Source organism: Mus caroli, unplaced genomic scaffold, assembly GCF_978045245.1.
Source record: "Mus caroli unplaced genomic scaffold, Mus_caroli_1 scaffold_11, whole genome shotgun sequence".
Lineage (NCBI taxonomy): Eukaryota > Metazoa > Chordata > Mammalia > Rodentia > Muridae > Mus > Mus caroli.
Genome location: NW_028227266.1, coordinates 65,904,692 through 66,481,407, shown reverse-complemented (window position 1 = coordinate 66,481,407; position 576,716 = coordinate 65,904,692). Strand labels below are relative to the sequence as shown.

The following is a 576,716-nucleotide window of genomic DNA, read 5'->3' as shown; positions in this document are numbered from 1 at the left end:
TCTCTCTTTGTCTCTTGTTTGTGGGTCAGGATGTGATCTCTCAGCTGTTCTTACCACCATGCCTTTCCTCCTGCGGCATGGACTCTAACGCTCTGAAACCATAAGCCAATTCCGATGGTTTTACACGTTACCTTACTCATGGTGCTATGTCAGGGCAATAGAAAAGAAAGTACGCCTTTTCCCAACTTTTGGGCTGACATCAGGCTTTCCCTAGGACTCACACCCACTTTCTGATTCCTTCTGCATCTGTCACTTGGGTGCTCAGCACTTCCTCTCCATCCCCTGCTGCTGGCATGGCCTCTGTGAAGCTCCAGAGGGGAGATCAACACCGCATTCACTGGCCTTCCCAGGAACAAAGATGAACCCTCTAGCTCCTTGGATCTCTGAATCTTTGCACCTGCTCAAGGTGAAAACACACTCCCTAGAGTGACAAAAGAGACCTTTCGGACATTTAAAGTGGAAGAACTCAAGAGTGGATGAGACTGGACTGGAGGGAAGGGCTTGCACCCTTGAATGTAGGATTTCTAGGGACAGGAGAGAGAATTCGCGGCTGAGGATGGTCTGAAGTGAAAGGCACAAGCGCCGCGCCTGTAAATGTCAGTGGCCTGAGCAGGGGGCAAATTTGGGAGGATGACCCTGCCTTTCTATCCTTCCATGAGCTTTCAAGGCAGGGAAGAAACAGGGACAACTCTGATGTTTTCCTTATGCCCCCTTGATTTGACCACGTACTCCATCCTGGACACTTCCCCAGGGAGTCACAGGCCCTGCTTCCATCTCCCTGATGAGTCTCTTGATGTTTGCCAGGCTGCAAACCAGAAAAATAGCTTCTCGTGCAGCAAACTGCCTAGAAAGAAAACTTTCTACTCTTCTTTCTTTTTTCTTTTCTTCCTTTCTTTCTTTCTTTCTTTCTTTCTTTCTTTCTTTCTTTCTTTCTTTCTTTCTTTCTTTCTTTCTTTCTTTCTTATTGTATGTTGAGGGAAACAATCCATGGCCCACTGGTGAGTATGCTTTCCGGAGAGGGTTAAACTACATGCTCTCATTGGGTGTTGGACAAACGGACATGGGGGACTCTTTACGTACTTATAATGCAATTAAGATCAGCAAGCACTAGTGAAACTTACAGGCTGAGCCTTGTGATAACATCAATTTTATTCCTTCAACTCGCTTGCATATCATATGGCCCAGGATTTTTAGTTAAAAATAAATGGAAACTTTAAAAGCAAGGATGCTCAGATCTGTATGTGTAGGATCGTTTCCCTGCCTCCTCAAAGGAGGCAGATGGCTATCATAATGCAAAGGATCTGATTGCACAGCTCGCCAGGAGGAAGCATTTGCTAGCTGGGCATGCACTGTGTACCAGGCACTATCCTGAGTACCCGGAGTGCAGTCACCAGCCAGACAAAGCATGGACATTGGACTATAAAGGGTCAAAACAGACCAATCAAGTAGGCAACATTTCACAGTGAAAACTAAGGGAACATTTATCTTACTTTCAAACCCACAAGAGGCTAAACTTTCCCTCCAAATGGGCTGCACCTGAAAGCCAGTGAGTTTTAAGGCAATTCTCAGGGTATAAATGACGAGATCCTAGGATTAGACTCAGGTTGCCTTTCAGGGTACTGCAAAGTATAGCAATGACCTCTTTTGACACAAAATGAGGAGAGAGCAAATATAGATGGTCTAATGTGTCCCTTGTTGCTCCTAAGGATTAACCCTAGTTCTTAATGTCACTCTGAGAAGGCTATTGTTGTTAGTAGCCCCAAGGTAAAACTTAAGAAAACAGGGTGAAGCTGTTTGGCTTTTAAGAGAGCAGGGCTCAGCCGAGTCCAGGTAGTCTGATGTTACTCGGTCAGCCTGTAAATAGTTGGGAATTCATTAAAGAAAGCAAACATACAGGTGGGACGATCGGGATACTTCATTATGCCTTTGTACTTTAGACTCTGCATGTGTAAGTTGGGGAATTAAGGAGCATTGGCTTGGGAAAGGGAAGACAGTGGGTAAAGTCAATGAACACTGAAGTTTGTGCAAACATGGATGACTGACAACCAAAGAAATGGCGTAGCCAGTTGGAAAGGCCTATGAGTAGCCATTTGTATGTGTTCAATGACCGCATTTGCTTCTGTGAACCTCTCTCTCACACACATGGGTGCTGGAATTTGAACTCGGACCCTTATGCTTGAATGGAGCCATCTTCCTGGCCTCCCATTACCCTGCCATCTGTCCATAAACATTCTCTCCCTTTCAAAAGAGGAGGAGGCAGTCACATAGGGACAAGCACAGCCTTGCATAGTTGTAGACTCTAAGGCAACCCATTGGGCCTCCTGCAGTCTCACCGCTTTCCCTGGCCTGGTCCTTGCCCTTTCTAGATTTCCCTTCATTGGAACTGAAGTATCACTGTGACCATGACCCCAGCAAGGTGGATGGAAACACAAAGACCAGAACTGATTACAATGTTTAGAGTTTCCTGCACAGTTTACATGGAAGGCAGTGGCCCTCCTCCTCTTCCAGTCAGAGCTCTCCAAGTCACCCTCTCTCAGTCCTGTCATCAGCCATTGATGTCCAACACCCCTTCCTAACCATGCACGGGTTAGAAAACAAACAAACAATGCCAAACACTAATTTTTACCCATTTTGGAATATAGGTTGTTAGATTTGATTCTTTGTTACAGGTTATAGCACTCATGTCTCAGAGTAAACTGTTGAATTAATTAATTAACTAATTAATTAATTCAGTTGGCAGGTTCACTACCTGCCCCCAATGGTTTACATTCCAGAATGAAAGACACACGCACAGCCTTTATATTTTAATATGCCTTAAGCAGCACAATAGCTGGGCTACTGCCTAACCTCCACGCTGTTTAATCCACCTCCCGACAATAATCCAGAGTTATTCCTTACTTCACTGTATATTCTATCTTGACTGCTCTGGACCCGAAGGGCTGCCCAACTGGGCTGCGTTCCGGGGCCGTGCTCTCCTGGCTCCTTAACATGGCAGCCATGCCTCTTTAGCCTGCACTCTCCTCAGGCATTTCATCTCTCTTCTCCTTTACCCTCTTCCAGCAGGGCAGATCTCCCTTCTCCTTCCTCCTTCCAGTCCCTGTTCCGCCCCTGTCTGCCCTTCCCAGCCATTGGCTGCAGGCATTTTTATCTACCAATCAGAACCAACTGGGGGCAGGGTCTCTCAGTGTCATGCTAGCAGAATTCTCTCTTGCAAACAATTTTAGGGACCCAAATTAACATTAGAATACAAACAGCATTAGGCCAAACCCACTAGAGTAAATTGTTTTCACTTTGATCTCTACAGACTTTTACTACTTCAGGCAATCTGAGGAAAGAGTGAGATGGGCCAAGTTCCTGATTTAATATCCTCTCTTCTCTGCCACCATGTTCTTCCTCCACTACCCACCTGCACCGGTTCCAGCCTGCAGCTGACACCCCAGCCCTCATGTCTGAAGGAGTTGGAATGTAGACAGCGGAGTCAGGATTGTTTATTTCAAGTTCTTTATTTTAAAAAGTAGATTAGATATAAATTATGGTGATGAAAGAAACAGACATGGAAAGGGTTACTGTTTGGAAGGTCAGGGAGAAGGGCACACAGGAAGTCTTTGTGCTGTTTAGCAAATGTCCTGTGATCCTGGCCAATCTAAAAATAGAAATGAGATAAGACGGAGACTACTGAGAAAGACACCAGTCATACTTTGGCCTCCGCATGTGCATGCGTACCTGTGTGTCTGTGTATATACACATTAGCATATAGACACACACACATGAAAATAAGAGATGGTGATGGTAGTGAAGAATGAAGCTTAACCTGACTGGGTAAAGGGAAGGTGGGAGGCTATGCAGGAGATGCAGGAGAGGAAGATGGAAATTCAGGCTTCTACATGGATCATTCTGACAAACACAGGCACCATGTCCTGACAGATAGAAATAAGACTCATTGCTAAGGTGATTTTTGTTTTTGTTTTTTTTTTTTTCAGGAACTGTTATAAATCAGCCAAATAAACCCCACTCTGACTTTGCAAAATAATCCTAGCACTTGGGAGGCAGAGGCAGGCGGATTTCTGAGTTCGAGGCCAGCCTGGTCTACAAAGTGAGTTCCAGGACAGCCAGGGCTACACAGAGAAACCCTGTCTCAAAACAAAACAAAACAAAAAAAAAGACTTTGCAAAATAAAAAGGGGATTTCCTCTGCTAATGTCCAGAAGGAGGCTGTTTACGAAGGATCACAAACTCTTCATGCTGATAGATGGATTTGAGAAATACACATCTGCTTAGAACATGGCAGATGGAGACTAGAATGAGCTGCCAGTGGAGTGGAAAGATGCAACTCTTTGTGTTTTTATGTCATTTAGTGCAGTCATCCAGACTTGTTCCCAGTGGGCTGCCCTTTGTACAGACTTAAGGTTAGAATCACAGATGTGCATAAAGCTATTCAGCAAAATTATACTCACTTGCAGGAAACGAAGAGGTGATCTCTGTGTTGGTTTCTACTCTCCTTGCAGCAACTGAAGGAAGCAAAGCCGGGCTTACAGCTTAACCATACAGTCCACCGTGCACAGAAGGCATGGGGCATGAGTGAATGGCACTGGTCACATTGTATCCGCAGCAGGAAGCAGAGCCAGATACTAGAGTTCAGCTTGCTTTCTCGCTTGTATTCACTCAGCAAGCCTGAGCCGAGCTCATGAAACAATGTTTCCCCACAGTTACGGTGGATCTTCTCATATCAATACAATCTAGACATTTCTTTCTTTCTTTCCTTCTTTACTTTCCTTCTTTACTTTCTTTCTTCCTTTCTTTCTTTCTTCTTTTTTTTTTTTTTTTGGTTTGTTTTTTTTTGGGGGGGGGGTTGTTTTGTTTTGTTTTTCAAGACAGGGTTTCTCTGTATAGCCCTTACTGTCCTGGAACTCACTCTGTAGACCAGGCTGGCCTTGAACTGCTTTACAGACTCGTCTCGAGTTTTGTCTCCTAAGTGATTCAAGATTCTGTCACTTTGACAATCAACATTAACTAATCAAAGTCTACCCTTTGCCAAATGGTGGTGGCACATGCTTTTAGTTCCAGCATTCAGGAGGCAGAGACATGCAAATCTTGGAGAGTGAGGCCAGCCAGGTTCACACAGTGACTTCCAGGACAGCCAGGGCTACTCAGAGAATCCCTGTCTCAAAACAAAAACTTAATTATTAATTTACTCCTTGTCAATTTGACACCCAAGCATATTGCTTTCAAGCTGTAACTTTCTATACCTTCTCTCCATAGGTTCATAGCTATCACATGCTGCAAATTCATTCAGTTCAACTTTTAAGAGTGTCATCTTCAACTGTTCCAACACTATCTAGAAAAAACTTACTTCTGAGACTCAGGTAATCTTTTAACTGTGAGCCCCTAAAACATCAAAAAAATTTTACAGGGATCAGAGAGATGGCCCAGTGAGTGATGACCAGATAGATCCCTGGAACCTAAATCATGAAAGGAGAGAGCAAACTCTTACAAGGTGTTCTCTGACCTCCACACCCATGCACATATACCCACAAACATATTTACCCACGTGCTTGTACAAAAATTAAAAATATTTAAATATCATAAATGATCTCTTTTTAAATTACAAGTTTCCAAGTTGCAGTGGGACAGAACCTATAGTACTATTCCAAAAGTAGAAATATAGGCAAAAGAAGGAAAGGTCAGAAAACAGAGTCCCAAGTTCCATGTCAGCTATCTTCTGAGCTCTAAAAAGGCTTCAGTGGCTCCACCCGTTCAGCTCTGCACACATGCAGCCACACACATAAGCACTCTTTTGGACATGTCCCATTCTCTGCATGCAGCCTCCCTCCGTGGATGTCTCACTGTTAAGGTATTTCCAGAATACTGGGGTCTCCGCTGCATCTAAAGCTGCTCCTTCACACCATCACACGATGGCCTCTCAGGGCCTCCCTAGGGCAAATATGATCTTGCTACATATTGCTTGGCCTCAGCAGCCATTTGGAGCCCTCATCCAGACCTCCAAAGACCTGTTCTCATGGATTTCAACAACACGGACATTCCCTTCTTTTCTGGTCTAAGCTTCCGCACTGCCACCGGCTGCCAATGCTCTCTGTCTTCTATACCCTGGCATCGCCTTTATTGAATTTCAGAATGTTGCACTGACTCAGAGTTTGGTCTACCTGCTCTTTCTGTTTATCCCATCTTTCCTTTCTACATTCAGTTTGGGCAATCATTGATTGATTAGCTAATGTGTGCTGTACTGTTTTTTAGGTGTCTGAGACAAAGCAATGACTATGTAAACCACGTTTCTGCATTTGTAAAGCATGCATTGTCATAAAAAGGAAAATATGAAAACTACACAGTAACTGTGTAATGCACCATTGGGTAGTAACAGTGACACATGCAGGAGGGTAGAAGAAAAGGAAAATAAAGAATTGTAAGGGCAAGAGGACAGGGGTACCAGCTAGGACTTTGTGAAGAGGTGACATTCTCATAAGAGTAAAGTAAAACATGAGGCAGAGGAGTCAAGGACAACTACACGAGACTGGAGTGACAGAAGACATGTTTGTGACCTTGAGAGAAGGCTCAGTAAGTAAACTGCTTGCTATCCCAGCCTCAGTCCCCAAGTTTGGATCACCAGAACCCATATAAAGCTAGCATAGTGCTTCTATGTTGAGATGGGCCACAGAGGTAGGAAAATCCTTGAAAGCTTGCAGGGCACCTGACCCAGAGTGTACAGAGGCAAACAAAAAGACTCTGACCCAGATAAGGTGAAAGGTGATGGTTGATACTGTGAGACCCCCGAAGCTGGGCCTCTGCTCAAGTCCTGGGATGAGGTAGCCAGCACACCAATGACTCTAGAGGAAAACCACACCTGATGCAAACTGCAAGAGGTTTTATTATCAGCTAGCTGAGGATGAACTCCTGGAGCCTTGCAGGGCAGGGGAGTTTGACAGTAACAGTAGAGGGCTTTTAACAGCTAGCTGAGGAATTGGGAGGAGTTGGGAGGAGAGTTGGCTACAGCTCCTTTCTGGAGGGGTAGGGGGAGTGAGCTGCAGCTTCCTCTCCAGCATCTATCTCCATGTCCTTGTAGGTCTTCCTACAATTATAGCATCTCTGGCTGTAAGGCACAGAAACAAAAAGGCTTTTTGCTGGCTATAGAGAACAAAGAGCTTTTTTCTGGCTGTATTTTTAGAGATCAGGGAAAACAAGCTTGGGGAACGTCCAGGGGCTTTACCTTCCAGGGAGAAACACTCTAAGTCAGGGTCTCACAATACCTAAGGTTAACATGGCAAGTGCACACCTGTACTCACACATATGAGCACGCACACACACACACACACACACACACACACACTGATGAGCATGTGCCCACCCATGCAAGCACATGCACATGCACACAGAGATTTAAAAAGAAGAAAGCATGATTGTGCCATTTATTAAGGACTAGGAAAGATTATACTGGGAGGAAACAGAGTTTTGGCTTAGAGCTATGGATACAACTTGCTGAGGCATTATAACATTGTAGTAAGGGGCTAGTTAGTTAGCTGAATTTAGTTCCTTTTGGAATTTTTCCCTTCCCAAGGACAGAAATCTTCCTGGATACTTGTCTCTCATTTGCCGCTCTCCAAACCTGTTACCTTCCTTAGTTGTTTTGTTTGGGGGTTTTTTGCTTTGTTTTGGTAGTTACTGTAATAAAACTTGTTTTAGTTGTTCTTTTTTCTTTCTAAGTTTTATTTATTTATTTAGCTATCCACTTGTGTATATTGTTCATAGCTGTGCCCTCTGTGCTGAGTATGACACTTATTGCAAAGAAGGGGCTCAAATGACTTGTGAGACAGCACAGGGTAGGCCAGTCATCTGGAGAAGTCAGGACACCTTGGTTCCTGTCTAAGGTCAGCTTTGTGTGCTAGCTACATGGCTCTGTGGAAACGTGTCTGGAGTGAGTTCTCGGTTTTCAGTTATATGATTTTTAAGCACTGATTTGTCCACTTAAAATTATATTTAAAAATGCAGGATTTGTGATCATACTCAGGATTTTAATAAGCTCTTTCTGGGCTGGGGAGACAGCCCAGGTGTTAAGAACACTGGCTGCTGTGATCCAGGACCTGAGTTCAGATCCTAGAACTCAAGTCAGATGGCTCACAACTTCCTGTATCCCCAGCTCCAGGGCATCTGGTACTTCTGGCCTTACTGGTATCTGCCCTCTAGTGCACATGCATACATCTATACATAATTTAAAAAAAATAATAAAAATAGACCTATTTCAAAAATTCTTGGGAGCTAGAGAGATGACTCAGTAGTTAAGAGAACAGACTGCTCTTCCTGAAGACCTGTGTTCAATTCCCAGCACCCATGCGGCAGCTCACAGCTGTCTGTAACTCCAGGATCTGACACTCTCACACAGATATACATGCCGACAAAACACCAATGCACATTAAAAAAAAAAAAAGAGTGAACAAGAAAATAAAAACTTCTTAGAACCTCTTAGAACCCACAGCTCAAGAAATAGACAACTGATTTTAACTCATCTAGGAAATCCTACTGAAAAACTAATCACTGTGTAACTGAAACACACCTGAATGGGAACAAGGCCACAAAAACAGCGTTTACAGAGGCCACAAAGATTCCCTCAGGAAGAAACAAAGGGAATGCCCACCCCCACCATCACCTTGAACTCCTATTTCCTTCCTTTACCTCTGCTCGCACAATATATGAAGAATTCTCTTGCAAAAGGGTCCTATTTCTTCTCAAGAGAGGATTCTCTTCATCAATGCCGTTGTACTAGAAGAGAGTTCTATGTGCATTATATGTGCATTGAAGGCAGAGTGGAAATTACACCACCTAACTCTGTAAAAACAGTGTAATAGATCTGTCTGGAATGATGTTGAAAACATTATCACAATATCGTGTGTGCACAATTGCCCTCAGAGGTCAAGTTACAACCCCTGATGTTGTTCCTCAATTGTCATTCACCTTGTTCTTTGGGACAGGGTCTCCCATTGGTCACCAATAAGGCTAGACTGGAGGGTTATCAAACACCAAGGATGTAGCTGCCTGTCTATCCCTCTCCAGCCCTGCGCTTACAATTGTGTACCACCGGCCTCAGCTTTTTAAAGATAGGTTTACCGGGACTGGATTCAGTACATCTCGCCTGCATGGCAAGCACTTCACCAGTGAATGAACCTTCCTTCCAGTGTTCACTTAAACAGTAAGACCGGAAAAGCGAGCATGTGAGTGTGCTTCTGTTCTTATTCTTCCACTCTGGGGTAAATCCGTTTTTTTGTTTGTTTGTTTGTTTGGTTGGTTGGTTTTCCCTTTTTACTATTAAAATGGTCTGGAAAAGGAGCAGATACTGTAAATAAATGGGGGGGGGGAGGGTGCATTACTTTTCCTTTTGCTTCCAAAAAGCGATCAGAAAAGTGAAAAAAACATCAATGCTGCAAGATTATAGATAGAAAAATGTGGCCTCCCTTCCCCCAGCCTGGAACCTGCCTGCTCTAGGGTGGAGCTACCGGCTCATTCGTCCTGCCACGCCCACTGCTGGAACCTGACCTTGCTGCCTGAAGGCACACACGTGTTCGTCCTGCTACTGGACCCTGAGTTACTTGGCGGGAAATTGGGTTCCCTCCCCCTTCCTTTATAAACTGAGTGTTTGGAAATATTAAATTGAGCCTCGATCAGAACTTGTTGTCCTGGCTTCATTCTTTTCTTCCGCCCTATCTAGTTACCTCTCTTTGCAGGGAACTGCCATTCTCAGTTGAACCGTTCGTGTTGTGGACCGCGGGCGGGCCGCAACAGTTGGCGCCAGAACTGGGACCTGAAGAATGGCAGAGAGATGCTGAGAGAAACGATTGCTGTGTGGAGCTCCACAAGAAAGGAAAGAATCTTCGTATCGGAGGAGGAGCATCGGAGCAACGGACAGGTACACATGCTAGCGCTAGCCCAAAAAAAATTTCAGTTTTGAAAGTGTTGCGGGGATGCAGTAGGATACGAAGCAAGTTTGAAGCAGTGCTAACCCAACACTGGTTCTACTTGGGGTCAGCAGTTCGTAAATCGGAACTAGATACGGAGACAGGCGGTGTGCCGCAGTTTTTTTTTTAGAAAACTGCTTAGGTGGAAGAAAGAAGGGTTCAAAAACATGGATCAGGCAATTGTTTTTAGTTTTCAGGAGTTGCTTAAGGAAAAAGGAGTAAGGCTTGAAGTACAATTAGTAAGAAATTTTTTAGATAAGATAGATAGCTGTTGTCCATGGTTCAAAGAAGAAGAAACGATAGATTGTGGAACCTGAGAGATAGTTGGTGAGGCCCTGAAGCGAGTTAAAGTTTGAGATTAAGCTTCAGAGGCTGAGTCTCTTAAGATATTTCTAGTTTAGATAATGATTAATGTGGTTCCTATCCTAAATAGTAAAATTTAAGATAAGATATAAAGCAATGCCTCTTTATTAAAGCGTTAAAGCTTGCTTTAATAGGTATTCATAGGTATTAATTGATATCCAAACTTCGTAATATGATAGTAATGCTTCTAATATTGATTTTAACAGTGATAAATTGTTTTAAACGTAGGTTTTGCTTTCCCAAAGTTGTAGGTATTATCCTAACCTTGCACAAAAACTTAAAAATTATGGTTAAAACTGCCATTGTTCCATTGACTGCAGCTTGCAGTTTGATTGCAAATTTAAGATTAATGCTCAGATTAAAAAGTATTTTACCTTTGAGTCAATACAGGGCTCTGGGCAGTCCCAGAGCGGCTTGTGAACTTTCTTTTGTTTTGCAAACAATGCCTAAAAAAGTTTTTCCCTGTGTTCAAGAAAATTTCTTTTTAACAGTGTTACAGATCTATTCAGATGTTTAAAATAATGCTTAAATTCAAAGATTTTTGCTTCTAGTAAACTGGTAATCACTAGAAAATTTTGCCTCTATGTATGGCTAATATAGCTTTACATTATGTAAGAAAAATGTTTATTGTTTCTGCTTCTTTACGAGAAGCCAAAAGTTTTAATCTTTCAGTATATATTGTTTCCTACGTGGAAAATATTTTATTAACTAATGCTTCTCAAGGGAAGTTTACCTTAAATCCTTGCTCTCACCCAAAAGATTCAGAGACAGTATCCTTTTGTTATTTGGTGTTTTGATTTGCTGCAAAAGGTTTTACAAAAAATAAAGAAAGCTTTTATAATTGTTGTTAATTGGTAATTAAAAATTAGTTGTGCCCAAGACAATTCTTTGGCCAGAAAAAACATTATTGTAAAGTCATTTTTCTCATCCTCCCAGCCAATCGTTAGCCCACGTGGGCCCAACTAGCTGCTGTGGAGCAGAGTCTTAAGACACACAGTTGCCCCTATTCCAGCACAAATAATCTGGTTGTGTGCTGTAGATGGTGTTTTAAAATGCTGAACAATCAAACCTTAATTTATATATTAATAGTCAATGCTATATCTCTGAGCTCATAATTACTTAAAATTGTTCGTCCCTCAGATACTATTAATTCTCAAATTTACAATTGCTTATACATATTTTTAGTTAATAAATAAATAAATTATGCACGTGTGACTCTTAATAACTTTTCTAGCCTTCTAGTTACAACCGTTCCTTAGGAAAAATAATTGAAAGTGCAATCAGTCGCTGCCCCTTTACAGCCAAATATTTAAAATGTTTTGTCCAAAAAGTTATTAATTCAAAAGGTTAGATATTGTAAAATTTTAAACTTTAACCTCTTAAAAGACAAAAGAGAGAAATTGTATCCCCATATATACTATTTAGTGCATTTCCATGCACACTATTTAAATCATACCTTTATTTTCAAAATTTGAGATTAAAATGTCAAATTTAATAAATGCTTTTTAGTATCTTAAAAGGATCTACTTATTGGCTTATAGATTGATCCTAAAACAGCTACCTTATTAGGAAAGGGAAAAACAGGTTCTCTCCACAGAACTCTACAGAAGCATATTGGTAATTCGTGTGCTGAGCTGACAGGTAAGTTAACTCAGTGTCCTGATTAAAAGGACTAAAAGATTAAATTCATGTTTTAGATCCATCCTTACTTGTCATTTTTCCAGTTTAGACTAGCTTCTAGCCTTTTAACTTTATGGCAATAGTACATCAGAGACTGTATATTCAGACTTAGTAAAATTAGTCATTTAATAGAGTCATAATGATTTTTCACTCTTCTTAAGTGTGACCAGCCATTCTAACTCAATCTTAGACTGGTCTAATATTCAGTTCAATTATTAGAGATTCCTATATTCTAAATTACCTAGCAAAGTTAATTCAGAGCATTTTCCCCAAGGTCACCAAAGGCTCATCTTGCCTTCACCTTATTTGTCCTAAACTTTTTGCAAACTGACATTAAAGGTCAGTCTGCAGCGGAACGCCGCTGGCACCCAGTTACTTCTAATTTGAGACTAGCTTTAGCTTTACAATTTGCATCTAAATAAAGTACCTTGACTTCTCCAAACAGAAAATTTACATTACTACACTCTAATTGTTTAGTATTCTTCCTTCTCTCAAGCAGGTCAATCTACATTCTCCGGTTCTCCGCCCCGCCCCTAAGAGCAAACAGGTGGTTCTGCTAATCTCCCTTCCAGGGACATCCCAGCATGTGGCTTTTCAGTCTAAGATAAGATTTAGATTTACCAGGAGAGCTAGGGAAGTAGAAATTTCATATATATTTACAAAGATTAGTTCTTATTTTGATAGATATAGGCTTAGTCCCTTAGCTAGCCTCTGGCTTTTCACCCTTGCTGTTACTGCAAGGTGTCCTTAGTTCCTCAGGCTACTGGGAATAACAGGGATGAGGAGGAAAGACTTTCAGCTCCTATTTTAACCAAAATTAATGGTGTTAATACTGACATAATTCTTGTCTAGGCCTTGCTAAATCTGAGGTTGACAAGTCTCACATAGAGGCCTCGCAATAACTCAGAATTGCGATACTGATTCATAATCATATGAATACGGTATGGGTACCGCTTGGCGCAGGAGATCACTGCGGAGGGAAGGTCCAGTTTGACCGTTTCTGAGTTCCCTGTGCGACACACCTGATTTGAAAGAGGTTGGTATCCGACTCCAGCTAAACACTAAAAATACTTACGGCTCTGCCTCCCCTCCCCAAAAGATACCAAGAGCCACAGATGTGAGTTGTTACGATACTCACGGGAGGAATCAGGTTAATGTCCACCCAAGTCAAGGTTAAAGGCCCACTCATCTACGGATGAGAAAATCTTTTGATCACCTCTGTTAAGCATTGCCTATTTAAACTTAATTAACAGGGGGGAGAGAGATTGGAGACCTTGCTGTTGTAAGAGCAAGCCCTTCACTGCCTCCCACAAAAAAAAAATAAAAAAGCCAATTGGCCTGGTCTTAACCTCTTCTCACTGTCCCCCTGCCTGTCACCCAAAATTGTGGATAATTATCAGTTCAGTGTTATTCTAAAATTGTTTAGCTAAACTCAGCCAGGGTTCCAACGCCCTACTTAAAAGGCAAACAGGTAGCTACTTATTCAGCACTAATTAGCATTATAAAGTCAGAGCCTACAGCCCAGTGCTGGTATTCAGTCAGTGCTTTTAAGACAGTCTCAGCCAGATACAGTTTACCATTAGAATAGTTAGGGAATCCCACGGAAATAGTTTTTTTTCTTTAGCCCTAGGAACTTAGGCAGAACTATTGAACATAGATAATTTTTCTGCCACAGGCCACCCCTTTCTTATTTTTATTTTTGTTATCTAATGGGGGGAAATGTGGCCTCCCTTCCCCCAGCCTGGAACCTGCCTGCTCTAGGGTGGAGCTACCGGCTCATTCGTCCTGCCACGCCCACTGCTGGAACCTGACCTTGCTGCCTGAAGGCACACACGTGTTCGTCCTGCTACTGGACCCTGAGTTACTTGGCGGGAAATTGGGTTCCCTCCCCCTTCCTTTATAAACTGAGTGTTTGGAAATATTAAATTGAGCCTCGATCAGAACTTGTTGTCCTGGCTTCATTCTTTTCTTCCGCCCTATCTAGTTACCTCTCTTTGCAGGGAACTGCCATTCTCAGTTGAACCGTTCGTGTTGTGGACCGCGGGCGGGCCGCAACAGAAAAATAAATAACTTTTATTTTGTACAAAAGGGAAAGTGCACCAGAGCCAAAAGGCTGTGTGTGTGTCCCAGGGATAAGCCACTGTCAGAGTCCAAGAGGCCTTGAGTATCTGAGGGCCAAGAGTCTCTGTGCATCTCAAGGTCACTCGACCTTAACTGTCCAGAGCATCAGGGAAGCCGCGCTCATAGCAGTAGCAGAGAGCCCAGCAGCAGCTCGCCCTGGCCCAGCGGTCGTCCGCGCTCCAGCCCGCGGCCCTTGCTCTCCGCCTTGATGCGCACGGCCAGGCGGCGCAGCTGCTCCTCCGGGAGCCGGTCGAAGCAGCAGTCCTGGTCCAGGGCGGCCTTGCGGCTGCGGCGGACCACACTGGCGCGCTGCTGGCCCGACGGCCTCAGCACCAGGCTGAGGCGGCAGCCCAGGGCGCGGGGCTCCAGCGCGGCGGCCGGGCCCTCAACGCGCAGCAGGCGGAGGCGGAGGCAGGCGCTGCGCGGACAGTACTCGGCCGCCAGGCGCAGCGTGCAACCCCCGCGGCCCAGAGCCACGCTGGCCTCGGCTTGCAGGCGCTCGGGATCCGGGCTGCTGGGGACCGGGGGCGCGCAGGAGGCGGTGCGCTCGTTCTCGTCGCCGCGGGGCGCGGGACGCGCGCTGGCCCGGCCGCGGGGGGACCGCAGCGCGCGGCTCAACAGACCATCGGGGGCGCGGAGGAGGCGGCGCACACGGGGCACTGGAGCGGCTGGTGGGGTTTTGTCCAGGTCGCGCGGGGCGGCGAGCTCAGAGTCCGATGCTCGGCGCGGGCACGCGTAGGTGTGCGCACGGTGGCCAAGTCCCAGCCGAGGGGTGCCGGGGTGGCCGAGGAAGAGCGACTCCTTCCGGCGCGTGTGCGGGCTCTCGAGCAGCGCGCAGAAGCCGTAAGCGGTGCGCGCGCGGGGCAGGTGCGGCAGCGAGAGCGCAGCCTGGGAGCGTGGGTCCCAGTCGGTGCGGCCAGCGCAGTCTTCGTCACTGTCCTCGCGGTCGTCAGGGATGCGCGGCCACAGGTCCGGTTCGGCCGCGCAGCGCCAAGGCAGTGCGGCAGCGGGAAGCGGTGATTCGAGAGCGCCGGGGACCTGCAGCCGCGGGGGGATGCAGAACTCTGGGATGCGGCCCGGGGTGAGCACGTTGGAGAAGGCAGGCTCAGGAGTGGAGGAGCGAAGTCGACCGAGAAACCTCATCCTTCTAGCTTATGCCCGAGCGTGGCGGATACACGAGCGTCTGCAACACAGAGGAAAAACTGTTGAATTTGGGCTCCTGAAGTCCAGTGGATCCCTTCTTTGACCCTCTGAAAGCACCCACAATTCTAGGGCTCCGGGTCAGCACGAATCAACCTTTGGAGCATCCTCATAGTAACAAACTATATACATGAATATATAGAAATCAGACCTTTTCTTCTTCAGTCTCGTTGGGTCCGACTAGTCGCAGGAACGAAGCAGGTGACGTGTAGTTGACAGCTAGGGCTCCACCTTCAGCACTGCAGCTGTGACAGTGGCGCTCCAAACTTATACCTTAGCGGGAGTCACGCCCAGGTGCCAAGAGGCCAATCCGAAGAGGTAACAGACCGAGCCCGCCTTTCAGCCGTCCCTTCCCACTAAATCTCCAGCTGCTGGCTGTATAGGTGTCGCAGGAACTGGCTCTGGGACTTACATTGGCTGTCCCTTCGCTGGAGCGCCATTTACAGGAGGCAGCAGATGAGTAAAGGACATCCTGTCACCATGCGAAAGAGAATTTGGTAGTTCAAAGTGTGGCCTCTCAGAGAAGATGAGGAAGGATGAAGAAACGTGAAGTTGAATTTAGCGACTAAGTAAATCCGATCCTCCCACTGGGCACCTGACTCATACGTTCCACTGGCTTCTATTTTTCAGGATGCATACCTGTTTCCAAGCACAGACTAAACTTGACATGTCCGTTTAGGATGGGGTTATGTGCAGAACGTTTTGCGAAATTGAAAACGCATTAGTCGGCCTACGTTTAACATATCCCTACTGCTTGGATTCGACACTGGACTAAAAGGTTGGAGTAAAGTGGTTGCATTCACTTTAATTCAAAAATCGTAGATCCTAAGTCCTGGGTCAGCACCTTATTTAGCCTCTGTCTCCCTCTGCTGGACTGTCCTTGATATCACCATGGTCTGGGCTACCAGATGCCCTAAGTACTGGTGACTTGGGTAAATAAATAAAGTTCAAAATCTTATGAATGACTTGGGGGGGGATTTTGAGCAGATCCCTAAAAATAGTACTTGATTTTCCAAAATTACCCTTTTCTTTCTGCCCTAGCCAGACCTATCCAGAGGCAGGGGTTTGGGGTGATGGAGAGGTGGAGGTCGGTGGGGATAGACAGGGGGACCTTACAGTTAATCCAAAGACACTCTTATTTTCTGAGATAAAGATGAAATGAGGCTGGGCATGGTGGAGCACGCCTTTGATCCCAGCACTCGGGAGGCAGAGGCAGGCGGATTTCTGAGTTCAAGGCCAGCCTGGTCTACAAAGTGAGTTCCAGGACAGCCAGGGCTATACAGAGAAACCCTGTCTTGAAAAACCAAAATATTAATAATAATAATAATAATAATAAAAGATGAAATGAGAGCTTGGAGAAGATCCAGGAAGGCTAAAGAGAGCCTCTTAGTATGGAGATCTGCTCTGTGTCTGCCATGTGCTACTTCCCGGGGCTGAAGTGCCTCTTCTTTGTTTTGTGTCTTCTAAGGGGATGGGGAATTATGAATGACCTCAGGACTCACACACAGCAAACAAATACTGCTATTGAACCACATCCCCAGACCTATTGAGTTATTTTGAGAGAGGTCCTTGCTAAGGTGCCCAGGCTGTCCTTGAATTCACTGTAACCCAGGCAGGCTTTGAACTTGCAGTCCTTCCTGAGTGCTGGAAATATCAGCCTAGGCCACCAGACACAGCTGACTTTTAACTTTCTGTATGCATCAGCCCCGTCAGGAACTGTTGGGACCCAGCAAGCCTCAAGAAGGGCAGGGAAAAGATCCATGCAAGGAAAAGAGTGAAACTTGAAGTCAGCACCACCTTTGAAAGTGATGGGTTAAAAATGGAAGAGTTTGGCCCCAGGGTTGATTTTTATCTTACTTTTTAAAAACAGTAGAATGTTGGAGAAAGGCTTCCGGGTGACATTTAGAACAAAGCTTTAGGCATAGTGACATAGGAACTCCCTAGCAAAGTAGGAAAGCGCCTGTGACCTTTACGATAGGAATGGGTCTGTTGACTGCTGACCAGTGCTCCTGGCAAGGGGCTAAGGAGGAAAGATGTATACTAGGCTTAAGGATAGTCTATTGGTAGATGATGTGAAGTACATGGGACCTCTTTCAGAAGGAAGGGTTCTATTCGCTGAGGCAAAGCTGGGGATTAAGGGGGATTCAGAAAAGCTGGCTCCCTAGAATAGTAAAAAAAAGATCACCAGGTTGTCAGCCGCCATCCACTCCCCCCTTCTGGGTGACCAGACATCAGTAATCTTCCTTTGGAGTCTGGTTTTCCAGTGGTTTCTTTAAGCTTTCCATGACCTAATTCCCTGTCTACAGTTCGTCCTCCCTCCAGCCAAGCAGTCTATAGACCGCTGTTATATTTCTCATGATACTTTGGAAATTTTGATTGGCAGCTTTTTCTTGCCTAATAGAGTTTCCTCGTACATAAGTCACAGAGTTCCTTGAGACACCATTATGTGTCATGAGTTTTAGAAACATAAATGAATACTTAAGAGTCTGGATGGGAGGAGGAAATGAGAAGAACCAAGGCACTAAAGGTTGAAGGTGAGGGAGCCTGCTATGAGTGTGTTTATGATCCAATAAAATCCCTGTGGTAGAGCCACAAATTGCCTTCATTCCAGTTGCCTTGTCTAGGTCATTAACCTACCATCTTACTCAGTGTCCCCCACACACACACTTCAATTCCAGCACCAGGGATACAATCTTCGGCAAATACTAAGGTCTCAGTCAATATTTGACGAGTTATATTGTGTTACATTGATAGTAATCTACCATCCAGTTCTTATGACTGTCAGGTGCTTCCAACCACCTATCTCACTAGCCAGCTACATTATTTGATTTCTCATAATAACCAGTGAGGCAGATGTCTCTGTGTGCCGGATGGGAAACTGAGGTGCACACAAGAGACCTTTCCTAGGGTCATTCAGACTGAACCTCGCCACAGCTGCTGAGTCTTGTCTTGCTAATTTCTGATCATTTCCTTCCTAACTAAGGTATTGTGTGTGACTTATCTGAAACCCAGAATTTCATTTGTTTGCTTGCTTGCTTGCTTGCTTGCTTGCTTGCTTGCTTTTTGAGACAGGCCCAGGCTGGCCTTAGGTTTGTGTGATCCTCCTGCCTCAGCTGCCTGAATGCTGGAATTATAGACTTGTGCCACCACGCTTTGGAACAATGTTTGTTCTTAAAACACCTGGGTCTACTTTTGTGTATTTTCTACTATCGTTATGTTGAAAATAACCCATTGTATCAAGATCCTTAAATATGAGGAAAGGTGGAATTTCCGTCTGTATAAATAACATTCTTAATCACATTTCTCTAGTAGATTTGTTTGTGATTGGACAAGTATTGATCCATATGGATCCACCAGGGCCAGAGAACAGTAACTTATTCAGCTAAAGCCAAATTCATGTAGAGTTATTCTTGGGGATCTCTGACCATCTGATTCCCCAATTCATCAGGTCAGTCGGCTGAAGAGCCATTGTTGAAGGGCCTTCTTCTCTAAGGCAGAGAGCACCCTGGAAGCGTGTCCTAGGGTGGAATGGCAGAACTATGTAATAAGTGTGGATCCAGTGCCCTTTCTTCTTCCTTGAGGAGGTACAATATTTTTCCTAACCTTCTTAAAAGCATCTTTACAGTAACTATCTAGACTAATTTGTGGTTACGTTTTAGCAAACATTAGACATTCTCCTTTGATGTCAGATATTTTTCTCCTTCACATTGGTACAATGTACATAGAACCCTTAATCATTTTTGCAAACATTATATTTATTTAATCATTGAGATAATAATGGAAATCTAATACTCAAATTTGTCATTAACAATATAGGAATACAGGGCTGAGCCATTACTAAGGCCTGCTTGTGACTCCCAACCATATCTTGAGGCTGGAGACATGGCTCAGTGGTTAAGAGCACTGGCTGCTCTTCCAGAGGATCCAAGTTTTATTTATAGCATCCACATAGAAGCTCACACCCATCTATAATGTTAATTCCAGGGGATCTGATTCCCTTTGTGTGTCTCCAAGTATATCAAGCATGCATGTTGTACATATACATACGTGTAGGTAAACCATACATTATAGAGAGAATATCTTGAGTGTTGTATGGATTCATCACCTGTCAATTAAAAAGCCTATGGCCTGCAGCTTAGGCATGAAATAGAGGTGGGACATCTTGGAGGAGAAAGAATTCTGGAAGAGAGAAGGTGAGAGTCACTGAAGAGAACTGGCGAGACAGGCTCGTGGTACCAGGCACAGGTAACCAGCCATGTGGCAGAATGTAGGTTAAAATAATTGGGTTATTTTGGTTATGATCTAATCAGAATAGAACCTAGGTATATGGCCAAGTTATTTATAAATATATTTTGAGTCTGAGTCTTATTTCTGGGAGCATGGGGCTGGGAGGAAGAACCAGCTTTAACTACAACAAAACAGTCCCTAACTTACGTCAGTTAAAACCCAAGCTTACATCCAGAAAGGCCTGTGGAAAAGTCGGGCTAACAGAAGAATAATTCTGGTCTCTAAAATACAAAAACAGACCAAAGCTTCCCAAAACAGCACAAGATGAATGGCAGGGAAGTAAATTCCCAGCCAAGAGCAAGAACCTACAGAGAGATAGTATGGAAGAAGGCTTTTGAAAGAAGCCCCTACTCAACTTAAAAGCAAAACACTAAAGTTGGGGCTTCTCCCACAGGCAGGACATCTGTTTACACACAGGCTAAATGCAGCCAATACCACAGTGGATAGAGACTTCCTGGAGATCACAGCTGCAGAATAAGCCCCTTCAGGTTCCTTCAAACTTGGCATGGCAGGTTGGCCCAATTATGTTCTATGGGAATTCATGCTCTGCGTTTGTGGCTTGCCAAAATGCAGCCTAGGTTGGCTGCTGCAAGCAAGCAGAATGCTGAGACACCTCCCCATAAACAAAGGCACAGGGTCATGCCCAGGCATAACACAGTGCCTCATCTCTCCAACAGCAATCAGCAGGAAAGTAAGGAAAGGCAAATCTCTGTGAACTCTGGACCAGCCTGGTCTACAGTATAAAGTCAGGGTGGGATTCTCTACTGATGGATGCACCTGTTTACAAATAACAATCTAAGATTCAAATGACACATTTTTTTCTTTGAAAGTTTTATATAGGTTTTTGCTTAATAATAATGAGGGACTTTAGCAATTAAAAAATACTCATGAATCTTAAATTTATATAAAGAGGAATATGAGTAGTTTTATATAGGTTTTATAGGTTATATGAGTTATATAGGTTTATAGGGTATATAGATTATATAGGTTTTTATATAAGTTTTATATAGGTTTTTGCTTAATAATAATTAGGAGAGACTTTAGCAATTTAAAAAATACTCATCTTAAATTTATATAAAAAGGAATATGAGTAGTTTTTCTATGTTATAATTTCTTTTTTTTTTTTTTTTTTCGAGACAGAGTTTCTCTGAATGGCTGTCCTGGAACTCACTCTGTAGACCAGGCTGACCTCGAACTCAGAAATCCGCCTGCCTCTGTCTCCCAAGTGCTAGGATTAAAGGTGTGAGCCACCACCACCCGGCCTATAATTTCAAATAGGAAAGAATGCTTTTCTTTGAAGAGGTCAGCTCAGGAACTTTAGAAAATTCCATCAGACCCCTCCTGCCCCGTAAGCGGAAGGTCAGAAAGAACACAGGCACCACCCCCCAAGGGAGGGGCTAATTACATATTCCTCAGACCACAGGGAGGAGAGACCAACCACTGGAGCTCAGAGACACATTCCATGGCCACCCATCTCACTCCCTATAGCCCAATCAGCTTAAAAGTCACACTGTTCTGTCAGTCACATTGTGCCTAGTGGCTGCTGCCTGGAGACCTTTATATAGGCTCACTGGACAGCCTGAGCGTGGTCTTTCTCTCTCTTTCCATGTGCAGGGCGACCCCAACATGTTGGAACAATAAATTCCTCTTGCTTTTTGCATTGATTCCTGGCTCTGTATGGTTCACTCGGAGTGTCCCCGATAATCTAAGGCTCGCCAGAGTCTTATATTTGGTGCGTGGGCCGGGAATCCAACTCCTTGTGGGAACACACTGGCGCTGTGAATCGGAGGTCTCAAGCTTTTACCGTGGTTCTTGTTTGTCTTGCTGTTTGTCAAAGTCTGAGTCTATAAGGCTGTTTGAACTTTTGCTTGCAAGCGTTGTCGTTGGAGAGCCTACGGAGTCTGATGCAATCAAGTGCGGTGGGCAGATGTTATCTTAATGTCAAGACCGCGGGGGTGAGGGTGAGGGTGGGGGTGGGGGTGGGGGTGGGGGCAGGAAGGCTCTGCTTCTTCTGGAAACAGCAAGACCAAAGGAAGCCTGGTTTCTCTGGCTACTGCCATATGGGCAGAGGCACCTGGTGGATTAACCAGTCTGACGTGGACAGTGGGTTTTCCCTGATTAGACCTGACTGGGACTTTAATATGGCAAAAGGTAAGGGGCACCTAAAAGTCCACCACCAGACTTCACTGGCAGGTCTCAAGGGGGCTGCATGATGACCTACAAATTTGACCAAGGTATGAGGTTAAGCAGAGACCAGATGAGTCACCCGCAGCCTTTCTAGATCTAGTGGCTCATGGAGGCACTTCGCCAATATACACCCTATGACCCCAGCAGCAAGGAGCACAAAGCTACTGTGACTGTGGCTTTTATAGACCAGGCTAGTAGAGACATCAGGAAAAAGCTTCAGAGGCTAGAGGGATGACAGGATAAGCCATTGAGGGATTTAGTGCAGGTTGCTGACAAAGTCTACTGTAACAGGGAGACAGAGAAAGAGAAGGAACAGAGAAAGAGAAAGAAAGAAAAGTGACAGGGAAGGAATCTTCAGAGAGTCCCGGGCTACAGTAGTTAGGGAAAGCAGAGAAGAGAGACCGTAACCCCCCTGAAAAGGACCAGTGCTCCTACTGCAAGGAGAGAGGCCACTGGGCTCAAGAGTGCCCTAACAAAAGGAAGCTGGGAGCAGGAAGTCCCAAACCTTGGGAACAGCACCCCCAAAAGGCAAAGGCCTTATCCCTAGGTGAAGACAGTAATTAGGGGAGACAGGGTTAGAACTCCCTCCCTGAACCCAGGGTAACTCTGAGAGTGGAGGTGAAACCCACTCAATTCTTGGTGGACACAGGGGCTCAACACACTCGGTCCTCCAAGCCAATGGCCCATTTCCAAGAAGAGGTCTTGGGTTCCTAGAAGCCACTGGCACCAAAATGTATTCATGGACTACCCGAAGAACAGTGGACCTAGGGATGGGCTAGGTTTCTCATTCATTTAGGATCACCCCAGACTGTTCCTACACTCTGCTGAGGTGAGACATACTCCCCAAAATGGAGACCCATATACACTTCCTGCTGGCCCAAAAGGAGAGACCTCTCAGACTGACCCCTGCTGAAAGCCATGGTGACCTGGTTTACAGACAGGAGCAGTTTTCTCCATGAAGGTCAGAGACGAGAAGGTACTGCTGTGGTGAAGGCACAAATGCCATCTGGGCAGAACCTCTACCCCCCACCCGCCAGCACCTCTACCCCTTGGCATGTTGACACAGAAAGTGGATGTGCTTACCCTCACCAAGGCCTTGGAACTTGAAGCCATCAAGAAAATTAACATCCATGTGGATAGCAGGTATGCCTTTGCCACAGCCCACGTCCACAGGACTATATGCCAAGAGAGAGGACTGCTCACATCAGAGGAAACAAATAGGAAATCTTGGACCTCTTGGATGCCCTAGTTAAGTTGGCAACTGTGAGTATTATTCACTGCCCAGGACATCAGAAGAGAAGAGACTCAGTGGCCTAGGACAATAACCAGACAGATCAAGTGGCTCAAGAAGTGACTCTGCAGAAGCCTACCCCGGTTATGGGCCTGCAAGAAATGGGATTGGACTAAGAGATGGCTTCACTTAAAATATATAGAGAGAGAAAGAGACAGACCTCAGGTTCTGGACCAGAGAGATAGTAGAACAGTGTGTAAGTTATGCCAGCAAGTGAATGCTTATGCTTATGCAGCCAAGAGTAAACAAGGCAAAAGACCTAGGGGAGAAGGGCCTGGAGTTTATTGGGAGGTCGATTTTACAGAAGTTAAGCCAGGAAAATATGGTTACAAATACCTTCTAGTGTTTGAGGACACTTTCTCTGAATAGGTTGAGGTTTTCCCTACCAAGCAGGAAACAGCTACTATGATAGCTAAGAAGATATTAGAAGAAATTTGTCAGAGGTTCAGAGTGTGGGCCCAAGGTAATCGGATTGGACAATGGTCCTGCTTTTGTATCTTAAGGTAAGTCAGGGATTGGCAGAAATATTGGAGACTAATTGAAAGCTCCATTGTGCATACCAACGCCAGAGCTCAGGGCAGGTAGAGAAAATAAACAGAACCCTACAAGAGACCTTGACTAAATTGACCTTGGAGACTGGCTTGAACTGATTGGTGTCCCTCCCCTTGGCCCTGAGCAGCCCCTACCATTTTAACCTGACCCCTTTTGAGATAAAGGCTTGCCGGACGGGCTGCACGTGATCATTCTCTCTCTTCATGGACAGGGTGACCCCAATATGTTGGAACAATAAATTCCTCTAGCTTTTTGCATCAATTCCCAGCTCTATGTTGTTCACTCAGGGAGTCTCCAGTAAGCTAAGGCTGGCCAGAGTTTCAAGTCTATTGCCAAATAAAAATTTTTCTTTTTTGCCCTTGGAAAGGTATATTCCGTTAGTCAATGTGGGGATCCAGAGTTGGGGATGGGGCAGAATTGTTTTGCTTTTATCCAACAGAGGAAGAAAAGCTGTGCTCATGAGAGCTAACTTGGGGTAGAGTTTCATGCTGCTCTGAGCAGCCAGCCTGTCTCCTTGGAATGTGAGGTTTCCATAGGAGAGCTGTGGCAGCTCATAAGAGCTAACTTCAAAATGGGTGTCACACTGGTATGACCAACCAGTCTCTATAACCTTCCATGGGAGAATTAGAGAGAATTCCTCGGCCTAGTACATAGCACCACATGGTGCAAGCTATAAAAACTCAGCAAATACATGGTGACCTCAGAACATGCTTATACAGTGAAAGAAGGGAATTTGAATGAAGTTAAATATAAAGAAGGGTAGTTATTTAATTTATGTCAAAAGCAAAGGGATATAAATATATTTATCCACAGTGATATTCATCTCCAAAGAAAAGAGAAAGGAATGGGAATCGTTATGTTTTCAAGGATACATAGATAAATCTAAGCCTTTGATATCAATACATGGGAGACAAAGGCAAGGACGGGTAGGTTTCTTATGAGTCTGAGGCCATTTGCTTTTACAGAGCAAATCCAAGTTAGTCTGGCTACACAGAGAAGCCCTATCTCAGTAAAGGATAATTGTTTTAAATTGTTTTAATTATCAAAATGAAGGTGGTTTTTTTTTTAAGTTCAGTAGTTTTCCTGATACTACAAATCCTCTATGAGAAAGGCTAAAACAGAGCACATCTAAATTAAAAGGGACTGCTAAATCAAATTAGCCTATACTTTTGATAACTTTGGATTGCTGGACCAAGGACATGCTATTTTGAGAGGAAGGCTTTGTATTTGTGTTAACAGAAAAGAAGAAAAGGAAAAAAGAAAAGGCTTTGGATTTCTTTCAAAGTAATAAGGATCAGATGGGATAGAGAAAGGCCCCCTGAAGATCTTGGCTGCCAATAGGAAGAAAAAAGTCAAGAAGGGTAACAATTTGCTGATCCCTCTACGTGGGACTAACTCTAAAACTGACTGAGACATAAAAATGTCTCTACCCAGAACTTCAGCTATACATAGTCAATGCATGTAGGCTTAGATTTTTAAAAACCTCCCATTAAATAAGGGTTTTTTTTTTAAGTGTTCTACCTCCCTTCTAGCCCACCACCCAACAGAGGTAGTAGGAAGGAAAGTTTAATAGGGCAAAGTAGGGTATGGACCCCGTTAGGTTTTTAGGAAGATTTCAGTCTTCATTATCAGGATATCAGCAGTTGAGTTCACGCAAATCAGCAGTGCTTGCTCAACCCACTCTCAAATACCATTTACAAATCAGCAATGACAGTTTGATCCAGAAGAAACCACGAGGCTCTGCCAATGAGCCCGAGTCCACAGAAGCCTCCAGAAGCCACGAGAAGTTCTTTGGTGCATTTCTCTCTATGAAGTCATGACAAATGAAAATCAGTGAAGACGAAGAACATCGGACTAGTGTGGGACCAAGCAAACCTGTGTCCCAACCCCATCGGAACATAGTAGGTTACAGAATCCAGCATGGGTGGAGAGAGGGCAATGGCCCTGTTACCCAGTGGAAGAGGACTGTCCTGGACCAGGTGCCTGTGAATCCTTCCCTGTATCTTATAAAGTATGATGGATGGGACTGTGTTTATGGACTAGAACTTAATAAGGATGAGTTTCTCCACTGGAAGTCCTCCCTGATAGAGTTGCAACATCTCGGATCAGCAATGCACACTTAGCGGACACGATAATTGGCAAAGCAGTGGAACACATGTTTGAGACAGAGGACGGCTCTAAAGATGAGTAGAGGGGGATGGTCCTAGCACAGGCACCTGTTATGAACACATGGTTTTACATCACCTATGAGAAAGACCCTGTCTTGTACATGTACCAGCTCCTGGATGATTACAAGAAGGCAACTTCAGTTTTATATTATGCCTGCCTGATTCCAGTGATTCGCCTCCAGCAGAAAAGGAGCCAGGAGAAGTTGTGGACAGCCTGGTAGGCAAGCAAGTGGGATATGCCGAAGAAGACGGCTTGAAAAGGACTGGCATGGTCATCTACCAAGTAGAGGCCAAGCCCTCTATTTCATCAAGCTTGATGACGACTTCCATATTTACGTCTTATGATTTGGTGAAAGCATCCTAGATGTCATCACAAACTTTGCCAAATTTGTGGAACTATTAAATGTATAATTTGTACACATAAAGACTTGATTGCTTTCCAGTTTAATGAAAGCTTAGATGTCCCTGCGAACCCCTAATCTCCACCAGCAGAGCTGGTGTTGTTCTGAATAGTGCAGACTGATTCGAACACAAGGCATCTGTGAGGGGAGTCCTCCCTCTTCAAAGCATCTGTGTGAGGGGGTCTTCCCTCTTACAAGAAGGCTGTTAGTTGGGGGTTACAAGCAAGGTGGTAAAAGTTAAGCTAGTATCATAGTCTTTTAAACCTGGATAGATTGTAACCATTTTCCCTTCACTCTGACACTGTCTTATTCTGCTGCCACAATGCAAGCATAATTTGTTATTTTTGTTACTGCCTTTTTTGAGAGATTATGTATCTAGATAGCTACCTGCCTAGATCTGCATCTGTGTGCCTATGTATATATTATACACACAGAGAGACACTCACCGCTGGTGCTCCTTTCCTTGGGGATTGGGGTGGGGGTGATAATGTTTTCTCCAGTTCAACAGGAGTGCTTGACCCAAGTCAGTCATATTTATAATATGCCTGCTCTTTGTTTAAAATCAAACTTGGGCACAGGAAGCACACAGAGACATTTAGGTTGTTTAAAAAGTCAGAATTTCTGAGTACCATTTCAATCTGGAGGCTTTTTAGCTGAGTCCAGGTATAAATTAGCCATAAACAGTCAATGACCCACAATAGAATTTAGTAAACTGTTGAGAAATCTGAAAAAAAAAGAAAAGAAAAGAAAAGAAAATCAGTGAAGAAGTCAAGGTGGGCCAATGCCCAGAGTCGTCAGAAAAGATGCGTGTCAGCAAAGCCCAACAAAGACCACCAAAGACTGGCAAAGCAAACCAACGCCACAGTATCATCCACTGCCCGTTGGGTTATATTTTTACCCTTTTCAAACATCATGTGTTCTCTCAAGAGTCTGTTCTAGTAAAACATCACATACCCTTTTTTTCTAGCCAGCTTCCAGAAAAACACCATGTGCCTATTTGACACAATTGAGTCTCAAAACAAACAAAAAACAAAAACAAAATTTCCACTTCAAATGGATCTTGTTAGCTACAGTCCTTAGGATTCACCATGCCATCCTTTCATATGGCATGAATTCAGATTTATATTACACTTTGGTTATATGATCAAACGAATTCCAAAACAAAGACAGTTGTCTTTTACCTGCTCAAGCAAGGAGCAAAAATTCATCCTTAATTTTCACACCCTGCACATTTCATGCAAATGTCTTTATAGAACTAAATATTGGCTGTAAGTGTCTATATTGTAGAATGAAACCCCAGGAGGACAGCCCTGATAGGATTCACCCTTGAGTATCCTGGGATGCACAGACCTGCTGTTCCAGCTCCTCAAACTGATGCTGTTTCCAGAGACATCCTTCCAGAACAGCTTCAGAAAGGACTGCTAATTCCAGATGACTTTGGTTCATCCAGTCTTTCAGACTGTTCCAGCCAGAACTTCAGTTAAGCCCTGAACTTAAACAACACATAGAAACTGGACAGCAAATGCCAGCTAGAATTCTTTTGACTTAAACATTTTTCCAATATCCTTTTGGGCCCCCAAAAGGAATTCTTTGCCTTAAATCATCATGAAGGAATTATAAGACCATTGTCCCAATCCCTTAAATTGGGGTGTATGGTTTCAGTCATTTTATAAATAAATATGTTGTCATTTTATGAGATGATTTACAAATGAGATGGAGAAAACAAAATAGGAAGGTTAGACTCAGGGATTTCTATCTTTTCTATTCTTTATCCTCCTTTCTTAGATAAAGAGTGGGGGCTGAAAAGCAAAAGGAGGGATATAGAAATATAAAAATATAGACAAATAGGTGTAGATAATTGAATCTATTCTTAAACAAAAAATAATCTTACATTGGTACAGAAGTTTGTATATTGATACAAACATAAGGTTATATTTTGTTAAATTGGTACAGAACATTGTATACTGATACAGGTTCAAGGTTTTCAATAGTATAAACCTTTGTATATTGATACAAATGTAAGATTTTGTTGCAACATATTATAGATATGTTTCAATTCTTAGATAGGCATCGCATCTATACTACTCAAATATACAAGGTTTAGTTCCAGTTCTCTTAATAGCTGCTATTACAAGCTGTTTAGGATGATTAAATAATGCAAGTCAATAATCAATTAATCAAACCCTTAATCAGGTTGTATACTACTCTGGATTATCATAAAAAAACATACATTCTGGGCTGTACAGGTATCTGGAGACAGGGAGTGTTTGCTTGTTCAGATATGCTATGAATAGATGGTCTTCAAAAGTGTCATAGATCCTCAGACTATGGTTATTCCATTAATAAAATGGTTATTCCATTAATAAAAGCTCTTATGATTATGAGGCAGATCTGTTCCTGAAAATACCCTCATCGCCATTCGAAAAATATTGCTTCAGTAACCTCAGTGTGGAGTTGCTTCAATTATGGCAAGTGAGCCACTGGGCGAGAAGTGTCCTGATTTCATCTACAGACAAAATACTGTTTAAAAAGGACCAACAGAGCAGGATGGTCAACTGCTCAGCTCTGCCAATACAGGGTAAGCGAGTCTTTCATAATTTCTGCTTGACTTAAAGTCTGTCACATGTTCTGGGTCAGAAGGCTGAAGATAAGTGCTCCAAAATTATAAAGAATACTGGGGACTGTCTAGGCAGTCAGCTATCTCTGCCCTTTGTTTAACTTTTGGAAGCTGTGTTCCTGTGCTTTCTTCATATTCAAATAGTATTTGCTCTCAGATCTCTGATGAAGTTGAAGGCATTTAGGAAAATGTTCTAAGTCTAAGAAGATGTTTTTAAGTTAATAATTTGAGTTAGGATAAAAGTTGATTTGGATGTAAAATTCCAAACTCACCAAGATAGGTGATAGATAGAATACTTGGTCTAAGTTGCCAAATGTTAAGTGGACTTAACATTGTAAATGTATATCAAACAGTATAGTTTTCATAATTGTTTTATAATTTTTTATTTGAAATAAAAAGAGCCTTTTATTAGACTAAAAGAGGAAATGTAGAGAGAATGTCTTGAGTGTTGTATGGATGCATCGCCTGTTAATTAAAAAGCCTATGGCCTGCAGCTTAGGCATGAAATAGAGGTGGGACATCTCGGAGGAGAAAGAATTCTGGGGGAGAGAAGGCAGGATGGTCGCTGAAAAGAGGTGAGAAGATGCATGCCTGATACCTGAGCACAGATCATCAATCAGCAATGTGGCAGAGAGTAAGTTAAAATAATTGGGTTATTTTAGTTATGGTCTACTCAGAATAGAGCCTAGCTATATGATCAAGTTATTTGTAAATATATTTTGAGTGAGGATGGGGCTGAGAGGAAAAACCAGGTTTAACTACAACAATTAATATACATAAAATCAAAATCCTTCTGTTCTTTTAGACAAGATCTGTGTATGCATAGTATGACATAGTCCATTGATTCCCCCTTTTGCAGCATTAGGTGACATTCCAAAAGGAGATTAGGTAAATGTGGAGCTAGTCTAAAATGGTCTCAAACTCATGATCCCTCTTACTCAGCATCCCCAAGGATGGGATTACATGGGTGAGCTTCCTTTTTACTTTTTAGCCTCAAGTTCTGTTCCCCTAAGCAGTGCATTTGGTGACTGATAATCCCCAAATTTCCAAGATTTGAGCCATTTCTCTTGGAATGCCATTTGATGCTGCATGAGACAATAAATCATCTACTTTACATGTATGATTCCCAAACTTCTTCTGGGACTGTGAAATTTTGGAAAATATCCACACATTTTGTGAGGAAGCTTCTGCATGAAGAAGACACAAGAAGATGCAAGTTATGTGCCATGAAGGCACAGTAAGGTGGGGGGGTGGAGGAGCATTGCCTTTAATCCCATCATCCTGGAGGCAGATACAGGTGGGTCTTTTTGGGTTTCAGGCAAGCTGGTGCTACACAGTGAGACCCTGTATCGAGAGGAGAGGAGAGGGGAGGGGAGGGGAGGGGAGGGGAGGGGGGAGGGGAGGGGAGGGGAGGGGGGGGGGGAGGGGAGGGGAGGGGAGGGGAGGGGGGAGGGGAGGGGAGGGGAGGGGGGAGGGGAGGGGAGGGGAGGGGAGGGGAGGGGAGGGGAGGGGAGGGGGGAGGGGAGGGAGAGAGAGAGAGAGAGAGAGAGAGAGAGAGAGAGAGAGAGAGAGAGAGAGAGAGAGAGAGAGAAACACAGGCTAATGGGATACAAAGCTAGTAGACCTAGAAGAAGAGAAGACAGAATCTGCTTCTTCTGCCAAGACGTTTCCATGTTCTGCAAACATCCATCATTTCCGAGTTCTACCAAAGCTGAAAGTCTGAAATGACATCACATCCTCTGTCCCACCTCATCCTTACAGCTTCACACCTGAGAAGTGTTAGAACTTTCATTCATGAATACTGTGGCAATGGTACTGAATGTTCAACTTTGCTCTTGCCACTACCCCCCCCCCATTTATTCTATAGAATAGGTTAATGGTCACTCCTGAGTAACTCATTGACTTGTATCATCATAGTCATTGGGTGGGAAAAACTAACATCCAACATCCAACAGCTTTACGAGGACGGAATGAGTAAAGACACAGGCTACTTCTTGGAACATCAAAGAAAAAAGAAAAAAAGACTCGGTGGAAGTGACTTGCTGCAGCATTGTATAGAACATGGTGGACAGACCAACTTGTTTCCTTTCACCCCTGACTGGGCTGGGTCATCCAGAAAGAGAAGATCTCCTTTTTTAAGAAGGAGAGGAAGACATTTGTATTTAGTCACATTTTCCTTGCCCTTAGTTGAGATTTTTACTCCCTTTGTATGTTTCATACTGTAACTATTCCAACACACACACACACTTCCATTCTTTGCCTGACAGAGAGGTAACAAAGGCTCTATAAGAGTAAACTGTCATCCAACTGGAAGACTTTGGTAACTGGAACTTAGGTTCTGTGATAGCTTTCCATCCTGTGATAAAATAACCTGAGAAAATGAACCTTAAAAGATTTTTGGCTCATGGTTTCAGAAATTTTTGTCCATAGTCAATTTGCTGTTACTTTGGGCCCAAAGGAGGCAGAACCTCCCAAAGGAGGGCTGTGTGTGTGTGTGTGTGTGTGTGCATTTCATAGTAACTGAAAACAGGGAGAGGAAGGAAGGGATCCCCTCATTTCCTAGAATTTCTATCAGCTCTACAGTAACCTGTGAAACCATGAATGAATTAATATTGTTAATTTCAGAGGCCTCAGGGTGACAGCTCTAAATACTACAACATGGTGCCATCAGGATGTTTGCTTGGTAGGTCATTGAAGATCCAAATCAGGAGGGCGACTTCCATTGGCAGTCTGTTTACATTTGGCATTCCTGAGATAGTGGCCCCATGGAGAAGGAAAGCTGTGTGCTAGGCCTAGCTACCAAGATCAACAGCAAAGTGAATCCACCAGGTTAGGGCATTGCCTGGATCTGAAACCATGGGTTTTGGACTGGAGTAGCTTCAAAGCAACCCGTGGTGGTAACTTCTTGGTTCTCAGTGAAACTGTCTGGGAAGGATTAAAGGTGTGGCCTTGTTAGAATGGTGTGGTCTTGTTGAAGGTTTGTCATTGGGGGTAGGGCTTTGACATTTAAACTCTCAGCTACTGCTCCAATGCCATGCCTGCCTGCTACTTCTTACCATGATGGTCATGGACTAACCCTCTGAAACAGTAATGAAGACCCAATTAAATGTTTCCTTTTATACGTTGCCTTGGTCATGGTGTTTCATCACAGAAATAGAACAGTAAGGCACCACACGACCCAATGGGCTGGAGACAAAGGTTTCCATGCTCCACTACCCTTTTCCCAGTTAAAATGAAGGGCCCTGGCACAGCCAGCAATTGAGACTCCATTGATTTATACAGACTAATTCTCACTACTTTGAGTTAAAGGCTCAAATATGACTTTTTGCACCCAAATAATATGAGAAGACTTTTTTTGTTTGTTTGTTTTTTGAGACAGGGTTTCTCTGTATAGCCCTGGCTGTCCTGGAACTCACTTTGTAGACCAGGCTGGCCTTGAACTCAGAAATCTGCCTGCCTCTGCCTCCCAAGTGCTGGGATTAAAGGCGTGTGCCACCACCGCCCGGCTTGAGGAGACCTTTATCAATTATATATAGAATCAAATGTTTCATTTATATTTGGAAAAATATTTTATACACACTTTTCTTCAGTTCATATGTCATCAACGGTACACATTGTTTTAATTATCATTTTGAAATACATTGTGAGTTGGCAGATACCTCAAGAAGGTGCAGTGTATATGCAACTCAAGACTGGCCAGATGATGGTCCCAGTCTTCTACAAGCAAGGACCCACCATTTCCAGGAAGAAGCTTATCACAGAATCCAGAAATCCCATGCTGCTTTGCAGAATGATACCTGCCCTCCCCCACACTCCTGCCCATGCCAGAAAAAACTTCCAGGTATCACATCCTGAGGCCCTTGTCTGGATCTCTAGTTAGTGGCAGTTCATCTTCTGCAATGGGACCTGAGGGCAAAAGTAGACATATGAAGTAAAATGCCTGACAAAGGCACCATCTTTCAGTGTAATGCTTTGAAGCACAGTAAGCTTAAGAAAAACTGAAATTCTACAAGATAGCATAAGTAGATCCAATGGCTGAAAATTTGTGTTGGGCAAATGCAAGGTTGCAAAGAAACACACTAAAATAGCCCGAGCCAGCTGACTCTAGACAGCTGGCAATGAGCCTACTAACTTGCTTGCCTGAATTTGTCAAGTGTAGTTGGTGATGTAAACATACAGATGAACTCCTGCCTCAAGATGATGATAGTTCCAGAGAGACAGAAGCAAAGCCTCCTTAGACAGACAATAAAGAAACTCAAGTAAACAACCACAGTTGGAGAGCTTGGATAGGCAGGCTTGTGAGCCGGTGACTGCATCACAAGCCACCACTTCGGCACCTGTACTTGGAAAGCCGTGTGTACTAGGAAACAGTACATGCATTTCTTGCAAGCACAAGACAGAATGAGACAAGGCTGCAGGAAGCCCAGTGTGAGGCCATGCGCAGCTCATGCAGCTGAGGATAGCTATGAAGGTGACCAAACATGAAATCAAATTTTCAGAGGGTTTTTGTTTTTTTCTTTTGTCTTGTACATTGGTTAACTCAATTCAATTGCACAGTTTTCAAGCATGAACTTTGTAGAGGACAATGTCAACAGCTAGGACACAGCCTGGTGACAGTGTGCATTCCCTCAATGCCCTTACATCATCTAAGCTGGCACATGTGTAAAGATAAGACAGCTGAGGTCTTAAGGAAACAGTGGTATGTTTCTGCAGGAGCCTCTGGGACCACTGAAACTGGCTTTCTCCAGTGCAGTGCACAGGAGCTCACAGGAGCAGTTCAGTGGTGTAACTGAGCACTGTGTGACACAGGCGGACGTCTTGGTCCCTGGGGATGCAGTTGAGAGCTACAGAGCCTCCTCTTCCCCACACCCTTTGAAGAAAATAACTTGAGAGATGAAGTAAGAGCTCCCAGTTATGTTTAATTTGCATATGCAGTAAATAAAAAAAACATTATCTTAAAATAATTTGCAACAATATTTAGGACTAAGAGTTAGCAAATTTTATGTTAAGAGTAGAGTATATCCTTTGCTGGGCGTATATCCTTTCATTAATGCTGTTGCTGCTGCTGCTGCTGGCAAGCCATAAAACCAGATCAAAACCAAACAGGTAGGTCAGAATGTTTTCATATGAGCTAAGAATATATATTTGAAATTTCTATGTTCAGAAATAAAACTAAGAAATAATAAGTACCAGATATTTTACATGACCTGAAAAATCTAAAGGTCACTTAAAGGGACTGGAGAGATGGCTCAGTAGTTAGGAATACTTAGTATAGAAATATTTACTATAGAAAAGGATTGTTCTTAAAAAGCCCAGCTTTCAAGAATTACAAGGCTGTAAGAAAAAGAACCTAACTTCTTCCATTTTGTTTGGTTACTTTTCAAATTAACAGTGATGGTTTTCAAGGATAAAAGAAAAAAATCACTTGACAAAATTCAGCATCAGTTCCTAATTAAAAACATGCAGCAAGTTAGAGAAGTGTTTTCTCAACTGGATTAAAGATGTCTGCCAAGGACCTACAGCTTGCACAGTATTTCGTTAGAGGCAGAAGAATGACTTCAGAAGTCCAGAAAGAAGTAAACTATTTAATTACTTTCTTTCTGTGTGTGTGTGTCTGTCTATTTGTCTGTCTGTCCGTCTCTTCTTTCCATTTCAACCTTCCAGTAGAGATTCTAAGCGCTGCAATAATGCAAAAAATAAGGGCTGAGGGCAATTTACATCAGAAAGGAAAAACTCAACAGGGTTGTCTTTGTACAAAGACAGTCTGATGTGGGCTGGGTGTATGCTGCATGCTTGTAACCCAAGCACTCATGAGTTTCAGGCCAGCCTGGATTGTGTAATAAGTTTGACACCAGCATGGAATGCCATGAGATGCTGCCTCAACCAAACAAAGCTATGTGGGATGTTCCAAAAAGCCATAAGAATTCATCAAATTTTCAGGTAAATTAAAAAAAAAGTTTTATGCTTAAAATTGCTGGTGTGAGAATGGGGATCCCAGTCCCCTTAAAATATAGAGTTCCCTAACCTCTCCAAACAGTGTGTGCCCCCTCACTTGATTGAGTTCAGGCATTTTCATGGCTGTTTCCCAAAGAAGTTGGAGCACATCATCCCCACAGAGGGATGACCTGTGACAGAGGGGTGCTCTGTCCTGTGACAACATTCTCTCTCTGAAGGATCACATGCTCTGAAGAGTCAGACTGGGCAGACTGTGAAGCGTAAGCATCTGGTTTCTCAGGATCCAAGTCTTTGGTACTAAGTGGTAGCACACGCCTTCTTCCTGCTCCAGTTACGTTCCCCATGCAACAGGCTCATGTTTCTCTGTTGGCCAGGATGAAAATCTTTGAAGCCTTCATCTCCTTCCTCGATTTGATGCTCATTCATTTCAGCCATGATAGTCTACTGAAGGCTCTCTTGTTCTCCCTTTCCCAGTAGACCAAAATGAGAATCTCTGAAGATTATCCAGGTCACATCTCTCTTTTCAAATGAAGTAACAGATTGTCACTTTGACTTTCTTTCAGCCAAATCTTTAATCATTTGCTTTGGGTTCACCTTCAAAGAACAACTGGATAATCTGATCGAAATCCACTGAGCATGTCCAACATTTTCAGACTCAAATGTTCTGTCATCCGACCTCAGTAAGGAGCTAGGGATGTGGCTCAGTCGTAGAGTGCTTATTAGCATACATAAAACCTTGGGTTCAATCCCCCAAACCACAAAACATAGAAAATACTCAGACATCAGGCTACATCAACCATCTGCCTGTAATATCACTGCATTCAGTACTGTGCTCATGTTCAGAGAAAACTTCTAGAAGTAATGGCTATCTTTGAATCCAGCTTCAAGTTTGAAGCACTGGCTTTCAAAATTTGAGGTGGAGCCCACTTTAGGACACCAATGAAAGCTATATATAAACCCTTTCAATACACCCAAATTTTCATATAACTACAGAGATCAGCCAGGTAGCATGCAACAGCATGTAAAGCAGAAATGTCCACATACATGTTCTCCATGTGGCCAACACATGTTTAAACCTGGCTTTTCAATTACAATAGTTTACATAACATGAAGATTACAGAGCTTTTTGAATCTGTGCACCAACCCAGTGGGGGGTCTTGATATCCCAATTTTACCCATGAGGAAACCAAAACCCAAAGAAGTCGGGAGACTTTCCAACATGTCCATGGCTCACAGACACAATATCAGAACGAGAACACATACTTGGGACTCTGTTCGAGAGCAGAATTTTCAGGGTTAGGGAGTCCAGGATTTCTGCTAACTCCCAAGGTGGGAGACTCCATGTCGAACCCTTTCAATTTGGGCATGACAGTGAATGCCACCAGAGACTCCATAAAGTTACAGGTCAGACCCATCACATTATTTCTAATTCTATCCTTAAAGGGCTACCACCAGCAAGGACACCAGAAAGCTTGTCATTTGTCATTTCTGACTTTGGAATCTAGATGCGAAACTCTAGTTCACACAAAACCCAACCTGCTATCAGCAAGGCACACAGGTTTGTCTTTGGGTTTGAGGTTTCTCTTTTCACCATAGCTATGAGCTACTCAGTCACTTCACAGAGGGCAGCTGTTGGTAGCAGAGGCAAACCTAAGAAAAAGAGCGTTACCCTAGGAGAAAATACTAGACCTAGAAAACAAACTTCCCAACTTTATGGAGGATGCAGATGCTGAGAGATTTGCAAAATGCCCATAAACACAACCAGTCTGAGAAAAATCAAGGTGGGAACCCCTAAGCAAGCAATTTACCACCTTTGGTGATAATTCAACTCTTCTTATGACATCTGCTCAAAAGAAACAAAGATAGGGTAGGCATATGGCTTATCATTATCACTAAGCTTGAACCTCTGGGTTGTGACATTGACAACTAGATGCTGTCCAAGAACAGTAGAAATATGAAAAGTCTCAATGGTCCATGGCCAACGAGAAAAACATGGTGATGCTATCATTTTAGTAACTGCCTCCCTAGAACACCATCCCTCATTACAGAACCATGAACATCAAACACTCATCCAAACCTTGTGTAAAATAGAAATGATACCACTCCTTCCTGCCCTTTGGTTTTTATTCATTTTGTGCTCTGATCAGGAAACCTGTGCATGGATAAGACCACAGTGAAAGAGTTTTCCAACCTGAGGAAACTGCCGGGCTTGCTCCCCCCCGAACTCTGGAAGCTCACAGCTAATTTCCCAACGCCTGCTTTGCAGTCCCAAACTCGATGGATAATATTTGGCTCCCTCAGAAGATCCATATCCTGGAAATGCTCTGTATGTTGTCTTCAAAGCTCATAAAATGGCACATGTGTGCCCCACCCCCAGAAGACAGTAGGGATGAAAACCTGGCAACTTTGATCTGCCCTGTTCTCAGCTTAAGGAATGACCCTCTTCAACACTGGTCCCACCTCCTCTAGAAGTAGCCTTTGTTTTCTGGGACTCAGGCTTCCCAGCCTGCAGGGACCCATAAATTAGATGCCAAATTCTTTATCTTTGTTTTCTCATTTTGTTAATTTGGGGATGCAGGTGCTTCTCCCCCAATTCCGGTATTTTACACATCTCTTTCCCCTCCCTCTTCCATTTATGTGTGATGCCCATGATCAAAGCCAGGGTGAGCTGCTACTAGACAACCCACAATGGCGGTGGAGGGGGGGGCACCTGGAGAAAAGAGAGACAGCACAGTTATCTCTGCCAGTGTCCAAGGGCACCATAACCACGACACAGGGCTCCTCCCACCAGCTCATTCCAGTTGCCTGTTCTGTGCTTGTAGCAACCCCAGCTGCTGCCCAAAGAGAAACAATATAGGTGGTATGAGTCTTTGGCCAACACCAACCAACTGCTTCCTAACCTCAGCCCAAGAGTTGCTGAGACAGTACCTCCTTCATTCTTGGGGCCACAGCTGTCTTTGCTGTTGGCCTTTCCTATATCCTGGGAATGCAGCCGGTGGAGACACACCTTTCACCCCTGCTACATAATGTCCTCAATCTCTAACTAGCACTTGGCAAGGGTTCCAGGGGAGGAAGAGGGCAGGAAGAAAGCAGAGGGTGAGGGAACACTCTCGTCTTTCTTGGTTCCATCTCTGGTTTCATAGGCAGTCTGGCCCACCCTCCCTTTTCCCTTTCAGCATGTTGTTTGGAAACATTTTCTTAATTTGTTTTTGGCTGACCCCCTACACCTCTGTTTCTGGAGCCTAACTTCTCTGCCATTACTCTGCCATTTCTTATCTGAGTTTCTGCTTTGATAACTTTCCCCTTCCCCCATCTTTTCTTTAAAAAAAAAAAAAAAAGACTTTCCCCTTATGGCTAGGACCAGGCCAATTTAGGTTTGTGTAAAAAAAGCAATAGCTAGGACGAGCATCATCTAACCGCTCACAGAGGCAAGGCCCACAGCTCCACAAGTGACTCACTCCCTTCTAGGACTTTGCTGTCACCCAGAAGCTCTTCCAATTACCATCAACCTAGAAACTGTCTCTTTCAAGGGTCTATGTAGCATCATGGGATGGGCAACAATCGGTGACTTGTCTGCCCTATTGCTTCAGAGAGGTCAGCCCCACATCCTTTTGAGTGACAGCAAGGGCCACCAGACAACACGTAACAGGAAAAAATAAAAACTTGGGATTCGTGCCACAAGCCACATTCTTTGTTTCCATCCCACTTCTTTCTGATCATGCCCTGACCTCCAACAGAGCCGTGTACTGTTTGGAGAGCCTTCTTAGATCTCATCTGGGCTCAGACTCTTACTGCTTTCCATTTATGTTCTCAGCCAGAGAGGACTTAGCATGTACTACGGCAGACCATGAGCCCAGGTTCCCACCTCTATATGGCGCTCTATCACTGATTGCAAAGGACAAAGTTCCAGACTGCACAGGAAATGTGGTACCCACTAATGGTGGTGCTGTTAAAATGGAGAGCAGGGAGGGAAAAGGAAGTCATCAAAGATGATAGAAGGCTTTCTAATTTTGCAAGGTGAATGGGTAATTGACAGAAATGTAGTTAGTGGTCAGACATTAAAAGAGGACCCAGGCACACCTGGGGGATCCATGGGAACTATGGGCCAAACAAAGACCATTTTTAAGTCAGCTGCACCAAACTCCTTCTGCTCAGCACTGCATCCTAGACCACAACACCTAAAGGGTATTCAATTCTCACAAGATTAAGTCTCAGATTCCTAAGAGCTCTTAGAAGTATACCTAACCTGCTGTTTCATCGTCTGTGTAGTATTGTTTCCTTTTCTGGGATCACAAGAGTGACAAGGTTGTAACTCTGCAGAATGGGAAAGTGCATCCCCCCCACACACACACCGCGCACACCCTCCCCACCCCGCACCTCACCCCCTGTCACTTTAGGTCAGGATATCCAGCAACTTACTCAACACAGCAAGTATTCTCTAATCAATACCACTACACGTGTATTCGTCTATAGGTCTTAGCTATTTTAAAATGAGATTCAATAGTGACCCAGCCACAGGATAAAGATAGCTTTTCTTAACACACTTTTTTTGAGAACCTCATTGTCTCAGTTTGTAGCTTCAGGGAGGAAAGCTCTCCCCTTTTCTATCCCACAATGTTTCTCAACTCGGTGTTTCCACACCCAGAGTGAAGTCTAAAACCATACCAGCGTATGAACTTAAGACTGTCACGGCCGTTTCAAGCTTCAGAACTTTGTTCAAGCTCTGTACCAGCCCTGAAGAACAAAGGGAAGTTTCTCCTAGTAACATAAGTTCTGGGATACAATAATATTCTTTAATCCCTTGAACCTCATGATAGTGTTACAGTGACTTCTCCAATGACATCAAAGTGACTTTAAGAGTCACTTGGGGAGTTTTCTTCTTCCTGTCTAAAAAGGATACCCCTTATACAAGAGAAGAGTGATTTGATAGATAACGGAGCAGGAAGGAAATCGGTTATGAAGAAACCTCTGTTTCCTAGGGCTTGGCAAGAACCCTTTGAACTAGGTACAGGAGCACGACAGTGTAAGGTAAAACTACAGACCCTTGAAAAACGTTACGTCATTGTCCCTGAGCTTCACAAACCTGAGAGAACTCAAGGGGCAGAAGGCATGCCAGCTCTCTTGTCAGAAAAACCTGACTAAACATCTCCAGCCTTGTGCTCCAGAGATGGTATCTACTGAGTTGCCAACTCAAGCCAAGTGCTTACAGATGACCCTACGTCCCCATTTAATGTCCCTTTCCTGTGACAGGTTTAAATTTTTTCCAAAAGTTGCTACAAAAGGCTACCAGGTGAGTCCAAGGGATTATTTAACAGAGCTCGTATAGCTCCTACCTAAACTCACCCTAAGCCCACTGTCGTAACAAGACTAGATAGCTATACAACAGTTCAAGGTCTTCGCAACAGTTTAGGGTTTGGGTAAGATGAGATTTATCCCACCGCACCCCACCCCACCCCAACTGCCATGAAGATCTATGTCGAGCCTAGCTACTGCGTCCTTGGTAGGACCAGCCTAACTGAAGGCCGCTGGGCTGGAATGGCCAACGCCTTCCAACCGCCACTACGGTGTTTTCCGTTCCGTGGCTGGGATTGGCTGGGACTTCTGGTGCCTCCTGCCAAGGGTGGAGCCAATGATTGAGCGGCCCAGTAGGCTCCAGGCATGCGCACTTGAGCTTGAGGTCATGCGTCGGTTTATCAGAGCCGTTAGTTTGTCTTCGAGCTCAGTACAAGTTGGTAATAGTGTCCCTGTTCTTCACGCGGCCTGCAGCATGCTCTTGCAGGGTTTTAAGATCAGTCCTGAGTTTAAACGCACTCCCCTTGGGTGTGAGGCTGGCCCCTTCCGTATAGCCTCGTACTCTTTGAAGGAGTGGAGCCATCGGAGAAGCCTGCCTCTGGATCTGGGTGTTGGGGAAGTGGTGTGGGTGCCAAGTCTCACCATGGAGTTTTTCTTGGGTTCTGTTGTGGGAACTCTCTTACCAACCTGCCCTGACCTAGTTCAGAAAGTCCTGCTAAGGCAGCTGTTGTTTCTGGTTCCTTTTTCATCTTTCCTATGTTCTATGGTGTTTTGTCACCCGACAGTCTCTTTACTACAAATCTTTGACACTGGTCATTCTTTTAAGTCCAAAGACCGTTTGTGAAGTGGACAGAGCTATAACTGCTGCTGTTTGTAGAGTTCTGTGTAACGCTATTTCCTTTTTTAAAAAACAAAAAAACAAAACTGTTTTTACCCGGTCATGCTCACTTCCCAGTCTTCCCAAGTGTGTCTCCCCACCTTGTACCCCCCTCCCCCCAAAAAAAAGAAAAATTAAAAAACTCTAATTTGTGTTGCCCATATACTTTTTGAAGCACAGTCAAACTCCCAGTGACCAGCCCCTTTAAATCTGAGTTGGTCTCCACCCTCACTCCTGCCAGAATGTATACATTTAATAAGCACCATCTTTCTAACTGTGTTTTTACCTGGACATTTCTTCACTGGCTACCATCTTAGTAAACATTCTCTTTGTGGCTTAGCTTACAATAATAGCTTGGTTGACTTTTTCAAACACCAAACTCATGAAAATTGAACCGCCCATCATTTCTCACCAGTTACTCTTTAACTAGTCCAGAGAGGGGGCAGTGGCCAGACAGTGAGAATTGGATAAGGAGTGTTTCTCATTTCCCTTTTTACGATTTCTGTTTCCTACCCTGCAAGCTCGTTAAAGTTTCAAGTGAGAAACTGTGGGATGGGCCAAGACGATAACTCTTTGATGATTTTAGAGAACCCTCTCTCTACCTTCCAACATTCCCTACACTGTGATTTCAGCAACACTTGGAAAGGAGGCTAGCCGAGGCTGCCAAAGCATGACACAGTGGCGTGGAGAGACTTAGCAGTGCTTCTGACCATGGTTTGGGAGGCAGAGAAACCTAAAGGATTCTTTACAAGTTTTCAGCCTAGGGTTCAGCCAGCCTACCTTGCTCATTTGTGCTTGTAAACAACAGTATGAAGTGACTTGGAAGCAGATAGCCTTTGACTACAGTCTGTTCCCTGTGTTTGGTCTTTAGACTGTGTCCTCCATTTATATTTGTAAGTATAAGGCCTAGTTCTCAGCTCACTAAAGTGTGTGAAATGTTTGGACGTGTCTAGAGAGTTTGAAGTCAGAAGGGATCAGCTTTCCTGTTGAGTGTGTAACCTTGGGTAAATTCTGGAAAGGCAGAGAGCCTCATCTAGGTTTGCACCCTCTATGTAACAAGAACCCTGTGAGGATTATCACAGCTTAAAGGAGAGTGAGTCCTCATTCCTGCCTTGGCCTCCCTGACTATAACAACTGTCGCTTCTGAACCCCAGGGCTGAGTTCACTGCCCCTACACCTTCCAGTCATAGGACTCCAGGGCACTGCCTCCTTTGTCCCCAGCCAAAAATCTCATCTCTTCCATGGCAGAGATGGAAGCCCTAGTTGGGAAGCCTGTTTTGTCAGGGACCTCTGCCTGAAGTTCTCCCCCCTCAATGGGATCCCACCACACACCTCCAAGCCCAGTTTTAAACACCCTGCCTTCTTCTCTATCTCCTTGGTTGTGATCCCAATGGGTACCTGTCTACTGTGACCCTCCCCTTACTCTCACAAACGCAGATCCCAACATATTTTCTCAGTACAGAGCTCATTTCCTTCTGCAAAAAGGTGTTTTCTTTCCTGGGAATGTTACTCGCAGTCAAATGTCACCCCACATCATCTTTGGGGCTTGTTTCTCCCTAGCGCCCTCAGGGACAGCTTCTCAAACTCCCAATCTGTTCCCTCATGACCTCTAAGGGGTCTTCTGCTAGATGTATTAAGTCTGAGAGCGGCACCCCCAGCTTTCAGAATGGGGGTTTCATGTATCAGGACCTGGGACCCCACAGATTAAATTGTCAATTGTAAAACAGGGTCTTTGAACAGACCCTTGGAGGGCCTCTCTCATAGAGGCTCAATCTGTTTGTCCCAGTTGAGTATGCTGAGTAGCAGGCTACATTTGTTTTCTGTGACAAATGTGAATATTGGTGGGTGAAAAGAAAGGACAACTAATGGGACAGGAGAATATTTCATTTAAAACGTGAATTTAGTCATTTCTATTTCAAGTGTCAGTAACTCGGAGACTTTTATGAATGGGGATAGAAAAATACATGACTTGTAAAGGAGAGAGAACACACCCAGGAAAAGGAAATTCAAACTTTAAGGAGATAATTATCAAATTAAATGGTAAACAGAAGGCAGGATGAGAGGGACAGAAAACCACATATTCATCTCTTGACATTGTAAACAGCTGAGTTTTCCAAAGAGCCTGGGAATAGGTCATTGTCATTCTTTATACATTTGATATGTTGCTTGAGAAGAGCTAGAGTTCAAATAAAATGCTTCTGAAACAAATGAACAAGAGCAAATATACATGTATGCATATATACAAGAAGATGGGGGCATTAGGCTAAGATGAAGGTATTATATCCAAAATGTACACAACTGCCTGTATCACCCAAAACTTCTTCTAAATTCAACGAGCTTTGGGAGGAGCAGGAGAGGAGTAAAAGTCAGAGACACATGTATTCAATAACACATAGACAGGAACGTTCTTAAGCTGAGAAGTTGTTATGGACTTGAGAGGGGAGGCATCTGACTTAAGATTGGCTTTATCCAGCTCTCTAGCCTTAATTGGAGTCACCAGAGTGGTCCTTGGAAGGGTTCCCACCCACCTTTTGTTCCCACCCATTGTTTCCCACAAGAAACAATGTCAAGGGGTTTACATCTATTGAAGCCCACAGAGTCTTCAGGTTAAGTAGGGAGGATCCATATTCCAAAGAATGATGGAGAAGGCTGGAAGCCATTAGTAGGGAAACAAGTCTTGAGGATGTGTTCCATTGACGGGCAGGGTGTGTGGAAGAGACATTAATAGGCAACACATTACACAAGATGGTTTTTCTAAGTGTAGGGCTATGGGGTGGAATCATGCGAAAGTTCAGGCATCTTCTGTAAAGGAAGCTGTGCAGAGCTTAATGAATATAAGTCAGAAAAGTGGCTTTTCAGGGGGTGGCCAAGTCTTCCTGTCACTGGGAATGGTGCCTGTGAAGGACAGGACCCAGCACTTTTCAAGGAAACCCAGCTTTCTTGTGGAGGTGGTATGGTATCTAGTGACTAAAGCTCGAGGCAGATGAAAAAGCTTTCAACCCATTCTACAAATAATATATACTGTATTCTGAAAGAGAAAACACTTCATCTCTTTTAGATGAAGAGAGAGAGAGAGAGAGAGAGAGAGAGAGAGAGAGAGAGAGAACAAGGACGAATCTTAATGGTAACATAAGCAAAGCATTGGAAGGGGCAAGGGAGAAGCAAAAAAATATAGACAACATGTATTCAACAACACATATACAGGAAAGTTTGTAAGCTGAGAGAAAAGACAGTGTCCCAGAGGTTAATGTGGTAGAGGGAGAGGTGCACAATAGCAGCAGGCATGGAAATGCAAGGTGCAGTGTTGGTCTAGGGAGAACAGGCAGGCGGGAGAGCCTCAAAGAAATCAAATGGGTGAGGTTTCTGGAGACTGTGCACCTCCCAGGCAACGGGATGAAAAAGCCACAGACCAGAACGTGATGAGGAGGCAGAAAAGTGTCACATGTCACAGCAGGCCACCAACAGGCCAGGTCTAGGAAGCCTCAGACTTACTGACTCCTGGAGCCTCTCCCAACTTGGGGGTCAGCTTGCTGGCCACAGAAGTGGAAGCAGGCTTGAGGCTGTGCTCCAAAGGAGAGTCAGGTTTGGAAAAGTGACAGAACATTTTGCTCAGGAGCAGCTGGGTAACATCGGGTGAGAGTCTTTTTAAAAAAAAAAATGTCCCGTTTTCCTCAACTGTAAAATGAATTAGCAAAGCCAAGAGAGGCCCTAGAGATGACGGACAGGTAAAAGGAGGCGTTCCATAGGTAAAGAATGCAATGTGATAGCTGATTCCTGGTTATCAATGTTGATGACATCGTTTCTCAATCCAGTCTCTCAGCCGCACTCCTGGGAACCATTGTGATGTCATATACTTTCAAAGGTCCCATTACAGCTTCTCTTACTTCCTGGAGGGAAGATGACTTGGAACAAAGGGTCTAATGACAAGTGTCAGCGGGCTTGGGAGGTGCTTGTGCTCAAAGCCTCCTTCCCCATGAAGGCTCACCTTGGCAGCTCGGCTCTACTCTGGCTTCTCTGGGTTATAGTGCACCAGAGCTGTTGGTGTCACCTGTAGGACTCCAAGGCTGCTCTAAAGGCCAGCTATGCAATAGGGAAGTCTATTTGGGGTGTTTTCATGACCCATTAGCTGCCTCCCCCTCTTGCTTGTAAGTGGTCACTTTTTAAAACCTGGGCCCTCCTCTGCCTTCCAAATGTTAAAATCTTGCTTTTTTCTCCAGCTTCTTCTGCGGGGTTCATATCAAATTTCTGGAGAAGTCTGAATTTGAAGTTGTTTCATTGATTCCACTTTAGTAAGGAATCTCTTTACCCTCCCCTTGAAGAGAGCCCTGAATGACTAGAGCTTCATTTGTGTGGCAGAGGGTTCCTGTTTGCTGGGGAAGACTTTTGAAGATGAGAGGGACTGGTCTGCAAGCCTGCTACGGGCATTTGTAATGAGACACAATACAGTTTGTCAGCTGTGGCATGTGCTGTGTCTTCCAAGGAAGACATTGGAAAGTCTCATATCGAAGTCAAGGAGAAGGCTCTGGGTAGACTGATTTTCTCACTCACGTGCCTCTGTCAACTCTTGTTTTTGGAAAAACCTCTACCTTTCCCTCAGAATATGTCCCAAAAAAATTGGTAGACGATCTGGGGTCAGGGAGGCGGCATGTCTTTAGTGATACAGACTAAATCCACTCCAGGGACTCCAGGGGAGGCTTTAGATAACTTTCAAGGAGTCTACAGTGAGAAACTGTTCCACATGAGGAATGAGAGATGAATGCCTATATCATGCAAGAGGTCTAGTGAGGAGGACGCGGGACAGGCAGTGGTGGTAGCTATAAGAGTGGGGACCTCAGAGCTCTTCAAGGTTGGTGGCAAGTGTCTTGAGTCATGTAGCACAAATGCCCACAGGACAGCAGATTCTTTTAAATGATGAATTAATGTATGTATATATGTATGTATGAATGAATGAATAATGAATGGGGGTGTCTATTGAAAGCATCTCAAGACATGCCCAATCTAATGCCCTTCATTTAATAATTAAGTGTTCCTCCCTAGAGCCCTGCAAAAGGCACTTCAATGAACTGTTTACACCCACCCAGCTGCCACTCCTGACCTGAAATTTCTAGAGACCCCAGAGTAATCTAAGACTTAGCCTTCCTGAGTTGGCAGCTCTGGAAACCTTGGGAAGATTTGGAGGTCCGTAGGCACACCAGACACTCCAGGGTTGTCCTGTCTCTATCGATCCCCTGGCATCTCCTCAAATTTACTGAACATATTATCATTAGTTTTACTCAGGATAGACGGTAGAAAGTCACCTGGGGTTTGCCATGGTGCCCTCCTTGTACCTTGGATGTCACTTCAGATGCTTCTGCTGTTCCAAAGGATGGGATGCATGAGGTAGCAAATATGATGACTGCCATGGTCTGCCCAGATGATGGGGACTATTGCTAATGCTACCAAGAGGAAGAAGAGCAGACTTAACTGACTCCTGGCTCCTTGCACACATGCCCCTCCCATTCTGTTCCCACCTAACATTCACAGGGATTTCTTTCCTTGTCATGCCCTCTTCTTGTTATTGTTCCTGGTTGAAATACTGACGGTAAAGTTCTAATATCCCCAAGCTTCCACTGTCTGGCCTCATGGAAAAAATAGCAACCAGAAAAATCAACCCTAGCAGTATGCAAAGATTTCCTGAACAGAAAAGTGGCAAACCTTTTGGCCTTAAACTTGCATGAGCTAATACCCACCTGGCTCTCTCCAGCCTGCGTAGTAGATACTCATGGGAGAGCAAGGCAGCGAGGATCTATTTGCCCAGGCTGAAAACGTGATGTTTCGTTCTGATGGAAAATCATTATCACCAATGTCTGCACATCTATTCTGTAATTCTTGTTTTACATTTTACTTCAGGAGTTAATATATTTTTATCTATGATATATAAAAGCAGAAGAAAAATATTTGTAAAAAATCCTCGACGGGCTGGTGAGATGGCTCAGTGGATAAGAGCACCCGACTGCTCTTCTGAAGGTCCAGAGTTCTAATCCCAGCAACCACATGGTGGCTCACAACCATCCGTAACGAGATCTGGCGCCCTCTTCTGGAGTGTCCCTCTTCTGGAGTGTCTGAAGACAGCTACAGTGTACTTACATATAATAAATAAATAAATCTTTAAAAAAAAATCCTCGACTTCAAGAAAGAAGATTCAGAGAATCGGAATGAAATCTCTGGAACCCATCCTGGAAGAATGGGAGGGCCATTCTGGACAGTGTGGCAGACATCAACAGCAGACTGATTGCTGGCTGCTGTGCCCACTGGGTCCTGGAAACTGTCACTCCAGGAGGAAGGACCTGGAGCAAGGTCGATATGGCTCTGTTTTACTCCCTCTGGCTGTGCCTCAGTCACCAGGACAGAGAGGCCAGCCAAACAATTGGTTCCTTTGAGTTTTTCAGTCTGTGATCACTATGCCCACTCGGTGGGGAAGGCCTACATCTGGGGTCACATATGGGGCTGACTGCACCTCTATGTGGAGATTGCAGAAGGACAGAGACATGAGCCTGATTGAATGTCAATAGGGGCAGGGTCTGAGAAAGATGAGGGCAGCAGGCTGGGACATGAATGGTGACAGGCATGAGGACATCTCAGATAGGGATTCCTCACCCATCTGGGCCAAGCAGGGCCAAAGAAGGAAGCTATATCCCTACCCCTGTCATCAGATGGGTCCTTGCCCTCGGCCAGTCTGGCAGAGACTTCTTGGAGAGAAGGAAGAAAACAACACTGAAGTCTGTAGATGAAGCCAAAGATAAATGTAGAACCATGTTCAGTGCCAACCAGCCTCAGAGCAAGCTCCTCAAACCAGAGTCTGGTCACCCAGCAGAGGGAGAGGAAGGGAGGGAGGGAGGGAGGGAGGGAGGGAGGGAGGGAGGGAGGGAGGGAGGGAGGGAGGGAGGGAGGAAAGGAAGGAAGGAAGGAAGGAAGGAAGGAAGGAAGGAAGGAAGGAAGGAAGGAAGGAAGGAAGGAAGGAAGGAAGGAAGGACATTTGCAAGAAGGATGTTGAAGTAACAGAAGCCAGCAAAGGCTGGGAAGGCAAGGCTGACGCTGTCCAAAAGCAGGCAGCAAGGGAGCTGCTGTCCACTCTGGCGTGGCCTCTAGAGTACACCTGGGCAGCTCTAATGGAGTCAGCAAGCAGCCCTGCAAAGACCCTCGGATGGTAGAAGGGTGGGAGTGAGGCATTAGGAATAAGTAGTTTAGTGTCTGAATGGATGGGAAACGGAAAGGAACAGGTCAAATGGGTAGAACTTGTTGCTCCTCTTTTTTGGCCTGACACTCCCCAGCATGATGCTCTAAGATATAAAAAGAGATAGAATGGTAGGGGACCTGGGTGATGTGCTGGACCTTCCCCAAGGCCACCACACCCTCAGGTGTCTCTAGCAGGACTCTCAGGACTCAGCGTGGAGTTGCAGTCACAACTGTGATTTCTCTCAGAGGATACAGAGCAAAATCAGCCCAAGGCTCAGGCCTAAGGGCTGAATTCCTCCACCCCATGGGGAGACTCCAGGGTGCAGGAAGGCCCCCTGCTCCGAATTCCAGTAATATCTGTAAGAGAGCTTTCAACAGAGGGAGTTCACTGCAGACCCTGGGCCCAGGGTTTCCACAGGCAACTAGTCACACAGATAGACCATAGCTCCCATATCTCCTTGGCGATAATGTCTAGACACTGGGAGAAAACTCTTCAACAGTTGTTGACACACGGAGTAGTAGGTACTAGGGCGGTCTGAGCTTGCCTCCCTCCTACCATCCTAGAAGGGCCAACAGTGCGCATGCTGGTTTTTTGATAGTGAGCTATCTCAAGCCTTTGGAAGAACTCTTTTCTGAACTGGATGCTCAGGAGAGTGCTGCCTACTGTGGTCCTCACAAGCCTTCCTCTAGTCAAGCTACAGAGCTGCCCTGGCACTTGACTCCTCTGCTGTCCCAGGACCCAAATACTCATGCTACTGAGTAGCTCTGCTGTAGGAAAAGGCTCAGGAGTGTCCCGAGACCTAATCTGGAGAAAAGTCATGGTGTCAGTTTGGAAACTGACAGCCACTCTTCCCTGCCCTACCCTAACCTTTGCCATGACCTGACTGAGACTGGAGCAGGCCTTGGGTTGGGCTGCCTTTGGGAGCACTCCCTCCCTCCCAAGCAGTTCCTGTACTGTTTACTTCTACCCTTCCTGACAGCCTGACAGGAAGCCAGTCTGTGAAAAGGGAGCTTCCAAAGCCCTTCTCTCTCAAGCTTGGTGAGGTTTCAGGGCCACTGCTCCTTCTGTATCTCCATTATCGGTCATTTGAGAGGATATATGTTTGCTCTGATTCGCCCACTGTATAGCTCCTGTTTCAGAGGCCCCTCTCTCAGCACTGACTTCCCATGGTGAGTTCTGGAGGTGCAGGGGTTCAGCCTTCCACCTCAGCTCCCCTTATCCTCTTAGGTAGAACTGGGTTCACTGGATTTCCCTGTTCCCCCAAGCCCCGGAGACCTGAGCCTTCATTCATCTGTTCCCAAGGGGTTGGGCAAAGCCAGGCTTTCATGCTGTTTACTGCAACCTTCCCTGGTCCTGGCTGTCAGTAGCTCAGGATCCTAACACCAGTATCCTGCTGTGATGATGCTCAGCTACCACTTAGAGTTAACTGTGTTTCAATGCAGATTTAGGATTCCTCTGGCCTGGCCTCTCAGGAGGATAGGATTCTCAGGATATGATCAAGGCCATCCTATTGGGCCTGTTGATCAATTTGTTGACGGCCAAGGCTTAGGACCCAAGTTGGATCTCTGAATCTGACATATTGGAACAAAAGATCTTTGTCCCAAGGTTTCTCTTCAATTCCGTGGTTGCTTGTAGTATTAGCACTGAGCAAAATGTAGGAGGTTTCTCCAAATTGCTTTCTTGAGAAATCTAGACATTTTGAGAAATGATCATAAAAGTGAAGGGCTAGCTCTTCCTGCTTCAGAAATGTCCTCTGAAACTCGCCTAATTCCTTGGCATGTTCCTCTCACGGGATGAACATGTAGATCAAGGAAGAGAAGTCTTGAAAGAACAGTGTGCTTGTAAAGTTGGTTGATGTTCATTCACTAAGGATATTTGGACCAATTAATAGAGAAATAATTGTCTTTTTCACAAATGTTGTTGGTGTCGCTCAGCTGGGCAGTCATATGGGAGAAGAAGGTACTGGACCTATTAGTGTTCATTATATACAAAACTCAAGGTGCATCAATCCTGTGTAGATAAGGGTTAAAACCATTCCCAGGGTCCTGGAACACTTTATAAGCTTGAAGTTGGCTGTGGTTTCTTAGTTATGACATCAAAGCCTAAATGATGAGAATAATATAGTAGCATCAAACTTTAAACTTTGTATGCCTCTGGACATCCTGAAAAGACAATGTTTATAGCTGAAATCTATTTTCTCATCATATGTCTGATGAGTCTGGTTCCAGAAGGCCTAAAACAACCTTCTACAATTCAACAGGGGAACTGGAATAAGACTTGCTAGCTAGGACCAAAAACCATGTGAAAATGTGTTCCCAGTTTTTAGTCTTTGTGGAAATGCAAGTAAAAACCACAGGGGGATTATCACATCACACTGGTTAAAACAGCTATAACAAAAACCAAAAATGACTGGTGCTTCTGGGCGGGGTGGAAAGACAGAGCTCCTCCTACACTGCAGGATAAAGACAAAACCGCAGCAAAGGTAACAGGGCTAGGACCTGTCTCAAGTGAGATGTAAGAAGCATCATTGATGGTTTGTGGACTTTTGTCCTTACCCCCCCCCAAAGCTAAAAGCAGGCACCAGGAGGAGACCACACATGCAAATGTGTCGAGCTCCAGCATTGTTGGTGTTAGTCAAAAGGCAGAAGCGGCTCAGCTGCTGCTCATCAGTGAATAAGCAGGTGAACAAATGAGCCGCTATCTGCATCCTCTCCAGACAGAATGGCATGCTTGTTGACAATGGTTACATTGTGGGCAAAAGGGTTACAGAAGCCAGACATGAAATAAAGGCTGTTCTGTTTGGCTGGATTTTGTGAAATGTGTAACCTAGGAAAATCCATGGGCACTGGAAGTGGATTGATAGTAGAAGGGGTTTGATTGGGGACGGTCAAGAAGGGCAGACCATTCAAGGTCTGCCGAGTTTTCCTTTGTAATGGTGAAGACAACCTGGAACTTGAAGGAGGCTGATGCTCAAATTGAGAATATACCAAATGTCACAATGGTGACATTTATTGTATGTGCATTTTCCCTCTTTAAAAAAATACTCAGAATAGGAAGAGACAAGATGGAGACCTGAGTTTGTTAGAGGAAGGGAAAAAATATTGCAGACATTACAAATTGTGGATGGAACAATTTCTGTAAATTTCCTGGGACTGGAGGTACCAGACTGATTGATGCCAGCCACAGCTGCAAGCCTTTCCTGCTCCTAATTCAAATCTCATGAGGAGCTTCAATCTCCTCTGATCCTCTTGCTGCTCAACCCAGCCCCATAAATAAGGGTTGGCCTCCCTAGGAGAGAGAGAGGCATGCTGGAGGTAGTTTGATTGCAGGCAGGTTAAAAATGAAAGAATGAGCTGCCAGACTGACTGCCCTTGCTGAGCCATGCCCAGAACCACTGTCCAGAAGCCCTAAGGCCTTTAGGGATTTTTATGGCTCTTATGAAGATAGCTGAGCGCTTATTAATCAGTGTATAGGTCCTCAACTTCTGACAATCTCTCAGACTCAGACCTCAAGAAAGTGGTCTCTTGTAGAAGTGTCTATTATATTAATGACAGTTGGTTCAAAGGGGTTAGCACAGAAAATTAGGTTCTTAAGGGGACCTCCTACCCAAAAGGGGACTACCTAGAAAATAATATCCAATTGACAGCTCAGAAGCCTTAGTAGCTGAGAAATTGAACTTGACCTTCATCATCCTATAGAGGATGTGGCTTAAAAGATATGCTGACTGTAGAGTGAGCAGTCCATGCGAGTAGACAACTCTGTGAGAGGCATAGGCCACAGACAGGGGATGAGACTTCTTTTTCACATGGAGTTATGTATCCAAAGAAGAAATAAGTCTCCAACAAAGACAAGTCTGTGCGTCTTCAGGGAACTCCTAGTCTTCCAGCTACAGATTTACTACTTGCCAGTGCAGACTGAAGCCATCAGAAGACAGCCTCGGTGTTCCAGCTGCCTTGAAACACAGTCTGGGAGCATCTTGTGTTCTGTCTTTTCAGTCCTCTCATTGCTCAAACAAGCCTTGTGGGTAGCTTGTGTCTCATTTCCTTTCTGTCCTCCCACTGTCCAGCTGAAGCATCGAATGCTGCAATGAAACAGCGCCCCCACCACAATCAGGTCTGGGATTGGCTGATGGTTTCCTTCTGACTTCAGTTTCTTGTGCAATGATACAAATAACTTCACTTTCAAATATGATAAGAGAGTTTGACTTTGTAGTTCAACCGTTTTAAGAACTACATGAATCTCTGAGGACTATCCCATAATGTCTGACATGCCCTTCGTGTTTGACCTTAGAATCATAGATGTTGCCCTGGATCTGGGTGTGAGACTGTTGATGGGCTGGGGTTGGGGGAGTCCTGAAACCAGACTAGACGTTGGGTCTGAGAGGAAGGAGAGATGAGTGTGTGCAGCTGCCAGCCTTTTGGGAGCCTTGTGGTAGCTAGATGCTGTTCTCTGAAAGGAAGTCAGAAAGCAACCATTAATAAAGGCCCCCCCCCATCATAAGTAGTGATGAGATTTGGATGAGGCCTAAAACAACAGGCTATGAGGGCAGTTTGACAGGATAGTGTCTACGAGAAGCTTCTAAGGAGAGTCCGTTGTTTCCTCTCCACTTCGGTTCTTAGAGCTCCAGTTGAGCACACCAGTTCAGAGGCAAAGAGAACAAGCAAGAGCAACAAAGGAAGGAGTGTAAGAAGTGTAAGAGGGAGACACATGCTGGGAAAGAGCGGCAGACTTAAGGTTAAGACTGAAGAGAATAGGGACAAGGCTGGCAGAGCCCTCAGCCCTGTTTGATAGCACAGTGAGGAGCGGGGAATGCTGGGATGCTCTCCTCTTTGTGTCTCCTGCTCCTCCCTTTGTTTTTCCTCTCTCAACTTCAAACCCTTCTCACTGGCCCATTGATTCCCTTTTTGTTTTGAACTCAAGAATGAGTGCTTACTCTTGGGAGATTAGGATGAGGATGAATTTCAGTTACAAGGATAATGTGTTGACCTCAGGAACCATCCATTTTGTTGAGCTTCCTGATAGCTCATTATTGAGGTACATCCTTACCCTCTCCCATCCCCTAACTGAACGGGTTCTGACTAGCCCAGGTTTAAGAAAAGGTCTGAAAAGGTTTTAGACTTTATGAACTTGAAAAACGAGTGTCTAGGAAAGAGTTCCAGTGTGTCCAGATGCAGCCTCTCTCCAGGTTGGGGATCAGGGCCACACCGAGAGATTATTGGTGTCTTTTGAAACACACAGAGAATGATGGAGATGCAAGTGCTACCTAAATGCCAACAGTAATGGCAGGGCCTGGACTACAAGGGCCAGAGAGTTGAAGTTGTGGAGAAAGCTACTAAATTTCTTGCTACATCCGTGGGGTACCATAGAGCACACAAAACAGTTTCCTTTCAAAGGGAACTTTGAAAACAAAAACCCTCTGAAAGTTTGATTTCATATTTGGTCACCCTCATAGTTATCCTCGGCTGCATGAGGCCCATGGCTACACACTGGGCTTCCTGCATCCCTGACTCACTCTGTCTTGTGCTTGCAAGAAATGCATGTACTGTCCTAGTATACATGGTTTTCCAAGTACCAGTGCCGAAGTGGCAGCTTGAGATGCAGTGACCGGCTCACAAGCCTGCCTATCCAAGCTCTCCAACTGTGGTTGTTTACTTGAGTACATAAGTGCAATTGAGTTAACCAATATACAAAAGAAGAGAAAAAACAAACCCTCTGTGGCTAGTGAATCAGTTCACCAAACCAGGATGTGAAGAGACATATAACAGTGCAATACAATGATACAAATAATCATGTATTAGTTCTGTTGCTGACATAAAATACCACAAGGCAACTTGTAGGGCCATAGTGGCAGGGGGCATGTCTACTTGAGCTTACAGTTCCTGAGTGACACGAGTCCATCATGGCAGACCGACATGGCAGTAGGTGGCAGCCATGATGTGGCAGGCTTAGGAAGCTGAGTGTTCACATCTTCAGTGGCAAGCAAGAGATAGACACATAGACACGGGGCTCGGGGGAGAGAGGGAGGGAGGAGGGGAGGGAGAGGGAGGGAGGAGGGGAGGGAGAGGGAGGAGGGAGGGGCATGAGTCTTTAAGCTCTCAAAGCCTGCTTCTAGTGAGGTGCTTCCTCCAGCAAGGCTGCACCCTCTAAATCTCCCCAAACAGCGTCACCAACCGGAAACCAAGTGTACAAATAGCAGAGCCCACGGTGGGGTGGAGGGGTGCATTTCTTATTCTTACCAACACAACGGTCTCTTCTGGAGACCAAATCTAATGTTTCAACTGAGAAGCTGGGAGAGTCTGGCTGTAACTCACTGTGTTAATTCCCTGGAAGGGGCCAAGTCTGAATGAAAGAAATCATGAGTCAAGTGACCCATCTTCTCAGGGCCTCTTACCACTTAGCTTTGGTGTTCTAACAAGGGGAGAGGCCTTTTTATGCTTCTTTTCCTTAGACTGTTCCCCTCCCCCAGGCTTCTCAGAACGCTCCCTACTCTCAGAGCATCTGAGCCTCCAGTATATCACAAAACCTCATTGCCTAAGACCAGAGGCCACAAGTTCTGTCTGCCTCCCTCTCATCCTGCGCCCAAAGCAAGCATCCTTTTCCTAGCACTTTGCAGTGCTTTAGAAAATGAATGTCCACAGAGATGGCAAGGTACTTCCTGAGGCTGGGATCAAAGATGAGGGAGACATGGCCCCTGCCATGTGAGCCCCTTTGAAGGTAATATAACTGATCTCAGGGTGAGGATGGACCTTAGGGAGTTGCTTAGTAGCCTCTAAATGAAAGCTAGTTAGGGGCATTTGGTACTCTCAGCTGTCATCATCCAGGGAAGAGACTGTGAGAGGGGATCACTTGGCTATAAGGAAAGATGTATTTTTGGTTCCTCAACGATAAAGCCTGGGGATGCTGCTTTTATGATAGGGCAGAAGGGGACAGGAAGTTGGATAGACCTACGAGGTTAGATTGTCTTCCAGTAGCCAGTAGACCTGAAGAGCAATGAGAAAGATCCCAGAAGGAGATAGGGAAGGTCATGGTCACTTTAGGGTGGGGGGTTGTGCACATGTGCACATGGAGATCAGAAGTTGATATCGGGGGTCCTTCTCAATAGTTTCCATTTCCACACACTACTTTGAGACAGAGTCTGGGACTCAACCACTGGCTAAATTAAAATGACTGGCAAGCAAACTCCAAGGGTTTTCTTTCTCTGCTTCACAAGGCTGGGACTATAGGCACATCCTGCTAACACCTAGCTTTCTATGTGGGTATTGAAGATGTGCACTCAAATCTCTCATGTGGGTACCAAAAGCACTTGGTTATCTGAGCTAACCCCCCCCACACACACACACACCTGCACATGGTCACTTCTGATCCATGGAGAAGTGCATGGGGAAAGGGGATGAAGAGGGACTTTGCCCCATGGGAAAGTCTAAGGGTGTGCTTATCTTGGCTCCTTTTTGACCCACCAGCTTCCCTGAGCTCCTGCCCCTCTTGCTGAAAAGAAAACAAGAAACAAGATACAAAATAATTGACCAAACCAGAATACATTAAGGAACTAGATTAGCTATGCAAAGAATGAGGAAGAGACAGTCACTAATGTGTAGTCAGCAAATAGGGGCATGAAGTTAAGTGAGGGAGAAAGCCTTCCAGGATGAGATGAACTGATGCAAAACCTGAAGAGCTAAGTGGTCTCTGAAAGAAGGACAAAAGCAAGAATAAAGAGAAAGCAATGCCAGGCTCAGGAGAAGCCATTCAACAGGGAACAGGCCTTGCCTCCATTTCTGTTTCTGCTCCATGCCCCCTCCCTCTGCACCTTTCTGCTTTAATGCTTGATCAAGCAAAGACTGAGAGCCTGATTCTGCACTGAGTGAGGCCAGAAACAAAGTGGGACAGGATGACAAGCCCTACTCCTTGCTGCTGAGTCTCCTGCTTAAGAAGTTTGCAGGATTGTGAGTCTGAGGGTGTCCTACACATGGTAGGGATCACAACAACACACCTGCAGTTGTGTTGTCCTTTTCTCGGGCATGTTGTTCTGTCTGCCCTCATATCACAGAGGTTGGTGTCAGTAATCCAACATTTGGGTCTACCGCTGCCAATTGGTTGTGACTAGTCTATGAACTATTTTAGGAATCTAGACAGGTAGGTAATGGCTAAAGATTCAGACCCATGGTAAGTCTCTGGCTTTACCAAAAGTATAAGCTGGAAGTTTTTGGATTGCTGGGCCAGAGGCCATGTCTTCATACATGCCCAGGTATTACAGGAGGAGGAACAGTGTCTCCTCCACCTCTCCAGCCTTAGCGTCTAGTCAGAGAATCAACACATGCAAATGGGGTGGGTTCATTAGTAAAAATTTAATAAAAGACATTTACCACCAAATGGCAGGTCCTGGTCCCATCTTCTGTGGAACTTGTCCCTTTTGTTGATGGCATCTCCTGGCCTCCATAGACAGGGTTTCCCACAACATGCCCTAGAGTCTATAAAGGCTGGCTGCTATATGCCAGGGGCATCTCATGACGTCAGCAGTTTCCAGAGCAAGCTCCTTTCAGGGACCCTGCTCCGTTAGTTGCCCTGACATAACTTCTCCTGACCTAGCAGGCTCCTAGTCTCTTCGGCAAGAGACTTCCTAACTAGTAAATATACAACAAGAAACCTTCCCATACTTGCCTTCCCCGGTTGCCACCCAAGAGAGGATTAGGGTCAGTCCTTTTCCTGCTACTACAAGTGCATGCCTTGGATGCCTCCAGAATCTTGGAGAGGGGTTCTCACTCTGCCTCCTTTTCTATACACCACTCCCTCCCACCATTGGCATCATGGTGCCATCGGTAGGGGCTTTTTCTCTTGAGCTTCTATGAAGTGTGGTTTATTCCACACTCACCCCATGCCTCTCATCAATGCTGAAACACTTTCCAAGGCCTCCGTTTACTGAGCAAGTGCCTTCACATTTTGCCTTGGCCTCTCTTGCCAAAGGCCTGGAGAGGTGCAGAGCAGAACACATCCAAGATTTAAAAGAAAAAAAAAAAACCCTATCATCCCTCATTTTGACATTCAGCCTGCTGTCCAAGAAGAGCATGTGGGCTAAGGGGAATATTGCCTGGGTCTCTGGGAACTTATTCAATGTCTTTGTTCAGAAAGAAGGAAACCAGAACTACAGATGGACTGTGGGCAGTTTTCCCTGCCTGATTTGGGGCATGCCAAGTTCTATCCCTAGAGCATGGTTTGGAGGCCACCCCCTCTCCGCTCAACCCTGAACTTCGGTACCATTAAATGTGTACCAAGGGTTTCTTGTCCTTTTACCTCCCTCTGGTCTCTCTCTTCCATGCTCAGCTAGGGTGTCTCCTCCTCCTCCACATATTATCTGCTTGAAGCTTTCTTGGGAAGAGACCAGATGCTTGGCACAAGAGTCAGAGAGCCCTGTGGGTTTGAGCTTTACATGCCATCTGCATCCTGGGATGGTGCGGGTTGCCCAAGGTTGGTAGGGACCCACATATTCTTCTTTCTTGGAGGAGAAGAGCTGGTGTCTCTTTTGACATCTCCAGCTCATGGTTAGGTTTTGAGGCTCATCTCTTCAGCTTTGGGACATGCACCTTCTTTGGTTGATGGCATCTCTAGCCACCTGGCCTTGGAGTAGGGTCTGCTATAGACTTCTCTGGAGTTTGCATGTCTCTATTAGCTCCACTGTGATCTCTTTTGAGATCTCCATCACCTTGAGCTAGCTAAGGGTCCATATGTATCCTATGGTGCACTAGAGGCTTGGAAATGACTCCAAGTATATACATATTTTCTTTTTAGAACCTTTTATATTGCATTAGGTTAAAGGTTCTAGCTCTTCCTCTCTGGAAACAACCTCCAGTTATTCTTTGGGAGATAATCCTACAGTATTTCACTGAGGGGGGGGGGCATGGATTTAGCTGCTGATTTTCTCTTTTTTGTTTGTTTATTCTTCTAAACTATTTCCCAAGAAAGGATGCTGTAACCATGGTAGTAGCCTGACTTTTTCTATTGGAGAAAAGGCTTAATGTCTGACATATGGATGGCTTTTGGTTGGGGTGAGAGTTAGGCTCTGGTAGGAATGATGATGGTGGTAGTAGAGGTGGTGGTGGTGGTGGTGGTGGTGGTGGTGGTGGTGGTGTGTGTGAAGGAATAGGCCCAGTGATGATGTGTACTTTAAATGAGACTCAACTTCATCTTTCCAAGAGCTGTAAGTCCTGTGACACCTGTGTCAACTACAATGGCTGATAACCCTGGCAGAGATCAGATCACTTTGGACTATGTAAAGCAGGGAAGAGAGTTACAGACATTTCATGCTTTCAGTCCCTTATTGAAAGAAACACTAGTGGCAGGTTCAAACTGATCCCCTCTTCTTCTAGTCCCTTACCTTTCTGTGGACCACAAAGTTGGGCCTTTCTTCTCAACCTTTCTCTTTGAGTCATTCTAGATTTCCCTAAATAAAGGTCAGGCAAATGTTGGAAGAGGCAAATGTTAAGGTTCTCAAATACCCAAAAGGGAGAAAATAAGAATCAAGAAAGAATAAATTTTAACCTAATGCAATACAAAATGTTCTAAAAAGAAAATATGTATATACTTGGAGTCATTTCCAAGCCTCTAGTGCACCATAGGATACATATGGACCCCTGGACAATGGGGCTTTTCCTTGGGGTTCTGGCATAGAAGTAGACATGTTCTATTTGAGTGGAACTTTTTGTAGGAAATAGAGCTTTCCCAGCTTCTTCTCATATGAGGAGGGTTCTAGGACACGGGCTATTGTGAGGCCCTAGGAGACTTCCAGGCTATTTCATAGATTGGATGGGAACTGTGTGCAGGGTCTATTGAGAAGGGTCAGGCCTCTGAGAAGGGTCACATTTTGTGTTGTATCTGTCCTGTAGATTTACACACAATGCACTCAGTCAGGGACCAGGCAATGCCCAAAGGAGGCTATCTAAGAATCAAGATACTACAGCCAGACCACTGGATTATTAGTAACATCACCCTGGGGCTTGCTGTCTCTTGATAAGTCAGTGTTCACTGTGGAGAGATTGCCCTTAGTGTGGCTTGAGTTTCCCAGAACAACTAGAGTGGATGGATCCCTGAGTGTGGAGGTGCAGGTGAGGCCAAAAATGGGTCTCTCCTGCCTCTCTGGGCTTCTTTCCTCATCTCCTTATCTGAATTCCTGTAACGATCCCTAGGACATGTAAAGAGGAGATGACCCATCAAAACAGCATCCATCTGCTTGCATGCATTGTCCAAGAATAAAGAGCTGAGCAAGGAAAGGGAATTTTTAGGGTGACATTTGGAAACAAAAAGATAAAGCCGCAGGGTGTGGGGCGGAGACTCTTGACTCAGTCCAATTTCAGAGGTCAGTGAGTGTATTGAGGGTCAACCTGGTTAGTCTCAGATTAGACTTCATGGGCAAATGAAAATCTAAAAGAAAAAAATATTGATGCAGCATGGCTGATATCCTAGGGAGCTCAATAGCTCGTGTTAATGGATTTTTTATAATAAATAAAATAAAACATCGAAGACTTTTTAGGATGCAGAAAAAGCCTCCCCAGACCCCTGCAGAGCCAGCTCCAACCCCAGCTCTCCAGGAGCTGCCATGATTCCAAACAACCCTCTGTGCCTCTCTTAAGAAGTTCAGATTCTCAGGGGACTTCCACACATCTTCCAGTACCCCCCCCCCAGGGAAAAGATAGGTGATGTCACTTTGACAGCCCCATGAATCACCAGTGTGGGCCTTGTGCACCTTTACCGGGTCCCACTTTTGGGACCTGCCACGGCTCACTGCAGAAGGTAGTCTGACGTGCCTAGAATGCCCTCTCCACACACCCATACCCCCTCCAAAAAACCACTTCACACCTCAACTTGCTCTATACTGTGTGAGGAAACGCAAAATACAGGCATTGGTTATACTCCCTTCTGGTTATACCGACCTTCTGATTCAAGCGGTGTTCTCTTAACCTGGCAAAAGCAGCCCCAAATTGTTGTTTCTTTAGACTATGACCTGTGGCACCCACTGCAGGTCTCTGAGCTGCTCTCATGGGATGTGCTAATGGCCTGGGCCTATGGTTTTCCCCTCATTCTTTAGAGGAGGGTATACCTTGACTTTTCATATCATTGAATTCACAAATACAAATCAGGAATCCATCGAGCAAGCTTTAAGGTTCGGCCAGGTTCTTTGAAAAGACAACTATAGTTTTGTTGGAGTGTTCCTAGAAGCCAGCTCTCTGCTGCTGGGAGGTTTGGTGATCTGTGACCCAGCCCCCTCCCTTCCCATTGTGATGCTATCTCATTCTTCAAAGCCACCTCTCTAGTGTCTAGAGCCTTTGAGTTATGTTACCAAAACTGGCTCTCACCCCTTCTTTAGGGAAGGGGGCAGATATTTAAGGGGAAACATCTCCTGTTCTCCAAGCCTCTGCCTCCCCAACCTCTCCCTCAGTCTGCCCAAGGGAGAGTTTGGTGATCAGAAGTCAGGCCTGAAGTATATAAGAGCCTGAGATCGGTGCTCTTGGGACAAATGAAAATGACTTCACTTCTCAAATCCCTAACTATGGGTGCAATCTTTGGAGTCCTGGTCCTTTCTGCTTTGGTATCTGCCACTCTACAAGGAGAGGAACTTGCAGGTTAACATGGGGCTTGGACTAGTAGACAGTTTGTGTGTGTTTTTTTTTAATGAAATAAGGAAGCTTGCAGGATTGTGTCTGGTTCCTTAGACCTGACAGCTCACCATACTTGAGCTACTTTCAAGTCTTCACTGCAGTGCTTCTGTTCGATTCTTTTTGGTACGCAAACACTCTCAGCCATGCTTTGGGGACGGGGTGGGGCAGGGCGGGGCAGAGAGGAGTCTGCCCTAAAAGCTGACATTCATGTGGCAAGGGTCAGTTACCCATCATCCACAGACACTCAAGTTTTGTCTCTCCACACTGGTGTGCTTGTGACAAGACCCCACCATTATTGGTAGTGTGACTTGCTTGGGTTTGGTTACAAACATCCAGGAAAGAGTTATTGAGTTCATGTTTGAAATTTCTTCTTTTTCTGTCAATCATCTGTGTGGTCACACTTCACAAATAACTAAAGTCCACTTACTTGCTCTCTCAGCTCTGCAACTGGCACTCCTAAGATCTGGGCAGAAGGTTTTTTGTTTTTTTTTTAACACTTTGAAAACCACCTCTCCTTGGTCCTTTGGAATCTAGTACTAATGTTCTGATTTTGGGGTGGTTTTGTTTTGTTTTGTTTTCCTCTCAAAATTCTTCTTGGTGCCAAAGTAGGAACATTCTAATGATTGTGTGACGCCATTGTCTGGGATTAACTCCAGAATGATGCACTTATGAGTGTGGATCTAAGTCTTTGCTGACTCCCCAGGGGTGGCTGAAAAAGATGAGAGCTTCCTCAGCCTGTTGTAGTCAGCATGTCTTTGGGTATATCCTAAGCTCTCTAAGGAGCCCAGAAGAGAGGGACAAGCTTGGGCTGCCTTGTTTTTTTTCTCTTCTTGAATTTGCTCTTTAAAAAAGTTTTCCTAAGGCTCAAAGAGGTCAGCACCAGAAAATAAATAAATAAATGAATAAATAAATAAATAAATAAATAAATAAAAAGGTTAGCTTTCCATTTACTCTGGTCACAACAGGTCGTGGGGGGTGGGGGTGGGGGGCAGCGCAGTATGTGCATTTGTTGGTAAATTGCTGGGCTTAGGACAAAGGTCTCTTTTCCTTCAGGTTTTGCCACTTTGCTGGAAGAGCGAAATGGTCTCCTAAACATTTTGATCTTCTGTTTGTTTTCTCACGGGCAAGTTTGGAGTAGCTCCCTAATAACTACATGGTCCCCGAGAGTAAAGCGGTCCCAGCAGGAAGAGTCTGCAGCACACAGTGTTTGTCTTATAGTCCAGGTCCCTTTGACTTGTCTGGCTTGCACCCGCACTCCTTGCCCATGTTCAGTAGCTGGCACTAACATCCCTGCTGCCAATACGGATGCTTCTACTGATTTTTTTCAGTTTCTCCGTAAAGTTTTATTGGAAGACAGTCTTACACATGCATTTTCATTAGGCTGTTTGGGGATTCTGAGCAGTGGACCAAGGAACCCTCTGACTTATGAAACCCAAAATATTTGCTGCCTGGCCCTGGAGAGAGAAGGTTTACCTATCTGGGCCCTGGAGAGAGAAGGTTTACCTATCTGGGATAGATGGTGGAAAGCCATGAAGAAAAATGAAGCAGGGAGATTGAGGTGTCAGGAGACAGAGCAGGAAGGCTGCTGCGCCTTGCTGTGAGTCATCAGGCGGGTTCTCTCTCGCTAAGAAAACCACGCATGAGCAAATCCTCCTGAAGGAGTCATGCCAAGCACAGCCAACGCATCACAGTAGCCTGGTGACTGTTACCAACTCTTGATATAAGTGGTGGAGCTGTTGATCTCAGACACCTTAGAGAACCCAGGAAATCCCCTTGTGGAGAAGATATCTCCCTCGCTGCCGTGGTTCTCTGTCTCCCCGGTGGCTATGCGTTTTGTTTATACCCCAAGGGTGGAAGGCCTGGGAAAGGAGGTGTACGGTACACTTCTGGCTTTCTAACAGACAGGTCCCAGTCACCCACTCTGGTTTTATCACCCAGGGTAGAGACTGTCATCTCCAAACACAGAGAAAAAAGTCATCTTCATGGTCCAGCTCAGACCCAGCCCACAGCTTTGTTGCCAGCTAACTTTAGATTTGGGACTCTGAAGCCATACTATGTACATACTACTGAGCTGTATTGTGATCTGTAAAACCTCCGAAGTTGTATACACACAGATGTGTGTAGGAGCTGAGTAGAGAGATTAGTTTTCTTCAGAAAGCAAAAACCCAAGATATGAGAAGGTTTAGCACGAGAACTTGGGATCTGAACCTTTGATTTCATCAACAACAGAAATCCTCTGCTAGAATACTCATTCTAGCATAAGGGGCATGAGTGCCCTCTATTGGTGGGACAGGCTGCGTGCAATTGTGTTGCTACTGAGAACCTGAGACAGGTGCCCACTGTTTAAAGTTCATGTGCTCAGGTGGAAGGCAGGCACAGCACAATGGCTATCGTTAAACACTGACCAAATGCCAATCTCTTCGAAGGCCCCTTCACTTCAATGCCCTTCAGCGACCTTATCTGTAAAATCAGGGCTTGACCTCGTGGTTTTCTTCCAGAGCCCCTCCACACCTATACTGTACAGTTCTCTAAGGGAATGGGTAAAGCACACCCATTCCCCCCCTCCGCCCCCAGCATCCCCCCCCCCACACAGTAAATAAACTGTGTGAAAGAGAAAAGCGCTTTGGGCACAAAGTCTCTGACTCCTTTGGTATGTGTGTTCAATGATGAAGTGTGTTCTTTACCTGGGAAGTTCCATTGTGCAGGAGGCAGGGGACTGATCCAAGAAAGGCTGCTGGAGAAAACATTGTTCCCTTGCAATGTCCCCTACCCCAGTTCTGGGAGCAGGCCTGTTTCCATCCCACGCCAACCTATGCAGTCAGTGGCTGAGTTAGAAGAGCCCTTACCTGTGCTTTCAGAACATTACCTGTGGTAAGCTATGGAAGGTGTGTATGTATAAGTACATGCACGAGCGGGTGCATGCACGCACACACACTCTATTGGAAACATAGAGGCTCTTATGGAAATCCTTGGTGCTATTGGTCTCTGATTACCCTGCTCCCTAGCCTCGGGAAGGAAAGCAGGTGCCTTAGAAATGCAATCACACTGGCTTGTGTGAGGAATGTCCCCTACCATGTTTTTTTTTTTTTAATACTTTACATATTCATACTATTTTGTTTTTAAAAACTTTAAGATAACTTTTATATAGCTCATTGCCTATTACCACACAAGACCCAAAAGCTTAGAGGAACAGGTGAGCCTGGGTACATCCTGTGAAGAGAAAGTGTGGAACATGGGCACCATCAGGGCAGGAGGTGTGGGAATGCCAAGGCAGTGACAGAAGGAGTGTGCACCCACCAAGCTTTGCTGTGCAAGAGTCTGTGAGCTCACCCGAAAAGTAGGACGTAGAAGGACCCGTTCCCTGTGCCGCCGCCATTCCCGCTCCATCCAGAGCAGAGGGACAGAACACCTGGAAGGTGGTGGGCGTTACTAATGACGCGTGTTCATAGAGTCTCATGTGAATGTCAAGACACCAGTGGGAATTTAGAGTAACAGATCAAACGTTGTGTTTGTCTGCTGTCTGTCCTGGTAACTACCACCAAGTGACTTTCCCTCACCTTTGTTTCCTGCCCCTACCCTACACGGAAGCAATACTGTGTTCTATACTCCATTTTAGATGTCAACTTGTTTGGATGTACGGCACTTTTTATATGCTACCCCACAAAATTCTGAATTGTTTGAATTACCTGGCTACACTAGCCAATGATGGAGAGTGACTATGTCCCACAAAAACCCTTGTTTATCTGCAACATTATCTCTATTTTAAAAGAGTTTTGAGCCATGTGAATTGAAAGCAGAACTTGAAATTATTTCATACGATGTTTATTTTTTTGAATTAACATAGAACATTCATTATTTTCAGTCACTAAATCCAGTTCATTTTAAAATCAATATATCTTTTATATATAAGGCATAAATATATATAAGGATAAAAGGGGCTGGAAATAAAAAGCAGGTAAATGAGTGTGGTGTGGGGGAAAGGTGGAGCCGTCATTATTTCTCAACATCTGTGAGGAAATACATCACCTCCAAACATGAACTAATTTATCAGCCTTTAAATGTAAAGATTTAAGCATTTAAAGAGAGATTTAAAAATGTATACATATATACATATATACATATATATCTTTGTCAGGAAATACTACATTTTTCAAAGCCTCTTAAACATTACAAAATTAAGGATTTTCATATCAGGAGGAGAAGCTCAACTCCAACTAGAAAAACAGTAATTTTCATAAGAAAGTTTGGGGGCACCAAAAATGGATAAATACAATTGCAACTGTCAGGAAAAAAAACGAAAAAAAAAAAACCTGCGGGCTCCCTCAGCTCTTCAGATCAAGAGCACACATGGAGGGAAATGCTTTGCTGGCGTGTGCATCATCTGGCGTAGCTTGCCCACTCTGTCCACGGGCACTGCCGTGCTTCCACCTCTTGGCTACTGTGAATAGTCCTGACATGAACACAGGTGCTCAGATAGCTTTTTAAAGATGGTATTTTTGGTTTTCTAAGGTATATTACCAGAAACACAATTGGTGCTTTGCGTGGCAACATTATTTTTCAACTTCTTAGTAGACTATAATGTTCATTAGTTTTTAATCACTAAGTAATGTTGCCAAAAAAGGTTTTGTTTATCCATTGGCCCTTGTTTTGTCCTCGGTGAAACTCATGTTGAGATTTAATTGCCAGTGTCCTAGCAATGAAAGAGGTGGCATTAGACAGCTAGACGGACATTAGCAGGCTCGGGAGCCCCTGAGGATGGACCCCTCACTTTGAAACCCACCTTTCATTTTACCATATGGAAAGGTGGGAGATATCGGAGCTTTCTTGGAGCCTGGAGAGGAAAAGCTACTTCCTCCGGCTCAGAAGCGTAGACGTGAACTCTCCCTGTGGCCCTCGGTGGAGACATAGCACCCTGAAGTACTCTAAAGGTTAGAATAATGTCCTTCGCTAACAGCAGCCCCAAATGGGCCTGCCCACCACCTGACCAGGAAACCACTCCTCAGGAAAGCTGATTCATCTGACATGCTAAGGAGAAGGGAGGAATAATTATCCCCCTGCTGAAATAGCATATTCATACATCCTGACTGCCCCTCCTTTGAGACAAGTTATTTGCAGATCTTTTAGTGGCCTCTTTTTTCTAGGTTGTGATTCAAAAGTGTAACTTTCCTTTCACCCTTTCTATCTCTTCTTTGAATACCAGCTAAAATCCTCAGTAGGCTTGCCCTGACACGCTGGGCTTGCTCAATGTTTTCTCTGGAGACTCCCTTTCTGCAATGCTTGCAGCCTCTGGAGCTCAGCCTGACAGGAGGCCTACCTACCCTTTCCCCTACCTTCCCGAAACTGCTAAGATTTTCAGCTTCCTGCCCTGTTGATTTTTCTCTCAAACTCCAATAAAATGGTTCTCAAGCTTCCTTCTTACTTGGTTTTAAGATTATTTTATCAGTGAGACGTGAGAACCCACAAAGGGGAACCATGGTTCCTTGGTGCCACTGGGACCTTTGAGAAGGGCTGATCTCTTGTCTTGTGAGACTGGTTTAATCTCAAAATTAGTCACAGAATGAATGCATTAGTTCTTGTGAGAGTGAATGTCATAAAATGTCTGGCCTCTTCTGTCCCCCTGCTCTGCCACACTCTGGCCACATGAGGCATCTAGCGTGTCAAGCAGGAGAGAGTCTCTGCAGCTCCATCTTTGGTTGTATTTCTGGACAGAATGACAGCTGTGGGTCTTCCTACAGGAGAACACCCAAATTTATTAGCACCATTTGCCAGAGGCTTTTTCTACCCCAATGTACATTTTTTACCCTTTTGTCAAAGAGCAGGTGCCTGTTATCTTTTCGATTCTACTGGTTTCCGTGCCTATTTTTCTTGAGCAAATGACATGTTTTGACTATTATGATACTGTGTGTAAGAGATAAGATGTAACTGTCCATCTTCAAGACAAGCGTGCCTTGAAGTACAGCGATAGGTGAAGAGAGCGCTGGATCCCTGATAGTGACTGCTAGTCTAGCCAGCCTTTACCCAAAGGAAGCATTTAGGGTGGACTATTATGAAGAACCAAGTTTGCCTATTGGCTTACAAACTGACAAAATGTCTGCATTTAGAAGCTTAAAAACCCATAGAATGTAAAGTGTACAGATAGTCCCACTTGTGGTCTTTGTTGAGAAAATGCAAACATACGTGGCAATTGACTTGTAAGGTTTTTACTGCCATCCCATTACTCACCCAGTGAGGAAAAGGAGGAAAGGATCTGGACCTTCAAGCCATCCATTGCCCTTGCCCAGTGCAAACACATCCACATCTCACCCACCATCCCTACTCCTTTTTTCTAAGGCAGCATTCAGTTCTGCAGAAACCAAAACTACCTGATTTTTGCTATGTGAAGTCTCCTAAACCCACTATTATGAACCATGGGTCCCCAACCCTTACAAATTGGGTGCTCCGTAGGATTTCTGTATTTGCGGAGACAACCCCCCAGTCTCTGGGAGAGCTGAAGATGTGTCCCATCTTTGGGCAGCAGCACTGTCAGACTTTGGTCTTTGGACAAGTCACCAGAAAAGACCCATGGCAATTCTGAGAGGTGCAAAGCCATGGCAGGGCCCTCAGAGAGGTCTCCAGATGAAAAGGATATCTCCTCAGAAATCAGCAACTTGGCACCCTGGAGTCCTCCTTATGGACAAGGGATGAGTGGATTTATGAACATGCTGCTCATAAACACAGAAGTCACAAAGCCCCCTTGGAAGATGCCCTGGGTCCACAGAATTCCTGGCCTGACTTCCGAGTCCTAGTTTTTATATGCAGGCTGAGATGATGTCCACTGACCATTGTTTTGTAGGAAGGGATTAGAAGAACAGCTTTGGTTATCTGGGAAAGTCAACCATTAACCTCAGAGAAGTTCCCAAGGCATAATAAAGTTTCTCAAACATACATCTTGAATGTGATAGTCTCCAAGACAGAGCTCAGAAGCAAGCCCTTCTCACATGAGTCCTGAAGGGCATTAGGAAATCAACACCTAAGTCACAGAATATTTCTGTGGAAGAGGAGCAAGAGGAGAGGGAGGAGGAAGAGGAGGAGGGAGGAGAAGGAGGAGGGGGAGGAGAAGGAGGAGGAAGGAGGAAGGAGGAGGAGGAAGGAGGAGGAAGGAGGAAGGAGGAGGAGGAAGGAGGAGGAAGGAGGAAGGAGGAGGAGAAAGAAGAAGAAAAGAAGAAGAAGAAGAAGAAGAAGAAGAAGAAGAAGAAGAAGAAGAAGAAGAAGAAGAAGAAAAGAGGAAGAAGAAGAAGAAAAGAGGAAGAAGAAAGAGGAAGAAGAGGTGAAAGGCTAGGGTTACAAATGAAAAAAAAATGTTCTTGACTAGATTCTGAAGTGTCATCAGGCCAAGACCGCCTCAATGGTCCACTTTCTAAGGGTTGGCCTGAAAACCAAAACATTTCCAAAAGCAGGTGTGTAACACAGAAGTCTGCTGAGCTATTGAGAGAGACTCAGAAAGGGTTTTCAAAGAGGAAAGGGCAGGAACAAAAGATTGTGATCTCTGTGGTGTTAGGAGAGGTAGTTTAAGAGAACCTAGACTATAGCTCCTCTACGAAGAGACAGGGAGGTTCTACACACCCCCTCTGAGGCATAGAAAGGACATGAGGACTCCTAAGACATTTCTGGATGGGAATATGGGACAGATAGCTCAAGAGAAAGATAGCCAGAATGGAAAAAGAAAGAAGGCATTATCTTCCTTATAAACTTTGATGAGGACTGGGGATTCAGTGGGGTTTGTTTTGTTTTGTTTTTACCAGATACCACTGGGAACCCTTGATAACATAGGTAGGACCAGAGGGAGAGGAAATTACTTTTCTGGTGGATTCCAGGGCTGCACACTCTGCCCTGCCATCCCAAGGCAGGTGGGTACGGGGGTCTAAACCTTCTGGAAAAAAAAATTGATAGCACCTGGGATAAAAGGGAGGATTCCCAAATTCTGCTTTTATTTGAAAATAGTAGATTGGGAAATGAATAACTGAAGAGTCAACTCTTGTCTGTTGCTGTCACAGGAACTAATAGGGCAGGGCTTACTTGATTGTGGGGTGGAATTAGACTTGAGTGTAAAGAAAAGAGAAAGTGATAATAAATTCCCCAGAGGAAGAGGAAAGAAAACATGAGCCTCTAGTATGGGTTAAGGAGAGCAGCAGAGGGGATTAAAAATTACACCAACACATAGCTGGGTGTGGTGTCTCATGCCTTTAATCCAGGCATGTGGGGGGATGTGGGGCAGAGGCAGGTGGATCTCAGAATTTGAGGCCAGCCTGGTCTACAGAGCAAGTTCCAGGACAGCCAGGGCTATGCAGAGAAACCCTGTGTTTTGAACCCTCACCCCACTGCAAAAACAAACAAAATCACCAATGTATTAGATTAAAACAACCGAGGCTATCTTAATCCTTTTGACTAGGTGACAACCTGGAATAGGGGGTTAATTAGGGATGGATTGTTGGAACCTGTGTCTCCTTGCGGCATTCCAGTCGCTCCCAGGCAGAAGGATGGGTGAATCATATCAGCTAGGTTGAGAACTGAGAACTAATAAACTGTCGTTGATCCACATACCCGGTTAAGGAAATTCTCTGTGATCACACATGGTTTGGGGTAATGGATCTACAGGAGGCATCTTGGGTATGCCCTCCAGAGCCTGGGAGCAGAAACTGCTTCTTCTTTGAAAAGAAAAATCCCAGAAAGAGGACAAAACAGTAATATTGCTGTGGCTGGCATTGCCATGGGGCTTCATTCTTACCTTATCTGGCCAATCTTAGAGAAAGTTGCAGATTTTAAACCTGTAGAAACATTTTATATATGTATATACATATATATAATCATATCATAAATGCATAAATGCCCTTCTTAAATTTCTCCAAAAAAAAAAAATATCAAGAGTCTTGTAGACTCCTGATCTAAGCCACTGTCTGTTAACCTTCCTAATGGTGTGACCCTTTAATACAGTTCCTCATGTTGCTGTGACGCCCCCAACCATAAAATTATTTGCTGCTGTTATGAATCATAATGTAAATAATCTGTGCTTTCCAATGGTCTTAGGTGACCCCTGTGAAAGGGTCATTTGACCTCCAAAGGAGTCACAACCCACAGGTTGAAAACTACTGTTTAAAACATTTGTGAGAAAAGAGGCTTATGGGCTTCCAAAACCAAACCACTACAATTTGTTGGAAGAAAACCAAAAACCCACCAAGCTCTCTGAGACATTTAATTGGTGAAAGTGTTGCAGAAATCAGGTTTTCAAGAAGCAACCAGCACTCAGACCGTTGGAGAACTCAGCTTTAATATGCCAGCAGACGCAGCTGATGAGATGCATTCTGGAGAAACTGGACCCAGACCTGCTGCCATTCCCTTTATGTCATTTAAAGGCTGCTCAGCATCATTTCTGGGCTTTTCTGCTATTGATGTGTTTGGGTGTTAGCCTATGTAACTAAGTGCCATGAGCAGGCGTTTTTCTGTAGCAAACATATTTACAGAAATGGTCTTAGGTGACCCCTGTGAAAGGGTCATTTGACCTCTAAAAGAGTCACAACCCACAGGTTGAGAACTTAGTAATTAGGTTAGAGCAGCTGCTTTCCAAGTGTCTATTTCCTAAGCTATGGAAGATTTCTCTCTGATGTTGGAAATCAGCAGGATTGTAGAAGTAGAGCACAACACAGCCATTAGTGAAGAAAAACGTTTACTCTTTCTAATCCTCTTCTGATGACTTCATACCTAGGCATCAATTCCTAGATTCTCTTGGCCCAAAGGTTGGTAGACTAGTTGGTTGACTAACATCTGAAGCCTGATGACTTCCGTATGGGCAGGAACGAATCAGACAGGAATGTTAAGGATGCGGGGACCAAACAGGAGAGCTGTAAAAAGCTTTAAAAAAAAAAAAGGCACAAGGAGAAGCTCATGCAATGAGAGAAGCCAGGAAACCCAACTCGAGCTGCTGCTCTAACAACTTTAGGAATCAGACGGTTCTTGTGATCTGTCCTTTTATCTCCTGGGCCATTTTTCTAACTCCTCCTGACTTGTTCACATTACTGCAGCCAAGAGACCCTGCCATCTGTCATGTGCCCTGGTCAAGTATTGACTGAAGGTGGCCGCTGAATCAATGACTCCTATTGCAGACATAATGACCAACCCAATCAATAATGGCATGAACTGGATGGCTCTTTTTGGCTAGATTGGTGCTGTCAGGGGAAAGGCTAAGGTTTGGTTACTAGGGACTGTGTCCATCTTGAGAGCGAGAAAACCAAGCACCTACCTATTCTATATACAAAAGAGTTCTTGGTGGGGAAAACCCCAGGCTATCTGCATAGAGAGAATGTACTACAAGGCATGGATTATCATGGCTTTGGTCACTTTGATCACTCATCATTTCTATAGGCTTTTTTTTTTTTTTTTTTTTTTTTTGCAACTCACATGGGAACCCTCCGAAACAGTTCAGTTCCCCTCCCGACAGGTTTTAACATGGAGGGGTCTGGTCTGTTGGTGACCCCATTGAAATTCATTTTTCAGTAATACTGGTGTGATCAAATATCAAGGAGTTTCCAAGTATAAACAAAGCAGTGCTTTCCCAAGTAGGGGCCCAGTCTCACTGAGGGAGTATTGAGTCGTGTTTAGGATGTGGTACAGGAGAGGGTCTAGATGCTGAACCTGCGTTGATTTGAGTCAGGATGAGGGTGGGTAGTTTGGGTTTCAACAGATGGAGCCTGAAGTGGGAGGGTAGGTCTTATCTGGAAAAATCCAGTATTGTGGTTTTTTCTCTCCCATCCCTGTTAATAGACAGTTGTGAGACACCATGTGTGAGTCACCGTATTTGTAATGGGAGAAGACGTCATGAGATGTATTTGGCATACAGGGATAGGCAGAGGTACATGATGACAATACAATCATTTGACTTAGAATCAAGGAGAGGAGAGGTTTAGGGATGGGAACAGGCTCATCAGAAGGACTTGGCTTAAGGTCATGCAGAGGCTCCTTAGGTGGGAAAACGGAAGAGCAGATGCTCAGGTGTGGCCCTGTGACGGAGCTGGCTTTCATGAGTACAATAGGAGGGCCTCGCACATCAATCAAGATCATTGTCCCAGAAGAATGATGGTATCATGGCACGCACACGTGGCTAAGGGGTCTGACCTAGTACCACAGACTTTAACAAGACATAAATTATTAATTTTTAAAAAAAGACAAAATGTGAGGCTGAAGAAATGTCTCTGCAGTTCAGAGCACTGGCTGCTCTTTCAGAGGTCCTCAGTTTTAACTCTCAGCACTCACATGGCATCATCACAACCGTTTATACTGAGATCTGATGTCTTCTTCTGGTGTGCAGGTGTACATGCAGACTGAGCACTCATATACCTAAATATTTTTTGAAAAATGAAAGTAAAGAAGCAAGCAATCCTCCTAAATAGTCCTATAAAATTTATGAAATTTTTTTTGTTTCACTACAGAATACAGTTTTAATTCAATCCACTGCCTTTCTAGGCTTCTAGACTTACTGCTCTGACTTACTTTTCAAGTTCATATTTTAACGATTCTGCAATTTTCAATTCAGCTCTATAGCGTTTTTTTTATATCATTTCAGTTCTGATTTCAAAGAAATTGCATGAGATTTTATGTCCACCATCTCAGCTTTAATATCATCAATTTTGTGCTCTATTGGCATGATAAACTCCTGTCTTTCCTGCTCTTTCTGTTGGTCAGAGGCGGCTTCTTCCTAAAGAACATTAAAAAGACGCATTTTAAAATAGGACATCCAAGGAGAGTTCAAAAGGATTAAGAGGAGTGGTTGGTGTGATCAAAATACCTAGTGTTCATGTTTGAAATTACCAAGATCAAACTAAATGACTTCAAATAAAAGAAAAATTCTGTTTAAATTACAAATAACACTGTATTTATTCTAAATAAAGGAAACACTTATTGAAACATAACTATCCAACAAATTATTGTGTAATTTTCTTTACATTTAAATCCACAAGGCAAAGGATATTTTAAATGAAAGAGAAAGCCGTTGGAGTTCAAATACTTTATCAACAACATCAAGTGCATTTAAGCAGAATTTTTTAAAGAATTCTTCCTGTGGTGCTGTAGACTGAACCCAGGGACTTGTGGATGACAGAGAGCAATCCAACCATAGCACTGCATCCTCATCCCTGAAGTATTCATATAATAATTCCAAAATTAATAATATAGCACAATTTTATAGTAAAGCATGGGACTTATAAACAACTGAAGCTCATTATCATATCCACAGCACAATTATTTTCTTTCTCACACATTTTCAAGTAATCTCAAAGATCACATGATTCCCTATTGAAAACGGGAATTCTGAAAGATGAATTCTTTTTGCAATAATAATCAAATCTAAGATGATTATCAATAAAAGTGGATGGCTTCTTTTTCCAAAAATCTACAACAGAAGTTGCCATGAAACACAGAAGAAACACATACAATCATAAACACAATACATTGAAAATGAAATTTCAGGTGGAGTTAATTACAGCACATGACTGATGACTGTAGTCACCTGTAATAACCGATTCAGAAATTTATTTCTTCCATTACTTGACACCTGTGTTGCCTTTCAATGGCTTTCCTGTGTTTTTCTACCTCGCTGCGCTCTACCATGTTCTGGTCCATATGGGTTTTGAGGCTGAGTATTTTCTCTTCATGCTGCTGTAGTTTGCACTCTAGCATCTCACACTTCTCCTGGGCTGCTACCATCTCTGCTAACTTCTGCTGCAGGGCATTATTTTCATCTTTCAGGCATTTCCAGTGGAATTGTGCTTGTTGTAGTTTTGTTTCGATACCTTCAAGCTCCTCTCTTAGTTTAAATACCATATCATTTTCATAGAGAGTTGTACTTGAAGCACTGGAGTCTGAAAACTCTCCATTTTTATGTGCATCTGAGTCTTACTCCAACATTGTGCACAGATTCTCAAACCTGGCTATTTCTTTTTCTAGTTCACTATTTCTCCTTTTCATTTCATCCAAACTCTGTGTCAGTGAAATGTTCAACTTTTCAGACGGGGTTCTTGGAAGCCGTTCATTCTCTTTGACTTGGAATTTTATTGCAGCTTTTAAGTCTGAATTTTCAGCTGTGAGCCTCATATTGCATATCTTTGCTCGCAACTTAAGTCTTTTCAAACTCTATTTGAGACCTTTCTTTTTGTAGTGCAATAATATCATTTCTTAAACTTTCATTTTCTAATTGTGATTGGTTCACAATTGTGTTTTTAATTTCTATTGATCTTTTAAATGAAGAAACTGCAAACGAGATTTGCACAAGGCTGTCAGAATCTTTGCTCTGCCTCCTGAGCTGGTCAATAAGATGCAAAATAGCGTTGAAACTAATCATCTCACAGTCCTCTAAGTTTCCCTCAGATGGTGATATTCGTTTGTTAAGGTCAATTATAAGACTTCTTTGTTCTGTTTGACAAACACAAGATTTCCTTGTTCTTTGACCTCTTATTTCATCGGAAGTTTTCTTTGAAGACCTGTCTAATTCATCAACTTCCTCTATCTTTTCTTCCGTGTTTTCTAAAAGTTTTGCCAGGTTGTCATGGTTTTTTAAATGAGCCAGTTTAAGTGGTGTGAAGCTATCCTCATTCCTTATAGTGATGTCAGCATGATGGGCCAGCAGTTTGGCTGCCATTGACATGTTGTTATGCCAAACAGCATAGTGCAGTGCTGTGATCCCACTACTATCCATAGCATTTGGATCTTTTCAAATAACAGGGCCATACATTCTTCACGCTCATACTGTGAAGCCTTAATTAGTGCTGTGCTGTTGTCACTGTCGCGGAGATCAATGTCACAATTCCGCTCTATTAGAAGGGCAACTACATCCGGATGGCCATGCACACAAGCATAGTGTAACATAGTTCTTGGCCACCCAGCTGAACCATGGTGACATCGCGGGCCCGGCGGCGGTGGCTCCTAGCCCGCCGCTCCCGCTCACACGCACCAGCCCATGGGCCTGCTGATGGCCAGGGGCGGGGGCTCGGGGCGCGACGGCGGCCAACCTGCTGGCTCCTCCTCTCCCCGGCGCGCGTCACAGCCCAAGAGGTCAGGCCTGCCTGGAAGAGAAGTGGGCGGGCTGAATTTTTTTTTCTTTCTTTTTTTTTTTTTTTTTTTTTTTTTTGGTTTTTCGAGACAGGGTTTCTCTGTGTAGCCCTGGCTGTCCTGGCACTCACTTTGTAGACCAGGCTGGCCTCGAACTCAGAAATCCGCCTGCCTCTGCCTCCCAAGTGCTGGGATTAAAGGCGTGCGCCACCACGCCCGGCTTTGAATTTTTTTTTTTAAGCATGGTTAGGACAATCTTTTGTGTCTGGTTGCAGTTACTGGGAGCTGCTGCAGCCAGTCCTACAGAAAATGGTTACTCTTACCGCAAGTCTCAGTGGTAGGAACATGATGGTATCGTGCCCTAATTCCCAGTGTCCTCCTTTGAAATGCCAAGGTTTACGTCATGAGTAGACCAAGATGACTGCCAGATTTGCAGCTGGAGCAAGGCTGAAGAAATTGATCAAGCTTATGGCATAGATTAGTGGATCTCTGCAGTGGTCAAAGCATTGGTGAAGATCTTAGATGGGCCCCTTTGCTTATAGAAAGTGACCCAGAGAGGTTGTGGACTTTCACAATCTGAGTCTCCTGCTATCCAAGGGATGCTGCTGCTCTATTAACCTAAGGGTAATGGATTCATAGAGTGATAGCCGTGACTTTAACAGCAGTGGAAGTAGCCAGAATCACCACGAGGACCTTTTCAAATGGATTGGAGAGGGTTCTTTTTCCCAATGTATTTTTGCCAGGACTTTTGCTTCCTGGCCAGTAGGTGTGTGACCAGTTTCCTAAGAGAATCAGGGTCCTTTCTCGGATCACCAAAGTGATGTAATAGAGGATTTTTCCTAAGGCCTGGAAGTATCAGGACATCTCCAGGCCAGCTACGTGCCAGGGATCTCCTTCCTGTTCCAATACCAATAAAATCAGTCCTATAGAATCTCAAAAGACGAACAACCTGAGGGGTTCCAAGCACATTGGGTTCAGAACAGGGCTTGGGCTAACATAACCCAACTGAATTTCCTGCCAAGGCTCAGCTAAAATGGTCTTGAGGGTCCAGTTCACATGCTCAACTATGCCTGAACTTTAAGGCCTATCTATAAACAGTGTAGTGCTAATGGTCTACCTCTAAAGTCTTGGTCAGAATATGAACTATTGCTGACACAAATACAGGCCCATTGCCAGACCTGATGGTGAGGGACTGTCTTATCTGTGTGTTTTCTCTCTGGGCAGAGCCTTGGTCAGGTGTCATGCCCTCTCAGTGTTCCTGGGACAGGCCTCAAGCCCATCCTGACTAGGTTCACACTGACACCAAAAGCTATCTCTCTGAAGCCTCTACAAGGCTCGACATCAGTGAAGCCTACCTCTGTATCTTTGAGAGGAGCCATTCCCATTGCCTGAACCCCAGGGTCAGACCCAGGCCCTTGGCTTGTGTTATTTTGTGTACATGCCACCCATATAGCACTGATCTTGGCACACTGGGGCATGGGGGAATGCTGAGGTATGAAATAATAGACTCACTGAGGAAGTATTGAGTCGTGTTTAGGATGTGGTACAGGAGAGGGTCTAGATGCTGAACCTGCGTTGATTTGAGTCAGGATGAGGGTGGGTAGTTTGGGTTGGAGCCTGAAGTGAGTCATTCCATGGCAGTAGGTCATACCATGTCAGAAAAGATGGGCCTCTTGTGTGGTGGCTCCCGCCAGGCCCTCGTTACCTTAGTCCCACCCTCATCCTCATTGGTCTTTTTCCCTGGAGTACTGTAGAGAAAGGGGCAAAGTCTGGTGCAAGTGGGACCCTGAAGGCTGGTTCCAGGCTTATAAAGGAGTTTGACTTGTTGCCAGTCTCCTCTTGGCTGCTTGATCAGCTAGTTGGTTTCCTTTGCTGACAGGCTCAGTCACTTTTTGATGTTTTTTGCAGGACCTTACTGCTGCCTGGGAGTGCTTCCAAGTTGCCACTAAAAGCTGGAGAATTTCCTCTTTACTTTAAAATGCACCCCCCTTCTGTGGGCATCCTCTCCTCCATAAATGGCTCCATGCTTTTGAGTTGGCTTGCTTCCCCCTCCAGTGTCTTAGTGCTTGAATGAGCCAGCCCATTGTATTGCCCAGCCTAGGTAGAGTGTCTACCTTTATTTTCTTACTGTCTACAGTCAATAGTTGAACAGATGAGCAGCAGAGCTACATCCTGACTGGTTCTGAGCTTGGTGGACTATGGTGATAACAACACAGAGGCCAGGGAGCTTTTCAAGTAGGGAAATTGATCTGTGCATCCTGGGGGCCTCGTTATTACAGTGTTGGCCATCAGTCCTCTCACGTGGTGTGGTTTGAAGTTAGCTCTTGTGCAGCCTCCAGCATTGCTCCTACCTCAGACTGCTGCAGCCACTCAGGGTCGTTGGTATTTCGGTATCATTTTAGGATGATGGGTTTTTGCTTTGTTGTGCTTTTTTGCTTTCTAGCTATGAACAATGCTAGAATTTTGATGGGGGTTGCACTGACTCTGTAGATGACTTTCAACACACCTATCTCTACAACATTCTGCCAGAGGATGAACTTGGGAGAGGGCATTCCATCTTCTAGTGTCTATTTCTTCAGTGTTCTGGTTTTCACTATAGATGTCATTCACATCTTTGCATACATTTATTCTTCATATTTAATTTTTTAATCTATCATGAATGGGTTTCCTCTTTTGCAAGTTCATCAGCATACAAAAAATAAAGCTATTGAGTTTTTGTACATTGATTCGACATCCTATATTGTTGAAAATGTTTATGCACTCTAAATTTCTCAGGGGCAGTTTACGTTAAGCATAAGATCATGTCACATGCAGACAGAGAAAATGTCACGTCTTCTTTTTCGAATTTGTGTCTCCTTTGTTTCTCATATTACTCTAATTAGAACTTGGAGCTGTATACCAAGAGCCAAGGGAGAGCACAGCTGAACTACCTTCTGAATTGCTGTGACCAGATGACCAGCAGGAAGCAGCTTAAGGGAGGAAGAGTGTATTTTGGCTCACAGTTTGAGGGGACAATCCACTGTAGCCGGGAAAGCAGGGCGTGAAGAACAGCTCTCAGCTGAGGCCGCAAGAGTGTATGGCTGCTGGCTCACAGCTGAATAAGAAGGCAGCAGAGATAAGATAGGATGTGAACAGCCTATCAACAGCCCCCTCCCACAACCCACCCCTGTGACCCACATCTTGCTGCCAGGCTTTTCTTTACTGAGGTCTCCCAAGGCTGCACAGCCAACTATAGAGCTCGTGGAAAGCACTATGCATACTAAATGTAACAGGACCTTGTCTTGTTCCTGATTTTTAAGTTTATGGGTGTTCAGCTTGCATGTATGTTTGTGGACCACATATGTGCAGTGCTCACGAAGGCCAGAAGGGGCAAGTCTGATCCCCTGGAGCTGGAGTTACAGATGGTTGTGAGCCATCATGTGAGTGCTGGGAATTAAATCCAGGTCTTCTGGAAGAGGAGCCGGTGCTCCTAACCACTGAGCCATCTCACCAGCCCCGTTGTTCTTAATTCTAGATGAGATGCATTCAGCCTTTCCCTATTTAGTGTAATGTTGGCTGTAAGTTTGTCATATTATGGTATCTGCAATGCTGGCATATGTACTGTCTATTTTCAGCTTCTTCTTGGCTTTTATCATGAAGAGCTGTTGAACTTTACCAACGGCCTTTTCTGTACCTATTGAGACAATGAGATAACCTCCATCCTTACCCATCACCACTGATTGATCTGTGAATACTGAACCATCCTTGCATTTGGAACGAGACCAACTTGGACTGGTGTAGGAATTTCCTAGTGTATTCTTGAATTTGGTTTCCATTCGGTTGAGAGTTTTTGTCAGTATTCACCAGGAACTTGGTTTGTAGTTGTCTTGCATTGCTGTGTCCACATCCTGTTTGTAGTGTCCCTAGGACAGAAGCAGTTTGCTGGTGTCCTTCTCTTTGTTTTCGGACTAGTTTGAAGACCATGGATGTCAGTGGCTCATCAGACATCTGGCAGCAGCCAGCAGCGGCTCTCTTTGGACTGAGGTTCCCCCTGTTGGGAGGCTTTGTTGCTGCCTCGGCACACTACTTCTTGGGGAACTCCTTACATTGTCCTCACATTCTTGATCTAATTTTGGTCGGCCATGTGTACCTTGGAAATTATCCATTTCTTCTAGATTTTTCAGGGTGTTTTTTCCCTCCTCAAGGAAAGTATGTTTCCAAAAATGTTCCCCAATAATGCCCTGGATTTCACTGGAATCTGTCATAAAACCCCCTTTCAACCTCTGATCTTATTGACTTGGGTCTTCTCTTCTTTGGTTAGATTGGCTAGGGAACCTGTCAATCTTGATTACCATTATTCCAAAGAAACAACATTTTTAAATCAGTTTTTGTATTTTTTTTTTAGTTTTCATTAATTTCTGCCCTGATTTTTATCGATTCTTCTCATCTTCACTTTTTACTAGTAAAGAAGAGATTTGGAGAAGGTCAAGTGACAGTTTGTCTGTCCTGGTACCTTTGAATTTAGGAACTGAGGTCATGAGTTTTTAGAAGATTCACGTTACCTTGCTGTGCCGGTTGGTTTTTGTCAAATTAACCATGGGAAGAGAGGCCCTCAGTTGAGGAATTGCCTCTTTTGGATTGGCCTGAGGACATGTCTGGGGGCACATTTTCTTAACTTATTGATTAATGTGGGAGGGCCCAGCCCACGGTGGCCATGGCCATCTCTCAGCAAGTAAGCTGGGGAACAGGCGCTCCTCCCTGCCCTGCCTTGCTTTAGTTCTTGCCTCCAGGCTCCTGCATTCAGGTTACTGCCTTGGCCTAGCTCAGTGATGGACTATGATGAGGGTGGAATACAGGCACATAGGAGAAGCAGAGGTTGCTTCCTTTTTTGTTGTTGTTTTGTTTGCTTTCAGTACAGAGTTACTCTGTTCAGCCTTGCCTGCCCTGGAACTCACTCCATTGGTCAGGCTGACATCGAACCCAGAGATCTGTCTGCCTCTGTCTAGGATTAAAGGCATCTGCCACACCTAGCAGGGGCTGGGTTCTTAAGATGGCTGCTCTTTGTTCCCAAAGAACATTGTGGCAAAATAACAGTGGGAAAGAAATGCTTGCCCAGGGGTGGATACCTGGGAGGGATGGATAGGGGAAATGGAAGGACCTAGGAGCCCTTATAAAGCACCCAACTCAGAGCCCATTGGTCAGACTCCCCACTGAGGGACCTCTCCCTACTCTCCCTTTCTCTGGATTGGATAGACAAATCTTTACCTGCCTTACAGGATGAAATCAGTTACAAACTCTGCTGCCCACCCCACAATTCCAGATGATTGTCTTTGTAACCCTTTCCTCCCTGAGTTGCTTTTGGCCAGTGTTTTGTCACAATGATAAAACGCAAATTAGGGCGGTTGCTTTTCCATGTCTCATGTTCTGCAGTATGACATCTCTGCACACTGCATGTGTGTTTGTGCATCTATTGGGTTGGATCCCTGCTGGCATCATAATTAATGTCAAACTCCAGTGATACTCAGTTGATGAACTCCGCTCCCAGACTTCAAAGTGGGACCACCTTTCCCTGTGGAGTTCACTCCTGAGCCTCCTGAGTCGGTCTCTTGCCCTGGTGCTCTGATCTCAAGACAGCCTCTGGTCGCAGCCATCTGAGCTGAGGGGTAGCCCCACATCCGGTGGGAGAAGCTGAATCCCTGGGTTCAGCTCACCTTTCTTCTTCTCAGTGCTTCATCTTTGTGCTTGAGTGTACTTTTTAACTGTCCTATGACACTTCCCTCGTCTCTTTTTTACTTTAGTTTGAGACAGGGTCTCTTAATGTGGCTCTGACTGTCCTGGAGTTCTCTATGTAGACCAGGCTGGCCTATAACACAGAGATCCTCCTGCCTCTCAAGTGCTGGGATTAAAGGTGTGTATCAAAAAGCCAGCCCACCCCCTCTTTAGAAGCTTTTTCTCCCCTCCAGTATTCTCTTTTGCGAGTCATGTGATGGTCCTTGATGGAACAAAGTTATTCTAAAAAGACATTTGTGCCCCTTCCTTTAGCTATCAAACTATTGAAACAGTGGTCTCCAAGAAATTTGGAATTTCCCCAGAATCTTGAGTTGTCGTTACTGGGGAAAAACATTCCCTTTGGAGATTGTTAGTCTCATTATTAAAGGAATTTAGAAATGGGATCAAAATGCAACTCAAAAGACATTTATATATATATATTTGAGCTTAAGAGAAAAACAGTGCAAGTTAGTTGAGAATTCCAGCAGCTGGTATGCCTTTCAATTTGGAGATGGACTACAAATAGTTTAAGAAAGGAAAGAGCATGCCTAAGAGTGCACGTGAGCCAGTGAGCTGAGGGACCGGTCCTCAAAGCACGGCCCGCGCATCACTCAGACATCCCTCCCCTCCCTCACTGGCTTGCTGCTGTACAGCCCCGCCTCTACTGTTTTTATTCCCCAGGCTTTGTTTGCTGCACGCTTTATCCCATGCTGCCTGTCGGTCCTCCTCTGCAACTGGCTCCTTTCCGATGTTAATCTTGCTTTAGCTTTTTCAGTTTCTACTCTCCTGTCTCACTGAAAGAAGAAAAAGGCTGAGGTTCTGGTGCCAACAAGAAGCAGTGGGAAGTTGTCTCCCGGAAGCAGATTCCGCACAGTTTTGACATCTTTTCATACTCCCTTGTAAGAGAGAAACTACAGTAGAGCTAATGATCTTGTCAGTGATGAACAGGGCCACACCTTGACCTGGACTGCTCAACTCTGCCCTCCTCTTGCTTCCTATTTTTGTTGTGGAGTTCTCTTGTAGAGAGATGGGACATGAAGCCTTTCTGCCAGGAAACAGCATTATCCGTGGTGGCAAGGCGGCAGAGGTTCACAGGATTCACATCCAAAGGCTGAGCACAGCAGCACTTGCATCCTTGCATAGCCTTCCTGCATTTCCCTTTACATTTTAGTCTTTTTGTATCCTTTCTATGGTAACATACATTCTGACTCAGATCTTTGTCACAGTGCCCTGATAGAGTCCTGCAGGAGGTGTAGATTCTGATTATGGCAGTCGCCCTCCTTTTGTTTCTAGAAAGGCCCTTATCACGTTTGACAGGGACCTGGAGAAGGCCTGGAGGTAGAACACTGGACCTTTTCCTTTGCAACTTTTATCTATGTGGTCACTTGGAACCAATCTTAGTTTTCACTATTACCTGTCTCTTGAATTCATCTTTTGAGGACAGATACCCAGCACAGCTTGGTACAGCTGCCAGAGCCTGCATGCAATCTGACTACTGGTAATAATTTTGGCCAAGTTGGGACCAGAAGAAAACACCCATTTGGGGTGTCAGCCACTAGCCAGAAGTTGACCCAGAATGGAGGAGAGTTGCTAAGTGACCCAGATAATTTCTGAAGTCATTTTACTTTGGGAACTTCTCCTCTCACTCCAACCAGAGTCATCTGGTTTTTACCTCAATTTGATGAAACAGAAAAATGAGTAGTTGAACTTTGTTTTTGTACTCCTAAGAAACTGACTCTGGGTAAGTTTCTCCCTGATCACTGGAACTGGGGCTTTGTCTCCCTTTCCTTGTTGTGTGTGTGTGTGTGTGTGTGTATGTGTGTGTGTGGTGGGGGGTGGGGGAGCTTGGAGGGAGGGGGCAGGTCTTTTTAACCACTTAAGTGGCAAAACCATTTGGTTTTGTCTTTCAGAGTTTTTCTGAGCCACTGAACTTTTGTTGAACCTTCTAGGCTATTGCATCATTTCTAGGTCAGGCCTTGACAATGTGGAAGGTATTTTGAACCAATTTTGAGTTCTTTTGAACTATCTAGGCATCTGCTGTGACAGTAAAGGCTGAGATGTATTGATAGTCTGGGGTTCTGGTGAGTCACATAAGTTCTGATGAATCAGCAGCAGCAGGAAACCAAGGCTATTGAAGAGATCTCTGGTAGGATCTGTTCTCCACCACCTCCCTGCACACACACACACACACACACACACACACACACACACACACACACACACGTGCGCCTCACCTTAGTTCTTAGGACATAAGCAATCTGGGCTGAATCTTACTCTTTCCACTGCACCATGCCAGACTGACAGAGAAATCAGGACAGCTTCCCTCACCTGTGGAAGTGCCAGCAGTTACTCTTGTCTGTTTGAGGAGTGACCTTCCTCCCCTGATAAGAGGTACAGGCTTCAGAGCAAGAACAAGGTTAGCAGGAGCCTGGGATGCCTCCATCTCTACATATGCAGACAGTCAGCACTGATACCTTTTGTTTTGTTACTTCAACATGGTGGAGAATTGCCTCTATCTTTGTATGCAAGGTTTTGATCTGCTCGTTGGTGACCTTATTAGAAGGTTTTTGGTTTTGGGTTTTTTTTTCCGGTTTGGTTTTGGTTTTGGTTTTGGTTTTGGTTTTGGTTTTGGTTTTGGTTTTGAAGGGTTTTGGTTTTTGTTTTGTTGTTGGTGGGGTTTTTTTTGGTTTTTTGTTGGCCTGTTTTGGCACAGATATCCTTGATGAGTTTTGACTGAACAGTCTCCATGGTCTGCGAGACACCTTCTTCTGCCTATGGGCATGTAGGGACGGTTGCTTGTAAGTTAGCTATGGCTCAAACTCAAGTCACACAGCCTCGGATGCCCTTCTACATTAATTCTTCACATTGCTGTTGGTCTAAGATTAGTCATCCCTGAACCATCACTGTGGATTCAGGCACTGGCGCAATATTCTCTGGGGGTTTCTTGCCCCAGAGCTTCTTGCTTTCTGCTTAATCGTTTCTTGGGACTTGTGGAGTCCTACTGGCGGGATTCTATGCATCAGTGTATTTTTATTTCACTAATCAGTGGGGGGAGGAGATATGCACGAGGAGGCACCCAGCTTCTGGTCACTGAGCCTCTCCATTCTCATCATGAAACAGATGCAGGTTATCTGTTGGCATACCAAGCCTGGAGGCATAGACATCACCAGTTACAAGAGGAGGCTCAGCAAGGGATCAGCATTGCCGCTTATTGGAACTCTAATCTCAAGACTCTCGCCTCCGTTCTTTTTGTTCTCATGTTGGCTACCTTCTGCAGGTTTGTAAAGTTGCCCAGAGCTGTGCATCCATGCCCTAGCCATTTAACAAATGGAAAGTTTCTCCCTGTTCCCCCTCCTAGATCATGTTCAGAAAAGCATTAGGGTTACTTCCTACACTTGGACTCATCTCTGTAATAGGATCTGATGCCCTCTTCTGGGGTGTCTGAAAAGTGACAGGGCACTCACTTTTTTTTTTTTTTTTAAAGAAATGAGTAAATTGTTAAAATAAGCTTTCATTAGATGCTCTGAAATTTCTAAACTGATTTTTGCTAGATAAACACAATATGAATTTAAAAGATTAACTTTACGTGTAGGCACTTTTGTGTTATTTCTGGACTTGAGCCCATGTGACTCCATACATGTTTTGTCTTCTTATGCTTTGCTATTTGCATTAGAATGATAAAAATTTTAGCCATATAATTCTCTGCTAATAGATGATACATTTTATTATAAATAATGTAAAGGGATTATATACTTTAAAATCTAATGCGTGTGTGCATTGTAAAATTATCGAAATTTTGATTTTTTATAAAATTTTCAGCTGATTTTGGTTGGGGTATTTGACTATGTCAGAAACTGTTTCTTCTTTTTTAACCTGTATAGGTGTGGCACATGTGTGTATCAAGCAAACCTGTGCAGAGGAGCCCAGAGAGGGCATTGGATCTCCTGAAATGAATTACAGATGTTTAGAAGTAGATGCTGGAAATCAAACTCAAGTCTTCTGGAAGAGCAGCCAGTCCTCTTAACCACAGAGTCATCTCTCTAGCCCGAGAAACTGTGCCTTAACAAAACCCTGTCTCTAGCTGCATATGTAGCAGAAGATGGCCTAATCAGCCATCATTGGGAGGAGAGGCCCTTGGTCTTACAAAGATCATATGCCCCAGTACAGGGGAATGCCAGGGCCAGGAAGTGGGAGAGGGTGGGTTGGGGAGCAGGGTAGGGGGAAGGTATAGGGGACTTTCAGGATAGCATTTGAAATGTAAATGAAGAAAATATCTAATAAAAAACAAAATCAATATTTATATTAAAATCTTTCATATAAACACCTTAAAAGCAACTATTGAAAGTGATTTTGATACAATTAATGCCCTATGTCAGTGATTCTCAAACTTACTAAATGCTGCGACCCTTTACTACTAGTATGTGAACCTGCATGTGGGGAGACTCACCTGGAGACACACAGAAGAGGACTATCTCGGATCCTAAGAGCATCAGAAAGGTGTGGTTTCCAATGGTCTTAGACAACCCCTGTAGGCATCGTGACCAGCAGATTGGAACTACTGCCCAATGTAACCCTATGGGGAGGGAGAGACTTGGGAGGCAGAGGCAGGTGGATCTCTGAGTGTGAGTCCAGACTGATCTAAATTCTGAGTGCTTTCCAGGACAGCCAGGGCTATGTAGACAGACTGTCTCCAAAAACCAAACAAAAACAATATGCCTCTGAATAAAAATATGTAGACTTGTGTGTCTGAACTCTACTTACTATGCAAAAGTTTACAAAATTAAAGACATTAATTTATTCCATGCAAAGTGACCCGTAAGTGTTCTGTTTGCCACAGGATATGTTATAACTGAGGTGTTGAAACATAAAATGGCCAACAAATTTCTTTTGTAAACATTTTACATCTTTTCGTGTGTGTGTGTGTTTGTGCAGTGGGGGGAGTGTCCAGCGCATAGGCAGCAGTCAGAGGACAGCTTGGAGGAGGTTTGTCTTCCACCACGTGAACTTGGGGGTGGCACAGGCACAGGCTCTCAGGCTTTGTGACATTGTGACAGGCTTATCTGCTGAGCCATCTTGCCTGCCCTTTAAATCTTTGTGTGCTCATGCTTTTATTTCTCCTGGTGAAAGACCAGGAAAACTTCAGACCCCCTAGCACCAAGAATGTAGGTTAGCCGGTTCAGTGACCCTGTTCCAGGAACTGGCCGACCCAACCATAAAAGTTAGGTTAGAATCTTGAGAACAATCCTGAGAAGCAGGGAGTTTCCCCTTGTGATTTTTAGTTCCCCCTTGTGATTTTTCACTGGTATTTTCGGCATTTTTCCAATAACGCCCTCCCTACCCCCTTGGGTTGTGGGGTTTTCCTTTAAATACCCCCTTTCCCAGCTACTCACGGTCAAACTCCTCTACCCCTGCATGTGAAAGAACCTAGTGGGGAAACCCCCACTCAACTCCCAGTTCTGTGTACATCCAAGAATCACGAATAGAACACAACACCTTGATGTAACAACACGAGGTATTTTAATGGTGGAGCTCCGAGTTGAAAAAGTATCTCACACAGGAGACAGTGGATTCAACCACGAGGCTTGGAAGCTAGGGGTTTTTATAGAAAAGGAATGGGGCTGGGGGAGGAATTGGCGCGGTTTTACATGATTGGTCCATTTAAACATCAGCAGTCTGTTAACATTTAACTTAGGTCAGAGGGGTGGGAGATAGGGAGGTGATGGGCCTGCCCGGGCATGTCCTGGTCTGTTCTGCTATGTTCTCAGCCCCAGGTTTCAAAGCTCACAAACAACTCTTTGGGCTATTTGACATACATTACATGAATCACAGGTCTCAAGTTTTATTTCCTTTCACATGGAATACGAGTCTGCCCCAGCGCGCTGGTTCCTGTCAATAAACCTCGTGTGATTACAGCAAGGATGGTCTCTCATGAGTTCTAGGGGGGGTTCGCGTCATCCTGAGACTTGAGTGAGGGTCTTTCACTGGCACTATCACCCTTTTAGCACTGTGACATGACATCTATGAAGTTCATGGCTGAGAACTGAAAATATACTATTTTGTATGGGGTCCCATTAATATTTATTCTGGGGTGTATGTATGCCTGCAGGTTGGGCATATCATAAGCTAAATTTCTTGACTAATTAAATTTCTTTGATAATTTTACAATTTAAATATATGGGGTTGGAGAGATGGCTCAGTGATTAAGAGCACTGGCTGTCCTTCCAGAGGAGCAATGTTCAATTTCCTATACCTACAAGGCAGCTCACAGCTGTAACTCCAATCTCAGGGCCACCTGACACCCTTGTCTGGCCTCTATCAGCACCAGGCATGCACTGTGGTGCACATACATACATTCTGCCAAGAAACCTATACACATCAAAGTAAAGACAGGTGGCACTGAGGTAAACATACCGGTCTGCACCCTACGCAGCATTCCAGATTCCTAGGAGGGCCCTATTTCTCACATCTCACTGTTCACGTTTGCTGTTCCCTTCATTCCCAGCTGAAGATCCTTAGGACATGGGCAAAATCAAGGAGTCTCACTGTGCTTCCTGACAAACCAAAGGGATGGTGCACGCATGGTCAAAGACCTGACACGGAGGCTGCAAACGCATGAAGAGGACAGTGGATCTCAGAGGAAACCGTATAAATCTGGAGAATTGTAGCCTCCCCAAGCCTGAAGTGAGCTTATGCATACCTTGTCACCACTGAGGTGGGGCCTCCTGCGGTGCAGCTTTCCCGACTTGGCTGGCTTCTTTTGAAGTGACAACTGCCCTGAGATTTTGCTACCTGCAGAGAGGCTGAACCTGTCTTCCTGAGATATTCCTGAATAAGCAACAGCCTGGCGACCAAGTGTTGACAGCATGGCGACAAAGCACCAAGGATGGACTTGGGGATGGGGGGATGGGCCTTCCCCCTTTTAAGCACAGTCTCTTAGTAAACTTGTTCTTCTTGACTCTAATGCAAACGCACGATTCAGAAGTGAAGGGAGAGGAGGGATTAAAACAAAAAGCCTGTACCACAGCTCTGGCTTCATCAAGTCTCTCTCCTCAAAGGCTCTGAGGGAAAGCCAATGTGCTTAGTTGGAAAGATAGCCTTGAAGGAAAGGACTTTCTCCCATTATGGGGACTGCCTATTCTTGCTAAGCCCAAGGAAGAGATTCTCTCCAGAGCTTTTAAAGATGCCATCAAATTGGAAACCTGGAGGCGACAAACAGAAAACTGTGGTACTTGTGAGTACCCTCCTTTGGGAAATGTCCTTTATCTGACAATAGCTGGAACTTGTGAACACAGACTTCTGATTCCCAGCAGCCTTCTTCAACACAGATCCAAGACCCAGGGCTGACAGACTGGGGTGCATGCGTCTGACTCTGTTTTGTAGGTCTCGCAGCGCCACCTGGTGGCGACATTAGAAAATTGTGCTGGAGACAATAGCCTGATACAAGCAGGCCTAAAGACCACAGAACTGTAGAGTGAAAAGCAGGGGCATTAGAGAGGAACCTTGGAAGAAGAGGCAGTGCGGGGTTTGTTTAGTTTTTTACAAGTGCTATAGCGTCTTGGTATTAATAAGCTTAGGAGACACTGAGTTAAAATTCTATTTTTTTCCCCGGTTCCACTATGGTGTCAGGAAGGATGTGATGTGTCTATGAAAGAGTCATTTGTGAGGATTTGATACGTGTCAGTTTTCATGTGCTGTCTATGAAATATTACTACATTGTGGCTTGAATCTGATGATCACAGTTTACAGCCACATGGCAGGTGGTATAGAAACCTCACCCCTAGATCTGTGAGATATCCCTTCAACAGCAGAAAAATCTGATTGTTAGAGGCAAATAATATCCTCTGACAACACAAGCTGCCAAAGGTGGGGGTGCGGGGGGGTGGGAGGGTCCTTCCATTGAGCACTTCCGTCAGGCACACTTGTTCTAACACAGTGGACAGTATTTCTTTCTGGCCCTCCCGAAAGAGGGTCACATGAGTAGCATTTGACAATGCCAGGGGCTTTGACAGTTAGACACTGTATTCCTCTGTGTGTCTCTGGCCCTCTCCTCTGTCTTTCCTATCCTTCTCCCTTCCTCCCTCCTTTCCCCTCTCCCTTTCTCCACCCCCCACCCCCACCCCCACCCCCTCTCTCCCTCTCTCTTCAACCCTAAGGCCAAAAGCTACTGTCGGTACCTGCTGTCATTGTTCTGGGGTGTTTGTTTGTTGTTGTTCTTGTTTGCTGGGTGTTTTTTAGAGCTCCACAGGCCATCTTTTCTTATGATAGTCTTTCATACATATGGAAAGGCTGTGATTTCATCCCAAAAGTTTCTCCAAGAGAAGATGCCTCAGGGAATGGTGAGCGTGCATTGCTCCTCCAGAGGAGCTGAGTTCTGCTCCCAGGCTCTGTATCAGGTGGCTCATAACTGCCTTTAATACCAGTTTCTGGGAACCTGTCACCTTGAACCTCTTCAGGCATCCACACTTGTGTGCACATCCCTCCCTACCTCTCACACACGTGATGAAAAATAAAATAGGTTTTAAAAATAAAGAGAAGGCTCTGCTTCATCCTTCCCTCCACTTAGTAAGCTGACAGTTTTCAGGATCCTCATTTTTCCTAATGTTCCTCCTCCATCATGGTTGTGACTGGAAGCTGGATGCAGTGCTCCAGGGAACATCTGGAAGCTGGATGCAGTGCTCCAGGGAACATCTGGAAGCTGGATGTGGTGCCTCAGGGAACATCTACCCAGAGCAATAGGATGTGTAGCTCTCCAGACACTGGGAAATATAGACTGAATGTGAGTTTGGATGTGTACTGGGGCTAGTGAGATGCCTCAGTGTACTCATCTTACAGAGGACCTGAGTTCACCTTCCAGTACCCACATCAGGCAGCTTACAATTGCCTGTAACTCCAGTTTCAGGGCATCCTGTACCCTCTTCTGACCTCCAGAGGAACCTTCACAAAGGTGGTACACATAATCCACATAAGGGTGTGCACGCACATACACATATGCACCCTGGAATGAATGAATGAATGAATGAATGAATGAATGAATGTAATCTAAAGCTTTATCAGGGATTTGAGCTTTCTGCGCCTTGCTCATGAACTCTATATGTGATTAAGCCTGTATTCCTGCAACCTCTAGAGTTTACACTTGCTGTTTTTACAGTGTAAATCCCCCTTGTTGTTTACTCTCAGTTTAATTGGCATTACCCTCATCATTGTCTCTCGTTGAGATATGGACCTGCTTATTTATTTGTTTGTCCTCTGGATCATTCGGAAGACTGAGTCCTGACCACCTTCCACCTGGTGATTGTCCTGTAGCCTCTGGAAACTCAAAAACATTGTGTCTGTCCCAAAGGAACGGATTAGCTGATGAGGGGCATTAGTGGTTGACTTTATGACGTCACAGGACTCTACAGGTGCCCTGAAACCTTCCACCCCAGTTAGGTCAACCCACACAGCAGCACCTGTTTGGTTGGCTGCTTCTGTCCATTGAGACTTTCTCTGCTGTCAGATTTATCAGGTCTTTTTTTAAAATAATGTACGTATTTGTCCTGCATGTGTGTCTGTGCACTACATATGTACCCCTCAAGGTCAGAGGAGAGTGTCCGATCCCCTGGAACTGGACTTACAAGTGTTGAGGAGCCACCATGTCGGTGCTGAGAATCAAACATGGGTCCTCTGGAAAAACAGCCAGTGCTTTTAACCACTGAGCTGTCTCTCCATCCCCTGGTAGGAAAGTTTAGGCTTATATTATCACACCAGGAAAATTATCTATCATTCAAAAACTTAAGTCAAAACCCTTAAAATTAAATGCCAAAATGGCTCCATTTAGTTGCATATCAAATTGCTAACTACACTAGAGAAAAATAATTCAAGTGAAATTTGAAAGTACTCTAATAAAAGCAGGCAAAATCCTGCATAAGTATAAAAGATCTCAAATTTATTGAGTTAATCTGTTGTTAGTGATCTTGAAAATATTTGTCCATATAATAGGACAAGCATAGACTAGGATAGAATATTTCTGGAAAATAGGAATTTGGAGAGAGGCAATATGAAGTGCCTGTGGTTTGGACTTGGACTGAAGACACAATATAAAATCAATATTATTTGTTGAAGTCTACTGATGTATATTACCAAAGGGCTTAGAAACGATGATAACCCATACATGGAGTGCCCAGACTTGGCTTTAAAAACACCGTTTCTCACTAAAAGGCACCAAGGTCACTTAGAAAAACAGCAAAGCATGAGATGAGCAGGAAAGTCTTCCTATGACAAAGGCAGGTGACGTGAGCGAGCCTGCAGCCTGCAGAGGAACCCATGGTCAGACCCAGGGCCACTCAGTACCTAAATGATGACCGTAACGGGTTCTAATGGACTGCATTTAAAAAGAATGAATTTGTGTAGCTACTATAAAACTAGGGGAGCAGGGAGGGGAAGAGGAAAGATCATTACAAAAGAATTTCTGTTAATTACATCCCAGGGTCAGTGAGATGGCTCCATGGATAAAGACAACTGCGGCCAAGCCTGATAATGTGAGTTCAGTTCCTGGACCGCACATGATGAAGGGAGAGAACCAAGTCCAACAAACTGACTTTCATCAGCTCCCTCTCCCTGGGGTTTATTTGCCCTTCTCTACACACACACACACACACACACACACAGAGGCAGACAGAGAGACAGAGAGAGACAGAGGGGGGAGGGAGAGGGAAAGAGGGAGAGACAGACAGACAGACAGACAGAGATGCATGCACTCAAATTAAAATGTAAATTAAAAATCTTAAAGAGGTACATTTCAATCATCAGCATAGTAATTCAGGAAAATACTATCCACAGATAGCAAAGATAGCGGCTAACATAAGAGAATCACAGGAAATGAACCTTTCCTGACAGGACATGCATGTGACCTCAGAAGATCACCTACAGAACAGCAATCACAGGCTGGATGGTGGCACTGCACGCCTTTAATTCTAGCACTCAGGAGACAGAGGCAGGCAGATCTCTGTGAATTCAAGACCAGCTGAATCCACAGAGTGAGTTCCAGAACAGCCTGGTCTACACAGAGTTCCAGGCCAGCCAGGGCTAACAGTGAAAGCTTGTCTGCAAAAAGAGAAAGAAACCCAATGATTGGATTTGGATGTTTGCAGCTCAGTGGGATAGCTACCTAGCAACCATGAGTATAGCTATGTAATACTCATGAGGCCCTTAGATCAGCCCTTAGCACTACAAACAAATAAAAGCAAACAAACAAAAAACACAGCAAGCAGATACAAAGTGAATATTGGATTTTTTAGGGATTTTTTTTTTATTACGTGAACATGTACACGTAAGTTCAGATGTCCGTGGAGGTCAGAGTCATCAGATTCCCCTGAGGCTGGAGGGACAGGCAGGCTGTAGGCCACCTGATGTGGGTGCTGGAACAGAACTCAGGTTCTCTGCAAGAGCAGCATGCACTCGAGAGCTGAGCCATCTCTCTCATCCCAAGATTAGATTTTAAAATAACCAATTACAAAGAGCAGTTTGAGGTCTCATTTCTGAAATTTGAATATGATTGTAACTTGATTCTATTGAATCAAAATTAAGTTCTCCCAGGTCCGATAGCATTGTGGTTCTTTTCCCCCTTCTGAGATTCATGTTAAAGTTCAGAAAAATGAGCACCAAGTGGTGGCGGCACAGCTCTTTAATTCTAGAACTTGGGAGGTAGAAGCAGGTGGATTTCTGAGTTCAAGGCCAGCCTGGTCTACAGAGTGAGTTCCAGGACAGCCAGGGCTACACAGAGAAACCCTGTCTTGAAACAACAACAATAACAACAAAAATTGACTCCTTTAACCCCAGCACTCAAAAGGCAGAGGCAGACATGTCTCTGTGAGTAAGAAGCCAGCCTGGTCTATATAGTGAATTCCAGGACAGCCAGAGCTGTGTATTAGAGAACACTTGTCTCAAAAAGACCAGATGAAAGAGGAGGAAATAAGAGGAGAAGAAAGAGAAGGAAGAAGAAGAGGAAGAGGAGGAGGAATAGAAGGGGGAGGAAGAGGAGGAGAAGGAAGAGGAAGAGGAGGAAGAAGAAGAAGAGGAAGAGAAGGAGGAGGAAGAGGAGAAGGAGGAGGAGAAAGAAGAGGAAGAGAAGGAGGAGAAGGAGGAGGAAGAGGAGGAGGAAAGGCCCTGCTGAGGCTTACCATGTGTTACTTTAAAGCATCCGAGCATCCCATCCCCGCAGGCTGAGGTGCTGACTCCATCACGTTCTTGCTCTTCACCTCCGCTCTCTAGGCTTTGCTGCCCTTGGCTGACTACAGAACAAAATATACACAACCAAAAGCCTGATGCCTGAGAGAAATGGGCAAACTCCCTGCCCTAGTTTGGCTTCTGTTCCTGTGATAAAGTACTTGGCAAAATCAGCTGGGCCAGTGTGTGGCTTTACAGCTTACAATCCATCATGAAGAGTGGGGACAGGAGTCAAATGCAGGAACTGAGGCCTATCAAGGGCTCTCCTGAAAATAGTAAGTGATATGGAAACCCCAGGCCACTGGGCAGGTATAAGTAGATGCTCAGGGCTCAGTTTAATCATCCAGGACCCTTGAGAGCCTTGTGGGCTGAGCCTGCTATCCCTACCTTGGCCTACTACACCTATTTCCTGCTCAGTTCTTTGCTTCTGGGCCCTGTATCTCCCCCTCAAAGTCTGAGGCAGGGATGTCCACAGGAAGATCTCCAAGACTGTTCTGTGCTCCTGAGAAAGGGGCTCAGACAAAGCACATTTGCAGCCTGAGTGCAGGTGGTCTCTCTCCATCCTGTGAGTCAGAAAATGTTAGCAGATTTCAGGTGCTCTTGGAACTGCAGACTCAGAGCAGGTAGGAGAGTCAAGTGCCTCCATGTTTAAAAGGGCATCGTCTGCCTCAGTTTCTACACGTGCACTTTTAATCCTCGCTGCGAATGCAAAGAAAAAGGAGGATAGGGCGGGGGAGAAGGAGGAAGAGCCCGGGCTTTGGAGTAGGGTGGATGGCTCAGTGTGTAACCTGCTTGCTGCATAATCATAAGGGCCTGATCTGGGATCTCTAGCACACACATGAAAGCCAGGTGCAGCAACACATGTCTGTGATCTCAGCATTAAAGGAGGGGGGTGGAGCTGGAGGACAGAGACAGGAGGATTGTGGGAGCTCAACATTCACCCAGCCTGGCTGGATCTGGGAGTTCCCGCTTCAGTGAGAGACCTGTCTCACAACTTAAGGTAGAGGACAAACGGAGACAAAAACTGAAATTGGTTTCTGACTTTTACACACATTCTTGCATACATATACACACACATGTACACACACAAATACAAACACACACATACATAAACACATATATGTGCACACATACATATACACATGTCCACACAAATATACAGACACATACATACATATAACATACATGTGCATGCACATGGACACACACACACACACTCACACACATCTAAACTGTTCCTCTTCCAACCTGATTATCTCTTAATACTCCCTCATCTCAATTTTTCTGGTTCCTTACTGTCTCTTCATCTTACCCAGTGACCAGTTGTTGAACTTCCACCAGTTGTTGAACACATGTGGGGCCACCTGTTCCTGCCAGGGCTTCCAGCTCCACCTCCCAAGCAGCTGTTAGACCCTTCAAACCAAGGCAAGGAAGCAGGGGATGAAGCAGGCACAGCCCAGCTAGGCTTGAGTGCTGGCCAGTGGTACTAGAAAACCAGACTGAGAATTTAGCCAAATCAAAGCCATGGATCCCGTAAAGAACCATCCAGATTCCAATTCCAAGTTGGTTTTCCTCTGGGGTGGGGGGAGTAGGATATACAGAAGTTTGTCCACACATGAACAACTACTTTGTAAAAACTCCTCATTGTAGAATATGATTCAACTTTAACATACAAAAGAAGGCCAAGAAGCCCCAGTGAGTAAAAGGCCCCTGGCCAAACATGAGGACTGACTAGAGATTCTCAGGACCCACATAAAAATCTCAGTTTCACAGCACACCCATGAGGTACAAAGACAGAAGGATCCTGGAGGCTCACTATCCAGCCAGACTCGCCAGAACAGTGAGATGCAGGTTGAGGGAGACTCTGTCTCGGGGGCAGGAGGGGGAATGAGTGACAGAAAAAGACTGTGTCAACCTCTATACTTTACACACACATGCATGAGGGAACACACCTGCACACACACCTACACAGACAGGCACATAACACATGTGTGCACATACATGAGGGAACACACCTGCACACACACCTACACAGACAGGCACATAACACATGTGTGCACACACATGAGGGAACACACCTGCACACACACCTACATAGACAGGCACATAACACGCACATGCACATGCACTCACACATGCACATCGCAGCAAGCAATTTTTCTGTGACTGCAGCAGTGTCGATCTTTCCATTGTCAATGTGAAGGGTCCTAAGCTCACATGGAAGCTGGCTCCATTTCACAGCACACTCAGGAGGCTGCTTGGCACAAAGGATGTTAGATTATTCACTATCACTGAGCCATTCAGAACACAGATCATAGGCTACTCTTCCCTTTATTTCCTTTAGCACCACCCCCCCCCTTAATTTTATTGATTGGATTAAAATGAAGTACAGTGTAGAAAGTGCCAAATAACCTTACTTCTGCATCTTTCTATGATATGGTCCTAGAACATTTTGTGAAGGGAAGCAGTTTCCAGGGCAGTTACAACAATCATATTGTATTGCATATTGCTTATGTGATTCGTATGGTCTCAGGAAATGTTTAGCACTGGAATGCCTAGAAATCAAGGGTTAGAGAGAACTCAGGGGTTAAGAACACTCGCTGCAAACTGGGCGAGGTGACACACGCCTTTAATCCCAGCACTCAGGAGGCAGAGGCAGGCGGATTTCTGAGTTCGAGGCCAGCCTGGTCTACAGAGTGAGTTCCAGCACAGCCAGGGCTACACAGAGAAACCCTGTCTCAAAAAACCAAAACAAACAAACAAACAAAAAGAACGCTCACTGCTCCTACAGAGGATCAAGGTTTGGTTCCCAGCACACACACAGCAGCTCACAACTGTCTGTGACTCCAGTTCCATAGGATCTGATGCCATCTTCTGGTCTCTGTGGATACTGCATGCATATGGTGCACATAAGTACATGTAACAACGCATATACATATAAATAAGTAAAACTCAAAATACCAAGAAATCAAAGACAGTGTCATATGAAATGTAGGATATAATAATAACATATCATAATATATTTATCTTTCTTTTTTAAGACAGGGCATTATGTAGTCCAGGGTGACCTTCAACCTAATATGTATCCAGAGTGATCCTTCAAATTTCTGATCCTCTTGACTCTATCTCCTGAGGACTGGGATTATAGGCACATATCTGGCTTACATGATCCTGGTATCAAATCCAGGACTTCATATATGTTAGGCAATCTCTCTATGAAATTAACTACATCCCTAACCCCATCTTTTATATTCTAAAATGATATGTGATAGCTATCTAGAGATAGAAATTAAAGTATGCATTTTGAGCCATGGATTAAAGAAAAAAAAACTTGTGAAATGCTGGTCCATAATAAGCTCTAAAGTATGGCAGCTCACTACTGACAAGCAGAAACAAAAATCCACAATCAATTCCATTTGGGGAGATTTTGTTTAGACAAAATTAAACAGGTGACTTAGCCACCAGTGTGCAGAGTGCAGAACCATTTATAAACGGATACACCTTGTAAAGTAGTGGGACTATATAATATGTTCTGAATTCAAGATTTGTTTGAATGTGAAGTCTCCTTTTAAGTAGATGCAGAAGTTAACCTTCTAGAACACATTTTGGGAAACCCCTATTTAATCCATTCAGAAAGTGCAGCCATAGATAAAAATATTAAGCATTTTGTTTTTTAAAATCCTTGATCACTGTTCATGACATAGGGGGTAATGGCCAATGTTGACTGTCAAGTTGATAGGCCCTAGAATTGCCTGAGATGCAAGTGTCTGGGTTGCCTATGAATGGTTATCCTTATGCCAATTGGGATAGGAAGGACCACATTAACTGTGGTTGGTACCATTCCATATGCGAGGCCCTACACTGAATGCAAAGGGAGAGAGCAAAAGCGTTCATCATGTTTGTTTCTTGACTGTCGACACAGTGTATCAAGCAGTCTCAAGCACCTGCCATGATAGACTGTAACCCAAAGGCTGAGCCAAAACAATCCCTCCATTCCTGGAATGCCTTTGGTCAGATAGGATCTTCTCATGTAACCAAGGACATCCTAAACTCATTATGTATTCCAGTCTGGTCTGGAACTCACAATCCTCCTGCCTCCATCTCCTGTGTGCGGGGCTTAGGCTTACAGGTGTGTAGCACCACGCCCAGTTTGCTCTAGGAAATATAAATTCTCATCTCCTACTTTCTATGCATCAGCTAATTTCACTTTTTTGTTTCATTACTTTATGATCAATTTGTGCAAATTTTTGCAGAGCTAGGTTTTGTAAGTGGACACAGAAACAATTCAAGGGCAGTCCTTTTAGAATACTAATTTTATGTATGTAGACAGATACACAGCCATACCCTAAATACTGAATTTTTTTGTTTTGTTTTGTTTTTTTGTTTTTCAAGACAGGGTTTCTCTGTGTAGCCCTGGCTGTCCTGGAACTCACTTTGTAGACCAGGCTGGCCTTGAACTCAGAAATCTACCTGCCTCTGCCTCCTGAGTGCTGGGATTAAAGACGTGCGCCACCACGCCTGGCTAAATACTGATGTTTTAGTTAACAGTAGACTGTATATAAGATGATACCCTAATTAGTGCCATCTTTATTTGCAGAAGTAAATTCCATATTTGCCTAATGACAATAGTTAAGGAAATGCAGTTTGTAGCATTCATTGCTATTGTTAAGTAAAACACATATGCATGTTAAGCCCATACATATGTATCTCATATTAAAATTGGATGTTAACACAAATTTTTCTTCAGTGTGTTTCATGGAGACACGATTTTACACAGGCCACTAAATATTAAAATAGTACAAGGGCTAAAAGAGAAAAGAAGTTGAGTTAATGCAGACATAGGCAGTCCCTGATTCTGGGTGGAATTACATCCTGGTAACCTCATGATAAGTTAACAACGCTGACCTGAAAAAGATCTTTTATAAACCTAGTCTATGTAACATTATTGCTTAGAGACACAATATACCAACACAAAAAAAATAATAGCTGCACAAAAAACCAAGAAGTTTCCCCACCCTGCCCAGGACCACTAGAGAATAGTTCTATGGCATTTGCTAGCCTGGGAAAAAAATCAAGGTTTGAAACACAAACTCCACTAAGTGTGACTTTTACAGAACCATATAATCAAACACTTCTAAGTCCAGCTGTCATAAATCAAAAGTCTCCTCTGTTAGTGGTGATACAATGTCTGTCTTAGAGCTGGAGACTAAAATGGAAGAGCTTGCCCAGTTCAACCAATCTTCTATGCCTGGGGTCTCAGGACCACCCGGGATGGACACCCAGGCTTCCATCACACCTGCCAAGTCAGTATCAAGCAGCTAACAGTGGTGTTGGCTAGCTGCTAAGTGACTGCCCTTCCCCATCCAGACCTTGCCCAGTTACTGTATACAGCAACTTATTTTTAGGCCATAGAAGCACTTGCTTTTCTGTATTTACCTCACTGATCACCATGACCTGACTCACATTGTTAAAAAGGACAGAATTATGTTCCTTTTAAAAGATGTACAGTACTTTCATGGTGTAAACCCACCGCATGATCTTTACCCAGCCATCAGTGGGTGCACACTGAGATGTTTTGTTCCCGGCCATTAGGAATAGTAGCACATTAACATCAGAGTGCAGGTGTCTCTTTCATAGATTAAGGTGTATTTCCCATAGTGGGATTCCTGGGCCATGTGGTCTTTCCGTTAGGGTTAGCACAGGTAAGCATGGGAACACTGGGAAATGAATAAGAGAGCTTGCTGCTGGGGTGTGAAACAGCTGACCAGGTTCAAGGAAAGCAGAGCTCTGGGGAAAACAACCAAACTGGTCCTGGGATACTCCAGTCTGTGCCCACAGGGGCCCTCTCCAAGAAGCTCATGCAAAACACATTCACCCTTTCTGTTGTTGTGATGAAGTACACTGACAAGAGCAATATAAAAGACAACAGGTTTGTCCTGGCTCACAGTTTAAGAGTGCATTCCATCATGGCAGGGAAGTCAAGGCAGCAAGAATTTGAAGTAGCTGCTCACATGGCATCAAGGCAGAAAGTTGTCAATAGCTGGGTACATGCTGTGCTTAGCTCCCTATATCCATTTACACAGTCTCAGATCTTAACTAGGGAATGGTACCACCCACAGTGGGCAGGTCTTCTCACCTCAATTAGTACAACCAAGATACACACACACACACACACAGACACACACACAGGCATTCCCAGAGGCCCATCTTCTCTCGGGTGTTTCTAGATTCTCTCAAGTTGACAATAAACACTAACCACCACACTAGTAAATGTCTCAAGATTATGGGCTTTACTGGAACAAAGAGAAAACAGAAGGTTCCAGAAAGGAGACAGCACAAAATTACTCTTCAAAAAAATGAGATTTATTAGAAGAGACAGCCAGGCAACTATGATGGCTATGAGCCAACCTTGAGGCAGGACAGCAGTGAAGAGAATTATGAGAACATTGTGAAAGAGAAGAGATTCTCATCATGGACAGCATATCAGGGCAGGCTTCAAAGGGACCTCCAAACTAAGAAGATACCTGATCCTTGTAAGTTTCAGGGAATTCAGGAAGTATCATAGGAGTCTGTTTAGTTTCGTATAGCATGCATGCAAAGGAACCAGGAGCTGAGTAGGACCATAAATCTCTCTTGCACCTTCAAGAGGTGGAGATTCAAGGCAACAGCAGATGACCGCTTCTTAAGTGTCTGTCACAAAGAGAGAGTTCCAGGAATAAAGCCTGATTTCTCTAGACTGTAGATCTGGTCTCTCAGAGCCCCTGCATCTTAAAGTGGCCAGAGATCTAACGATGATACAATTTGACACATCCGAGTGCGACTTCTGTTTCTAATTGCAACAGACTGAACTTCTTAGCTTCTAAGAAAGCATCTGCCTATTCCAGGAAAAAGACCTTCCCAGGGATAGACACGGAGATAGATTTATCTAGGGCAACACTTACAAGCCCAGATACTAAATCTGGGCTTTGCTGAGCTGCTCATGGCTAGGTGCTCCGGCTCTCTAGAGAGTAGACTTTTGCTTTCTGCTCCCTCCCTTGCTAAAAATAAACATGGACTCCCAGCTGTACTTTGTGCCACAGCATGGCCTCTTCTTCAGCAACAGGAGACTTGTGGCAGCTAGGATCAGGAGACGATAACAGAGAGGGCTCTACCCATAATAATCTTGTTTTGAATCTTGGAAGCAACCTTGTGCTGTGCTCTGCCGTGACTGTACTTACATCCCTGTCCACACTGTGCTAGTCCAGCTTTGTCTCCACATTCTTGATGGCACTTGCTACCTTGGTCTTTCTGGTGATGCCCATGCTCACTAGTCTGAGGCAATGCTGCAAATAAAATCTGATGGTTCATTTTCAAAGGTGCCTTGAACCAGCTTAGGTCTTACTACAAATGAACAGAAAACACACAACCTTTACTAATGTCCAACAGTCTAGCTAGTGCCCAACACATACACACATAAACACTCACACACATTCACACACATGCACACACATGCATGCGTGCATGCACACAGACACACGCGCACACATAAAATTCAGAGCAGGAGATTACGAAGAGCCAAGCTTGAAGGCACAATCGTGCATAAAAGCTTTAAACTAAATAGGACATAACATGTAAAATCAACTTACTCATTATATTTTTCTTGAGGAAAGGATAAATGTGACAGAGACAGGAAAAGATAAGACAAGAAGATGTACAAGATTGTGCCCTCCAAAGCAGGAGCAGCAGAGCTGGCCTTGGTGGCTCTCACTTTCAATCCCAGCTCTCAGGAGACAAAAGTGAGTGGATCGCTGTGAGTTCAAGGCCAGCCTGATCTACATAGTAAGTTCCAGGCCATCCAGAACTACATAATGAGATCAGTGTCCAAAAAATAAAGAGTGAGCCAAGCATTCAGGTTTATAAAGAATTCTCTGCCCTCAATCTGCACACCTACCTTCCTATATTGACCTGGGCTTTGCAGGATCATAAGCTAAATCACTTTCACTACGCTGAGGCCCCAGTCTCTTACTAGTAAGTGAAGACCACTGTTACCCACAGGTTATCTCTCACTATGGCTTTGGTTTGCATTTTCCTGAGAATTAGTGATGTTGAGCTTGGTTGTTGTTTGTTTGTTTGTTTTGGCTTGGTTTTAGGGTTTTTTTTGTTTGTTTTGTTTTGGTTTGTTTTGGTTTGTTTTGTTTTGTTTCAATGTATTTGCCATTTGCTCCTTTTTTGGAGAAATGTTTATTTAGCTCTATTGACCACTTTTTAATTTGTCTGCACGTCCATTTGTTGCTATCAAGATGGTTGAGTTACTTTTATGTATTTTGTAGGCTTTGGCTGTCAGTCCTGACAGACACTTTCTTCCTACCCTGTCAACTGTCTCCTTGCTCTGTTGATTATTTTGATATAAAGCCATTTCTTTTCCTCTTGCAGTCAAGTCAGAAACTGGCTTCTTTTAACTTTGCATATCTGAATTAATGAAAATATTAAATTAGCACTGAGTTGGAGTGATGTGAAAAAATAAAGATGTTTTTGAAAAAAAAATCTTTCCACTCTGATTTGAAGGGATGAGAGAATGAAGCAGACATATTACACCCTTGAATTGAATTGAAAGAAAATATGAGTTCTTGGTTTGGCTAAGCATAAAATTTTAATTACCACTAAGGATGCTATCTCTTATCTATGCTTTTAAAAACTTTTCCCCCTTGGGGTCTGAATAGATGGCTCAGGGGCTAAGTACTCACCACACTAATATGGAGACTTGAGTTAGGGACACAAGCAGCAAACTAAATGCTGAGGGGCTGTGGTGAGCCACCCAGACAACACCTAGAGCAAGGTGACTGTCTAGACTAGCCATATTGGTGAGCTCTAAGTCCAAGTGAGAGACTCTACCTCTAAATATAGGCTGGAGAGAGGTTGGAGAAGATGCCTGGTATCCACCTCTGACCACATGCACACACTTGAATCCACACTGCACAAACATACACACACACACACATGCACGCGCACACACGCAAATGCATCCCACAGGGTATCTTATTCTCAGACGCGGTATCTCGGCATCCTCACTGTACCATCTATGGAGAACAGTGGGTGAGACAGGTAAATGCATCCTTGTTAGATCCTTCGCCAGAGACGCTTTAGCCAGTAAGAGGTTCATGTCAAGTTCACTGATTCTGACACTTCAAAATCACTGAATTTCAAAAGTCATTGAAGGCTGTGGCATACTGTTTTGTTTCTGTGTTTGTTTTTGTTAAAGAAAATTTTCTTTAACAAAAACTCGATAGAGTAGCAACACCTTTAATCCGGCATTTGGGAAAAAGAAGCAGTTTGAGGTCCAGCCTGGTCTACATAGTAAGTTTTAGTGTAGCCAAGTCTACAGAGTGAGACCCTGTCTCAAAACAATAAGAGTATACAATTCCTAACCATGAAAGTTCAAGCCCATAATCCCAGCATTTTCAAAGTAATAGCTATAAACTCATCCCCAGCTATACTGTATATGGTGAGTCCCAGGCCAGCTTATATGAGATCCTGTCTCAAACATGCACACACACACATACACACACACACACACACACACACACACACTTTTTTTTCTATTTTGGGGGGGAACAGTTGGTTTGTTTTTTTTTTTTGTTTTTTTTTTTTTTTTTTTTTGAGACAGGGTTTCTCTGTGTGGCCCTAGTTGTCTTGGAACTCACTCTGTAGACCAGGCTGGCCTCAAATTCACAGTCTGCCTCTGCCTCCCACATACTGGGATTAAAGGTATGCACCAACAACTAGCTAAAAACATAAATTTTTTTATATTCATTGATTTTATTTATATGAATACACTGTAGCTGCCTTCAGACACACCAGAAGAGTGCATCAGATCCCATTACAAATGGTTGTGAGGCACCATGTGGTTGCTGGGAATTGAACTCAGGACCTCTGAAAGAGCACTCAGTGCTCACAACTGCTGAACCAGCTCTTTGTAAGGCTGTGGTATTTGATAACAACTCCTTTTTAGATTTTTATTACATTTTTATGTATTTCATATGCATGTTTGTGTATGCATAGCAGCATGTGTGTCCCTGTATATGTGTGGGTATGTGTGTGCTTCTGTGTATATGGGCATGTGTGTGTGCTTGTATGTGCATTTACCCTGTCACACATGTGGAGGTAACAGTACAACTTGCAGGAGTTGGTTCTGTCCTTCCAAGTCCCAGGAATTGAACTCGGGTCTTAAGGCATGGCAGGAGGAACCTTTTATCTACTTTCACCAGCCCAACAACGATTTCTTAAAATGCCAAATGGTGACAGTTCTGCCAAAATGCTACTCAAAATTACCAGAAAATCCTCAGGGAGGGTGACTCTGTCTGAAGCCCTCTCTGCCTGTTCTCAGCCAACCACATCATGTTACCTGAGGAGTTTGTAACACCTTGTGATGATTGAAAGACTAGACTCTTAGTTCCAAGCATTCCTGGTCTCAATAGTGTTTTATTTGCACAAAGCAAAGTCTTCTTTAGGCCTTGGCAGTCATTAGGCTTTGGGAGGAAGTGGCTGACAGATGGGAGTAGAAATACAATTAGTTTATGCAATCATCTCATTCAATACACTCAGTGTGACAGTTAATCTTAATGGATTGTCTCAAAAATTAACTAAGAGACTCTGCATGTATCTTTAAATCCATTTCCCAGAAGTATTAATTGAAGGGGGAAGACCTTTACCTGGGATGTGTGGCTCCTTCCAGTGCTGGTGCAGATATAGAGTGGTCTTAGGTAAAACTGCTGCTTTTTGCCTGTTCAACTTTCCTCCTCATTGATGAGTGCATCTACTCACTTGCTGCTGCTGCTGCTCCTGTTTCAATTCTTCCCTGACAACAGAACCCATTCATTCTGCCACCTCATACTGTTGGCCAGTGGTTTTCCAGGAACCTTCTGGGTCTTCAGAGCCAAAGCATCTAACTTTGTGGACTGAGTGGTTACAGGCTTCTCAACCTTTCCAATATATAAACAGCTACTGTTAGACTACCCAGCAAATTGTGAAAACCCACTCAATAAACCCCTTTTACAATATACATTTATTCTATCAGATTCTATCAGTTCGGTCCCTCTAGAGAGTTCTAATACTGAGCCACATATATATTAATATGTAATTATAATCTAAATATAACATATACTATATATAATATACATTAAAGGACTAAAAGGAACCACATCCAAATGTAGGCAGATGACACCATGATTTGAATGGAAATTACAGACTTCTTATGCACTTTGAATGTTTCAGAGCTTTCCATTACCCTTCCCACAACAGATAATTTATACAATAAGCAAAAAAAAAAAAAAAAAAACTTGTGTGGTAGTTTGAATAAGAATGGCTCTTGGGCTGAAGAGATGGCTCAGTAGTTAAGAGCACTGGCTGCTCTTCCAGAGGCCCTGAGTTCAATTCCCAGCAACCACATGGTGACTCACAACCATCTATGAGATCTGGTGCCTTCTTCTGGTGTGCAGAAATACATGTAGGTAAACCACTGTAACATAGTAAAGAAATAAACCTTTAAAGAAAAAAAATAGAAAGGCTCTCATAGGCCCTGTATTTGAATCCTTGATCCCCAACTGGTGGAACTGTTTTATTGGAGGTGAGCTTTCAAAAGCACATACCAGGCCCAGTCTCTCATTCCGTCTCTGTCTCTCTGTCTCTCTGTCTCTCTCTGTCTCTCTCTGTCTCTGTCTCTCTCTGTCTCTGTCTCTCTCTGTCTCTCTCTCTGTCTCTGTCTGTCTGTCTGTCTGTCTCTCTCTCTCTCTCTCTCTCTTTGCTTTGCAGTGGTTGTCTTGACTTGTAAGCTCGCAGCTCCTTCTTCAGCACCATGCCTATCTGTCTGGTGATGTGCACCCTCTGAAACTGTAAGCAAACCCCTACTTAAATGTTTTCTTCTATGAGTTCTCTTGGTCATGGTTTGCAGCAATAGGAAAATAACTAGGACAACTTGAAAAAAAATCGATACATAAACATTTCGAGTGTTCTCTGGAGTTGCACAGGATTCTGTCTGAGTAGCCAGGTTCATTGTGCGCACATAAAATGCCCACAGTGCCACCATTTTATGCCTTTTTGAGTTTTGTGTGATTTGTGTGTATGATCAACTCAAAAGGGATTGATTTCTAAGTGCTGGAGAAAACTAGAAGAAAGTTCACACACAAGACAGTTTGCCTCAATTTTGTACCTCTGCCTGTGGAACCCGATCCTATCTTTGGACCTTGGTGGGTGGGGTTCCTTCTGTAGACATCTGACTGGTTAACTGCTACCACTCATTGTGATATCATAGATAGGATCCCTCTCATCTGACCTTTTAGTGTGACCTGACTTGTGGGGGTAGAGCTTTAAACTGTGAATCAGAGCAAAGATTACAGAGTCAGAGACATGGCTCAGTGGTTAATAGGCCTTGCTGCTCTTGCCAGAGGTTGTAATTCACACCCATCTGCAACTCCAACTCCAGAAGTTCTAATGTCCTCTTCTGGCTTCCAAGGGAAATACCCTCATGTGTATACACACACACACACACACACACACTCACATACATGCAAATAGCTAATAAAAATAAGCCAGGAGTGATGGCACCCTTTATTCTGAACACTCAGGAGGCAGAAGCAGTCTGTGAGTTCAAGGCTACCCTGATCTACATGGAAAGTTCCAGGCTTGCCAGGGCTACATGCAAGTCCTTGTCTTATAAAATTATCTTTTGTCTTTTGAGACAGACTCTCACTCTGGAACTCACTATGTCAACCAGGCTGGCCTCAAACTCATGTAGCTCTATCTGCCTCCACCTCCCGACGGCTGAGGCTAATGTGTGCTGCCATGCCCAGCTCAAAAACTTAATTTTAAAATATTTTTAGAGAAAAAAATAGGGTATACTTCAAAAGTCCAGCACTTACCAAAATGTGAAGCTTTTTTTTTGTGAAAGCTAGATAAAAAGAAGAACTTAGGAACAGCCCAGTGGAGCCAGACCACAGGTGACTCTGCCCAGCCTGGAATGCTGGCCTCTTCTGCAGCCTGGCTTGGATCTTTGAGTTCAGCTGAGCATTCCTTTTCATTAGTAAATATTTGAGATGAAAGTGCCTTTGCTCACCTCCTAATTATCATCCATTCCAAAGCATCCTCTTCAGGGTTGGGGGAAGATTAATTAGCCAGTCATTCCTAAAGGATGGGCGGAGGACATCAAAGGCCCTGCAGACCTGGGTGGGGAGAGAGCATGACACCGTGGGGATGCTCTCTGCACAGAAATGAAGACCAGAATCAGTGTGGGGAGTGTTACAGAGAACAAGGTTTCTCTGTTGTTTTTTCAGAGAATAAAGTTCTTGCCAGGATATAAATCCTCTTACACCACACCTTTTCTTTGGTAAGGCTTCCCTTTGTCTTACTAGATAAATACACAGAAGACGTGTTTTACCTATGGCCATATACATAGACCACTCAGAAACGCAGCAGTGGAGCGTGGCAGCAAAGGGGTTGAAGGATGATTCAGTGGTTCAGAGTTCCTGCTGCTCTTGCAGGGAAGAAAGGGTGGCACAGACTCAAGGCCTCCTTATTTTGATTGACCATAATGATTTGTTGTTGTTTGTTTGTTTGTTTCGAGACAGGGTTTCTCTGTATAGCCCTGGCTGTCCTGGAACTCACTTTGTAGACCAGGCTGGCCTCAAACTCAGAAATCTGTCTGCCTCTGACCATAATGATTCTTTACAGATTTATTTGTTTGTTTAGTGTGCGTGTGCACATGATGTGTGTGTGTGTGGGGGGGGGATGTTATGTGTGCATGTGGAGGGCAAAGACCAACATCGCATGTCTTCCTCAATCTCTCTTCATCGTCCTTTGAGGCAGGGTCTCTCATGGAACCTGGAGCTCACCCATTTGAATAGATTCAATAATCAGTGAGCTCCAGGGATCCTTCTCCTGTGGGAAGCCACATACGCCATTACAAGATGGCGCTGGCTACCACTGGCCACCACCCTTAAGTTTGGGTAAACAACCAATGTGCGCATGTGCAGTAGAGTTTTTTGCCGAGTCACTGCCTGGCCGGAGGCATGCAAATGAGGTACTGAAAGCATAACCAATCGGGTGTAGACACGCCTCTCCTAGGCCTATATAAGCAGCGCCAGTTCTGGGGCTAGGGGTCTTTTCGCCTCTGCAATCAAGCTCTCCCAATAAACCTGTGCAGAAGGATCCTGTTGTGGCTTCTTTCTTGCTGGCGAGTCAGACGCTCACATTCTTCCACCAAGGGCTGGGGTTACAGGTACCACACCCAGCTCTGTGTATGTGTGTGCATCCCCACATATCCACCCATGCATTCTCACATAGAGGCCAGAGGCGGATGGATGTACCTTCCTCCATCACTCTCTACCTTATTTTTGAGACAGAGTCTGTCCTAGTTATTTTCATATTGCTGTGATTAAAAACCATGACCAAAACAACTCAGGGAGGAGATGCTATACTTTGTCTTAAAGGCTATGGTCTATCATCTGTTAAATAATATTTAAATCTGTTTTTCCTTTCCCAGTCCTGGCACCCAGAATGAGGCCTCTGAGACTAATTATTTATAATAAATGTCTAGGCCACAAGCTTTGGCTCATTCCCTGACTAGCTCGTAACCTCTTTAACCCATTTAAACTATCCTGTCTACTGTGTAACCACTCCTTCAGTCCCGGCCTGCTTCTTCCTTCCCAGTATCATAGTCAGCGTCTCCCTGAGTTCATCTCCCTGATGGTTTTACATCCATCTCCCTGTGACTCATCTTCTCATTCATCTCCTGTCTCATCCCCCTCTTGGCTCTCTTCCTGTCTTTCTTTTATCTCTTACTATTCCCCAGAATCTTCTGTCCCACCTCTTATTTCCTGACTCAGTTCATTGGTTATCAGATTTTTGGTTTTGTTTTTATTTTTACATTTTGGGTCCTTCCCCTTCCCCTTCCCCTTCCCCTTCCCCTTCCCCTTCCCCTTCCCCTTTCCCTTTTTTTCCTTCCTTCCTTTCTTTCTTTCTTTCTTTCTTTCTTTCTTTCTTTCTTTCTTTCTTTCTTTCTTTCTTTCTTTCTTTCTTTCTTGGACAGGTGGTGTTTAGAAGAGATTCTCTCTACAATCATCAATGGAAGCCAAGGCAGGGTCCTAGAGGAAACAGGAACTGAAGCAGAGTCCATGGAAAGCCACTGCTTTGGCTTACACCCAGGATCACCCTTCCCAGAGCTGGCACCACCTACAGTGGGATGGACCTTCCTACATGAATCGTTCATTAATCAAAAAAAAAAAAAATGCATCCACCCCCTGCCCCCTACAGAACTGGAGATATGATTCAACAGTTAAGAGCATTTTCCCCCCAGGGGACCTAGGTTCCATTCCCAACCCCATATGGCAACTCACAACTGTTCATGCCTCCAATTCAGGGAATCCTTCTTCTTCTGACCTCTGAAAGCAACAAGAGCACACAGATACACATGTGAACACAATACTCATACACATAGAATATAAAACAAAATTCCCCAGATTGATCCCATGAAGACAATTCTTTTTTGAGGTTCCCTCTTCCCGGACATTGCTAGTTTGAGTCAAGTTGTCAAAAGCTAACTGGCATGAGGTCTGCCACTGAGCTTGGCTCCTGGAAGCCTTTTGTTTCTGCTCCTCCAGTGCTGAAGTTACAGGTACTTGCCACACCCAATTGTGTGTGTGTGTGTCAGCAGACTGAGAAAGCCATGGGAGCAACCCAGTTAGCAGCAATTCTCCATGGCCTTAGCATCAGCTCCTGCCTTCAGGTTCTTGCTATATTTGAATTCCTGCACTGATATCTTTTAGGGATAGAGAGTGTCCTGAAAGCTGTAAACTGAAATAAACCCTTTCCTCCCACAGTGTTTTATCACAGCAATAAAAAGCTGAGCTAAGACAGTGGGGAAGTAGTTCTGACACTGCATGATGATCATATTTCATCCAAGCACTGATGTGTATTCAACAACATGTTTTCATACACACTAGACTTCAAAGTGACCAATGAGCTCATTGCGAAACATCAGGACCACTGTCGTGAGGGCCTCCACTCTAATAAGTTGCTCTAAGCTACAACCAATGTAGATGTGTTTAGAGGTGACTGGCAAAGCACCCGGGGCCATCTGATGAGCCTGAAGGAGATTCCCTCCCTGAACTTGACCCTGGTACAGTTTGCTTATTCAGTCTGTGTCCCAATGCCCATCCATGAGTAAAATCAAACTGCCGTCCCTCTCTACAATGAGCAAAAATCAGAGCTCCATAGCAGAATAGGTCAGTGGTCTTGTACCATGTCTGGAGAAGTCTGTCCCTCTGACAACAGTACAAAAAACTTTCCCAGAGCCAAGGAGATGACTCAGCAGATAAAAGCACTGGCTGCCCCAACCTGAAAACTCTGGTTTGACCCCTGGAACCCATGTACAAAGCTGGATGTGGTGGCAGTTATCTGTAATTCCAGTACTCCTGCAGTGAGATGGGATGCAGAGACAGAATTGCCTGGAAGTTCATGGGCCAGCTAGGCTGGGGCAGGAAGCACAGAACAGAAACTAAAGTCCCATCCACAAATCAGGTGGGAAGTGAGACGTGACTGCCAAAAGTTGTTCTCTAAGACACACATGCGAGAGCGCACGCACACCCGCTTCACACACACACGCAAAGATAACCATGCTAGAGCATAATAGTAATAGTAAATAAATGTATTTTGTAATTGCTATTCTTTGCTTTTTGGTTTTGGTTCCTTTATAGATTTGTTTTGAGACAGGATCTATATATGTAGTTCGAACAATCCTAGAACTTGCTACGTAGACCCTCCTAGCCTCGAGCTCAGAGACAGGCTTGCGTTTGCCTCTCAAGTTCTGGATTGAAGGCATGTGCAACTATGACCTATGGAGTGCATTATGTTTTAGAGGTTTATTGTATGGTTGATTGGGTCCTTATGTGTGTGAGTCTGTACATGTGTGTGAGTCTGTGCATTGTGTGAGTCTGTACATGTGTGTGAGTCTGTGCATTGTGTGAGTCTGTTCATTGTGTGAGTCTGTGCATGTGTGAGTCTGTGCATGTGTGTGAGTCTGTGCATTGTGTGAGCCTGTGCATGTGTGTGAGTCTGTGCATGGTGTGAGTCTGTTCATTGTGTGAGTCTGTGCATGTGTGAGTCTGTGCATGTGTGTGAGTCTGTGCATTGTGTGAGCCTGTGCATTTTACTTCTCTAGGCTATATGTTTTCTTCTGATACTTTCACCCACCCTAAATTTTCACCACAAATGACACAGTCATATCAGTGAACCTCCCCTTCTTATAAATACAAAAGGGGGATTTGTGGGGCAATGGGCTATGCACAGACAACCTGGTCTCCAGTTGAGCTGAGGTCTTGAACCCCGTAGGACCCGGTGTTGGTGATTGTCTCCTGGATCCCTGGCTCCTGTCAAAGTTACCGCCCCCACAGCCCCCACAGGAGAAGCGTGTGGCTAGCAGTCACATAGGCAATGTCCCAAGCTTCTGGCCTTCTGGCTAGACAACTCCTCACAGTTACCTAGCAACAGCAAGATAGCCCAGCCCACTATAAGAGGGGCTGCTTGGCTGCACCTCGCTCTCTTAAGCTTTTACTTTTCTTTCTCTCTTTCTAAGCTTTTACCTCTCTTTCTCTAAGTCTTCACCTTTCTTACTCTCTAACTCTCTTTTTCTCTACCCTTTCCCCTTCTCTCCTCTTGGCCATGGCCATTCTCTCTCTCTCTCTCTCTCTCTCTCTCTCTCTCTCTCTCTCTCTCTCTTTCTACAATAAAGCTCTAAAACCATAGACTGTCTCTGTTCATTAAAGCCTAGACTAAAGACACTGGCCTGTGTGGGAACCACCCAGCGAGCCCCCTCTCCCCCTGACTCTCCTCCTTTCCCCTCCAGGGCTGATTGCTGCCCCGGGGCCCCTATTCTGTTCTCAGCTCCTCCACCATACCCAGCGTGGAATGCCAGAGACTGAGAACCTGGTACTTGGAACTGCCTCTTGTCCACCCCCCACCGTGTGGGGTCAGTGGCTTCACACAGTCAGATGCCCACCAGGGGCTACGTGGAAAGCATCTGGCAGTCCTCCTGAATCCTCCCGCCCAGAGCACCGGAGCTCTGGCAGGACACAGGCACTCTCTCCCACTCCCTTCTTCCCCCACACCCACAGCCCCACAAGTCTGTGCGTGTGTGAGTCTGTGCATGTGTGTGAGTCTGTGTATGTGTGTGAGTCTGTGCATGAGTGAGTCTGTACATGTGTGTGAGTCTGTGCATGTGAGTCTGTGCATTGTGTGAGTCTGTGCATGTATGTGAGTCTGTGCACTTGTGTGTAGGTACCTGAAGAAGCTAGAAGAGAGCATTGATCCCCTGGAGCTAGAGGTACAGGTGGTTGTGAGCTGCCATGTCTGTGCGAGGAACCAAACCTGGAAACTGAGACAAGAGGACTGCAAGTTTGAGGTCAGACGGGACAACTCAGCAAGATCCTGTTTTAACATTATGTCTAAAAGGGATTGGTTCTGGGATCCATCCCGTGGGTGGACACCAATCCCTGACACTATTACTGATGCTATGTTGTACTTGTAGACAAGAGCCTAGCATGGCTGGCCTCTGAGAGGCTCTGCCAGCAGCTGACTGAGACAGATGCAGATATTCATAGTCAAGCATTGGACAGAGGTTAGGGACCCCTATGAAAGAGTTAGAAAAGGATTGAAGGAGCTGAAGGGAATGTCAACTCCATGACTAATGTTGTCTACTAACTTGGGCTTTTAGGAGCTCCCAGAGACTGAGCCACCAACCAAAGAGCATACACAGGTTGGTCTGAGATCCCTGGCACATAGCAGAGGGCTGCCTTGTTGGCCTCAGTGGGAAGAAGATGTGCCTAATCCTGTAGAGACTTGATGCTCCAGGGTGGGGAAATACCAGAGCACACACACTTGCAGAGTTGAAGGGAAGGGAGGAGAGGGGAGGGGAAAGAACTTTTCCAGGGGGACTGGGAGGAGGCAACATTTGGGATGTAAATAATTAAAATAATTAGTTAAGTTGACACACATGAGAAAAGGGAAAACCAGCTAAAGAACTGCCTCCATCAGACTGGCATGTGATTGCCTCCATCAGACTGGCATGTGACATGTGCTTTCTTGCTGATTGGTATGCTTCCCCAGTGCTCTGTGTGTGTGTGTGTGTGTGTGTGTGTGTGTGTGGTGTGCTTCATACAGCAGCTGCCCTTGGCCCATGCTCCTTCTACCCTGTATTCCCTTGCTCTCCTGGGCCCTGTATCCTGGTTCCCAGGCGTCTGGGGCAGAGACAGATGCTTTAAAGCCCTGCTCTGGCTTTGGAGTGAGGTCCAGTTAGAACAACCCCCACTTTACACAGTTCCAACAGAATCAGGACTGGAAAGATAGCTCAGCAGTTAAAAACACTGGCTGATCTTTCAGAGGATCCAAGTTCAATTCCCAGTTCCCACAAGGTAGCTCACAACCATTGGTAACTCTAGTTCCAGAGGTCTGACCCCCTCTTCTGGCCTCCTCAAGCACCAGGCCTGCGAGTCATTCTCATACATACATGTATAAAACATGCATACATATAAAATAAGATAAATAATAATGAAAGCAGAGTAAGAGTTCACATGGTATTGAAGGGTCTACTGGAGCTCAGGAGACAGAACTGCCCAGCACCTGGACGCTTGTGAGGTGACTGGAGGTCGTCATCACAGCTGCTATAGGCTTCTGGCAGACGATGTCACTGCTGCAACCCAGATGATGCTGTCCTTTGCCACCACTGCCTGAGGCCCCACAAAGGGCAGGAGCAGGGGTGTAATTCTTCTACTTTCAGCCATCAGCGTCTATCCCAGGCTGACCTCCACCAGGAACAGCTGGCAGAAGGGCCTGGGAAATTCAAGGGAGCCCCAGCTCCACTCTATTGCTCCCAACCCCGAGATTCCAGGGATTCACGGACCAGTGACAGTAAAACTGGCTTTCCCCTCCACAATGCCCACCCAGTGCCCCTGGTTGAGAAGCCTTTGCCTACACAGCTAGGGCTGTGTCGTCCAGGTGGCCTCTCGCCTGCAGCAGAGGATGTGAATGTGAAGAAACCGGAGCCAAGAGTGGAGTTGGAGTGACACTTGTCTGGTGGCTTGGGGCTCCTCAGTGCTTCATACACAGCTAGATATTTGGCTTGCCACTCATGAGAACCCACAGCTAGAAATCCGCACGGCTTCACTCTTGTCTCTTTAGCCACCATTCAGGGCGGCTTCCTTACAGTTTGCAGTTTGGACTCGACCTACATTTCCTAGGCGACGTGGCAGAACAGTGGGCTCCAGGGTTACACAAAACAGGAAATTGCTTTTCACAGACGGGGTTTTATTATCGCCGGTCCCATTTGCTCCTAGCGTGTCTAAGTCAAATACTTACTTGCCTTTGAACAAGCTGCAAATTTAGCAACAATTCAGAAATATATACTGAAAGCCTGCTCCTGGCCTGACCCAGAATAAAGAATTTAAAAAGAGGAAGAAGAAAGAAAAAGGGAAAGAGAAAACCTGCCACAGTCCTCATTTCTAAGTAGCTTACAGTTTTGTCAGGGAATGAGGCTCACGTGTGAGCGAACTCAGAAAACATTAGGTGATGCAAGGTGGCTGTCTGTGGCACGGCTCGAAGGAGGCAGTTCAGAAAGGCGGTGCTGTATTTAAAGATGATTTTGACAAGCAAAAGGAGGGGGGAGAGGAGAAGGAGGGAAGGAGGAAGGAAAGAGGGAGGGAAGAGGAGGGAGGAGAGAAGGAGGGAGGGAGGAAGGAAGGGGTAGAACAACATCAATAAAAAGATGAAAACAATTTGGTGTGTTGGGCTGGAGAGATGGCTCAGTGGTTAAGAGCACTCACTGCTCTTCTGAAGGTCCTGAGTTCAAGTCCCAGCAACCACATGGTGGCTTACAACCATCCGTAATGAGATCTGATGCCCTCTTCTGGTGTGTCTGAAGACAGCTACAGTGTACTTAGATATAATAATAAATAAATCTTTAAGCCGGGCGTGGTGGCGCACGCCTTTGATCCCAGCACTCGGGAGGCAGAGGCAGGTGGATTTCTGAGTTCGAGGCCAGCCTGGTCTACAAAGTGAGTTCCAGGACAGCCGGGGCTACACAGAGAAAAAAAAGATGAGAAATGAGCAAGTACAGGGCCAGCTACAGGGCCCAGTGGGTAAGGGGGACTTGCCTCATACGTATAGTGACCTGAGTTTGATCCCTGAAACCTACGTAAAGGTTGAAGAAGTGAACAGACCCCACAAAATTGTCCTCTTGGGCTGTGTTTGGTTCCCAGCACCCACATCAGGCAGCTTGCCTCTTCCCTTAACTGCAGTTCCAGGGAACACAACACCCTCTTCCAGCCTCTGAGGGCACCTGCAGGGACACACACACACACACACACACACATACACACACACACACACACACATACACACACACATACACACACACACACACACATACACACACACACACAAACACACACAAACACACACATACACACACACACATACACACACACACATACACACACACACATACACACACACATACACACACACACATACACACATACACACATACACACACACACACATACACACACATACACACACACACACACATACACACACACACACATACACACACACACACACATACACACACACACACACATACACACACACACACACACACAGAGCACATATACCTGCACATAAAATGAAACTGAATAAAATAAACCTTAAAACTCAGACTCATGTCCAGATGTTCTGGCTTGTCAAGCTCTGGCCAGTGCTTGAATGAAGCCATGCTCTGAATTAAGTAAGACATATCTGAGTGTGTCAGGGAGAGATTAGAAGCAAAGACAAAAAGAAGGAAAGTCCATTTCTCTCAGATATGCAAACGCAGGCTGTACTGTCAAGGTGGTTTCACTCTTGGGACCACAACACAGCTAACTCTCTGAAGCCTGGCACATTCCTGAAAAGGACAAATGGCATCAAGGATAATCACAAAAAACTGGAACTGTTCCAAATAGCAGTCAGTTCCTGGATGAATAATGTGAAGTGTCCACACAGCTACAGAGCAGTCCGACCTAGAGACAGAGCTGCTGGAGTGTCCATCTCTATGAAATGCCCCAAAGTGGCAAATCTAGAAAGATAGAAAATAGGCTTGTAGTTGCCTGGGGTACGTAAGAAAAGAAAGAGACAGAAAATAGACCTGGGGTTTATGTCAGGGGTAATGGAGAATACTCTAGAATCAGATGGCAGTAATGGGTGCACAAGTCTGTGACCTTGCCTCATGTAACATGTCCAATCTAATAAAGGTTAGTATTTTTATGATGTGCAAATTTATACTGCAACAACATGATTTGCTTTTTATGTGACATGGTTTTACTATGTACCAAGACTGGCCTTGAACTCCTGCTTCTCCTGCCTCTAGTTTCTCAAAGCTAGGATTGTAGGTATCTTATTTAAGATTTCATAGTCATGAAGAGATACCATGACCAAGGCAACTCTTATAAAGACAAACAATCAATTATGGCTGGTTTATATTTCAGAGGTCAGTCCATTATCATCATGGCAGGAAGCATGGCAGCCTGCAGACAGACCTGGTGTTGGAGTCATACATCTTGACCCGAAGGCAGCCAGGAAACTCACTACTGCACAGGGCAGAGCTTCAAAATGGGACCCCAAAGCCCACCACACAGTGGCACATTTTCTCCTGTAAGGCCACACCTACTCCAACAAGGCCACACCTCCTAATAGTGCCACTTCTCATGAGCCAAGCATATTCAATTTACCACAGTAGGTATGTGCTACCATGCCTGGTTTATTGGAGCAGCAATCAAACCCTGGGCTTTCCACATATTCACCAAGTCCTCTAACAATTGAGGCAAATCCCCAGCCCAGTAAAATATATTTGTAAAAAGACAATTTGTGCACTGGAAAGATAGCTCAGCAGTTAAGAGCACTAGCTGCTCCTCCAGAGGATCTGGGATAAATTTTCAGCACTCAAATGGCAGCTCACAACTGACTGTAATTTCAGTCCCAAGGGATCTGACGCCCTCTTTGGCTTCTTCAGATGCCAAACACACAGGTGGCTTACATACACACATTCACTCAAAACACTCATCATACACATCAAATAAAAATAAATAGGGAGGGCTGGAGAGATGGCTCAGGGGTTAAGAGCACTGACTGGCTCTTCCAAAGGTCCCGAGTTCAAATCCCAGCAACCACATGGTGGCTCACAACCATCCATAATGAGATCTGATGCCCTCTTCTGGGGTGTCTGAAGACAGCTACAGTGTACTTGCATATAATAAATAAATAAATCTTTTTAAAAAATAAATAAATAGGGAAAGGTGGCTTCTTAGCTAGATGTGGCATAGGCAAAGTTAGGCAGATCTCTGTAAGTAAAAGAACAGCCTGGTCTACAGAGCAAGTTGCAGGACAAGCAGGTCTACACAGAGAAACCCTGTCTCAAACAACAACAATAACAACAACAACAAAAATATATGGAAACTCCTTGGCAAGAAAAAAAAAAGTGTATTCAAAGTATGCTACCAACAGGGGTAAAACTACTTTACAGACCCCAACACACTTTCATAAATCATTGTAGATTCATCAAACAACCCTGTATTGGGAATGTCCTGGGCACGTCCTCCTATCGACTGTGTAAGTTCTCACAGCATCTCGTTAGGCAGATGCAGGACAGGGAGATTTCCGTGTCATTCTCAGCTGAGAAACTAAGGCTCTAAGAGGTCCAGAGGCTGGCTCAGGTGGAGATGGTTGTCAGTCTCAGTGCCTGAGGCTCTGCCTAGCAAAGTTCCTCCACAGCTGAATCACACTGTTTTCTCATTGCATAACAATTGTTTCAGTATTCTTGGGTCATCAAATACCAACCAAAGGATTTTTTTTTTTTTTTTTTTTTTTTTTTTTTTTTTTTTTGGTTTTTTGAGACAGGGTTTCTCTGTGTAGCCCTGGCTGTCCTGGAACTCACTTTGTAGACCAGGCTGGCCTCGAACCCAGAGATCCGCCTGCCTCTGCCTCCCAAGTGCTGGGATTAAAGGCGTGCGCCACCACCGCCCGGCCAACCAAAGGATTTTAAGTGAAAACCTTCAACACTTTTGATCAAGACAATTTGCATAGATGTCGTCTAAAGGTGTCACATGCTGTGGAAGTCTCAGCCAAGTAGTTATGAAAGGAAGGATAATTTTTATTTTGAGAAAGGGTCTCTTACCAGGTAGCACTAGCTAGCCTGGAACCTATTATGTACTCCAGGCTGGCCTTGAATCAGAGATCTGCCTGTCCTGGTCTCCTGAAGGCCGTGATAAAAAGGCATTCGCCACCACATCTGGCTGAATGGAATGATTTTTATATGTCAGAGATCTGTTCGGGGACCTGAGATGAGACTCCCTGGAGCTGATCTACTCTGCATTGCCTCTCCCCAGTACCTGCCCCACAGTAGGCAAAGATGATAAATATTTGTTTAATCCATTAACTCTGATACAATGTATTATCTGACAACAGAACAAATAACTTGGTTATCTAACTGCAAGAAACAAAGAAGGAAAAATCTTGATAGTATACAAACGAAAACACAAACAAAACAAAACTAATTCAGCAAGAAGATTTCTTTTTGCACAAAGGGCACGCTGGAACCCAAGCCAGGCTAGCAAACGCACTTGGCCAACATGGCTTTTACTTTTAATTCTGATGTAAGTAGTAACTGACTCGCCCTATTGGTGGAGCTGAACTTGGTGATTTGTTACTAGGGACTAATACACCCAAAATTAAGGAAATCAGAGACCTTACCAGGCAAATTATCAACTGTCACCCATCCAGGTGTTCCCCTGGTAAAACTCCCCTTGAGATTTCATTTGGATTTCCCAGCAGAAATTTGCTGATGATAGCTTCAAAATTTCTCAAACTCCTAGAGAAGGAGTTGTAAGGACAGTGAAGTACAAGACCCACACATGGCTATGATTCATTCTTTCCCTAAATCAATCAATCATTTTCTCTCAGAGGGATTGATTTTCTGTGTATATGTGTTTTGCCATGTCTATGTCTGTGCACTATGCACATTGCATTCTTGGTGCAAAAAGGGCCTGTGGGGAAGGGCAGCTTCCCTGGGTCTGGAGTTACAGGTGATTATAAGGCACTGAGAATGGGTGCTGAGAATCGAACCAGGTCCCCAGGAAGAACAGCAAGTGCTCTAAGCTGAGCCATCCCTGCAGGCCCACTACTCTTATTTCTAAGGAACTTTCTAAGTCTACCTGCCCAACATAGACCCCTCCCAGTGTTTAAGATCTCTGTTGTGAATGGCCTTTAAACTAACTCTTTTCCATTCTCTTGGGTATGTCCAGCTTTCTGGGCCCTTCCTTTAAACAGTGTGCTTAAAATCTGTATTAAAACATTATAGCAGTTGACTTAGTTAGGATTTCTATTGCTGTGATAAAACCCTATGGCTAAAAACAACTTGGGGAGGAAAGCCTTTATTTGAATTTATGCTTCTCAGGTCAGACTCTATCACTGAGAAAAGTCAGAGTAAAGGTAAGTACTGAAGCAGAGGCCGTGGAAAAAGGTTTCACTCTGGCTTGCTCCCCATGGCTTGCTCAGCTTTCTTATAGAAATTAGATACCACCTGCCCAGGGGAAGCATAACCCACAATCATATCAATCATAAATCAAACAGTGCCCCACCAGGCATTGGTGGTGCACACCTTTCTTCCAGCAGTTGGCTGGCAGAGGCAGGTGGATATCCCTGAGTTTGAGTCAGCCTGGTGTACAAAGCAAGTTCCAGGACAGCCAAGGCTACACAGAGAAACCAATCTTGGAAAACATAAACAACAACAGGTAAACACACAGAAAGACAGACAGGCAGGCAGAATAAAGCAAGGCAAATGGGACTTTAAAGGAAGGGTGAATTAATCCACCAGAACACATGGAAACATTCACTCTTTTCTTTCTTTTAAAAAGATGCCTTTATTTGATATATATGAATGTTTTTTGTCTGCAAGTAGGGATATGCACTTCACCAATGACTATTGCCCACAGAGAGGGTACCAGGTCCTCTGGAAATGGGATTATGGGTAGTTTGTAACCAGTCACAACCGGGATGAAACCCTAACTTGGGTCCTCTGCAAGAGCAATGAACCAACTCACTTAACTACAGAGCCATCTCTCAAGCCCCTAATCTCTTTAAAATAGCTAAATAGATACATGAGAGACAGAGAGGGTCAGGGGAGGAAGGGAGGGAGAAAGGGAGAAAGGGAGAAAGGGAGGAAGGGAGAGAGAGAGAGAGAGAGAGAGAGAGAGAGAGAGAGAGAGAGACTCTACTTCTCAGGTGAGGTTTCCTATTCTCAGATGACTTACATCAATTTCCAACACACACATTCCCAAACTATTTCAGACTGGCTGTTAATGACCTGAAATTCTTCTCTGTATCAAAGTTGTGTATCCTGGTTGTGGTCTCTACGTGATTAGAGGGACTCCTCAGGCTGCTGGGAGTGACAGAGAGAATCTGAGTTTGTTTCCCTATCCATTTGCCCCTTGAGAAAGGCTACCCTTGGTGACATAAGACCCAATATCAGAGAAAGAGAAAGAGACAGAGACAGAGATAGAGGCAGTGAGACAGAGGCAGACACAAAGACAATGTTTTGATACAACAATTTTCCCTTCCTTTAAAATCTCATTTCCCTTGCTGGATTCTGTTTGTCTGGGTTTTCTGTTTATTTATTTGTTTGTTTGTTTGATTGATTTTGGTGGTGGTGGTGGTGGTGTTTTCTACATAGCCTTGGCTGCCCTGGAACTACCTTTGTAGACCAGGCTGGCCTCAAACTCACCTGCCTCCATTTGCTTCTGCCTCCCCAGTCCTTGGATTAAAGGCAGTGCCACCATGCCTGGCTTTGCCTTGCTAGTTTTTAACTGAAAAGATGAATGCTTGCGTCCAGTTTGAGAAGAGAATGAAAAGTAAGTATTCTGAACAGGAAAAGGATGTGGGGCACACACTACTTTGTTAGTGCTTGGCAGAGTTGAATAACTGAACACCTATTAGTCTGTCTCTGTCTCTGTCTCTCTGTCTCTCTGTCTCTCTCTCTGTCTCTCTCTCTCTGTCTCTCTCTCTCTCTCTCTCTGTCTCTCTCTGTCTCTCTCTCTCACACACACACACACACACACACACACACACACACACACACACACCACAAGAGAAGAGAACCCTAGGACACACAGGCACAGTACAGTTACCCTTCTCAGCATGAGGCATCAGGTATTCCCAGGCATTTCCACAGTCCATAGAATGACCATTAGATTTCTGGAGCAGTGACCCAATTCAGTCATTCAGAGAGTTACAAAGCACAAACATGTCACAACTCTGGCAAAAATAGGCAAACAACAGCTTGTGAAATAAATACCAGAAAATAACACAGTGAGAAAAGGAAGACCTCTGAACTGCCTGGTTTTTTGTGTCAACTTGACACAAGGTGGAGTTATCACAGAATTAGGAGCCTCAGTTGAGGAAATGCCTCCATGAGATCCATTTGTAAGACATTTTCTCCATTAGTGACTAAGGGGGCAGGGCCCCGCCCATTGTGGGTGGTGCCATCCCTGGGCTAGTAATCATGGTTGATGGCTCAGTGTCTGAGAGATCTCAGGGGTCCAGGCTAATTGAGAATGCTGGTCATCCTACAGGGCTGCCCTCCTCCTCAGCTTCTTCTAGTTTTTCCCTTATTCAACCACTGGGGTCACCAGTTTCTGTCCAGTAAAACTCCCCTGAGATTTCATTTGGATTTCCTAGCAAAACTTTGAAAATAATAGCTTTATAATTTCCCAAACTCTGAGAGAAGGAGTTGTAAGGACAAGTCCCACACATGGCTATGCTTCCTTCTTTCCCTAAACCAATCAAACATTTTCTCTCAGAGGGATTGATTTTTTGTATATACGTGTTTTCCCATGTGTATGTCTGTGTACCATACACTATGTGTGTGTCTGTGCACCATGCTCATTGCATTCTTGGTGCACAAAAAGGTCTGTGGGATATGGCAGCTTCCCTGGATCTGGATTACTCAGCTTCCCTGGACCTGGATTACTGGTAAGGAACCATGTGGGTGCTGAGAATCGAACCCAGGTCCTCAGGAAGAACAGCAAGTGCTCTAAACTGCTGAGCCATCCCCACAGGCCCGCTTCTCTTATTTCTAAGGACCTTTCTAAGTCTACCTGCCCAACACAGACCCCGCCCAGTGTTTAAGATCTCTCTTGTGAATGGCCCTTAAACTAACTGTTTTCCTTGAGTTCATGCCCATTCTCTTGGGTATGTGCAGCTTTTTCGGGCTCTTTGTTTAAGCAGTGTGTTTAAAATCTGTATTAAAATATTTTATTATTTGACTTTTTTAGGATTTATATTTAGAGTTTATATTTAAACTCTATGACCTAAAGGACTTGGGGAGGAAAGCCTTTATTTTAGCTTATGATTCTCAGGTCAGGCTCTGTTACTGGGGAAAGTCAGAGTAGAGGCAAGAACTGAAGCAGAGGCCATGGAGGAAAGTTCCTTTCTAGATCATTCCCCATGGCTTGTTCAGCTTTCTTGTTTGGTAGGAGATTTGTAATATGAGGGAGTTTTAACTAATTAAACCTCCATGAAGCCAGAGAGATAGCTGTCTCTCTGTCTGTCTGTTGTTTATCTGTATCTATCACCTATCTGTTTGTTTTATGACCAGGACACCCAAGTGTTCCATTCTTCAAACATCATGCCCCTTAGCCAATCAGAGCTTGGCTTCTTCCCACTCCACAGTTCTTCCTGTCCTGTTTCTAAATCTTATCTCTGTGTTGTATCCTTGACTCTTCTAACTGAAAACATCCTCTAACGCTTTGCTATTGGATCAATTTTGTGGTTTTATTATTTAGTCTTATTTAGCCTCTCTGGAATCCGAGAACACAAAAATAGAAAGTTACAGGCACACATTTCCTCTTCATCCTTCACCTACAGCCTGTTCCTAGTGTGGGCTCCACTTCCCAATCTTAAGAGGATTCAGTTTCAGTCCTCTAGGCATCCCTATTATTTCCTGGCCTCTGTAGAGTACTGGACAGCATTGTGGGTGTATGCACACACACCTCAGTAATGTTCAATAATGTTCAACTTTTCTTCTTCTTTGTATATTGTTCATCATCTAGTCCACAGGCCAGTGCTAGAATAGCTATTACATAGGAAAATGTGGTAGAGTAGGCTGAGATCACCTCATGATGCCAGCCATGAGCAAGGTTGCCATGGCACCATCAGGATACAGATGTTCCCAGCAATCTGCACTGGGGTCCCTCCTCTAGGATCCTCTGAGGCCTAAGCCCCTCCTCCTAGTGTCCTCTTTGATCACCCACTTTGCTGCTTGGTTCCTTGGTGTCCTTCAGCTTCCATCAGCTTGTCTCTGAGTCTCTATTCACCCACTGTTCCTTACCGTTCATTTCCTCAGTCCCTTTCTGGGAGGCCCTTGGCAGCCTCTGTTCTCGTGCCCACCTTGGCTCTGTGTCTTTGCCCCCTGGTTAGTTCTGCATTATCACTAGTATATTTTGTTGGTCATGATGTGTCTCTGCTTCTCTAGACTCAAAAAAAAAAAAAAAAAAAGAATGGCAGAAAGGGGCCATGAGTATAAAGCAGTCTTGAAAGGATGCTCAAGATGACAAGCAGAGCGTTGCTTGGCACCCACTAGCCTCTGCAGCATGGCGAGCATGTGCATAGAATATCAGGCATGTTCTGACCAAACGTGGAACTTGCTGTGTTGTTTTGAATGAAAATTGTTCCCCATGGGCTCATGTGTTTGAATACTTGGTCCCATTGTGTGAGGGACGTTATGAAACTTTTAGGACATGGAGACAGGCTCCTGGGAGGAATTATGTCACAGTGGGTAGGGGGCCAATTTGAGAGTTTATAACCTCATCCCAATCCAGCTTGCCCTCTCTGTTCTCTACACAAGGCTCTGGCTGCCTGCTTCCATGCCATCCCCAAATTATGGACCCTCCCTTCAAAACCAAAAGCCGAAAAACAGGCAAACAAACAAACAAACAAAATAAACTCTTCCTTAAGTTGCTTCCGATCATAAGTTTTTTATATTCAAAGAAAGAAGGGGGCTCGGGCGATGGCTCAGTGGTTAGAAGCACGCACTGCTCTTCCTGCATCAGGGAGCTTATAACCACCACTTATCACCCCAGCTCCAGGGGGCCCTGACACCTCCTACCTCCGTGAGCGCTTGCCCTCATGTGCATATACCACTCCCTTTACACATAATTAAAATAATTTAAAAAAGCAACTAGTACCCCTATCTTGAGAGTACAGAAAAATACAGACATATTCATAGAGCAAGAGGCTATGTTTTATAATTCCTGAAATATTCTATTACGTTCATTTATTATGGTGAGAGAGATGTGGAGGTCAGAGGACACGTTTCAGGAGCTGATTTTCTCCATGTACCATGTGGGTCCCGGGATCACAACCTGGTCATCAGCCTTGATGTGTCAAGCACCCTTACCCTCGGGGCCATCTCTCCATCCCATGTCTAAAATTCTTCAGGCAACATTTCTAAGACCTACAGGATTGTAAGGAACCAGATCAACCAGGTGAAGATCAGTGGACATGGATGTGCCTCAGAATGACAGAATTCCCCAGATGTAGTAGTCTCTGCATCCTTACCACCTGGATCTTCAGGAAGAGATGAGGCTAACCTAGAGCCGGCAGAATGGGAGGACCTGGTCATCGGGATGAGAAGCCAAGGGAATTGTGGCTTGCAGGCCTCTGCTTAGTGACAGATGCAAGTCTCCAGAAGGAGTGCCCAGCACTTTGCATGTCTGCTTCCCTCCCACTTCCAGTCCTACCAGACTCTCTATGCAATCTGCAATAGTCATCTCCATGGAGATTTCATCCCTGGAGAAGATCATTTCCATCTTAGCTTTCTCTAAAGGGAATAACCAGAACTAATTTCAGGCTGGGTGAGAATTGTTTCCTTTTCTTATAGATATCTAGGTTCTGTATATATATGGGGAGAGTTTTTTTTTCTCCAAAAAATTGTAATCAGAATACTGTGCTGGATACAAATGTGTCAACTTGACACAAACTATAATCATCTGAGAGGAGAAAACCTTGATTGAGGAAACACCTCCATGAGATTGGTCTGTGAATCTGGGCAGTAGTGCCAAATATCTTTAATCCCAACACTCTGGAGGCAGTGGATCTCTGAGTTCAAGGCCAGCCCAGTTTACAGAGTGAGTTCTAAGTTAGCCAGAGCTGTTACCCAGAAAAAAAAAGGTCTTGAAACAAAAACCAACCAACCAACCAACAACAACAAAAAGAATGGATGAGGAACCAGCATATAGAGCTTTTCTTACTTAGTGATTGATGGGAAAGGACCCAGCCCCTTGTGGGTGGTGCCATCCCTGGGCTGGTAGTCTTGGGTTCTATAAGAGAGCAGGCTGAGCAAGCCAGGGGAAGCAAGCCAGTAAGCAGCACCCCTCCATGGCTTCTACATCAGCTCCTCCCTCCAGGATCCTGCCCTACTTGAGTTTCTGTCCTGACTTCCTCTGGTGATGAGTACTGATGTCTGTACGCTGAATTAACCCTTTCCTCCCCAACTTGCTTAATGGTCATGGTGTTGCGCCACAGCATTAGAAAGCCCGAGAGAAACACTGACACATACACACAACCATGACAGTATGACAAAATGAAAGGATCGACTGCTCCTAAAAGGGACTTAGACTTAAAAAAAACCTTTTAGATTTTTAATTTTTATTTTATGTGTATGACAGTTTGGCCTACATTGGTGTTTGTGTATCATGTGCATACCTTCAGACGTCAGAAAGGTCATTGGATCCCTTGGAACTGGAGTTACAGATGACATACCATACCATGGTTGTAAGAGTCCATGAGGATGATGGAAATCATACCTGTGTCCTCTGGAAGAGTGGCTGTCTCTCCAGACTTGGACTATTTAAACCTCTGAAGGCCAACAAACAAAAAGCTGAAACTGAAAACTTTTCAGTTTTCATTTGACAGGGATTTAGAAGGGCTTAGAGCCTTCTTGTTTCGAGTTTTATGATGATATCTTTTGGAAATTTGAACATAAATATCCCAGTTCAAAAGATTCTGAGATGCCGCCAGATGGTGGTGGTGCACGCCTTTAATCCCAGCACTCGGGAGGCAGAGGCAGGTGGATTTCTGAGTTTGAGGCCAGCCTGGTCTACAGAGTGAGTTCCAGGACAGCCGGGGCTATACAGAGAAATCCTGTCTTGAAACCCCCCCCCGCCCCCCAAAAAAGATTCTGAGATGCCAAGAACATTTTTTCCCCCCAGGAGATTCTACAGTCAAGTTTATCTCTCCTCTTGTTAGTGCTAGATTTAGAATGTCCTCTCCTCAAAGCCTCTAATGAATTGTGGGTTCATGAATATTCAGGCAACATCAGCTTTTTTTCTTGGATGAAAACAAGCCTGATGGTTGCTCTCCATTGTCCATTGGACGGGATCTCGGATGGCCTAGGAGACAAGACTCCACACATGTCTGTGAGGCATTAGGTTAACTGAGGTGAGACGACTCACCCTGAATGTAGGCAGCCTGGGCCCCTTGACAAAGTGAGCTGAGAACCAGCTTTCACTGGCTGTCTGCTACTTGGCCATGGACACACTGTGACCAGCTGCCTTAAGCTTCTGCTACAGTGACCCCACCACCACATTGGGCTCAAACTGTGCATCACAATAAACCCCTTTCCCTTAGCTTGCTCGTGTTAGGCTGTTTTATCACAGCAATAGGAAAGGTAAATGATACAGCAACTGCTTAAAAAACTCAAGATACGGCCAGGCAGCGGTGGCGCAATCCTTTAATCCCAGCCCTTGAGAGGCAGAGGCAGGTGGATCTCTGAGTTCAAAGCCAGCCTGGTTTTCATAGGGAAGTCAAACTGAGACTATATGACCAGACCTCATCTTTTTTTTTTTTTTTTTTACTTTTGGTTTTTCAAGACAGGATTTCTCTGTATAGCCCCAGCTGTCCTGGAACTCACTTTGTAGACTAGGATGACCTCGAACTCAGAAATCTGCCTGCCTCTGTCTCCCGAGTGCTGGGATTAAAGGCATGCGCCACCACGCCCGGCTCAGACCTCATCTTTAAAACACAGGAAAACTCATGAGAACTTTGCAATGGAAAGATCAGATGAGGCTTCCTGGATGTACTGGTTATAACCATTTTGAACCAGGTTGCTGGTACATGACTTTTATCCAAGCACTAGGGAGAGAGAGGCAGGAAGATCTCTGTGAGTTGGAGGTCAGCCTGGTCTACAGAGCTAGTTATAGGACAACCACTGCTACAAAGAGAAATCCCGTCTCCGACAACAACAAAAACCAACACATACACACATATATACACACACATATATACCCCCATACACACACACATATATACACTTTTCAAAATGTTGTTCCCCCGCTACTATACGCTCCTGATATGACACAGAGCAACTCTGAAATATTCTTTTCTACAAGTCAAACCTGAACCAAATCAACTGAATCAAGTTCAAGTTTGCACAGGAGAATAGAGAGAGAGTTAAATCTTATCATAACCCAGCAATACTTGGATCTGGAATACAGAACATCTACATTACAGTGAAAAGCTTTCTTTACCTTGAAGCTATAGAAAAAAATGAAAATAGGCTACTCTGGGTATTTAGATTAAAAGACTTAAGAGACACAGAAATCAGGGCAGGGAGTGTATATAGTTCAGCCTGTAGAGTACCTGCTTTGAAGACTGGGAGCCCAAATTGCATATCTAGCACCACAAAAGTCAGACATGGTAGTGCATGCCTGTAATCCCAGCATTTGAGAGATGGAGGCAGGAGAATTAGAAATTCAAGATCATCCACAGCTACATAGTGACTATAAGTTAGTCATCCCAGTCAGCTAGACACATGAGAACTGTCTAGAAGAAAGAAAAGAAAGAAGTGAAGGCAGGCAGGCAGGAAGGAACCAGGGAAACAAATCTAATGTTTGAGATTTAAAGTATAATTCAGGGGCCCTCCCAGGGTCACACGGTGAGGCACATGAATAAAGTGAGAGTAACCCAGGAGGGCAACTCTCTTTACAAACAGATGCACAATGATATGATGTGCTTAGCACAAGCTCACCAGGGTAGGAAGTTCATTATCTTTTTACTCTGAAGTAGAGAGACAATTCTGTCACACCACATTGATGGGGGCTCGAAGCCACACTCCAACTTGGTTGGCTAACTCATAATTGGTACAAAGGGGAAGGGTGTGCTAGAGAGTCAAGTCTCTGGAAGTTCTGGTATCCAGAGTTTGTGCAAAGAGGGGTATAGAATACCAGCCTCTGGTGGGCTATGAAGCTTTGAAGAACAAAGAAGACTTTCACAGAGGACATAGAAGAGTATTTTGGTGAGGAAGGGTGAAATGGAAGGTACCTGAGATTTGCTTTAAGATCTACACTCAGGTATTTTGTTCCTGTAACTCCTTCCATGGGTATTTTGTTCCCCCTTCTAAGAAGGATTGAAGTATCCACGCTTAGGTCTTCCTTCTTCTTGAGTTTTATGTGTTTTGTGAATTGTATCTTGGGTATTCCGAGCTTCTGGGCTAATATCCACTAAAATACCCATGGAAGGAGTTACAGAGACAAAGTGTGGAGCAGAGACTGAAGGAATGACCATCCATAGACTGCCCCACCTGGAGATCTATCCCATATACAACCACCAAACCCAGGCACTATTGTGGATGCCAACAAGTGCTTGCTGACAGGAGCCTGATATAGCTCTCTTCTGAGAGGCTCTGCCAGTGCCTGGCAATTACAGAAATGGACGCTCACAGCCATCCATTGATGCACAGGGTCCCCAATGAAGGACCTAGAGAAAGTTCCCAAGCAGCTGAAGGTGTTTGCAGCCCCATAGGAGGAACAACAATATGGACTAACCAGTACCCCCAGAGCTCCCTGGGACTAAACCACCAACCAAAGAAAACACATGGTGGGACTCATGGCTCTAGCTGCATATGTAGCAGAGGATGGCTTAGTCGGTCATCAATGGGAGGAGAGGCCCTTGGTCTTGTGAAGGCTCTATGCCCCAGTATAGGGGAATGCCAGGGCCAGGAAGTGGGAGTGGGTGGGTTGGGGAGCAGAGGGAGAGGGGATGGTATAGGAGATTTTTCTGAGGGGAAACCAGGAAAGGGGATAACATTTGACATGTAAATAAAGAAAATATCTAATAAAAAAGATTAAAGTGAACCCCAAAAAAGTGTACATTCAGGCAGGTTTGATGGTGAACACCTGCAATCCCAGCACTTGGAAAACTGAAGCAGGAGGATTGCAAATTTGAGGCTATCCTGATTTACCCTAGTGAATTCTGAGTCAGCCTGGGCTACATAGGGAGATCTTTGTCTTAAAAAGAAAAAGAAAGAAAAAAAATCCAGGATACACACAAATAAATGAAAAAAATAAAAGCTAAGAGAATTGAGTTGCAGTATTCTGAGATTGTTGGGTGACTGGGTTCATTTGTATAATTTTGGGTTGTTACACATTTCTAGAATTTCATGGCAGCATCCTGAGAATAAAGCCAACCCATTGAGAAATAGTAACAAATGAAGAAGAGGGTTCACTGTTTGTAGAAAAAAGTGAAGGTATGTCTAGGTCTGTATGTGTGTAGAATTTGATACAAGGATACTCAAGAAGCTGGTTAACACAACACTGACCTGAACTAATTAATCCCAGCACTTTGGAGTCAGAGACAGGTGGATCTCTTTGAGTGAGGGCAGCCTGCTTCACATAGCAAGTTCCAGGATGACCAGAGCTACACACTAGAGACGAGAATGGGGGGTGGGAGGGGGAGAGGGGGAGAGAGGGAAAGATAAAGAGAGAATGGAACTGGGGGAAAAGATAAAAATAGAGAGAAGAAGCAGCAAATGTTATTTTGTTGTCTGCATTTGAACCCAGGACGTCTCACACACTAGGCAAGCCCTCTTTGACTGAGAGAGGTGCGCCCTTAAGTGCACTGCCAGAAGATGATGGGAGACATTGTGTCCAGAAGGAGATACAAAAGGAAAGAAGTTGGTTTTACAAAGTTGCCCTCCTTTCAGTGTGTCATTGATTTCTTTTGAACTTTGCAGAAGTTTTGTCATTTACCTGAGACTTGCAGACTGAACATTTGAGGCCCCCTTCCACCGAGCTAATCTGTCTGACAGTACTGTGAGCTCTGTATTGTAGGGCAGAAAGTGAAGAGTCAGGGCTGAAGAGATGGCTCAGCACTTGTTGCTTTGGCAGAGGACCCATGGGCTTAACTCCCAGCACCCACATGGCAGCTCACACACTGAGACTACAGCTTATCAGATGAATATATGGTGTCCATGCATACATGCAGGCAAGGAAATCATACATGTAAAATAAACTGTTGGGTCAGGCATTCATCAGAACCAAAACCAGGTTTCGTGGCAAACCACCAGTATTTACTTTTCATTTTAGGCATAAAAGCAATATGCCTGGCTGGAGAGATGCCTCAAGGTTAGGAGGTCTGACTGCTCTTCCAGAGATCCTGAGTTCAATTCTCAGCAACCACATGGTGGCTTGAGAAATAGTAACAAACAGAGTAGAAGAGGTCTCACTGATCATAGAAAAAAGTGAACCTATGTCTAGGTTTGTATACGTGTAGAACTATCTGTAATGGGATCCAATGCCCTCTTCTGGTGTGTTTAAATACATACATAAAATAAATAAATCTAAAAAAAAAAAAAAAAAGCGAAGGCCATAGTATGACTAGTTCCTTTATTTTTATTCTCTATCTTTGTTGTTGTTGTTGTTGTTTTTCAAGACAGGATTTCTCTGTATAGCCCTGGCTGTCCTGGAGCTCACGTTGTACACCAGAATGGCCTCGAACTCAGAAATCTGCCTGCCTCTGCTTCCCAAATGCTGGGATCAAAGGTGTGAGCCACCACCACCCAGCTTTTTATTCTCTATCTTATTCTTTCAGAAATGTATCTGGCTGTCAGGTGTGGTGGTGTACACCTTTAATCTCAGCACTTGGGAGGCTGAGATTGGGGAATCTCTTACATTTGAAGCCAGCCTGTACTACACAGAGAGACTCTGTCTCAAAAACAGAGAATAAAGTTAACAGCGGATGGATTAAAAATTCCTGAATGGGAGAGGACAGGAAGCTGGGGTGGGGTGAAAAGGAAGAGGTCGGTCAGGGAGGAGTAAAGGGCAGGGGTATGGGATTGTGTGAATGGGATCAAAATCCATAGTATGCATGTTTTAAATTGCTAATGAATTAATAAAAATATTATTAAAGGGGCTGGAGAGATTGCTCAGTAGTTAAGAGGACTGGCTGCTCTTCTAGAGGACCTGGGTTCAATTTTGAAAAACCACAAGGTGGCTTACTAGCATCTGTAAAATGGGATCTGATGCCCTCTTCTGGTGTGTCTGAAGACAGCTACAGTGCACTCATATAATAAAATAAATAAATCATATATAGATATATATTTAAGAAAACAACAGATGCTTAAAATTAATAAATACGTTATCAGAGTGAATATTTTCTCCTATCCTCAGCTGCATTTTTCAAGATTCTGTAGCAGGTCAACTTTAGAAACTCTGCAAGGGTGGCTCTGACTGCTGCCAGAAGCCCTGAGTTTGTAACAACACAACTGGCAAGACCTAAAAGGCAGAAGTCAGCCTTTGAGGCAAAATGAAGACTCTCAAAAGTCCATGAGCAATGGTGTTCTGGAAGGCGGGGCTGGAAACCAGTACCAGCACACTCAGGACGGTGGCAGGGCAGGTTTGCTAGAGGGACAACTCTAGCAGGGGCTTGTAGGCTTGAAAGACAGAATACAGAACCCGGGAACCTCACCTCACCCTTTGTGTTTAGGACTGGCCGTCCACAAAAGAATGTTATCTCGGAATTTTCTAAGCCCCTGGAGCTTGTAACTTGGAGGGAAGGATAAGATGAAAGGAGATATTTAAAGTTTCCACAGATGATTTGGACCCATGTTTGGCTTCTCTAATCTCTAACCTCTAAAAGAGGTTACTGCTTTTATTCTGGGAGGAAGCCTGTCTTGCTCATAATGGATCCTGGCACCAATGTAGCAAACTGATTTAAAGAAACAGGCAAACAACAATGGTACTGGATGTGTGTCAGAAACAGACCCAGAGCTGCTGGTTCTCACCCCCAACTTGGATTAAAAGTACCTATGTGTTTTTTGGCTTGCATTCCTTTACATTTCCCAGTTGGTGTCTTAATTTATAAAATGGAAAACAATTAATGACTTACATGTGATTTAACCATCTTATTTTGTTTATGAAAAAACCCATTCCATGAAAGGCAGACCTTGAAAGATTATTCCCTACATAACAATAAGTATGTTATTTTAAAATTAAAGTTGATCTGATCCCTAAACACCAGCCTTGCTTCCCATTCACAGAGTTCTACCTGCCTCTGCCTCTGTTTTTGCCTTCTGATATTCAGATTGTAAAAATCACCTTTTTACAGTTTAAAAATCTGAACCACAGTGTTTTTTTATGGTGAAATGTTTCATGAAAATGTAGTAGTAGTAAAATAATTATTATTACTATTAAAACTTTTTTGTTTTGAAAGAGAGAGCGAGTTCCAGGTATGGTGGTATATATCTTTAATTCCACCAATCCAGAGCCAGAAGCCATAAGTTCTCTGTGAGTTCAAGACCAGACTGGTCTATTTAGAAAATTCTAGGCCACCCGGTTTATACCTCAAGTTCTAGGCCAACCAGGGCTATGCAATGAGGCCCTGATTTTAAAAAGGACCAACCAAGTGACCAACCAGCCCACTTGCCCACAAACCAAGGGAGCTGGAAAGACAGTTTTGTGATTGAGTGTGTGAACTGCTCTTGCATAGGACATTAACTAGGTTCCTAGGAACGATGTCAGGTAGCTCCACCCTTCTCAAACTTTAGCTTCAGTAGATCAGGCATGTGCAGCTATTATGCACACATGCCTACAGACTCACACATACACACACACAGACACACACACACACAATTGAAATTAGAAGAATATTTAAAATCCCAAAGATCTAAAGAGACAGTATTAACATTTATTGGCGTCCTCATTTAAATGTGTGTGTGTGTGTGTGTGTGTGTGTGTGCACATGCCATAGCACACCTGTGAAGGCAAGAGAACAAACTGCAGGAGTCATTCTCATCTTCCATCTTTTTGAGTCAAGTTCTTGTTTCTCTCTAGCTGTGCTGTGTACCCAAGACTCCTAGGCCCAAGCTCTTCTGGGGTGATTCTCCTGTCTCTGCCTCCAATCTCACTATAGGCCTGCTGGAAGAAAACAAACAAACAAACAAACAAACAAACATTTGCATAGCAAGCTCTGGGCTAGCCAAGGCTACAAAGTGAAACTCTGTCTCAAAATGAAGACAATGAGGAAGCAGCCAAAAGAAAAGCACTTCTCAAGATATTCACTCTATAGTAACAATTTGGACTACAAGTAAATTTAATTTACAAGATATTATTGGTATTTGTCTGGACAGTGTTTTTTGTTTTGTTTTGTTTTGTTTTTCCCGGATTGAGACAAAGTTTCATACACTCCTATGTCCCAGGCTGGCCTTGAACTTGCTAAGTGGCTGAGAATGATCTTCCTGCCTCCACTTCTCTAGTGTTAGGATGACAGGTAAGTGCTACATCACCTGCTTTTTTCAGTCACATTTCCAAAACCTTTCACACTCTGTTTTATGGACTTGAGGAAAAGGAAAGGCAATTTTAAGCAGGTTCCTAGTTGTGAATTATAATCATCACTTCCTATGTTATTATGACTAAAAATTAAAACCATGTTTAAACTCCTGAGTGAATAGAAGTTCCACATATCAGAAAGCCAAATACCTATAATATATTAGTTTTTGTGAATTGTCAGATATCTGCCCTTCAAATAAAACAAAACAACTTACAAACTCAGGTAACATTGTCTCTGATAATTTTTAGGTAGTATTAGCTCTCCCAGAACTTATAGACAAAAGAAAGGGAGATTTTAGAAAATCTAAAGATTTCAAGGGAGAAGCCTGGACTATCCCTTTCATCACTTGCTCTGAGTAATGGGAGACTTTTAGAAAAATGTGCTTTGTGCTTCTTTGCTTCAGGGAGAAAACACAATTTTTTTTTTTAAACTTTTAGAAGATTTATGAACTGTTGCCATGTTAAATCCCAGAAGGTATTTTAACATGGCACAAAATTCAATCTTATAAACCAAAGTGGAACAAATTATTTTGTGGACTTTCACTTTGCTCTTCCATATGGATGGAGCTGAGGAAATGTGACAGAACTGGGGAGGATAAGGATCATTGAGTTTGGGGAGGAGGGTAGGGGAGCAGCTCCTAACATCTGACTCTTTAAGCACTGTGTGAAATCCAAGGTGGTCACTGCAGACATAACTCAAGAAAAACTTTAGTCTTTTCTTCTTGTGGCCAGATGTACTTGGTGTAGGTGACTTGAAAGCTATCTCTTATTTAGGACCTCAAATACTCTACTCCCATATGATGTATCTATATTCAGTTATCTATGGTCTGATCAGTAAGAAATGAGACCCTATATAAGGTCTTAGAAATTTCTCAGATAGAAAGTCTTCATGTTTTCATCTGCTGGATGGATGAAAACTTCAATATGTAATCGTTTTGTTTTGTTTGTTTGTTTGTTTTGTTATTTTACTAGTCCTCCAGGAATTGGGATTATGGCTGTTTGCAAAGACAGAATCTTCTAACAGGTAACTTTTAGTTTACAGATATCTTGGGTTACTTTGAATTTATAAACAACGATCTTTTCAGACCCAGTGGGAGGAGTCTCAGCTTCAGAGAGATTACTATAGATAGAATCTATTTTAGTTCCACTGGCGAAATTGTTGATTAATATATGAATACATGACAATATTTGGCTCGTTAGCTTTACTAAAGAAACAGTGGGTGGCTTTAAAGTAGTAAGAGCTGTTATAGAAACATTATAGTAGCCTGTGTCACAGTGTCCAGAAAAATTAGTTTGAAATCAAAAATACATGGAAGAATTCTAGGAGAGATGCTACTTCTTTCAAGGGAAGGGGGTTTACCTGATGGCAGAGGCCTGTGGAATAGTCAGATTAGTGCCATATAAACATTCTCACAACTATACATCAGCTAGGAGTCAGCTGCTATGATGTTTTTGTTTTAATCTGTTAGGTTTCTGTGTGGGTGTCTGTGTGTGCGCTCGTGAATCTGAAAGTGAATTTGGAGCAGAGAAGAAGCTACCTGATACAGGTGTTGGGAACTGAACTATGGTCTTCTTTAAGAGCAGTGAATGGAAATGAGGACATGACCACTCCCAGGTATGGCAGAGGGGAGCAGTCAGAGAGGGAAGGGTCCAGACTGAACATGGCCAGTAGAGCAGACTGGACCATGAGAGGAAAGAGTGAGAGAAGAGAAGGGGAGGGGGCAAGCAGCCCAAGAGAGGAGCCATGGATCAAGAAGATAAGAGAGCATGTGGGAACCAAGAGAGCCCCAAATGACTGACTGCTATAGCAAAGAGAAGCTGGGGAAGGAAAGCCCAACCCCTGGGCTGGAGAGTTTGGGGTGAGGGTGGGGCTAGAAGTGCTGGGAGAAGCCACAGGTACTTAGTGAGACTTGTCCCAGTTTTCTTTGAGACCCAACAAAGCACTATGCATTTGTAACTGCTGACTTCTCTCTTTAGCCCTCACCTAAGTTACTGGTTTTAGCTGGGTGTAGTAGAGCTTGCCTGTAATAACAGGACTTGGGAAGTTGAATCAGGAAGAGTAGGATTTTAATACTGCTTGGTGAGTTTAATACTACATAGTGAGTTCCAGGCCAGCTAAGGCTAGATAGTAAGACCCATTCTTTAAAAAAAAAAAAAAAAAGTAATAGAGAGCCTAGCTTTATGGAAGAAGAATTTATTGAGTACCCATTGTATACCAAACTGCTTTTAGGCAGGGATGCAGACAGGCTTCTTGCTCTCTGAGCTTGCCTTATCTATTGAATAGCAAGCACCTCACTGCTGGGGTCTAGAAACTGTAGAGATACTGAGAGAAGAATATATTACAGGATAGAAACCTTGAAATCCAGGTTTGGGGAAAGGCAAACTAACTGGTTTTGAGATAATTGATGGAGCTGGCAGTGCATGTCTTTAATCGCAGCTCTCTGGAGGCAGAGGCAAGTGGACCTCTGAGTTCCAGGACAGCCAGAACTACACAGAGAAAACCTGTCTGGAAGGGGGAAAAAAGAAGCTTTGATGGAAAGTTACTGGGTCCTGCGAAGTGGGAGATGGGAGAGAGAAACGACTTTAGTTGTGACCAGTTTACCCTCATTCTTTCTTCTTATGGAAACCTGGATCTTGAACTACAAAAAATATGGCTGTTATTTTCAGTAAACTAAGGGACAATTTAGCAAGCATCAATTTAATGAACTTGGCAGGTCTTAATGAAATCAATAAATATTTGCTTTGAAAGTCTGTGAGATAGCTTGCCACCTCTATTCTGCTAACCTAGCCAATGTCTAAACTGGTCTGGGAACAGGAATGTTTATTCATGGGGCAGGGAAAAGTCTGTCCTGCAACTTTTAGGACTGCCTCAGGTGGCCCAGTAATTTGTTTTCTGATTGCAGATTTTGATGTATAAAGTGTATTCTATGCAAAGGAAGTTTAAGTTACAATGTTTTAGTCTTAAGACTTTGTTTCTCAACCTTCTTAATGCTGGGGCCCTTTAACACAGTTGACCCCCAATCGTAAAACTATTTTTTGTTGCTGCTTCATAACTAATTTTACCACTGTTATAAATTGCAAAGTAAATATCTGATATATAAGTTATCTGATATGTGACCCCTAAGAAAGAGTCGTTTGACAGCCACCCCATCTCCCTCAAGGCTTCTGGACTCATTGGTCTAAGACTAAACTGTTTTCACATTACACCAGGCTTATTCGAGGCTCCCATGGACTCCTTAAAGATAGTTCATGTTACAACGTTGATTCACTCTTGGATGTACAGTGACCACAGTTTCAAGCTGAGAGACACTAATGTTGCTATAGTTGCATTTGAGGAACTGAAGAGACTTGCTATGTACTTTTGGGTCTATCCTGGTCACTCTGTATTGGGCTGAGGAAAAATAAACATCGATGCTTTTTCTTATTAATTTTTAAAATTATAAAAATTTAAAATAAAAGTAGAATTAAGCAGAAAGAGAAAACAAACCACAATTTCACCAACCAACACCTTGGTTAGTTTATTCTATCTGTCCTCTCAGCATTTCTCTCTACATCCTAATTTTAAAGGAAAGGGGCTTTGTGATTTGTTCTGTCCCACACTGGTACCTAGGATAACTTTCACTTTGTACCCTGCCATCCCAACATTCCCTAGCTCATGTAAATACAAGGGATACATACGTGACTTAATTCCAGGACATGATAGATGGAGACATAAGTGAATGAATGTATGAATAAAGCAAGCCACCCAGCCGGTCGGCTGTGGTGGCAAAGGTCTTTAATCACTGTACTCGGGGAGGCGGAGTATCTTGAGTTTGGGTCCAGCCTGGTCTACATAGTGTGACGCTGTCTCGGAAAAAAAAAAATCAGTGCAATAGTCACACCCATTTTGCTACCCATCTTCCTGGAAGAGTCGTTTCTTAAATCCAAGTGACTGGCATCCATCCCGCCACCCTCATGGCTGGATCCACACCTGGTAACCTCCAGGACCCGGCCCGTGGTCCCGGCGCTGAGAAGACTCAGAGGCCTCATGCTAGCCTGGTCCCCCTGCCGCCTCATCCCTCTCCAGAGCGGGGCCCAGATTCTGGGTCAGCCGAGGGTGTCCCTTGTTCCTCTCACACGTGACCCCCACCACAGCTCCACGCGTGCCCCCATCCCGCGCCCGGGTTGCGGACACCCAGGAGCTGGGTGGCGAGCTCCGCCGCGCCGTCCCCCAGTGATGACGCGCTTCCTGCCCTCCCGGCGCTCGCGGGCCGTGCGCTCGCGCTCGCCCTCGGCTCCGGTTCCGCGCCCGGAGCCAGCAGCGGCGGCAGCGGCGGCGGCGGCGGCGGCGCAGCGGGAGCGGAGCTGGCTGCACTCGTGGGCTGGCGCTCCGCAATGAGACAGTAGCTGCATCCCCGCGGTAAGGCGCGGCGCGTGGCGCTGCCCAGCTCTCCAGCCTGCATGCGCGCTGCAGGGATTTCCAGTGCCTTTTCCCTCCCATCTCCAGAAGGGATATGTGGGTGGTTTTCTTCTCGGGTTTGCATCTCGTAAGTGATGTCAATGTAGAAAAACCCTGTCAGGCTTCTAGATTTCATTGCTTAGGAGGGTATCTTTTTTTTTTTTTTTTTTTTTTTTTTTGCAAGAAAAGAAAAATAAATTGCAACGAATGCACCTGTCTATTGCACATGTAGGTTTCGCCGCACTCAAGCCGGTTGCCGGGGTTTGCAAACAGTCTTGCAGCGGGAGCCAGAGAGCTGATCCCTAGCCTTAGCCAGCTGGTCCCCTCCCGGGCTCGGTCCTCAGGTTTCCAGTAACAGGGTCGGTAAAGCGGCCCGGTCTGCACCGAGGGGCCCCCTGGACTCCGGCCGTGACCCTGGCGCCGACTGAGTTGGCGGAGACCAGAGCGGCTTCATTCCAGCACTGGCTGCCCCGACTTAAAGCGCCACTTTGCAAACAAGTCTCCCGTTCCGGCTCGTGGAGAAAGATACCCCGCGATGCTTCCTAGCCCCCGACTCTGAGACCTGCAGATTGCAGGACTCCCCCTTTTCCCTGGCCGTCTCGCCAACAACCAGCTGCTGGCCGCGGACCGCTCAGGGAAAGCGCGGGGCAGAGAGCGAGGGCAGGGTTTGGACCCAGCTCGGCCGCCTCTGGTCTCCTTTCCCGACCCTCAGGAGCTGAGATTTCGCGCCGGCGGGGATCGGGAGGGATCGGGAGACTGGCATTTCGGGGCCCAAGGAACGACGTTCGAGGGCGCCATATTTTCAGTGGGTTTTTACAGAAGCTGGGGGGGGGCGCCCACTTTCCGAAGCCCCCGGGGGAAGCCGGAGCGATTGTCGTTGGGAAAGTTTGCGCGCCCGGGCGAGCTAAGAGGCGGCTGTCCCCACAAGGGCGCGCGGACTGCAGCGCGTCGCCCAGGTCTTTCTAGGCTGGGTCCCGGGTGGGGGGGGGGGCGGCGAAGAGCGGTGCAGGGGACCGATGCATGTGGCTCGCGGGTGTCACAGAGCAGGGGAATCCGTAGCGCTTGGGGCTGCTTGGCGCAGAGCACACGCCCCTCTTTTCCCCAAGCTACTGCCGCCAGCGCTCTGCCGGAGCTGCGCGCACAGCCTCTCCCTGGCCTGCGCACGTTACTGAGCGTTCGCTTCAGTAACCCCCACCCCCCACCCCATCCCGCTCCCCAGCACCAGGGCTTGCGGGGTGCTCCACCTGGCGCTGGGGCTCACTCAAGGCTGGAGAGAAAGCAAGTAAGTTCGTAGATGGGCCAAGGGCCTGGCTTATGTGGATCAGCCTGAAGCCTCCTGTCGTTTCCTAGCTTGTGCAGGCGACAGGCTGTTTGCAGGGCTCTCTCTGGCGCGGGGATAGTGGAGGAAAGGGGTGCGTTTCCCGAAGTCGGGGCTTCAGGTGACACGTGGGAGAACTTGTTTTCTTGCTGTTGGGGATGGGGCAGAGGTGGAAGGAGAGGAGGCTGTGTTAATGAAAACTAAGTCCGGGTTATTTCCAGAGAACGGGAAGAGGAGTGAGCTGAAGTGTTTAATGTTGTAGGGGGACACAAAGATAATAGTAGTAGGATGGTGTTCCGAGGAAGCGCACCCCGGAACACGTAATTACGAGCACCTTGGTACTCATAGTGACAGTTTAGATTCTGAAGCTCCTGGGCGAGGGAATTACATTCTCTATGTTTTAGCTCCCGGATGGTTTTAGAAGTGGACCCGTGGGGGAATCTTTACTTCTGTACATACAAAGTGACCTCTGGATTTTTTGTGAAGGGGGTAGGGCAGAGTGTGTTTGCTGACCTGTGATTGGCTGAGTGCAGGAATGTGTTAGCTTTTCTCCTTGGTGTCTTAATCAAACAGCTTCACAGTAGAGAGGTCCTGTCAGCACTTGGGGTCTTCATCATTGGAAGAGATTTCGGGAAGGACCAAAGACACCTAATGGGGTGTGTGTGTCTGGGGAGAGGAGAGACTTTTGTGAAGGAGATGTAGCCCCTGGCGTCAGTAGTTGCCCATATGCTTCATTAAGTGCCACAGTGTGAAAGTTACCCTTTCAATGGTTTTACCTTCCTTGTTCCTCTCCGTGGGGATCTTGTGCAGAAAGTGAGAAGGAAGGGTGGCTATGACCATTGGCTGTGAGAAGGCCAGTACACGTGTGCATGCAGGAATGCTTTTCTCCCTTTTAATTTGAACCCTAGAAGAGTGGAAAAGTTCCAGATAACAGTTGTCCAAAATTAGAATAGCTGATGTTGGTGAGAATTAGCTGATGAACCCTCCCTCCCCACTCCCCCTTTAAATCACATTGACTTTTCTGGACTTAGCTCAGAGGTGGCACACTGAATCCCAGAAACGGAGGGTTCTTAGCCACTGTCTACCCCATACCTCTGTACACCTTTTCATTTATGTAGGAAGTTCTAAGGGATCCTGCTGGTCTCTCTCAGCTTTGGCTTTGTGTTTCAGACTTTGTATCTCCAAGGGAGAAGTAAAAAATTCCAAACTCCATCCCCATGAGTAGTTATTCAGTACATTGTAGGCTACATGTACGTTTAAAAATCCACCTTGCCCAGGTTTGTTTGCCAACATTGTTCCCTAGAGGGCATTTTAAATTTATTTATTTTTATGTGCATGTGCCTGCCACCTGTGTGCAGAGGCCAGAAGAGGGGGTTGGATCCCATGGTAACTAGAGTTGTAGGTGGTTGTGAACCACAACGTGGATGCTGGCAACCAAATCTGTATCCTCTGCAAAAGCTGTAAGTGCCTTTACCCAAGGAGCTCTTCTGTATGTGTGCTGCATATATTTTTTTGCACAGCTTTTAGATGTGATGCAATGAAAGTTAATTTAAAGGAGCTTTTAAAAAGTTTTTAAAAATCATATTCATCTGTCTGCCTGTCTGTCTGTCTATCTATCTATCTATCTATCTATCTATCTATCTATCTATCTATCTATTTGTGTGTGTGTACTCGTGCAGGTGGGTCGGGAAAAGCCATAGGCACCTTATTTAGAGGTCAGAGGAGTCAGGTTTTCCACTATGTGGCTCCCTGGGATTGAATTCAGGTCATTAGGTTTTGTGGCCAGTGCCCTTTACCAACCATCTGTGTCATCTCATCAACTCCAGAGATGTTTTATTTCAGGCCTTCTAATATTTAATCTCAATGGTACTACCTTAATATTTAGTGAATTCTGTGTGCCTCTTTCATCAGGTATTATTAACCAGGCTTTACTGTCTCTTGCCTGGTTCTTACTGTCGTAACTTCATAGCTTGATCAAAGTGCCTGATTTTTTTTGTAATATTTTGTAACTTCAAAAGGGCTAGAAAAGTGCCTTTGTGAGTTGGAAAGTTGCCTATCAGTTTACCAGGCCATGTGACAGGTGGTGTGTGCTTGCTGCATTCCCAGGCTCTTAGGATGGTGTCTGGGACTTGTGATCTGTGACATTCTTGCTCCAGAATTTTTGAGTCCGAATATTTTCTTGGGGATTTTGGGTGGTGTTTGACTAGCAGGAAGTACTAAAACCAGTTAAATCATTCAAAAACAATTTTTATTAGGTACAAAAAATGTTTAAAGGCAAGAAGAAAAACATAACAAGGAGGCTGGCATTCTAGAATTATAGTTTAACAAACCCAACTGGTGCCTTTTTAATTACAGTATTTACCCCATCCAGAACTTTGTAATCCTATTGCTTTTATATTTAATAACAAGACTAGCTAAAACATAAGCCAAACACAACTATTACAAATAATGGGGATAAGTGGTGGGTTTAACCAGATGTTCTCCCTGAAGTTGAACTCTTCCAAATGCCTCTGCTGCTCCCCTTCCCAGTAAACAGGCACCACTCACAAGGTAAGGCAGTCGCTCCGAGGGTAAAGCAGAAGTGAAAGGCTCTGGCAGTCTCTGACTTCCTGGCACTTGCCATCTCCCTGAAGATGGACAAGCTGAGTACAAGTCACATGGTCCTTAGAACCTTTCTTCACGGGTTGCCTTGAGCTAGGAATTAAGACCAGGCTCTTTTGCAGCCCATTTCACAGTGCATTTTCAAAGTCAGCGTCAGCCCTTCACATTTTGTTTTGCTCTTAATCAACAGTTCCAACTGACACTGTTCCAAAGCCTCGAGCAGCTCACAAGCATTTGCGTTGTCTTTTGACTCTTCCACAGTAGACTTTAACTAATGGAATCTTCTGTGACTTCCATGCCTTTGTCCTGCAGAAGCTCTTGGAGGCTTATCTTGCTGCTCTGATAAGTAACCCTGCCCTCACCCCACGCGTTTCATCCCTAGAGGGCAGTGCTCTTGTTTTGTGTTTATCTAGTAGATAAGGTGTGTGTGTGGGGGGCTGGGGGTGGGGGGGTGGGGGGTGGGCCGATAAGTGTGATTGACCAGTTTTGGAGCCCAGACCTATCATAGGATGCACAAAGGGAGTACTGGCAACTCCCAGAACAGAAGCAGAAGGTGGGCAGGAGAGGTGGCTCAAAGGTTAAGAGCACTGGCTGCGCTTGCTGAGGCTCTGCTCCTAGCACCCATGTGGCAGCTTATAACTATCTGTAATTCTGTTTCTGGTGGATCTGACTCCATTCTTCTGGCCATTGCAGGTACCAGATATGCACACATACACATGCTGGCAAAAAAAAAAAAAAAAAAAAATCAAACCAAAACCAAAACTCATATACATATATGAAAAATAAATCAAGTACAGAGCCTTACTTTATTATTTATTATTTATTTATTTAGAAGACTCCCATTCCTGTCCTCCATCCTCTGTACCCAGTTCTGGTTCCTGAACATCCCCAACCTCCATGACCCTTGCCCTTGCTCTCATTTTGCTGAGTACCCAGCCCTTGATTGGACCCACCCTCTGCTTTGCCTCACTAATGAGCCTGGGTGGCAAAGCCACTGGGCCATCTGCACTGCTGTGCTCTTGATGTATGACTGAATCCCAGCGAGCCTCCTGATGCTGGCAGACCCACTGTGCTTTATTAGTGTGAAGTTGCTGTCAGCCGGTGACTTGGTTTACCTGATTCCTGCACTGAAGCAGTTGACTGACTACTGAGGAGTCCACGTCCTCCCTGGAGTTCATGCTCTCTGCACTTCTGCAGCTGTCTCCTTCCCCCTCCACATTATCAGAGTCCCTCGCTGATGGATTATCTTCACAGGAGATGCTCTGACATCTTCATCTTAGGCAAAAAAGCAGCAGCGGTGGCAGCAGCATCCCTTGACTTTGTATCTTAGCCATTCATCTCCCATTTCTTTGCTCTCCCTTCTTAGCAGATACTAGGAGAAAAACCACTTTTATTTTATGTTCTGTGTATGAGTGTTTTATCTACATGTATGTCTGAGCACTATTTGTGTGCCTTGTGCCTACAGAGGCCAGAGGGGAACTGGAGTTATATAGGGGGTTGTGATCTACCAAGTGGGTACTGGAAACTGAACCGGGGTCCTCTGTAAGAGCAAAATGTGCTTGCTTTTAAGCCATCTCTCCAGCCCTTCAGCAAAACATTTTTTTTTTTGAAAGAGTTGTCATGTTCTGTTTTATTTTTATTTATTTATTTATTTGTTAATTTATTTATGTATTATCTCCTCTGTACTCACATATTTTTATTTTTTAAATAGGAACTCACTATATATTCCTTGGCTGGCCTCAAACTTGCTGTATAAACCAGGCTGGCTTTGAACTTAGAGAGACTTACCTACCTCTGTCTCCTAAGTGCTGGGATCAAAGGCATGAGCCTCCCCACTCATTTTGTTCTCCCAGTGTACTCTGCCTTCACCCTACCCCTTGTGACCAAACTCTTCTCAAGGGAACAGAGAGAGCTCAGGCGCTTTTGTAGAGGAAGCAAACTTGGTTCTTAGCACCTACAGCTTACCACCTCTAACTCAGTTTCCGGTCGTCCGATATCGTCTTCTGGACACCATGAGAACCTGTACTCAAGGTACACAAACCACACACACATGCACAGTTAAAAAACAAACGAACAAACAAATCTTTAAAACAAAAACTCCAAAGAAACCTTTTTGTTGTTGTTATTGTTTGAAATGTGGTTTCTCTGTGTAGCTCTAGCTGTCCTGGAACTTGCTCTATAGACCAGGCTGTGCTCGGACTCAAAGAGAGCCACCTGCCTCTGCCTCTAGAGTCTTGGAGTCAAAGGTGTGTGCCACCACATGGGGCTCAAAGAAACATTTCCTAAGGTATCAGCGGCATTTGAAGAGTGAGTCCAGGGGTGCTCTCTCAGTATCTGCAGCCTCTCTACGTAATTTAGTCAGCTGATTGCCTCCTGTCTGGAACATTCTCTACACCAACTGAATCTGCCCCTGGCTGCTCTGACTCCAGCATTCTTGTTTGATTTATTCTTTCTGGCTTCTGGAAGCCGGAAATGTGGTTTCACAAAATACTTCTTTTTGGAGTCTTCAGTAATCTCAGATCCTGAGAGTCACAGTGGTATCCTTTCTTATGCCTTGGGCTTTTTCTCTTTTCTTGAATCCCTGTCGCTTTGACATTGCATGAGATCTTACCTGGTCTTTGGCATATAAGCTCCAAGGACTTCGGAGATTGCCTAGTCTGGGAAGTATTCAATGCATAGGTGTGAGGACCCGAGTTCCACTCCCTGTTTCCCATGTAAAGTTGGGCGTGGTGCTGTGGTGCTGGGGAGGTGGGCACAGGGATTCTTGGGTCTCGTTGGCCAATCAATCAGTCTAGCTTTACTCCTGAAGCTTCCTGTCTAGTGAGAGAGACCCTGTCCCAGAACAGGAGTGCACTGGGGCTGGAAAGGTGGGTCAGTGTTGAGAGCGTTTGCAGGTCTTTCAGAGGACTGGAGTTTGGTTCTCAGTACCTGTATTTTGTGACTCACAGCTGCCTGTGACTCCAGGTCCAGAGGATCCAACACCAGGCTGACCTTCAAAGGGACACCCTCCCCCCCCCCCCCCCCCCACCACACACACACATGTGCACATGGGCACATAGACTCAAGATTATAAATAAATAATAAAATAAATTTTATAAAGGCTACATGTGGTGGATCACACCTAAAATTTAAGCCCTGGCTAGGTTTGGAGTTTCAGGCTAGCCTTGTCTATGTGTGGAGTTCCAGGTTATCCAGGGTTCATAGTGAAATAGACAAACAATACACACACACACACACACACAGACAGCCCCCCCCCCGACTCTGCCACTGGGTCCCCATGTGTCTGCAACAATGAATGTCTGACATATAGCAAACACCCCCAAAATTCTAATGAGTGACGGGCTCTTCCTGCTTCCAGAGTTAGCCTTGGATGAGCCATTCGTCCGTTTCGGATTTTGTATCAGGATGCAGTAGTTGGAAGTCTTGTGCTGGGAATGAGGGGCTCAGGTACTGTTACTGGTAGTCACACCCTTGTTAAATACTTGTTGAGTGATAGGAAGTACCTGCCAAGGATGGCTGGAGGGAGACAAATGGCTGCCTCTCTCATTTTTATCTCTGTGAAGAGGAACCACTTAAGCAGTCTTCTTGGTAATTTTTGACGCTGGGTTGAAGATGACAAATTGACTTGTCTGAAATGTTTGCCATTGACCTCAGTGTCCTTGAATCACTCATCCCCAGAGCCCACTTGACCAGTGGGGAGCCAGCTCCCTCCTCTTCTAAGTCTGGCTTGGGGACTGGGGGTGGGGAGTCAGTTCCTGCATCTGGGCATCTGGGAGGGGCAGTTCCCTGTATCTTCCCCACTGCTGCTGTGCTGGGGATCCAGGCTAAGGAGTCTCAAGGCTTGGCATGCTTCAGTGAAAACATTCTTCTCCTCCTGCTTGCCTTGCCTCAGGACTGCCTGGTTAATGACCTGGCACCTGTGTCTAGTTCATATTTGATTTGAGTGAAGCCATTTCCTAAATATGGCCTAGGGTCATTCGTGGCAGGTCTTCCACGGAGAGTGTGGATTATTCCCAGGTTGGAGAGATTATACAGAGGCCACTTTAAGAGGCTTAATGTTCTCCTTGAAGGGCTTTCAACTGGCCTAGCACTTGTCATTCCAAGCCCTCCCCATGTGTAATGGAGTTCAAGGAGCTACCCTGTGGTAAGATGTCAGGCAAGGCAGCTGAAGTATAGTCACAGAGCACTAGGATTTAGCATCCAATGGGGAAGGCAGATGTCTTTGTAGGACATTTCAGCCTAGTTCCAGGGAAGTGTACCAAAAGACAAAAGAGCCTAGGGTGACAGTTACAGTTCATTTGGTAAAGTCCCTTTCTTTCAAGGATGAAGTCCTGAATTTGATCCCCAGAGCCAACCTTTAAAAGGCTGGATATAGTGAGTGGCAAATGCTTTTAATTCCAGCAGTGTCGAGGTAGAGACAGGAGGATCCTTGGGACTCGCCTGTCAGTCAAGCCTAGCTTACTGGGCTGGTTCCAGGCCAGTGAGAAACCCTGACTCAAAAAAAAAAAAAAAAAAAAAAAGAGAGAGAGAGAGAGAGAAAAGTCAATATTCATGGTTTTTACATACATGTGCATAAGTATATATACAGACGTGCATGTGTACCCAGGAAAACACATACACACACACACACACACACACACACACACACACACACACACACACAGGTGAGTTGGTGATGAGACTCCATTGCCACGAGCTTTCTTCTTTTCTTAGGATGAGCTACTGGACCTTCTCCTAAGGCATGCTCCTTCCCACCCACCTCCCCACCTTGAGTCTCTGAGGGGAGACTCCTAGAGAAGAGGAGAGAGTGTTAGAGAAGAGAGTGGAGGAGGTCAGGGCAGCCACAGGACTGGACAGGCCCCTGCAGGGCATAAGGGACAGACTTAGCTCCTCTGGGAGGTTAGGACAGCTATCTATCTCACTGGGCAGCAGTTCTACAGCATTCCTACACATGTAGCCTCCCACCTTAAATACATACTGAAACAGCCTTTGATTTTCTTTGGGGGAATTTTCTGGCCTCTTTCTCCAGTGTGTTTTGTCCTACTTAGGTAAGAGGGAAAGCTCAGCTCAGCTTGGGAAAATTGCTCCTTGGGGCCTGATGGTAGAGCTCCAAGGTGAGTGTTAGAGGTGGCTCAGGCGGCTTTAACCAGCTCCCCAGCAAGGTGGTGGGTGACCAGATGCTGGCCGAGTGCTGCTGTGGTGGGAATGGGAAGGGAGCAAGAGGTGTGAGCCTGGCTGTGCAGAGGTGGATTGACAGTTCCTAAGGGCATTGCCTGCTTCTTGCTGGTGAACTTGTGGCTGTTGGGGCTGTCTTATCTTGTGACAGTAGATACAGGTCAAGATTGCACAGCAGAGCCTGCAGGTACCATGTTCTCCCTTGCTACCCATCTGGCCCTTGGATGTGCCTTAGAAAGAGTTTTCTTGGAACTTTATGGTCAAGCCCAGTGGAATCTGCAAAGCGTGGACCAAATGTTCTGGAGAAAAAAAAGTGTGTGGGGGAAGATGGCATTTTTCTTTTGAGTTTGCCATGGCTATTGTGACAAAGCTCTGCACACTGAATGGCTTAAAAACCAGATGTGTTCCTGCAGTTCCAGAGTTCAGAAGTTCATTTTGAGGGCCATGTCTATTGAGACCTCTGCTCAGCCTCTCCATGCCCTCTCTGTGCTCTTGTCTTCATACCTTCATCCCTTTATCTGCTGTTTCTGTCCCCAAATGTCCCCTGTTTATAACACACCTGACATTGAATTAGGGATCACCTAAACGGTCATATTTCAACCCCATTGTCTCTGTGAAAACCTTATTTCTAAATAGAGTCACATTAGGTACATTAAGAGTAGAACATTGTTCAACCCATACCTAGCAAGTACAGATGATCGAACAGATTTCTGTTTCAGAATCTGAATGTGCCATGATGGTTAATTCCATTTTCAGGCTAAAGAGCTGGGGGGTCCTTCACTCTGGAGTCTTGCACCTATGGGTGCCATTGCCCTGCACCTGTCTCTTTGCATCTTCCTAAGACCTTGCAAGCTGGTTGCCATGACAACTGTGGGAGGCAGGTGTTCTCATCAGACTCTGAGAAAGCAGAGATACAGCAAGGTCTTTTTGCTGAATGTTGTGTGAGTTTGACTCTAACTCAGGTCTTCTCCATTTACTAGCATATCCCCTATCACCTGTGTCTCCATCCTTGACATGAATAATTGTCTCCTGGGAAACTCATTGAAAATTTCAACGTGGGAGGCCTTGTTGGATACTTATGAATCTAGCTGAGACTTCAACCAAGGAATCTGTACCTTTTCTTGTTTCCCCTGGAGATTTTGATACACTTAGATAGGAACATTGTTTCTCAGAGATAAGGAAAGAATTACCAAGTTGTCATTTGACTTTTAAAATCCCCCCCCCCCCTGCCTGTGAGGCAGTAGCAGATGTGTGTGTGTGTGTGTGTGTGTGTGTGTGTGTGTGAGAGAGAGAGAGAGAGAGAGAGAGAGAGAGAGAGAGAGAGAGAGATACAGATACAGAGAGAGACAGAGAGACAGACTATCACTGGAAGGGAGAAAACTCTGTGTGGATTAGATCAAGCTGATGCTGATCTAATGAGAGACACAGTTTCATGTAGCCCAGGCTGGACTGGAGCTCTCTATGTAGCTGAGGATGACCCTGAACTTCTGATCTTCCTGCCTTCACTTCCCAGGGCCCGCAATTGCTGGAGTGAGCCACCACAACTGGTTCTATGTGGTACTGGGGATGGAACTCAGCATGCTAGGCAGAGACGAGTGCTCTACCAACTCAGCCATATCCCAAGCCCCTGCTCTGCCCTGTATTCTATGGACTATGGACAGGGCCTTTGGCTACTCAGGTTGTGCTAATGAAAATTCTAGGTTCAGTAAATGGAAGAAAAAAAAAAGATCTTGTGAATTTTCTATCTTACATAGATCCTCATCACACTCCAGGGTGGAGATAAATCAGGATGCTTCAAATGCAAATAAATGCTTCATGCTTTATTAAAGCAAAAAAAATCAAAACAGCCGGGTGTGGTGGCGCACGCCTTTAATCCCAGCACTTGGGAGGCAGAGGCAGGTGGATTTCTGAGTTCGAGGCCAGTCTGGTCTACAAAGTGAGTTCCAGGACAGCCAGAGCTATACAGAGAATCCCTGTCTCGAAAAAAAAAAAAAAACCCAAAAAAAAAATCAAAACAAACAAACAAACAAAAACAACCTTCAGGAAGATGGAACAAGAAATATTGTGATGGGGGCTGGAGAGGTAGCCCTGGGATAGATAGGCTGAGGACTTCTGTTGCTGGAGAGGTAGCCCTGGGATAGGCTGAGGACTTCTGTTGCAGAGGACCTGGGTTGGGTTCTTAGCACCCATGTTAGGTGACTCACAGCTGCCTGTAATTGCAGTTCCACGGGATGGATATAACTCTCTCTTCTGGCCTCTGTGGGCATCTGCTCTCAGGTGCACATACTCCTCCATTCATTTATGTATATATTGTAATGTATATAATCGTCATAATATTATGTGTAAACATTTTAAAGTTTTGTGACAATTTACTGTTATAGGACATAAGTGTATTAATGAAAATGTGCTTAATTCTGTGGGTGCTGAAGTCACCTGCAGAAAGACATTTAAATGTGGCAACTGGGTTTTGCCTCTTTAAAATTTTCTAGCAGCAGGGATAAGGTAGGACTTAAACTACAGTGACTGTATGGAGAGCTGGCAGCCCTATTAGTAAAATATTGTCCTTGTGTAGTTCTCTGTCAGTATTTACAATCTCCTTGAAGAGTGAAAACATTTCTGAGTTTTGCTATTAGCTTATAAATTAGAAGCCATATTCAGGACCAATGGCTAGCCCCTCCACCCTCTCTGAGACAGTCTCAAATCCATGGCAGGCTTGAAAATCACTGTTCAGCTAAGAGTGACTTTAAACTTGGGCCATCAATCAGCTTAATGTTTCTACCTTCTGGGGGCTGAGATTTCAGACATGGGCCACCACCCCCACTTTGTATGTTGTTAGGTTTGAACCTAGGGCTCTATGCAAATTAGGCAAGCACTCTACCAACTAAGTTACATCCTAGGCCTCTAAGTGTCTGGAATTATTATGCCAGTCTTCGGGGTGTCATGTCTTAGCTATAAGTGTGGTCCTGGTATGGCCATCAGTGGAATGACTTTAGAGTATGGCTGAGTACTGGAGCTGCCCAGTCCCCAGCAACTGTCTCAGTTGACAGTTTGTGTGAGCCCCAAGAATTTGTTGTTTTCATAGCCAGGATCACCTCAGGTCTTCTGAAGTTTGAGGGTCACAGAACTGGGGTTTAGTGATCACTCTGCTCTGCCACCCACTGTCCCACCCCATTTATAAACATTACCACATGCTTTAGTGAGGTTTCTAACCATTTTCTGTTTGAAGTTTTATTGGTCTAGTTTGAAGGTGCTAGGCCATCCTTCAGTTGTTGTAATCCATTTCTGACTTTGTTTTCTTTGAATTATCACTCTCCCATTTTTACATAAGCGTCTGCAATTCAGTTTAAAGAAAGTCTTTAGAAGTTGTGATCATTGACAGAGTAAGGGCACGTAGACATACTGTGTGGGTGATAGCCAAGCTTTCTGGAGACTACGTAAGGTTCTGTGGTTTTAGCTTGCACAGGTGGTTAGGGGTGGCCTCCTTGTAGGAGGAGACTTCGCAATCCTGGAGCTCAGTGCACAGTTTAAATTAAACAATTGGTAAATGGTTACATATGGGAGGGGGAGGGGGAGGCAGGACCCTGTCCCCTTGGTGAAGGAGGTTCAGTTGCATTAACGAGGACACAAGATCTTGGTATTTTGAGACCCATGCCTTGCAGATGTTGTGTGAATTGATTTCCTATCCTTAGAGACTAGATATTTTTGTTCAATTCTGTGTTTTTTCCTTCTGGCCGAATGGAGACTTTCAGCTTTAGAAAGGGAAGCCAATATTAATCTTGTGCTATTGGGTCCTCTGTGCCACATTATTTTATGGCTGTGAGCCTAGCCTGTAATGGTAGACCGCTTCTCCAACCTCACATCACTTTGTGTAGTGCATTTTTGAGAAGTCAGAGCTAAATACTCAAAAAGCTGGAGCAGGCTCCGAATGTGTTTGTCAGCATTGATAGAACTGTGTTCCTCCAAAGGATGGTTTGTACTGTGTGTAGCTGCCTTTCATTCTTTTGTTTGTTTTTAGAAGTGGGGTTTTGTTTGTTTGTTTTGTTTTAAATTGTGTGTGTGTGTTTCTGTGTAGCTCTGGCTCTTCTGGAACTCTCTAACTCACTGTGTAGCCCAAACTGGCCTCGAATCCAGTGATCCACCTACCTCTGTCTCCAGAGTACCTACGCAGCTTTTTTTTTTTTTAAAGAAAATGTTTTTTCAAGATAGGGTGTAGTCCTGGCTGTCCTAGGATTTACTCTGTAGACCAGGCTGGCCTCCAGCTCAAAGATCCGCCTGCCTCTGCCTCCTGAGTGCTGGGATCAAAGGTGTGTGCCACCACACCCAGCCATGGGTTTCTTTTTCTTTCTTTCTTTCTTCCTTTCTTTCTTTCTTTCTTTCTTCCTTTCTTCCTTTCTTCCTTCCTTCCTTCCTTCCTTCCTTCCTTCCTTCCTTCCTTCCTTTCTTTCTTTCTTTCTTTCTTTCTTTCTTTCTTTCTTTCTTTCTTTCTTTCTTTCTCCCCCCCCCTGCGCCCCCCCCCCCCCCCCCCAGACAGTCTCTCTGTGTAGCCTTGGCTGTCCTGGAACTCACTCTGTAGACCAACCTGGCCTCAAACTCAGAAATCCGCCTGCCTCTGCCTCCCGAGTGCTGGGATTAAAGGCGTACGCCACCACTGCCCGGCAGTCACTGGTTTCTTAAGCCCTTGAATGCACATGCACAGAGGGATACATGTTGTAAAGGGGCAGCACATTGATGTTAATGTGAAAACCTACTACATAGTGGCTACCCATATGTCACCTGCTTGTTATAAGCCTCAGTGTGTTTATCAAGAAGGTGGGTACATCAACCCTGTGCTATGTAAGTAGTTGGTACAAGGAGGGAATGGATGCCATACTCCGCATACTTCTGAGTATATGCTAAATATTTGTAATTCTGTAGAGTGAGCAAGTTAATCTATGGTTGTGTTTGTGCCTCAGCCAATCATATGGACCAGGAAGTTGGTGTCTTTTCTTTTTCTCCTCTAGTTTGGACTATGTTCGGAACATCAAGGAGATGTGTTTGAGGGCCGTGCTAGTTGGTTTTGCTCTTGGTTAAGGAGGTTGAGGTTTGAGGTGAGGTTTTCATCCACAAGGCTCAGCTACAGTCTCTGGTCATTGGATAATGCGTTACTGAACAGTCCTTCTCTAGGTCCTGATAAAGGATTGTTTCCCAGGGGTGCCAGGATCAGGCAACCTGAAGATTAGTTCTTCTTCCTAATATGCTCTGTGGGGCCCCCACGACCAAGGGGATTAATTAGCATTTGAGTTAACTGAAGAGGGACTGGAAGTGTAGCTCAGTTGGTAAAGTGCTTGCCTAGCATGCAAGAAGCCCTGGCTTTGTGTTCAAGCATGATGTCATATGCTTGCTCCTGAACTCACATGGAAGCATGAGAGTTCAAGGTCATTCCCAGTTATACAGTCAGTTTGAGGCTAGCCTGGGCTATGTGAGGCTGCCTCCCCCCCCCCCCCCCCAAAGATAAAACTTTAGTTAACTAAAATGAAAAATGGAAAGCAGACCCTGGCCCCCTCCAGTGAGGGACCTTTAAATGCGGATGGGAAGGGATCAAAACAAGCCTGCTTGTGTAACTCACATGGGTACTGATCCATCCATCACTCTTGGCTTGTCAGATGTCCTTAATGCTTACTTACTCCATGTGATTCCTACTAGGGTCGTATTATGAGGCTCTGTCCTTACTCTTCAGGGCTGATCAGTGTCCTGGTAACATCAACACCACCCCGGAACTCAGTGTTTAGGAACTCGGGTCCCACCTATATCTATGGATGTAGGACACACCATGTAATCAGAAGCTGAGGTGAACTTGGCACAGCGGCAGCTTAGGGGAGGCTTGCCTGGAAGGCAGGGACACCTGTCAGCATTTCACATTAGGATGAGGGGAGGGAGGTGATCTGTGTGATGACCCCCCTTCTGAACACCTGAAAGGGATGGGGGGCTAGAGGTGTAGACTCAGTTTCTGTTCTGCTGACTCCTGACCTGACCTTGTGGTTGATTGGTCATTGACTCTTAAGGTCCATCTCCGTCCCTTCTCTACCCCTGTCTTCATCCCCATCCTCATATCATCTCTTCCCCTTCCCTAAATTCATCTTTATCCTCATCATTCCCATCCTTGCCCCCCTCCCTCTCCCCATTCCCATCTCCATCCCCATCAGCACCATTCCCATCCCATTCCATCTATTCTCATCTCCATCTGTGCATCATCTTCACCATCTCCCATCATCTCTGTCTCACTGCCTTCCTGTCAGGGTTGTTCCTGGAAGAATGGTGGCTGGGAGTAAGAGCGCCTTTGCTTGGCTGGAACCACCCCAGTATCCTGTCTTCCTTAGTATCCATTGGCTGTTCAGCTGCCTTCTTGCTGAGGGGGAAAAGGCTTAAATGTAATGTAAAAGTCAGCTGATTTGGATCTCAGGAGCCCCTTGGGGGTTTGCATCCTATCAGAGTCCCTGAAAGCGCTGTTTTATTCCTACCCAAGGACAGCATTAGCCAGGGTACCCGTTTTCTAGTGTTTCTCCAGACTTTTAAATCCCCATTCTCCAGCACTATGTCAGAGGAATTATCCTGGGAGACACTTGCCAAATGGCACCAAATAAGTATCTATGCGCTTTTCCGAAAAGACAATTAGAAATGTATTGAGGAACCAGAGGCCTGCTGTGCAGGACATTAGTCCTGGGAGCTCAGTGCCAATTTGGGAAGCTCTCCTGGGGAACCTTTTCTCCTCTCAGCCCCTGCTCTGAGAGGCTGAGCCAGGCAAGTGGAGAGACAGCCAGGCTGGGAAGAGGACAGGGAGCCCGAGTGCCAGCCAGAGATGAACCGTCCGTCCTCTGTCTCCTCAGGAGATTCCAAGGCTTTGCAGATACAATCAAGTGGAAATGGGAAGGCCATTATAAATTCATCAACACTTGAATCATGTTACTCATTAGCCCTGGCGCCCTGGCCTGGAATATGCTCAGAAAACTGAGCTCTTGTGAGGTCAGGCCCCGCTCAAGGTCACATTTCAAGTTAGGGACAAGTCTGATCAGGAACCAGAGATGGTAATTAGTCCCGTGTGCAGTTCCTTGTGCTCTTCCGCCTTCGTCTGGGATGGAAGATACCAAGAATGTAAAATTTCAGTGATTGGATCCAGATGTACTAGCCTGGCCCCTCCTCCCTTTAGAGCCAACTCAGTGAAGCCTTTTTTTTTTTTTACCCCCTGTGAAATAGAATATTTTAATCTGCTGGTTTTATTTGCTAGTCTACCTTTGTGCACAGGGCTAAAGATCAGGGAAGGAAAAAAAAAACAAAAAAAATCCAAATTCCTATTGTTGGGGATGCGTATCAGGCTGTGTTTTTCTTTGCCTCAGGCACTGGCTGGAGTGACCTGGGGGTGCATAGGACAATGGAGACCTCTGTCCTGGAAGTGACAGGATGTTTGTTTTCAAAGTTGGGAACCGACTGATAGGCTGTTTCCAAGGTCCACAGGTACAGGTGGGTATTAGGCTTTAAACATTAAAATGCAGGAGCTGGGGCTGCCGGCTCAGTTGGTAAAGTGCTTGTCTTGTGTGGATCAAGCCCTGAGTTTGATCCCTAGTATCATATAAACAGGGTATGGTGGTGCGTGGCTACTCAGAAGCTACACCAGGGGGTTGGAGGCTAGCGAGGTCCACATGTGACTCAAGGATACCTAGGAAATCTGAACTTGAGAGGGATGCTTTTAGCTTGAGTAGGGGATCTGAAGGCTCCCAGTGGAAGTCTGGAGAATGTGACCTTTTCTGTTATTAAATGCCAGTTATGTATGTAAACTTATGTTTTATAAAAAGATAAGAGAGATGTTTGGTGGAGGTGAGGTATGGTGTGGGGGAAGGGGATGCCTCTGTGGGCCCATGCTGAGGCATCCCTTTCCCCTCTGAGGGACCAGCCACAGGACAGTAAAGTACAGAATAGAGTTTATTCAGGGCATAGGGATGGGGGTTGAGAGAAAGGCAAAAAGAGAGGAAGAGAGGAGGGGAGGGGAAGAGTAGAGGCCAGCCATGAGCTTGCAGAGAGAGAAAGAGGGGGAGGGGAATAGGGAGAGAGGGGGAAGAGGGGGAGGGAGCAAGGGCAAGAGAGTGAGGGGGAAGGGGCAGGCATCCCCTTTTATAGTGAGTCAGGCATACCTGCCTGTTGCCAGGTAACTATGGGGCGGAGCCTAGACTAAATGCCAACAGTTTTGACACATTGTTAAGCAACATACTGTGCACTGACTTGGTTAAAAAAAGGTTTCGTGTGTATGTTCATTTGCTTTTCTGCACTATGTAGGAATCGGAATCAAGGCCTTCATTATGTTGATGGTCCCCAAAGCATGCTGCTAAAAGACTAGAGCATTCCATTGCAGGGGCAAGGGAGACAACAGCCTCAGGAGGCTGGGCTCCAGGCAGCTGCCTTGTGAGCAGAAGTTTGTGTCTCTCCAGGTGTTGTTGGTTGTGCCACCAGACCATCACTTTTTTTTTTCCCTTGGTCACATGAAGTATTTGCAGAAATATGTATTATTTGCTGAGAAATTAAATCATCTTAGGTTAGTTGGTCCCGTGTGTTCTTTAGCCGTGATAGTTTACCGATTGCAGATCAAAATATTTGAGAATGAAACAATAGCAATAACAACAGACATGGTGGTGCACACCTATAATCCCAGCGCTTAGAAGGTGTAGAGACAGGAGGACCAGGAGTTCAGGGACAGCCTGGGCTACATGAGTCTCAGCCTCAGGGGTGGAAGTGTTTGAAAAATATTATCATCTGGTATAGGTCCATTTTCCCCAAGCCATGCAGTGTAACAACTGTTAACTATTTACATGTAATTTATGCTGTATTAAATATTAATAAGTAATCTAGGATGATTAGAGTATAGGAGAGGATGATTGTGGGGTCGCCAAGCATGGTGCCATTTCATCTAAGAGATTTGATCCTCTGCAGATGTTTGTATCTGCTGGGGCTTCTGGAACCACCCCACCCCCGACCTCTGACCTCAAAGGCTGACTTTACAGTGGAGGCAACAGTACTTGGTGTTAGAGGTTTACACTGACATGAAGACAGTGCAGGTGGCTTGAGACCAGGATGGTAGCATACTTTGATTTCAGCGTTGGAATACCAGCGTACTGGGGGGTGAGGAGGATAGGTTTAAGAATCTGAACTTTGCCTTGCCAGTTAGTCCCGTAAGAAGCCAGAGCCTTGTTTAGTGGGTGGCTGAGGGATTCTGTTCAGGACGTACCTCAAAGGGGGTTCCAGTGCTGGGAAAGACAGCATCATTTGGGAACTTAAACCCAGTACAGATTCTACAGAACCGTCAACCTCGAGTAGCATAAGGCATGTGCGTGAGGGGCACTTGGGGCGCCAGAGAACCCAGTTATCAAACTGGGCAGCAGTTTGGATGTGCCTTCTATTAGGTTGTTTCCCAAACTGTTTCCTGTTGGGCTGTCTTGTTCTGGTAATACTGCTGAGGATGGGGTAAAGGTAGATTTCCATTAGTGCTCAGTAATAATTCACTACAACCCGAGGTCCAGAGCCAGCGTGGACTGATAGCCAGGTCCATCAGACTCAACTTAGACTCATCTTCATCTATGAGCTAAGGCATTTGAGAGTGGTCCCTCTCAAGGATGCTTGTGACAGCCCTATCCTCTTAGGAGTAATAGATATGCCTGAACTCAGAGATAAAAGGCTGGCACTGCCATAGGGCTCTAGGGGAAACAGGTTCGTGCTGAGGAAGGGGCAGGGCTACCCGTGGAGTTTCCGACTCAGGCTTCTGTGAATTCTAGGATCATGAAGATGTCAGTTTTCTCCTGCTAGGGCAGTTTCAGTAGCATGGTGCAAACAGAGCAACCATTGTCTGAGCCAGTACTCTTGGCTCAACAAATACGTCCAAAGGAAACAAATTAAAAGTTGAGATAGAATTTACTTTGACTTTGAAAGGAAAGAGGATAGTTTAAAAAGTATCTATTCATTCCATTGCCTGGGGCTGGACGGACACTGGAGCAGAAAAAGGCTAGAGTCCTGCCTTACAGGTGTTACCCAGAGGCAGCCCTGGTTGCCAGCTGTCTTGGCATAGGGAACCTTGTATGGGAAAGGTCAGGTCAACCAGCTCAGGGCAGGACTTGAGACCTGTTACCTGCAAGAGACTTCTCCTGGCCTGGATTTTAATTTAAAAAAAAAAAAATTTTAATGATCTTTGCAGTGTGTGCAATGGAGACTGTCATTCAGCCACTTTCTGAAATCCAGGTTTCTTCTTAAAGTGAGTCGGGGCATGCCCCTCCCTGGTCCTGGATAAATCACAATTAACATTTTAGTTGAAGCTGTAGCTGGCTTAACATTAACTTCAAGAGGTCAGTCTGGGTAGAGGTGATTCTTTGAGCACTAAAGGAATATAATTAAAAACAAACCTCTTAAGTCAGAAAGATCTCTATACAAAGACAGAAAGTGGAAAGAACATGTTCTCATTATGAACCAGGCATTAAACCAGGATGCGACACACATCACAGGCACCTGAAGTTCCTACTGCACAGAAGGCAACCTTTAAAGCTTTAAAGATTACATTTATTTATTTATTGTACATGTGGCTGCTTGTTTTCAACAGTATACCCGTAGATGTCGGAGGACAACTTGCTTGAGTTAGTTCTCCTTACAGCATGTGGGTTCCGGGGGTAGAACACGGGTTGTCAGCAGAAACCTTCATCGGCTGAGTGATCAATCTTGCTGGCCCAAGAAATCTCACCTCTTACAGCAAAATGGTTTCCATTTTGTGGGATGCAGTGTGGGAGCTTTCAAGCCACACCCTTGTCCCAGCGCCACCTGGGAACCGTTTTATCTTGATAGCAAGTCTACCTCTACCGCCCAGGCCTCGCCTCTTTTTTCTTTAAAGCTCTGCAGGTGAGCCTGGAGTACATTGGATGATGACACTCCAGGGGTCGGCTGTGACCTCTCTACAGCGTCGGCAGTGTGCACCCTCAGGGCCGGGAAACCGGAAGCTCCTTTTCCTCCAGGAGCCCTTTGACTTCATTCTGACTTCATTTACAGTTGCTGTAAATGGCTTCTTCAGGATCCTCTCACAGTGCAGAGATCCTCAGCATAACAGAGGCCAGGGATTGAACTACTACTGTGTCCCAAAACTTGGCTTTTTTTTTTTTTTTTTGGTCAGTCTGACACAAGGCAGAGTCATCTGGGATGAGGGACCCTCAATTGAGAAAACACTTGCTCCTCACATGACCAATGTGCTGATGACTGACAGTTGACGTGAGAGTGAACCCACTGAGATCAGTGCTACCCTTGGGCCTGTGGTCCCGAGTTGTATAAGAAAGGCAGGCTGAGCAAGCCAAAAAGCAACATTCTTTCATGATCTTTGCTTCAGCTCCTGCCTTCAAATTCTGGCCCTCACTTCTCTCAGTGGTTAGGGGTTGAGGATTAGGATGGGGAAATGTAAACCAAATAAGTCAGGTTGCTTTTGGTCACGGTGTTTATCACAGCAGTGTAATCTACTTAAGACTCTGGGTGAGCTGAGCCTTCTGTTCATGGTCGCAACCTGTCAGTGCAGCGCTGAGATGTGCATCTTCTTGCCTTGGTTTTGTCTCTGTTTGACAATTGTGTGTTCCTGAAATGGTATGAAGGCCTTTGAATAAGGAGACATTACCGGATTTTGCTGACATTCCAGGCCTGGGCCTCGATCTGCTTGCTGTCTATGGAACCCTTTTGCCTTTTCCTTGCTGTTTGCTGTACTAGTTGCTCAGTTAACCTGCCCCGTCTGTCAATAGAGAGATCTGACCATCGCCTCGTTTAGATTGAGTCATTGCAGCTCCTGTTAGAGCTGTTAAAACAACCAACCACTGTCTGATTCTGGAGTAGTTGTCCCGAGACCCTACCTAGGGTCCTGGAGAAACCCTTGACATCTTAAGGTCTTGCTTAGGACAGAGAGGGGAGGGAGAAATAGCTCAATGGGTTCTTGCCAGGCGAGTGTGAAGCCCTAATGTTAATCACCAGGACCCAGGTAAAAAGCTGGACATAGTATTTTATGCTTGTCATCTCAGCTCTGGGGAGGCAGAGACAGGAGGATCCCTAGGTCTTGCTACCCAACCAGCGCCTAGGGTAGTCAGCAAGCCCCAGGCTACAGTGAGAGACAGTGTCTCAAAAACAAACAAACCCAACAAAACAAAACCCAAACTAGACAGGGGGTGCAGGAGAGATGGCTCAGTGGCTAAGAGCATTCTGGCGCTCTTCCAGAAGACTCAGGCTGCATTCCCACCACCCACATGGTGACTCACAACCTTCTGTAACTCCAGTTCCGGGGGATCCAACATTCTCTTGTGGTCTCTGTGGTCACCAGACATGTAAGTGGTGTGCAGACGTTTATAATACACAAGCAGAACACCAACATACATAACATAAAATTTAGAACAAAACAAACAAACGGAAAAGTAGGTACCTAAGAAAGCATGGAGGTTGACCTCTGGCCTCTATGGGGGGTTGGGATGGGGGAAGAAGGAGTGTCTAAGGCTGCAGATTTGATCAGTCACGGGTCACCTTCCCCCTCCCCACCTTGCCTGGAAGCCAGGAGCCTGGCTCTGTTTGGGCTGGAAGGTTTGAACTTTGGTTGGGTAGATAGGGAGTTAAGCCCTCCCCTTAGGGCATGCTGGTAGCCCACTGGTCTGGCCCTTACTGACTTTTTACCACTTTGCCTTGTTCTGGAGCTTCATGGGATTTACTTCTTCTGTCTCAGCAAACATTCTTCGGGCAGCTCTGCTTGCGGTGAGTGTTGGGGACAGAGTTTGACCACAGTGCTTGCTCTCCAGAGGCTGAGATTCCAAAGCTGCTGGGCCAAGTGTGGCCTGGAAGCATCTGGCCCAGTCCCTCTGTGTGCCTGTCCAAACTGTGGCTTGTTTTTATCCTACCCAAGCTGCTAAATCTGCATTTTTAACCAACCACTCTGACCAGCAACATTTATAGCTTTCCACAGAGGGCTGAGTGACCTGGTTGGGGGTCTCAGCCTCCCTTGGGTGAGAGGTGATAGGGCTGTTTCCAAGGCAACCACTGAGGTGGACCAAAGAGGAAACACTGTGTGCAGTTGGAAGTGTTGGGGACCCCGAGTTAATTAGCAGTGTCTGCATGGGGGTGGGATGGGAGTTGTTTGAGGGCTTTCCATGCTACCAAACCCCATCCCTGTCCATAGGCATTTGGACCGATGGCCTACTTGGAGAGATTTTCTGTTTTTGCTCCCCTTAGCCAAGCTCCCTGGCCTTGCTCCATGAGGAGACACCTTCATTTCCTGGGTGACTTGGGGAATGTGGGCCTTGAATGTAACAAGAGGAGGCAGTGAGCAAGGATGTTAGGGTGACATGCTTATGGAACTGGGCTAGGCCCACCATGGCCAGGCTGTTAGTGTGGCTAGTCTGGCTTTCTCTCCCACTCAGAGGCAAGCCCAACTGTAGGTGACTGCTCCATTGTTGAGACTGAGGCCACTGCCTCAAGCCTTCTCTTGTGTTCTCTCCCCCCGCCCCCGCCCCCATTTCCTGTAGCCCAAGGGCTCTGTCCCTTAGCACAGTTCACATTTGGTGTTGGCATTGGGGAAGGGCTGTCCTGTGCATTATGGGCTGTAGAATCTACCATCTAGATAGCATTCTCGCGGTTTCCCCAGCTGTGAGCATGGCTGGAGTATCTCTAGACCTTGCTGAGTGTGCGCTATGGAAGGGGGGGGCAGTCACCCCAGTTGAGAAACAGGATGGACCTGGTATTCCCTGGGTTCTTTTAAAAAAATCGGGGCACAAAAAGTATAGAGTATAAAGCTCAGTTTACATTCTTTCTGTTTAAGTTTGTGTGTGTGTGTGTGTGTGTGTGTGTGTGTGTGTGTGAAAGAGGTGGGGAGAGAGAGAGAGAGAGAGAGAGACAGACAGACAGACACTAGCCATGGGCATTGGATACTTCTGTTGTCTTCCATGTATCTCACACTACCTCACCCAGGCAACAGTCGTCACAGTTGCCGCTCAAGAAACCAGTTACAATGTGAGTATTAACTTAACCAAAATGCTTGGGTCCAGGAGTTTTGGGGACCCCAAATTCATTTCTTGCATATATACCTTGCATTCACAGCCTGAAGGTGCGGAGCTGGAGTTACAGGCTGTTGTGAGCCAACCATCATGGGTGGAGAGAATCAGGTTCAGGTCCTCTCTAAGAGCAGTACATGTACTTAGCCATTGGGCATCTTTCTAGCCCTCAGCCCGCTTTCTAATTGAAAGCCAAGCTTACTCTATAGAGTGGGCCCCCTTGGCTTCTAGGAAAGAAGGAACGGCTGAGTGCCTAGGAGGTGATGAACGGGCCCTGGCCTGGGTGACTCTAGTGTTGATGCTGTTCCTAAGGACTGCCTTCTGCTCTGCTGCCCTCACTAAACAAGTCTGCCCCTACCCATTTGCCTCTACCCACTTGCCCCTACCCACCTGCCTCTACTCACCTGCCCCTACCCACCTGCCTCTACTCACCTGCTTCTACCTATCTGCCCCTACCCACCTGCCCCTACCCACCTGCTCCTACCCACCTGCCTCCACCCACCTGCCTCCACTCACCTGCCTCTACCCACCTGCTCCCACTCTTTATGGCACAGTCACCAAATTCTTTCCCTGTTTTCCAAGTAAATCCTTTGGGTCTTTCCATCCAGTCAACCTAACCAGACTACCCCTTTGTGCTGGCTAATTTTATGTCCACCTGACTCAAGTTAGAGCCACCCCAGAGGAGGGAACCTTAATTGAGAAAATGCCTCTATAAGATCCAGCTATAGGCAAGCCTGTAGGGGATTTTTCTTAATTAGGGATTGATGGGGGAGGGCCCAGTGCATTGTGGGTGGAGTCACTTCTGGCCTGGTGGTCCTGGAAGCTATAAAGAGCAAGCTGAGTGAGCCATTGAGACAAGCCAGTAAGCAGCACTTCTGAGTGGCCTCTGCGTCGGTGTCTGCTGCCAGGTTCCTGTCCTGCTTGAGTTCCTGCCTGCACTGCATTTGATGATGAACTGCTAGATGGAACTGTAGGTGAAGTAAACCCCTTTCTCTCTAAGGTTTTTTGGTTATGGTGTTTCATCGCAGCAATAGTAATGCTAACTAAGATGCCCTTACAGATCAACTCCCCTGCCCACTTCCTTAGAAGCCTCCTATCTCCACACCTGGCTCTGCAGCCCAACCGTTGAGTTCGGGATGTGTATGCTGGCTTTAGGTATCTGACTCAGGAAGGCTCACACTTCCTTGTCTGCTCCTCAGCCCCATGTTGTCCTGCAAACAAGGTGGAAGAGCCCTACTCCAAAAGGACAAAACTGGAGCTGTGTGCATTTGCATGTGTACAGTTATGCACGCTTTTGTGTTTGGATTCATGTTTGTGTCCACGAGTGTAGAGGCCAGAGGCCAATCTTGAATTGTTCCTCTCTTGCTGTTTTCCTGTTTGTTTTTAAAAATATTTGTTTTATTTTTAATTATGTGTCTATGTGAGGTTATGTGCACACGAGTATAGGTGTTTGGTGAGGTAAGAAGTCAATCTAACCAGACTATCCCTTTGTGCTGGCAAATTTTATGTCAACTTAGCTGGCGCTAGAATCTTCAGGGAGGAGGGAACCTTAATTGAGAAAATGCCTCCATAAGATCCAGCTATAGGCAAGCCTGTAGGGCATTTTCTTAATGAAGGATTGATGGAGGAGAGCCCAGTCCATTGTAGATGGGGTCACTTCTGGGCGGGTGGTCCTAGAAGCTTAGATCCCTTAGGGCTGGAGTAGACTGGTTATAAACTGCCCAATGTGAGTTCTGGGAACAGAACTTGGTTCCTCTGCAGGATCAGCAAGTGCTCTTAATCTCTGAGCCATCTCCCTGGCCTCCACTCATGTTTTGAGACAGGCCTGGAACTCACCAAGTAGGAGAGGCTGGTTGGTCATGAACTCCTAAGGCTCTCCATATCTCCAGATCCCCAGAGCTGGGATAATAAGTACATACCACCATGTCTGGATCCTGGGGATTGAACTCAGGTCTTCATTCTTGCATAGCAAGCATTTTACCTTCAGCCTCAAATCCAAAGCATTCTGAAAGCTGACTGGGCATCACCAGTGGAAAATTCCACACTTGACCCTGTGTGACAAATCACAGTTAAAATTTGGGTATGAAGGTTGGGCGTGGTGGCACACACTTTTAATGCCATAGTGAGTCAGACGTAGGAGGATCTCCTTGAGTTGGAGGCCAGCCTCCAAGTTCCAGGATAGCCAGGACTACATAGACTCTGTTTTGAAGAACAAACAAAACATTAAAAAAACAAAACAAAACAAAATATGTAAGTATAAAATCACCGATAGTCCACAAGTAGAAGGTGTATCTGAAAATACATTTTGTGTTTTGATTTGTTCTAAGTGTTCCAAAAATCCAAAACACTCCTAGTCTCAAGCATTTCAGATTATTAATACTCAAATTGTAAGTGTCCCATTTCTTGCCTGGAAACTAAGGCTTGCTGCCTGGGCCACACAGTGCCAGGGACATGGGAGACATCAGTAACTCTTTGTGGAGGACTCAAAGGACTCTGATCTCATTCCCTCAGTGCATTGTGAGCTTGCATCTTGAAAGGTGGGACCCAAAGGGCCCTTGTATGATGGAGCATGTCTGGACCCCTAGTCTCCTGTTGTAGGGCAATTGCCATCCTTTCCTTTCAGTGATGATTAATATGTATTATTAATTTGAATAGACTTAGAGTTACCATGTGAGTATGGTGTGTGTGTTTCTACAGGAAGGTTTAACTGGAGAGGGAAGACCCACTCTGAGTATGGGTAGCAGCATCCTATGGGTTGGGGTCCTGAACCGAATACAAGGAGAAACCAAGATGAGTCTTAGCATTCATCCCTCCCTGCTTCCTGACTGGCTGGATGCAGTGTGGCCAGCTGCCTTAGAGCCTGCTCCTGTTTGATGGACCATGTGCCTTTGCTCTGTAAGCTGAAGTAACCCCTTCCTTCCTTAAGTTGCTTTTGTGTGGTATTCTGTTAGAAGGCCAGGAAAAGTTCTGGATACACCCTATTCCATTCTGATGGCCTTGGACTCATTTTTACAGTTTCTAAGAAAGAGTAGAAGATTCATTTGTCTTTTGAAAGACAGGTACTAAGAGTTCGAAAGCTCACCGTTCCTTAGTAGATTTGCATTTTCATAAGGAATTCTAGATACTGGAAGAGCGAGCCTTTGGGAAGAGCGAGCATGGAGGGAGAGGGACCCAATAGCAGCTAAGGAAGCCTTTAGGACTCTAGTGAGAACCTGCAACTTGGGTCCAACTAATGCAGATACTAAGTTTACAAGTGGAATCTCTTTTGCTTGTTTGTCTTATGGGTAATCAGACATTTCCTTCCTCGCATGACTTCTGTGGCCTGGGTTTGGCCTAGATGGAATGTTTGTGTCCCTGGGACTTTATTTTAAGAACAACAGTAGGCGCGGGATTGTAAATCCAGACTTGGCCAGCTGGGCATCTGAAGGCCAGTTTCCCTGCCTGCTAGGCGAGTGGATTAAGGGCCTCTCTTTACTCACAGGTGAATCTTAAATTCCTGACTACAGTGGAATGTAGGAATCTTCTCAGAAGACAGCTCCCCTGATGAGTTATTTATGTGCATTTCTCCGGAGATGGCACGTGGCACCTGGCAGGTGCCTCTGGGAGCAGTGGTTTCCGAGCTGATGGATGTGTCAGGTTCTGTGTTAAATTTTAAGGGGTAGGAATTCTGAGTACCATGGCTGTTGGCTGGGGTAGAATGTGTCCTTGGGGCTAGTAGTGATATGAATTAGTGTGCATTGAGTTCCCAGCCTGATTAGTCTGCAGGAGTCCCCTGGGAGAGGTTGGAAAATGCAGATTTTAATAGATGTAAAAAATAACGTGTGTGATGGATGGGGGGTGGCGTGCGGGGTGGGATGTGGGCTTCCCAAAGTAGATGAATGCAGCCTGCGTGCCTTGCCCTCCGAAGACCAATCCTGGAATGAGTTTCCAGTTTTCACAGGCTGATGATGGGTCCTTCTGCTGCTCTGCCTTGTGGGTGGTTCACCTTCTGCACACAGTGAGCTTTTTAGGCAAGAGGAGCAGAAGGTGCTTGAGTTCCGGGTGGCTTTGCCTTTGATCTAGCTCTTTGAGGTCAGGAGGATGACCTGACTGGCCGTGTGTCCAGCCACACCCTTAATGTGTCTTTTGTTCCGCCAGCGCATCTCTAACCTGGTTTCTCACCTCTGCAGCTTTGTTAATAATGGCTTGACTGGGTGGTGTTTGTCACTTTCTAATTTTTGGCATTTCGGCTTCATAATTGAGCAGTGATTGTCACTCTGGTCAGTGAGTTCTCATGAGGCTACAGAAAGTAATGTGGAAGTTTCCTTAACACTCTTGACAGGTTCTAGTCAGCCCTGTAGGTGGAAACCGGAAGAGGAGCTGCTGTGTCGGCACCAGGTGCCAAGTATGGTTTGATTTTCTTTATTTTTAATTGTGACTTCCTAAAAACATATCACGTGCCACCACACGCCCTTAATCCCAGCACTTGGGAGGAGGCAGAGGCAGGCGGATTTCTGAGTTCGAGGCCAGCCTGGTGTACAAAGTGAGTTCCAGGATAGCCAGGGCTACAGAGAAACCCTGTCTTAAAACAACAACAACAACAACAACAACAACAACAACAACAAAAAAACCCAAAACTATATCACTCTCATACCAGAAGTACTAGGAACTTTCTAGAAGCAAACTCCAGTGAATGCTGGAGTCTTGGTGCCTCTTTTTGATCTTGTCATCAAGGACGATCTGTGCTGATCAACTCAGGTGTTTCCTGAGAAGTGTTAGTTACATCATTTCCTCCTCCATCTGACCGACTGCTGGGTAGGGTTCTAGACAAATGGTCCAGGCTGACCTTGTCCAGGTTAGCAGTTTTGGTAATTCTAACAGTGATATTTGGAAAAGTTCATTTGCCCTGCTTCTCTCTTGGGGTTTTTGTGTAGAATTCTCAGAATTTGTGTGTAGTACTGAACACATTTAAAACAGACAGACAGACAAACAAATATTGGGCTTTTATGGCTGTTTATATATGTTCTGAGCACTTTCTGGATTTCTTGTACCCTGTGATTTACTATTGGTGTTTCAGAGGGAGACAGTTCCATTACAGTTTAATTGACTTTGGGAACCGAACCACTGTCTGAGAAGTTAAACAACTATTTTGTCTTTTAAGTGGAAAACAAATTTGTGGGAGTTTGAAAATAACCATATCTTCTTTTATTGGGTCATTCATGGTTCAATTTACAACCCAGAAAAAACTTCACCATCAAAAACAAAGTTGCAGCTGCTGTTTCCTGTTGGCTCCCCTGGCCTAGCTGAATGTTGGCTCCAATTAGAACTGGAGGCTTAATTTTCTCTCCTACATGTTTGTCCTCTAAATGACACTGGATTACTTGGTGGGGCGGAGTGGTGGTGGTACACACAAGATAGCACTTGAGAGTTAATGATTTGCATCCACTTTCTGGGTACCAAGTGGCTCCTGTGCTGCCGGAAGCCCAGTGTGTTCTGGGTAGGGCCCAGCTCTACTGCTTGAGACTCTGGACGATCCAATAAATATTTACTGGTCAGCCACCGGTGGCCCTAGGCCTGTGCAGATCCTGTGCAGATCCCGAGCAAGGCATGGAATGTGGTATGTGACTTACAAGCACACAGTGAGGTTGTTAGAGGGGCAATTTCAAGGTCTTTTAGGAAGATGGAAAGGGGCCGGCTGCCCTGAAGGATGGCGGGCGGTAAGTGAGGTTCAGTAATTGCAGGCATTGGTTGGTCTGGAAGGCTTCCGGGAGGAAGCTGGAAAGCTTACAGAGTAGAAAAAGGACAAAGAAAAAAAACGAGCGTTTCGTCTGCATTGTCCCATTGAAAGATGATACCCTGAGGGTAGCCCCTAAGACCCAGGCCCACGAAGGCTTAAGGAAAAACCTGACAGACTCAGCAGAGGACTGTGCCTGTCTGAGGCATCCCTCAGACTTGTTACAAGCTCTTTTGGGCTTTGTGAGAGTATGCTTATTGCTTTCCTAATTGAAGAAGAGAAATAGATTAATTAGTGTGTATACGACACTGAGCCACTCTGAGAACTCTGAGAAACACTGTGTAGGCATCCCAGTGGAGCTACGGCAACTCCAAGATCATGGGTGATACAATCTTGGAAGCACTGCTTGTGGTGTATGTGGTCCACGAATGACCAGCATGTGACATTATGCCTCTGTATTAAAATGGACACAAGACAAAAATGAAACGAACGCAAAAACCACTAGCTCAATAATGTTAGGTTTTAAAATCTGAGATCAGAACAGCACTAGGGGTAAACACTTAATTAAGGCCCTGCATTCTCTGCTTCATATTTGTAGATGATATAATGCCTATGCACCAGTGACATAATAAACATGAGACTAGATAATTACACAATTAGTTAACTAGAACATGTGTCATGTCCCCTAGGACACTGGCATAAGCCCTCTTGAGGTTAGGAATCTGCAAATGTAACTGTTGTTTATCTGGTTCCTTGGGGTTTGTGCCTGGAAGGACCATGTCAACTCAGACCCTGGAATTTGGAAACTAAACACTGGCAAATGGTTTGCTTGAGATCAGTGCCTTCTATTTAGATGCAGAAGGAAGCCTGAGAGCCTAGCAAATATGGACTGTGTAGCTTTCCCCATTGGAAAAATATTTGAGGGAAGACTGGGAAAATGTTACAGCCATTCCTCAAACAAATGTTTAGAAGTGAATGAGAAATAACGGAAGACCAGAAATTTGTGTGTGTGTTTACTTCTGTGCCTCTGCTTAATCTTGATGGTCATGTGCTCTGCCCTTCTGTACTGGATACTCTGCTAAGGACAGGAGTGCTGACTGTGAGTGTGTCCAGGTGCACCCCTTGCTGCACATCTCAGGGAGGACACATCACTCTCTATGGGATGTCTTGTGCTTCTTCTTTTTTTTTTTTTTTTTTCGAGACAGGGTTTCTCTGTGTAGCCCTGGCTGTCCTGGAACTCACGTTGTAGACCAGGCTGGCCTCGAACTCAGAAATCCGCCTGCCTCTGCCTCCCGAGTGCTGGGATTAAAGGCGTGCACCACCACGCCCAGCTTGTGCTTCTTAACCTCCTGGTGCAAAACCAACCAGGTTATGATTCTTTAGTGAATAAACCTTACATTTTTCAGGTTCTTATTACTGAATTGCATTAGCTGATTTTATTTTTTTTCTTTCATCAGAAGAATTTCTGGAAAGGAATTAAACCAACACCATGGGAAAGTAATCCTCTATTGTAAGGAGGAAAAAGATTGTTGCAGTCTGCTTGGTAGTTCCATGACCGAAAACTCGACTCAGGATAACTTAAAAAGAACAGGAGTTTATCTCTCACCATTCTGGACGCTGGGCCATGCAGAATGAAGGCAGAGGCGTCTGCTGGGGGCCTCTTGCTGCATCCCCCAGGATGGAAAGGCAGGACGGACGAGCACATTCCTCAAGCTCTTTTGCTTGACATAGCCATTCGCTTGTGTGAACACGCATGACCTTATACCTCCAGACACTATTGATGTTGGGGGTTGTTTCCAACCCACACATTTTAGGAAATGTGTTTGGATGCAGGCCACACTTGGTTATGACAGGGAAAATTGGTCACTGAGAATCTCTGAAGTTGTGCTCCAAGCTGTGGTGGGCTCTGTGGACTGTGTAATTCACCATCTTGCCCTTAAGCCGGGCGTGGTGGCGCATGCCTTTAATCCCAGCACTCGGGAGGCAGAGGCAGGCGGATTTCTGAGTTCGAGGCCAGCCTGGTCTACAAAGTGAGTTCCAGGACAGCCAGGGCTATACAGAGAAACCCTGTCTCGAAAAACCAAAAAAAAAAAAAAAAAAAAGAAAAACCATCTTGCCCTTTAGCAACGTGAAGGAGGTGCTTGCTCCTCCTTAGGTGATCTCACACTTCCAGAATACTTTGATGAAGATAAACACATCTACCAATATTTGTACTTACGTATCTTCTGTTTAGTTTACTTTTGTTTATTTTTGAAACAGAGCCATGGTGTGTAGCCCTGGCTGTCCTGAAAAATCACTCTGGAGACCAGGCTGGCCTTCAACTCACAGAGATCCACCCGTTTCAGTTTCCTGAGTACTGAGATTAGAGGCATGCACCACCATAGCTGGCACAAGGCCCACATTGTTTACTTAGTTTAAAAAATATTTGTGTGTGTGTGCACGTGTGTGAATGCTTGCGATTGCACACACGTGTGAGTGTAAGTGACCACTGAGGCTAGGCAAGGTTGTTGGCTGCCCTAGAGTTGGAGTTGTGGGTAGTTGTGAGCCTTGATGCTAGGAACCAAACTCAGGTCCTCTGCAAAAGCAGCTTGTGCTTCACCCCCATCCTCTGCTTTTTATTGAGCTGCAGCACTGTGCCACACTTAGGCTAGGTTGCTGTTGTGGTGGAAGTTAACAGGGCATTGTGTTGAGACTCTGCTGCTGCAGGCAGCCTGGAAATGAGCTGAGGAGACCGGTCTGTCATCATAGTAATTTTTAATTAACTGTTCTAAACTCTCCAGTGTTTTTGGGAGATTGTGGTCTTGGAGGCTAAGGAACTTCTTATAGGTTTTATTGAGCTTTTACTATGTGACTGAGAGTTTACCAAGGCTCATTTCAAAATTTGGCCATGACTAATGTTAAGACTCTGTGCCTTATACAATGCACGTGTATAGAGTATTTGTGCTACTTCTGAAAACTGCTTGCTGACTCCATAAAACCTCCTGTGTAGCTGGCAAAAGGGAATGCCTGCTTTGTTTTCCATGGAGCTATGGGGAGCCCTTGACAGTCAGGCATAGATGAGGCTCCCTGGAGCTGTGTTGATGCTATTTCCCAAACAAGCTACAGCCTTCAGCACTCAGGCTCTGTTTTTAGATAGCCTTATGGACAGAGGTATTGAACCCAGATACAAGCGCTAAAGAGGGGAGCTGGGTCTCCCCGTAACTAGGTAAGCTGTCACCTTGAGGATAAATAGTGGTTTTAGGAAGAAGACCATAGCTTATCATATCTCCCACCTCACAGTCTGCTCTGAGGCTGGGACCCAGGAGACAGCCTGACCCAGGAGCCAGACACCCTTCCTTTTAACTTTTCATTCTATCGTCTTCATCAAATCATTTCCAAGGCTGCTGCAGCCCTTTAGACCCCTGTGTTTGTGTGCTCACTTGGCAGGGATGGATTCTATAAAATGTGACCATTTGATAGAGCCTACGGAGACCCAGAGGACAAGTGCCTGGACTAGGGGACCATGGCCAGCCTAGCTTACTAGGACAGAGCCTAAAGTTGCAGTCATGCCTTTGGCATTTGGATTCCTGTTTAATCCTCTTGATTGGACAGACTTGCTCACTGTTGCTTCAGGTGTACTCATGGGCACACTGCACTTCCAGGTATTGCCTCATGCCTTTGCCCCTACATGGTCTTTGTACCTAAGACCCTGGCCTGATATAAAGGATCCTTTATTCTATCAGTCCTGGTTCTTGCCCCAGTCATTCATCTGAAGCTTGAGTGACACAGGCGAGCCGTCTAGAGCCCCCTCTTTCTCTCTAGGTTTACCCATTCGCATTTTCTTTCTTTCTGTTTTTAAATCTCATTATGCATCTATTTTAAAGATTTATTTTATTTGTGTGCAAGTATATTGCACATATGTGTGTGGGGGCACACACACCTGTAGAGCCTAGGTTAGGGTTGGGGGTCCTCTTCCATCCCTTATGTTTTCTTTGCTAGGCTGAAGCTAGACAGTCTCAGTAATCCTCCTGTCTCCAGCCACCCACATGGAGCTGGAGCTGGGGTTACAGGCTTGTTCCAGAAAATAAGCCTGGCTTTTCATGTGGGTTCTGTGAACCAAGCTCTGGTCTCATGATTGTACAGCAAGCACTCTTGTTTGTTGGGACGTCCACCCACCCGTCTTCCTAATCGACACTTAATTGTCAGAAAGGTGAGGTTCGTGTGGGCTAAGAATTTCAAACAGTAAATAGATCACTCTTTGAGAAGTTAGTCTCCTCCAAGCCTTGCCTTCTGGAAACCAAGTCTCTTCCTGAAAATAAGCACAGTTGGTGGGCACTCCAGTAATATCCCTATGTGTGCTTCTGTGAGTAATATTTCTGTGTGTGTTTCTGTGTACTCACATTTTGACTGCCCGTTGCCTCCTTCATGTTATCTGCACAGACACGCTACTATACAAACAACATGCTTGTAATTAATTTCATACCAAGTTAGACAAGCCTTGCTTTTTTTTTTTTTTTTTTTTTTTTGGTTTTTCGAGACAGGGTTTCTCTGTATAGAAACTGGCTGTCCTGGAGCTCACTTTGTAGACCAGGCTGGCCTCAAACTCAGAAATCCGCCTGCCTCTGCCTCCCGAGTGCTGGGATCAAAGGTGTGTGCCACCACACCCGGCTCAAGCCTTGCTTTTTATTTAAGATTAAAAACTTACATTTATGTGTCTGTGTGTGGATATGTGCATATGTCTGCAGAGGCCAAAAGAGAATATGTGCCGGCCATGAATGCCACTACAACTGGCCTATTCTTTCTTAAAACTGTACTGTGTGGCACAGTATTCTGCTGTGTTGTAACTGGCACCTCACTGACAGGTAGGCCACTCCTGGTCTTCCACCACTTTCTATGATGCTGCTGTTGAGTGTGCATGCTCACGCTTGTCCTGAGAGCGCCTCTGCTTGAGTTTGTTTGAGTACACAGGCATAAATTCCTAAGATGTCTTAGCACAGACCTTGTTCTTCTCTAATTTGATATTCTAAATTGCTCTCAGAGAAGATTCATAATTTAATTGAGAGTATGAGAGCTCCTGTTTTTCCCTGACCCTCAGCTACACAGTGTGTTGTCATGGTTGATAATTCCTCATCTGCTGGATGAAAGTGGCGTCTCTCCTGTCTTCCTTTACAGAGTGGGATGTGATGTGAGTCTTTAAAGTCATTTGCACTTCTTGTTTGTATACATTTGTTGAGGCTTTTTCTTACTGATTTATATTTACCTTTTCTATATGATGGAACATTTTGGTGTAGGATGCAAATCCCCTTGCCCTCACTTTTATCTTTGATTGTGCTAGCTTTCTCCACTGTAGGGAAATAAGCTATTGACTCAGATTGGTTTATCTTTTATGAATTTTGGATTTTGGGTCATGCTTCATGACGTCACTTCTCTCTTCCTGACTTGACAGTCTTTCCCTCAGTAGCCACCAACTGTCAATAGCTCCTCTGCTAGGGCTGCGGCATCTAGAGCTCATGCTCCCTTCATGCTTAAATTTTTGAACGGCTTGATCTTTTGTAGGTTACTGCAGCTTTTGGAGTTCATGTGTGTAGCAGCTGTGTCCTGAGTTCATGTGTGTGTAGCAGCCGTGTCCTGAGTTCATGTGTGTGTAGCAGCCGTGTCCTGAGTTCATGTGTGTGTAGCAGCCGTGTCCTGAGTTCATGTGTGTGTAGCAGCCGTGTCCTGAGTTCATGTGTGTGTAGCAGCCATGTCCTGAGTGCATGTGTGCAGCAGCCATGGCCTGGCTGTTTCCCAGCACTCCTTCCCATTCCCTGATTCTCTGGCTGGTGTATTCATTTGGCTTGAGCTCTTCCCAGATGTCCCTTGAGCCCGTGGAGGCTTGGGAGGTAGCCAGTTCCAGTTTTCAGTGGTTTGCTTGTTTTCATTTATTCACACCTGGCTCTGTGGGTTCCTTGATTTGGTGTTCCCCACACATGAGCTGTGCAGGTGTGTTATGTTGATTTATGAAATAGTCTATCAGGGAGGAGCAGTCATAACAGCAGGAGTGGGAAGCAGTTGATAACATTGTATCCACAATAGGGAAGTGGGAAGTTTGGGGGGGGGGTGTCTATCAAGGTCAGCTCACAGTTACCCACTTCCTCCAAGGAGGTTCCACCTCCCAAAAGTTCTGCAACCTTCTCAAATAATACTACCAGCTGAAGACCAAGCATTTTAAACCAGTGAAGCTATGGCGAATATTTCCCAAACACCACAGTTGGGAAGTGGGGATGTGGTGTAGAGTAGAGTGGGTGTCTGCACTGGCCTCCCTGTGCTGAAGGGAGCTTATGTGGAATCCAAGAAGAGTCACTGAAACCCGTGGTGGGTGCTGGGAAAGAGGGACCTGGATTCTATATGGTCTGGTGGATTTGTCGTGGCTACTTCTGTGGGACTATATCTACACTTACAGCCTGAAGGGAGTGGCCAGGCTGTCTCTGGGTGAGTGCAGGCGGTCAGCGGAGTGATAATGGTCTTAACCACACTGAAGAAGATACCCAGAAAAACTCTGCAGTAGACAGAAACTGTATGTATACCATTTCAGCAACTCCTGAAGGGCAGCATGGCTGGAGCAAGCTGATGTGAAGAGGCTCAAAACTCCTGAAAGAGTGATGACTAGGGAGGAGTGTTTATGGGCTGTGGTGTGGGTTTGGCCTTTTGCTCTCTGGGTCTTTGATTTTCTGCTCTCTCTTTCATGTTTGAGATAACACGTGGATGGAATCCCTAACAGAGTTGTACGCTGGGCTTCTTTCACATTGACTGGTGGTTGTTTGAATGCTTCTGTTTTACCTTGTGCTGATAATGGACTGATTTAAGAAAAACCCTTTCTGGAACCCTAAGTCCAGTTAGCATTCCTGCTGGGGGTTGAGCATACCTGCTGGAGATTTACGGGTGCTCTAAGATTCCTTCAGCTGTGGTTCAAGGAGTCAACAGGACACAGATGGGCTTCATCTTGTCTCACCTCCTAGTGATAAGTGGGGGTGCTCAGAAGTAGAGGGGAGATAAATGTAAGACCAGGATAGCTTCAGAGGTAAGGAGCTGGTAGTACCACCCTCAGCCCTGAGGTGGAAGCCATCCTCCTGGACAGGGACATGCTCTTATGCCTTGTCCCCAGGAGCCCCTTGGAACAGACCCATCCCATCCAGGTTCTTCAGAGTAGTTTTGTTTTAGGGATGTGTGGGGTCACGTGTTTACTGTTGTGAGGTTTTCTTTCTGTGCGTGTGTGTGTCTGTGGGTGAGTGTACATGTGTGCAGAAATGGAGGACAGAGGTTGACGTCACGTGTCTTCCTCAGTCACTTTTCACTTTAGTTTTGGGCAGTTCCTCATCAAGTCTGGACCTTGATATTATGGCTAGCCTGGCTGGTCCCTGAGCCCCAGGGATTATCTGCCCCCACCTTCCTTTGTCTACCAGCTCTGGGATTATAGACACATACCCCTGTAGCTGTATGTGGCCTGCTTTTACACACAGATCCTCGGGAACAAACTCACTTGACTAAGCCATCTCCTCGCTATGCTCTGAACGTTTCTAATCCTCTCTCCTGCATAAGATATACTTCCCCTCCCCCATATGGCTGAACTTTCACAAAACATCGTGGTAGTGTGTGTGTGTGTGTGTGTGTGTGTGTGTGTACACCAACTTGGTTCAGTGACCTCTCTCTCCTGAACTGTTTTCTCCATGATTAACAACAGTATCTAGTGTCTGTAACAACATTGATGGTCACTGTTATGAGTTATTTGTGCTACAACTGGCAGTACAATAAATGGACTACTAGTAGGCCTTGGGTGTAGCAGGAGGCTCAGTCATCTAGCTATATTTTCTTCTTCTGCCCCAATGATGGAAGGGGCTGGCACAGGTTGCCAGGAAGACAGGTATCCTAGAGATGTAACTTGAGCCAAAATGAATTCAGAGATCCATGAGAGACAGGCCCAGGTCAGAGAGGCCAAGTTGTCTCTGAGATATCTTCACTGAGCTTCTGTTTGCTGCTTTAGGAAGAGCTGGTGACTGTGTAGGACCAGCATCTCACATTCTGTATGCTTGCTGGGATGTTTCAACATTTGTTCCTCCTCCTGGAGACACATGTAACCTTTCAGCTTTCTGCAGCTCAGTCTGTACAGCTGTCCCAGTCCTGTCTGCTTTCAGCCTGGCCTCCGTGGAGACTGAAGCACGCCTTGCTGACTCATGTGTTGCTCTAACGATGTGGTGTCCTAACACCATGTCAGGCAGGACATACCTGCCTATAACTCTAGTTCCAAGAGTTTTGACACACTCTTTTTAGACTCTATGGATACTTGCATTCATACACATATTCATATATATATGTACATGTAACTAAAAATAATAAAAATATTAAAAAATTTAAAAGTTACTATTGTGTGTATGTGTGTATGCGTACACATGCATGCATGTGTGTGTTTGTGGGTGCATGTGTGCCACAGGATGTGTGTAGAGTTCAGAGGACAACCTTAGAGGCAGGGTGTCTCTTGTTCCTGCTGTTGGACGGTGCACTCCTGGTTCGCTAGCCCATGAGCTTCCAGCTGATTTCCTCTCTGCTTCCCATCTCAATGTAGGAGTGCTAGGTTAGCAGATGTCTGCTGTCACTTCTGGCTGTTTACACAGGTTCCGGGCATGCGAGTGGAATCATCACGTCTGTGTGCCTTTCTTTACCTGCTTTCTCATCTTCCAGGTCTGGCTTGTTGCTTATCTGGTTTAGTGCTTCACTGATCAATTCCTGGATGGCATTGCAGGTACAGAAGGGAAACTGAGGGTTAGGTGTACCACCATTTACCATTTTCCCAAGGAGCCTTAGAATAAGGGTGATCATGAGGTTATTGAGACCTTATAAATCTTTAACAAGTTGTTGACCAGTTAAATGACATTCTGTAGGTAGCCTCCTTTCCTGCCTCATTCTTCCAAGTACTGCCTGCAGAAGCCAGGGGACAGGCGTATGTGATCCTGAGGATGCAGGGAGGAAAGGTCCTGGCTGGCCTGGCCTTCTATCAAATGCCACCAACTGGGCTTAGTTTGAAGCCATACTTTTAATTCTTACTATCATTATCATCATTATTACTACTTAACATTTAACAATATGGTTACAATTTAGATGTGAGGAGCTTTTTTTTTTTTTTTTTTTTTTTTTTTTTTTTTTTTTTTTTTTTTTGGTTTTTCAAGACAGGGTTTCTCTGTATAGCCCTGGCTGTCCTGGAACTCACTTTGTAGACCAGGCTGGCCTCGAACTCAGAAATCCGCCTGCCTCTGCCTCCCGAGTGCTGGGATTAAAGGCATGCGCCACCATGCCCAGCTTGGATTCGAGCTTTTTATAATACTGGCTTTTCTTTATTTTCTTAAGTGGTAATCAGAGAAAGAGATTTATATGTGGCATCTATTTGTATATGGTTACAAATATATATGTGCATATATAATGCAATTAGACAATGCAGTTAGGTTAGGAGCGAGGACCGTGAAGTCAGGACTCTCAAGCCATCTGTCATCTCTCTTTTGGTCCCATGGTAAACATTACTAGGTTATACCATTCTCTTCCCATCCTGGGAGAGTCAGCCATTGCCAGTTGCCATACGTGAGAAATCCTGTTTATCACACTGAACCCAGATTCATCCAGAGACACAGGACATTTGGTCTATCTCACTCAAGTTTTCATAGGTAGGGTAAGCAGGTTTGTGGAGGCCACCAGCCTCTGGAAATGTAATAAGAATAAATGTTTATTTCTGGCAAATAGCCAAAGTAAAAGCTGCTTCGAGGAAAAACAACAAAACAAAAACTAGCTTGTGGTAGGCTTTTCTTCTGGGCTGCATGGACATCACCCTGTGGGAGCCTCCAGATCTTGGCCTTGATTCTCTTGAACTTTCAGGTTGATTTGTGATGAAGTCAAAGGCCATTGCTGAGAATGCAAGAAGACATGTACTGCTTTGTTTTCAGTTGTCACTAGGTCAGCTAGGGTCTAGGTTATTCTAGAGTCACAATTCCATGTACAAGGCTAGACTCCAAGTGCAGTGACTAGTCTCAGACATGGGCAGGATGACCAGATGGGCTCTTGTAGTCTTGCTTTCCAGATACTCATTTGTACACTTCATGTTTGAGCCTAAAGAACCTACTGTGTAGAGATACTGCTGCCAGGTTCATTTTTAGCTTTATGCCTTTGCCCATAGTGAGGTTCTGCCCTATCTCTGTGGGCTTATATTTTTCAAAGTCTACTTTAATAAGTGTAGTTAAATGCTTTAACCTCCCTTCTAGCCTACCATCCCCCAGAGGTAAGTGAAAGGAAAGGTTGATAGGGAAAAGGAGGATGTGGACCTGTTTAGAAAGAGTTCTTTGGAGAAAATCCAACCTGCGTTGTCAGAATAGTAGCAGTTCAGTTCAGGAATCAGCAGCGGTAGCTCGATCCACTCGCAAGCACCATTCACAAGTCAGTAGCACCAGTTTGATCCAAAAGAAACCTTGAGGCTCTGCCAATCAGCCTGAGTCTGCTGAAGCAGCAAGAAACCACTGGAACACTGCCAGAAGTTCTTTGGTGCGGTTCGGGGTGGGGTGAGAGGGGTGTTTGTGGAGTCACGACAAAGGATCAGCAAAGAGTGGCAAGGTGAACCAATACCACACAGCCTTGTCAGCAAATACTAACATCAGCAAAGCCCAACAATGACCAGCAAAGAGAGGCAAGGAGAACCACACAGTGTCATCCAATGTCTGTTGGGTTATATTTATACCCTTTCCAAACATCATGTGTTCTCTCAAGTGTGCACGCCAGCAAAATATTACATGCCCTTTTTAAAGGCAGTTTCCAGAAAAACACCACGTGTCTGTTCTTAGCTAAACATCCTCCCATGTTTCTGCTTTAGCAAGAACATCCTCTCATAAGACAGTTTCCAGAAAAACATCACATGACACAGCTGAGTCTCCAAAGAAACTAGAAATTTTCACTTCGTATCTCAATTAGGGTCACCTCTGAACTTGGTTCTGTCCATCTCCCAGAGGTAAAATATACGATAGGTTTTAGTATTGAATTCATGTAGGATTCAAACATTAGGTTTACTATGTACCATGCCTTGTAAAACTTAGAGCATTTTAATGTAAAATACAACCTGAGGGAATAGCTTATTTACAGCATGTGCTGTAATTTTGAGCATATGACCCTAGCACGTTATAAAACTGGGCATGGTGCTGTACACCAGTAACCCCAGCACTCGGGAGATAGAAGTAGGCGGACCAGAAGTTCAAGGTCATTCTTGACTACCTATTGATTTTGAGGCTAGCCTGAGCTACAGGAGCTACTGACTCTAAAAACAAAACAACAAATGCAACAACAACAAATTTGGGTAAATTTTGAAGCAAACGCCAAATCACTCATCTCCTCTGTCCTTGCTTAGCCATATGAGAGGGTTCCATTCAGTGGTGAGATACGCTGGAAACTTGGCAGATGAAGGACCTTGACTGGAGACATAGTAGGGTGATGTTTGTCTAGGCACCAGGACAGTACTGGCTCTGCTCCTTTGCTCTGTCGGTCATTTCAATGGCCGTCTCCTCTTTATCTCTGCCTTGCCCTTAGGCATGCAGGGATTATTGACCATCTATTTAGAATTGGTAGCTCTGCTCTAAAACATAAGTGTCATACAAGGTAGCACAAGTAGGTCTCTATCTCTTGCCCCTTTCAAAGCTGGGCTCCTAGAGGCAATTTAGTCGTTGTCCTGGCTGCCTTTTGTGATACTCGGAAACATGGGAAGCACAAATGAGTGACTGTTAACAACAGTGTTCCATAGAAGAGGTCCATAAAACAAGGCAGTTTTCATCCTTTGGAAAACAGCCCATGGGAACACAGCCAGCTTCTGGATGTAGCAGCATTTGTACACTAACCAAATGCTTGTTGAACCAATGCTCCGTTTCCTTCTTGCCTATCCCAATCATGCCCTGTGATAGCATTTCTCTACATGTACTCCATGGAACCAGAGGTGCATCCTTCACCTGATTATGGTATGTGAAAACGGGTTCCAGGATAAGGATGGATTTGCCATGAAGTTATGAACTTGAGGCTTCAGAACCCTCACAGACAGAAGACTGAGAGCCGTTCCATAGCCCCATCATAGTTTTGTATTATTTTAAGGATTTATTTTGTTTTTAATTGTGTGTATGTCTGTATGAGGGTATGAGTATGTGCTACAGACATGCATAACCCAGTTTTACATGCACTGTGGATATCCACATTCAGGTCTTCGGGCTTGTGTAGCAAGTGCTCTAGCTCCCAAGCCATCTCTCTGGCTGGATCCTTCAACATTTTGATGAGTAGAAGTGTAGTACTGAGTATTCAAAAGAATAGGGAAAGTCATTCTGGTCCCTCGTATCTTAGCACTGAACCTTTGAAATCAAATCAAAGGAGTTCAGCGGGCCTACAGTCAAGGTGTTGGAAGGGCCCTTGTTCTTCTAGTGGTTCTGGAGGGAATGTTTTCTTTCTCTAAGAAGTTTTGCATCTTTGTACCAATGGTCAAATTTGGCCAGTAGGGAAGTAAAGCCAAACTATGAATGAGTTCTATTAAAACTGTAAAGGAGGGTTGATTTTGATTTTTCTTTTATTCTCATCAATACCAAGGGACCTAATCAATATCTACTCAAATTCCTAAACCCCAAATATAAAGACAGTGGAGCACTGGGAGGATCTGAGATGGGGAGGAACTCACCCACATCACTTGGTGATGGAGAGCCTGGGCGTTTGTCCGTCTGCAGGGAACTGGGGATGACAGTGCCATTGCTCACGGTTCACTGATGGTCACAAAAGTCACCAAGGTAGTTGATGTCTTTCTGAGCACCTGCTGATATGAGCCTTTGAAGTAACTTGCCATGGGCTAGTGTGGTGGGGCACTCTCCTACCATGCTACTCTCCTAGAAAGGCCAACAGGGCTCTGTCAGGGGGAAGAGGAGAACCAGATAGAGATTTTAGAGGCTGCCGAGGAGAAGGATAAGAAACCAGAGTAATGGATGCTTTGTCTGTAATGCTGTGAGTACTTTGGTTCCCGTTGGAGGTGACAAGGAAAGAAGCATAGTCACTGGGAGCTAGAAAGATGGCTCAGCAATTAGGAGTGTACACAGAGGAGGGAGTTTAGTTCCTAACCCCACCCACCATTGATTGGCTCACAACTGCCTGTAACTCTAGCTCTAGGGATTTTTCCAAGACAGGATTCCTCTGTATAGCCCTGGCTGTCCTGGAACTCACTTTGTAGACCAGGCTGGCCTCGAACTCAGAAATCCGCTTTCCTCTGCCTCCCAAGTGCTGGGATTAAAGGTGTGCGCCACCACCGCCCGGCTCAGGGAGGACTCTTGACTGCTGAGTTATCTTTCCAGCTCCATAGACTCAGATTTGTAAATATCCACACTGACGATGCAGCAATGTAGTTTTTTCAAGACTTCCCAGTCTGCGACTGTTGTTGATACTCTGTCAGCAGCCATCATTTCTTAGTCCTTTCCACTGTTTTCCATTCTCAAGAGCAGCCTGAGACTGTAGCAAACTATTCTCAGTCACAGTGTCCTGGCTCACTAACAGGTCTTGCCACTTGTGAGTGGCCGTGACGTAATTAGCTACTAATTACTAGTGAAGGAGCTAAACATTGTGTGTGACTTTCTTTACAGAAGATTGGAAGCTGGGTTAGCCTCATAGTAAGACTGCTTTTCATTTCCATGTCTTGTAAGCCGTTAATATCGAGTAGACTAGACCAAAGGTTAGCTGCTGCTGAGGCCGCCTGCCTCCTGGGTGCTGCTGAGCGGAAGCATCATTGAATGGCATTGTCTATCTTTAGTATTGCGGTTCATGTGTGTCTTTTGGTTGATTGAGTTCCACTGGCTCTTGGTGATGAAGAAAGAGTACAAAGAATGGGATCTGTGTTTGAATACAATTGTGGTAGTTATTTCTCCTGTCCAGGAAGCTACTGGGAGGAATGTCAGCTGTACAGATGTAATTCTGGTATAAGAGAATGCCACGCTGTAGATCACAGGGGTGAGGGAGTCTTTGTTGAACAAACACACCTTGGAGTGAAGAATTGGATCATTGGAAGTAACTACCTGGGGTAGCTGTACTTGCAAGGGAGACCCCAAGTCTCCAGAAGAACAGTAGAATTCAGCCCTGACTGGTGTTTGAAGTCACTTGTACCTTTGTCAAAGTGTAGACACTAGCTCTACATCTGGGGGTCTTGAGCTTGCATTACAAACATTTACATACCTGCTAAGCCATTGGTACGTACCCACAAATGCGGGAGTCGATCCCTTGGTGCACTGTGCTAGAAGAGTAAGAGGCCTCGTGGACCTCTATAAGAACAAGCAGTGGGGATGAGGTGTTAACTATATATGCACGAGGGCCAGAGTTTGGATCCTCAGAAACCTATGTACATGATGTGTGGGCATGGCAGCCTGCCTGTAATTTCAGCCCCAGAAGTTGAACACAGAATCCCCAGAGCAAGCCAGCTAGAAAGACTATGCATGTGGGTGAGTTCTGGGCTTGACTGGGAGACCTGCCCCAATGGAGAAGGTGGAAGAGCAATGGAGGATGATTTTGTCCTTCATCTGTACTTGCACATACATGTACACCCCTATTCCCATGTATGACCACACATGCAAAAACATGCATGTATATACAGGAACAGCGCGCGTGCACACACACACACACACACTTGACAACTGGGGGAGAAAGAGCAGATAGTCATTTACACATGGACCTGTGTTCACAGGTGTGTACACACAACCTCAGGTGCCATTGATTTGAATGCCAATGTCCCACTTGTGTAAGTGTAGGGCCCCCGAGAAGTAAAAACCATTAACGTGATGTGACATTCTAGTAAACAGTCAAGTGCCTTTTTCAGCTGTACAAACTACACCTATCATAGCATTTTCTCACATTCTTCATACTGAGCATGGTGGCTGTAAGTCTCTAACAAGAATTCTGGCATCTTCTTAGTGTTTAGCTCCTATTGAGCTGAGATCTGGTATTTCTCAGATCTTCTTTCTAATTTCACTCCTCCCTCTGCACTCTGTGGTATTCAAGTCACCAGGACACCTGTTCCTTTATCTGTTGGGAAACCAGATGGATCTGGTGGGGGTGGGGTGGTGGGGGTTGGGGGTGGGGGAAGGGAGCATATTATTTAAGTCTCAGAAGAGGTACTAGCTAGGTAGAAACTCACTTGGGTTCTGATCATGGTTCTGTTACTGACTTTCATGACTTTAGATAATCCGTTGCACATCTCTCGGCTTCAATTCTCTCTCTCTCTCTCTCTCTCTCTCTCTCTCTCTCTCTCTCTCTCTCTCTCTCACACACACACACACACACACACACACACACACACACACACACACCACGTATGGGTGACTGAAGAGGTAGCTCAGAGGTTAAGAGTGTTTGCTGCTTTAAGGACCAGCATCCAGTTCCCAGCACCCAGGGGATCTGACATCTTCTTTTGGCTTCCCTGGGCACCCACTCACAGAAACACATACGTGTGTGCTTTTTTTCTTTTTTAAGTGAACGGAACTTTGAATTTTTCCCCCCCACTGCTTGGCATTTTAAAATAATATCTATGATATGCTGGACGTGGGAGATCTCTGATAGTTCAAGACCAGCTTGATCTGTAGCCAGCTAGTTCCACATGTGCGCACGCTCACTAAGACACACCTGATTTTCTTATTCTCAGATCTGACACTTCCAAATGAGAAGAGCTTTTTGGGTATCTCTACTAGGTAAGGAATAGACTTGGGGCAGAAGGAAGTTCAAAGATATGTAAAGTATGCTCCTTGCTCAAATATTTCATGAAAGCTAATCTTAATGCTCAGAGTTAAGTCGCGCTAGGTTAAGTAGCCCCTCAAGTCAGACATGGGGTAATTTGGTTGCATGTTAAATGGAGTAAATCATTTTCCTGGGTCACCAGTTCTGCAAAAATGTTGGGTTAAAGAAAATTAAGCAGATTATTTATCATGGGCCTTTTTAGATGTTTTAATAATCCTTAGTGAATATGTATGTATATAATCTTTGGTCCCTAAGACTTTGCTCAGGAGGCTTTTCTTTTCTTTTCTTTTCTTTTCTTTTCTTTTCTTTTCTTTTCTTTTCTTTTCTTTTCTTTCCTTTCCTTTCCTTTCCTTTCCTTTCCTTTCCTTTCCTTTCTTTCTTTCTTTCTTTCTTTCTTTCTTTCTTTCTTTCTTTTTCTTTTTTTTTTTTTTTTTTTTTTTTGTGAGACAGGGTTTCTCTGTATAGCCCTGGCTGTTCTGGAACTCACTTTGTAGACCAGGCTGGCCTCGAACTCAGAAATGTGCCTGCCTCCCTCCTTTTCTTTTAAACCATGTCTGTCTGCTGGTTGGAATTGTCTTGAGAAGTTAGGAGCTGGAGGGGTGTGCTGAGTTGAAAATGGGGTTGGAGAACTGACTTAGTAGTTAAGACCGTTTGCTGCTCTTCCAGAGGACTGGAGTTTGATTTCTGGCACCCACATCAGGTGGCACCTAACAACCTGGAACGGCAGCCCCAGGGGACCTCATAACCTTTTCTGGATCCCATGACTTCTTTATCCACACGTGCGCACACTGCGCACACTGCCCTGTCCCATGTGGACATCTAATGAAAAGTAAAAGTCTTTAGAAAGGCTTGATGAGGTGGTCTAAGCCTTTAATCCCAGTGTTAAAGAGGAGGTAGAAGTAGGTGGAGCTGTGTGAATTAGAGGCCAGCCTGGACTACATAGCAAGTTCCAGCTCAGCTACAAGTGACCCTGTCTCAATAAAAACCAAAAAAGTAACCTTAAAAGTAAAAGCTGAAAATCATCTTTTTAATCTCAGCAGTAGGAAGGTCTCTCTCTGAGCACTGAGGTAGTTGGGCTTCAAGTTGATACTTTGTTTCAGAAGTAAGAACACAAAGAAACAAATCCAAACCAACTAAGCAAAAGTTAAAAATAGGAGCTGAGGTGGTTTTTCGCTTGGAAGGCCACGGGAACTTGATGGACCTAGGATCGCCCAGGAGAGATACTTATGAGAGTTTTAGATTGGGATTGTTGATGTGGACAGAACACTGTCCAGCTGAAGCCCTGTACTGCATGAGAAGGAAACAGTGACTGGGCTTTGGAGAGTCCCTACAGCTCTTATAGAGCCTCCCCATGAGCCCAACTGCCTTGGAGCCTAACAAAAGCATGAGCATGCTTTTCCTGAGCCGGCCTGGCCTGCTTGCTTTGTCACTGCTTCTCTGCCAGCCAGACCCACTGAAAAGGCGGAACTCCTCTGTCTCCCTCCTTCATGCGCAGGATTTTCAGTGTACTTATTCTGTAATAGAAGTCATTGAGCATGGGGATGGGGGTGGGTGAAAGAAGGGGATGGGAAGCAAGCTGTGCGCCAGCATTTACCTCTCTGCTACCTGAGTGTGGTGGTGTGGCCTGCTGCTTCGCGTCCCTGTAATCATGACTTTCCGGCCCTGGTGTGCTGCCCCCACAGACAGTGAGCCCCACCAAACCCTTCCTTCCTGAAGTTGTTCTTGTCAGGTATTTATTTGGTATAGATGTAGAGGATGGGGAGGGGCTTATGGAGACTCGCTGAGTTGCGGAGGCCGGAGTGTGGAATGGAGCTAAGACTGTCATTTGCTCCAGCCTCTCAAGTCAGTGTAGGGACTCAGTGGGACTCAGTTCCCCACTCCTCCTCATTCACACATATTTCCATTTTTGGCACCAGCTGTATCCAGCTTCAGCAAGGGTTTATAGTGGCACCATTTCTGACGTGCTACTGCAAGGGACTTGTGGCACCAAAATAGAACTTGGACACTTCTGACTCTAAGTGGCTGTGCTGGCTAGTTTTATGTCAACTTGACACAAGCTAGAGTCATCAGAGAGGAGGGAGCCTCAGTTGAGAAAATGCCTCCATAAAGTCAGGCTTTAGACAATACTGTAGGACATATTTTTTTAACTGGTAATTGATGAGGAAGGTCCCAGCCCAAAGTGGGTGAATCCACTCCTGGACTTATTCGTCTAGGGAAGTTCCATAAGAAAGCAGGCTGAGCAAACTGTAAGGAGCAAGCCAGTCAGCAGCATCGCTCCATGGCCCCTGTGTCAGCTCCTTTCTTCAGACCCTACCCTGACTTCCTTCAATAGTGAGCAATGGTGTGGAAGAGTAAGTCAAATAAACCCTTTCTTCCTTAACTTGCTTTTGGTCATGGTGTTTCATCATAGCAGTAATAACTCTAACTAGAACATTGGGCCTGATTTCTAAAGCCCAGCCCAGGGCTTGCTATCATTGCATCAGACTAGAGAGCCTCTATTTCCAACAGGTCCCAGTTGAGGACTTGGATGAAAGTGGGACAGAACCAGCCTGACTCTCATTGGGCCTAATGAGCCCTGCATAGATTTGCCAAAATGTAGACTGCATTAAACCCTGTAACCAAGGTCAGCCCAAGGAAGGTCTGAGAAATGTGTGTGCTGTAGGGTCCAAGCCAAGGTACTGAAGAGTCAGTTTTCTGTGGCTGAATCGTTGTTGCCCTTGAAGAGGTATAGACCAAGTGGGCAGTGGTGGTAGGTATCAGTTACCAAGGGTCTCAGATGCACATGTTAAAGTGTGTTAGCTGGTCCTGTGCAAGCTGCCTGAGCTTTGCCTCTGCATGTGGCTCGGTGTCTGAGTGAAGGTTGTCCCCCTCGTGTGGCTTAGTGTCTGAGTGACGGTTGTCCTCCTGTGGGGAATCATCACAGAGATAACATGTTAATTATCTCTGAGATACACAGGATGGCAAAAGATGTGCATGTTTCAACCCTGTGCTACATGATTGGAATCAGAGAGTGCTGATGAGGGCCCATAGAGATGGATCAGTGGTTAAGAACTCTTGCAGAGAACCTGAGTTCTGGTCAAAGCCCCATTATCAAGTAGTTCACAACTAACTATAACTCCAGCTCCAGGGGATCTGAGACCTGCAAAGCACGCACGCACGCACGCACACACACACACACACACACACACACTCTTAAAAAAATAAATCTTAAAAAAAAAAGAACCCAAGGAATTAATTTTTTTATTTTCCACAGCCTAGACATTTTACTAAGTTACCAAACAGTAGAAAGGGGCTTTAGAGTCACAGATCATTCAAAAGTATTTTCAAAGTCTCACACTACAACCCAAACTCCGACCTAGTTTGACATTTTGTTTAAAAACGATTTATTTATTTCATGTATGTGGGTACACTGTCGCTGTCTTCAGACACACCAGAAGAGGGCATCGGACCCTATTACAGAGAGTTGTGAGCCACTGTGTGGTTGCTGGGAATTGAACTCAGGACCTCTGCAAGAGCAGTCAGTGCTTTTAACCACTGAGTCATCTCTCCAGCCCCCTTAATTTGACATTTTACAGTGCAACTTATGCTGTTAGAAGATGAGTTGAGTATTTGTTTTCAATTTTTCCTTTATCTGTCTAGTGGCTCCTTGAGAGAGAGAGAGAGAGAGAGAGAGAGAGAGAGAGAGAGAGAGAGAGAGAGAGAACGTAAGCTTGGGAGAGAGAACTTTATTTGCATAATTTTACCAGACTACTGGGCTCTTTTGCATATCTTAGCAATGTTTCAGATTTGCCATTTTGGGGGGAAATTGGTTTTTTGATGTGTAGGAAAAGTGATAACTGATTTTAATATATGATAGTGTATGCTGAGTTTTAAACTCTTCAGCAGTAGGAAGAGAAAAAAAAAACAAAAACAACCCACCAATGTGTCAGAGAGCATTTGCTTTCAAGACCTGAAGCCAAGCGGCTTAATTTCTCAGTGGAAGCTTTGGGGATAGCATGTCTTAGGAGGTGGGGCCCCGATAGACTGGCAGGTGGTAAGTGGGGGTGGTGTGGATTCTGCTCCTTCAGGACTGGCTTTGTCAAAGCTTCATGCTAGACTCTATTTGCTTCTGGGGGATGAGCTTTGGGGGGGGGAATAGATGCTTGGTAGTAAGGAATAAGGTGATTGGTAGAAGGCAGGACCATTTAGAAACTGCTATATGGCACCTTCTTTACTAGGGCCTTGACTACAGGGTCAAGAGCCCCAGTGTCCCCACATGGAGAAAAAAATAAATAAGTAAAAGCTTAAATTGTGAAACTATCAATTATGATTGGGTCTCTTTAGTCATTTGGGAATCTTTAAACATTATTTTTATTTTTAGTTAAGTGTATGCTTGCCCGGGTCTATGTATGGGTCTATGTATGTGTGAATACAGGTGTCCTTGAAAGAGGCTAGTGGTTGCGGATCTCTTGGAACTGGGGTTACAGGCTGTGGCGAGCCACTCAGTGTGGGTACTGGGAACTGAACAATCTTCTATAAGAAGAGCAGCAAGTGTTCTTTACTGCTGAGGTCCCTCCTGAGTCCCTGTGTTGATATTTTGCCAACTATGTTAAGTAGAGAAGAGTAGACCTTGCGTATTGTACAGAGGCAACCCTCCTGTCCCCCCTTTCCTGTCTTCTTATCTAGAGGGGCAGGGCCAGAGTGCGGTTAATCTGTGTAGAATGAGCTGACAGCTGGGAGCTCCCAGCTTGTTCCAGCTGTTCCCAGGCATCAGGGGTTTTCTCTGCTGAGATGGTGTCCAGAGGTTGCCATAGAACTCGAGATGCCCAGCTAAACTTACATAAACTGATAAACAGTGCACTATCTTTGAATTATAAATATGTTCCAAATGTTGAGTGGGTCCTACTTACTGAGTGATTTATGAAATTCAAATCTAACTAGCTGTATTGTACTTTCACTAACCAGCCCTACATGGATCACTGGTGAATGCCTGGTAGCCCATCAGTAAAAGGTTCAGAGTTAGCTGGATGGACCTTGGAAGAGAATGGGTTTGATGGCAGATAGGGAGAGAGGTAACCTGATACTGTCAACTTATTATTTTTGTGGGGAAGAATATTGAAAACATAGATCCTAAATATGGGTTGGAAAATAACTGCAAAAACATCTGTTGCTCATGTCTTCAGATGTTTAAGTAGCTGCTAGTCAGATGGTAAGGGCATGGTTTGGAATCTGGAGAGTAACCGTTGAGACTACAGACTTCTTGGGTCTCAGAACATTGTATGGTACAGGGGTATGAGAGCAGCAATAGAAATAGAAATAGGTGAGCTGGAGAGATGGCTCAGCAGTTAAGAACACTGACTGCTCTTGCAGAGGTCCTGAGTTCAATTCCCAGCAACCACATGGTGGCTCACAACCATCTATAATGGGATCCGATGTCCTCTTCTGGTGTGTCTGAAGGAAGCTACAGTGTGCTTGTATAAATAAATAAATAAATAAATAAATAAATAAATAAATAAATAAATAAATCTTTAAAAAATAAAAAGAAACAGAAATAGAAGCAGTTTATGTATAGAAAGAAACACGGCTCTGCTGAGGCTGGAAGTGGGCTAGGGACCTGGGAAGACAGCCACTCAAAAGCACATGACACATGAGTTCTGGTCCTTTGTAGATCCTTTCTGTAACGCCCACCTCTTTCTGCAATAGCCTTCTTGCACATGCTCTGTTTGCCATGTGTACCCCAGAAGGGATGGGCTCTTGGTCTCTCTCTGCCAGTGTTCTTTCATAGGTTAATATTGATGCTTTTCTTACACCCACACCTGCCCTCTGTGACACAGTGATCTGAATATGGCACGTGTAGAAGTCAGAGCTCTAGCACAGGGCCCTGTATTTCTGTGTAAGTGCCTTGGTACCTGACTGAGGCAGAGACCCAGGGAGGGAGGTTTGGATGGGCACGCTGCTGTGGGTCTTTTTCTGGCTGTGGCTTTTTTCTGTTGACCAAGAGTGCCAGCAGCTCGGTGGTGGCTTTATGGAATATGAATAATTGAAGCTTGATTCAAGTGCCCCGCCTCCTTGGTTAACAATAACTGTCCTGGCATTTGTTTTATTTATTTATTTATTTTCTTATGATGTCTTTAGTCAGACTCCTGTGTGAGAACTCACAGATGTCTGTGTTGAGCGAGGCCGGCCAGGCTTGAGTCATCCCGTTTCCCGTGCCTTCCATGGGACCGTGCTCCTCTGACGCACTCGCCTTTGGTTCAGGGTGCAAGGCTGATGTTCAGGCTTGGTTCTTTCTGCTGAGTGTTTTGGAAGCTAGAGAATGATATCCTGAGGGTTCTGCCAAGTCTGAGCACTCTCTTGGGAGGACGGTGGAAATCATCAGCTGTTGGATGCTTTTCTTCCCAGGCCGGGCCTGACCGCCAAGTCCTGACCCCCACGGCAGCTGGTGGGAGATGTGAGTGGGTGTCTTGCCCAAAGGGCCTTCGTGGGTCAGAGCAGAGGGCTCCATGCCAAGTTCCCCCCAGAACAGGGACACATTACACTTTCTGTTGGGGTTTTGAAGACCTAACAATTTGTGGCTTGGTTTGGCCTTTTCTTTCCCCCAAGGGACTGTACAATTTAATGACTCAACTCTCATATACTCTGGATGTTCCCTTTCTACTGATGTTGGTTTATAGAGAAGTCCCAGCAAATGGTTGTACAAAAGGGGAGAAAAAAGGGACGCTTGGGACTCTTGAGGGTGAGCTTCACCTGCTGTCCCTATGTACTGGGAAGTGTGGGCTGCTATACATTACTGCCCAGTGACTCTGGTGTCTAGGTTCACTGAGGGGTCAGCTGGCTGGGCTTGAATGAGGGATATCTGGGTGGCTGGTTCTTCGAGGCTGTGAGTCTGTAGATGGGTGCCCTGAAGGAAAATGTCATGCCTCTGGGTGGGAATACTTCCCTGAGGTAGATAAATAGGTGTGAGGTTTCTTCTCAGCTTCCCTCTGACTTCACCTTGCTGCTAGGAGTAGGAGAAACCACTGGCAAGGTGGAGGGTTCAACATTGAAGGTTTGGCTCAGACCCTGGAAACTGGCTTCTCTCAGTCTGAGGACTGACTCAGAACAGCCTAGGAAGGCCCACATTCCCTGGGATAAGGACCTGAGGGAACATTCTTCCCAAGGCTCTGCCGTCTATGGCTGGCCATGTGAAACTGGCACTTTTCTTTCTGTCTAGGTCTATACACCAGGATGTGTACGTCCCTTCAGCTTCTGGGAAGGGCTGATGGCAAAGACCTGTTGAGATAATTGGTGCAGTGGTGTGTGTAAGCATGTGTATGTGAAGTTATAGCTGTTATGAAGTACAAGGAGTTTGAGTAAAGGAAGGAGGAAAGGAACTTTACATTTTTTTTTTCTATTATCACTGTCATGTGTGGGGGTGGTGTGGGAGGGTGCAGGCCACAGTGCCTGTGTGGAGGTCAGAAGACAGCTCTGTGGAGTCAGATCTCTCCTCCTACCTTTGCACAGGTTCTGGGGGTTGACCTCAGGTTGTCAAGTTTGTGTGACAGGTGCCTTGACCCACTGAGCTGTCTTGTCAACTCTCTTAAAGAAAAAAAAAAACTTTTTAATTGAAATAGTCATGTTTGGGGAGCACTTTCTGGGGAGCACTTTCTGGAGTTATTGCTTTATTCACAGGGTCAGAATCGGGAAGTGTGGGCTGGGAAGCCCTTACTTACTGTGTGTGCCAATGCAGGCTGGGATGGACTGGGAGAGGAGAGACTGCACTTTATGAGACAGTAGGTGTGTCCCCATATGAGCCAGCATGATGAGGACCTTGGAAAGGGGTTCATGGAGGTGCAGGTCCCACCAGGGACCTGAAGATATCAGATAGCCAATAGGAGAGGGGAGAGCCCAGAGGCATAAAGATGCAAAGATAGGAAGGTTCTTCAAGGTCAGACAGGCAGAGGTAGTTACAGATGTGCCTGCAGCTGTATAGGAGTGATTGATTCATATTTTTATTTGCACCCCCAGTGTTGGCGGTGAGATGTCCCTGGATAAATTTAGAGTGGCCTGTACCTCTGGTCCCTACTCTGGTTCCTGCATTGCTATTGCACTAGAGCAATATTCTGAAAGGCTTCCAGCAGCCCATGGATGGCCACACTTCCCTTGGGTTCATAGGTGGCATTTGAGGGTCACTGGTTAACACCCCCATCGAACTGCTCTCTGTTATCTCTGGCTGCTGTGTGCTGGCCTTCCTCCAGGGCTATGCTTCCCGGCCTCTTCTCATACCTGCGTTTCCTAGCGCCCATCTGCAGAGTCCACCCCCTCTTCTATCTCACCTTTACTTTCTGGGTAAAGGGGTCTAGATGGCTTTGTTCCTTCATATTAGGGAAGCAAACCCTTACCCACTGAAATCCACAGACCTCAAGTTCATTCCATAAATACTGTATTCAGAATCTCTTGGGCACAGCCACCGGGAGATGCAGTAGCCCAGGTTTGTTTCTGTGGCTCCTCCCCTCGAAGCCCTAAATTAGTTTTAGTCCTCTCAAAAAACCCAAACTCCTTTTGTCCTTTGTGTCTTTGTGTGAGTGCACTTTTGTGCCACATAGGAGGAGGCCAGAGGATGATCTCAGGTCTTGTGTCTCAGATGTCATCCACCTGTCTTGTAGGGGAGACAGGACCTCTCATTGGCTTTTGCTATTGAGCCCCAAGGATCTGTCTGTCTGTCTTCTCCTCTCCAGCACTTGAATTACATGTTTATGTTACTGTGCCAGCTTTAAAAACCAACTCAAAACAAGCCAAGACCATTCAGATTTTAGCTGGGCATGGAGAGACATGTGTTTAATCCCAGCTCTTAGGAAGTAGAGGCAGGTGGATTGTTAAGAGTACAGGGGCCAGTTATGTCAACATGTTGAGTTCTAGACCAACCTTGACTACATAGTGAGACCCTTAAACAAACAAACAAGCAAGCAAGCAAGTAAATGAATGAACAAACCAATGGAGTGTGGGTTTCACTCTCAGGTCCGGTGCTTGCAAAGCAAACACTTTACCACATGAGTTGCCTCCCCAGTCTCTATCCTTTCCAGTCATCTCGGTGTCTTCTGCCCCACGACTTCCTACTTGTTAGCAATGTGGATCAGTAGAGCTATGTCAGGGTGTGGCCCCAGGGGATTTATGTGTTCTCTGGGTCGGCATCTTGTGCAGGCGACTTTGAATTTGACACCCATGTCACAAAGCCAGTGCCTGGAAACCATGAAACCATTCCTGGTATTCATCACTCAGGTGATATTTATAGCACTCCCAAGACAAGTTATTGCCAAAGGAGGTAGTGACACTTACTAGACCACGTAGGAGACAGAGCTGAGCAGACTCTTTCTCTGGCTAAGTTTAGACTGTCCACGGCTGCTAGGCTCTGAGCTTGCTTGGAGAATGCGCACGTTCAAAGGTTTCTGGTTCTGCTAAGCATCTTACTATCTGGACTGTTTCTAGCTCTCCCTGCAGTACCAGGCTCGTTGGCATGCTGGTACCGAGTTAGCAAGCTGGGGCGTGGGAAAGGACCCAATAGTTGGATATTGTGCATGACTGGCTAATTTTCATAGCATGTGAATGCCTGCCTTATAGTCTCACTTGCCCTTGGCATTGTCTGTCCCTGGTCAAGGGCAGTCTACATGGGGTTTGTATTAGTCAGCTTAGCCTGCTGTAACAAACCCCATGGACCTAGGAAATACATTTCTTCATGGTCCCAGAGAATGGGCTCTGAGGTCAGAGTGCTAGGGTGTGGCTTTGGTGAGGGCCCTCTTGCTGGCCTGTAGACTGCTCCCAGGGGCCTCATGCGATGGAGACAGCTTGTGGTTAGGTAGTTAAACCAGTGTCTTTTAACATAAGACCAGTAACTTTGTCATCTGAGCTTCCTGTTAGAGACCTCACCTCCCAGCACCCACACTGGAGATCAGAGCTTTAAAAGGAATTGGGGGAGAGGGAGGCAAACAGTTACCACGTCAGGGTTTCTTACCAGTATGAGCTATATTTCTTTCCTTTTAATTTTTACTATGCCAGAGTGTATTGTAAATTTGCTTTAAGCACTCCCATACTTCCCTACCCTCTTCTCCTCCTCCCGTTTGTTCTTTCTTCCCAAGATGATTTCACTTCCTACTTTTCCTGTTCTTTGTACATATATGATTTTGTGTCTCTGTAAAGTCGAGGAAACATGAATAACCAGAAGTGTGATATGTGTGCTTCTAAGATTGACTTAATTCACCTACCGACACCTCCAGTTGTCTCCACTTTCCTGCAGACACTATGACTTTATTCTTGATAGCTGGAAAATCATTTGATCAGGTATATACACCACATTGTCTTTATCCGTTCATCAGTGGACGGACCGACCCCTAGGTTGGTTCCCTAAATTAGCTGCTGTGCACAGTGCTGCAGCAAGCATTGTGCAGGCATCTCTGTGATGTGTTGACTTGAAAGCTTTTGGGTAAATGGCCAGGCTTGGTGTATCTGGGCCATGTGGTTGATTTTTCATTTTCTTAAGGAGCTTGTTTCTGTCATGGCTGCACTGTTCTACGTTCCCAGCCACAGGGTGTGCATCCTTTCCCTCCATGTTCCCTCAAGGCCGTTTGTTTTCCTCATGGCGAATTGCAGATTCTTCGTATTGTTAGTATGTCCGTGTGTGCCATGGTGTGCACTCCGCGGTGAGAGGACCGTGTTTGGAAATTGGTTCTCTCCTTCCACCCTGCAAGGGAGGGTCTCTTGTTTCTGCTGAGGTTTGGGATTCAGCCTAGCTGGCCTGTGAGTGGATGGGGGATTCTCTTGTTTCCACTTTCCTCCTCATGGAGGGAACACTGGGGATTTCAGACGTTCACTGTCTCTTTGGGGTTTTTAATGTGGGTTTCTGGGATTGACCTCAACTCACCGTACACTATTACCTGCTGAGCAATCTCTATGGGCCCAGCTTCAATTTCTTTAAGACAGGGGCTGTGGATGCTGGAGGAAAACTGGTCTCAACTTTTTGAGGATGAGACTTCTGCTGGCTTTGAGGAACCATGTCCCAAGATGAGGAGTTCCTGCTGGAACAGTGGTAAAGAGCTTAGAAGGGACTGCAAGTTGGTGGGTGTGTGTTAGCTTTTCTCTTTGCCTCTGGACTATAGAGCTCCAATGTGCTGAAGGACCCAACAAAGGGAAGGTGTATGGGAGTGTGTGTAAGTGAATGCTTGCCCATGTGTGTGTGTGTGTGTGTGTGTGAGTGAGTGAGAGAGAGAGAGAAAGAAAGAGAGAGAGAGAGAGGGAGAGAGAGACTGTGTTGGTAAATGAAGGATGTAGAGAGATGGTGGCAGAGTCACTTTCTCACTACTTCATTGCTTGGCCTCCAGCAGTTTCTCATTCATTCTGGTCAACTCCTGAACAAGTTCCTATTGTGTTTTTCTTTTGTGGGGGTTTGTGGGAGCTCAAGTCCTCTTGTGTCATTAGCCATGCTTTGGACATTTGGTATATTTGGAAGCAACTTTGCCAGAAAAGTAGAAAAAGCAGTGTCCTTCAGTGACTTTGGTGTGACTGTCAAGTCTGCCCAACTATTTCTTACCTAGTGTTGTTAGCCTTGGCTTCCCTGCCCTGGGATGTGGAAATCTTGCCTGTGTGAGTCAACAATGGTGCCTTTATTGGCCAGTTGCTTCTCTGCAGCCCCACTGGCATCTTGGTCACAGTAAGAGCTTATGCAGTGATGGCAAATATGGGGACAAAGCTGGCTCTTGTGCCTGGGCCTTTTTCCAGTGTCTCTTCATGCTGTGTGTCAGGCAAGGTCATTCTGCTGCCTTTCCTCTGACTTCTTGAGAAGGAATTACAAGTAGTAACTTAGCAGAGATGGCTTAGTAGTGCTCTTGCAGAGGACCTGAATTCAGTTCTCAGCACTCACCATCGGTGGCTCATAATGGCCTATCTCAGGCCTTTTTCTGGACTCCACAGGCACCTGCACTCACACATACACACAGACACCCTCCACACATATCCAGAGATGCATAATTAAAGATAAAATAGCCCTTAAAAAAGTTGTAGCAAGCTTGGAATCATTCACTGGGGGCCTGGCTCTTGGTGTGCTTCTGATTTCTCATTCTTAGCTGGAGATGGACTGTGTGTTGAGGCCAGTGGCCTGAGTGGTTGGCCTTGGGATTTGTGTGAATGTATAGTGTGGTGAATCTATGTGGCTTTGTGGGTGTATGCACAGATACATGAGAGACTGTGTGTGTGTGTGTGCATATATGTAGAGGCCAAAGGTCGACAGCCAGTGTCTTCAATAACTCCACCTTTATTTTCTGGGATAGGGTCTCTCACTGACTCTGGAGATCATAGATTTCGCCAGACTTGTAAAAATGATGGGAATCCAAACTCAGGCCCTTACATTTGCAGCAGCAAGCATTTGACCCACTGGGCCACTTCCCCAGAACTGGTTGTGATATTTGGTGCCATTTCTGGGATGTCTCTGCCTTCAGGAGGCAGAGAGGCTCTGCACGCAGTAACTCCAGGGTGGCGCATGGTTGGGATGGCCCTGTCACCCACAGGTTCCCCAGCCTATTTAGCAGGGATTCTTTCTGCATTCCTCTGTCACCTCTATTCCTTCTGTCTTGTGACTAGCAGACACGAAAGAAGGCCATAATAATGACACCACGGAAACCGAGCTTGCTGACCCACATGGCCTGGGCTGTAACTGGAAAGTGGTGAACTCTAGTTTCCCTGAAAAGGTGAATTAGAGCTGAGTTAATCTGCTCTTTCTACCTCATAGGGCAGAAAGATAAAAGATGATAAACTATCAAGTATCTTATTTAATTGGATGACACATTGAGATGAATAACATCATACTGTTCTTCTGCCCCCTGGTATGAGTGTGCAATTGAGGAAAAGTTGGCAGGGTTGGAGGTAGGAATATGTGTGTGTACAAGTGTACACATCAGCCTGCAAATGAGTGTGCACAAGTGTGCCTGGCTGCACAAATCTGAGACCTTTTCTTATTTAATAGTACAACAATGATCCAGTTAGGTCTTCTCGATTTTGCCCTTTCAGCTTAAACCTGTAGTTGACTGGGTTGAGCCTTAGGTGTCCCAAGGCAGACTCTGTTTTTCTTTCTCTGCTCCCTGTGGTGCTATCTTAATTCATGACCGTCCAATCATCGTTGGCTTGAGACTGTATAGCTATCTTGGGTGCTAAGCAGTAGGCCAAGCCTATATAGGCTGTTTGTCCTGTCTGAGAGATAAACTAGGTTTAAGACTGGAGACCTGGTGAGATGACCCAGCAGTTAAGAGCGTTAACTGCTCTTGCAGAGGACCCAGCTTCTGTTCCCAGCAGTGACATAGTGGCTCACAATGGTCTGTAACTCAAGATCTGATATCTTCTTCTGACCCCTTCTGGCACTGCTGCTGCACATACATCAACACGGGCACATACACACACTTGTATATATACACATACACATAAAGCAAATAAATATACTTAAAAAGAGATCAGTTTTCCCCAAATATTTGAGAGATACAAATTAGGCATTAGAAGCACAAGGTCAGTCTTTCCTGCCATCCTCTTCCTCTGTTGTGACCCAAGACCTTTAGTAAGGAGTTTATGGATAGAGTTAGGTTTCAGGTACCCACTGAAGTGCTCCATCAGGGGGTGAGGATGTGGCTCAGTTGGCAGTGTTTTCCTAGCATGCACAAAGCCCTGGGTCTATCCCCAGAACCACATGTACAAGGACTGGTGCTGCACACTTGTAAGTGTGGCACTTAGGAGGTAGAAGCAGGAGGAGTAAAAGTTTGAGCTCACTCTTGGCTACATAGTGAGTCTGAGCTTGGCCTGAGATGCATGAGACCCTTGTCTCAAAAAAAGAAGGAAAAAAATGTTCTGTCTGCTTCAGGTAATAACATTAGTAACGTTCCCATCCCATTCCTGTTCCCATTAGGACCCAGGTTTCCATGAGGGGCTGCGAAGAGATCATAACAGGCTGTCTTGTGGGCTGGAGAGATGGCTCGCAGGTTAAGAGCACTGACCGCTCTTCCAGAGGTCCTGAGTTCAATTCCCAGCAACCACATGGTGGCTCACAACCATTTGTAGTGGGTTCTGATGCCCTCTCTGGTGTGTCTGAAGACAGCAACAGTGTACTCACATACATAAAATAAATAAATCTTTTTAAAAACATAACAGACTGTCTTGTGTCCGGTGAATTTCAGTCTTGGGAACATTTGATGTGCTCTGAGCTCATCCAGTAATTGACATCATAGTAGTGTGTCCTATAACACTGGGATTGTGGGTAGGAATGCTTGTCTTTGTGACAGAAAAGAGCCTCTAGCTGGCTCTTGTAAGAAGCAGACCCCTTGCTCATTTTAAGTATGTTTACTTATTATGATGGTTTGTATATGTTTGGCCCAGGGAGTGGCACTATTAGGAGGTGTGGCCTTGTTGGATTAGGTGTGTCACTGTGGCTGTGGGTTTTAATATCCTCGTCCTAGCTGCCTTCGGAACAAGAGGTGGAACTCTTCGGCTCCTCTGGCTCCATGTCTGCTTAGATGCTGCCATGTTCCTGCCTTGACAATACTGGACTGAACTTTTGAACCTATAAGCCAGCCCTGATGAAATGTTGTCCTTAAGAGTTGCCTTGGTCATGGTGTCTGTTCACAGCAGTAAAACTGTAACTAAGACAGTTGCTTTCAACGGGGTTTTTAAATTGAGCACAGAGAAGTGTTCAAGCTATAGACCTAGAACTGAACAGATTCTTGTGAACTACATACAGATCAGGTGGAAAACAGGAGCCAAATCACAGTGGCCCCTACTAGCGATGGTGTCTTCTCCCAGAGCCTCCATTCTGACATTTTATGACTGAGCATATCCCACTGTTTCTGCTGCTTTTTCCCAGCATAATGTTTAGAGGACCCTTTGCCATGTCATGAGGGCTGTAGGTCTGTTAACCTCACCCCCTACCCTCTGCCCATACCCTTCATATATTCATATCTCCATCCCTGTTAGTTATCTCCCTTGTTACTGTGACATAATATCAAGAAGTAGCTTAAAGAGGGAAGGTTTAAAGCCAGGTGTGGTAGCTAATACCTTTAATGATAGCACTTGGGAGGTAGAGGCAGGAGGACTTTTGTGAGTTCAAGGCCAGCCAACACTACATAGTGAGTTCCAGGAAAACCAGGGCTACATAGTGAGACCCTGTCTAAAAACAAACCAAATGAAAACAACAAGAAACAGTTCTGTTCTGGCTCACTGTCCCAGAAGATGCTTTCAGTCATGATGTATGGAAGACATGGCGGCAGGAGCAGGAGGTGAACAGGTCATACTGCATCCACATTCAGGAATCCAAGGGTTAACAGGAAGAGGGGCTAGCCTAATAAAGCCTGAAGGCCTCCTCCCAATGACCTACTTCCTCCACAACCTTCCCAAACATAGGACCAAAATGTTAAAACACATGAGTTGGAGAGATGGCTCCACAGTTAAGAGCACAGGCTGCTCTTCCAAAGTACTTGGGTCTGGTTTCCAGCACCCACCCACATGGCAGCTCACAACCATCTTAACTCCAGGTCCAGGGGATCTGATTGCCACTTTTGGCCTTTCAGGCATTGCACATACAATGCACAGACATACATGCAAGCAAAACATCCTTACACATAAATACCCTAAAAACACAGCAACAACAACAAAACCACATGCAGACTGCATCAAGGCATTGCTGCTGGCTCGAGAGTAACCAGAACAGCACAGAGAAGTCCCAAGTGCTGATGGATTCAGTCCAGGCTGCTGCTGTAGCCCAGGGCATTTAGTGTCCTCCTTCCCCCACCCCCTGTCTTATGTAACTCAGTGCTACATACTTAAAGATACTCTTGAGCTTCCATATTTTCTCCCCTATGTCCCTTGTGCTGGAATTATAGGTGTGTCTCACTATGCCTGGGTTTCTGGGTTTTATGTGGTACTGGGGCTTGAACCCAGCCCCTCATACAAGCGAGGCAAGCACTTTACCAACTGAGGTTTATCTACAGCCCTACATTCGACTTTTCTTTGTAAATGCCAAGATGAAGGATTATGCTTGAGGTTTTGTTTGTTTGTTGGTTGCCTTTTTTTTTTTTTTTAAATAAACTAAATGACATTAGCATCAGCTTTGCCGTGAATCATTTTATGGCAGCCGCCAGGAAAGGACCAGGCAGCCGGCTGGTCTCTGTGTTGTTCAGACTGGCTACCAGCCTGGGCTTCCCAAACAGCCTTTGGGCTGTTCACTCTAGGGAGCTAGCTGGAAGGTTGTTAGGGCCCCGTGTTTTGGAAACCGGCACTGCCCACTGAGTTCCTGGTTTTTAACCATTGACTCATCTTCCCCGTACTGTGAGGGTCTAGATTCCCAGGGTGGACATTTGCCAGGTCTGGATGGGGACGCTGCGACAAGATGCAGTGTCATGCCTCACAGAGGAAGTGGGATGGCGGTGGAGGGGATCTGTTTTGTTGAAGAGAGTTGGGATGCTGAAGTCTGGATAATGAGAGTTGTGAGCAGGAGGAAATGGCCCTGAACTATGGGTGTGGCTCTTGTCCCATTGGGATAGGCCTTCCTTCGAAGAGCAGGCTTAAAGGCAGCCTGGTGCAGGCCTTGGTGGGAATAAGAACCACATGGAGACTGCAGGCTGGACCAGCATCCTCCTGAGAGTTAGTTCTCTTTTCCCCTTGAAATGCCTTATGTCTCATTCTTAAACTACTCCTGTTAGGAAATCATCTAGCTAGCTATTTCTAGTAAAAAAACTTCCTAACCACAGCCCATTGCAGCCTCCTCTAGGCAGAGGATGTAGGAAGAGGCACTCAAACTACTGAAGAGCCCTAAGAAGTCCCCTTGTATCATACAGGTTGGTGAGCAGCTGACACAAGAGCCCTGGAGGCTGCTTTAGGAGGTGACCCACCTTTCTCCAGCCTTACAGCTCTGGTCTGACCCTCTCTGTGGTTTTCAGATGTTCCTTCTTCAGCTTTATTAAAACGAAGAAAAGAAGAGGCTCTTCTGTGTTTAATAAACTTAACTACTACCCTGAGTGTGGAGTAACCACCCACACTGGCTTCCGCTTTCCCTGGCCCCCACTGGCTGAAGAGCAGAGATGAGTGCCCTAGGGCTCCCCTCTGCATCTGTCCCTCCTCTTCCTTCAAAAGTCAAGTTCTGGGCCTGAGGAGATGTTTCAGTCAGTAAAGTGCTGCCCACAGAAACACTCAGAACCCACATGAAGAAACGAGGCACCGTGGTTTGTACTGGTAGCCCCCAGTGATGGGAAAAAATAGACAGGCAGATCTCTGCAGCGCACTGGCCAGATGGCCTAGACAAATCCCACAGCCCCAGGCCAGGGAGAGACCCTGTCACAGAAAACAAGGTGGGTAGTCACCGAAGAAATAACATCAAAGGCTTATTACCCTTGGCATCTACATACAAGCATACAGATGTGCACACACATTGGCATACACGTGTATACATACATATATACAAGATAAATTCTGCTTTTCAGATAGGCTTCTGAGCACCACTGCTTTTGACATATAGCTCTTACCAGTGTTAGAGTCACTGTTGCTTTCCTGGCTGGTTGGTCTCACACTGTTTCCTGTCACCCAGCAGTTGCCAGGACGAGCGAGGCTCCAGTGTTCTGCACTGGACTGGTTGTCTCGCAGCTGCTGAGTAAGTGACAGGCTTCGGAGCTCTCTCTCCCGTTGGCTTCCACTTTGGTTTTCATGTGCTTCGCTTGTTTCCTGCTACAACTTAGCTTGTCCTTGTGACGTGGTAGAGAAAGTCAAGCCTGATCCAGGGCAGTGTTGTTCCCTTGGATTCAGTTGATCTGATTACACTCTGTGTGTCGCTCTGGTACCTGCTTTGTATGATGCAACTATGTAGGGGAGTCCTGTGGCCTGCAAGGCTACCAGGTACTGTGGTTGCAGCAGTGAGAGATGCAGGGTAGTGAGGGATCGCTTCTATTCTGGCTAATGTTAGCAGCCAGCAATGAGCCTTCTCGGAAGGCTGATGAGATGCTCATTTTAAATGCAAATTCTTTGCGTGGTTAGGGGGGAAAATGAAATTGGTCCTGGCTCCCAGCACTCTGCGTTTTTGCCATTCCATCTGATGGTGGAGGGGAGGGCTCATGACTAAATCCCTCAGTGTCTCTATTATGATTTCACATTTGGACATGCTGAGAGGCAGCCTTGGCCCCAGGACATTAACTCTCTCTTGCCAAGAACCAGCATGTGGGTGTCTGTGGAGGTTCTCAGAGGATCGCTCGGCACTCTCCGGATGATCTTTGCGTCCTCTCATTTGTGTTACGGATGATGGATGTGCTAGGAAATGTGTGGTGAGTGGAGGTGTTTTCTTTTTTGTTGAGGCAAAGGAAATGTGCTTTAGCCCTTTAGCCCTTAGCCTCTACTTAGCAGTATCCACATAAGCTGTTTCCTTTCAGCCGGGGCAGGGCTCTCTCTTCTGGGGCTTCTGAGCTTGTAGCATAGAGACTCTGTTGCAGTTGGCAGTGTGCAGATTCCCTGGTGTCATGTGGGATGGAGAAGTTGGGGCTCCTGTGTGTAGTATTGCTGGGCCACTGGTTCACTCTCCTCACCACCTTCCAAAGAGAAGGCATGATAGCAAATTTGTAACCTGGCCTAGAAGGTCTGACCTGTTCTATAGCCTGGTTTTACCCCAAATTTTACAAGGGAGGAATTTTTTTTTTTTTTTTTGTAAAACAGCTCCTGTACTCTCTGTCATACATTCTCTGTCTTTCTGTCTCCCTATCTCTGTCCCTGTCTCTGTCTGTCTGTCTGTCTCTCTCTTCTTTCTCTCTCTCTTTCAGAGAGAGAGAGAAAGGAGAGAGAGAGAGAGAGAGAGAGAGAGAGAGAGAGAGAGAGAGAGCACGCACACATACACTTGACCCGTCAGCCTCTCTGAGGAGCCCTGACTTCTGCAGACTGTGGATATAGTCAGGGTCAGTGGGGAATGTCTTAGGACTGGCAAGGCAGTCATGTGTTTTTTCTGACCATAGAGTGATGGTGTAGTCCTGGGTCCATCCTGAAAGTCAGGGTGCTGGGCTGATGTATGGTTGCCGAGAACAGTGAGAATGCAGGAAGCTTTCTATGTATATTGCATGTACTTGAGGGTGTAATATTTTTATTTTAGCTGTTTTCTTCCTCCCCCCCGCCTTTTTTTTTTTTTGGTTGGCACATGTTTGCAAAACAGAACTTAGAATTCAAAGTGAAGAAGTATCTGTTCTATCCTCTTGTTGACTAACTAGAATCGTGGGCATTTATAATTAAAAGGAAGTTGTGGAATCCTGGAGCCCTTTGCATTTTTCATTTCTGTGGCCTCTAAGTCCCCGAGGGAGTCCTTTGCTGGGTGGCAGTGTGGGTCAGTGGCAGTGTGGAGCAGGCAGTGCCACCACCACTGCTTCTCCTTCCCAGTCAGATGCTGTAGGGCTTTGTGAGTGAGGCCTAGTGGGAAGCGCCCCTTTGCAGAGCCACCAAACTGGAAGACTTGAGAGTGAGTACTAGATGTGGTTGAGTGGATGTAAATCCTCAAGCAGGCCATCCCCTTTGTCTCGGGATCCAGGAAATGCAGCTATGTCTGGACCAAGCAGGCCACTGCTGGCAAGATTGCAACGTATAACCTTGCTCCCATCTCTTCTGGTGCTGCCAGGCTCAGTCTCCCCTTCAGGACCACTGACATTTTGGTGGACAGACAGTTCCTGCTGTGGGGATTGTTCCCTGCATTGGAGAGGAGTGTTTGGCGGCATTCATGCCCTCGGCTACACAACACACTTGCTCCCTGCAGCTGTGACAGCTACAGTTGTCTCTAGACATTGCCATGTGTCCCCTGCAGATAGAAAGTACTCCATGTTGGTATGAGTCCGATGGCTGGGGAGAGGGCTCAGTGGGTAAAGTGTGTGTCACTCAAGCATGAAGACCCAAGTTTAGACCTCCAGAACCCATACAAAGCTACACAGGCTAGCACACATCCATGATAGTGAAAATCCTACACCAAGATGGAAGATGGAGTCAGGAGAATCTCCAGAAGTCTTGGGGCTGGGCTAGCCTGATAAATGCAATCACAAACAACAAGAAAGTATGCCTAAAACAGGCAAGGTTGTCGTCTGATTTATACATGCATGCTGTGGTACACAAATGTCTTCTGTATGAGCACGCACACACACACACACACACACACACACACACACAAAGATAAATGATCAATAAAAGATGTATATGTTTCCAAACATGGCTCAATTATTAGTGTGGTCTTTTCCCTATCTTACTTTGGAATGTGAAGTACTGTACTGGAACCTTTACTATAACATGTAGAGTAGCTGCAGTAGCTAGCAGTGGCTTAGACGCTATCCTTAGGAATGGAGTCAGCAGTTCTCACCTGAGCTCAGCCTTGTGTTCCTGATGAAGCTGCTTTTGAGAGGATGTAGTCTTGGTCTTGTTTGTGTCTTAACTTCCATTGTAGATGCTGCTGTTCCTGGCCACTAGACTTTAAATCTGCAATGTCTCCTGAGGTCTTGGGTATTGTAGGTTTGGTGGAAGCCTTTTGCCCTGTAGTAGGGAAGTAGGGGAGACTGCAGGAGGCAGAGCTCAGTGAGAAGTGAGATCATTGCAGGAAGGAGTGATTGGGACACCAGCATCTCCTCTCTTGCTCATCATTTTCCAGCCACCATGAAGACCAAGTTTGTTCTACCATGTTTTCCCTGCAGGCATGCTCTGCCTCACTGCAGGGCCAACCCGGTGGGGCCAAAGTACCCATGGGGTGAGTGCTCCAAAACCATGAACCAGAGTGAATATTGCCTCCTTGTGAGTTGTTGACCCTGGGCATTGGCCATAGCAACAGGAAGGTTACCGTTACACTGGCACCGTGGCTCGTATCCACTATATAGCTTATATTTGTAATTTTACAAATGGGAATGGGACAAAATCTTGTGGTGGCTGGGAAGAAATATTCCTAAGGCTGAAGAGTTTTAGTGGTTACTTGCCAGTGAAGGGTCAGTCTCCCTTTTATAGACTTTGGGTCAAGTTTGGGAAGAAGCTCATTAGTCTTAATATACCCCAACATGTAGCAGACACGGGGAGATGAAAATACTGACCATCGCCTTATGAGCTAGACTCACTGAGTGGTTCTGAACGGTCTGGCTCCTCAGGGATAATGAGCCCTTGTACAGGGTCTAGAGACCTGGATCTACCTCCAAGGTTCTTTCTTGGTTGAGTGACCCAATCTATTTGAGCAGCAGGTTCCTTCCCTGTAAAAGGAAGGGGTGACACTAAATTGCTGTCTTTGACACAGGGCTGAAGGCCTACTAGATAAGCTTGGATTTATAAAATAAACATAAATTATGAAAGAAGCATAACATATATTGTGTGGCCTTATGTCTTCTGAGGGAATACGGAAGCTAAAAACTTGTTTTGGTATGAAAGTAAGCATGCAAATATTGAATAAGCTAGAATACAAAATTCCATAAATCAAATGAAAGGAAGCCGGTGTGAATGGCTTCTCACTGCACGGTGGCATGTGACCCTCTCAGCCTTCAGTTCTGGCAGTCCTGGGCTACAGGAGCTCCAAAGCCACTTTTACAGCTCAAAATTCTCGTTGAATAACAACAGCAGCCACAACAACAGTCTTGGGTGGGTTGACTTACCTGTTACCAGAGAGGATCTTGGGAAGAATGGAACAGAACCAGAAGAGTGAACTTGGCTTGGTATAACATCCTTAGGGCTATACCTAAGTTTACCAAAGCTAGAATATATGTTAGAGAATTTCTTCAAATGCCCCTAAGAGACAAAGGTCAATGTGAAGACTGAGATGAGAACCCAGCAGGGGTTCACCGACACGGGAGAATTAGGGTGTTGTGATGCTGTAGACCCTCAGTGTTGGTTTTTGAAATCATTAAAAACATTACTTTTTGATGCTAATGCTTGTGGGTTTTGTGAAGGGAGTTGGGAAGAGGGTAGGATCTCATATATCCTCAGCTGGCCTTGAACTCCCTATGTAGCAAAGAATAACCTTGAACTATTGATTCTCCTGCTAACTCCTTAGTAATGCTAGAGTTATAGGCCTGTGCCACCATGTCTAGTTCATATGCAGTCTTAGAGAGTGAACCCAGGGCTGCTTGAATGCCCGGTAAGCACTCGGCTAAATGAGAAACAGCCTTAGCCTCATGATTATTCTTTAGATGGAAACAAATGACAAAGGCTTTAGTTGGACTGATGTGCTCGGTGCTGGGTGCTGTTGTAAGAGAAACAAGGCTGGCCAAGGTGATGCACACACCTTTAGTCCCAGCACTCAGGAGGCAGGAGGACTAATATGAATGAGGTCAAGGCTGCCTTGGTCTACTAGGGAGTTACAGTTCAGCCAAGGTGGTGGGGGGGAGAGGGAGGGAGGGACGGATGGACGGGCAGATGGGCGGGCTGACAAACAGACAGACACACAGAGATCGACAAAGACTCTAAAAGTAGAGCCTCGACACTCACACACAAGCAGCGGTCCAGGTTTGGTGACCATTTGTTAACTATCAAGGCAGTTTAACTGGATGACAGAAGCAACCATTTTAAATGTGTCATCAAAGCAGGGGTAGGTGGTAGTGGGGTTTTCTTTGTCTCTTTTAGGCATGTAATTGAAAGAGTTTGGATCAAATGAGGAGCGTTTGTTTGATAGGGGTGGGTGGGATTTCAGAGGCTTCTTGACCGAGGGCAAATATTACTTCCTGATTTTCTTTGGGATGTGGGAGCAGAGCCCCATCGGAGAGAACAGCGTTTCTGCCACGTTGCTTACTCCAGGCAGGCTGGCCCGTGAGCTTCCAGAGCACCCCCTTTCTCTGCCTACCATCTTCCTGTAGAAGTGCTTTTTATATGGGCACCAGGGATCGAACTGGTTTTGTTTCTATCAGGCTATCGCAGGGTGCACGTTACCTGTAGAACTGTCACTGGCCCAGCAACTGTGATTATAGAACCAAATATATGTGCACAGTGAGTCAGAAGGAAAGATGTGTGAATAGATAGCTTTTGGATGGACTTAAAAATTAAATTCATTTTACAATGACACTTTCCCTGAAGCTAGTCTGTTGTTGTTGCTGTTGTTGTTGTTGTTGTTGTTGTTTTGTGTTCTTTTGAGACAGTGTTTCTTTGTATAGTCCTGGCCATCCTGGATCAGGCTGGCATCGGCCTAAACTCCCTGTCTCTGCCTCCGGAGTGCTGAGATTAAAGATGTGCATCAGCTGAAGCTGTTCCTTGTAAGTGCTTACCCTGTGGTCCCCAACTTTTCAAATTGGGCCCAGGGGAGTCTTGAAGTTTGTGGAGGAGGTTTTATTATTTGACCTTTGTGTACTGGAGCCTGGAGAGAGGATCTGATGTGGTGGAGTCTTTTCATGCTAACGGGAACATGCATAACTCCTTGTCCAATTACGACTTACTTCTAGAAATGGCCTTCAGGGAGCCCAGTGGGGTCACCTGAGTCCTCACCATCTGCTAATGTCTGTACTGAATGTTCTGTAGGGTACAAAGATAAAAGTCGGTGAGGGGGAAAGCCAGGCAGAAGAGAACTGTGATGGTTAATATATAGATCGTCAACATGATAGGATATCGAATCACCCAAGAGACAAACTTCACTGTATGTGTGAGGGAGTTTCTAGATTGGATTGCTGTGTGAAGTCACACCCTAAGCATAGGTAACAACCCCTTTCCACTGCCTGGGGTCCTGGACTGAATACAAAAGACAAGCAGTGTCAGCATTCATTGCTTTGCTCTCTGCTTATGGATGCAACCGGACCTTCCTGCTGCTGGGCCTTTCCCATCACCATGGACTGCCTGAAAACGTCAATCAAAATAAATTCCTTGTGCCTTTAATTGGCTCTGTGAGGTATCTTGTCACAGCCACAAGGAAAGCCTCCAATACAGGAGCCATCTGGTATGAAGTTTCACATGGTGGGACAAACACTGGGGTCCGAGAGTCATCCTGGGGGCTGGAGGTGGTGTGTTGGGTTTTGAGGAAGAAGGAAGATTTCTATCAGGAAAATAAGGTAAAAAGCTTCTCTGGAGGGAATGACGTGAGCATAGACCCCATAGTGAGGGCAGGATGTAGGCGGATTGGGGAGAGAGCCTCAGATGCCAGACATCCCCCTGGGACTGGTCTGTGGTGTCTGTCTGTGTGGGAAAGATGGGAACGGGACTGAGTCAGGGACTGGCTGAGAATCTTAGGTTTGAGGGCTCTGGTGTCGAAGTCCATCCTGAAGGCAGAGGAGAAAGTCAAGCACTGGCTATGAGGAAGAAGCCGACCCCATTGAGTCAGTGGTGGCCACCGTGTAGGAGGCACAGGGGGGCACATCTGCTCTGAGCCCCTTGGCTGATGATGGAGCTGGACACCACCAGGCTCTCTCAGTACGTATTGAGAGAGGCAGCTGGAAATGACAGGCCTTACCTTCCAGCGGCTGCTGTGCTAAGGAGATGAACAGTCTTCACAGCATGCTGAGCCCAGTATCATGGGGCTGCCAGTGAGCAGTCCTGGGGTGCTGGTGGGAGGGTAGAGAGCTGGAAGAAGTGGGAGGAGATGCAGCTGATAGCCTGTTTCCAAAAATGTCATCACAGGGCATGAGGTGTGTGTGTGGAGTGAGTGGTAAAGCTCCTTTTGGGTAGCATAGTCTTCTAATAGTGCAGTGTGTGTGTGTGTGCGTGTGCGTGTGCGTGTGCGTGTGCGTGTGCGTGTGCGTGTGCGTGTGTCTGTTTGGCATGAAGGCTTCTGCTTGGATTCCCAGATGATGAGATGGTCTCATCATCTGCTTCAGGCCACTCTTCATGGCTGTCATGATAATTCTGGAAACTCAGGCATCGTGGAGCCCAGAACATGTGTCCTATGAGAGGCCCACTGGCATGAGTCACTGGGAGTTAAGGACTGATATCAGACAGTGCATTTCAGTTTTGGCTCAGGCCCTTACTGGACAGGAACTAGCAGCTGGATGAAGTGACTAATGCCTGTGGGTAGGCTGGGGATTCCAGCCTCGCTGAGGGCTTCAGCCCTCAGCCTGGCGGAGGAGCCCCAGTGGCCAGTGGGTTGTCTGGGCTAAATATCAAAGAGCCACCTCTGGAATCTGTTTCCTGGCTTGGCCATCCTCCAGGAGAGGAATGGTACTTATAAGGGAGCACTCCAGATTTGAAAAAGGTCCCCAGATGCACAGGCTCAGAGGTGGGGGTTTGATGGGGTGAGGTCACTATGTTTCCATGTTACTTGCTGAAACCCTTTGTTGTTTTGGAGTTGGCAAGACTTGTCTTTTCCTGAGCTCTTAACAATAGTTTCCCTGTAAGGCTATTATTGTGAGTAAATTAAGAGTTGTGTGTGCATGCATGTACTGGAACACACATACACACATACGCATATACACAGACAGAGAGAGACATACTTATGCATACACAAATACATATTTACCCTCCCAAGTATATGTGCAAATACATGTATAGACATAAACACACATTTGTGTTTCCAACATGCAAACTTCTTGGAAAGTTGGTCTGTGTTTCTAGTTTTGTGTCTTACTTGTTTGTTTTTGATTTTTAAAAGAATTATTTATTTTACATATATGAATGCTCTATCTGCATTCTCCTCTGTGCCAGAGGAGGGCATTAGAGCCCATTATAGATGGTTGTGAGCCACCATGTGGTTGCTGGGAATTGAAACCAGGACTTCTGGAAGCAGACCGCTGAGCTGTCTCTCCAGCTCCCCAGTTTTGCTTATTAAATAACAGACTTAGGAGAGAAGAGAAGACTCTTAGTAGAAAAAAAGGAACTAGAATAATTCCATCATTGGGCCTGTATAATTTTCCTGGGTGTTAGGTCAATGCGTACAGCCTCAAACCAGGTCGAAATGTTATTAAATATCATAAGTGTCAAATTTTGACTACTATAACTACTGAAGTTGAAATGTTCCTCAAATTCCCTATGTGTAGTCTTAATTCACAATGAAAAAGAACTGGGGAATCAGGCCTGTAGGAAGATTTTTTAGGTCATGATCTAAAATCCATGACCCATGGCCTATGCATGGACTACCATGAGAGTAGGTCAGTTATCTTAAAGAGTACTAGGTTTGGGGTTCCGGGGATAACTTTGTTGGTAAAATGCTTGAGGCATGAGGACTTAGGTTCCCAGCATGGCATGTAAAAAGCCAACATGGTAATACACGCTTGTGTTCCCAAGTAGTGCTGGCTAGCTAGTGTAGCCTAATTGGGGAGTCCTAAGTCCTAGTGAAAGACCCTATCTCAAAACAAAGGAACAGACACACAGATAGACGCCTCCTAAAGGATGACATGTGAGGCCAACTGCTGGTCTCTATGTGTAGGCACGCATGTACCCACCCATAGCTATGTATACTATACACCCTTTAGAAGGTTCTGTTGCCAAGGCGACTTCAGCCCCCCACCCCTCTGCTCCTTTACTCTTTATGATCCTTCCTCTTCCTAACATGGGATGATACCTCATGAACGCCCTGTCTAGATGTGGGCCTCATGGCCATGAACTCCATCCCCTCTAGAACCATAAGAAATAATGTATTTTATTGTTTTTAAAAATAAATCATCTGGGTTTCAAGTCTCTGTTTTAGCAACACAAAAGGAATGAAGATATTAACTTAAAGTGACAAACTCTGTCTCCAGTGAGATTTTCATAACAGTTTGGATGGCTTGCTCTTACTAATGTGGTCAAGATGCGTCTGGTGAATGTGGGGAGGGCTAGAGATTGAGACATACTGTTCACATCTCTCTGCCTTTTAGCCATTTCTGGCTGATGGATGACTTGCTTTGATTCAGCCAATGAGCAAAATTTTCATAGGGAAGGCAAAGAAAAGATGAGGTACTGGAGCAGGAGGATGACAGAACCTGGGTTCAGCATCTCCATCAGAGGAAGCAGGGTCCTCCCAGATCTGCAGAAGGTCTGGTCCTTCCCTTGCCCCTCAGCTGCTAGGGACAACATAAGGACATAATGTGCCTTAGGAAATAGATTTGCAGAATGTGTCAGAGAAGACCCTTGGGTACACAGATACCTAGGGCTGGCCCAGCATGGTATGAGTGCAGAATGCAGGACTGTGCCAGGGTGTAGACTTTCCAAAGCAAAGATATATTTATAGATGATGTGTCTAGAGCCTTCTGCTTTGCCAGTCAGACCCCACCCTTGACCAGCTCTGGGTCTCGCTTCATATTTTTCTGGCATCTCAAAGTAGGGCTGATAATAATTCTAAAATAGCCCTGGGAGATCCTGTCACAGGCATGAATCTGTTTTGTTTGTTTGTTTTTAGAGTTTATTATGATTTATATGTCTAGGCCCAAGTACTGTACCAAGGACCTGCAGTCACATTTAGTTGGGAGACTGAGGAGGAATCCCCTGAGCTTCGGAGCTCAAGGCTGGTACAGCTGGGAGGGATTAGTCATAAGGAGTAAGATGGATACTCATGGACTTCCCACCCTACGTCCCCTAAGAGGCGAACAGCATCTCTGTGTCTTAGAAATGAAACCATGAATTAGTTCTTTTCAGAGGGTCCAGATAGTTATGCTTTGTGAATTGCAGGAAAGTAGTCTCATACCTCGGATATGAAAAAACAGTATGTAAAAAATAACAGATTTTTATGGGGAAAACACTCTTAATTTTGAATGAAATATGATCTGAGACAGGAATTTTCAGAAAACAAAACTATAGGACTGGAGAGACAGTTCTGATCTTCCAGAAGACCCAACCAAATTCAGTCCCAGCACCCATATCTGGTGATCCATACCTTCTTCTAACTGCAGGTCCAGGGGTCTAAAACCCTCTATTGGCCTTCAAGGGCACCTGCAGACATGTGGTACACATACATACAGACAGGCATTCACAAACATATAAAAGTAAATCTTTAAGAATAGAAAACAAAGGGCTGGAGAGATGGCTCAGCAGTTAAGAGTGCATACTGTTCCCGTTGGGTTCCCAGGACCCACACTGAGCAACACACAACCATCTGTAAGTCCAGCTCCAGAGGCATTGAGGCTCTGTACACACCTGCGTGTATTTGCATGTATTCCTGCCTCCATGCACATAAGTGAAAGGGAAACAAATCCTCTCTTTAAAAGAAACAAAACTATGTTTAAAGTTCACTAAAATATGGCATGTTCATAAAAATGTTTAGTAATTTTTTTAGCTTCATGAAGAACAAAATGATTACTGCCCATATTCTTTTATCTGTTTATTTTCACTTTCTTTTTATTGAAAACAAATTATTTTCTCACATAATATGTCCTGATTACTGTTTCCCCTCCCTCTCCCCCTTCCAGTTTCTCCCCTGCATCCACTCCCATCTGGATCCAGTCACCTTTTATCTCTTATTAGAAGTATGCATGTTTTTATGCGCTTTTATTTATTATTAGTAGTATTGATCTTAGAAATTTAAATGCTGAGCCTGAGCCTAGCTTTGTAAGAAGGTCCATCCCGAAGCTGTTAGACGAGGCCTCCAGCAGTCCTGAGGAAGTCTGGCTATGAGGAGAGCCACGCTGTGCACTGCACCTGCTGCAAGAAGCCAGTATTCTTGTGATCATGTCCCAGAACAGGTCTCCTCCATTCACAACTCCACTTGCAGAGAACTTGGGGTTGCTGAGAGAATTATAGAAGAGAACTCCTGGACTATGGTACTGGAGGGGGTTCTTATACTGAGGAACAGAGAGTTTGAGGTCAGGGTCCCCTGACACTAGATGCACAATCTGACTGTGTTTTCCTTTCGAGGGTAAAGGCCCGTTGTACCTTCAGAGGAGTTCGGGGGCTTCCTATTCCAGATCCCTTTTCTCCCTTTAAGGATAAGGAACGTCATGGACATTGTGGGAGGGTTTTATGTGCTTGCTTAGATGGAGCTAGGGACTGCTGACCAATTCTAGTCATGTATTTGGTTTGTCTTCATTAGCTTTGTGGGTGGACTAACTATTGGATGGCAAGTGATCAGTTAGCTATGTGCCTGTTTCCCAGTGTGGAGGCCTTGACCATGCTGTGGGTGGCCTAAGAAGCCTTTGCATTTTTCTATGAAATCTCCATCTCCCTCTTATGATCCAGAGTAAGTAGAATGTGAACACAGGAGGAAAAAAAAAATTGGAACAATTGCTGTAGTTTCCAAACAGATGACCTCACTGTCTGAATTCTGCTTTATGAAAAAAAAAAAAAAAAAAAAAACCCAAAACCTTAACTTTGCCTTATTTAAAAAAATAGATCTTTGGGGAAACAGATCTAAATTCCCATTTAGTGTGTGTGTTGGCAGGGGAGGGAGGGAGGCTGGAATTGGCTCTACAAACAAAATACAGCCAGCATCACAGTATTACACTAGTTTACCAATGATCAAAGAGACGTTGCGACTCAGATTGGTAAAGTCTGGCCTCTGCTTCCTCAAAGTAAGCAAATGCCCCAAACTTTGTGGATGCCAGCTTCATGTGACGTTATTTGGCCCTCTTTCCCGAGGGTAAGAGAGTTTCCGAATTTTGTATCAGCAGAATGCTTTGGGCTTCCCATCTGCGCTCCCTGTCTCACAGGTGAGCTATTATGGCATCCACAGGTTAGGCATAAGCTGCAAGGTGCAGTGATTCCTCACGACCAGCTGCAGCTAAAACCCAGGGGGAGAGGCAACCATTTAGAGGATTATGTTTCAACATATAATTAGGTGAAGATTTAATTTAAGAACCCAGACCATAATCAGAAGCCTCATTTCCTATAGAACGAGCACTTTGATAGTCTTATTTCATTTCATCAAAATGAAACAGGACAGGAGTCAGTCTGCTATCCTTTAAGATGCTCTTAATTTTGACGGCCCCTAAGCATTTTCTGGGATGGCTTCTGGTCCCTTGATTCTCATATCAATTAACTTTTGGTCTCTGTGACCACAGTTCTTGACAGAAACAGCTTGGGGAAGGAGAGCTTTCTTTTGGCTCACGGTTTCAGCAGGTTTGGTTCTGTCATTGGGGGGTGGGCATGGTGGAATTCATGCTGGTGGAAGTATGTGGCAGTCGACTTATTCCCTAGTGGGTCAGAGTTCGGGGCCAGCTCTACCCTTCAAAATTTAGGCCACTGGCTTAATTTAGCTACTCTAAAATTCCTTCGGGTTCCTCAGCTTCCCACCGTAGCACAAGTGGCTGGGGACCACAAGTGAAATGTTAGTCTGTGGAGACCATCTCAGATTTAGCTTCCTCCAGGTCTGCCAACCTCAAGAGCAGGTATGGAATGCTCTCTTCTGTTCTGTGTTCTTTGCATCTCAAAGATTCAGATCTGGTCTTTATTTCTTTAGCCTTTCTTCTTGCTGAAGGCTTTGGATAGTCTTCCTCCATGGTATACAAAAGTTCTGTTTCTTCTAAAACTCTGGTTTCATTTGTTTGTTTGTTTGTTGTGTGTTGTTCTGTTTTTGAGGAAAGCCAGGAGCCTCAGTTGGGTTGATACAGGCCTTTTTGGATGAGGATGGGGGATATGAATTGGAGAAATGGTTACGATTTTGGAACTGCAGATGACTTAGTCTCCTCTCCCACCCAGAGCTAGACAGAACGAGAGAAATATGTGTTTAGACATGGAGTTTTCTTAGGAAGGCAACTGCCTGCTGTTGGTTCTGGTTCCAACATGCAGCTGATTTGGAGCAAGGTCTGTCAGCATTCTGAGCCTTAGCCTCATCTCTGAAGAGAGCACCTTCAGTTGCTGGCTTCCAAGGGCTCCTGTACCCCTCAGTCTACAGCAGGGAGATGGAGACTCTTTCTCTGTCTGAAGGAGCAGGGGTAGGTACAGGCTGTGAGGCTGCCCTGTGTCCTGGGCCTGGGAACTCACTCTTTCCTCTTTATAATCTGAAACCCAATCAGGAGTGTTTACTGTTGTGAGGATATTGCTCCCTGCTGTGATAGTTCTTCTTCATTACCAATTTGATGGGATTTAGCATCACCATGGAAACAAGCCTCTGGGCATGGCTGTGAGAGAGTTTCTAGATTGGGTTAACTAAGGTGGAGAGTGCAGTAAATGTGGGGGAAACCATAGTATGGGCTGGAGTCCTGCACTGAAGAGGAAAGAGAGCTGAGCACCAGCGTTCATTGCTCTCCGCTTCCTGCTCCATGCTCTTGCTGCCCTACTGCCTGTACCCTGATGGACTGTACTCTTGAAAAATGAGGCAGGTAAAGGCAGTAGTCTTGGTCAAGAGTTTTATCACAGCTGTGAGTAATTGAAACTTTGTTCTTGACAGGGTTTCTCTATGTAGCCCTAGTGGTCTTGGAACTGACTCTGTAGACCAGGCTGGCCTCACACTTGGATCTGCCTGCCTCTGCCTCTCAAGCGCTGGCATTAAAGGTGTGCGCCACCATGCCTGGCTAACTAATACATTGCTTAATGAGGTCTCTGAACTGACAGTTGTGTTTCTTTTGCCAGTGCGATGCTGTAGGGTAACATCTGGACTGGAATTGAGGCTCCTCTGTTGCTTGGATGTCCCTAAGTTCCTGGATCGGCTTGTTGAAGACTGTAAGTAATGTCTACGTTGCTGCTTGATGAGACTGAAGAGATTGTGGGTTAAAGAGTCCAGCCAGACCTGGTTGGTGCACCAATTCCCTCCAGGCACAGTTAACCTTCAGCCATTGGCTGCGTGTGCCCTATGATAAAACTATGAAATTGGCCCAGTACAAATCATGAAATTACTTAAAACATTATTACTTTTTTGGTGATATCCATTTCTACCTACTTATCTACCCACCTGCCTTTCTACCTATCTCTCTTGCTATCTCTATGTATATGGATATGAATATCTATATATTTGTTGATAACTCAATCACGTGGTACTCTAGCCTGAACTTTGTAGATAACATTGTATTTGCAATGTCCAAAGTTTGGATGAGCCTCCGAGAGCCAGGTTCTTTCATGCCCAGCTCCAAAAGCCTTGGAGATAGCAGTTGAAACTCTATGTGTGCCCATTCTGTTTCTACCACCACCCAGCACCAGAGGCAGATACACCATTTTTACCATCCTGTCTCCTTCCTTCCCTTTCATGGTACTGCAGTCATACTGGCTGTGGCCTATAGGTGGACAATACACATGATGGGAATGCAGGAGCCATGGCCTCCCTAGCAACCTTCTCCCTGGTGCATGTGTGCACCTCCTCATTCAGCCTGTTCCATCCCACTGCCACATTTCCCCCCACCTAAGTGTTCACACTTGCCTGTCTGTCTGTCTGTCTGTCTGTCTCCATCTCTCTCCATCCTTATCAAATCTTTCTTTGTACTTGCCTCAAGGTAGATGTCTTCTTCAACAGTCAGTTGGTAGACTGCCCATTCATTTGACACTTATTGAGTACTTATTGAGCCTTTCAGAATCAATCTGCTGTCATGTCCAACAAGAAGGAAGAGATGACATCAAAACCCAAGTCAACCATCACAGACCTACCCAAGTAGCCTGGCGGATTCTAAGTACTCTCCGGCTGGGTCACTAAAGTACCTTGTTAAAAGGCCAACCCCTTGGGTCATACCCATGTACCGAAATGTCACCCTGTACTCCATTGGTCTTCATGTAATATGTTTTCTGGTTTTTTGTTTTGTTTTGTTGTTTTTTGGTTTTTCAAGATAGGGTTTCTCTGTATATCTGTGGCTGTTCTAGAACTCACTCTCACTCTGTAGACCAGGATTGGCCTTGAACTCACAGAGATCCTCTTGCCCCTGTTTCCCAAGTGTTGGAATTAAATGCATGTGTCAGCACTGTTAAGCTCAATTAATATTGTTTTAATAATTAAAATAAACTGTAGACCTACTGTGGGATGATTGGGTGAGACCTGAGAGTCAGCTCTGTTGACATGTTCAAGGTGTCACTCTGATACTGATGGTTTATAGACCATTCTTGGGAAATAATGTCTTGATATTTTACATAAAAATATATTGCTTTGATATTCTCAGTACATGATTTGTCATGGAATGTGGCTTAGTGAACCCCTTGACTTGAGAGAGAGAGAGAGAGAGAGAGAGAGAGAGAGAGAGAGAGAGAGAGAGAAAGAAAGAAAGAAAGAGTGATTCACCAAAGGCCTGGCAGGACTTTCTCTTGTCTTTCATGACTGGTGCTTGTACGTCATTGCAGCTGTTGTAGATTGTGTCTTTAGCTTCTGGATCCTTTTCTTTCATATCACACTGCTCTAATCCATGCCTTGAAACCCTCCAGGGCCTCTGTGCAGTGGGCTTGCTGTCAGTATCTCTTAAAACAGCTGGGTTCTTTCATTTGGAAGAGCAGGCAGCATCAGCTGGCCATATGCTGTACCTTCAAGCTGACTGTCAGAGGCCATATTCAGAGTCATAAACAGGGCTTAAAGTGAGAGCGTTGAGTGAGGGCTTGAGGGGCGAGATGGTCAGAAAGTGTGGCGGGGGCAGGGCTTAAAGGTAAGTCTTGAGTCCATGTGATGAGTGCATCCTGAACTTATGCCTGGGATACCTATGTACTCTGAATAGCTGGCAAGCCACCTCAGCAGACACTTCCAAATATCTGGTTACCTTTTTTTTTTTTTTTTTTATAAGAACTAGACTGGTTCTTCTGAGTTGTTGACGGTTCAAAAAGCCATATATGGAATCCTTGAAACATCTGAGATGCTGGGATAAGTGTCTGGTATACATTCTTGCAACTTCACTCTCCTGCTGTTTAGGCTATAGGTGTGCTCACTGATTCAGCGAGGCCTGGGATGAAGGTACTCACTTGGGGGTCACACTACAGAAGCATGGCAGTGGTTGATACAGTCTGGGTTGTTGGTCTCAGATGAGTCTCTTTCTATTCTCCCTACTCTTGCTCTCACTACTTGGGCCATGAGTGAAATGGGTTTTCTTTGAGGCAAGTTATCATTCTGTAGTACAGCCGCTGTGAACACGTGGTGGTCCTCCTGTCTCAGCTTCCCATATGCTGGGAGTATAGGGTTGATCCTTATTTACTCCTCATTTATATTTTACTCCCTCTTAGACTCACTGTGTCCCTAGGAAGGACTTTCCCAGTGGGACAATATTAAAGTATGTTGGTCTCTTGAGTTCAGGAAGGACTTAGGTGGCACGGTACAGTGTTATATGACTTTTGCTGATGAACAAATGTCTATTCAGGTAGGGCACAGATAGTAGACTGAAGAAGTGATTCCACCCACATCTAACTTAATGGACTAGTGAGTTTATTGGGATTATTGACATGAGCATGGGTGACTCCAAGGCAGCTGTATCTCTGAGAAGTTCACCCTAGGATGGGTGACACCTCACAAAAGCTGTATCCCTGGAACTCCCTGACTAACTTGCAGATAGCTTGGTTGGCTGAAGAGCCTCTCCTCTTGAGCAATTACTTGCTGTTCTTATAGAGAAACCTCGTGAATCATGTAATTTTCAGGATCTCCCTGAGCCTTGCGAGTTGCCTTTACTTGTCCAGTCTTAGGGCCTTCCTTCTCTTTCTGGGAAAGGGCTCTTTCAATTCAGAAGAAAAAGCTCTAAAAGGCAGACCTAAACAGGAAAGAGAAATGTGAATTTGGAGGTTGGGTGTCTTGCCCTGCCCCTGCCAGCCTCACAGGTGGCAGGTGCTGATGGCTTAGGGATCTATAGCTGTAATTCAGTCCTCAGTGGCTCACAGTGGGGAGATAGGAGGTGGAGGGTCAGGAGTTGACTCACTGTGCCCTAAAGAAAGAATTTCTGGACACCCTGGCACTTCTATATTGAAGATAATCTCCAAGCAGCTTCTCTGAGCTCAGGTTTATTTTGTCTGTTCTATGTCAGACCTGGCATTTTAATGGATTTTAAGTCTTCAATTTGATTTGTCAATATTTGGTTTCATAGTCCTGTGTAGTTCAGGGTTGGGCCAAGCCATTTGTAGAATTGAGTTTATTCATTTAGCCAATTATCCACATGAAGTGTGAACACCGGTTTGCAGACTGCAGGCACTGGCAGATTCGAGCCATGCTCTTGCTTATACTGCAGGCTCTTCTGCTGAACTGCTGCTTCTAACCCTCTGTGGGGGTGTGAGACGCCTGGTGTGCCAGTCATATTTAAACAGTAGCCCCACTTCGTCCTTTTAGGTCCAGACTTAGTCTTGCTTTTCCATACAGGAATAAAGGCTCTGAGCTAGTGAGAGCCGGGGTCAAAGCCAAGCTTTGCAGTATGGTAACACTCCAGGCCCCCTGGGGCTTGTGGTGGTGTGCCTCCTGAACCTCCCCTTCTCACACAGGCTCCCTGACATGGAGAAGTGATTTTGCATTGAAGGCAGTTGTAGATAGAGGTTCTTTGACTTTTCCATGTTTATTCTGGCCACACACCCTTCAAGGACTGGCTGCAGTGTCCTCTAGTCCATGTGGCTGTCTGGTTTCCTCCAAGTCTGTCTGATGTTTCATGCCACCTGAAGCCAGCTGCTTTGTCTATACAGTGAGCCCACTGGGGCAGGATGGGGATGCTGCAAGGTTAAATGAGGCTTCACTTACCCCTGAATTCGACACCTAGCCCTAGACTGTAAGTGCAGTAAGCATTTATTGCCTGAACCCAGTAAAATAGCATCCCTCCATCCATTTGTATCCCTTACTGTAGTCTGCTAGGAGAAGATCAACAAAATATTGTACACATGATGACCAGGAAGGCATGTGGGTTGGAATGCATGTAATGACGAGTCTACACATGAAGCCATACAGCAGGTGTCCCTAGGCTTTTGTGACTTGAGGCATGCAGACCTCTCCAGGGTCTTAGGTTATGTGAGGTAATGGCAAAGAACAGGTGGACTGGAAGAGTTGGACTCAAAGTACATTCTTTCCTATAACACAGGTGGTGTTTGTATTTCCTTTAAACTTTATAAAGTTTCAAAAGTAATTTACAACCTGTTGATACTCTGAATTAAAAAATACAAAAAAAGAAAATAAAAGGCCCATAAAACACAGTGCTTGCTCACTAGTGGTTTCTGGTCAGGATGTCAGCTATGCCAGCCTTTGGGCCTATGTGTGAGACAAGCATTAATATTGCCATACTGGCCACTGACTCTCCTTGTACCTACCTTCCTCCCCTCCCCTCCCCTCCCCTCCCCTCCCCTCCCCTCCCCTCCCCTCCCCTCCCCTCCCCTCCCCTCCCCTCCCCTCCCCTCCCCTCCCCTCCCCTCCCCTCCCCTCCCCTCCCCTCCCCTCCCCTCCCTTCCCCCTCCCCCTCCCCCTCCCCCTCCCCCTCCCCCTCCCCCTCCCCCTCCCCCTCCCCCTCCCCCCTTCCCCTCCCCTCCTCCTCTCCTCTCCTCTCCTCTCCTCTCCTCTCCTCTCCTCTCCTCTCCTCTCCTCTCCTCTCCTCTCCTCTCCTCTCCCCTCCCCTGTCCTCCCCTCCCCTGTCCTCCCCTCCCCTGTCCTCCCGTCCTGTTCTCCCCTCCCCTCCTCTCCCCTCCTGTTCTCCCCTCCCCCTCCCCTCTCCCCCTCCTCTCCCCTTATTTCTTTTTTTTTTAATATTTTTTATTACATATTTTCCTCAATTACATTTCCAATGCTATCCCAAAAGTCCCCCATAGCGCCCCCCACTTCCCTACCCACCCATTCCCATTCTTTTGGCCCTGGCATTCCCCTATATTGGGGCATATAAAGTTTGCAAGTCCAATGGGCCTCTCTTTCCAGTGATGGCCGACTAGGCCATCTTTCGATACATATGCAGCTAGAGACAAGAGCTCCGGGGTACTGGTTAGTTCATAATGTTGTTCCAACTATAGGGTTGCAGATCCCTTTAGCTCCTCTCCCCTTATTTCTTTCCCTCTCTCCCTCTTGGGAGAATGAACATGGGGAAGTGCTTTCCCACTGAGCTATACCCTAAACTTTTCTTTCCCTTTTGAGACTGGGTCTTGCTAAGTTGCCTAGGCTAGCCTTGAACTTTATAGCCCAAGCAGATCTTGAACTCAAGTTTCTCCTGCCTCTGCTTCCCAAAATATAGATCACAGTTACCATGCCTAGCTCTGGTTTTTTTCTAGAATGACAGCATACAGAATTCAATGCAACAATGGAAGAGTCATCTTCAGTAATAAACCTGTGCCTGTGGGGGAGGGATGCTTTTAGGATGGCAGTGTAATTACCTTCTAGCTTGCCAAGGCAGAGACCCAGCTTGTTCTTGTTAGGTCACAGTTCTCTGGCTGCCTCTTTCACTTAGAGACATGGCCCTACAGCTTTCTCTAGAGAGCTGATAGCAAAGTGTGGGGTCACTTTGCAGTGTCACAGAGCTGCATTGTCACTCTCCCACCTGCAGCTGCAAGCAAGGTCTGCTCCTCAGTCTCTACTCAAGCGATCGTGAGTTAAAACTGACTTCTATCATGCCATATCCCAGCATGCAGGCTATAGCACATGCATGGAACTTCCTCCCTCTGGAAACCTGCGAGAGCCAGAAACCCTGTTTGTCCCCTGGATCTGATGAGAACTGACAAGCTTGGAACAGAAAGGTATTGAAGGTTCTTTCCCTTTAGAAATGGTCCCGTTTTTTCTGTCCCTGATGCGGGGGTTTATCCTAATGAAGCTTTTCCTCGGTCCTGGAAATATGCTCTCCCATGGGCAACCTTGTGACTGCAGCTCTCTTAATAAAGCTCTGCTGACGGGATATTCATTTCAGCTTCCCTTGTGCAGACCTGCAATACCTCCCTGCCCTGTAAGTAGTGCTGTGTGAGCACCATAATCACTGCATTCTAGCAGCTTGTGCAGTGCTGTATGAACACCTGCCCTAGTCACTGCATTCCAGCTGCATGTACAGTGCTGTGTGAGCACCATAATTGGTGCATTCCAGCTGCATGTGCAGTGCTGTGTGAGCACCATAGCCACTGCATTCCACCTGCATGTGCAGTGCTGTGTGAGCACCATAATTGGTGCATTCCTGCAGCTTGTGTAGTGCTGTATGAACACCCGCCATAGCCACTGCATTCCAGCTGCATGTGAAGTGCTGTGTGAGCACCATAGTCACTGCATTCCAGCTGCATGTGCAGTGCTGGGTGAACGCGATACTTTGCTGGTTTTGTTTCTTGTCTGCACAAGGCCAGATGCTCACTTTTCCTGCTCATTCACAAACCCTACAGCAGACCCAGGGTTGTTCATAAAAAAGGTGCAGTGCAGTCACACAGGTACTATGACTAAGTACCCAAATGCTTCTTCATTCAGCTAGTCTGGGTATTCTGATCTGTTTGATTATTTTGTCAGGAATGATATGTCCAGTGTGATGTGTTGTCAGAATTCTGTCATGTGGGCGCCTGAGATGCAAGTTTCTCTCCATTTACAACCCAATAAATCAAAACCAAAGAAACAAACAGACAGTAAGCTTACGATCCTCAGGAAATGAATGAGTTGGAATTTGCAGGTTGTCCTTCCTTACAGAGATTTCATGCCCAGTTATGAATGTTCTTAACTCTGTTTGCTTTATGTGAGGAGTAAAAATCCTCTTTAGCTGACATCAAGACTAAATTATGTAATGCCTTCATGAGCCTTTGAGTCTGAGAAAGGGCCTTTATAAATAATGTTACTCTTTGTGATAAAGTTGGAATATATTAAATCGGTTATATAGTAAGACCCTGATTCCATTCTACTATAACTCTACCAGAGTGTGGTATAAAACATATTGTTTTTATACCAGTAAATGTGTTTCCAGTCACCCAGTCTCACATCCTGATTAACTTTGTTTGTTTTGAAACAGGGTCTCTCCATGTTGTCTTGGAACTCTCTGTAGACTGGGCTAGCCTTGATCCTCCTGCCTCTGCCTCCCAAATGCTGGAATCAAAGGCTTGTGCCACTACACTGGCTGGACCTTGTGGGTATCGTTTTAACCTTCTCTAACTCCTCCTTTCTTTTGTTTAGTACTGCAACTAACTTCTTTAAAATGCTGCTTTTTAAAGCCAAGCCTGAGATGGTTACGTCTGTAGAATTTCATTCAGGGTCAGAAGAATAGTTTTAAAAATTTCCTGTTAAAAATATAAAGTGTTCCAAGATATGGTGGTACATGCCTTTCATTCTAACACTCAAGAGGTAGAGGCAGGTGGATCTCTGTGAGTTCAAAGCCAGATGGGTGAGTTCCAGGCCAACCAGGGCTACATAGTGAGACACTCCAAAACCAAACCCCAACAAAATATAAAATGTACATCTTTAACCAAGAGGACTTTCAGTAGCATAGAAGATTACTAATATTAAAACCATCTAAGCCGGGTGTGGTGGTGCACGCCTTTAATCACAGCACTTGGGAGGCAGAGGCAGGCAAATTTCTGAGTTCGAGGCCAGCCTGGTCTATAGAGTGAGTTCCAGGGCAGTCAGGGCTATACAGAGAAACCCTGTCTTGAAAAAACCAAAAGAAAAAAAAATTTCAAAACGAAATGTGAAAAGTCTAAAATTGTTAGCAGTTTGTGTGTGTGTGCGTGTGTGTGTGTGCATATTATTGCATGTGTGTATGTATGCCCTTCCTAAAAAGTTATCTAGCCAGAAACGTGGGGCCAAGAAGCTTTTTCTGGTCTTGTGGTTCAGCCTCCTAGACTTGCCCAGCCCATTCCTGCAAGCTCTGCTCCCCTGAGGTTTGGTGGTCTTTGATTCTGAGAGATGCTTGCATACTAGGCTCAGACCTGGGAGGGGAAGTAAGTTGAGGGTGGAAGCTTCTCCTGTCCTTACCCACAGAGGCCTGGCCTTCTCTCTGTGTGGCCCAGTTTTCCTCCCTCCATTCTGGCTTGGGGAGACACTCCTGCAAATGCTTGCTATGCCCTTGCTGGTCTCTAACATTTGCTGGAAGCACATTTCTCCAAGGCATTGTCAGACTGCATTGCTCTTCAACAGGCCTCTGTGACAGATCCCATATTTAACAGGAATGATGACACTCCCTGGGGATGAGCCTCCTTGACCTGACTAACCCCCAGCAGGCTGCTTCCTGCCTTGTTCCCTGTGCTCTCTCTGGTCCATCCTTGTTATCAATATCCTTAGAATAGACCAGAACTATTCCTAGCTCAAGTTCTGGCTTATTCATGCCATTTTCTTTAAAAGTGGTGCTACCTTCTCTGGATTGCTCTCCTGGGGGACTCTGCTGTGGGCCTGTGGGCCTGGGCTTTAAAGTGAATGGAAAGCTGGGCTGTCAGAAATAATGGTTTCTCTTTTCTTCTAGGGTTGCCTTGACCTCCCTCTGTAGGAGCTGTTTCTTGCCAGATGTTAGTAGAACAAAGAAGTGGGCGTTCCAAATAGGCTCCGCCCTAACAAGCCCTGTTGACAAAAGCCTCCAGGCTTTGGCAAGGTCTTATTTGTGCTACAGCATAGTAGTCAGGACAGAAGCTGTCCCACCCAGATGTTGTATTCCAGGGAACTATTTCTGTGATAAAAATACCCTCCCTTCTCCGAGCAGAAGCAATGACTTCAGTATCTCCTGCTGAGTAGCCGAGCAAGCCCTGCACCCCTGAGCTGCATTTGGCACTGTGTCCTTTGGCCAGCTGTGTGGCTCCCAAGAGACAAGTGCAGTTGTATGGAGAAGATGTGAGGGAGAGAATGACCTGGGGGAGGGAGGGAGGAGGTGATCTTTAAGCAGCTGCTGAACTCTGAGCTAGCTTGAGCCTAGTAACAGTGAGCCCCAGGTCCCCTGACCTCAAGCCCTGTCACTTAGGGGCCATTTACCTTATTTAAACATAAGTCTTATTTTTTTATTTTGTGAATGTTCACATGCATACATCACGGTTCGTTGTAGAGGTTAGAGGACAACTTTCCTCTGTTCCCTTGTTGGATCCAGAAATCAAACTCAGGTTGGCTGGCCTGCCCCGCATGTTCTTTCACATACTGAGCCACTGCACCAGCACTGCTATCTTATCTTTTTGAGATGGGGGTCACTTCTCTGGGACCTGGAGCTCAGTGTTACTAGGTTATGCTAGTTGGCCAGCAGGCCTCAAGATCCTCTTGACTATGTCACCATGCTTGGCCTTTACTTGACCTTGAGGTCCTCTTGTGTGCACAGCAAGACTTTTACCAAATGAGCCGTCTTCCCCACACCACACTTCATTTTTATTTCTAAAAAGAAAGATCTCAGGGTTCTAGAAGCAAAACATGTAAAACAGGGGAAACAAGCAAACTCAGCCCACACAGAGCACATTCATCTCAGGAGTTAATTTTCTGTACAGAGCTTGGGGTCCAGGAGTCTCATCTTTTTCGAGTGGTGTCTCATGGAGGGATGCTGTGATCTACAGGTGAGGTCCAGGCTCCATTATCCCATCTATCAGGATGAAACCTTAAATCCCTTGATGGGAGCGTGCTAAGCAGCTCCCCATTACTGTAACAAAATACCCCTGGAAGTTAACTCCTCAGGAGGCAGCTTCATTATGTTTCCTGGTTTTAAATCCCTGGTTGCTTGGCTCTGTTGACTGTGGGCCTTTGATGGCATAGTACATTGTGGTTGGAGCATTGTGGCAGCTGGGAAGCAAAAGGACACAGAGACAGAGTTCAGGTCCCAACATTCTCTTCAAGGATACTCTTCCAGTGACCCCAGTTCCTTCCACTAGGCTCAGCACTTTAGTTCTGCCACCTCCTTGTGCCACAGACTGTGTCCTAATTTGGGTTTTACTGTTGTGAAGAGACACCATGACCAAGGAAATTCTTATATAAAAAACAACAGTAAATTGGGGCTGGCTCACAGGTTCAGAGGTTCAGTACATTATCATCAAAGCATGGCGTCATCCAGGCACATGTGGGGCTGGAGGAGCTGAGAGTTCTACATCTTCATCTAAAGGCAGACAGGAAAAGATTGGCTTCCAGGCAGCTAGGATGAGGGTCTTAAAGCCCATGCTTTAAGTGACACACCTACTCCAAGGCCACACCTCCTAATAGTGCCTCTCCCTGGGCCAAGTATATACAAACTACCATAGACTGGGAACCAAGCCTCCAATACAGGGGCCTGTTAAGGAGCATGCTTACAAAACACAGACACCTCTGTTTCCTCTCTGCTGTGACAGAGGACTGTAAGCTATAGTACCAACATAGCATCTTCTAGTCCTGCAGACATCTGATGTGCATCTCTCTGGGCTAGAATTAGAGTATTGGTGGGGGGTCAGTCCTGTTTCTTCCAGAGATGCCAGGAGAGAATGGAGCCATTTGCCGTCTTTAGTTTCTAGAGCCAACCATGTCCCCAGCACCCCTTCCTCTGTCTTCACATCTCCTTGTGCCATCTCTTCTGCTCAATCACATTTCCCCTTGTGCATGGGAAAGGCCTTTGTCATGCCCTGTGCATGTGGATTTAGGATGCCCTCACCCTTTCAGGGTCCTTACTTGATAACTCCTGCAAACCCCATTTGCCAGGTAAGATGATGCCCCCATAGGCTTTACAGCTATGGATGCCCCTGAAGTCCATTTTCTGCTGGTCAAGTGTAGTATGTGGTCCAGTGGCTGGCAGGAGGGTAAGTAGCCTAAGCAGATGCAGGGACCCAAGTCTCTCCCTGGTTTCTGTGTTGTGTGATTCACAGTGAGCGACTCCCTTGTAGGCTTTGCCCTTCATTGCAGACAGCTTAACCCTAAAAAGGAGGCCATAGAGCATGAGGAGAGCCAAAAGGGCACCTCCTCCTGTGAGGAGAGGGCAGACCCCACTGCAGGCTCTCCGCACTGTGAGACTGTTAGAGTCATGGTTTGTAGTCCGTGGATTGGAACAGAAGAGGCAGTCTAGGCAAGCACAAAGTGAGAGTAAAGACTGATGGGAGATAGGGGGTAGGAATGGGGGATAGGGTAGTGAGTGGGGAATGGGGGTGGGAGCTGCTGAGGGCAAGGGCAATGGTTTGTAGGCTCGTGGTTTGATCACAACAGCTTCACAGAGACCACCAGCCAGAAGCAGTGGGGCTAACTAGACTGAGAATCACAACAAAATGGCCAAAAATGTGTGTGAGAGTGTGTGTGTGTGTGTGTGTGAGAGAGAGAGAGAGAGAGAGAGAATTTGAATAATTGGTGAGTTACTACCCAGCACTGCCAACGAAAACAAATCTTGAATGAGGCCAATTTTCAAATTCTGTCTGATGAAACATAAACAGAGTGTTTACGAAGCAGCCCCACCGCCTGAGTGATTATCTTCAGGAGACAATGTTCAGCCAAATGGCTCCTAATTGATCTCAAAATATTTACTGAGCCTAGTGCTATCTATGATAGGTTCCTATTGAGTTGTTGATTTAGCCCCCAAAAAAGACAGTAAAATATGAATATTCCAGGACTCTCAAAAACAACTGTCACAAATGAGGTGCTAAAGATATAAATACAAAATTCACAGTTCCTTGACAAAACAGAAAAATACACACAGAAATCTTTTCCTTTTTTTTTTTTTTTTTTTTCTTTTCTTGAGCTCAGAATTTTTGAACGTCCAAAACAATTACCCATCAAATTCAGGCAAGAAAATTCTTTCAAAAGAAATATTTCTTGAAACTTCATGGAGCTACTAACAATTGCAAAATTTGTCATTTTGGAAATCCTGGCTTTTTAACACTATTTTTTTTCTCTCAGGGTTGTTAATACCTCAGCGTGGTGGTTTCAGAACAGGTTGATAGGCTTGGTGAGATGGCTCAGCTGGAAGAATATTTGCCTAGCATGCATGAAGCCCTGGGTTCACTCCCCACCACTGTGTAAACTGGATATGGTAGCACTTGGGAGACAGAGGCAGGAGGAACAGAAGTTCAGTGTCATCCTTGAGCATTTCAGTTCAACCAGAGACCCTGTCTTAGAAAACAAAACAAACAAAAGAACTAGGTTTTGTAAACCTCTAACTCCCTCCCATTCTGTGTCTCGGTTCAGTTCTCTTATTTACCCTTCCATGTGCGCTCAGTTTAGATATGAGTTGCTAATGTATGGAATTCAGTGGAAGTGAGGGCATTGTGACTTCGGAGGCTGAGTCACGAGAGGCATGGTGGCTTTCTTAATCTCTCTGATTGCTGGCTATGAAGCCTGCTGCTATGTTGTAAGGACACTTGGGAGGCCTATATAAGGCTGATACAGGGGTACATGTCTATAATTCCAGTGCTTGGGAGGAAGAAGTAGGGAGATCTAGAGTTTGAGTTCTACCTGGCATACTTGAGACTTTTTATAGCAACAAAGGCAGACCTGTATAGTGAGAAATCAAGGCCTCTGTCTACTGTCAAGAATGCCATCTTAGAGGCAAGACTTCTGCCCTTCTCTAGGCAAGCTGTCCAATGACCCATCCCCAGAGAGAACCATGGGTCTGAGTGAGTATGCTGAGATTCCAGAGAACTGCTGCAAGACTTTTCATCCTGGGTGGAGTTGGATGAGAGACTAGGCAATGGATGCCTCCATCCTCTAAGGTCCCAAGGACAAACCAAATTTTGATTTTACTAAGTTCTTCCTGCGGAGTCCAATGAGTTTATTGGTTTACAAAGCATGGGTGAGTGACCCCAAAGCATCCATACTTGAATGTTTACACTCAGCATGGATGATGGTTCCTTTCAGGACACTAAATGCCTCAGCAAGGTATTTACACAGCTGTCCAGATGGAGCACCTTCCTCTAGTCTTCCCCAGCCTATTTGCTCTAGCTCCTCCCAGAGACCTCAGGTTTGTGTGAAATGAGAGCGGAATTGCATACAACTGGCTGGGAGGAGCTGCCGGATGCTCAGGATGCTCAGGTGCGGATTCTGGCCCCTCCTTCTCTGAGGGAGTCAACAGTCCTCTAGCCCCACCGTGATTGATGGTCTTTTGCAAAGACGAAAAGAATCACCGCTGATCAGATGAAGATGGTGGCAGTTCAGCTCAGAGAATAGACCTGTATACCAGCTTCTGACTCACAGGGACATGAGGTAATGATTATTTTAAGCTGGTCCACTTTGGGGTAAGTCTTGGCAACCCTTGTAGTAAACAGTAGACTCAAGACAAGACAGTTAGCACTTTTTGCTGGCACAGGTGTGGTCAGACTCCCTGCGCTGAGTCATCTGTTGGGATGTTTACCATTATTTTGCAGCTTAGCTTTTTAAAGAGATGGCTCCCATAATGGCCATGTATGTTCCACCCTTCCCCGCTGTATGTATCCTTTGAAAAGACAGTTCCTAAGATTAAATTGATTAATGGGCTCATTTGTTTCTCAAACACTTTTGTGATTTGTTCTGGGCAGTTCTTAATGTTTGAGCTTGCTTTGTGGGCTTATCTTTGTGTGACTCTGGGACTCAGGGCACATGCTTATCCAAGTCCTCAGAGGAATCTGTGGTGACAGAAGCCTTTGGCACATCCTAAAGACAGCTGGTTGGAGAAATAAATACACGCAGGCAGGCATATGTTCCCCAAGGATGTGCCTGAGCTGGAGTAAAAATTACAGGCATCCCTGGGGAAACTCTAATAGGAAATTGTCCATCTTCCTTAAAAGGGTGTTAGCAATTTCTTATCTTGTGCCTTGAGACCTAAGGTGGTGCTCCAGGGTTGTGTATGTCCTTAATGTTTAATGCTTTGTTACTTATGGAAGTCTTTCATGAGGAAGGGGCTTTGGCCAAGCACTAAGTATTTCTCTCTCTTTCCTCACCTGCTCTGTGTGTGTGTGTGTGTTTGTGTATGTATATGTGTGTGTACATAATGTGCAGGTCTGTATGGAGGCGAGAGGTTGATATAAGGTATCTTCCAGTCATCTTGTATGTTATACATTGAGGCAGGGTCTCTTGCTTAAACACAGGACTTGCTGGCTTGGCTAGCCCAGTACACGCCAAACCATTAGGAGGCAGAAGATAGAAATGAAAAGACAACAGCAAAGCCGTTAAGGCAAGGCAAACCTTGGAGTTGGCTAGTTGGTAATGTCTATGTGTTTTTGGTCTGTATGGACAGCTCCTTAGATAAGAGTGTGATGGGGCAAGTCTGTAATCCTAGCACTCAGGAGGATGGTGGGCGTGAAGCCAGCTTAGGCTATATATATAGCAAGATGTGGGGAAGGGTTTTTAGTATAATTAACCTTATGATAAATGTATGCAAAAAGGATGAATTCAGGGGAGATGGCTCGACTCGATGGGTAAAGTACTTGCCACATAAGCGCAGTGACCAGAGTTTGGATCTGCAGCCAGCACCCATATAAGGAGGAGGTAGATGTGGTACCCTGTCTGTAATCCCAGCCTTGGGAGGCAAGAGATAAGACAAAACCAGGATGCTTGGATGCTGCTAGAGTAACTTAGCTAGTTAGACTAGCCAAATGCTTGAGCTCCCAGTTCAAGTGAGAGAGACCCTTCCTCAGCATGTAGTCTGTGATCTTGGGAGCCACACAGCTGTCCTCGAGTATGGACATGTGCATGCATGTATGTGCGCTCACACACACACAGGTTGCAGAGTAAACAGACTGTAGTCTTGCAACAGATGAATTGGTGTTATCCAGGGCTAGAGCTTGTCAGATGCTCCAAGGTCATTACCACACATTCACATGGTGGTACTTGGAGATTTCTTAATAGTTACAGGAAAGCGGCTCTGCACCCTTCTGTGGAAGGAGTTCTGGGTGTGCTTGTCCTTATTCAATAAGTGACTCTGAGAATGGGGAGGCGGCTTCCCCTTCCGGAGCCTTCTTGCCGAGCTTCTGGAGAGCACATATGTATTTTCATAATAACCTAAGTGTCTTGCTTATAGTAAATTGTGAACCAGCTTGTCTTCAAGTGCTTTTTATAACTTTTACTTGTTACACATGTGCACATAAGTAGGATTTAAAAAATATTCAGACTCATAAAATAGAAGCCTCACTACATATTTTAAAAATAATATTTTGTCATAAATGTTTTATTTTCTTCTCTAAAACATTTTCCCTTGGAAATTTAAAGTGTCCCCAAGTGGTTGGGGCTGGAGAGATGGCTTAGCACTTACGAGCATATCGTACCCTTGCAGGGGACCAGAGTCAAGTTCTAGCACCCACAACAGGTGGCTCAGAACCTCCTGTAACTCCATTTCCAAGGGAATCCAAAGCCTCTGGTATCCAGGGGCACCTGTACTCATATGCACATAGAAACAACAAGATCATCTCCAAAAAGCCCCCAGATTGTGAAGTCACAGTGAAAAAACTGCAAATACATTCTTATTTTGCATTTCGTTTTTTTCTAAACTGTCGCTTTCTGTCATGGTGGAGATTTTGTAGTCACCGAATTCTACCACAGAGGACTGTTGTCATTCTTATGTCTGCAGAGGTCCTTGGCGTGATGTTTCAAAAGAGGTGCAGTGACTCCGGGTGACCCTGTGACATTCCCTGCAGTTGGCAACATTTGAGAATTATAATATACCCTTCCTCCTGACTAGCTGATGGAGATGGGAAGGAGGCTGAGGATGTAGCTCAGTGATACACTATATGATAAGGATGATATAGTGCTTGCTTAGCATCCAGGAAGGCCTGGTCTAGACTCGTAGCATGAAATAAACCCCAAGTGGTGGTATGTGCCTGTAGTCCCAGCACTGGGAAGGTTGAGGCAGAACTTAATGCCTGGGCTGCATGAGACCCTGTCAAAACTAAAGAGAATAAAACTTAGCAGTTCCCAAAGAGAAAACTATTCCATGAATCTGGAGTGAGCTACTTATGAGGATTCCTGGCTCCTTCTGCCCTCTTTGGGGGGCTGAGTAGGATGTTTGCAGCACATGGCTGGAGAGCCAGATAATAGGCACAGAGCATGGTGTGGGAAGCTGGTCCCGGAACAGCTGTCAGCCAGCTGCTGTGCTAGTAACTGGGCAAACAGTGTGCGAGTGTTCATCCGAGACTCTTAAATTGTGTCAGAACGGAGCTATGCAGAACCATGCGTGGTCCCACATACTTGTCACAAACATCCGAGCTCCAGGCTCACCTCTTCCACCTGCTGGGTTGCTCACTGCAGGCCAGGGTCAAAGCTACCATCCCTTTGGAAACTGTGGTGACGTACCCTTCTCCTGTAATGCTGGACTGGATGGTGCAGGTGACCCTATGGCAGACTGGCAAAGACACCTCATGAACTTCTGTTCTCTGTGCAATTACGTTATCATCCAGTGTAGGGTGATTTGAGCAGGTTATTGCCAGGAAGACTGTATTACAAAAGTGCTCCAAATCTACCTAGTGTATTGTATAGAAGTGGACCAGGCAGTACCTAGCACTAGTGTAGGTGAATAGCACTAGAGGGAAGATGCAGGCTGGGGGTGGGGGTTTCTTTTAAATGTGTCAGGATTAGGGACCTGGCCTCCTTTGGAGCAGCTCAGACTGACATGATTTACTTCCAGGAACATACATAGTTAGAGGCCAATTGGGAGGCTGGCGAGTGGATTTTCACATGAACTTTATCTTTGTGCTTGCTTAATTTTTTTTTTCTTTTAAAATGGCCCAGAGCATCCTCAGACCCATGAGTCCCTGTTTGTGTCCTCAAGGCCATGAGCCTGTGTTTTCCTTTGGATTTGAATGGACACAGCCTAAAGATATCCTGTTCTTGCAGCCTTCTTCCCAAGGCTTACATGCCCTGCTCTAAAGCAGGGGCATGGCAAAATTGAATTATAGCCTCTAAGCTATGCTGGGCCTCAGCTGGCTCTGTGTGTGTGTGTATATGTGTGTGTCTGGGTTGAAACAAAGGCAGAGCTTCTCTAGACTAAGGGATGTCCTTTGGGCGGGTGGGTGGGGGTGGGTAGGAATCCAGGCATGTCTCTGAGAAAAGGCTGTGTGACCCTATTTAGAAAAATGGATACACCCTGTTAACCTTTCTTCTCGTAAGAAGGAAAAAATCATTACATGGTAGAGGTTCAGGCCCCATGGGAGAGTTTTCCGGATGATTCTCCATTTTCAGGATCATGTTTCCATGGATGTGATAAAATTATCAGGACTTTCAGACCCCGCCCCATCCACCTTCATGTGTGGGTCTATATCTCTTGCACATCCTAGGTCTTTGTCCAGCTCTGGCATCAAGAATCCAGATGATGTTGTAATGTGAGGAGGAAGAAAGGCTCATCTGAGAAGATGTGGCCCCATGTTCCTCCCCCTCTCTCCCTTCTTTCCCTCCCTTCTTTCCCTCCCACTCTCTCCTCTCACTCTGGCTCAGTGCTGGTAAGTGATAGGAGGTCCTGAATACAGTTCTTCAGTATAGCCTAAAGGTGACTTGGTTTCCTTACAGCCCCTCAGCTCCTCCTCCCAGCACAGCTCAGATACATGTGCTCAGTCTTCCTAGCTACCCTGCCTAGCACTCCTTTCCCTGCGTTTCCACACATTTGCCTGTCTCATCGGCAACAGGTAAAGAAGAATGCACATGGGCTGTACTAGAGTACCCAGGCCCAGCCTGAGCTGCCCCGTCCCGCCCTTCTCCCAGCCTGCCACTCTGGACTGCACAGTCCCTCGCCTTTTCTGCACTCACAGTCACATTTGTGCAGAGCCTTCGAGGTCTCCTGGCTGGAAACCGCACGCCTGGAAGACAGGATGTTGCTCATGTTGTTATTTCCAGCCATTTATCTAGTCATTCATTTCTTTATACAATTACCCTCCCAGGACCGGACAATACAGAGATGAACGTGATATGTTGAGCCACGTGACAGGGGTTGGGGTTGTAAACTGCTTATTTATTTCTTTTAAGTGGCTGGAATAGGGTTGAGGAAGATAGGAGAAGCCTTCTCCATGAGCTTGCCCCTACATAGCAGCAAAGGGTCTGTCTGCCCTTGGACCCTCTCTGTTGAAGAGGTTTCCCGCCTTTTTTCAGTGGGAGTGTAACCTAAGCAAGGCAGGGAAGGGGATCTGGGCTCTTAATGAGATGGGTGTAATCAAAGCATGAAGCTGAATATGCAGAATGGAGTTTGAGGGGCCTTGGAATGTGGATGCAGGGGAAGTTGGACCGCTGGTGCTGCAAATGGTCCCAGGCCTGTCACCTGTTTCCCCTGGAGAGCAAGGACTGTTATTACTCATCCTTTTTAAAACAAGCGGTTTTGTGTGTGACAAGCCCTGGGGGACCACATTCCACAGGATCCTTTTATTAACAAAATTGCACTTTGCAGCTAGGCAGGGTGTGGCCAGAGAGCCCTTCCCAGACAGAACCCAGAGGCACCTGCCTGGGTAATTGCATGCTTGCCTTTTGGCTTCTTCTCAGTCTTTCAATCACAGATGACCTCTTAGCTGTAATTTCTGGACCCTGCAAAATTTTCTCTTTTTCTCCTCTTTGTAGGTTTTATGAAGCTACACAGGCTATGATAATGATCAGAGCAGTCACCTTGGATACCAATTATGAGTAGATGGGCAGGGTCAAGATTGATTCCATCTATCCCGGGTGTCTCTCGGAGGAGGCAGAACCCAGGTGTTATAGGCCAGCTGGGCAGAACTTTCTTTCTCTCAGACTCTTACTGGTCTCGGGAAGCTGTTGGCTCTGAGCTGTCTTGAGAGGGACCCCACTCATTCCTGGGGATCAGAGAGGCTCAGAGAAAATCTGCTCAGAGTGCCTATCTCACTGTGGCCTAACTTCCTTAGGATGATCTAGAAGAGGCGACAGGGGACACCCCCTCCCCCTGCCTGAAGAGAGTGTGTTTGAGCAGGTTTCAGGTAAGGCTTGTAATTTATGCTGTTAAAGAGCTCCACAGCTGAGTGGGATGGTGGGTCAGGCTGCAGGACTATGGGCTTGCACCCAGGCTCCACCTGGCTTCCTGCACCAGCTATCACTTTGTGCTGGGACCCCTGCTGGGACACTGTTCTCTGGTCAGTGCATAATGGTTCCTGAAAAGGGTTAACCCAGGTGTTTGTGTTACCAGTCTCTTTTTTAAAAAATATGGGTTGTGACTCTTTTTTTCAAAGTTACCTTGCCCTGTATTGCTCAATGCATGCAATATAACGGTGTGGTTTATTTGAATATATGTACTTTATTGTATGAGCTGTGTTCTGTTTTATTGTCAACATTGTCTCTGTTTCCATCTTAGGAAATAGTCCCTTTGTCCCTTCTGCACACCTGGGGGCACACTCCCCCACCTCTGCTTTATGACTGTCCCCGAGTTATGTGGTTGATGGTGCAGTTGCTTTGCATACTGTAATTGTATGTGTACATTTCTGACCCCTGAGGGATGAGGCATTTGTTTTGGGCATTCCCTGTGTTTTAGGGCCTCCTTACTATAACCCTTTAAAATTTGTTTGCTGAGGGAATGAATGAATGTGTAAATGAATGTGCTGTGGAGTGGGCGTTCCCAAAAATTCTTAGTGTGCTGACGGCAGTACATATGTGTATTCTCAATAGCTTCCTCCCCAACATATCTAGGGGGTGGCGGAGTGTTTTATTTTCAGCTTGAAATTGGAATCATTGAATGAAGCTATTGGGTCCTTGAGGGCGAAACAAAATGAATGGGAATGAATGGACCCCGCCTGAATTCAGTTGCAAGGCTGGCCGTGTGGAGCACATCTGGGTGACTTACTTATGTGCCTGTTTATCTTAGCTCAGCCCCTGTGAGAAAGAAGGTCAGCAAGCTCTCCTCACTCTCCGGTGGATGAAAGATGACTTCTTCCTCTAGTGGGAGAGAGGCCTACTTCCTGGTCCACTGATAACTTTGGTTGAGGGCTTTTGAAAATCATCTCTCACGATGCTTTCTTGGTATTGTAGCTATATAGGACTGAATTAGCCACGGGTCACAGTGATAGGCAGAGCCTCAGCACAACATGATGGTTTTACACTAAGGGTGGTTTTATACTGAAAGATGACATAGTCAATTTAGTACAACCTTAAACCATTACTAATTGAAGATACATTGACTTCCAGTATTCACATAGGTTCTTCATTGAATGGCAAGGCTTCGGTGCTTTTCTTAGCATCTGGTCCCTTGATGCTTGTGGTTTTATTTTGTTTTTGTCAACTTGACACAGGGTCGAGTCATTTGGGAAGAGGCAACATTAATTGAGAAAGTGTCCCTACCAGATTGGCTTGTAGGCATTTTTTCAGTTAATGATTGACGGTGCCGTTGGTCTATCCCATGGAATGGTGATACCACCTGTAGACAAGTAGTCCTGAGTTGTATAAGAAAAGGTGCTGTCTTGGGGTTTCTATTGCTGCAACAAAAACGTTATGACCAAAAGAGCAGGTTTTGGAGTGGGTTCTACTTCCATATTGCTGTTCATTATTGAAACAAGTCAGGACAGGATCCTGGAAGCAGGAGCTGATGCAGAGGCCATGGAAGGGTGCTGCTTACTGGCTTGCTCAACCTACTTTTATTATATAACCCAGGATCACCAGTCCAGGGATGGAACCATTTATAATGGGCTGGGCCTCCTCCTATCAATCACTAATTAAGAAAATGCATTGCAGCCTAATCTTATGGAGGCAGTTTCTCAACTTAGTTTCCCTTCTTTCAGATAACTCTAGTTTGTGTCTAGTTGACACACAAAACAAGCTAGTACAAGCTCTGAGCAGGTAATGGAGAACAAGTCAGGAAATTGCCTTCCTCCATGGTCTCTGTTTCAGCCCCTGACTCTGTGTTCCTGCCTCAGGTTCTGGCCCTGACCTCTATGGATGGTGACTGTAAGATGAACTAGACCATTTTCTCCCCAAGCTGCTTTAGCTATGGTGTTTTTTCAGAGCAATAGAAAAGTATGTAACACAATGTTGGCTACTAATCCTAAAGAGTTTTGATTTGTTCAAGACTGAGGGAAGAACCGTGTTTCCTGTCCTAACTGAGAAGCTTAAAGTGTAGACTTGGATACCAGCTGAAGAATAGGAAAGAGGGGCTGGAGAGATGGCTCAGTGGTTAAGAGCACTTGCTGCTCTTGCAGAGGACCCAGCTTGGATTGCCAGACCCAAATCAGGCAGCTCACAGCCATCTGTAACTTAAGTTCCAGGAAATGTGATTCCCTCTCCTATCCTCTGAGGACACCAGACCTGGACATGGTACACATATATACATGCAGCCAAACACTCGTACATATAAAATGAAAATAATAATAAGATGTAAAGATACATAAGTATATAAATTAACGTTAGATTTTTGAAGTCGGCCCTCTAGTTCTCCTGTCACACCTTAACAGGTCATCTCAGTAATCTCTTCTGCTGATTTTAATGCTTCCGACTGGTTTGATTCTACCCACAATCCCCCTTGTGGGGTTCTAGCGTTCATTCTCCCAGTGTTTTAAGCTCAGGGTTAGTTAATGAATGCCACCCTACATGCTCTCTCCCGCCTTCCTTGAGGCCGAGGAGAGGATGAACTTTCCTTCAGGCAAAGAAGCTGGCACATTGGAGAAGATGGGGACTGCTGACTGATCTCCTCATTGGCTCAAGGATCGGCATCGGCTTTTAAAAGGCTCTTTTATGTTGGTGATTGTGTTCCTGAGAGCCAGGGTTGCCTAAGCCTGACCCTTATCAGTGTATCTGTCACAGGAGTGAGAGACTCTCTTGTGCCCATTGCCCCCCCCCCCCCCCCCGTAAGGATTTGTCAGTGTACTAGTTTTCTATGAGGTCCTGCCCCTGCCCCCACCCTCCCCCCCACCCTCCTACCCCACCCTCCCCCCATTTACCCCCATTCTTTTGATGAATATACTAATCCATCACCAGTTCATTACATTTTAGGGATGGACGGAGTATGTGGAGGGCATGAAACATTAGTGAAAGGAATTTGGCAAAACTACTAAGTGATTGGGGCATTCTGAGGTGAGCCCTGTAAGGGTTATTGTCATTCCAAGGTAGAGATCACCTGTCAGCATGGGACAGAGACTAAAGTCACTGTTGATTAATAACCAACGAGAGGTATGGGCGACATGTGCTTTATCAGGACACCCATTATGACAGAATTCCAGCCTTGCCCTGTTAACCTCATGGACGTATCCGGACACCATCTTGAAGCCAACCATTTCTATTACCCAGGCCCATGGTTTATATTTGCAATGCCTTCCTACTTTCTGGGGTGATGCATTTTTAATTTTTATTTATTATTATTTTTTCAGTCACGGTGGCTTTGAACTTATCATAGAAATCTGCCTCCTTAGTGCTGGGATTAAGAGAGTGTGCCACCAACCACTTTTTTTTTTTTTTTTTTTTTAATTATGAAAGTTCAACAGAGAAATAGCTTAGGGCTGACTCGAAGCTACCACTCTGCCATGAATTCTGTCCCCAGTACAGTCACATTACTTTCAGCATCACAGTTATATAAATTCTTCCAAGACCACAGTTTGGGTGAGAAGAAATGATTGGTGGTTGGTGGTTGTTTTCTACTGATAAATAGGAGCACAGAAGAGCCCTTTGCTCGGTGCGGCTGCACAGAAACCGAGGGGCTGAAGAAGAGAGATCGCTGTTGCCTGAATGCGCCCACATCCACTCAGAGTCCAGGGCATAGTCTCTTCTCTCCACACTAGGGAGTGGGGTGAAGGTCTGACTTGCCCTTAGACCCTTAATTCCTAAGTAGATTCCTAGTGAGCAGCCCTAAATTGAACTGAGGAAGTAAGAATTGTTGAACCAGACTTCCTTAGCAATGTGTAAGACCAGAGAATATATCTGAGATGGCCATCTGAAGCTACATCTGTGCCCACTTGGAGTGAAATTCCTTCTTTGAGTGAACACTGTTGGGAAAGGAATTTTGTGTGTGTGTGTCTGTCAATTAAGTAACTTTTCTCTTCTGTTTAATATGCATTCTCCTCTTGAGTCGTTGAAGATGCAGAAGGAAGATAACATTGTCAGAGAACAATCATCAGAGGCTGTTCTTGGCCATTGCTTCAGAGTGTGCAGGCCCCACCATGGTCCGTATGTCAACACAGTTCTGTTTGTTTGGAATTTGGTCACCCCAGGGGGCTTGCGGTCTTGGCAGAGTGATTCTCTTTCTCTCCAACAGTGCCACTGAGAAATGCATCTTGTGCAAGTTTGGGAGTTTAGAAATAGTGAGCTTCCAAGTGCAGTGTGCTACAGGGCAAGGCCCAGGCCGTCCAGGGAATGGAACAGAGATGCTTTCCTGTCAGGAGCATGGCAGGTCCTGGGGCAGCTAAGCCTCCTCTGTTCATTGTTTAAGAAAGCAACTTTCATCTCTACCCCATGCTTCCACCTGGCCAAGAAATGGATGAGGCTCAGGGTTGGCTGACTCAGGGCCTAGGAGGCCTTTGTTCTCACTGTTCCTGATCAGGTAACAAATGCTTTACTTTACTTGAATTTCTTAAACAGGCCTCCAGCTGAGGGCAGGGGTAGGCTGGGGTAAAATAAAATACACAGGTCTGGTATTGAGACCATCACTTTCCCCCTTGACTTCCTTCTTTGATGGGTTTACACTAAAGAAAGCATTCTCCTACTCCATAAGGTTGCTTTTTGTTATTTTGAGTGTTCTCCAGAATTGTTGACCACAGCTCTGTAGGTCATTAAAGGGGTGTGTGTGTGTGTCTGTGTGTCTGTCTTTTTGTCTCTGTCTTTATGTCTGTCAGTTCCTGGGCCAGCTTAGCTGTAGGAGGAGAGAGAGAGAGAGAGAGAGAGACAGAGACAGAGAGAGATAGAGAGAGAGAGACAGAGAGAGACAGAGAGAGACAGAGAGAGAGACAGAGAGAGAGACAGAGAGAGAGACAGAGAGAGAGACAGAGAGAGAGACAGAGAGAGAGACAGAGAGAGAGACAGAGAGAGAGACAGAGAGACAGAGACACACACAGAGACAGAGAGACACAGAGAGAGACACAGAGAGAGACACAGAGAGAGACACAGAGAGAGACACAGAGAGAGGCAGAGACAGACTGAGAGAGAGACTGAGAGAGAGACAGAGAGAGAGACAGAGAGAGAGACAGAGAGAGAGACAGAGAGAGAGACAGAGAGAGAGACAGAGAGAGAGACAGAGAGACAGAGACACACACAGAGACAGAGAGACACAGAGAGAGACACAGAGAGAGACACAGAGAGAGACACAGAGAGAGGCAGAGAGGCAGAGACAGACTGAGAGAGAGACAGACTGAGAGAGAGAGAGAGAGACAGACTGAGAGAGAGAGACAGACTGAAAGAGAGACAGACTGAGAGACAGAGACAGACTGAGAGACAGAGACAAGACTGAGAGACAGAGACAAGACTGAGAGACAGAGACAGACTGAGAGACAGAGACAGACTGAGAGACAGAGACAGACTGAGACAGAGACAGACTGAGACAGAGACAGACTGAGAGACAGAGACAGACTGAGAGACAGAGACAGACTGAGAGACAGAGAGAGAGATTCTCTGTGCTCTAGAACCAGATGAACCAGATGGCATTTGGAACCAGCCCCACACAGGCAGGCTGTGAGCTCTGCCCCTTGTGAACATGCAGGTGAGTTTGAAATATAAAGGCTGGGTGATGGATGACCCCTTCTGCTCTGGTGTCACCTTTGTCTCTGTTTCCTGTGTTTGTGTGTTTGGAAACAACTTGGAGACAAAGCCTTTCATTTTAGCTGTCAGAGCCCAGCGATGGGCTGAAGGAAACAATTTCATAAAGCCCAGAAGGTCTGGCTTTACAGATCTGTTTGCTGTGTCTTCAATATGACTGTATTAGCTGCCCGTTCTTCCAAGGGCGAGCGCTCTGTACCTCATGACCTCACCACTTTGATCCATGGTGCATGGGATTTATGTGGCCAGATTCGAAGCTGAGCTGCCAAGAGCGTCAACACATTTCTTTTATGGCCATTAAAATAGATTTATTGTCATTTATTTCAAAAGTCATATATGTTCCCTATGGTCTGTTAGATGTAGGAAAAAGATGAAGACAATTAAAGTCGCCCACTGAAGTGAAACCAAGGATGCAAGCCTCTTAGGGATGAGCCCTCAGCATTGCACCGCACCAAGGTCTGAAAGGTCTGAGCTAGCCCTCTGCAGGTACCCGAGACCACAGATGTCTTCCACTTATTGCAGCTCTCCCTTGCTTCACTCTCTCTTCTGTGTCACCAGTGTGTGCTCTGTACTTTGAGAGACTTCAGGATGAGTGAGTCACTCGCTGCTGTGGTCCTCAGAGTGCCTCACACAAATGATTTTTCTAGGGAGTGAGAAGGAAACAGCAATGCTTACCCTCAGCCTTTCCGCTGGGACTGTCCCAGGAGTCTTTGCAGCCAGGTGTGTGCTCTCAACTATGCTCCAAGGAGCTGCCTCACTCCATCCCCTGGCCTGGCTCCAGCCAGTGCTTTTCCAGATGGATTTTTCTCTAGGTCTGAATTCTTTCTTTCTTTCTTTCTTTCTTTCTTTCTTTCTTTCTTTCTTTCTTTCTTTCTTTCTTTCTTTCTTTCTTTCTTTCTTTCTTTCTTCCTTTCTTCCTTTCTTCCTTTCTTCCTTTCTTCCTTTCTTCCTTTCTTCCTTTCTTTCTCTCTCTCTCTTTCTTCATTATCTCTCCTCCTCCTCCTTCTCATCTTCTTCATCCTCTTCTCTTTTGTGTGGGCTTATTTTGAAACTTGGAAACGGTGTGCAGCCTTGGGAGCAGGTGTCTGTCCTATAGCTGGACCCTTGTCTCTTCCCCAGCTCTTGTCTCTCCAATCAACCTCTTTGAATTCTTAGTTTTCCACGAACCACATAGGATCAAAGATCATGGGATCTGAATTAGAGAAAAGAGGGCCTGGGTTTGGGTTGCATGCCTGCCTGTTGATCTGTGGGTTTCCAAGCCTTCCCCTTTCCATCAGTTGAAATCTGTTATACACATGTCTGTGAAATGATTGTAGAAAGCTATAAATTATCCCACTGAGATAGGTAATTTTCCCTTTCTTCATACAAACGGTAGCTCTAGATTTTGTTACTGTGTGTGTTTAATTTGAATAGAGCCTTTAAATGAGAGACACTGTGTTTATGGATTGGAAGACTTAGTGGTGGTAGGATCTTCTGGTCACAAATCAATCTATAGGGTCAGTAATTTCCAGAATCCCAGAAGTGGTGTTTTCTTGTTTACACTTGTCTGGAAGAGATCAATAAGTTGCTTCTAAGAGTGCATTACATAGGAGTGGAAAGGGCTCAGGGAAGCCTAAACAATTACGGATAAGAACAAATTGAATTGCTCTCCCTCCCTCCCCAGAAAGTTTTCTCCAAAGCTACCAAAATCAAGATAGTGGTATAAAGATAGACACATTAGATCCCTGGACCTGAGTAGAGTGTCTGGAAATGCACTCCACACTTTTGTAGTTGATAGATTTTCATCAAAGCAGCCAGTATAAGTTAGTGAGGAGAATGGGCGGGATTCTCAGCTACGTTAGGGCAGTTGCACATCAATGTAGAAAAGATGAAACCTGAACTAGAGGTTACACCATTTGTAAAAGTGAATCTAGGATAAATGAGATGTAGAGTTAAGAGCACTTGCATCTCATCTGAGGACCAGAGTTGAGTTTTTAGCACCCACATGAGGCAGCTTACAAATGCCTGTAACTCTAGCTCCTAGGCATCCCATGTCTCCTGGTTTTGGTGGGCATCCTGCTAGACACAGCCACACACTTAAAGTTTTCTGCTAGTGAGGAGGGGTCAAAGTACTGCAAGGAAGTAGTGCCCTGTTGTTTGCTTGCTTTGCTTTGCTTTTTTTTGATATAGAGGTGTGCTATGTAGCTCAGGCTGGCCCACGACTCAAGGAGATAGTCTTATCTCACCCCCCACCCCCAGCGCTGAGATTATAGCTCTGTGCTACCACAGCTGACTTTTTTCTTGTTTTGTTTTGTTTTGTTTTGTTTTGCTAGTTTATATTTTGAATGCCACGCCACTGTCTTCTTTGTTGTGTAATAACATTAGAAAGCAAAACTCCAGACTTGATTCTTGTTGCTACTTGGCCTCTTTGGAAATGAGTTGGTAGGCTCCCCCACTCTGTCTTCCTCTCCTCTTACCCCACAAGTTAATCATACCATAGCCCAGTGCTTCTCATCCTTCCCCATGCTGTGACCCTTTAATACTCCTCATGGTGTGGTGACTCCAAACCAGAAAATTACTTTCATTGCTATTTCATAACTGCAATTTTGCTATTGTTATGAATCGTAATGTAAATGTCTGTGTTTTTTGAAGGTCTTTGATGACCCCTGTGAAAGGGTCGTTTGGCCCCCAAAGGTGTGGCAATCCACAGGGTGAGAGCCACTGCCTTAGCTGATGCATTATGCTCATCCACACACACACATGCTCGTTAATCAAGCTTAATTGTGTGTTGAAGTCTTGGCCTCTAAACAACTCTTTGACATCAAGTAATAAGCCCAGAATCCTCCTACTAGCCTATCTTCTTCTGGAGTTCCTTCCTGGATTCTGTTTCTATGACCTGAATGACCTGGGGGCCATTTGCCCCCCAGTTGGCGTTGGGGGTGGAGGACAGAACCCTATCAACTGGCTGGTGGCTCCAGACTTGAATTCTTAAAATTCTTAGAACTGCACAAACAGTGGATATTTATATAATGTGGTCGGTTTTCCCTTCCCATCTACCCTGTTCTTGATTCATTTATGTCGATGCAGGGACCAAACTAAAGAAATCACATTCAGTGTGGGGGAATGGTCAAAGGAGGTCTTGGTTGGCGTATTCTGTTAACAGTCTGGGGTCTGGCATGCCTCTCTGTAGGTGAGGAATGGGGATGAAGGAGTGGCTGGCTTTTTAGATAACTTGAACTTGGCATACTCCATGCCTTGAAGCGCATTACATGTTACAAAGTCATTGTCCCATCTAGGTTGATCGTGTGATGACTGTTTTCACGAGATAGATGCCTAGTAAGCATTGGCTTTTTCAGTTTTGAGCAAGAACCATGAAGATCTGGCCCTGATGGGATTTGCACGGTGGAAATGGATATGCTGAGATGCGGTCTCTTGTCTCTTTTTCTAAATCCCTAAGTAGCTAAGGGAGCTGCCCCAAGTGGAAGGCACCTATCTCTCCTCTGTCTTCATTTGTATGTGTGGTAGGAATGTGTGTCCAGGCCTTCATGCCAGGCTCTTCCCATTTCTATTGAAACCTGAGTGCACTAGGGAAGAGTGCAGACTCCCATGGTGCCTTGCAGTTAGAATGGGCTCAGCAGATGTTTACTGAACAAGGGCTTAAGAACAAAAGCCAGGCTTTGCAGACTGGCACTAGAGCCCCAGGAACTGCACTTTACCTAGTAAAAATGAGAGCCCTACTGCCAGAAGACCCTTTGGCATGTCCTCGGAGCATACCTATGCAGAAGCACACTACCTCCCCTCCCCCTCCGCCAGGATGAGGAATCCTGCACAGCCAACGCGCGCGTCGGAAACAAGCACTACTCTCAAGTGACCTTCCCCGGGGCCTCACACACTTTGACAGCGGAAAGCAGACATTGCAGTTATAAATAACCACTCGAGTTGAAAGTCACACAGGAGGGCCCCAGTTAAGACAGCCGATTCCACTCCTGTTACAGACGGCAAGATACAGCTTTTCAAACGTCTTGCAGGAGGATCATGGTGCTCAAGTGGGTCTTAATCTTCCTAGAGTTTGTGAAGGAAGTACACAGCCTCCCTTCTGCATCCCTCCCCACATGGCTTCTTTAAAGCTTGTGTATATGGTTCTCTTCTTAGCATGTGGGAAGCAGACAGTGTTTAGTTATTTAGTAATGGGAGATTATTAAATATGTGTACTGCATGACTTAAAGACAATTGCTAGTCTGCAATGGACAGACAACATTTGAAGGGGTACTTGAAACAGTTTGATCCAGAATTTTCCAGACAGCCGATCCAGGAGTTGGTATGAAACAACAGAACAATAAGGATTGTGTGTGTGTGTGTGTGTGTGTGTGTGTGTATAGCATACGTGTTAAGATCAGAGAGCTACTTGCACAGGTTGGTTCTCTCACTCTACCATATAGGACACAGGGCTCATGCTGAAAGGCTGATTGGCAAGTGCCTTTACTCACTGTGCCATCCCACCAGCTCCGATTGCATTGTTTTTTGACATGTTCATGTCTGTACATGTGAGTGCCTCTGTGTGTGTGTGTGGACACGTGTGTAGAGGTGGGGGAGGGGTTGGGAGAGTCCTGCTTTCTTGTTCCTCTGCCTTATTCCCTTAAGACAGAGTCTGAACTAGAGTTAGGCTGGCAGCCAGCAAGCATAGCCTATGTCCACATGCTCCTTCACCCCCCAACATGGGTGTTACTGGCTCATTCATCTATTCTTAGTTTTTTATGTGGAATCTGAACTCAGGCTTTCGTTCTGGCACCATAGCTCCTCTGACACATTAAGGCCATCTCCCTAGTCTAAGGATAATGAAAACAAAATCATTATTTTTGTTTTATGTGTATGGGTGTGTTTTGCCTGCATGAATGTTTGTGCCATGTGTGTACAGTGTCTGTGCCGGCCAGAAGAGGCAGGTAGATTCCTGGAACTGGAGTTCCAGATAGTTATGAGCTACTGTGTGGATGCTGGGAACTGAACCCAGGTCCTGTGGAAGAGTAACTAGTGCTCTTAACAGCTGAGCCATCTCTCTAGTCCTAGGATTTAAAAAAGATAAATGTATTTAGATGCTAGCATTTATCCTTATTAGTTTATCCTTACTAGTTTTTAGGTGTTGAATGTTTTTAATGACATCATGGTTTGGGGTGGTTTTCTTCAGCCTGGATAAATAAGGACCATGTAAGCTGTATTTGTTGAAGAGTGGGGTTTGCCGTTCCGAATATTAGAGTCTGCTAATGCCCTATCCAGCTGACACTTGAGTTACCCTCCTCCCACTGACAAGGTGCTGGGGACCCTCAGCACCAATGCTGGTCCTCTTTGGTGGTTCTGATTGAAGGAGAATTTTTCAAGCACAGAGCAGGTCAGTTCTTGTGAGACAGAATGCAGGTGAGCAGGAGTAAATGTGGGTGGGCTTTGGGTCAACTGTTTGATGATTTCTGTGGCTAAAGCGGAAATACCCATGAGCTTGGTTAGTGCCCTGAATTAATTGCATGGTAATTAAATGCTAACATGGTTGATCAGAGGAACTGTGTAATTGAAGCATAATAAAATATGGCATGCTTAGTAAGCAATTGAGTTGTCTTCCAAGGATGGAGCAGTACCAGGCAGGGGAGGCACAGATGTCTTCAACAAGCTGTTCCTGGCACAGCGATGCTCTTTTGTCTTCTAGGAGAAGATATGGGGATGTGTTACTCCAAAGTGAGGTGCCCAAAACTGCACATCACACCTGGAAAGCAGATTTATAATTTAATTCAGAGTACTTAGAATGAATTATAGCTCAATCAACTGTGAGAATGAATGGAAATCTGCATCTGACAGGGGTGGGGTGGTAGGGGGCATCTCCAGGAAGTGACAGAGACCTTGGATAAGGGAGGCACCCAAGAATCAATGGGAGTGTCTTTAAAACATGGGGTTCTTAATTTAAAATCTTCTATATTGTGTAGTACTTTGATTACTTCATTCTAATTAATTAATGAGGCAACGTATCACTATATAGCTTTGCCTCTCCTGGAACTCAGTCTGTAGACCAGGCTGGCTTCAAACTCAGAGATTCACCTGTCACTGCCTCCCAGGTGCTGGGATTAAAGACATGTGCCACAATACTTGGCTTAATACTTTATTTCTAAAAATTATTTGCTATTTTATATGTATATTTTGCCTGATTATATGTCTCTATACTACATATATGCTGTGCCCATGGAGGCCTGAAGAAGGTGTCAGATCTCCTAAAATTAGAATTACCTATGGTTGTAAGCTGCTGTGTTGGTGAACTGAACCTGGGTCCTCTGCAAAAGCAACCAGTGCTCTTAACCTTTGAGTCATTTCTCCAGCTCCTAAATAATGATTTTTTTAAAACAGGTAGATTATTTACATTTTATCAATGGTAAAATGTCAACTTTTTTCATTTTAGTTTTATACACACACACACTGGATGAGAGAATTTTTCAGAAGATTCCATTTGAATACTTTACAGCAGGTCTTAAATTTTCCCACTCACAACCCTTTTCACTCAAGAAATAGATGCATAAAAAGACACACTATCAAATAACTTGTTTTAAGTTACTTTTCATTTGTATGTTTTTATTGTTTAGTCAGATGGAAGCAGCTTTGCACAATGAGATGGTTGTGTTTATTTTGGTTTTGCATAAAGAATTAGATGGATTGTTGAATGTTTTATCTATCAGGACTAGAGCATCTTCACTACGTTTTCAGAGTTTGCTAATTTGATTCTATAATCACCCACACTGAGGATGCTCATTTCCATGAATACCAGGTACAAAATGGCAGAAGTATATTTAAGGTATTTTCGGAAATTGCTGGAAGTTTTACCCTAATTCAAAACTGAAATCCATTCAACACATTTTATGGAACTCAAGTCATCTATTCAAACAGCAATTTAAAAACCCAGATATTTTATCAGGAGCCCATCCAGAGTAGACTAATTTGACATACACCAAGGAATGGCACTATGACTGTATTAGGCCTTTAGTTGCTCTGTAGGTTTCTGTGGGCCCAGGAACTTAATGTGTACAATAGCCTACTGATGTTTACCACAGGCAGTAGTCTCTAATCTGAGCCAAGAAGCTCCCAGTAGTGCACACTGAGGCTGGCTGGTGTTGATGGCAGCCCAGTGCAAAGTGGGTATGATGCGTTCAGAACCAATGTTGTCATGAAGCTTCGATGTAACCAGGCAAGTGCTGCCAGAGACACCCCATACTCACTGTATGTTCCATTTTGAATCATGTTTTGGTTACTGTGAATTCATAAACAAAATAAGATTTATTGTTTGTTTATTTATTTATATGTGTGTGTATGTGTGTGTTTGCGTGTGCATGTGTGTATGTGTGTACATGTGTACATTCATATGAGCATAGGCCAGAAGAGGGTGTTAGATCCTCTCGAGCTGGAGTTGCAGGTTGTAAGCCACTTGATGTGTGTGGGAACTGAACTCTGATATTCTGTAAGAGCAGCAGGTGCTCCTAACTGCTCATGGGTTCCACACTGAGTTCCTCATTCTTGTACCCCAAAGGTTAAGAAGCTGTGCCCCATAATAACTCCATGGGCTTAAGTAACATGTTTACCAGAGATAAATGAATGTGCTTCTGGTGGTTTGATAAGAATAGGTCCCAGAGGCTCATATATTTGAATGCTTAGTTAATAGGGAGTGATGATATTTGAAAAGGATTAAAAGGCTTAGGACGTATAGCCTTGTAGAAGTAGGAAGTGTATCATTGGGAGTGGGGTTTGAGGTATCAAAAGCCTATGCTAGGCTCAGTGTTCTCTCCCTCCCTCCTTCCGTCCGTCTGTCCCTCCCTCCCAACCTCTCTCTCTCTCTCTCTCTCTCTCTCTCTCTCTCTCTCTCTCTCTCTCTCTCTCTCTCTTTCTCTCTGCCTGTGGATCACAATGTATCTCTCAGCACTGTTCCAGCACCATGAGTACCACCATTCTTTCACCATAATGATAATGGACTAAATTCTGAAATTATAAGCAAGCCTCCAATTAAATGCTTTCTTTTATAAGAGGTTCTTTGGTCATGGTGACTCTTCATAGCAATAGGTAATGTTAGATATTCATGCTTATTTCTTTGCAACTATTTAAATCCCTTACGGGACTATTGAGCAAAAGTTCATTTTTATTTTTTTTTAAAGAAGATGATATAAGTGTTAAAAATTTTATCAAGTCAGGAAGATATTTAGGGAAATATTTGTTAAAACAAATAGCAAATTTCGAGTAAACAGTAAAACGAAGTAAAATTTTTGTAACTTAGTTTCAAAACGAAGTAAAATTTTTGTAACTTAGTTTGCCTTCTTAAACTTTTCTTGACAATGGTAGTTCCGCCTTGGAACACAAAGATTTTCCTTAATGAAAGGTTACCTGTGGTTATCTTTTCTGTTCAGCTTTTGTTTTCTGCACTATTAGAGCAGAATAGGACTTTACCCTATCTCTTCTGTTCTACTCTTTCTGTCGTGAAAACACTCCAATTAAAAACAAAAAAACAAAAAAAAAAAAAAACAAAACCAACCAACCAAATCAAATCAAAACCCATGCTAACCAAAGCAATTTAAGGGCGGAAAGATTTATCTGGCTTCCACTTCCAGGTCGCAGTCCATCAGTGAGGGAAGTTAAGGCAGCAACTCAAGCAGGAACTTGAAGCAAGAATCATAGAGAAAAGCTGTTTTCTGGGCCACTCATTTATGCTTAGCCCACTTTTAAAAAATATACATCCTAAGTCTTCTTGCTGCCCAGGGAATGATGCTGTCTACAGTGGTGTGGGTCCTCCTCTGTCAGTTAATAATCAATATATTGTTACATGAATGTGTGCCTACAGGCCAGTCTGCTCTGGGCCATCCTTCCATTGAAATTCCATTCTTAGTTGACTGTCTAAGCCAACTGTGATACCTTCTTTCTGTGAAGACAGTGGGAATTCATTGCTTCTAGCCATGTGCTTCCCTGGGTGGGGCATTACAAATAACACATAAAATATTACATATGTGTGGCATTATAAATAACACATAAAAGCACTTAACTAAGCTTATAATCTGTTTTCATTTTTTTTACTTAATACAAGTTTTGTGACAGTCATAGGAAGCAGGTATTATTATTTCATTTTATAGTTCAAAGAACAAAAGTATAGGACGCCATATTTAGTTACTTAGAATCTCATATCTATTTAGTCCTTCCCCAGGGTAGATGTAAACAATGTCTGCCCTTTCTCCTAAAGGCCCCTGCATGCATGACTGCATAAACAGGGTCCATCTAGCCTCTGCTTCTAGCCGCCTCCTAGTGCTGTTACGTGTGATTGGGGCAAAGTTGTCTACAGTTGGTTGAGAGGAGTGGCTGAATATTGGGGTGAGGGTCTCATGGATTTCCTTGCCCCTCCATCTGTGAGATAATGTGAATATTCAACAAAGCCAGCTATGAAGATTTTTTTTCCCACCAAAATGGCACCACTGAACATAGGAAGATACCAGCACTTTGGCTCGGAGGACAGTCCTGTGTGACAGATTGAACTCGTCTTGTGATGATAGTGACAAATGAGTTGGCATCTTAACTCTGATGGACTCAATGAATTGCCAGTCTGTCTTCTAGAAGAATCTGGATTCCTAAAATCTTACCACAGGGTTGTGGGGTTGTGGCTTACCACAAAAATGTACTCCCCAGTGTTTCAACTGTAGAAGGGGCAGACCCTGTGCCGCCAGCCCCACCCCCATCTGTCTTTCCAAACCCTAAGCATCTCACTGACTACACTGAAGACAACTGGACATCCCCACTCATTACAGATCACTATGCCAGGTTGGTTGGTTTGCCTGGACTGTGGCTTACCCTGGCTTTTACTAGCCTGGGTGTTTGTTTGGTGTGTGTGTGTGTGTGTGTGTGTGTGTGTGTGTGTGTGTGTGTGTGTGTATGTGTGTTCTTCCCCACTGTTGTGATAAGGTTAAGCTAGACAAATGGGGACATTGACTTCAAGGCTAGCCTAGGATGTATGAGACCCCATTTCAAAAACAAAACTAAACAAACCAGTAAACAAAGAAATGAACAACAACAACAAAAAAACAACTTAAAAAATGTGGTTGCTGAACTAGGGAGATAGTTCAGTGGTAGAGCACTCTTTTTGTTGTTGTTTGTTTTATTTTTTGAGACAGTGTTTCTCTGTGTAGCCCTGGCTGTCCTGGAACTCACTCTGTAGACCAGGCTGGCCTCGAACTCAGAAATCCGCCTGCCTCTGCCTCCCAAGTGCTGGGATTAAAGGCATGCGCCACAACTGCCCGGCATAGGGTAGAGCACTCTTGAATCCCTAGAACTCTTGTAAAGCTGGGTATGATAGAGCACGTTGGTAATCCAAGCTCCTACAGGGAGATCAGAGGCAGCCACAGTAGAATCCCTCCAAGTATGAATAGCAGCAAGCAATAAGAGGCCCTCTTCTAAACAAGGTAGGAGAAGAAAGTTATCCTCTGACCTCCACACATGTGCTGTGCACATGTCCACACCCATACACTGACACATGTGCACTGATACATATACCCCACATACATGCAAACACATGAGATAAAAATAGCACAGATGGAAATGGCTTAAGGTCCTTTTCACAGTGCTCGTTTTGATCCTTCTCTGGAGCATGTGATGCTATTGGTTTGGTGAGGTTGGAGCAACTGTTGAGAGTTATTGAGCTCCCCTTGCATTGTCAAGTCACTCATATGGAGCATTTGTCAAGATGTGATTTGTCTGCTGTATCTTCTTAGAAGGTAAAACCGTCCTAAGAAGATCCTCAGTGCTGCCCAGCACCGTTAGCTTCTGATGTTTGGGCTGCCTCTCCTGTTTGGATAAGAACATCTGTTTCCATTCTCCTGCCCACTCAGCCCCCAACCGAAGGCCTCCCCTTCCTAAATTCCCGTCTTCCAGCTTCCATTCACAAGATCACTGAGTCAGTCACTCCAGGTCTCCTCTTCTAAGTCCTAATTCAAGGCTCTTAATTTCTCTTAGGTGGCTTTGGTTGGTGTCCCCACCTCAAATTGCTCAACGTCCCAGTTTTATACGTCTAACTTGCAGCTGCCACAGAAGGCCTCCCACACTCCGCCCCTTGCTTCAGATGTTTTCCCAGCTTTGGGGGCCTCTAACCCATTACTTCTGAATGAATGGAATAGAAATGCATGAGGTCATTCATGAATTGATGACCTAAGTCCCGCTGCCTGGGCCTCATCACCTGCCTGCCATGTAGGCTCTGGACCCTTGCCGTGATGGCTTTTTGGGGGTGGGTGGGTGGGCTTTTCTGCTGGTCACCCACCATGGTGGCTTAAAAGCCAGAATCACAGATTCCTTTTTTTGGTGAACCCTCTCTGCCTGCCTGCCAGGAGAGAGGGTACGTCTGTACATCTTCATTGGAGATTTTCTGGGCCACAGAGCTCCTGTCCGTCCTAACTTCTTGTAAATACAGGCCATTTGTCATCATCCTGAACTCTGGGTGGGGGGCAGTGGAAGGAGACCTAGGTGGTTTTCTTGCTGATACCCATGAGCTCTGTGCACTAAGAGAAGTTACCTAGCCTACACTCACTCCACTTGTGACATGTCCTGTCAGTCCTTCTGCGTTGGATAGTGTTAAAATGAAGTGTGACAGACACCAAGGGGTCTGGCAGAGTGTCTGGCACATGGGGAACCCTGAATAAATGCCAGTTCTTTCCCTAATCTGTATTCCAGCCAGGGGACGAGGGACAGTTCAATGTGCAGGTTTTGAATAGGTACTGATGGTCCTGCCAGCATCACCCAGTCGGAGGCTATGTAGGGATGAAGGCCTGGAGCCCTGTCTCTTAGAGTTACAACCCTGGCTCCATTTCACTGATTATAATCTTTGCTAGGGGCAGACAATGTTCCAGAGCTTTCGTGGTGACGGTAGTCTGCCCTCTCTTTACTCTGCAAAGCAAGCAAGAAAGAAAGTGTGTTGTTAGATCTCGGCAGAAACCCCAATGCTCCCTTTGCTGTAACTGAACTTGTCTCTGCACCCTATTGTGTGACAGCATGTATGCATGTCTGGGTACATGTGTCTGCATGTATGTAGAGGCCAGAGGTTGCCATTGTCTTTGTGATTTATTTTTCAAGAATTATTTCTCTCTCTCTCTCTCTCTCTCTCTCTCTCTCTCTCTCTCTCTCTCTCTCTCTCTCTCTGTCTGTGTGTCTGTGTGTCTGTGTGTGTGGTGTGATGTGGTATGTGCCTGTGCCTGTGCCTGACTATAGGTGCCAATGGAGGCAGAATGGTTAGGTCTCCCGGAGATAGTTTCAGGTGATTATCAGGTACATGGTGTGAGTACTGGGAACCCAACTCTTGGTCCTCTGGAAGAGCAGCCAAGACTTTTTAACTGCTGGCTTGTCTTTCCAGCTCTCACCTTATTTATAGAGACAGAGTCTCTCACTTAAGCCTAAAGCTTGCCCATTTGCCCAGTCTAAGCCACCTTTCCTCTCTGTCCCTGAAGCACTGGGATTATGGCAGGCATTTAGATGAGTTCTGGGATCCAGACTCAGGCTATTGCGCATGTGTGGCCAGGGCTTGAGCGACAGAGTCCTTTATTTCCCCCACCCTCATTGTGTCTTGGGGGTGACTAACCTCATCCACACACATGATCCTTCTCTTCTCCACAAAAGGGATTTCTGGGTGTGCTCCTCTTTGAGAGTAACACTTTTGAATAGACTTATCTTTCCTGATTGCAGCATGCCCCAGCATTGTGCAATAGAAATCACCACACAACTCCCTCTGTTCTGGCCAAGAATGCCATTCTACACAGGAGTCCAAATTTATGTGTGCAAGAAAAATCCCTTAAACTGTATTTGGTGTGTTTGGAAGAATTTGAAGGATCTTTTAGAACTTGTGTTAGAAGAACGCGACTGTTTAATGAAGGGAGGTAATTAAGTCGGCGTTCATCCGTGTGTACCCATAATCTGACACGTTGGAGGTTGTATACTTCCCGAGCCTTGACTGGAGACAGTGGTGAAGAGACAAGTCCCGGTTTCAGTATGCACCTTAATACATGGAATGCATTTTGTGCCGGGCTATGATTGTAATTGCGGTGTTAAAGACCCAGCGAGCCGTGCGGTGCATCTGATCACTCTTTAGTCCTGAAGGGCAGATTCCAGAGAGCTGGCACCTCCCATGAGAAGAGCTAAGTCAGCTTCAGTCTTTGTCCTGCTAGGATGTGGGATGAACAGGCCGGGGCAGTGAAGTCTTCTCCCCCCAAAAAGCAGATGTGTTACTGAACTTGGGGTTGGGGGGCCTCCAAGAAGATGGATTCAGCTGCCCATCTCTGAGAAGCCAATTAAGACAGCCACATTTATAGTAATAAAAAAGCTGAGGAGATTTATTCAGTATAGCCACATTTGGGAAGTGGGACAAAGAGACCCAGGGATCCTCTCCTTCCCCACATTCATCTTTTGGGTCCTGAAATGAGAGTAAAGGTTGAAGGTTGATTTCCTAGTATTTTAAAATATATGTGCATGTGTGTATTTGTTCGGTATGTGCACTTGAGCATGAGTGCCTCTGTAGTCAGAGGCACTGGATTCTCCTGGAACTGGAGCTGTAGTTGGCCTTGAGTTTCCTCATATGGGTTCTAGGACTGGAACTCGAGTCTTCGGAATAGCAAGCCCTTAACAGCTGAGTGATTGGTCCAGCTAAAAATAAAACTTAAATACAGGGTCAGGGCCATCCACATCTGAGCAGCAGCAGTCAGGTTATAGTCCTGTGCTCTGCTGATTATTGTCTGGACTTCAATCTCAGCCTGCAAGGTGGTCTCACAAGTTGTTAGAACTGTGTTTGTTACATCTCTTTCTTGGAGACACCGCACCCCACCCCTACCCCAGGCTTTTCCTTCCCCAGCGTGAGATTCCTGTGGAAGTTCTCATTTCTTAGGGTTTATTGTTTCAATAGTCTGATAGACTATTATAGCACACAAATGCCTCTTTAGAATATTTTCATTTCTGCCAGGCCTATTATAAATATGCAAGATGCTATTATTATTGTATAACTCATGGACACCAATGAGAGGAGAAATGCTAGTTTAGAATCTTTGAGGAGTGAGACAAAGGGACAGATCTGTGTAAGAGGAACACACATGAAATTGAGCTACTCCTAAGCTCCATTCCTAATCTATCAAGAGAAGGTGCCAAACAGTGGAAGATCTAAGGCCAGTTTAATGCTAAGAGTTTATTTCTATTTATGATTTTGGGGGTGGGGGGTGTTCTTCTATGCAACCTGGCCCAAGTTTTATATATATACATAGGTGTATCTGGATCCTCTGCAAGAGTAGCTAGTGCTCTTAACTACCGATCTGTTTCTCTAGCTCCTCCCTAGTATAATTTTAAGCTCCTTTAAGGTAATTTTACTTTAGCTGTTTCTAACCATCCACTCAATGTTATTTTAGGAAGTTCTAATTGTATTGTTTGTGAAGCTAGTTTATGTTCACTGCTGTAAAGGCATCCATTGTGTATACATTATATCTGATATTACACTCAGTGGAAACGTGTGCCTTGCATATACAAATACATTTATTATGACACAAGTGTCCTAAAATCATCAGGAAACTCCCTCCATTGTAGCAGTGAAATATAATTCTAATGTTGGAGTCTGCCTGTCTATTTGGCGTTCCAGCTAAGGACTGTGTCTTGCTTTCTGGCTCATCTGGGCGGGAGTCAAAGCTTTTCTTTCTTCTTGTCTCTGAAGCATAGTTACCATGTATCCCATTGTTTGTCAGGTTTTATAAACTATGTGACATGCATAGTGTCATGAGGTGTGCACGCTAGAAGGTTCAGTGCAATGTTATTTATATAAAACGTGCGTAACCTTGGTGTTCTGCAGGCTGCCAAGGACTTTGTGAGCAGTGCAGAAGAGGACTCAAGCATGCTGCATTTGGGATTGTCATTTATTTTGTGTTTTACCTGCATTGTGTATATGGATGGGTTTTTGTTTATTATTTGTTTTCAAACATGTTTTCATGTCAGACTTGTGTGAATAAGAATTTGTAGTGAATAGGTTATGAATTCTAAAATAATTTCACAGAATGCTTGGCATTGCTATGTCAAGCATCTGTAACTGTGCATGTGTTGCTTGCGTGTGTGTGTGTGTGTGTGTGTGTGTGTGTACCATGTTGGATGCCATGCCCCTTCCATACATGCCTTCATATTTCCTTTTAAAAGAAGATCCCTATGGAAAGGCTAAGAAGATAGCTTAATTGGCAATGTGCTAGCATGCAAGGATGTGGATCTTTGTTTGATGCCCAGAGCTGATGTAAGAAGCTGAGTGTCATGACACATGCTTATAATTTCACCTCTGAGGAGGCAGAGACAGACAAAGCCCGAGAGAGACCTCTGTCTTCCACACTCCTGGCACACACACACACACACACACACAGATCCTGGGCAGAGAGGGAGAGCCCTAGGGTGATGTGGTCCTGATTTTAAGGAGAAATTCTCAAATGCAGCTCATTTGAGTGTGACACCTCAGGTGATCTAATACAACTATCTCCTTTTGAAGATGAAGATGTGAACTTCAAGGTTATGGCAACTTGTCTGAGTGGAGTCTCTTCCTGCCTTTGTGTTTCAGCCTGTGTGAAATCCTTTATTGATTGAGGATTGGGCAATACAGAAGGAATGCTGGAAACACTCAGTTTTATTGGCACCCCGAGCGGCCCTCTGCCTTCTCCTGTGCAGCAGACTTGTGTCCCTCCTTTCTGTTTTATGTGGATTTTTGGAGTTTTGTGGTGTTCTACATGAAGAATTCTGAACTTCACAGGAGATTTGTTTCGACTACAAATAAGACAAAAAAATGTCTGGCACACAAGGGAAGGAATTCACTCTAGTGGTAGTCACCTCATTATCTCAGGCCCTTTGATTTTTGTCTTTGTGCACACATTCGCTTCTGTATAGCTGCACAGCTGAGAGTCTCATCACATGGCTTTTCTTCCATGGCTGAAGCCCTGGTGTGTCTCTGCTTTAGGCATTGCCAGCCTTGGCCCATGCAGCTTAATTGGACAAAAGTTCTGGGAGGCTGGAGATAGGTCAAAGCCATACCCATGTGCCGGATGCCATGCAGGCTCCATGGCACCTCTGTCTCCCATCCCATTTTAATGGCAGAAAGGCTTTATTTTTGTTTTGAAACACTTTCCTTTAAGAGTTCATAACAGGTTTTCTGTGCAATTACATTTCAAGCAAATACATGATAGAGACTTGTGTTTTAATAAACTTTATCCCAAGCTTTAATGCAGAGTTACAGGTTTGAGTTTGAAGGGGGAAAGGGGCCATCCATGTAGCAGTATTTCTGTAAGTTTGACGTTAGTGTGATGATGTAGATTGGAAAACATTGCTGAGAGCCCCCTATTCCTTCTTGGTGAGGACACCTTCTCATTTCCTTCATTGAAGATGGGTGAATACAATTAATGAGTGCATATATTTCTTTTTACTTTTACAGTACAGATATATTTACTGTGTGTGAGTGTGTGTGTGCGTGTGTGCACTCACTCATGGATTTATTTCCATGCCCTTGCCAAATCATGCATGGAGAGATGTTGTGTAGCAAGTTCCTGTGAACTGAAACCCTCGTTTTTTGTCAGAAAAATCATGAAGATTCAGAAAGTAGCTGGATATGGTAATATGCTCACTTTTAATCTCAGTATATGGGAGGCAGATGCAGGGGGATATCGGGAAGTTTCTGGTCAGCTTGGTTTACATGGTAAAGTACAAGCTAGCCAATAGGGTGAAAGCCTTTCTTCAAAACAAAACAAAACAACAAGCTCATTTAGTAAACAACTCACAAGTTTCAGGAAGTTCTTGAAGTTCACAAAGTCCCTTCTTTTTTTTTTTTTTTTTTTTTTATAAATATGAGATCAACTTGGACAACATATTGAGACTTCTATCTCTTTTTTTTTTTAAAGACTTATTTATTTATTATATGTAAGTACACTGTAGCTGTCTTCAGACACTCCAGAAGAGGGCATCAGATCTTGTTACAGATGGTTGTGAGCCACCATGTGGTTGCTGGGATTTGAACTCCGGACCTTCGGAAGAGCTGTCGGTGCTCTTACCCACTGAGCCATCTCACCAGCCCCCACAAAGTCCCTTCTTTAAGGTTATATAGGCAGTAAATAAGGACTTCTGAGGACAGGGGAACTCCGGCCTACTGAGCTGTTTGTAAGTCATGCTGAGTTCTCCATGGTTCTATATTTCACGAGTTATATGGGGAGGGGATGTTTGAAGATGCAGCTCCCTTTCTGTCATTCATGGACCTCACTCATACTCTTTAAGTGACCTTAGTGAACTCACTGGTTCACTAGTTTCGTCTTTGGTGGTGTCCTTACTTTGGTCTCTCATCAGTTCCCTATCCAGAGTGAACAGACATTTGTTTAGATCTCCTTGGAAATGGTTCACACAACAGGAGGTCGGGAGACAACTTCTAGAAGTCCGTTTTCTCCGCCTATCATGTGGATTCTAAGGACTGAAGTCAGGCTTTGTGGCAGGTGCCTTTACCAGCTAAGTTGGTACAGTCTGAAGCCTGTCCGAAGGAAGCCCATCTCGCACCTCTGTAGCAGCCCTTCTCTCTCTGTCCCCTTTGAAAAAACTGTCAAGGTGGGAGGTTGAACACAGGGCTTCATTGTACCACCAGGTTACACTCTGAGCCCCATTTCATCTGTCAGTCTGTCTGTCTGTCCGTCTGTCTTTGGCTCACTCTTCTTCCTTTAGCCTGTCCTCTCTCCCTCCCATTCCCTCTTTTTATCGGATTATTCTGAACCACTGTTAATAGAAGATTGTAGGAAAGGTGGAAGTCTTTGCAATAAAATTGTAGGTTTCATGTCTTTACTCAAAAAAAAAAAAAAAAGACTGAGTTAAATAAGCAAAGCTATTTCTGCCTTTAAAAAAGGAAAGACTTGTTTGGGTCTTTGGTTCTTAATTTCCTTTTTCTTTTGTTATACATTAGAAAAATGGTAAGGGGGGAGAGTACTGTTTTCTTAAGTATTTTATCATTTTTAAATGACATGTATTTGTGTGTGCACACACAGGTGCATATACATACATAGTGTGTGTGTGTGTGTGCGCGCGCGCGAGTGCCCATGAGTTCGCTGTCCTCGGAGGCCAGAAGAGGGCAGTTTTGAGCCATCTTTTGTAGGTGCTCTGACCATGATTACATGTTTGTTTCTTCGTTTATGTGCTGAGTGTGGTGGTTTGAATTAGAAATGTCTCCCACACAGGTTCAGATCTTTGAACACTTGGTTGTCATTTGGCAGTGCAGTTAGGGCAGGTTTAGGAGTTACAGCTTCATGGTGTGGTTCGAGGTCTGAGCTCTCAGCCTGCTCCTGCTCTCATACCTGGCTGCTGCCATACCTTCCTACCAAGATGGCCTCTCATCCCTCTGGAACCATAAACAAACTCTTCCTTCTGCAAGTCGCTTTGTGTCATGGTTTTTATCACAGCAACAGGAAAGTAACTGCTGCACCAGGCAACCAGACCTAGGCCCTTGCACGAGCCAGCGAAGCAGTCTATCACTGGGCCTTTTTTTAAAGTTTTATTTTAATTCAGCATCTCACTAGATTGTTCACATTGGCCTTGAAATCACTCTGCAGTCCAGGCAGACCTTTTCTCGTGATTCTTCTGCTTTGTCCTCCCATAACGCTAGGATTATAGGGCTGTTCTCCTCGGCCCAACTTGCCTCCTCCTTTTTAAAAGCATTGACTGACTTGCTCTGAAACCCGAGGATTCTATGTATGAAGCATGCATTTGGCTACGTTGTGAGGTTCCCCCCCCCCGCCTTCTCTACCCTTATTCTATCCTTCCAAACCTTAACACTAGATAGGGGCAAAAGAAGGATAGAGGAGAAAGGGGGTGACATTGTTAGACTACTTCCTGCTGATTAGGGTTGTCAAGTTCTTTGGCAAGTTTCATTTTTGCCATCAGGATATCTAATTTCTTCTTGTTTTTTCTTTGTGTGTGATTACTTAACAAGCCATAACCAACAGCAACTCACCTATCTGGACTCTCACGTTTATATACCCTCTGAAGTAGCCCCAGAATTCCAAACATCACACAATCGCAAAAACTATCTGCTGCTGACAAAATCGTGCCCCTGCTAGAGCATGAGGGAAATCGCAGTCAGCTGCTGTGGACAATCTGAAACATCCCATATTTCACACCTGGAGTTAAAATGAAAACACATTATAATACTGTTTCTCTGTGTTAAAGAAACCAAAAATCTCACTACCCGTGCATATTCTGATCTTTTCTTTATATGTTCGCCATGTTGTCAGCATTGCGGAAGTACTGGGGTTTATTGGATTAGTACTCTACTGGCTCGGAAATCAAATAGCTTTGCTAACCCCTATATAGGGTTCTTCAGCCTTTCAGGAGAATTTGTCTGTTCTTCAATGGAACAGTTATGAGACTCTAATCCTTTACACTACTCCTGACTTGCTAACTTTGGGTATAAAAAGTGCTTATATCAGACCCAGCACGTAGTATATGCTAAGTTAGCGTGGGCTGGTTAACAGCTCTTTGCAGTTGCTTTTCTCTGAAGTAGAAGCAGGTCAGACCTTCAGAAGTAGAGGCAAGGAGAGCACTGGCTTGTGGGTAAGCTTTTACACATCTCAGGGCTTTGCATTTTCAACCAAGGAAAATCAAGTTCTTTGGTTGTTTTTGTTGCTTTTTGATTGTTTTGTTTTTTTGAGTCAGGGTTTCTCTGTATAGCCCTGGCTGTCCTGGAACTCACTTTGTAGACCAGGCTGCCCTTGAACTCAGAAATCTACCTGCCTCTGCCTCCCAAGTGCTGGGATTAAAGGCATGCACCACAACCACTGCCTGGCCCGGAAAATCAAATTCTTTTATCTGCCTGATTGGAATGTTATGAGCACTTCATGGAGCAATGTGTACCAAGAGGAGTTTAGAGTAGAGAGCTAGGAACTGAACAATGTCTTCCCAGTACTGGGCCCCAGTCATTTGGTAAAAGAGTAAATGGTGAGTGGCTGGGGAGATGGCTTAGTTGGTAACGTGCTTGTTACATAAGCATGAAAACCTGAGTTCAGATCTCCATAGCTTTTCTGTAAACGTCAGGCACGGTGGCATATGCTTCTGATCCCAGTCTGGGGAAGTGAAGACAGATGGATGCCTGGGGCTTGATGGCCAGCCGGCTAGCTAGGTGAGAAAGTTCAGACCAGTGAGAGCTCAGAGTGGCAGGGCAAGGGTGGGGTGAGGGTGGGGAGCTACAAGCATCTGTATTACATGCATGTGCTGAGAATGCAGGCACACAGGCACACACCCCTACACAGTAGATGTATGTACAAAGATATAGAATAAATAGTGTTATTTAAGATTTACCAAACAAATAGCCATATGGATTGCCAAGTATGACTAGACATAAAATAACTTTGGTTCCCTGGCAGTTCTAAGTGGTGGTTACTCCCATTATTCTCATTTTTCCGGATGGAGAAACTGAGGTTCTAAGTGCCAATGTACCTTGGTCAAGGTCATGTATCTGCAAGTCACAGACCTGAATGAATTTGGGATCTGGAACCCATAGTACACTGCAGAGCTGGAACTTTAGAACCAAATATACCCTTTGGTCTTCATATCTTCTGTGATCAAATACCTGAAAGAAATATCCGCATGGAAATATTTATTTTGGCTCACTGTTTTGGAGGGTTCAGTCCATGGTGCCTTGGCCCTGTGTGCTCCAGCCAAGCATCATGGCTGCAGTGTGCTGTAGGAGAGACAAGGTCTCTCTGTGGTTGACCTGGAAGCAAAGTGGTACAGTGGAACTTGAAATCCAGGATAACCTTCAGAGAACCCTTCCCCAGCTGCTCAACTATTTCCCCTCATTCTGGGCTCCACTTTTAGTTGTCCAGAGGGAAATTTTATCTGTAAGCTATAGTACATTCCTGGTTTACTTCACTGGTAGCCATGACTCTACAACTAGGAATTGGCCAGCTCAGTGCCTTTGGCTTGGAGGTGGTTAACTATTTTTTAACATACATTAGTAAAAAAACCAAAATCTCAGGAATATTTATGGCTCCAAGTCAGAGAAGATTTGGCTCAGGCCATGTTGATTTTTTTTTGTTACTTCTCACACCCTTATTTTAACCCACATCCTTCATGGCTCATAAATGAAACGCTCAGGGAATTCACTTTCTGCACCTTTTCCATTTAAATCATTAGCGGGAGATGAGGAGGGCACATTAAATCAGCCCAGCCTTGACGGCCTGCCTCTTTGCTGAGCGGAGAACGGTAAATTGCTGACTCTGGTCTGCTCTTCCCTTTATAGATGAATGTGGGTGGTGCCATGATGAAGGTTTGCTTTAATTGCTCTCCAAATTTTAAATTATGAGCATATGTGTGGGTTATATACATGTGAATGTAGATGCCATTTGAAACCAGAGGTGGGAGGTACCCAGGTGTTAACCGTGCTACAGTCACACTGTGACCTAGTTGACCTGGAACTGACTATGTTGACCAGAGATCAGGGTGAAGGTTTAAACAACTTGTATTGTTGGGTGGAGTGGAAGAGAGAGCCTTCTGATTGGAGCCTGAAGTGTTTCTCTCTCTCTTTTTAGCGTGTTAATTTGTCTCTCTCATGCACAGATGGTGCTCATGCCCTGTGCCGTGCTTCGAGTGCTAGTGTGATGAGTGTCCTTAAGCGATGACTCGGAAGCCCAAAGGATGAGAAAGAAGGGTGGTTTCTGTGGCTGACAGGCTGTACCCCCAACCCTGCTCTTTCCCCGAGACGGGCTTCTGACATGGTGCTGGAGGAAATTAAAGCATGGCCATTGATGTAGGTGGAGCCTCTGGTAGATCCAGCATGACTAATGACAGATGTGACTGATGGCACTTTGATCTTTGACAAATGGTGGCTGGCTGTGAAGGATCAAAGAGAATAGGGCTTATCAGTGGCTGCCCTCTCCCTCCTCTCCCTTTAGTTTAGTTCTAGTTGTTAAGTTATTTACTTATTTATGGGACAGGGCTTTGCAGTGGATGCCAGGCTGGCCTGGACTTCACTCTGGACTCAGACCCTACATCCTGTGTAGCATCTGTGGGGGCTACAAGTGTGTGCTGCCATGCCTACCTTCCCTTACATTGATCAGGAAAGATGAGATTCTTACTCTTGTTATCTCTACAAATGCCTGACAGGAGGCGACTTAGGGGAATAAAGAGACATGGCTGGCTCCAGGTGAGTCTCTGTCAGTGGGAGGATGGACTTACCTTGCTTATATCTCAGTGGATCGGGAAGCTGAGGGCATTCACTTCTTCCAGTATGGGCCCGGGTTCTCAAGGTTTCACAGTCTCTCCCAATAGCACCAGCCTCCAAGGACGAAGTACTGAGACACATAGGCCTAGGAGGGGCATTTCCCATTCAAAGCATTAAAGGAGGTGGTAGGAAATAGGGAGTTGGTGTGAGCACCTCCTGGAAAACGTTTCTTGGAGGTTTGGCAAACTGTACAGTTGGTTCTTCCAGAAGTTGGCTTCTGAAGCCAGGATTTAGGCTGTTGGTTCATCGATCAAATTCTCTTGAATGACATAGGCTAGCTTGTCAAGACACTGGTATACTCAGCTGGGGTGAGCTAGGCACTGTCTAGACCTGCCCCCACTTAGCCCCTTACACATATATGCCATCAGCTTCCCACAGTCATCTGAGACAGGTGACCTCGGAGGTGTGGGAACTGTCTCAAGAGTAGCTTTTCCAAAGGGTAGTTCCCTGGGGTAACAGCTGTCTCGTTGTTCTGAGAAAAAAGAAAAAGTGAATTCTTGACTGGCTAACCCTTGAGGTTCTTCAGCTTGGCAGTTTCTCTGTCTGGCTTAATTCTGCCTTTGGGGTTATAATTTTTTTTTCCTCTTCAGCTGATATTTTGAGGACAGAACAAATCCCAGGTGTCAGTTTCAGAGTTCAAAGTCAGAGAAGAAAATTGTGACTTTTCCCTAGGATGTACAATTAGCTCATCCCACAGAGATGTTGGGGAATGTTGTCATAGTAGCTGCTTTTAAAATGATGGAAGGCTCTGTTCTGAGCTGTGCTCTGGCTGGTGCTCCCTCCCTCTTCCCCCTCCCCTCCCTCTTCCCCCTCCCCTCCCTCCTCCCCTCCCCTTCCCCTCCCCTTCCCCTCCCCTCCCCTCTCCTCTCTCTCCCCCTCCCTCCCTCTCCCTCTCTTCCTTTCCCCCTCTTCCCCCCTCCATCCATCCTTCTCTTCTCTCTCTCCCTCCATCCCTCTTTCTCTCCCTCCCTCTCCCCTCCCCGCCCAAAATGGCAATTTCTTAAAAGTTGTCCATGGTGTGGATGCTAATTCTTGGTTAGTGTGCCCACCCTGAGAGCTTGCATTTTGGTTTTTCGAGACAGGGTTTCTCTGGAACTCACTTTGTAGACCAGGCTGGCTTCGAACTCAGAAATCCGCCTGCCTCTGCCTCCCAAGTGCTGGGATTAAAGGCATGCGCCACCTCACCTGGCTGAGAGCTTGTATTTGTTGCATCTTGTTTCAACAGGACTCTTACATGAGCAGCAAAGGGAAATGCATGTCAGCAGTGTGACCTCACTGGGAATGAAGTGGAGGAGATGAAGTGTTCCATTGGCGTGGATCATAACATTCTCAATAAGACACGGGCAGGGTGGTTGTCCAACACAAAGCCCTTGGACAGACTTTCTGCAAACCTCCCCTCCCCCACCCCATCCTGCTGCCAGATTGACACTGAGGGATGTCACTATCCTAGGGAACAGCTGCAGGATACAGGCCATTTTATCAGCAACTGGCATCTTCAGAATTGGCCACTTAGCTAAGTGTATTAAGTACCTCCTTCCTGTGCAGTTCCCTTGAAAGCTAGGGAGTTGAAAATCTCTCTCTTTAACGAATGAATGATAAACATGTACTTTCCTAGTAGGTTACAGGGCAAGGGAGATGGTTTAGCAGGTAAGTGAGGACCTGAGTTCAAATCCCCAGCATCTCTGTCAAAAAGCCAGGTGTGGCTGTGGGCATCTGGAACCCAGCACTGTAGGCAGGCAGAGGATCTCTGGAATTTTCTTGCTATCAACAGCTCAGAGATAAAATTTACCTTGAGGGAGCTGCACTCGTACACACACCACCACCTCACAACCATACACACATACAATACCTAATTAATTAATTAAAATGTCAGAGTAAGTTGGGAATCACACCCAGAGTTCCACCTAAGCTGCTGATGAAATGAAAGGCCTCCCAAAGGCTACATTGACCATCTGCAATGTATAATAATTCTGAACTTGTTTGCTCTTAGTATAACTTTATATGGCTACACACACACACACACACACACACACACACACACATACATACATATGAGCACACATGCATGATGGTGGTGGTAGTGGAGTTTGTAAAAGGGAAATTTTATAATGGGAAAATTGAACATATTCTGCCCCAGTTATCAGTATATCAAATAATAAATACTGGCTTGACCTAGTGGGGTATATGTAGGACACAGTTTTATGGTTTGGAGCATACTTAGTCTTAGGTAGACATAGCATATTTATGAAGACTGGTGTGTGCACCTGGTCTCGTGACTTAGGAGTGCATATCAAGGGGGCCACTTTAAAGACAGAAACATAATCAGTTCTGTAGGGAATTGAATACAAAAAGCAAATGCATTTCTCAGTGCTCTGTGTTGGGGATGTGCTGTGACCCATCTCTCATGCTGAATTTCCCACTGGACTTCAGCTAGGTTGATCCTGACCTGGGAGCCGAGGAGGCTGTGACCTCCCAGAGCCTCTGGATTCCAGGCTGCTCCTGTTTGCTTGGAGGTGTCGGGTGGAGGGAATTTTGAAGTGGGAAGCACTGTGTGTGCTTCCCAGATAGACATTCCGCTTTCACAGGAAGAAGAGTCCTGAAAACCACTCGATGCTGGAGATTCTGGGCAATCCCAGCATCCTGTCTCCTTGATATAAATATAAATCATGGGTTTTCACCAAACTTGGAAGAGGAGCTTTGTAAATGGAGGGTTTTATGCTCCAAGTTTTTCTCTTAATGGAATAATTCTCATACTCAGATGGACACACATTGTGTGTGTGAGAGTGTGTGTGTAAGCATGAGGCTCTGCTTTATTTAATTTTGGTACAGCCTGTCAATGGTTCCTCCTCTTTTGAGCTTCAGAGAAGACTTTGGCCCCTTGAAATGGCTGCTGAAAGAACAGAGGAAATCATGTATTTTACAGTAGCTGTCTGGGCCATACATAATGTTGGTTAAAGAGTATCCGTTAATTCAGACCTGTAGCTTTAGAATTCAGAATCAATTTGGCTGTGCTTATGCATGTATTGTATGCTGGGTTCTATTCATTCATGTTTGCAGATATTTGAGAAACCTTGGGAGGGTCTAGATGTTCAAGCTGGTATCTGCTCTTCATGACAAGATTTTCAAGCAAATGTCCTGAAAGGACCTTTCGATCTTCACCTGAAAAGATTTCAAAAGTTGAATGCACTCGAGGGACTGCAAAGCTGACATGATCATCTTGAGTCAGAAAGTTAGCTGGAGTCTCCGTATGTTGGTCAGTTGGTAAAGCGTTTGCCTAGTGTGAAGCCTTGGATTTGATCCCCAGCACTGCATAAAACAGGTGTGGTGATATGCTTTGGAGGCTAGCCTGGGATGTCGGCTATCCTGTCTCAGAAAGTTAACTTGATCTTACAGAGGAGTGTTGTGTTTATCATAACATCTGTATGCATGAGTTCATTTCACACTGATTACAGCCAGCTCTTTGTGCAAGGAAACAGAGGCATAGTGAATAAGGAGCTTGCCCAAGGCCATGAGCATCGCATGGCTTTCATTCTGTTCTCTATAGCTGTAGATCATATCCTCCTGTATGAAGTCTTTCACACACTGCCTTCAGAGTATTTAATTTGCTTGTTCTTATGAGCTTGCTAAAGCCGTTCATGTATCTTTAGGCAAAGTGAGGGCAATGTGTAAATGTCCTCAGCCTTCCCTGATGTGCATGCCAGTCTTTCGGAGTTGATTTAAAAGCAGCGTGGGATTGACTGATGCATACAGATTTATGTAACTTGCTTTACTGGAATTTATGGGGATGTTCTTGTGCTCACTTCTGCAATGGGGCCATTCTCAGGCCCCTGGGACCTCTCTGCACTCCCCACCCACAGTCATATTTTCTCAGGCCCTGACCAGAACCAGACTTGAGGTTAGTGCAATGCCAGAATTGAGTTTGGTGTTTTCCATGGCATCATAAATTGGCGAACACTTGGATACTGCCACCCTTTTCTTACTCATTTTGGTTTTCGGCACAAAGTCTCCCTATCTTAGCACTTCAGTTACTGAGTGCCGAATGCTTCGCTGATGACTATGCCAGACCTGTGGCTGTTCTGTCTGGAAGGACTCTGAAAGCAGTTTAAGGGATCTGGAGACCAAGTCCTAGAAGACGTGGTAGCCTTGCAGGTACTGTTGCATAGCAACAGAAATAAGGCTGGTAGATGCTCTTCTCATTTCTCACCCTATACGCTCCGCAGCTTGGTTCAGATCTTTGTCAGTAGGTCTCCCATGCACACACTGAGGAATTTTTGTCTTCTCTGTTAAAGCTTTTTGGTGCTGTGGTATTCCTTGTGATCCTCGGCTCCGCTGGGAGCATGGGCTGGAGAAGAAAGGCTGAGGAGTAAGCACAAGTCCATGGTGGAAGTAACATGAGGGGTGGGTAGGAGTGGGTGGTGATGTGGTTAGTTATATTTACTCTTATTTCTTATGCAAGCAATATACTTAAATATTTCAGGGAAAGTTTATGTTAACCCTTTCTCTAATAATTGCAAACCCTGGTGTACTTCCCGTGGATAAACCTCACGGACGCCTACTTGGAGCTTTGCTTCTGAATCTCTTGGGAGAGCCGTCTATGGCCCAATGAAGTCAACATCAGTTCACTTACACACCTGTTATGGAGTGGGCTGGCTGGAGACTGGTCTCTGGAAAAGATTCATTTTGTTTGTTCTATGGGTCTAGAGGTGTTCTCCTCTGTTGGACTAGTTTCTTGGAGAACTTAAAGTTATTTTATTTCCAAACTGGGATAAACTATTTTAAACCCACATCATCCCTAGCTGAAACTGCTGGCTCAAAAGACTCTTCTTCCAGACCGTATCCTCAGTGATCTTTATGTCTGTTGAGGAGTTGGGAAGTATTCTCTGTGGGTGAGCGGTTGTGTAGGGGTTGCAGGAGAGTTATGTAGTATGTGTATCTTGAAGCTATGAATCTTGGAGAAGTTCCCTGGACATGGGTATGTATGGGAGTAATGTAGTGTGCCAACTAGTAAGCCATAGTTTAAAATTTCAGTGTTCAGTGTCTCCATGGTGTACATGTATGCTATGTACATGATAGCACAAGTGCTCACAGCTCTGAAGATCAGTGTGCCTGATAATGTTTATATAACTATGAACTTGGACCAAGTAGCAGTTGGCCTCAACATTTTATATCATGACTTTTTTGGATAGGGGTTAAATATATGGATTCTGGGCTCAGGAATGGGGAGGGGGAGAGGAGGTAGGGAGGTCCTTGTAAGCAATTCTCAGGGGTTGCTTAGGATCTACATTTTAAGAAGGTTGAATTAGAATCAGGAAAAGTTGGTGTGGCTATAATCCTTTATAACATTCTCCCCAACGTGATCTGCTTGAACTCAGGTTTAGTAGGAAAACTTCTAATCCAGGTGTTCAGACTCTAAGGGCAGCTATATAGATAACGGCAGATCTGTGTGAGAGACAGATCAACAGATATGTAAATGACAAGCTGTTGATCTGAGTATAGTGGTATTCATCATTTGCCCCTCACCAGTTACTGTAGGTTTATCCCTATGGCTATGTAATAATAATAATAGTAATAATAATCATAATAATCATTATTTTAAAGATGCCAGGAGGATATGTGAATCACAATCACAGTGGTGTTTAATGTTTCTATGCATGTTCATAGAGATTAGTGACTGCATCATAGCCTGTCCTGGAACTTTACCCTAGGATAGATGTTGGTCTTTCAATCCAACTATGGGCAGATAATTAGAAGGCCCCTGTGATAAGCTCTGTGGATGACTGCGATTTGGTGATGAAACAAAACTCCCATCCTGTCAGCCTCAAAGCTCAGGTGAGCCACCAGCACTTGTTTCTAGTATAAGCAGCATATCTTTTCCAATGAGCATGTTTTAACCAATGAGTGGTGGCCACTGGGCTCTAGGATGGCCTTCCCTCCACTGTGTCCTAAATGTCACTGTGGAGATTAGTCACCAGGGCTTAACTTTTGGCTGTGACTCAGCAGGTTGAGATTGGAGCCTAAGAATCTGCATCTCCTATAAGCTTGCCGGTGAGGAGTCTGTGCAATCAGACAGGCGGCCTAGATGACCAGCGTGGCTCTGCCACTTCAAGCTGTGCTACCCTGTGTGATTTTTATGCCAAGGCTGTTTTCTTCTTGTGTGACAGGACAATGTGACTGAATTGTATGATCCATAAAAAACACACAGATAAATGTTACCGCTCCTCCAAGTAGGCAGAAATTGGGTCATCACCAAAATGTGTTGTAGCAACCTGTTCCGAACAGATCACTAGATGGACCTACCAAATGCACTTTCCAAAGCACAGGAGGAAAGATTCCACGCGAGATCAAGCATGAAGTCGGGGCTTCCTTCCGCCTCCTGTCACATGTTCGTTCATTCCATTCTGAGCCTCACAGTGAATATTTACATATACACGAAAACTCCGTTGCCTGATACAATCAATCTAGTCATGCCAGTTTGGTTTGAGGAGAGAGGTTTGTGAGGAGTGAGTTTTGAATTGTCAAGTTTTCTAATATCATGAAATTGCTTGTGTCTTAAATCCTTTATTAGATATTAATTTATTTTGTGTGTGTTTACATGTGTGCACATGCATGCCTGTGTGGGTTATGGGGAAGTAGGGAAGTGGGTGTGGCATGGGTGTGGATGCCAGAGGAAGAATTGTATCGATCAGTTTTCCTCTTCTGCCATGTAAGTCCTGGTATTGAACTTAGGTCAGCTGGCTTGGTGATTGGTATATTTATCCACTGAACTATCTCACCAAGCCAGCTTGCTGGTCCCTTATTTTTTTTAAGTTTTAAAAAATTGATATTAAATCCTGTTTGTGTTTATGTGTGACTATGTGCCATATGAGTGCAGGTGTCCATGGAGACCAGATGCATCAGATCTCCCTGGAACTGGAGTTATGGGCAGCTGTGAATTTCTTGCCTTGGGTGCTGGGAACTCAGGTCCTCTGGAAGAGGAGTATATGATCTTAACATTTGAGCCATCTCTGTCCCCTCTGTTTAGTTTTTAGTGACCACTTCTTGCAGAGTGTTGTGCTTTGTTTTTGATAGAGGTATGTAAGGTTTTAGGGGGAAGCATTCTCCCATTGCACTCTCACAGCAGAGTACTTCTGTGATCTTTGAGATTTCTTCCCAGTTATGCATGAGCAATTCTGTAGTCAAGTATCCTCCAGTTCAGTCCCCTGTGTGTGAGCTCTACCTTCCATATGTTCAGGATTCTGCCTCTCAAGTCTGCCCTGCCCTAGGTTCCAGGCCAGCAGGTCACAGATTGGGCCTGCCATGAGGAACTCCTTGGGTTCCTAATTTGCTACTGCAGCTCATACGTACACAAAAGAGATAAATTGGGCAGGATGTAGGGCATGGGTCTTGGAGCTTCTGTGTCTTTTCTGGTCACCTTTCCCCTTAGCAAGCTCCAGAGGTCAGCTCACAGGACGTTCACTGAACAAATTGTTACACAGCTTCATTGCCTAGGGACGGTTGACTAAATCAATGGCAGTTGAGAGCCTGCCTTCAGCCCCTCTCCCTTCCCAGAGATTGGGGAATGGGACCAAAAGTCCTAATCCTTGCTTCCGGTCTGGTCACTCAGGGGATCAACCTTAGTAGCTATGTAGAGGTCCCCGGTAGGTCAGTTTATCTACACCATTTTGTACTCCTGGTGGGTCTTGCGTTTCTAGCCACCTTCTCAGGAACTTATTTGAATCCATGAATAACACACACACACACACACACACACACACAAGCTTATTTTTGGAATGCCTTGTGTTAGCTCAAAGGCTGGGTAGTTCTAATCGTCTGTCTGGCTATCATAGACTTCCCTCTGCTACTCCTGACTCAACACTCTTTAAAAATCTATAATATATCTTTCCTGCCCTGTTCCTTCTGGGTGGCTTCCTAGTCTTTGCTGCCCAAGACACATCTGGGCAGCCCTTTCGGGGTGTGGGGGTGGGGGGCACATTCCTTCTCACCTACATTTTGGATGAATTTCCTTCTGCAGCTCTAAATCTGATCCATCTCCCTCCGAATCATTGTGATCCTCTCTGTCTTCCTCTTTCTATCCAGCATCCTAGCCTGCACAAATCTAAGGTCTCTGTCCCATCTCCCTTTGCCCAACTTTTGGCCGCTGGAATTTTTATTGATCAATCAAAAACCAATTGGGAACAAGGACCTTCAGTGTTTGAACACACAGATTCCTGATTAAATCAAAGCATTAGAACCAATCCCCAACAGTCTCCTGTCAGTCTCCTCATTAGTATTCCAGAGACACTCTTCCCATTCCGAGGAGGCTCAGGATTTGCTGAACTGTGTGCCAGGAAACAGATATGTGTACTTATAATGTCCATGAAGTTGCCTGTACTCTTTCTATTACTCTACAAAGAATTAGGAGCTTGGGTCTTAGTCTGTCTCTGTTACTGGATAACTCTGAATGGGCAGGTGTCAAAACTCTGGGCCTTTGCTTTATCTAATCTCTATGAGGGTGGAGATGCCATCTATCCTGTTGGGTGTTCAGTGAGATACATGGAATCTGTATGTGATGTGTGCATGGTAACCATGTGCTCCACCAGTGAGGGAACTTGTGGAGGGCCAGGCTTCTTCATTGGTGATACACCATTGAGTCACACTGAGATCCTGGGAGGATGAGTTCTGACCCAGTAGGTTTGAGGTGGGGGATGGGACTGAGAATCTAGTCTTGGTGTCAAACCCTGCACTTTGAATGTTTCTATATGTGATAAGACATTCTGTGATTGGTTGAAACCCTTTGTTTCTTCCTTAGTGTTAGTTTGTCCTTGTGGTGATGTGTGTGGTGTGCATGTGTGTCCTTATGTGTGTGAAAGCTAGAGGTTGATATTTGGAGTCTTCAGTCATTTTCCATCTTAGCTTTTGAGACATGGTTTTACATTGACCTTGGAGCTCACCAGTTCCGCTAGGCTGCAGGTTGCACAGAGGTTGCAGATCCGCTACCATATCTGGTTTTTATGTGGGTTCTGGGATCCTCAGCTTCCCATTCTTGTATGGCACTTACTGAGCCATCTGTCTCCCAAGCCCTCAAGAATTAGCTTGGGGATATCAGCTTGTCATTAAGTCTGCTTTAGTCCATTTACTTGGTTCACACTCTGGTAGAATGTCCCTCTTTCAAGCAGCAGTGGGGAGACTGTCAGAGTGTGGATGTCGGGGGCCCTGCCACCCTCCGGGGATTCCAGTGTGTGAGAACCACTTCTCTGCTGAAATGTTGCTGGCAGGTGTTGAGGAAGTTCGCCGTGTCACTGGTGTGTGTCAGGGGTTTTCATATTTGGATTATGGTCATGCCAATATGTTGAAGCCAGGTGCAAGTTGGAGAAAAAAAAAAAGACATTTTGAAACTTGCGTGCATTTTAGTGAACTCCATGGACAGACATGTGGGAGGTAGGATTAAATGTGACTCTAGTATAGATGAAGTCATGTGACTAGCATGCTTCCCATTGCCCCACATTGGAATCAGCTGGGGGCGTGTTAAAAACTATAGAAGCTGAGAGCTGCCCTCCCCAGTCTGCTGGAATAAATCTGCAGCCAGGGCACCAGGAGTTCTAAACTCTCTCGGGGGTTCTGGCACTCGGCTACGACTGAGAGTTATTTGCTTTCTTGAATCATCTCTGGTCTCTCCCCGCCACCCCCCCGCCACCCCCCCCGCCACCCCCCCGCCACCCCCCCGCCACCCCCCCACCCCCCCGTATGTTGCTAGTTTAAGTTCCCACCGTGGTCACTCTTCTTTTGTGTGTGCATCAAGTTCTGTCTTTTTTGTCACATGTACAGAGCCCTGAGCCCTGTGCCTGCCTCACTTACCATTCCTAAGTGTTCCATTGTTACAAATACACTTTTGGGCTTTTGCTTTTTGAGATGAAAAACAAAGGCATGGCTGTTCTTTAATATCTTCCATCAGTGTTGGTGGTGTTCTTTCTTTTCCAAAGCCATTTTATGTATATAGATGTTTTCCTGTATGTTTGTATGTATGTGTGTGTGTGTAGTATGCATGTATGCAATATGTAATACAGTCATGCACTGAGTGTAAAGATCGGAAGAGGGCATTGGCTCTCCTGGAGCTGGAGTTACAGAAGGTTGTGAGAAACCACATGGATGCTGGGAATCAAGCCAGGCCCCTTGCAAGAATAGCAAATGCTCTAAGATCTCTGCAGGCCTTATTTTTATTTTCAATATCCCTCCCTCTGTGTATGTCCCAGTCCATGTGGGGTTATGTGCATGCAGGCCAAAAGAACCATTTCTCCAGCCTCAGTTTGGATTTTTTTAAAGGAGAACCAATCAGAGACTCTTATTCATGCATACTAATCTCTGATATTTACTGCTGATAGATATTTGTATGTTTGCCTCCCTGCAGTGAGATTCTGTCATTTGCCATGACACATCTCTTTTGTCTTTCATCTGTTTTATGCACCACCTCAGCAGCATGGTGGTATAGCAGATCACAGCTGGGCTGTCTGTTGGCAATTTCAGGTACCTAAGAAGTCAGGATAGGAATGCAAGGGCGGGAACTATGGAGGGAAGTCACTCAGCTGCCTATCTTATAGAATTCAGGACTCAGGCCTAGGAATGGTACTTCTCACAGTGGTCTGGGCCCTCCCACATCAATTAGCAATCAAGAAAAATGCTTCTGAGACTTGCTCACAGGGCATCTGAGTAAGGCACTCTGCCTCCTCGAGATCCTCTCAGATAACTCTAGAGTGTGTCCGGTTCTTAGCTGAAGCAAACTGGGAAAGGTTTCTTCATTGGTTCAATTTAGGAGAGATCTCAGCAGTAGTGAAAGCTTTTGGGGAGAGTGAGTGTACATCTCAAGACAGGAAGCTAGAGAACAACGTGTCAGGCTCAGGTTTTAGCAATAAGCCTTTCTTTTTCTTTTTTCTTTTTTCTTTTTTCTTTTTTCTTTTTTCTTTTTTCTTTTTTCTTGTCCTCTCCTCTCCTCTCCTCTCCTCTCCTCTCCTCTCCTCTCCTCTCCTCTCCTCTCCTCTCCTCTCCTCTCCTCTCCTCTCCTCTCCTCTCCTCCCCTCCCCTCCCCTCCCCTCCCCTCCCCTCCCCTCCCCTCCCCTCCCCTCCCCTCCCCTCCCCTCCCCTCCCCTCCCCTCCCCTCCCCTCCCCTCCCCTCCCCTCCCCTTTCATACTCATTCTGGGCTAGTATTTCCTTCCAGGAGCCCATTCCCAGTAACCCAGTGTCTTCTCACTATAGACCTTCCACATCCCATCAGCTTTCACACTGCCTCATCAGGGAATCAACTTCTAACACACAGTGCTTTGAGGTTATTCAATTTCTATCCAAATGCTCTATCTCTATAATGTGTCTTAAGTACTATACATACAACCTTGTTTGGTGGTTAGAAGAGACCCAGTTTATGGATTAGACACTAAAGTCTTGAGAGAAGAAATGATCAACTTGCCCAGTAATAAGCTTGATTCTTTCGGTCCAAAACCTTGGATTGCTTACTTGGGAGTTTGTGCCCATCCAAGAGTTTAGATGACAGATAAGAAGATGAAAGAGCCGGGCGTGGTGGCACACGCCTTTAATTCCAGCACTTGGGAGGCAGAGGCAGGTGAATTTCTGAGTTCGAGGCCAGCCTGGTCTACAGAGTGAGTTCCAGGACAGCCAGGGCTACACAGAGAAACCCTGTCTCGAACCCCCCCCCCCCAAAAAAGAAGAAGATGAAAGAATAATTTTAAGACAGAGTAGTTTATTAAGTTTCAAACTGATGGTTTCCTGGTTCTTCTATTTCAAGAGACTTTTCTGTTCAAAGGATCTAGTTAAGACAAGCAGACAGGCACTATTCCCTACACATAGTGCATACGAGGTAGGTCCCCAAAAGACTTTCCCACCTTGGCATGTCCAACCCTTGCCTCCTTTTTGGCTGACTGGAGAGTACCAGTTTTATCTCACTTTTTGCCATTTTGGTCTCTCTACTCTTCTTTCATTCAAACTTGAAGGATACTATAGTGACAGCCATTAGATGTTGCTATGCTCCATGACCCCCACCCCCACCCCCCATCCCATCATATTAGTTCTAATTCCTATTGTGCAGCTGTGAAGTGTCACTGTCAGTGACTTGTAGACGTAACACAACTTACCAAGGCCCCAGAGCTCAAATCGTAACTTAGCTGGAAAGATGAATAAATTATTTCTGTACTGTTTAGTTTAAAGGTGATTTCCAAGGCATGCATTTGTTAAGTTAGCATATTTTGTCCCTGAGAAGTGGTGCAGAAGGCCCTACTGGGACATGGCTCCTCCTGCGTTTTGGCTTTGGAGTTTGAGGTAGACGTCTGTATGCACAGGTTTCAGACTGTGCTTTCTGAGAGGCAGGGAATGCTTAGTTCTGCCTATAAACTAGAACTTTAAATCTGTGTCTTTGACTCCTTTCTGTGTGGGAGCTACATGCTTATGCCACCACAGATTCGGGCCATTTGCAAGTCACTGCTCCAACTCCTAAGAACAAATAGAATGCTTGAAAAAAAAAATAGGCCATGGTCAGGGTAGGTGAGGTTGGAGGGGTATTCCATTGGATAAACAGTGGAGAGAGGGCAAGGCTTTATGATCTGTGGATTGCTAGAATAAACCAGCCATGTCCTTCAGAAGAATATGAAGTAACCATGTGCCTGGAAAGGCAATGTTCTTCCTATTGCTTGTCCCTAGTAGGGGACTCAGAGTGACTGTGATTACCCAAAGGAGGACAGACACCAGTGGACACCTACCAGGGCTAACCTTGAAGGGAACAGCTTACTTTGCCTGCAGGGAAGAATTAGTGACTTCCTTTCTCCGCCTACCCTCAGTCCAGATTTAAGTTCTGAGTATGTACATTAGGGTGGCACCAAAAGGCATCCTAAGGCATTGCTGGTAAAGTGAGATCAGTCGTCATGGAAACATTCAATGTTTTTGCATGGATTTGATATTGGAGGTAGCAGAGAGCTGGCCTGTTAAATCGTCTGTGTGCTGAGATTGGGTGGTAAATGGGATTGGTGTCTACTGGACTTTGGGGTGGTGATGGTGGTGATCGTCATTGACTTCTTCCTCCCCCTCCTCCTCTTCTTCTTCTTCGTCTTTAAGATTTATTTATTTGATGTACAAATGTACATTCATGTAATGTACTTTGTTTGCATGTACGTCTGCATACCAGAAGACAGCATCAGAAAGTTGTGAGCTACCATGTGAGTGCCAGGAATTGAACTCAGGACCTTTGGAAGAACAGCGTATACTCTTAAGCACAGAGCCATCTCGCCAGCCCTTTTTGAGTGGTTTTGATGGTGCATAACTTTCATTTTTAAAGTGATTAAAAGATTTAAAAAAGATTTCTTTATTCGTGGGTGTGTGCGTGCACACATGTACATGTGGCTAACCCCTGGAGGCCAAAGAGGCTGTTGAATCCCCTGAAGTTAAGAGTTTACAGGTAGTTGTGAATAACCCAACTTGGGTGCTAGGTTCTGATCTACCATGAGGATAGCGGACACTCTTACCTGCTAAGCTATCTCTCCAGGCCCCATTCATGGTGATCTTTCTTAGAGCTTCATTGTTGAGAGGGCATAGGTTCACAGTAGGCCATCAAGCAAATGTTGGGGTGATGGTACACCTTCCATGTAGCAGAACAACACCTGGATCTGAGTCAGTTCAGACAGTGGCTGACAGAAGCTGTGATCAGTGTCGCTGTCACCATGAAGTGTGTGAGCCAGAGAGCAATTGCGTGTCTGTCAGATACCTGAGCACTGCAATTAGTGGGACATCTGTGAAGCTGGAGGGAGGCTGGCCCAGCTCACAAGGGCAGCTTATGCAGGGACCTCTGTATCTGGAGAGTTTGACAGGCAAGAAACCTGCACTGGGGATTTGAAAACATTCCTGTGTGTTCCCTGCTAACTGGCTGGTCACCGCTTTTGCTCTTCTTAGTCAGAAAACATTACCTGCAAGTTCCTTCCTTTAGGTCATGGTGTTTTATCACAGCAACAGAAACCCTTAGGTCCCACTGGTGAATTATAAGAAACAAAGAGTATTTATTTAAACTTGTGCGATCTAGACATTTTTCTGAGCTCTTGTTCTTCACATAAGACAGCCCTTTGAAATAAATGATACCTCCAATTAAAATAAATATTTAAAATGTACCTAAATCTTGGGATGATGCCACCCACAGGCAGCTGGTTCTTCTCCCGTCAATGACCTTAATCAAGACAGTCTCCTGCAGACATGTCCACAGGGCAACCTGTTCTAGCTACTCATTCATGGGGGGGTCTTACTTCCTAGGTGATTTTAGATGGTGTCAAGTTGACACATAAAGCTAAATAAACATCACGAGATTTCTTCCCTTCCTCAATAAACTGCTTGTTGCCATTGGAATTATTTGTCAGGTTATGGAAAAGAAAACAAAATGTAGATTTTTTTTTTTCTGTGAAAGAAGAAAGATGAGAAAATGGAGAGGGAAAGTAGGTCAGTGGGATAGGAAGCATTTCCACACGGGACCGGCCACAGCTTTTAACCTTGCATTTGCATAGCATCTCTTCTCCCACTCTCACTCACTGTGTGATAGTGTTCTTTCCAGAGTTCTGGATGGGTTCCAGGCATAGCAGAGCTACAAATCTTTTGCAAATTTGCATATCCCTTTTATGCTCAACCCAGTCCATAATAAGCCATTGTTGCCAGTTTTGGACAGTGGCCCAAACTGTATTTGCCCTATGCTCTGGGCAATTTCATCATCCCAGCCTCCTCTGGGAACTTCACCTGGCTGACTTGCAGACAAGGCAGTGTTCTGGTGGGACACTCAGTAAATACTTGGGAAATGGGTACCCAGGATACCCACCCAACAGGAGGGCTTATGTATCCCAGACTGGTTCAGTCAGTTCTGGAAAACTACCTGGGTGGGGTGGGGGCAACCCAGGGCTTTGAGCTTGATGCCCTTCCTGAACTCTGTTGCATCTCTGAAGCAGTGCAACCAGATGTGCAGGAGAATCCATAGAATCAAACAGTCTGGAAAGGTGAAAACTTGATGCAGTAGGAGTAACTGTTTTTGCTTCTTGAGAGGACAAGTCACGGAATGTGACTCAGTGTGGCAGGGCTGCCTAGCAGACCCCAAGGAAGGTGAGAATACAGATGTCATCCCTTCTACTTGTGTAGAAGGAGCTCTTTGTGGGCCTGTTGGTGACAGGAGAAAATGCTCCACACCGCGTGGCTTTCTGAACATCCGTTCTCACTGAGGGCTTTGCATGGGACACAGCTGGACAGGTGCATTGTGGCATGGCTGGTTTACTGAGCTTGGATTCTAAGATGCAGGGAAGAGAGTGACTGGAGATTTCATTAGTGGTGGGTGGGTGGTTTGTAGCTGGTGAGTTCAGCCTGCTCTTTTTGCCACATTAATCTTGGGGTTTCATTTCTTGTCCCGTGGCTGTGAACTGCCCAGGGATTTGTGAGAGGAGATGGTGCCCTGGGTAGTTGCTCAAGAGACAATTGTCCAAGCTGAAAGCTTGCTCTTGTGCCCAAGCCTAGACATAGAATCTTTAGAGCAGGGGGCCAGCTCAGGCGGTGCTTCCAGTCAGCCCTACCCCTGACTCCGGAAAAAATACCTCCTCAGAGTGGTGTGATATGAGGAGCATGTAAAGAAGCAGGCAGTGTGCTGGATGCCAGGTCCCCCAGTCTGCAATGTTGTTAGTTTCCCGGCCTCTGCTGGCAGCCTATTCAGCACCCATGGGGACCTTGGGAAGGGACAGCTCTGGTGAAGAGAGAGAGAACATGGAAACAGCATTGGGAGGCAAGGATTACAGGGAGGCTGCTCAAGGTCCTTTATAGCTGATTCAGATTCACGAGGCTTTGATTGACTCTGGGTCATTCAGGGCAGTGTCTGCTTCTTGTCCCCTACTCTTTCCACTTTTCTAACTTGTTTAACTTGTCCAGATGTGGCTAACACAGACCCTAAATAGGATGTCAGAAATCTTGTGATACTTAGGCGAGCTGTCTTACACACACACTCACAAGGATTGGACATTTAGTGGCCAAGATAATGTCCTATGGCTGTGTTAGAATCCTTGCTGCTTGTATGCAAACACAAACATGCATATACACACATGTATTCATTGCGAGTGTGCACATGTATGTGCATTCGTGTACACACACACACCTCTGTCATACATACTTTCTCTTACTATCCTCATTAGAAATGGCATGTGTACAGGGACTGGAGACTTAGTTGGTGGAGTGCTTACCTAGTGTGCATGGGCTTTGTGTGCAGTCCCCAGCATTGAATGCTACTGTGATGGTGCACGCTTGTAATCTTATCACCCAAGAGGAGTAGGTGGGACGGTCAGAAGTTCAAAGTCACACTGGGTAACATAGCTAGTTTCAGGCAAGCCTAGACCACATAAGACCCTGTCTGATGGTGAGAGAACAGAAGGCAGAAGGGTATCATCATGACTCCTTACTCACTGTCTACTGCCCATCTCAGCACTGACCACCTTCAGTTTATTCCCGTTTCTCACTTAGATCTCACAGAAATGTGTCCTTCAAGCCCCTCGCACCACCCAAACTCTGAAGAACCAGAAACTACATTTAGGAAAGGGGACAAAACCCACCTTGGACATGGAGCCTGATGCCCTGTGATGCCTTGGGCTATTTTCTCATTTTTCCCCCTACACACACACCTCCAGGATGATTCTATGCAGATGTTGGAAAACTATGGATCACACCAAGCTATTCTGCCTCTTCATTGGAAAGACTTCAGCAATCTGTGTATGGGAAAGTAGCCTGATAAATGTCTGCTCCTCAGCCAGCTGTTACTGCCAGTCTGGTTGTGAAACGTGGCAGATCCGCTGCCAGAAGTGTGATGTTGAAATACCCTGTATCTAAAAATTACTTTCCGTTTTTCTTGCTATTCAAAGGAAGAGGGGATGACTGGCAGGGATCAGGGGGTTGTAAGCCACAGTTTGAATTAGCCAAAACAGGATTTATGGTTTTTTGGCTAATTGTGAGACATTATTCAAGTGGTCATTTGCATTTGGGTTACATAATTGAAGCTTGGGACTGTACTCAACCCAAGGATGATTGAAGGAAGACAGCTAGTGCTGAGAGCATTCTTCAGGTCAGAACTCAGAGAGGACCAGAAGACCACAGTCCTGGATGTCTGCCCTCTGAGGATTAGGACTCCAGCCCAGGCAGGATTTGGATGATGGAAAGACTAAGGGAAAAAAGAATATGTCAGGCCTCATTAGACATACCATTGTGGAACTGGGAGCACATGGGGGATGTCTGGGAACATATACAAGCTCTCGGAACAGGGAGTTTACATAGGTTCTGAGTGACTAGAAAGGCTCAGATCAGAAAAGGCTTGTATATTTGTATGACAAGAGGTTTGATATGGCCAGAGAAGTGGTTAAGAGCACTTGGCTATGCAAGCATGAGAACCTGAGTTCAAATCCCTAGCACCTATGCAAAAAGCTAGGCATGGCTGACATTCTTGTAATCCAGAATTGGCAGGGGAAGACAGGTCAACTCTGAGAACTTGTTGGCTAGCCAGCTTAGGCGAAATTGTTTCTGGTTACGTGATAGACCCTGTTTGAAATCAGTAGGGAGGGGTGTCAGAGAGGAAGACACCCAGTGTCCTCCTCTGGTCTCTGCAGGTGTGTGCATGGCTTCCTACCCCCACCCCTCTCTCATTGCGCTCGCTCTCTCTCTCTCTCTCTCTCTCTCTCTCAAATTGACTTTATAAGTAGGTATAACACATTGGCCCAAAAATCAGAGAAGGTTAGTTTCTCAAGTTGTAGACATGTGTCTTAATACTGATGTGAAGAGACACCATGACCACAGCAACTCTTATAAAAGAAAGCATTTTTTTGGGGCTGGCCTACAGTCTTAGAGGTTTAGTCCATTATCATCATGGCAGGGAGTATGGTGATACACAGGTAGACATGGTGCTGGAGAAGAAACTTCAACATCCAGAGCCATAGGATACAAGAAGAAAAAGAGAGAGACACTGGGCCTGGCTTGGACTTTTTAAACCTCAAAGCCCAGCGTCAGGGACACACCTACTCCAACAAGGCCACACCTCCTAATCCCCCAAGTAGTGCCATTCCCCAAGGAACAACCCATCAAATATATGAGTCTCTGGGGACCATTCTGTTTTCAAACCCCAACATGATTCTCTTGTTTGGCCTTACCCTCCCTATGCTTATGTTTCCGAACTGCTGTGGCAGAAAGCTAACAACCTAAGGTAAGTGGAGAGAGGTCATTCTACAGACAAGCAGTTTAGCCTATTATGGAGTTGTTTAGGGCCATGATGGACAATCACCTTAACACTATCTGCAAATACCTGGGAAAAGTCTCTGAGAACCAAATTTTCTTTGTCTTCATTATCCCTTTCACATCCTTGTTGAGCCTGTGCAAACTTTGTCAGTTGGCTGGATTTCCTGAAACCTATAGAGGATCTCCCAGTAATCCATAATAACAGTAAATAGTGTCTGATTGCTTAAGTTTTTAAAGCCATTCTTTTATCCACCCACCTACCCACCTTCCTACCATCAGCCCACTATCCGGTGAGTCAGGAACTATACTGGCTACCGCATGTGAATCCACCATTAGTGTGTAATCCCTAAGCCTGAGTGTCCAACCTGGCTGCTGACTCTGAGATACTTTTGTTGTTGTTTTGGTATCTGTGGTATATTGTATGTTACATGCTATAGAAATTTAGAGAAGAGGGACTTGTCTGACTAGAGGTGTGAGTGGGTGGCAGTTCCTAGTTTAGGTGATGTTTAAGATGGGTTGAAGGATGGAGGAGGTCACTGGGCAGACATTAGAAAGCAGAGGTTGGATATTAATGAATCACGCAGAACCAAGAGTCAGTTCTAGGGAGGCCCCCATGTCACTCTGAGCTAAGGCGACAGTTATTAGAAAAGCTGGGAGGTGCAGTTTAAACTTAGATTCCTGACCCATCCATTTGTGCTTTTGATACGTGTATTGGGAATACGATATATGAGTTTTGGGTTTGCTCGCAACTACGTAGCTTATGCTGAAGATGATCTCAAAAGTTTGAGGTCTTTGGTACCGAATTCAGATATGGAATTAGGAGGGTGGAGGGAAGGGATGCAAATGTAGACTGCAGAGAGGGACAGCAAGAACTGGAGAAAATGGCCAGAGAGCAGGCCACAGGTCTGCTTGGCCAATTGGACCTGGGAGGAAGTGAAGACATGAACCAGCAGAGTATATGATTTCAGATAGAACATACTTAAAGCAGGAAATAATATCATAGAGATATTTTTATACTGTAGAACTAAAACATCTTTTAAGAGAAAAAGTGACTCTGAACATAATGACTTGGCTCAGCTCATCCAGCTAAGAATTCAGAGTCAAGCCTCAAGTGTGTCTCCTCACCAGTCTGCCTTCCAGTGGGGAATGATTTACCCTGATCATCTTAGCTCAGAGAGTCTGGAATGCTCTGGAGGAAGCTTGGAAGCTGCTCTACAAATTGCTTGACTTGGTATTTTGAAAATATGATAGGTTCAGGCATGAATACATGTGGCACGCTGAATCCACACAGGGGAGCAATGAAGGGGTGCTGAGCATTTGTGCAATTTAGGATATGGAGTGTGTGTGTGTGTGTGCATGCATGCATGTGCGCATTCATGCTTAAATTGTACCTCTGAATATACTCTTGAAATTCTACCTTCCTGTAAAACTAAATATTTTTAGTTTCCCATTTCTGGAAGGGCAACCATGGGGACCTTCTCTAACTGTTCTTGACTAACTGAAATTTTCTTAGGAATGAGCTGGGTTCTCTAGCTTGGGGACAGTATGCAGTAGACAACACAGTGTTTTGTTTGTTTGTTTGTTTTTGTTTTTTACGATTTTTACTTATATGGTAGTGAAAGCAAGAACTAGATTTTAGACTAATTATTTGTATGATTGTTGGAAGTACTCAGTCTCTATTATAACATTATAACACAATGGAAGTGACTGAAAAACTAACTCACCCCCCTCCACTCCCTCCCCCCTTTTTTCATTCCCTCTCCAGAGTCTCTTGTTTTCCAGGCTTGCCTCTGACTTGCTCTGTAGTTGATAATGTCCTAGAACTGCTGATCCTACTGCCACACCTTCCATGTGCTATGGTTACAGGCCTGCCTATACCACCAACCTGGTTTTCTGTGGTATTGGTGATAAAGCCCAGGGCTTAGTGCTTGTTAGGCTAGTCCTCTACCAACTGAGCTGCATTCCCAGCCCCATATATTTCCATATAACTTTTTTTAAAAAAGAGATCTTATTTTAAATTATATATATATTTATATACATATATATACATATATACATACACATATACATATACACACACACATATATATATACACACAGATATATATATATATATACACATATATACATACACACACACACACACACACACACACACACACACACACATATATGGGGTGGGGACTATGTGTATGTGAAGGCAGGTGCTTTTGGTGGTCAGATTGTCCTGGATCTAGAGTTACAGGTGATTGTAAGATACCCACTGTGGGGACTGGTACAGAACCAGGGTCTTCCACAAAAGCAGTGCAGACTCTTAACCACTGTGCCACCTCTCCAGTTCTTTCAACATAGCTTCTAACTGTTTTGTGTCTTTGATACATCTGCTAAGATTTTATTAGCTTAGCACAAAGGTACATGATCACCAAGTAATGAAATGGACTCATTGCATCCTGGACATTATTGTCAGATAGCTCAGTGGAGGTGATAGAAGATACTAAAGTATACACTTTTTGAAAAAAGATTTATTTGTTTTTTACGTATGCATATGTGTGTGCTTGCAAGAGGTTATGTGTGCTTTGTGCATGCAGGTGCACACAGAGGCCAGAGGGTGTTAGATGCCCTGGAACTAAAGTTATAGGTTGTTGTGAGCTACTATGTGGTTATTGGGAACTGAACCCAGGTCCTCTGGCAGAGTAACCAAATGCTCTTAGCTATTGAGCCATCTCTCCAGTCCCCTAAGCTATAGTTTTAATAATTTGACATTAGTGGCACAGTTGTTGCAGAGGCTCTCAATCTTGATACTGGTGACATTTGCAACTAGGTAATTCTTCACTGTTGAGTGAACTATTGCACCTTGGTTCTATGTACTAGACCCAGCTCTGACAGTAAACAAATAGCACCAGGCGCTGCCAGATGTCCCTTGGGGAGTGAAATGGCTCATGGTTGAGAAGTGCTTACTTAGCAAAGATCAACATTTTTATAGACTGGATTTATCCCGCTTTTGACCTATCATTTGAAGATTATGTTCTATAAATTTAACACACACAGTTAATTCTCATTCACTGATTCGGTGTTTGAGAATTTATCTATTTGTTTGTAACCTCAAGTCACTACCTGTGGCACACCTGTGGACCTTTGAGGACAGGAGCAGCCATGACAAACATATCCAGTCGACCCAGGCTGAGCTTGAATTGTCAACTTGCCAACCTAGAAATACCTGAGAGACCACCTCAAGTTGAGGAATTATCTGAAGCCCTTTGCTCCGTAGGCATGTCTGTGAGAGACTGTCTCGATGTTGTTAGACCCAGTCCATTGTGATCATACCATTTCATGGGCTGGCCCTGGTGTATGTGGGAGGAGAGGAAGCTAGTTGGCAGCAGCAAGCACAGAATGATCCATGATCTTTTTGATCTTGACCGTGGGTGTGAGTTCCTGGCTTGGCTTCCCCTCTGTGATGGACTGTGACCTGGAATTGTAAATCAAATACCTTCCCTGGATGCTTGGGGGATTTTTGTTTGTTGTTTTAAATTTATGTGAATGGATATATTGCCTGCATGTGAGTTTCTACCTGGTGCTCTAAGAGAGTCATGTGAGTGTCACTTCCCCTGGGTTTGAAGTGACATGTTATGTGGGTGCTGAGAAGCAAACCTGGGTCCTTCGAGTGAGCTTTATAGCCCCGTGTAATAAACATGTTTCAATCTGATTTTTTGCAGCTATAAAGTATAACATATAACCTTTTTGTGTTACTGTATTTTCCCTCTCTATACTTGACACAAGATAGTAAAAACTAACTCACTGTTGAAGAATAAAAGTAGTGAACGGTCAGATGCTATGAGTAAACACGCTCCGGGGTCATGTTTGACCAGAGTTATAGCACAACAGTTGCCCAGAGAATGATCAAAATGTGAGGTGTTCTGTAATATCCACGTGGCCCTCTGACTCTTGTCCAAGAGCAGTGGGCTGCTTTCATGTATGCCCCCGACAACCCAGGGACTGGTGGAGATGGTGAGAATTCCTGCTTGTGGGTCCCATGGTCTGGGGTGCAGAAGTGAGGTCTTGCAGCAGCTCTTGGCACTACATGCAGAATGTTAATTGAGTCTTAAGTCCTACATAGAGTTCAGATTTACAGTTTAAATGGAGTAACTTAGATATTCACAGTGCCTCTGAGAAAGATGTAAATGCTAGGGTTGTGATCCGTGGTACCATGGGAGAACTGCAGACCTTGACCAGTGAGTGTTGCTCCCTGCCTGGTAGGATAAGAAGTTACAAAGGGCCCCGGTGATCATTTCAGCATTTAGAAATCAACCAGGAAGGAATCTTCTGGAAAGAAAGATTGTGATGATGCTATTGACTGGGCTAAGGGGATGTTTGTTGAGCAGCCCTCTCTGCAGGCATTGGGTTCTTCTGATGAGACAGGCCTGGACCTGATAACTTGGTACCTTGACCCTTCATTTAATACTCAGCAGGACCCCAGAAGTTCTTTGCATGGATGTTGAGGAAGCTTAAGGGTCCAGTGTAGATTTAAAAAAACATTCTTTCCCTCCTCTCTCTCATGTATGTATGTGGTATACATCCATGTGTGATGTGTGTGTATCTTTGTGTATGTGTATGTGTGTGTGTGTGTGTGTGTGTATGTGTGTGTGTGTGTATGTGCACAGTGTTTTGTTTATGAATGTCCTGAAGAGGATGCCAGGTGTCCTGTTCTATCTCTTCCTGTCTTATTTCCTTGAAACCAGGTCCCTCAGTCAGTCAGCAAACCCTGACAATTCTCCTGTCTCTGCCCCACTCCAGCCTACCAATGGCACTGTGGTTATGGGCACACATGTCACCATGCCTTGCTTTCTATTTGTGCCCTGGAGATTAAACTAAGGTTCTCATGCTTGCCCAGCAAGCTGCCTTACCTCTGAGCCATCATGCTTGCACATCATGCTTGCCCAGCAAGCTGCCTTACCTCTGAGCCATCCCTCCAACCCTCTGGAGTGTGTTGGGCACCCGCATGAAGAAAGCAAATTTACAGTTAAGAAGAACAAAATATAAAAGGAGAGAACAGTACACAAGATGTGTCATGTTCCATTCCAAGGCTCTGGCACCTTGATGTCATGGGGTAGCCCTGTCGATGATCCAAGAGGGGCAGATTCAGTCAGAACCAAAGGCTTAAATAGTAACCTCAATACCTTGTAAACAGTCATTTTAGGAAATAAACTCTGTCTCGAACAACTTTTGTTTCAGATTCTGTTTATGCCAGAAGACTCTGAGTACTAATGTGGTGACAGCGGTGACAGCTTTGGTAGGCCCCAGTGTCCTGTAGAGAGGCCTCTCAGGCAGGCCTGCTGTGCTGTGGGCTCCAGATCCTGTTCCACCTGGAATAGCTTTTCTGTGAGGAAACTGCTGCTTCCTGGGCTCCAGAATAGAATTCCCTCTGCTGGAGCAAAAGCTTTGGAGGCCGCTGTTATGATTTGCTTATTTGTTTCCATAGTCTGTGACAGAAACATGGGCCTTGACTGTAGAACTGCAGGCATTCTGCATTCCACCTCAATTGTATTTCACAAGGAAAATTTCCCTGCACGTGGCATTTAGAAACAATTTTCTACCCCAGTTACCCATCGTGAAACTCTGGAAGATGCCAGCCTTTGATTGGGCCAGCTATAAGCCTACTGTATTTATTTTGATAAATTTTAAGCTTCTTAAGGGGCCACTTGTTTCTTAGTTTTTACCACTCTACCCTCTAATACCTTTTACTGAGTTCAGGAGGTAAGTCATATAGAAAAAGGGAAGATTATTTCTTCACCCCTCATGGGCTCTTAGTTAGAATGGATCCCTGAGACAAAAGACAAGAGCAAAGCAGTTTCTTAGTGAATGTGGTGGCTGCCCCTGAGTGTCAGTTTGCTTCACCTAGGAAGAGGGGACCTCAAATGGAGAACTGCCTCCATCAAACTGTTCTGTGGGGTGTCTTTGGAGCATCTTCTAGATTGCTGATTGATGTGGGAGGGCCCAGCCCACTGTGGGCAAGTGCCATCCTTAGACAGTCCGTATTTGGCAGTGGCATATTCTGCAGTCTCCCATTCTGGATCCTGTTTAAATCCCTCTGCACGAACATCACCTTTCTGTTCAGATTGATTCCTCTAGTGGGAAGGAGGCCATTTAGAGGAGGATTCCCCCAGCACCTCTCTCCTGTCTGTCAGCATGCAGTTCAGAGCTCCGGAGCCTTCCCTAGGGACTGCTCTGACTAGAGTCTTCGGAATTAGAGGCAGAAGAGGTTGCCAAGGGAGCCTCTCCCAAGTCTGTGTGGGCTGTGGTCTATGTAATGGAAGAGGCCAATGGATATGAACAGAGCCCAAAAGAATTGTGAGAGGAAGCTTTGCTTCACAGTGGGGCTATCTGCCTTGTCCTCTGTGTTCAGCTGCACTGTTCTTCCTCTCCTCAGCCATGTTGGAGACCTATCTCCTGGGAGTGCTCTCTGGCAGACCCCACCCTTCGTGACTTCACCAGATTTATTTCATGTGAACCCTAGCCCCACTTCACCATGCTGCCTGTTCCTCGGTTTTCCAGGGAGATGGCTTGCCTCACAGGCTCTGAGACAGCCCTGTTGGCACATGACTGACACACACTGTCACGTGTCTTTGGGGTGTTAGAAGCCCACTGTGACACAGTGGGTTACACAGGGAGGGCTTTTGTTTGTTCTTAGAAGTGAAGGGCCCCAGGGTTGTGTGAAATACAACCCCCCCCCCCCATTGAGTGCTCTTGGTTAAACATACATTGTTTGGAAGTGAAATTGTCCTGCACTGTTTGCTTTGGCTATCAGAAGCTTCAAGCACTCTGAAGGATGTATTCCCTACCTGCCTAGGACTGGCCCTGCCCTACTCCTCAGCACTGCTTTTGATATGGTGGGCAGACCCTGCTGAATTGCATACCAAAGGCAGTCAGATAGCATGACTGGGAATGAGGGCAGCTCTGTCAGGAGCAATGTTTGTTAATAAAAGAAAAAAAATGCATGATGGGATTTGAAGTCTCCATCAGCCCTTCCCATGAGCTGAGTAAGTAGAGAGGCAGCTGAAGCCCAGGGGCCAGCCCTGGTTCTTTCCAGCAGGGAACAGCCGTCAGTTTGCTTTTCCATGTGTACAGAACGTTCCCACTTCCCACTCTTCCTGTAGAGTTGGAAAGGAGAAAGACCTCACCATCCTGAAGTGAGAGAGTAGAAAGCTGCTCAGCCTGGTTCAGGGAAGTCAGGGCTTGGACTGGGCTCTGTGTGACAACTTCATGAGGGGCATGTGTTGTTTTTTGAGTGGCAGGAATAGTAAGATTTACACCTAATCAAGGAAAGGCTTGCCAAACAAACGCTCGGGTGGGGTTTCCTGGGTAGGAGCGTGATATTGTAATAAATGGGAAGCAGAGCTCTGCAGTCCAATCTCTGGTCTGATTGCACACGTTACAGCGGGGGCCCTGTTTTCCAGGAATGCAACACACCCCATGTCCAAGGCCCCTCCTCGGAGGGTGTGTCTGCACTTCCTCTAGCCTCTCCTCAACTGTTGGGGCTGTCAGAGGAACTGAGGGCCTAATGTGGGAATACCTAAGATGCCTGCCTTAGGGCCCTTGCCTTGGGATCACTTGACAGGTGAGTGGACCTTATGTGAAAGTCCTTTAGGGACACGTGTGGTGTGGTTTAGATTCTCCAGCCTTCAGAACGGAAAGTGAGTGCGGGCCACTGACTGCCAGTAACAGTCTTGAACGTTTGTAAGCACTGGTGGGCAGGGCGCTTTCCAGAGAGCAGAGGAAGTCATGCTTGTGCAGATTGTGCAGAGAGGGCATCGTTTTCCATGCTCTGGCTTGGAGGTTGCCTGCTGCCCTAAGGTTTTAGGTATGTAATCAGCCACTTCTGCCTTAGGGATTCCCTGGGCTCTGCCTTCTGAGATTAGCCCCTCAGGCCTTCTTTTCTGATCCTCCAGTGGCTGAGTCCAGTGTGGTCCTTTTCTGTTCTTTCTACTTAGTCTTCAGAATGAAACATTAGCTCCCATCAGAGTCTGTCATCTCCCGTTGCTCCCTCTCTCTGTGTTCAGCACAGCAGGCCATAGCCCAGGCTTACCTGTACCTTTATTCTCTCTCTTTGTTTGTTTGTTTGTTTGTTTGTTACTTAGTTTACAGGCTCCTCAAGACCATAGTCAGTTTCTCCTCAGATATATGATACTTGATCTATAACTGTTATATCTGAGCAGCAGGCAAATACTATCTCTTAAGTAAGATTTTATATACATATATATATATGTTCTATTTTTATTTTTGACTAGAACCAATTTATGCCACTTCTCAGATATATTTATGCCACATTCCTACCTATTTAGGATTTTAACTTTTTCTCTATCTCTGTAACTTGGTTTTATACATACATCTCTCTGCTCCATACCTATTGGACTTTGAGGTACCAGGAACCCAGTGATGTTTGGTCTAGGATGACCAAGGAAATCAGCCCCCCACACCTGGAGTCTCTGGGGCAGTGGTTGTCAACCTTCCTAATGCTACGACCCTTTAATCCAGTTCCTCATGTGTGGTGACCCTCCCAACCATAAACGTTTTTTCATTGCTACCTCATAACTGTAATTTTGCTACTGTTATGAATCTGTGAATCATATTGTACGTAATCTGAATCTATGATGGTTTTAGGCAACCCCTGTGAAAGAGTTGGTCAACCCTCAAAGGAGTCAAGATTGAGAGTCACTGCTCTGGGGTATGGTCATCACTTTGCCCTAGATTTAAGTGGCAGGCAGTGGTTGGTTTCCAACCTGCCTCTCTATCAAGCTTCTTGTCACTTCTTCCCGATCTCGTCCCTTGCAGCCTTCTTTAACGGTCCCCACTCTTGTTACTCTCACAGCTCTTTTCCTGTTCACAATGCTTTTAGCATGTGCTGGCCCAACACACAGAGTCCAGTCATTTCTCTCCCATGTCTGTCTTTCATGCCTTCCCTGGGATCCCTCTGTGATTCCTTAGCTTTCTCCATTAGTGTCTTCCAAAAAACCTTTGGGTGAGGGGACCCTAGCATATTATATGCTCCCTGGTCAGTCTGTTAAAGCTCAGTCTGTCCAGTGGGTTGGAGGTGTGATGTAGAGCCGTTTGTTTTTATTCCCCAGCACGCGGTCAAGCATCAACTGTAGTAAACGTTTATTCATCTAGTATTTTAGTACATAAGGAATATTCTACCCCTGTCTGTCTGTCTGTCTTTGGATGGGGGTCATGCATGTTCTACCCTTTGGCATACCTCACTGGCCCACAGATTTTTCTTTTATTTCATTTTCACATGTAGCGTCTGTGTTGTCTTCTTTGCCTCATTGTTTCCTGGAGGATGTCAACGTTGGCCCAGATAGAGACGCTGTTCCAGGCCATCACCCACAGTAGCCCAAGTGTTTTTTCATTGACTTTCATGCAGACAAACCTAGAATTCTTGGCTTTGATGCAGGAAGGCATTCGAGACAAACCAGTATGAAGCACAGTTGGAGTGTATTAAAAGAGATTTAAAATACATTGAGAGATTTTTGAGCACAAGGGTTAAGAGGGCAAAGAAAAAAGAGCTGTGGGGAAGAAAGTGAAGCTTTGGAGACCATGGGCATGCTTTCTTCTGAGAGAGACTCTCATCTTTAACACTGGTGGAAAGAATAAGGCATACCAATGTGTGAGTCTGGGGTTCTCAGGAGAGAGTTTAATACCTTAAACTGTAGCCACATGTGCCATTTTTGTGGCTCTTAGGTTAAATCCAAAGGGTTGCTAACTGCTTCCACCCCCACTCCACCCTGCTTAATAGGTGAGATCATAGGATGTCCCTAGCTCCCTTGGATGAGTGTGTGATGTGATAACATAAAGCCAGGGGCTCTAGGTGACGATGTGCACTTTGTCTCTGAATGGGGTTTCCAAGAGTCCTAGAGAACTGCTGGGTCCAGTTGGGAAGGGGACAAAGACTTTAACCCAGTGTTGTTACTGTGTACAATTCCTGATTGTCACCTGAACCAGTTTGGAGGGTGAGCGGATGAGCATCCTTGTCCCTTTTGTGTTCCCATGGTTTTCTTGTCTGTCTATCAGGCCTTGGGAAGCTGCTGCTTTCTAGTCATTGACAAGCATGCAGTCAGAAATGCTGATAAATATCTCACCATCTCCTGAGTAATTAGCCCCCAAAGAGCTGGGGTGCCTGCAGGAGCTGCTAATTTGTATGTGTCAGCTTGCCAGAGACTCACCAGCAGCAAGACCTGACAAGCTGTTAACAAGTGTTAAACTCTACAAGAGCTTCCTGCTGGGGGCTTCCAGATAGCACTCCTGGGACAAAAGTCCCTTGATGGCCAGGAATAAATGGCATTCAGAAACACCAGTTTTAGAAGTGTTTACTAAGCTTGGGAATGATGGAAAGCCACCTTATTTAAGAGGACTCTTGAATGTTTAAATGGAATTTAAGGTAAAGACCTAGCAGGTGACAACACTAGGGTGATAGGCGAGCTGCCTTTTGGAGAGGTTTGGGAAATTTGATCTGTGACCCAGCTTTAAGATATTTCTGCCTGGTAGAAGGTTTTAGGGGCTCTGTGCTAATGGGTGTTTAAGAGCAACAATTAACATACCACTTCATAATTAATTATGGGGCATCCAGGCAACAGATGGGGCCTGAAATTCCTTACATAGCCAAATGTTAATTTGGAGGAAAAAGAGAAACTATTTTTATTGGCCTTGTTTGCTAGGCAGCCTCTTTGAACCTCCAGCTGTCTCTGGGGTTATCTTATACATGGTGTTAGTCTTGTCTCTGCCAGGAATCTCCTCAGAATCTCTACATCTTAAGCCGGAATTTGCATGTCTACCAGGCACAGCAGTGACCAGCAGTTTTCAAGGAGTAGGAAAGACATTTCCTACCTTCTAGAAGGTTCTAGTCTTGATAGATTTTTATGGCTAACGTCTAAGGTTTAAAATTGCCGGCCATGTGCGCCTCTTTCTTAATCGTTTTAAGCTTCATTTCGCTCTCCTGTAAAGTTGGACTAAAGGTACATCTCTGTAGCACTGTGAGGAAAAGCCAGGCTGCTTGTTGTAGGTTCTGGGCAGTGGTGGCTTGTATGGCTGCTGCCAGTGTGCTAAGGAGATACTGAACATGCAACATGACAGAGGTTCTGTTGGGTGAGACAGGGTACACTGTGACCTGACTTTGTATGAGGAGAATGTTGATTGAGGGTGATGGTGTGCCCAGGAGTGACTCAAAGCAGACCCCTAACCCTCTTGGTACCTTCATTCCAGTGAGAGAGGAAAAGTGGGATGCACACCCCGTGTAAATCATGGGGGTGAAGAGGGTCGCACAGGTTCAAAAGCATGAAACATTTTACTGGTACCCCGTGGTTTTGAGGGTTCGTCAGAGGGGTGGTCACACTGAGGGAGGGTCTTCCTTAAAGCCCCCTAGCAGCATGGCTAGCCTTGGAAACAGGGCCTTGGGTTTTCTTTTTCTTTTCTTTTTTTTTTTTTTTTAGGGTTCCACTGCTGTGAAGAGTCACCATGACCATGGCAACTCTTTTTTTTTTTTTTTTTTTATTACATATTTTCCTCAATTACATTTCCAATGCTATCCCAAAAGTCCCCCATAGCGCCCCCCACTTCCCTACCCACCCATTCCCATTCTTTTGGCCCTGGCATTCCCCTATATTGGGGCATATAAAGTTTGCAAGTCCAATGGGCCTCTCTTTCCAGTGATGGCCGACTAGACCATCTTTCGATACATATGCAGCTAGAGACAAGAGCTCCGGGGTTCTGGTTAGTACATCATGTTGTTCCAACAATAGGGTTGCAGATCCCTTTAGCTCCTTGGGTACTTTCTCTAGCTTCTCCATTGGGAGCCCTGTGATATGGGTTTTCCTTCCTGTTGTTTGTTTGAAGCAGACTAGCCCAGGCTGGCCTCAAACTCACTGTTTATCATTCGATCACCTTGAAATTAGGAGCTTCCTGCCTCCACCTCCCCATACTGGGATTATAGGCATACACCACCATGTGGTTCTGGGGATTGAACCCATGTCTTCCTACATGTTAAACAAGCACTCTGCCAACTGAGCTGTGTATGTATAGAAAATATGTACAAAATTTAAAAGTAGAAGAGAAATAAACAGCCATAACTCCACTGCTGTGGCAGACTCCGTCTTTTGACTGACTTCTTTCCCCCTTCCTCCCGCTGAGTTCATCCCCTCTCTTGCTTCCTGGGCTAAGTACTCACACAAGCAGTACAGAGAAGGCTGCCTGCCTTTTCCACTCAGTGACGGGACAGTGCTTCCCACATTCTCATGAACAGTATTTTCAGATAATGTCCATTTGAGAATATGGAGCTCAGTGAATTTTAGCCAGCCTTGCCTGCAGGTTATGATGCTGCTTCCAAGTCCTCCCTTAAAGAATTGGTGCAGGGCTTCCACGTTGTATCACTTCCTGATGGTGATGTCTGCAGTTCAAACACGTTTGAAGTACCTTACCTTGCTAGAGCTTTTTTCTAAAACTCTGCACTTCCCAGAAAGGCTTCTTAAACCTCCATGGGACTCAGGGCTGCCTGGCTATGGGAGGGAGGAAGGGTGCTTATGAGCAGGAGGGGAGACAGCAAAATAAGCAAGTGGCCATTCCCTCTGGGGTATTGAGGACCGCTAGGAGAGTGCTCAGAGTGAGGTTTGAGAGGGTCATGGTACTAACTGGTGCAGGAATGCTTTGCAGTTATGGGGGATGCTCTCACTGAAGAGGGGGCTTTGCAGTTATGGGGGTGCTCTCACTGAAGAGTGGGGAGGGCTTTGCAGTTAGAATCTCCTCCCCATGTCCTTACGTTGTAACTCTTGGCTTAAATGTTATTATATCCTATTAAATTGAGTTATCTGATCCCATGATCCAAACATTAACATTTTATGTACCTTAGTATTGTTTAATTAAAGGCTATAAATATGGGCATGAGAGAAAGGGGGCTAGGAATATTCCTTGAGCAAGGAACTATGACCTCTGGCTCAGTGGGGTCTTCCAGTGGGGGAAGGGAACATGATGTGGAGGGAAGGGGACAGAAGTTCTGGCCAGGCAAGGCAGAATACAGTGTTAGTAGGGAGTGAAGACATGGGCTGTCTAGTGATAGGGAGTGAACTGGGGCTAAATCACAACCCTGTCCCCACTCATTTTCCTGAAGAGGTGTATTAGTCAGGGCTCTCTAGAGGAACACAACTTACAGTCTGTGGTCCAGCCAGTCCAGCAATGGCTGACTACCAACAGAAGGCAATCCCAGCAGTTCCCAAGGCTGGATGTCTCAGCTGCTCTTCAGTATATTCAGGAATCCCAAAGAAGTAGGCACTTATGCCAGTGAAGAAATGGACTTGCTAGCTACAGCAGGAGCAGGTAGGCAGAGAGCAAGCTTCCTTGCTCAGTGTCCCTGACATAGGCTGCCAGAAGAAGGGGTGACCCAGATTAAAGGTGGATCTTCCCACCTCAAAGATCCAGATTAGAAATAGGTCTTCCCATTTCAAAAGATTTAATTAAGAAAAAAAAAGAAACCCTCAGAGGTGTGCCCAGCCATTTGAGTTTTAGTTAATTCCTGATGTAGTCAAGTTGACAACCAGGAGTAGCAGTCACAAGAAGGGTGCTGACAAATGCTCTCTCTCCTCTCCCTCTTTCCTTTGCACCCTGGCTTGTATGCCATCCTTGTGCAGGGCCCTAGCTAATCTCCGTCATTCCAAATTTAGCACACCTTCCAGCCAACCCCATTTCTTTTTACTTATAACATTAAATGGTTATTTTGGGGCCTATTCAGAATAGGTAGCAATTTGAAGTAAAGGCAGAGAAGGGTGAAGTCTACACTTAGAATGAGTGGTTAGCTCTTAAAATTGTTGTGAGCATTATGTGTGGCCTATGGGCAGTGCTCAGTAAATGTTTCTCATGGAGTCTGATGACAGTCACTTATCACTGATCCACATTGTGTGGTGGCTGCCTTCCTCGGTGACTCTGGTGGGAAGGCTTGCTTCTCTGGGGAGGTGCTCTGCTCCTGAACACTGGGAGCCCTCTATTCTCTTGACTGTGCTATGGGGTTATCCTTTGTATGACATATTTTGCCTGAATTCTCAGGGTTCCCCTTAGCCCCATCCACCTGTGCTCCTCAGGGTTGGAGGAGGAAACCCCTGGAGGAATTGCACCAATACCTTAGGCTGGCTGCTCTGACAGTCTCACGGCTGAAGGAAGCTGCTCCGTGATTGTGCTCTAGGCTGGATGTGCATAGCTTGGGAAGGTGCCAGACATAATCAGTGAACACCGGAGATGTCCAAGCCAGTGTGGCTTCCAGGTCTTACAGGCTAGGAGAATGAAGTTCACAAGTAACCAGAAGGTGAGTTTACAGTGGAGTGTTAGAAAGGATTGGAGCTAGGAACCTAAGAGATAGGAAGGCAGAGCTCCTGTGTGGCAGGAGTGGGTCTCAGAAAGTGGGGTACCATAGAGGGTCAGTCCTCTCATTATGAGGAGTTAGTAAGGTTTCAGTGAGTGGAGTTATGGGGGTGGGGTGAGCTAGTCAGTCAATGGAGTGTTCACTGTAGAGTCTGACCGTCACTTATCAGCAGTCCACCTTCTGTGGTGGCTGCCTTCTTCAGTGACCTTTGTAGAAAGGATTATTTCTTTGCCGTGGGCTATACTTACCCCTGTGCCTGAATTTTTTTGTGAAGGGGAAGGGGCTCTGAAAAGTGGAGCTCAATGGCATGCGAGAGATTCTTGTGAGCATGTAGGATAGGTGCGCTGGGTTTCACGACATCAGTTATTACTACAGGAGTAGTTTTCATATGTGTGTGCATGGAAGCAGTGTAACTTGAGTGAGAAGCTGGTTTTGGTTAGGTTGCAGGTGAGTTGCAGGTTATAACAAAGAGTTAACCATCAAGCCGAGCTACTGTGCCCTGCAGCAGTAATTCTGTGTTTTTCCTTGTTGCTTTCTTTAGGCCTAAACACTTCAATTCTTCAGTGATTATTATGTCTATCTTCCTCCTTTCTGCATTCTGGCATTTGTTTTTTTCTTCGCTTTTTCCTTCTGAGGACTCTGTGGTCCTGATAATTGTTAACGATATTGCCTTGCGCATGCAAGCATGGTTTGTGAGCTTCTCTTGAGAAGCTGGGGTAGTTTGAGACTCTTCTTCTTGGGCTCTCTTCCACTTGCTGCAGCACATGGGAGAAGGTGCCAGGCTGCATCCCAAGTGTGAGGCTGGATCCCAAGTGTGTCAATAGCCAGTTGGTTCCTACTTTACCAAGAACAGAGTAATCTTGGGTAAACATAGCCGTTGGAAGAAAGCAAATATTTGTCTTGGCAGTCATTGTCCTCAAAAGTCTGGCCTGTCTTACAAACAAAATAGGAGGTAGACCAGAAGTCCTGGCATCAGCTAGTGCATAGCTTACAAACCACTAGAAGTGCATGTGTAAGGGGCATAAGGAAGGCAGTGTCCCAGGGGCCAGAGCCTAATAGTAATTCTAAGTGGTGGCAGAGGGCCAGAGGTTCAACGTCATCCTTAGCTGTACAACAGCCTGGTAAAGTGCTTGCTAGGCAAGCATGAAGTCCTTGGTTCAATTCCTAGAACTCATGTTAAAAAAAAATCTTGGCACAGCAGATTATACCTGTAATCATATTAATAGGGAGGTAGAGGCTGAAGAATCCTTAGGGCTTGCTAGCCAGCAGGCCTAGCATAATTGGTGAGCTTCAGACCAATGAGGGACCCAGTTTCATAAAAGAAGGTGATTGAGGAAGACGCCAAATCAGTTTCTAGCCTCCATTCGCATGCATTACATACAGATGCATATGAGTATACATACAAAGTGCCCTACATGAACATGTTTACACATACATGCACTCACATGAGAACACACAAGGAGACTATTCCTGCCTCTTGCTTCTATGTCTCTTTCTCTTTTTCTCCACAGCCATGCAAGCAAGCAAGTCTGAGCACTCCTTTTTCGTTTTGGATTGTTTTAACTGGGTCTTTTAAACTTCACCCTATTAGCACTTTAGACTAAATCCATATTTGTTGTCTGAGACCATCCTGTACATTGGGTGGTGCTTGGAGCTGACCTTGGCCTCTACCCTTCAAGTGCCTGTAATACATTCCCCTAGTTTGAGTTTCCAAAGTTCTAAAATGTCCCCAAATGTTTGGGGAGAGGGTACTGCCTTGTTTAGGTGCCCTGACTTAAGTTGGTCTTCCTCAAAGTGGCCAGTGTGATTCCTGTACCATGGAAGACCTGGAGTTGGTGCTGATAGGTGGCTCCTCACAGTGGCAGGTAGTGTCTGTGTCTCTCAACCTTGACTTCTCTTGAGAGCTTCTATCCTAGCAGCAGTGGAACATGGCTGTGATGTGGCTCTCACAGAAGCCAGGGTGGTTAGTGATGAACAAATCCATGTTGGCCATTGCCTTTTGGGGCAGGAATGAGCTGTTTTTTCCCCCTCTAGGCTTCTTGTCATTCTATGATAGTTTTAAATAGGGCATGCCAGCCACAAGGATACTCAGGAGATGGGCTTGACACTTGGCACCTCTGGTTGTAGATTCCTCAGCTGGCCAGCAAAGCATGACAGGAGTCTATTGCCCATCATGCCTGGGAGTCAGTCAGACTTACTTCTATGTCATTGGAAGCAAAGGCGCCAACCTTTGCTGGCAGGGTGTTACAGTGTTTGGGCAGATACAGTTCCTGGGCCTTCTCAAGCATGACTGCACATACATTCCGCCAGCCAGCCTTTCTGCTTTAGAGACATGAAGAGAAGGCTCTGTCCCCCTGGAACTGCCAATCCACCTTTAAGGCTTATGCATTGTATTCCTTTTCAAAAACATATCTTGGAGCTTAGAGTTGTTACAAAAAAAGTCTCACTGACACAATTACTTAAAAATGAAGTATTTCTGGGCTAGGGAGATGGTTCAGTGGGTAAAGCACTTGCCATGCAAGTATAAGGAACGAATTTCAGACCCTGGGCACCCACATAAATAAGCTAGTGGGTGAGGCGGCCCCCACCGTAAGCCAAGCGCTTGGGAGGTAGAGGCAGGATTCCTCAGGGCAAGCTGGACAGTTAGACTGGCGGATCGGTGAACTCCAGGTTCAGTGAGAGACTCTGCTTCAGAAAATAAAATGAAGTGTTATTAGAGAGAACAACCAGACATCAACCTCTGGCCTCCCCATATACAGGCACATTCGTGCAAGCACGCCAGCACAGACATGCACCCACATGTACACGAATTTACACATACACACAACTGAAAAATATAACCATTTCCCTTTGTCTGTTCTCCTCTTTGCTTGCCTGCTGATAGCTTTTCCTTGGAAATTTCAAATAGACTATGTAATAATCCCCATGTATTCTTCAGTGAGTGTCCAAGCTTGACCCTCCTGTTTGATCTAGACCCTCCCCTCGGGTGAGGATTTTGAAGTCGAGGCTCCGTAACACAGCATTCCCTCTGTGTGTTTCAGTGAATGGCTCCAGAGGACTGAGGCTCTTTTCTTCAGTGTAACCACCATTACATATTGTTTGCCCGTTAGGCCTCAGCCTGTCTTAACACTTCATCTGGTCCAAGGCTCTAGGGAAGAGGGATACCCAGAGTCATCTTTTATTCTCCTTGCCTCTCATGTGCTAACAGGTGAAGGTGCTGCGCTGGATGGGTCCTTCTGGGTCCCAGATTTCCACTTATTCTCCCATGGTGTTCCTTCTGGATACGCTGGCTTTGTACAAGGCACAATCTTTTCTTGAGGAAAATGGTCAACTGTTAGGTGCCTGCAGTAGCCTGAGGGCTCTTCTCCTGGCCTTAGTGTGCTGCCTTTTGCTCTCCACCCTTTGGAGGAGGCCTTTTTAACCAGTGGTATCAAATGTTTTCCACTAGCCTCAAGCATGTATGTGTATTCCACCTGTGAACAGACCAGACCAGAGGTCATATTTCCTACAGATGCTTTAAGGCTGTGTCCTTTCCTTGCTCACTGTTGGCCTTGCTGGTGTGGGAGGGGAATTCATGGGGACCTGACTCACTGGTACTGCTGACTTCCGTTTTCTGTTCTGTTTCCTCTTACTTCTACCTGCTATTTCCCTCCCATGCTGACCTAGGAATCTTCCCCAATTTTCACTGTCCTCCATTTGGCCAATGCCTTGCTAAGTAGCCAGAACCTTCTGATAGCCACCATACCCACAGGCACCCCACCCACACTGGAGATAACATTTTCTGTAACATTAACCACCACCCGTGAGAAAAAGAAAGACCCCCAAATTGGGCATTTATTCTGAAGAAATGTTTATTCTTTGTCAGAAAGCAGTTCTCATAATGCAACCCAGAGCTAGGCATGGTCTCCCAGAGATTATGTCTCTCTGGATACATCCACCTTGATCACTCCCTTCAAGTAGGCTGGGATGTCACTGCAACTGTCTTGTGGAAGCTTCTTGTTTTCCACTCTCTCCGTACCCTGATTTCTCTTTGTTCTTTACTTGATCTCCTCTGAAGGATTTCAGCTTCGTCTTCGACTTTTACCTTAAGCCCTTGGAGGTGGCAGGCAGTATGGCCTCCTCCGCCTTCAGCGTAGGATAACAGCCTGGATGAACCATTAGAGGTCAGTGGTAACGCCCATGACGAGCCACCATCTTGTTCTCATATGCCATCCTTTCAGGTGCCTCTGTGCACCTGTGCTAAGGTCCCCATGGGTTGCACATAACATCACTCTTCATAGAGCACACCCCTCTCTTCTGCTGGGAACCACAGTCCCAGAAGAGGGCATCTCTTGTTCTGCAGGATGTCCTAGGCTGGGGGAAGAGCACTGGCTGTGACAGAGTTTTGTCTCTCCTTTCTCGAGGAATTGTCTCCTCCCTTTTGCTTGGTGTCTCATTTCTCTATAGTCTGTGCCTGGACCAAGTTCTGGAACATATTACCAATAGAGTAGCCCTGGGGGAAACCTGGTTGAGTGTGCTCTTCCATCCCTTTCACAGATGAGGACACTGTACAGTAGAGGAGAGAGCTGTGTTGGCTCTTGCCTGCTGGTTAGTGTTGGAAGGTGACAGGGGCCCAATCAGGCAGGCACTTGACTGATTACTCAATTCCTTGGAGAAACCCCATCCTTGACCCAGGATGGAGGAGCTTTGAGACCAAGTGGAACTAAAGTGACTCCTAATAGAAGTTGTGTAAAGCTTCTGCCTGCTTCGCTCCTCACTCCTCACTCTTTGAGGTACCATCTGCATCCCTCTACTAAGCTCCACAGGGAGTCTGGGCATCTTCTGAAGACCTTACCTACACCACCACCACCAACAACAACAACAACAATACCACCACCACCATCACCACCAATAACAACAACAACAACATGGTTGGGCATGGTAGTGCAGGCCTTTAATCCCAGAAATTGGAGGCAAAATCAGGCATCCTTCTGTGAGTTCAAGGCCAGCCTGGTCTACATAGCTAGTTTCAGGAAGATCAGAATTTCAATGTCATCTATGACTATATATGGAACTTGAAGGCAGCCTGGGCTACATGAGACTCATCACAAGAAACCAGAATAAAAATTAAAAAAAATACAAAAATCTCATTCTGCTGAAACCCTGAATTCAGATAGTCTCCAACTTAGAAAAATTAAACTTAATTTGTTTGTTTGCTTTATTTAAGATACTATAGACACTACACATTAGTTAGTGTGCTACATGCTACATACAATGTACACAAATACAATCAGTCAGTCAGACTGTAGTATAGTGTGTAGCTAAAGCACTCAAGCACCAATCTTGACTTTGGACAGGTCCAATCTAAGCTGACTCCATCATACATATAAGAGCAGCTGCCCTCTTCCCTCATCTGCTACAATTCCTGGCTGCTAACCAAGCATCTATCATCCAGATAACCTCATATTTCTTCCATGCCCTCACTAGAGACTGTTCTTAAATAAATGCCATATATCTTATGATTTCTACATGTACTTTAGAAGATTGGGATTTTTAAGCATAATGAAGCGTCTGTACTTAGAAATTAATTGATATCAAATAAAACTGCAGGCATCTTCCTCATTCTGCTGCTGTTGTACATAGCAAGGTGCAGATGAGCCAAGCAGGACTGAGCAGGCTTGATGGCCCGGGGGCCAAGCTTGCAGAGCTCCTCTGCTCAGAGACCTCATGCCCAGGGCAGGAAAGCAGGACTCTGGGAGATCAAATAGGAATATGTCGTTATCTCTTATAGTTTGCAATATGTTTGAGATGCATTGGTTTAAATAAGAAATATTAAGTTTGGCTTTAAAGAACATCCAGTGGATCTGTTTTGTGTTCTAGTCTCAGGACAACGTTCCCCTACATTCCAGTTCCGCTTTCCAACCGTGCTAACATATCTCCTTCAGCCTCCCATCAACAGTATTATTGAAGCATGACTCCAAAGCGCAAGTTCATTCACCTGGAATTTCTTCATCGACTAGTTTGTACACTTGCCCAAATGGTTCTGACCAATTCTCATTATGATTTCATGATTAAAGTGTTCTAATAAAACAGTCACAGCTCCCTTGAGCATGGAGCATGACATCACCAACCCCAGAGAGGCCTACCCAGCCTGAGTCAACATATAACTGCTACTCTCCTTGGAAAGCTAGTCCCATCCCAAATTTGTTTGTTTTTTAATCTCCACAACCAGAGTAGAATAAATTTACAGCTGACTGATATGGACTTGGGATTTTAGGATTCCACATTACATAAACTTGAAAGGTATTCCAAACATCATTCTACCATAAGAAAGGAAGGGCTGGACATTCTCTAGGAAGGGGACTGGTCACTTGTCACCTGCTAGTGGCTACCTGTGCAAGAGTAAACCAACAAGATCCATCAACATTCCAGCAGACAGCGAACTAGAATTGGTGGGTTACCAAAGAAGAAATAAAAAAAGAGAGGAAAGGACATGAAAGAAAGAAGGAAGGAAGGAAGGGAGGAAAGAAGGGCAGAAGAAGGGAGGAAGGGACATGTTAGGGGTAAAGGAGAAGAGCTGAGGTTTGGATATGATCAAGGTATAACATAAACATGTAAGACATTGTCAAAGAAAGATTAAAAGATATTTTAATCAATTAAAAGAAAATTATTGTCTTCTCCAAGTCTCCCAGAAAAGAAAAGAGAAACTGCACCCTCCTTTAGATGACTCCAGAAACCCAGATGTAGACCACTCTACTTGAACACCCTATTTCCTGGTGGCCTCCCTTTCCATTTGTAGGTGGAGATAAATGGATAAGGAGGTAAGACTCTAGACTTACAGAAGAGAACCCCAATGAAGGAGAGGTGAATGGAACAGAGCCAATCCCAAAGTCTACACAGGATCAGGATCTATAACACATATTTTTACACCTACAACCAAAATGGTGTATTTCTTTAATGGTAAAGCAGCATGAATTATGAGGCATATAATAATATAATATATTTTTGATTGGTCCTAATTGCAGACGTAAATATACAAAGGAGTTTATTGTTTACAATGATTGTATGCCTAATACCTCAACTAAACAAAGGGCCAACTATAAATTACATGTACACAAGTTCATAAACTGCATTTCTTGTTGTTATGTATATGTGTGTGTGTGTTCATGTGGGGTATGTGTGTGTATGCATGTATGGATAAGTACATGCACGTGTGAAGTGCCCAAAGGTTGGAGTGTGTTGCCTTTTATTACCCTACAGCTTGGTTTTGAAGACCGGATCTCTCATTTAACCTGGAATTCACCAATTGTCTAGACTTCCTGGCTAGTGAGTCCATGGGATGCCCTCATTTGCCTCCCCAAAGCAGGAACTCCAGACAAGGACTGCTGCACCTGGCTTTTTCCATGGGTACTATATAGCCAGGTCTGCAGCTGGTCTGTGGCCTACCTCTTGCTGTGATTAAAACTAGGTCCAGCTAGATTGCATATATTTGTCTTAAATATGTTGCCTTTTTCTATTGACTGACTAGCTGTATTTGTATGTGTGTACTTGCATCAGGACACACACTTGGAGGTCAAAGGACAACATGTAGTGTTAGGTTTTCTCTTTTCATCCTGTGGATCCAAGAGACCAAGCATGGGTCATTGGGCTTGCTGGCAGGCACCCTGACCAACAGAGCTTTCTTGCTAGCCATACACACACACACACACACACACACACACACACACACACGGCTTTTTAAATAAAATTTTAATTGTGTATAAGGTACATGAAAAAAAACCTGAAATTTTGTTACCCAAGAAAACTATTGTGAACCAAGAAATGGTTTCAAGTCCTGTAGCAAATGGTCTACCTTGAAAGATGCTTTGAAGGGACACAGAAAGAGGCCTACCCCCATCCTGTTCTTACAGAGATGTTTTCTAGTTAGCACATGCCTGTGGGGAGGAGAGAGGAGAGGGTCTGTGGATCTGCATGTATTGGCTCAGCCATGAGTGAAAAAACCTGGATAGCTGCAGATCACATGAGGGAGGTAAACAGGAGACCTGACAACCATGTGCACATAGCTCAGTGTTAGGTACAGAGATACCCTGGCGTTGACTGGTAGACACCAGGCTCTGGGCTGGTGTTTGAGTATACCTGCTTTGCTTTATTATTCTGCATCTGGAGGGACATAGAAACCATGTCACAGTTGATTGATAAATGATGCAGGGAACATCTTAGATCTATGAAAATCAAAATCCAAAACAAAAACAAAAAACAACTAGGAGAGAGGATACTGTGGAGGGCAGGGCAGAGGGTGCTGGGGATGAAAATCAGGAACAGACATGGGGAGACATAGGCTGGATAATTTATTCTTATGGCCTATTGAGAAAAGGAAATTTCAGTGGGATACAAAGCCATCTGTCAGAGGTGCTGGTGTTTAGATCCACAGTGACTGTGCAGAAGATCACTGGCCCTGTGAAAAGAGAAGAGGGTTGAACCTTTTGGAAAATATACCAGTTGTTAACTCATTGAGACCAAACTTCCTGGTTTCTTGAAAGATATACATTTCTAAGGTTTCAGTAGCTGCTAGTCAAGGTCAAGTGGAGACAGTTTCCTATTTATCAAAAACAAGTGGCTTTCATTTTCATATTGCTATTTATTAGGGTATCTCATTTGACCAAATCATCTTTCTCAACAATCCCATGTTCTTTTTTGTGTTGCCTGTCTTGGGTTGCCATGAGCTGACCCGATTCCCAATGGCCCTTTTTGGGGTTGAGTGTTGTTTTGGGGTTGGATGTGTTGGTTCACAGAGCCCAGATGTTAGGTAACTCTATTCTTGTGGACATGAACAAGTGTCTACTCACCATAGGCAGGAAATTGATGGTAAGCCAAAGTAAGGATACCACCAAAGTCTTAACTTTGTGAGCCAATGAATTGGTTTGGGTTACTAACAGGAATATAGGTAGGGTTACAAGACCAGGGATGATTCAGAAGTAGATGTAACACTAAAAGCCTACCTCAGTATTGCTTAGGAGCGCTGGAAACTTGGAACTTAATACACGATGCGAAGGTAGCTTGACACACTGGAGAGTATCTCTTCCCAGGCAGCATTGCCGATGTTGCCCTTATCTACAGTACTTGTTGTTTACATAACCTTTGAGAGGGAGAGGTCTAGTGCGTCTGCTCAGTTTCTGGGACTTCCTGAGTTTTATGAATTGTTTACTTTCTGAGTCTTAAGGAGCCTCCCTTGAGGGTCTTTGGGGCTTCAGAGGAAATTCCTAATTACACGAGGCAAACAGCTTACAGGGCTGTAGGACTCAGACATTATAACTGTTTTTTGGGTACCTGTCCATCAAATAAGCTGTTCCTCCTAGCTACAGGCCAGCAGTGTTCCTTTATAGACTGTAGTGTTTCTATTACATAGGAGAATCAGATATTCTGACTATGGGAGCCAGATTTTGTCTTTGTGTCCTTGAGTCAGATTTAGCATGATCAGAGCAACTATGCATGGTGCTGGTATGGAGAAGTCGGTGATTTAAAGATCACGGAGCCCATGAGTTAAAAGGTGGCCATGGGTTAGGTGGTATCTTTCCAGGGACCGTTTTGGGAGTGTAGAGCTCAGACTGGGCGATCTGTCCATTCTAGCTTAGGGCTGGGGCACATGCAGGTAACTTCAGCCCAAATCACCAACTGAACCAGCACGCTCAAGAACCTTTTGGATCAATTTGCATCCTCAGCAGACTCTGTTCCACAGGATCCTCCCTGGCTTCAGTGCCTAGGTGATTATTTGTACAGTCACATCCCAGAGCTGTGTACTTGCTCCAAGGAAGGACCCTGTGCCAATATGCCATTATTGCATAAAGTCCTGTTCTGTGCTGGCTTACTGCTGCTGGTTTATATATCACAGATTTTGACAGATGTGTCATGCATGTCCCCCACCAGAGAGCCACACAGAAAAGTTTCAACTACTCTTGAAGTCATCCACCTCTGCTAATTCACACATCTACCCCCCCTCCCCTGGCCTTCAACCGCTGATCCTTCCACCATCCCCTTAGTACAACTCTTTCCAGAATGTTACGTGGTTGGAGTCATAGGCTGTAGAGTCTTTTCAGTTGAGCTTCTTTGCCTCTGTGTGTCATAGGCACATTGGTACATTTCTTGGTAGTGCTGACTAATATTGCACCCTCTCACAGCCTTCCCAAGAGAGGGGCTCATGTAGATGTCGACTAACTGCCCATTGTGTACTCCCTTGCAAGGCTGAGGCTTGGGTTAATGAACGGCTGTCAGTAAGGCAGAGGCTCTGTACTGTGCAGAGGGTCAGTTGCTTACTTAGCAGTCTGTTTCTGCCATGCTTTAGTTGTTACTTCTCAGAAAGCCTTTTGGAGATGCACATGAAGCCATAAGTATGAAATACCATGTTTTCCTAATTGACAGATCAACCAGGAGAGAGCTTTTTCAAAGGCACTAGGCTTGTGGCTGAAGATCAAACATTTATTTGGTCAGTGCTTGGGAAAAACTCCTGAATTAGGAAACTTGAGAGTCCAAATGAAGACAATCATCGAAGAGTCTGGTCCTCCTGTTTTGGTTACAGAAGCATTGTCTACGCTTAACTCCATCCTGACCCTGTTTCCTCTAACCTCTGAGGTCCCATTGTGGGGAGTCATTACCCATATAAAGTGTGCACGTGCATTTCTCAAACCCTCCCTGCACAGTTAACTTGTTTTAGGAACTGTGCTCTAAGTAGAGTCTAGAAATACAGGGTAAGCCACAGTTCCTGATCTGAGGCCTCACAGTTTAGAGACTTAGTGTTAAAAGACCCTGCACAGCGGAGTTCCCTTTCGGACCCCAAATTAGGTACAAACTGTCCCCAAACACCTGTTTTCACAGAGTTTTTTTATTAAGCATGGAAGAAAGGTTAAAGTGGCTGCCTTCTGACTCAGGCCATGCAGCCATAACCTTTTTGTTTTTTTTTTTTTTTTTTTTTTTTGAGACAGGGTTTCTCTGTGTAGCCCTGGCTGTCCTGGAACTCACTCTATAGACCAGGCTGGCCTCGAACTCAGAAATCCGCCTGCCTCTGCCTCCCAAGTGCTGGGACTAAAGGCATGCGCCACCACTGCCCGACGCAGCTGTAACATTTAAGAAAGAAAAAGGGGAGGCCTTTGTTAGACTGGGCTTGGAAGCACTGATATATTTTGTTGGAGTTTGTTTAGCAGGTGAACTAAAGGGGGCTTTTGACACTTTGATGGCTGGACCTTGGTAGTCAGCCTCTGGAAGAGGAAGTGGCCAAGTAAGGGAAAAGACCTTGTTGGTTAGCTTTAGGGATGTAATGTAAGGGTTTTTAGCAAGGGCAAAAGGAATCAGGGAGAAGAGCAGTGCCTGCCAGAGCCACACTCAGCTCCTTCAGGCTTTCCAAAGTCCCTTCTCCCTATAGGAAACTCAGCAGAGTACTGTACCTGTAGAAGTTTAGATATGGCCCATAAAGACACCTTTAAGCAGGTCCTGAACAACAAAGCAGGAATCAGGCACTGTTTCTCAGCTCTTCCATCCTTGGCCACCTATAAAAAGAGAAGCCTTTGCAAAGTTTCTAAAACCTGTTAACAGACTTCATGCTGATTACTTGTTTGTCAGCTTGACACAGTCTAGACTCACCTGGGAAGAAGGTTTCTCAGCTGAGAAGATGCCTCAGTTGAGAAGGGCCCAGCATACAGTGGATGGAGCTGCTGATGGGCGGATGGCACTCTGTTGTTTAGGAAAGCAAGCTGAGCAAGCCATGGAGAACAGGCAATAACAGCGTTCTTCTGTTCAGCATTCTCAGCTTCAGTGCCTGCCTCCAGGCTCCTGTGTTGAGTTCCTTTCTTGACCTTCCTCAATGAGACTATAACATTCCTCCCCAAATTGCTTTTCGAAATGGCGTTTATCACAGATATAGTGAACTTAATACAAAATTGTTATAACACCTTCAAGTGAAGAAAGACTTATGTGACAATTGTATTCAGAACATTAAATTTAGATCAATGACGCATCTGATATTTCCCCAATACCTGTCTGCCATGTTTGGTTGCTCGCCTCCCCAGAAGATTAATCATGAAAGCTTATTTGTGGAGTTTCCCACTTCCAGAGAATTAACTCGCTGCTTCTTCCATTAAAGCAGTGGTTCTCTACCTGTGAGTCATGACCTCCTGGGGTTACATATCAGATATTTACACTAGCAAATTACAGTTATGAAGAAGTAAAGAAATACATTTAAGGTTGGGGGCGGTTATCAACCTGAGGAATCACATTAAAGGGTCAAAGCATTAGGAAGCTTGAGAACCACTGCAAGAAAGCCTCGTGCGTAGCGTAGCTCTGTGTAATTGAAATTCCTAGTTGTTCACTCACGAGTCAACTAGGCCTCAGTTAGGAACAGAAGTTAGTGCAGTAACCGACTGAATATGGCAGAGATAAAATCTATTGTGGATTCCCCAATATTGATATAATTAACTTAAGTGTGCATATGTGAAGGGCGTGCACATGTGCCCGTGGGTGTGTACATGCCTATACAGGCAACCGTCTTATTTACTGAGCCATCGTTCCAGCCCCTGTAGTCCATGTTCGTTTGTGGAGCATCCCTCTAACTGTCACCGTTTGAAGATTGTGCTATGTGGTACTCATTCTTACAAAATTTGCATTCTAATTACACATACTAGGAATTGGCATTTAAGTATTTTTAAAGTTTTAGAGGGGAGAGTGAATTCTAGAACAATAAAGACTTCCTAACCCCGCTCACATTTTTGATCTGGAAAGCCCGTAAAGAGGAAATACAACAAAACAGAAGGATTGCAGCCTCTCACGTGGCCTCTGCATACAGACACACTTTACCCCACTTTGCATTCACATCCTTTGCACCATTAACTGATCATTTACAGGATTGTTTTTAGTCATTTAATTAATGCAAAAGTATGTCTTTAATAATCATTTGCATAAAAGAACTAATTAAAACATTTTCCAAAGTAGTATATGGGACATTTGTCCTAAGATGTAGACCACAAAAATAAAGATATCTGTGCCTGTGTAATTGTTGGACTCATTTAGTCCTAATCACAGCATATTAAAGCATCTGAAATGTTTCTGCGGTAGAAAACTCCTTTTAATTTTTGTTAAGCCAGCGTTTCCCACATTCAATGAAGAAACTTTTGTTAATGCAATACTTTTTATTTTTAAGATTTTATTTTTATGTGAAAGGTGTTTATCTCTGTGTCTGTATGTGTACTGTGTCTACATATAATGACCAGGGGAGGGTAGATTCTCCAGAACGTGAGGCACCCCATGTGGATGCTGGGAACTAAACTCAGGCCCGAACTAAACTGAGTTGTTCTATGCCCCAGTATAGAGGAATGCCTGGGCCAAGAAGTGGGAGTGGGTGGGGAGGGGGGAAAGGGATAGGGGATTTTTGGAGGGAAACTAGGAAAGGGGACAACATTTGAAATGTAAATAAAGAAAATATATAATAATAATAATTTTAAAAAAGAGTATCAAGTGCTTTTAATCAAGAAACCATCCCTCTAGCCCTGCATGGCTTTGAGGGTAAGGGGGTGGGCTTGGGGAGTACTATCTGTAGAAGAATATACAAGATGTCCTAAGGTCTTTCTTTTGGGTCTCACTTTGCCCTTTGTCTTGCAGAGGACAAAGTAGCCTTCTTTCTAGTCTCCTCGGGGAATGTCTTGAGTGTTGCTGCTGCCTGGCAGCTCTTCATTGAGATTCTTTTGACTCAGACCAGCACCCAGCTTCTAGCTGGCAAGATAGTTCAGGAAGCCAGGAGCAGAGAAATGGCCTCTCTCTGAGGAGTCAGATTTTTATTTCCCAACCTAGCAGAGTTGGGCTGTACTCATGGAGATGCTCTTTGAATGAAAGTATTCTCTAGATTTCTGCAGAAGAACAGAACAGACATGGCAAGGGATAGACGTTGGAAAATGTTGGGAGAGTTTCAGTTGCAAAATGTTTCTTCTTCTCTCCCTTCGATTCTGGCCATTGCTGTGTGTGGCTGTCAAAGAACTCTGTCTTGTTTCTTCTTAGATTTTCTGACTTTGAAAGACAGGAATGCGCTTTGCTTTTCACCTCTTGGCTTAGTCCTAATGTCTGAATACTCTACTTTGGGGCCACAAAATACTTGCATCACTAATGCCTTAGATAGGCAGACACACTACAGGAGTGTGGAGTCTCTGAGGAGAATCCAGGACCATGTGGCAAAATGAAGATCCCTTCTAGGCTCAGAAGAAGCGGGGAGGTCCTGTGCCACATAGTGTGTGAGGAGCTTGCTCATCTCCTGGGCCTGCAGTCGGGCTGTCTCTGAATCAGGGGTGAGGATGGAATAGAGGAGAATCTAGAAAATCCAGTCATGTTAGGTCTGGTAATTTCGGGAATTGTCAAAATTTCAGCCTCAAATGGGGAGCTTTATAAGATGAAACAGCCCTGGCTGACAGTGCCCTTCCTCTGGTGAATGAGAAGTTTTTGTTAGTAGCTTTTGTTGACTTCTGATTGCATCAACCAGTGCTTTATGCTATCTCTATACAGCAGTACCCAAGGACCTGCCAAGTGACTCGATCAGAAGACACAGAGTGCTCTTTGGAAGCCAGTGGTCTTCTAACACCTTGAGTAATTCAGGTTTAACAAGAAGGATTTTAGGACGAGGCATGTGGTTTGGTGATAGAAAGGGCTTGCCTGGCATAATCAGGGCCCTGGATTCCATCTCTAGCACCACAAAAATCCCACCAAGCATTTTAAACAGATAGCTGTGCCCACAGGAGGCCTGTTCTGTGTCAGCGTTCTCTGGGGACCTGTTAAGATCAGACAGTGAGCAATGAGTCTCTGCCACAAGCTGATTCTATCTCTGCTTCAAGAGCCTGCGGCTCAGATAAGCTCTATAGTGACGGCTGGACTTCGTTGGTTGTGTTAGCTGTGTGTTCACTCTGAGCCTGGCCCCTTCCCCAGTGGCTTTATTACAAAGCAGGAAATTTAGGCTCAAAGAGTTTAAAGCACATTGAGGGCAAATGACTAGTAAATTGTTGTCCAAGATCAAATTTCTTCCTCTTAGCCACTATGCCTTCCCTCAGTGTAATGTTGAATCTCACAAATCTTGTTTTTTTTTTCTTTTGTGTATGTGTGTGTGTGTGTGTGTGTGAGAGAGAGAGAGAGAGAGAGAGAGAGAGACAGAGACAGAGACAGAGACAGAAAGACAGAGACTGAGAGAGACGGAGACTGAGGTGGGGACAGGGAGAGAGAGACACAGAGAGACAGACAGAAGACACAGAGACAGACATAGAGACAAAGAGAGAGAGAGAGACAGACACAGAGAGAGACACACACACAGAGACACAGAGAGAGAGACACACACACAGAGACAGACAGAGACAGAGAGACACAGAGACAGAGAGAGAGAGAGAGAGAGATATTTAGGATATATGACATGTTATTGCTTGTGTGTGCATGTATGTTTTTGCATGTATGTGTGTACATACACATATACACATACATAGTTATGTGAAGTCCCTTCTTAACTCGGTTTGTTTCCATCCCTGTGATAAAACACCATGAACAAAGCAGCTTGGGGGAGGGGTTTGTTTGGCATCCACATCATGATCACAGTCTGACACTGAGAGAAGGCAGGACAGAAGCTCCATCAGAAACCTGGGAGGAAGAACTCAGAGAAGGTGGAGGAGGGCTGCTTGCCGTAGGGCTTGTTCATTGCGGGGATCACTCGTTTTGTCTTTGTACATCATTCTGGACCACCTGCCTTGGGGTAGTGCAACTCCATTAATCAAGAAAATGCTTATGGGCCAGTCTGGTAGAGACATTTTCTCAGTTGAGGTCCCTCTTTCTAGATGACCCAGTTTGTGCTGGGTTGACACAACTGAAGCAGCCCAAGGCCCGAGGTTGATAGCCATCCATCCTCACCTCTTTCCCTCTGTACTCACTGAGGCTTGCTTTCTCTCTCACTCAGATCCAGAGCTTGCTATCCAGCTTGCCCTTGCACTCCCCTCTCAGCACCTCCGAGGCAGCAGTTATGGAAAGGCCACCATACCCACCTGTCTGTCCTTCCAGAGGGTGTCAGGAGCTCTAAACGCTGATCTTCACACTCTGTACCGAGTACTGGAACCTTCGAGCCATTCTCCCAGTCCAGTCTCCATCTCGGGCCCTGTGGAGACTTGCTTGGCATTGAGGAGGCTCCCTGGCTTTGGTGACTTGTGACTTTTTCTGAGCGGTGTGTTGCAGCCGTAGATACTAAGTGCCATGACAACTCACTGACTCTGGTCTGTTGTCTAACTTTCTCGGGCTTGCTCCAGGGAGAGAGTGAGCTGAGAGGACAGGAAGGATATGATTTTAAAGTATCTGTGCAGCTACCTGGAATTACGGTTTCCTAACCAGGCTCATAATTACAATAGTATAGGAGTGCTTGTATGATATGTAACTTGGAAGCCTTTAAAAATAAAGGAAGGAGAAGAATACATTTGTTTTCTAGATGTAAAGTGAACACGAGGGGCTCATTGTGGGAATAAATTCTTGCATTTTATAATTTCAATGGAAAAATAGGGCTTTTAATATATAAATATGACCTAATAAAGAGAAACCTGTGTCGTGGCTAAGCATATTGATAAAGAATATTTTAACTGTAGGCTGGCTCACCTGCATACTTAAATGGTTCCTTTGTTTCTCTTTATGCAATCTGTCTCCTTACAAATTCCAGTGTTAAATTAGACGTTATGTGAGGCCTGAGAGGTGGCTCAGCTGTCAAGAGCAGTTGTTGCTCTTGCAAAGGACCTGGGTTTTGGTTCCCAGCACCCACAGCACGATTTATAGCTGTTCTCAACTCTAGTTCAGGGGATTGGATGCCCCCTTCTGACTCCAGTGGGCACCAGGCACACACATGTTGGCATACATATGTACATGCAGGTAAAACTCAAACAGATAGAAACCAAATAAGTCTAAAAGAATTTCGTAAGATTCTACCTACCTGATGGAGTCATCCTTTGCCTTCGGGATGTGAGGTTGGAGCTGCCCAGCTAACTTTAGTTAACATTAATGATCACAGGCGTTAGGTGAATTATAGGTGCTTCATCTTTGCTCAGGGTCACAGAACTTAGTATATTTCCTTTCCAATAAACTTCAATCATATTTCTTCATCTTAGGGAAAATTTATGATTGGCTTTGTTTCATCTTAAGGGGGATATTAATTTCCTTATTGGTTTGTAAATTATGAACAACAACTTTTTGTCTTGCATGTAAATATTTTTCATGTTTATCTTTTTGCAAAAGTATCAGTGGAATTTTTTGTCATTTTTAAATTTATGTATTTTAATTTTTCTCTGCGTGTGTGTGTGTGTGTGTGTGTGTGTGTGTATGTGTACATGCACATGCGCATACAGCTACCACTGGATGAGGGTGTCAGATCCCCCTGAAGCTGGAGTTATAGGTGGTTGTAGCTGCTCAGTGTGGGTGCTTGGAACCTAACTCTGATCTGCTGGAGCAGCAAACATTCCTAACCACTGAGACCCTAACTTAGTTTTTGTTGTTGTCGTTGCTAATGTAGCAAGCCAAATCTTTTATTATTTTATATGTTCAGATTCTGTTTTCATGCTTAAAAAGACCTTCATTATCCCAATGTTATGAAATATTCAGACACACACTCCTCTGTTAATCATTTGATTCTGTTTTCAGTTCATGCTTTTATAAGTGAGAAGGTATAATAAATAATATAATAATATTACCAACATAATAAAAGCATATAATTTATTAACTCATTTTTCTTTCCCTCCTAGACCTGATGACGTATACCTGTTCTACACAGACACTCTGCTTGTCTCAGCTTGCTCTGTTTATTCACTATGACTAGGTTTTTGATAAATCTGTAATTGATGGTGTTTTTCTGCCTCTTGTTGGGTTTCCACTGAGTAAAGTGTCAGATGGTGAGGTCCCAGGGCCTCAGAATGGACATGACAAAAAGCTGAAGCAAGAAGGAATTGCTTGATAATTGAATCCCAGGACTAAGTGGGAGAGAAGCGGACAGTTCCGCATGCTAATGGGGGTGAAGGGGGAGAAGAGGACACAGGGCCTGAAATTGGTTTAGACATGGTGACAGGGTGCAGGAAGAAGGACACATGGAGTTGGTTTTTTGTTTAAATTTAAATCCATTAAAGCCTTCCTAACACAGAAGGGGTGTGTGTATATGTGTGGGGGTGCTCTGTCTCTTTGCCAACAGTAATGTAATTTTGGTCTTTGCATAAGTGTCCTGGGACCTCAATTCCCTGTCCGCACAGCAAATTCCCAGCACATGTGGTGTGGTAGAAACTCACAGCTTCCGGAGTTATTTCCTTTTGTTCTTAGTGTAGGGAAAATGACCAAACATATAGACTTCTTGCTCGCAGCCTCATGTCTGTAAGGGTACTTGCTTCTAATGTTTTTTCTTATTGTTCTAGGTATTGCTGCTAGAAGCTTCTCACTCCTCGGGATCTTTTCAGGGAAACCGAAACTGAGTAAACTGAGAATTTAGGTAAGTCTTTAAAAACAGAGAAGGGAGGGAGGGAGGGAGAGAATAAAGACAAAAATCCTCATTAACTGAGTCCCGGGGACAGGAGCGTATGTTGGTATCTTTCCACAAAGCGTTTCAGAGCTGTCTCTTACACCTTCCTGTGGTGCTCTCCAGGGTGTATGTGCTGCAGCTGGTGTGCATGGTACCCAGTCATGGTGCCTGCTTGCTGTTTGACAGCAAGGTTAGGTAGGTAAAAGGGGTGGACCTTGAGCTGGGCTTTTCCCTTGCCAGATTGTCCGCATGAATCCCCATTCACCCAAACTGGGTTATTTTGTACATATTTTGAGAGGGTGAAGATCGGAAGTGCTGGGTAAAGAGCTAATCAAACTAGAAACTCCCTATAGCCCTTGAAATGGAAGCAAGTGGTCCCTGGGGAACTTCAGGGTCTGGGAAGGTGGCTGTTGAATGGGAGGTGTAAAGATGAATTACAGGTAATAGGTTTTTCCTTGTAGGACATGTAGGACATAGGACAGCAGGGTCTTGGGTGGTAAGCATGAACACTCTGGACTGAGATGTAGGGATACGCCTTCTGAGCCTGGGTTTGCTAAGGTTTAGTCCGACAGGCAAGTCAGGTCAGACAGTGAAATGGACCTGTCAGTGCCTCAGCCCTCAAGTAGTGTAATAGGCCACCCAGGGGTTTCAGTTCTAGTCCTAACTGGCTGAAGACCCTGGGGCAGATCATTTCTATCTCTGTCTAACTGTCTTCATCTGTAGAGTTTGTAGGATGGTCTAGGCTAATTGTATGCTTTGAGATTTTGGGGGAGGATAGCAAAACCATGTTGGGAGCAGTTTACAGTGTCTTTTTCCCTGAAGATGTACAGATGACTGTTGGAGCTCAGAGGGAATACAGTGTATATTTATTTGTAGTTCTACGTCCTGTCTGGAATTTTTCATGGTAGAAGATTTTTTACAAAATAGTACTATTCTCTGCTAGAGTCATCTTATGAAAGAATGAGTGTTTTGATACTAGAAGATTAGGGGCAGGGTGTGGTGGTGCACACCTTTGATCACAGAACTTGAGGCGGGCAGAATTCTGTAAGTTCAAGGTCAGCCTGGTCTGCATAGGGAGTTCCAGGCCAGCCAGGGCTGTGTAGTGAGGCCCCGTCTGTCTTTAGAGAGTGCATAGTTAGTTTTATAAAAATGTAACTTTCCCTGCCTTTCCTCCGTTCTCTGTTAGCTAGTGACTGTCAGTGGAAGAATCCGGAGCAAGGGCCTAAGGGCTGACATTGGTAGGCTCTAGAGTATATATGCCCTAGAATGATGTGCCCAGTGTGCTGGGCAGCTCTAGCCAGCATTCGATACATATGACTGTCTATTTCAGAATTGGGGAGAGGGGAATGGCGTACCAAGATCTTCAGAGAAGTGAGCTTGGCACTTGGGCCCTAGAAAGTCAGTGACCCCAAGTATGAATTCAAGACTGACTGTAGATCAAGGGCATAGCCAAGAGTTATGAACTCACAGCAGTGGAGTCAGATGTGAAAAGAGTGTACTTGGTGACATCCTGTGCTGTGGGCTGTGGAGAAGGCATAGTACAGTTCTGTTGACTTCTCCTTGGGCAGTGGTGGTGGTGGTATTGGTGGTGGTGTGAGAGAGAGTGTGTGTGTGCGTGTTGCAGATGGAGAAAATCATGGCTGGGATTACTACTAGACAATAATGTCATGTGAGGGACAGTCAGAGTGCTCCCTGCTCCAGGAGGTTCCCACCATTCTGTTACTTCAGAGAGCCCTAGAGGTGCTGTGTTGTCTGTGTTTAGAGCATGGCTGCTCAGCTTTGTGTTTTTCCACATCCTGTGATTTCTAGCTTATGTTTCTGCTACCAATTCCTTTTTCGGAGAAACTCAATGGAATTTGACAGTCTCACCTGGCTGTCTTCTGCCCTGTCACCCCAGCTCTTGGCTTACTGCCTGTTTGTTATGCTTCAACTCTCAGGCTCTAACCCAAGAATATTTACTCACTGCCCTTTTCAGGGGTGAAAAAGACTATATCAAGCAAGAGTATAGGAGTTGCCTTAAATGTGGAGGAATCTGAGGGATCACCGGAACTTTTGACATGTCTGAAAGTATATATGCTAGGTGGGGCTTTTATTTTGACATGGACCAGGGAAAGGAAAATTGCTTTAAGGGATCTCTGGACTCCAGATTGGAATAAAATTTAATGAATGAACAATGAAACCAATCAATCATGTTCAGGAGCTTTTCAGAGAAGCAGGATGTTCTGGGTGGGATCTTCTAGGGATGAATGGTTAAGGACTGGAGACAGCCATGCTTCTCTGAAGTCAGTGTGGACTTTCAAAGGGACCTGTGTAAGCATGCAAGTGTATGTGCACGTATGTGAGGAGTGAGATGCTGATGGATGGGTGGGCAATGATAAACGGCTAGTTTAGTTTTCTTTTTCTTTTTTTTTTTTTTTAGTTTAGTTTTCTATTTAACGGCTCATGATGTGTTCTGGATTGGAGTGGCAGTGCAATCTGTTAAATTTATCTCTGCTCACTATAGCTTATAAGAGAAATATTTTAAAGGCTATCTTAAATTATAAAACCAACATATTGGTTTGGGCTCTCTGGGAAATTTGTAGTTCCTATTGCTGATTAGGGGAGGATATCCAATCTGTAAAAGTCAAAGTAGGACCAGTATGAATACTTGGCCTTCTATACCGATCACTTAAAGGCTATGATGTCAGTGGATAAAGCTGTTCCCGGGGCTCCTTTTCTTCATTAAAGATGAAATCAGTTATGCACTTTGATCTTCCCAGCATGCACCATCAGCCAGTTTTTGACTTTGGCCACTTCTTTGTGTCCCACCTCGGGCTGCCTGAGTGACTAAGGCTGCTCCCCAGAGCTGGGCTTCAGCCCCTGCACGCAGGTCCTTGCTCAGCTGCTGCAGTGCATGCTTTCAAACAAAAGCAACCACAACTTGCAGATTGGTTGTCATCGTTAAACTCATTGATGAGCTGGTGTGATGGCTCAGTGAGAAATAGCTCTTGTCATCAAGACTGATGATCAGAATTCAACCTCAGGACTCACATGGTGGGAAGAGAAAGTCTCTTTTCCCTATATGTTATCCTCTGACCTTAACACACACACACACACACACACACACACACACAATGGCATGTGTGTACCCTCATAGGTACATAGACATGCAACCTAAACCAATTAATATGAAATAAAAATAGATTAACCCACAATTGAACAGGGTGTGCCATTTCCCTGAACTTGATAGCTAATTATATATGTCCATTTTTTTCCCCTCCTTTGAAGTTAAAATCCTAAGGGAGAACTCAAGATTTGATTTTTTCTAACAATTGATTGCATTTTATGGAATCAGTGACTTTTTTCAATGAGTGATTTTTGCTTGTATTTACATATTTTCCTTTGGAACATAAACCTTTAAAAAAATAATTCAGTCTTCAGGGCTGGAGAAATGGCTCATGAGAAACCTGAGTTTGGATCCCCATCACCCTTGTGAAAATCCAGGTGTGGGGGTGCACATGGAACCCCAGCACTAGGGTGGCAGAGACAGGTGGGTCCTGGGGCTCAGGGACCCTGCCAATGCTCAGCTTCATGTACAGACACAGAAGCATGTACATACATGTCCAAACGAGAGATCACTCTTCTTTTAGGCTCTAAAATTTAGAAGATTCAAATCAAACATGAGAATTAGCTTTCCAAATTTATAAAAATTACCAGTATATTTGCAGAACTGAAAAGTAACTTAATAATAATAATAATAATAATAATAAAACCCCAAATGTATGCTGCTCCTTCAAAAACCTCGTGTTCAATTCCTAGCACCCATATCAGCAGGCACAGAACTGCCTATAACCCCTGCAGGTACTAGACTCACGTGTACCCTCATAAATATAATTTAAAGTGAGAATAAAATCGAAAAACAAGCAGAGGCAAAGGATCCAAATATAACACTCAAAGAGTCCATAAGAATATGAGTAAACACTCAAAACATTGAGTTTCAGAGAAATGTAAGAAATGGCTGGGTGGGAGATAGCAGTGAAAACTGTGGTGAGCTAGGACTGCACACTGTGAGAGCAGCTCACAGTAACGTGATGAGAGATACCGAGAAAAGGGAAGCCTTGTATGTGGGAAGACCACACAGGATCCATCAGTCCCACCGCTGAGACTGATGTATCAGAAGTAAATGGCATAGCAAAAAGAGGTCTGCAATGCCTGTATGGATTCTGTTGTTGCTGTTTTCAGTTCTTAAGTTTTGTTTTATTATTTGCATCTGTGTACGTGAATGCTACAGGGAGTGAGTTGAAGTCAGTAGCTTTCAGGAGTCAGTGCTCTCCTTCAACTGTGGGTTCTAGGACTCGAACTCAGGTCGTTAGGTTTTTATGGAATGTGCCTTTACCCAGGGAGCCATCTTGCCAAGTAAGCAGCGTTATTCCTCAGAGACAAAATATAAAATTTGTATGTTATCATTTAACAAATGAATGAAGAAAATGAGCTACACGTACACAGTGGCATGCTTCTCCACCCTGAAGTCGGCAATCTTGTCTCTCAACAGCTCGAGTAATTCTAGAGAATGTTGTATTAAATGGAAACGCATGGAAAGAAAAATAACTACGTGTTATATCTATGCAGAATCTATAAATGTTGAACTTAAAAAGTAGAGGAATGGCCGGCAGCTGCTTGGGGCTGAGAAGCTGTAGTTAGGAATGGATTCAGAGATCTCTCTAATAGCAGCGTTAATGATGTACCCTTGAAAACCGATAAAAAGAATGTGTGTTCTTACCACATATAAAAGCACGGGAGGTAATACATGTTAATTATCTCGATGTAACCATTTTGTAATACAAGTCAAATTATTACAGGCAAATAGCTAAAAACAGGAAGCATTTCAGAAAGCTGGTAAAAAGTATTGGTGTCTTCCGTGGGCATGGGCATGGTCACTTAGGCCTGTAGTACCAGCAGTCAGGGCCTCACATGGTTCTTCTTAGAAGCAACTGCTTCTTTTTTTGCAAATTTTGTTTGTGTGTTGGGTGATTCTCATGTATATATAGCATGCTGTATCTCTTTTTACGTTATTAGTGTCTATCTGTCTGAAGTGGGTGGATGCAAGCGCATATGTGTGCAGGGAAGGTAAGAAGTCAACTTCAGTTGTTTCCCACCTCACCGGTGTCACAGGGTCTCTCACAGTTTGGAGCTCAGTGATTCAGCTGCCCAGGGAGCTCCAGAGGTATCCTATTGCCACCTCCAGCACTGGGATTAGAACTATGGGCCACTGCAGATGTAACTTTTATTTCCCTGAGTGTAATTGTTGTCTTGGAGCCTTACTGCCTCCATCTGCTGACCTAGGCCTAGTCCTGGAAGCTTCGAGCCTCCATACAATCTTACCTAAGCCTAGAAAGTTTTCAGTTTCTGAGACTGACTTCTGAATTAAGCTCTCCCTTTCTTGCTCTTTCTGATTTTGGCTGGCTGGTTCAGTTTCGTTGCTCTGGCTTAAACTTCTCTTCAAACTGACTGATCAATCTGGCTTCTCTCACCTTCTCTTAAATTGCACTGTTAGGCCTCAAACTAATTCTGACAATCTGTTCTAATCTTCTGGCCAGATCCTTCTCCTTCTCTGGTCTTCGTCTGTGACTTCTTGTTGTCTCTTCAACCTGTCTCTGTAAAACTTACCCAGTGAGACTGCTTCCTGTCCTCTGCACTGCTGTCTCTTAAGTAGCTTCCCTTTCCTCTCCTCATGAGAGTTGGGCATATCCCATTGTCAAATCGTTCTCTGATTCGTTCCTTTGTCTGCCACACAAACATCACTTTCAAACTTGGGTGCTTCCTTCTAAAACTAACTTTACCTTCATTGTTTGGGGTTAACGTAGGCTTACATTTTTCAAAACCCACTTTAATAAGGGTTCTAGTCTACCAACAAAATGTAGGCGAGAAAGATGGTTAATAGGGCAAGGGGGATATGGACCTATTTAGAAGTAGTTCTTTAGGGTAATACCAATCTTTGTTGTGATGTCCAAAACATCAAACATGAATCAGTAGCAGCAGCTCAACCCAGAAGAAACCACAAGGCCCCTCTGAATCTGCATGAGTCTGCAGAAGTGGCAAGAAGCAGCCAGAATAGCATGAGAAGGTTTTGACTTGTTCTCTAGAAGGCATGACAAGCAAAGCTCTTCGAAGACCACCAAAGCCTTGCAAGGCAAACCAATGCAAGAGTCTTACAAGCTGAGCCACACCACAATTTGAAACAGGTTTTTCCAGTAAACAACCTAATCTCAGGGTTTACAGTATGATCAAATAGCCTGTAACAGGCCACCATGCCTGGCTTTTTACATGGGTTCTGGGGGTGAAACTCACTCAGCAAGCATTTCCCCAGCCCCTCCCTTTGTCAGTTTTAAGGGCTGATTCTGGATGTCCTGCAATCCCGTAAAGATCATTCCCCATCCTTTCTTCCTCTTATGGCTGATTGATGCCTCAGGCCTACCCTGTCTCCTATGAGTCTTGTTTTCTTTCCTCCATACTGTTTCTTTGTTTACACCAACCCACCCCTAATCAAATTTTCAGTTTTAGGCAGTGATATCTTTAGTTTTATAGTCTCAGGATTGGTGATAGATACATACATTCTAGTTTGACAGGTTTGATAGTTTTTTTGTTGGTAGTAGTGATTGAATCTAGTGGCTTATACATGGCTTACAGAGCCCTCTACCACTGAGCCACACCCCTTTACCTTTCTGTTCTGTTGTTTAATTGCAGTTACAGCTTGTATGATTTAGCTCTTGGTTCTAAATGTGAGGCGCCAGTAAGCAATATTTGATATAATTAAGTAAATAAATACTGTCCCCATCCAAGCATGCTCAGGTGGTCCTCTAATGCCTTTGCACTTCAGTGGAGCGTGACTAAGTGGAGCTTTTACACTGCACCAGCAATCTTGAATGCAGTCTGAAGTTTCCTAGGCTCTGTCCTCATCTTCTCTCTGAGCAAGCCACTCGGCTTGTGAATTCCTCTGATGCTGGGTCCCAAGGTTTGTCTCAGCACGACACTAAGCAAGTGCTGCTATTAGGGAAAAGCTCCTTCGCACACTGGGTGACAATGACAGTTTAGGGACTGGTGTGTGGAGGGGATCAAGAATCCTGGGTGAACCCTGGGATGAATTGCTTCTCAGATTCTGGGGCAGGCTGCGAACAGTGACTTCCTGTGGCTCCATAGGCTGGAAATGCCTTCCCTGCATATAGTGTGTTTGCCATCCTTTCTTCAGCGAGCTACTGCCCTTACCTGCCCTCACTCTTGCTAGCTCTGGCCAGCTTCTCAGGCTTGTGACCCTGAGCTCCCTTTACAGAATCCTGCTCTGACTTGGGCTTGGGGAACATCCATTCCTACACTGCTCCTGTGCTGAATTTGAACTGAGAGGAAGAACACCTACCCACCCTCCTGGTGCGTAGCACAAGTGTGCTGTCAGCAGTTAGTTGTTTCTGTACCTAGCCTCTCCATCCAGCCTTCCCACCCCCACCCCAACAAGCTGCTTTAAACCCAGTTTCAAGCTCTTCTAGGTTCCTAGTTACCTGGGACAGATTCTAAACTGCCTTCATCAAAAGAAAAAAGTACATGAAGTTTAAAGTCTTTTTTTCCTACCTGATATAAATAAACTCCAATATTTTCTTTAGTTTATTTACCTCGGAGAGGTGAGGGATGGTTGAGTCTTTCCTGCTGAATGCCTGGCTCTTGGTGCCTAGGTTTTCCAGGACTCTCCACTGGACAGCTGCAGCAGGCTGGTGGGCTCCACACTTAAATTGAGAACAAGACACTGGCCTCCTCTCTTCCCTGAAGGCTGGGTTCAGAGGAAGCAACTCAAGGATAGACATAAGGATTGGCCTCAGAGAACGGGATGGTGTGAAGTGTTCTCTCATGTTTATGTTTACACACATACTGCCAAGGAGCAGTGGAGTCTGTGAGTGACAGCAAGTAGGAGATGGTAGTGGGTTTCCAGAAGAGAGGCTTTTGCATTTTGTAAGTGTGAGTTTTGGTGCATCAAACAACGCAGCTATCAATCTCCACCTGGAATGAAGTCCTGAGGTGGGCTGCTCAGACCTGGCTGAACAAGGACATACTCCCACCACAGCAAGATTTCAGTGGGATAGTGCCAAGCCTTCATTGGGGTAAATGTCTCAAGTCAGTACCCACAGCAAATATCCCTTCTAGACAAATATATCACATATAAGAATTGCTTGGGGGAGCTGAGAAGATGGCTGAATAGTAACAGGGCTTTCTCTGCATTGAGAATTTCCAGCACCCAGCCAAAAGCATGACTCTGTGAGCCTGTAAATCCAATGCTGTCCAGCAAGACTAACTGAAAAAACAATGAGGGGTAGGCTCAGTGAGAGACCCTGTCTCAAGAGGAGAAGGTAGGAAGGGATAGAGTAGGTCTTCCAAAGTTTTCCTCCGACCATCATATAGCACACACAGGTAAGTGCACTCACACACTCGTACACTACATGTCTGTAGGGATGTTAGGGATGTGTGTGTGTGTGTGTGTGTGTGTGTGTATGTGTGTGTGTGTGAAAGACAGAGGCAGACACACACACACACACACAGAGAGAGAGAGAGAGAGAGAGAGAGAGAGAGAGAGAGATCACTAAAATCTTAGGTTAAACATAATCCATGTGCTTCAATTTGTTTTTATGTAGATGCTCAATTGACTTCATACTTTGGCCAGTGGAAACTAATTCAAGGCAACTCCTACTTTCTTTGAGATGACTCTGGCGTGCTTTGTATGTGTCTCACCTTCTGCTCTGACAGTGTTACAGACTTCAGTATCCCATTCTTGACTAGCCTTGAGTTTGCCATGTCTCCGAGGACTCCGCTCTTTTAGGTGTTTAGAGGGCACAGGTGGAGAAACGAGGCACATTGATCACTGTGGATCTTCCCAGTGGTCACAGCTAGAGACTGTATATGACTACATAAACAGGTTGTTAGTTCACAAGGAAAGTCAGTAGGTAAGGTTTTTTCTGCAGCTTCATCAGCGCCCGTTCTTTCTTTTGTACATCCCAGTTATCTTTATCTGCTTTACCTCATGCTCCATATACAGTGGTCTTCATTGGAAAGATAACTTGAAAAACTGGTTTGGTTTTATTTTCCATTCTCAGAAATTCCTTTTTGTACTTAAATGGCTATTTGATTTTATTCTGTGTGTATGCGTGCATGTGTACGTGTGTGTTTGTGTTCATGGCTCTGGGTATACTTGGAGGCCACAGGACAACTTGAGGTGTTGCTCCTCAGATGCCACCCACCTTGCTCTTTTGAAACTGAGTCAGTCGGTAGCCTGGAGCTTGCCCAGCAGGGTAAGCTCTCTGATCAGAGCGTCCATAGCAGAAGGGTAGGGGAGTTCCTTGAGGCCTCTTCTGTATCAAGGGACTTTTACTAGTCCCATTGGCCTTGTGACAGAACCCTTCCTCAGTTCTCCACCTTAGGTACCAGCACCTTGAGAGTTGGGTTTTCTTGTGTGAATTTGGGGGCCACAAGCAGTAACAGGAAATGTAACATTTGCCCCATCCTCCTCCTCCCGTTTCCCCTATCCCATAAGATCCCTTGGGTAGCAATTGAAAGCATTTCTGGTTTCAATTCGGAGAACTCATACATATGCAAACTCATGTATGCTCTATCTGTTGTTCCCTTCCTAGGTGGACACTAGCACATAGAACACACGTTTTTTTCCCTTGTTTTTTGTTTTTTCCTTCTTTCCATGGGTCCTGGTTCTTATTCCACCACCCCATGTGCAGCTCATCATCCCTCACTCCCTGCAGCTCGCCCGTCGTCCATTCTGTACATTTGTTCTGGGTTGTCTGGCCTGTGTCCTGTGGGTGGACATCTGGGTTGCTTCTATCTTGCACTGTTCAAATAGTCTATGGCAGCCCCCTTGGGCACTCCCAAGCTTTTTCTTTTTCCTTTTGTAACCTCATGGTAGTCAACTGCGTGTGTTTCTTTTAGAGCAAGAAGGGTCTCAGCAGACTGTAAGACTTCACAGTTTGGGAGCAAGAGAAATGCTGGGGTGACGGGGGAAACAGAAGACTATGTCCATGCTACAGACATTGTGTTCTTAATAGGAGTAAACCAGGCTTTTGGAAGGTTGGCTAGATCAGTGTCCTATGTTGACAGGCCTCAGACGGTGGATTCTATGCTGCAAGCTTAGAGTTAGTGACCTGTTCCCGGAAAGGACTGGACTGTAAATATTTTAGGTTACTGTCTGGGCTGCAACCACACAGCCCTGCTGTTGGAACACAGAAAGCAATTGAAGACAGTTCATAAATAGGTGTGGCCATATTCCAAATAATCTTGATTCATGGGCCTTGAAATGTGAATTTGGTATAATTTGTATGCATTAAGAAGTATTCTTAAGGGTATTTATTTTTTCCATCGCTGTTAGAAAACCTAAGAACTTGGGACTGGAGGTTTGTCCGTAGTAGAGTGCTTGCCTTGTTGCCCTTGGGGTTCAAATATCCAACATTACAGGGCAAGAGGGGAATGGTGAGAGAGGGAGGGAGATGGGGGAGTTTGGGGGTGAGGGTGCGGGGCTGAGGGGAGTGATTAAGAACTCTCGGTGTATAGGCTTGTTTTGCAGACCTCTACTCTAGGCTTTTTGGAGCCTATTAGATTCTTAAACATAAGAGCTACTTGCTGAAAAGGTTGTAGGTAGCCTTTCAAAGAGGGATTCATCTGGGGCCTGGAGTCCAGGCTCCGGGGGCTGCTCGTGGCTTGGAAGCTGCATTTGGAAGCATCCTGCGGAAGTAAAATGAGATTTCTTTTCTGTTTTTATTATCTGAGGCTGAGAACTATTAGGAAACATGTAGCTCATTATATTACAGGATATGAAATTTATTTCTCAAAGCTGTGTTTTCTAACTTTGTACAGATGGCATGCAGAGAGCATGTAAACCCACCCTTCCATGTTGTGTGGGCCTGGGGTGATGATGGTCTCTTATCCTGTGCATTCTTCTTCTACCTTCTCCTGTCTAGAAATCAGACCAAATTCTGCTCAAAGGCGAGCCTTCCAGAGCAGCTGCCTCATGTGTCTTGATGCTTACTGTATTTGTAGCCTTTCTGTTGAGGACATACTGTTTCGTTTGTGAGAGAAGAACCATAGTCAATGTAAATGAAAAGTACATCTTTGTATAATGGAAATTATTAGAGCGCCTTTTAAAATGTCAGCATGGATTAATGCAGACAAGAAGGAGAGGAATGTATTAGAAAGTAGGTCAAGTTATCTCATGTTTATGAATGAGACAAATTATACTGTAGATTTGGGTTTATAAAACTTGAGTGATAGTATAGTTTATATGAATTATCCTAGCCTAAACAGTATTACCCAAAAATGTAATTAAAATAAATTGAGTTTGTTTCTTTATCCTCTGTGGCTAAGTATTTTATACCTAATGTTTTACAAATTTAATAATCTAGTAAAAAACCATGAGCTTCTAGTTATTGTTCATATTTCCTGTATTGAACACAGGGTTGGCTCTCGGGAATTAGAGCCAGCAGAGAGTCCTTCCAGGAGGTAGGTGTTCCCAGAATCCATCCAAGACTTAGAGGATTATTTCCAGTGAGCTTCCCACAGCTATCTCACCCTCCCAGAACCGGGTCAATTCCTTGGGCTTCTGCTGTAGGGAGTTCTTTGATTAGGAGCCCAGGATCTAATCTGTGGGCTCAGACACCGTGCCTCTTACACAAACAGGTCTTATTTACATCCCCTTCTTCCCATGATCGGTTCCAAGTCAGAGCTACTCATCTATCTCATTGGTGGAATCTAAGCCAAGCAACAAAGGAGTTAGATGGATACTGCAGTTTAGGTCTGTGGTTTCTCAGCCTGTTAGTGAGTCAGTTCGGTACTTGCCACGTTTCTGGCCTCATGAAATACCTCTTTAGAGAAAAACCTGCTGCAGTTAGGTGCTTCAGGAACAGAACAGAGTGAGAATTTCCTGTCCTTAGATGATGCTTTGTATCAATGTAATAAGCTTTATTCATTGATTACCTGAGAAAACCTAGGGAGGCATTATTTGTTACTTCAGTTTTCAGTGGGGTGGTCTTACTGAAGGAAGATCTGTGGTGTCATAGTGAGAGCATGCAGTGACCAAGGGATGAGATGTAAAAGACACTGAGGACTATCTCTTATACAAGTTGGTCAGTCAAAATTCTATCCCCAGTGTCTTGTCTTAAAACAGTGGCTGTACTAACTAGGTGGAAAGTCAGAGACATCGCCTTGTTCCTTAGCCTTGCTGACAAATTCTCTGAACTCTGCATTGCTCTGTGAATGGTTAGTGCAATTGGTCATCCCCCTGTTTCCACTCTTCTCTTCCTGTGCCTCAGCTGCCTCTGCCACCACCACCTTCTTGAAGGAGGTTCTAGATAGAAATACTCAGAAATCTGTTTCCAGAAATGGGACTTAAATGGAAGATGCTTGATCTTGCAGTTAAGCAGACTTGTGTTCAGGCCCCAGGCCCAGCAGTTAACAGGTTTGTGGATTTTGGCAAGGGTGGATCTTTCTGTGCTGTTGCTGGGTTGTGTAGAATAGATCTGAGGCTACCCTCTTTAGCACGGTTACTTCAGAGCTTGTTGCTGGGATGGGAAGAATAGACCTGAAGTTAGCTGCCCTCTCGACCGTTGTCACCTTTCTCATTGCTGTCACAGAATGCCTGACAAAAGCAACCACAGATCAAGGTCAGCTTAAGCTTGAGGAAGGAGGATTGATTTTGCTTCTGGTTTGTGGGTACAGTCCCCATGTTAGGAGGGTGTGGTGACAGGAGACGAGGGACAGCTGAACTGAGAGAAGCCAGTGCTGCTGCTAAGCCCATCCTCTCCCTTTTATTCAGTTGAAAACCCTAGCCCAATTAACACCGTCTAGAAACTCCATCACAGATTAATGAATGGCCAAAGGTTTGTCTTCTAGGTGATTCTAGATCCTGTCATGTTGACATTCAATATTAACAATCAAGTTCCCCATAGTATGATAGTAGTTTGCATCTTTGGTGTGGTGACATTGTCCCCAGGAACCTACCTCCATAATCACTTTCATCTTTTTTGGTACCCTGAGGTCCTATACCCATCTTTTGCAGATAGTATAAGCTAAAGAGAGGAGAGGAGAGAACATCAATTAAGAAAATATTGCCATAAAATCCGGTTCTAGGCAAGCCCGTAGGGCATTAGTGATTGATAGGGAGAGCCCATCTTATGGTGGGTGGTGATATCCCTGGGCTGGTGGTCCCATGGCTGAATAAAACCATGGAAGCAAGGCAGTAAGCAGCATGCCTCCATGGCCTCTGCATCAGCTCCTGCCTCCAGGATTCTATCCCATTTGAATTCCTGTTCTGACATCCTTTGATGATAAATTGTAGTATAGTAGTATAAGCATAATAAGCCCCTTCCTTCCCAATTTGCCTTTTGATCATGGTGTTTCATCACAGCAATAGAAACCCAGACTAAGATAAGTAAGATCCTGGAGTGGGGTATTGCTGTGGCAGACCTGACCATGTTTGGAGGAGAATTGTGGGAGGACATTGGAACACTGTGCTAGAAGACCCATTGAGTAGTGACAGATCTGTGGGATGTTCTGTCTGAGCTTTGAAGATAAGACTGTTGAGATCAAGGGTAGAGAGATGGCTCAGCAATTAAGAGCACTTGGCTGCTCTTCCAGAGGTCTTGAGTTTAAACCCCAGCAACCACATGCAGCTCACAGTCTGCTGGTCTCTTCTGTTGCGTAGGTAGGTATACACGCTGACAAAGCACTTGCACACATAAACAAAAAATAGATGATAATAAATAAATAAATAGGTAGGTAATCTTTTTTTAAAAAATGCTGAGAGCACTGCAGGCGATGGATGCCTTCAAATAAAGTTTCAGAGGGAAGCAAAGGCTCTCCCGGGCCTTTTCTGTGAAGAATCTGTGGTGTCTCCTCAGCTGGAGCTGAGGGATTAGCAGTGATTAAGAAGAGACCAGCATCATTGAGGTAAAATCTTCTGGGAAGGGGTTTCCTGAGTCAGCACACAGAAGCTGTGTTCAACAGGCGGCCAAGGTTGTACCCTGTGCTAGCAGCTGGAATTGCTAGGCCATCCGTGGTTTTGAAGACATAAAGGGGTCATGGAGAGAAGCTGAGGCTTAGCACTCTGAGAGGCCAGAAGAGGCCATTGGTGAAGGTGCAGCCTAGTTGCAAAAGAAGACCCAGCAATTTTGGAGATGCCAGTACCATGGGATGACCTCCAAGAACAGCAGCAGTAGTGGTATGGAGCCTGCCCAAGTGTATAAGACAAGCTGTGTGTGCTTCAGAGGGCAGAGCTGGAGAAGTGACCCTTTGGGGGAGCCCAGAAGATCCTGAGTCAATCGCAGATACTACACACACACTGCCTTATTTACACTGTTGAGTTTGGTTTTGCTTTGTTCAGGCTGTGCCTGTGCCCTGCTCCTTTCCCCTTAAAGTCATACAGTAGTTCATTTCTTTTCGATGTTACAGGAGCCCACAGTTGGAAGACTGAGTGTTAAGCTGCTCCTCCCTCTGCACACAGCAGTTGTTTTCCTGCTCCTGATGCCTGGTTCCTGGGATGTTGCTTCTGTTTGGTGCTTGTTGGGATTTCTCCTGCCCTTCAGATGCCCTTGGATTTCTATAAGCTATTCTGTTTCCTCCAGGGTAGGCATCTCTCTTTATACTTAATAGGCATCAGAGTAGGCATGAGGTCACAGAAGCCAGTATGGCTTCTTATTTGTCACCAGTATGTCAGGACTTTACACTCAGGCACAGAAGGATGCTGTAGCTCGCTCACACCGGCCTCCCCCTTAATGAGATTACAGCTTCCATCACAATGATGGTTTCTAGCTAAAATAGAGATAATTCTGTTGCCTCTACCTTTTTCTCCTTGACTCCATCTCCTTTGTCTTCCCAGCAATCCCTGAAACAGAGGGGGTGACAGCGGGTAGAGTTCTCTGCACGTCAGCAAAACCCATGGGCGTGTCTTTGTCTTACTGGAATTTTACAGAAAATATTACAAAATATCAAACCAAAAAGTTTGCAATGGTTCTTTGATGCCATGTGCCAAGCAACTTTCTATACATTCTCTGTATTTCAGCTGTGACCTGGTCTTTACTGCTTAGATATACCTAAGTCCTGTGAGAAAGAGCTGGTGGCCTGCACTACCCTGCTCCCGTGTGTGTGTGTGTGTGTGTGTGTGTGTGTGTGTGTGTATGTTGGGGGGGAGGTCGACAGTGAATAGCCCCCCTCACTCTTATCTCTCAGTTTACCCTGAGCTTGCCTGAGCACAGCATCATATCCTCTGTGAGTTGGATTGGGCTTTACACTTGTTCTCTGCTTGCTGGACGTTGAGTAGGTATGAGCTCCCCTACGTTGTCCTCTCACCTCAAGCGTCTTGAATTCTAACTACTAATTATATTGTTCAGACTTCAGTATTTTTGTCAGGATTTTGCCAGTGATGTACATTGTGGGTTTAAAATGTGAGTGAACTGCGAGATTTGAGTTTGTGTTTAATATTAAGTTGGTCTGGCATCCTTTAACCTGACTATTCACCCATCCATTATTCATTCCAGTAGCATATATTGATGGGGCACCTTCATTTTGCTGTGAGCTTTATTGTAAGATGGAGGGAACAGAAAGCATTTTTAATAGATTCGGTTAGAAGATTTGAGATACGACGTCTTGTCATATGCAGTAAAGGGTTTATATGTACCCCTAAAATAGTAGGGGTCCACTCAACAGATAGAGCTGAACTAGCTCTAGACAGATTTATCTCCACTGCCTAGTAGGTAAAGAAGGTATTGAAGCAGTGTGGGGAGAGAGGTGTGGAACCTTGCTGGAGTGATTTGAATAGGAGACCATTAACCAAAGAACATACACAGGCTGAAGCTAGGCCTCCCTGCTCATAGTAGCAGATATGCAGCTTGATCTTCATGTGCATCCTGAACAACTGGAACGGGGGCTATCCCAAAAGCTGTTGCCTGTGCGTGGGATATGTTGTTTTATCTAGGCTGCCTTCTCTGGTCTCAGTGGAGAGGAAGCTCCTAGCCTCCAAGAGACTTGAAGTGTCAGGGTAGGGGGATGTGTGGGGGCACCTGCTCAGAGGAGAAGGGGAAGGGAGATGGAGGGAGGATTGTAAAAGGGAGTGATGGGAGGGGGAGGTTAGTGAGTGAGATGTATGGTGAATAAGTTAAAAAAAGAATTAAATTTAAAGAGAGAGATGCTATAATAGAAGTGAGCAGAGTTGAGAAGCATTTAGAAGTCAAGGTCCTCAGAACGAGGTTAGGAAGACATGGGGATTTGGGAGAGGATCGCCCCAACCATGCATCTCCTGTTTCTGGCCTTGGCAGGTGTGTGTATGTGGTGCATATGCATATACCCAGGAGGGGAGCAGGCCTGGAGGGAGCCAGGCAGGGCAGGGCTGATGAGTTCAGTTTTGACTGAGATGGCTTTGTTATGCCTGTGAGAGAGATTGGCGAGCTGGGGAGTAGTCTTGGATGGAAACTCAGGGATAGCCCTGGTCTCTGTCTACAGCCTTAAATGAGGTTGAGCAGGCAAGAGTCTAGGAGGAGCTGGCGAGGAGCAGACATTAAGGAAGAGCATGCTTCAGTGAGAAAGAGGCTGCCAGGGCTCCTATGGGGTCAGGATATTCAAATGGCACTTTTGTCCACTGCTGTGGTGACAGGTCTGGATTGGAAAGTGCACTCCTGCTTCATCAGCAAGGAGGAGATAAGTCACCTCTGCTGGCACAGGCTCCAGTGGAGTGCTGAGCAGAAATCAGATGAGGAGTGACAAGAGTGACATAGGCTGTGTGTACAGAGACTGTCCTGGCTTTGCAGCTCTGCAGGGAGGGCAGGGGCAGGGCAGTGCCTGCAGGGAGGGCAGGGGCAGAGCAGTGTCTACAGGGAGGGCAGGGGCAGAGCAGTATCTGCAGGGAGGGCAGGGGCAGAGCAGTGTCTGCAGGGAGGGCAGGGGCAGAGCAGTGTCTGCAGGGAGGGCAGGGGCAGAGCAGTGTCTGCAGGGAGGGCAGGGGCAGAGGAGGTGTCTGCAGGGAGGGCAGGGGCAGAGCAGTGTCTACAGGGAGGGCAGGGGCAGAGCAGTGTCTGCAGGGAGGGCAGGGGCAGAGCAGTGTCTGCAGGGAGGGCAGGGGCAGAGCAGTGTCTGCAGGGAGGGCAGGGGCAGAGCAGTGTCTGCAGGGAAGGCAGGGGCAGAGCAGTGTCTGCATAGATGGCAGGGGTAGGGCAGGTGTCTGCAGGGAGGGCAGGGGCAGGGCATGTGTCTGCAGGGAGGGCAGGGGCAGGGCATGTGTCTGCAGGGAGGGCAGGGGCAGAACAATGTCTGCAGGGAGGGCAGGGGCAGGGCAGGTGTCTGCAGGGAGGGCAGGGGCAGAGCAGTGCCTGCAGGGAGGGCAGGGGCAGGGCAGGTGTCTGCAGGGAGGGCAGGGGCAGAGCAGTGTCTGCAGGGAGGGCAGGGGCAGGGCAGGTGCCTGTAGGACTTCTGAGCAGAAAGGAAGATGAGGAGAAAGCTGAATTCTTTCTCTAGTTTCCCTCCCCTTTCCCTCCTCCTCTGATATACAGCCCTTTAAGAACACATAGAAGTATTTGAAACAATCCTGTGCTTTAAAGGAGTTTGAAGTAAATAGCAGGGCTGGGCCCTTCCTGGGCCTTTTGATTATAAGTTGTCGACCTGATGCTCAGTCACCTGTCATTGCTTTGATGCTAGGAAGTATCTCCTGGGAAAGGACTTCCTGGAATGTAACCACCGTGCTATTTTCAAAGCTGCTGGTGTCCATCTCTCACAAGCCATCTGAGATCCCCACATACCCCGGTAACAGCCTTTAGAGCACACAGATGAAGCTGAGAATCGTGGATTGTATATGGCCTTACTCTCTGGACCCTTCAGGAGAGGTTTTTCTCCTAAATTCATGGTGCCTCCCTATTTGAAGAAAGGCTAATTCGTGGAGTTTAGGTTTGCAGCCTTACTTGCTATTAAACTCAGACAATATATCTGTGTGAGTTCATTTTCCATCCCTATAATAACAAAAACCCATAGCTAGGCAGTTTTATAGAGAAAAGATGTCCAGGTATCTCAGTATTGTAGGCTGGAAGTCCAAACAGTGCAATGATGGACAGCAGGGTCCCTGTGGCTATACCATGACATGGCACATGGCATGAGGGCGGGAGGGCTTGGGAGAGGGAGAGGTTACATAGTAAGACAGGAAGTCAGAGACTCTCTGCTCCAGGCCTGTGACAGCTCACCAGGATCCCAGGAGAACAACACCAGTTTTATCCTAGGGTAGCACCCTCCGTGACCTACAGAGCTGTGCCTCTTGGAGATTCCCACAGATACTTGACAAGAGGAAGGAGGCCTGATGGAGGGAAGAAAGATAGAGGAGCATAGTTACGATATGAAATTATGATTAAAGTGCATTATATGCATGTATGAGATTTCATAATGAAACTAGTTATTTTGTATAATTATAATGATATATGCTCATAAAATGATGAGGACTAGAAAGATGGTTCAGTCAGTAAAGGGCTTGCTGTGCAAGCATGAAGACCTGGGTTCAGATCCCAGCATTCATGTTAAAACCAGCCAGGAAGGTATACACGGAATTTGGGCTCTCTCTCTGTTTGTCGCTGTCTCTGTCTGTCTTCGTCTGTCTGTCTGTCTGTCTGTCTCTCTCTCTCTCTCTCTCTGACACACACACACACACACACACACACACACACACACAGAGGAATGGAGTATAGATGGATTCCCACACAGCCACCACAAGGGAACCCAAGCTGCCAACACCTGAGCCCTAGGGGACATATTCAGACCGTGTCTAAATCCTGGCCGAGTTGATGGCAGGGATGTCCCAGGCTACATTGTGTTATTTTCCTGCTGTCACCTGGTTTCTCCATGTCACTTGATGGAGGAAGGGTGGGTTGTGCTTCAGCTGGGGTTATTATTTTTCCGGTCCTAGTGAGTTAAGTATTTTACAGAGGCCTATCCCGAGACCCACTTCTCACTGAACTTGCTTGTTATGCATTCATTTATTTTTATCGGTATGGGTGCATATTTTCATATTTTATTCACAAGCTATAATCTGTTTCTGTCATTATTCCAATGTCGAAGATATTAATAACCTAACCAGTGGGAGCCCTTTTAAATTGGTTTTTATATGATTTAGACACTCCTCTTATTATTTGACCAATATTTTACTTTCTGACACAGATGTGCCACACTCCTCTTGGGCTGCTTACTAGCCCTGGAGTCAGCTGGTTCTACTGTGAGCGCTGATTTCTTTCACTTCTAAAAGGCTGCTAGGAAGCAAGACCTGAGCGCTAAGTAGTTCTTTCTTCTTAGGTATCATGTTTCCAAGCTTTCTCAGTGAGCACAGCCAGGAAGTGTGGTTGATTCTTTTAAAATCGTTTTTAAGATGTCTATTTATTTTCATATTATGTGGATGTATGCTTTGCCTGCACGTGGGTCTGTCACTATGTGTGTGTCTCATATTCCCAGAGGCAAAAAGGGTCTAAATCTCTTTGAATTGGAGCTACAGACAGTTGTGGGCTGCCATGTGGGTGCTGAGAACTAAACCTGGTCCTCTGCAAGAGCAGCAAGTGCTTTTTAAATCACTGATAATCTCTCTAGCCCACAGTTGATTCTTCAAAAAAAATTTATTATTCCTAATTATTTGTGTGTGTGTGTGTGTGTGTGTGTGTGTGTAAATATGGGTTTGTAAACATGAGTTCAGTGCCCTCACAGGCTAGAAGAGGGTATTGAATGCCCTGTAGCTGGGGTCACAGACATTTATGAATTGCCAGACATGGATACTGGGACCCAAACTGGGTTCTTATCCAAGGACAGTGTGAACTCTTAACTGCCTAGCCAGCCAAGTCTCTAGCTCCTTGGTTGTTCTTGTTAATGGTTAACTCCTAAAAAGTCTCTATTATGTTAACTGTCCAAAAAGAATACATTTTCTCTGTCTGTCTGTTTCTGTCTCTGTGTCCATCCCCTGCCACCCAGGATCCTAGGTAGCACAGGGCAGCCTCAGCTCTCTAGGTAGCTAAGGATAGCCTTGAACTTCTGATCTCTCTACCCAGAAATGCTTGTATTCCAAGGCTGCACCACTATACCTGCTTCCTGCTGTGCTTGATACCCAGCCCAGCACTGCATGCATCGTGCTCATTGCCAGCAGAGCCACATCCTGGCTTCTTTGGACATTTTCAAATATGCTTAAAATCTGCATCTATAAGCTTGAACCCCTGTTACCTTTCCCCACACCTGTCCCTTTCCTATCCCAGGTGGTCCCCTCCCCTTCCTGCTTTCATGATTATTTTGTCTGTCTGTCTCTCTCTCTGTCTGTCTGTCTGTCTATCTGTCTGTCTCTCTGTCTCTGTCTCTGTCTCTGTCTCTCTGTCTCTCTGTCTCTGTCTCTGTCTCTGTCTCTCTCTCTCTCTCTCTCTCTCTCTCTCTCTCTCTCTCTCTGTGTGTGTGTGTGTGTGTGTGTGTGTGTATCTATACTGGGTTAGTGGGTACTAAGATGCTACACTTAGGAGAAATTCAGGAGTAGGTTCTGGTGGCATTTTTGTCTGATTAATATATTACCTTGTTTTATTTCTGGTTCTATTTAAAGACAGCCTATTTAATGTGTACAACTAAGTCATTAACATTGAACTCCTGGCTAGCAATACTCTAAACCCTGCCTGAAGCCTAACACAGGCATTTCCTTCCTGAGGTACTGTGATGACCTGACCAGTGTGTATTGTCTCCCAGGATCTGGAATTACCTAGGGAAGGAGCCTTGGGGGTGGGGGTGCAGCTGGGGCTGGGAAGGGGTTTCCTAACTAGGTTATTTGAAGTAGTAAGACCCAGCCTAAATGAGGATGGCAGTGTTCCTTGGGCTGGGGTCCTGGACTGAATAAAACGGGGGAAGGGAGTGGGGCAACTGATGTCATTGCTGTCAGCTCCAGTCAGGACTCCTCTGACAGCAGGAGCTGTTCCCTGGAACTGTGAGCCACAAACAAACAAAACAAAACAAAACAGAAAAAAACTTGTCCTTAAGTTCCTTTTGTTCAAGTGTGTCACAGTAGGAAAAGAATAAGAATACTGAGCATCCCTCCCTCTGTTTGTGTATATGTTTGTGTGTATATTCGTGTGTTTGTATGTATCCTCAGGGGGCATATATGCATTTGTGCATGCATAAGTGTGTCTGTGTGTTTGTATTCATGTGTCTGTATGTATATTTGCACATATTCATGGGGGTATATATGTATTTGTGCACACATAAGTGTATGTGTGTGTGTGTTAAAATAGATGGAATCACCATCCACACTAGCACTTTAATTTCTGCGTAACTCTGTGGGCTTCCGTCTGGCTTTCCCATTCTGCCACCCACCTCCAGTTACCTACCTTGGTTCTCTCCCACACTGAGGCTGAGTTGCCCAGGGAGGGACGATAGAGGTGAGAAGCAAAAGAGCTATGGTTATGTTTTACCACATTGCTGCTTTGTTAATCCCATTTCACATGTATGCGATCAACACATTCATGAAGCCTTTTGTATTTACATAGCTTTCAAATAAATGTAAGAGAACAAAGTAAAATCTCGGAGCTGGTAGAGTCCAACATACCTGTTGATTCTCAGAATGTGGGGTCGTCAAGGGAGCAGTATATGGGCCATGTCTGACACAGCATTTCTGTGTAACCGGAGTGCCTGTGCAGTGAGTGGTAAATGTCTGTGAACTTCATTTGTCAGTGTCCTATTGCTCCGTCACTGAGGCATGGCTGCTCAGCTGAGGAGTAAAGTCATCTTCTGTAATTCTCTGGCTAGCTTCCATCCCTTAGTTTCCCTGCGAGCTCACATCCTTGTTCCCCCATGGGAAGCCTCCCAGTCCCTCACCACTTTCTCAGGGCTGTGGAGTTCCTGCAGCCCAGCAGTAAAGATGAACAACTTTGGGTTCCCATCCCGCTGCTTACAGGCTGGCCAGATGCCTGTTACAGAACCTTGCCCACTTGGCGCAGTGCTTTGCAGGGAGAAGAGTGGGGCTGTGGCTGCCTCACTGAGCTTTAGTGAAGATTAAATGAAACCCTGCCTAGCTAATGTCAGCGCTTAATGTTTAGCAAAGATTCAAAGAATGCCTGTAGCTCAAAGCCTGGCATTTTACTCTCAATGGTAGCCTCTTTCCCCAACTTAATTCCAAACTCCAGATTGGAGCAGAGTTCTCCTTTTTTCTGCTTTGTGTCTGGGCCCTGTCACCGTCAACACACACCTGTGTGTTCCCCAGCCCTGTCATTGAATAGCTCCCCTCTCCCTGCACCTCAAGATCCTGTTCCATGTACATGATGTTGCTAATAGAGCAGTCCCCTCCCTTTTGTCAGTGCTCTGGGGAGATACTGATTGGTTTTTTTCCAACCTTGCTCTCTTTTTGATTATGAATCAATAGTTTGGGTAATGCGGTCGATGTCACAGTCTGTGGCTACTTCTGGGAAAAGCTGTTTTCCCTACTTTCCCCTTAATGCAAGTGTGGTCCGTGGTCCCCACTACTGTGCTCGCAGAATTTCTCTAGACAGGGAAGTGGCCGCACAATGACCCTCTATATTTTTATGCTTTTAAAACTGTGGCAGCAGATGCCAAGAAGTTTTAAAAAATATAATGCAATTACTGACCTGGTTATCTTTCAGTCCTGGGTCTTTATAGAAGTCTTTTAGTAACTGGATTGGATTCTGTAAAACCGCAGCAGTCTGAGATACAGTGGATAATGAATCTGCCTGGTTGTAGGATTCTTCTGTATTTTCTTTTCTCTTCCCTACTGACAAAGTGCTCTACTAAAAATAGGTTAGATCCTTCCCCCCCACCCCCCCTTTTAAAATAATGCCTTCTTAATCTTTTTTTTTTTTTGGACTGATTTTATACTGAGTAGTTCATACCCACTGGATCAATGTAGTCAATGTCCATTTTGGCAGTGTTCTGATAATAGTATATGATGGAGCTGTTGACATTCAAAGAATGTATGTATCATTTGATCTGAATTCTCAGCTCAGAATGCTATGCCTGGCCTTGTTCATGCCTCATCTCCTACTTACTGGTTCCAAATTAATGTCCTCTGGAAAGATGTGTTAGAAATAGTTGATAGTTTTGTGTGGTCAGTAACATTTAGTTATATGTGGGCAATAACAATGGATATAGGTAGACTCTGGCCTCTGCATCCAGCTATCCATCATCTCTATCTATCTATATATTTACCAGTCTGTCTAGCTATTGCTTTCCTTTTCTGTGGTTGTGTGTGTGCATGTGTACAAGTTTATGTAGGTGGATCCAGAGTTGATATCAACATCTTCCTCAATAGCTCCTCACTTTTTTTTTTCCTTTTGAAAGGTTCTTGCTATATAGCCCAGGTTGGCCTGGAAGTGTACATGAGGCTTGCCTCAAATTCACATGATATCATCTTGTGTCTGCCTCCCAAATTCTAAGATTAAAGACATGTGCCACTATATCTGGCTTTACATCCTTCTTGTGAGAAAAGCTCATCAATTGGTTAGGGTGGCTTCTGGAGGGGTGGGGTAGGAGGGGGAGGTTCCAGGGATTCCCCGTCTCTTCCTCCACTGCTGGGATTATATTCATATGCCATATTGTCTGGCTTTTAGATGATGCTGGGGACCCAAACTCAGGTCCTTGTGTTTGCACAGATACTTTTCCAAGAAAGCAGTCTCCCAGGCCAGGGCTCTGTATTTAAACTCTGACTCTGCAGCATATGCGTTAGTGCCCAGGAATAATTTATTTGCTTTTGGTTTCTGCACATATAGAGTTGACCCTCTCGGGGTTGATGTAGGAGTTTACAAATGAACTGTGCACAATGGGACACAGCAAGGACACTTGGTAAATGCACACGATTGTTCTTATTCGTAAGCATTGCTGCTTTTCATTATGGCCTGTCCCAGAGGGAGAGGACAGAGATTTAAAATGCACCTTAATGGCCAGTGTTTCAGTTCCCATGTGGGATAAGCAGGATGCATGTACTTTGTATGGGTTAGGTAGAAAGGTGTCCTACCTTGGTTCCTGTTGCTGTGATAAAGACCATGGTCAGAAGCAATTTGGGGGGAAATGAATTTATTTGGCTCATGTGTCCCCATCACAGTCTGTCACTGAGGGAAGAACCAAGTGTAGCAGAGCAAGACTGGAGTTAGGGGCTGAACTGGTCTACCCCATTATCTTAGGGTTTCTGTTACTGCAACAAAACACTGTGGCCTAAAAGTTAGTTGGAGCGGAAAGGGTTTATTTTGAGTACACTTCCATATCTCTGTTTATCATCTAAGAAAGCCAGGACAGGAACTCAAACAAGGCAGGAACCTGGAAGCAGGAGCTGATGCAGAAGTTATGGAAAAGTGATGCTTACTGGCTTGCTCCTCATAGCTTGCTCAGCCTGTTTGTGTGTGTGTGTGTGTGTGTGTGTGTGTGTGTGTGTGTGTGTGTGTTTGTTTGTTTTTTAGCAGAACCCAAGAACCCAGAACCCACCAGTTCAGAGGAAAGCGCACCCAAAATGGGCTGGGCCTTTCCACATCAATCACTAATTAGGAAAATGCTCTACTAGTTGGCCCAAAGCCTGATCTTATGGAGGCATTTTCTCAATTGAGGTTCCCTCCTCTCAAATGACTACATTTTGTGTCAGGTTGCCATAAATCCAGCAAGCACACACACCCTCATCCCCCACTCTCCACTGGTAGCTTTTGTTTTATACAGCTCATAACCACCTACCCACACAATGGGATAGGGCTTCCCCATCAATCATTAGCTAAATAAATTCCCCACAAATCTGCCTACAGACAATTCTATGGAGGCATCTTCTGAATTAAAGGTCTTTATACCCAGCTGACATTAATTTGGCAAAAACTAACCGGCATGTAAGGAACCCTGTGTTCTAGAAAGCACACACCTGGCTTATTGGGGAGCTGAGGCACTGCTCATGGACATAGAAAAGTGCAACCTCTCTGGGATACATTTTTTTGTCACCTTGTAAGTGGAGCATACCCCTGTCCATGTTTCCCTGCCAGGCTCCCCATCAGCATTCACCCAAGAGAGACCTAAGCTCTGGCCTTGAGAGACACACGAGTAACAAAGACAGACTGTTGAGCGTATGCACACATTACCATGCATCTTATCTTTAATAGCCCAAACTTGGAACTATAGGAAAAAGGAAAATAAAGTACTGGATCCATTCAAGGGAATAAGACCTGGCCATAAATCAAGCAGGCCGTCTGTCTGTGGAACAGAGGCCAGCCTCAACATAATTATTCTGAGTGAGCAAAGTCACATTCCTCCTGCCTTCTCCAGTGGGGAGTCTGCTATTCGAAAATTCCACAAACATAGAAATGGGTGAACAGAGACAGGAAGTAGACAAGTTGTTGTCTGTGGATAGTGGAAGGGAAGGTTGGGAGAAGGCAATATAAAGAGGCACAGTGGAGTTTTAAGGAGTGCATGGCTGTGCTCACTCTCTTGACACAGTAATTTCTCAAGAATATACATGTACTTTCTAGGCACTTTCTTATATACCCTTCATATTTTAATGCTTAAAAAAAAAGACTACAATATCAAAAAAACAAACAAACAAACAACAAAAAAAAAAACCATTCTACTACAGCAGAAAAGTTCCTCAGACAACTCCAGGAAACATTTGAGTCAATAATTGATTAACTGTTGTTTAATTTCTGAACTCACAATGCCTTATTAGATGTTTTTGTCTGAAGTGGTATGTCTGAGAGGCTTTGAATGAATGACCTTTTTGATCAAGTCCTCTGTGGCAGGTAAAAGCTTTTGTAATTATTGTATTGATTGTATAATTCACCATTATAGTAACACAAGATGATGTGTCTCCATAGACTTTCAGTTGGTAGCGGCAAATCTAAGTCTTTTCTGTTTTGGTTTTAAGTAGAAACGTTCTCGTGCTTTCTTTCCTTCTTTACCACTTCTGCGTAAGATGTCGATTTCAACATGAAAAGGGAATGTATAGGAAGCCTCTTTGAGTGTTTATTAAATTCTTTTTTTTTTTTCTTTTTAAGTTTTTGTTGGTTAGTTGGTTGGTTGGTTGGTTAGCATCTTCCAAAACTTTTGCTGAGTTTTCACAACAACAACTCTTTTAAAAATTATCCATAATCTTGGTCCATTCCATATTTAGATGTAAGATTACTTGAGGAATATAACTGTTTGTGGCCCAGTAGGCCTATTATTAAGTATTGGGCACAGACCACTCACCCAAGGGTGCCTTTTAATTTGCCAAGGTTGTGAGGAATAGGTTGAGTAATGAGATGATCTACAGAATATATACATGGCAAGAAACTGAAACAAAGCACATTATAAGTCTTTTATAGAGCCAGAATCTAAAGAAAATATGTCTTTATTGACATTTTTTGATAGAATGGCTATTTGCTTAATCAAGTCGAGAATCACTTGGGAGACAGGCCTCTGCCAACCTTTATCGGGAAGTTATCTTAATTGCATTAATTAACATGGGAAGGCTTGTCCACTGTGGGTGGCACCATTCCTTTGTTGGGATCCTAGACTATATAAATAGAGAAAGGGAATATGCACTCACCACCTTCTGCTTCCTTGTTGTTGATGCCATGTAAGCAGATGCTTCAAGCTCCTGGCTCCCGATGCCTTGATTTCCCTGGGATGCTAGGTTGTACCTTGAACTCTGAACCAGAATAAACCATTTTTCTTTTAAGTTGTTTTTGCCAGTGTTTTAGAAGTGGAGACAGATGAGCTTTCTTTTCATCCATGTGTATATCTACATGCGTGCAGAAAGTAATTTAGACTTTTTAGTATCTTGGGCAGGAACAAAGCCGTGGTAAACATCCTGGAACACAAGCATCCATCCTTATCTCTAAATATAGAATAAGACCTATCTTGAAATAACCAGTCAAGAATGAAACCACATTTACAACTCTTAAAGACTATGGTCATATTGACTGCCAAAAAGCTCATGCTTGCTCAAGAGGGAGGTATTCATTACCCTGTCTTTCTTGTCGGTGTGGTAGTGTTCAGACCTCTACTGTCTGGATGGAAAATGTCTTCTCGAGTTTACATTTGGAAGATCTGACTGAAGATGACCTTTGGTCTGTTTACTTTTTTTTTTTTTTTAACATTTCCACCGATACTATTAAAGTTTTTTTTGGATTCCTTGTTTTATATTAGGGTATTGGTCATAGTTTCTTGCGGAGTTCTTCCTTTTCCTCTCGACTTCATCTTTCTGATAGTAACCTTGAGCCAGAATCGATAAAAATGTTTCTGGAGTCCATTGCTTATCTTCTGTCTTCATTTGCATTGTTTTTACCTTAGGTAAATTTTAAAGAAATTTATTTATTATAGTCATTGTGTCTGAATGTTATGTATACATGCACTTGACATAGGGTGCATGGTGGGGGGCAGGCTTGTGGAGCTGGCTCCTTCCTTTCTTTTTTAGTGGGTTTGGGGATCAAACTGAAGTTGATATGTTTGCCATTAATGCCTTTAATCCCCGAGCCATCTTAAAGGCCATTTCCACTTTTGTGTTGCAGTGTCTCTGACTTCCCTTCTTGAGCTTTGTGGTTGTTGTTTTGTGACAGGGGCTCACTGTCTATCTCTTACTAACCTGGAACTCAATCTGTAGACCAGGCTGGCCTTGAACTCACAGAGATCTGCCTGCCCCTGCCTCTACCTCTGCTTTCTGAGTGCTGTGATGGAAGACATCACCACTGTGCCTGTCTTCTGCATTGTTTTTATTTACAAAGTTCTTCTTCAGAATGGCTCATCACATGTCCACACCTATGAATATTAGTCCTTCTCCAGGCCCTGTGCCTTTCCTAGACAAATGTGCCCCTGGCAAGTAAGAACTTGGGTTTCTTCTAACTTTATAAGTGGCTTTTACTATGTGACAATCAATTTTACACCTCTACGATGCCTTTATTCTTCATCGTATTCTTTTCTGTTGCACATATTTCCTGATGGTCTGTGACTCATTCCTGCAGCACTGCAAGCTTATCCCTGGCTTTCCTTGCTGATGGGTAGCTCCCTGGGGATAGTGGATGGAGCTTCAGTTAGCTCATATGGACATTTGTTTTGTTGCTGTTCTTGTTGTTGTTGGTGGTGGTTCTTAACATTATTGTATTTAGCTGCTCCTAAAAATCCTTTTGCTTTTTAAAAAATCTAGTCTAAGATTTTTTTTTTGATGTTGTCTTCTCCTTTTCTTAGAAAGCACTTAATAAACATCACTTTAAAAAAAAAAATCGGCACAGGCCTGGAGAGATGGCTTAGCAGTTAAGAATGCTTGCTGCATAATCATGAGGGCTGGATTCCATCACTCAACACTAATAAGCTGTAGGGTGCACATCTGTACCTCTTCCCCTTCCAAAGCAGCCAGAAATAGCCAGACGCGCTGGTTTCCAGCCGAGCTCAGATTTAGGAGGAGACCCTGCCTCTGAATGAGCGGGTATAAAGCAGTAGAAGGAAGACCTGCCACATGAATTCAAACCCACCCATTCGTGTACACACACCAACCATCTGTTCACACACATAGCTAAATTAACAAATAAATGATCTAGATTTAAAATAATAATGATGGAGGGGGAAAAAAAAGCCAGCACAGCCTCCTGGAATCAGCCTGTGGCTAGTGCGATCTGTGCCATCTAGACCAGCTCTGCAGAGCAGTAGGTGTTTCCTGAATGCAGGTGTCTTCCTGTGTGATTTTCCTCATTGCTCTGAAAAGGATGATCTGACCACACCAGACGCCACACCTCTAAAAAGTCACGTTAGGGCTGAGACTGAGTGCGGGACTCCAGTGCTCAGACAACTTGGACTGCCCATTGAAAATCCCGTGCACAGCATTATCAGGCCTGGGTCAGCTGCTTTATTTTTAGCCCAGTGCTTTATGCATTTTGAGACAATCATAAAGCAGCTGCAGTGTCTGAGCCGGAGGCTTAAGTTAGCTGAGCCAACTGGGTGCCAACACCATTGGATGTGGGTGAGTTCCAAGTTCTAGTAGCAGGTGACCAGGGCTGAACCCGGAACCCTGTCTTGGGTTCTTCCTCTCGGTGATCTTCTTCTGGGCTTTTTGGTCTGGCTAGGAAGTGTTGGTGGATTCCCTTCCTGATCTGGTATGCTATGACACACCCTTGCCATTGAGAAGGACCGTAGGGTTATGAAGAACTATTTGCAGACTTGAAGAAAGGGGGCTTGAGTGTAGCAGAAGCAGGGCGGCATGCCTCTGCTTTCCCATGCCATGCTCTGGCAAGCGTGCCCTGTGCTGACCATCGAACCCGTCAGAGGCTGTCTCACATGGCTGCATCCCAGCTTCAACCCTGCCTGGGACTCCCCAGTCAGAAGCGTCTGGAGCTTCTGGAGCTTGTGCTAATCCTTTTGCGGTGTCTGCTGTGGCGAGTGGTTCTCCAGTGGTGTTGCCACTCTCAAGGTTTTTTGTTTGCTTGGTTGGTTTTAGTTTGTTTCTTTTTTGAACTCATACATTTAGTTGCTTATATGAGAGAGGTGTTGGAGCAACCGATACAAAGGAACCACCTCGTGTTAAGAAGCAACATTCTCCATAGCATGGAAAGTGTGAGACCAAGAGCAGAGTTCACTGTATTCAGGCAGAGTTCTTTCTGAGAAATAACTGTGGTGGTGGCCCAATGTCTTTGCAGTCATCCTTTAGGAGAGTATAAGATAGACTTTTGGCCTGTTGAGTCAGCCAGGTTTTCAGTGAGACTGAAAAACACTTTACAGTATTATATTGAATTTGCAACTTAGTCTGGATTTTTCTCTCATCTTCCTTCATCTCACTTTATTTGGATGGTTTGGTGTATATTGTGTGTGCTATTATTGTTGTTAGTGTGTGTGTGTTTGGGGGAGGGGGTGATAGTACACCTGTATGACCAAATGCATGTTTATACATATGTGTGGAGGGCAGAGATCAACATTGGGATTTGTTCTTTAGGAGCCAGGCACCTCATCTTTTGAGACTACTACTACTACTACTACTACTACTACTTTCTCCTCCTCCTCCTCTTCCTCCTTCCTCCTCCTCCTCTTCCTCCTCCTCCTTCTTCTTTTTCTTCTTTCTTTTCTTCTTCTTCTTCTCTTCTTCTCTTCTCTTCCTCCTCCTTCTCCTCCTCCTCCTTCCTCCTCCTCCTTCTCTTCTTCTTCCTCCTCCTCCTTCCTCCTCCTCCTTCTCCTCTTCTTCTTCCTCTTCCTCCTCCTCCTCCTTCTCCTCCTCCTCCTTCCTCCTCCTCCTCCTCCTTCTCTTCTTCTTCCTCCTCCTCCTTCTTCCTCCTCCTCCTCCTCCTTCTCCTCTTCCTCCTCCTCCTCCTCCTTATGCTGTGTCTTAGTGGTTTCTGGGACTCACTGAGTAGTCTAGTCTGGCTGCTCATTCATCCCCAGGGATCTGCATATCCCCACCTCCCCAGCTCTGGGTTACAAGCACACACCATGATGTGCTCCTTATGTTTGTGTGGCAAGCACTTCATCAACTGAGCTGTCACCCATCCATCTTCTAAGTTCTAACAGAAACATGTTCAAATTCGCTGAGTGTTTCCTAGCATAAACTTTAAGATGTTATGTTTATTCCACCCCCTTCCCATTCTGTACCTTTCCCACAGCCTTCCTAGCTAGCAAAGGCTGCCCATAGATTCGTGTACCTGTTATAGGCAACAAACTGTGCAACTCCTAAAGGATCGTTCATGGAAACTCCTGGTCAAAGGGCCAGGCTATGGAGGCTGTGAGCTGGGTGTTTGGTGAAAGGTGCTCACATATATTGAAGAAGTGTTGAAGGAGGGACTGAGTTTGTATGGAAACCCTGGGTGCTGACTCTGTTATTTGCTCTGACTCAGGCATGGAGTGGCCTGCATCTATCTCCCTCTATCTCTGGAGGAACTGCAGAGGGGAACCAGCCACATGAGGCAAGTCTCCCATGGGTTCCTTCTTGCAAATGCTTTTTGATTCTCTGATGATGCCCAGAAAATACGTAGATGTTAAAGGTTTTTGTTTTGTTTTATTTTTTGTTTTTTTTGTTGTTGTTGTTTTTTTCTGAAAGTTCCTGCTGTTCGTTTTTAGAGTGGAACATTGGGCTTAAGGTGTTGGAAAACCTTTCCCGGCTTCGTATGTACGGAAGAAAGTTCTAGTAAGGAGCAAGCCCAGTGCACATAACATTCCCTCTCCGAAAGGGCCTTGTGGCTCCACAGCAGACTCATGACGTAAAGAATGGTTTCTAGGATTGAAGAGTTGAGTTCTTAACTTTTGTACAGCGGCTTGGGAAAGCACATTAGCATTTAGCTGTGGCCTTTGCTGTGTTCAGGTTTTTGGCTCTCGGTTTGGATTAAATGAGTGTGGCTTGGATGCCAGAATGTCCTGGTTTTTAACTGAGCAAAGCAATGAATCTGGATTTAAAAAGAGAGAAAAGCCATACATGTTGGCTACAAATCTCCTTAGGTTGGAGCGGCAGGAAGGATGACAGCAGTACACAGTTCTCCTGGAAACTGTCATTGATTTACTGTGCTTGGCTCTGGTGGCTGAGCCCCACTCCTGCAGGGACGGGTCGGAGTGGGGGAGCTGTTGGGATGGACTCATCCATTATTCTGCTTTCTCTTTCTCATTGTTACGTCTTCTCCTGATAGGAGGGCACTCACATGCCCTGCTCCCCAGTTTCAGGGATGGCTATGTCTAGATAGTTTCCTAATCTTTGTAAATCTACATCAAATAGTATTTGTAAGTGCTTTTGTACATTGTGTATTTGATTTTTGAGCCTGTGAGCACCTCTTACTCCCCCGGAACTTTTTAACCTCGAGCTTTTTACTTCTCCTTTATGCATGTGAGTGTGCATGCACAGAGAGGAGCAGACAGGCAGGGTTCTAACTGTATAGAATCTGGGAACCACTAATGAGATGAGGCATTTAATACGATCTCCAGTTGCATCATTTCCCTACAAACAGCATGCATTCATTCTTTATGGTATGCATATTCTACATTATCTGTTCTCCTGTTCTTGGACACCTAGGTTAATTCTAACTTTTATGGATGCTGGCACAGTAAACATTGATATGCAGGTGTCTCTGTGATGTGACTTGGAGTGCTGTAGCTGAGTCATATGGATGATCCATTGTTTTTGTTTGTTTTGGGATACCTCCATATTGACATCTACAATGGCAAAATAATTTTATACCAAGGTAATTCTTGCCATATTGCGTCCTACTTGGCATTCTGTTAACAGTGGCAGGTTAAATGGTCTTCCTCTTAAGTTCATATCTGCCCAGCAGCTCAGAATATGACCATATTTGGAAATCGGTTCTTGGCAGTTATAACCAGTTAAGGATGGACTGAAACAGGTGAGGGTGTCTCTTCATGGCAGTGACTGGGTTCCAGACACACAGTAAGCTGTCATGTGAAGCTGAAACTTCTAGAACCTGAAAGAGAGGAAGATGGTTTGGCCAGAGCCAGATTTCAGACCTGTGGATTGTTTTTGTGTCTCTTTAGAACCAATGCCAATATGGCCAACACAGATTTGCCGAATCCTATACTCCTGGAAGAAGTTTATACTTTGTGAAGTGTCTAGAGTAGTGGTTCTTAACCTGTAGGGCGTGACCCCTTTGGAGGTCAGAAAAATCCTTTCACAGGGGCCAGGTAGCCTACAGAGCAGGTATTTACAACAGTTGCAAAATTACAGTTATGAAGTAGCAATGAAAGTAATTTTATGAGGGGGCTGGAGAGATGGCGGTTAAGAGCACTGATTGCTCTTCCAGAGGTCCTGAGTTCAATTCCCAGCCAACCACATGGTGGCTCACAACCATCTGCAATGGAATCCGATGCCCTCTTCTGGTGTGTCTGAAGACAGCAACAATGTACTCATATACATAAAATAAATAAATAATTCTTATGAAAAAACTCAAGAGTTATGTTATCTAAAAAAAGAAAAAGAAAATAAAGTAATTTTATGGTTGGAGTCACCACAGTGTAGGGAACTGTATTAAAGGGTCACAACATTAGGAAGACTGAAAACTTACTAACATAGCTGACTGTCACCTGTTGTTCCATCAAAGTGACATTTCCAGTTCCGTAGACCCACCAGTACTTGTCCATCCCTGTCCCACTGGAGGACTTAAGGAACAGATTGCACCTCTGAGGTATTTATTTGTTCTCTGTTACCTGTCTGAATGATTCACTCAGGGCATCACCAACTCCTATGAAGAGTGTAGGGTGGTGCTGTGTAGCCATGTTCTTTTAGGAGTTCAGTGGACATTTGAGGCATTAGCTTGGGACATCAGGATGAGGAGAAAGTGAAGTTGAAGCACAGTCACTGAGAGCAAGAAAAGGTTGTATGCAGGGGTTGGGGGTTGAGGGGTAGGGTGGTCAAGCAACTCTCAGCTCAGTAGAAAGGACACAGATTCCTGAGGTACTGATCCAGTCCTCTTTTTGTTCCCTACCCCATGTTCTGAACTGCACACTGAACCCACCAGCTCTTCATGCTGTGAAATGCAATTATGCAGCAGTGATGAGGTCACAGGAAGTGGTGACAGAGGTCCTGACATGATTGGTTCCTGCTGTCTTGAACTTAAACATGATGCTGTTTGCCTGCATCTCTTGGATCAGGGGTCCTCTCATTCGCTGTTGAGCATTCCCCGACCATGGAGGGATTGGCTCTGTGTAGATGGAACCTTCCATCTCCAAAGCAGTGGTGTCAGCAGGCGGTGAGAAGGAATGTCGAAAGCTGGGCAGTGCCTCCACAGAGAATCTCCGGCATTTCATCAGCAGGGCCTCCCAACACAGACGGGCTGGGGAAATAAAACCAATTTGCAGTAGAGAACCACTCAGCAAGTGTTACATGTTTTGTGTGCACATTTAGGAAGACTGTGCTTGTGTCCAGAATTAAAAGCCACAGGCTCCTCCCCTACCCAGGATGTGTCCTGTTTGAACCTGGCCATTTGGGGTCTAAGGGACTGCCTCTGGGTAGCTGGGCATTAGAAGAAAGGCAGGAAGAATTTCTGAGTTTGTGTTCTAACAGGAATCCCTTACTTGACTTAACTGACTCTTGGGTATAGACTGTTGGTCTCAAGATTAATAGAGAAATTATTCTGAGTCTTAATTTGGAAACTAAGGGTCAGAACATAAAAATGACTCACTTGTAGTCCTACAGGGAATCCATTACTAGGGCTTTAAAAAAACTTATTTATTTGTTTGTTTCTTTAGTTAGTTGGGTTTTGTTTTTTGTTTTTTTTGTTTTTGTTTTTGTTTTTTAGACAGTCTGTCTTTGTGAATTCTTGGCTATCCTGGAACTTGCTTTGTAGACCAGGCTAGTCTCGAACTCAGACATCTGCCTGCTTTCGCTTCCTGAGTGCTGAGACTGAAGGCATGTGTCACTATGCCTGGCTAAAAATTATTTATTTTAAATTATGTGGATAGGTGTTTTGCCTGGTTGTCTGGCTGTGTACTGTGTGCATACCTGGTACCCAGGGAGGCCAGTTGAGAGTGTCAGGTTTCCTGGAACTAGAGTTATATGTGTTATGCAAGGAATCAAACCTGGGTCCTCTGGAAGAGTAACCAATGCTCATAACTGCTCAGCCGTCTCTCCAACCCCCGCCCCCACCTGGGTCATATTTAAGGCTACAGAAAGAAATGGGGAAGGGCATTAGTGTGTGGATGCGATCTTTGAATGTTGGGGAGGGATTTTCCGATTTCTGCCATTTAACTACAAAGCAGGAGGTAGTTGTTGTAGTTGGCCATCCATTACACATGTACACCTTGACATGCACAGTGGAATGCAGCGGAAGCCGTGGTTTCTCTTTCATCTTACAACCTCATACAATGTAAATAGCTTAGTCGTTACATAATTTTCACTTGTGCTTACTGAAGATTGTATATTTCCTGTCCTTAATATAAAATGTAGACGATAGCATTTTATAATCTCCATCTCAGACATCTCCATTTGCTTCATCTGGGAAGCCCTTTTCGTGATGTATAAATGATGTTCTTGTTTGTGTTATTTTTCCTGTGTTGGAAATAAGGGATGAAAGCTTCCCCAGCCCTGCACTGTATCACAGACAATCCAGTTTTGTCTTAATAAGGGAAGATGGAGTTTGGGCTTCTCTCTGACAGTTCTATATCCTTAAGAACACTACAAGCTGTCCACAGAGCATCCATCACTGCCCAGACCAATTGCTTGGAGGTTGTCAATGTTGCCCATCGTCTCTGTCTGTGGACCCTGCACAGCTGGCTCTGAGCGCCAGCCCGTCGCCCTTCCTGAAGCAGACAGGGCTAATCAGCATGATGATCAATATGGCCTCCATTCTTCATGGGCATTCACTAAGTGGATTTACTTTATTTAATACCCATATGGAATCACTGTTGGGGAGCTGGGGATTTTAACTGAACTCTGTGCTAGAATAGAACTCAACAAAACGTTGTTCTGTCCATTAATACAAAAGCTTTTTAGGTTTGGGTACCCTGAGCCCATTAACTGAATGGTGTTCGCCACTCTAGAATAATTTTGTAGGTGATTTTCTATGGCATTGTGAACAGACCCAGGGCAGGCCAACAGAAAGTGAACTCTATGGCATTTATTTTATTTTATTTTATTGGGGGGGGGGGGCTTTTTTGTTTCATTTTGTAGTGTCTTGGCATTTTTTTCTTAAGAGTATTTTGCTGATTTGTGTGGCTTTTTTGTGGCTTTTCTTTTGAGAGAGAGAGAGACAGAGACAAAGAGAGACAGAGACATATAAACAGAGAGGCCATAAAGTTGGGTGAATAGGGAGGTGGGAGGATTTTGCAGAGGGAAATATATCAAAGTATATTGTTTGAGAAAAAAAAAAAAAGAACAGAAAGTATGCGGAAAGATGCTGGGGTTGGTAAATTCTTGCTATGCAAATATGAGGACCTGAGTTCAATTCCTAGTAAAAAAAAAAAAAAAAACCTCAGGTGTGATCAACACATCTTTAATCCCAGCACTGGGGGGCAGAGGTTGGTGAGTCTCTGAGTTTGGGGCTAGCATAGTATTTGTAGTAAGTTTTAGGATAGCCAGGACATATAGAGAAACCCTGACTCTTAAAAAAAGGAAAGGAAAGGAAAATAGAGAGTACTACATACTTATAATCCCTGTGCTGGGAAGGGAGAGACAGGCCAATCTTTGGGGCTTCCTGGCTTGCTATTATAGCCTACTTGATGAACTCCAGACCAGTGAGAGACCCTTTCTCAAAAGAACCTCAGTGTGTGGCACCCAATAAACAACCTAAGATTGTCTTCTGGCAAGAGCCCCCACACCCACACACGGGGAGGAGAGCCCTGTATAATTGGCATGTATAGCTCCTAAGTCACAGGGAAAGGTAGCCTCTCTTTCTTACACATCCAGCTGTTGTGGATGTGCTAGTTACACTGAGCAAAGCCAAGCAGGTCCACTTCTGCTGTGTTGCTTAGATTGTTGGTTGCAAGTTCACTTTCCTCTTATTTTATGTGCATGAGTGCTGTGCCTGTATATATATCCTTATACCGTGTGCTTGCCTGATGCATATAGAGGCCAATAGAGGCCTTTGGAGCCTCTGAAACTGGAGTCACAGGTGGTTGTCAGCTACTTTGTGGATGATGGGAATTGAACCCAAGTCCTCTGCAAAACCAGCAAGTGTTCTTAACTGCTGAACTATCCTCTCCAGCCCTGATTTCTTCCTTTTTTAGATTTGCAGAACATAATCGTAATTTTTCATGGGATACAATGTGAGGTTTTTGGTGCTTTTATACCTTATGTGATGATCAATACAGGATAATTATTGCTACTGATTTCTGATTCTTTTATGAAACAACAAATCTTTGTGCAGTGTGAATGCCATGTAGCTAAATTAAAGTTTGAACCATAGTTAGCCTGTGCCAAGAGCAGCTGAGACTACCATTAGGAACATTCCTAGTCCACTCTGGAGTTACCGTTCATATATTATTTGGCCAAAAGTTCACAATATACATCTTTTAATTCTTTGTCTCTGGTGTGCATACATGTACGTAGGCAGAACTCTAGTACACATGAAATAAATTATTTTCTTCTTAGCATGTTGACTTTTTCCATTTCTTTTGCATTTGCCCCCCCCCCTTTTGAAAAGTCTAGTGAAACAGTGAGACTAGTGGGCTATCTGGGCTATCAGAGTTCATGGTCAGTAGCTTTACTGTCATTGAAGAGTGGTCCTTACATTTGTTAATGTTGGGTCTATTTCTCTTAGTTCTTTGGGACACTACAATGTTTGTTTTGCTCTCAGTGGTATGATAGCTAAGGAAGGTCCAGAATTTTCACTGGATTATAGACTACAGAGTTAGGGCTCTGACAGGATCTTTTTATTCTTGCAGGAACACAAATGTGTGTTGAAGGCCCTTGCCCCAACTGGTTCATGATATTGCTGCATACCAACTTTGTATTCTACTCACAGATGATCTGTGGTGTTGGTTTTCAATGCCTAACTTAATTCTGTGCTTCATGAAATAGAGAGAGACCCATAGTTTGACTCAACTCGTGATTTAACATATTATTTATATATGACCACATGTTTCCATATTTGTGCTGTTTAAGAAAGTTGCACCTTGCTGGCTTGGAATATAGCTCTTCTTACAAGTTGAGCAGTTACAGTAGTGTTCTAAGAGTCCTGTCACATGACAGAATATACCACTCCCCTTTTTTGGATCCCTGCAGAGGGCAGAGCACTCAGGTCCAAGGGACTTTGAAGTCTCACCTTGGACAGAGGTGAGCCTGTGCTACCTGCTAGCTTTGACATAGCAGCTCCAGCTTGCATCACTGATACTTCAAGGCTTTAGGCTGCCTCTGCGGGCGCAGGGTCAGAGGTAAATAGTTAGAGGGGAGGAAAAGGGAGGGGAGAGGTGGGTCAGCTTTGCAGCTTTCTCCCTGCTGAACTGTCATGATGTCTTGGAATATTTTTCTTAGCTCACTGGAGTGCTGACTCGGTTCCTCCTTAGTACCGTGTACGATGTGAAAGTGTCTGTGAAGTGGGTGAGGAAAAAGCAGCTATGTATACAAGCACAGAATGGAAGTCAAGACTACAGGAAAGTAGGGGGCTGGGGAGATAGCCTGTGCTTTGGCCTTTTCCTTCCACTGTGTTTGAGATGGGAATTATCTTGTCCACTGCATATGCTAGGTTAGCTGGCCCAGGAACTTCCAGAGAGTTCTTCCTGTCACCCTAGGAGTCCTGCAGCTGCAGAAGCATGCACTGCAGATTCTAGGGATCTGAACTGAGTACGTCAGGTTTGTGTAGCAAGTGCTTTATTCACTGTCATAGGCAACTTCAGCTGTCATCTTGACATAAACCTAGTGTCACCTGGGAGAAGGAACCTCAGCTGAAAAATTCCCTTAAGCAGATTGGCTGTGGGGATGTGTTTGAGGCATGTTTTTAATTGTTACTGGATATAGAAGAGCTCTGCCCACTGTGGGCGGTGCCATACCTAGGCAGGTGGGCCTGGATTGTATGAGTGATGGCTGAGCATGAGCCAGTGGAGACTAAGCCATGAAGCCACATTTCCTCCATTGGTTTCTGCTTCAAGTTTCTAACTAGTTTCCATCAAGGATAGTCTATAACAAATATGTTGAAGTAAACCTATTTCCTCCCAAGTTGGTTTGGGGTTGATGTTTTATCATAGAGACAATAAAGCAAACTAGAACACCCCTGTCCTACAGCGGGGTTCTTAAAATGTGAACTTGAAGACTAAAAGCATCACATTAATATCATATATGTTGACCAAATAAAGGAGAAGTGTGAGTATGGAAGATGAAGCCCGTCTTTCTCAGAGACTGCTGCTTTGGTCTGCCTGAGTTTGGTGACCTGGAAGTTGTATGCACCAATGGCATCTTAGGTTGCTTTCTTTTTCCTGCTTGCCTAGCAGACCATTGTTGGGTTTATGTGACAACTCCATAACATAGGGTAAAAGCGTGTTATTGTGCTGAAAATCAAGGCTTCTGGGAATATGTGTCCGGGGTAGGGACAGTAGCAGAAGGACACAGGTACAGATGTCACTGCCTGTATCTAGCAAAACCCACAGAACTGTGGGGCTTAGCTCTTCATTAGCAAATGTGCACATCAGGCTGTGGACTGTGTCTCAGGCTGCTGACCTACTTTCCTGGTTACTGAGGAGGCTCAAATGAACCAGTTAGGAGAAAACTCCCTCAAAGCTGGAGTCAGTGCCAATCACACCTGGAGCCTCCCACTGTCCTGGCCTGGAGCAGAGCCCCCTCTTCCAGAGTATGAGCAGGTTTTGGGTATTTCAGGGTCAGCTGGAGACTTTTCAGTACCAGAGACTGAATTAAATCATCCTTGTATATGAATTAAAGGTAAGAGGTCATGGTTAGAGCTCAAAAAGGGAAGCAGTGCCTTCTGGGAGCTGGACTCAGTGATACCAGCTTCATTGTGTTTGAATGAGGCATTACTGAAAGGGCCAGGAGGAAGCCATCAGCTGCCTGGAACAACAAGCCTCCTCTGCCCTGGTAAGGGCAGAGGGAGGACAGCAGATCCCCCCCCCCAAACCCCTCCCCCCCCCCCCCCCAGCATATGTTTTGGGACTTGCTGGAAGAGCCTAGGCTGAGGCTGAAGGAAGCAAGGAATTTTAAATGAAGCCACCTGTCTTTTTAGAGGATGAGACTTTCAAATCCAGCTACTTGCAGGCTGCAAGCTGCAGGCTGCTGATGCCATTGTGCTGGACGATGCAGAAATGCATGGGCAGATGGGGATGGATGCTGGGGAGCAGTGCCAGCTGCTCTTGTGCATGTGGTGTAGGGGGAGGCGCAGACATTGAGGTAGAGCTGGGTAAGACCCGAGATTCCACCAAAATCTGATTGCATTCTCTCCACAAAACCTCAGCTAGCGAATTGTCCAGTGGCCAGCGGATAGTTGGATAGCATGAGTTAAGATGGACACAGTGTCAGGGCCTGTTCACACAGGTGATTGGGAAACGGAAGCAGGAAGCACTCTTGACAGCATAGTGAAACCTTCTGTATTTAAAAAATGATGTGTATCTTCTTATATGTGTGCTGTCTCTCTGTGTGTCTGTGTTTGTGTGTGTGTGTGTGTCTGTGTGTGTGTGTGTCTGTGTGTTGGTAATTAGAAAGGGTCTCTCTATATAGCCCAGGCTGTCTTGGAACTCACTTTATAGACCAGACTGGCCTCAAACTCAGAGATTCCCAGTGCTGGGATCAAAGGAATGTACCACCACCATGCCTGGCCCTTCCTACACCGTCAAAACCATTTATCCCAATTCATTCTAAGCACTGGAGGTGACAGCATGTGAAAGAGTCTGTGTGTGATTTTACCATATATAGGAAATACAAGACATTGTAAAAGGGCTTGATCGTGCATTTCAGGCTTTTTGAAGCTTTCAACTCAAAGGTGCAGGTCAACAGTGCTCCCTGTCCAACCTGTAGTAGCACCAGCTGTATTCTCTGTGTTTCGGGAAATTTTTCTTTCTTTTTCTTTGAACAAGAAGTATATGAGACCAAAACACGTCCTTCGATGCCTGGAATAATCACATCTAGTTTGCTGAAATGTGCCTTTTGTCCCCTGAAAGATGACACTCAGACTCAGACAACAGACTCAGGCAATGGGGTGTGGTCACTCACACCATTTAATCACAACACTTGGGAGTCTGGGGCAAGAGATCTTGAGTTTGAAGTCAATAAGGGCTACATTGTAAGACATTAATTCAAATGACCAGCAAGGTGGTGCAGTAGATAAAGGCACTTGCCTCAGAGGTTGACCACCAGAGTTCTATTCCTGAGACTGACTTATTTGACCTCCACATACAAGGCACAGTACATAATGTAAGAGGCTGTGGAGAGAGAGAGAGAGGGAGAGAGAGAGAGAGGGAGAGATCACACCTAGCACATTTCTTACTTTCTTCCCTTCTTACAAAGGATGCTCACCTTCACATAATGGGCAGTCTCAGATCACCTACCCTCGCTACTTCAATTTCGAGTCTCAGAGATGATCAGTGCCTTGTCCATAAACACTCATCCCTTACAGGCCACTGCATGCAGTGGTGGAAGCTACAGAAATGAGGTTTTAGCTAGACCAGGCATCTCTGTGGCCTGTGATATGAAGTTGATGTGTAAATAAACAGAGGACAGGGTGACTTGTGTCAGGTACCGGACAGTGGACATGGTAGGGAACAGCCTGAGGAGTGTAGTAGGATAGGTGTTAACTCAAGAATGATGTCCAGCGTGTTTCCTCTTGGCACACAGTCAAAGACAACCAAAGAGACTTTTTATACAGTGTCCAGCTCAAGTGAGGAGCAAAGGTAGCTGTTGACTGGGAAGAGGCCCAGGTCAGGGCTGCACGTGGAAGGATCTGGAAGCATCCTGCTTTCTGTCTGCCTGTGCGAGCCACGCCTAGAGTGCACATGCCTTTTAAAATTTCATTGCCAGGAGGGAGAGCTAATGCACATCCAGTAGTTAAGACCATTTTGTTTCTTGGCAAAGGAGTATTCTTAAGGGGGTGCTCCAGCTTCTTAGATGTCCAGGAAGGGCCCTTAGATATTAGAGTTTCTGTATCCCTCTGCCTTCTGGTGGGAAGGAGCTCTGCCCTGCCTCCTTTGCTTTCAGGATGAGGACTTATAGGGATTGTTTCTGTCTTGCTGTCTTTGTCCCCCCCCCCCCCATAAAGGGAGTTGGTGAGTTTTTGGGAACCAGCCAAGGAGGGAATTAGGTAAGCAAAGGCCTTTTCTTTTTTCCTTTTCACATTAAATTCATCCAGTTGTATATTTAATGATTGCAATTATCCAGAGATAAGCAAGGACACAGAATCCTGGTACAGGTCATTGATTTGTGTTTTTTAAAGGCAAGGTAAAAATTGAACTGCTGTGTCGGAGACACATTATTTTAAAAATAGACCGAGCCGCACCACACGCAGAGTACAGGTTTTGTCTCCAGGCTCTCCCAGAGCCACCTCCGTTTATTCCAGTTTTAAAAATTGGTTATTACACAGTTACATTAAAGTGTCAAGTATACTAATTTTTCTAATTTTCTTTTTCTTTAAGAATACATCTTGTTAACGCTTGGAGAGTAAAAAGATTTTTATTAGGCAATTATTATCTGGCTTGGTTCCCCCTCTGTTAATTCCTTCCAGGTAGGGATTGCATTATGTTTTCAGTGCCTGGTATCACGGGGAGTGATGAAGTGTTTAGCATTGGAATGTAATCCATTAGGATTCAAATCATGCTATGACTTCAGTTTTCAATAGAAATTTTTATAGAAGGGTCCAAAACCACACAGAGACTAATGAATATTCCCCTTTTCTATAGCCTTGGTGTAGAAATTAGAATTTCATAATTCTGTTAGCATACTTAGGTTATTTTACACCATGAAACTTAAGATTAATGGCGATGCTAGTTGATAGTTCTTTCCTAATTAAATCTCGTGTTGCAGTTACTCTTTACAAGAAGGCGAGGGCTGTAATTTTCCTTCTCCTTTATTGACAATCCACTGATAATGTTGGCCTAAGACATAAATTATTGTAGCTGTGAAACCATTCATATACCATCACAGCCTGCATGTATGTGCATGTGTACACACACGTGTGTAAGGACAACCCCAAGGGTCACTCGCTGGGTACCATCCCCCTTGGATTTTGAGACAGAGTCTCTCACAGCCTGGCACTTGTTCTTTAAGACAGTCTCTTACTGGGCCAGGACTCACCCATTAGGCTAGGCTGACTGAACACTGAGCCCCAGAGATCTGCCTGTGTCCACCTCCCATCACTGGGATTACAAGCATCTGTCACCACACTTGACTTTTTTTGTTCTGAATTTCATGAATCACCCTGCTGTACCTGTAAAGTCAGGAAGTATTATTTGCTTATTTAGGAAAGCGATGTTTTATAACATAGAGTAGGTTTTCCAGAACAATTATTGATACTGTTGCAAAATCATATTTACTGTCAGAAACAGCTTAGGCCTCTTGGTGGATATTTCATTAGTCCTGTTGGCTTTACCATGTAAGATATAGCCTGAGAGACACTTCACTTCTTAGAAAGACCTGCCCTTTAACTACTTATTCTTTGAGATACAATAAGTGGGAGATGAACCTTTATTCCCAAACTGATTGTAAGAGCACAGTGCGGGGCTGTGTCTTAAAACCCTTTATGCTATGTTTTGCTGGAGAGCAGACATGAGCCATAGTGATACTGTCCAGAAACTTCTTAAAAGTTTATTTGACGTACCTGTATATGGATGTGTGATGAATGTATGGTTGTATACCATGTGTATTCAGGAGTCCTCCGAAGCAAGAAGAGGACCTGGATTTATCGGTAGTTATGAGCTATTCAGTGGGTGGTAGGAGTCAGAACTACATGTGGAAGCCAGAGGTTGACTTCAGGTATCATTATCCAGTAGCTGCTCACCTTGGTGTGGTGGTGGTGGTGGTGGTGGTGGTGGTGGTGTGGTGGTGGTGGTGGTGGTTGGCCTGGAGATTGACAGGTAGGCGAGGATGTCCAGTCAGTGAGCACCACCTCCGCAGCACTGAGATCATCAGCAGGAGCCATCACACCCAGCCTTTCCACTTGGGTTCTGGGACTTGAACTTGAACAGTTGTTCGAAGTGCTGCTTTACCAACTGCACTGTTGTCCCAGCCCTGTTGGCTCAGGCTTTTAGTTTTTTAGGTTTCTTTTATCATTAATTTGTTTCTTTATTTTATGTATGAGTGCTCTGGTGCATGTACACCTACCTGCCAGAAGAGGGCATCAGATCCCATTACAGATGGTTGTGAACTACCTTGTGGGTGCTGGGAATTGAACTCAGGATCCCTGGAAGAGCATCCTGTAGGCTCTTAACCACTGGGCCATCTCTCTAGCCTGTTTGCTCAGTTTTACAAGCTGATACATAAAATTCAGTTTATGCTCCTGCCCAGAAGATATGTGAAAATGACCTGCAAATTGGTCAAAGATCTAAGTATTTTACCAGCTAAAACTATAGAAGTTGTAGGAAAACAAAAACAAAAACAACAGCAACAAAAACTCCACTACCCAGAGTGGTGGCTCATGTCTTTAATGCTATACAGAGGCAAGCATTCTTCTCTGAGTTGAGGACAACCTGGTATAGGTAGTTAGTTTTAGGCCAACCAGAGCTACATAAACAAAACAAAAGAAAACAAAACTCACATACAGAAAATAAATCTAAAAAAAAGGTAAGTATAAATCTCCATGGTGTTGTGTTGGGCTGAATTAAGAAGTGAAGAAAACATACATAAGAGATGGGCTTCATCAAAACTTTCAGTCGCCAATAGATACTACCTAGATAACTTCCAGCATTGGAGAACATACTACCAATCAGCTGGCCAGAGTCTCGTACCTAGAATATATAAACTCTGAGACTCTAATAAGAAAAAGAGTAATAATCCATTTTTTAAGTGAACAAAGGACTAGAATAAGCATTTATTCTAGGAAATAAACAAACGATGAGTGGACACGGGAAAAGATGTTCAACATCTCCAGCTATTATTACATCCACATGTAAGTTAAAGAGATGTAGCTCCACCTTTAGTAATGGATCTTGGAGAATATAGAGTGATTCAAACCCCTGTACACATGGTCTAAGAACATAAATGGTACATTTGCCCTGGAAAGCTATCTGGCATTCCCTTCCTAGATCTGTAACTAAGAGAAGAGAATTTTGAGAATTTTAGTTGAAAAGGAAGGAAGGAGGAAGATGTAGTTGATGGATACAGTTGAGCCTCTGATGTAACTGTTGGAAAGGATGTGGAATAGGATAGGGACTCATCAGAGACTTTACTTCTTCCCAGATTGGGTCTCATTTCTTGATGGTGTGATGTAGATAAATGTCCCCCCAAAGGCCAAGTGCGGTAAAGGCTTGTTTCCCAGGCTAGGATGGTATTTGAGGGCAATGGAACTTTTAGGAGATGGAATGCATTGAGAAGAGGTTCTCTTTAAGGGTTATTGGAATCCCATCTCTCCTTTGCTTCTTGGCACCATGAGTTGGGTCATACGTTCACATCAGGGGGTTCTGCCTCAGCACAGGCCCCAAAGCAAATAGGTCACTCAACCTTGAGCTGAAGCTTGCAAAACTGAGAGGCAAACATGCTTGGAAAGAGATGGCCTTGCAGGTAAAGCAAGCTAGGCTTTAGGTATTCAGGAAAAAGGGCCTGGGAGGCTGGGCAACTCCCCAGAACCCACATAAAGCCAGATGTGCTAACATGTGTCTGTAATCCCAGCCCTCCTGTGGGAAGATGGGAAGGGTGAAGGGAGAATTCCCAGAAGGTAACAGCCAGGCAGACTGGAATACCAGTGGTGAACAAGAAGCACTGCCTTAAACAAGGTGAAAAACAAGTATGGACACCTAGAATTGTCCTGTCTTCTGAGTTCTATACACGTACTATGTCATGAGTGCTCCCTCCAAACACAGACATGGACACAGAGAGATTTAACATGTATATAAGATAAAAATGAAATTGAGGGGCTGGAGAGATGGCTCAGCGGTTAAGAGCGCCGACTGCTCTTCCAAAGGTCCTGAGTTCAAATCCCAGCAACCACACGGTGGCTCGCAACCATCTATAACAAAAAAGAAAAAAAGAAAAAGAAATTGAGTAAGTTAAAGGAAGCTAGGGCTGTATTTTTAGACTTGAACTTTTGAGGATCCCCATCTCAGGAGTTATCTAGTTTAAAAGTTGGCAAGGACATTGAGAAGGGCCCTGCACCCATGTCAGTCTCTGGGACTTCTGTTTCTAATCAGCCATCCCATTGCCTTGGTCTTTTTCCTACAAGTGCCAACCAGTAGGTATCAATGTCATCTAATCATACATAAATGCATACATGTACAACACATACATGCATCATCTGTAGCTAGTCATTCATATGGTTATAGAGTGAGGAGGAAGAGAAAGAAGGAACCTGTAGCCTGGAGGCCTTTATCACAGCCCTAGGAGGGTCCTTCCAAAGCCCTTTTCTGTGCTCCCAGGCAGAGTTTATTGAGACATTGATTTCTCGTTTCTCTTACTGCTCTCTGGGATGTCACAGTGGCATCCAGTGAAGTTAATGAAGTGTGTGTGTGTGTGTGTGCGCGCGCGCGCGCGTGCTCATACGGGCATTTCTGTACTTATCTGATATATGGCCTATGGCTTTAGAGTCACTGTTGTTTTCTGCATATCATGTACCGTGTGACTAAATCAATAATGAAGTAAAAAGAGAAATATCTTTGCTTAACAGTTCAGGGGTGTTGGAATCAGTGTCTATAAATTTTCATTATATTTTACTTGAAAAGATACCATTTCCATTTTGTCAAGAAGTTCTTCACTACAGTGAGGTTAGAGGCTCCAGAGAGGGGATGGGACCTTTTTCCCACAGTAAGCTTTTTAGATGATATTGTTTGCTTGCTTGTTTGTTTTGAGACAAGGTCTTGAATTTTCCCTGTGTCTGAGGATGACCTTGGACTGACCCTCCTGCTTTCCCCTTCTGCCTGCAGGTGGTGTTGCAAAAAAGCACCACCACACCCTGTCGAGGCAGTGCTGGAGACTAAACAGGCTTCTCGCATGTCAGCAAGCACTCTATCAACTGAGAGGCATCCCTAGCCTGCACGAGGAAAAATGACCATAAGACCCAACAAGATTGAAATTTACTATAATAATAGAGGGGACTGAGCCCTTGCCTGTCTTAGCCATCACCACAAAAAGACCCAGATTTAAAGGCCACTATCTCCTGAGGACTCAGCAGCAGTGGGTGGGTGGGAGTCAGCGTGTGAGCATTGGGGGAGTGTCCACTTGGTTGGGCAGCTCTAACAGAATATCTAGGACTGGGTAGCTTGTGAGCAGAAACTGTTTCCCACAGTTCTAAAGCTGTGAAGGCTTAGTCTGTCAGAATCTTACCCACTTGGGTCTTCCCTGGGAAGGTCACACCGATTCATCATGGGACCCTTTAGGAACCTCAGGGGCACCCAGTCACTCAGATACAGTACCATGCTTTCATTCTTGGGTCAGTCTTCAGAGAGACATTGGTAACGTGAGCAACTGAAGCTCTTATTGTGGACTGGGTTGCTCTGTGGTTTCTCCTCTCCCCACATTGGAGCTCACAGAGGGTCAGTCTTTTCTCTGGATGACAGTACCTGGCTCTGTACAGGACATGTATGTACTGTGAAGGGTGAAGGTCCTTTAATTCCTTACTCCATCTCTTCATTCTCCTGTAGCTGTCAGCTTCTCCCCTCTCTACTGCTGTCACTATAGCAACAGAATCTCAGTCTTTCTTCCCAGGACTCTAGATGCTCGCATCTGAAATTTGAGGTGGTTGGGCTGAATCTAGTGAGTCATTCTGTAGAGTGAATTTCTTGCCTGCCCCTTTATAGAACGCAGGTCTCGTCTTGTAAGGATACAGGATAGTCCAGAAACAAATACTAAAAAGTAGACTTCTGGTGTAGTTGAATTTATTTGTTTTAATTCCTGGTGGAAAAAGTCTGTACCATGGGGAATTCTAACATCTCCCAGTATGCTTCTATCACTTAAGGGAAAAATGCTCATGTAGGATGCTTAGGCACATGTGGAAGAGACTGGACTCTCATGCTTTGTTCATCCTAGGCTGATGGACATTTTCACTGTGACAGTGCAGTTTTGTTGGATGGTGCAGAATATTGGTATCCAGGACCATAGAGGATGATGTCTCCTATATGTAATACACACACACACATACATACACTATCATATCATATATATATATGTATATATATGTATGTATGTATATATATATATATATATATATATATATATATATATATATATATATATATATCATAGCCTTTGTGCATCCCTGTGCCTTTGCCTATACAAATACCTGTATCTGTGCTTCTGCTTATTTAGACATACATTTATGCTTGCCTCCAGCTTTTTGGCTATACTTAATAATGTTTTGGTCAACTCATGGCAAAAGACCTTCTGCTGTTAGAATTCCTTCCCACGGAAAGATATAAACAATGTCTGTCCTTCCTCCTAAGATCCCGAAGATAAGCAGGTGCATGAGCCCACTGAAGTTCATGCCGAGGAACCAGTGAGTTTACTGGGCTTCCTTCCATACAGAGCATAGCCAAAGCGTGACTTACAGGAGTATAGGTGTTTCCACACACACCTGGAAAGCCTTTACCCAGTAGGGATGAGGACTTTCCCTAGTACCATAGATGGAGCCCATCTCTTCTAGTCTTCCCTGACTTAAATACTTTAGCCCATCCTCAAGGCCATATTCAATAAAAGGCAGAGTTGCATACAATTGGTGGGAGCAGCTGGACCTCAGATCAGGGCCTTCCAACCCTCCCCAGCCCTTTATGAAGGAACATAAACAGTCAATAAGCATGGGGGGGGGGCTATACTTTCGCAAGCACGTGCAGCTGAGCTCCCTAAGATAGCGGTTGTTGGGCTTGGAGGAGTCATACACAACACCTACAGTTCGTAAAATTAACTAAAATGATGACAGTGTTTGACGTAGCTGTGAAGATCGGTGTGCTAGGCTTTTGCAAAAAGTTCCCATGGACTCACTGACTTAGATGGCAGAAGTCTCTTCCCACACGGGGAAGCTTGTCAGTCCACGGGGACGGTGCTGCTGGGAGTGGTTAGTCTGGGACCAACCTTGTGACCCAGGCCTCTTTCCTTAGTTTATGCTTAGCCCTCATCTCCTTGTGTCTTTATATCTTATATCTTTTCAAATTCCACCCCTTATAAGAACAGCAGTTATTTTGGATTAGGGCTAACCCTGTGTTAGCCTTTTTCTATTGCTGCTTTGGTTAAAAAAAAATGTCTGACGTTGGTTTGAAGATGAAGCTCAGTTGGTAGAGTACTTGCCTGGCATGTGTGAAGCTCTAGGCTAGTGGCTCATATGTGTGCTTCAGGCACCTGAGAAGCATGGCTGAGAGCCTGAGAACTTGAGGGTCACCCGTGGTTGCATGGAGTGAGTTTGAGCCGATCTGGGGTATGAGCCCCTGTCCCTACCTGCTCCCAGAAAAATCCTTAAGTGATCAGCTTCAAAGGTTGAAAGCTCTATTTTGGCTGGTGGTTTAGGCTTGGTCATTTGATCATATTGCCTTACATATTATGTTATGAGTTCATGGCAGCAGGGGCTGCTCACATAATGACATCAGGGAATCAAAGAAGGGCAGGAAAGGGTAGAACTCCTAAGGTGTCCCTCAAGGGCACTCCCCTAGGGTCCCAACTTCCTTTTACTGAGCCCCATCTCCAAACAGTTCCACCATCCCCCAGGGCTCCCATACACTGGGAAACAATCCTTCAATATGTGGTTCTTTGCAGGACATTCAAGGTTTATGTGTAACAAATCATGGTGAAATGATTTTAACCCCAGTGCCTCTGGAAAGGCCACATCTCTGAATCAGACAACCGGTTGGTCTGCTGCTGGTGGTGCTGTTGGTGGCTGTGGCTGTGCCATAACTATGTCATGGAAAGTTCATCACTTCTTGTCCTATCCCATATGTTTTTTTCTCCCTCTTTGCTTGCTTCCTCCCTTCCTTCCCTTCCCTCCCTTCCCTCCCCTTCCTCCCTCCCTCCTTCCCTCCCTCCCTCCCTCCCTCCCTCCCTCCCTCCCTCCCTCCCTTTCTATATACCACTCACACTGACAGTTCTTACCTTTACTCTACCTATCAGCCCTGTCCACTTTTCTCCCTCCCTCTAAATCTCTCACAATTATGTCTGTTCATTTTCTTTTGTGACCTACTGTGATAAACCAGGACCATGCTCTAGACCTATCCATGTGAAGTTGGTAAACTCAGTCTTGCAGTGACTCCCCCTCCCATCACCCACTATCAGCCAATAGCTTAGAGATAAAAGGAAGGGCCCCACAGGTTCCTCCTTCTCCATGTCTGAGATGATGAGCCTGAACGTGTGTGGGCCCAGTGCAGGTAAGGACAGTTGTTGGGAGTTGATAATTGCATTGGTTCTATGGAGTCTACAGGATGGGAACTTTTCCAGCTACCCACCCTGTCTTCTAGCTTACATCCCCACTATGCCTTCTTCTACAGTATTGTCTTGTTTAGAGCTGGGCCCATAACAATTACTTGCTCTTTGAATCTTGGGTAGTCTTGAGTGTTTGCAGTCTTGAGTTCTTTGCAAGAAGGGGCTTCTGATAAAAAGATACCCCTCTTTTTAAAAAAGATTTATATATTTTATGTATATTAGTACACTGTAGCTGTCTTCAGACACACCAGAAGAGGGCATCGGATCCCATTACAGATGGTTGTGAGCCTCCATGTGGTTGCTGGGAATTGAACTCAGGATCTCTAGAAAAGCAGTCAGTGCTCTTAACTGCTGAGCCATCTCTCCGGCCCGCCTTGTTTTGTTGTTTAAAGTTTTATTTATGTTTATTTTATGTGTATGGGGGTCTTAATATGTATATCTGTGCACCACATGTGTGCTTGGTACCCAAGCAGGCCAGAAGAGGGCATCAAGATTCCCTAAAATGGGAGCCACAGATGGTTGTTAACTTTTGTGTGTGTGCTGGGAACTGAACTCATGTCTTTTGTAAGAGCAGTCAGGGATATATTACCCACTGAGCCACCTCTCCCACCCTCTCTTGCTTTTTGTTGAAGTGAAATTAACACATACAGACTTAACTATGATTGGGTTTTGTTTCTAATGTACATCTTGCCCATAATATGCTGGCAATTTTGGCAAGACTTTTGATCTGGCTTGATTTTTTTTTTTTTTTTTTTTTTTTTTTTTAGATTAGGGTAACCTGCATTCCACCAATCCTTCCTTCCGTGTAGTGAAGGTGGGATCTGGCTGGCAGCTCTCAAAACCTGGGTTTACAGAGATGAGAATTTTGATGCTTAGTGGTCACATTCACACAGCTTTTTGTAGGAAAACTGATTCAGTCCTTTTTCTGTCATTTCTACAGTTTGCCATATATTTTTAAAATTTATGTTATGCATCTATCTTTTCTCTGCCTCTCGTGTAAATCTGGTTTATGGACCAAGCCAGATGTTTTTCCTCCTATTCATTTCTTTGCTGATTCTCTCTCTTGTTCTGGCCCCTTGCAGTCTGAGCTTTGGATGGCAGGATCATTCTGCATCATAGATTGAACTATAAAGCATGGATTGATTTTTGGCTGCCCAGTTGCTAATACATATTCATTTAGCTATCCTATAACTCAAAACACAAACTGATGTCCCCTGTACAGTTGCTTCAGTTTTTCTCTTGTTGTCTCTGTCTGATTTTGGGCTTCTCTGAAGAAATGTTGATAGGGGTGGGGGAGGGAAAATATTTAGATAATTAGCTTACAAAAAATCTGAAATTAAAAATGAGATTTAAAATGGAAATTTCTACCATAGCCTTATTTATAAGTGTAAAAACTTGAATACAGCTAATATACACAAAAAAGAAATATAGCTTGGTATATTATAGGATATTTCATTGTACTATTATGTATCTATTAAAAATTTCTATAGCATTTACAGTACTGTGGGAAGTGATTCTTATGGAGTTAGAGCTCTATATACTGTTATATAGAATGCACTTTCTCGCCTATATAAAAATAGACAAAACCCAGAGGAGATGTGTCAAAATGTCAGCACTGCCTATCTGTGGTTGGCGTGGGGCCAGGCACAGACTTCTGAATTCAGGCAGAGCTGCGTTTAAGCCTTCTGTATTTACCTTTTGCTTATAAAGCATGCCCCTCTATTAAGCCTGCTTTACCTGGGATAAATTGGACCTCACTTACTGAGTCATTAAGCGTGGGATACCCAGTAATTCACCAAGTGCAAGTTCAATTATTAATATCAGCATTAATAATAAACATCTCTCCCATTTTACTGCTTTCTTAACACAAGTGTTGTGTTTTTGCAAGTTGCCTCCCATTTAGAAAGCATACATCTGATGAGTTTACAAGGCCATTGTGTTTGGTTGGCCTCCTTCGGGAAAGTCTCAACCGCTTAGTAGTTGTATATTAGAATCTGTATGCTTGGCCTATAAAAAGACTTAAGAATTACTGCCAGGCATATAGTCTCATGTATGTTCCCTGCTATTATTGACGATGTTTTAATATATGCATTTATTAGGGTTCTTACATTGTAGAAATGGGAAAATTATGACAGATTAGCATATCTTGATCACCAACCTGAGTGAATTGAGAGATACTTAAGAGACACACCTCTGGGTGTGTCTGTGGCGAGGGTTCCAGAGGACATAGAACCCGGGGACTTTGACTTAATCTGTGATTTAATTCACTGAAGGATTCAGAATTTGCAAGGCAGGGTCTTAGCTGCTAGCGCTGTCTTTGAACTGCATATGTTGGATTTGGTCTAGTCTTATTTTTTGCCTCCTGGTCTCCATGAGATGAGAAGTTCCTGGTGCTGTAACAGTCTTCTGCCTTGCTACAAGCACAGAGAGTGCATGCAGCTGTCTGTGAGCCGAAACCTCTTTTGTTTTCCCAGGTATGTGTCAGATGACAAGGCTGTTGTGGTGGCCAATGGAGATCAATTTGTAATGGTTCCCAAGTCAGAGATAAGGGACGTTTTAAACTATGTACCATTTTACTGGAACATTTCAATGTTTGAATATAAAATGGGGTGGTCATAGAAGAAGGGCCAGAAAATAAAAAGAATCATTTGGGAAATCTATTCCAGTCCAAGAATGTTGGATGGGTCACATGACAGTCTTCCCATAAGCTTTGAGGTTATGGGAATGAAACAGTTAATTACTATATAAGTGACTGTTCTCATTGCTTTGACAAATGCAACTTAAGGAAAGAAAGGTTTGTTTTGGTTCACAGTGTGAGAGTACTACAGGGCAGAGCCTGCATCTGATAAAGCATGAGGTGGCAGGTCACATTGCCTCTGCAGCCAGGAAGCAGAGGAGATCCTCAGCTGGCTTTCTCTGTTTCATTCACTCTTGGAATGTTGCCACCCGCTGTTAGTGTAGGTCTTCCTACCTCATTTAACCCAGTCTGGATTCACTCACAGAGATGCCCAGGTATGTTCCAGGGAATGCTAGATCCTGTCAAGTTGGCCATCGGTGTTACCATCAGTGTCACATTCCTTAATTTGTTTCAACTCTTCACACACACAAAACAGATCTTTGCATCAAGTCTCTGACAGAAATGCTCTTTCGATATGTGGTTAATAGATCAACGTAGATAAATGACAAGAATATGTCTTTAATTTTCTCCCTTTACTCTTCAAAATTCCTTCTTGCAAAAGCCACGCCCTATTGCCTTTGTGAGTGATGTGTGGTTTGCAGCCTTTCATTCAAAGAAACCAGAGCCGGAAAGGGGGAGGTTCCTTCAGCTTCTTATATGAAATTACACGTGACCATGTCATTGTGCACTGTCACTTTACAGTTGAAGTCAGGCTGCTGTAGCTGATATCCTTCAGCAGGGACCACACCAGTTTGGCATCACATTAAACACACGAGCATAAGAAAGACCATTTGGGGGTGGGGAGATTGTATGTGATCCTTTATGATGCCCCCCTGTGATGAATCTAGAAAATTCCGACCCTTCTTCCCCAGATCTCACAGAACAGAGCTCCATGTTTTCCAAGTAAAGACTAGTATGTGCTGTAGACAAAGCTAACTCTCTCAGCAACAGCATAGAGCATCTACTGTCCTGAGACTCCAGAGGGTCCAAAAACACCAAGTGATGGGGAGAGTTTGAAGTCCATGTCACCCAGTGCACATGCTAAGTAATTTACAGTTCTGGTTTTGACCTTCAAGATGGTTTTCCTTCTGTTTTTTTTTTTTTTCCCTTGGACGTGACCTTTTATCTTTTTCATCGTACTTGCTCTGAAAACAGCCTGTTGTCAACAATCTGAACAAGTTAAGGTGGAAAAGAACTCAAAATGACAGTTCAGTTTAGATCCAGTTTCTTTCTTTAGCCTTTGCTGAAGGAGAAAAACAGTAGGAGGACTAAAAGGTGGACTCTAAGAGGATTGGGAAGGGTGGATGACTTAGTCAGCTGTCCTTGAACATCAAAGCTGAGTATTGAGTGAGGTCTGGGAAACCCACCGTGCCGTTTTAATGTGACAGAGAATGACAGTACATGTTGTACACAGCCCAGGAATTCACGTATCTTCCCAGTTCCCCTGTGTGTGTTTTAGCAAGGGAGGTTGGGTGGGGGCTCTTTGTCACTTCCTAGCCTATCAAACACATCCCACAACAATACCTATTCCTGAGTACTATCAAGCTCTTCAGTACAAAGGGTCATCAAGTGATGAGCCTGGTAGTTTCTGTGGTACCCCAGCCCAGGAGTAGGTACCACGGCTGAAGCAGGAGTTACAGTGGAATGCCTTGAGAGCTGGAGGGGGAGCCTGGACTTTTCTCCTTGCAGCAGTAGAGAGAATAGTCACTTAGCAGCAAAGCTGGAATCTGGGTTGGAAGAATATGAGGAGCTGGACAGGAGAGTGGTACATTTCAAGCACACAGAATTACCCAGACAGTTGTTCAGGAATTAAACACATACCCATGCCATGGGGAGGTCTCTGAGTGCATGAAGCTGATGCCTACGTAGTTTGATTCTGGTCACCTCTTGCATTACTCTCTATTCTTGCTGCTAATTAAATGCCTAAAAAGAAGCAACTTGAGAAAAGGGTTTGCTTGGGCTGACAGTTAACGGGTATAGGCCGTCATGGCGTGGAAGGCGTGGTGGCAGGAGTCTAAGGCAGCTGACCACACAGCATCCTCACTCAGACTCCAGGCAGTGGGTGCTAGTGCTCAGCTTGCTTTCTCTTCCTTATCCATTCCAGAAGCCCAGCCCACAGGATGGTGCCAGGCACATTTAGATCGAGTCTCCCATTTCATTTAGAATAATATAGAAATTCCTTCACAGGTGTGCCGAGGGGTTTATCTCCTAGGTAGTTGTAGATCCTGTTAAGCTGACAGTCAGAATTGAGCATTATCCTCCTACATTTCAGAATCCTCTATGCATTAGAAATCATCTTCCAGGAGAGGATAAAGCAGTGATTCTCAACCTTCCTAATGCTGGACGCCTTTAATACAGTTCTTCAGGTGATGACCGCCCCCAACCATAAAAATACTTCTGCTGCTACTCCTTCCGTGTCATTTTGGTAGTTATGAATCATGTAAATATATGATATGTGCAGAAAATCTAATATGCAACCCCTGTGAAAGGGTCCTTCCACCCTGAAAGGGGTCGCCACCCACAGGTTGATAACCTCTGGATGAAGCTACATGGACCTGCAGCATCTGTTGCCTCCCCTTTCCCTCCTAGCAGCAGCTCTCCCAGCACTTCCCTGCTCCAGACCTCTATAGTTTTCTGTACCCCACTAATGCATCCCTAAGCAGAGTCTCCTCATAATTAGGCATCATCTTTAATAAAGGGCAGCCCTCAGCTACTTTGCCTGAAAGTCTAGAGTGCACATTCTGAAACACAGGCAGGGGGCTGGAGAGATGGCTCAGCGGTTAAGAGCACTGACTGCTCTTCCGAAGTTCCTGAGTTCAATTCTCGGCAACCACATGATGGCTCACAACCATCCATAATGAGATCTGGCACCCGCTTCTTGAGTGTCTGAAGACAGCTACAGTGTACTTACATATAATAAATAAATAAATTTAAAAAAAAAAAGAACTCTCCTGAAACATAGGCAGAGTCACATGCACATACGTGCTTTTAAAGTTGAGTATCGTTGGAAACACATCTTTGTGAGCACTGTCAACCTTCAGTGATGGACTCCCAGGTGCCAGTGCCAAGAGGACTGGGAGGACATATTGGTGGAATCGTTGGAGGTCTACAGTCATGGTACATGGATAGCCCTCTGCGCACACAGTGACTTTATTGCACTGTGAACTTGGGAACGCCTCTTGACCTCAAGGGGATAGTGGTAAAATGATACCAGCATCTTTCCCCATCACTCTGTATTTCACACTCTGGGGTAGTGTTTAGTTCTTTTGCTAGAGGTAGAAAGGCCAACTTGCCTGCACTCCTGCATTAAATCAACATTGAGCCTTTCTCCATGGCAGCTGTTGCCAGGAGCAGTGGACCTGCTCCTTGTACTTCCTCGAGGACTTGTTAATGAATTGGACTTGTTTGACTTTGGTTCTTTCTTAATTAAAAAACTTTTTTTTAAAAAATTTAAGTGTATTTTGTGAGGTGTGAAGTTCAGGTTCGGGCTGGAGAGATGTCTCAGAGGTTAAGAGCCCTTGATGTTCTTTCAGAGGTCCGGAGTTCAGTTCCCAGCAACCACAGGGTGGCTCACAACCATCTGTAATGAGATCTGATGCCCTCTTCTCACCTTCAGGCATACATGCAAGGAGAACATTGTAAATGTAATAAATAAATCCTTTAAAACAACAACAGAAAGCTCAGGTTCTATGGTCCTTGAAATGGGGTTTAGGTGAATAGACATAGTTTGGTCTGGTAGGTAGATGTTAGCAACCTGCTCACCCTTAAGCCTTTGAATTATTGTGGGTAGATACTTCTTGGTCGGATTTGAGTCAACTCCAGACAGGAAATGACATTCAGTGTAAGCCTAGTTAGAAGCTCATGGCTGTGGAAGTGATGGAGCTGGTAAGCCAGCTACTGCTATTGTTGGCTAGTGGACATGATGCATCTATCAGATTGCCTTCTATAGGCGTTTATGTTTATCTCCATATGTACTGGCTATTTTTGTGTCAACTTGACACAGCTGGAGTTATCACAGAGAAAGGAGCTTCAGTTGAGGAAATGCCTCCATGAGATCCAACTGTAAGGCATTTTCTCAATTAGTGATCAAGGGGGAAAGGCCCCTTGTGGGTGGGACCATCCCTGGGCTGGTAGTCTTGGGTTCTATAAGAGAGTAGGCTGAGCAAGCCAGGGGAGGCAAGCCAGTAAAGAACATCCCTCCATGGCTTCTGCATCAGCTCCTGCTTTCTGACCTGTTTGAGTTCCAGTCCTGACTTCCTTTGGTGATGAACAGCAGCATGGAAGTGTAAGCCGAATAAACCCTTTCCTCCCCAACTTGCTTCTTGGTCATGATGTTTGTGCAGGAATAGAAACCCTGACTAAAACACCATATATCAGTGCTGCCGTGAGCTTTAGCCAGCGTCTCTTTGCAGTAGACAGTCGTAACTGCGGAAACAGCTGCTCAAAGGTTCAGTAGTGACTGCTGGATGCTCAGCCTGAAATGGGCCCTCATCCGTGGCTCAGGGAGCTTCACTGAAGATCAGCAGAATGAATGCAGAAGCCACAGGAGGAGGTAGAAGGCTGTGGAAGTTCGTGTTTCGACTGGGCTTGACCTTTGCACTCTTGAACTCAGCACAGGCCTGCTTCCCTGTACACACACACACACACACACACACACACACTTCTGTCATGAAAAGGGAGAGGTTCATGGGGCCCTGCCTCTCTTGGAGGATCCACAAATGCTGATGGTTGCTTGGGGGAGGGGACAAGGAGTGATATTTTCCAGTAGTATCACCACTGGTAAGGCAAAGTGTCCATGCTGCTGTAAACAGCCCTAAAGAAACTCGGAGGACACCAAAATAAGACATGAAGTCTGCCTACATCTTTCCTTGGAGTACATATTAATTTCGGGGATGCTCATTATCTGCCATGTGTTAGTTAGGGCCTTGAGATTCAACTCTGATTATCCAGGCTCAGCCCTTGCTCTCAGAAGCCAATGGGAGGTGATGGTGCTCTAATGGCAGATGTGTCCCTGATACCATGGTATAGATGCTTAATGCTGGATTGGGAATGGCCAGGAATCACAGTGTTAGCCCTCTGGGTTATTAGAGCTGCCCAGTGGCCAGGGTTTCGATTGACCTGCGTGGTTTCTTGCTGCTTGCTCATTCCATGCCCGTTTAGATAGTTAATCACTCCGAGTCTCCTTCACCACTTGCCTTCTAATTCAAGGACTCACAGTTGAGCAGTGGCCCTGGCTTTTCTGAAAGACAACCAGTGATGGGCTTGTGGAACTGTCCCCTGTGTCTGGGCTCCCACTGTGGCTGCAGTCGGGACAGTAGGCCTGGTCCCTTGCTAAGTGGATGCTGGATGCTCTGGAAACCCTGTTTCATGCTGCTTTGCCTAGCATATAATCAAATGGAGCTGTCTGCTGTGGACAAAGGGAGCCTCTCCCAAAGCCCCGCCTCCTGAACAGCTGGGAGAGTTGAGAGGGAGGGAGACATTGAGGAGAGCCTAGGTAACTCACAGAAAATGTGGCTCCTGTAGAAGAAATGAAGTGGGACGCCTGGTGGCTTACTCTCAGCAGCACCCCACCCCTAGAATAAAAGACAGCAGGCTCCTGGGAAGGCGGAGTTGATTTACCTTTCTAATGGGCCTGCTCAGTTTCGTGTATCTGAGTCTGAATGTTTAGGGTGAGCCCTGTGCAACTGATCCCTGAGGGCCCCAGAGGGCAAAAGTTATAGTGGCTTGGAGAGCAGAGCCAGTGTATAGTAGGATCTTACTCAGCAAAGAAGCTGCCTCTCTTCCCATACACAGTAAGTACAAGTAAGACTGCGGAGACATTGGAGCCCTTCCTATGGCTCTGCTTACAGAGAGCTGAAGTGCTCACTGGAACCTAAGATAGAAGTGCAGATTGGGACTGGAGAGATGGCTCAGTGGTTAAGAGTACTGACTGCTCTTCCAAAGGTCCTGAGTTCAATTTCCAGCAACCACGTGGTGGCTCACAACCACCTGTAATGAGATCAGACACACCCTCTTCTGTCATGTCTGAAAACAGCAACAATGTACTCACATCCATAAAATAAGTAAATAAATCTTTAAAAGAAAATAAGTACAGATGGAGGTTTGCTTTGTAAAGGCATGAGCTTTTGATACTTCACGTTGATACTTGGTTATGAGATGCATGCAGCTATCAGACATGGCTCATTACCTCCAGAGCAAAGAGCAGACCTGAAGGCAGGAGCTGAGTATTGCCATTCATAATTGGATGCATGGGCATACCATGGGTCAAGTCAAGAAGGGATGAACATAGTATCTGGTCCTTGCTCTCCTGGAGAGGCAAAGTCCCACTGATTAGAGATGGTCTGGCCTTCCTGTTTGCCATTTTACAGGGAGAGATGCAGAGGTCCCATATTGTTTCCTCTAGAATGTTCCTGAATAGACTTCACTGGTGAATGCGACTGACTCGCCAGTCGCGATGCTGGCCCTGCCCCATAGAGGGCACTGTTCTTGCCTTTTGAGCACTTGGATGGGAAGTCTGAGCATCTCTAAGAGTTAGATGCTAAGACTCAGCCCCTCTCTCCACGAACACCCAGCTTTACATCTCCTCATGAGATCCTGGGATGTCTGGGAGAGGTTGTGTATAAGGCTGAGCACTGGACCTAAGAAGTGAATCCAGGGTTTACTAGAAGGCGCTTGCCTTGGACAGGATCTTGTCTGCCTTTGCTCCCCTCTTATGGAGTCAAGCATACACAGTAAGGTGAACTGCTGCATGCAGTAGGTTGCTTGGGTGTTTCTATGACACACAAGGCTAATTTTAATAACGAAATTACTCCTCACTATCTTGTGTGCTTTTGACATATCTAACTCATTTAATTCTGTGGCAGTCTTACTGATAGATCTGCCTGTTTTTCCGAGGGGGAATCTGAGGCCTGGGCTCTTAAGAGTTCTGGGTGGAACCTTTAACAAGGCAAGATGGGGTGGATCATCTCCTGGTTCTGACCTATCCGACATAAATCCAAGGTGTAGGGGCCCATCTTGACCAATGGTGAATGATCATCATGGAGCTCCCTGGCTAGAGCTGGGCTTGCTTGTCCCTGGGTGGACCAGGAAGATCCTAGCCTATACAGGGAATAATTTTTTTTAAATATCTATATTTCACTGCTGGTTCCAGTGGCTCATCTTCTATAATAGATGGCATAGACGAATTTTTTTGTTCTGGTCCAAGCGACTTTTGTATATATAATGAGAGCAAAGTGTCATTAGAATGAGAAGAAATTATTTAAAGGAAAATAAAGGGAATATTGTGTATTAACAATGTGTTCTGCCTGTTAATATACACACGGAGTGTTTAAGATCAATGTGAGAGTGGGAACTCAAACTTGAGTAATAGAAATAAAACTACCTTGGTTGAGCCATAAATAGGAGTTGCAGAAACTCACATGTGAATTTGGCTGTGGGCTATCTTGCAGCGAAATGAGAAAAAGAGTCCCAGTGAGCCATTCTGTAATCAAGTGTGCACCATTAAAATGGAGGTAGGTCTTCATTCTTCTTGAGTTTCATGCGTTTAGCAAATTGTATCTTATATCTTGGGTATCCTAAGTTTGGGGCTAATATCCACTTATCAGTGAATACATATTGTGTGAGTTCTTTTGTGATTGTGTTACTTCACTCAAGATGATGCCCTCCAGGTCCATCCATTTGGCTAGGAATTTCATAAATTCATTCTTTTTAATAGCTGAGTAGTACTCCATTGTGTAAATGTACCATAATTTCTGTATCCATTCCTCTGTTGAGGGACATCTGGGTTCTTTCCAGCTTCTGGCTATTATAAATAGGGCTGCTATGAACATAGTGGAGCATGTGTCCTTTTTACCGGTTGGGACATCTTCTGGATATATGCCCAGGAGAGGTATTGCTGGATCCTCCAGTAGTACTATGTCCAATTTTCTGAGGAACCGCCAGACTGATTTCCAGAGTGGTTGTACAAGCTTGCAATCCCACCAACAATGGAGGAGTGTTCCTCTTTCTCCACATCCTTGCCAGCATCTGCTGTCACCTGAATTTTTGATCTTAGCCATTCTGACTGGTGTGAGGTGGAATCTCAGGGTTGTTTTGATTTGCATTTCCCTGATGATTAAGGATGTTGAACATTTTTTCAGGTGTTTCTCTGCCATTCGGTATTCCTCAGGTGAGAATTCTTTGTTCAGTTCTGAGCCCCATTTTTTAATGGGGTTATTTGACTTTCTGGAGTCTACCTTCTTGAGTTCTTTATATATATTGGATATTAGTCCCTTATCTGATTTAGGATAGGTGAAGATCCTTTCCCAATCTGTTGGTGGTTTTTTTGTCTTATTGATGGTGTCTTTAGCCTTGCAGAAGCTTTGTAGTTTCATGAGGTCCCACTTGTCAATTCTCGATCTTACAGCACAAGCCATTACTGTTTTATTCAGGAATTTTTCCCCTGTGCCCATATCTTCAAGGCTTTTCCCCACTTTCTCCTCTATAAGTTTCAGTGTCTCTGGTTTTATGTGAAGTTCCTTGATCCACTGTCTCTTGTGAGACGATGCCGGGGCCTAGCAAACACAGGAGTGGATGTTCACAGTCAGCTATTGGATGTATCACAGGGCTCCCAATGGAGAAGCTAGAGAAAGTACCCAAGGAGCTAAAGGGATCTGCAACCCTATTGTTGGAACAACATGATGTACTAACCAGAACCCCGGAGCTCTTGTCTCTAGCTGCATATGTATCGAAAGATGACCTAGTCGGCCATCAATGGAAAGAGAGGCCCATTGGACTTGCAAACTTTATATGCCCCAATATAGGGGAATGCCAGGGCCAAAAGAATGGGAATGGGTGGGTAGGGAAGTGGGGGGCGCTATGGGGGACTTTTGGGATAGCATTGGAAATGTAATTGAGGAAAATATGTAATAAAAATATTAAAAATTAAAAAAAAACAAAAAAAAGAAGAATATAATTTTAAAAATTAATGAAAATAAATTAATTAATTAATTAATTTTAAAAAATGGAGGTAGGGTACAGGAGTGGAGACAAATGACAGCTGCCCAGAAGATAGCCAGGTAGTGAAGGAGCATGGGTCTTTGTCAAGGTTGTTTGAGCTGCGTCGTTTGCTCAGGAGGTCTAGTGAGATGGCTCAAAGATCCTCCTCTTTACTTAACATCACTCAACTGATAAACGCTTCAATATCCTCTCCTTGCCATAGGGTAAAGCATGACACTTAATGCCAACAAATGTCCATTTTGCAAGAATCTTGCTCATTTAAGAGTGGCGTGAGATCTAGTTCATTGCTGTGGGGCCTGTCAGGATGAGTAAATCATTGTGCGTGTTGGTTTCAGGTCCAGGCATTGGCTGCATAAGTGGCCCTCTTGCATGATAATCAAAACCTAGCCTTTGCATGTAAGTAATTATTTAGAACTCGTTTCTATATATATATATATATATATATATATATATATATATATATATATATACATTGAATTTAAAAAAATATATTACCATGGTGGCTTAGTTGACAAAGTGCTTGCCATGAAAAAAATTTAGATTTGACTTCAGATATATAGTATCTAAGTAAAAAGCCAGGCATGGAGGTGCACAGCTCTAATCATAAGGCTAGGCAGGTGGAGACAGAATGGTCCTGGTGCTCACTGGCCAGCCAGTCTAAGGGAATTGGTGGGCTCCAGGTTCAGTAAGAGGCCCTGTCTCAAAACATGAAAGTGAGGGACAATCAAGGAAGAGGCCCAAGGTTGTCCTTGGCATTCATACACATAAACACACATGAACATATGCACACACATATATACCATGTGCACAAGCATATGCAGATTCCTGTACTGTACACAGTCTTGTTCATTTGGGAAAACTGAATTACAATGAATTATGGACCCAGTAATAACAACCATACTGGACTCCCTGTAGTCTTGGGCCTATGCACAGTGCCTTGAACAAAGGCCCATCTGTATGAGGAGGGACTTCCTTTATAATGTGTCCCTGAGTAAGGACGATGACCTCTTTGAGGTAGTTGTTCTGGGTGATTGAATAGTCCAGAACACGATTCTCATGGCCTCTGCTATTCCTCATCCTGTGGAACTTCTGTCTTGGACTGAAAGAGCTGCCCGAATTCCATGCCCTTCCTCCTGGGATGCTTGGAGGAGGAAGCATTCAAGACTGATGAGGAAAGCTGCCCATGGGTACCCGTTTCTTCCTGTGGTTTGACAGGTGGAAACAGGGAAGTGACTGGCACAGAAGTCCAAGGCACTTCTAGCTTGCGACTAAAACTAGACAGTAGACTCCCAAACCAAATGCCCTGTCTACTCACCTTCTCTCCAGCAAACTGAGAGGCAGTTATGTGGGCAGGGCCCAGAAATGAGATGGTATATGATGATGGAGGGCATTAGGTGCCTGGAACCACCGTTAGGATCATCAGGAGGCAGACTCATGTGCGTGGTTTCCTGATTGGACGGGTGGCACACTATTGGATAAAAGCTTATTCACATAAGAACAAAACTTCCACCTGTTGGTTCTGCCCACTTCCAAGCAAGCCTACAAAGCTTGTGTTGGTATCCTTTGTGACAGCCCCTCCTTCATCCCACTCTTGACCCTCCTATCCACTTTAGTGGGTTCTACGCTCCACTGAGCTGTGGTACCCACTTTGCCAGAGAACTCTTGGACTCTGTGTCCTCATCTTTCATCTCATCTGATGAATGATCTGACCCAGTCTTACTCTGGCCATCAGCTTTTCAAATGTTCACTGTGACACCTCTCTATCTATAAGAGCATGTAAAATTTCAGAACTCAAGTAATGATGAGGAATTTCTCAGGGACTAGAAAAGATTGGCCATCCCTTCCTCTCTGCTGCATCTCATGAACGGTATCCATGATGACCTTCTCCACTTACTCCTTGCCCTGAGCAATGCTGCGACATCTCGGGGGTTGGAAAACTCCGTAACTGTCACCATTCACCAGGGGATAGACAGATTCATAAAACCATTTGCAACACAGCAAAACTGCCCATTTATCACTAGAGCTCTAAAACTATTGACCGGAAGTGGTCAGAGGTCCTTAAATATGTTTTCAAAAAAGAGCTGGAAGCAGCTTTAGAGATGACTTTGAAATGTTGATGTGGTGGTGGGGAGGGAGTGTCAGCCATTTCTGACTCCTCTGTCCTGTTGGCAGTCAGCCACCACACAGGCTGTTGGGCCTTCATTCAGTTTGAGGCTAATTCTTGATAATCATCGGTGTTGTTTGTGGAGGAATATATGTTGCCATTTCTCGAATTAGGAATATTAATGCATTATCACATACAACACTCACACTGGTTCTGAGAGCAATGTGAATGACTTTGTAGCAGGGGAGCCGGGTTAAGAACTAAGCATTTTTTCACCTGCAGCTAAATAATGATTATATGCATTAAAGTCTTGTCTCCTTGTGTTTTCTAGATGTTCTGAGTGAAACCCATCAAGTCATCTATGAAAATGGTGGCCCTATCGTTAAAGATCTGTGTCCGCCACTGCAATGTGGTGAAGACCATGCAGTTTGAGCCATCTACAGCTGTGTATGACGCTTGTCGAGTCATTAGGGAGAGAGTACCTGAGGCACAGACCGGGCAAGGTGCGTCAATGGTTATTCATTGGCTTCTGAAAATGTGGTTGGATGTCCCTTAACTCTGTAGCTAAAGGGACATGCCTAGTCACATTTTATACATCTTCATTTCAAACCAGGCAGGGAGGCTCACGTCTGTAAGCCCAGCACTCTGGAGGCAGTCAGGCTGGTCTCTCTGAGTTCAAGGCCAGCCTGGTCTACATAACCAGTTCCAGGCTATCCTGTACTACATAGTGAGATCCTGACTGGAGGCCTGGGGGGGGGGGCTTTTTACCTTACTCCTTGATAAGAGCAAGGCTTTCATTGTCAATGACCACATTGACATTGACCCTGAGTCAAATATGGATATTATGCCTGTTATCGGGGCTCTCTTTGGGTGAGTGAAAGAGCTCTGTAATTCATAAACCACACATTGATGTCTCACTGCCTTGGTCAAATAACATCCTTACCTGATACATACTGACTCCATGTAGCCTCGGCGCTGCCTACAAGCCTTACAGTGCAAGCCTTTGAAAGAGCTTCATGAGTTTTACCTCAATTTGTAAACTATTTTATTTTTAATTATGTCTATGTGTGTATATCTACATGCAGGATTATATATGTGTGAATGCAGGTACCCACAGAGTCTGGAAGAGGGCATTGTTTATGATATTCAGATTGCTGAGTTTTGCTAAATTAATCAGAAATAAAAAATAGCTGGCTAGTCCCTCGCTGACTGTAAGATCTGCTTGCTCAGTCTCCCTGATTCTTTTCCATTCTTTTTTATTATTTTCCAACATTGACCGTTGGAACTTCCTTTGAGCTGAATTGGTACAAGTTGTGGTGAAGGCCTCTGTAGACTCAGAAATACCTTCCTGATGTGTTGTGGGAACCCCACCCTTCTGAAGGGCCCTGAGGATTCCAGTTACATTAAAGAAAAGATGACCTAGGGAGATGATGGCTCAGCCAGTAAAGTGCTTGCTGCACAGGTTCCAGGGTCTAAGTTGGGTCCCCAAAACCTACATAGGATTGAAATGATGACCTGTGAAGAGGAAACAGGAGCATCTCTGGGGCCTTTGCCAGCCAGCCTAGCTGTTAGCAAATAGCAGGCCAATGAGAGGCCCCCATCTCAATGAACAGGGTGGATGGCACTGTTGAAGAATGACACCCAAGGTTGACCTCTGCCCTGCATAGACATGCCTGTGCACCCCTCCCCACCCTTCACACACTAGGAAAAGTCTAGGTAGGAAATCACCCCGTTCCTCTCTTGCCCCAGGCCTCTCCAGTTTCACACAGTAAGAGACCTTTATAGGGATTACTAAGTTTAATTCAACTGTTTTCTTTATTTTGTGACATTTGGTGGCACATAAGCTTCACCCATAAGGAAGTCCTGAATAGCTTGTTGTTGCTTTTTGAAGCTCTGTTTTGTTACGAGGTACTCAGCATATAGCCCAGTCTGGCTCAGTCTTCCCACCTCATTTTCCCTGAGGCCAAGGTTACAGAGCGTTTGTTCACCGCCACTCTGTAGACAAATCTTTTATCACATGCTCTTTTGCTATGGCCCATCTTCTCTGCTTTGCCTCAGTGGCCCTGGTCAGAGGTGGTTACTGCCTCCATTTCTTTATCCTTCCCTGTGATAGCCTGGGTAAATGAGTCTGTGACAGCAAGGACTAGAAAATAAAGACAACTTCAGTTGAGATGCAGCATGCTCTGTTCCCAATGATTCTCTAAACTGCATGCGTACCTCCAGCCCACCGGTCCATATGCTCCAACCTTGCTGTGGGCATTGATTCTGCTGGGAGGCTCCTCCCGGACTGCTTCAGGGGAGTGTGTGGTGCTATGCTGTGGGTAAGAAGCAGGTCTCTCAGGTAATGGACAGTATCCTCCTCCTTTTCTGCATCAGTACACTTGGTCCAGTGATGGATTTGTCGCCACTTGGCCTCCTCTTTTCTGTCTGTTTTCTAGCTTCTGACTATGGGCTGTTTCTCTCCGATGAAGACCCAAGGAAAGGGATTTGGCTAGAAGCAGGTCGGACACTGGATTACTACATGTTGCGGAATGGGGTATGTTGTTGCTCTTGTTTTCGTCTTAATTTTTTAAAGTGTATGTGTGTGTGTGTGTGTGTGTGTGTGATTTGATTGCATGTGTGCCTGTGTATACCTTCTTGTGTGGTACCAATGGAGTCCAGAAGAGGACATTTGGTCCCCTGAAGCTGTAGTTACAGGCTATTATAGGCCACCATCTGAGTGCTGAGAGTCAAACCTGGGTTTTCTGGACGAGCAGATAGTGCTCTTAACCAGTAGGCCATCTCCTGAGCACCATTTTAAAAAAAAATTTTTTTTTAAATAACAATTCTTTATTGTGTGTCATTGTGAGTGAGTGTTTGTAAAGACAACTTTCAAGAGTTGGTTCTCTCCTTGCAGTATGTGAGGCTGAAGAACTAAACAGTGTTGGTGCCAAGCACCTTCACCCACCGAGTCACCTTGCTGGCTCACTGGTCCTATTTTCTCTGTGCTTCACTACTGGGCGGCTAGCTGTGGAGTCCCACATCATGGCAGCATCTACTCCAAGAGCTTCTAATTAGTAATTAGTAATGCAGTGAACCTGTGTGGCTGTTTGGGTGGTGAGAAGATTCTAGCCATCTAAAGTTCTTGAAATTCCACGGTGGGGTTGGAATGGTTCATGGTTAGTATGCTGAGCTGTGTCTCCAGACTGAGCAGCCTTTCTAGGCCAAAACTGGGCATTAGCAGTTGTGGGATGAGCTACGTTATCTCCCTTGAGGAGATGTGATGTATCTCTGGGCTGCTGTAGAAACTGAACCTATGTGGGCATACAGAGATACCCTAGCACGGCCCAGGCCTTGTGTGTGAAGAGGAAGCTTGAACTGAAGTGCAGCTTCGCTAACTCTCAGGGACAGAAACAAAAGTTACCTCTGTGGTTTAAATGATGAGGAAAAGGGTGGGGAGCATTTGTCTCCCTTGACCCCCAAGATCCTAGGGTTTCCAGTGCCCGATGAAGTAGGCTTGTTAGATTGGCCAGGGTTCCAAAGAGCAAGAGTGTAAGGTTCGGTTAATTTGTGGTACTTCTTCCCATCTGTAGCTTCTAAGAGGTATAATGAAAAAGAGGTCTGCTATTTTGAAGTAACTCCCAACCTCATTCCTTTTTTTTTAATCTTTCCAACATCCTATTTCACTGTTGTCTTGTAAACCATTCCTGCTTGGATATGCACTTAATATGAAGCTTTGTGGAGATAATATTTATGTCTTTCATTTGTAGACTACGTATATAGTAAATATATACAGCAAAGATTCTGCAGTAACATTTTAAAAATAAATGATCATTTTGTGTGTATGGGTAGCAAAAAAAAAAAAAATAGTCCCTGATGACAAATATGACTTTAGATTCATTTCCATTGAAGTGTCGCCCTCTCCTCTGTCTCGTTATGTCGCTCTTTCCCCAGCCGCTGGAGCACATAGCCAGCTTCACTTTAGATAAAGTAGGTTTTGGTCATTGTGAGCTACAAGTATTCCTTCTTGGAGGGCAATTTCATTATAAGAGATTTCCTCAATCCATTTGAAGCCCATTACTTAGCTCTCAGAATTCTGAGTGCTAGATACAGCAGCACCCCCATGAATACTTAGGAAGGCTTTCAAAAAAAAAATGTTGGACAAAGGAAGACATAGGCATCTTCTAGACTTGATTTCCAAAGAGAAGTGTCCCATGCTGTTGTGTTTTTCAATGCAGTATGTGGTGGGTGGGTCTTATGTCTAGGACATTCTGGAGTACAAGAAGAAACAGAGGCCTCAGAAAATCCGAATGTTGGATGGCTCTGTGAAGACGGTGATGGTAGATGACTCCAAGACAGTGGGGGAGCTCCTGGTCACGATCTGCAGCAGGATAGGTGAGCCCCTCAACCTTGTCCCTTGTCTACGCCCACCCTGCAGTATTAACACACGAGTTCTGCCCACACCCAAGAGATTCTGTCATATCTCCGTTTGCTAGTCTTGGTATAACACTTCTCACCGAGCCTTACCGAGCCTCACCAAGCTGTGGTTGAGAGCTTTTGTTTCCCTTTGCAGAGTTTCTCAATAGAAATGATTTTCTAATCATTTCCACCTTCCCCACTGATGGCCACTCACTCTTAAATTGTCATGGTAACAACCAGTGTGACTATCACAAATTTGTTTCATGTTGCTTCTTGTCATTTTCTCCAGAGACCAACCCTGCCTCTTACCACAGGGTGCCCTTTAATTGCTGTGTTGAAAGGAACCTTACCTGTCCTAGCATTCGCATCCTGGAAGGGCCCAGTTCATCTCTACGCTTCTTGATTGTCAGAGTTGCAGCTTGTTCTCAAAAATTAATGGGGGCTAAGCAGTGTACTATACACCTTTAATCCCTGCAAGCAGGAGGCAGGGACAGACAGGTTCCTGTGATTCCAGGGCCACCATGGTCTACATCATGAGTACCAGTACAGACAGGACTACATTGTAAGACTATGTCTCCAAATAAGTAACTATATAGATACAACTTAATGGAGCCATTAAGCTCAGTGGGAGATGGTGTTTCCTTCATGTTTTGTGTTTGATCTCAGAGAAAGAGACAGAGAGAAAAATAGAGGAGAGGGGTATATATAAGTGTGTTTGTAGAGAAAATTGTACATAATACCTTGAATCTGGTTTCCCAGCCTAAAGAGCTTGTGTTTATGCAGGAGCTGTGAGGTGTGTGACCTTCCTGGTCCCCAAGTGAGGAAGGGCTTTCCCAACATGAACCCTTTGCAGTACCCCTGGCCCTAAGTAGAAGTTGGTAGTGATTTAATCATGTATAAATATAACCAAATTTCCATTATTAGGAATAACAAATTATGAAGAATACTCTTTAATCCAAGAAACCATTGAAGAAAAGAAAGAAGAAGGGACAGGCACACTGAAAAAAGACAGGACGTTGTTACGAGATGAGAGGAAGATGGAGAAGCTGAAGGCCAAACTGCACACAGATGATGACTGTGAGTGTCTGTGGGGGAGACTGGTGGCCCAGGTACACAGTCCTTAGGAGCCTGGATCCACCGCCACCATCCACATGACTGAAAACTGCTTTTTGGTTTGTTTCTGTTTTTTTTTTAATCTGCAAATGTTCTGATTTGTCTCACTAAAAGACAATACTTGTAAACAGCTTTTAAAGTGACTATAATGATGTTTGACATCTAAAAAGAATCCATTCATATCAAATACAAAAATTGTGTTCATAATTTCCTACTATCTTGCAAAAATGTAATTATTGTTTCGGGTCTAAATGCAGCTGGATAGCATATCCACTTAACTAAGCAAGCTCCTACTCCGTCGTTTTTACTTTCCCCTTGGAATTCGTGTGTGCATGACTGTGTGTGTGTGTGTGTGTGTCGTGCGTGTGCCTGTGTATGTTTGTGTTTGTGTGATACAGCCTTTCTTATGTTGTAACTATCTGTCTATAATTATATATCTTTTGTGTCTCTATGAATTTCTTAGATGTGGAGGCTTGCTTAGGGTGTGTGTGTGTGTGTGTGCGTGTGTGTTAGTTAATAAACACTCCTTCAGCAGAGAACTTCCATCAAAAGGTTGTTTCTGGCTATCTTTGGGGGAGATATTTGTAGTCTTTAATAACCCACTCCCTAGATCCATTATTTCCTTAGAGATTAAAATCATGAGATTGGTCTGTCACAGGACAGTCACTTCCACAGCCACATGGATAATGTGTACAAAAGTAGCAGATAACATCAAATGTCCCCAAAGCTCTGCTCTGTGGTCCTTGCTGCCCACTGTCCCCTGGGAGGGGCTTAGTTCATCACCTGGCCTCCTTCCCTCCCAGCCCCCCCCTCACCCCCCATTCCTGCTGCAGCTCTGGGTGACATCATCACTTTCATAATGTTTATCGATCTTTGGAGGGCCTGCCATTTCCTCTGAGTCCTCCTCTGCTCTCTTCTCTTTCTACCTCATTAAATTTCCAGTTACAGACTTCTTTCCAGAAGCCTTCAGTAGACAAATCTCAAGGATTTATTAATGTGTGCGCAGTACCCTCCCAGGTGACTCTGGGAGAGGAGGTCTGTCAGACAGGTTACTTACGCCAGAGTTGCTTAGCATTTGGTGAGGTTGGTCATAAATACTTAACACAGTGAGTATGGTGTGTGTGTGTGTGTGTGTGTGTGTGTGTGTGTGTGTGTGTCCATGTGCACGTGCGTGCATGAGAGAGACACAGAGACAGAGAGAAACAGAGACTCAATGAGGTGCGGAGGACATAGAGGGCTTCAGGGAGTGAGCAGAGGAATGGCTGATGTATATGTCTATACACCACAATGTGAGGACAGGATTCTTAGGATGATGTCAGAGGCAAGCTGGCCTATGGGTACAGATATCATCTCTAGCCTTTAGTTTTGAGTCTCTGTACCACCACCACATAACTTTAATATTCTCCCTATTTCCTATCTGAGAGCAGAGAAACTCGCTATGCCTAGTGTCTTTAAACCATTTCACTAGATAAGACTGAAGTAAGTACTTGATTCCAAGGAAAACTCTTAAAGTGTTAGATATTTGTCTTGTTGCTGTGGTCAGACAAGATCTTTAAGTACACGTGAGATGGTTCAGTGGGTAAAGGCACATTCCAACAAGCCTGATGATCTGAGTTCAATTCCTGGGACCCATATGGTACAAAGAGACAACCCATTCCCATGTGTCCTCTGGCCTCTACATGCACTACACAACATAGCCACATCTTTTCTGCAACATACACACATTAGATAGATAGATAGATAGATAGATAGATAGATAGATGATAGATAGATAGATAGATAGATAGATAGATAGATAGATAAAATGTAACTAACAAAAGAAAAGCAAGAAAAGCAGCTATTCAAGGAAGGGATTGCTCTGGTTTGCCTTCCAAGGGGTATGTTCCATCTTGGCAGGGGCAGCATGAAGGGACAAGAAGAGGCTGGATGCTCATCCTGCATCCTCAGCATCATCAGGAAGGAGGGCCAGACTTTAGAACCCTCCTGGGAGACGCCACCTGCCAAAGCTTCCACAGTCTTCTCCCAAACCACAGCCAACTCAGCACCCAGAATTCAGACTCTTTCAAACCAAAAGCTTGATTTCTTAGTACAAAAGAAATACAAGTAGCTTGTGAAACGAAGATCAGTTAAATGAATACAGTTGTCTCCCAAGGCATCAAAGGCCATGCAGGAGGAACAACAAAAGGCTTTAGAACTCACAGAATGTGGCCCACTGGTTAGTATACTGATGAGGGTGTGCCTTGGAGAGGCAGAACACCAAAGATTACTGCCCTGAGGACTTCATGCCGTTGGGAATCTTTGTTCTGCTTGTTGCCTTCACATCCCTCTTCATCTAAGAATCACATGGAAATTCTAAGGGGGCCTCTAGCCCCTCACTGGGCAGTACCACTGGCACTCACAATAATAATGCTGGATCTTTCTCAAGCATTGCTGCTGGAACAGATCAACCATTCAGTCAGCACCCTTGGAAAGAACTTAGAAGCGTAGATTGTCAGCCATGACCACCATCCTTAGAAAGAATTTGGAGATGTAGACTGTTAGTGAAGTTAGGTTAAGATGTTTTCGCTAGTGGCTCTGATGTAGAAAATCCTAGGGAACAATTTGAAGTTCAGAAAGACACACTCGTGTAACAGTTAAGCTAGGGATTTTTTTTAAAGCCAGGGAACAAGAGCAATGGCAGTCAGACTGGCACTAGCTGACGAGCATCGTTTGCTAAAGATGGGCTAATCGAGGTGATAATTGATTTCGTATACCCATTTTTGCTCTCAGCTTCATGCTATGGTTTAATAAAAATTGGTGAGGAATAGATATGCATTCTGAGAATTTAAAATAGAAATGACTGTAAAAGTTTATGTTTGTGATTCTTTTACGATTTTTCGAAGACTACTTTTTTTCCTAAGGTAAATAATAAAACAATCGATCCTTTCTTTGTAGCCACAGATTGCAGCCTGCCAGTAAGAGAAAATTACCTCACTTGCTCACACTTTGTTAATCTATAGCTGGTTGCTTGGTTACGAATGCATGTGGATTCTTGGGAATAATTTGTCTTCTTCACCTCTGATATGTAAAATGGTTTTCATGTAAAGGTATTGGGGAACATACTGTTTTTTCACAAATATTCACTAACAGAAAAATAGAATGTAGTCATATTGTAGCTTCTATACTGCTTGAAAGATTTTGCTGGGATCCATAAGTTGTGGGAGAAAAAATAAAGTCGTTGGAGTCAGCTCGTTGGAGTTTGCTCCATTCACCAAATTTGTGTGTGTGTGTGTGTGTGTGTGTGTGTGTGTGTGTATGTGTGTGTATGTATGTATGTATTCATGCATGCATATGTGTGAAGCTGTTGGAGCTTGTCTTGGTTCATCTACTCAGGGAGAGAGAGACAGACAGACAGAATGAGATTTTCTTCCCCTTATTTCTTTTTCTCCAGTTGCCGACTGCCATCAGCACTGGCCCCCTCCACCTACTAGCAATATCAGTCCCCAGTTTCCAACACTGTGCCCCACCTCAGTTTACCCTGCATGTCAAAACTGGTCTTGACACCAAGGCCGAGAAGAGGGTAATGATGGCTACTAGACCCCAACTCAAGAAGCTCCAGAGGGGACCAGTGAGGGCTGGAAAACCAGCAGATTATACCCAATGCTAATTCCTACTGCAGCCTGAAGAATACCTCTGGACTCTAGATCCTTTCTGTTGTGTAGGATTTTAGTATGATGGGGGTGGGGGAGTCAATCATATCACAGAGCTTGAAGAGCATAATTCTTCTATAGGAAGCAATTGTAAGCAACCAACTGCATTTATAGAACTCTGTTTGCACATCAAGCTGTGGCAGTGAGTAGCAAACAATGTCCTCTCATCTGTTTGATGTTGCAGTAAATTGGCTAGATCACAGCCGGACATTCAGAGAGCAAGGCGTGGATGAAAATGAAACATTGTTGCTCCGACGGAAGTTCTTTTACTCTGATCAGAATGTGGACTCGAGAGACCCTGTGCAGTTGAACTTGCTTTATGTCCAGGTATGGTATTTAGGTGATCAGGGGACAGATGGATGTGGTGGTTAGCCCTGATTGTCAGTCTGACAGGATCTGGGGAAAGGCGTCTCAATAAGTTGTTATCTAGCTTAAATTGGCCTCTGGGCATGTCTTGAGGTAGAAAGACCCACCAACTGTGAGTGGCATTATTCCCTAGGCAGCAGATTCTTGATTGGATAAGAGAGGAGAAAGCAGGCTAGGGGCTAGCATACACCTCTGCTCTTGACTGGATGTAGAGTGATAAGTTGCTTCAAGTGACTGTTGCATCACTTAACATCAGTGGAAGACTGGAACCAAAGTCTATTAGCCAAGTAAACTCTTTGTTCAGTTGCCTTTGTCATAGTATTTTATCACAGTAGCAGAAAAGTAACTATTATGTGACCTCGAGAAGACTTCTGCCTGGTCTTGTGGTAAGTAAGTGTCCATTTCTGGGTCCCACACAACTGAAGGAATCTAGAGTCCACAGGTGCCGTTCTTCAGTCCCTCCTGGGGATTAGCATTGGGTATGATCTGTTGGGCCTTACTGGTCCTCTCTGAGGCATTGGGACTCAGTGGCCATGGCTGTGCTCTTCCTGGCCTTGGGAGACAGTTGTGTTAATTTCACCAGCCATCGTTTTACAAGCTGACGTCTTAGAATACAAAGGAATATTGGCTAGAAAATCAGTACTTCTCATTAGCTTCAAGCTATCCTCCCAGTCACCTTTTAATGTCTTTGCTCTTAACTAATTGTTTATGTTAGAAAATCCCTTAGCCCCTGAGTTGCGATCTCCTAGCATATGGTATGGGCTTTGCCCTTGGAGTGATTCTTTTGACTGGAGGAAAATGTCACCAGTGTTTCTTTAGAATTTCATTCCACCTCAAATTCCTTCTGTCCTTGCTGTTACCTACTTGAGATTAGAGATAATGCAGGGTTTATAAGCTGCATCTCTACCTTCCACCTGTATTGAAAGTAAGAAATTCATTTACGTGGGCATTTTAAATTGGCAAATTCCCTTACCTGTTGCATTCTTGTTTGCCTGTTTACTGTGTCTACTCTTGAATTTAACTGACAGAATGGCTGGTTGCAACACACACCGAGTTACAACAATACAGACCACTGAAGGTCTGAGATACTATTTGCTGACTCCTGCAAATAGTGAATGAGGCTGGAATGCAGAAAGGAAGGCAGCTAGCAGGGCAATTAGAAGAGACTACACATTTAGAGCCCAGAGTGATAGCGGAGAGTACACATCTCAGAGGGTTCTGGGTCATGTAGCTAGAGCAAAGGAAGACAGAAACCCAAGTGATAAATGCCAACAGCCCCATGTTTCAGGAGAGAGGAGCAATGTAGCAAGCGCCCATTGTAAAATCCTTCATTGCTGGCCCTCCCTACATGGCCCCAGGCAGCACTCCTGTCTGAGTGAGGGAATACACGATCTGTCTCTCTCCTTGGATGATTGTGATGGTTTTACCTCTTCGTGGATATGTTTCTTGCTAGCCTTATGACTTAGGCTCAGGTGGAGCAAATCATGTTTCTAAGTCAACCCATATGAATCCAATCGTTTCAAAGGATTTCCATTGTCTGGTCCTTTCTTCATTTTTCATAGTCTCAGCTGCCTTCCAACATGTTCAGTAGGGTTTATTTTTTGTGTCATTTGAGAATTGGCGACTGTAGTGCTAATGCCCTACAGCTGTTGCCCACTTTAGGAGGAGAATCCAAAAGCTTGTTTTCTTTTAGCCTTGATTCTACCTTCCCCCAACATTCACCATGCCCTCATCATCTACAGTATCTGTCCTCTGTGTCAGGAGCAAGTAACTCAGGAGAAGTGCAATGGTTCCCAGCCCCTGAACTTCCTTCTTGTGTTTCAGGCTCGGGATGACATCCTGAATGGCTCTCACCCTGTCTCCTTCGAGAAGGCCTGTGAGTTTGGTGGGTTCCAAGCCCAGATACAGTTTGGACCTCACGTGGAACACAAACACAAGCCTGGATTCTTAGAGTAAGTGTCCCACCCCGTTCTTCTCCTTCTCCCTCTTTTCTCCTCTTTATTTTTGAGGAGGAACCGGAGAGGCCCCTCCTTGTTCCAATTGCTTGTGAGAATGTTGACAGTCTCTTAACCGAGTTTAGAACCCCCAATGCAGACTGTTGTTGGTAAGGTAAGATACGTAAAAATACAGAATGGGGGTTGTCAACTTTATTCGTTCTTCATTCCCATGGTAGACGATTCTTTGCTGGAGTCTACCATACTTGGCCAGTTGGTTCCCACATCTGGCTTGTTTTAAATGTTGGGCCCTCACGCTGGATAATGGCTAAGCTATCTTACCAGCCAAGTTTTGAATTCTTTATTAGAATTTCAAGAGTTCTTAGTTGCTTCGAGAGTCACAGTGTGCACACACAGAACTGTCTGTAGCCTTGTTTCCCCTTTGGTCCTTGATTCTCTTTTCTAGACTGATGAGGTGGTTTCTTTTCCCTGGCTCTATACTCTGGTGTCTCCATAAGAAGCTGATCCCGCAGCTGCACTGTGACTATTTAGAACGTGGGTCTTTGGCTTCCCTTTCTTAGGAATACCCTGCTGAGCAGGCTGCTGCTTCCCTGGGGAGGGGGGTGCCTTTCCCTTGCCCTGGGTCTAGACTTCCCTAGGGCCTTTATGTATTGCTTTCTCTGATGATGTTTTGTATCTGTTGTCTTCTCTCTCCTTCCCCCTCTGTTTCCATTTATGAGGGTAAAAATCTCCGAGTCTCATCAGTGTCCCGTTGTCACTTAGAGTGTGACCCGAGGGAGTTGGGAAGTGGGAACAGTATGTGAATCCTGTCAGAGGAGGGAGGATTCACCCATGTCAAGATGTCCTCAGTGGGTCATCTGTAGTACTGAGGTGGCTTGAAGGAGAGGGTAAGGCAAACCCTTCTCTGGCCCTTTACATTCGCTGCGGTTGAAGCAGCCTGTGCCCTTGAGAAAGAAAACCCAGCTTTTCTCCTGAGCTCAGGCAATGTCAGACAGTACAACCTGCTATGTAGTCCAAACTGAGCTGTTACAGGCAAGACACTACAATACTAGGTTGAGTTAATGAAACCCCGGGGGCTTTTGCAATATGATGCTTTATGCTATAATATACATTCAGCGACCTTGAGTCTGAGGTGGCCTTGAGCAGTTCCTGTTACTCTATTCAGTGTTTCCCAGATGAGTTATCTGGCCAAGTGCTCCTCTGGGCCCATTTCTCCACGCTGGACTGGCTTCCTTCCGCAAGAACCTGGGGAAATCGGCCTTTCTGTTCTGTGACACCACATGCCTTGCTGAAGCCTTGCTGAAGGCTTGGGTTCTCATGGATTTTACATTCACACATTCAAACCTCACACTCATCCCATCTCTTGGCTTACCTTTGCTCTACAGTGACTGCCAATGAATTAGAGAAAGTGGGGGGCAGCTTAGTGAGACCAGGACACTGTAAGGAAAATACTTGGTTTTAGGTTTTCCTACCTGCAGCCGTGCGTGAGCCTGGTGGGAAGAGATCTAACCAGAAGCCTAGGAGAGCCCAGTGCCATCCTGTTCATCTCATGTGACCCTTTGTCAGTGTTGGGCAGCTAATTCTCCCGGTCCCATTTTCACTGTATGTGAAAAGGAGTTAGCAGAGGAGAAATGCATTCATTTCAAGAATTTTCTTCAACCAGGGCTGGGAGATGCTCAGAGGTTAAGGTACTTGCCACACAAACATGAGGACCGGAGTTTGGAGTTCAGCACCTATGCTGAAAAACAAAAATAAAAACCTATAAGCCTACATGAGGATTCCTGGAGCTCACTGACTAGCCTGTTATGTAAATCAGTATGTGAATATGTGAGGGACTTTATCTCAAAGACTAAGGAGGAGCGAGATAGAAGCAGACTTCCAACAGGAACCTCTGTCTCCCACAGGCATATACAAACAAACAGGACCATAAATATGCACACATGTACACACACTCCTTTGGCCTTCGTGATATTGTGTTATGTCACCCGGATTGTGATGGGTGTTCCTTTCCTTTGCTGCTGGCCACGTGTCCAGCAATTATTCTGGCTTTGGTCTGACGAATGTCACTGCAGTCTGGTCTCGTTGTAAGCCGAATACTCTCACCAACCAAATCGTCTTTCCTGGGCCATCTGACCATCTGACAGCTGATGTAAGGTGCAGCATCCCTTCAGACTTTCCTTTCCCAAGATGAATCCGGCACCTTTCAGTGGTTCGCGTCCCCTTGCTCTGATTCTAAATTAAAATAAGCTCATTATGCCTAGTAGCAATTATCTCTCCTCTTACATTTGATTTAGTTTTTAATTAGACCAGATCTAGTCTAGGTAATGAAGCTTTCTCATTTACTGTAGATACTTAATTGTACATGTTCCTGTTCCTACGGTATTGGTGAAAATCCTTAGGAGGTGAGACCCTTCTTAATTAAAACAAACCTGCAGGGCCACACTGCTGATTTATACATTGAATGTTGGATGTTGTTTTTACCTACGTTGTTCCTGGTGGCTGGCTAGATCTGGGATAGGGGAACTATGTGTGTGTGTCTCTGTGTGTATGTGTGTCTGTGTGTGTGTGTTTGCGTATAGCTGTGATCTCTACTATCCACCCAAACAATTAAGAATTTACAAACTTAACAATGGGAAAGTTGAACTTGTAAGAGGGCCAGGCTGAAGAGAGCCCTTGGGAATATCAGCCATGTAATTAGGTGAACATGGTGTGAAGGAGTGTGCACAATGAATGTATTTAATATAATTTAAAAACAATTTTTTTTAGCATTTGTGTATCATATCAACACAGTTGGGACATTTCAATAAAAATATCTCCTAACTCTCTTCTAGCTTTTCAAGTGATTTCTAGACTCAGTACCACACTAATGAAGATACTCATTTTGAAAAACAGAAACCAGTGCCCAGGCATGGTGGGTGGTACATGCCTGGAATCCCAGCACTCAGGATGATCCCTGCAAGCTGGAGGCCAGCCTGGACTACTTAGCAAGTTTTAGGCAGGCCTATATTACATAGCAAGATCCTGTCTCGAGAGGGTGGGGGAGGAAAGGAAAGGAGAGAAGAAAGAAAACAGGCTGGCAAGATGACAAAGTGACTAAAGATGCTGTCCACACAAACTTGGCGCCTGCATTCAGTCATCAGAGTCCATGCAACAGTGGAAGAGAGCGCTGACTCTGCAGAGTCGTTCTCTGGCCTCTGCATGTATTGTGGCATAGCTGTTCCTGTGTGTGTGCGCATGCACACGCAATTTCAAATTCAAAGAAAAGGTAAGCATTAGAAACAAAAAGACCTTTATACTTTCAGGAAGAGAAAGACTACTCGATGGGACATCTACTCTGAAGATGGGGTAGTAAGTGCCAGAGAGACAGAGCTGGAGCCAGAGGAAATCCAGGTCTCCCTGTTTGAGTTTGATAAGCTTCATCTACACTCTAGACTTCCCTATGTCACACACAAAGACCCCCAGGAAGGAGCATTGTATCAGAGGATGAGGGAACTACCACATAACAGCAAGAATCTTAGAATGGCTTTAGGCTTTTCTGTGCTTAGAAAATGATCAAAGACAATATGCCATGCATGGGGCTGGAGAGACCATTCAGCAGTTAAGAGCACTTTGGCTGCTCTTACAGAGGATCTGGGTTGGGTTCCCAGCACCCACAACCATCTGTAACTCCAGTCCCAGCAGGCACTATATGCACATGGCGCGCATGCGCACACACAAGCTAATGTTCATACATACAGAATAAAAATGAATCAGTGCTTTTTTTAAAAAAAAGATTTTTTTAATTTAAAAATGAGATTATAATATAATTAATTTCTATCTCTCTTTCCCTTCCTCCAAACCTTCCCAAATACATCCATGTTCACTTGCAAATTCATGACCTCTTTTTTTCGTTACTTGTTATTACTATATATGTATATATACATATATATTCCTAAATATAGCTTGCTCCGTCCATATATTGCCACATGTATGCATGTTCTTCCTAGCTGACCATTTGATAAATAAACAAATCTTTAAAAACATCAGCATTGTTCTTTAATTCACTGAATACCTTCGTGTGTGTGAGGCTGCACTAGTGTAGAGAAGACAAAAGGGAGATACCACATCCTAATTCTTAGTGGATTTCTTAGGTCTACTCTGTATGTTTTTTTTAAGCTTATCTTTAGTATTTATATGTCTGTGCATGTGTTGGTGCATGTGTGAGTAGGAGCAGAGACCAGAGGAAGGTATCAGTTCTCTTGGAGTTGAGGACATGGGATTTTGCCAGCCACTTGATGTTTGTGCTTCAATCTGAGCTTCAGGTCCCACAGTAGAGCCGTAAGTGCTTTTACCACACTGAGACACCTCTATTATGTTAATTGCAGGGTGGGCTATTCAAATACTGAGCAGAAACTGTTTCTAGAAAGATGGGAAGAGTCTGGTACAGGAAGTGATGCTGCTGAGAGAAACTGACATGGTACGTGTCAGTCTAAAGAACTCAGAAATCAGCAGCAATGTGAAACATTGTAACAAGGACTCTCTTCATGACCCTCGAAAGCCTGAGGAAAATATTAAGGGGTGTCGAGTAAAAACCTTCCCTAGGCCTTTTGTGTTGGTGAGAGTTACTGATAAACTTGAGACCTTAGGTCATCTGTTGTAGGTGTGACTTGAATGGAGGTCATGCTAGATTAGTGTAAAGAGTTCACTACATAAGTCTATTCAGTATATTCGTGTGTTTGAAGTTGTTCATAATCAAATTATTGAGGGGATGCCTATGTGTAAGAGCCTGGGTTCAGTTCTCAGCATGGCAAAATTAAAAAATATGGAGAGCAGAGGGTTTAGCTCTATTGGTAGGATGCTTGCTTAGCCTACACAAAGCCCTGATATTCACCTCTAATCCCAGACTCTGAGAGGTGGAGGCAGAGGGGATGGGACTCAAGGCCATTCTCATTTGTTTGAGTCCACAAGCAAATGCTTTTTCACAATGTAGTTGTTTTTATTTTGTGTGGGGATGTTTTGCATATATATATATATATATATATATATATATATATATGTACACATATACATACATACATACATACATACATACACACACATATAAACTGAGAGCTGTTATTTAGATGCTGGGAATTGACACCCCCCCCACCCCAGTCCTCCACAAGAGCAGAAAGTGCCTTGACTACTCAGCCATCTCTCCTGCCTCAAGCAATCCTGAAAGTCGAAAAAGCCACGAGGTATCACATTTCAGAATGTATGAAAATACAAGTGACTTTTCAGAGGAAACAAGACATCCCAGAATATGCTTCTTTATGTTTAAAACTACATCCACAAAGAGAGACTGGATGAATTATTATTCATAGATACATGAAGGCATAAGACTATGATAAAATATTCCTGAGAACAAATGCCAAGAAAGTAGCTACTGTTAGAAATACCGAAAAGGAACCAGGTTTGATGGCACATGCCTGCAAACCCAGGACTCAGAAGGTTGAGGCAGGAAGATTAGAAGCCCAAGGTCACTCTTGGCTACCTAGTGAGCTTTGGGCTACATGAGACCCTGTCTTAAAAAAGAGATGGCTCAGTGGTTAAGGGTGCTTGCTGTACAACACAAAGCCCCGAGCTCACCATGTGGCCACCCTAGCCAATAACCAAGAGAAGTGTTAGAGGCAGGGTACAGAGGCAGGAGAATACCCGGGGCCTGCTGTCTGTCAGTCTAGCTCAGGCTTGTTATCAGCAGAATAAAGTAGAGGATGGTAGAGTGGGACATCCGTGTGCATGTGCCACAGTGGCATACACAGACACACACAACAAAGCAAACGTGGTACCATTAACACGGACCTCTTCATGGTGAGGATATAGATTCCACAATTAACATCACTTTTCAAAACGTAGTTGCAGTAGTCTGGCTTTGAGATGGGAGCCTGGCCTACTCACATTTGGCAAAGGTGAAACAAGGTGTTCATGCCAGGCAAAAAGGGTCTCCGCATCTGTGTGAAGGTAGTGTCCATTGGTGGAGGGAAGGGTGGGCAGGTAGGTAACAGGCAAAGGAAGCCTCAGATTCATGCTTTCTGGCCAGCCTCTGTTCCCTGTGTGGCCATTCCAGGCAAGTATTTACTGAGAAAACAAAGCAACCCGAGGCATGAATCTGTGCTCTGAAAGAATTCGGAGTGTACTTGGAAATTTTCCCCCCACAAACTCTAGATAATTCTACTGTCAACAAGCAAAGCTCTCGGCACAGTAGGAGGCCTCGAGTCAGTTTTAAAACTGGCAGCAGTTCAAATAGTACTTCCCCCTTCAGAGCTGGTGTGCTTTTGTAGAATCTTTGGCTAGAATCTGTGTTTCCAAACTAACCAGGAAGGTGGCCTTTCAACCTAGGCTCTTCTTCAGCTCTGCCTTGCGCCCTGCACCTCACCCTCTCTGCCTCACTACATTGAAAGTAAAATGCAGGAAGAGACCCTTGTCTGCTCCAGTGTTTCCTTGTTTCTGTTTGTTGGGTTGATGTTTTGTAATTCCTGTTCTGTGAATCTCACAGCTCAGAGCTCTCCTGGCAGGGTGGTTTAATGATGGTTTAATGGTGTTTGTTCCTGGCCCAGCCTGCTAGGGGCCCTATATCTGCCTGATGACTTCCAAACTCAGGATCATAGCAAACCAGCATGATCTGTATTGCCACAAGTTCCAGGGCAGTGGCCTGGGCTGCTTTTTTAAAGGGTGTTTGGACTAGTTTGGGACCACAGAACCATATCGACAGTGGCCTAGATCTTAAGGCCCAGTGCCTGTGCTTCTTCCTGGCTGCTATGATCAATGGATCCCTTCCACACTTGAGGGATTGATTGCCCATGTACTGAACTTAGCAAGGGTGGTCTTTAAGATGCCATGCTGCCATTAGGGCCATGCATATGTGGCCTCAGGATACAATCAGGGCCCTTATAAAGATGAAGTATTCGCTAGTGTTTTTATCACCTGGGTGAGGACTCATTGTCCCTCCACTCTGAAGGGGGCAGCCCTCCCCAGATGACTGACTATAAAATCACCTTGATGTCACACACCCTGGGCTGAAGAACTATGAGACACAACTTCCTGCTCGTTGTAAATGAGCCAGGCTATCATGTTGTGGATGGGCTGTGTGTCTTCCTCATCCTCATCTTAGGACAGTCACTTTTTGTGACCACTCCAGGCATTCCCAGTCATCCAGGACTTCCTTCAAGCCATGGCCATTCCGCAAACCACCAGAGCTTACCCAGGACTCTCAGTCACACAGACATTGTGATCTTGGAACCTGGAGTCAAGTCCAAGTACTTCTGGTTTGTAATTTGAGCTACTTGACCACAGCTTGTGGTTCCTCTGTCTCTCTCAGAACCAGGGCTTGCTGGCATATGCCACTGAGCTCTCCATTGAGCCTTTTAAGCAGGTCTGGGCGAGGCTGAACATTGATGTTTCTAGCAGGGTACTGGTTGATGCTGATGCTGCTGGTCCAGAGACCACACTCAGAGAAGCTCTAGAATACCAACTAGAGATGGGGTTATGACTATTTGCTGACTCAGCATTAAAACAGAGGCGAAAGCAAAACTTGACTCCCAGTGTCCTTTGGTGGCATTGTCACTACTGCATGTCTGCCACTCCTCCACCCCTGTAACCTCTGCCTGGTGGATACTTTAACTGGGCACATTCTCGTCAGTTAATGTAAGCAATAACAGTCCTCTTTAGTCTTCAGGTGGTAAGTCCAGTCTGGAGGTGGCAATTGCCTCATTGGTGGCAATTCTAGGGCATACGAAGACAGTTAGCATTTGCCCTAGCAATAGCAGCTTCCCTAGAGCTTCCCATGTTTAACCATACCAGGAGATTGTTGGAATTGCTAGTTCAGGCAGCTTCGATTTTACTTAAGAAAATGGGGTTTTATTATATGTACAACAAAATAGTAGTCAGCCTTTAAGGTGAATCTGCCTGTTTGATAACACAGAGGAACCTAAAAAGATGTAAATGAAACAAGCAAGACAGAGAATACAGCATCTGGAGGAAGGAAATGTAACTCGTTGACAGAACATCTGCCTACCATGTGCAGGGCCTGGGTTTGAACCTTAGTTGAGAGGGAGGAAGGGAGGGGAGGGGAAAAGAGGGAGAGGGAGAAGGAAAGAATGAATAAATGAGTGAATGAATAAATATCAAGAAAGCAGATAGAGATGGTAGGAAGATGGTTTCCAGGGTGGGTATGGAGAAGTGGGAGGTAGGATGGTGGTCACTGGGCAGAGAGGTTCAGTTCTTTGGACAAATGACTTAAGAGCAAATGTCCCTCACAAGGGCCTTAGTAAATATTGTCTAATAGAAATTTGCTCACACTACCACTGGGAGATGAAAGAGATGCTAGTTTGCTTGACTGTAATAATCCTTCCAATATGTCTGTCTATCAAAAATATTATATACCTTCAAATATAAACAATAAAAGTAAAATTGCAGCTTACCCTTAAAAGGAAGGAAAATGAAGTTTCGGTGAACTCTGTGTTTGAGTCCAGATCTGGTTTTCTTCCAAATCTCTCTTCTGGTTCCCGCAGCTTCTGAGCTTTTAAAAAAAATAAACCACCTGACACTGCGGTCCCCCTCACTGTGTAATGGGTGGGTGGTCCCCTTCATTCCCCTCCTCTGCAGGCCTTGAAATTCTGGTCTCACAGGATACCTGGAGGCTAAAGGGTGACTTGAAGGTGTCAGGTGTGCAGAGGCTATGTCAGTGTCTCTGGAACCCATGAGTGAGGGAGCTGGAGCTGGCAGTGTGACTTTAGGTGGCATTTGGAGTGGGATCATTTCCTCCTAGAGCCCTGGTCAGAAAGTCATTTCCTAGCCCATGCAAAGGGAGAAGGAGAAAACAGACACCTCCACACATTCACTGTGACGTGTGTGCCCACACACACGTCACGTACATGCACTGCAATTATAGCAGCATATGGAATGATAATAGATAAATAATACATTTTAATATTAGAGTCAATATTTTGATTCACATGTCATTTGTCTGTTTTCCAAGATCATTTGGAAACATTATTTTTCTTGTAGCAATAGTGTCAATATGATATATTGTTATGTTTATGGTAGTTTGCTTTAGATTTTTTTAGGTATTTCTTTGTGAGTTCCACAGTGAAAAGCCCTAGTACAATGTATGTTGAACAATGTGGTTTTGTCTGGTCCATTCTTGTTTTCCCTCCTCTTCCCGCAGAAAACAGTTTTCATTTTTAGAATTAGCCTCCCTTGATTTCTTAAAAATATTAAGCTGTTCACACTTTTTTTTTAAATAAAAGAAAATGTTTTCACAGTAAAAATACTCTTTCCTTTGCCTTGCAAAAGGACACACACGATATATGTTGGCCCTGTTTGTCTTTTACTTGACAGTGTACACTGGACCTTCCTCCTTCAAATACCTTTTTTTTGTTCACTCTCTTTTTGGTCACATCCGTCTTTTACTTTAAGTGCGTCGTAGGCACAGTTATATTAATTGTGCCATAAATTTATAGGAGTGTTGGTGATTTAACTGAGAGTTTTACTAAGTGTCCCCTTCCCGACACAGACTGTGATAAATGTGGTCTCTCCTGTCCCCTCTCTTTCTCAGTCTAAAGGAGTTCCTGCCGAAAGAGTACATCAAGCAGAGAGGAGCCGAGAAGCGAATATTTCAGGTACTGGAAATGCACAGAAACACGCTATTCCCCTTTCCCTTGGTGCTCATCTGTTCTGACGAGGAGCATCCCATACATGGAGTGTTGTCCCCTGTGCATATCCACTTCTATAATGACTGATCTCTGACTCAAAGAGGATGGGAACGGACAGCTCTACTCTGAGCAGATTTATTATCTTAAATCGTACTTTCTTGATAAAGGTTACTTAGCTCTTCTGAGAAAAAAAATGTGCATATATTTATTTTCAAAGGAATTATTCTCGTAGCCTCGAAGCAAGGTGATTGGCCATCAGGCTGCACTGGGGAAGACACAAAGAGCCCCTTTGTCCTGAGATTTTGTTTTTGAAGCTAGAATTGGGGAGCTTGTGCCTTTTGAAAACCTTGGATTATTTTTAAAGTCAGTGGCTTGTCTGTCCTAGACAGTCGCCAAGAAAAATCAAGCCGTCCATGTGACTTTGAAACACTCTAGTGAATGCAAATCCTCAATCTTCTTTGATTTTTGAAATGGAAATAGAAAGTATAATATAAATTGTGTGTGTATAAAATATTTTTATTCATTATCATTTCCAAGTACTTTGATGTTCAGAAATGTATATGCCTTGCTTGATGAAAAAGATATATTCTGAATCTATGTTAGAAGGACCCCTACCTGTCCTTAGAGGACATCTTTCTTGCTGTTGTTTAAAATATGAACCCTGAGCTCTTTGGGATATTGGGTCCTCTTGGCATGCTGCAAATGGGCCTGGATCCTTGCACTCAGCTGGAACCTACTTGAACTTCCGACATGCGCTAGTCCTTAATCAGAACAAACCTGTGTCATGGGGCAGGAGAGACCACATGCAGAAATGTCACTCACTATTGGTCCCTGCATACCTCACCTGTCAGGACACCACCACCACCACCACCACCCCCGCCCTGCCCCACTGTGTCCCCCTGATGGCAGGCTACAGTAACAGATCCCCACCCCCACCCTCATTGTTGCTTTTGCAGGAACATAAAAACTGTGGAGAGATGAGTGAAATAGAAGCCAAGGTGAAGTACGTCAAACTCGCCCGGTCCCTCCGGACATATGGGGTGTCCTTTTTCCTAGTGAAGGTGAGTTGGCCAGGGTGGAACCAGGGTTTACCTGGACCTTTCCTGCTCTCTTCAGTAAAGAAGCTCAACTTGGTTCAGTAAAGAAGCTCAACTTAGCACTAACAGATGCAGCATCTGGCCAGTTGTGACTTAAATCTAACTGCAGCAAGTGAATTCGGGGCATGAGCACCAGGCTAGTGAGTGAGCCCGGCTGCTCCTGTGAGCCTCTGGTCAGCTCCATCTTGCTTGTGTGCCAAAGGAACAGTCTGACTGCTGCTGTTCTGACATTCCTAGAGGTCAACTCAGAGCTCTAGTGTCTTCTAAAATAAGTGATCATGGTTGACCACTGACAAAAAGATTGAATCCATGTCATATATGTTATACTTAATTTTTCTTAGTCCTGAAAGTGACCTTTTGTTTAAAAGAACTGAACTCTTCTCAGTGTCCTTTGAGGGCTTGAGGGTCATAGAGTGCTTTGTTCTCTCCCGTTCATTACACATGTTCTGATACCACTGTGTCCTCCTCTTGTGAGGAAACTGGGTCTATTTATCTCTCTTCCTGTTCAACCCTCTCTATCTGTATCCATCCATCCATCCATCCATCCATCCATCCATCCATCCATCTATCTACCTACCTACCTACCTATATATCTATATATCTATCTACCTACCTATCTATTTACCTATCTATCATTTATCATCTATTTTGAGACAGTCTTAATATATAGCCCTGGCTGACCTCAAACTTGAAGAGATCTTCATCTGTTTCCTGAGTACTAGGCCACCGCCACCCCCTGCCGCCCCATGCTAAAGATGTGTTTAAGCTTAGACATTTGTTCCCATTGTGGTTTTGCCATTTGCCATGTCTTCCTTAAGCAAGTTTTTAGTGTCTTCATTTACAAAGGGAAAATACGATGACAGACTCTTATGGAGTCTGAGGTCTGTCAATGGTACTTGTTTTAGTGAGCATCAGACCTGCTTTAAGTTCAAGCACAAATGTCAGTGTCAGGTGTGGGTATACACTCCAAAACATGCATTCTTTACGAGTGTGACTATACACACCAATGTTACTGGTGACAGCTGTGTAGACATATGTATTTCAGCACATACCACTTGGAAAGTTTTTCTTCCTGACAGTACTAAAAGCATAGCTATCCTAAGTAAAATTTTAGCAATAAGGAAAATAGTACAGATCACATGAGACAATCATTCCCAGCATCTTTTTTTTTTTTTTTCAAGACAGGGTTTCTCTGCATAGCCCTTTCAAACCTCCTTCAGTTCTGAGAATTAATTTTTAATAGCTGACATAAATGAGATTTTATCTGCTCATTTTTTATGATTGTAAATACTTTCTGCATCATTTTGGGGAGTGTTTTTGCTGATTATAAGAGCACTTCACAGATGGTATATGAAATTTTGACTGCCCTATGTGGTACAAATATTTATTTGCCACTTCTTTGCTTCCTGGTCTCTCTTACCATGAGACATCCTGTTTGCACTTTTTTCCTTATCCCTCTATCCCTGTCTTTGTGTCTCCCCATCCTGCTTGAAAACTCTCTCCCCTCTTCTTCTTCCCCTTCCTCTTGTCTCCTCTCTCTCTCTCTCTCTCTCTCTCTCATATGTTCCCTCCCCTTCATCTGTGTGTTAAGTTAAAGCTTTCTCTTATTCTTTATTCTGTTTTCAATGTTTCTGCTAGAACAACATTGCTTACCCAGGAGTCTCAAAAAATACCCACCTAAATATTCTTCCTAAATTATTAATATATTGCAAGGTTTAGTGTAAGTGTGAAGAATCTACCATTATATTTTTTAAATCTATTAAATGAGTCACTAATCCTGCTCTTAGGATCACCTGTGACCCCAGCACTTAGGAGCTGAGACAGGATGATTACTCGGAGTCTTCCCCCCCGCCCCCAACCTGGGCTCTATTTCAAAGAAACAAAATTGGGGATGGGATGGATACTTGTATGAAAACTTCCTAACAGCACACCATGTACAGTGAATATGCACAGTGACAACGTTTCAAATGACAAATAGTATCCTAAACACATTACCCCCAAAGAGTCAAGACCAGTAGTTGTACAAAAGCAAGGACTGCAAGTGGAAGTGGATGCAGAGAGATTTTCTTAAAGGGGAAGTGTCTATACCTCTGCATAATGAGAAGATCCCCGTTGGACCGTTTGGGTCCACTTTAGTGTTCAAAATCTACAGTAGTTCTCATCTGTTCTTCACCACCCAGATGCTTCCTGGGATGGTAATACTTGGAAGGATGCTGGATGTCCCTCCAGTTCTGTCCGACACAGTTTTGGAGCAACCCCTCCTGCTGAATAATAGTCCTTTCCAGGAAACAGCACACCTTTGTGAATCTGTCCAGTATCCTGGTGTCCCCCTGCCCCATCCTTTTGTCTCAGTGCATTATTCACCTAGCTTTCCTAAAAAGCCACACCCAGTTTGCAGTCAGACTGCAGGTGAAACACACCCAATCCACTGTATTCTAGAAAGGCTGGTGACTCCTGACCCCCTCATTCCAGGAAAAAATGAAAGGCAAGAACAAGTTGGTTCCCCGTCTCCTGGGCATCACCAAGGACTCCGTCATGCGTGTGGATGAGAAGACCAAGGAGGTGCTTCAGGAGTGGCCGCTCACCACGGTCAAGCGCTGGGCCGCTTCACCCAAGAGCTTCACACTGGTAGGAATAACCAGGCACTGAGGGGACTGGTGTGGTCCTGGGTGGTATTGGAGGGCAGCCTGTGGGTATTATTCACCTTAAAGGGACAGCATGGAGAGAGGAGGTGACACAGTGCTTGGGTACAGTGGGCACTGGAGCAGAAGTAAGGGACTGAGCAGCACTGGGATTCTCCATGCGCTGCTGCTTCTCACATGTTGTGTCCCAGTCTTCTTGAAGCTCATGGATGGGAAAGTGGTGCTCACCAGAAAGACACTCAACCATGTGTTCCTCGTGATACCTCTTGTATATCCTGAAAAGAGACTAAGGTTCATGTGTGAATCCTCCTCAGAATTGTGTTGCCCAGCCTGCCTAGAGAGAATACAGACTGTATGGAAGTGTTGTAGAAACAGCAAAAATCTGGGGTAATACTAAACTCTACTGTCACTTCCTTCCTCTGCGACCTTGTTCAGGTTACCTTTCCTCTCTCAGCTCCAATTTCCCCAGCTTAAAATGGGATAGTAGTACCTGCTTCGCGATTTCTAGCATTGGCTGAGATGATAGAACAGCATGAGATTCATAAAAGGTAAATGACTGTCCCAGGCTTTCTGACCTCTGCTTCCCCTCTCAACTTCAAAATTTGCTGTTAACAGAATACAACTATGTAGCCAGATAGGGACACATTTACATGTGAATTCTGAAAATGGAAGTAGTTTGTCAAGCAAGAAGAAAAAATGTAAAAGTACTGGAAGTTGTTAGCTACAGCCTAAAGTCTTTGGAATCTCGATTTTCGTGCAGACATTGTAAAATAAGACTTTTTTTTTTTTTAAGTATAAAGGAGTTTAGAAAGAATGGATGGTTACTGTTCTTGTTTCTTTTCTGTTGCTGTGATAAAATACCCTTGACCAAAAGCAGTTTCAGTCCATAGTTGCAGGCTAGTCGAGGCAGAAACTTAAAGACATCTAACAGTCAAGGTCACAGAGGGTAAGCACATGGAACCTTGCTTACTTGCTCTCCATTGCTTTCTCCACTCTTGTACTGTTAAGGACCCCTGCCTAGGGAATGGTACTGCCCATAATGGGCTGGGTCTTCCTATATCAATTAACAATGAAGGCAGTTCCTCACAGACATGCTCACAGGCTAATTCAATCTTGGTAATTTCCTAATTGAAGCTGTGTTTTCAGGTGACTCTATCTTATGTCAAGTTGACAGTTAAACATGAGGTTAGAGAGGCTTGGTGGGAACCTAGGTTGGATTCCCAGCAACCACATGGTAATTCACAACCATGTGTTAACTACAGTTCTAAAAGTCTGATGCCTTCTTCTGACCTCTATGGGCACAAAGCACTCACATGGTACACATATATACTTGCAGGCAAAGTACTCACACATAAAATAAATCCTTTCTTAAAGTTTAAAGCAAAACAAATTAAAAAATAAATAAAACTGACTTGCACAGTCAGATAATTTGATCATAGAATCCTAGGGTCAGGATAGTTGAAAGGAATGCTTAGAATCTGCACCTTCCATAGTCCGCTGTAAGGTGGATGGACCCTACATAACCCCCAAAACATGGGTGTTCCTTTTCAGAGAGCCATGTCTGTCCTCTTCTCCCATTGTGAGAAGTAATGGAATATTTTTAAATTTTAAAATTGGTATACATATATGCATGATATTTAGGAATACTAGAAGAAATTTGCTTTGAGACTTCAGAGTGGTGTTTTGGGAAAGGAATTTTAAATTATAACATCAGTAATCATTAGCCTGTTTAAGTACAATACCTCCATTCCTGTTAACTTCTAGAAAAAAAATCTAAGCAGCTGTGTGAGTAGCAGCTATTCAGTTGCATAAAGCTTTCAAGTCTTTAGTTGGTGATTTTTTTTCTCTATCATTGTATGAATAAAAATGATTTATATTTAAAAGAAAGAAAGAAAGAAAGAAAGAAAGAAAGAAAGAAAGAAAGAAAGAAAGGCAGGAATAGGTATGTTGGGGCAAATTATTTTTGTTGTACCTCTTTTAATACTGTAGTTGGTCTATCCAAAGCAGTTCTAAGTATTGTAAAAAAAAAAAAAACAAAAACAAAATTTTATTTTAAAAATAGGAAATATTCATAACAAACTTGGTAAATGTCCTCAGCCAAAAGCCAGGGATGTATATTGACCTTTTCACTGAGATGTGATATTAGGAAAGGCTTCTCCTAAGGAATTTGTTTGGCTTTTGTTAATCTCCCGGTTTCTGGTGCTTTCCCTGCTGCCTGTCTGGGATTGATTTTTGCTTTGGTTCTCTCGTGGTCAGTTGTTTGCAGATCTCCCTGTTGTCTTTCTGTTATTGATTTTCAGTTTGATTCCATTATGGTCGGAGAACATGCTGAGGACGTTTCCAGGGTTTGAGGTTTTGTTTTGCTTTTCCCTTTAAGCTGTTATTTCATGTCTATGAATGTTTGTCTGCATATAATTACGCATCTCAGGTGTGCCTAATGCTCACAGTGGCCAGAAGAGGGCACTGGATCCTCTAGAACTAGAAATCCAGATGGTTATGAACTCCCATTGGGTGCTAGGGAACCAATTCCAGGTTCTGTACAAGAGCATCCAGTGCTGCTAACCACTGAGCCATGTCACCAGCCTTTACCTTACCCTGTTTATTTGTTTGCAGACAGGAACTCACTATGTAGCTTTGGTTGAACAGGAACTCCCTAGTAGACCCGACTCACAGCTTCTGCCTGCCTCTGCCCACAAGTGCTAGGATTAAGTGTGTGCCACCTCTCTGCCTCACTTTATCTTTCTGATATACTCAGAGTCTGATGGTTCCCTCTGTGACAGCAGACAACATTATTCTACATTGCTCACTATTGCTTGGTGACCTTGATGGGAAGAAGCAGAAGTCACCAAGCCTATGATGCTAGGGAGAAAGAGGAACCATGCAGAAATTTACTGTGTGCATTGTTGAACTACAATGGCCCTTTCCCCCTGCCTGGCATGTCTGGGGCCCACTGCTCTTCAGCTGCTGGTGGGGCTGCATCTGCTGTCTAGTTCTCCTGGGCCTCTGGAAAGGGAGGGTAGGCTTTTGAAGAATGACTGCTGTGAAGTATTCTGGCCTCTCCAGTTCTCTGCTTGGGGGGTTATGAGGTGCAAAAGAAAGCCCAGGAGTGCACGACATTAGGTCTCCTTTAGTCCTAAGGTTCCAGTCCTGTCTGTCTACCTTTACAGTTTCCAGAGCCCCACCCCCTTTATTTTGATATGTATTTGTGGGGGGGGGGGGGTGAGGGGGGGGCGGTGGTAAGAAGACAACTTGCCAAAGCCAGTTCTTTCCTTCCACCATGTGGGTTCCAGGGATTGAGTTCAGGTCTGAGGCATGGAAGCCCCAGTTTTTGGTTTGTTTGTTTGTTTTGTTTTGTTTTTATTTTTTTATTTAATATCTACTATTGAATACATTTTTTTTTAACCGCTGAGCCATCTCTCCAGCCCTTGAATACATTTTTAGAGTTCAGTTTTTCCTCAGAGTGGAGACCAGTGGAAAGGGAGCGTGTCACGCCTCTAGAGCTGCTCTGTGTGGCCTCATGGGACTTGGTAGAGCTAATGCAACTATGTTTCTCCTGGTTGCTCTTTTAGGATTTTGGGGAGTACCAAGAGAGCTACTATTCAGTACAAACCACAGAGGGGGAGCAAATATCCCAGCTGATTGCAGGATACATTGATATCATCCTCAAAAAGGTATGTTGTGTTGAAGAAGACCAAGAAAATCAAGGCTACCCTGATAAAGGGCTCAGTGACAAAGCCACATTAAGTGGAACCCTTATTTGAAATGTTTGAGTGACAGATTAGGTCTTCAGCATTAAGATTGCTTGTGTATGAGATCTCTGACTCAGACTCCTCTGAGCATGTCTGGTTTTGCCACATATATACATTTGTACCTATGCGTATCTGTTACTGCTGGGTAGGGGCAGTGGACTGGGTTCTTGTTTGATCTCCATTGCTGTGATAAAAACACACTGACCAAAAGCAACTAAAGGAAGAAGGTATTTGGCTTCCACTTCTGTCTGCAGTCAATCCTACAGGGACGTATGGGTAGGAAGCCCAGCAGGAACTTGTAAGTCAGACACACTTGCTATCCTATCTACACAGCATTCCCTCCGACCAAGGAGCACACAGCTAAGGAAGGAGAGCAGAAACCATGGAGGAAGGCTGTTTGATGGTTGGTGTAGACTCATGCTCGGTCATCCTCCTTATACAGCCCAGGAGATGGTGCCACTCAGTGGTTTGGGCCTCCTAAGTCAGTTAACAATCGCAACATTCTTCTACAGGAATACCCACAGGCCACATTGTTCTAGGGAATCTCTCAAGTTGTGTCAGGTTGATAGTTAGAGCTAGCTAGGGCCATCTGTCCTGATTCCTCAGAATCTTCCTCTCTACATAGGTTTTTTTGCTTTCCCTACTTCATGGAAACCCACGGTGTTGAACTAAAAATGTGCATTGTGGTTTTCATGAGTTTTTGTTCTTACCTGACATGCCGCCTGCCACCACATGCCATAGTAGCGTATAGAAAATAAGATGTCTTAAGGCTTCCCAATATAATTCATTCAAAAGTCATACTCTGCTAGGATGTTGATAAATTTGCCTGACTTTTTGGCTGTGTAAGTAATGATAAACATGAGGCTTGATAATATTTGTATATTGAGAGAGTCATGGATTTCTACTTTATTGGCATCATGCTTTTGTACTTCTCTTTTCAACTCTCCAATACTCAGAATTTGCAGCCAACTTGGGTATGTTGTTTGTGCCCCTTCAAACGTTCTTTTTCAGTGGTCCTATGTTAAGACTTACTGATGTTCATTTGTGTCTGTTTTACCTCCAGAAACAAAGCAAAGATAGATTTGGGCTGGAAGGGGATGAGGAGTCAACTATGTTGGAAGAGTCAGTTTCCCCAAAAAAGTAAGTATCCAGGGTGCTAGGGATCGCCTCCTTCTGGGGCGCCATGCTGATGGGTTAGTCAAGGCTTGCTCTTCTTCAGTCATGGCCCGTAGATGAGCTGTCCATGTTATATAGCTGTCCTGTGTGGGTGCTGAACATTTCATGGGGACCCTGTGCAGAGCATGCTGTCCACCTCCACCTAAGGAAGCAGTCAGCTTCCCTGGGTCCTGCTCAGCATCCCTGCTCAGCATCCCTGCTCAGCATCCCTGATGTAAATTTCATGGGTCAGGTTATTACCTTGAAATCTGTAACTTGGCTTCTTCTTGATTCTGTCCTGGGATTTTGGACACAGGCCAGTGGTGTGGTTAGTGTACATAAAGTACTGCCTACATGCCACGCTCCTCTCACAGAGTGCGAGGCAGCAAAGAGACAGGGCTAAGAATGCACTCTTGGAGCTGGAGAGATGGCACAGTGGTTATGAACACTGGCTGCTCTTCCAGAGGACCTGGGTTCAACATGGCCGGGACATGGCAACTTTAGAACTGCCTATAATTCCAGTTTCAGGGGAATCGGTCACCCTCTTCTGGCTTCCACTGGCACCGAATGCAAGTGAGACACTGACACATCCAGGCAAAACACTCATGCATATAAAATAATACAAACACTGTTTTTAAAGAAAAAGGAAAAAAAATTACTCATAGGACCCATGCTCAGAGCAGATCTGGTTGGGGTGGGGGGTCTGTACATTTGTGCTGGCCTTGGATTTTCTACCTTTACAAGCCCATGTAGAAACCAGGAATCACAGTAGTATCACCTTCTTACATGTGGTTTTGATGATGGAGTCACAAATAATGCACACCAAACATTGACACATTTTGTTTACTATTGTAAAGATTCTTGTTACTTTAAATTCAAAACTTGGGGCTGGAAAAATGGTGTGGCTGTTAAGAGTGCTGGCTCCTCCCCAGAGGGACCAGAATTTGGTTCCCAGTATTCACATTGAGCTGCTCACAGCCTCGAAAACCTACATCTCCAGGGGATCTGACTTCCTTTCTCAGCCCTGCAGGCACCTGCACATACCGCCCCATACACACACACACACACACACACACACACACACTTAAAAATAACAGAACACGTAGCTCCATTTATTAATGAAAAAATGGATTTAACAAAAATAAGAAGTATCTAGTAAGCACTGCTAGCTGAGAAATCGCCACAGACACCCTTACGATAAACAGATCAGTGATGACTGCTTGTGCCTTCATTTTTATTCTGTGTGTCCAACATGATCTCATTTGATCCCAACACAACTCCTATTTAAGAGAAAGGCAGATGTGGCCACTCAGACCTTGGTTCCTTGTAAGTACACAGGGTTGGAGCTAAGATGGCCCCAGCATACTTCAAGGCTATTGCATGCTATGTAGGAGACTATTGTCCACCAGATGGAAAGTCGTAAGTTCGTGTTTCCCATCAGAGTGAGATGTTTGTTTGATAGCATTGTTAGTACTTGTGCATCCCACAGTAGGCATGGGAGTGCAACGTGCCAGGCCCCACTGTCTAGCCATTGAGACTTCTCTATTGTTAGTGTCTCATCACGGACCTAAGTCAAGGCAAGCAGAAGGAGTGCTTGGCCCAGGTTGTTGGCTGAGGTGTAAGAAAGCACCCTCTGACCTCCTCTTCCTGGTGCCATCTGCTCTGAACTCCTTTTAAAGGATGTTTTATATTTATTCTTTACAGTTCTAGACAGATGTATTATTTCTTTTGATCGTATTTGCCCCACATTCCCTTCTTATCCCACCTTTTTGGTCCCTGTGAACCCACATTTCCTCTCAAGTCTCTCTCCTTTCAGGCTTTTTTTTTAATGACCTACTGAGTGTGATTAGGGTTGCTTACATGAGCAGGGGTGTGGGGAACATGGACAACTTACTACTGTCTACACCACCAAAGAAAAACAACTCTCCCAGCCCGAGCCAGCATCACTCCCCAAGGGCTCCTCAGCTGGTAGCGGGTCTCATCAGATCTGCACCATGCAAGAGTGCTGGGAGGCTTGTTCTTGGGCATCTGTTGTGCAGTGGGTGGGCCTGCTGTGACTCGTGAGTGCTGCGGCCAGGGCAGGTCCAGTAGGCAGCGTTTTACACCACTCCTGTTTTCCATTCTTCCCTTCTCTGCTTCCACAATGTTCTCTGAGCCTTGCCTCCAAAAAAGGGCCAAGGTGACGTAGATGTTCTTTGTAGGTTTCAGTTCTGGACAGTTGCTTATTCTCCACACTCTGAGCTGTCAGGATCCTTCATAAACCACCACCCACCTCAGCTCACGTTTTTGACTCTCTACAGATGTCTTTTGCTTGAGATGCTAACTTGGTTAATGGGGGTGGTCTAAGATTGAGCCTGCCTCTGGGTATAAAATTCCCTTTCCTTCTTCACCTGTCCAGGGGCACCTGTATTCCCCAGATCTCCCTTGTGGCTTCTCCATTAGCTTCCTGAAGAAGATCTGCCCTCTCTCTAGCTCCTCACTTATACATGTGCAAAGTCCTTTACACCTAACACTCATTCTAAAAATCTTAAGAAAGTGTGTGTGTGTGTGTGTGTGTGTGTGTGTGTGTGTGTGTGTGAAAATCCTAATCTCTGGTTGGAATCTTTTGGAAAAGATGCAGGTCTCTCAAGCCACCAGAGATGACAGATGCCCTCTGTGGTCAGTGGACTTGAACTTGTGAGAGGGTTTCCTTAAATTTATTTGCACATTTTTTTTCAAGGATAGATGTCTCACTGCCTAGAAATGGAAACCTGTTGGGTAATGCTCTTTCCATGATTGAACAAGTGATAGGCAGCATATCCTAACCTTCCCTCAGAATGGCATTGTGATAGGACTGTCAAGAGCAAGTGAATTGTACAATACAAGGACACTACCAATGGAGACACTGACGCTGGTCCTGACTAGATTCATCTGAGGCTCTTGCACTGCGCAATCTCCAGGTCACTCTTCATTCCATGCCCCCACCATGTGTGCTTTTTAAGTGGCCTCCATAATCTCGGGTAGTGTGCAGTTTTGAGGTCTTCTCACTGTACTGTACTGTGTGTGAGTGTCTACCTCCCACTGACCAGCCATCTCTTTCACAGATCTACCATCCTGCAGCAGCAGTTCAACCGGACTGGGAAGGCAGAGCATGGCTCGGTGGCACTGCCAGCTGTCATGCGCTCTGGCTCCAGTGGGCCTGAGACGTTCAATGTTGGCAGCATGCCGTCACCACAGCAACAGGTCATGGTCGGACAGATGCACCGAGGACACATGCCTCCACTGGTGAGACTTCCTGATCACTTGTCTGTTAACCTCTGGGCCCCTTGAGATGGTAACAGGTTCTATGTGGGAACCCTCGGCCTCCCATCTGAGCCACAAGTCAATGGTGCATTCCTGTAATTGAATGACCAATTGCCCCTTTCTAGAATCAATGGCTAGAGAGTGAGGGATTTAGTTATATTTCAGTTACATTTCTCATTGCAATTATAAAATGCCAGACAAAAGCAACTTATCAGAAGAAGTATACATTTATATATTTTGGTTCACACGTTGAAAGGATGGTCCCTTGTGATGAAGAGGAGGTTGGCGAATGTGAGGCAACTGATCATGCTGTGCATCACATTCAGAAGCATAGAGGGGTGAATTCTGCTGCTCAGCTTTCTCTTTAACATAGTCCAAGATCCCAACCTGTGGAATGGGACCACTCACATTTAGAGTGGGTCTTCCCACCTCAGTTAACCCAAGCTAGAAATTGGTCTTCCCTCACAGACCTGCCTAGAGGCTGGTTTCCAAGGTGATTCTTATTCAAGTTGCCAGTAAGAATTAACCACCACGCACCACTTTGTGCTGTAGAAACAAACCCTTTGCCTCTACAGCAGCTTCAGGCTGACTGTCTCTGATACCCTCTTAAATGTGTGAAATGGGCCCGTCATCTATGTCCTACCTTTGTAACCTCGTCTTGCTGAGCCCTTTCTAATTCATCTGATTCAGTACCACTCAGGCCTGCCTTGGGAATCCCTCGCTATTGGGCTAGTTTTGAGAACTCAAGAATATCAGTCAAAGTTGGGAATTCATTCAACTGTTTAAAAAAAAAAAAAAAAAAAAAGCACGTTGGCTATAAGCTTGGAGGGGAGGGGGGGCGGGGAAGAGTCCTGGAGTATGATCAAGAATCCTTCTTATTAAACAGCCATCTGTGTTCCGTGTGTGAGATCTTTTATCCGCAGTACTCAGATCAACTGTACCCCCTGAATTCCCCTGTGAAGCCGCTCGTCAGCCTTCTTGTCTACTAATTAAGCTCTCCACACCCTTCTGATTATAAGCCCTTCGCTGCAATCACCTTCGCTTTGTATTCTATTAATATAATGCGCTATTTCTAGCCCTCAGGTTGAAATGGGAGCTAGTTCAGGTGCATAATGAGATGTGCTCTTGACTGAGAAGGCTTAGTTGTGTTCTGTTTTGCAAGGAGGCCCTGTTAGTCCCCTTGATTCAGCTCACCACTTGGTGTTCATCTGCCTTTGCAGACGTCGGCACAGCAAGCCCTTATGGGGACCATCAACACAAGCATGCACGCTGTCCAGCAGGCTCAGGATGACCTCAGCGAGCTCGACTCGCTGCCACCTCTCGGCCAAGATATGGTAAATATCCATCAGTGCGTCTCATCCTGTGTCTCTGTCCTCATTCAGAACAAGGTTAGATGCTTGGCTGGATTATGCCGGATGAAGCTGTCTCCAGCTAGCTGATAAAGAAATCTATGTGTTTTGGCGTATGTTGGGTCTTTGATTCTCTCTTGCACTCATAGAGAAAGAGCACAGCTGTGCTAAGGACTTAGACCCTGGAGCCCATTGATCCCAGCTACTCTATTTACTGCTGTATGAATCTGGGTGTCTTACCCCCTCAAGCCTTTCCCCTGTCATCTGCCAATAAGGCTGATGGGAAGGAGTGATGATGTAATTCTTAGCATGAGCATCTAATAAGTGCTCAACTCAGGTAGCTGGCTTGTCATTTTAAAAACTGCTAGCAGCTCCCAGATTTCAGTACGTAACGGGACCTCATGGATGGCTTGTTAAAACTTATCTCTGGGCCCTAACCATCATCTTCGATTATGTTCTGTTCTTAGCATGTGTTTTTGATCTAGTGGGTATTGGGTGGGGCTCCTAACATGTGTTTGCAACACATTCCCAGGGACACTGATGCTACTGTCTGAGTATTCTGTGTTTTGTGGACTCCTGGGTTAGCTATACTACTGCTGAGGCTTACAGCAGGGTGAGGTAATGTGCTCTGAGGCCCTCTGGTAGCTTGTGCTGTTGCAGCACAGAATCACTTAATGCCTCCTACTTCAGGTTGTGGTCTGCAGGACAGCAGCACTGACATCATCCAGATTCTTAGGAGAGAAGCAGAAATCACAGGCAACTGGCAACATCCTGTGTTAGCCAGCTGTCCCTGTGATTTGTAAGGCATGCTACACTTTGAAAAGCACTGACTAGCAAGCTTGCTCCCCAACACCACACCACCACTGCCCTCTACCCACCTACAGAGCATCGCAAATAAATCTCAGGTTATACAAGTCAGTCTCTGTGGGTAGGCCTGGCCAGCCGCAGGGGGTTGGTTGATTTTTGTTTTCCTCTTCATATCTATCTAGATAATTTCATATAAAGATCTAGATCTAGATATCTATAGATACAGACATAATTTTTTTTAATGTTACGTTCCAGTCGCATCTTCCTTGTCCCTCCTCTCCTCTGAGTCCTTCCCTCTCACCTCCCCTATGTACCCCCAGCCTCAGAAGGGGAAGCCTCCCATGGATATCAACCTGCCTTGGCACATCAAGTTGCAGTAGGACTAGGAACATCTGTTGTGGCTAGGCAGGGCAGCACAGTTGTGGAGAAGAGATCCAAAGGCAGGCAACAGAGACAGCCCCTGCTCCTGCTGTTAGGAGTCCCACATGAAGACTGAGATGCACAACTGTTACATATGTGCTGAGGCCCTAGTTCCATCCCATGAGTGTTCTCTGTTTGATGGTTCAGTCTCTGGGCTCCTATGGGCCCAGGTTAGTTTTCTTGTGGTATCCTTGACCCTCTGGCTCTTTCAATCCTTCCTCCCTGCTCTTCCACAGGATTCCCCAAGCTCTGTCTAATGTTTGGCTGTGGGTCTCTGTATCTGTTACCACCAGTTGTGAATGAAGCCTCTCAGATGACAGTTATGCTAGGCACCTATCTGCAAGTGTAGCAGAGTATCATTAATAGTGTCAGGGATGGGTTCTCTCTCTCATGGCATGGATCTCAAGCTAGGCCAGTTATTGGTTGTCCACTCCCTCAATTTCTGCTCCATCTTTACCCCTGCACATCTTATAGGCAGGACAAATTGTGGGTCTAAGGTTCTGTGGCTGGGTTGATGCCACAGTCCCTCCATTGGAAGTCTTTTCTGGTTACAAGAGATAGCTGGTTCAGGATCCATATCCTCCATTACTAGGAGTCTTAGCGAGGGTCACCCTCATATATTCCTAAGAGTTTCCATTGTTCTAAGTTGTCCCAGAGATGCCTCCTCACCAATTCTAGTTCTCTCTTCCCATGCCCTCTCCCTCCATCCTCCCTCTATATGATCCCTCCTGTTCCCATCCCCATCCCTCCCCCACTCAGTCCCACCCCCATCCATCCCCAGTGTCTATTCTATTTCCCCTTCTCGGTGAAATTCGAATGTCCCTTCTTGGGCCCTCCTTGCTGCTTCATTTCTTTGGGTCTGTGGACTGTAGCATGGTTACCCTGTACTTTATAGCTAGTATATACTTATAATATGAGTACATACCATGTTCTGGTGTGCAGTGACAGTAAAACAACAGCAACACTGCTATAAGATAGGCATTGCAGAGCTAGAACCGAGATGCATTCTGCAGTCTTGTCTCATGGAGCGGGATCACTCTCCTGTAGCTGTCCCTGAATGTGTTTTCCATCTCTATACTGGTGTGTGTGTTACTGCCCTCGGTACCATTTCTCTTAAGTCCCTGAATTTCAGATGTATATTGCTCAGGGAACTCCAGAATTGGAATAAATAAGTGGGCTTCCCTATCCAGAACACTTGGGAGACAGCTTTAAAATATGTGGAGGTGACTGTCCCAATTCATCGGTTCTTGAAGAGTTAGCATGCACTAAGATAATGGTGACATCCCTAATCTGAGCCAAATCAGTGGCTTACAGTGGCTTACCTGCAGGTCATCATTGTCAATATAAATACTAGCAGGCATATCCAAACTTTTGACACAAGTGAGTTATAAAACAATAATTGATAAATAAATCACACATACAAATCTCATAATGTTTTAGGTAAATTTACATTTTAACTATCATCAGTCCCTTATAGCCGACAGTCTTCGGGTTGGACATATCTGATGGGTTGAAACAAAATCTAAGAGCTAGAAATGCCTTTTGTATTTCTGTAGTAGGAGAAAGGTAAGGCCCAGGACCTGGGTATAATTTGCCATTGTCCCGTCACCTGATAGAGGTAAAGCAGGCAGAGCGAAGGAGCCTTAGCCCCTCTTCCCAGGTGTACAGGGGGCAGGGGGGGGGGGATGCCACCTGCATGTGGCTGTGATATTTATTTCCTTCATGATAGTCATGCCAATAGGAAACACTTCAGTGTTGGTCAAGATTCCTTATGAGCTGACATGCCCAAAAGTTCTAACTCTGCTCCCTAAAAAAGCAAAGTGAAAATTACTACCAAGTGTTAGTGTGAGTACCAAGTTATTATGCAACATTGGGTTTATTAACATATCCTAATTACATGTAATACTGGGTTTCGTTGTGAAATGTTCATGCATGTACATACACACATATTATCCTTTGATCATATTTGCCCCCATTACCCCTCCATTCTCCTCCCATTCCTGTTGGGCCCATTCATTACTTGGTCATCTTGTGTGTTGTTGTTATTGCTGTATGAACCAGTGAACTTGATCTTGGTTACTCATACATGGGAGCATGTGTGAGGGGTTATGTAAGAGCTCCTTATTAGTAGCAAGAGCACTAAAGAAAATGTCTCCCCTCTTCCAGCAACCAGTAACTGCCTGTCAGTCCTCAGCATGGGGCAAGGACTTGTGAGTCTTTGTAGCCTCCCTGATCGACCCAGTCTTATACAAATCTGTTTCAAGTACTCGAGCTGCTGAAAGTCCCAAGAGGGTCACAGTCATGTCCTGCCCAGAGGACAGCATACCATGGCACTTACTTCTCTTGCTTTTCTATTGCTGTGGCCAGGGAATGTATAAAAGAAAACATTTAAATAGGCTTATGGTTTCAGAGAGTTAGAGTCCATGGTGCCAGCATGAGTGCATGGTACAGAAACAGCTGAAACTCCATCTTCCTCTGCAAGCAGGAGGCAGAGGGAGGCTCTTTCAGTCTTCTGAAACCTCAAAGCCCACCCCACCCCCCCATCCCCCAGTGACACATCTCCTCCAACAAGGCCACACCTCCTCCAACAAGGCCACACCTCCTAACCCTTTCCAAACAGTTCTACCAGCTGGGGATTGGGAATTCAAACATTTGAACCTATGGGGAACATTCTCATTCAACCCACCATAACGCTCTTCTCTCCAGTTTTTAGTATTTCCTTCCCCTCTTCTGTGATGTTCCCTGGGTCTTAGAGGAAGTGATAGATGTGATCTTTGACTCTTTCTCAGTTGTCTTCATTTAGATATAGCTGTATCAAATTATTTTTCATATAGATTTATCCATATCAAAACATTTTTTAATTATAGTATAAGATACAGAGAATGTACATACCTTTCAACACCTCTAAACACACAAGAAGCCTGTCCAGGATATTGTTTATGATGACTTGGGCTTATTCAGTGCTGGCCTAGGAAGGAAAGTACAACCAAGTGCTGGTCTCATTGGATGGCTTAACTTCCCTGGTTTCCTAGGCTGTTCAGTGCTGAGATTGTGATATTCCATTGTCTGGCTTTAACAGGCATCTAGGGTATGGGTTCAGAACAAAGTGGATGAATCCAAGCATGAAATCCACTCTCAAGTCGATGCTATCACAGCTGGGACAGCTTCAGTTGTCAACCTCACGGCTGGTAAGTCCCTGATTAATTTATGCTGGTGTGTGTGTTTGTGTGTGTGTGTGTGTGAGAGAGAGAGAGAGAGAGAGAGAGAGAGAGAGAGAGAGAGAGAGAGAAAGAGAGAGGGAGAGGGGGAGGGAGGAAGAGAGAGAGAGAAGCAACAGATTGCTATACTGTGAGAAGACTGGCTAATTTGAGATATCTGGCCCATTTTAAGCATTTGCTTGTAGTGATCCAAAATAAATGTAAGAAACATCTTATTTGTTTGTGTCAGGTATCATTATAAAGCACCTACTTAGTGTCTCTTACTGTCCATCAGCATGTGAACATACTTGAAAGTCTTTGAGGACAGCTTCTCCTTTGGAGAGTTTACAGTCTAGAAAGGGTCTGGAGATGTCAGGCATCCACCCTTTGCTTATCTGTCCAGTAGTTATATCTTCTGGGGTGGCTTGACTCCCAGCCTCATACCATCTGGTGAGAGCCAGGAAATACCTGGGCTTTTGTCTGCAGTGTAGCAGTGTTTTCAAGAGCAGAGTAACCCCTGGCCTGGGGTCCTGGGATGCAGATGCATGCTTCAAAATTGGAGTTGAGTATATTTGCGTGTGGAGGTCAGAGAACAACTTTAGAAGTCTCTCCTCAAGCCGTCCTTTTTGTGTTGAGATGAGTATCTCCTTGGCCTGAAACTCTGCAAGTAATCAAGACCAGCTGGCCATCAGGTCCAGGGGTCTCTCCATCTCCACTCCACTCCACCAGCATTGGGATTTCAAGTTGATACCACCATGACTTTGTGTGTGTGTGTGTGTGTGTGTTCTAGGGAAAATGCTTTGCTTTTTTTTTTTTTTTTAATTTTTAGTTATATCAGAGTGAGGCAGGGTTACACACAAGTGACACAGTGCACATGTGGAGAGCAGAGATGAGTTTGATAGATCTCTCCTTTCACTGCTATGCTGTGGGGAAACCTGTCAAGCACCTTTACACACTGAGCCATCTTACTGGCCACCACTTTGAATTTTTATACATACATACATACATACATACATATATATGTGTGCACATACACACACATATATGTATTGAAAATTTCAAATCAGAATATACTATATTTTCATCATTTCCAACCCTACCCCAACTCCAGTTCCTTCTAGTCCCCTTTGTTTTAGAATTCTAAAGGAGCCTTGTTCACTGTTTCAGTATGTGAGAAGACCTTGGAGTCGGGGTGATGCCCATTTCACTAAGCTCTTAGGAATTCTATCTATATTTGATACCTGTATGGTGGGGCATGGGCTCCTGCCAATGGGAGTTTTGAGAAAGTCTCATCAGGCCTGCCTACCTCCTACCAAGCTAGATCCTCCTCCTCTGTCATCACTCTCCTTTGGTCTTGGTCTCAGGTGACCCTGCAGACACTGACTACACAGCCGTGGGCTGTGCAATCACTACCATTTCTTCCAACCTGACCGAAATGTCCAAGGGGGTCAAGCTGCTGGCAGCCCTCATGGACGATGACGTGGGCAGTGGGGAGGATCTTCTCAGAGCTGCCAGGACCCTCGCTGGGGCTGTGTCTGATTTGCTGAAGGCTGTGCAGCCTACTTCAGGAGAGGTGAGTCCTAAGGGCACTCAGTCACACTAAGATGAGACATGGGTCTCCCTTCAGGTCTGTGGATGGGGCTCTGGCTTCCTGAAAGGTTTCTATCATCCTGAGAAAATACCACAGGGTAGAATGGAGAGTTACTGAAGCCGGTCAGATCCTGTGGCTCAACCCTTGGGGTGGGCAGAGGTGCTCCTGGTAGGAAGCCATTCTGACGAGTACACAAAGGGCATACCTACAGGTCTGCAACTGGACTTCTGTAGAAGCCAGCTTTGTTCTAATTGTGCAAGACCCATTCATTGGAAACTTCAAGCGCATCCACCTATTTCTGGATGATGGGAGTTTATCCTTGCATCTCACCGGGATTTATTGTTTTTCCTCCTATCTGGCATTCAACTGGAGATCTTCGTTTGTGTGGAAGAGGAGCTGTTCTAGTGGATCCCTCACCAGACGGATATATGGTGAGACGTGGGAAGAAATTCATTTTCTTTCCAACCAGATCGTGTTCTCTGTTTGTAGCCTCGACAGACTGTTTTGACTGCTGCCGGAAGCATCGGCCAAGCCAGTGGAGATCTCCTGAGACAGATTGGAGAGAACGAGACGGACGAGAGATTCCAAGTAAGACATCTACGGCTCCCCAGTCTTGGAAATGTGTCTGCGTGAGGAGTCTGACCTCACAGGGAGGACGGATCAGAGCACAAGCCTGGTCTTCCTTGGGTTATTGAGCGTAAGCTCCAAGGACATGATTTGAGTAGGGAGATCGGTTAGTGTCAATTAAATGTATCTATTTTTAATGGGGGGGAAAAAAAACAGGCCACTGATATTATGTATCATCCTCCCAAACACTTAGCCTTTCTGGTTGTTCACCAGTTTCTTGGACATTTTATAAACATAAAAGTGGATACAGTAATTGTGAATCCCTTTGTATTGGCCACCGACCTCCATACTCGGCCATTCTCAGCAAATCTTGTTTTATTTTATGGGGAGGAGCTTTCAATGGACTCACTCTTTTTGTTGTTTTTTTTATTTTGTGTTGTGTTGTTGGTGTGCTTGCATGTGTGTGGGTGGAGGCCAGAGGTCAGCCTCCGATGTCATTTCTCAGGATGCTGTCCATCTTGTTTTGTTTTGTTTGAGATAGTTTCTCACTAGGACCTGGGAATTGTTGATTGAGGCAGGCTTGCTCGAAGCCAAGCCCCAGAGCTCTGCCTCCCCAGTACTGCGGTTACAAGCATGCACCACTGTGCACACTGACCTGTGTCCCCAACTATGGCCTTTACTTTTAAGAAGAGTTTTCTATATTATTGTATTTTTTAAGTAGGGTCTGGGTATTCAATTCAGGCTAATCCAACAAGCAGCGGATGCCTGAGCTCAGATCTTGCCATGTAGGAAGGCGGAGAGTTTGGGTGGAGCCTGAGTGGGCAGTCATTTGTGTGATCCTTGCTTTTCAATACTAGAGTCTTATACTGCCCGTCTCCTCTGCTGAGCAGCTGCTGCTACTGTTTGCAGCTGGCTTGAGTCACTGCCAGTTTCATCACATTGAAGCTCGGACAGTATCTCAGCTTGTCTGCTCCCTCCTAACCCCACCCCACAGTAAAAGTGTTAAGACTGAGGCTCTAGGCCAGGGTGTGCTCTGCTCGCATACTTGGGGGCCAGGAACCCTTATTCCTTTTTAAAGTCTCTGATTTTGCAAGTAATACATAAGTCCATCCCAATTAGAATATTAAATTTCTAAACTATGCTCCCTGAAGGATTCCCTTATCCAAATCTATCAAGTTCATTGTATGATGATTCGGTTGAAGTTCACCACACTATTTTTATTTATGTAAGTGTGTGTGTGTGTGTCTGTGTGTGTATACATGTGTATGAGGGTACCCTCAAGAGGCCAGAAGAATCTGTCAAACCCTCTGGGGGTAGAGTACAGTCAGTTTTGAGCCACCCTGAATGTGTGGTGGGAACTGAACTCGGATCCTCTGCAACAACCGCAAGCACTGAGCCACCTGGCCGTTTTTCAGCCCCTTTATTTCAGTCTTTGCAGTGTGGTCTCAGGTAGCTTGAGCTGGCTGCAAGCTCCCTCTGTATCTGAGGTTCACTTGGAACTTCTGTTCGTCCTGCCTTCATGTCCTATATGCTATGATTGCATGTGTGTTCCACCGTGCTTGAGTATGTGGTGTTGGGAATTGAACACAAATCTTCGTGCACTCTAGGCAAGCATTCTACCAACCAAGCTAAATCCCCAACGCTGACCTTTACTTTAAAAAAAAAATGTTTTCTAAAGTATTGTATCATAATACAATATGTAACTATAATGAAACATTGATGTGGAGGTCAGAAATCACAAAATTTCAACTGTATAAGAACTGACATCACATATATTACCAAATTCAGAAAAATATTATTTAAAAAAAAGATTTTTATTTTAAAAAGTTTGTTTGCTTGTTTGTTTGTTTGAACAGTCTGTCTTCGTGCACCACTGATTTCCAGAGAGGGTTATCAAATCCCATAATTTATGTTGTGAACTATTATGTGGCTGCTGGAACTTGAATTCAGCTCTGGAAGAGCAGACAGTGCTCTCAACCACTGAGCCATCTCTCTGGCCTGAGAAAAACAGACATCTTTTTATCAACTGCTTGATACCCTAAATACATCCTTCCCACAATGCAAGAGGATGCCTTTTGGCTACATCTCCTTTGACCACCTCTTAATTTGGTTAGTGACATCGTAATATTTTCTAGAAAAAGATCAAACATCTTCCCCTCCCTTAGCTTCCCCTGGCATTCTGGTTTTTTCCCTCGTGGGTGGCCATTTTGCTTGACAGTTTATTTTAATTAGGGTTACTATTACTCTGACAACACATCATGACCAAAGCAACTTGGGAAGGGAAGGGTTTATTTGGCTTTTGCTTTCACACTGTAGTCTGTCATTGAAAGAAGCCAGGACAGGAACCAAAGAGGGCAGGAACCTGGAGGCAAGAGCTGATGCAGAGCCCATGGACGGGTGCTGCTTACTGGCTTGCTCCATTGCCTTGCTTTCTTAGAGAACCTAGGACCACAAATCTAGGGATCAAATCATCCACCATGAGCTGGGTCCTCCCTCATCAATTACTAATTAAGAAGATGCCTTACAGCTGTATCTGATGGAGGCATTTTCTCAGTTGAGGTTCCCTCCTTTCAGATGACTCTAGCATGTGTCAAGTTGACAGAAAACTAGCCAAGATACCATTTACTCTAGAATTATAGGGGCAGGATGTGTCACTCAGGCTAAACCATGATTGTACGTGTGAAAGAGAAATGTACACTTTCATCCATAGAGGTATCTATGCCTCCTTTCTGTCTCTGTACTTGTGGTTCTAAGACCACATTACCCATTCATGCCCTGAGGTTCAGGTCACATGTTCCTGCACGGTATAGGCTGGGTGCCAGTCATAGCTTCCTGGAAGTCATTTCTATACCAGGATTTCCCTTCACTATGTAGAATTCACTGCAGACCACATAACACACCTCACTGACCCCTGCTTTTGTCCCATTCTGAGTCCTTTCCAGATCTCCATGCTATCATTGTGCTGGCCTTGCATTTTATATCAAACAGCCAATTCGCCTAGGCAGATAAGTCTTAGGGATTTTGTCTATATTAGATTCAGCTGCTGTTGGTAGGCTTTAGTATCTTTAAGTACTCGATTGACTTTGCTCAGAAGTATTGCTTTGTGGGGGAGGGGAGCTGGGAAGACAGTTCAGTCAGTGATGAACTTGCCACCAGAGCATGAAGACCTGAGTTGGATCTCCAGTGTTTATGTTTACAGCTGTGCATAAATAGCTGTGCAACCATAGTTGTAGTATGGTATTTGTAAAGTCAGGGCTGGGAAGATAGAGACAGGGGCATCCCCTGTGACTCACAGCCCAGCCGAGTAGGCAAACATCTAGTCGGTGAGAGATTCTGTCTCAAAACAAACAAAAAAGTCAAGGTAGACAGCTTCTGAGGAATGGCACCTGAGCTTGCTCATGGTCTCCATATTCAAGTGCACACCCAAAAAGCACCCAAAGTGCACCCGCATTGAGGATGATGGAGCGATGCTCTGGATTCCCATGAGGCGTGTGACTTGCCCTGGCTTGCCCTGGCAGTTTGCTGAAGCTCTGCTTCCTCCTCTTCCTCTGATGGATTGTTAGCACTGTGTTCAGGTGCAGGCCCTGCCTCCTGTTTGCTTCTCTATGGCCATGCTAGGAGGCAGGTTCAGAGACAAGGTGGGATGTTCCAGAGGGTGGGGTATGTAGAGGGGACGGTGTGGTAGGACAGTCCTTCCCAGCCTCCCTCCTGCAGCCGTGGTGCCACCTGGTACGACAGGATTTCCGCTCTGTTTTCTTGGGTCTTGATCCCCATGGCGAAGCTTCTCTTGGGTTCTCAATGTACTGCATGTTCCCAGAGCTGACAAGGATTTATTTCACACAGGCTCCATAATAGTGGGCTTATTGAGAGTTTTGACAAAGACTGGCCAGCCAGCAGCTATAACTGCAGTGTCCCGTTCTTTTCCTGACTGTATTTGGACAAAATTAATAAAAAGGGAATTTCTTTCAGTGACTCGAACAAAGTCCTTTGTGACAATTGGGGTTGTGGGTGACCCAGTCTTGGTCCCTGTGTGAAGGAATGTCCTGGTTAGCTTCAGAAAGTTATGTTTAAAAATCTTGTTAGTAATTTGTGACATCCAAGTTGCTTTTAACCTGAATTCAGAGGCAAATGTCCAAGATGTAAGGGGCAGGGGGCCGTAAGGGGCAGCATGCTGGGAACGACTAGTAGGCATGCATGCAGCAGTCAAGCACCCCTTGACTTCAGAAGGCTTCACGTTGTTTCACAACCTTTTCTTGGACACCCAAGTACTGTCCTAGACCCATGAAAGACTGCAGTAAATGGTCACTTTGGTTGTGCATGTATAGCTATGTGTGTGTTTGTGTTGTGTTTGTGTGTGTCCATGCTCACCACTTCACCACTGCATGCATGTGGAGAGACAACTTGGGGAGTCCATTCCCTTCTCCAACCATGAGGGCTCCAGAAAACAAGCTGTAGTCATGACACCTAATGGTCAGTGTCTTTTCCCCAAGCAGCCATCTCCCCAGCCCCCCAAACAGCTTCTTTAGCTTATTTGCCACTTTGTAGAGTTGCCTGCATCAAACGTATTCTTCACTCGTGCAAACTACACAGTCTGGACACGCTTTCCAATATATTTTCTCATAACATCTCTCATTGTAAAGAGCTGATGGGTACCCTTGATGTTTAGAACCAAGCCTGCTTTTTTATATTATCTGGTAGATAACTGAAGACTTCTGACCACATTTCCTCTGGAGAAAAGTCTTGGCATGCTTGCTCAAAGTAACAATGGCTTGGATGTCAGGGAAGGCATTTCTGAGTCAAAGAAGGTGCTCCCAGTATTTGCAGTGCTGAAGTAAATTTAAGTGTAAAAGTGGTTATTCTTCAGGTCAAACAGATGGGTGACAGATCTGGTGGTCCAAACCAAAGGACTGTCCCTCCTGCAGGCAGAACACCTCTCATAAGCTGAACTTTAAACTCTCGAAGTCCTAGCAGCTGTAGTTAGACATGGTTGTTGTGTTGATACAGGGTTTCGTGTCATCTAAGCTGTCCTACCAATTAGACGAGCCCAAGATGACCTTGAAGTTCAGGTCCCCTGCCCCACCTCCCAAGTGCTGGGATTACTGGCAGGCACCACCATAACTAGTTCGTAGGTATGGTACCCAGGGCTTCATTCATATCTGCTGGGCAAGCAGTGCACCAACTGAGGCGTATCCCCGCTCCTCAGCATCTTGCCATAGTAAATTTATGCAGGTTCTCTTCTACTTTGCATAATCCGATCCCTATGCAGGAGGTTCTGGATGCTGAGAATATGTTCAGAGTAGTCTTAGACTTTCCCGCTGTAGGAATTGGTGCCAGGAATTTGTGTGTGTCCTACATTGCCCTCTGGAGGCAGAGGAACCGCTGACTTTTGGATCATAACTCGGATGCTCGTACAAGCTAGGCATCCGAAAGATTGATTTTCAATTTATTCTCGGGCATGATGATTCGGAGGCCATGATTTAATGCCTACGTATTGCAGTACTGGTGGCATCTGAGTGTCTTTTCAGCTTCTCTTGATGTTCAGCTTCTCCTGATGTCACACATCCATCAAACATACAAGAGTCAAGGATCAGTGTGAGAACATGAATGTGAATGACCAGTTACATCCTTCCTGTTTCCTCTGTTTTGTTTTTTTTTATTTTAGTGCTTTCTTTATGTGTGGTATTTGGAGGATCTATATGTGTGCTTATATATGTCTGCATGTGTTTGTTTGGTAGGCATGCACATAAGCGTGCACGTGTGCACCAGAGTTCAATGTCAAATGTCTCAGTCATTTTGCATCACACTTTTGGAGACAGTGTCTGTCTCCAGATCAGAAGCCAGGCTGGATGTCCAGTGAGCTCTAATGACCTCCCTGTCTCTGGCCTGACATGTGCAATTTGCCAGTGGTTTTGGGGGCTTGTTTTGTTTTGTTTTGTTTTTTAATGTGCTGGGGATCCAGCCTCAGGTCCTGCAGTTCGCTCTTTATTGACTGGGCCATCTCCCCAGCCCTGTTTTATGTTGAAACCTGTGTTACTCAGTGTCTTCAGGGACACATTTTGTTATCAGGATACAATTTTTTTCCCTTAGTTTCTTGCAAGGATAGAGTGTCCATTCAAAAAATAAAGGGGAAAAAAATCAAGGTAATGAAGGTAAAAAACCAAATGGAATTTTAATAGAAAAGTTGGGTGCACGCCACACAGTTTCAGTGTTCAAAGGGTGATAAATAAATAGCTTTGGCCCCTTTCTCTTAGGATGTTTTAATGAGTCTAGCTAAAGCTGTTGCCAACGCTGCTGCCATGTTAGTACTGAAGGCGAAGAATGTGGCCCAGGTGGCTGAAGACACCGTCCTACAGAACAGGGTGATCGCTGCAGCCACCCAGTGTGCCCTCTCTACCTCGCAGCTTGTGGCATGTGCTAAGGTAAGCCAGCCACCCTCGCTACAGTGCCATACCCTCTCACCTGCCACCAGTCGTCAAGTAGCCTGAGCTCTACAGCTTGCTTCAGATGTCTTCTTTTGGGGAACAGGAATAGGATTTTTTGTTTTGGTTGCTTGGTTGCTTGGTTGGGTTTTGGGGCTTTCATTGTTGTTGTTTGTTTGTTTATTGCAAGGGGTGGTGTGGAGACAGGGTCTTACCATGTATCTTGGTTCTCCTGGAACTATTGAGAGGCTGGCCTGGCCTTGAGCTCAGAGAAATCTGTCCGTTTCTCTCGCCCAAGTACTGGAATCCAAGTTGTGCACCAGCACAATCAGCCATGACAGGACCTTAGTAGAAACACTCTAATTCTGCCTTTATTGTTGGCTCATCTATTGTTAGATGCAGATTGTTGGGCCTCTCAGTGCATCGTATTTCCAGTGCTTAAAAGAGTCTTTGCACGCCTTTAATCCCAGCCCAGCATTCTGAAGGCAGAGGCAAGCAGATCTCTGAGTTTGAAGCCGGCCTGGTCTACTAATCAAGTTCCAAGATAGCTAGAACTACACAGAGAAACTGTCTTAGCAGGATGGGGGAAGCAAAAAGCAAAAAAAGAAGAGATTTTGAAATTCATGGCACAGCGTTGTAAAGGGGCTCGTACTGAACCCACAGCTTCTCAGGGAGGCCCATTCATCCTGACACTGTGAGCGGCTCCAGGGTATGTTCATTGTGTCAGAATCACCTGGTTAGGGCTTCCCAGCAGTCCTGCACACTGCTCACCATCAGCCTTCATTTACTGATGAGAAAGCTGAGGTGACTCAGTGTTAATGAGCTGCTTTCAGCCATGGAAATAAGCAGCGGAATTGGGGTTCAGACTTAGACCTGTCTGATCCCGGGTGCCCTTCTACTCCAACATGCGTGTGTGCTTCTCTGAGGATGGGGGGCTTCTGTTCCTGGGCTTCCATCTCCAGCTTTGTAGATCAGTGGTTGAAGGACTGGCATTCCCCCTCCACCACACACCCCAAACTGCTCCCCCACCTCCCCTGATAGGATTTGGAGCATCCAGAGGCATCCTTAGCCATCCTCCTACTGGTCCTCGAGTCCACAGGTAACTGACAGGCTTTTCCTAGTCTTTGAGGAAACACAGGCAGACTCCGGAAAACATGTGCAATTCTTTTAGATAGTTGTCTTACCTCAGCCTCGAAGATTCACTTAGGGTATCCTAAGAGGAAAAGAATATAATTAGTAGCTCTCAGGACTTTGTCTTTATTGAAGTACCAGGCAATGAGAACTGCCATGCATGATGAATTAGCAGGATTTCTCAAATCACAAAGTTTAAGAGTATAGAGGTTACCCCATTGGATGAGTTGGGTCCCTGGTATGTGTGCTAAGTGAGGCACAGAGGGACCTGAGGGAGATGTCAGACACCCTGGGGTACCAGGAGCATCCACTGCAGTAAGCCTGTCCGTGTCTTTCTAGGTGGTGAGCCCCACTATCAGCTCTCCCGTGTGCCAGGAGCAGCTGATCGAAGCTGGGAAGCTGGTGGACCGCTCTGTGGAAAACTGTGTCCGAGCCTGCCAGGCGGCCACCGGTGATAGCGAGCTCCTGAAGCAGGTCAGCGCTGCGGCCAGCGTAGTCAGTCAGGCCCTGCACGACCTCCTGCAGCATGTGCGGCAGTTCGCCAGCCGAGGCGAGCCCATTGGCCGCTATGACCAGGCCACCGACACCATCATGTGTGTCACTGAGAGCATCTTCAGTTCCATGGGCGATGCTGGTAAGGCACTGGCTTGGGAGAGGAGGGATTGGATGGTTTGGGTGTTCCTCATGATCACGGTCACTTTCTAGGTGACCTCTGAAGTAAGGAGCAAGAACAACAGTCCATCTTCCTTAATCTAAAACTTCCTCTCCGTGGCACAGAGAAGATCCGGGAGTCCCGACATTCTCTTCCAGGGACACAATTAAAAACATCATCAGAATTTCATTATTTGAATTCACAATTTTAATAAGCCCTTTTGTCCCATATACAGGGCATAGTTGGTAAAGTCAGAGCAGCTACCAAAGGAAACAGGACCAAAGCTTGGAATGAAGACATTTATTTAAAGATCCACTAGGAATCTCCCCCAAGGTCACTGTAGAGAACCAGGAGGGACAGCAGACAGCATATGGGACTGAAGGAAGGGCCCAAGCCACAGCCCTTGTTAGCATTTCCTGGGAAGATATAGGGTGGGATGTTTTAATATACTGTAATACACTCATGCTGCAAATTGAAATCATATATGCAGTGTGCCTCTTCAGTTTGTTGAAAATTAAATTCTGAATTCATCCAGTCACTGTGCCCTCCGTATCCCAGGAACTGACCACTTCATTCCATACTCATCTGTGGTAAAATGGCTGCTGGAGTGGACAGATCAGCCTACCATTGTCACCTCACGGTTTCTCTCAATTATCGGAACATCCATATCTTTCAAAGGTTGTGCGTGGAGGGGCAGATGAAGGCCCTATCACAGTATATATAAATATAATCGTGTTCTACATATGAAATTTTCCATGTCCACCTATATATCCGACTTTTCATGACAGTACAGCATTCCATTTTGGAGGTGTCATCATAGCTTAACCAAGTACCTGTTTTTCACTGTGTTAGGGCTCAAACCCGGGGCTCTGGCTGCATGCCAGGCACGCACTGCTCCTCTGAGCTTAGCCTCCAGCCCTTTGACTGATTATCTCTTAATAGGTATTTCATTTCCTAGTTTGTTTTGCTTTTACAAAAATGTGCCTACATAGAGCCTTCCTGAAATGCATCTTCATTTGCTTTTGGGGTTTTATTTGTGCTGGCAACACCTTTCTTTGGAGTTGCCCAACCAACTGATACATGGATTTTGAAGTTTAAACTTCTTAATGAGATTTCTCTCCAAAAAGGATTTGCAACCCTACCAGCTACCTGTAAGAAGTCTGCTTTGCCAGTGTATAACCATACTGTATAACAACTTCTAGGTGATGGTCCTTTTGTTTGGCTAGTTTTTGGAGCCTGACTCTCTTCTGTGATACCGTGTGTTGGCCAGTAATCTTATCCATTTTGGCTTATTTTCCATAAATCTTTTATTTTAGAATAGTTCTAAGCTTTCCTTAAAGGTTGCAGAGGGAGAAGAGTCCCTCTCCTCTTCCTCCCATTTCTAACCTCCTCTTCTATAACTGGTGACACGTTTGTCAGAGCATTCATGGGCATGTCCCTTTTAGCCACCCATAGTATTCGAATATCGTCTGTTTTCCTACTGTGTCTTTTTTTCTGTCCCACAATGCCATCGAAGTCACCACACCAATTTTAGCACATGCCTATATGTATAAAAGCTTGTCTCTCCTCAAAAAAAAAAAAAAAAAAAACTTTGGGAGAGGAACCAGTCCTTTCCCTGGGGTGGTTTCATTTGTAATGTTATATCTTACGAGCCTTCCCACTTCCCAAGGAAAGTTGAAATAGACTTTCATAAAGTCACATGAACAGCAAGGACATGCAGTAATAAAAGCTCCAGACCTGGACCTGAGGGTGTAGCTCAGCTTGGTAAACTGCATGGCTGGTGTGCACAAAAGCCTTAGGTTCAGCTTCTGGCACCTCATAAACAAGACATGGTGGAGCAAGCCTCTAATTCCAGCGCTAATGAGGTAGAGGCAAGAGGATTAGGAAATCTAAACCACTGTTGGCTATACAGGGAGTTAGAGGCCGTCCTGAGACACAGAAAAGCCTATTTAAAACAAACAACAAGAAGAAATCAAAACAAAACAGAACAAACAAACAAACAAAACCCTCGTGACCATTGAGATCATGTTCAGACAGAATGGTGAATAAAAGCCCATCCACACTTACTGTCCTGTCTTCTAGGTGAGATGGTGCGTCAAGCCCGGGTGCTAGCCCAGGCCACATCAGATCTTGTCAATGCCATGAGGTCAGATGCGGAAGCTGAGATTGACATGGAGAATTCCAAGAAGCTCCTGGCGGCCGCAAAGCTCTTGGCTGACTCCACTGCCCGCATGGTGGAAGCTGCGAAGGTGGGCATTGGTCTTTTGACCTAAATTGTAAACACTATTGGTGTTAGCATTTAAAGCTTACCTATGCCGGGCGTGGTGGCTCACGCCTTTAATCCCAGCACTCGGGAGGAAGAGGCAGGCGGATCTCTGAGTTCGAGGCCATCCTGGTCTACAAAGTGAGTTCCAGGACAGCCAGGGCTACACAGAGAAACCCTGTCTTGAAAAAACAAAAACAAAACAAAACAAAAAAAAAGCTTACCTATAAAAGTGAAAGATGGAGTCTGAATTTCTCCTCGTTAAGAACTGGAATAGAGTGGAACACAGCTTCTGCTCCAATCCAATTGCGCGGAACCTGAGACTGCATTAGTTAGGGAAGCAGAAACCGGCCTGAGTAGGGCCACAGGCCTCACCCGGCCGGATCAGCGCCAGGGTAGCGGGAGCGCAGGGTTGCCTGACACCCGCCAGCTACCCACGACCCCCGCCGCAGGATTTTGGGACTGCTGGTGAGTGGAACACAGCTTCTGCTCCAATCCAATTGCGCGGGACCTGAGACTGCATTAGTTAGGGAAGCAGTAACCGGCCTGAGTAGGGCTACAGGCCTCACCTGGCCGGATCAGCGCCAGGGTAGCAGGAGCGCAGGGTGGCCTGACACCCGCCAGCTACCCAAGACCCCCGCCGCAGGATTTTGGGACTGCTGGTGAGTGGAACACAGCTTCTGCTCCAGTCCAATCACGCGGGACCTGAGACTGCTCTGGTTGGGGAGAGAGAAATCCGGCCTACATAGGGCCACAACCCTCTTCCGGTCAGAAAAGCACCTGGGCAGCTGGGGCGCAGGGTCAGCTGACACTCACCAGCTACCCACAACACCCACCACAGGATCTTAAGACTTCTGGAGAGTGGAACACAGCTTCTGCTCCAATCCAATTGCACGCGGGACCAGAGACTGCATTAGTTAGGGAAGCAGAAAAACGGCCTGAGTAGGACCACAGGCCTCTTCCGGCTGGACCAGCACCGGGGTACCGTCAGCTACCCACGACCCCCGCCGCAGGATTTAGAGACTGCTGGTGAGTGGAACACAGCTTCTGCTCCAATCTTTAAATAGTGACAACGATAACAACTAACCCCAGAGATTACCAGATGGCGAAAGGTAAACGTAATAATCTTACTAACAGGAACCAAGACCACTCACCATCATCAGAACCCAGCACCCCCACTTCGCCCAGTCCAGGGCACCCCAACACACCGGAAAAGCTAGACACGGATTTAAAAGCATATCTCCTGATGATGATAGAGGACTTCAAGAAGGACTTTAATAACACACTTAAAGAAATGCAGGAGAACACTGATAAAAAGGCAGAAGACAATAAAGAGGAAGCACAAAAATCCCTTAAAGAATTGCAGGAGAACACTGCTAAAGAGTTACAAATCCTTAAAGAAAAACATGATAACATAATCAAACAGGTAGAAGTCCTTACAGAAAAACAGGAAAACACATCCAAACAGATGATGGAAATGAACAAAACCATACTAGACCTAAAAAGGGAAGTAGACACAATAAAGAAAACCCAAAATGAGGCAACACTGGAGATAGAAACCCTAGGAAAGAAATCTGGAACCATAGATACGAGCATCAGCAACAGAATACAAGAGATGGAAGAGAGAATCTCAGGTGCAGAAGATTCCATAGAGAACATCGGCACAACAATCAAGGAAAATGGAAAATGCAAAAAGATCCTAACTCAAAACATCCAAGAAATACAGGACATAATGAGAAGACCAAACCTACGGATAATAGGAGTGGATGAGAATGAAGATTTTCAACTCAAAGGACCAGCAAACATCTTCAACAAAATTATAGAAGAAAACTTCCCAAATCTAAAGAAAGAGATGCCCATGAACATACAAGAAGCCTACAGAACTCCAAATAGACTGGACCAGAAAAGAAATACCTCCCGACACATAATAATCAGAGCAACAAATGCTCTAAATAAAGATAGAATACTAAAAGCAGTAAGAGAAAAAGGCCAAGTAACATATAAAGGCAAGCCTATCAGAATTACACCAGACTTTTCACCAGAGACTATGAAAGCCAGAAGATCCTGGACGGATGTTATACAGACACTAAAAGAACACAAATTCCAGCCCAGGCTACTATACCCAGCCAAACTCTCAATTAACATAGATGGAGAAACCAAAGTATTCCACGACAAAACCAAATTCACACATTATCTCTCCACGAATCCAGCCCTTCAAAGGATAATAACAGAAAAAAACCAATACAAGGACAGGAACCACGCCCTAGAAACAACAAGAAGGTAATCCCTCAACAAACCTAAAAGAAGACAGCCACAAGAACAAAATGCCAACTTTAACATCAAAAATAACAGGAAACAACAATTACTTTTCCTTAATATCTCTTAATATCAATGGACTCAACTCCCCGATAAAAAGACATAGACTAACAAACTGGCTACACAAACAAGACCCAACATTTTGCTGCTTACAGGAAACTCATCTCAGAGAAAAGGATAGACACTACCTCAGAATGAAAGGCTGGAAAACAATTTTCCAAGCAAATGGCATGAAGAAACAAGCTGGAGTAGCCATTCTAATATCTGATAAGATTGACTTCCAACCCAAAGTCATTAAAAAAGACAGGGAGGGACACTTCATACTCATCAAAGGTAAAATCCTCCAAGAGGAACTATCAATCCTGAATATCTATGCTCCAAATACAAAGGCAGCCACATTCATTAAAGAAACTTTAGTAAAGCTCAAAGCACACATTGCACCTCATACAATAATAGTGGGAGACTTCAACACACCACTTTCACCAATGGACAGATCATGGAAACAGAAACTAAACAGGGACACAGTGAAACTAAGAGAAATTATGAATCAAATGGATCTGGCAGATATCTACAGAACATTCTATCCTAAAACAAAAGGATATACCTTCTTCTCAGCACCTCATGGTACCTTCTCCAAAATTGACCACATAATTGGTCACAAAACAGGCCTCAACAGATATAAAAATATTGAAATTGTCCCATGCATCCTATCAGATCACCATGGACTAAGGCTGATCTTCAATAACAAAATAAATAATAGAAAGCCAACCTTCACGTGGAAACTGAACAACACTCTTCTCAATGATACCTTGGTCAAGGAAGGAATAAAGAAAGAAATTAAGGACTTTTTAGAGTTCAATGAAAATGAAGCCACAACGTACCCAAACTTATGGGACGCAATGAAGGCATTTTTAAGAGGAAAACTCATAGCTCTGAGTGCCTCCAAAAGGAAACTAGAGAGAGCACACATTAGCAGCTTGACAACACACCTAAAAGCACTAGAACAAAAGGAAGCAAATTCACCCAAGAGGAGTAGACGGCAGGAAATAATCAAACTCAGGGGTGAAATCAACCAAGTGGAAACAAGAAAAACTATTCAAAGAATCAACCAATCAAGGAGCTGGTTCTTTGAGAAAATCAACAAGATAGATAAACCCTTAGCCAGACTCACTAGAGGGCACAGGGAAAGCATCCTAATTAACAAAATCAGAAATGAAAAAGGAGACATAACAACAGATCCTGAAGACATCCAAAACACCATCAGATCCTTCTACCAAAGGCTATACTCAACAAAACTGGAGAACCTGGATGAAATGGAGAAGTTCCTAGACAGATACCAGGTACCAAAGCTGAATCAAGATCAGGTTAATGATCTAAACAGCCCTATATCCCCCAAAGAAATAGAAGCAGTCATTAATAGTCTCCCAACTAAAAAAAGCCCAGGACCAGATGGGTTTAGTGCAGAGTTCTATCAGACCTTCAAAGAAGATCTAATCCCAGTTCTTCACAAACTATTCCACAAAATAGAAACAGAAGGTACTCTACCCAACTCATTCTATGAAGCCACAATTACTCTGATACCTAAACCACAAAAAGACCCAACAAAGATAGAAAACTTCAGACCAATATCCCTTATGAATATTGATGCAAAAATCCTCAATAAAGTTCTTGCTAACCGAATCCAAGAACACATCAAAACAATCATCCATCCTGACCAAGTAGGTTTCATCCCAGGGATGCAGGGATGGTTCAATATACGGAAATCCATCAACGTAATCCAGTATATAAACAAACTCAAAGACAAAAACCACATGGTCATCTCCTTAGATGCGGAAAAAGCATTTGACAAGATCCAACACCCATTCATGATAAAAGTCTTGGAAAGATCAGGAAATCAAGGCCCATACCTAAACATGATAAAAGCAATCTACAGAAAACCAGTAGCCAACATCAAAGTAAATGGTCAGAAGCTTGAAGCAATCCCTCTAAAATCAGGGACTAGACAAGGCTGTCCACTTTCTCCATACCTATTCAACATTGTACTTGAAGTCCTAGCCAGAGCAATTCGACAACAAAAGGAGATCAAAGGGATACAAATTGGAAAAGATGAAGTCAAATTATCACTTTTTGCAGATGATATGATAGTATATATAAGTGACCCTAAAAATTCCACCAGAGAACTCCTAAGCCTGATAAACAGCTTCGGTGAAGTAGCTGGATATAAAATTAACTCAAACAAATCAATGGCCTTTCTCTACACAAAGAATAAACAGGCTGAGAAAGAAATTAGGGAAACAACACCCTTCTCAATAGTCACAAATAATATAAAATATCTTGGCGTGACTCTAACTAAGGAAGTGAAAGATCTGTATAATAAAAACTTCAAGTCTCTGAAGAAAGAAATTATAGAAGATCTCAGAAGATGGAAAGATCTCCCATGCTCATGGATTGGCAGGATCAACATTGTAAAAATGGCTATCTTGCCAAAAGCAATCTACAGATTCAATGCAATCCCCATCAAAATTCCAAATCAATTCTTCAACGAATTAGAAAGTGCAATCTGCAAATTCATCTGGAATAACAAAAAACCTAGGATAGCAAAAACTCTCCTCAAGGATAAAAGAACCTCTGGTGGAATCACCATGCCGGACCTAAAGCTCTACTACAGAGCAATTGTGATAAAAACTGCATGGTACTGGTATAGCGACAGACAAATAGACCAATGGAATAGAATTGAAGACCCAGAAATGAATCCACACACCTATGGTCACTTGATCTTCGACAAGGGAGCTAAAAACATCCAGTGGAAGAAAGACAGCATTTTCAACAAATGGTGCTGGCACAACTGGTTGTTAACATGTAGAAGAATGCGAATCGATCCATTCCTATCTCCTTGTACTAAGGTCAAGTCTAAGTGGATCAAGGAACTTCACATAAAACCAGAGACACTGAAACTTATAGAGGAGAAAGTGGGGAAAAGCCTTGAAGATATGGGCACAGGGGAAAAATTCCTGAATCGAACAGTAATGGCTTGTGCTGTAAGATCGAGAATTGACAAGTGGGACCTCATGAAACTACAAAGCTTCTGCAAGGCTAAAGACACCATCAATAAGACAAAAAAACCACCAACAGATTGGGAAAGGATCTTCACCTATCCTAAATCAGATAAGGGACTAATATCCAATTAATATATAAAGAACTCAAGAAGGTGGACTCCAGAAAGTCAAATAACCCCATTAAAAAATGGGGCTCAGAACTGAACAAAGAATTCTCACCTGAGGAATACCGAATGGCAGAGAAGCACCTGAAAAAATGTTCAACATCCTTAATCATCAGGGAAATGCAAATCAAAACAACCCTGAGATTCCACCTCACACCAGTCAGAATGGCTAAGATCAAAAATTCAGGTGACAGCAGATGCTGGCGAGGATGTGGAGATAGTGGAACACTCCTCCATTGTTGGTGGGATTGCAAGCTTGTACAACCACTCTGGAAATCAGTCTGGCGGTTCCTCAGAAAATTGGACATAGTACTACCGGAGGGTCCAGCAATACCTCTCCTGGGCATATATCCAGAAGATGTCCCAACCGGTAAAAAGGACACATGCTCCACTATGTTCATAGCAGCCCTATTTATAATAGCCAGAAGCTGGAAAGAACCCAGATGTCCCTCAACAGAGGAATGGATACAGAAATTATAGTACATTTACACAATGGAGTACTACTCAGCTATTAAAAAGAATGAATTTATGAAATTCCTAGCCAAATGGATGGACCTGGAGGGCATCATCTTGAGTGAAGTAACACAATCACAAAAGATCTCACACAATATGTATTCATTGATAAGTGGATATTAGCCCAAAACTTAGGATACCCAAGATATAAGATACAATTTGATAAACGCATGAAACTCAAGAAGAATGAAGACCAAAGTGTGGACATTGTGCACCTTCTTAGAATTGGGAACAAAACACCCAGGGAAGGAGTTACAGAGACAAAGTTCGTAGCTGTGATGAAAGGATGGACCATTTAGAGACTGCTGTATCCAGGGATCCGTCCCATAATCAGCTTCTAAACACTGACACCATTGCATACACTAGTAAGATCTTGCTGAAAGGACCCAAATATAGCTGTCTCTTGTGAGACGATGCCGGGGCCTAGCAAACACAGGAGTGGATGTTCACAGTCAGCTATTGGATGTATCACAGGGCTCCCAATGGAGAAGCTAGAGAAAGTACCCAAGGAGCTAAAGGGATCTGCAACCCTATTGTTGGAACAACATGATGTACTAACCAGAACCCTGGAGCTCTTGTCTCTAGCTGCATATGTATCGAAAGATGGCCTAGTCAGCCATCAATGGAAAGAGAGGCCCATTGGACTTGCAAACTTTATATGCCCCAATATAGGGGAATGCCAGGGCCAAAAGAATGGGAATGGGTGGGTAGGGAAGTGGGGGGCGCTATGGGGGACTTTTGGGATAGTATTGGAAATGTAATTGAGGAAAATATGTAATAAAAATAATAATAATAAAAAAAAAAAACAAACAAACAAAAAAAAAAAAAAAAAAAAAAAAAAAGAACTGGAATAGCTTTGTGACACCTAAGGTACTTGGGGTAGGGGAGGAGTTGTTGAACACAAGAAAGAGATGCTGACTTAGCGCAGACAACAAAGCTATTAACTCCAGCATCATGGACGAGGGATTTATTTTGGCTTGTAGTTTGAGGGCACAGTCCTTCATGGTGGCAGAGCAGCTGTAGCTGGTCACATCGAATCCCTGGTCAGGAAGCAGAGAGGTCCATGCTGGTACTTGGCTGTCTTTGCAGTTTTAATTTAGGACCCTGCCTGTGGAATGGGGTTGCCCACACTTACAGGGGAACTTCCCACATGGACAATCAAAATTACGCATCGTATTTTGTCTCAAGGGGAGAAAGTGAGTACCTTCTCCCGGCATTAACCTTTCCTGACTTTAGAATCCTATGTATCTGAGTAAAACTGACAAGATGCTAAGGACAGGTTCAGCTGAAAGGCCAGGGTAAAAGGGCCGTGGACCTGCACAAAGTGTTTACAGCTGTATGGGTACCATGCTGTTCTGCCAGCCAAGGGCATCAGCTTTGCCCTTTGAAGTTGGGTACCAGCTGTTTGTCTCAGACAGGATTTCTCTTCACAGCCTTTAGCAAACTTCCCTTGGGGTCTTTCTGTAGAAACTACCCCTGTGGCCTCCCCGCCCCCTCCCATCATGCACCATCCAAGGGCTTCTTTTCCCAATGGAACCTTCACTTTCCATATTTACTTTTGCCTTGGTACATTCCAGCCGTGCTGTGAAGACATGAGCCATCAGGGTGTCTGTCACACCAGTTAACATAAAATCATCCTTGAGAAACATATCTATGTGCATGTTATTCTCATATCTGACAGGGAGGGATCTATCAGAGCTCTTTTTGTAAATTGATCACAATAGCAAACACTCCTATCCATCGCTCTGAGCAGTCGCTCTATGCAGCTCCCCTTCCAGGCTACAGAGCATTAGAGGCCACTCCCCTCCTCTCCCATACCCTGAGGCTTCTCACTGTTTTCCCTCCTTTGTCTGTCTGCCCTCTCCCTCCTTCCATCCATCTCAGGTAGAGACCATTCTGTTTTTTTCTACAATGATAATTACTTTTTTTTCTTTTTCTGTATTGCCCTTTTAATGATTGACATAATAGTAATGCAACTCAGCAGAAAGGGAGGGGTTTTTGTTTTTGTTTTTGTTTTTTGTTACTTCTTGTTGTTGTTAAGCAAATTGTTCATCCTCCTGGAAGAAAATTATCAGGGCACTTCATCTTATAAGATTTGTAAAACTAGACTCCAGACTAGAATAAAATACATTTTTCTTTTTACTTAGATTTTTTAGCTGATACATAAATACAAAGCATACTTACTAAGTGGGATATTATGATAATGCCTCAAATCTTTGAAGCCTTGAGTTTTTGAACATTACAGCTACAAGGTAATTTGTATAGATACCCAATGTGATTTACAGAGCCGTTTCTATAACTACGTGCAGGTTTGATCTTTAGTATATGAGAATAGTGTTTATAGGGGCTGGGGATGTACTATTCAGGAGGCTGTGGAGGCAACATATCAACACAGCCTGATAGTACACAGCTGTTACCCTAGCTTGTGGCTTTCCATAGTAGGCATTATTAGAAAGAAGTAAGATTAAAGGGATGCCTTGAGCAATTACAGCCTACTGTCCCTGGGTCACTTGAATCATCTGTTTCTACCTTTGCAGGGGGCTGCAGCCAACCCAGAGAATGAAGACCAGCAGCAGAGGCTGAGAGAAGCTGCCGAGGGTCTCCGAGTAGCAACCAATGCCGCTGCGCAGAATGCTATTAAGAAAAAAATCGTCAACCGGCTGGAGGTCAGGAAACAGGCTAGCTTTTAGGGTGCCATTTATGATTGCTAAGGGTTACCTAGGGGGAAAATGCCAACTCACCGAAATGATACCTATATAAAGAGTGCCAGATCAAAGTCAGCAATGCTGGATCCTTTGGGTACTTTAACAGAAGTCACACAATTTGAAAACTTGCTTCAGTTCAGGGCTGCCAAAGGCTTGGGTTAAAGGTCCGCATTCAGCAGTAGAATGCAGTGTTTTTGCAGGAATATTGGGGGCCTTTTTTCTTAGCATTAATGGATACATTGAGCAGGACAAGTCGTGCTAAGTTCCCATTCTGTGGGAGGCAGTGAGTTCTGTGGGCTTCTGTGGGATTTTAGACCAGAGCTAAGGAGCAGGGTGGGACTGAGAAGGGAGGCAGAACGAACACATTTGCCATTTCTTCTCAAAATATTCCAGTGAAGAGTTGAAAATAATAGGCACAAACTACATGAGTAAAACATTTCTTTACATGGATATTTATAGGAGACCTTCAAACTAAAATGTGGAGGGATGAAGGCCGAGCTACCTGGCTGTCAAATGAGGAGTCCCTCTAATGGCCACCTACTAAGCTCTGCAAGAAAATTAGTCTCCTTATTAGAAGGAGACAAAATACTGGACTGGATTAATGACCTCAGGGGCATGTGTCCCATCTGAGCTAAGGCCTCTGGGCACTGTGAGAGGAGACACACGGACACATCCATTGATGCTTGACATAAGGGGCAGCCTGTGCTTCATGGGGGACATTTTCTTTCCCTAGAACATTAAGACTCTGCTGCTTACCAATGCCATCTCAGCATTAACAACTGTCTCTTGTCTTTTGTATTTTAAATTTCCATTTATTCTTTGGTAACTTCATACATAAATGTATTTAGATCGTATCCACACTCCACTCCTAACACCTGGAACACTTCTCTATATCCCTTTCCTAACTTCATACTGTTGGCAGCTACCCAAATGGTGTAATAATAATAATAATTTGTTGAGTCAAAATCCTGCTACTACCAGTGCTTGGGTGTAGGCTCTACCCGGAGAGCATAGGCACCCTCCAATGATCTACAGAGAAGAAAACTGACTTCCCTTTCCCCATTGGCCATCCGTGGCCAACAGCTCCTTAGCTAGATGTGGGGCCTCATGAGCCTCTTCCTGCTGGAGAGTTGACTACCTTGATCATTTGCATGACTTGGAGGACACCAGGGTAGAGAGATAGAAGAGCCAGAGGTTGGGGAGGCTTGTGAAATAATGTCTTCCAGATATGACAAGGCCATCGTGCTCACTCATAGCACCTGTGGTGACCAGAATGAGACCAGCAAAAGGTCACGCCCATCTTTTACCAAAAGCAGGCAGCAAGGAAGACAGCAAAGAGTGACAAGGTTGAGATTGTTGGTGGCTTCGAAGAGACAGTGTCTGCTCCCATAGTGGAAAGGCATGGTGTATGAGTTTTCAAGCACCATCCTGGACTGACCTGTGTCCCTCTCCTCTGCAGGTTGCAGCCAAGCAGGCTGCAGCTGCTGCCACACAGACCATTGCAGCCTCCCAGAATGCAGCCATCTCCAACAAGAACCCCTCAGCCCAGCAACAACTGGTCCAGAGCTGCAAGGTAGGCTCCCTGTGCGCTGAGGGCCAGGTCTGCAGCAGATTACTGATGACATCAGACCGCCACACACCCCCGTAATTCATTTAAGACAGGTCTTCCAGGCTCCTAATCTAGTTTGCAGTGGTTCTGTCTTCCAGGTGTACACATGTCTGGCTTTTGTCCATTAAGTGGAGCCTGCATTTGGAAGCAGTGTCTTTTCCAACATTATCTTTCCTTTATCCACATCTTGTTTAAGAGACTGAATTAAATAAAAAGAATCGATGAGGCCTTTTGGAGCTTTGAAATGGAAATGAATATTTGGCTTTCCAGAGTGCCTTCCCCTCTGGGAGACTGGTTATGTCCAGTCTCCATGCACTACGGCAGGCTGATCTCCTGCTTTCTCCACAGCTGAAGTCTGCTTTGTCCTGTCTGCCTTCTGTAGCCTCCTGTTGGGTGCACTCTGTTATCTGTGGCTTGGTTGTCTGTTTTGGGGGGACAGGGCATTGGTGTTGTGTCAAAGCAAGCTTTCTGCAAACATTCTCTTTTCCCACCAAGAGGAGTGACTCTCCCAGGACACCTGGGATGATGTCCCCCCTTTTGATGTCCTGGGACATAAAATCCTTTTGCAGAGGTGTCTCCTGCACGTGATGGGACATCTTGCTGGAGTCTCCTAAGAGTGTGGGCAGTGGAGGCTGATGACAGGCATGTCTGATTGTGCCAGTGTTCTGACAGTTAACCTGTTCTGACTTTTCTCTGAAAAAGATTGAGTCAACCAAGGGAAGCTGCCTCTTCAGCAGTGGCTGTGTTTCTGGGGGAATCCAGTTCTTCACAAATTGGCCACGCAACTGGGAGAGAATTGTCTAGAGCTCTCTAGGCCTGATTCTGGTTTTCCCGAGGTCCCCTCTCATATTTGACTGTGATGCTCAGGGGTTTGTGGTCCTTTGTGCTTAGGGTATGTGGAAGGAGAAGAGCTTGCTGAGAGTGAGGCCTCTGCTCAGACAGTATAGTTCTTTCTTGTGCTGTTCAGCTGCCAGCAAGGCTGGAAAGTGGCCTTTCCCTTCCTCAGGGACCGCAAGCTGCTCATGCCCGGGGACCTATTGTGGAGCCAGCCAGCCTTTTCTCCCTCTTTGCCAAAGAGACTGAAGGTATTAGATCTCTGAGCATCCCTGCCAGGAAATGAGAGAGAATCTAAATGACAGACTGAAGTTGAAAGGGAAAATGGACCAAATTTCTGGAATCAGCATTGGAAAGGGCCTGCTCACATTTCCATTGGGATATTTTAAAATATGTTTACATTTTGGCTAGGGTGGAGGGTGGACAGAAGGCTAAAATGCACTGGGCACCTTTACCAGCGGAGATGCCTGCTCCATCAGAGGGCAATTAGGAAGAGCCCAAGCTGATGGGGCTGTCATAGAGCATTCCTGCTTTGCTAAATGTGGCTCCTCTCTCCCCGTTTGTTGGGTTTCCTCATTTGAGCAATGCTAAGAACTGGTTGGAACAGAAACAGGAGCAATGGCCACATGTAAGGTGAGGCCCAGAATCCATACCTGCAGAGTCAGGGGTCTGAGCACTTAAACATGCTGGCTCTTGAACCTTTCCCATCCTTTTTCAGGTCATACAGCCATCTGACTCAGTTTATCTGACTGTGAATTGTAGGTTGGTTGGTTGGTTTGATTTTTACCTTCAGTCCTCATGGCCTGGAGCCTGTGAGTTTTGACTAGGGAAGTTTTTTCAAGGCTTTGTTATAGACAACAGTTGGCTATCAATAGACTGAGCCCATCAGGAGGGCTGTTAAAGTGGGAGGGGTGAGGAGAAGAGGGTTCAGTGTGCTGTCGTATCCAGCTTCTGGTACTAGTGTCCCTGGGAGTGGATCACGCATCAACAGTCATCACTTTGGGTCATTTCCCTGCTCCTTTGCTAGCTGTCCCTCTCTGCCCATGCTCAGTTGCTATTTTCTTGCTCCTTGCAGGCTGTGGCTGATCACATCCCTCAGCTAGTGCAGGGCGTGAGAGGGAGCCAAGCACAAGCAGAAGACCTCAGTGCCCAGCTGGCTCTCATCATCTCCAGCCAGAACTTCCTACAGGTAACATAGAACAGCACCATGGTCCTTTGCAGAACCCACAGCTGGCAGAGTCTGCCCTTTGTCCTTAAGGGAAAGAGCATTATCTGTGCAGATCCCACAGCCTTGGCTAAGTTCTTGTCTAAGCAGCTGCAAGGCCTCTTTACGTTTCAGGGGAGGGATATGTCACTGACCCAGTGAAGTGCTAGTGATCAAGGCAAGTAGTAGTGGGTTAGTTTTTCAAATGCTGCCTATGGGTGATCCACTATGCAGAGATAAAACCTGGATGTTTTTGTCTGCTTTCTTGTGTTCTGTGACACAGAGAGAAACACTAGCTGGTTTGTTGGGTGGATATATAATCTTGAACTTAGAATTATTTTATACTTCCTTGAGAATTTCCTGCAATGTAATTTGATCATATTCTCTTCAGCTCCTCACCTGATCTCCCTCCAGAACCAGCCTCACTCACCTCTCTACCCCTGACGTAGACTTTGTTTTCTTAAGTCTAATAACCCATTGACTCTAGTTTGTGTTGTGAATAAACTTCTGAGAGCATGCACCAGAGAGGGGTAATTCTGCCACAAGCCACACCCTTAAAGAAAAGAAGTCTCTACTAATTGTCAGTTGTTCTTCAGTTAAGGATGTGGGTTCATGAACCCCTTTCCACTCCACGCTAGAATGCTGACTGGCTTGATACTGTGCCTGTCGTGTGCAGGCAGCCATGGCAACAATGAGTTCTTGAGTGGTACAGTCCTATCATATCCAAAAGACACTGTTTTATTCCAACGCTCCTTTACGTCTGACTCTTAAGATCTTTCTTTTAACAATATATTCTAGTTATGGTGTATAATGTTTTGAGTTGCATTCATTGTATATGAACCCTTTGGGGCTCGAACCCAGCAGGAGAAGTAATAGCTGTACCTACCACTGCCCTGTCTCCAGCTCTCCATCTTCTTTGTAGTGTGGGCATTTGTGATTCAGAAGGTATGCTGGGTGACTCTGCTCTGCTTTTAACCATCCCTTCATTAGACACGCTGGCTCTTGTTTGGGGCTACCCTGAGCAGCCTATAATGAGAGCCTCTTCATGTGCAGTCTTCATCCCCAGCTTGAGTTATTTACTTGGGTGAATTCCTAGAAATAGGTTAGCAAACTAGTTTACTTCTTCTTTGTCACACTGAGATTTGGGGTTTAGAAAGAAGGTCTTTTTTCCATAGTAATCCTGGGGCTGGCTCTGCGTTTAGTTTGCCCCCAGGCAGATGGTAGAGAGTTAGGATTGAGCAGTGAAGGTGTTTCTCAGTCCACTGAACTGGTTTGTAGGTTCTCTCTTTCCCTCCCTCCTTCCCTTCTTTCCCTCCCTCCCTCCCTTCTTCCCCTCCTTCCCACCCACATTTTCTTTTTTTTCTCTCCTCTTTTCTTCTTTTCTCCTGTTCTTTTAACTGCTATTGTAGATACTTAAAACTTTATTTAAAAAAAAAAAAAAAACAGGCAAACTTCAAAGTAAAAGGCAACAGAATCAACAAATCAAAATGTGCGTATGTTTAAGCTAAGTGTGGTGGCATAGCCTTTAATCCTAGAACTTGGGAGGCAGAGGCGGCTAGATCAGGCAGGTAGATCTCTAAATTCAAGGCCACCCTAGTGTACGTAGGACAGCCAGAGATACACAGAAAGATCGTGTCTTGGGGGAAAAAACTAGAAAAGTGGAAAAAAGTGTGTGTGGATATTTATATGTATTTATATTTATAAATACACATAATGTGAGCAAGAACTGTTAAAAGTACATATTTACAATATCTAGTGTGTGTGTGTGTGTCTATATATAGATACACACACATTCTACCACTAAGCTAACCCAGCCCCCAGCCCAAGCATACATCTTTAACTTCCCACATGAATATTGTAGAGTTGCCCTTCCAGAAGGATGAACAATGTGAATTTACAGCTCACAGTATATGGAGCACACTTTTTAATCCATCTTTTATAAGATGGAGTTAAGAGCTTTAGAAAGTGTTTTAGCTTCTATCTTTTTTAAATTTTATTTTGTTTGATTTCATATCCTTTGTCTTTGAGTGTTAAGCATTTTTCATGTATCAGTATTATGTTCTTAAGGTCTGGTAACATGAAATCATTCGAGTTTTTTAATACTTACATTAGGTTCTCCTACAGATTCTCATTAATTCTTTAAATACTAACATAGTACTTTTATCCTTAATATTTATGATCTGCCACTGAAATCATTACAATTTTTCTGAGACCCATTTATAGCATACATTTTTAAAGCCCTAAAAGCTTGGTTTGCTTTGGAGCCAGAAAAGCAACTTCTAAAATTTTACACACTAAAAATTATTGAGATTTATCTAGTTCTCTGCCATTTTTTTTTCTACATTGGCATTGGCAAGGAAATGGATACAATCCCAACAGTAGGAGACTGAGAAATATCTACAGGACGCATAGAACACCATATACCTAAAAAGCCAGGCAGAACCGGGTATTATAAAACAACATGAATAATATCGCCTGTTCTTGAAGATGTGTCTGCATGTGCATAGGTGTTCTGCCTGGACAGTGTATTTTCATTTGTGAAAGAGTAAAATCATCTTATTTGCCTTTATTTTTATGGGCTATAAGGTGTATTTAAAGTCAGGGTAAAGAGCTCCTCTGGGAAATACAAAGAAATATTCTTATCAAAGAGCTATCTTTGGAATCTATTTTAAATGAGAATTTTAAGTTACTTTGTCCAACTTGCCTGTCTTGCCCCTAGTTGATATTTTGAACTGTCTTGGAGTGAACTGATTTGGCATGGCAGTTATTTGGAGTGTTGTTATTGTTGTTGTTGTTTAATTCGGTGTTATCTATTTATATTTTGCCTGTATATTTGTATATTCTGTGTGTGTGTGTGTGTGTGTGTGTGTGTGTGTGTGAGAGAGAGAGAGAGAGAGAGAGAGAACTCAGAGGCCAGAAGAGATCATCCAATCCAGGAACTAGAGCTACAGACAGCTTTGTGGGTCCTGGGAAATGAATATGGGCCACTAAGCCTTCTTTCCAGCCCGAGGAATTAGTTGGAGTTTAGTGTGTCCCTTTGTGTTAGTTATTCTTTGGTTGCTATGACCATGAACACCATGACCAAAGGCAACTTAATGGAGAAGGGTTTATTTTGTCTCAGAATCAAAGGGCTAGAGTCCATTATTGGAGGTGAGGTATGGCATGGCATGGAAGCAGCAGCCGAAACCTGGCAGATCACATTTCATCTGCACACAGGAAGCAGTTAGGAAGAGAACAGGAAGTAGGAAGATGCTATACACCTAAGCCTCTGTGTTGGCTAGTTTAAGGTCAACTTGCCTTAAAGCTATAGTCATCTGGGCAGAGGGAAGCTCAATTGAGAAAATATCTACAGATCAGTCTATAAACAGACAAGCCTGTAGGGCATTTCCTTAATTAGGGATTGATGGGGAGGACCCAGCCCATTGTGGGTGGTACCATCAACTATTGATCCTGGGTAAGAAAGCAGGCTGATCAAGCCATGGAGAGCAAGCCAGTAAGCAGCACCCCTCCAAGGCTTCTGCATCAGCTCCTGCATCCAGGTTCCCTCCCTGTCTGAGTTCCTACCCTGACGTCCTTCAGTGATAAACAGTGATATGGAAACAGGAGCCAGATAAACCCTTTCCTCCCCAGTTGCTTTGGTTGTGGTGTTTCATCACAGCAATGATAACCCTTAGACATCTAGTGACACTTCCTCTGGCAAGGCTCCACTTTGTAAACGTTCTGTAACCTCCTCAAGTGTTCAAGCTCGGGAACCTGGGGGAGTCAGTTCTAATTCAAACCACATCCTGTTTTAGGGGAAAATGTGTTCGGGTCACTGTGGAGGCCATGCTGTTTGTATCTCTCTCAGCAGCAGATTGCCCATTACTTTCTATTCATCTCTCCACAGCCTGGAAGCAAGATGGTATCCTCTGCTAAGGCGGCAGTACCCACTGTGAGTGACCAGGCTGCAGCCATGCAGTTGAGTCAGTGCGCCAAGAACCTGGCGACCAGCCTGGCCGAGCTACGCACTGCCTCGCAGAAGGCAAGTGGGGGGCTTAACTCTGGTGGTCAGCGCTTCAGCTTTTTATCTCTTTGTGGTGTTGTGGTATGAGTGCCATCCAGGCCTTAGCCCTGCTGGGCCATCGGTTTCATTTAGTGACCATTAAATGATAGCACTGTGGTCTAACGATGAGTGTAAGCTCCTAGGCTTGATCATCACCCTCGGTACGATGACAAATGCCAAAGAAAAGTAACTGCAAAGGATGAAAGGTTTAGTCAAGCATGGTGCCACATGCCTGTAAACCCAGCACTTGGTAGATGGAGGCTGGAGTTTCAGGAGTTCAAGGTCACCCTCAGCTCATTTATCAGCTACATAGGCCAGCCAGGGCTATGGAAGACTGTCTTTTTTTTAAAAACAAACAAACAAACACAACAAAGAAAAGAATGAGAAAGGTGAAGGAAGGAAAGAAAATACAGTGAAGAATGAAGAGGGTACACCATAGATTTCTGTTCACTATTAGTCGGCCATCTTGCCTGTGGCTGGTAGCAATACTGTGTGGTGTTCTTTGTAGTAGCAACAACGTGTGTCTCTGGCTAAGAGTACAGGCAGGTCGAATTTTTGCTCACTTCATGACAGTCAGGATATAAAAGATATAAGACAGTGCAAAGGTCCCAATAACTCTGTCAAGGGTACACCCCCAATAACCTACCTTCCTTCATGTAGGTGTCACCTAAAAGTTCCCCCACCTTCCAGAAGAGCTATGCACTAGGACTAATTTTTTATGGAGACATTGGCTGTTTTTGATCCAAGCTTTAGCAATAATTGATTTTATCCTTATCTTCCAAGTACCATCTCCAGAACTTAAGAGACAATGTACCTAGGAGGGGGCTGCCATCTTAGCTACGATTTTCTTCCCTAAAACGTTTTCATACCTTCCATGGGCACATTTGCCTTGGCAGAGTCTCAGTGGGACAGAACTGGGGACTAAATGCGTTTGTCTCTGAAACTCAGTTATCAAAGGAGCTCACTGCAACTCTGATGTAGTTATTAGCATGAAGTTCTGGCTTGAATTCATTTTCCCTTGTAGCAATCCCTTTATAGAAGCTCACAGCCTCGTAAAGTGGTAAGGGAAGAAAATGGAAGCCAACTTGAGTGCCTGACATGAACAGAGAGCCGCATTGCCAAAGCCAAGTGCCAGGGCCTTAGACTCTTCCCAGTAAAGTTTGAGCTATTTCTCAGAGAGGTCCTAGAACTATCCACACTGTAATGGCCCGGTGTGTATGGTGAGGTGCTTATTAGAAGACAGGTACCCAGCATGCCTCAGGCAAACCTATCCACACCACAAGCCATGTAGCCCACATGTTAGTTGCAGGCTAAGTTTTCTCAGTGAATCTTGGCACATACCGACATCAGACCCTGGAACAGTGAGCCCCTAAGTGATGCTCCAGCTTGTCTGCTGGTCCAGGAAAAGGCTTCGAGAGATTCTAATTATTTATTTTTCAATGTATTAAAAGGGTTAAGCTCCAAGATCCTGGAATTAAACAGGATGAATTTGTTTGGGCCCCTGTTGTTTTCAAGTCTGCTGACCAGTCTGAGCTTCTGTACCTAATAAGATGAACACACAAAATCCAGTCACCTAGAGCTTAGTGATGCTTTGTGCCAGTTATCAAAAAGAGATGCAGAGTGATAATTTATAAGTATTGAGAATTCTGACTGGCAAAATTAAGTATGCATAAAATTTATTAACGTGTGTCAAGCCATGGAGTCCTGGCTACTGAAGACCAGTGTTCTAAATGATCAGGAGATTTAACCAAGTAAAACAAATGATGAGAAGGGGGATTTCTTCCCATCTTTAGTGTGTGTGAAAGGGTAGTGATTTATGGTGTGGAAATGTATAAGAAGAAATTACTGCGTGCTCTCTGTGGGATCCTTCCTCAGTTTGCTTATTCACTTTTTACCGGTGTGCGTCCTGAGCCTCTGCACACACATTCAAGTACATCCCGAGCCTCTGCATGCACATGCTAGGACATCCCAAGCCTCTATACACACATTCAAGTACATCCCGAGCCTTTGTGCACACATTCAAGCCTCTGTGTACTATGCCATGTGCTCTGTCACTGCAACCCAAGCCTGGCGAATAAAAAAGTGCATCCTCTGGGTCTGAGAGTAAAGTAGCTCAAGGGGGCGCTTACCTGTCTACAGTCCTAAGGCTCATGTAATTAATGACATACAGTTAAGGACCTGAGCGACAGTGGTCCTTTACCTTGGGAAATACTTGCTAACTTTACCTTCTGCTAGAGTCAGGGTTCCCAGGAAAACATTTAATAAATTGCAGAGTGTTAAGGACACTTTGCCAAGCCGACTCCATGCACATATACCCCACTCTGTTGGCAGGCCCATGAAGCCTGTGGCCCCATGGAAATAGATTCTGCACTGAACACTGTGCAGACTCTCAAGAATGAGCTGCAGGATGCCAAGATGGCCGCTGCAGAAAGTCAACTGAAACCACTTCCAGGAGAAACGGTAAGCTGTGTGGGGTGTGGGCTCTGCCATTTGTACTTGGGTGGTGGTTGTTGTTTTGTGTGTGTGTGTGTGTGTGTGTGAGAGAGAGAGAGAGAGAGAGAGAGAGAGAGAGAGAGAGAGAGAGAGAGAGAAGTGTGTGGAGTCTGTGGAGTCACAAGACAGTTTTCGGGAGTTCTTTCCTTCCACTCTGTGGATTCTAGGTATTAACTTACTAACTTCAGGTCATCAGGCTTCCTGGCGAGCACCTTCCCCTGCCATCTGACACATCCCTTAGGCATGTCTTGTTATTTATAAAGAAAGAGTGAGTGGCTGGGGGGAAGGGGGTGTGTGCACAGACTGCCATGTTGTAGACCAGACTCCGTTTTCATTTGAAAGATTGGCCTTCATTGGGAAAGTTGGTATATGACTTTCTGCCTGTCACCATACACCTACAAATCTCTTCTTAACAGTATCCCTATATAATAATTAATTAACTATCTGTACCCTAGGCCTTTTCCAGTCTTGTTCCTTATTTGGTAGACATGGCAAGCAGGCATGCTTTTCATGAGAGGCAAGCCCTCTGCCTTCCTCCATGGACTCATTGCCACTCCAAACCTCCATTTTTCTTACATGCCTTTTAGTTTGAACTCCTTGAAGAATAGTAACTAAAGTGGCCTGTGTTCATGTCCCCACATGTCAGAAAGGTGGTGCAGTCGACTGTCTGCCAACCTCCTGCCACGGCATAATTACTGCCACTAATGATTTCTTTTGGGCTTTCTCAAGGCATCATGCTCACAGCATAGCCTGTTAAGGAACTGCATTGGCTGCTGAAGGCCTTCCAAGCCAGGCACTCTCTGGAGTGGGGCTTAGTGAGGCTCAGGACCTCTCATGGCTCCACACAGCTGGCGGGGCTGTTCCTGCCTCACTCGGGCAGAGCCAAGCCCTTTGCCCTGCACGGCCCAGCCGAGTTGGGTGCGAATGAACACGGGTTCCGATTCTGATGTGTAACCATCGTTCTAAGTGATGCCCTAAGACCTCGGAGATTGTTTCTTTTCTAAGCTCTGCCTTCCTTGGATTTGTTTCCTACAGCTGGAAAAGTGTGCTCAGGACGTGGGAAGCACCTCTAAGGGAGTGGGCTCCTCCATGGCACAGCTCCTGACCTGTGCTGCTCAAGGCAATGAGCACTACACAGGTACGACTCTCTCTCAGCCTTTACAGTACCTGTGGCTGGGCTGCACACCCCGGTCTGGAGAGGAATGCTCACTGATCTGACAATAAACTTGCCCTTCTTCCCCAGGCTTCACAGCACATCCTTCAGGGACTCGCCACAGTACTGTTACGAAGCTCTTCCCAAGCGTGTTCGGTACTTACCTCATGGCTGTGAGGAATTACCTGACAGGAGGGAAGGGTTTGGTTTTGGCTCGTAGTTTAAGGCAGCATCCTCTGTCATGGCCGGAGAAGTGAAGTTGGTAGGAACATGAGGCTGCTGGACCGCTTACTTCCTCCGATTGATTGAGTCCAGAACTATTGACGATGCACTATTGAAGACCAACACTGACAAGCCATCTTCTCACCTGGCTTAACCTAACTCAAAACTCCTTCCCACATGAGCCTAAAGATCTGCCTCCTTAGCTTAGCTGATCCAGATCCTGTCAGCCTGACAGATATTAACCAGATTAAGCATGTGATGTAGTAAAATGACTCTCAAACTATGTGTAGACCCCTTATTAGACTACTAATTGTACACTTTAGGACTATCTCTGACTCCAGAAATCCCACCAAAGTGTAAAATGTAAAAGCTAGAGAATAAGAATGTCAACAAAATCAGACAGATGGCAGGCAGGGAGGGAGGGGTGGAGCTGAATGAGCCAATCCACCCTCAGCTGGATGAGAACTCAGGGTGTCCAAGATGGAAGGAAGGAGGGCAGCAAGGGAGGAGGCAGCAGAGCTGTGTCCTGTGTGTCCTCAGGGCACTGAGGACACCTCTGAGTTTTTTTCAGTGTCATGTCTATTTCTGAAAATAATAGACAGTTACTTGTCTTTATTAGGAATCTTTGTAAGTAAGAGGCTGTGTAACTCATGAAAGGGGGAAACATAAACTGCTGGCTAGGGCTTGTGCTGTATCCTTTAGTGTACAGATGAGGCTGTGGTAAGGATTCAGTGTGCATCAAGGCTATGGCTCAGAACACTCTCCCTAGCCCTGTGTACTGTAGGAGGCTTGGCTCTGGGGCACTTTCTCCCCGTCTCCCTCTCATCCCCCTCTCTTCTCCCTCTCTCCCCCCTCTCCCTCTCTGTCTCTCTCCCTCTTTCTCCCCTCTCCCTATCTCTCTTCCTGCTCCCTCTTTCTTTCTCCCCATCCTTTCCCCCTCCTCTTTTCTTGCAGCTCTTACAAATTAAGGACCACCATAAGGGAAGAAGCTGCCCTGAGCCTTGGGCTTCTCTCTGTCTCTGTCTGTCTGTCTGTCTGTCTCTCTCTCCCTCCCTCTCTCCCTCTCTTCTTCCCTCTCTTCCCCCCTCGTCCCCCCCTCGTCCCCCTCCCTCCCTTCCCTCCCCTTTCTCTTCCTCCCTCTCTCCCCCAACCCCACTCTGCTTTTCATTCTTCCCAACTCTTGGTCCTCCCTACCTTGATGCCTTCCTGTCACCCAGCTGACTTCAACCATATGTTTTCCAATCATTTCTTTGTTCGAGGGTGGGTTTGCAGGGGTTAATCTGTCATTCCTCCAAGCCAAATCAAAAATGCACATTCTTATTACTTGAAAACTAAAAGAACAAAACGGGAAATCGAAATATGACATAGTAATAAGAATATGTAATCCTGTTTTAATCAGAGAATAAGGGAAAAATTTCAGAGACCAGGGTGTTGAAGACCACTTAGGACATTTTGAGGGGCTCTAGTAGAAAGGGAAATGTGGATATGAATTCTTACAAACTAGAAGGAGAAGTTTACATCTCAGAAACTCCTACATGATCCCAGAAGTTTGGCAGCTTTTGTGCACGGTGAAATGTGTGCTTCTAGGAGGGAGACTGCCCTAGGGCCCTAGGAGTTAAATTATCTGGTACTGCCAACATGCAGGATGGCAGGCAGCCTCCTTGGCACTTGAAAACCAGCCTACCTAGCAAGCCATCCCATTCTGGAAGGCACTGGGGAGGCAGTGGTGAAATGGCACTGTGTGGCAGGGGGTCTCAGAGGCTTAGAGAAGGCTGAGTCAAGGGCCTGAGAAGGTTCTAGTAAAAGTCTTGAGAGGAGGAGACACACTAGGACAGCTGAGCCAAGGCATAGATACAAGGAGCTCGTAGGCAACGTGAGCAGCTTGGAGTCTCACCAGAAGCCATGTGAAACTATTGGAAGGTTTTAGATGTGGACACCGATCACAGTGTCCTGTGTGTGACCCTTCCTCCTCTGTGTGGAATAGACTGGATAGAAACTACTGAGAGCAGAGAGACCCACACCCAGGCTGTGATTCCTCTAGATGAGGTGGTAATCATCTGTGATAATTAGTCAGCTTTATGTCACTATAGCGAAATATCCAAGGTAATTAACTTCTAAGGAGAAAGGGTTCATTTTGGCTCATGGTGGCTCTAATCCTTAATTATTTGAGTATGTGGTGGCGTAGCATATGATGTCAGGAGCATATACAAAACAAAAAAACAAAAATAACCCACATAACCTCATGGCCAGGAAGCAAAAGAGAATGAGAAAGAAGACAGGGAGGGAGTATGCTGTAACTGCCCTCAAGAGTGTTTGCCCAGGAACCAGAAGCCCTCCCATTAGGCACTGTGACTTAATGTTAATCAAATTGCCTTGGGGACCAAGTCTTTAACACATGAACCTTTGGTGGACACTCAAGATCTAGAGTAGAGGGGTGGTTTATACAAGGAGATAGATTAAAGAAGCAAGCATGACCCTGCTTGGTGATTGGTTAGAATGTTGCCAGGGATAGAGATGAGGAAAAAAACATGGAGAATTCTTAGAGCTGAGAGCTGAATGAAGAGTTCTGTGAGTTGCTAGGGTGAGATCACGAGGTTAGTTCTAACCACAAATGGACTGGTGGATAGTCACCTAGAGATGTGATCTGCAGCTTGCTCGATAGCTCTCGGGAGAGGAGGCTTGGATGGAAGTGCAGGTGTTGTAATTATTTCTTGGGTCATGGTAATTGATTGAAACCTTAACTGTGGGAAAGTTTGCCTGGAGTGAGTGGCTGAGTGAAAAGAGTTAACTAGTGAAAGATGAAGGTGAAGGATAGAAGTAGGAACCACACCTGTAGGTAGAGAAGGGAAGCCAGGGCGAGCATGTTTCTTGAAATAGAGAGTTGCTATCCAGAGAGTGAAGATGCCTCCATTGGCTTCAAGAATAAGGAGGGCCTTACTTGCCTGATTAGAGGTGATTTCAGCACAGTTGAAAGGTGTGGAAACAAGCAAAGAGAGAACAGGGGTAGACAAACTCTGAGTATAGTCTCCCTCCTGCCATGCTTGAGACCTGTGAAATGTTTGGAGACTACACGTTAACTCCCAGTAGGCTGCACCTGAGTGCAGGTGGGCTTTTGTTTGGCAAACGAAATGTCTAAATACACTTCTAAACCATTTAACACAGCTACGCACAATTTTTTTGCAAGTACTTCAAAACAAATTAACAATTTACATCATTCCTAAAATCATCTTGGAGCCTTGGTATTGTGGTCTAGCAATGGCTTAACACACGTCACGTGTGAATTCTGGAAATAACAAACCTTCTGAGAGCTGGGTGTGCTAGCAGGATGAGCTGGAGACAGGAGGATCAGCTCAAGGCTGGGCCCCTCTCTGGAAAACAACAATTATGAAGTATGCTGATATGTTTGCTATCTCCTTTTGTCCTGAAACTCTGCTACGGACTGTAATTGAAGATTCAGATATGAAAGCAGTCTGTGCTCTCCAAGGATTGCAGTTATTAGAACAGATGTGTGCTTTACAGTTTGCCCCTAGTGGGTAACAAATCTTAATGTACACTTGATCGTAAAAGCAATATCATGGGGGCAGTGAAGGGGAGGAAAGGACATTGTTGATTTTGGTCACAGGACCCTATGGTGATTCCCATTAAAAACATGGATATAAATGTAGTCATATTGGGCCTTAGATATCTCCAGCCTCCTGGTGGCATTGTTTCATCCTTTTGGTGATATAACTTTTTCTGTCTGGACCTGGTTCCTCCAAACAGGCTCCTTACCAGGAGATGCTTGGGCAGGACAGGCTTAGGGCTTTAGAGCTTGGCTTGCAAAACTCATCTTAAGGGTCAGTAGGATGGCTCAGCAGGTAAAGGTGCTTGCTGCCAAGCCTAGTGACCTGAGTTCAGTTCCTGGAACCCACATGGAGGAAAAAGAAAACTGACTCCCACAAGTGGCTCTGTGTCCTCCACATGCATGTCAGGATGACACACCTGCCCACACATATACACACACCTACACCTACACTCACACACAAAATAAGTAAATATAATTTCAAAATTTATATCATCTTAATCTATAAGGCATTTCCCATTCAGTAGCTTTACATAAATATTTTCTAATTGCATATTATTAATGTTGCATTTTAATGCTTACAAAATTCGAATAGAAGTGGATTTAAGGGCTGGTGAGATGGCTCAGTGGGTAAGAGCACCCGACTGCTCTTCCGAAGGTCCAGAGTTCAAATCCCAGCAACCACATGGTGGCTCACAACCATCCGTAATGAGATCTGGCGCCCTCTTCTGGAGTGTCTGAAGACAGCTACAGTGTACTTACATATAATAAATAAATAAATCTTAAAAAAAAAAAAAAAGAAGTGGATTTAACAGTCCAGATAACAAATGAGAAGGCAATAGGTGATGTCTGAAAAATCACAGCCTAGTAGAACCTTCAATAGTCAGTGTTAGATTCTCAGCCACTCCTGAGGCTTGTGGGAAGCTGTGGCTTGAGAGAGACAGCAGTCTAGACACACAGACACTTGGCAGGGAAGACAGCAGGATGAGGGCCTCACCACATCTGGAGTTCTTCTGAGCAATGACATCCTTCAACCTGGAGCCAAAAGCTGAAACAAAATGTTTCTCCTCTAAGCCTTAGCTTTATTTATCTTTGTGTATTTTCTTCTGGGCTTCTCTAATACCTGCACACACACACACACACACACACAGCATCTCACACAAACACAGACACATACTATCACATATACACATACAATCATAAACAAACACCCCATCACACATACATACACATAAACATACACCCATCTCACACACACACACCATGGCATACAAACACACAAACATGACATCACACATATATCAAACACCATACTACGTGTGCTATGGCACACATATATCACACACACAGATCACACACACGGCTTACATCACATGTATCACGCACACACACACACACACATCACACTCAAAAGGAAAGAAATGCTGACTGTACCGTCCATCCCTTCCACAGGCTGCCTAACAATCAGTAGATTGCCCGTGTTATGGTCTGCCGTGGTTAGATTGCAGCACTTCATCCCAGCTGTGACATGCAGACTATTCAGAGATTAGTGAGTTTGTGTTGGAGGGATGGCTGTATTGGGGGGATCTGGGACTTTTCTCATTATGGACCCTCATGGTTACCACAGGGAAGACCGCTGGCTGTGTTTGTGATGACTCTGTAGAGAGCCGTACTGCAGACTAAAAGGAGTAATTTCCATACACAGCGTCTGTGTTTCTACAAAAGCCCCTCACACTTCATTGTCCCCAAGAGTATGTGGCAGGAAGCTAGGAACCTCAGGTCCAGCCCCAGTACTGTCTTGTGGTTGGGACACTGCTGTTGCTAGGCCTTATGGGAAATGATTTCTTGAGAGAAGCTCCAGGAAAGATCAGGTTCCTTGGTTTCTAGGAGAAAGTTCCTCCAGTCTCCATCCTCTCTTTAGTGTGCTAAGGACTGAGGGCCTCAGACTGTGTTTATTCCGATGAGGTGATGCTGAACTAGCAGAGGACTGCTCATCTCCATCAAAATGGATTCAAAGATAGATGTTTCACAAGAGAATATCCAGCGGCCATGAAATGTATTGATTAAGTGCTCTCAACAGCATTACCATACGAGTTCGTTTTAACTGTCAACTTGACAGCCTAAAATTATCTGGAAAGGGAATCTTTAGAGGGAATTAAGATTTTTTTAAATGTACTGTGTACATGTCTGGTGCTCTCAGAGGTCAAGAGAGGGTGCCAGATCCCCTGGAACAGGATTGTCAACAGCTATGAGCCATCATGTGGGTGCTGGGGACCAAACTCAGGTCTTCTGCAAGAGCAACAAGTATTCTTTTTTCTTTTTTTCCAAGACAGGGTTTCTCTGTGTAGCCCTGGCTGTCCTGGAACTCACTCTGTAGACCAGGCTGGCCTCAAACTCAGAAATCCGTCTGCCTCTGCCTCCTGAGTGCTGGGATTAAAGGCGTGTGCCACCATGCCCGGCTGCAACAAGTATTCTTAACTACTGAACCACCTCTGTAGCCCCATGGGAAGAGAATCTTCGTGAGGAGTTCTCTAGTCCAGGTTGGCCCATGGGCATGACTGGGGTAGGGAGGTTCTGGTTTCTGGGCTCTCTAGCATCCTTTAGCAAATTGTAGGCCATACCATTCCCTAGGCAGGGGTTCTGAACATTGTAAGGGAAAGGAGAACACAAGTAGGAGCTGCAGTGCCTGGATTCTGTCTCTGCTCTCAACTGTAGATGTGATGGACTGAGTTCCTACAACCTGGAATCATATGCCAAGTCAACTTCCTTTTTCCTACTTCTTGTCAGGCTATGCAGCAGAGCCCCACTAGTTAAGCTACAGAAGACTGCATCTCCTCCAAATTGCCCATGGGAAGTGCGGTAGTAAAACCATTCTAGAACCTGTGGTGTACTATTTCCTAAAGCTACATTAGCCCTCAGTGATTCAGCCATTCAAATCCTAGGTTTTATCCAAGATATGTGATTCCATGTGTTCATCTGAACGCATGCACAAGACCTTTCTTTTCTTGGGAGTTTTATCCCAAACACAAAACAACTTACCTGTCCGCCAGCAGAGGAACAGATAAGCAAATGTTAGGACATTGATGTAAGATCATACAGGAAGAAAAGGAAAGAGTTACACATAACAGCACTGCTTGAACTCACAACCTTGACAGTCAGAGAGAAGACAGATGCAAATGCGCGCATGTTGTCTGGTTCTCTTAAGCCAGTCTAAGGTCACATGTGAGATTCATTACTGTCAGTGTGAGGAGCATTGTTGGTGAAGGACACTGTAATGGTGGATGTATCTATCCATGCAAATCCACTGAACTGCTCACTCTTGTGTGTGTGCAATGTGTGCCTCAGTAAAGCCAAGTGTGCTAAAATAACTTCCCACAACCTGTGCACCAGCCACCCAGGTATAGGTCCCCATCTGCACACCTGTTCCCATGTCTGTGGTTTAGATCTAGAGACACGTGAGGCAGTAGAAACATGGGAAGTTGAAGTGTGGGGCATTTTATATATTGTGGTGTCTCTTGATTGGCTCAGACACCGGGTGTGAGCAACTATATTGAGGAATATGGCAATAAACATTTGTCAAAAATTAATCTGGACCTCAGTGTTCTTGCCGAGGAAAAAAATGTAACTTCTGATGGAATCCAGTGGAGAGACTCTAACAGACTTTCCTTCCCAGGCGTGGCAGCAAGAGAAACAGCCCAGGCTCTGAAAACACTGGCCCAGGCTGCCCGGGGAGTGGCTGCATCCACAAATGATCCTGAGGCTGCTCATGCCATGTTAGACTCTGCTCGGGATGTGATGGAGGGCTCTGCCATGCTCATCCAGGAAGCCAAGCAGGCACTAATTGCACCTGGAGACACAGAAAGTCAGCAGAGATTAGCCCAGGTGAGCCTGGGAACTGGGAACCATGGTTACCAGGGTTGCATACACATCAGCTACCTGCTTTGTGGACATGTTTTCCTGGCAGGAATGCCTAGGACTCAGAAGGTATTTGCAGTTCTGTCTAAAGTGTGTGTGGTAGCAAGACTGACTGACCATACTTGGTACTCAGTGTTTTGTCTTACCTAGTATTTCCCACACTAATGTGGCATCTACTTAATTCATAGTCAACAAATGACATGAGGGCTTTGAACTCTGCCTGCCTTGGGACTCTAGACATAGCGTGCTTGCTTAAGGTTTGTATCTACTTCAATAAACTCCCCATCCCAGTCTGCATGGTGAGGAAGATATAATACAGGTTCCAGTTATCCAAAAGTTCTGAAAAGACTCCCCTAACCTTTCCAGGTGATTCTTCAGCTGACCAATAGAACCAACTGGCTAGGGACAATCTGGGGAGTGTTCTTGACATGGGACTAGGAAGATATTTTAGGTTTTTAGATTAAATAGAACCCGCCCCCCCCAGTCAGTATTCCTGAAGGCCTGTGAGGACAAGGTGGCATTGAGGAACATCTTCAGGTCGGCAGGAGGTCCCCTCTTTGCCTGTTGAGAAAGTGAGGTCTTGAGGTGTGTCAGCACCAGAGGGTCACTGAGAAGAATCAATTACAGTTTAGCTCTGCTCCAAAGTCAACTTTGGGGGCCTGCGCAGAGCCCTGCAGAAGATGCCTACGATCTAGGACCATGTCTCATATTGGAGGATTCTGTGTTTGGGTTCTGGAGCTGTGGTGGCTCCTGGCCTTGGGGAGCAGATGACATGTGCAGCATGTAGTAACCCAGCACTAGGGTAGCAGAGATCAGAGGCCTGGTGATTTAGTTAGCAGGGTTGGGTGGGTGCCAGTGAATAATTCCCACATTAGTGTCAGCTCTGCATATTCTCTCTGCTCTTTCTCAATGAATATGCAAAGGCATTTGCATTGGAAGTAGCTTTCTTAAGGTGTTTCCCTCCCTCTGTGTATGTGTATGCAGGTGGCCAAAGCTGTGTCTCACTCTCTGAATAACTGCGTGAATTGCCTTCCTGGACAGAAGGATGTAGATGTCGCCTTGAAGAGCATCGGGGAGGCCAGCAAGAAGCTACTTGTAGATTCGGTGAGGACCTTGTCTGGGAGTGGATACCTGGTGTCTTCCCGCACCCCACTCCACCCCCAAGGAGAAAGGGTGGCTTTCCTTCCTTGGAGTCTCTGGGCATCTAGGCTTTCCCATAGGAATCTTGGTTTTTCTACCATTTTCCATTTCCTTTCTGGTTAACAAAGTTCGTGAGTGAGGACTTGTCAGGGGTAGGTTTTGCTGGTATGGGTGCACATGTATGTGCAGATACATGTATGCATATGTGTGCACACATACCTCTGGAGGCCAGAGAGCAGCTTCAAATGTCCCAAGTTTCCTTTGAGGCAGGATCTTTCAGTGGCCTGTAATTTCATCAGGTAGGCAAGGCTGGTTGCTCAGCGAGCTTCCCATCTTACCATCACCGGGGCTACATGTGTATACCACCACACCCAGATTTTTTGTGGGGGAATCGAACGCCAGTCTTTATGCTTGTAAGGCAATTTTTTTTTTTTAATCAACTGAGCTATCTCCCTGTCTCCCAACGTGGAGCTTTGAGCATTGACTTTTTTTGAGTATGTGATTGCTCTTGAGTCATCCGAATGGGACAGAAAAGAGGCTTTGATCATCCAGATCTTTCTTGGGGCATAACAGATAGTGACAGGCAGTTCGAGGACAGAGGGGCATGTGTTAGACACTAATTAAGAAAGCAGGGGGGCTGGTGAGATGGCTCAGTGGGTAAGAGCACCCGACTGCTCTTCCAAAGGTCCAGAGTTCAAATCCCAGCAACCACATGGTGGCTCACAACCATCTGTAACGAGATCTGGCGCCCTCTTCTGGAGTGTCTGAAGACAGCTACAGTGTACTTACATATAATAAATAAATAAATCTTTAAAAAAAAAAAAAAGAAAGCCGGGATCTTAAAGGTTTTTGCCTTGGGGCTCTTTCCTATCCCACACTGAAGGAAGCTTAGCACTCATCTGTCTGCTTCTGGTTACAAATGTCCAGCAAAGACAGGATATAACTCTCTCCTGAGAGGTTCTGCCAGTGCCTGACAAATACAGTAGTGGATGCTCACAGTCATCCATTGGACTGAGCACAGGGATCCTAATGAAGGAGCTAGAGAAAGGAGCCGAAGGGGTTTGCAGCCCCATAGTGGGAACAGCATTATGAATTAACCAGTACCCCCAGAGCTCCCGGGGACTAAACCACCAACCAAAGAGTACACATGTTGGGACTTATGGCTCCAGCTGCATACGTAGCAGAGGATGGCCTAGTTGGTCATCAATGGGAAAAGAGGCCCTTGGTCCTATGAAGGCTCTATGCCCCATTGTGGGGTAATGCCAGAGCCAGGAAGTGGGAGTAGGTGGTTGATGAGCAGGGGTAGGGGATAGGGGTAAGATGTTTTTATGAGGGGAAACCAGGAAAGGGAATAACATTTGAAATGTAAATAAAGAAAATATCAAAAAAAAAAAAAAAAAAAAGCCACGTAGGCTGATTAGGCTGATGACACAAGAAAACAGAAACAAAAAACAAATGTTCAGCAGTATATGTGGGTCCTTAGTAAAATCTGCAACTTTGATGACTGTAATTCTAAAATCGATACTGCACTTGGTGTGTAGATTTGTAAAAGTTTTTTACAAGGACAACTAATAAAAAAACTTGATGGTCATTTGTTAAAAAGAATGTGATTTGAAGTTGGCCATCATCGACCTCTTAGTTCTAAAAAGCTTAAACTGAGAGTTTCCATCATGAAGGACACAAAATAGGGTGGAGAATGGCTCCCAGAGCTGAGTTGCTTGGACATGAATCCTGGCCCTGCTGTCTCAGTGAGTGTCAGTGACTTGACAATAGCTGCTTCTACCACAGGTAGCTCTCTGGTGCCCACAGAGTGGGCTTTCTGTAAGGGTGGGTGGGTGGGTGGATGGATGGATGGATGGATGGATGGATGGATGGATGGATGGATGAAAGGATGAAAGGATGAAAGGATGAAAGGATGGAGATGTGTGGAGGGTCCAGCTTAACACGGGCTCACACTAAGCAGAGCCACTTGTATGAAGTGATGCCATAACTGCTCCAAGGTATGGTTGCAGGGAAGGCTTTTAATGTAGATGTGAGGGGAATTACAAACTGGCATCTGAAGAGTTCAGAGCAGGGAGAGACAGTTGTACACTGAACATGGCCAGCAGATTTAACCCAGCCATGAGAGGAAGTGGGGGTGGGGAGGACAAGAGGAAGATGAGAGTTGAGGGCAAAGGATGCAGAGAGGGAGGGAAGGAAGAGAGAGGGGAAGAGAAAGAGAGACCTGGAGAGCACATGACTGAAGTGGCAGGGTTATATGGTATGGGGAGGGTGGGGTTGTGAGCTGGTGAAGTTTAGGGTAAGGGGAAGGATAAAAAGAGCTAAGAAGGGCTGGTGAGATGGCTCAGCAGGTAAGAGCACCCGACTGCTCTTCCAAAGGTCCTTAGTTCAAATCCCAGAAACCACATGGTGGCTCACAACCATCTGTAACAAGATCTGACTCCCTCTTCTGGTGTGTCTGAAGACAGCTACAGTGTACTTACATATAATAAATAAATAAATCTTTAAAAAAAAAAAGAGCTAAGAAGAGCCACGGGTATTTGTTATTCTGAGAGCCTATAAGCCAGCATGGCTTTGTATGTAATAGGCATCGCAGATAGCATTTGTTTTTTTTGGACCTGCCATCTTCTAGTTGAGTGACTCAGAAGCACAGCCCTGGGCAGTCACTGTTCCTTCCACAGTCCTCATGGCCCCTTACTCGAGGTAAAACTTCCCATGGCATTGCCTTTTGTCCTCCTAGCTACCTCCAAGCACAAAGCCCTTCCAGGAGGCCCAGAGTGAGCTGAACCAGGCTGCTGCTGATCTGAACCAATCTGCTGGGGAAGTCGTCCATGCCACAAGGGGCCAGAGTGGAGAGCTGGCAGCCGCTTCTGGAAAATTCAGTGATGACTTTGACGAGTTCCTGGATGCCGGGATTGAGATGGCTGGCCAGGCACAGGTGGGTGGGAAGGTGGTTTGTGCTGCTCACTTGAGTCTCCCTGTTCTGGTAGACCACCCAGCTGGGGGCATCTGGGTGGATCAGGAACAGGATCCTGTCAACAACCTGCAGCGCCTTCCTTGACTGCCTTGGAAATTCTGTGACCTCACATGCATGTGTATTTGTGGTTTAGTGAACTCAACTTGAATGAATTACATCTGGGATCTCCGAATGATTAAAAATGACCTAATTCAGATGGAGAGATGAGCTACTTGTTTATAGCTAGGGAACATGACTGGTCTGGCATCAGATTGCAGGACTGGTTTTTTGGTAGATTGGTGGGGTTTTTTGTTTGTTTTGTTGTTGTTGTTGTTACATTTTCTACAAAAGGCAATTTATCAGTTAGTTAGCAAGCTGGGTGAGCGTTATGTCCTTCCCCAGTCCAAAACTTCTGGGACGCTGTTAGCTCTGAATATCTACACAGAGCTTGTCCTTTGTGCCAGGCTGGGATGTACAAGATACTGGACAACTCCAGCATTGTTGAGCAAGATGCTCGAATCACTGTCCGGTCTGTGTACTGGTGCGGCTCAGTTGTTCTCCTCCCAGCCCTGTAACGCTCCCGTATAACAAGAAAGCAGGACTCCTGGCTGACCCACTTGGACATGCACTTCTTTCTCTGCCTCATGCATCTCTGAGCATCTGTTTGAGGACGAGTGGACACTAGTCACACGTCTGCAGACTGACTGCCCCGATGTAGTCTCTGCCTCCACCTGGGGACTTGCTCCTAGCTCCCTGACAGCTTCTTGGAAAACTGTGGTCAGTCCCATCTGACTGTTTCCTTTTGACTCTGCAGACAAAAGAAGACCAGATGCAAGTGATAGGTAACCTGAAGAATATCTCGATGGCGTCCAGCAAACTCCTGCTAGCCGCCAAGTCTCTCTCTGTAGATCCTGGAGCTCCCAACGCAAAAAATCTTCTGGCTGCAGCTGCAAGGTAAGAGCAGGACAAGGTGTGCCTTGTGGAGGTGTGAGCGATTCTGGATTCTGTTGTGTTGAAGGGTGTGCCCAACATCCTACCAGTTTCTGACTTGCTGCCTGTCTTGTTGTCGGACGTAGAGTAAACTGATGGGAATTCTGACATTTTGTAAAATTGACTCATCCCTGTGTCTTTGGCCCGGTAAGAATGTCTTCCATCTTTCTAGATGCACTCTTCAGTTCTGACTGAGGCTGCACTGACCTGTAAACCTGATGGCTTAAGCAGATTGTTTTCCCTTTTCCATTTTTATGTTTGTGTATAATGTGTGTGTGTGTGTGTGTGTGTGTGTGTGTGTGTATGTGTGTACTTGCATGTATGTGCATTCAGGTATGTATTCACATTTATGAAGATCTGAAGTTGATGTTGGGAATAGTCTGTGAACACACTCTGTTGATCTTCCATCTTATTTATTGAAGCAGGGTCTCTTAGTCAAATCCAGAGTTGGCCAGTAGGACTAGCCAGCTTGCTCTGAGCAGTCCCCTGCCCCGCCCCCATCTCCATCTGCCAAGGCTAGAATTACAGTTGGGCCACCACATTCACTTGGTACTTTACTTAGGCTCTAAGAATCTGAATACTGGTCCTCGTGCTTGCTCAGCAGGCTTTTGAACTACTGTGCCATTTCTCCAGTCTCTACATAGATTGTTTAAAGCAGATTTATGTTGTTCAGGTTTTGCAAGAAGTACATGCTCACTAAAATAGACATTGGGAAATATTTGCAGTGTTCAAGCCGTTTTTGTAGACACTGGGCATACACTACATGCTGGCATCCATCTTGGACTAGATTTTACATATCTATCCATCACTTGCCGAAGGCACTCTAGGGCCAGTGAGGTGACAATGGGTGCACACTGGTTTTGAACCGACTTAAAACACGAAGCCAAGTTTGGAGTGATTTCTGCACACTTCCCTCCAGTTGCACTCACTTCAGGGATCTAATATGACTTCTGCTCCGTAGCCACCACTGTGACACATGAGCTCAGTAGGTAGGATTGACTGTTGGCTTGCAGGTCACTGGGCTGCAGTGATGGCCCAGAGCCATCTGCACAAGCAGCGTCTCATTCATTTTCCCCCACTTCGAGCAAAAGCTGTGTTGTGATTTTGTGGTGTTGTATACATCCTCAGTGTTGTTTTATGTCACTTATGTATAACACTGCTGGGGCAGCAGGACATTAATTGAGAGGTGACTGGAGGAACAGAATAGTACAGACTTCAAAATGTGCACACTGGTGATCAGCTTCAGTTCTGCCTGCATTTTTATTCATTTCGATTTGTTATTTATCTGATTATTTTGAGACAGGGTCTCTCTGTGTAGCTGTGGATGGCCAGGAACTCCTTTCGTAGACTAGCCTGGCCTAGAACTCCCAGAGGTCTGCTGGCCTGTGCCTCCCCACTGTTACAATCAAAGGCATGCACTTGGCTTGCATTTGATTTTTAATTTGTTTTGTTGTTTGCTTGTTTGTTTGTTGTTCCTGCCTTTAAGCTGTCAGAATTCAAAAATCTGAATTCTAATTGAAGGCACTTGAATAGTTTACCTGCTTGGTCAGGTGTTCAGCTGGCTCAACCTGCCCAGGCTTTGCTGCCTATGAAATGGGACCTGAGTGCCAGCTACCTTGAACTATTCTTAGCCTTCGTGGCACTAGTATTGGACTCTGTTTCTCTTCCTTTCTTGACTTTAGTAAATTTTTAAAATCTGTCTGTCTTTTTCATGGAGGCTTAGACAATTCTCTTGCATGTCCTTGGTTTGATCATTTCGCTTCTGTATTGGCTGTTGTCTTTTTGCTGTGACAGTATATCCAACAAGAGCACCCCAAGGAAACAAGAATTTCCTTTGGCTTGCAGCTTGAGGGTGTGCAGCCTGTCATTGCAGCGTAGTCATGGTGGCAGGACTGTGAGGCCGCTGGTCACATTGCCTCTGGTATCAGAGAGCCAATCAATGAATGCTGGTGCCCAGAAGCGCAGCCCATGGAATGGTGTTGCCCACAGCTAGGGTTAGCTTCTCTCCTCTGTTAACCCAATCCAGAAATTCCCTCCAAGGCATGAGTAGTGCTGGGTCTCCCAGGTGAATCTAAGATCCTGTCAAGGTGACAGTCAGTATGAACCTCTGGAGCAGTGGGTTCATTTGGTGGCAAACAGGAGCCAGAGCTCTAAGTGACTACAAAATGTATCCTCTCATCAGCCTGCTCCAGCCTGTATTTCACTTGTGATTTCTCTGGTAAACAAATGCCCTCCCTTGACAATGGGGATGGGGACAGGGTGAGAGTCTGTTCTATTTGGTCCCCATTTCTTGAAAGGATGCTTTTTTTCTTTTTTCTTTTCTTTTTTTTCCCCTGCCAAGAGGCTTTGGGGAAGACAACTGACGTTTCCAGGTGTCTGAACTCCAATGTTTTTTATTACCTTCATTTTTTGCATCATTTCCAAATTGTAGTTTCCAGCTCTAATGAGCTGTTCACTCTCTTAAACTGTGGGAAGAAGGGGAGAATATAAATTGGGTTTTTTAAAAGCCAGCTACAGAAGGCCACACAGACCAGAAAAGAATTATGGCTCCCGCTATCCGCAGGCCCCCTGGTGGTGACACTGAGAACAGGAGCCCAGATGAAAAACTCCCAGCCTGTGTGACCCAGCTTTTTCAGCCTGACAGTGAAGCTGGGGGGTTTTAAAGCCCAGTAGGCACTCAGCACATCTCATATGGAAGTGCTGGTGTGGAATGTGCTAGTGCTGTCAACCTTACTGTACCCCTTGCTTTTGGGGGCTCTGCAATCCTTCGTGCTCTGGGCACAAATGAGCTTATCTCTTCCTCACCTGGAATCCACTTCAGCATCTTGGGGTTGATGATAAGCTTTGGCTTATGGCACCTGTGGGACGAAGTTGGGTACTGCCTTGTGCCCATCTCGGTCATCTCCTGTGTGGCTAGCCAGGCTCTGGCCTTGTCTTCAAAGTGGGTGGAGCGGGAGGGCCTTTGTGAACCATTCTTCTGACTCCTCCCCACCCAGGGATTGGTTTGTTGGTCTGAAGCACCTTGAACTTGAGGCTGGAGTGGAAATTCCGGACTGCAGCTGCAGGAAGGGCTTGTTCCCTCTGAGCACTGTCCCATCTGATTGGTGTCACTGTGCATCACCCTGACCATAGGAACAGCTGGCCAGCTGTTTTCCTGTCTTCTGAGGGTCTACCCTAGGAAGCAGAGGCTCCTCCTGTCCCCTTGACACTTCTAGACAGGTTTCCTCCTATCTCCTGAGACAGAGACTGTGACAGCAAAGGGAGGATGGTCTGCGCCCGATGAAATAGAAAAGGGAAATGGTAGCTTTCCTTCCTCTGTTGGAAGCATCCCGAATGTTTTCAGTCTTTATCCAGGATCGAACTCAGCATAGACTCTTTGAACGTCCTCAGTCCTCATTCAGACCACCTCCCCTTTGTGCACAATCCCTGCCCCCCATGATGGTGAGGTGGATCTTTTTCTCAGACTTTTATTTGTCTTTTTATTCATCCTGCTCTCTCATGTCCTGTCTTTGTGTCTTTTGTTGTCTTGCTTCTCCATTGCCCATTGCCAGCCCCTTGCTGTCCTATTGAGGGAGATTTAAACTACATCTTTTTTTTTTTTTTAATTTCCAATCTTTGCAAATAATAAGGCCTAAGGAAGGCTTACAGGGAAAATGTCTGCCTCTCTCCTCCCTTCCTTGACTAGAAACTAGTCATGGTTTGTTTCCCTTCCAGGTGACTTTTTACCTTGTGATGATCCTAGGACTTAGGAGGCTGAGGCATGAGAGTGTGGGTTTGAGGCCAGCCTGTACTACATAGTAAGACTCTGTCTCAAATAACTGGGGAGAAGAATCCCAGCCAGATCTGTCAAATTTGAGTTGAGTTAACTCAGTATTCCTGGACATAGGTGACTTTAGAAACCCCATTTTCATCTCTGAGGTTGCAGAGCTCCACTCTTTAAATATAGCTAGATAAGGAAAAAAAAAGCCTAAGAATGTGAAGTATGACTGTTTCATTATTCTGTGTGGTGTGTGTGTGTGTTTGTGTGTGCATGTACTTGTGTATGTGCGTGTGGAGGCCAGTGGTCAATGTTAGGTGTCATACTCAGTCACTCTCTGTCTTACTTCTTGAGCCAGAGTCTCACCTTGAGCATGGGGCTCACAGTCTCAGATTGACTGCTGGCCACCCAGACCCATGTGCCCTCCTTGTCTCTGCCTCCCCAGCGCTGGGTTTACAGGTACACACCACTGCACCATCCTTTTAAATGGGTTCTGGCATCCGAACTCAGTACCTCACGCCTACCCAGCAAGTGCTCTCCCAACTGAGCTGTCTCCCCAGCCCTAACCTTTTTATATTAAAAAATTAATTTATGTATCTTTGATCATTAAAAAGTTGTCATAGTAACGGTAGCTATAATAGTAGATAAAAGTGATAGTAGCTATAGAAAAGACCACTTAGACTTACAGAGCCCGGATCATGCTCATTTTGGTGACATTTTTTATTATAATAAATTGGTCAGTTTACAATTTTTTTGAGATTTGTCTCAGTTTATCTTTTAAGATAACAGTATAAACTCCTTTTTATGTGTTTTGAATCTATCAGTTCCCAGTGTGTACACACATGCTTCTTTGTACAGGGGATGCTCTCACGTTGTTTAGACCTTTTACTCAGTTGTATTATATTTAGGCATATATCATAAATATCCTATTATGTTAGCAACATGTCCTGCATTGTGACTTTTAATAAGCACCCCCAAATCTTATTATACCATGCCAACTTATTTAGCCATTCCTTTCTTGTTGGATAGGCAGGGTCCCTGCTGACTCTTTGCTGGTAAAAATCACAGCTCTTGTGTGAAATATGTGAACATTACTTCTTGTTATCAATTACTAATTTGCCCCTAGACCACTGAGTTTATACAGCTCTGTAACCCAGACTCCGAGATGGCTTAATTAGTCATACCTAAGTTATTCTGTCCTGTCGCAGATCAGTACTCTAAGTGACTCACTTAGATGTGCAAGGCCCTGCCTGCATTTTTGTAGTTTGTCCAATCACAAACTACTACTACTGAGCCTCGTTTTGTTTTGTTTCCTTATCTTTTAATCTAAATTTTTTTCACAGCTACAAAAATAAGAGAGTAGGGAAAGGAACCTCTTTCTCGAAGCTCTGGATCCTCTGGATTCGCCAACTGTAAACACTTCCTAAATGGAAATCTTCGTGTAGAAGCAGGACCACAGCACGTACATACTCACAGCAGCTGTGGTTGCCGCACACCAGATCAAATCAACCAACATTCTAACATGGGGTGGGATAGGTTTGTGAGCCTGTCTCAAAAAATAAGGTGGGGGTGGGGAGGATACCCAGGGGTCCCACCCTCTCGGAGGAGAAGGGGAGGGGAGGAAGGGACTCTGAGGGGAGACAGGAAGGGGGCAGCATTTGGGATGTTAATAATAAGGTAGAGGGAGAATATTAAAGGTTGATCTCTGGTCTCCAGGTACATGTCCACAACATAAAGACCCACACAGACACCATGCATACCACACACATGCGCACACACAAACACACACACTCCCCTGACCCTCAAACTCCTACACGCACAGACAGCAACACATTTAGTGAGGAATCGATTTGATGAAAAACTTTGGTGATATGTGGAAATGAGCTCTAAGGATCATGTTTTCACAATTCAGGACACGCCCTGAACCTTACTACAGTGACCTGTGCCAGCCTGTCTCCTCAGAAGTGGGTCTCAAGAGCTGCCATGCAGGGCATGCCATTCAGCTCTCTGTAGGACACTTCAAATGCACCACTGTGAACTGTACCCTCCCAGGTCACTGGAGCCAGAGACTGCCCTGCCACTTTTCACTTCCCCTTACATGGAGGAAAACATGGTACTTTCTAATGACTCCCTAATAAAGCACTTTTCAACAAGCCACAAGCATCCATCCGACAACTGCTATTTTGGGATTCTCTCTTGAGTTTGAGAGTGTTTCTCTTCTTCTCATCCTCCCTAGCTGAGCTTAAATGGAAAGCCATATTTGATCACATACTTCAGCTAATTGCCTTTGTATGTTGGCAACGTTGTTTTCCATCTAATTTGATATTCTGTGGCAAGCTGAGAAACCTGTTGAATGCACTAAGACTCCTTTTTATCAGATGGTGTTACTAACCACCACATGGGTCTTATTTTGGCCTTGCTTGCTCTTAGCTGTTCTTCAGCTGTGGCAGGTTGGAAGTGAGAATAGAATTTTGAGCCATGCCAGAAGGCTGGACCTATCATAGCACTGCAGAAAAGGGCTTTGGGTCAGCTTTAGAGTCAAATAGGCAGGCATGGATTTAAGTCTTCTTCCTATACCTTATTTATAGCTTTCTCATTAGGGAGTCATCACCTCTTTCCGAATTTCCATTCATGAAACTTGGGTGATTTATTGCTTTTACTGACACATACTATTTTTATATATTTATTGATACAGTATAATAATTCAGTATATATGTATAATGTACAATGATGATATCTGTGATTAGCATTTCTAATGACTCAGCATTTATCATTTCTATGCAATTCTAAGACTTATTTTTTAATTTTTTAAAACTTTGTAGTGTGTGTGTATGTGTGTGTGTGTCTGTGTCTGTGTGCGTATGCTTGTGTATTTACATCTGAGTGTGGGTGCCAGTAGAATTACATGTAGTTGTGAGCTACCTGACATGGATACTAGAAACCAAGCTCCGGTCTTTTGAAAGAGTAGCATCCTCTCTAAATCACTGAGCCATCTCCCCAGTCCCCTAAGACTTGCTATAGAACTGTAGCACTGAGGACAGTGTGATATTAGAGACAGAATAGACCACTGATCAGTGGAACAGAATAGAATATAGAAGCAGATTCCACAGACGAGGCCAGCAGTGTAATTACAAAAGCAATTCAGTGGGGAAAAGATGGTGTCTCAACAGACTCTGTTAAAACAGACTTCTGTTTATCCCTAAACTCAAAGCAAAACTTCAGCTTCTCTTTCCCACCTGGTAGAAACTAACTCAGAATGGAATTTGAGTTTCTAAATTATTCCATAATCCAGGACATGGCAAGCCAGAGACTGCTCAGGAGAGTGGAATCTTTGCAGGAAAAAAAAATGGATTTACTTTATAGGTTCTGAAAATAGAAATACACATAAAACAATACCAGGGGCTCTGATGTAATCCTATTGGTATTAGTAAAAAAAATAAAATATAGGTATTTCAAAGAATAGAACTTGGGAAAGCTACTCAGGCCTAATAGCTTTTTCATCCTTTACTGGTAAGTAGATATTTTAAGTCCCAGGCACATTTTACTATCTGAAGTATTTGAAAATAATCAAAATAGACCAAGGCTGACTGGATAATCTTATTCCTTGAAGACTCCTAGAATAGGGTCCTGGAAATAGTGTCAGTGTAGACCACTGCTGTTTGCAGCTTCATTGTCTCTCATGAATATATCAGAAGTCAGTCTGAATTTCTTAAGGGAACTGTTAGAGTCTTTGAGAAATCAGACGAGTAATCAGAAGCATGGTAGGGAACCTACCTTTCCTCGCTCTGGCTGTGTTTTACTCAGGTTGTATAGAGAGAGCTTGTTGGGAGGCCTTGTGGGGATCAGAGCCTAAACAGTCCCTTGATCTCTGCTAGAGGTGTTTAACAGTTGTTGACAGAAATGGCTAAGATCAAAATCTCAGGTGACAGCAGATGCTGGTTAGGATTTGGAGAAAGAGGAACACTCCTCCATTGCTGGTGGGATTGCAAGCTGGTACAACCACTCTGGAAATCAGTCTGTTGGTCCCTCAGAAAATTGGACATAGTACTACCAGAAGATTCAGCAATACCTCTCCTGGGCATATACCCAGAAAATGGTCCAACTTGTAATAAGGAAATATGCTCCACTATGTTCGTAGCAGCCTTATTTATAATAGCCAGAAGCTGGAAAGAACCCAGGTGTCCCTCAACAGAGGAATGGATAGAGAAAATGTGGTACATTTACACAATAGAGTACTACACAGCTATTTAAAACAATGAATTTATGAAATTCTTAGACAAATGGATGGATCTGGAGGATATTATCCTAAGTGAGGTAACCCAATCACAAAAGAACTCACATGATATGCACTCACTGATAGTGTATATTAGCCCAGAAGTACAGAATACCCAAGATACAATCTGCAAAACACATGAAACTCAAGAAGAAGACAAAAGTGTGGATACTTGGATCCTTCTTAGAAGGGGGAACAAAATACCCATGGAAGGAGTTACAAAGTTCAGAGCAGAGACTAAAGGAATGACCATCATGAGACTGCCCCCCCTAGGGATGTATCCCATAAACAACCACCAAACCCAGACACTATTGTGGATGCCAACAAGAGATAGCTGGCAGGAGACTGATATAGCTGTCTCCTGAGAGGCTCTGCCAGTGCCTGACAAATACAGAAGTGGATGCTCACAGTCATTCATTGGACGAAGCACAGGGTCCCCAATGAACGAGCTAAAGAAAGGTCCCAAGGAGCTGAAGGGGTTTGCAGCCCCATAAGAGGAACAACAATATGAACTAACAAGTACCCCCAGAGTTATCTGGGACTAAACCACCAATCAAAGAAAACACATGATGGGACTCATGGCTCTAGCTGCATATATGTAGCAGAGAATGGTCTAGTTGGTCATCAATGGGAGGATAGGCCCTTGGTCCTGTGAAGGCTCTGTGCCCCAGTATAGGGGACTGCCAGGGCCAGGAAGCAGCAGTGGGTGGGTTGGGGAGCAGGGGGCGGAGGGGTAGGGAACTTTCAGAGGGGAAACTAGGAAAGGGATAATATTTGAAATGTAAACAAAGAAAATGTCTATTAAAAAGCTGAATTTGCATGTAGTACATAAATAAAAAGCTTAATTTCAGATTTAAAAAAAGAAGAAGAAATGGCTGACTTTCATACCTGAGTAACACCCAAGCCCACACCCCTCTCTGTTCCTCCTAGAGCTGTGACAGAGAGCATCAACCAACTCATCATGCTGTGCACTCAGCAGGCCCCTGGGCAGAAGGAGTGTGACAACGCTCTGCGTGAGCTTGAGGTGAGTGTCCTGGAAGGCTGTGCGGATGGGAACTCTGCGTGGGCTGTGGGCCTCCTCTTCCCTATATGGTGGGTGACATGTTTCTCTTCTATCTATGCTTGCCTCTCTCCTAGGTGGAAGGAGTTAGAAAAAAATGGCATTCTGCAGTAATTTCACCCAGATTTCTCCCTTTCCTACGAAACCAATATGTATTTTGTTAATTAAAGGATTTTTCAATTCAAACAGGAAGTGGTATTGGGTATAGGCTGCCAATGCATAGAGTTTGCCTACAAACTATTAAAGAGATTATTCTTGGATAACCGATAACCAAGAAAGAGAGGCTGGGACTGGAGAGACAACCCAGTTGGTTAAATACTTCCCACAAACCAGGAGCACCTGAGTTCTAGCCCCAGACCACACATGCAGAAGTTTCTCATGATGGTGGAGGAAGTCGAGACAGGCAGATCCTTGCCAGACACCCTGACCTACTTGGTGAGCTCCAGGCCAGTGAGAGACCTTGTCTCACAAAACAAAGTCTATGGCCCCTGAGAAATGACAGCACCTGAAGTTGACCTCTGTCTTCTACACCCATGTGCACACATCTTCACACAAGCAAACACGCACAATGATTTCCACATACATTTTATTCTGCTATGTGCAGGGGACACACTGGAGAGGGTCAAGGGGCACATTTGCCTCTTCATAACTCCTATTGACCTTTTGACTTGCATTCAAGGTGTGTGTTTATATCTGAAATTATGCGTGTTTCTCATAGAAATTCTTTAGGCAAAGAAAGCCATTGTGCCTACTCTTATGTAAAGCAGCCCTTACCTACCCAGATCCAATTGGATGGGCCCAGGGTATCTCAGTAGACATAAATTGTTTGTACCTCCCGTTCTTCCAGTTGTCCTCAGGGCTGGCATGGGTCTGACTTGGGGAGATACCGTGGCAGCTTCTAAAGGCTTGATCAAGGCCATGATGGTAGTAACAGATGGAGTTGAAGTCAAAGGGGGTTCACCAGGGCAGGACTGGAGCAGCAGCTGAACATTATTAGGGAGGGATGGTTCTTACGTGGGTTCTAGTCTGCTTTCAGCTGCTGTGATACACACCATAACCAAAAGCGACTTGGGGAGGAAGAAGCTGATTTGGCTGACAGTAGCCCTATAGCTCCTCACTGATGGAAGCCCAGGCAAGAACTCAAGGCAGGAACTTAGAGCAGAAACCATTGATGAATGAATGCTGCATGCTGGCTTCCTTCCAGGGTCATGTTCTGCTCAGCTTTCCTGTACAGCTCAGCCCTATATGCCTGGTAATGGTGCCATTCACCACCCTACATCAATTAGCAATCAAGAAAATGCCCCGGGACTCGGTCAAGGTCCCGTCTCATGGAGGCAGTTCTTTAGATGGGGTTCCTTCTCTCCACATGTGTGTTGGTCATCATATGTGGGCCATTCACTGCCTTAGCATGTTCATTAGCTCATGTCACCTTTTCAACATGTATGACACATATGTAGTTGGTCTAAATAAGACTTGTTAGCCTGGGTACCCGGTGCTTTAAAGGTTCTTGGAATTACTGGTACTGGAAACGTGTTGGTTCTCCAAGAAGAGGCTTTCAATGAAATAAGCTCCTGACTTGTGTAGCCCTCTTCCCTGTGTCTTGGATTCGCATCAGCAGTCCCATTACCCCACGTTGCACCCTTTGGCACTCAGCTCTGTTGTGATTTTCTTGACTGTGTCTCCAGAGGCTGCTGACTGCTAGTGTGCAGTCTCTTTGATGATGATTCAAGGATCTGTCCCCAGGATGTCAGTCCCAGGAAGAACGCCTCATGGGTAGTGATCCAAGGTCATGGAGAAAGCTAGTGGTGATTTTTACTGACTTGGAGAGACAGAAAAACTGACCTCTACCCATTTCCTGAATGGGTCCCTAAACAAGAGTAGACATTTTCTATACGTCTCAAATCAATAACAAATGAGCCACCCCAGTAGGGATCACCTTCTTCCGTGTGCTTCCATGAGAAGGCCCCAGAACTGAGATATTGAGAGCCCTTCTTAACCAGAATGAACGTGCATTTGGAATGGAAGCTCGTCAGGGTTAGTCACCTAAATTGTGACAGCCAACAATGAATATGCTGCTTTGCATTAACTTCAGACTTTCTTCTAAAAGCCCTCCTGTAGCCCGGTGTGGTAGCACACGCCTTTAATCCTAGCATTCATGAGGCAGAGACCAGGCCAGCTTGGTCTATATAGTGAGTTCCTGGACAGCCATGGCTTTTTATACAGAGAAACTCTGTCTTGAAATATATATATATATATATTTTTAAAGCCCTCCTATACATATCAGCCCCCTCCCAAACTAAACTGATACCCCACCCCACCCCCCTGTGGCAACAGTAACCCAAGGCCCCAGCCCCTGTCACCACTGTTTTGTTGACAAGGTATCTGAAGTCTTGATGCCCTGGTCTGAGTTCCTCCTATTGACTCTAAATGATTGATCAATTATGGCCCTAGTCCTAGTCCAGCAATAGGTAGCAATGGTTGTACTTGGCAGTGCGTTTTCTTCTGTGCCTCTGACTCACTCTCTAAGCTGTGTTCTCTGTTGTAGACTGTCAAGGGGATGTTGGAAAACCCGAATGAGCCTGTGAGCGACCTCTCTTACTTCGACTGCATTGAGAGTGTGATGGAGAACTCCAAGGTAAAGCCAGTCTGTTTTAGTTACTCCCCTCTCTGCTGAGATAACATACCTAACAAAGCAGCCTAAAGAAGGAAGACTCCCTTTTGGCTTAAATTTGACGGTCCAGCCTGATGGCAGGATTATGAGACAGTCAGTCACACTGCATCTACAGTCAGGAAGCAGAGACAGAGGAGTGCAGGTGTTCAGCTCAATTTCACCTGTTTACAAAGTTTAGGACCCCAGCCTGTGGATAGTGCCACCCACACTGGGTCATCCCTCCTTAATTAACCCAGTCTGGAGACCCCATCACAGACATGCCCAGAACCTTATTTCCTCAGTGAGTATAGATCCTGTCAGGTTGACAATCAATGGCAACTGTCAACTGTCTGTATCAACATATGGACATCAGCGCTGCTCCTCAGTGGGGAGAAACAGAAAGGGGAAAAGTAAACATCTGCCTTGCCCCTGGGTGGCCGATATGGCAAAATCTTGTCATGCAGCGTGCCCAAGTGTTCTTCCACATTCAGGGTCTCCCCGAACCTTGTGAAAAGTTGTGTAAATACCTGGTGACAGACCCCCACCCCAAAGGTTTGAAATCTGTGCGTTTCTGAGAGGTTCCCAGGCCTGCCTCTGTTGTCTCGGAACCCTTGAGAATCACTGCTTACATCATCAAATATGGGTCTCACTGTGAATCCAGACCGTGTTTGCATATAGAACACTGTGTTTCCTACTCATACACTTTCATGAAAGCCCCTGATTTGTATTTTGTGATATCTAATCGTAGCATACAATTTTTTTTTGAGGGGAGTAAATATTAGGAGTTTCGGGTGGTCGGGAAGAGAAGTATTTTAAAACTACGGTGGCTTCCAGGCCTTCCCTTACTAAGATTTGATTCCTTGCAGGTTAATTGGGTGACGATGGTAATTAAGAAAAAGCAACACTAAGAGCAATATCAGGGATCAATAATGAAGGAGAATGCCCAAGAATCAGAAAGTGCCAGTGATATACCAGAGAGACAATTGGCGGTTGAATTTTTGCCACCTGTGCACACTGGTTTTCATCACTTAAGACTTGGTGAACCATCTGTATCGATGATGTCAGAAGGGCTTAGTTTATGTTGGGCTAAGACAAGAATTTCTTCTGTTCAGCAACTTCCATGGAATAGAGGACTGTCAAAATGGAGGAGGGTGCATATGACTTAAATACTTAAATTCGGAAATCTCCTTTTTTTTTTTTTTTTTTTTTTTTTTTTAGAAAGGGCCTCTTGTAGCTCAGGCTGGCCTTGAACATGCTGTATAGTCAAGCATGACTCTGACTCCCCTGCTCCTACCTCCTAAAGTGCTGGAATTGCAGGTGTGCACACCACAGCTGGACTGTTGCACTCAAGATTTCATGCATGCTAGGCTGGCATTCTCCCAACTGAGCTCCAGCTCCAGCCTAGGGAAAGCTCTCTTCCTAAAGGAGTGAGGGGCGAGGGTAAAATCCTGTGCTTACAAACACTCCCTAGCTACTCTGCTCTGCGCATCTCTATATAAACTCGATTATTTTAGATATAAAAAAATATTATAGTAATTTATTTTGTTTCCTCTTCAAAATGGCTTATTGCCTCAGGAAGAACTCTATGTCACAGAGACTTGACAATGTCATCTCTCGCCCAAGGGTGAATGAACATTTTCTACTTTATAATCTATGGCCCTGGGAAGCACAAACTCCCCTTGTGGCACAGGCCAAAGCCCAGAGAGGATAGGGCACCAGATTTGGGATAGATGTCCTGCTCTGCCCATGTGACCTTCTGTGTGATCTTTAGAAGACATTTGAGTTCCATAGGTTGCAGACTGACTGTGACAATCCCTATCAAGCCTTATTTGGGGACCAAAAAAGGACTGTAGCAGTGATTTTCAAAACTTGATAAATTAACCATGCAAGGAAGAGTGTGCCTTCTACTTTCTGGTTAGAATTTCAAGTCCCGCTCCCTGGATGTGAGTTTATGCTCTTAGAAGTAAATAGATCTAAGACTGGGCCATGTGCCCGCAAGAGGCCTTGTGTAGATTATACATGATGCTCTCTGTGTTGACTGAACCACCAGGAGATTCTGATAACCCTTGGGTGCAAGGTTTGTACTCCTCTAATGCATTTGTCTTCATCATAGAGAGGTGGTGTGATTCTCTCGAATCTCTCTTGGGTACAGTAAAGGCAAAGATGACAAATGTTTTAAATTAAGTCGCTTTAAGTATTCAAGCAGCAGGGTTACTTCCTGCAGCCCTGGGTTGGAATAAAAACTCAATGACTTGGTTGCTGTTTTGCAGGTTCTGGGCGAGTCAATGGCAGGGATTTCACAGAATGCTAAGACTGGAGACCTCCCTGCCTTCGGAGAATGTGTGGGGATTGCATCTAAGGCTCTCTGCGGGCTGACAGAGGCAGCAGCCCAGGTGAGAGCCGTGTGCACACCTTCTTTCCAGCCCTAGGACATAGTACATACCCCTGAGGGAGACCAGCTTCAGCTCCTCCAAGCAGTGAGATAGGAATCATAGGGAAGCTAATGGCTTCTGGGTAAGAGGGCCATATAGGCAGAATACCAGCCAGTGCTTCCAGGCACATGCAGGGAGAACAGAGAGACCACATGAATACTGCAGACCTGGCATCCAAAGGTCAGAAGCAGCTCTTTAAAGCCAGTGTTCTAGATAAATTGTTCCCTAGAGAAGAGTAAGTATTGAGTAATTTAAAGGCCCTCAGTCTTTAGAATTGCACATTGGCCACATTCTTTAGAATAAAAAGAAGGAAAAAAAAGGCCCTATCATGCAGAACTATGACGTGATATTTACCACCTTCCCTTGGCTGACCCATGTCCCTTTCCGGTCATGATTGGGACCATATAACAAAAACTTGAAAGATGGCAGCATTTAGCCTGAATGGTTTATCATTGATGGTTAAGCTTGAACTTAGGAGATTTCACTTGCTCAAAGACAAACATCCCTAGTTGAAAGATTCCTAACCTTGAGCCTGCCCCTCAAACCACATGAGCTCATCCTCTGTTAGTTATTTCCTAGTGCGTCCAAAGAAATGGCATTTTCTGCAGCCGTCCTGTTGGGCAAATACTATCTTTTCTTCCTTCCTTCCCTCCCTCCCCCCTCTCTTTCTTTCTTTCTTTCTTTCTTTCTTTCTTTCTTTCTTCCTTTCTTTCTTTCTTTCTTTTTCTTTATTCCTTCCTCCCATTTGTCTTACTTGATTGCCTAAGCCAAGATTCTAACTATTAGAAATAGTGACCTAGGCAAGGACCCTCTGGGTTAGGAGACCTTTGGGCAGCAAAGGCCCTAGAGGATGAACTGACTCCAAAGCTCCCTATGTCAGTTTGCACCGGCTATCTTCTGCCTCTTCGAACTATAAGCCACAGCCAGCTTCACACAGCCTCATGGTCAAATGATGGCTGCCAGCAGCTGTGCAAGCTGCTCCCATCCACATCCGTATCCCACAGAAGAGCGCCTCAAAGGCTTTCTTTTAAGAACAAGGAGGCTTTGTTCCCTGATGCCTGCAGCAAACTCCTGATGGTATGTCAAGCTGGCATAGGCCTGTCTGTCACCATGTCTTCATTGGTGAGAGGGGTGAGCTTACTTTGGGTAGTTTGCCCTAAAGAGCACCTGAGCTTGCCAGCTGCCGGTACACTGCGGACCATTGTCTCCCACAGTTCCTGGAGGAGCCTGGAGTCTGAAGTGTGACTTTGCCCTTCCTTTTCTAGGCTGCGTACCTGGTTGGCATCTCTGATCCGAACAGCCAGGCAGGCCACCAAGGCCTGGTGGACCCCATCCAGTTTGCCAGGGCTAACCAGGCGATCCAGATGGCATGTCAGAACTTGGTGGACCCTGGCAGCAGCCCATCACAGGTAACCAGGAAAGGATGTGGGGCGTGTGATCTCTTAGGCTTCTCTTGGTGGGCGATGGGAGATGGGAAAATGACCAGAGAATCCTGTGTTCTCAGGGCTTGCAAACCCAGATGCCTGCAACTGTGCAGATAATAGCTGTCCTCATTTCATGAAATGCCCTGACCAAAGCAACTTGGGGGAGAATGGGTTCTTTATCTTATAGTTCCAGGTTTCAGTCCATTGTTGGGGGGAAATCAAGGCAGGAGCTTCAAGGGGCTACTTACATCATACCCACACTCAAGAGCAAAGAGAGAACATGCATGCCTTTGGCCAGCTTGCTTCCTCTGCTCTTATCCAGTTCAGCACACAGGAAACGGTGCCTCCTACTTTTAGGCATCAATTAAGGTCATCAAGACAGTTCCCACTGGCACGCCCGTTGAGACTTCCTTCCCCAGGTGGTTCTAGGCTATGTCAGGTTGACAAATGAACTAGCCATCACAATGACTAGGAAAGCACTGCAAATGTGGTAAAGGCAGGAATATCCTTACATATAGGTTCTGAGAAGCAACAGAGTGAAACAGTGTAGCAGAAGTCATGAGGAATCTCTTGGCTATTAATTGACAGTTTGTTCTGTGCTCAGCACTAAGTCAGCATAAGTACGGCCTGACCTTTGCCCTTTGCCCCTTTGGTTCTCACTCCTTTAGGAGTTTGATTGGGATGTGTTGATAACATAGACTATTGTTCTAGGTTGCGGTTGCTGTGATAAACGCTCTAAACAAAAACAACTTGGGGGAAGAAAGGGTTTACTTCAGCTTCCATCTCCAGGTTACAGTCGTCAGAGAGGGAATGTCAGGGCTAGAACCCAGGGCTAGTAGACACCATGGAGGAATGCAGCTTACTGGCTCGCTCATGGTCTTAGGCTCAACTTGCTTTCTCACATAGCTCAGGCCCACCTGCATGCTGCCCACAGGTTGGCTGGGCCCTCACACACCGATTATCAATCAAGATAGCCTCTCAACATGGCCACAGGCCAGTCTGGTTGAGGAAATTCTTCAGTTGAGGTTCCCTTTTCCCAGATGACTTGTGTCAAGTTAACAATTAAAAACTAACCAGGACAGGGATATAAAAAGGACAAATGTGACAAGTTTTCTCAGGTCACTTCAGAGATGATGGCACCGAGTCAGTCAAGCCTCAGAGTTGAGGTCAGAATCCACAACACAGAAAGGAGCCCGAGAGACAGTTGAGGAGCAGATGGTATCACGAATCTTGGTGCCTCTGGTGTCATGGGGACCTAGTTACACAGGAAAGCAGTACATACTAAAAAGAAAGAAAAGTGCCTACTGTGGGGTACCAGAGGTAGCCTTCAGAGTGGAATGCCCACTATGAACTTAGGCCACCGTTCTCACAGCAGTACAAAGATCTAAGAATATGGTACCAGGGCTACTTGGACCTGCCACAGCCCAGAATGTATACTCAGAAGCACTTGAGCCTGTCTAACCTCCACAAAGGGAAGTCTGTGGCTTCAAGAGAGTACCTGGGTTGAGAATGGGCCGTTGATAGATGTACACTGACTGCTAGTCACCAACTACAGCTCCCCCTGGGGGGAGGAGGGAGTGCTGTATCTAACCACTTTTTGTACCCATCCAAACCTGTTCCAAGGAGTTGACCACTAGTAAAATGAAGCTATTAATCACTAGTAAAATAGCTAGTCCAGATAGCAATGACCTGTGAGTGTCTCTGCATGCTGCATTTCAAAGGCTTGGCATGAACCTAAGCTTACAATGTCATATTGCTCTTTATAAACTGATTATGATAAACTATTTTGGATATACTGAGTTAAATAAACTATATTACATACGTTAATTTCTCTTGTTTGTCTACTCATTTTAATGTGCCTACTGGGAAACTTTAAATCGGATGTTTTAGGCCTTGTCCTGGGGCTGGGCTTTGGACTCTGGGGGTTCCAAGGACTAGCTGACTATATACCCTTTGAGAGTGGGGCCCAGTACCTCCTTCCCCTTTCTATTTTCATTCTCTCTTGCTTCATGTTTCTTGCTCTTTCCTTCCTCAGGGTGACTTTAGGCACAGCATAGCTAGACAAACGAGACTGCCCAGATTCTGGACATGTGGGCTGCAGAGAATGGCAGGTTCCTCTGCACTGGCATGTGCCATCTCCCCACCTAACCCAGCTCTGTGCTTTGTAGGTTCTGTCGGCTGCCACTATTGTTGCCAAGCACACGTCAGCCTTATGCAATGCCTGCCGCATCGCCTCGTCCAAGACGGCCAACCCTGTTGCCAAGCGGCACTTTGTCCAGTCAGCCAAGGAGGTTGCCAACAGCACCGCCAACCTGGTCAAGACTATCAAGGTAGATGACTGGATTGCAGGCTTTGTTGGTCCTTGTACAGAGCCAAGAGAGTGATGTGACTAAAGCTCTCTCTCCTAAGATGTATGCGTGGTAAGGGGTAGCCCTTAAGTCATAGGTGAGTAGGGTTGCTTCCACTTTAGTCAGGAAATGTTCACCAGGGAAGCCCAGCCAGCTATACCTCTGCTAACCTCCATGGCGGTAAGCAGGGAGTCACTCTCGATTCTGCAGCTAGGAGTTTAGAGCCTGAAATTGGGACAAGGAGGTTAAGGGTCCTTTCCTAGTGCTATGTGTGAGTATAGCCTATGTGTACTTGGTATGGTTTTGAGAGATCTGGTGGGGGCTTGTGCCACTGTTGCTGGAGACTTATAGCCAAGAGAGAATATGGAGAAAGGAAATGGGAAGTTATAAAACAGCTTCATTTTTAAAAATCACTTTGGAGCTGGAGAGATGGCCCAGTGGGTAAAGTGCTCACCATGCAAACATGAAGACCTGAGTTCAAATCTCCACAACCCTCGTGAAAAGCCTGACACATTAGTGCACATCTGTAGTCCCAGCACTCATATGAGTTTCAGTCCATGGGTAGATGAGGTGTGTGTGTGGCAGGAAAGGCAGGCTCCCTTGAGTTAAGGAAACTGAGTTGGCCAGACAGTGGTCTTTGTAGGTGGTAGCTCTAAGCAACCTAGGGCTGTGCACAGATCAGGCAGCTGACCTTGTGGGAAAACAGCCAAAACCTGGACAGCAAACCACAGGCCCACACCCATGTGTCATCTGGGTCCCCACCCCAGCCTTCAAAGGATCCTTGTTTTGGGAGGGCAGGATACCAGTTCTCTGTAAACCTTGCTGTGCCGAGAAGAAAGGGATTGTTGACGATTTTGTGTGGTGCTAGGGATCAAACCAGTGGCTTTCTGTATACCAAAGTAAGTAAAATGAGGACTTGAAATGAGGAAAGGACCACTCCAGGTGTGGCTGAGGGAAAAGGTTTTAGTGTAGATATGAGGGGGAATACAGCCAGAGACATCTGGAAGAGTCCAGACTGAATTGAGCCAGAAGAGGAGAGAAGGCAGGCTGACCAAGAGAGGCGCTGAGGACCAAGAGAACCAAGAGACAGTGTAGTCGAATTGGCAGGGATGTATGAGAGAGAAAAGCTTGGGGGAGGAAAAGCAAGCCCCTGTGGCCAGAGAGGTTTATGTAGGGGGCGTGGTGAGAAGAGCTGAGAGGTGCCACAGGTACTGAGTGGCCTGGAGGCCTGTGTGTGCCTTGGTATGCTAGTGGGCACCACCATTAGTCATTTGTCCCAGGTTTCTTTGGGACCTGACACTAGGTACTTCCTTTACCACTGAGCAACACCCCCAGCCTCAGTAAAAGGGATTCCAACCTTAATGCAACTTGACTTTTCTCTTTTTTTTTTTTTCTACAAAAATCTCTGAGAGCCCCCACCCAGAAGTCAGTCAGAGTGAGCCTTGCAGAGGCCAAAGGAAAGAGCATCCATCCGGCCTACGGCAGCTGGAAGCTGGCTGGTGAAAGCAAGGCCGGTTAGCCCAGTCAGCAGTTCCTTAGCTGTTTTAACAGAGAGTCATTTTAAAAAACCAACAAAAGGCCTCTGTGCTTGAAGGATACAAGAAACTAGATGGAAAATGAATAAACAAATCCAGTGTCGTCCTGCTCTAGGATCCTCGTGGCGGCTCCCTTGCCATCACAGTGTGTGAGATTAGCAAATGAGAAGCTTATGGTTTTAAGTGTATATTTCATGCTTTGTGGATGTTACTCGGTTTCATGCTCACAGCTATGCTGTGTTTATCATGCCCATTTTGCTGATGGGAAACTGAGACACAAAGTTTAAGTAACTGCTTAGGTAAGCCAGCCAATAAATGATAGATGAGAATTCAAGCCCAAGTCCCAGAGCCCCTGTTCTCAGTCCCAGCATGCTGTTGGGCTCCTTGGAACAGAGGACATGAGCTCATCCCTCCTGCCTGGGGAAAAAGCCCTGGCTGTGTTTACAGAGCCCGAGTGTAAAGTCTGGGAGTTGAGGGTGGAAAGGACAATGTAGTTAAAAGCTGTGATGTCATTGTCACTTACTGCATAATTAACTTTTCTCAGTTACAAGTCAGTCACTTTCTGATTATGATAAAGCAGTGCAGGGGAGGGAAGACCTTACAAACTCCTGCAGCCTCTGTCTTCCTGCAGCCCCTCTCTCCTGCAGCCCCCCTCTCTCCTGCACACTCTCTCCTGCAATCCCTCTCTCTCCTGTACTGTCTCCTGCAGCCCCTCTGTCTCCTGCAACCTCTCTCTCTCCTGAAGCCTCTCTCTCCTGCTCCTTTTGCTTCTCTCTCCTGCTGCCTCCTCTCTCTTAAATTCTGCTCTGTCTGTTAAGATCTTAAGATCGAATCTTCTTTCACATTCTCCTCACAGTGTCAGTCCCTCTGCAAATCCCTGCAGCAAATGAGCTCATGTGATGGTTTCCAAAAGATAGGCCTGTGAAAAGCATCAGAGGAGAGCTGGGTGATTGTAATATGGAGCACATAAAGCCTGTCTCCCATGAGCATCTCTGCAAACCAGCATCAATATGAGGGGAACAGAAGTGAGCCTATTGCCTCAGCTTGTCAAAAGGTGCCCAGAGTTTTCAGTCTGCACTGTGTGGCAGGGTTTGTCAGTCCAGTCTATACTTGAATGCTGCCTTCACTCACTAATAAGAAAATGGCACAGGTTGCATCCTTGGTGCCCCCTGCTCTGTACTGAGTGGATCTCCTCTTAAAGGAATGGTTAGGTATTAGGTGGGTCCTTGATCTTCTGAATAGTTCAGTACCACAGCTGCTTCCTTCAACGTCCTGTGCTCCTTAGTGTGTTTGCTTTGCACCATGAGGCTGTGCCCAGACATCAGCCCAGCTGCCGCATCCTTCTAGTCCTGAAGAAGGGAGAAGACAGGATGCCACTGGGACCTTAGCTCTTTCCTGATGGCATTCTCTAAACTTCCCAAGCATAGCCCAGCAAGAATGCATTTCAGCCTCTCCTACCAGGGAGGGCTTTCAGTGAGTTACAAGGACTCTGCCCCTGGTCCACACAACGCCCTCTGCCTTTTTTCTCTCTCCATTATGCTCATTACCTAGCCTTGAATCAGATGTGTGGAATGGAATGTTATTTTAAATGTGCAGCCACTCAGGTTTGAGTGCCAAGTGGAAATTATGCAACCCCGGCTTTTGTTTTGCTGAGAAGTTGAAGTTTGGCCTTGTCGGTCACCACAGAGCGAGTGCTCGGATTTTTGCAATTAGGCACTTCCAGTGAGTGCCGCAGACACCCGATCCAGCTCCCTCTGATTGAATTTGACTTGGCTGTAAGTATGTTTTCTTGGTCATCTTTATGTTTGGACTGGTAGAGTTCTTCAAACTGGGGTGGGAAACATTCTGGGACATCTTAGGCCTTGGGGCCTTTGATGGCGTCTAGGATTTGTAAGGAAGAAGAGAGCTGGAGTCTCAGGTGATGGTTTGACATGACAGCAAGTAGTAGGGTGACCTGGGTAAATTGTGTCAGTTTTTCCAGGTGCTCGTGTTATTAGGAAAATGAAGCTGGTATGCAGTGACCTTTAACCCCTTAAGTCCTGGATATTTTCCCCACATGCCTGTGAGATTAGAGGAGTATCAGGCTTGGGGGTCTGGAATGCTCTTGTCCCCGTGGGTGTGGCTTTAACCCTTCTGTGGCTAAAGAGACATTCTGTGATATGAAAGAGGCCCGAGGAAGCACTTTGAGCTGCTCGGCGTTTCACTGTTGGGCTGACCTGAGTGTCCATTTTACTTGGGTTGCTTCAGTCATATCCAGTGGAGGCAAGCTTCAGAAGTGAAATACTAGCTTTCCAGGTCATCCCTTCTCATGCCAAGTGCATCCTTAAGAGGAAATATCTTCTCCCATTTGAAAACCAAAGCGGGTGGGGAGTACAGGTTTTTGTAGTAGCTCATGTTGTTCAGTGCCCTGCCCTATGAACAGCAATGGGCTCTATTGAGTTGTGCTGTTTATGATCCGTGCTGGGCAGACAGAGCTGGTCCATGTCTTGAGCCTTGAGATGTATGTCAGGGACACGGGAGTCATCTTTTTGGTTTGTGTAGGTTCAAATGAGGCTTGGTCACCTAGGCAGATGTTTTCCATCCTGGCAGATATAGGAGGAGGTAGGAAAGGAGCATGTGTGAGTTTGGAAAAATGGCAGAAAGAAAGGAAGCCATGTCATTTTAGCACCCAGGCGATGTGACTTGTGGAGTTGGGGCCCAAGTTCCTCAGACTCCAGAGTTCACTATGGCCAGCCCCTGCTTGACTCATTTTCTTGTGCTGGGACCATCTGTATCAGGCTCTTGTCAGGGGACACCCACCATACCTCCCACTGGTGTCCCCAGCTTGCACTGAGGCTTGCTTGGTACCACCCAACCTTGAGGAGGCTATGATGTTAACAGCACAGTGAGGTCTGCACTCTGAGGCAGTCCTTTTCTGTGTTGCCAGGGACAGCAGTGTAAATTCAACATCTATGAGTCCCAGAGGGCAGTTAGAGGTGGGGCCATGCATGTGAGCAAGAAGTAGCCAGGCAAGGTTAAGGTCTCCAGTGGGCCTAGAAAAAAGGCTGAGTCCAAGTGGTTAGAGCAGGGTCAGAGTTGGTTGGGTGAGGGAAGGGTGGTAGCCAAAGCAAGCCAGGCACCGTAATTACTGAGGATGGTAAGTGAGTAGGCTCATGGGAATGATTCTGAAAATATTAGCATTGTGGCTATGTAATTATTATCCCAAGCTACCAAGACCTGGCTGGAATGCCGTTGTTATACAGAAGTGCCCTTCAGACCTGTTTTGCCTGCCTCCTCTTGCCTTCCTGAGGAGCAGGCCACTCCCACCTCAGACCCACCTGGTCCGATAATGCCAGTGCCTCTGGGTGGTTCATATACTAATTGTCTAAGTAGGTTTTTATATATTGCTCATAAGGATTACATTAAAAGTTTAATTGGTCATATAACAAGGACATTTGCATTCTTCGGCAAGCATAGCTGCTTCTGCCTTGTCTCCCTCTGCTAGAAGGCAGTGTGCCTGCCATGCTTCACGGGCTGTGTTGTTCCTGAAAGGCAGGGTCAGTGTCCAAGAGCCTTGCTTGGTGTGTATCCCAGGCCACATCCTAAATTCACCAAGCTAGCCTTTAATCAGCCACATGACTGATCACTGCGTACTCTTGTGTTGTCTGCCACTAATTAAAGATGAAGCATAAAATGTATGGAGGAAGCGAGCCCATGAATTGTCTCCAGCTAAACATATTAACCACACCTCTCCAGACTGTTATCCAGCTTCTAACACCTCGGTTAGTGTAACTTCTTTTTGTACTTCATGAGTGAAATTGTGCAATAAGTACCCTTTTATGTGTGACCTCCTTAACTAGATAGACCAGTGTGTGTGTGTGTGTGTGTGTGTGTGTGTGTGTGTGTGTGTGTTATGTGAACTGGTCTGATCTGAATGGCCCAGTTGGTTGGGTAGGTCTAGTCTATTCGTTGCCATTCGATTCCACTGGATTCATTCTAAGATGCTGGTGGTTCAGGAATACCATTGGATGGGAACTTAGATAAGTTGGAAGTGAGAGATTGGAGACTGAGCTCAGGAGTGGGTTCTAGTTTTAATTCCAAGAAACAAAAAAAGGGAAGGGAGCAAGGAGGGAAGGGGAGGAAGACAAGCTGGTCGAAATGCCACACTATTTAAAGATCTTTGTCATTTGGATGGAAATGGACTTACTCCATTTGGAAATAGAACATCCCATCTCAGAAGTGGAAGAGGAAGTGACCTGGCAGCCGGTCATGACAGCATGGCTGGAGGGAGTGAAGGACGAGTCGGCTAACAGCAGGACAGCTGTCCTGTGAGCTGTACATCTGGATTATTCCTTAGGGATTATTCCTGCGCCTCTCTAGGTGGCAGCAGAGGGATCTCTCCAGTTGCTTCTTACTTGTTGATGAGCGGTATTCCCAAGGAACCACCTTCCCTTGCTGGGAGGCGATTGCTGGGTCTTAGAAGTGATGTGCCTTGCTCAGTGGGATGGATCTCCATTTCTTTCCCATCAGGCCCTGGATGGGGATTTCTCTGAAGACAATCGCAATAAGTGTCGAATTGCTACCACGCCCTTGATCGAGGCGGTGGAGAACCTGACAGCGTTTGCATCAAACCCCGAGTTTGCCAGCATTCCTGCACAGATCAGCTCTGAGGTAGGGAGTCTGCAGCAAGTGAAACTCAAGTGTCATTGGCTAATTCTGTATGAAATAGAGTGAGCATGGGTAGTTAAAACTCCACAAGACCTTTTGTCAGTATGCACAGAATTTTGCACTATTAAGTGCTATGTTATGTACATATAACTCTGTTACTGTGGATGGTACTTGGTGCACAGTTAACTATGTTCAGTGAATACCTATCTTAAAGAAATAAGAGCTTGATATTGAGAATAATCTTTGTGCCTGGGATTGGGCTGATTCTTTTGTGAAGTTTGTCAAACTCAAAGATTCTATTTAAGAGAAACTATATTTATTATTTAAGAAGCAAGCCTAGGCCCCTGCTTCCCCTGGGCCCTTTTTGCTAGCTAGCTTCCCTCCCGTGGGTTAGATAGAAGTACCAGCTTAAAGAATAAGTCTTTGTAGGGCCCAGCTTACCCATCTCTGTGTACTCACCCTTCACTTCTCTGTTGGTTCATCTTAGGGCTCCCAGGCGCAGGAACCAATCTTGGTCTCAGCCAAGACCATGCTGGAAAGCTCATCGTACCTCATCCGCACGGCACGCTCTCTGGCCATCAACCCCAAAGATCCGCCCACCTGGTCCGTGTTGGCTGGACACTCCCACACTGTGTCTGACTCCATTAAGAGTCTCATCACGTCTATCAGGTCAGTTTCTTATCTAAAGGGAGCTAGCAGCCTGCATCTGAATAGAGTAGGAGGGGTCTATGTCCACTGACCTTTATTGTGACAGCTAATCTCGGTCATTTACTTGACACACAAAGTGGAGTCACCTGGGAAGAGAGCAATTCAACTGAGGAATTGTCTCCATCCTATTGGCTTGTGGGTATGACTGTGGGGTGGTTTCTTTATTGATGATTGATGTGAGAGAGTCCAGCCCATGCAGGTGTGCCATCCCTGAGCAGATGGGTCTGGGCTATAGAAGAAAGAGCAAGCCAGTAAGCACCATTAGGTCATGGTTTGTGCTTCAGTTCCCACCTCCAAGTTCCTGTATTGAGCTTCTACTCGGGCTTCCCTTAATGATGGACTGTGACCTGTAAGATAAAGTCAGTTCTTTCCTCCCCAGGTTGCCTTTGTGTTTATTGAAGTAACAGTAACGAAAACTAAGAACCTATTTCTTATCCCTTTGAGACCCATGACAGTACTGGTCACAGTAACAGCACATCTCAGCACTTATTATAAACCAGATATTATTCTAAATATTTTACCTACATTACCTTTTAAAGTAGGTATTGTCATGGTTTCCATCTTCCTTCTATGAAGTTTCAGGCAGGAGAACTTAGGTCATGTTCTCTTGGTCAACCAAAGGCTCCAGTCCCAGCCCTTCTAACCATCACACTGAATTATCAGCTCTTAGCCTGAGAGCGCTACTTTTCAGAGTTTTTTAGCCTGATAATAAGATGAAAGGAATTTTCTGCAGCTCATACTAACTCCAGGTATCCTGACTTACTTGGTAATACCCAGAGGCTGAGAAAATGACACTTCTCAAGTTGGCCAAAATGAATATCCTACAACATGGTGTGTTCGTTTCCTAAGTTACAGGGTTTTGCTTCTTAATTGCTTCTGAAGTTCAAAGCCATTTAAACTTTTCCTTAATGTGTTACAAAGAAAACCCATCTGAATACTTTAGCTCTTCCTGTAACCCATGAGCTTATAACTAGTATACACTAGTATCATGTCGACACTATAATTGGTGCTGCGCTTTTATTTCCATGGGCTGGAGAGATGCTTGCTGCAGAAGCAGGAGGTTCTGAGTTTGAATACCTAGCTCCACATAAAAAGCCAGGAATAGGTGTGTGCTTGTGTCCTAGAATTGTGGGAGACAAATCCAGGAGGATTGCTGGGGCGTGCTGGTTGCCACAGTAGCCCCAGGTTCTGATAGAGACCCTGTCTTAAGGAACCAACAGAGATACTAGTAAAGTAGGATTTGACTTCCTCTTATGGTCTCCATGTACTGTATGCATTTGTATTCAAATAGACGCACACACATATACTTTTTTTTAACTTTGAAATGAAAGCAAGTACCCAAGTGCAAATTGTTTCCTTTGCAATTGCCTATTATTAGCCTGAGAGGAAAGGCAGAGATTCCACTCTTCCTGCTAGAAATAGAGCTATGTCAGGTACAAGTCTTAATTAAGAAATGCATGGCCCTGGGCCCATTTTGCTGAGCTTGCCTCAGAGATGCACTGCTCAGTGAAGGTGATTGTGTAGAAAGGGTACAGAGGTTCCTGGCCCATTTCTTGTCCCACCATACAGGAGCATGGTGTGACAAAAAAGCCTCATGGGCTTTTGTTTGATTTGTTCTGTCCCTTTTAGGGACAAAGCCCCAGGGCAGAGGGAATGTGACTACTCCATTGATGGCATCAACCGGTGCATCAGGGACATCGAGCAGGCCTCCCTGGCCGCGGTCAGCCAGAGCCTGGCCACGAGGGATGACATCTCTGTGGAGGTAGGCTGGGGCTCTGTTGGAAACTCCAGAGGAAATGGAACTAAATGTCTAAGGCTGGAGAGTGATAATGGACAGCTGTCCCTGTGGAACAGATAGGGAGGTCGTAGGGTTGGCAGGAGGTGTGTAGGACAAGTGCTGAGATGAGACAGATGGTGTGGAGAAGACCTCACCTGCTATAGAGGAGTGTTCACATGCAGCTGAAGTTCACAGGAAAATGGTCAGTGTTGGGTAGTTCTGTCCTAAGATGGACTGCTGTGTTCAGTTGTACACAGAGGAGGCCTGGGCAGGCAGAGCTCAAGTGCTTCTCTGGCCACATTTTCTCTTTGCATTTTTTAAACAAGTTTAGCATTAAACGCTAATGCATTTGATTCATCTAGAGGGAAAGACTTGTGCCCTGAGTTATTCTCTATCTTGTATATGTGTGTTGGGGGGCTTAGCATCTTATCATTTGGGTTCACTGTATATTTAAATTTTTTAATTTTATTTTTAATAACGGTTTTTAAACTCTTTAACCTTTCTTTTAGTCTACAACCCACCAGAGGTAGTGGAAAAGAAAGGTTATTAGGATATGAGGCAAGTAGACCTATTTAAAAATTGTTTTTTCAGTAAATCTCATCTATGTTGTCAAAAAATCAATAGTTTAGTCTACAGAATTTAGCAGTAACAGCTCGATCTACTTGTAAACACTTTATAAATATACCAACAGTCTAGTTTAATAGTGTCAAGATAACAAACACAAGTCAGCAGCATTGACATGGCCTAACAAAAACAGCCAGGCCTCAGCCAAATCAGCATGAGTCAGCAAAAACAGCCAAGACCACTCACTAGTGATGTCAAGAGAAGTTCTCAGCCATGTCTCTCTCAGCAAAGATCAACAAGGACACAAAACCAAGAAGTGTTATAAAGCTAACTAAATAAACAAGCCCCTCTTCACTGTCTGTTGAGTCTTATTTATACTCCCTAACCATCACATATCCTTGGTGGGTCTTGTCTCACTGGGTGTGGTAGCACATGAGTTGAAACTCAACATGAGTCTATAGTAGCTGACATCATTTTTGCCAGTCTGCCCCAGTCCACAAAAGTGGCAAAAAGCCATCATCAAAAGGTGTTTTTTTTTTTTTTTTTTTGGTACATTTTTCTCTCTAGAGTTGAAACAAACAAAGCTCATCAACATAATGTAAGGCAGAGCTCTATCTGTGTGTCATTAGCGAGAAATCCCTTATCACGTGTCTTTACATGTTTACTTTAACAGAACCTCTTTTCACTGGGGTGTCTGCTTCAGTGAAATATCCTTTCATGTAGGTCTGCTTTAAGAAAACACCCTTTTTACCTGTCTACCCCAACAAAACACCATCTGATACAACTGACTTGTCACGAGAACCATAAGTTTTTACTTCAAGCTACTTTATCTTTTCTCTGTTTGTGTGTGTTCTATACACATGTGCCCCTGTGTGGGTGTGCACCCCATGTGCTCCTCCATCTTTTTTTGGGGGGGGGTCAGGGTTGCTCCCTGAATGTGGAGCTCATCCTTAGCCAGGGTGCCTGGCCAGTGAGTCCTCAGAACCTACCTGTCTCCATCCCTGCCCCACTTCCTGCACTGGGATTGTAGGTGCTTAAGTCCTCATGCTTGAACAGCAGACATTTTCCCCTTGAGCATCTCCCCAGCCTCACTTAATCTGTTCTTGCTCTTGAGCTGTTTGCTACCCATCAAAATTTGCAATCCATACTTCTCTCTAGGAGGACAGTGCTCAACAGTCAGGCATTTAGTTTGCATGAGTGATATGTTTACTGCATAGAATTTAGGCATAATGAGCTCTGTCCCCATTCTTCAAACCATGGACCTAGAACTAAACATTGCTCGTTTTTATTAATAGAGCTATCTGTTCTACTTTGGTTTCATACACACACACACACACACACACACACACATACACACAGACACATGCACAGGTACACACACAATTCCAGGAAATAAGAAGCAGGACTGAGCACTGTAACCGTATAAAAAGCTAGCATTACTATTTTAAGCCTGTTCTTAAAGTCGAACATACACACAGTAAGCACACATGAAGTGTGTGTGTGTTGACGACGTCTCAGCAGACCACACCCTTATGTAGCCCCCAGCTCAAGCAGCCAAGATGAAGCCAGGTTTGGTAGCTTCCCACACCTTTAATCTTAGCACCAGAGGCAGGGGCAGTTTGATCTCTGTGAATGTGAGGATAGCTAGGTCTACTTAGTGAGACACACTGCCTGACACCCCAAATAGGCCTGTGACCACCACCCCAGAAGTGTCCCCCTCTTACCATCCCTTCTAAACTGCATCCTCTGCCTTAGCTCCCCCAATAGAAAAAAATGTACCCCACCCCCTTTATACTCAAGGTCCATCATTATACAATATTGAATTTAGCAAAGCATCTATCAAAACCACCAAAGGGATTCTCTGTCATTTTTTTTGGGGGGGGTGGGGGTTTCAAGACAGGGTTTCTCTGTATAGCCCAGGCTGTCCTGGAACTCACTTTGTAGACCAGGCTGGCCTCGAACTCAGAAATCCACCTGCCTCTGCCTCCCAAGTACTGGGATTAAAGGCGTGCACCACCATGCCCGGCACTCTCTGTCATTCTTACCCATAATCACACTGACTGTGTGAGGACAATAAATAATTAGCTAAGAAAGGCCTTTGGACTTAGCAAGCCTCTCCCTGCCTGCCCCTTCTCTCTGGCTCTGTTGTTGTTGTTGTTGTTGTTGTTGTTTTGAAGCTTATCTGTTAAGCTTTTTCTCTCCCAGAGTGAAATCTGCTTAGGCCCTCGTGTGCCAGTGCATAGTGGTTCTGTAGCAGACTGATAAATGCAGAAAGGATATTGTCACTCTTCAGATGACAGGTCAGGGCATACATCTTTATGATGTCCATTCTTTGATCTGTTAACCTGAACCTATCCAGTACACTTCCTAAGATGATTCTAAGGAAGGGAGGCGACTTCCTGCTTCCAGTTCCTCTCCAGCCTCAAGTTCCCCGTTCCCCACCCACCCCTTCCCAACACAGCCTGGCTTTCTTTCCCTGTCTCTTAACAGCCTAAACTCATTTATTTGGAACAGAGAGTTTAAACCATCTCAGACCCCATAAAAAAAAAAAATCCCTCAAGAGTGTCATTTCCAATATGTGCCTGCAAGTCACCGAGGACAATGAGCAAAGCCTGGCTAAGCTCTGCATGTAGCCCATCTGGTTCCTTCATGGTGCGCCAACAGTGAAGCCTTCAGAGATCTGATCTCATTTTCACATCACCCTTTGCCCCTCCTCTTTAAGTTCTGAGAACACCAAGACCAGGATGTTCCCTTAGTCCCCAATTAGCTGCCTCCGTTCGGACCATGTTGTCTCTTCTTGGAAAGTAGAGTTAGTTAGTCCTCAGTCCTCATAATCAGGGTATATAACCAACCTTGAAGATCCCGCCAGCAGCAGTTGTTGGGGCTGCTGAGAATGAAGCCAGTGAGAAACACACCTCTCATGCCTGCTTCATCTGAGGAAGGATAGAGAATCTCACTCTGGGGAGCATCCAGGCATTCTGATATCATACAGGTCCTGTTGGCCTTCATAAAGGGCTTTTCACAATGACATCGCATTGTAAGGACCTGTTGTCAAATGATGCCTCTCCCTCTCTCAGGCCCTGCAGGAGCAGCTGACCTCAGTGGTCCAGGAAATCGGGCATCTTATTGATCCCATTGCCACAGCTGCCCGAGGAGAAGCTGCCCAACTTGGACATAAGGTACTGTGCAAGCAGGCGGTCCTGCTGAGAGAAAGATGGTGCATGTGTGTAGGGAGGTGGAGAGTTATCATTATTCCCAAAGCCTGTGCTCAGTGTTCTCCCATGCTTTGATTCAGTATCCCTCACAGTGCCATGAGCCTCACAGTGCCACTATCACAAATCCCACTTCACAGATGAGCAACCTAGAACATGGTCTATGACAAAATCTGTGTAAAGGACTCAAGGCTAGGCTTATCCTTCAGACACTGCTCACGTCTCTAAGGATGCTGGGTACTGGTTTAGTTAGGATGTTTCACTTTTCCCACCACTTAACAACTCTTGACTTGTTACATCTGCATTAGGGAATTTAATTACAAATCAGATAAGCCTAGAGAACAGGTAGGACTCTAATGCATTAAACATTTTGGCTCTACGTTTTGACTCCTGAGAGACCCATCAGGCCCTGTATTAGTTTCTTTTCTAGTGCTATGATAAAAACATGACCAAAAGCAACTTAGGAGAGTAAGGTTTATTTTGGCTAACAGTTCCAAAAGGATAAGAGTCCGCCATGGCAGCAAAGGTCTGATGACAGCAGGAGGCCAGCCTTGCAATTGAGGAGCAGAGAGAACAGAAGAGTGGGGCCAGTCCGTGAGACCCCAAAGCCAGCCCCAGTGACTCCCTTCCTCTAGCAAGATCCTAGCTTCTAAAAGCTTCATAACCTTACCAGAGAGCCACGACGGGGGATCGAGTGTTCAAACACAGGAGTCTATGAGAGCCATTTCTCATTCTAACCATCACCACAGTGACTTGTTGCCTTTGGTGATGAAGCCACTGTCATTCCTGAGGAAGGGATAAGTCCTGTACCTGTGAACAGGGCTGCCTTTGCTTGCTCAGGCTGGGACCTCCACATCTGGTCAAAGAAGACAGCAGAGAGCAAGCCCTGCTTGCAGGCTGCCCACCTGGCCTTCAAGGGGCTCCTTTAAGATACACACAGAGGGCTTTGGGGAAGTATCAGGTAAAGCTCTTGCTTTGCAAGCAGGAGAACCCAAATTCAGATCCTTAGCACCGGTATAACTAGAGGCAACGGTACACACCTATAACCCCAGCACAAAGGAGGCAGGAACAGGACTATCTCTGGGACTCACAGGCTATCTCGTAGAAGTTCCCTCTGTCCCTGGTTAGCTGTCTTCATTTGGACCATGTTGTCTCTCCTTCTGGTAAAGTAGAGCTAGCTAGTCCTCATCCCAGTAATCAGGCTATAACCGACCATGAAGACATGCAGTCAAATCTGCAAGCTCTAAGCTCAGTGAGAGACCACAAATTCAGATCAAAGATCTGGGAAGATGACTCAATAAGGGTGCTTACCGTATAAACATGAAGACCCGAGATTGAATCTCCAGCACCCACGTAGAAAGCCGAACATTGCTGTATTTGCCTGCAATCCTAGTGTTAGATGAGGAGAGACAAGTGAATCCTGGGAGTTTGCCTAGCCAAAATGGTGATCTGCAGATTCAATGAGAGACCCTGTCTCAAGGGAATAAGGCAGAGACTGATCCGGGAAGATGCTAACCATCTTCTGACTGCCACATCTGGACATGGCCATACGGACCTAACCATACATATGCACACATATCCCCCACACAAAATAAGGTGGAGAACAATTAAGGAAAACACCAGATATCCATCTCCGGCCCCCACATGTACCCGCACATATGTGTATAGCCACATACAGATGCACAGAGAAGCATAAGAGGCCAGCAGCAGCGGTACTCAGATGTCTCTGTAGGATAACCTAGTGAGAATAATAGAGCTGAATTCTCACCGCTGGCCGGTGGTCCTGTCTCACCTTTAGCGCTAACGATTATTATTGTTCTTTTTTTTTGGACTCTGCTACTCACTACTGGGCTGGTCCTCATAACCTCCCAACCCTTGCTTTGTGTGTGACCCAGTGTCTGCTTGTATGAAGTGGCCTCTTCTCCTTTATCCCCACAACATTATCCTTTTATGTGATGGAATGAAGCCTTAAGGGAGCCACAGGCTAAAGATTTGCATAAAACGCCCTCAGCGGGAAGCTTAGCAATTAGTCATGGTGCACAAAAATGAGGAATTAGAATAGCCAGTAGTGCTGGCGTGTTTTATCAACATGGGAATGAATGGAGCCAAACTGTGAAAATATGGTCCTCTCACTGTTAAATAGGGGGTGACGCTCTATCACCCCCCCCATCACACACACCCTCCCCAGATATGTTATAAAGCAAGAAACAGACAGTGAGTGATGGACTTCTCAAGTGTGACTGCAGCAGAACTAAAATAAACACTAAAGCAAGAGGATGCCATTGAGAAGAGAGAGGGAGCCAAGAGCCAGACTGTGACGGGAGCCCGGCCCCAGCCTCAGCTCCACCTTGTAGCAGCATAACATCAGCCTTACAACCCACAACTGTGCCTCAGTTTCTCTCCCTCTGGATCTGCTTCTTAAAACTGGAACTGAGATTAACTGAGGAATTGGATGAGAAACATTTAACACAGGAGATGGGCCTGATAAATATTTGTGACATTTGACCCTGGGGCACCCAAGTGTGTGTGTGTGTGTGTGTGTGTGTTCATGAGTGTGTGCATTGCGCATACATGTGTACTATATACAGAATGTATTTGGCATGGTCTGCTGTCTGCTGGAAGGAAGTCAGTCTATCCTGGGGCAGTAGGTAGTTGTCTTAATTAGTTTGATTTTGCTTGGTTGGTTGGTTGTGGAGTTTGGCTTGGTTTGGTTTGAATGCTGGCGATCATAGCCAGGACCCCTCACACACTAGACAAGTAATTTACCACTGAGCTACATTCTGAGCCCCTTAACAAGCTTTTTATTTCTTCAGGTTGAGCCAAACACAGAAGTTTGACAGCGGTGAAATCATTTTGCTTTTATTCCGTTCTCAAGGCTTGGCCCAGTGCTTGCTGAGGACGCCAGTCAGGCTGTCTACTGAAAAGCCCTGCAGATTCTCTTCATCTGTCCCCACCTCATTATCCTCCTCTCTTCCCTCCTCCTTCCCTTTTGAATCTGAGGGATGTCTCTTATTCTTAACAATTCTAACTTATAAAACTGACAATTTATAAAACTGGGTATAAGTCTAGTGTCTACCTCTAAATTCCAGGATGGGTTTCTTACCGTATATGGAAAGGAGATGGAGAATTCCCCCAGGAAGAAAAGCCAAGCAGTAGATTGTTAACTAGCGAGTATTTAAAAAGCTGTAGCCAAACACGCCTTTTCCAATGAGTCATCTCATCCTTGCTCCGAATCCCCTTCTCACCAAGGGGGCCCCCCTAAAGGAGACCCGAACTTACATGACACATCTGGGATTTTTCTTTCTTGAAAGGTGACACAGCTGGCGAGCTACTTTGAGCCCTTGATCTTAGCTGCAGTTGGTGTCGCCTCCAAGATGCTGGACCATCAACAACAGATGACAGTGCTGGACCAGACCAAGACACTTGCAGAGTCTGCCCTGCAGATGCTGTATGCAGCCAAGGAAGGTGGAGGTAACCCCAAGGTATGCTTTAAGCCATCGGGGGTTGGGGGGGGCTGGCGTGGGAGTCCAGGTCCCTCCTGTGTCGTCGTCTTCCTCAAAAAACACCTCCAAGTTGATTTCCCAATCTAAAAGAGAAATAATCTGGTGGTTTTCCAAACAGATATAGGTAAGGGTTATTCACAAGTTCTCCTTCTTTGATGGGGTGTGTGGGCAAGCACTCATGGGGCAGAAGAGTACATGGTATGTTCATGGTAGGAATAAAGCTGATGTACTTACCGGGTACCTGCTAGGTGTTGACATCTAACTTGCTTGAAGGAATGCTATTTGCTTTCAGTGAATGTGATTTCTCTTCTCCTTAAAGGAACTTTTTCAGTGTTGGAGGGCCTCACACATGCTAGGCAAACATTCTTACCACTGAGCCACCTCCCCATCCCAAAAGATGCTAGTGTAATATAACAGCTTTCACACACACACACACACCTGTCAGTTTGTAAGGAGGACATTTCTTCAGTGAGTTGCTTTTAAGAGCCAGACATGACAGCAGTCTGTCATGGATGACTGACCATATACTGCATTTTGCTTAGAGCGTAAGAGGTAACAGGACCTGAAGAGATGGCTTAAAAGGTAAGAGTGCTTACTGTTCTGGCTGAGGGCTTGGCTTCCATTTCGAGTACATATCAAGTAGTTCACAGTGCCTATAATACAGTGCCCTCTTCTGGTCTCCACATACATGGTGCACATGCATGCACTCAGGCACACACATATACAGATAAATAAGCAACCAACTTAGCAGCAGCATGGACATAATATAGAATTACAAAAAGAATGTGGAGCCTTCTGAAAATTGTCAGTAGTCTGGTGGGTCTGGAATATGCAGATGAGCACAGTTTGACAAGAAGTTGGACAAAGATATATTGATGCATCTCATCTTTGCTAAGGAGTATGGTGTTTATATAAGGCATGGGAGCTAGTGGTGGCCTTAAACAGGGAAATGGCACTACCTGTTCTAGTTTCTTTATTACTCTAACCCAAAGCAACTTAGAAGAGTAAAGAGCTTATTCTCTTACACTGCCAAAGTCCATCATGGAGGGAAATCAAGACAAAACTCAAGGCAGGAACCTGGAAGTAGCAGGAACCTTGGAGGAATACTGCTTGCCTGCCGAGTTATTTCTGGTCTAATGCTCGGCCAGCTTTTTTATATACCCAAAACCACCACAGATAGCATGAACCAAAAGGGACTGGGCCCTCAAATTAAGAAAATCCCTCACAGACATATCCACAGACCAATCTGATAAAGACAATAAATCCCTGGGTTGAGATCTTGAAGTGGGGCTAGGCTGTGTCAAGTTGACAGTTAATACTAAGACAGATCCATATTTTATGTGTATGTGTGCCTTTATGTATGTGCACATGCCTAATGGAGGTATTCTTATAGACCCTACGGAGCTGGAGTTACATGCAGTTGTGAGCCCCCCTGACATGGGTTCTGGGAACCAAATGTCAGCACTCTGCAGAAGCAGCAAGCCCTTTTAACCACTGAGCCCTTCCTCCAGCCCCCTTTTAATCTATATTTTTTAAATATCCAACTATAAACAGTGACTTTGACTTATGGCAGGACTCAGGACAGAGACACTTGGCCCTTTCTATATCCCATCTTTCACATATCTAGCAATTATTAAGAGTATAATTTGGATACTAAAATAATTAAGAGCCAGCATCAACCCTCAGATGTTCAAAGTCTTTTGGAAATAATAACTCTAGCTACCAAAACAGTGGACAGGACCAAAAGCACAGTGGACACAGCTCTGACTGTGGTGGTCAGCAGTGGGAGTCCAGAGCTTGGGCCGACCCTTCTGCAGCACCCCTCAGACTGGAGCAGGCTTGACTCTGGGGCTTTCTTCCTGCCACGTGTTGTCAACTTCCACATGAAACCTTCAGTGCCAATAGAATATCAAGTAGGAGTTCTGGGCTTTGAAGATGCTGGTGTACCTGCTTAGACTGTGAGCTCAAAGCTCCCTAAGGACCCTCATGGCTGAGCACATTTATAGTCCGTAGTGACGCTCCATAGTGACATTCCCCATATGGAAGTAGTGGCTAGAACTGGTTTCCATCAGTAAGACTAGTTCTTAGATCAAATGGTGTGATGGGACTGATAACAAGACCTCTGCCCCATCCCAATGTTCAATCTGTGTTTTGTCTGGAGACTGTAACAGGCTTGCTCCAAAGGACATTTTGGTCATTAAGTTTGCTGCTGATACTGTCCCCCTACCCCTCATTTTTTCCCTTTCCTCCCTTCCCCTCCTCTTTTAGAAATAGAATGTATCCCATACTGACCTGAAACTGGCTATGTAGCCCAGGGAAGGCCTCAAATTTGTGATCCTCCTCCCGAAGCCTCCTGAGGGCTGAGATAACAGGATAACAAGATTGCTTCTTTAGACCCTTGACTAAGAGGCCACATAATGAATCAACTCGGATGTTATCATTTGGGGGAATGTTTATTAAGCTCTATTTGCTGTTGATTTGGTGTTGCAATCTCATTTGTAGAAGCAGCAAAGTTACAGCGTTGTTAAGTGTGGTGGCTGGATGGCTCCGCTGTTGGTTAATCGCCACCAAGCCTATTGACCTGAATTCGATTCCCAGGACCCACATGGACAAAAGAGTAATCTAGTTCCCTCAGTTATTTTCTGACCTACACACATGTGCTAGGACACGCAATGTTCCACATACGTGCACGCACATGCACACATACATGCACATACTAACTGCATGTTAAATTTTATTTTAACTAAATAGGTAATAAAATACAATGAAATGTTCTTAACTAGGTAGCAGTAGTTCTGATTTGGTGAAACAAACACTCAGGGTCAAATGTAAAAGCAGTCAAATCCCCAGACCGCCTCTTGCTAGCAAGTTGATCCATTTCTTTGTCTCCTCTACTAAGCAGTGAGGTTAAATCTGAATGAGAATAACGTTTAACAACAGGAATATGGGATGTAGCTCAGTTGGTAGAGCACTAGCCAAGCATCCACCAAGCCCTGGATTCTATTCCAGCACTGTATAAGCCGGGAATGATGACATACACCTCTAATCCCAGCTCTTGGGAGGAGGCAAGAGGCTCAGAAGTCCAAGGTCTCCAGCTACTTGGGAAGTTTGAGGCCAGCATGGGCTGATACCCTTGTGTCTATCAGGCAGGTAATCAGTAAATCAAGACAGTACAGAGGCGCATGTGCATGACCTCTCTCACGGCCCTTTGAGCTCCTGAAGCATCATCTCTCCCCACCTCTTCTATAGAATTCCCTTCGAGTTTGCTTTATGGAACACTCCAGCCAAGCCACATGCTCATTCCCTCCAGAGAGCTCTAATTATCAGTTGCCTGCCCCAACCCCTAAAGCCTGAGACCCACTTCTGTCTTCTCCCGCTTTCCAAGCCGCTCTCATGTCTTTGCCTGCTGTCCTGGGCTTTGTAGTAGAAGTCCCATCTGGAAGGAAAAGGCTCCTTGGAAGCTGTCTTCAGACATGTGTCCAAAAAAGAACAGATGTGATTTTCCCCTGTGTGAGGAGCAATAATAAGGGAGTCGCTCCAGACCCTAAAATAATGACCTCATTATTGCCCTGCTCGCTTTGCCTCCCAGAGGGCTGCTGGTTGTTAAAGCGTGTTGTCATTGAGATCCTGCTGCTATGTCTTTGGATGGCTAACGCTGTTGTGCTTCGCCAACATGGACGAGGGCCAGGCTGTTCAATGAAAACAAAGCCTGACCCTGAGCTTCAGAGGACAAGAGGAGGCATGGTGAGGAAGACACGCCTAGGGATGTCAGCCAGGAGGTGACCTCTGAGCTGACACTCTAGAAACCTGTAATGCTCAAAAGTGAAGAGCACTGGCTGAGGAGATCGCTCAGTCAAGAAAGTGCTTGCCACCAAACAATAAAGGCCTCAGGTCAGATCCCTGCATCCACATACAAAACGGTGCCCCACAGTACACACAGGGAAGGAGACCTTAGGCTCACTGGCCAGCTCCAGGTTCGGTGAGAGACCCTTCCTCAACAAATGAGGTGGAAAGTGATTGAGAGGGGGATCTAAGGTAAACATCTCTCTCCACACATGTACACATGCAGCTACATACACATGCATTCACACACATGTGAGCATGGACACACACACAAAGGGCAGGGGAATATAAAAATAAGCAAGCCTAGAGGATTCATCAGCTTATCTCCAGTTCGACAGTCAGATAGTTTATTTCTGTGCTATCCAAGAGCAAAGATGTTTACTGAGGGGTTCAAAGATCATTCTGTAATTTACTGATGCCTTCCCTGAATTAAGTCCTCATTCCCAGAGTTGTTAAGATCAGACCCTTCTATGGCATCCTCAGTGCCTGTCCCCAAGTTGCTGTATGCCCATGAGCTCAGTTTGTCCACCCACCCTCAGTGGGCCAATTAAAGAGACAAGGAAGAGTGAGTGGCAGGGGATAATTCATTCATTGCAGCCACATTGAGGAGAAGAAGAACAAATAAAGGAGTCCTGTAGCCCCCAAGTCCATTTTTAAAGTTTAGGTTTACATGGGGGCCGGGGGGTGGAGTATGTATAACTAGGCCATCTGAGTCATCATGTGGTCCCAACCATCATCTGGGCTCTGGCCTCTCATGCAGGGTGGTCTGACTCATTAGTTGTCAAAACTGTGTGAACCCTCTTTTTAGAAGACAGTTTCCCTCTCTGGCTGGCACCAAGACTCGGCCTTCTCCTTCTCCCGGCATGAAATCCCTGGGGAGATTGCAGTTTTTCCGGGAGTGTTGTTTTAATGGTCTATCAGCCAGGAGCACAAGCATCTCTCTTCGGAATTGCCCCACTCCTGTTAAGAGTTTGCACTCCTAAGACCCTTGAAGTTGAAAGCAAGCCTCTGACTGGCAGCTGTTCACCTCTCTCTTAAAACATGTGTTTCACTTTAATGTGGTCCTGTAGAATTGTGTCAGTAGTGTTCTCATCGTAGCTACGACACAGAAGAAAATCGCCCCTTCTGTTTGAGCTTGTGTAATGGGAGTCTGTGGTTTTAGAAGCTTTCTCTAGGGAGTTCTGTGTGGGAGTGCCACCTTTAAGACTTGTAGCAGAATAAAGCAGTTTGCACAGAATGTTTTACTCTGTGCTATAAAGTTGGCTATGAGCCTAGATCAGGAGCTTACTGACTTCTGTCCCGAAGACAGAATTCTGTCTGTCTACACAGCATTAATCCCAAAGATGGGAGGGGAAAGACCACTGACCCAAATCATCATGGCCGAAACAATTAATGCAATCAAAGCTTTTATGTTCGTGTACATGGGCTGCCTCTCCCTAAGATGGGTTCAAGAGGTCAGCATTGGATATGAGGAAGACAAGGCAGGCAAAATAGACAGTTATAGGAGCAGAGCACCATAACAAGGTAGTCCTTACTGAACAAAGACAAGATGGTCATAACAATAGGTAGTCATAACCAGGTAGCCATAGACAGATAATAACAGTAGGGTTGTAAGATGGTTATAAACAAATGTTTGAAACAAAGACATGATTGCCATTCCTGAACAGCCCGTACACAACCATTTGTAGTTAAGGTTGGGGGCGGGGGTATAGCCCAATCTTTGAGAAACATATTTAATCATAAACAAAAGTGAACTTAGGAACAGAACACCAATGGCTTATGCTCTAAGATCAAGAATGAGATCTCATAAAGTTGAAAAGCGTCTGTAAGGCAAAGGACACTGTCAATAGGACAAAACAGCAACCAACAGATTGAAGGAAAGGCCATCCAGAGACTGCCCCACCTGGGGTTCCATCCCATATACAGCCACCAAACCCAGACACTATTGTGGATGCCAGGAAGTGCTTGCTGACAGAAGCCTAATATAGCTGTCACCTGATAGGCTCTGCCAGAGCCTGACAAATACAGAGACAAATGCTCGCAGCCAACAATTGGACTGAGTGTGAGGTCCCTGATGGAGGAGTTGGAAAAGGGACTGAGGAGCTGAGGGGATTTGCAGCCTCATAGAGGGAGCAACAGTATTAACTGGCCAGACCCCCCCCAGATCTCCTGGGGACTGGACCACTAACCAAAGAATACACATGGAGAGACCCATGGCTCCGGCCACATATGTGGCAGAGGATGGCCTGTTGGACATCAGTGGGAGGAGAGGCCCTTGGGCCTGAGGGTATTTGATGCCCCAGTGTAGGGGAATGCCAGGGAGGGAAGACAGGAGTGAGTGGGTGGAGGGGGGAGCACTCTCATAGAGGCGGGGGGTGGGGGGAGATAGGGGGTTTCTGAAGGAGAGATCTGGAAAGGGGAAAACATTTGAAATGTAAATAAAGAAAATATCCAATAAAGATATATATATTTTTTAAAAACAAAAAACATAAAACAAAAGTGAACTTAGTTTGTCTTTATTATAAGATGCTTTTGAGCCTAAGATGAAGTCAAACTGGTCCCTCAACAGGTATAAAGAGGATAGCTGTGAGCAGTATATTTGACATCTTGTCAGAGTCCATATTTGAGGAACTCTTCTTGCTTCCCTGGGCCTTTTAGTTCAGACAGGGCCTATGGCTCACATTGCTTTTTCATGGCATTCTTTATTTTTTTATTTGATATTTTCTTTATTTGTATTTCAAATGTTATCCCCTTTCCTAGTTTCCCCTCCAAAAATCCCTTATCCCCTTCCCCGTCCCCCTGCTCACCAACCCACCCACTCCAGCTTCCTGGCCCTGGCATTCCCCTATACTGGGGCATAGAACCTTCACAGGACTAAGGGCCTCTCCTTCCATTGATGACCAACTAGGCCATCCTCTGCTACATATGCAACTAGAGCCATGAGTCCTACCATGTGTTTTCTTTGATTGGTGGTTCAGTCCCAGGGAGATCTGGGGGTACTGGTTAGTTCATGTTGTTCTTCCTATGGGGCTGCAAGCTCCTCCATCTCCTTGGGTCCTTTCTCTAGCTCTCCTCCATTGGGGACCCTGTGTTCAGTCCCATGGATAGCTGTGAGCATCCACTTCTGTATTTGCCAGGCACTGGCAGATCCTCTCAGGAGAAGCCATATCAGGCTCCTGTCAGCGAGCTCTTGCTGGCATCCACAAAAGCAGGGAGTTCCCCTCTTCTGAGTCTCACTGACTTCCCTTCCTTCATACCCACCAAGGTAACAACACACTATCTTGGACCTTTGGAGAGGCTTCTAGCCCTGATAACCACAATGTTGTATGGATCCAGTGCTTAAGGACAGTGAGGTTCTGATGTTTAAGTCACTGGCACTCTGTTACATTGTATAGTTACTCTGTACACAGACAGTAAGGGCAGAGTTCCCGCCAGCCTGCCCTTCTTATGCGTGAGTCACCTGCACCTTCCTGGTTCATCAAGCATTTAGAACATGGACTTCTTACAGTCCTCCCTGTTTCACTGAAAAGGAGGCTGGGCTCTGTCATGTGGCTAGTCAGTGGTAGAGCACCAACTAGAACCTAGGTCTCCTGCACCCATAGCGTAACTCTTCCCTGCACATCTTCCTGCCGTGTGAGGAAGGACATGGTTTCCTATCTGTTCACCTTTTCCCTTCGAGCCCCCAATCCCACCCTTAACGTCATCGAGTGTCCGGGATGCTGTCTAAGGAACATGTGGGTACTTGGGTATTACCTGCAGGGCTTCGGCCCTTGGTGGACTGTGCTCATCACCCTGCCAACACAACAGCAATATAAAGGCTTCCAGCCTGGTTCTAAAGCCTGTTAGGCTCTCTGCCAATTTATCTCTCTTCCACGCACTGACATTTCCATAATCCAGCTTCTCTATAGAAAGAGAATGCTGGTGTGCTGGGCATTGTTGAGGAGAAGTACACGTGTTAGGAGAACCATTTTCTCCTTTGTATTACCAAATTTTTTAAATACACGTGTCAATCTGTGTGTCTAGGAAGCCGTGGCATCCTCGACCATCCTGAACATAGCAGCATAGAAAGCTAAGTCATGACAGTTGGGTGGAACATTTCTCTTTTCTCTTATTATTGTAAAAAAAAAAAAAGGGTTGCTTTTGATTCTGCAAGTAAATGTATGGAGTCAGGGGGGTGGTGCATTTCAAATGCATTGTGTGGCTGTTTTCTGGGGTGTGATTTCTCCTGAGGTCTGCTTGTTTGTTTTCAAGTCTCGCCATACTGCTTAAGCTAGCCTTAAACTTGAGGGTCTCCTGAGTGCTGGGATCGTAGGCAGGCAACACCATCCCCAGCCCTGTCTTCTGAATTTTTTTTTAAAGGTTATTCTTAGCACATCAAGTGATTCTTATGGGTGAGCAACGTCTCCTGCTACTATAAGACATTTTTAATTTCCTTCTCAGGCACAGCACACCCACGACGCCATCACAGAGGCTGCGCAGCTGATGAAGGAAGCTGTGGATGACATCATGGTGACACTGAATGAAGCAGCCAGTGAGGTGGGGCTGGTGGGAGGCATGGTGGACGCCATCGCAGAGGCTATGAGCAAGGTAGGTTCACGCTAGCCCCTGAACCTTTCCAGTCCCATCATCCAGCTCTTTCACAAACCATCCCTACATAGTCTTCTCTGGGAAACTGTCAGTCAAGGCCAAGACCCACAAGCCAGCAGATGGCCATCCATATCTCCAACATACCATTTTTTTCTTAACTATCAGTTCATCAGCTTTGTAAGCTACTGCATAGTTCTTCCCAGTTGTGCTTAAAAACAGACATTGTGAAAGTGTCATTGGCTTCCTTGTTTGTAAAATGGAAATAATTATTTATACCTCATGTCTTCTTTATAAGCTGGAATAGGGAGGAGACTCCAGGAGGAGTTAGGAAATGATTTCCAAGCCTTGGCCCTTGGAATGGCTACTTTGGAATTGAGGAACTTTCTAGAATTCAGGATCCTGGACTCTACTGATGTCTAGCTCTGTCACAATCTCAATTGAGTAGATCCTAGGAATCTCTAATGGGACTTCCAAAAATCTCACATTTTGATATCTACTTAAATGCATAAACCACTGAATAGTGTGTATGAAAGGTCTTGGTGGGCTCTCAAAAGCAACAGGCATAGATGACAACATAAATAAATCATTTTCTGGCTCAGCAGCCAATTGACAGTGCTTCAGACCAAAAAGAATTTCAACTCCATGGTTTCTACTTTCCTCCAAGGATTTTGTCTTTAATGTTGTCCTTTTGATATTGTCAGGTTAAACAGTTTTTCATCACCATCTAATTGTCAGCTTAGCGTTAGAGAATATCACAGACGAGAGTGTTACAGTGCCTGTGTTGGGAAATGCCTACAGTTGGATTATGTATGCATTAGTATAGTATTTTAAGATAATACAAGGTCTTAAATTGCTGATTTAGGCATTAGCTGTCGTGGTTTCTATAAAGGAATAAAGTCATTAGAGAAATGGATCCACAACCCTCTCCCATCCTCTTCACACTAATGAAGTAGCAAGCTGGGTTAGACTGTATCTCCCTTCTCAAAGTCTCTATCAGTGTCCACTATGTTTTGCTTATGCTTCAAATACGGATGGTTTAGCAGACAGTGAGTCAATTTCTCCTCCTCAAGGCCATAGGGTGAGGTGCAGGAGGGTTTGTTTGACTTTCACAACAGCAGAGCACCAGAACTTTGGAAACAAACCACATGTCCACGGGGGATGTTAAATCGTCAAATCCATAGTTTCTTAGTAGCAGTTAAAAGCCAAATGATCCTCTTTTTCTTTTTCTCAGTATTAATGTAAAGATAGGAAATGTCCTGTCAGTCCCGAGAGAATGGAAGTCAGGCCCTGAGTCATCTGTTGCAAGCCCACCAGCCTCGCTCATGGAGATGCCTTATGCCACCGTAGCGGCACCCACACAGCTGCTGTCACTGGTCCAGCTGGCTCTTGAGAAATAAGCCTGGATTCTCTTGATGGTCACAAGAACTGCTGGCAGCAGAGGATACACACGAAGGGTTTCCCTCTCCTCCCTGTAAAACACGACCTGGGATTTCACTGCTGTCCACAAACTCCTTCTGTGTCACTAACTTGGTCATTGAGAAGTACTTGACAAGAAGCAACTTAAGGGAGGAAGGGTTTCTTCTGGCTCACAGTTTGAGGGATACAGTCCAGCCCGGTGGGAAAGGCACAGTGGCTGGAGTGTGAGGTCGCTGGTCACATTGCATCTGCAGTCGGGAAAAAGGTGTGAGTGCTGTCCCTCGGCTCACTCCCCTTTTTATTTATTCTGGAACCACCCAGACCATGGAATGGCCCACATCCAGTTCTTCCTAGTTTCTTCCCACCTCAGTTAACTCATTCTAGAAACCCCCACAGAGACGTGACATGTTCAGGGTCTTTCTCTGAGGTGATTCTACTGTCCAGTTTTCTTATCAATATCAACCATCACATTTACCTACCCCGATCTAACATCCAGGGGACCACACTTCACTTGGATCAGTATGCCCTTGACCTTCAAGGGGACTGATGACTCCCATTCTTTCACAGTGACCTTGCCCTTTTCTTAATTGCTGTTGCACTTGGAGGCAGGCAGTCAAAAGATTGCTCTTAGCTCCTCCAATTCTTTCTGTTGACTTAGATCATCACTAGGCATCCCTGGGCATGGATATTGGTGGACTGTAGTGTTGCTATAGAAGTCCTCCGTGATGGAGATTCTGCCGCCTCCCGTCTCATCTTCCACCACTCTCTGTATTTCCCTGGAAGTACCAGACTCACTCTTACCATCATGTGCTTGAATACCGTTCCCTCTTTCTGGGATTCCTTCCCTACTGTTTTTGTGGGCGGCCTTCTCCTTATCTGGTGAGACTTAACTAAATCATCCTTCCTCTGAAATACTTTCCACTCCTGTAAGATGAAACTGGGGCTCCATCTTGCCTGTGTCCCCTGAATGCCTTATGTGTACCTCCATTGTGATTCTGATTGGAGAAGTTAGAGCAGAGTTTGAACCAAAGAAACCTCTGAGGGGCTCTCTCCTTTTCCTAAGTTTCTAATTCTTACAAGTATAGCCTATCCTTGGCCAGGCTCCTTATGACTCCTAAGTTCTTCTCTCATCCACAGCTGGATGAAGGCACACCTCCAGAACCAAAGGGAACGTTTGTTGACTACCAGACGACTGTGGTTAAATACTCCAAAGCCATTGCCGTCACAGCTCAGGAAATGGTAAGAAGAAAAGGACTGGCCCCACCCACTGTGGGTTCCCCCTCTACCCACTGCCATCTGAGTCTTCAAGTCTGGGATCTGTGTCAGAGAGACGGACCAGCCCGTGATGTCGGTCCCCTGTAATGCCAGTTTCTCCCGGGACCCTACTTCCTACCTCCTCTCTGTGGTGCCTCTGGTTGCCTGTGGTATAGAAGCCTCAGGAAGAAGGAATTAAAGTTGACTAAGTCCTGGGAATGAACACAGGGTACAAAGGGAGGAGAGAGCTTTCAAGAAAGCAGGAAATGAGCAACAAGGTCTCATTATAAAGGAGCAAACCCTACTCATCTCTGGAAGGACTTGAGGTGTTTTAATAGGCTTAAGTTCTAGTATAAGAGAAGATATTTGAGAGTAAGATAGTAAAAACATGAAGCTATCTGGCAATATCAAATTATAACACTTGAACAATCAGTCCTTTAGGCAAAATTAGTGTGTTTTTTTTTTTTTCTAATTCCTGACAGCAGAAGTAATGGTTTTTTGTTTTTTGTTTTTTCCACTGAAACATAATGCAAACAACACTGTTCCAGATGAGTCTTCACAAATGGCTCTGGGAGTCAGTATGTGCTCTTGGCATTATAGAGTTACATGGAGGATGACAAATGTGATCTCAGAGAGTGCATACACAGGAAACATCCCTCTCCACTTGGAGCCCCAAGTGCAAAAGGATTGCCAAGCCCGAGGTGGCCATTGCAGTGGCCTAGCTGGAGTGGCCAAGTCACCCCTCTCACTGGCTCTGTCATGCAACTGTGTGTCCACTAGAGGTTGAGCTTGGACTACAAAGGTTTCCCTGCCTGCTCTACTCATGCATGGGAACTCTGTACCAGGCCTACTGTTTAAATGAATGTGGCCTGAGGAAGGAGGGGAATAGTCACAGTCACTTCTGAGTGTCCTGGCAAGCTGGAGGTCACCCCAGGACCATCCTTTCAGGGGAGTAGAGGAGACAAATCAAAGTCCCCTTACTGCGCAGTCAGGCAGTGGGATCTTTGAAAGGCATGTGTGAGTGTCTTCATAAAGTCCCTGGAGAGTCTTCTGGGCCAGGCTTTGAACCACGCTGTCTCATCCCTTGGCGCCTATGATTCCCGACAAGCCCACCCTCCAGTATATGACATCCTGAGGTGGCTAGCCTGGCACCCTCCAGTATATGACATCCTGAGGTGGCTAGCCTGGCACCCTCCAGTATATGACATCCTGAGGTGGCTAGCCTGGCACCCTCCAGTATATGACATCCTGAGGTGGCTAGCCTGGCACCCTCCAGTATATGACATCCTGAGGTGGCTAGCCTGGCACCCTCCAGTATATGACATCCTGAGGTGGCTAGCCTGGCACCCTCCAGTATATGACATCCTGAGGTGGCTAGCCTGGCACTTTTGGTCAGAGTTGTTAGGTGAAGAGACTTTGTGTTCCTATTAATGAGGCACAAATGGTACAGCTCATGGTACAACTTCATTCTTTTGGGATGCCAATTGTATTTCTTGGAACCTACCTCAGTAGACAAGGAGTCCTTTGAAGGGGCTTTTTAAAAGCCCTTTAAGCTGTACATGGTGGCACATGCTGATAATTCCAGCCCTTAGGAAATAGAGGGGGAATTAGGAGTTCAAAGATAGCTTGAGCTATCTGAGACCTTGTCTAAATACTAAAAGGAATAGCCCTTTAAAATCAAGCCTTTAAAAGATCACAAAGGGGGCCAGCAAGGGGGTGTAGCAGGTAAAGATACTTGTAAGCAAGGCTAAATGACTTGCATTCAGTCCCTGGAATCCTAACAATGGAAAGACCAACCAACTCTTAAGTTGTCCTTTGGCCTCCACACATGCATTGTGGTGTGGACACACACACCCACAAATAAAAATATATTTTTTAAAGATTTATTTTATTCATGTATATGAGTACACTGCAGCTGTCTTCACACACACCAGAAGAGGGCATCAGATCCTATTACAGATGGTTGTGAGCCACCATGTGTTTGCTGGGAATTGAACTCATCTGAAAGAACAGTCAGTGCTCTTAACCACTAAGCCATCTCTCCATTTCCAAATTATTTTTTTTAAGTAACAAAAGAGATAGGGCAGGAGTGAGATTCCTGGAAAAGAGACAGAGACTGTCTTTTAGGTGACTTTTTTGTTCATGGCAAAAAGCCAAGGTGAAGGCTAAACACTAAACTGAGGCATGCTATTCTGAGGTGCGGGCAGACTGGATGCATGGACTGTGTGGGTTGTGGTGGGCCACCATGTTTCAGAAGCACCTTGTGGTGCTTTGTTACAAAGTTACCCAAGCCCTTCAGTCCCTAGTGTTGGTTTCTTCACTGGGTCTCCTTCATGACTTTGTAACAGCCCTATCCTCAGATCCTTTCTTGCCTAGATCCTCATAGAAGCCCGAATCAGGATCTACCACTCACAAGGATCATTCCCTAGAGTGGTCCCTTGTGGAAATTCCTCTGGTGATCCCATATCCATCCTCCCTGAGATTGGGTCCTGAGGACTCGGCTCCACGCTGCACCGCCTTGCACGCTGAGCATGTGCCCATCCATCCAGTCTGAGCTGCAGGGCAGTCCCAGCCCTGGCCTGTTGTGTGCAATGCAGCATGGGCTTCGCTTGAATTGCCCTCCCCAGTGTCCAGCCATTATGCTAGGCCTGGCCTTCACCTTCCCCAGGGGCTAAAAGGGAATGAAACCCTTTGGCTTCCCAGGGTATTAACACATGGTTCTGATGCTTCTCTTTGTGTATGTATTTGTGTCTTGCTTGTTTTCTTTTTCCAGATGACTAAGTCGGTTACTAACCCGGAGGAGTTGGGAGGCCTGGCTTCACAAATGACCACTGACTATGGGCACCTGGCTCTCCAGGGCCAGATGGCAGCAGCCACCGCCGAACCAGAGGAGGTCTGCCACCTTAAGGCCCCTATCTTAAGAAGCAAACACATGGTGCCCGTTCGGGGGATGGGAGAGGGGAGGACCCTGTAGCCTAGTTCTATAAGACCCCAGCCCAAGAGCCAGGAGCAGGTTTCATTCCCCATTACTGTACAACTGATGCCCCAGATTCACTCAGAGCCCCAAATTGTGCCTAGAACTTGGACCCTTGCTGGGGCCAGTTGGCCAAGAACTAGAGTGCCCTGGAGAGTGACTCTCAGATGGAAGGGTTTGTTTGCAGTGTTTTGCCAGACCCTTATAGCTGCCCATCTCCCTCTTCAAATGCCCAAACTTGGGGCTGCCACCTTCCTGCTTCCTGCTGCCCCTTAGCACATCCTATCAGTCATGCTTATGTTTTCCAAAGGCTCTCCAAAATATTAGAGGACCCACATGTGGGATTTCATATTTCCTCTCTTGACAACAATCTGCTTGCATGACACAAAGCCCTGGCCTGTAGGTTCAAGACCCACCTGCTTTCCTTATTACTTTCCACAGAGGCTAATGTAGGTGTGGCCTCAGCAAATCCGTACCCTTAAGAGTCTCAGAATGGCAAGTGTGCACACTGTCAGAGAGCAGTCATTTCTGGAAGTTGTGAGTGGGACCACACAGCACAGCTGGGGACCCAGAGGGGCCTGGAGGAAGCTTTGTCAGTGTGAGTGCCTAGAGAGGGTGTCTAGGGCCCAAGAAACCATGTGGCTCCTTAGAGAAAGGAGGTCCACTCTGAGATACAGAATGATGGAGGGACTGCGGGAACATGGGAAGATACAGGTAACCACATTCGGTGAGATGCAAGCTGTTTATTGAATGGAAACTTTGTTCAGTATTTTCTTTAACACTAGGGCATAGGGAAGCCACAGGTTTGTAACTGGCCTGCTCATTTCCCTGAAATAACAGACCCGCCCTCACTTCCCCAGTACTCTGGGTTGGGACCTGGTGTGTCTAACAAAGGCTTTTAAAGCAACCATAGAAACACAGATCCAAAACACATCACTTTCTAACATATGTCATAACCATGCATGTAAGCAGGCATATCATATATATGTACTGAGGTACATATATATTTCTAGCATGGAGTTTCTTCAGTTTCTAACCATGCTCCTGTCTTTACATTCCAGAGTAGTCAGTTAGGCCTCAGCATGAATAATTGTTTGTAATAATTATGTTACATCAACAAGAAAAATACTGAATCTTGATTCCTTTTATACAGTTTCCCCCTCTTCCTCCTCCTCATCTCCCTTCTCCTTCTTCTCTTTCTCTTTCTTTTTTAATAGTCTTTCTGTTTCAGTAAGACTAGACTACAGTTCTACACTGTAATTTATCTAGACGTATAATTCATTTGGTCAACATGTAATTTTGGATTTCATAAACAAGTAAAAGAAAACTTCAGGAAGCATTTGAACAGTGGGAAGAGGTAGTTGACTTTGAGTGTCGATTGCCAGGGAGGTTTGGGCCCTTCTCCACAGGAAGGGATTTGGAACACTAGCCTGCCTTTTCCATATGGGCAAAGCTCTCAAGAGCTGGCCACCCCAATGCAGAAGCAAGCAGAGCCTTGCTGTGACACAGAATCACTGATTGCACCAAGCCAACAAAGAAAAAAATGTGTCGCTAGCCACACAACACGTCCCCTTGCATGCTGGTGCCTCTGACATGGTCAGTAACACTTGCTGTTTTTGGCAGGGCATCTTGAGATGTATTTTACAGTCCAGACACAAGAGCAGCATGACCTGAAGCCAAAAATGAGAGGGAGAACATAAGATTACCAGTGGCCTGTGCGGGAAAGTTCCCTGTGTGCATTTGCCAGACAGATGCTTTGGGGGAAACTGAGAAGGTTAGGAGGTCCCTGAAGCAATATAGGGTGTTGTTTTGTTTTGTTTTAACATACCAAAATTGTGGGAGTTATTTGTATACCCGAGAGGGCCCCACGTCCCAGAATGTGAAAATATTTACATGCAGGGCATTTGGGAAACCTTTTCCTTCAGAGCCCTGTGGTGTACCCCCAACGAGTCCGCATTCTGGTCTTTTCCACGATGTGACAATTACAGGAAAAGCTGGACCTCTGTCCTCAAACATCAAACAGGATCTTTCTCTGTTTATTTTTCCACAGAAAACTAAGGCTTTGTTAGTAGCACTGTGGAAATTCTTCAGAAAAGTGAAAACTCTCCTGGCAGCTTTGCAAGTTAAGATTAGTTTCTCTCTGAACACAGAGAGACCAGGGAGATGGCTCAGTCATATACAAGCAGGAGGACCTGAGATCAGAGCCCCAGCACCCGTGTAAAAGCTACTCATGGCTGCACGTGCCTATAATCTTAGTCCTGGGGAGGAAGAAACAGGAGGGTGTCTTAGGCCTGCTGGTCAGCAAGTCTAGCCAAATCATTGATGTCCAGGTTCAGAGAGAGAGGCTGTCTCAAAGACTAAGGTAAAGAGAATTGAGGAAGACACCTGACCTTGATGTATGGCCTCTATATGTGCATATAGAAGGACTTGAAACAGCACACATACATACAGAGAGGGAAAGGGCTGAAAATGGGGAGAAGGGAAGGAGGAAGAGAAAAAGGGATGGAGGGAAAGAGGGAGGGGTTGAGCTCCTAGGAGCTACAGCTCCACAGTGTAAGTTCTGGGGAAAGATTTAGTGACTATAGCTCTATCTCTAGGGAAAATCACATCACCACTTTGTGAGCCAGGGAGAGCATTGGTTATATGCCTGGTCCTACAGCCTGCACTCCCAAGTGGAATGGATGTACACGCTGGCATTTTATTTTTAAAATCCCACCCCAAAACTAGCTGTCAGGTAGAGAGAAAGTGGTTCCTGGTTCTGTTGTTCACACTGTCTTCCCTGATATGTTTTCTAAGTGGATCCGACAAGTTCTGATTGTCACCCTGATCTAACTCTCTTAAGGTCCCCCAGCCAAGCAACTCTGGACCCGGTTGCTTTGCAAGTCTTCAAAAAGTCATTTCATTTTTGTTTTGACTTGGCAAGTAAAGGGAAAGTGATGGGGGGTGGGGGGTGCTCCCTCCTCTCCATTGTAATCCGATCTAAACCAGGGCTTTTTTTTTTTTTTTTTTTTTAATTTCCTTTAAGGCACAAAAGCAGATGGTTTTCTCTGTACTATTTTTCTTTGATGGAGAAATGAACTGAGGGCTTTTCTTGAGGCTCAAGCAATGCTTCCCTAAAGTTGCCAATTTAAAACCCCAAGTTGTGTGTCTTTGAGAAGCATTCCTTTATAATAAACACTGGTCGTACATTCAATCCACCCTGTGGGTCTTGCAAAGTCGGGCCAGGCTTGCTGAGAAGTTTAGTGTTGCTTTGGGACTGGGGCATTTCTTAGTGCTTATCAGCTGAAACACGATCTTAAAAGTGGGTTCCCTTTCTAGGAAGCTCCTCCAGCTGTAAAAATTTCCAGTGAACTTGCCAGTAGACCCTGTTGATTCTGCGGTCCTCTTGTATTTAAGTATTCCATCAGCTCGCCGTAACCTGGAAAGTAATGAGCATGATAGGTGCCAAGCCCAGATGCTGTGGTGGGCACTGTCCCTTTGTCCTCAACAAAGTATGTGAGACAAGGATCATTTGTTCCCCTCATTTCAGAGATAAACTGAATCTCAGAAAGCTGAACAAAATTCTGTTTTTATTGAGGCCACTTTTAAAAACTTGAATCAGAGGATTTTGTGTGCTGATGTCACCAGCAGTCCCCTGTCACTTGGGGATCTCTGGTCATCCTTTACCACCTCTCAGATAATGCTGACCCTTGAATACTTGGCATTAAACTTTATGGAAGCATAAGGACCAAGTTGAGTTTGAAACTAATGTCACATTCCCTGGCTTCTCCTTGATGTAGTATATAAGCCATTAACATATCTTGTAAAATAGATTTGTGTGACAGTCGCAGTACTTAGAAGGCTGAAGCAGGGGGAATCAAGAGTTCTTGGCCAGCCTGGGCCACACAGCATGGCTCTGCCTTGAATGATGACTATTTGAATGGCATCACTGCTGTGTGGGCAAACACCTCCCCACCACCACCTCAGTGACATGTCCTTGCTGCAGCAGTCCAGACATGTGTACAGAGATAGCGTGTTGCTGAAGGCTACCCCTCCTGTTGTACATCACACAGAGTTAGTAGGACAGCCTGAGCGATGGAGAACCTCTCCAGGACCCAGTGTGCACACTAGAAGGCATCCGGAGTCAGAAGGTCACCTTTCTGCATCTTATGAGCTCTCTGCTAAATGTCCCTTTCCGTCCTAGAAACAGTCTGCGTTTCTATAGAAGGAAGGTAAACATGCGTAGTCCTTCCCACTCTCAGCTCTCTCTTCCCTAAAGCTTGACTAATGAGATAAAAGCAAGGAGACAGCATCTCCTGGGCCAGAATCTCCCCAGGATTATCTACAGTGTCTGAGACCTTTTGGTAAATATTCCTGATAGATGCTAGAAGCAGCAGCCCTGGCTTCTAGCTGTTGTTGATTCTTGACGGTAACGCAGGCTCATGCTTCAAGTTTTTGCTTTTCTTCTAGCTGCTTACTTACCTGGCATGGAAGGCAGTTCATTTGTGGCTGTATTTATCAAACTCACAGTAAAACCTGACACAGAATAGAACCAGAGGAATGCATGCTTTGGGAAGGTGGTGGTGGTAGTGGTGGGGGGGGGGGGGGAATTTAGTACAGCTTCAAGAAGACAGCCTAGCTATAGTGAAGTTTACTCTGCTTCTCTTAGACAAACTGCCTCTTCTAATCTCTCAGTACAGCAACCGCAAGAGAATGCAGGCCTGGGCTGGGGCTGTAGCTCTGCTGGTAGATGCTCATCCAGCGTGTTGTAAGACCCTGGGTCCCATCCCTAGCCCCACAAAAACAGAATGTGGTTTAGCACATGTCTGTAGTCCCAGCACTTGAGAGGTGGAGGCAGGTGGGTCAGAAGTTCAAATTCACTCTCAGTTCCAGTCAGGTTGAGGCTAACCTGAACTCTAAGATCCTACCTTAATTTTTTTAATCAAGTAGATAAATAAAACAGTATCTATCTGCTGAGCCTTGAGAAATGGGGAAGTCAACCTGGTTTAGCAGACAGGAAGCCTGGGCTCGATGTGACTGCTGTCACCGTACAGTACAGCTCAGGAGTGGGGTGTTGTGTTTGGTAAATATACCAATTTTATAAAATCCGATCACTCTAAAATATGCTCAATTCTAATGGTGTACTTTGCACTCATGAAGAGGGATGTATCAAAGAGGCCTGGGCACACTGTGGGATCAGTAAATGCCTGTTGAATGAATAACACAACTGTCCCACAGAGTTCATTCTGAGGACAATCTATTCCTATAAGGTAGCTTGGGATCCAGATGAGTTAGACCCTCAGAAAAGATAAACATATCAGAAAGGTATTATGCTATCCCACTGAGCCACAGGCTCCCTTAATGAGGCTGTGGGCATTTTTACAGTCATTTTACAGGAAGGTAAATCAACTAAATTCCGTACTTCACTGGACAGGGGTTCCAAATAGAAGTGGAATTTTCCTAGCTGGGCTCCCAAAGGGCACAAGAGAAATTTTCCACCTAGGGCAGGCTTCAATGGCAGGGTCCCTCATAGACCTTCCCTCTCCTGGCTTTGCCTCTGTAGATTGGATTCCAGATTCGCACACGTGTGCAGGACCTTGGCCATGGCTGTATCTTCCTGGTGCAAAAGGCAGGGGCCCTCCAGGTGTGCCCCACAGACAGCTACACCAAGAGGGAGCTGATCGAGTGTGCCCGCTCTGTCACTGAGAAGGTAAGGGGGTCCCCTCTGGGCAAGATGGATATAACCATTGTGCCAGCTTTGGTGGGGACAAAACCAAAATGTCTTCAGCTAAAACAGCTATCTCCCTCACCACCTTGGCCCTTCTCAGCGAGGATGGTATCCCAGAGTCTATTGTGATCCACAGGATTTGAGAAGACCGGGACAAAGCAGACAGCCTGGGAAAAAAAAACAGGGGGCCCCTTTGCAGGTGGCCCTACAACATCAGGAGCCAACAAGGGGATGACAGATGCCACAGCCCACCCTGTAACAGTCAGTCTCCTCTCCTAAAGAGTTTCTAAGTGCTGCTGTGAGCTGGGACCAAAACACTGAAAGAGCAAGAGAGAACAATGCAGACTGAAATCCCTACCCAGCATAGGGAAGGCTGAAGCCAGGCTGGGCTATATAGTGAGACCCTGACTCCAAAGGCAAAAAGCAAACAAAAGGCTGAAACCTGCTTGGTGTGTAGCCTCTTCATTACTATAGTATGAAGCAGGGTGGGCTCTGTGCCTTTAGACGGTAACCTGATGTATCCTAGTGGAAGAGAAGCCCACCCTGAGCTTCTGAGCCTCAGGGCTGCTGCTGTTCAGGAAGATTGTCAGGGGTGTGGCCAGCAAGACTGGAAGAGCTTATCAATTATGTCACCTTCCCAAGCCTTGATTTCCTCATCCATAAAATGAGCACACGAATTTATAACCTGTGACTCTCGGGATCAAGGTGTGTGAAAGTGTCTGGCACTCTGCCAGGTGTGTAATTAAACATTTAACAGATACTAGCCACTGCCCTCTGTATGCTTTCCTCGAAGTTCCTCCCTCCCAGGATGTTGGTTCCCCATAGCTAACAAAGACCCCCATTGAACCCACACTTCATGGTCGCTCTTTCCTTCTGCCCCTCTCTGCAAGCCCCTGGCTTTGCTTCTGTATCAGAGTCCTTCCACGGCAGCTGTTGCGGCTGGGGCTGGGGCTGGGGCTGCGAGTAGCACGGACTGGAGCATCCTCGCTCTGTAGTTCCTCTTCACGTCTGTGTGCATAGAGCTCTGTATTGTTCAGGAACTTGGCCCCAAAGCTGGAGGGCCGGGCAGAGGAAGCCCTCAATGAGAAGCTGTGTACAGAGGCTGCTCTGTCAGCCAGCCCTGGACAAGGCTGAGCCGCCATCTGGCTACCTCCCCCAGCCCACAGGACTGGGCAGCTTCTGGGCTCTACAGTAAGAATTAAATCTCTCAGCTGGAGGAAGGCACCTCTCCTCCCTTCAGAGGCTTACCCAGTACCCAGGAGCCCCAAGCTGCATTCAGCATCATTTTGAGTCAGCCTTGCTCTCATTGCTTCTCTCAGTGGAGCAGCCTGACTTGGGACACATGGAGGAGGACAGAGGTGGCCAGTTTCTAGCAACCAGCCTTTTGGCTGTGTCTTGCTGCAGGTCACAGTACCTGTATATCTTGTCATAAGTATATATCTTTGGTTGTAAATAGAGTATCCTCCACCCATGAGCCCCTTGTCTACCTTTGTGTCAGACTCGGTGACTAATAGATGCCCAGTCAATAAATACCTTGTACACCTTCCACAGTGGGTGGAGGAAGTGTTCTTCCCTCCTCTCTCTCTCTCTCTCTCTCTCTCTCTCTCTCTCTCTCTCTCTCTTCCCTCCTCTCTCTCTCTCTCTCTCTCTCTCTCTCTCTCTCTCTCTCTCTCTCTCTCTTCCCTCCTCTCTCTCTCTCTCTCTCTCTCTCTCTCTCTCTCTCTCTCTCTCTCTCACACACACACACACACACACACCCCTCATAACTTCCAGGCTCTTGTCACCCATCCTTAGAGTTCTTTCCTGAAGCTGTTGGCTCCATTCCCAGACCAGCTCTGGGCCAGCCTTAACTCTTCTTTTCCTGGTGAGACCTAGTGGCGTCTAAGAAAGGGTCAGACAGATGAGGGGCTGTCCTAGTTTAATTTCTTGCTGTGATAAAGTACCCTGACAAAAAGCAACTCAGGGGAGAGGAGGCTCAGAATTCGAGTTACCATCCACTTGTGGGGCTAACACAGCCACAGGAACTTAAAGCAACTGGTTGTATCACATCCAGAGTGAAGGTGAGGAGCGAATGCCTGCTTGCTTAGTGCTCAGCTTGCTTTCTCTACTCTTACACTATCCAGGGCGCAAAACCAGGGACGGGCACCACCCACCGTGGGCTCACCTCAGTTAACCCAGTTAAGGAAAAAATCCAGAGCTGGAGAGTTGGCTCTGTGGTGAAGACATCAGTTACTCTTGCAGAGGACCTGGGTTTGAGTCCCAGCTCCCACATGATGGCTCAAAACTATCTGTAACTCCAGTCCCAGGCGGGTACAGCATCCTCTTCTGGCCCCTTTGCATACAAATAAAATTAAGAAGAAGTCACTCACACAGTAGGTCCTCAAGCCAACCTGATTTGGACATTCCCACACTGAGACTCTCTTCCCAGGTGACTCTAGGTCATAGCAAGTTGGCAGTTAAAATCAACCATCTCAGGGGAAGACACAGTTCTTTGTGGGCTTCTCTTGGAGAAAATGGTCCCTGTGTCCATCCTGCCAAACTATACCCACAAGTCTCCTGAGACCTGAGGGGCACAAGAAAGAGCATCCCAGACTGTGCCTCTTAGTCATACCATGGCTCCTCAGCTTCTTCATCGTGCTTCAGAAAGGGTATTTACCTCATCATTCACAACACTGAGGGAGCAGGGACAAGTGGATCTCTGTGGCCTAGCAGCATCTGTACCTTTCAGAGAGAGAGCCTATCCCATCCTGTACATCCTACACTACCACCCCTGTGTGTGTGCAACTGAAGAATAAACCCAGGGGTTGACCTCTGCCCCCTGACACACACACACACACACACACACACACACACACACACACGACAAGCGAGCGAGGGAGAGAGAGAGAGACAGAGAGAGAGAGAAAGGGAGAGAAAGGGAGAGAGAGAGAACACATGTTTACAAAGCATTTATGTGGGTCAGCCATGATCAAAAATACTGGGTGTATTCAGGCAGTTGCTATGTGACTCACTGTTTTTAATCTATAGGACAATGGGCTGTCTTGAGTACGGGAATAGTGTGCTTAAAACCCTTGGAGAGAGATGCCTCTCTGCAAAGAGAGTAGAGAGCCATCCTAGAGGGGACCTGAGCTGTATCTCATAGGAAGAGTTCATCAGTGCTGGAGGAAGAGAGCAGAGCAAAACACTGACCTGGAGTAGGAAGGCAGATAGATGTATGGGGACGGAAGTCGCTGACAGACATGGTGAATGATGGACCAATGGACACATGGTTTGATTGTGAAGAGAGTGTGGGGGCTCTGACTTTAGAAATTGTCTCTGGGAACAGGAAGGAAGGGCTGACAGTAGTAGCTGGCACCCAGGGCCTCTGATATGGAATGTTCTGGGCTGAAGCTCTTAGCCAACTTGCTGGACCCTCAGGACTGCATTGCTTCTTAGAGGTGGACGATGGTTGACATGCCAAGGCGCCAGTGGGATCCACTCTAGAAAGTGACCTGTCCTGCATGGCCAGGTGAATGATGAGTCTTAGCAGAAGTTGTACCTTCTAAACCTACTAAAAGGGTGGGAACTGCCACCCACATCTTAGGAGCCTAAACTTGGTCCCTCAGCACAGTGTCAGAAACATCACAGTGACTTGGTGAACACTGCTGGCTAGGGACTAGTCATAGCCTTCAAACACCATACTTCACACATGTTATGTTTTAATTAACTGACTCACATTCAAGGAAACTGAGGCTCAGTGCAGTGAAGTAGCTGCCTATAGCCAGATAGCCTGTGAATGCCAAAGGGATTCAGACCCAGGTTCTTGTTCTAACCTTATGCTGTTAACCTCTGAGCTGCATCAGCTCTTAAGAGAGAGAATCGTGTATTTTCAATGGTGGTACACTTTTCTGTCTTATTTTGTCCATTCCCTGGCTCCTCCTTACATCACCTTTTCTACCTTACAGGTGTCCTTGGTGCTGTCCGCTCTCCAGGCTGGAAACAAGGGGACCCAGGCATGCATCACGGCTGCAACTGCAGTTTCTGGGATCATTGCCGATCTGGACACCACCATTATGTTTGCAACAGCTGGCACACTGAATGCAGAAAACGGCGAGACCTTTGCCGATCACAGGTACCAGGGGAGACTCTACCCTGCATATCCAAAACCAGGTGGTCACATTTGGTCACCCTGCCCAGGACTCAGAAATGTGGGGATCTACCTTGATATCAACAAGATTCTCTGTGAGGAACATGAACCACAGGATCAGAGTAAGCTCCTTGTCCATCAAAGGCTAGCTTTGTACCAGGGAGTTGCCCCTCTGACTGCCCACAGACCCAGCAGGACCAGGAGAGGCAGGGACAGGCATATTTAGCAGTCACTTCCCAAAGCCTGGTACCTCCCTGGAGCCTTCATTAAATATAATGGTGCTGGCAGCTCTATATATTTACTATGGTGACCCCCTAAACCTTCATCACATGTCCAGGCCCTTTTCTTTTTTTTTTTTTTTTTTTTTTTTGGTTTTTCAAGACAGGGTTTCTCTGTGTAGCCCTGGCTGATCCTGGAACTCACTCTGTAGACCAGGCTGGCCTCGAACTCAGAAATCCACTTGCCTCTGCCTCCCAAGTGCTGGAATTAAAGGCATGCGCCACCACGCCCGGCCGTCCAGGCCCTTTTATGTCTCTCCAACCCACGGGCCTGTGATAGAGTGAAGATTCTCTTTGCGCTGCTGTCTGTTCTGGAGCCTGTCCCCACCAGCTCTGATTGCCAGACAGGATGTATAAGCTATAAGAGATTTCAGGCCCTAGGAAGATGCTAAGCTCCTGCCTTCTAGGTTGAGCTCTTCTCTGGAGCTCTGTTCCCAATCCCCTGGCTCTACCTACTGTGTGAGCTTCCAACCTCACTTGCATGGAACACTCCCCTCCCCTCGGAGGGGAGTGGATCACTCGGGCCTCTCTTCCCAAAGCCCCCCTGAAGGAATTTCCTTCCTTCCCAACTGCAAGTGACTAAGTTGTGTTCTGTTTCTCCTGTCTCTCTGGCCTCCCTGCTCTCTAAGGGAGAACATTCTGAAGACAGCCAAGGCCTTGGTGGAAGACACAAAGCTCCTCGTGTCTGGGGCTGCATCCACTCCAGACAAGCTGGCCCAAGCCGCTCAGTCCTCAGCAGCCACCATCACCCAGCTGGCAGAGGTGGTCAAGCTGGGGGCCGCCAGCCTGGGCTCCAATGACCCTGAGACCCAGGTATGAATGGGGCCTTGAGGATTGCCTTTTCCTATAGACACTGCTTCAGGCTTCAGAACAGGGTAAAAGCAAATATCCTTGGAAGTAAACTCTCTCTGTGTGTGTGTGTGTGTGTGTGTGTGTGTGTGTGAGAGAGAGAGAGAGAGAGAGAGAGAGAGAGAGAGAGAGAGAGAGAGAGAATGTGTTGTTGGTTGAGGAAACAGATAGGAAGCAATTGAAATTGACATGGACTGTGGCGACAGTTCAGGGGACAAACCCATGGATTTGCAAGGAACCTAGTCAGCCAGGCCTGGTGAACAATTAATTGGCTGCAGAAGATGTTGGTGGGATAAAGGAGAGGAGGGAGTGACAGGTGTCCCATGTCCAGGCAGGAACAGTGTGCAGTTTCATGAAGCAAGAGAGCGAAATGTTAAGGGGATAAAGGAGGGGGAGGGAGAGCTCTTAAGGAGAGAGGAACTGGAAGGGTGGCCAGGCTCTGTTCTGTGACTTCTATTTGGGAGGTGGCAGTTTGGCTGAAATGACCCACCTGAGCCTTAGTGCCCTCCAGATGACAATCACTGCAGCTTTTTTCATGTCTGAACCCAGCACACTGTATATAGCAGCACCTGGTGCATGCCAGATATGCAGCAAGTTGATGCTCCAGGGGTCTTAAGCTTAGTCTCAAGGAGCTCACAGTAGAGCATCTTACCCTCCCCTGTGCTTCTGTTCTCAGTAACAGAACAGTAAGCGCCCTCATTGCCAACGCCTGCACTGCTCTGGGCTTGTCTACTGGGCTTGGCCATGCTAGATAACGCTTGCCCTTCCGGATCCAGGAGGACCCAGGAGGACACAATGACTGTACTAATTAACTCAGGGCTACCAGCCTTGTTCCCAACTACCCTCCCCCTTCCCTTACCGCTGTCCTCTAAGACAATGGGGCCACGTGAGGAACCTTTCTTGGGTTTTATATCCCTGCTTGGTTTCCTCGGACAGCACTGGAATTCAGAAGTACAGTTTGCACAGTGCTTCTGCGGGAACCTGAGGTGGCTGTCCCACCCTGCTGGGCAGGAAGGAAGGAAAGGCTGGAATCCCTATTGCTGACCTTGAAAGGCAAACTCAGAGCTCTTCTCTGCTGATTGTGAGGAGAAGGAGCGAGCGTGGATCTTTCCACACAGAGAAATGTGTTGAATTGCCATGGGTTGGTTTTCTTTATTTTCTTTTGAGAACATTTTATTTTAAAAGTTGTATTAGGCACAAAAAAGTAGAGACTCCCAAAGTGAGTTTTTAGAACCATCTCGAATCTTCAGTGAGCCCTGGCGTTTCCTTCTGCCTTCCCCTTCTGTGCAGCCTCGCCCCGCACCCCGATTCTTACTTGTATTTGTTGGGGTGAAACACTTAGCTTGCTCTTTGCCTCCACATACCTGTAACTGTGACTTACAATGAGAACTCACATATATATATATATATATATATATATATATATATATATATATATGTAGCCAGTGAGATACCTCAGCTGGTAAAATGCCCGCTTTATGGGCACAGAAGCCACAGAGAGGTGAGAGAAGAAATCAGCTTCACAAGACTGTTAGGGTTAGAGTCACTGCCACACCTGCATGGTGGGTTAGGGTTATGGTTAGGGTGACTGCCACAACTGCATGATGGCACACACACTACTACTAATAATAAATTAAACGCTTGTTTAATAAACAAGCGTTTTGTTTTTTTTTTTTAAATCTGCTCAGAAAACAATGTTCCCTCTGCATGTCAATTACCTGTCAAGTAACAGGTACAGGGCAGGATTTTCTGGATTCTGATGTGAACAGCAGCCCTGGCTTGCAGTGCCCCTCTCTCCTGCTGTACCTCTTCACTGTTGCAGGCTCAGGAGAGAGCCAGTCCTTCACAAGGCTCAGCCTGTGGGTGCAGGAGGTTGCTTGGGGTCCCTGTGCCCTGTGTGTGAGGTGAAGACAGAGGGTGTAGAGGATGGCAGAGGGCTGCAAAGCCACAGGTTTTCTCTGTCACTGCTGTCTAGAGCTCTGGAGTCTCCAAAGGCTTTTGTGTTCATTATCCTGGTTGGTCCTCACAACCATGGGATGAGCTGGGAGAGGCTGGCACTGCTAATTCTGCATGTAGATGAGCCAACCCGAGAGTATGGAGGTGAAGATTGGGGTACTTAGCATTATGCTGACCAGATTCCATTCCAAACCCACCACTCCTGGCTCTAGTGCAATGACCCGGTGCATATCAGTGCTCCCTTTGACTGGAACTTCAGAGTCCAACCCCAGCAATAGAGATAGTGTCCTATCCGGGATGGACCAGCCACCTGTGTCTTTATCTGGTCCTCAAGATTCACTGAGTGCCAGCTATGTGCCAGACCATGCTCTGAGGATGAAACAAAATGGGCCCTGTCCTAGCCTCATCAAGTCACGGGAGGACATAGACTGTGGATACGTGAATAAATTAAATGGCACCATGGACTAATACTGCTGTAGGGGCCATCAGACAGTTATGTGGTATTCAGGAGTTAGGCCCTTTGCTAGAGTCGTTATCTTTGGGGACATACATTCAAGCTGAACCCAGAGAATGGAAAGAGCCAGGTTCCAGGTAAAGTAGAGCAGAAGTGAAGACCTTAAGCAGAGATGAGGTGAGACTTCCCAGTAGGAAGAAAGACCCATGTGTCTGAACCCATGGTGGGGCAGAGAATCGCAGGAACCAAAGCTAGAGAGGCAGGCAGAGTGCCGTGGAGGCCTTACTGCCCAGCCGGACACTGACATCCTGTGCTTTGGGGTGAGTGATGATGCCTTTCTTATCTGCTCTAGCATCCTTCATCCACACAAAGGCAGCTTGTTGGCAGAATTGGCCTCGAGGAAGCTGTGTATTCAGATCTCAGCCTCAGCATCAGCATCAGTCTCCACTTGAGTGTCAGGGTATACATTTAGTTTCCAACCTCAGCCTTATCATGAATCTCAGCAGCCTCTCTATTAGATTTATCATCATTATTAGCAGCAGCAGCAGCAAGATCAGCCTCCCTGAGCTGCACAATCTCCAAGGGTGGCTTCCTGGGTGGTGTTGTCATGGTGAAGGATAGGAAGCTGCTGATGCAGAGACTCCTCCTTCCCACATCCTTGCACCCTGGTAGCAGTCAGCAGTGAAGGTCATCTCCACTCACCAGACTCCTGCTCTTTCAGGTGGTACTGATAAATGCCATCAAAGACGTGGCCAAGGCCCTTTCCGATCTCATTGGTGCTACCAAGGGAGCTGCCAGCAAGCCGGCTGATGACCCCTCCATGTACCAGCTCAAAGGAGCCGCCAAGGTAGAGTGGGTCTCCAGCTGGGGCTGAGGATGAGGGACATCTGAGCTGCTTCCCCCTGTGAAGGAAGGAGATATCTTTTATGCTATTTGGTCTGGAAATGGAAGGGTCAGAAACTGCACCTCAGACGGCGTACTCTCTGCTTATCTCTCCCATGCAGGTGATGGTGACCAATGTCACCTCCCTTCTTAAGACTGTGAAGGCAGTGGAAGACGAGGCCACCCGGGGCACAAGGGCACTTGAGGCCACCATCGAGTACATAAAACAGGAGCTCACAGTGAGTACCCAGCAGCTGCCATCCTTAGCTAGCTGACCCTGCCCAATATGTGACTGTCACACAGACTTCTCTCTGTAACTTAAAGAGCTTTTACCTAGAACTCCTGGACTGGGAAGACTTACTCATCTGCCTTACAGTGGCATTTGTAGTTGGTTACCTGTATGTCACAGGTTGTGGCTAGGATCTATTGGGACGGTTTGTTTGTGAGTCAAGATTTCACATAGTCCAGGATGACCTCAAACTTTTATGTACCTGAAGATAACCTTGAACTTCTGACCCTCCTGCCTTTATCTCTTACATGCTGGGATAACAGGTATACATCACCATGCCTGGTTTTGTGAAGGTGCTGAGGACTGAATCCAGGGCTCCATGTATGCTAGGCAAACACTCTGTATTATCTGTATCCCTAGCCATGATGAGCCCTACATCCCTAGAACTGATATGCTTCTTAGGGGATATGCAAGCACTTGGGGCATCTGCCTCTGCACCGTCATTTGTGAAGGCGACATGAAAGGCAGCACTAGAAATGAATAACTCCGCTGGTACTAGAGTAAGTCTTGGCTTCTTTCACCCTGCCTTAAATAGAGTCACCTTAGGGGATACAGCTAGTTCACAGTTTTAGAGAAGAAACTAAAGAATGCATAAGCAACTCAAAAGCAAATGATGCCTTAAGGCATACTGCATGGTTGCCATGGGATGAGTGTGTCCTATCTGGGGTCCAGATACAGGTTCAGACAGCTGTAGATCCGCCATGGTGGCACTGGAAGGGAAGGTTTGGAATTTAGACTATCTTGGGAAATTATAGACACTTGGTCATTGTAAGTATATCGTAGTGGCTTAGAAATCATCCACATTGTGAAGTTGGAAGGATGAGGAGATAGCTCAGCAGTTAGAACACTTGAATACAAGCATGAGGACAGGAGTTCAGGTCCCCAGAAACCCACATAAATACCAGCACAGCAGCTCACCTGCAATTCCAGCCTTAAAAGGTAGATACAGGGCATCCCCAGAGCAAGCAAACTAGCAAAGCTAGCCACATCAGTGAGCTCTGGGCTTAACTGAGAGACCTGCCTCAGTGAATAAAGTGGAAGAGCAGATGATTCCTGACAGCAGCCTCAGGCAAACACATACATGTGCACATGTGTGCACACACAGAGGCAAAAAACAAGCTACACACAAACATGCCTACTGCCCCCATACACACGTGAAAGATGGAAAATAAAATAAGTAAATAAAAGTTAGTGGATTCACGCACAGAGTGTTTCCACAAAGCCTACGCATGGAGAGCACAGTGGTGTGGAGGACTCTGTCACATCATCCCACTGTGTCCTCGGGTCTGCACAAGGGACTTACAATCCCGGGGTACTTAATTGCCACTGCCCTCTTTGAGGAGCAGTGATGTTTGACTGGTTGTCACATGGCAAGAATGCTGCCTGGGTCCCCCTTTCTTACTCAGGAGAGTCTCCCATGCCAATAACTGATTATTTAGGTCTGAAAACAGGCCGTCCCCTCCCACGTAGGGCTAGATACACATGCAAGTATACAGTCGCAGGGCTAGCCTGTTTAAATCAGAGTCACTGACCCACATACCTCTGCAGCACCCTGTGGCTATATTTTTAAGACAAGCTAAGGACCAAATGCTTCAGCACTCTCACATCTATAGAAGGTGACTGAAGAAGGTAGCATATAAATATTAGGTGGTGGTATATGCAAATAGATAAGCTAGCACTTTAGAAACCTCTTCCTAGCCAGGCAATGGTGATGTACACCTTAAATCTCAGCACTCAGGAGGCAGAGGCAGGCAGATCTCTGAGTTCGAGGCCTGCCTACACTCTACAGAGTGAGTTCTAAGACAGGCAAGGCTACATAAAGAAATCCTATCTTAACAAAACAAACCAACCTCCTCCTCACCATATTGTTTCCATGAAAGTCAAATGTCAATGTAAGAGGCTTGTCCGTATTAGCATCTTGAATACAGGACCCACTTTACTGCCCTCAAATTAGATGGCTAATTTTCTGCCATGTGACAGTCTCCAGCTTGCTAGCTTGGTTCCCAGACACTAAAGGCAGCCTGGTTGGGAAAGAGTAAAATATTTTTGTCCTTTCTTTTTTGACTTTCGCCTTTTCTGTCTCTGACTTCAAGGTGTTCCAGTCAAAAGACATACCTGAAAAGACATCATCACCCGAGGAATCAATAAGAATGACGAAAGGTATCACCATGGCAACAGCGAAAGCCGTGGCAGCTGGGAACTCATGTAGACAAGAGGATGTAATTGCAACCGCCAATCTGAGCAGGAAGGCTGTGTCAGATATGCTGATGGCTTGCAAGGTAAAGACCAGGCATTGCTGGGGATAGACAGATACATAGCTCTCTGTTGAAAATGACTCGTTCATTTCAAGTGGACTATGAGCAGGGAGCACCCTCACACCTTAAACTTTACTGTAGACAAGCATGTAGAAAGCCCAGTTTACAGCAGCCTGGGGAAAGGTCTCCCTCAAAACAAGGAGGGGGGTTTGCTTTGACTCAGGCACGGTTCAAAGGCACAGTTGTGGCACCAGGCGCATGAGGCAGCTGATCACACCGTGTTCACGGTCAAGAGGAGACAGATGAACTCCAGCCCACAGAAAGATGCCACGCTCATTCAGAGCGAGTCTTCCCACCTCAGATGTGCCCAGAGAGCCTCCTAGGTGATTCTAAATCTTGGCAATCATGATTACCTGTCTCACAGGTATTTCGGTGCCAGCACAGGCAGGTTTGGAAGGGACACTGTGATGTGGGTTCTCTAGTTCAGTTCTAAATGAGATCAAGAGTGGTGACTCCAGTCTGTCAGGTGATGTAACAGGGGCCCACGAAGACTCAGGGCCAAGGGTCAGAACTAAAACCAGAACTTACAGAACCAGAGCTCAACCAGCTTTCTGACTCTGTGGCCAGCTTGCCTGTGGCCTCCCAGGCATGGTGGTCAAGGTTGCTATGGTTGGTGACAGATTTGATAGACACTTGTGTCCATGCATTAATTACTTTTTCTCATTGCTGAACCCCTTTCTCCCCACACACCCAAGCAACTAAAGAAAAGAGTGTTTGTTTGGGTTCCCAGTTTTAGGGATATCAGCTGACCCTGGCTGGACAGCTGTCCATGACAAAGGGGGCCATAGCATGACTTGTTATCTCTTGAAGGATCAGAATGGAAGTAGATTCAAGGACTATACCATAGTGACATAAATCTACCACTTAGCCCTGTGTCCCAAGGATCCAAAACCTCACCCAAACAGCCCACCAGCAGTTGGGAAACAAGGGTTGAAGCCTGTTGGTGGCACTACATACTCAAACTGTAACAGTCCTCCTATCATCAGAAACATGGTTAAAGCAGAAATGGAACATAGCTCAGGTTTTGGAGTCTCTCTTAGAGGGGTTCCCCTGCTTACAGGCAGAAATGTAAGACCACCTTGGCTTATCCTGGATCTTGGCTTTGCAGAGTTATAATAGAGTACTGATACACTTGTTTCACACATTGAGCCCTACTTGACAGCAAGTGTCACTGCTGATGCCCGAGACACTTACAAGGATGGCATTTACTTAGCAAATGACTGTTGTCAGTGCTGGCCTGGTAACTCACACCTCACCTATGATCCTAGAGCATGGAAGAGGAGGCAGGAGGATTGTCGTGAGTTAGAAGTCAGATTAGGCTACATAGCAAGATCCTGTCTGACCTCCACAGATACTACAAACATGTGGTGCACAGACGTACAAAACTATATACATGTGGTGTACACACAGACAAAACACCCATAGTAACAATAAGATCATGATGGCACTTGATAGTGCCTTTGGGAGCAGCTCTCCCCCTTCCAGAAATGGGGCTTCATGCAATAAGGCAAATACAGAAAACCAGGCTCATTTAGAGTGGGTCGAGAAAAAATGTCTCTCAGCTGGGAAGCAAGCTCAGGAAGTAGCGTGCTTGCCTTGTAAGCGTAAAAGCCCGAGTTTCATCTCCAGAACCCACATAAGCATTCCCTACAGCCTCGGCAGCAAGTGTAAACTGATGTGATTTCTAAATCTGATCACATTAGAGTTATCATTGTTAAAGAGATGCCCCTCACGCTTGATTCCTGTGGTGATTTTAAAGCCCATTTTGCTAAGGACATATAAATGCTTCAGTGTTTGTGAGGTTGAGTAGAGGTGCCAGCCAATGGCAAGTTGCTTTAGTGTCTCAGGAGGCCGCCCACCTGCGCATGCGCAGAATATCAGGGCGGGCTGGAAATGGCAGGGATCACAAAACCTGCAACGTCAGTGAGGCTACAAGGTTTTCTTACACAGTTGGGGGGTTTCAGTGGATATTCAACCCCATTGTGGAGAGTAACAAAAGGGTCTCCACCAACAAAGCCAACGTGGGTTATTATGTAACATAATACAATGATGTATATGTGACTCTGGGCTGTAAGGAGAAGTGATTTCTGAGTTAAGGTGGTTTTATGAATGTTTCAAATACCTAGAGCCTTAAAGTAATTTAAGTTTTTAAAGCCAGGCAGCTGTTTGTATTCCCAGCACTGAAAAGGCAGAGACAGGTGAGTCCTTGGGGCTCCTTGTCTAAATTGGACCTAGGCATGGTGGCTCTCACCTTTAATTCCACCACTCAGGAGACAGAGGCAGGTAGACAGTGGGTAGCATTTGAAGAATGACACCCAAGGTTGTCTTTTGACCTTCATGCACACACAATTTTTTTATTAATTATTTTTATATGTATGAATGTGTTTGCTTGTATGTATTTCTGTGCACCACATTGTGCCTGGTACCCATTGAGATCAGCAAGAGGGTGTTGAGTCCCCAGGGTGTTACACAATTATGAGTTGCCGTGTGAGTACTAGGGATTGAACCCCAGTCCTCTAGAAGAGCAGCCAGTGCACATAATGGCTGAGCCATCTCTCCAGCCCCAACCCGAAGGATTTTTGAAGTCACACCAAAGATCCTAGTTGCCCTCTCGGAACGTGACTTCTGGGGCTGAGTGGGGAGCCAGGACAAACGTAGAGGTGAAGCGTAGCTCATACTGCCTGATCTTAAGAGAATGGCAGGGCTCACCAGTCCCCAGGGGACTTCACCTATGTGTGTGTTTCTGTGTGTTCTGCTTTCGTGTCCCTGCATTTTTCTTAGATTTAATTCTGTACTTCTTGTTATAGTTAACATAAGGTAGCTGCTATTCCTGTGTTGCTCTGGTCATGCTGACTAATTGTTCATGATCACGGATACTCTGTTAGCCAGTACTTCCCTTCCTCCATTATCTGACAGATAGGCTGTCTACAGTGTTTATCGTAGTGAGCTTTACTGCTTTGTTTTGTTTTTGAGATAGGGCCTCCTATATCCCAGACTGGTCACTATGCAGATAAAGATGACCTTAAACGTATGATCTTCCTGCCTCTCCACCCTGACTGAGCTCTAGGCTTACAGGAAATACCACCATGCCTGGTTTATAGGGTGCTAGCTGTCAACCCCCTGAGCCTCCTGCATGCATGGCCGGCATCTGCCAGCTCCCCTACTGCTTTACTATAAGGAATATCCCTGTGCTTGTTTGGTTTATCTGTGCTTCAGATTGTTTGCTTAGGAAGAATCCCAGAAGTGGAATTAGGAAGTCAAACTGTATAACCTTTCCATTATTGCCAGATTGTCCTCTGCCAAGTGACAGAGCCACCCCAGTTAGCAAGAGTGCCCTACCCCGCAACCCTTCTTGGTAACCTGCTCTAGTGAGGCCACTGGATAGCACCCTGGCCCATTTTACCCACCGTGGTACCTGACTCTGTGACTCACATTTGGAGGCTCAGAGACGTGGAGATAAGGAAACAGGAATTTTAAGAGCCTAACTCTGGACAACCCTCCCTCACCGATATCCTCCACCCGCTAACGTCTGCCTCTGAGATATGTTAGTTCTCAGGATAGTCTAACCTGACTCCTCATTTACAGCTGCTGGCCGTCTCCACCGAGGCAAGGGAGGGTACACAGGTGTTGCAACCCACACCGCCCATCCATCCCTAGGAGAGGGGCTGGACTGTAAAGCCAGGCTGGTCAGCTCCCCCTAACATCTTCTTTTATTATATGGCTTGGGATTTTGTGTGCCTGTTGAGGCCAGGAGAGGGTGCCGAATCCCCTGGGAGTTAGACAATTGTGAGCTGCCCTGTGAGTGCTAGGAATTGAACCCCAGTCCTCTGTAAGAGCAACCAGTGTTCTGTCTCCAACCCAGAACTTTTTTTTTTTTTTTTTAAAGCAGAAAGCTTTTGAAGTCACACCAAAGAACCAAGTTGCCATACGTGAGTGTGACTTCTGGGGTGGAATTGGGGAGCCAGGGCAAATATTTTGAAACAAACTCACTCAGTTGCCCAGGCAGGCCATAAACGTGAGGTACTCAGCTTCCCCAAGTGGCTGAGATTACAGGCCTACCACACTGAGACTGGCTCTGCCAGGCTTTAAGCCTTTGCCATGACTGACAATTTATTGAGAACGCTGCATTAGGCATCCCTGTAAGCTTCCCGAGTTCTTTCCAGAGTGAAAACTGTAGAAGAATCTCTAAAGAGATATGTTGTCCTTTTGTAGCAAATAAAAGATGGCGTCCCACAGTTACACTTTTCCTTGTTTATCAACTCAGTGTGTGTTGTCGCTGAGAGTCAGAACCCCATCTCAAACAATTTGTCTTGGATGACTAGAGGTGGCAGGTCATGGTACAGGGAAAAAGCCTGAGCCACTGTTGCCCAGAGCTCTGGCTTGCATATCTCTACATGGATATGATGGGTGGTGGGTTATTACAGGGCCTGGGGGTAGTGGAGAGCTGCTAGCTGAAGGAGCCTAAGGGTTCTGGTCACAGAGACTGCCCTGTGACTGCCATTCCGGAGGTTGAATGGGAACATGGGCTTCATTAGCCTGGGGACATAGAGATGCTCTAAACAGGAAGCCAGGCAGAACCGCCCTGTACCCTCCTGTGGGAAGCCTTAACTGTGACTCTTCCTGGATGTTTGAGTGCACGGAGAAGGAAGGCAAAAAGGGGCAGATGGTACCAGATTCCAGATGTTTCTGTCCTTGTCCCCAGGGTGCAGCCTGCAGACTGTCAAAGGACCTGCTACAGAGACATGAGGACAGACTCCTCTCCCACCCAGAGAGTGGGAGTGAAGGCCTTCACAGAGGTCACAGAGGTAGTCTTCTACCTTTGAGACCAGAGTACCCAGCACTGCTGAGCTGGGAACTTACAAGTGACTCTTCTTGATTTAATATGTCAACATTTTCTTCTTCCTCCTCCTCCCTCCCCCCTCTTTCTTCCCACTCAATCTGTCTCCAGCAAGCATCCTTCTACCCTGATGTCAGTGAAGAGGTACGAACCAGAGCCTTGCGGTATGGCACAGAATGCACCTTGGGCTACCTGGACCTACTAGAACACGTCTTGGTGGTAAGGAGGGGTATGGGCAGGGTGGGGTGGAGCTGTGTATCTTTGTCCCTTCCTGGTTGATATAGAAGAAGATCTCCTTTCCCCAGGGACACCCCTCTTAGAGCATTCTGCCAGCATCTCTCATGAGGCCAGGACTATGTTGAGCATACTGGTCTGATCCAGCACACTGAGCAGAAAGTGCAGCCTTCAGGAAGACTCAGAGTTCAAAGGATCTGATTTCACTCTGGCACCAGAGAGGCAGAAAGAACATGCCTGGGGGAGGAGGAGGAGGAGGAGGCAGAAAGAACATGCCTGGGGGGGAGGAGGAGGAGGAGGCAGAAAGAACATGCCTGGGGGGGAGGAGGAGGAGGGGGCAGAAAGAACATGCCTGGGGGAGGAGGAGGAGGAGGGGGCAGAAAGAACATGCCTGGGGGAGGAGGAGGAGGGGGCAGAAAGAACATGCCTGGGGGAGGAGGAGGAGGAGGGGGCAGAAAGAACATGCCTGGGGGAGGAGGAGGAAGAGGAGGCAGAAAGAACATGCCTGGGGGAGGAGGAGGAGGAGGGGGCAGAAAGAACATGCCTGGGGGAGGAGGAGGAGGAGGGGGCAGAAAGAACATGCCTGGGGGAGGAGGAGGAGGAGGGGGCAGAAAGAACATGCCTGGGGGAGGAGGAGGAGGAGGGGGCAGAAAGAACATGCCTGGGGGAGGAGGAGGAGGAGGGGGCAGAAAGAACATGCCTGGGGGAGGAGGAGGAGGAGGAGGCAGAAAGAACATGCCTGGGGGAGGAGGAGGAGGAGGGGGCAGAAAGAACATGCCTGGGGGAGGAGGAGGAGGAGGGGGCAGAAAGAACATGCCTGGGGGAGGAGGAGGAGGAGGGGGCAGAAAGAACATGCCTGGGGGAGGAGGAGGAGGAGGAGGCAGAAAGAACATGCCTGGGGGAGGAGGAGGAGGAGGGGGCAGAAAGAACATGCCTGGGGGAGGAGGAGGAGGAGGGGGCAGAAAGAACATGCCTGGGGGAGGAGGAGGAGGAGATGGCAGGGGGTGGGGTAAATTGAAGGTCAAAGCCAACCATAAAAGGTATTGAAAGGTCTCTCAAGCTGGGGAGATAGCTCAGTTTGCTTACCATGCAAACACAAGGGACCTGAAATTTGATCCCCAGCACCCATGTGAGAAAACTGAATGAGGCTACACACACCTATAATCTCAGTACTGAGGGTAGTGGTGTAGTAAAGACAGAGGGATCCCAGAGACTAGCCAAACCAGCAAGTTCCAGGGTGAGTGAGAGACCCTGTCTCAACAAACAAGGTGGGAAGCAGCCGAGGAAGATGCCTGATGTTTGCCTTACAAACACATATATGTGCACCCACATAAAACACATATACATTCATACATGCACACACATACATATGCATGTGTGTGCACTCCTACACACAGACACACACACCATAATGGGAGTTCTTGTTACAGAGACCCAAGTTTATTCTAAAAATATCCAGAACCCCAGCCTCCATGACTGCCTAAAGAGAATCATTGCTAGTGGCCTGCTAGCCTCTGGTGGCTTCCCACCATCCTTGAGTGAGTGGCATAGGACACTTCAAGAGAGCCCAGCCTGCTGTGTCCACTGTGGAGCTAGGACTAGAAGGCAAAGACAGAAAATTCTGGGCAGCAGATGTCATAGTTATGGTTGGTACATAAACCTTAGGTTTGTGTAGACCCTGTTTTCTAGCCATCTTTAGAACCTTGTATGGGCTGGAGCAGAGCCCAGGAGAGTTTGTTCAAGAGCCAGGGAAAACACCATATGTATGTATGTATGTATGTATGTATGTATGTATGTATGTCTCTCTCTCTCTCTCCGCCCCCCCCCCCCCCGTGTGTGTGTGTGTGTATGTAAAATTTATCACCTCCCATCTCTGCTCTACCTTTCCCAAACCTAAAAATAAAAAGGAGTCCCAGGCCATCTCAGATATACAATTGTTGTCTCTAGAAGACAACTGCCAAGCATTGGGTTTCTTTGTTTTTCTTTCTACTGCCACACCAAATGAATGACCAGAAACCCACAAAAACCTTTCCCTTGTTAAGGTCATCCCACAGTTCAGCAACAGACTAGGAGCAGGTCCTCGCTCCTGTTAGCCCTGGCTCTGTTCTGGTTCTAGCAGTCACTGCTTTCTTCTTAAATCATCTTCTTGTGTTAACAATTTCAGGTTTTTAAGGACTCGTGTTCATCCAGAGAACTGCAGTCATTGCTATAAAGTATTGTTTGTTGGTACTGGTTTTGTTTGGAAAAAAATAGTCTGGCGGTGGTGGCACATTCCTTTAATCCCAGCAGTCAGGAGGCAGAGGCAGGTGGGTCTCCACGAGTTTGAGGTCAACTTGGTCTATAGATGCCTTTGCCTGAGGCGGATAAAAGGGGTCCAGAGTCTCTGAGAACATTAGAGAAGGTCCAGGAAGCATCCACAGGCTACACATCCAGGCACCCTACTTAAGGGCTGACTAGGCGCTGTGTCCAGCTCCAACCGTAAGGATCATCAGAGGGGAAGATCAGCATCATAGGGGATGGTGTCCTGTGTCGAGGAGGAAGCTTCATCAGGCAAGTGCTGGTGTGGGCTGAAGGCTAGGATGAGGAGGGAATGCCAGTGCTTGCTGTTCTAGGACTCTAGGAAGAATGCCTATGGCTGCTCACATGGCACAAACACAAGGTTCCTCTTGAATCTCCCGTAGAGTTGAGACTCAGTCTTCCATGTTGCTGACCGACCTAGATTTTGGGTGACTCTTCTTGACGATGTGCCATGATTCTTCCCATCACTCTATACAGCTGTTGTCCTTGCCATCCATACTTTTGGTACACATAGGAAATGTGCTGTTTCTCTGAGACTCTTTAGAGAGCTGGCTGGGGCCAGAGTGAAGCCATTAACAGAAAAACCAGCTCAATGGCATAAAGCTAGTGTTATACAATGAGCAGAACTCATCCCATCTTTGCAAGAAGAATTTTTTTGTATATAGGCTAGAGGTGGCTCAGTGACTAAGAGCACATGCTGCTCTTGAAGAGGACAGGAGTTTGATCCCCAGAACCTGTGGTTGGGCCCACAGCTGCCTGAGACTCTGGGGATCTGATGGCCTCTCCTGGCCTCTGGTAGGCACCCACATGCACACCATATATATTCACAGAAGCCAAACACATATCCATGTAAATACACAAGAATTGGTTTTGTGTGTACCTAAAAGGTATATGTTCACATGCACACACACACACACAAAGAAACACAGCACCTAGAACATCTCTCAAACTCTTCAAAAGGAGATACCAAATTGATAACACCTGCCTAGAGAACCCCACTTCTGCCTTTTTATAAAAATCTTTTTAACTTTCAGCATACACAGGGTCCCGTTTAGGCAGAGCCACCATGGCTGCCCTAGGCAGCACCTCAGTGCTCATGGGAAAGCATTGGCCTCCTGCACTTGCTGTGATCTGCTTCATCCTGGAAGATTTGCTCCACAAGGCACGATGCAGATATCAGCTTCCCTGCCCCCAGTTGTTCTTCTGCTGGAGATCTGGGACAGGGTTACCATTCACATCCCTGGCAGAACTTTAATGTGGGTCTGTGTCCTGATATCAGAAATCATGTTGACTTAATCACAGAATTAAAAATAGAACAGCTCACCTCCTGGCTGTCTAGAGCTAAGACACTTTACCTCAGGGCTGCTCTCTGCCTTAAAGGGCCATCTGTTCCCAGAAGTGGCACTCTGTGACTACCTCAAGGGCTCTTCTCCCGGCCACAGACATCTTCAGTCATGGCAGTTTGATGATTCAAATGCTTCAAGGTCCCACACCTGTAACCCCGCCCCCCCAGCATTAATGAGGCTCAAGTTATAGAAAAAAGCAGTGGGTATTTCTGGGTCTCTGAAAGCCGTGTTGTAATTGAAATATGAATATACTTCTCAGCTGCAGATTTTCCAGGCAGCCGATGACCTGCTCTTCTTTATTACCGATTTGTTTCAATTTTCTACACTTTGCCCAAAACTCATTGTACAAAATTCTCTTAAGAACTAATGCATTTTTTATTAAAAAGATTCTTAAGCATGACAGGGCAGCAGACCCATATTTAGTAGATAGGATTGAAGTGGTTTCAATTCTGTGTATATTGGCATAAAGATTTATGTTATTTGAGTCTTGTTCCATAGCCCAGGCTGGCACTTGCTATTCTCCTGCATCAGCCTCCCAAGTGCTGGGATTACAGACATGTGTCACCATGGCTTCTCTTTGTGATTTTAATTTACATTATCTTTTTTTAGTGTTCGAGAATTTCATACCTGCATACAGTGTCTCTTGGTCAAGACCAGCCCCAGTTCCTCCCATCCAATCTCTCCCTTGCTTCCCCTTCTAGCATTTGCCTCCAACTTTATGTGCCTTTTTTTTTTTTTAGTGGATAAAGCGCTACCAGTGTGTGCATGGGTATAGGGCCATCTACTGGAGCATGGGCATCATCCCTGAAAACTGACTTCCTGACAGCAGCCACCAGTTGCCATAGCTCCTCAGCATGGACTGGGGTCCTGTATGACCTCCTCACTGCCATGACTAGAGTTTGGCTAGCTTGATCTTTCACAGGTCCTGTGCATACCATCACAGCCACTGTGAGCCACTAAGTCTCTTCTTCATAAAAATTCATAGTTCTTTGAGAATTCTGTATAATGAGTTTTAACCATAGTCAATCCTTTGTCTAGTTTCTCCCTTCCCTGGATCCATCCCCTTCCTCTCCCCCCTTCTTTCTCCCCCTCCCCTCCTCTCCCCATTCTTTTCTCCTTCCCTCCCCCCCCCCACCCCGCTCCCCTTCCCTGTCCTCTTTGGCTTTCCCCCCCTCACTTATTCAGTCCAAACCTAAGTATCTTTTTTCTGCCCCTTTGCCTTCCATACATCTTCTTTACTACAGTGTGTTGAGAGCTTCTCCCTTTTGGTGGATTTTTCTTTCTCAGATTTTAGAGTTCTCTATGTTTCCTTGAAGCATAATGTCTGTCAGATACATGCTCCATGGTTCCTCCAGGGTGTGGCTGTCTTTTCATTCTTACGGAACGAGGGAGACGAGATTGTGTATTGCATGAAAGAAAACACCAGCACTGCGAAGTTCAATGAGACTTGAATAAAATAAAAGTAAAAACGCATCTTTCACATCTTAGACAGTGAGCCTTGAGGGTGAGCTGGCAGTAAAGGGTGAGGATGACTGGATGCCTCTGCTCTCCCAAGTCTTCCATCACTTTGGGATTATATTTTACTTCCAGTTAACCTCTCACTCTGAATACCATGATCACTCTCTGGCTTACGAAGGGTCCCAATCCTAATACCATTACACACACACTAAACAGTCCTATTAAGATATAATTTACATACAATAAAATTCATCTATTTACATAATTGGATTTTTGGTATGCTTACTTAGTATGAGTTTAGAATATTTTTATTATTCGTACTCTTGCTTTCCATTGCCAGTGTGTAGAAATATAATTATTGTATTTATGTTGATTTTATGTTCTGTCTTCCTTAGCTCACTTACCAGTTATGGAAAGGTTTTGGTTTTGTGGCTGTTTCACAGATGTCTTAGAGCTTTCTATATTAATGTTTATCTGATGATAAAAACAACTTACCTCTCTTTCTGTACCGATGATTAATTTTTTTTCTTGCCTTATTGTTCTAGCTAAGAATCCTAGTTCAGTGTTGATGGAAGAGTAAGAAAAAGCCTCCTTACCTTATTCTTCAAAATGTATATTTAGTTTTTATGTGTTTGTCTGCACCGTATGCATGCGATGCCTGTGGAGGCCAGGAGAGGGCATCAGATACCCTGGAAATGAAGTTGCAGGTGGTTATGAGTCAGGATGTGGATGCTGGGGAACACACCCAGGTCCTCTGCACCACTGAACCATCTCTCCAGCCCCCTTCTGTATTCTTTATCTTAGGGGGAAACAGTCTTTCACCACTAAGTGTAAATAACCCTACTGGGCTTTTAATACACATTGATGATCTTTCGCTCACAACAGAGAAATAATTGAACAATGTCTGTGGATTGGTTAGCAGGTCACAGCCTTATCTATAACTGTTATTTAACTAGTGGCCTTAGAGACAAATTAGACAAAAATGGTACTTAAGAACCACTTGAAAAAAAATTTTAATCCCGATATCAAGACTGCACCTAAGCAGTGCTATTTGGGTCCTTTATAGGATTCATTTATATAACATCACCACAACTCAATAGCGAAAGGTCTGTTACACTCGTTTAATAGGTAAGTAAACTGAGACAAGGCTGAGAGGGCAGATAAGGACTTGGTTTCAGAGTTACTAAGTCCACCAATTCCAGAAGATACACTTGGTTAGGTGGCCTGCCCCCTGGCTGTGTGAGAAAGCAAAAGATAGCTCTTCCCTTAACCTTCCCAGGACTCTAGGAAGCTGTCGCATAGGACTGTCTGGCTAGTGTGTTGATCTTTATTTTTCATTCATTGCTTCATTTTCCCCATACTGGTATCTTACTATGTATGTATGTGTGTGTGTATATATATATATATATATATATATATATATATATATATACATGTACGCACATTTGTACATATAAATATACAAATATAAAATGTGTGTATATAAATATATGTGTGTGTTTCCAGCACATTATGCAGTTTCTGCCAAGCTCAAGGTGCCTTAGTACTGCTATTAGAAATCGCTTGATAGGTAAATCTAGTTACAGGTTATTCAACATTGTTCTGGTGCTTATAACTGGTACATCCTTTTGACTTAACCTTTTGGTCTTTGACAGAGAGAATGAGGATAAGAAAGCAATTAAAACCATAGATCACTATTAGTAAATGTAAAACCAATTTAAAAGGTGATCAGAGGAGCTAGGAAGGTGGCCAGCAGTTAAAAGTATGCACTGCTCTTGCAGAGAACCTGAATTCAGTTCCCAGCATCCACACTGGGCAGCTCACAACTGCATGTAACTCCAGCTTCAGGACATTTAACACCCTCCTCTGGTCTCCATTGGTACCTGCAATTGCATTCACATTACAGCCCCCCACGCACACACACACATACACACACTTACACATATACATAACTTAAAAATAAAAGAAAAAGGCTTAATTATTAGAGGGATGAAGGAAGATGGAGGGAGACATATAATACTCTTCATCAGAACCCTGTCTCTCCTCTGTAAAGCTGGGCTAACACTTGGGATTATACTCAAAATAAAACTCAAAATGGCTGGCTCATTGGTTTGAATATGTAATGTAATGTCTGTATACTGGTATGTTTGGGCCTGGTCACAGTGTAACTCACTACCTCCTCCAACCTAGTTCTTTACTGCCTTTCCTTGAGGAACAAAATCAAAGAAGTTAGGCCTAAGACCAACAACCATCTTTTCTTTACTTCTGAGAAATAGCATGTTACCCGACCATATTTTTCTAAATGGTGTAGGACACCAAGAACAGAATTGGCATTAAATGAATGCCTGTTTTATTCTGGGCCTTGGGTGAAAGGGATTTTGAGTGTTTTCCATTTGGTCTGTGTGTCAGCCTCAGAGAATTCATCCCAGGTTTTAGCCCAGCTTTACAGAGGAGAGACGAGGTTCTGATGGTTGTGCAAGTCACACCAGTAACCGGTGAGGCCAGGTGTGAGCACAGACGTGTGCGCCTGAAAGTCCATGCTTGTGCCTCCGCTCTGAGGCTCCTCAATGCCCACAGGTAGCTGCAGGTGTGACCTCCTCACCATCTCAAAGTGTCTGAAGGTATCCATTGTGGAACTCAGGGAGGAAAAGCAGAAAACTGTTAGAAGAGAATTTCAAGATGAGGAAGGGATGGAATGATAGACCTCTGAGCCCAAGTCCTTAAGGGAAGATGCTAAGGAGTCCTTGCCTCATTTCTTAATTCCAGTTTTGAAGGAATGCAAGGCGAGATCATCTGACTTCGCATTGCATTGCTGGTTGGCAGTTCTGCTGCCTTTCTAAAACACCTACTTTAAAAAAAAAAAAAAAAACTTGAAACCCTTGGAGTTGGTGAGAGGGCACATCAGATAAAGGTGCTTGTCACCAAGCCTGACAACCTGAGTTCAATCCCTGCATGTGCATAAACTCAAGAGCATGGACACAATCAAATCAGTGAGGCCAGGTGTGGTAGGATACCCCTTTAATCCCAGCACTTGGGAGACAGAGGCAGGTGAGTTCAAAGCCTGCAATACCTTCATAGAATAAGCCAGGGCTACATAGAAACGCCCTGTCTCAAGAAATTAAATCAATAAAATAGGGGGTTTGTTTGTTCTGTTTTTTAACTGAACTAGATCACAGAAAGCATATGGAGACAAAAATCTTTTAGGACAGATTGTGGTCCGAGTCTTAGAACTGGGTTGTTGCTCTGCAATGACTTTTCTGAACAATCAGCCGTTACTCACATGGGGATTTTGCTTGAGACCCTGCCTCCATCCCAATTTTCTCTGGGTCCGTGTTTGCTTTGTCTCAAGTCCAAGGTGACCTTTATAGCCTGAGACTTCTGTTCTCACACACAGTGTTCTTACATGCAGTTTTTACCTTTGTGTATTTATTTTGCCTAAAAACAAAGGAACTGAAGTCCAGGTAAGGCTCAGCCTTCTGATCATTGCTAACTGTGTCAAAGGGACCCCTGATTCCCAACTCTGGTGAGTCTGTTGTCTCTCGAGAGCTTGCAGTCCCCCACAGGGATGTCCCTTTGCACTGATAGGAGTGTACCCCCATCAAGCAGCACCCCTCTTCTCATGCACCTGATGCGTTTTCCACTCACAGATCCTTCAAAAGCCAACCCCGGAACTCAAGCATCAGCTGGCAGCTTTCTCCAAGAGAGTTGCTGGAGCTGTGACGGAGCTTATCCAGGCAGCAGAAGCCATGAAAGGTAGGTCAGGGCCTCATGGCCTCCTGGAGCACTGAGCTGGCTCAGAGGAGCAAGGCAGGAGCTTGCAGCAATATAGTGGGAATAAAAGGCACAGAGTTTTGGGTTTTGGGGTTTTTTGGGGGGGTTGTTTGTTTGATTTTTGTTTTGTTTTTGTTTTTCTAATGTTTAACATGATTTTGCCCTGGTCTTCCTATGGAATGCCTCTACCTGAGTGGAATAGTCCATCTAAACTCTCCACTTCTCTTGGGAGTCTCACCGTGCGCCTATAGCTATATTAGTATTCACCGAGCTACTGTTATTTATTGTCATTTGGACAATAAGCTCCTGAGTCAGGCCTCAGGACCACAGGCCTCTACTCCCAGAGGCTCAGAGACGATGGCAAGTCTGAGGCCTGAGTAGGCTACAGAGCAAATTGAAGGCCACATTGGGCAACTTTCCAAGACCCTAACTCAAACACAAAGGGAGGGGAGGGGAGCTAGAGATGTAGGTAGGAGAACGCTTGCCTAGCACGTGCTAAGCCCTAGTTTCAATCTCTAGTCATACCTCCCTCAAAAGTAACTGGGGGCTGGAGTGATGTCTCAGAGGCTAAGAGCACTTGTTGCTCTTGCAGAGGACCCAGGTTTGATTCTCAGCACCCCTGTGGCAGCTCACTACTGTAACTCCAGTTCCAGGGGATCCAGTGTTGTCTTCTAGCCTCTACAGGCCTCAGGCATGCATATGGTACACAAACATGTGCAAGCAAAACACCCATACATATAAAATAAGTACTTTATAAGTAACTGATGATAGTAATAGTAATATTCTTATGTATAGGGAACAGCACTGGGTATACCAGTTGCCTCTCCTTACTTGCTTACACAGATGCAGTTTATTCACCACGGGAATCAACCAATCTCCTCTCTCTCCTCTCTCCTCCTTTCTCTCTCCTTTCTCCTCTCTCTCTGCCACATGTTCCCTGAAGAGACTGTCAAAGCTCTATGGCCTAGAGCTAGGGATGCCCATGTACTCACGAGTGTAAGTCAGAAAGCAGAGTGAAGCCGGGCGTGGTGGTGCACGCCTTTAATCCCAGCACTCAGGAGGCAGAGGAGGCAGAGGCAGGCAGATTTCTGAGGTCGAGACAGTCAGGGCTATACAAAGAAACCCTGTCTCGAAAAACCATTTTAAAAACAAAAGAAGGCAGAGTGAGACTCAAGTCTCAACCCATGGAATCTTGAAGCTAGTGTTGCTGGCATTCCTATGGATAGGGCTATACACATGTAGCTGGTTTAGAAAAACATTAGCACCCCTCATCCCTCCATCCAGATGGTGGAGATCTAGATAGGGCTGAGAGCATAGGCTCATAGGGCCATCATAGCCAGAATGACTATTTAGCTTGTGTTTGTGATTACGCCAGTACCTTCATGTCTGCACCTACCAAGAATGACTCTCCTGGAACTGATTTTAGGAACAGAGTGGGTGGATCCAGAAGACCCAACCGTCATTGCAGAAACTGAGTTACTGGGAGCTGCAGCGTCCATTGAAGCCGCTGCCAAGAAGTTAGAGCAACTGAAGCCAAGAGCAAAGCCAAAGGTCAGTGTTCCCTGGCGGCCGCTCATCCCCTGCGTCCTGCATCCAGCGGTGACTGTGCAGTGGAGCTAAGCATGGTACACAGAGTTTTTCCTCCCTCCCCATCATTACACCAGGAAGTAGCAAACCCATTCTGCCTGCTCAGCACCATTTTACATAGTGGGGGCGGGGGAGTGAAAACCAGTGAGTGGGTCTAGTTAACTGCCAAGAGTACCTCTGTGGGTATTCCGAGGAGAAATAGAACATCCACATGGAATTCCGCCATGGAAAGCAAGTTGTGGATGATTTCTGTCAAAAGTTCCTGTTAGTAGATAGGAGACTGACAGCCTTCAGCTCACCAGTTTCTACCGCACCTTTGGTACAGAAAGAACAATACCGAGTATCTTGTTTTCTTAGACACAACAGGCCTGGAAAATGGCTCAGTCAGTAAAGTGCTTACTGGGGAGAGCACGAAGACCCGAGTATGGATTTCCTAGCACCCACATAAAAAGCACATACAGTAGTGTGCGCCTGTAATTCCAGCTCTGAGGAAATGAAAAAAAAAAGTCAACCAAAAACAACATGGTGCTTGCAGTGGGTAGAAAGATGGCTCAGTGAAGAGCACTTGCTTTTGCCATTCCAGAGGACCCAAGTTCAATTCCTAGCGCCCACAGCAGCTGGTTCCCAACCATCTGTAACACCATCTTCAAGGAATCCCACATCCTCTCTGACTCCATGGATACTCTACACACATACACACACGTGCACACAAAGTTATATATATGGAAGTATCATAGAGAAGCAATTGAGGGAAATACTTGGCGTGGGCCTCTGGCTTCGACCTATGCATCCACACACACAATAGAGAATAATGCACATCTCGAAGAGAAACCCAGCACTAGGCTGTTTCAGTGTGTACAGGAGCCCGTGGCTGGCTAGTGTAGTTTTCATAAGAGAAGTAGCCAAGAAAATAGATTCTTTTCTATGGGGCAGTAGGAGCTGGCCCATCTCCAGGGTCAGGCTCAGCCTTAGTAAGCAGCCGCAGTTCCTACTCCACACTTCAGCCATCTTTGGGAAGATGTCAGAAGGAGGAGGTTCCATTTTCTTCCTACCTATGCAAGTCTTTATGGGTATCTATAGTTCACCTCCCAGGGACCCACATACATTGGGAAAGGAACTTTGGCTATTTGCATGCCCACCCCCAAAAAAGTTAGACCCCCAGTTTAGGACTGCCTAAATTTCTACCTATTTTTGTCAAATTGAAAGATGGTGTCTGGAGGCTGAAATACACCAATCAGTGCCAAGGCAGTGTTGAGGACATGTATGCAGCAGACAGGAGGCCAATGAATCTGTTAAGGCTGGAGGCTTCTTAAAGTCGTCAAGGCTTCAGACCTATCTCCTAAGCACTGGCCTTGATGGCAGGCACATTCCAGATTTTCCTCATCAAGGCATAATTTGAGATTTTTGACCTCTGACTTTTGTGTTTGCTGGGGTTTCATTCCTGGTGCCCTGGGGCTCTTGGATCATCTGATACTGTCAGAGTTTAAGATCTGACAGCTCGGTCAGGAACAACTGCATTTTCGGGTTAGGTTTTTGTTTCTGCTTTGCAAGTCAAGTTAATAGAATTTGAGAATTATTCTTTAAAGGTGAATCTTAAAAATAAGGTTGTACCAGGTGTGGTGGCACACGCCCTTAATCCCAGCACTTGGGAGGCAGAGGCAGGCGGATTTCTGAGTTCGAGGCCAGCCTGGTCTACAAATTGAGTTCCAGGACAGCCAGGGCTACACAGAGAAACCCTGTCTCAACCCCCCTCCCCCCAAATATGTATAAGGTTGTGAGGTTTGCAGCTTAATCTGCATGTCTTATGCTTGTCCAGCCTATCCCAAGAGGCCCTTTCACAGGGGATGACTCTGTGTATTGGTCAGTTGACACCTGCAGTCTGTGAATGGGCCTGCTGCTCATGTATCACCCATATTCCACCATTTCCCAGCATCCCCTGGCCCCTACCCTTCTCTAGGGTTCTCCTCAGCTCTTGTCTGTTTTTCTCTGACTGGTTGCTCATTTTCGTCAACATTCTTGATTTGGAAAACAGACTTACTGGGATCTCCTTCATCCTGCAGGATTGTTGTTATATGTCGATAACGTAAGAACATGGTGCCTGACTAGTAAATGGTAATGCTATCACCTCTGTCACTGTCACTGTGACCAGACATATGCTTTCTAACACCTTCATTTTTCATCTTTGGAACATGTGTGGAAGATAAGGTCTTTCATGGATTCCCTAGTGGGGTAAGAGGGTGGGTGACAGGGCCACCGTAAATACAAGACGCGGTCCAGACCAGTCTCCTAAGGACTTTATCTGGTCCTCACCACAGTCAGACCGTGTGATTGAGTGGGGAGGGAACATAGAGCTGGGGGCCCAGTTTCTGAGCACTGCACTCCGTCTGCTACCCCATTGGCAGAGAAAATGATTCCCGTCCCTCAGGACCACTGCACTTTATAGTGTCTTAGGCTGTTAGACTTGTCTCCTGTTCCTTTCCTAAGGAAAAACAAGCCCAGACTTGTGTGAGAGGGATGTTCCTAGGAGCTTGGTTGGTAGCAGTAAGAAGTCGGGGTCTTCTGGAGGGGAAATGATGAGGCCGTTACAGTGATGGAGAGTAATGGTTGCCGGACTGTACAGCATGAAGATGCTTATGGAACGAATAACACGGAGGCATCCATGGTTAGTGCTGTATCTCACAAAGCTGGGAACTAACGGAGATGATCAGCAAAGAACAGCTAAGACTTGAAATGGGACCAGGGCACAACAGGCTCTGTGTTTTACAGTTCTGGAAAACAATGTTTGAAAACCACACACATTGAAAATGAGGGGGGCTGGAGAGATGGCTCAGCGGTTAAGAGCACTGTCTACTCTCCCAGAGGTCCCGAGTTCAAATCCCAGCAACTACATGGTGGCTCACAACCAACTGTCATGGGATCCGATGCCCTCTTCTGGTGTGTCTGAAGAGTGCGCCAGTGTACTCACTTAAAATAAATAAATCTTTAAAAAAACAAAAAAAAAAAAGAAAAGAAAATGAGGGATGGTTGCCAGAGGAGGCCTGTGCGGACCCCTTATGTGTACACTATTAGGCATTATCCATGAAAGTGTCTCAAAGAATCTTATCATCCCAAAGCATGTAGTCCTGGGTTTGCAAGGAGGGCCATCCACTGTGGGAAACTTTTTGCACAATGCATAACATCCTCCTGACAGTTACAAAAGAACTTTTCCTCGGCTTAAAAGAAAAAAATTACCGAAACAGCAAAACCAACTAATATTTGAGGTTACTTTTCTCCATCCTGTCCTGTAACCTTAAAGACAAAAGTCCTCAGGGTGCCATAAATGGCAGCTGCTCCTGCATTCCTGCCATAGTAACTGAGGCCACCCCACCCCCATACCACATGAATGAGTTCATCCTCCACCCAGGCAGAGCACCTGTGCTGCTTGGAGGACTAGTTTGGGGAGGGAGGGTGATGACTTCCAGCTGTTTTGATTACCTGGTTCTCAGGTTACCTGTTTTAAAAGGAGACTAGTCTGTGGCATATGAACATGGTTCTGGTGTAGTTCCACCCTCAGGCCCTGACCATGGAAGCATCTCCCTTTACCTGTAATCTCTCAGACGTGAGTGACAGACAGGTGCACAGACTCCCCTTTCATTTGGGGAAAGGAGCCCAGGCCACCAGCATTGTTGCTAATGGCATCCTTGCCACACCTACAGACACGCCTGTGTTCCAAGGCAGGCTGGGAGATACTGCAGAGGTGACTGACTCCCACAGCCATATTCTCAAGCTCAGTCAAACCTGGATGCCTTTTCTGCAGGCCTCTGTGTGATATGTTTGATATATTAGGTTGTTATTTAATCCAACTATATATCAAGCATATTCCTACAGTGTCTTGCCCTGTCTCCGGGGGTCCTAACAAAGTTTAGAAGCAACAGGAAAGAATATATTAAAAATCACAAATAGGTTTAGATGACAGAGTGCGTATGTTGTTATGTTTTATTCCATTTCATCGTGTAGCCTTTAAGACCTGTGTCTTAGTTACTCTTCTGTTGCTGTGACAGGATACCCCAACCAAAAGCAACTTAAGGCAAAAGGGTGTATTATGGCTTAGTTTATCAGGGGCCAGACCATCATGGAGGGAAGGCCTGGCAGTCAGGAAGTAGAGAGATAGGACAGCAGATGGAGCCAGGCCATAAAACCTCAAAGGCCAGTATGTCCTTCAGCAAGGCTTTGTGAATTCCTAAAGCTTCCATAGCCAAATGGCACTGCCAGCTGAAAACCAAATGTTCAGACACACTAACTTATTGTGGATGGGGGATGCTTTGTTTCAGACCACAACAAACTGTATCAATACTACTACATTATCTGTTTGTTGTGGAAAGGGATTATAGTTCCTGAAGGCTTAAGATATTTTCTAAAGTTTAGTTGTATGCAATTAGGAGTCCTTAAGAAAAGTATTCAGTGGGAAAAAAATGGAAGATAACAACCCGTGTCTTTGATATAGGACAAAGGTTAGGATTGTAACTGGCAAACACATTGATCTAGATATTCCTTCCTGACAACTCTCAACACACTCTCACAGATTAAATTTTGTAATTGTTTTCAATGCAAAAAAAAAAAAATCACGACATTTATTATCTGTAACTTTCCGCTTCTGGTAACACATCTAAACCCTGGTGACTGTGCTCACTTTACGGATGGCGAGTCCGTAAACCTTAATTGCAAACCTTAATTTGGATCAAATATGTCTGATGAAGAGAACGTGCTCGGGACTGTGCTCTGTCGGTTGAGTTTTCTGTTGTAAGTGAACTTCTGCACAGAGGTTGTTAATATTTAGAAGAACCGGGCAGTCAGAAAGTAAACATATACTCTAATTGGCTGCCGCAGGACGTTGGGCTGTGACCCAGAAAGCATTCTTTCGGGTATATATCAGCCTCTCTGGCTGCTTTGACTTCTTCCCATAAATGAGTCTGTGAACTATATGTGAGTTCACTCTGAGCTGTCCAGCACAGTGACTTTATAAGTACTTTTCCTGAAAATAGCATGGCTATGCTCCCAGCCCTTGTCAGTTTTACCTTAGGAGGAAACAACTCCTAATGGCACTCCTAACTGTGAATGAGCAAGACCTCCTACCCTACAGGGGCAGGGGAGTAGTTTAATGGGGGTCATCAGAAAGGGACCTTGGGAATATGTAGAAGCCACCATTGGTGAAAGAGTCATTTTTTAAAGCATTGCTCTACAAGGTCTTTTGGATGAAGACGCTTGCCGGAAGTGATGAAATTTGGGATGGGGGGTAACTCTGCTGCTGTCTGGCATTCCCATGTGGCTGATTCATATTCTGAGTGGGAGTGGGAACGGGCACACAGGTGTTCTGTGACATGGGAAAGCAAACATGATGTTTTCTGCATGGCTAAGCTACAGGCTTGGAGCTCACATGCCAGACCTTGGTCCCAGACAAGCAGAGAGTGTGTTGCCAGGTGGTTCTCTACCAGGACCTTGTTAGGTCCTTAGATGCATAGAAGGCTCATACCAGAGATTCCTAAGATGAACCAAACTGTATCTCATTGAATAATGGAAAGGCTTCTATTGTCCATACTTCCTATATCAAGGTCCAAGTGACTCCTTCTTCCCCTTTTTGAGAGTATGACAGAATTCTAAAGAATTTATTTTCATCACTCAGAGACTAATTATAAGATCAACTCAGTGGTATTACTTTTATATTGAATATAAGTTACAAAAAATGTAATAAAGCAGTTGTATTATGTGGGGAAAACTATTCCCGAGATACTAACTGTGCAGGCTTGGGGCTTTTCCAATGGATGCTACGTGAACCTATTCCTTTCTTATCTATCTGGATGTGGAGGTGGTGCATATCCAGCTACTAACATGACCTGCTCAGCAGTGGTTTCTCTATGTCACCCTGATCTTCCCCTGAGACCAGGCCTCTGTGAAGGGTACCAGTTGTTCTGGGAGATTTGCCTTTTGTTAGCTTTATTAAGGATGAAGGAGGTCTGAGAGCCAGCCAACCCACAGGTCCTTCAGAGCACAAGTTAATGTAGCCATGGTATGCTTTGGCCAAGACTTTAGACTTTATCCCCAAAGCATCTCTCAAGTCAAATTCAGCTAGCCAGGAGCAGCCAGGTTCTGCACAAGAAAGGAAAACATGGCGGCCTGTTCCACTCAAGCATCCAACTGTCAGGAAAAGACCTCCTGCGTGTTGTGGGAGTCCTAGGTATTGGCCTCCTTTTTTCCCTTGAGGACATTTAACTTATATAGAACACATTTATACTTTTAAAAAACTCCACTGAACTTCTGACTTATAAATGCGACCTTCTTATAGTAGTGGCCATTCAGTAAGAGACTAACACAGAAGATGGCAAGATGCGAAATGATGGAAGGGCGAGAAACAGCTCGAGTAGCTCTTTGGTACGCGTAGCTGCTTGCGTAGAGAAGAGCCATGGTACTTTTTAGCTCTCAAAAAGTCTGGGCTGGGCTGGTGAGGTGGCTCAGTGGGTAAAAGTGGCTTGCTTTGCAAGCCTAGCAAGTTGAATTCAATCCCCAGATCCCACAGTGGAAGGAGAGAAAGCTGGCCTGCAACCTCCATATGTGTACCATGACACGTGTATTCACACACATGTACACATACACAGTAATAATAATAAATAATCGCTTGTGAAAGTCTGGTCTGTATGGACTGGAGATAGAGCTGCTCACTTGATAGAGTATTTGCCTAACATACATGAGGTCCTGGGTTCAGTCTCCAGCACCCATACTCCTGGCATGGTAGTACATGCCTCTAATTCAAGAGACAAGAGGATCAGAAGTGCAAGGCCATCTTCTACATGCATAATTAGAGGCCAGCCTGAGACACAGTAGATACTGTCTCAAGAAAAATTGAGGGTGCAGGGAGGAGGGAGAAAAGTCTTTTATGGACATTTTCTAAGACTGAGGCAGAAGTTAGGGCTATTCCTGGGTAAAGGGTCTCAGGGACAGAATTCACAAAGTGGATGAGAAGAAGGACTATGGATGCCCTCCCGGCCCATACTTGCCCAGGGGACATCAAAGAAGGTGGGTAGGTCACCAAAGACATCAGGAAGGAGGTAGGACTCCTGAGGGTAGAAAAGAGAATGCACTTCCTGCTTAATTTCAGTAAACATCTTAGAACGTTTTAATGTGAAATGGAGACATGTCTAAGCTAGAGACCAAAGAAAATTGCTGAACTGCTCCCCGGGGAAGGGTGGTGCAGGCCTGGAAGTGACATTCGAGGCAGTATAGAACAGTGACAGTGTCTGAGTTATCCACTGCCCGGGCCAGTGCTGAGGGACAAGCCAAAAACAGTGCCTGTCTGTATCACGTGTCCCTTGAAGCCTGCTTTGGTCTTTGCATGTAACATGGGATCCGTGTGTACATGCTTTGTGTAAAGAACCTAAAATGCAATGCTTAAAATACGAGGAACCTGGAAGTGTAGCTCAGTGGTAGAGTTTGCCTCACGTGTGCGAGACTTTGGATTCAGTCCCCAGTACAAGGGGCAGGGGTGAGTAGAAATGATAGGGAACGTAGTTGTTACTAATTCTTGAGTGTCTCCCATGAGCTGGTCATGTTTTACATAGGAGGGTTACTTCCAGCATCCTGCCCGCTGGAATGAATGAGACACAGCAAAAATAAATAAATAAATAATTTTTAAAAATGAGTTCTTAAAATTCCCCAAAGACAACATGTAGGATAAAAACAACAACAACAACAAAGCCACTCTTCCCACATGATTTCCCCTCTCTTCGCCCAATGGAATACAAGCTTCTGAAATCTGAGATGTATCGGAGCAGACTCAGGGGCCTCTGGGTTTATTCCTGAGCGTTGGAGATGGTCTGGCCAGGAACCAACTCCCAAGCTGAATGTTGCCTGGCAACATCTGACTTCAGATGGTGGTCCCTGCTGCAACAGGAAAATGTCACTAAAGGTTATTCAGACCTCTCTTGAAGCTGTCAAACAGCCCAGGTGAGGACAGCCCCATTGTAGCTGCAGACAGGCAGACTACCCAGAAAAAGACAGGGCTAGGAGCTGGTCGTGACCAGCCAGTGGCCTTTCCACTAGAGGATACGAGAGAAAGGGACTTGTTAGAAACAGGTCTCATGGAACCCAGACTGGCCTCTAGTTCTCCATATAGCTGAGGATGGCCTTGAACTTCTGATCCTCCTGCATGCTAGGATTACAAGTGTATACCATACTGCCACACCCTGTTTATGCAGTGCTGAATATCACATCCAGGGCCTTGTACGTGCTAGGCAAGCACTCTGCTAACTGAGCTATGCCCCTAGCCCTCACTTCTCTTATTGTCTCCTGGCTGAACTCTAGAACTTGCAAGCCTTCTTTCAAAATAGGATATTGAGTCATTTAACTGACATTTATCACGTGTACTCCTCTGCCTGGTTTTGAACAAAAGAAACACAAGCTGAATAAAGCCTCAAGCAGACTGCAGAAGGGTGGGATGAAGTTAACTGACCTGTGTTTTCTACGGAGTGGTTCCTAACCACCTCTCTTAGAAACAAATTCCTGAGCCTCACCTAGACCAACCAAGGCACAAGACCCGTCTCTATCCAGGTCTGTGCGTGAGTCTGCAGACGGACTAGCTGGTGGCTTCTCAAGTCCATTGCCTTCCCTTTGTGTCAGTAATAGTACCACAGCTTTAAGGAGTTGGTTCCTCTTCCATCGTATGGGTCCCAGGGATCAAACTCAGGTCATCAGACTTGGCAGCAAGCTGCTACCGATCTCACCAACCCCAATCCAGCTCTCTAAGGACATGTTTAAGACCCAGCTGTTGGGGACAATAACTCAGGAATAAGCACTTCTGAGTCCTCAGTTTCCAGAATCTAGAGGCAGGTTTGACTTTCCTGGCTCAGGTCAGCAAAAGGGCTCAATTAAATAGGAAAGTGACAACCCGGCCTTCCTGGAGAGAAGATAGGAAGGAGAGCTTTTGTGAGGGGAGCAGACCCAAGGAATCACGGTGCCTGCCAGCTGGTAGGCACAAGCGCTGCTAGACAAACCACAGGCCAGTGCTGCGCCTTCAGCAGGTCGACCCACTGCAGGAGACCCCATTGTCCATGCAGCTAGAGGATGGCTGACCATGGAGTGGGTGTTTCCTCCCAATGATAGCCTTGGCTCAGAGGAGATAGCTACCCAGGCCAGGGCATGTGAGCAGCTGCCTTTGGGGGTTGGGAGAGCACTTTGTATCCGAGTGGGAGCTCCTTTGATACGACTGTATACTGTGTCTGATTTCAAGTCCAGGGGTGTAATGGAAAGAAAAGGAAAGTAAGCCATCAAAATGTTTGCCATCGTAGAAAATGGGTGCCAAAATACTTCCAAGTTAGACGTGTGTCTTTAGAAAAATGTAGGGGCTGTCGAGATAGCTCAGCGGTTGAGAGCACTGACTGCTCTTCTGAAGGTCCTGAGTTCAAATCCATGTGTTCAAAACCACATGGTGGTTCACAACCACCCGTAATGAGATCTGACACCCTCTTCTGGTGTGTCTGAAGACAGCTGCAGTGTACTTATTTATAATAATAAATAAATCTTTAAAAAAAAAAGAAAGAAAGAAAAATGTAAAGATTAAAATCAAAACCTGCAGAAAGTGGAGAAGAGGGCCTTCTGATCAGCAATGACAAATATCCCTGTAGGCAAAGGCTTGGCAGGGAATTATAAGGAAACTCCATTTTCATGAGGCTTCGGTCAGAATCTGATGCTGGGCATTCTGCTGCTGTAACATGGGCTCGGGCTCTGAGGCCACTTGAAGCAAGAGTCTGGGTGACATGGGGAGCTAGCACAGGCTTTTATTGTCTCATCAGCAAAATAAGGGAATTGCCTTTTGGTGAGTCCCCTGATGGCTTAATCTGTTATATGCTTCGCTTTCTTTTGCAGAAGGAATTTCCAGAAAAAAAAAAAAAAAAAAAAAAAAAAAACAAACCTCTTACTCTCCAGGTCATGAAATAAATATATACAACACATACATTCATGTGTATTTCTATGCCTCTATATAAACGTGATGTCACGCATTTGGGGCCTATGCATTTCAGGACCATGTTTGAGCTTGACATTCTGGCCAAATATGTCACCACCCATTCTTTTTGACTTTGATAGTTGATTGCTGTGAGCTGCACTATCGATGCTTCTGAAGCCTTCAGAGTGTCTCACCCACAGTGAATTTTAAAGACTGTGGTTTGGAAAAGTGCTTTTGTCTCAGACCCTTCTGATTTAAAACGTGTGTAGAATGTCACCACTAATAGCTTTTACTTTCTAGTGGAGGGGGAAGGGAGGCTGCAGATGGAGAGGCCTCCCAACCCTGGGTGTGGCTTGTCTACAAAAAAGCAATAGGTGCCCGAAGAGCCAGGTGATCGAGCAGTAAGTAGCTTGGCAGAAAGAACCCTTTGTGGCCGTACATTGCATATGACTTGGCTTTCTTTTCCTTGTAGCAAGCAGATGAGACCCTGGATTTTGAAGAACAGATCTTAGAAGCTGCTAAATCCATTGCTGCTGCCACAAGTGCCCTGGTCAAATCGGCCTCAGCAGCCCAGAGGGAGCTGGTAGCCCAAGGCAAGGTGGGTCACCATGACTAGCTAAGCCACAGAGCATGCATGGAGGGATGGAGGAGAAATGTTTGGCTTGAGACAAGAAATGCATGTTGGAATCCTGTTGCTGGGTTACAAGTCTTTTCCCCACCACTGAAAACTGCTTAAATTCCATCAGCTGAGTGAAAGCTTCAGTTCTAGGCCTCTCATCTGCTTCTCGTTAAAGAAAACGTCCCACGCCAGGCAGAGAGCAGGGCCTGAAAGAGACACTTATAGTCCCACTGTGTATTAGGCTGTCTAAACTGTCAGCATTTCCTGGTAAATGCCATAGTTCAGGGGCTCTATAATCCCACTTCCCTGCTCCGAATGCCTCCATTTGGTTTTAGGACCATTGGGTAAACGCTGGTCAGCTTGCCATTTAGTGCCTTGCTGAGCCTGTGGCTCACAAAGCCATCTAGACTTAAATCTGAGATTCCCTCGGTCGACTTCATCATTATTAACTCAGTCCACCTGTGTAAAAGCTTTTCAACATTTAAAAGATGTCATGTGTCCTGTTGTTCTCATACATGGGACCAGTCTATCCAGACTGGATCTTGCTGAGAGCTTCCCAAATACAAAGGCTCTACTGTATCCAGGTACCTGTAGAGTTGTCAACCTGAGGAGGATTTAGTCACGTGTGTGTGTGTGTGTGTGTGTGTGTGTGTGTGTGTGTGTGTGTTTTGTGAGGCCTTTTCTGTTTGTATGCAAAGAGCTGGGGTCGAGTTTGAGAGAACAGACAAGAAGCTTGACCAGTGGCAGTTCAAGTTCTATTAGGAAGTTGTGTGCCACTTAGTCTAAGTGACTTGCTTGCTCTTCTTTCTAAACCATCATGTGGTCTATCATTCAAGATCACTGGAGGTACATCTTCCCACCCAAGCATGAGGTCTGACCACTGGGCTTCTCACCGAATCTCTGAAGGTCCTGCCTCATGTCCAACTCACCATGCCTTTCCATTAAGTTCTTGTAGGCTGGACAGTCTGCCAAGACCAAGATCCCTGAAGCATTTAGCTTCCTTCAAACATAGTAAAAGATCTATGCTAAACAGATTGCTATATACCAGAGAATCTACCCTGACTGTGATAGGTTTCCTGCCCTCCCTAGGACTTGGTTTGTACAGGCACTTAAAAGTTGAGAAAGGAAGTTCGGATGATTTTGGCGTAGCTATAGGACTTCATGACAGTCTTGGGGTTTCGCCTGACACTCAGGAGGTATCTGCAATTGTTGATGGATCCCCAGTCTTGTTTTCAGATTGATATACTCATCTCTTTCCTGCAACAAAACCTTCTAGATCTGGACAAAAAACAAAACAAAAAAAAACAAAAAACCCTCTCATTTGCTATGATTTCTAAGCAGGTGCAGAGAGGATTCTTCCTTCAATGTCCCCTTTGTCCCCTCTACAGAGAAAACATATTTCCTTAAGACACAGTCTGCCCTCATTTGCAGAGAGGGAACTATATCTTCTGCTAGAATCGCACCCCATGGCTTTCAAGGTGGGAGCAGGAGAGATCTAAATGCCCTTGAAGGAGGAAACCTTGATGTTTCCTTGACAAAGGAAAGGTCAACAGAGGTAGTCGGCATCAGAGAGAGGCCAAATTATTATTTCCTAGAAATATGGTACCCAACAGCTACACGGGAGCCATTTGGAACATTGTCCTTTGATTATATGGGGCCAGTCAATACCAGCCAGCAGGTCCTGACCCAGTGAATCAATTGCTGGGATCCTGTGAAAGGAATGATTGGCCCATTCCAAGGTCAGTGTTATTGGTTAAGATGACCAGACAGTGCTGTGCTGCAGGGCACAGGAGGATCTGGGGAGGCTGCAGCTCACCTTGCTCATAACCAACTTCCCTCCCCTGTTCACCAGGTGGGCTCCATCCCTGCCAACGCTGCCGATGATGGACAGTGGTCCCAGGGGCTGATCTCTGCCGTGAGTCACCTTCATTTCCTCCTCATTTGCTTTGTGGATTCCCTCAAGGGAGGTTTGGGCCTTGGGTCACTTCTCTGTTGACTCTCCTCAGGCCCGGATGGTGGCGGCAGCAACCAGCAGTCTCTGTGAGGCAGCCAATGCCTCTGTGCAGGGACATGCCAGTGAGGAAAAGCTCATCTCATCTGCCAAGCAGGTCGCAGCTTCAACCGCTCAGCTGCTGGTGGCCTGCAAGGTGAAGGCCGACCAGGATTCAGAGGCCATGAAGCGGCTACAGGTAATGGTCACTGATGCTGGTGGGAAAATACTCCTGTTGGAGCGGGTAAGTGTCGCCAAAGGGGACCGTCTCACTTCCTTGGCATGACCTACCAGGCTTTCCATCCACCAGCTCTGTCTCGCTCTCCAGCCTCATCTTCTGCCGTCTGCATCCGTGCATCTCACGACCACTGCCCACCACATCCACATAGCATCTGGGCCTTCTGAGCTGGTGCCCGTGGGCCATCACTCACCTGGAATGGTCTGGCCTCCCACCAGCCCAATCCAGCAAACTTCTGTTTGTCTTCTGTGACTAGAACTCTTCCTGACTCCCTCCTCTTTCCTGCCAGAGCCCCTGGCCTGGCCACTCTTATGATTCCTGTCACATGGCACCTCTGCCTCTGTTTTTCTGTGTCTTGGCTGTGAGCATCTCAGGTAATCCATCTTCATCATGGCCCCTGATTCAGAGAAGGTCCTTAGGATTTGCTCCAGCAGGGGGAGAGAGCACAGAGGGGATTTGAGAAAGTTGCTAAGGTTTTCCTCCCAGAACCCAGAAAGTATGTATAGAACAATCAAGTCCTTCCCCATACATAGACATTGGTCTGACTGTTTTAATTACAAAACTCTTTGGGAGCTGTAAAGATGACTCAGTGGGTAAAGGTGCTTGCCTGATGACCCAAGTTAGATCTGTGGAATCTACATGGTAGAAGGAGAGAACTGACTCCCACAAGGTGACTTCTGACCTCCACATGGCATGTGGGCTTACACACATACACAAAGATATACATACACACACACACACATATACAAAGATATATATATACATATACATACACACACACACACGGACTGTTTTAAACACAATAAAGGAGTAATTTGAAGTGGGAAGAGCATTGCGCTGCCTCAGTGCCCCACACGTCAGATGTTTTGACTTCTGTTTCTCTCATCCTCTACGTGAGATGCTTGCGTCTGGTTGTGATCATAGCGAGATGCATCCGCCTTCCTGTCACATTCCGTACCATGCAGTTTCTCCTTGCGGCGGAGGCGCCATTCCTCATGAGTCTCGTTTTCAGTGACTGCATGGTTTCACGTCAGCTGACTGTGCCAGCTCCCCCCATGCTTCAGACATTGTATTTGTTTCCAGTTCTCTAGAATTTTAGTATGATAAGTGTTATTGTATAGATCATTTGTATTGCCTAGAAGTGTCTGATATATGCATCATGAGTAAAATCATAAAGGGCAGAAAGTCCAGGTGATTCTTAGAGACTCAGTCATGTCATGTGGTTTTTAAAATCCTTATTTTTTCCTTGGATGTGGGACTCCGACATATGGGAGACGCTCTGAGGAAAATACTTGGGTTAAGAGCGATCTGGGTTCCAGGGCTAGGGCTACAGCTGTCTGGCAGATTGCTTGCCTAGCACACATCCAATGTTGGGTTTAATCCTTAGTACCACGTAAAACAGGGTTGGTGATGTAAGCCTGTGAGACCAGTACTTGGGAGGTGGAAGCTGGAAGATCAGAAGTCCCAAGTCATGGCTATCCCTTGGACATAAACTCTTGACTCTGAGAGAAATGGGCAAAGAGCCTTGGAAATTTGATGAAGCTCTGATCACCACTGAAAGATAATTCCAAACCCCAGCTTGCAGACGACAATTCCCCAGGGCCCTGAAGATAACGAGTAAACCAAGGACTGAGTAGATGGCTCAGTGGGTGAAGTGCTTGCATGTACAAGCTTAAGGATCCAAGTTTGATCCCAGCACCCACATAAAAGCCAGACCCAGTGGCATGTGCCTAAAATCCCAGTGTGAGAGAGGCAAAAATAGATCCCTGGGGCTCACTGGACAGCCAACTTCTGAACTCCATGCACGAGCACACTTACACACACACACACACACACACCAGTAAGCTAGAATGGGTAAGAGTCGGTAATAAAAAGATGGAGACTTCCATTGACAGAGTCTATGAGATGCGCTCCAGCAATCTCTTCATCTTAGTTCATAAAGCATAAGCCTGGCTGTGCCTTACATTCTGCCCATCAAGTCTCATTCCTTACAAGACTCTTTTACACACGAGCGGGTGTTCCCTGCCTTGTCTCATAGCCCTCCACTCCCTCAGGAAACCTTCAGTGAATCCCAGCTCTGAGCAGCTTCTGTACCAGGTGCACCAAGGTACTCAGAGTTTAATCATGCCCCTGCCCTCAAGTTGTTAGACCCAGGCTAGGGCTGTCCCTGTCAGAAAGACCCAGATGCAACAAGGGCTGTAAAAAGTCAGCCCAGAGCGCCACAAACACTGACGGAGAGAAGGTGAGCCAGGGCCACAACGTGCAGCGGATCATGAAGCCTGAGCCATCATTTCAAACACGTTTGGTTAGGACCAAGGGGCAGTGGCTTTCTTCTGGCCAAAGGCAGCCTGCGTATACTTCTGTAACAGGCACGCACCCCTTACTGCATGCCCTTCAATTCCCCCTCCAAAGCATGGGCTCAAGCCAGAGAGTAAAGACTCAGTAACGTGCTTACTCTCTGTAAGTACGAGGGCCTGAGCTAGATCCCCAGGGCCCACAGACGAACGCTGAGCTGAGTGTGGTGTCCGATGTTTGCAATCCAAATACTGGAAAGGCAAAGATGAGAGCAACCCCAGGGCTCACCACCCGGCCAGGTGAACCTAACGGATGAACTTGAGACCACTGAGACTCTGTCTCAAAGGAAGTAGGTGGTGTGTCTGGGGCTGTCCTCTGTCCTCCATATCCACATACATGTAGCCCACATAAACACACACATAAAAGCATTTTTTAAAATGAATGTGGTTTTTTGGGAGCCAGGAACTATATTTCAATCCATCACTGAAAGAACTGTACTTAGCTGTCAGTGTTGGAGGAGTTGACGTATCCCGCTGGCTCCAGATAACTTCTGTGTTATAACTTGGTCTCATGAACTTCATGTCTGTTCTTGCCAGACTCGTGCTCTTTTGCTAATGATGTCACGCATGTCTTGTCCTCTCTCCAGGCGGCAGGAAATGCTGTGAAAAGAGCCTCAGACAATCTTGTTCGTGCAGCCCAGAAGGCGGCATTTGGCAAAGCTGATGACGATGATGTTGTGGTGAAAACCAAGTTCGTGGGAGGCATTGCTCAGGTGAGTGGCCAGACACACAGGCGTGTGTGCCTGCCAAGAAAGACGAGGCTTATATTACAGCAGATGCTCAACAAAGCAGGGCCTTAAACAGGATGCAAGTCCATCTCTTCTGAGTGTAACTGTCCGTAAGCCATGTAGGAAGGGGTGATGTTTCTGCTGTGTTTGAGACCCGGACTGCACCTTATTCTCCCTCCCTGAATGTTGCCGCTGGCAACTGGGTCCAAGATGGCTTCCTTACCAACTTCAGTGTCCCATCTGTAAGGAAGAGGGACAAGCAGTGGAATTTACAAATCTCACTTCCTCTCCTACGCCATTGGTCAATGTGTAGCCACTGTGCAGCATGGGAAGTGGGAGGTTTTTTCTGGACAGTCATGTTCCTAGCTAAAAGTCAGGCATTCTATTATAAAGAAAGGTACAGAGAGTGAGTAGCCAAGAGTACAGCAGCGATATCTTTGGGATAGCCACCATGTCAGTCCCGCCACAGGCAGAATGGCCCCTTCTCTCGCCCAGGACTGTTATAAGACGACTTGGGTTTCTTAGGCAGGGTTGTGTTCTCATGCATAGAAGTATAGAGGAAGTGCCAGGGAGCCAGGCCTGTGGTTTTTGGATGATATATATATATATATATATATATATATATATATATATAGAGAGAGAGAGAGAGAGAGAGAGAGAGAGAGAACGAGAATGAATCTGTTACACGGGGCTGTGTTCTTAACAGCATCAGGTATTCTCTGTGCCTTCCTGGACTCTTGCAAACTATTCCAGGTTTTAACTATAGACCAAGTTGTTTGTTTTGTTGTTTTTTTTTAATCAGAACGTGTTTTTTTTATTTACTTGTTCCTTTAGAAGTCTCATATAGCCGGGCGTGGTGGCGCACGCCTTTAATCCCAGCACTTGGGAGGCAGAGGCAGGCGGATCTCTGAGTTCGAGGCCAGCCTGGTCTACAGAGTGAGTTCCAGGACAGCTGGGCTACACAGAGAAACCCTGTCTCGAAAAACCAAAAAAAAAAAAAAAAAAGAAGTCTCATATAAAAGAGTCCCTGATCAATTGAATTTGGGAAATACTACCGCGTCTAGTACCCCACACCTTGGTCAATAAATTTGTGGGCATAGTGGACATTCTGGGAGAGTCCACTGAAGGGAACTTGTTTGGCTTTCTTGAACACAAACTCGCCCAGTCCCACTGTGCCCGTTGACCCGGATTCCTCAGATTTAGAAGCACAAGAGGTGTGCATTTGTTGTCTGTATCTCCACAACTTTCACATCCTTGGATTCAACCCACAGTGGCTTGAAAATAGTCAGGAAAAACTGCGACTCTACTGGATGTTCTAGAAAGGCTGTTTTTCTGGTCATTCTTTAAACGATTCCATTTAGCAGTCGTGTGCATGCTGTTCACATTACATTCTGTCTTATAAGCCATCTGGAGATTATTCAAAATATATGAAAGGGAGCCGGAGAGATGGCTCAGAGGGTAAAGTGCTTGTCATGCTAGCATGAAGATCTGAGTTTGATCCCCAAATCCCATGTTTTTTTTTTTTTTTAAAATAGGTGTGTTGTGTATGTATATAGGTAATACCAGTGCTAAAGAGGTAGAAAGGGTCTGCTAGCCAGCCAGCCTGGTTCCAGATAAAAGTCAGAGACACTGCTCCCAGGAACAAGGTGAATGGCTCCCTGAGAAGCAACAGTCACACACACACACACACACACACACATACACACATGCACGCACGCACTCACATGTATACCTATACATACACGAAGCTGTACATATATATATATATATATATATATATATATATATATATATATGTATGTATGTATGCATGCATGTACTCACCAAACAAAAATAATAATAGTACAGGAGGAATATTCATAGGTAATATGGGAATACTGTGACATTTTAAATCAAGGGCTTGATCCACCATAGATTTGGCGGTCTAGCCACCTAGGACTCCGAGTCCAGGAATCCATCCCCAAATTTATATGAAGGCCACTTTGTGGTTGGGGGTCCTAGCTTTACCTCCCTTTCTACCAAATGAGTCACTTTAATGACCCATCTCTCTCAGCCTCAGATCCCTCATTATAAATACAGGTCTTTCACAGGCTTGCCACAAAAGCATTGGGACAGTCTAAGTCAAGTGCAGACACCAAGCCTGGTATCAATACAAAAGGTGTTTGCTACTAGGTCCCTACCAAGAAGTCAGCTTCTTCCCCCCCCCACCCCCCCCCACCCCCGCCCAATCAGATGGCTCATTGGTGTCAAAACCAAGCCGTGAGGTAGGCTAGTTTCCAGAGCTAAGAATGTTGTTCCCGGGCCAGTATTACGGCTCAGCAAGTAAAGATGCTTTCATGGTAAAGGCACGTGGCCTGGGGCCTGGAGACCTGGGTCAATCCCCAGGACCCACACGTTGAAAACAGAGAACTGACTTCTACATATTGTCCTCTGACCTCCACATGTGTGCTAAGGCACATGCGCATACCCTCAACATACATAAATACATGTTTTGTTTTTTAAAAAAGAACGCTCATCTGCGTCCATCACCAGAGGGGCTGTGGAAGACAGGCCTTCACAAAAGCTTCAGCTCCGTTCCGCTCTTGTCTCCTTTCAGATCATTGCAGCCCAGGAGGAAATGCTGAAGAAAGAACGAGAGCTGGAGGAAGCCAGGAAGAAGCTGGCCCAGATCCGCCAGCAGCAGTACAAATTCCTCCCCACAGAGCTGAGGGAAGATGAGGGCTAAGACCCGCCCATGCTGGCGAGCCCCAGGAGGTGGTTCCTACTCCCCCAACAAGAACTGGACATACTGGTGTCCCCCAGAGCCAGGAACTTCCTGGAAACTGCTGGCCCTCCACCGGAGTCTGTCTCTCTCAGTCCTCAGTCCCTCAGTCACTATCCGCTGCATGATCATGGTCTCACACGGTACAGTGTCCCACCCACAGCTCCTCCAGCTCCCTCACGCCTCGCTATATCTCAGGACAGAGGGCGCATTTCGTGGACTGTTACCAAAAAAGAAAAGTCAGTATTACATTGTTCTCAGACACCTGTACTCCGCGTCCTCTAAGACTGCTCCAGGGCCTCTTTGTGAAATCACACTCGGGAAAGAACAATGCTAATAACGGCTCACAGGAATCATCAGTATCATGGACATAGAGATTCTCTCTCTGGAGAGAAGACAGCTGGAGTTGGACACTGTTAATAAAGCCAGAAACACTCCCAAGTGGACTCTGGAGTCACAGAGGTCCGTGTAAGTGTGGAGCACTGACTCACCCACGGGGGAGAAGATCCCCTGCCCCGTTTGCACGCTTTTCTCGCCTCAGTGTGTAAGCTCCTTGTACAACTACACCCATCTTGTATTCTGTGGCCCAGAAAAATGGAAGTTATTTTATTTTTTTTCCCCCTTCCGTAATCCAAAGGGCAGAGTTGTGGAAAGTGGTCAGGGTTAGGTGGGTAGGGGCCGGAATAAAATACTGGGCTCCTCACTCAGCAAAGCTGTTTCAGTTTATGCAGACACACACATGGAGACTATGTCCCTGATGGATCTCAGTGCAGCGCCCCCTGGAGGAAGAGTCAGGTAGCATTTAGGAAGGAGGTTCCCATGTTCGAGCCCTATTATCAGTTTCTGTGAACTTGAGAGGGTCAAAGTTCAAGAAGGAAAGTTATTTGTTTAGAACTTTTACCTTTGATCTCAAGAGGGCATTTCTCACCATTTATCTTAATATTCCTAAAATCTAAATGTCCCCTCTGGTCATTGTGAACCTGTGTGACAGCGTTGCTTGTTGTCCCAGAAGTGTTTTCACAGTACATCATCTGGGTGCTGCCCTTTCAGCCTCCGGATGCCTTCCCCTCGTGCCTTTCCTCTCAGGGCCCTCTTCTGGGGAGAAAGTTAGAGATCCCTGACTTTACATTTGAGCTGAGCCTCTGCCTAAGATGATGGATGAGGGAGGGCCTGATATCAAGTACCAGCATGTTAATGAATTCATGAAGAGTTAGCAGGGGCGTGCTTAGACTGTAGCTCAGTTGGTAGAGTGTTTGCCTGGTTAGCATGCACAAAGCACTGGGTCCCATCATATAAACTCGATGTGGTGCCACAAGCCTGTAATCCCAGCACCAGGGAGATAGAGGCAGGTGGGTCAGAAGTTCAAGGTTATCTTTGCCTACATAGTAAGTCAGAGACCAGCCTTGGCTACATAGTAAATTATAGAGAAAAGCCTCGGCTACATGAGACCCCGCCTCCAAAAGAGGAGAGAAAAAAAAAAAAAGGCATATGGTCTTCAAGGCTAATGGCTGCTGAGGGCAGGCTTTCTCTCCCTTAATGATATGATACTGGTACCACATTGTATGTTGGGCTCACCACTTCGATCCAGATTTCTACCAAAGAAAAAACACTGGTACTCTAGTCCTCCGAAAGGAAAGAAAGAATCAACCTTTGACCTTGCCAGATGAGTCTCCTCAAGCAGACTCTCCTGTGCCGCAGTTCTAAAACATAATGAAATTCTGACACCTTCCCAGATGTGTAGAGACTTACACATGCTGCACAAAGGAATTCCTTTCACACAGGTAGAAGGATCTAAGTACGGTGTGAATGAAAAGCAAATGCAGGGCACACGTGGAAGGAGTGAGGCTGAGCAGGGCTGCTGGAGAGCCTCCATGCTGGGAGCCCTTGATGCTCATGGGAAAGCAAACCGCCTCGCTCACCCTTGTTAACTGTAACTCTTTTTGTTTGTTTTGTTTTGTTTTTCCCAGACAGGGTTTCTCTGTATAGCCCTGGCTGTCCTGGAACTCACTCTGTAGACCAGGCTGGCCTCGAACTCAGAAATCCGCCTGCCTCTGCCTCCCAAGTGCTGGGATTAAAGGTGTGCGCCACCACTTCACGCCTTTGCTGGGTACTGTCCAAAACTATTAAGCCAAACCCCAAAGTTCATGATCAAGATGGTGATCTCACACAGTAGGACAAGAGGCTCTCCTGCAGCTGGCTCACCCTCTTCCTGTAGGATATGCTTCCAGGCAGCTAGCCCCTCACCCCTCCTTCTACCTGTCCCCTGCCACATTGGACATTCCAGGGGCAGGACAGATACCAAGTGTCTACCCCAGGGTGGTTTAAAACTTTCACAGAAGTGGACACAGGAGAAGACCTCTAACAAATGAAGGCAAGGGACCGTGAGGGGAGTTTGAGGACAGTGGGAGTGTGCCCTCCTGTCTCGGGTGATGTGCACTAGGAACTTGGGAGGAGGTCGTTCTCAGGTATCTCCTGCCATGGTCGTGGGCCTACTTCTCACCTGTCCCTTGCTAGCCCATGCTGTGTCCATGTATGTGAATGTCCTCGCAGCTGGCTGATCTCGTTTCATAAACCGGCAGAAATGCTGGGCTTCAGGCATTACTTACTGCTGCTGCTGGTGTCCCCAGAGGCACTGAGGGGTCTTGTGGCTCCTAAGGGAGAAAGAATGCAGATGTAGTGAATTGCAGTTTGAAGTAGTTTCAAGGCCCAGGACCCAAGGCCTGGAACATGGAATCCATCTGTGAGGGGGACTGGGAATGCAGCAAAGTGCACTCCTGCCTCTGGTCCCGTGAGGGAGGCCAACATTGGGTGTTGAATCCTTACACTGATCTTCCTGTCCTGCGTTTCCCTGTTTGATGGTCAAAAGTAGGATGTGCCTGATGGCTGGGAAATTGCATTTGGCTTACTTCCGCCTTTCAGAGGTCTTTTGGTTTTCAGGATGCAAAAGCCATGTTTGGTCAGACAGCCCTGGGTAGCCCTTCCACTGGCCAGTTTGGGGGGTGGTCTTGACGGTCATCATAAGCTGATACTTAGGACCAAGACAGTCCTCCAGTTGGCGTTGGTGATTTCCAGAGGCAGCTGCCCTGGCTTCAGTTTGTGCACGGGCTTTCAGGGCTAAGCCACCACAGATCTGCTGGCGCACACTCTTCGCCCAGAAAACCCTGTAAGCCTCTTAGCACACACATCTGCTTGTTGTCTGAGTTCTCTTCCGGCTGGTGAGAGTACGGACAGCTGAAACCAAGTGTTTAAAACCGTGTAGTGAGGTGTGACGGCGAACATTTAGAATCCCAGCACTGGGGAGGTGGAGGCAGGAGAATTGCCAAGTCTAAGGTCAGCCTGGGCTGGGTAGCAAGATCCTGTCTCAGAAAAACCAACAGCTAATGGAAGTAACTTAGTGTTAAAATGTTTGCCTCGTAAGTGCTAGGCCCTGGGTTGGTTCCCAGCAACACACAGACTTTAACCAAAATGTCCCACCACCTAAAAGCATGTATTTATCCCCACCTCCTAAGCGGCCCCAGAACCAGAACCTGATGAAGGAATTAGGGTGGAGGTGTTAAGCAGTGCACACTGCACTTCCTCTTGTCTCTCTGGCAGGTGGTCCCCCAAATCTCCCTGAGCTTTGCAGTTCAGGGCTAAGGTAGAGCCTCTGGGAGGTAAAGCTTAAGATCTCAGCACTGATTGTATGCTCTGCTCAAACACCTAGAAGAAACGAACTCAGTGACGGCGCACACAGACAGACACATCTAAGTGACTGAGCAAGTTACAAGGAACTGGAAGAAAATAGTTGCTTACAGGCTGAGAGGCAACAGTGCCCAGAGTCCTAAAAGCCAAAGAATGGTCTTAGGGGCTATGCTGGTGGCCCAGATCTCACCTCTCCCCAGAGTCCCTCCCACAGAGTCGGCAGCCTCCGCTAGGGAAGACATCCTCCACAAATCGCCTGACGTCACTGCTCCATCAGGGTGAGCTAGCACTTGGTGTATTAAGTTGTGGTCATTTGGAATGAGCACGAGGAGGGAACTTCCAGTAGTCTCACAATACTATGAAGAAGGGCTGACACTTTTCTGTGAAACAGGCTAGGTTTTATCTGGTCTCCCTGGAACCCAGCTCACTGCCCACCAGGAGGCAATAGCATGCGAGCCCCTCTGCAGCCACATCTGTCAGGAGACAAGAAAGAGAAGCTCTGCCCTTGTCATAATGTTTAATCGCATAAATTAATTTATCTAATCACATAAATTATTTTTTTTATTCATCAGAAATAAACTTTTAAAGGAATGAACTTGTGTGAAGGTTTCATGGCAATGGCGGGGGGTGGGGTGGGGATGGGGTGCAAAAAAGACGGAAGAGGGCATCTTGCTTATGGAGGAGAAATTCTGCCCTGAGCCAAACATCTATCTCCACAATAACCAAGGATGGGTGTGTGTGTGTGTGTGTGTGTGTGTGTGTGTGTATACACATGTATGGGTGGGAGACGGGGGTAAGACCAGCCCCAGGGTGCCACCCAATTCCACTCTACTTCACTGACCCAGAAAAATAATGTGGTCTCCTCCTTCCTCTGAAACAAATGGGCTTCTTGAACAGGTCAGCCCTTGCAGGGACCTTGCATGTCCCTCGAAGACTAAACCCCTGAGCACAAAAGAGTGTCTATGAGGCACTGGACTTGTGGAGACCCACCACAGGAAGATTGATTAGGTTCATTTGTGACAGCTGAGGCCAAAAATGTCACCTCCAGCCTGTCTTCCTTTTGGAGGGGGTGGATCCTTGGCCAGAAGTCCTTGTTTTCAGGGCAGCCAGACTTAGAAAAATATGAAGCATTCCTAATCTGCAAGATGGGGGTGTCAGAGAATCACCATAGCAACCAAAAGTGACCTTGGGATGGACACCAGTGACTGGGGGATACTCCTGAACTCACACACTCTGAGCCAGTTGGTAATAAAGCTTGCATATCTCTGACTCAATAGGAATGACAAAAATTAGACTAGGACTGAAGACTGCTAAAACAAAAGTGAGATGCCTGGGGGGCAGACCAGGGAATAGGGTAAAAGGCTATGGTTGAACCTCCTTAGTGCCAGTCCTGTGCCGCCAGACACATCCCTCAGTGCTCAGCAGCCCTAGAAAAGGCATATGGCCGTTCTTCAAAGGGACAGCCTAAGACTCAAGGGGGCAGGAAGTAGCTGAGCAAGGTTGGCTGCTGCCTATCAAAACTCACACCCTCTGTACACAAAACTCGTATCAGGTCAAAAGGTCACCAGTGACCTTGCCTGCAAGCCTTGGCACCTGCTGTGCCCAGGACACTGGAGCTCAACTCACATTCCCAGAGATGGTCACAATTCAGGGAAGACAAACCCTAGACTCAGAGAAATGGGAATAATAGGGTACTGCTCTGAAGGTGGGCAAGGCTTCCTAGAGGGTGCGGTCTGCCCGATAACTATGCACTGGAGTTTCACAGCAGTGAAGGAGAGACACTTCAAGCTGTGGGGTTGTAAAGGCAACAGCCTGGGTTTAACGAGACAATGTCTTAGTAGAACAAGGAGCAATTCAGTGAGTCTGGGGCTTGGAGTGACAGGAGGGGAAGAAGTCAAGAATACACATCGTGTTGGGGTCCCAGAATTTTCCAGGATGGGGATGCAATAGCAAGAGGGAACTGCCATCAGACAGGCTGGCACAGGGAAGCAGATGTGAAGTGGCTACTGACCTGTTACCCCTGTTTATTCCTCATAGCAAGACACGCAGGTAGATACAAAAGTACAGTGGTTTGAATATACTTGGCCCAGGGAATGGCACGATTAGGAGGTGTGGCCTTGTTGGAAGAAGTATGTCACTGTAGGGTGGGCAGTGAGACCCTTCTCCTAGCCACGTGGGAGCCAGTCTTCTCCTGTTTGCCTTCAGAACAAGAGGTGGAACTCCAGCTCCTCCAGCCCCACATCTGCCTGGATGCTGCCATGTTCCCACCTTGATGATACTGGACTGAACCTCTGAACCTGTAAGCCAGCCCCAATTACATGTTTTCTTTATAAGAGTTGCCTTGGTCATAATGTGTGTTCACAGCAGTAAAGCCCTAAGACATAAGGCCAAAGCACAGAGAGGTTAGAGAACTGCTCCAAGTTCACTGACCCAATAGAGCTGGGATTTCCCAGCTACTCCGTAAAGATCCACTACTAAAGGACAAAGAGATTCAGGTTGGTTCTTCTAAAGCTCATGGTTTGCGTATTTACCGACTTTTAAAACACTTAATTCTTTGAGAATTTCATACATTACTTATATGTGGAAGGGGAAAGACGTGTGTGTGTGGAGGTCAGAGGACAAACTCTGATGCTGGCCCTTGCCTTCCTCTTGTTTGAGGCCAGGTCTCATTCTCTGCTGCATACACAAGGCTGGCTGGTCCATGCAGAGCTCATGGTTTCACAGTCAGCCTGCTGAGATCCTCAATGAAAGCCTGCAGGATGGAAATCGAACAGGCTGAGGTGGGGAAGAGGACCGTGGGGCCAGACATACATGAGGCAGAGCCTGGCTCATACTAGAGGCTCCTGAGCAATGAGGGATTGGGAGAGAGGAAAGACCACAAGACCATTCCATTCCATATATGTTTGTGGCAGGAAGGGGGCATCCAGAGGTCACCCCCTTCCTCTAAGAACCTTCCTGTGCTGCTCAGTCAGTGATGTATTCCAAATGATGCTCCCATAATCCTACTTTTCCCCCCCTTTTGTAGACTATGACATCTTTAAAAGTTTTATGTGTGTGTGTGTGTGTGTGTGAGAGAGAGAGAGAGAGAGAGAGAGAGAGAGAGAGAGAGAGAGAGAGAATGTTTAAACGCACCACAGAGGCCAGAGAGCCCAGGGTTCCCTGGAACTGTACTTGCAGGTAGTTGGTGGTTGAGTGCTGCCTTACAAGAGTGCTTACCGGAAACAAATCTGGGTCCTCTGGAACACCGGTGTGCCATGGTAACTATGTGACTGAGAGACATTCCCCTGGGCATTGTCATTTAAACATCTTTGCCCTGAACACAACAGAATTGCTTGCCCCATTTCCCCCAGAGTAAGAAAGCCTCTGGCATTGTGTTCCAGGATGGACTGGGGCAAGGACAGGATGGTCTATCCAGGGGCATTACCTAAGAAGGTCAGTACAAGGCCCAAAGCCTTGGGACCATATTTAGAATTCCCCGTCAATTCTGGCTTCAGGAATTCTACAGCTTGGAAAAGGAAGTTTGGTTCTCCTCTGCTCCGAACTGTGCTGCAGAAATGCTCCAAGTTTCATCAGAAGGCTGATCCTCTTCCGTAGGCGTGTGGGGCTTGGGTGGCCCAAGGTGTAAAGAGATCCAGAGCAAAGCTGGTGGCTCTGTGCTCCCGGCACTCTGATGTTATAGGGATCGTTAGAGAAGCAGGAAGGAAGATGCAGGGCTGGCCTTACTTCAGCACCTGGGTCTGTAGAAAACATTACTTTCCTCCAAGACCTTGGGCTCTGGAGAAGTCCGTCCCGCTTCCACTTGCTAGAAGGACCCAGAGTTTCAGAGAGGGACAGGAACTCAAGCTGCCCAGGAGATGGGCTGGAGCTGCCCATCAAAGGCAGCCAGGGAAGCAATTGGCCAAGGTCAATTAGAGCTTTTAGCAGCAGTGAAGGATGTTTGGAGCTGTGGGGAGGGGGAGGAGAGAAAATCATAAAAGGCTAAAACTGTAAAGTGTAGAAACGGAGATTGACAGTGCTAAAATGTAGAGTGTGGAGCTTCATCCCTAAGGGGAGAGGAGAGAAAAGCAGGGGATCTTGCACCAGTACAACTTTGCCTCACGATCTTCAGACATGCAGGCTTGACTTGTCAGGACAGCCCTCCCCCATGGGCCAAGTCCTAGAAGGAAGCCATGTTTGCAGCCGGCAGCACAGTTGGCCAGCACCAGGCTGTTCCACAGGGGGCAGTGTGGTTCCATAGGACATTAGTAGAGTGTCCCTGTCTCTCTGGAGGGAAAAAAGAAAAGTTTCTAGGAAAAAATTTAAGAAGCAAAGTGTAGGTGAATACCTTTGTGTGTCTCTGCAACTTCTTGAGGGCTTGAAGACATCTGTGTGTGTCCAATATCTCCAGAGACCGTGGAATTCGTGCTATCACATCAGTATTTTTATCCTTGGGGATTTTTTGGTTGGTATTGTTTTAATTATTGTATGATCTAGGGACAAATGCTTTTGCAACCACACCTTGAATTCATCAGAGTCCTACTCTAAAATATCACTAGAATTATTAGCTGCCTATATTTCATCTCTGAAATAGCCTCTTCTAGGCCAGAGGCAGGGGTCACATCATGTTGCATGTAACCTCACCAGCTTCCAAAGCTATGAAATGGCTTAGATGGGGTGGATTTAGTTTGTTGGTGACCAGTGTTTGAGGCCCCTCTGGTTTGAACTTTGAACACGAAACAAGATTGTGCGTAAACAGCTACTGCACACCACAGCTGTCTTGTCTTCCTTCCTTGTTCACCTATACAGCCCCACCCTAGCTGTCCAAAACAGCTCCTCCAAAGAGTGCTTTCCTAGGAGTCCCTTCCGAACACAGCTTCGAAGAAACACAATTTGATCCTTAATATACTGGCACCTCTTTGTGAACTCTCACCACTGGCAAAGCTGGTAGCTAGGGTCTGCTAATGTTCCTATGGCTGTAACTAAACACTATGACTCTCACCGCTGGCAAAGCTGGAAGCTAGGGTCTGCTAATGTTCCTATGGCTGTAACTAAACACTATGACCAACAGCAAATTAGGGAGCAAAGAGTTCTTTCACTTTCACTTCTGGATCACATCTGGATCACAGTTTATCATCAAGAAGTCAGGGCAGAAACTCAGGAAAGGAATCTAGAGTCAGGAGCTGAAGCAGAGGCCATGGAGGAGTGCTGCTACTGGCTTGCTCCCCATGGCTTGCTCGGCCTGCTTTCTTACAGCTCTGGATTACTAGCTTAGAATGGCAGTGCCCACAGTGAGCTAAGCCCTCCTCCATCAATTATATATCAAGAAATGCCCTATAAGTCTTCCCTACGGGCCAATCATATGAAAATATTTTCTCACTTAAGATTCTTTCTTCCCAGTGAGCCTAGCTTGTGTCAAACTGACATAAAAAAATAACCAGCACAGGATCCAACCCAAAGGAAGTTGTTACTGAAATAGAGAAAAGGCTTCTGATGGTGTGATCTGGTCCCTAGAAGACGGTGCTCATGGCCTGGACCCACAAAGGGTCGGCTAGAAGAAAAAACGGGGAGACATAGAGAAAGGTTTCTTTAATAAACCCTGCAGGTACCTGGGCCATAGGCACTTGCAGTTCAACACCTCAGGCTTTCTTCCTTCAATGTCTGGAGACAAAGGAAGGAAGCAAAAGAACATGTAAGAGCTTTGGGCTTCAGAGAAGTGACTTTGAGCAAGTTGCTTTCAAGACCACTAGGAATCCATGATGAAGAGTCTACTTAACTCGCCGGTTCCTTTCAAAATGGAGCAGTGCTTACTGGGGTGTTGACTGGAAGCTACAGGTGCTCTGGGTCAAGGAAGGTCTCGTTCCTCCTACTGGTGGGTGTTTGGCTGTGGACTTTACGTACACCCTGGTTCTTCTGAGAGGAGAAGAAATATCTGCTGGAGGTGTTGGACTCTCTCCCATAGCAGTGATGAATGAAAGTTCCAGCTTTAGCCTCAGGACTGAGTCCATCCCAAAGATGGCAGAGGGAAAACAGTCAGGATTCAAATCTGTAGTGACCTCATTGACCAGCTCGTCTAACAACTGTGGGTATAAAGACACACCTCTTGCTCCAAAGGGAGTGTTACAGTATGACTATGTAATCCGTGTCTAACATGATCATGTCTCTCCAGGAAAAGTCACACAACAGGAAGTGAGAGGTAGCTTATTCTGAACCACACGTGAGCAACCATGGCCCAGGAACACAGATCCAGGCCACCCTGAATGTCATGCTCCACTGTGCAAGAAGTGGTCACAAAATGAAGGTGGTTGTAAGTCATTTGGCTAAGACACCGCCACCAGGAAGGAGCGTTTGCCTCAAGCCATGCTATCGACAGGTGCAATAATTACCCCTGTAATGAGATACCGTACTTTTCCTTCCCAGAATTCCAAGCTACCACCACCACCTCTCACATTCCAATGTGGTAGCTTACCAAGCCAAAGTCATGCAGCTTCCCAAGTCTGAATCATTTAGAAAACTGTAACTTCTCTTCTTCTTAAAAAAAAAAATCCTTTTCTAACAATGTTTTCCTTCATAGCTTGGGTTTCCCCAATACTTGGGGCTTTCTTACTCTTTCTTCCAAGCTCCCTTCCCACTGTGTAGCTGTTTGTTTCCTGTCTTAGTAAGTGTTCTATTGGTGTGAAAAGAGGCCATGAGTGTGGTGATGGTTTGAATGGAAATGGCCCCCATAGGCTCCTAAGGAGGGAGTGGGACTATTAGGAGGTGTGGTCTTGTTGGAATAGGTGTGGCTTGTGGAGTGTGCTAAATGTTGCCCTTTATAAGAGATGCCATGATCATGGTGTCTCTTCACAGCAACAGAAACCCTAAGATATCATGGGAATGTACCTTTCTTATAAAAGAAAGCACTTCACGAGAGCTTGCTTACAGTTTCGGAGGTTTATGTGGTCCTAGTGGAAGCATGGAGACATGAGAGCAGACATGGTACTAGGGAAGTTGAGAGTTCTACATCTGGATTCATTCATAGGCAGCAGGAAGAAAGGGACACTAGATTTGGCTTGAGCTCTGAAGTCCCACACTTCCTCCAACAAGGCCACACCTTCTAATTCCTCTCAAGCAATGCCACTCTCTAGTGACCAAGCATTCAAATCTATGAGCCTATGGAGGCCATTCCTATGTCACTTCTTATATGTCCAACCTCCCTGCCAGCTTACATGGCATGGCTTCTCCCCTCCATCCTCCTTCTCTGTCAGCTGCTGAGGTTCACAGCAGCCTGCCCTGGTGGGTGTCTTTTAGACTCCAGTACAATTGTCCTTAAAGTTGGGTTCGTTCTGAAATTCTTTCATTAATGAGACCAAGAACCACAAGAAGGGACCCCAATTTCCTCAGTATCAGTTTTACCTAATAGTCACAGAAGTGTTAAGTCAGATACAGTGGTTAGTACACAATGGCTATTCTGAAAAACAGAGACAACTCAAGATATAACTTAGTCCCTGACCTGCAACATACCGCTCTCCAGTCAGGAAGTCTGCAAGACCTCTCACAAGGGTGGGGCTTCTCAGGGAACTCCAGTCTCACCTCCATTCTTCCAGGTTACTCAAGTCCATTCCTGCAATATTTAAGCCAGCCCACACTGGTTTCTATCTCAGAGACTAGCCAGCCATATAGGGAAAGGCCTGCATTTGTCTACACATGAAGTACTAGGCAAAGTTTTGTTCCTCTTTACAGGAAAGCAATCTTGAAGGTGGGACCATTTGGCTCAGTGGTTAAAGTGCTTGTCAAGCAAGCATGAGAACCTGAGCTTGGATCCTAGTATTCCTTTAAGAACACACATCTGTGATCCCTGTTGTGGGGCGGGGTGGGGATGACTAGAGGTCATCAGGGCTTACTAACCTAGTCTAGCCAATCAGTGAGCTCCACTTTTAGTGAAAGCCTGTCTGAAAAAAATGAAAGTAGAGAGCAACCAAAGAAGACATCAATCCTGACCTCTGAACTTTATATGCATAAGCACACATGTACACACGTACACACACACACACATGCACAGCCAGTGAGATGACTCAGCACACAACAACACTTGCTGAGCAAGCCTGACAATTCAAGTTTGATCCCAGCACACGGTGGGAATTGAGAACTGTTAGGATTTAAGCAACAAAGTTGCACCATGCAACAGACTTCACAGGGGTGGGGGGAGGGGGCTTACTTGGGGGAGGGGCACACGGAGACTACCTCTGAGTGAGCGTGGAAGGGAGAGAGGGCGGGAAAGGTGTCACTGGCTTTTTATAAGGGAATGTATCACATGCACATATAAGGAGGATATGTGACTGGTGGTGACAGTGGAAATGTGTCATACTCTCGCAACCAGTGATGACATCACCCGCTGTCACTAGGTCCCTGAGGACAGCTAGTAGAGATGCCTGATTGCTAACAAGGTCTCCAGAAAAGTTGTCCTCTGACCTCCACAAGCGCTATAACATGAACACACACACACATACTCCAAACAAACAAACATACAGGAAATGCAACCAAAGAAAGCCTTACTTTTAAGAGATACTTGTGCTCCTAGTAAATGCTGCCAGACTCATAGTAGGTCTTCAATGTTTAGAGGACTCCCTTTTTTTTTTTAAAGATTTATTTTATTTTATTTTTTAAATTAGGTATGTGTGTGTTTATGTGTGTGGGTGGGTAGGTGGGTGTGCGTGCACACTCACGTGCACCCATGGAGCTCAGAGGAATAGGATCCCCTGGATCTGGAGTCACAGGTCGTTTTTAAGCCACCCAATGTGGCTTTGGGGAACTGAACTGAGGTCCCCTGTAAAAGCAGTGCCTGCTCTTAACCACAGAGCCATCTCTCCAGGATTCTGTGCACATTTCCAATAAGATGTTGGTAGTAACCTGGGTTCAAGAATAGGGGTTTCTTGGTGGGTATGTATGAGAAGTGTCAAGGCTCAGGGCAGACAGCAGAAGCAGCAGACAGCAAGGGTCCCAGCCTCTCCTGGACTTGGGGGCACAGGTTTTCCTGCTTCCTGCTATGTAAGTAAGCCTGAGTAAGCTCCAGATGTCTGTCACCTACAAAGCCAAGCATCTGAGGAATGTCTGGAATTTGGGGCATGTGGGGCGTGTGATGTGTGTTTTCTGTTCTTCACTGGGATGGAAATCCCTAGCTATTTTGTCTGGAGGCATCAGCCTTGACCTGAGGACCCCCTAAGCTGAAGGTATGGGAGAGAGAAGAAATGCTAGGCTTCTGCCTCTGGGGCTGGGTGCTTCCATCCCTGTTTGAACTAGAAGAGTTGGTCGTTGGGGTGAGGGTGGGGCATCTTGGGACTGGAAGGAGGGGAGCCTTGGACTGCTATGGGGAAGTCAAGCCCTTGGAATGGTAGGGTAGTTGTTCTGCTTCTGTGTCACAGCTCCCTGTGAGACCTGGTGCAAGTTCTGACTGGGCAACCTTGGGCCACCGTCTCGGTCCTCAGAACTTTTGTTTTCCTGTAACCAACCTGTTTTATAATTGCTCTTGGAATTATGGAAGACATGCAGCATTGGTGTTTGATAGCTAGCAGTCCTTTGAAGAATTAATACCAGGCTCAGTCTGCTAGGATGATATTGGTTTTTTACATGTTATTTATTTAGTATGTGTCACATGCTATGGCATGTATGTGGCAGTTGGAGGACAATTTGCATGAACTGGTTCTCTTCTCAACAATGGGATTAAACTCAGGTCAAGATTGGTGGCAAGTCCCTTCTACCCACTGGCCATTTCACTAGCCTTCTACTAGATAATTTTAAAATACAATTTCTATCTTCACAGCTAACATTCATGGTGGGCATATAATATCCCAGCTGCAGTCTTAAGCATATTTTTAAATGCTGGCACATTGATCCCTGCAGTGTAGGCACTAACTCTTTCCCTGAGTCCATGTAGCTGATAAATAGAACACAGGCAGCCCGCATCAGAATGTGTATCAATAACCAGTGAGCTCGACTGCATGTCAGTGGTGAGGGGACAGAGACATAGCTGTGTGCTGCCACCATCAACAGCCTGAGAAGTTCCCCCAGACTTTCATGGACCTGGACTCAGACAGCTTCAATACTCAAAAGAATTTCAAAATTAATTGGTTTACGATGAAGAGAAGCTGAAGAACTTATGGAGGCTATTTATTGTAGGCTGAAGTGTGAGAGACAAGAGAGATGCTCAGAAAATAAGGAAGACAAAAACCTGTGTGGGTGGGGTCGGGGTGGGGCTTGGAAGGAAGATCTGCCCAGGGTGGGCATAGGCTCCTCTCGGGAATGAGTTAAATGTCTTAGCATGAGCCTTATACATCATTTGGGTGACTTTCAAGTTACATCTCAAAAGATTGCCTAGAAGCCCCTCACTGCCACTTTAATCTCCTTTGATAGATGAGATAGATAAGCAAGGTGATTCTGGAGAAGGAATTATAATCTGATAAAGTGGAAACAGGCTCTGTTAGGGTTGTCCAAGGAGTTTAGTCTGCACTCCCCCGCCTCACCCTGGCAAATGAGATTTCTGGTGAGATTTTCCAGAAGCTTAGGGTTTATGACTGGAAAGGGAGAAGAAGGGCTTTGGGCAGTCAAATTGTCCTGCACTCTTGCTTCTTTGCTGCTGTATTAGTCAGCGTTCTCTAGCGGATCAGAACTGATACATTGAATAGCTATAAAGAGGATTTATTAAATTGGCTTTCATGTTGTGGCTCGGCTAGTCTACCAACAATGTCTGTCTAGCATTGGAAAAATCTAAAAATGTAGTAGCGGATCAGTCCAGGAGGCCGAATATCTATCTCATCTGGTCTCGAGTATATGTCAGAATCCCAAAGCTTTAGCACCAGTGTAGGGATGAACTTGTCAGTGAGATGAGAGCAAGCAGGCCAAGACAGAAATCTTCTTCCGTGTCTTCTGTATGGGCCGCCAGCAGAAGGTGTGGCCCAGATTCAAGGTAGATCCTCCCACCTCAAAAGATCTGGTGGTTCTTGCCGCTTCACGTGATTTAAGAAAAAGCCATCACAGGTGTTCCCAGCCACTTGGAGTTTAGATCATCTCAGATGTGGTCAAGCTGACAACCAAGAATAGCCACACTGGCAAAAGCTTCAAAAATTACACACCTTACAGATGGGGGCACTCACACAAGGGAGTCCCAAAACCAATTCAAAGTACACAATTCAATGTATACAAATTGTCAGCTTGTAAATGACAGAGCCCAGATCTGAACCCAGGCCTGCCACCCAATGCCTGTCACAGCCTCTGGCTTCCTATATACAGCCAAAGAGGCGTCCTCAGACTCTAGAGGTGAGGATGCATTTGATACGAAGGGCTCCATTTGTAACATTATGGTGGTGTCAAATATAATGTTCAAAAAAGTTCAAAACATAACTGCCATACAAATACCCAGTAAACATGTGTTGGAGATGTGTGTAACTTAGTGTGTGTGGCGGGGGATCAGCAGCATGTCCAGATTCACCTAAAAATATACATAACGGTCATCATCAATGAGGAAAGAACTCACAGCATGGTTGCCTTACATGTAGCAAACCCGTTATCTCTGCTTGCCTAGAACGCAAGAGGCATCTATACCATGTGGATCTGCTGAACAGAGGGTGTGGGGCAGCATGGACTCAACAGAGCAGAGCTGTATGAGATTTAAAACATGAATTGCTTACTTCTGGACACACACACACACACCCTCCCCCCACCCCTGTTTACTATCAGGCAACAGTGAATTATGGAAAACTGAAACTGTTAAAAAAAAAAAAAACCCAACCAAACAAAAAACCCCACAGGCCATTGAGTTGTTCCTAGATGGAGAGGATCAAGCTTAGGATGTGAACAGCAGCCTCCAAGTTTAAATCACAGCCCATCAGACTGTGGGACCCTGTCAATCCCCATGCGCTGTGAAGAAGTGCTTTGAGGGCAGGCTGGAGAAATGGTTCAGTCATTTAAGTGCTTAACAGTCAAGCATGAGGGTCTGAGTCCATGTCCCCTGTATCCATGGACCTGTCCTCCCACTGCGGGGAGGTGAGACAGAAGAATCTTTGATTTTTGTTTTTGTTATGGATTTTGTTTGTTTTGTTTTGTTTGTTGATTTACCAGCTTAGAAGAACTGGTGAGGTCAGAGGGTTCAGTGAGAGACCCTGTCTTGAAAATTCAAAGTTGGCCCCCAAAGGTTCAGGGAACATTGTAGCAGATGGGGTAGGAAGAGCAGGGTGCTGAGAATTGCTGTCTTCTGGACATGATGGCTGTTGCTCTCATGAACTCACTCCATCTGTGGTTGCCTGCACAAGACCCACAGGCCAGCAAGATCAGCAAACATTCCCTGGCAGTGCTCACTGGGCTCATTGGAGTTACCAGGGGAAGGTGTGGGGGCGGGGCAGGGTGGTGAGTGAACGTGGCAGAGGGAATATGTTTAGAGGGAGCGGTTTGACTGCCATACAAAAGTGTGGGAGACCCCTTTCATGGTCACTGGATGATATGAGGAACACTGGGTACCCTTTTTGGAGTCTTAGCCTCCATAACAAAAGAATTTAAGAAAAGATGGAAACAGAAGCTGGAGGACAATTTTATAAGAGTCTAAAAGAAGAATCCCAGGACAAGCAAGCTGTACAGCTCATCAGCCGCTTCGAGGAGGAGGAGGAGGAGGATGGAGGGGAGAAGGAAGGAAAATAAGCCACGCCCTTTGAGTTAAGCCATAGTGGAGGTTGGTCATTTGGTGGGGAACAAAACTTTCAAGAAAGAATTAGAAAGCCCAAGTGTTAGGGAAAGCATACTTAGAACATAGAGGAAAAGGAAGTCATGCTTTTCTGACTGATTCAGAAAATTGAAGAGACTTACCAAGCTGTGTGGCTGGGGCCCTGTAGCTATTGCCCTAGGGTGTGGGAAGGAGAAGCGCATTATCTCAGTAAAAGGATAAGTATTCCGCCTATCTCTTTAAGAGGCTTAAGGTAAGGCTGTCTTCCTAAGGGGCAGTCCCTTAGCCAGGTGACTGACCAGCCCAACTATGGAATGTTAGGTTCCAACCCAGGCCAGAGATTTCTTCCTCTTGGCCAGAAGGAACTAATTTTCCCTTAGTCAGACTTTACTGCAGGGATATTCCTCTCCCTCTGAAGAGGTAACCCTAAAATAACTGGAGACGGGTTGAAATTGGGAAACACAAGTAGCCCATTTTTCACCATGGAGACCTAGAGACCCAGTCCTAAGGTTGTCCACTAGAAGGGACCAATGTCTCTATTCCACAGTTTGAGTTCCCACCTCCCTATACAGGCTCCAGGGAGGAATGTGCATTTAGGAGAGTAGAAACCAAAGCTCCCTTCTGGCATTCTTGACCAGAAATACAAAAGTGTGTCTGGCCAGCACTGTGGCCTTTGGGACTCCTGTCCTGAGCTGCATGTTCAATTCCTATTTCCTGTTCTTCTTAGTGGCACGGGGATTGCGGATGGACATGCTCAAAATACATTTTATAGAGATGAGGAATTGACAAAGAATAAATAAAAGATATCTGAGATAAATGATTAAGTGGAGAACAAGTCGGGAAGACATTTGATGTCCACTTCTGATCTCTGTATGGAAGCATAAGCACACACACAGACACAAACACAGATACACACGCACAGGCACACACACATGCACACACATACAGAGGCACACAGACACATATACACACACATACAAACACAGACACACACATACACAGACTCATACACACACACACAGATACACACATACATACACACAAACACAGAGATACACACATAGACACAGACAGAGACACACACAGACACACACAGAGAGGCATGTATACACACACATAGACATACACAGAGACACAGACACACACACAGATACATATATACACACACAGAGACACACACACACAGATACATATATACACACACAGAGACACACACACAGGCACATACACAAACTCAGACGCATACACACACACAAACACACACACACAGTGAGAAGATTTATTTATTTTGTTTGTTTGTTTGTTTTTTTCTTTGAGACAGGGTTTCTCTGTGTAACCCTGGCTGTCCTGGAACTCACACAATAGAGCAGGCTAGCCTCGAACACAAATATCTGCCTGCCTCTGCCTCCTGATCAAAGGTGCATGCCCCAGTTGTAACTGTTACTGTTGTTGTTGTTTTAGAGTTATTTATATATGTGAGTACACTGTTGCTGTCATCAGACACACCAGAAGAGGGCATCCAATCCCATTACAGATGGTTGTGAGCCACCACGTGGTTGCTGGGAATTGAACTCAGGACCTCTGGAAGAGCAGCCAGTGCTCCTAACCACTGAGCCATCTCTCCAGCCTCTTGTTTTGTTTTTTAATCAGGATAACAATACCCTTCCTTCAACATCATAAGATTTTTGCCATAACCAAAAGCTGATATAATAGGATGGAGTGAGCCTTGGTTCTGGTTTCCATGTGTCTAGGGAAACCTTCAGCCCCTGGAGGTTAGAGGAGACATTTGGCAGTTAGCAGGTGAGAAGTTACAAAGCCTCACTCAGCTCCACTTCTTTCCTGGGAACATTGATGCTGGATGAGCATCTACCACCTGCAGACCATGGCTGCAAGAAGAGCATTTGTGAGTCTTCAAAGATGTAAGTCACGAGAATGACTCAGAGCCTCCGGGAAGTATATTTTTGACAATAAAGCTTTGGAAGGACAAGGGCTTAGCAGGCCTACAGCTTTTGCTTTTGCATTTCTTAATTATTTATTACTTATTTGTGTGTGCGTGTGCGTGTGTGTACCATGGCCTCCATGATAACTTTTGGGAGCTTTTTCTTTAATTCCACCATTTGAGTCCCTGGAATTGAACTCAGATCCCCAGGCTCAGCAGTATGTGCCTTTATTCATTGAGCCATC

General features: G+C 45.2%; 2 protein-coding genes and 2 pseudogenes across 7 annotated transcripts; 2 read left to right on the top strand and 2 right to left on the bottom strand.

The window, feature by feature from the left end:
- Window positions 1–14,024: 14,024 nt before the first annotated feature.
- On the bottom strand, window positions 14,025–15,562 carry LOC110302361 (C2 calcium-dependent domain-containing protein 4A). Its single transcript, XM_021173197.3, has 2 exons — window positions 15,471–15,562; window positions 14,025–15,302 (listed from the first exon to the last, which is right to left on the bottom strand). The coding sequence occupies exon 2, from the start codon at window positions 15,260–15,262 to the stop codon at window positions 14,240–14,242; it is 1,023 nt and encodes a 340-aa protein (XP_021028856.2). The 5' UTR covers window positions 15,263–15,302; window positions 15,471–15,562; the 3' UTR covers window positions 14,025–14,239.
- A 9,897-nt stretch (window positions 15,563–25,459) lies between these two features.
- On the top strand, window positions 25,460–26,168 carry LOC110302360 (spindlin-1 pseudogene; annotated as a pseudogene).
- A 46,154-nt stretch (window positions 26,169–72,322) lies between these two features.
- Window positions 72,323–74,700, bottom strand: LOC147002057 (ankyrin repeat domain-containing protein 26-like; annotated as a pseudogene).
- A 62,134-nt stretch (window positions 74,701–136,834) lies between these two features.
- Tln2 (talin 2) lies at window positions 136,835–562,446 on the top strand. Of its 6 annotated transcripts, XM_085844753.1 has the most exons (60): window positions 136,835–136,940; window positions 212,965–213,054; window positions 311,023–311,096; window positions 325,587–325,760; window positions 375,121–375,292; window positions 377,228–377,325; window positions 379,034–379,163; window positions 380,112–380,264; window positions 384,174–384,316; window positions 386,180–386,307; window positions 395,885–395,948; window positions 396,938–397,042; window positions 399,551–399,706; window positions 403,290–403,391; window positions 404,533–404,609; window positions 407,708–407,888; window positions 409,127–409,240; window positions 413,562–413,670; window positions 415,044–415,252; window positions 415,760–415,858; window positions 422,089–422,256; window positions 423,727–424,021; window positions 426,122–426,288; window positions 434,889–435,017; window positions 436,516–436,629; window positions 438,575–438,688; window positions 442,590–442,724; window positions 445,077–445,205; window positions 446,274–446,376; window positions 453,849–454,057; window positions 455,075–455,194; window positions 457,971–458,168; window positions 459,001–459,140; window positions 468,137–468,230; window positions 470,812–470,901; window positions 473,187–473,309; window positions 474,614–474,757; window positions 476,941–477,102; window positions 483,165–483,305; window positions 483,790–483,971; window positions 485,640–485,772; window positions 489,429–489,530; window positions 492,875–493,045; window positions 501,350–501,496; window positions 504,050–504,151; window positions 506,940–507,059; window positions 512,683–512,829; window positions 516,792–516,958; window positions 517,881–518,064; window positions 521,232–521,357; window positions 521,515–521,631; window positions 523,775–523,960; window positions 528,945–529,052; window positions 537,817–537,922; window positions 539,367–539,491; window positions 549,970–550,095; window positions 551,969–552,031; window positions 552,123–552,305; window positions 555,286–555,411; window positions 558,023–562,445. In XM_085844753.1, the coding sequence occupies exons 5-60, from the start codon at window positions 375,151–375,153 to the stop codon at window positions 558,149–558,151; spliced, it is 7,635 nt and encodes a 2,544-aa protein (XP_085700879.1). In that variant the 5' UTR covers window positions 136,835–136,940; window positions 212,965–213,054; window positions 311,023–311,096; window positions 325,587–325,760; window positions 375,121–375,150; the 3' UTR covers window positions 558,152–562,445. The 6 variants fall into 6 exon arrangements, with proteins under 6 accessions (XP_085700879.1, XP_085700877.1, XP_085700882.1 ...); XM_085844751.1 differs by lacking the exon at window positions 325,587–325,760; XM_085844752.1 differs by lacking the exons at window positions 136,835–136,940; window positions 325,587–325,760 and adding an exon at window positions 138,167–138,261.
- The last annotated feature ends 14,270 nt before the right edge of the window (window positions 562,447–576,716 follow it).

Bases quoted from the DNA above. Each gene is read 5' to 3' on its own strand.
- LOC110302361 (XM_021173197.3), bottom strand. From the start codon at position 15,262: ATGAGGTTTCTCGGTCGACTTCGCTCCTCCACTCCTGAGCCTGCCTTC.
- Tln2 (XM_085844751.1), top strand. From the start codon at position 375,151: ATGAAAATGGTGGCCCTATCGTTAAAGATCTGTGTCCGCCACTGCAAT. The intron at 409,241-413,561 runs GTAAATATCCAT...TGGCTTTAACAG, and splicing joins CACCTCTCGGCCAAGATATG to GCATCTAGGGTATGGGTTCA. The intron at 424,022-426,121 runs GTAAGGCACTGG...CCTGTCTTCTAG, and splicing joins CAGTTCCATGGGCGATGCTG to GTGAGATGGTGCGTCAAGCC.